This window comes from Hermetia illucens, chromosome 5, assembly GCF_905115235.1.
Source record: "Hermetia illucens chromosome 5, iHerIll2.2.curated.20191125, whole genome shotgun sequence".
In the NCBI taxonomy this organism is placed as follows: domain Eukaryota; kingdom Metazoa; phylum Arthropoda; class Insecta; order Diptera; family Stratiomyidae; genus Hermetia; species Hermetia illucens.
The window spans coordinates 113,177,863-113,754,578 of record NC_051853.1 but is presented as its reverse complement, the minus strand read 5'-3'; the positions used below and the strand labels follow the sequence as shown (position 1 = coordinate 113,754,578).

Here is a 576,716-nt window from a genome sequence, read left to right as displayed (position 1 = left end):
CGTCTACCGTAATTTCCAGAATTTGAAATTGTTATTTCAAGTAAAAATGCTTCCAAGCAACACGACAGAACCAGGGCGTACACAGTTTGCACGCACTGAATCTCAAATACTAAAGATGCGAAAAATGGAGACCCCATAGAGCGGTCCCCCCTTGCACAGACTCTATCATGTAATTTTTTAACACTTGCCAAAACGGACGTGACCATGTCACAGGAATCGAGCGGGAGACCCTTTTTCTTTTTGTAAAAATTTTAGCACCGACTCTTGCGGCGGATGTTAATTATATTATTTCACTTTACAAAAATTACACCGAAATGTACAGAAAATATATCACACAAAAAACTCTAATAAGCAATCGTCCTTTTTACTACGGAATATTAACTGCTGTCTGTCGTGGATGTTTGTACAGGTTGCAGCACTCATCACGTCGGGGTCACCAATGGTGTAGTTTTCAGGTCCGCTTATACTGACGTAAGGCTGTGTTTTGTATGTTCACATCGCCTGCGCCTTCGGTTAGTTTGCCGGCCTCATGGGTGTCAAAACTCTACTCGGCTGGAGTGATTTTATCCTCTGCACGTGGTATAAAGGAAACTTTACATTCCCCTAGTTGTATTTAATTCATAATTTAAGTAATCTACTATAATAATTTAATATAATAATTCAAAATTTCTATTTAAAATTATTGCCACCGAATTAACTTTTTAGGATGTGTGAGCTCCGTGCTCGCTTGCGGCTACCAGAATACTGGGTTGCGTTCCGGTTCTTCTCCAATCGAATGGACGATTTTCAGATAAACCGCTCGGTTTCTGGGGACGGTCACGCAGTCTAGCGAGTTCAATGGTCATCTGCTGTGGAGAGCTCTAGTGGTGGCATCAGAAATTAAAATTCAGGCTGTCGCGCCACAGATATATGGCATTTCATCGCATTCGAATCTGTTCCGAAAATCGGGCAGCATTAGCAGCATTAAATAGCAACAGCATATCAAACCAGTTAGTGTGGAGTTACCACCAGGTACTGCTGAAATTTGGCCAACTAATCGAAATGTTCCTGTTGGGGCGCCAGGGCCCTTAAATATCGCTGGTAAGAGTTGACAGATTGGCTCGCCAAAAGTATGGACACCAATGCTGGAGCCAGAACCAATTTTTGGCATGCGGGCATACACGGTGAAGTCTAGCCTAAACGAAGAAATTGCAAGGATTCACACAGCCGAATGGAGAAATTTGAACTCTTGCGTTCAGGCTAGAGCTGCATTTTTTTGTCCCTTAAAAAGTGGGACATGTAAACCCTAGCAAGGCTTTTAACACATACCAAGATACCTCGGTAAGGTTTTCTTCAATGAAGAATCTGCGCACTCTTTGCTTCTGGAAAATATTCTCAGATTCGCCAAAGCCTGCGAATACAACGGGCGGAAAACCGTTGAACTGGCGGTTTATGAGGATAGAACAATGGACTTAACAAAAGCTTGAGTGCTAGGAGTCACGGCTCCCCCACTTAACTAATTATGAAATGACAAATCTTAATTAGTAATGTACGAAATGGAAGTTAGGACTTAGTTTTGATATATAGGTACCCATCTTCGAAAAAAGTAAATGCCATTCCGGTGCAGTGCAATGTTTTGACATGGGCGAATCATAACAAAGGCGGCAATAACAAAGTTTGCTTTAAAATTTAATTTAATTTTTGTTTATCTTGAACTAGAAATTCAATATTATTCTTCTATTTCGAGCCAGGGGGCTTGAATGGCGACAAAAATCTCAGATGCTCAGAGAAGGACATCTTTCAGTCGACATTTCTTTTGTTGCAAGTTGTGCTTTTATATATACTTCAATTCATCAACGAGAACCTCCTTCATTTCACTTAGATATGTATGTATGTAAGCACAGACCCGTGATGTTTTCCACGTTCATACATGTATGCAGAAAAGCGGGGTTTGCAAGGCCTTTTCTAGCAAACTGAATCAAAAGCTTCGTTGGCCACATTTTTGCCATTACCGAATTTTAAGAAAGATTTTAAGATTTAGAAAGTAATAGTCTACTAGTATTCTGCCAGACCGTTGTGTGTATTTGGATGATATTTCCTGATCCATTGGATAACGCAGGGTATACGTTTATCCTTAACTGAAACCAATGAGGTAATAATTTTCATTTCATTTTGTGTAAAAGTCCCCTTGCTCCTAGAAATGAAAACCTATTTACATTCCTTTAAATTCAGCAACACACCCTCCGTTTTCCACATGCTGTGGTCGGTCAGGAATGTTTTCCAACAACAGCATGCTTTCATGGCACCCTCCTTTATTTCCTGTTTTTTACCAGCAGGACGGCAGAGTGGGTTCCGTTCGTCCTCCGTCGATATACGCTGCTTTGTTAGCAGACACCTGCCATCAGGATGTGCAGAAATGCGAACAGTGATATCGTCTACAATTCAAAGCAAAAGATACTCGAGCCCTGCCGGTGTGCAGAGAGCTGAGAATGGGTTCAGGTTTAATTCTCGTCTACCTATAATTGAACGAGAAACTCCGCACGTACCGGACGTAATTGGACCAAATAAACGCTAAGATTAGGATATCAAACTCTCACAAATAAAAACTTTTTCCACAAGGGCTAACGAGTGGCTGTGAAAAGTGAAAGAGGGCGAATGGGGTCAAGATGAAGTCATCAGAGTATGTTCTTCAAAGACGGCGGCATTGGGTTCCACATTGTTATTGAGCTTAATAGTAAATGTTTGAAACGCCTTATATTTATGCAATTTATTTTTTAATGAAACTTTGGAAATGCTTCGCCTTTTGTTTGCTTTCAAGTGTCATAAAACTTAGTAAAGCAATTTGAAGCACCGAATTCGGATGATGGCCACATTTTATATAGTAGATGTCCCGGTAGAAAATAGCGCAATGTTCCGCCGCTGGGCGCCAATACTTTTTTCTTCACAACAACTGTTCTTACACATTTGTCTGATCATTTGCTTTGATTAAACTTTCCGTGCAGGTGCGGCAGGAAATCAAAACTCTAATACTCTGATTTCTTTTCAACTAGCTCCATCGACTTCGTGGCCACTAGAATTTTTCCCTTGATTCCGCCTCAATCTTCACTAAATAGGATGATTGTAATGAGCATTCCGTATATAAGCCCAAATGTACGTATGTATATATGCCTAGCTTGAGAATAGTGCCAAGGTAATCCTCCATGCTGCTGACGACAGAAGGAAGTACCCAGTGCCGAATTAATACGGTTCAGGTGATCACACTCTCAAAAAGAGCAAAGCATTCCTGAATCTGAAATGGGAAAATGTACTAAGCATCTTGGTTGAATCAAAACCTGTCAAATTTTGGGATTAACATTTCTACAACGAGTGGAGAAAGAAACTGAACTAATTGTTTTTTTTTGACCGTGGCTTACGTTGATTTCCGAAAGTTATAACGATATATTAAAATTTTTGGGCTTCTTTTGATGAGAGAACAATTTTTGGAAAGAGGACCGTAGTTTTTCAAGATTACAGTATCCAGACATGTCAATTAGCATTGATAGCAGGAGGAAATTCGTTACAAAAACTTCTAATATGCTGAAGAGAGCGGAGATTTTCAACCCTTCTTGTATTGTGATTTTGGAAGGCTTCCAGGCCCTTTAGCAAATAGATACTGGCATTGATTACAATTAGTATGAGAGGAAAGCCATCCTATCAATACGCCAATAAAAAATAAAACATTTGGTAAAGCAGAATAAAGACTAAAAGAGCAGACCTCAATTCGGAACTCTCTGAGAGAAGGCATAAAATCAGCTAAATGATCATGATGTTTTCACGAAGGAACAAATACCCTCAAGGTAATTTCTTCTTCTTCAGTAGTCTTTGTCCCGTTCGGCAGTTGGGTAGGCGACCTCTTCGGCAGTGCGAATGACGCTTAGATAGATTTTGGATTTATGTTGTTCATTGATGGCTCGATCTCCAAGGGTGCCAGTTGTGGCACACCACTCCATTTAAGTTGTGCTGAATTGGGAAGTAATTTTATAGAATAGTTTACTATTTTATAGGACAGTTCACCATTGGCCAATAGTATTGATTCCATATACTTGAATCGGTCAGTTCCTGCATTTGGTTGCCAATGACAGTGATCCGTCCGTCCCAACCTTCACAACTCTCCGAGCTAAGAAATAGAAAGTTGGTGTACTGACCTTATTACGCATCGATACATTTGTATTAATAATGAAATCAAAGAATGACTCATCCTTTTCTTTGATTACCGAGCTGCCCCAAAGTGTATGCCTAGCATTGGCGTCGCAACTATCAACAGATTGGCCTTCTGTTATACTTCTTTTGGCGGAGTGATCGATAGTGAGCCATGTAAGTAGAAAGAATATACACGTTCTGTCCCCTCGCTTGCTCCAGTTCGACCACGACTAGGTTGCTGGAATTCAGGTCTCGACACAGAAAAGCATGCAAACTCTTCCTCGCAAGGATACATGCTCTAGATCTATCCTGACCAGAGTCTCCTGTGCTGTGGAATAAATTAAAATATTTGCTTTGGAGTTCTTTGATGGTTCGGTCACTTCCGATCCAAGGATCCTGTATTAGTGCGATCCCGATGTCTTCCTCTAGGAGGAGGACAAGCAGATTAGCCGAGGTGCAATCCGAGTGCTGTAGGTTTATATCCGGTACCCTCAGCATGATCTGCTTGCGTAGAGGGTTCGTCAATTCACATCGGGCCGTCGATCCTCATCTCCTTCAACAGCTCGTTATCGGCGTCGATGGGGTACAGGTCGTCCATGAGAATCCTAGGATTTTGAAGAGATTGGTCCAGTATGTGGATCGAGATACGAGCTACCGATTTCCAGGGAATCTCGTCGTAGGGGATAACATTGAGCTCTACGCCCTCCCAGGCGTCGCTAACCTTAGGGGCGCACAAACGGAGAAGCTTCCAGGAGAATTGGCCCTCGCAAACTATAACGTGGAGTCAAGTTGGGGATGGATTCCATGTGTTCGTCCTTGGTGTGTTTCGTCGTCGTGCAGTTGTTATTGAGAAACGAAATGCGACAAATTATTAAATTTTTAATTCGCCTAATTGCTTTTTTTTTCGTTTTTGTTAAGGTTTTTGATATAAAAATCTAATTTTAAATTAGCGACTACGTTTTTTTTCACACCTAAATATTAACCATAACGCCAAAAATGGAAGTGGTTACTTTATGACAATGTTTTCCAAAAATTGTAATCATAGGTATTATTCTGTGTAAATATAAAATAAATCATACATAATATATTCAAAATACATTTGTTTTTGAACGAAGCTCTAAAAACTGTGCGCAAATTTTTCCGGCACTATAATAAACATTGTTAAAAAAATGTCAGGCGATGACAGCTTTACAGTTTCTTACCAGGGCAGAGGCAAATCGTCAGATGCTGCCTCACCTCTGCCATGGGAGCAGCGTGACCGAAGAGGCTCGCAGGTGTTGAGTGCTTCTTTATACAATTCGCATAACACAACATGACTACGAATTATATTGGGCGCAAATCCGCCAGTTCTATTGTCCAAAGCTTGGCCAGAGCTGAAAATATTATTTTGAGAATTGTGGAGTCCTAAATCATTATTTGTATGTTTAGACAGTAGTTTTATGCTGAAAAGATATCTGAAAAATTATCAGAAATTTTTCAAGGGCTTTTAAAGGTTTTCAGTAATTTTTTGTATAATTTATTTGTAAATGGAGGGGGGGCCAAAACGTTCACATCGATAAACCTTGAATTCTATGGGATGTCTTGGTCTCATAATACCTTTCATAACGATATTTATCCGAAAAGTTAATAATAGTTTTGTGGCGCTGCTGATCCACTCCAGACATTTACTTGGAGTAAGAAAGTAGGGAACTACCTGAATTAATTTAATTACCTTTCTTTTCTACTGAAGTGATCATGTTTAGAATAGAAAAGTCTTTAGGATAAGAAATACAACTTATTGTAATCCATTTAACGAGATCTATATCTAGAGTATAATGTTAGCCCGCAGTATGGCGATGGTAATCAACTCGTGGTAAAATGTATTTCGGAAATTCGAAACAATACTGAACATAATCAGCTCAAATTCACGTGTAGCATAAATACAATGCATGGGAAATTATTTACGAAGTGACAATGACCCAAGGTTGACTTAGCGCTGTCCTTTGTACTTGGCTTTCTTTTCTTTGCATTTTATAAATTTTAGTCTACTAAGCATCTTAGCACGCAAGTAAAATTTGTATATAAAATAAGTGTTCAATACAATAAATAGTCAGTATGGTTCAAGCACATAAGTCTTTTATTTCGTTTAAAGCATAGGTAAGACTGCTTAAGCACTTGGCCATATTCTATTCACACTTGTTTGATTTTAAGAAAAGTCAACAGATCTCCTCCCTAAATGTGTCAGTTCTTCCGCCGCCTGCAGTATCTCGACGGTACTACAGTTCCGGTACCGTTGACGAGGAATCTATGGTTAAGGCGCTTGCAATCTGCTCTTCAACCTTTTCTGGCGACGATGGATGGTCGTTCACTACATGTTGCAGCCGGCATGGTTATTAAGGTCTACGCCACGCTTCCTTCAAGTATCGAGGAAGCAACATCAGATATAACATCTCCGCCTTCAGCAACAAAAACCAGTTTAATGTAGCTAGTCGAGCAATTATCAAGTCAACTTGCAAAGCTGCGAACAGAGATACACACGGGCAAGCAGAAGTCTCAATCCGAGAATTCTTCCGGACGTAGACGTCGCGGCTCTCATTCATGATCGTGTTCACAGCCAAGATTCCGCCGACAAGTACTCAGCTCGGCACATCCAAAATTTCGCTCAAACACTCTATTGTGAAACTACCTTCCAACAATAGACCTGGAAAGAGCAGTTAACCAGTTCCCGGTAATTGAAGAAGGCATACCAAAGACTTTCATTACAATACCGTTCGGCCTTTACGAGTTTTCGTTCATGACATTCGGCCTACGGAATGCAGCGCTAATGTTCAAACGACTCATCGGCGAGGCTTTGAGAGATTTGCACTTCTGCTATGCCCACATCAATGACATAATAGTCACTTCATTTCCATGTGAAGAGCACGCCACCCACTTAAGTACCCTGTTCCAAAGGCTAAACGATATGAAGAAGTCGTGAATGGAAGCAAATGGGTTTTTGGTCAGCACTAGGTCAATTTCTTAGGAAACCTTATCTCAAAGGAGGGGATGCGTCCTTTGCCAAATAAATTTAAAGCGAAGCAATCATATCCGCAACCAACCAACGCGAATAAACTCAGAGCATTCTTGGGTGTGTTAAATTTGTACAAAAGGTTCATATCCAGAGCAACAGCAGTCCAGACATTACTCAACGAGATTCTTAAGAGCAAAATCAAAGGAAATTTATCAATCAACTGGACTAGAGAATCTACCACAGCTTTTGAAGCTTCCAAAACCTCCATGGGATAGGCACCGGTTTCCCATCGATATCCAGCATGTATCAGATTGCGCCAACGTTGTCGCATTATCACGCATTGAGGAATTGCAATCTATTATTGATTACGCAAAGCTCGCAACATCTCAGCTTGCGGATAAAAAGTTCAAACTGTAACAACAGTTTCCAGGGGTCAGTTGCAAGCTATGGTGTAATGTATCTACTGGTACTATCCAACTTTACATCACTCACCCATTCCAAAAACTGTTTTCAACAACTTACACTACTTATCCCACCCAGGAAGAAATGCCATCGTTAAACTTCTAACACAGCGATATGTTTGGTTATTTGTCAAAATCTATTGCAGCGTCCCTTGACGCATGAATCTTCAGGTTCGGATTACCACAGATCAAGGAGAGTCAACATGACAGCAAAAGAATCTTCATATTCAATGACCTGGGGACAACAAGCCATGTCTTCATCTGTAATGAAGGTCCAAATAAAATACTCCAACATTCGTACCAGAGGCCAGTAGAACGAATAAGTTCTTTAAAGTTGAAGTCACCGGATGTATCATTACAGTATTCAACGATCAGCCCAAACCTGCTTACGCGGTGGACTCTGACACCGGGCCAACAACGAGAAGCATCCATGGCACTTTTTTTTTTTTGGGGGTAGGGTAGGTGAATGCATTTACGCACACAGTGTTGGACTCCCGATTCGGTACGTCGTCGGACTACTAACTAAACACCTCCCCATCGTCAGAGAGCTAGCCTGGAACCGTTTGTCACATTACTTCGGGCTAGTCCCCGAACTCTCCCGCCTTGCGCAGCCTTCAAATCAGGAAATTCCTTTCACCAACGGGAGCGGAGAGGAGGAAGGAAACTGTCAGTTCAAAGAGCCCCCTGCATCCGGCTCCTCCACCGGTCGAGTTCTATCTTCTTAGCAACGAGAAGGGCCCGAACGTAATGGGCAACACGGTTCCAGCTGTCAGCAGTCCGCAGCATCTCTTCCACAATGTTGTCTGGAGAGAGATCCCCTGTGTTTAAATAGAGCTGCTGACGAACCCCATCCCACCTTCCACAAGAAAAAAAAGTGTGGTGGGCATCGTCCACAACTCCATTGCAAAACACACAATCTGGAGAATGCGCCTTTCCAATCTTGTGCAGGTAAGACTGAAAACTTCCATGCCCACTTAAAAATTGGGTAAGGAAATAGCCAGTCTCACCATGCTTCCGATTCAGCCACGCACCTAAGTTGCCGATCAGCCGCGCAGTCCATTTGCCTCTAGTTTCATTTTGCCAAGAGAGCTGCCACTCGTCTAGAGTGTGGTCGTTCTTCGCGAGCAACCACCTCCCTTGGCTCATCTCCCTTGCGCTTGTATATGGCCTGACGCTCCCTAGCAAGAAGAGCAACGGGGATAACTCCCGCGATCACCATTACGGCCGGTTCAGAGACTGTGTGGTATGCAGACGCCACCCGTAAAGCTCTGCCGGGGAGATAAATCTCCGGCAGCGCGTATCGCTTCAGCGAGTCTACTTCTGATGAGCTTTTCGAGCACTTTCCCAGCTGTATCAAGCATACATAGTGAGCGGTATGAAGACGGCAGTTCGGGATCGCCTTTGCCTTTAGGGATCAGTGCGAGCCTCGCAACTTTCCAACGAGCAGGGAAAATGCCCTCTTTCAGGCAAGCGTTGAATGCGCCGAGCAGTAGGTCTGGCCGGTGTTGGAATACCAGTTTGTATACCTCTGCTGGAATACCATCGGGTCCTGGCGCCCTCTTTTGTTTTTCATAGAGAGGACTGCCTGTTCCAACTATTTTGTAGAGAAAAGTTGACAGTCTTCGTCGCGCCGACGTCACCATCCCATACGGGGTGTGCAGGGAAGAGTGCCCCCACAATGCGGTCCATCTGCTCGGCCTTAAGTGAACAGGGTTTTCGCAGAGCCCCGATTTTTCGGGTTACAAGTTTGTAACCGAGTCCCCACGGATCCCCATTCACCTCGTCGATCAGATCTTGCCAGCAGCGAGCTTTGCTCTTGTTTATTGCCAACAACGGGAAGCATCCATGGCAATGCCCACTCCTGAAAGGGACGTCCGAAAAATCGTTCAAACTCCCACTCAACAACCTGAAGTAGCAAAATAAACTAATTCTGGCACAGTTTTGATTTACTGATCGTTACCAGGCAGGTCTTCAATAATTTAACAATAACAAGACCACAGCTTCACAGCTCTACAGCACGCCCCGGACAGCTAAACCATCATAATTTCCTTGTACTCAATCACTGGGGGTGCTAATCACCTCCAGTCACTTACATGGAGTAAGAACGTCGGCAACTGCCTGAATTAATTTAATTACCATTCTTTTCTACTGAAGCGCTAGAGGGTTGAGTAGAGCAGTCACTCTCACTTTGTGAACACCACAATGAGAAGCAGGATCAATATTGGTTTTAAATAAACAAATTAAATTTGTAAACAACGCTTTCATTGAATTTCTGTTATTGACCATACCTAGTAATTCGAAGTTTATTATTATATTTGGAAATCCGCTGGAAACTGTTCTGAATCATGAGAAAGTTATAGGAAGCCAGTTAGAGATTATAATTAAGTATTGCTCCTAAAACGGTCCAATCAGATCTCTGCAAATATTGAACTTCACCTTGAAGTCCCCGTCATTCTCAGACATCCATATATGTATCATACATAAACTATTCAACGCTTACCTTCATTGAAATTACTTCCACGTTGTTTCTTGGCACTCAAACAGAAACATTTTGTGGTAATTCTGTTCAAATCAACAAAATTCCATGGAGGAAATACAACATTTTAGCCTTGTCTAATCGTCTTCACGCAGCTATATGTTGTCCTCAGGAAATCTATTCAACTGCCTTGGACATGCGTTTCATAAATTTCAGAGCGAATCTGAATTTTCATCAGAACTTTTCCGTTTCAGCTACCGAAACTTTCACCACATTAACGGACCATCTCGTATAATGTGCTGCAGAGTCCTGTTGGCATCAGCTCTGCGGTTACAAATCCATTCGACTGTCATGACATGGACATAAATTACAATCATGTTGATATCTACGAGAGTTCCCACCTCTCCGTGAATTTCTCATTTGGAGTGATGTCGTTTACGAGCCGGAAATTAAAACTGTTCTACGCCACGTATCCTCTGGCTAGATTGAGGATCGCTTCAGAAGTTCATCCTACAGCGACATGACGATCCCCAAAACTATTTGTACAATTTTAGGTGGACTGAAGGTTACGTAGATGCAAATGACTCGAATATTGAATTGACAGATATTTACACGTGTATCATGCAATGACAGTAGTATCCCAAATTTTACTATTTATCTTAAATGGTATTGTTTCCCAAGTTGCATCTGCGGCTCACCGCACTAGAATCTCCTAGTACATTTTATCCACCATATAATCCCAACAGATAGCGCTTAATTTCGGCCGAAGAACAAAGACCTATTTAATGCCGTTTTTCATTCATTAATTTCAATAAGATTTATCAGGGAATTGACCAAGTCGAAAACCAGAAGTTCAGCGCTTCAGGTTTGAAAAGTCTTTTCTATTTCTTTTGAGAGAATATTTAAGTGCGTAACTGTTCCATTTGTATACAAAAAAAACTTGACTTACGATGCAACTATACTGGCATCATACTATACTTGTGCTAAGGCTATAGCTATAGCTTCTAAGTACGCAGGCCGTGGTGGCCCATTGTACTCGACACCCCCATCTAACGGAATATCCCGGACTCGTTAAGGTATCGCAGGATTTCCGTTAGTGGACGTGATGCTTTCCGTCGCAACTGGAGAACATCGGCACCAAAGATCTGATGCCTGATACGTCCAGAGGTGGGGTATTCACATACGAAATACTCCATGGATTCCGCTTCTTCATTGCAGGAGGGACACGTATCATCTTGAATAATTCCTATTCTGAAGATATGTCCGGAGGTTGGGAAACCGTTGCATATTATCGCAAAGGGAAAACCCACTTCTCGTTTTTATTCACGAGGTAGACTCGTGCCTACGATGTAGAAGACTTCCGTATATCCCGCTACGCATTCCTCTCGGACTTCCCAGTTCTCTCTATGCTTCAGGGTAACTTCATATCTTCTACCAACTAGATGTAGGTAAGAACATCCGTTGTTTCCCCATAGATCTAATCGAATTAGTCTATGAGCTGCTTTCATTGCAATGGTTTGAATACATATATCAAGTGGCTGCAAATTGAGTGATGCATTTAAAGCTGCGCGGATGTCGTGCTCATGGCACCGGTGATACTCAGACACACAGTTTTTTTGCAGTGCGGCTAGTTTACGGGGAAAACCTTTTTGTCTCACCTTAGTCTACTAACTACGAATGCATAAGCGAACATCGGCCTAATGATAGCAACGCATATCCATATTACCACAGAAGGCCTAAGTCCCCATGTCGATGCAAAGGTCCGTCTGCACAGCCCATAAGTTCTGAGAGCTTGTTTCATCTTTACCTCTACATAGAGTGACTCCCGGATATTTCACTTCTTCGGAGAGCTGAAGGGTTGCACCCAGCATCCCTGGGAAGCGAGGTCCATCCAGTTTTCTCCTTTTTGCGAATAAAGCCATTTTGGTTTTGTTTGGATTAACTGAAAGACCACGGCACGGCACGTTCCATATTTCTACACACTGTTCCAAGATCCCGATCAACAACAAGCACAGCCACGTCATCAGCATAAAGAATGAAGAGTAGACTCACAGGACTTTCCATGTTGGTAAGCATGTTGGTTTTCATGCAGTGGGTGTGACTTAAGTGCGTTCCGACGAATGTGACGCTCAACCAGTCTCTCCAAACCTTTCAGTGGAATGAAGCCAAGCTGCTCTGGATTAGAATGGTCATTTTTCTCAGACTTTGGTATGAAGACTATCTGAACCTTCTACTAAGAGGTAGGCACGTATCCCGAAGCAAGACTTGCTAGAAAATATTTCTTAGCAGTCGCTCTAGTGCTCCATACCCTCCTTTAGCATTGTTTTATAAATACCATCTATGCCAGGTGCTTTCAAACGTTTAAAGGTCAGTATGGCAGCTCTCATCTTTTCATAGGTAACAAGTGCTTTCGAAGTGTTCCAGTTCTCCTTCCAGCACTTGCATGTTTAAGCGGTTCCAAGAAACGCCAACTCTCCCCCTATCACTTCTCTCACCGGTTCTCTGGGAAATCTAACCAGTCTTCGTTCGCCTGTTTGATTTCTAGAGTTTTTGCAGTTCCCGGTTCCATCCCATCCATTCCCGGTTTTACCGCTTTGGCCTCGGGGAATGGGGCAAGCTTCTTCATAGCACTTTAAAGTGTGCTATTCAGAGAAGGCAAGACAAAGTATATGGTGGCAACGTGAGCATCGAAAACCAATCAACCAACAACGTCAAACCGCATTGGTCAAACAGGAAGAACAAGGATAGGAGAACACAACTTTGAGACCGTCGAGAAGGTCGAAAATCACAACCGATGACAGTTACGATGAGGAAATCCGCGCACCGTTGTTGGCAGGCAACAGAGCCTATTTCAGCTTACAAAAACTGTTCCGCTCGAAACGTCTCACCTCAAAACTCTTACTGTTCAAAACAATGATCTTGCCAGTCCTCATATATTCCTCGGAGACTTGGGTTCTTAGCAAGAAAAATTGCGAACTCTTGGCCGCGTTCGAGAGAAGAATCCTCCTAAGAATTTTTGGCCCCCTATATGAGGATGGACGATTCCGTAGCCTACATAACGGCGAAATCTATGAGCGATACCATGACCGTCCGGTTGTGGATAAAATCCGGCTAGTCACTTAATCCGTATTGATGAGGATGATTTAGCCCGGAAACAGTAATCCGGTCTAGCCCTGCCTTTATAAGGAACTCCAGACATCCCAGTTTTACGCCGAGGTCCATCAATTCGATATCCCTAAAAGCTCTCTGGCGTCCTGACCTACGCCATCGCACCATCTTAGGCAGGGTCTGCCTCGTCTTCTTTTTCTATCACTGATATTGCCCTCATAGACTTTTCGGGCTGGATCATCCTCATCCATACGGATTAAGTGACCCCCCCACCGTAACCTATTGAACCGGATTTTATCCACAGCCGGACGGTCATGGTATCCCTCATAGATGTAGGCAGCACTTGGAGGTAAAGCAGTTCCCATGTCCGCATGCATGAAAAGTCTCGCCTCGTCCCGCAGAACATTCGTCTGTTTTTTTTGCACTTAGCACCTTGACTGCTTTTCGGTGTCCAGGTGTCAGTTCCGTCAAAGTCTCTAATTTTCAGATACAGCTTCAGGAGTCAGGGGTGGTTTTAGTGAGTAAGAATCTCACACACTGATAAGATAAGAGGATCATAGGCTTTGCAAAATTTCCACCTCCGGTAAAGAAAGACAAACAAATAGGCGGACATTGAATTATTCTTAATTAGTTTTTCACATAAAATCAAATTATTCTCCAATCTCAGGTTTTTGTTTTTTTTTTTTGGGGAGTAGGGTAGGTGAATGCGTTTACGCACAGAGTGTTGGACTCCCGCAACAGCACGCTGGCGGACTACCAGCTAAACACCTCCCTGTCATCAGAGAACTAGCCTGGAACCGTTTAACACATTACTTCGGGGTAGCCCTCCCGCTCTCCCGGCTTTGGGAGCCTTCAAGTCAGGGAATTTCTTTCACCAACAGGAGGGGAGGGGAGGAAGGGAGTTGTTGTTAGTTCAGGGAACCCCTTACCGTCCGATCCCTCTGCCGGTCGAGTTCAATCTTCTTCGTAGTAAGGAGAGCCCGAACATAATGCGCAATACGATTCCAGCTGCCAGCGCTCTTCAGCATCTCTCTGACAATGTTGTCTGGAGAGAGCTCCCCTGTGTTTGCATAAAGCTGCTGGCGGAGGCCATCCCACCTCTCGCAAGAGAAAAAGGTGTGTTCAGCGTCATTCGCCACTCTATTTCAGACCACACAATCAGGAGATCGCGCCTTCCCAACCCTGTACAGGTAAGACTGAAAACCTCCATGCCCACTTAGAAGTTGGGTAAGGAAGTAATCAATCTCACCGTGCGTTCTGTTCAACCATGGGTCTAATTTGTCGATGAGCCGCGCAGTCCACTTGTCCCCTGGCTCATTTTGCCAAGAAAGTTTCCACTCGCTAAGGGTGCGTTGACGTTCTTCACGGGCAACCACTTCTCTTAAGTTTTCGCCCATACGGCGACAGATAGCTTTGCGCTCCTTGGCAAGGAGGGCAACGGGGATCACTCCCGCAATCACCATTACAGCCGGTTCGGAGATGGTGCGATAAGCAGACGCCACTCGCAAAGCTCCCCGCATCTGCACTTGAGCGAGGCGTTTACGATGCACCTACGAGAAGGACGGACTGCATTGCTCCCATGAGGAGACGTCTCCTAGTTGATATAGGGCCGCCGACATTCGCCATCAGCCGCGGCTGCTTTGATTTGCTCGAAGAAGCTCATCTTCGAGTGGAGCATTAAACCAAGGTATTTAATCACTGGTTTTGACTCTATAGTCAACTCGCCGATCGATATGGGACGCAAGGTCGGGATTCTCCTTCTGGTCAGGATAACTACTTCGGTTTTTTCCAGTGCAAGGTTGAAACCGTGAGCAGTCATCCATCCGCTTACCCGTGCATAACCGACCACGCGCGACTCTTCGGGCATATCGAGTCTCAGTAGACTTTCAGATAATCCCTCAATATCCGCAAGAGATAGCTTGGCACGTGAAAGGAGTTCTCTAGTGTGCCTAGCATATCTGTCTATCTTACGGAATTGAAGGCATTTCTGACATCAAGCGTTATGAGGAGCACTATCCGTCGAGATCGGCGGCTGTGTGCCACGGCTCGATTAAACGCATCTACGACCTCCATAACAGCATCCACTTTAGATTTCCCTGTTCTTAACCTGAACTGCCTTGCGGATAAGTCCCCGGCAGCACGGATCGCTTCAGCGAGTCTACCCCTGATGAGCTTCTCGAGCACTTTTCCGGCCGTGTCAAGCATACACAGCGGCCGGTATGCAGACGGGAGCTCCGGGTCTCCTTTACCCTTACTGATCAACGCGAGTCTGGCCACTTTCCAGCGACATGGAAAAATGCCCTCCTTCAAGCACGTGTTGAACACTTCGAGCAGCAATTCTGGCCGTTGGCGGAACACCAGTTTGTAAACTTCCGCCGGCATGCCATCAGGACCTGGCGCCTTCCTGTTTTTCATAGTGAGAACCGCTTCTTCGAGTTCTCCCATTGTGAAAAGGGGGCAATCCACGACGCTTTCCGCGCTATTTACATCAACCCGTACAGGGTGTTTGGGGAACAATGCCCGCACAATGCGGTCCATCTGGTCGGTGCAATATCAGGTTAAAAGTAACAGCCGATAACATGAATTACGAAGAAATCCGCGCTTAGACTTTGACAACTAACAAAACTGGTTATAGTCTATAAAAATCCCTCTGCTCAAAATGGGTCTCCATATTATCAAGGATCTTACTTTACAACGCAGTAATCTTGCCAGAATCTTGGGAGAAATATGTTCTAGATAATCCTTGGCTTCCTACATACGAAGCATGTAGTAGCGAATATCTTTCAGAGATATCATAACTGTAGAGTCACAAATCACGCAATGCCCGGGAACATTCGTCCCGGAAAGTTGGTAGGGGCAGCAGATAGGTCGTGCTTTTGTGTGTTTATCGGAAGTAACGAATTGGCTTATTGGAAGTAACGAATTGACACTAGAGCGAGGCATCTGGAAATTTCGATTACATCAGGTCCAGAAGAAAATGGACATAGCTTGAATTGTCTAGTTTAATAAGAATTAAATGAAGTTTATGAAATAGAATTTATACTAAATATTTTGTTATGTTAAATATATTGCGGTTCATTTCTTTATATATCACAGGTTGAAATATGAAACAAGTCGGAATACCGGAAGCTGCACGCGTCAGGTAAAACAATTGGTGTTCATTTTACGTTCTTCAATTCATGCATAGATAAGGCTAAATCCAAGTCGAGTAAGGTATTAGCAGCTTGACTAGTAGCTCTATAAAGAAGGACACCTTGAGATGTCTTCAATATGTTGCTATCAGTAGTACTCGACGAAGGAATGATGGTTATTAACGAAATTATACAGTTGCCCTTTGAACCCTATGCGAAGCATAGCCCGTCAACAGTACCTTACTGCAACCACTGTCCGGTTCTAGCAATATCCTTCAACTCACCCAACAACACAAGGCAGGCATGAATTGATGAAAATGTGGAATATTAGAGTAACAGTGTTGGTCACTCCCCACGTACTACTCCTATATGGTAGCTCATACAGAATATTGCCGCAGAATAGCCTCAACTTGATTTTGACGTTGAAATAGTTGACAGAATAGCAAAGGTGGATTTATCGTCTAGAGATCATGTTCGGTGTCGCCGTCGGTAGAAACACCACTTCCTGGGTACATACACATATTAATCGTTCCGTCAATGTTCTGTCCATTAATACAAATAGGAAGAGTGCGATGACTAGTCAAACTAATAACTTCCGTTTCAACGGTGTTTTTCCATCGCAAGTCTTTTCGAAATAGCTGAAAGTATTCAATGTTCTCGAGGGCGCTAATGTGTTCATTTTTTCAAGTGAGTGGGAATGATTTCAGGTTTCCACGATTTACAAGTGAGTGAAAGTACTAGCCCTGCGGAGGCTATACGTAAAAGCTACACAAGGAGATAGTCAAACCTAAACGCTCTACTCCATTCGACCTAGTTTATGGGAAGTACAATTCCCTTCAGATGTTATGAAGTGTCCACGACTTCGCGGCATGTTCATCATTTTGTTCGTTTTTTCCTGTGACGAGCTAACGTAAGATTCAATTCTTATATGCATTATAGTGCCTTTACATCCTGTTTAAATTTTTCCGCCACTCTTCTTTAAATTCCTACTTTAGAGCCCGAACTCATTTCACACCGAAAACATTCATCATCATCATCAAAGAGGCAAAAACAGGTATCCGGTCCAGGCCTGCCTTAATATGGAACTCCAAACATCCCGGTTTTGCGTCGAGGTCCACCAATTCGATATCCATAAAAGCTGCCTAGCGCCCTGACCATCGCTCAATCTTAAGCAGGGTCTGCCTCGTCTTCTTTTTCTAACATAGATATTGCCTATAGATTTTCCATACGGATTAAATGACCCATCCAGCTTTCAGCTGGATTTGATCCACAACCTGATGGTCATGGTATCGCTCATAGATTTCGTCGTTATGTAGGGTACGGAATCGTTCATCCTCATGTAGGGGGTCAAAAATTCTTCAGAGGATTCTTCTCTCGAACGCGGCCAAAACGGCCAAGTTTCCGAGGATTACATGGGGACTGGCCCTTTACAATAAGAGCTTTGACCGCCCCCCCTTTTCGAGCGGAACAGTCTTTGTAATAGGCTCTGTCGACTGCCAACAACCGTGCGCAGATTTCATCGTCATAGCTGTTATCGGTTGTGATTTTCGACCCTATATAGGAGAAATTATCAACAGTCTCAAAGTTCTAGTCTCCTATTTTTATTCTTCCTGTTTGATCAATGCGGATTGATGTGCAGTTCAAGATCTCGCGCCGCCTGCTCGATCTAGATGAAGACAGTTTGTAAGTCCCAGGTCATTCTTCCCATGATGTGGATATCGTCAGCATAAGCCAATAGTTGGGTGGGTTGAAAGCGATCGGACTCCACGCATTTACCTCAGCATCATGGATCACTTTCTCCAGAGTCATATTAAAGAGGACGCGTTATAGGGCATCCCCTTGTCTTAGATCGTTGATGATGTCGAATGGTCTCGAGATTGATCTTGCTGTTTTTATCTGGTCTCGTACATTAGTCAGGGTCAGCCTAGTCAGTCTTATCAATTTCATTGGGATGCCGAATTCTCTCATGGCCGTGCACCGTTTTATCCTGGCTATGCTATCATAGGCGGTTTTAAAATCGATAAATAGATGGTGCAATTGATGTCCATATTCCAACAGTTTTTCCATCGTTTGCGGCAGAGAGAAAATCTAATCTGTTGATGATTTGCCTGGAGTGATGCGTCTCTGGTATGGGGCAATGGTGTTCTGAGCGTATGGGGCAATCCGGCCTAGCAATATCTTTTAGATGGTACTCAGCAACGTGATACCTCTATAATTGCTGCACTGCGTGATATCTCTCTTCTTATGTATGAGACAGATAATGCCTCTTTGCCAATCGTCAGGCATTGATTTACTGTCCCACACTTTGAGCACAAGTTGATGAACCAGTTGGAGTAATTGGTCGCCTCTATATTTAACCAATTCGGCTGTAATTCCATCGGCTTCTGGCGACTTATGCTTTTTAGGCCGATGAATTGCAGGGACTGTTTCTTCTACACCTCGCTCCAATATGCGCATTCTGTCATAAATCAGATTTCCCTCTTTGTCTCGGCAGGATGGGCATCGAGGTGTGTAAGGCTTCATACCGCTGACTTGTTGGTAGAACTTCGGCGGTTTCCCCCTAAACCAGGTACTTCCAACAACCATTTCGTGTGACACTGCTAATTAAATAATCCGTAGTCCATTATCACTGAATACTGGAACTTCTTCGGGCTCCCGAAACTTCCGAAGTAGTTCATTGGTTGATTCCTCTGTAGAGACCATAGTGACGAAGTCAGCATTCGGAGATCTGATATATATCGGTCTAAATAACACCCACCCGAACTTCGTTTTGACGGGCGTAGTGTATTCAGGTAGCACGAACAAGTCATATGCATCGGCTTCAATCCAAACGTCGATGTTGCCTGGGATTCCATAGTCAGGATCAACTAAATTTCGCAGGTTGCAATATGCTGGTAACTTTATGTTTGTCTCAACTGCTGGGCAAACGCTGGTGACTTTAGAAATGATTAGAGTAGATAATTTTATGTCTTCTCCGTGCTTCGGTTGTATGCAAAGTTCTACTTGACCTCTTGTTTTTGTGGGTGACGTTGACCCAAGACCCCTGATGTTGAAGCTTGCATGCTGACGCTCTATTCCCAATCACTGAACTGTCCTTTCGGTGATGAAGCTTCGTTGGGAGCGCGAGTTAAGGTGAACTCCTAAAGTAGTGCCCTACACTATCTCGCGCTTTGAGTCTGGCAGTGGCCAATAGCACGGTTTGACAACTTTCGGCTTGGTTAGCACTAGTGTTGTTGTCTCAGAATTTGACTGCTTTGCGATTTTCTTGGTTGTTGACATCTCATCACCATTACTACTATGCAGCAATATATGATGCTTCTTATTGCACGTACGTGCGGCATCGATTTTTCAATGTGCAATTCTTGATTTTGTGGCCCTTTTTCATGCAGTTATAACAGGTACCTTGCTCTCTTATCCAATCCCTTCGATGGGGTATACTCAGTGCCTAAACTGATCCCACCGAAGCCTCCCATAGTTTCTGCGATTGAATATCCAATTTCTAACTGACCATGTAGATGATGGTTTCCGGATAGCTGAGTGGTTAGAGCACAAGGCTGTCATACGGCGCGTCGCGGTTCAAATCTCACTGGTGGCAGTCGGATTTGTATCGTGATTTGACGTCAGATACCAGTCGACTCAGCTGTGAATGAGCACCTGAGTTAAATCAGGGTAATAATCTCGGCCGAGCGCAATGCTGACCACATTGCCTCCTGCAGTATACTGTAGTGTACCGTTACGGTCTTGAATGAAGTGCTCTAACACACTTCAAGGCCCTGATCCAATATGCATTGTTGGGCCAACGATTATTATTATTATATAGATGATAATTGCATCCGAATTATCGACGACTAATCCCGTTCATATTGGCGAGAAATTCAGCAGTTGAATCGACCAAGTTTTCTACAACTGAATCTCTTTCGTCCTTGGCAGCTGCAAGATGACAGAACTTGTGCATTTAATTCAATGCAATTGCTTTCCTGTTGTCGAAGCATTTCGTTAATAATTTCCAAGCCGCTTCGTAGTTATCGCGTTTAGCGTTTTTAAATATTGCATCATTTCGATGGCTGACAAACCTTCGCTGTTGTGTACCATCGACGACAAAAGGTGGTAGAACGTTCTCCATCGACCCTAGACCCTAGTTTCCATCCGCTCCAATGATCCAGTTGAAGCCAGATGTTGCACCCATGCTTGTATTGTCGGCAGCTGCTCAGCCCGGTAGACTGGTGTGCTCTTTGACGCCAGTCTCAAAAATCGAGAGGAGCTCCATATAGGTGCTCTCGGCCTTATCGAATTCCTGAGAATATTGTTCCCGCTGCTCGTTGGTCAGCTTCCCACTGGACAAACCATCAATGATGGACAAAACCATATGATGTGTCGTCGTAATCGTGGTCCAAAGTTCCGCTAGACGCTGTTGCCTCGCCATAAAGTATCCATAGGAATGTCGATCCATGCTGTCTTTTCGGTAGTTGCTCATTATCCTGATGAGTTTCTCGTATGTATCCCGCTGGAGCTTGTTTGCTTCTCGTCCAAGATTATCCAAATTCAATTACTTTCTAAGTTTTTCCCGACGGAGCTGACTTATCTTCTACATCGAATTGCTATGTGGACAATTCATTCATTCAGACTCACCATGAAGATTCCTTAGGACTTTGGTCTATAAAAGGAGACCATTTAACACAGTAATGTCTTATGTATTATTAGCTTACGTATTAAAAAATGTGTTTGGGTAAAGAATGCAATTCCGTAAAGGGCTGTACTTGATTTTTAATTGCAAGCAAGTACCGCGTATCATTGTACTTTTAGAATATACAAACCAAAGCAAAAATGCTTAGGTTGCAATTATACGAAGAAGCGTGGTTGTTATGAAGTTTGAATACAAAACGTGTGCATTGTTACTGTTCGACTGTTCGGCGGAGTTAACTCACTCTGGCTTCGTCACCTTTCTTCTCTATGGGACGTACGCACCCGTTCTTTTCCTCTCCTCTTCCTTTCGTAGTTTCTTATGGATAGTTACGATCATGCCGTTGACCGCACCCCAATCCTCTTGACGTACTACCATTCTCAACAACCAGGTTTGTTGGTACCTCTCTTAAAGTCTCCACTAGATTCTTCCTTTCCTTTCGCAAATCTTGGTCAGTTGAATAGCTTATTTTACACTTAAAACTAGAAAAGGAAATAGAATGAAAGGACCCAAGCTGTAGGGCGTTGTAGGACCGGTATAGCCTCGGGATCGGAGAGTGGAAGTAAATCTCGAACTCCGCGAAGGGTACATAAAAAATATCCGCACTACGTGTGTTATGAGACGAGGGGATACGGAAAGTAATATCCGAGTTGGCGGAGCAGTCCATCAGACATTTGCAGAGTTTGAAGAGAGTACACATATCAAGGAAGATGCGGCGTTGCTGCAGTGAGGGGAGATTGAGGGTGCGGAATCGTAACACAATCAACCCGACGGTTCCTTCTGTAAAAAAGGGAATGAAATTTGGTGGACAGATGGGAACTATGAAATCCCATGCATACAGCGAGTGGCATAAATTTAGGTGGAGTTTAAAGGGGCGGCTCCCCATACATGCAAAGGGGGGATTCAAACATTTTTTTCACTGGATATAGTTGTGTAGGATATCAAATGAAAGGTCTCGATTTGTACTTTTGGAAACTGGCATTAGTTTTGGCATAAATTGCAAAATGCGTGGGCAAGGAATCAAAATGTACGCACTTAAAGTGAGACAGGACTCATTTTCGGAAAGTACCCAACCTAAAAATCCGAGGAAAATCAGGGTGGTGCACTTAGCTGAAGTCTAGGCCTCAAAATATGTCCCATTCAGATATCTGCTCAAATAAACTTACTAATAGTATATTACCGACTTTTAGAAATTGACTAAAAAACCCCCTTAAGTTCATCGTAGGAACACTAAATTGCACCAGCATAGAGGGCAGTGTCGTGCATAAGCGTGCCAAGTTTTATGAAAATCCAACTATTAGTGGGAAAGTTATAGCAGTTCAAACTTATCAATTTGGTGCGAATTAACAGCATCCTAAGCCATATAAATAAGATGATGACGTCATAATTAACGAGAATAATTGACATTCGAGTGAAATATTAAAATTCCATTCAAGAAAAATCTAATTCTCACCAGCCTTTTTAAGGTTATTAAAATCGATTCAATCTCTGTCTGTCTGTCATACGCACTTTTCTCCAAAACGGCTGAACCGATCCGAACGAAATTCATTGGACAGATGGGAACTATGGAATCCCACGCATCCAGCGGGTTTCATAAATTTAGGTGTAGTTTAAAGGGGGGACTCCCCATACATGCAAAGGGGCGATTCAAACATTTTTTTCACCGAAAGTAGTCATGTGGGGCATCAAATCAAAGGTCTCGGTTAGTACTTTTCGAAGTACTTAGTTTTGGGATTTGTTGGAAAGGCGGAGAGTGAAAGGGGTGGAAAGTGGTTATTCCTTTAACGGACACATTCTCAGAAACTACCCAACCGAAAAATTTGAAAAAAATCATGAATCTTCCTCTATATGGTGCCCAGGCGTTAAAATACTATCCATACCGATACCTGTTCAAATTAAGTTAATAATAGTATATTACCATATTTTTGGTAAAATTTAGTAAGCCCCCTTAAGTTGGTAGTAGTATAAAATATAATATGAAGCATATTATCCCCAAGTTTGATCAAAATCATACTATTAGTAACAAAGTTACAGTAGCTCAAATTTGACGTTACCGTGTAAATTTACAACCTGGAGTACTAAATCTGACATGTTAAATGCATATACATAACGGACTACGTCCAAATGGGATAGTTCTACACTCAAATATACTTACAGGAGAAGCAAACAAAACCTTTCATACCTGAAGCACATAGCCTTCGGTTTGCCGACTTGTTTATATTTAATGTAGGTTAAATTCTGGGCATTTGCTAATAATGTTAAACTCAGAGCTTTCCATCAAATGATTTATTTAAACGCGTTCTAGAAAATAGAGGGCAATGGCATTTTTAGCTATGTGACACGGAGCTGTCGTGCGCTCCTCGTTCCTCACATCTTTTTCTTTTTCTACAGCCTTCAGTTCACAAGCGGGGACGGCTCGTCGTGATCGGTTTCGCCATTTTATTTTATCAAATGTCTGATCAGGATGTAATCGCGCGACCTTTAAATCCCCCATTGTATCAAGCCAATATTGTTTTGGCCGGCTTTTTGGTTGCTTACCATTGACTTCGATGTTCTGACCAATACTCGTTATTGAATTATCGTTAGCGTGAATTACGTGACGACACAATCAAAAACGCTTCTCTCGCAGTTTTTCCACGATCGGTACAAACCCATATCGATCGCGGATATTCTTATTTTAGATGTGATCAAAACGTGTGACGCCACCAGTGCAATGCAACATCTTCATCCCCATTATCGCAAGACGCCGTTCATTGTCGTTTATAGTCGACCAACACTCAGGGATCGTCAACGATCCTTCATGGGTCGTTTACGATACGGGGAGTGGCGTCCCCGAGGTGCCCGAGGAAGTAGTTCTGACCCCCTAGCTGGCATAATACTTGCGTCCTAGGTAGTAGCCTCGAGAAAGTTTCTCGGTGAAGAGCGAACTGCTAATGACCGATACACGCCGGGACACACTGGGAGTCCCCGGAGCCGTCGACAACTCCCTGTCGACGTCAATGGGGTGATGTGAGCCTAGCTCTGCCAAGGTGGTAGTTGTGGCGTGTATCAGGAGCCAGCCCCTTCGGGACCCTGGTCGGGTACTGTGCATTGAACCGGTGTTAGTAGGCCGCGTTGCCCCGAGCGAGCGCTGATCCGTCCGTGAATCCCGGGATCAGCTAAGCGTAGGTGAGGCCTCAGGGAACTGGGGTAGGGGCTGTGTCCCCGAGGGTATACCCGTTCCTGACTATTACGGCCCGCTCCCTTGCACACGATGCGCTGGTAAACAACTCAAATGGAGAATAAAAACGAACGAAACGAGGAGATAGTGGAAATGGAGAGTGAGCTGGCTGCGTTTATTCGCAGCACGAAAATGCGCCGTTCACCCCAGCGCCCAGCGAAGGACGTAACAAGGGCTGAAATACCCGAAGAGACATCGGGACGCGCAGACGGAGAGAAAGACTCGGAAAATGATGCGGCACCTGCAACACCGATAGGAACCCAGACCATACTGCACAGTGCTGTAATTGGGGAAAGAGGCACAGTGGAAACTGCCGAAGCTAATAAAATGGTTTCGAATACAAGCCGAGTGGGAGGACTGTCGATTACTCTGGCGCAAGCGGAAGAGGAAAGACTTATTAAAAAATGCACGGCAGTTGTGAAGCACATGCGATCTTCGACGTTCCTTCAGAAAAACGTCGGTAAGGGGGTGAAAAACGGGCTAATGGAACTGGAAGAGCTCCCGGACAGGATTTCATACTATAGGCGAACATGGAAAGTAAAACAAAATCCGCAGGAAGAAGAAACAACTGCGCTTCCCGAGGAGAACACCACGAGTACCAAACGGATCGCTGGCAGCCCATTGCAGAGCGAACTTGGTAAAAAACGAAAGGAGGAAGGGACATCTGACATCTGACATCTTCACTCAGGTACTCTCCAGGGCTGAAAAGAAGAAGGCGAAGAGGATCAAAATACAACAACACGTCGCGCCATCAGAAAAACCTCTGCCTAAAACTAAGGCGGACACGAAGGACGGAGTGCCAGAAGAAAAGGTGGGGAGACGAAGGAAGACTAGACCGCCAGCTTTGCTTCTTAAGCCGACGGAAGTCAAGACTTTTGCGGAAGTCCTCAGCGAAATCCGTTACAAAATCAAACCCGAAGACAACGGAGCGGAGGTGTCTTCCATACGTAAAACGAAGGGTGGTGGAGTCTTAGTCGAACTAGGCCCGAAGACAATAAAGACGATAAAGTCACGTTCTGTGAAGCAGTCAAGGGGCTTCTAGGAGAAAAAGCTTTGGTTTCTAGCCTGGAACCCACGTGTGCTTTAGAAATCCGAGACCTTGACTGTCTCACGGAAAAGAACGAGGTAGAAGAGGCCATCAAACGCGAATGCCCGGAGGTAACCAATGTCCGGATTGGTATCACCTCCGCAAACTACCGAGGCCAAAAACTCGCTGTGGTGGAAGTTTCCGAGCAATACGCGAGGAAGCTTCTAAACAGCGGGAAAATAAGAATTGGTTGGCTAGTGTGTAGGATACGAAATGTTACAGATGTTTGGATTATGGGCAAACTGTCGGGGACCTGACAGAAGGGCAACATGCCGTAAATGCGGTCAGGCAGGCCATAAAGCGAACAGCTGCAATGAAAAGAAAAGCTGCGTCCTATGCAGGGACCGTGGCGCGACTGATGAGAGCATGGCGCACACTGCGGGATCGGGGCGGTGTCCAGTTTTCAGAGCAGAACTGGAAAGAGCTAGGATACGGTCAACATGATTCGCATCCTAAAAATCAATATGCACCGGAGTGTAACCGCTCACGCGGTGCTAGCGCAGTTCGCTGCGGAAACCAAAGCTGATTTAGTACTCATCAGTGAGCAGTACCGAAACAAGGGCCCAGTTTCATGGCACCCAGACATATCAGGTACCGCTGCCATCTGGGTTCGGGACGGCACCCTCCTGGGGGTTCTTGCCCAAGGCCGAGGGGATGGCTTTGTCTGGATTCGGTGTTAAGGGATAACGTTTTTTAGTGTCTATCTTACGCCGAACGAGACGATGTCGGACTTTCGTCGGAGGCTTGAGGCTTTGGAGGACGCTGTCTTAAGCCCGGATGGGGGGATCCTGGTCGGGGGTGACTTCAATGCTAGGGCACTTGAATGGGGCATGCCTCACACAGATTCCAGAGGGAAACGGTTTCTGGCGCCGCTGCTGACACTGTCGTAAATTCAGTTATGAACCTGATAACGACGGTCTGCGGAGCCTCCATGCCCAGGAAGACATCGAGGCGGGGCAAACCTTCCATGTATTGGTGGACAGTGGAAATCGCAGAGCTCCGGAAGGAATGTCACAGGCTCCGCCGCTTAACACAACGTCTAGACGACCGGGAGGAGGCATGTACCATAATGATGGAGTACAAATCAGCCAAAAGGAGACTCCGCAGCGCAATAAATAAGAGCAAAGCTTGCTGCTGGCAAGATCTGATCGACGAGGTGAATGGGGATCCGTGGGGACTCGGTTACAAACTTGTAACCCGACAAATCGGGGCTCTGCGGAAACCCTGTTCACTTAAGGCCGAGCAGATGGACCGCATTGTGAGGGCACTCTTCCCTGCACACCCCGTATGCGATGGTGACGTCGGCGCGGAGAGCGCAGAGGACTGTCCACTTTTCTCTGTAAAAGAGTTGGAACAGGCAGTCCTCTCTATGAAAAACAAGAAGGCGCCAGGACCCGATGGTATTCCAGCAGAGGTGTACAAACTGGTATTCCAACACCGGCCAGACCTACTGCTCGACGCATTCAACGCTTGCCTGAAAGAGGGCATTTTCCCTGCTTGTTGGAAAGTTGCGAGGCTTGCGCTGATCCCTAAAGGGAAAGGCGATCCCGAACTGCCGTCTTCATACCGCCCACTATGTATACGTGATACTGCTGGGAAAGTGCTCGAAAAGCTCATCAGAAGTAGACTCGCTGAAGCGATACGCGCTGCCGGAGATTTATCTACCCGGCAGTTTGGTTTTAGGGCAGGGAGATCGACAATTGATGCTGTCATGCAGGTCGTGGACGCCGTTCGACGAGCAGAGGCACATAGCCGCCGAACTCGACGGGTGGTGCTCCTCCAAACGCTTGACGTCAGAAACGCCTTCAATTCCATAAGATGGAAAGATATTCTAGGCACACTAGACAATACCTTCAATGTGCCGAACTATCTCTTACGGATTTTGAGGGACTATCTGAGGAACCGCTCCCTGCTGTATGACACACTAGAGGGTCAAAGGTGGATGGAGGTCACGTCGGGGGTCGCACAGGGATCCATCCTAGGGCCGGACCTCTGGAACGCTACCTATGACAGTCTGCTTAAACTCGCGCCTGGTCGGCTACGCAGATGATGTCGCAGCGCTTGTTGCTGGACGCACTGTCGAACAGGCGCAAAGCAGGCTCGGCATATTGATGCGACGGGTAGGCGGATGGATGACTACTCATGGTTTTAACCTTCCACTGGAAAAAACCGAAGTAGTCATCCTGACTAAAAAGAGAATTCCGACCCTGCGTCCCATATCGTTCGGCGAGTCGATCATCGACTCTTGACTCAAAGATGAGCTTTTCTGAGCAAATCCAAGCAGCAGCGAACAAGGCTGCAACTGGAGTTTCGGCGTTAAGTAGGCTAATGGCAAACATTGGGGGTCCTACGTCTAGTAGGTGACGTCTCCTGATGAGCTCAACGCAGTCTGTCCTTTTAAAAAGGAGGTATATCGTAAACGCCTCACGCAAGTACAGAGACAGGGAATTTTACGGGTGGCATCTGCATACCGCACTGTCTCTGAACCGGCCGTGATGGTGATCGCGGGAGTTATCCCCGTTGCCCTTCTTGCTAGGGAGCGTCAGGCCATATACAAACGCAATGGAGATGAGCCAAGGGAGGTGGTTGCTCGCGAAAAACGGCAGCACACTCTAGACGAGTGGCAGCTCTCTTGGCAAAATGAAACTAGAGGCAGATGGACTGCGTGGCTCATCGGCAACTTAGGTACGTGGCTGAATCGGAAGCATGGTGAGACTGACTATTTCCTTACCCAATTTTTAAGTGGGCATGGAAATTTTCAGTCTTACCTGCACAAAAGGCGCATTCTCCAGATTGTGTGTTTTGCAGTGGAGTTGTGGACGATGCCCACCACACTTTTTTTTCTTGTGGAAGGTGGGATGGGGTTCGTCAGCAGCTCTATTTAAACACAGGGGATCTCTCTCCAGACAACATTGTGGAAGAGATGCTGAGGACTGCTGACAGCTGGAATCGTGTTGCCCATTACGTTCGGGCCCTTCTCGTTGCTAAGAAGATAGAACTCGACCGGTAGAGGAGCCGGATGGCAGGGGGTTCCTTGAACTGACAGTTCCCTTCCTCCTCTCCCCTCCCGTTGGTGAAAGGAATTCCCTGATTTGAAGACTCCAGGCTAGTTCTTTGACGATGGGGAGGTGTTTAGTTGGTAGTCCGACGACGTACCGAATCGGGAGTCCAACACTGTGTGCGTAAATGCATTCACCTACCCTACCCCAAAAAAAAAAACACTCAGAACTATAGAGACCGGCAGACGGACGACATTGCAGTAAATTTTGGATTTGGGACGTCGATCACAAAGAACATCAGTTGGGGAATGCCACTTCATCCAGGTTGCGTTAATGCCTGAAACAATCTCATTACGCATTTCTTCTTTGGCTGATAACATTGAGTCGAGATATTTAAATTGCTGAATTCTGGCAATGGCTGTAACCTGGCCATTCGGATATTTAAATCGCTCAGTTCTGGCAATCGCAGTAACCAATGGCAATGCCAACATCATATTGAGTGTGTGGGTTATCAAAATAGAGAAATAGAGAAGACTCAATCCGATCATCATTTTTTTAACGACATTATATGCATTTTCTTGGTCGACCTGACGCGGGGCCTGTCACCAAGAGAGATCAGGATTTAGCAAAGTGGAATAACTCCAACTATACTCTATTTATCTCTTGCCCTGATCTCAGCATTCAATTTTTGTTTTACTGAAGTTAGTACAGAGTACGTTGCCTCAAACACTTCTCCTTTACCTGGGCTTCGGACCAGCATACTGTGCTAATAGCATGGGGGAATTAATTAGGAAATTGAAGGAGTATATTGGAGAACCTACGGGATGTTAAACGGGAGAAAAAGAAGATATTATAAACACTTTCTCGTTAGGTTAGCTTTGGGGTAAGCCGAATGAAATGTTCAAAGGGCGCGGGCACTACAAATTTCAAGAAAGGCTTTAATGCTATAACGACATAATTCGCGCTAACGAGAAGATTGGTCTGAATAGCCAAGACGATGAAAAACTACAAAAAAGCCAGATGAAGCAATGACGGTTTGATTCGCTGGATAGTGATTTGACAGCCTCCTTACTGCATTCAGATCTGGCCTTTGACAGAGCGAACGGGACAAAACCTGAAGCAGTAGAAGAAGGCTTGTTTCAACATCTCCCCCGTAATGCTCAAAAGACATATTGGTCTGTACTAGGATGATCCGACTGGAAGCTTGTAAGCAATCGCACTAACGGAATTTCTAGGCCTATATACCGAGGACCCAGCTAATAAAATTATAGAGAGCAAGAACCTAGTGGTTTTTGATTGGGAAAGTTTTGAACAGCATAGTTCATTTAGGCCAATAGGTAATTGTTCATAAACGCCCATAACTACATATTCGTTGGCATTGCTGTTTATCTTCTGTTTCTTGGAGCATGGTTTGTTTATTGTTTCCAATCGAACAACGCTTCAACATAAACGTTCAGACCATAAACCACAAGAAAATATAAATATTGATGTGCATGCATTTCAGCAATCGTTTCGGCGGTGCAGCGAGTCGGCACTTTCTCGAAGGAGATAAGGACCATTGAGGCTGGTTAGACCACATTTGGTAATGCCTTTACTTCCATTCACCCATTGTTACTGCCAAATATACAGTCGGTAAAAGTTTACGCACATTTTATTTCGGCTCGTTTCATTCGCAAATTTTTGGTTTGCTTGATTTTTCCCCGCCATTTCCTTTCGTCACTCTCAATTAATTTTTAGCATCAACAAAATTGTCATTTTGTGCTTTTCATTTTAGATGAAATTTTGTACACCTCAGAAGCATAAATTGGTTCCGCACATAAGCGCACCAGATAAGGAAATACTCTCTGTCTGTTCAGGAGAGTGGTGTTGCCACCGTTTCGTTTCGCCTAGAGGCAATGGATTTTAAGGCCAACAAGCAAACCTTCATGCAATTTTTCCCGGAATCATGTAAGTGAGCTGTGTTTACATTGTGATTTTGTACATTAGGATAGACCAGGATCCAAAGCAATATAAATTTATTATATATTATTATTCCGCTTCTGAACGGGATAAAGGCTAAAGAAGAAGAAATCGGTTGAATTTCAACCGCTAAATTTAGTTGGCTGTTAACAAGGAATATGCCTACCAAATCATTATTCAGATGAGTCCCTTCGCCTTTCATTTGCCAGCGAAAGGATTCAACCAGCTTTTACTTGTATGTCACTCAAGTTGATAACCCTTTCCAGCACACGGCGAACTCGTAAACTTTGGTAAAGGTGTTGAATTAGGAGCAGCGACGGAGAGGAAAGTATCCTGAAATCAGGGAGGTAAAATTCACGGAGAATCTTATAGTTAAACGAGAAAGTCGGTGAAATTCGACACGGTGGCTGTGGCATCCTCCGCGGTTTGCGACTAGTAGAATTAACTTGATATAAGGTATCACTAGAAAAATCACTCCCTTACGTGTGCACTCTGCCTGCATTGACACAGTTCATGTTTTTGTCGCTCTCTCATACTGAACTTTGGCTGCGGTTTTGGTTGGGAAAGTGTTTCTGGTGAACTCACTGAAAGGCAAATTGGTTTGAAATTCGTTACTGTAGAAGTTCTTCCTATATAGACAGTCAATTCAAACAAACCCAGTTAAATCTTTAACCCTAATTAAACGACTTTGACAAGAAAATTATTCATTTTAATGTCGGAGATGAGAAAAGGACTCTACACTTTGATTGTGGATGAATATTTAATGAAATTTTCGGCGGAAGGAATTATTGTGACAAACCAATTGTAGTCCAAAAAAACTTATAAGTCTGTCGCGAGCAATACAGAACATAGTAATTCTGTACCGGCATAGCTTGGATTTGTATCTGTTCTTATGAAGGAAAGTGTTTTGCTAAAAACCACGACCATGTTATCAACATGACATATTTATTTATTTATTTAATTTAGCGGATAATAAACAGAGTAAACTTACTTACTTACTTAAACGTTAATTATTGTCCTCAGGAGGAGGAGAAATCAATAATCTTATCACATGCTTAAAACTACTTAAAGTAGAGAAGTTTAAAGGAACAAGCAATTGTGCGTTGCAATTTCGGCAAAGCCTAGGAATCGGGGAATGAAAGTAGACTTCGAGCGTTACATGCGTTATAAGAAGCAGGACGGCAGGAGATGTCATTGGCGGCGGAGCAGTCCATCAGATTCGAGGAAAGTTTAAAAAATGTCCAAAGATCCAGATAGGATCTACGCTGTTGTAGGAAGGGAAGGTTCAGAAAGCGGAGGCCGGAGGGGTATTCCACACGAGGGAAGCTTTTCTTAAAGACGAGGGAACGGGTGAATTTACTTTGCACATTTTCAAGGGCAAGACAATCACAGTTACGGGAGGGTGACCAGATCACGGAGCAGTACTTGAGGCTATTCCTCCCGAGGGAATTGAAGAGAGCTAAGGAGGGTTGGATGGAATCAAAACCAGAGGAGGAGCTAAGTATAAAGCCTGACGATTGGTGACTTCGAGGCAATGGGTGTCAAAGCAGAGCTTATTGTTGATAGTGACTCCGACGCCTTGAGTGCAATTTAAGCAAGATAAGGAATGCCCATTAAGAGAGTAGATGAAAGAAGTCTGTGTGGATTTGAGGGAGTAGCACATAGAGTGGCACTTTCTGACGTTTAGCGCTAAATAAGTAGTCGAGTACAATGAAACAGAGTGTTCAGGTTAGATTGAAAGGAAACACAGTCCATAGGCGGCGATATAGCGGAAAACAGCCGACCTCGGGACAAGTTAGGAGGAGGGAGAATCATTAATAAAAGATAAAAATAACACAGGGTCCAAAACAGATCCCTGCGGGATACCAGAGGAGGGGGAGAAGGAGCGGGAACTGCAGCATCACAAGAGATGCGGCAGGATCGGTTGGAAAGGTAAGAGGCAAGCCATAAAACAAGCGGTATGGAAACCTTTAGAGACGAGAATTTGGATAGAAGTATCTTGTGATTTACAGTGTCAAAGATATGTACTTCTTGCCGTGAATTTAGACATTTGGCGACAAAGTTAGTAAAGTCAAGCCGGTTGGAGGCAGTGGACCGCCGTTTAAGAAAGCCGTGTTCACTGACATACCTTTCCAAAATTTTGGAACAGAAGGTGAGGAGGGAAATGAGACGGCAATTCTCGGCAAGCTTACGATCGCCACTTTTCTGTTTCGGGATGATGAGACCCTCTTTCCACAAGCCGGGAAAATGATTCTTTTCGAGGTTTTTGTTGGAAATAAGAGATAGGGAAAGGGAGATGGACTTACTAGTTTTGAGTAAAAAGAGATTTGGAGGATCATCGTAGCCGGGTCTGACATTGGTATCAAGTTTGCCAATGAGGTACTCGAAAAGGAGAGCGGGAAGAAGGGAAATGGTAGGCGATGTGGGCAAGATACATCCACTAGCGGGAGGAATTCGGAGGAAGGAGGGTGAACATAGTCGCAGGAAAAAAAGCGGCCGAGTAAATTACAAGATAGTTGGGGGGAGTTAGCTGAGGAGCCTGAGAATTTAAAGGATGGTGGGGATAACTGGGCAGAAGAGTCGTGCCGGGATATCTGAGCATCGAACTCGAGAGCAGGATGATAGCGTCAGGGGCAACGTAAGACGGGGCATGGCGGAATTGCGAAAGGTAACGCACAGGAAGGTTAGAAAGGACAAGGTCAAGAGTACGATCTAAGTGGTTTCTAAGAAGGGTAAACCGGAAGGCGCCACAGGTGTACATGAAAGTGGATAGAGGAAGGGAAAGGTGGGTGAAGTTATTAAGGAGGGAGGGAGGAAAATATACACACGATATAATAAAGGGGCATAAGTTTGACGGAATGACTCGTATGGTGATAGCATCGTAGGTGGAGGAGGAGGAGGAAAAGATGATTTCGGCACGGAGAGAGGACTTAGTAACTACAGGGTGCGGCAGCATAACTTCCTTTTTTAAAATGCGCGCCACTCAGTTAGTTGATGAGAGGGGATACTGTAAAGTTTTGTCCCGATACAGTTTAGTCGCCATCATGCGTTGGAATATTGAGGCGCGTGCCTTTGCCATTGAAGTTTACTTTTCAAGCGGATGTTCGGTTATGGCAACACAGCGTGCATTTCGGAATCGCTTTAATTTAGTCCCGTTGGCTCCCGTCCCAGACCGCAAATCAATTGTTACATGGGTCACTACATTCAGACAAACTGCAAGTGCGACAAAAGGAAGAACTGGAGTCCCTCGGTCCGTTAGATCACCTGAGAACATTGAAGCAGTGAGAGCGTCAATGTTGCGATCGCCACGACGTTCTGCGCGCAAACACGCATCTGCCCTTGGACTATCCGATCGTTCTGTGAGAAGAATTTTTCGTGATGATCTTCATTTTCATCCCTATAAGATGGCGATAGTGCAGGAACTTTCAGAACGTGACTTCAATTCTCGGATGAATGCATGTGAGCTTCTTCTTGATGTGACTCCCGAGGGTGCTATTGTTTTTTTAGCCCATTTTCATTTGTGTGGGTCGGTTAACAAACAAATCATGCGCTACTGGGCTGGCACCAACCCTCGAGAATTCCATCAAAAGCCTTTGCATTCACCCACAGTCACAGTGTGGTGTGCAGTTTGCTCAGCTGGAATTATTGGTCCCTGGTTTTTTGAGGAAAATGAGGTTACAGTGACAGTGAATTCGGACCGGTATGTAAACATGCAAACGCCAGAAATCGGTTTACGCAATGTATGGAGAATGGGGGACGTCACCTAAAAGATTTGATCTTCAAAACAATGTAAATAAAAACTTTAGACATGTACCTACATTATAAAAAATAAATAAATATTTTCCGATGCATACAATAGTTTTTATTGAGTTTTGCAAAAAGGAAGTTATGCTGCCACACCCTGTATTAGAGCACCACCGCCGGTTGTCCTGTCAATAGTAGCGCAGTGTCTGTCTGAACGAAAGGCAGAGCAAACTTCGAGGAGCTTGGAATGTAAAATCCTGTCGTCCAGGCAGGTTTCAAAAATGCAGATGACTTGACGTTGCAATGCTAAGCAGGCAGTTTGAAATCCGACAGCTTGTTCCTTAGACCCCTTACATTTTGATAAAAGAGTGTAAAGTAGTCGGAATAATTTAAGTTCAGCGATGCAAGCGGGCGCGCTGGAAATTTTCACGAAGCTTAGCCCTCTGATAAGGCTTGACGAAGCCCCCCTGTGACCAAAAGAAAGATTGGACGATAGCATCGAAGTGGGGATATGCCATTTTGAAGGAAGTTATCACTCGGTCAGGAAACCCTTCATTCGTTAGCTTCACACCTGAGAGAAGTGAAAAAATTGGCTTTGCTTCTGATACAGGCCAGAATTTCGTCGGACGTGGTGGAGTATGCTAGCCTTGACACGAACAGCTGTTTCGGCGGCGAGGCGATGTTCAATTGGGCACGCTCGGGGGCCATGAGGTCGGAAGGGCCTGCGGGTCAGCAGTGGCGGGCGTCGACGATCCATAGTAGAAAGCGTGTGGTAGTGCTAATGCAATGACAGTAGGGCAATGGTCAGAACTGCGTAGTACAGCTGAGTAGGGAACATGTCACTCGGATGGAGGATGATTTTTGAGTTGGCTGGTGGACGTCGTCAGGCTGACACAACTTTTATGGACGCAGTGGAGAGAATTAGTCGATCGGGGAATTAGGTATGGCACAAGTATTGTTGGCCACAGTCGCCGGCAGAGTATAAGAGGAGCCAGTCAGCGACGTCTCAAGAGTTGAGGCTACGCTGGTGCTCGATGAAGCAGCAGCTTGAGGGAGCAGAATTGAAACAGCATGTTGAATCGACGCTAAAGTCGCCGTGTGTTGATGCAGCAGTTGAATTGCATCAGATAGTGATAGGTAATGTTCGGGGAAAATTTTGCGCGAAGTCTATGAATGGGAGGGATCCTCAAACATTTGGCGTGGAAGGTCGTACCACAGTACCCGTCGCAGTCTAAAAATTTAGAGCGAATAGATTCCGGCTCCTTACAAATAGCACACAGAGTACCATAACTCGGTAGGAAAGTTGCCATAATAAATTTGAAAAAGGGATTGAAATACACAGCCACGGAAACCAATGATGCAAAATGTTATACCGTGTAGTCACAATAGTTTATCGTTGGCAATATGAAGTAGAATTGAAATTACGGGCTCTCAGTATAGATTACTCCTCCCCCCCATCCTTTAAACTGAACGTCGACCTATGCTACTCATTGCATGCAATGGGAATAACAGGTCCCACTTTTCTATCAATTTCTTATCAGCCGAGAACAACACAGTCAACTGATTTAAAGTTTAGGTTTAAGCCTTAAACAAGTCGGGAAACCGGAAGCTTGACGCCCTAGGTATAAAAGGTTTTGTGTTTCCCTGTGTGATGAGCGATCGTAGCCCCATGCGTACTTGATTAAAAATTCCATTGCCTTCTATTTGTTAGGAAGCCATTTGCCCAAATAATTTGATGGAAAGCACTGTCTTGGTAATAGTCAACCTCATACGTCACAATCAGAGTTCAACATTATTGGCAAATGTGAAGTTAATCTATAACAGATATATACCACGCTTCAGGTATGAAAGGTTTTGTGCATTTCCTTTATAAAAACATTTGGCATGGCAGGTATTTCGGAGCCTAGGTATCATTAGTGGCAGCCTCTTGATTTTTTTCATATTTTTGGGTTGGGTATTTTCTGAAAATGGGTACGAAATTTTTACTTTAACCCCAGTTAAAGACAGTAGACAGTAAACCGATTTTAATAAGGTATTGTTGTTTATACACAAAGCCTTAAAGAGGGCTGGGGAGAAGTAGATTCTTCATGAATGAAATTTTAATATTTCAACCGAATATTAATTATTCTCGTTAATTATGACGTCAGCATCTTATTTGCATGGTTTAGGATGCGGTAAATTCGCACGAAATAGATAAGTCTAAACTGCTATAACTTTGACAGCAATAGCCGGATTTCCATGAAACTTGGCAGTATTATATACGATGCTGTCCTTTAGGTTGGTACTCCTAGAATGAACTTAAAGGGGGTTTTACAGGGAATGTCTAAAAGTTGGTATTATACTATTAATAACTTTGTTTCAGCAGGGATCGGAATGGGACATATTTTGAGGCCTAGATTTTGTATAAGCGCATCACCCTGATCTTTTTTAGATTTATTAATTGGGTAGTTTCCAAAAATGAGCCCTATCTCAGTTTAAGTGTGCACATTTCGCATTGCAATTGATGTCAAAACCAATATCAGTTTAGAAAAGTACTGATCGAAATCTTTCATTTCATTCACATGACTATATAGGATGAAAAAAAATTGTACATTCGCCTTTAAACTGCTCATAAATTTATGTCACTCGCTGTATGCATGGAATTTCTTAGTTCCCATTTGTCCACCAAATTTTGTTTGAATCGGTTTAGCCATTTTGGAGAAAAGTGCGTGTGGCAAACAGGCAGACAGTGAACCGATTTTAGTAAGGTTTTGTTTTACACAAAACCTCAAAAAAGACATCATATGAATTAATGAGCTTCGAAAAATTGTTTCCCAGGAAAACTGCTTTTCAGCGATTATAGCTTAGTTCTGGAAATTGTAAAGCTGCGACCCTACACTCTGCTTTAGTAAATTTGAGCTATCGAGAAAGGCAGACGATGATCCAGTTGATAAGACAGCACAATTGTTCCAATGTGAAAAAAAGTCATTATTTTATTCGCACAAAGCTAAATTTCCAAATATTCCTTCATATGCATATTTATAAACTCTATGATTTGGAGTAGAGTAAAGTTTAAAGGGGGTTCCTCATATCTGCAAAAGGGAAATTTAAACAATTTTTCGCATAATCTATCCGTGTGGGGTATTAAAGCGGATGTTAGTTTCGACATAAATTGAAAGTGAGGCAGGACTCATTTTGGGAAACTACCCCACCCAAAAACCTCAAAAAAATCAGGAAGATCCTCTTATACGAAATTAAAGATTTGAAATATGTCCCACTTCAATATCTGCACAAATAAACTTAATAATAGTATATTACGAACTTTTTGAAAGTGATCAGAAAACTCCCCTTAAGTTTATCGTAGGAATACCAAACTAAGTTCAAATTTATCAATTTTGTTCGAATTCGTTGACTCTTAGGCCACGAAAATCAAATGCTGACGTCATTATTAACGAGAATAAGTGACACACGAGTGAAATTCTAAAGTTCCATAAGTGAAGGAGATACCTTTCGTTAAAACCTTTTCATGTTTTGTGTAAAAAAAAACCTTATCAACACCGATTCACGATCTGCCAGTCTGTAACACCCACTTTTCTCGAAAACGACTACACCAATCCTATGGTGAACATATGAAAACTGTGAAATCCCCCGCATACAGTAAGTGATATCAATTTACGTGGAGTTTAAAGAAGAGCCCCCGATGTAAAATCGATTCAATGTTTGTCTATCTGTGTGTCCACCCGATTTAATCGAAAACGGCTGGACCGATTGTTACGAAATTTGGTGAGAACACATGGTCCGTGTGTCCCTTTATAAGCAACTAATGGCATTATTTTGCGTGGCGATCATGGCGGGAGGCTACCCATATACGCAAAAGAGGAGGAGGAATTTTTTTTCTTCACAGAATACAGTCATGTGGTGAATCAAAGGAAAGGACTCAATTAGTAGTTTTCGAAAATTACATTGCGTGAAACGCGGGTGAGTGAGGACTCAAAATGTCGACTCTAAAAACTGAAGCAGGTGCCGTGTCCAGAATCTAGGCATCAAAATAAATCCCATTCCGATATCTGCTCAAATAAAGTTGTTAATTGCATAAATTTACCTGAAACCCCCCTTAAGTTCATTCCAGAAGTCAATTTGGCATCAGTATAGGTGATAACATAAGACACAATTCTGGAAAGTTTGAATGCAATCCATTATTATATAACTTTGTTAATAGGAGGTCAAAGTTGTATATTCCACGTGGATTTATTGTACTTCGACATTTGTGACGTCATCATCATATAAACTCAACTATCATCACATGCTAAATAGCGGCCGCAATAATTTGAGTAGCCACATCCATTCATCAGCGGAAACCACTCTCGGTGCAAACCTGGCGCTTTCGAACAATAATTCGTATCCTTGTTTTGAATTAAACAAGCAAAGCAAAATGCCACTTGTAGCCGGTAGGAGGCGCGAAGGAGCGTCAGCCCCAAACATTTTTTGCAGGTAGTGTTCCATCCAGATGGATGAACAGTGATTTTAGTACCAGCGGTATTCCGACTTGTTTGTATCTGTTTTCTTCACATTTGCTAATAATGTTGAAATCGTTACGCAAAGCATAAGGAAAGAACTGTTTTGAAGGCAATTTAGTTGTATAAATGGCTATTGAAAAATGGTACGCAATTGAATTTTAAATTATAACTCAAGTGCAATTGCCATTCGCTCCAAATTCCTCACAAAGGGAAACGCATAACCTATCATACGTGAAGTTTCCAGCGTCCGGTTTCCCGACATGTTTTCTTATAGAAATTTTATGCTTTAAATACTTATTAGAGCATTTTAGGAATACAGTATACAGTGTATACAGTGTAGGAGGGACTGTGGTCAGCATGGGACTCGCCCGAGATTATTACCCTGATTCGACTCAGGAGTTTGCTCGCAGCTGAGTCGACTGGTATCTGACTTCATGATAAATGATAAATACCCCTGCCACCAGTGAGATTTGAACGGAGTCTCTAATTCTTATCTGAAAAAAATTATAAATTTTAAATTTATTATAAATATTTATAGTTGAAACTATAAAATGTTAAAAGCTCGTTCGAAGATAGTGCTGTATGAGACGATCACTGCACTTTTGGAAAAGGCGCAACACGATAGTTCCGTTTATACGTTGTATATACACGATGTTCGTCGGTGGTCAAAGGATAGTATAGGTCCCAGGGCGAAACGTGGATTGGTACCCACGCTGGAGCATAAAGCTTGGGAAATGAATGCTGAACCAACACCCACAGCTCTACTACCAAACCCTATCTCCAGCTCCACGTGGTGACCGCTGGGAGCTCTTTCATAAAGAAAAGCTGCAAACGGAGAAGGATGAAGCCGAGTCGCCCACGCCTAAAAACGGGACAAATTGTACCCACTGGTCTTCCAGGTTGGGGGTTGGGTAGGACTGACAACCCAACACGGAAAAGAACTTGTTACGAAGCCACAACAAGAGCCTCGGACTCGACGGATTACACAACTACGAACCCGGCAACGACAAAGGAAGATCGATTTGTGCATTTTCTCACGCACTCCCTGCACATAGATGAAGCTGCTGAGCAACTAGCCGATACCCTGTTCCAATATAGGGCTGATGTAACAGCGCTACAGGAGATACATATGTTATAGTCGCCATCCAGTAAACCATGTGCTCGGAGTAGGTTTCTTAGTCAGCCAAAAGAAGAAACCTGTTGTTATCGGCTTTGAAAACATAAGCGAACGGCTATGCACTCTGCGCTTGCGAGGCAAATTTAGAAATATAAGCCTCATTAAGGTTCACGCCCCTACAGAGGAGACTGCAGAGTCGGAGAAGGATACCTTCTACGAGGCAGTAGAACGAACCCTCGAAGCCTGTCCCAGATATGATATCAAAATCATACCTCGGGATTTTAACAGCCAAGTAGGGAAGGAGCCAGTATTCAGGCGATACGTTGGCTCCCATAGCTTACACCTAAATACAAATGACAACCGACTGCGGATGATCCAACTAGCAGTGTCACACGAAATGGTTGTTGGAAGTACATGGTTTGCGCGGAAAGCGGTCCACAATCATACATTTGCCTCTCCAGACAGGACCACTTTTAACCAAATTGACCACGAGCTGATCGAACGCCACCACCTCCCAACCTCGATGAATGTCAGAACATATAGGGGGGCCAATATAGACCCGGATCACTATCTCGTTGGTATGGTGCTTCGAGCTCGAATAACAACACCACCCAGAATCTCTCTGACAATGAGGTGAGAGTTAACACTGAAGCCGCGCACAACACAACCCTCCGCGACACCTATAAGAGGGAAATTGGTGCCACAATAACCGCAGTCAACAAAGGACCTGGAGATGAAGCGTCAACAAATAATCTTCACAACCACCTCAAGAACGTTATTATTGATACGGCCACAAACATGCTTGGCCCCAGCCGCGAAAGGAGTCGGAACGGCTGGTTTGACGATGAATGTAAGCTAGCAACGCAACGGAAGAATGCCGGATACCGAGTAATGTTGCATTCTCAAAGAAAACGGGCACGTGCAGAGACTTACCACGAACTCCGTCGAGCGGAGAACAGACGGAAAAAGGAAGCCTGGCAGAACCAACAGGTCTGCGAATTCGAAAAGTACAGAAAGTAATCGCACCAGGCGCGGAAGTTTTACCAATAAGTCAGCAGGATGGAGCCTTATACACCTCGATGTTGATCCTGCCGAGACGAAGAGGGAAATCTGATTTCCGGCAGAATGGGCATATTGGAGCGATGGGTTGAGTACTTTCATGGGCTATTGAACAACCAGAGCATCGGCGAGTTGGAGGTCCGCCAACTGAAGATGACGGACAAATACTGCCACCACCAAGTTTAGGAGAAACAGTCCCTGCAATTCATCGGCTAAAAAATCATAAGTCGCCCGGAACCGATGGAATTACAGCCGAATTGGTTAAATATGGAGGCGACCAGTGACACCAAGTGGTTCATCAACTTGTGCTCAAGGTATGGGACAGCGAATCAATGCGACGACTGGCAACGAGGCATTATCTGTCTCATACATAAAAAGGGAGATATCACACAGTGCAGCAATTATAGAGGTATCGCATTGCTGAGTACCATCAATAAGATATTCTCCCCTATATTGCTAGACCGGATAACCCCATATGCCCAGAACATCATTGGCCCATACCAAAAAGGCTTCACTCCAGGCAAATCGGCAATAGTTCAGGTTTTCTCTCTGCGGCAAGCGATGGGAAAACTGTTGGAATATGGACATAAGTTGCACCATCTATTTGTCGACTTTAAAGCCGCCTATGATAGCAAAGCCAAGATAAAACTGTACGGCGGCCATGAGAGAATTCGGTATCCCGACGAAACTTGTAAGACTGACCCTGAGCAAACTGCGAGGCCAGATAAAAGCAGCAGGATCACTCTCAAGACCATTCGGCATCAACAACGGTCTACGACAAGATGCAGAAAGTGATCCGCGATGCTGAGGTAAATGCAAGAGGTACGATCCTCTTTAAGTCCACCCAACTGCTGGCCTATGCTGACGATATCGACATCATGGGAAGAACCACCCCTTGGGCTGCACAGAAATGAAGGCAAGACAAAGTATATGGTGACAAGGTCTGCACCGAAAACCAACCAATCAGCAACATCGAACCGCACTGGTCAAACAGGAAGAATAAGGATAGGAGAATACAACTTTAAGACCGTTGATAATTTCTCCTATCTAGGGTCGAAAATCACAACCGATAACAACTACGATAATGAAATCCACGCACGGTTACTGTCAGCCAACAGAGCCTATTTCAGCTTACAAAAACTGTTCCGTTCGAAATATCTCACCATAGGATTAAAGCTCTTACTCTACAAGACAATTATTTTGCCAGTCCTCATGTATTCTTCGGAAACTTAGCAAGAAAAATTGCGAACTCTTGACCGCGTTCGAGAGAAGAATCCTTCGAATAATTTTTGGCCCCCTATGTGAGGATGGACATAACGACGAAATCTATGAGCGATACCACATGGATAAGGATAAGGATGATCTAGCCCGGAGAGTCTATAAAGGAAATATCTATAGTAGAAAAAACAACACCAGCAACAACAACCCAGACCTTGCCTGAGATGGAGTGATGGCGTAGGTCAGGACGCCAGACAGCTTTTAGGAATATTGAATTGGTGGACCTCGGCGCAAAAACCGGGATGTCTGGAGTTCCTTATTAAGGCAGGCCTAGACGAGATACCGATTGTTGCGCCGTTGATGATGATGATGATATGAAAAGGGGAAGTACACTCAAACTATTAAAAGTAGTTAAATTTTTATGGAACATTGAAGAAAATAAACTATGACGAAAAATAAAGGAATAGAGAAAATGTGAATAAAAGTGAATGAATAAAAAGGAAAAAAAAATAAATGCAGAAAAATAGAAATAGAGTAGAAGGCCCCCTTACCCTTGAGAGTTCTCAAAACATCGGTTCACACCGGGATATATTATTTGTTAATTAAAAATTCAACGTTTTATGAGTTGAACCTATAAATGTTAATAAGAAAACAAATTTAATTTTAATTAGATATTTATTCTCCTTTTTGAATTGGTGTTTCCGATCTCTCCATTAGCTTCTTGCACTTTACTCTTTTCCGATCGAGCATATTTGCGAGCCACAATATATAACCGATTGTAGCAATTTCATTAATAACCGCGGATCAGCGGAATCCAGAAGCGGAATGCGGTGCAGATTAGATATCAGCGATAGAATACTAATACTACTCACGGCAAAGATTCCTTAAATTGCAAGTTGAAGTCTTCCTTTTTGATGCTGCTTACTTTATTTGGATAATTTCACTAATATTTGATTACTTCCGCTTCTTCTGATACACACTTTGAAATGTAACTATGACTATCTACATTCTTTCAAAAATCTTTTCACCATATGCCACCAAGAGCAACTTCACTGGACAATTTCAATACCACCCCCGAAATTGTCCTCGTCTACCATTCAACTCTCGCTAATCAACTGTCTCTCCGACCAGCCGGTCCTGGTACCCTTCACTTCTGATTCCACTGGCCATGAACTTCAAATTCAAGTCGGTCCAATGGAGGACTCCACACAGCTTTTAGGGATATCGAATTGGTGGACCTCGGCGCAAAACCGGGATGTCAGGTGTTCCTTATTAAGGCAGGTCTAGACCGGATACCGGTTGTTGGGCTGCTGATGGTGATGATGATCTAAATGGTAAATGTTGGATCCAAAGGAAGAGCAGGATAGGAATAATGTAATTGGAAGGGGTAATTGGAAAAATTGTTATGTAGTGTTATAATGTGAAGAAAACAAAACAAGTCGGGAAACCGGAGCTGGGCGCTTCAGGTATGAAAGGTTTTGTTTGCTTCTTCTGTGAGTATATTTGAGTGAAGAACTATCCTATTTGTACGTAGCCCGTTATGTATATGCATTTAGCATGTCTACACACTTTAGTGTAATATTGATATTCAGTTGCAGTAAATTTACACGGTAAAGGCAACTTTGAGCTACTGTAATTTTGTTACTACTAGTATGATTTTGATCAAACATGGGGATAATATGCCCCGACTCCCCGCCTTTTTAACAAATCTCAAAATTAAGACCGGCTTTGAAAAGTACTAATCGAGACCTTTCATTTGATGCCCTACGTGACTATATTCCGTGAAAGAAAATTTGACACCCCCCTTTCACATGTATGATGACCCCCTAAATCTCAACGTAGAAGGATATCACTCATCACATGTCTGGGGGACAACAGTTCCCATTTTCTCACCAAATTTCGTGTCAATCGGTATAACCGTTTCTGAGAAAAGTGCTTGTGACAGACAGACAGACAGTGACCATGTGCATGTGGAGGGTGCAGCAACCAAGGCATATAAGATCGGAGCGCTGGTTGCGAGAATACTACCAAATATAGGTGGCCCAAGACCGAGCCGTCGACTCCTTATTTCAAGGGTGGTCAGTTCGATCCTACTGTATGCAGCCCCAGTATGGGCAGATGCACTGGAAAATATAATAAATAAGAAAAAGATTGGAGCTGCGTATCGCATAAGTGCACTCCGAACATGTTGCGCTTACAGAACAATTTCTAATGAAGCAGCTTACGTGATAGCAGGAATGATCCCGATTGAGATTCTGGCGAAAGAAAAACAACGACTTTACGATCGAACGTACCTCACCGGAGAATCTCCTGCCCGTCAGCGACAGTTCGCACGAGCTGAAACTGTCGCGGAATGGCAAGAGAAGTGGGACGAGTCAGAAAAAGGCCGTTGGACTCACAAAATCATATGGGATATCCGGAAATGGATCGAGCGACCTCACGGCGAAGTAAGTTTCGACCTAACTCAATTCTTGAGCGGACACGGAGGCTATCGAGCATATCTGCATCGATTTGGGCGTGATGATTCGCCATATTGCCCACAGTGCGCAAACATTTCAGAGGACGCAGAACACGTCCTTTTTCACTGCCCCAGATTTGAAACCCAAAGGGCTACATTAGAAGCTACAACCGGGGAGCACTTTACACCCGAAAATATCATGGAGCTTATGGTGAATGCCAAGGGGATATGGACCGAAGTTGAAAAAGTGATTAGAGCCATCGGAAAGAAGCTTAGGCAGGAGGAAGTCATCCGAAAGAATGAACGCGAGAGGAACACGAATGTTGACATGAGCGCAGAATAAATTTTGATCCAGCCCCTCGGTGTAATACCAAATGGTAGTTCCGCGGGGAGAGTGGAAGGAGATGGAGGTGGTTTTAGTGGGTAAGAGTCCCACATAACCGTGTAGCAGGAGCCTGCGGTAGCTTTTGAAGCTTTCCACCTTCCATCGGGAAAAAAACAGGCAGACAGACAAAGAGATAGACAGACAGACATTGAACCGATTTTGCAACAAAACCATAAAAAGGAAGATTAAATATTATTGAGTGCACCCGCTCCTGCCGGATGCAACCTTGGAAAGACGAACGACATACCAACCATATTGCAAAGCCGCAGACTCTACAAATGGTGATGCATTCATCGCTTATTGCATAGGGAAACATAAAACCTTTTATACCTGAAGCGTTCAGCTTCCGGTTTTCTGATTTGTTTTTTATTTAGAATTATCAAAAATATACAAAGATATCGTATAATCCTTCGAGCGCTGTACAATAAAAACAAAAAAGATTAAGTTAGATATTATCATCTAATCTTACGAAAACTGTTCTGCTCGAAAAGTCTCACCATAAGGTCGAAGCTCTTACTGTAAAAGACAATGATATTGCCAGTCCTCATGTATTCCTCGGAAACTTGCGTTTTTAGCAAGAAAAATTGCGAACTCTTAGCCGCGTTCGAAAGAAGAATCCTCCGATGAATTTTTGGCCCCCTACATGAGGATGGACGATTCCGTAGCCTACATAACGACGAAATCTATGAGCGATACCATGACCGTCAAGTTGTGGATAAAATCCCGCTCAATAGTTTACGGTGGGCGGGTCACTTAATCCGAATGGATGAGGATGATCTAGCCCGGAAAGGGCAATATCTATGGTAGAAAAGGAAGACGAGGTTGACCCTGCCTAAGATGGAGCGATGCCGTAGGATGCCCCAGACAGCTTTTAAGGATGTCGAATTGGTGGACCTCAGCGCAAAGCAAAACCGGGATGTCTGGAGGTCCTTATTAAGGCAGGTCTAGACTGGATACCGGTTGTTGCGCCGTTGATGATGATAATTATCATCTAGTACTTGTCAAAGTCGATTCTGAAAATATCGATTTATAACAAAATGGCGAACTTCTTCTTTTTCTACAGTCTTTGTCCCGCTCACAAGCGGGGTCGGCTCGTCGTGATGGGCTTTGCCATTTGGCTCTATCGAATGCCTGATCTGGGTGCAATCTCGAGGCAATCCCCATCCAGCGTATCAAGCCACCGTTGATTAGGTCTGCCTTTTGGTCGTTTACCATCGACTTCGCTGACAAAGAGGAGTGGTGAGAGAGCACTTCCTTGATGTAAAGAGGGCGATGCTTCTCACGGTGTTTCTCCATGAGTAACGGCGCAGCGTGTATTGCGTCAGTAGTTCGGCAGTTCTTGACAAATCCGGCTTGATTCACGGTTATTTCAATGATTTCGCGAATACGGTTGTCAAGAATGCGTTAAAAAATCTTCATGGTATGGGAAAGTAACCGGATCGAACGGTAATTTGAACATTCTGCTGGGCTACCTTTCTTTTTCCATATTGGAACAGTGGTACTTTCTTGCCAGTCAGATGGTGTTCTTCCTTCCTGAACGTTTGAATATAAATGATAGAGTCAAGTTATTACTTTGCCGATAAAACCAGAACTAAGTAAGTAACGGAAAAAAGTCTTTAACAAATACGAGATAATGGTGTATAGAATAGAATATAGAGTAGAGCCACAAAAAACTTCAGATCGAGAAATTTAAGGTGCCGATTAGACAAACGTGGTTTTGAGAAAAACGCGTTTTGTAAAAGGCTCTTCACTTTCTTGACTTTAACTGCGTTATTTATCCAAATATTAATTTGCCGTTTTCATTAGATATTCTGGAGACCCCAAGCTAGGTAGGTAGGACCGTGACGGTACTCTCCAGGATTGCAGTACCCTATAGGAGGCAAAGTGGTGCGCTTGCTTGAGATTATTAACCCTGATTTGACTCAAGTACTCATTCATAGCTGAGTCGACTGGTATCCGACATCCAATCACGGTAAAAATTCCACTGCCACCAGGAAGGAAGGAACATTAGTAAAACATTAGATTCTAAGTGGTTTCATTTCATTTCACACTTTGAGTAAGATATAGTGGTTCAAGTGCCGTGTGTATCATGAATATGGTACAGGTAAAACACCCTGATCCCTACAGTAAGCATTTTTGATATGATGATGATATATGATAATCGAGCTAAATGAATTTGTGAGTCGAATGTACATTTCTTGGTTAGACAAACGTTAGTAATTTCTGTCGCGCTTTACGGCTTGCCGTGGCACCCAACGGCGTATGGGGGTAACCGCAAGTGAAGGGGGTACGGACCTAAAGAATGCAAGCCATTCTTTATAATTATCAACTGAGGCACCTTAAAAATTCCATCGTTTTGCCATCAATTTTCCATGACAGTTTTATTCTTGTCTTATAAAAAATCTAGTGAAATATGTACTAAATTATTTGGAGCACAATATTATCATCGTGAAAGTATATAAAATTTACAATAATACTATAACTTCTTCACTTTCACAAAGTTGGAAATTCGATTGTATAATGGTCCCGAAAGCCCATTTGTGCTTCGATTATTTTACAGATAATAGCCTGGATAGTTCGGTTACGGTAATATTCGCCTGCATAACGACAGTTGTGCAACTATGATGTGAATAATCCAATACAAAATTACGAAGCGCTTCTACTTGATACGATACTGAATGGCTAACCAAGCATGTGTGGTACACACATATTTTCACTTGTTTCCACTAAAAATCGCACCGCTTTTTCAGCAACATTACATTGTTACGTTAACGTTTATGACAGCACGCCTGATCTAGTATATACAATTTCATATGACGCTGTCACTCTTTGGTGTTCTAAAGAGTCAGAAAACCTGATTTCTCCCCAGGATGAATTTCCCAATGTTGTGGTCTATATTATTATGTAGATTACTACAAAATGCTGCATTCCCTGAACTTAGACGCAGTTTTCCAGTAAACTTAATTATTTTGCATAATCTATATTTCCACAAATTTGTCCAGCTAAATACGTTCCAGGAAGGATATTTGCTACATTTGATAATACATGACAAAAACATTGTTGTCCTCTTCTTTCAAAGCGTTGCAGAAAATTATTCAAATAGTTACACGCATATTGTTTTATAAATGTTAAAAGGAATGGATTAAAAATGGATAGCTATTATAGTTTCCTATTTTTTGGTGCTTTATTCTAATGGGTGGCTGCTATGATATGCTGAGCTTAACAGAGTAAGTTTTGAAAGGCCCTCCCGGATGACTGAGGTCAACCACGAGGGCAGAGTTACCTTTAGAACCTATAATAAGAGTGTCGAAAGTTAGCCCTATAGATACGTTGGCATCTGAGTGCACTCCACAGGAGTGTGTTGGCGACGAGGGCTTGCACATCCTTTTGCTGGCTAGACGTACTTGTAGCATGAACCTATAAGGATGTCGAGTAAATATAATAAAAGATATATAGATTAATTTTAACACACATCAGTATGATCGTTCTTTGGGGGCCTAAAAGTCATATTGATATATCATCATAATTTTACAGATTTTTCGGCTAGGTAGTTGCTTTAATTGAAGTTTCTCTTTTAGCTCCCCCGCTTTGTAACTGACTTAGAACTAAGAAGTGCTTCGGAAAGTATAAAGAGTTACGGAGCGTTTTAGGGAGCAGCAATACGCGATCAAATTTTGAGTCGCGCTAAGTAAAACTGGGAAAAAGACACGATATTATTGAGATGTTCTATGATGCCATTTGAAGCTACCATGGGTAGATCGGGTGTTTTTGAGTGATACATGCTTTTCCGCAAGGAAAGAGAATGAGTGGAAGTCGACGACCACCGGGTATCAAGGGTGGTCGTCGACTTCCAACAAAGTCGACATGTATCATGAGTGAAAAAAGAGTGATCGTAATGATCGTCAGAATGCCGACTCATAACTTGAGCATCCCTCAAACCCAAGCTTTTGAGATCGTGACAGAAAACTTAATTATGAGTCTTGTCAGAAGAACAAAAACCCAACCGAAAAGCGATCTACCAGAATCTTCTTCATCATGTGAAGACCCCGAGTTTTTGGATTTTGCCTCGCTATTCCCGGAATTAAGTCGATGTTCAAGGGGAAGCATCACGAATTGGTATAAGTAGTTCAAAAGGCCGTGCTTAAACATCGTTCCGGTCCAGACGTACCAAAAATGAAAAACTCGCTAGCGGTAGATGCGGAAGTGTACTTCTTTGAAGAATTCTAATCGTTTGCACCATTAGCATGAAAATTGCACAGTGTGATATTAATATTCAAAGTCGTAGATTGCAGTAAATTTGGACAAAAGCCACAACTTTGGGCTATTATAACTTTGTTAGTTATAGTACGATTTCCACAAAACTTAATGGTATCATGCTATAATATAGCCTATATCGCTGCAAAGTGTTATGGCTTGAAGGTGAAATTAAAGAGCGTTCCCAGGTTATTTCTAAAAAAATATAGCGACATACTATTATCAAACTTATTTAAGCAGATAGCGGTATGGACGGTATTTCGGAGCCTAGATATCGTATAATGGCAAATTGGCTTTTTTTCCACATTTTCGGTGGGATAGTTTCTGAGAATGGATCCGTGAAAGGAATGATCAATTGTCAGCCTCCGTACTCCGCTGTTTTGCATCAAATATCAAAACTGATGCCAACCTTGGAAAGTAATTATCCAAGAATTTCATTTAATACCCCACCTGACCATATCCGGTGAAACAAATTTACTCCTCTTTTGGTATGGACTCCTCCCACTTAAACTAAACGTAAATCGATGTTATTCACTGCATACGTGGAGATTAACAATTTACACCAAAGCTTTTTTCTAAGAAAAGTGCGTGCGATAGATAGGTAGATAGGCTGACAGACAAACGGACAGTAAACCGATCTGAATTATCTTCCGTTTTACACAAAACCGTCAAAATGATTTGGTCTTTTCTGAGGAAACATCCCTCAAAATTATCAACTTCGAACTCCGTAAGAAATTCTGATTGATGTTAAAATAAAATACGATCTCCATTCAAACATTGAAAATGTTGAAACGGAATGCGAGTGACATATACCACACTTCAACTAAAGGCGAAGACGTCATGAAATATAGGAAGACATGATGCAATAAGAAGAAAGGAAATTGAAAGAATTAAAGTTTCCTGATTTCTAGTCGAGAGCAGAATGCATATGCAACATTGAAGACGCTATAAACACAGATTAGACCAACTGCGCCTGCATTCCATCAAAGTTTCATCTCACTTGCCCCTTCATCCCCACGAATATGATGGATTATCACAAATGATTCAAACTAATTAGACAGAAGTTGCGAGAACATATATCAGAGGCTCACACGTAATACTTCTAAGCGAAAGCCTGTCAATCCACAATGATGCTAATGAATGAATGTAAAGATGAACTCTGCCTTGCGGGTAGTATGGGAATAGGCTTAAGAATAATTGTTTCATGGGGAAAAGCTGTGTAGCCTACAGTTTAGAGGGTTACGGCTTCGGCGGCTTATACTAGTAACGTATGCGATATAAACCTAACACATGGATTTTCGTCCCCGAGCAATTTATGATGCTCAACGCAGCAGCAGCAACCAAGGATGTTCAAATCATTGAGTTGAACATTATCTCTGAAGCTAACTGTACTCGCGGACATGAGCTCAAACTGATTTTCAGTAAATACAATCACCAAATACTGCTTCTGCGTGAAATTAGGATGAATTGCCGTGAATATTTTTTACATTCTCCCACGCTGAAATGAAATCTTGGATACCTTAGCAAAAGAGGCTTCAACTTTCCCCCATGCCCGGACCGGAACCAGCAATTGGGGTGTCGGTAGCATTGGCTAATGTTGCTATCAAAAACTGGGAACAAGCTTCCCATATTAACAGGTGGCAAAGCGCTAATACTGCTAGACAGACTAAACTTTTCCTGTCAGAACCAAACAAACACACTGGAAAATTTTCCCGTCGGAAAGCGGGAAGACTTGCAGAAGTATTGTGGGCATTCTGTCTGGCCATAATTCACTAGCTGGGCATATGTTCAGAATAGGAATTATCCAAGATTATACGTGTCCTTCCTGTAATGAAGAAGTAGAATCCACGGAAGATTTTCTATGTGAGTTCCCCGCCTACGAATGCATCCGAGATCGGATTTTTGGTTCTGATGTGCTCCAACTGCAGCGGGTAGCGGAAATAGCGAGTACAATGGGTCAACACAGCCTGAGTGCTCAGAAGCTGTAGCTTCTCCCCCACCATACACACAGGAGGCAATGTGGTTAGCATTGTGTTCGCCTGAGACCAAACTAATCATTTGGAATAATAATATCTCAGGTTTCCACTTCGGTAATCGATAAGGTGAATCAGTTGAACACGCCCACTTGACCCTCAAATCCTGCTTTAGGGTTAATCGTTGGATACACACAATAGCCGGTCTCGTTAACATAAAAAAGCGTTCAAATTCGCGTGGCAATACGGACTAATCTATAACCTAAGTAACAGTTCGGTAACAGCTCTCCTCTTCCTATAGCAGTCTTGCTGGAATCGCAAGACAATCCGACCTCTCCGCAATGGCTTTTCATTGCGGATATCCCTGAGCCCACTTCTGGCTACAATTCGATTAAAACCCTGTAATATGCTAATGACCTTCTGGCGGAGGGTTGCGCTTCGACAGCCGGAAAGGAAGCGGGGTTCCCCAAGGACGCCAAAGAGCTTCAATATTTGGCCGTGAAAACAAATAGTAAAATAATTTTACTAACTTTCGACATCATGAGAGTTTTAACATATATTCGAAATAATTTTAATATCATACCCGCACGTAATAAAAAAAGTTCTAATTTAAAAATTAGAACTGTTTTTCGTGCTTGTAAGCCAATCGTTTTTATATCGGGAATTTTTAACACGTAATCTCGTTTTTTTTAAAGTACCAATTTGTGTATACGTTTGTACGTTAGAAGAACTTAACAATCTCATAGTTTTTACCTCGACAAAGGAAAGCGGGCATGAATTCATATTTGGACGTGCGCTGACTCCTCAAAAATATCAAAAGATTGCCCTCTGCGATAATAGAAGGAAGACGACTTCGAAAATATGGAATTCAGTTTCCATTCCTATGGCTAAACAAGCCATCTATCTAAACATCACCGTCTCCTCCAGCTTAGCCAACCTCTCTCGCGTTAACAAGACACTAAACCGTGTAAATGGTGCCTTCAAATTGTTTGGTTCAAAAAGCCCGCTCTACAAAAGACCAACATTTCCTGCGCCAGAAAGATAATGTAATTTTGGAGCACTTTTCTCATTTTCATTTTTTGGAAGGATGTTTCCCGTAGGCATATGGAGAAGACAAATCCAGGTACGGGGTGAAATTCCTAGAAAGGATTTGGTGACACCCCAATCTTCGATCGACAAGGAAAATTTTCTCCACAAGAACCAATTCTCGCAATTCTTATTCCCTGTAACAACGTCAACCGTCTATTCCGCAGAGAAGAACCCTCCACCCAAGTAAAATGGCTCACGCCCTTCCGCCTTTCCGTATCCTATCCTATTCTTTTCCCTCTTCCTCCGCAACCATTCGACGAATGAACTACGAAAAACAAAATGAGATATTATTAGTTTAAAGTCCATAATAATAACCTTAAATTAAGATATTAGTTAGGGATTCTGAGATAAAGTGCTTTTTAAAATCATGATGTCCATTATTTCTTAATAAAAAATATTTGTGATAGTCAAAGAATAACCTTGTAGTATCTAACTTTTATGCTAAAGATATTTGCTGAAATACTATTAGGTTCTCATTTTCAAGACTTATGTATTATAAAAGAAAACCTTAGTAAAATCGTCTCGGCTCTTGTCAGCCTGTACATCTATTAATCAATCACATGCATTTCGGAGACTTGAAGCTATGAACTCCTATACATGCAATGAATGATAATTTTATAATAAATTCAAGGGGCTCTTCATATCTGCAACGGTGGTGCATATTTTTTTCTAAATGCAGAAATCTGGGATATCCCTTCCAATTGCTACTTTGCGTGCATTTCTCGATCTGAAGAAAGCATTTAAACGTCCGTTTAAAGTGATATATTCTATGATAACACAGAGTGCCAGAAGAACTCGTTCGCTGGATTAAATTGCTCCACAACGATTCGAAAAGATCGAAGTGTAACGGGTGTATCAAACCGACTTCGTATCCCTACCGGTCAAGGAAGCACTCCACATTATCCCAACAATATAACAATAATCCGAGTCTACGCCCCCCAAATATGTTCTGATATTCATGAAGGCTGAGAGGTGACGGCGTTGAATCAACACGTGTTCGATTCGGTTGACTATTAAAATCTCCAAGTATCAGTATAGGCTTCGAGGGTCCGCTCAACTGCTCCGTAGAACGTATCCCTCGCCAACTCTGCAGTCTTCTCTGCAGGGGCATTAAAGAATCTATTAGGTTGTTGCACATGAAACGGCCAATTTGGTACTAAAATTTGCAACGATTGTAAAGCTTACAAAAATTTATCTAATTAATTAGAATAGATGCCAGTTGATTCAAAATACTTCTCCCAGCGAGATTCAAGAGCTTGTATACCAATTTCGTAGAAGTCCCATTTGCAGGGGATGTTGAACTCGTCGAAGGCAATTTTAATTACCCCTTCATTCCTCAATTGTTATTCCGCCAAAAAATTATCCAAATACTTAAGGTGCCAAGAAAGAATAGTGGATAACTCCAGCTGTAGGCCACCAAACAGAGACCATTTCTTTCTTCGGATGGAGTCTCGGTTTCGGCATATGCTTCGGTGGCTCATCAGCGTCTAGCCATTGTGCTGATAGGTGAAGATTGTCGTATAATATCCTTTTTCACATTTCCAAGTTGTTGCAAGTGTGGATGTTCACGTGGCTCACTTTGAAGGTTTACGTCACCTGACCAGAATTTTTAGAATCACCGCCGTTGGTTCGTTCGCTAACCGTATCAGCTCCAAATTCGCTGTTAATATTCGCCTCCGCTGCCTTATGCCCGAGTTTGAACTCATACAGGAAATGTATACGCTCTTTTCCATCCTTTTTTCCTTTTTATTCACTGTTATCACAAACGATGGTCAAAACTGAAATGACTCCTTGATTAAGTGTAGGAGTATTTATACTTCATTATCCAACACCAACCACGCCAACTGGTTTGATATAGCAAAATCTTCGTCTCTTCACTTGATTGCCAAATCGGCGATTTCATATGCAACAACCTAATAAATTTGTCTCGCAAAAACAGACGCCTAACCTTTCGCTTATGTTTTCAATACCGATAACAGCAGGTTCCATTCTTTTGGCTAGCTGGGAAACTACTTCACGCGAATATCATTCAATCTAAAATACTATCACCTGGAAGGGACTAGCTTACCATACTAAATACATATACGTACACTTCAAACTATGAACTAGGCACAAATTATTATGTCTGGGGGTCACCACTTTCTACTTGCTTTAAGCTTTGGGAAGGAAGCTTATTGGGTTGAAAGCTGAGTAGTTGAGCTGACAGCTCAATTTCAACGGGGCTGGTATGAAATATAGGCGGCCCGGAACACAGTTACGGGCGAATCGTTAGTTTGGTTTTATTATATGGATATACCGCTGTGTGTCCAGATAACTTCGTGCCACACTGCCGCTGTGGAGGGTCACGGGTCAACTCTCCTTGGTGGCGGAGATATTTTTATCGTGACTGAATGTCAGAAACCAGTCGACTCAGCTATGAATGAGTACCTCATTTAAACCAACTGCAGGAGGTACGTCCACAGATTCGCAGATTCGGTGAAGATAAAGCTTAAAGGTTGTATAAAGGCACATTCGGAAAGTTAACGTTTTTTATATAACTTTCAAATATTATAAAAAGCCCAGGGTTAATTACTTTTAATTTTAAATTTAAACAGTTTCCTATCATATTTTTAAGTTTTTAGCAAACAATGTCTACATTTTTTGTAACATTTTTGGAAAATTTGGTATCAAATAAGGCCTTCAAAACATCTGCTCTATAAATGCATTTACATATATATAAACATTTATATAATACTTTTGTAAACACCTTTTTTTTTTTTTTTTTTTTTTTTTTGTGCGTACACGGAGGTGGAAAATCTTAGAAAGACACGTCCGCCGCAGCTCCGCCGCCCGAACGGCGGAACAACAGCGGGCGCGTGTGGGATTCACACCCACTAAAAACCACCCCCGGTCTCTCCAGCCCCAGCCCCGCGGGACCACCATTGAGGTATTACTTCGCGGGGTAGGTTTGCTCTTAGGCACTCATCGTTCTCCTATTTGCAGCTTTCCTCCTTCTTTGTTCTTTCAGCAACTCCTCCTGCATTTGGATGATTGCGGAGCTAACCGCAAGCCACTTCTCCTCGGACTCCAGCATCTCATTAACTAAGCTCTCCGGGGTCCCGCTCCTGCCCAGCACCTGGTTTAAGCTCCTTCTCTCCATCGCAAATCGTGGGCAGTGAAACATCACATGCTCTGGATCCTCCGGTATGCCATCGCATCTGGGACAGTTCGGAAAATCATCCAACCCAAAGCGGTGCAGATACTGCCTGTAGCAACCACCATGTCCCGTGAGGAACTGGGTAATGTGGTAGTTGGTATCCCCATGTTTTCGCTCAAGCCACACCCTAATGTTGGGAATGAGCCTGTGCGTCCACCGACCTTTCGCAGACTCGTCCCATCTGCGTTGCCAGAGATCAAGCGACTCTGACCTTGCCGCATTTCTACGCTGTGCATGCCCCTCCATATGTCTTGCATTGTACAGGACACTCATTTCTTTGGCCAGAATGTCAACCGGGATCATGCCTGCCACCACCAATACTGCCTCATCTGATGTGGTTCTAAAAGCACTGCAAACCCTCAAAGCCATCCGCCGGTAAACCGAGTTCACCTGCTTCCGTCTCTGAGAGTTTGCAAGCGCCTCCGCCCACACAGGCGACGAGTAGAGCAGGATGGAGCGCACCACTCCGGCTAGCACCAACCTCCGGCAATGTTTCGGCCCACCAATATTTGGCAACATTCTTGCAAGTGCCGTGGTGGCACTGGCTGCCTTTTGGCATGCATACTCTAGGTGCTCCCTAAAACTCAATTTGGTGTCAATTATTACCCCCAGGTATTTGATAGCCGGCTTTGATACGACCGTATGTCCACCGACCTCCACTTTTACAGTATTATTTTTCCTGCGTTTCGTTATCAAGACCGCTTCCGTTTTCGCGTCCGCCAAGGTCAGCCCAGCCTTTTCTAGCCAGGACTTTACCGCTCTCACTGTTTCCGTTGCGTAAACCTCCACATCTTCTGGGTGTTTTGCTGCAACAACCACAGCTAGGTCATCAGCAAAGCCGACAATCGTAGTCCCCTCTGGGACGGGAAGACCAAGCACCCCATTATACACTATATTCCACAACAGGGGACCAAGTACCGATCCCTGTGGTACCCCGGCTGTGACAATGTACTCTTTGGGGCCCTCATCCGTCCCATACCAGAGAGTCCTCTCTGAGAGGTAGTTTTCCACCAAATTCGCTAAGTATCCGGGGACACCTATGTCAGCCAACGCCCCTTTAATTCTATTCCAGTTGGCCGAGTTGAATGCGTTCTTGATATCCAACGCCACCACGGCACAGCAGCCGCCAGAAATCAGTGCACCTTTTGCCAGGTTTACCACCATGCCAATTGCGTCCACCGTAGAGTGGGCGCGTCGGAAACCAAACTGGCGTTCCGACAAACCATTGTTGGCTTCGACGATGGGCAGGAGTCTGTTGTAGATGACTCTCTCCATCATCTTCCCCATTGTATCCAACAGGCAGATAGGACGATACGACGCTGGGTTTCCAGGTTGCTTGCCAGGCTTCGGAAGCAACACCAACTTTTGCTTTTTCCACTGGGCAGGGAATATTCCTTCTTTAAGGCACGCCTCGAAGGTGTTGGCGAAAAGGTCGGGCCTAGTCTTCACTGCCAGTTTCAAAGCTCGGTTGGGGATGCCATCCAAACCTGGGGCCTTGTTGTCACCGAACCTACCACATATTTCCCGCAGCTCCTCCACAGTTACAGGCGGTATTATGTCGTCATTTGGTTGGACAAAAACTTGTCTTCCCCTATTTTCGTGGTGAGGGAACAGAGTGGTAACAATCTGTTTCAGGAGGCGCGGACAGGTCACCTGGGGTGATTTCCGCAGCCTTTTCATCACCACTCTGTAAGCCTCGCCCCAAGGGTTTATGTCGGCATGGTCACACAGCTGTTTGAAGCAATTCTTTTTGCTCCTCCGAATGGCTTCCTTTAGGCGGCCACGCAATTGCTTGTGTGCCTCCTCTCGACCGTCGCCACCGGGTTTTCCCCTGAGCCTCTGGCAAAGCCTCCTTGCCCGAAAACATGCGGCTCGCAAACTTGCGATTTCATTGTTCCACCAGTAGTTGGGTTGCCTACTGGGGAGCAATCGCCTTCTGGGCATAGTTGCATCGCATGCTTCCGTCACCCATCGAGTGATCTGGGTGGCTTTCTCTCCAGCCGTACCATTCAGGGATATGTCGGATTTGAGCACCGCGGAAAACGTGTCCCCCTCGAACGCTTTCACTGTCCAGCCAAGCATACCACCCGGCATTTTGCGAAAACTCTTTTTCGAGCTCGATCCGCCCTTGATCTCTATGCAGATTGCCTGGTGGTCGCTGTGAGTATAGTCCTCACTGACATGCCAAGCGATTCTACTGGCTAAAGTGGCACTCACGTATGTCAGGTCCACTATAGACCCCAGACCCCTTCCCCGGAAAGTGTACGAAGACCCAACATTCGCCAGTACCACGTCCAGCTCCGCGAATGCTTCGAGGAGAACACGTCCCCTAACATTAGTTATCCGGCTGCCCCATTCAAGAGCCCACGCATTGAAATCGCCTCCTATTATGATCGGCCAACGTCCTCTTGCATCCAAAACAAGAGCAGCAAGCATCCGCTCATACTCGACGAGTGTAGTGCTGGGTGGAGCATAGCAGCTGTAGATGTGGATGCCCTTCACCTTCGCTCTGATGAAGCCCTCCTCCGGGTGCTCCATTATTTCCTGGAAGGCTTGTTCTCCACAAGTCCACAGCGCTGCTTGGCCCGTTTGGTCTTTGACCCAAACGCTACCACCGCGGTTTCGGTATGGTTCACTTAGTATGGCCACATCGATGTTTTTCTCGCGGATAGTTTGCGCGAGTAGATCCTGCGCCGCCTCGCAGTGGTTGAGGTTGATTTGTATCAACCTCATCTGCGATTTGTGCTAAGGGCTCTCCTGTATTCCGGGCACCTGCTGCTGCCTGCAATGTGCCGATGGTCCACACCCTCCTTTCCTTTGCACAGTAGACAATTTGGGTCAGCTCCGCAGTCCTTGCTGATGTGGCCCTCCACTCCGCATCTCCTGCATTGCTTTGACCTGTCATTTGGGTTAGTGCATGACTTCGCAATGTGACCAAAGCCAAGGCATCTAAAGCACCGTTTTAACGCCACCTGTTCCCTAAGGCGACACATAACCCAGCCTATTCTCACTCTCCCTGCTGCTAACAGTTTGAGTGCGTTCTCCACTGGTAGGCTGATGATGGCGGTTTGTGTTCCCCCATAGGCTTTCCTTAGAGTTTTTACCGCTGACTCTTGTAGTCCGGCAAGATCGAACTGTTTCTCCAACGCTTCGCGAACCTCCTCCTTCGTCGTGATTTCATCTATATCTTTGCAGATTATAGTGATCTCCGGCCTGCTAGCTCTTAAGTCAGCTTCCTGCCCTAAAGTCTTCCCGATTTGGCTTAAGAATTTGTCCGCGGTTACATCCTTGGATTTCTTAAGTTCCAACATAAGATCTCCCTTCTGCGACCGTCTAATACGGCTGACGTTGTCTCCCAAATTGGTGAGTTCAGGGTCTGCCTTCACTTTCCTGAGTATGTCGGCGTATGACCCTTCGCCTCGTTTGGAAATGAAAATCACCTCCGGTCTAATCTTCCTCCGATAGTTTCTTTTCCGCGGTTCTACCTTCCTCCAAGCTTCCGCATCCGCCTTTGAAGGTTCGATCCCTTTTCTCGAGGTAGCCACTGCAGTATTTTCCCTGGTAGCTTCAGACATAATTTTCATGAACTCCGCCTTTTTGGGAGTTGAGTCCTTTCTTCTTTTCGGGGTTTGCTGGCCTGTTGAATCATTCAGCTTCTCGCGCAGCCTCTTCCCCGGTTTCTCCCCTTTTGTGTTTTGAACCGGCGTTACTTGAGTTGCCTGGTTCACTTTTCCAATCGGCAACTTCCCTACTCGTTCATCCTGGGCCTTGCCGTACGTCAAACGGATGCCTCTTATCATGGCCCTTATATTTTGGTGAATGTTCCTGCGCTCCTTTATGAACTCACACAGCTCCATGATCTTTTTACCGAGGGCAGTAAAGGCAGCTCCAGACTGATCATTGTCCAAAACATCGCTCGGGTGAATCGGCGTCAGCGATTCTTCCTCATCGAAGACTCCCGCTATACGCTTCCCACTGGGGGTAGCGATCATGGGGGCTTGTGCCCGTGTGGGAGGGGATCTGCGAAAAATCGAGCTCCTTCTGAACGGATCCATCACTGGAGCCAGTTCAAGTTCCTCCCGTACGCTTGTAACATTAGATGCCACAGTAGCCAAGGTTCCCACTACTGAGGCACTGCGGTCGTTGGATATCGACGGCCGGGAGCCCGCTTGCTCACTCCCAAAAACCGCCGGCACTGGGTTTCCGAAGCCCTGCACCGTAACTTCATTCTTCTTCTGCTCCTCCATGTTTGGTTTTATTTCTGGGTATCCTTCCCATAGCCAATTTTTATCCACGGGTGGGCGTTTACTTCCCACCTACCCGGCCTGCGCATAAACATGCCCATACACGCACATCTCCGGATGCGTGCATGTGCATGGCCATGACACATTCGCCGAGCATTCCCTTATCCGCACGAAGGGACGCGCCTGATGGGAGATTTGGCAACTCCACACCTCCACACCTATGAATCATAGAAGTAGCTGCCAATCGATATTACCGTTACAATATTTCGTTTAGGGCACGCGGCTAGTATATCCAATAAACCAATGGGCGCTCGAAATTTCGAGCTATAATATCGTTTAGAAGTCGGGAGACCGCAAGCTGGTGCTTAGGGTATAAAGGTTTTGTGTTTACTTTATGTGAAAAACTTTCTACCCACATTTTTCAATTCGCGAAATTTTCCGACATATTTTTTTAACCATCAGATGTTCGTACATATTACAAACGTAGATATTATACTCACCCTAAACCAACAAACATTGATCATTTACATGTATTCCGACTTACTTCGCGCACGAAAGCATAGGTATCTACATATACAGTACGTATATTGAATACGATGGTAAGTGACCGAAGGCCGGCTGAAATAACGGTGGTTTGATACGCTGGATGGAGATTCAAAAATCTTGAGATTGCATCCAAATAAGGCATCTGGTAAAATAAAATGGCGAGACCGATCACGACGAGCCGACCCCGCTTGTGAATGGGACAAAGGTTGAAAAAAAGGATGAAGAAGAAGAGTACGTCTAGGTTTAATCTACAAGTACATATATCTAAATTAGGCACTACCCCAAAACTTTATTATCATATACATATAAATGCATACATATATCTGTCTCGAGTAAAAGTGAATGTTTAAAAAACTAACATGAAATGTGTCCCTGCGCCCCCCATTCATATGAGCCCACTTTGTTATGATATTTACGAATTGATATGTTATAATGACGTCATACGCGTTTTAGAATGCACGAAATGCACGATAGGATGAACTTGGGGGGAGTTTCCGGCTAAATTTCTAAAATATGGCAATATGTTATTATCCACTTTATTTGTGCACATTTCTGAGCGTGATATATTTTGGGGTCCCGATTTGATTTAGATACACTAATGTGATTTTTTTCAGATTTTTCGGTTGACCAGGTTCCGAGAACGACAACTGTTACACTTTTTCGGGGCCATATTTTCAGTCCTCATTCCCCTACGTTTCAGCCGATATCAAGTATGGGCCGAGTTTTGAAAAGTACTGATTCATTTTATTTGAAACTCCACGCGACCATATTCTGTGAAAAAAAAAATTTGCACCCTCCTTTCGCATGTATGGGAAGCCCTCACTTAAACTCAATGCAAAATGGCGCTGCTTCCTATATGTAAAGACATTCACAGACCACACGTCCTCACCAACCGACAGATCTCCGCTCAGTTCTAATAAGGTTTTTTCACACACAACCTTAAAAATTCCTTATGAAGGTGCTAGATTGTTCAAAAACGATTCCGGAGAATGGGGGGGGGGCTCTTCTACATAAAATTCACATCATTCATACAGTCCAACTCGTGAGTTTTAAGCATTAGGCTTTGTAACTAAAAATAAAAAATCAGCACGAGCGGTATTCCGACTTGTTTTTTTTTGAGGAGGTAAAAATCTTTAAAAAGACACTGGTCTGGACACACCAGCGTGTGGGATTTTTACCCACTAAAACCACCCCCGACTCCCTGCCTGTCCCGCGCAACCACCATAAGGTATTACATCACGGAGCGGAGTCAGCTCACTCTAGCTTTGTTTCCTTTCTTCTATACACGGCGCACGTGACCGTGTGTTTCTCCTCTCCTCTGGTTTTCGCAGTTTATTTTGGATAGATGCGATCATGCAGTTGGCCGCATCCCAATTCTCTTGATGTGCTAGCATTTTCGGCACCAGATTTTCTGGTATCAGCACCTCTCCTAGAGTCCCCTCTAGGTTCCTCCTTTCTTCCACAAATCTCGGACAGTGGAAGAATTCATGCTCTGGGTCCTCTGGGACTCCATCGCAATTTGGACAGTCGAGTGAGGTCTCCAATTTAAACCTGTCAAGGTATTGGAGATATCCTCCATGCCCCGTGAGAAACTGGGTGAGATTATAATTAATGATTTGGCGCAAACATACCTCACATGTTGCCTATAGCTAAGCTTCCTGTCTACCACCACCCCCAAGTATTTGATGGTCGGCTTGGAAGTGAAGATATGATTCCCGATTCTAATACAGGCGTAATTTCTCTTCCGGCGCCTAGTGATGAGGACCGCGTCCGTTTTTCTCTGTGTCTGACCAGACCTCTTTAGCCAACTCTCTGTGTCAGACCAGACCTCTTTAGCTAACCTTTAACAGCACCGATTGCCTCGCTTGAGTATAACTCAGCATCTTCGAGATGCTTTGCGACAACAACCAGCGCTATGTCGTCAGCGTAACCCACCACTATGGCTTCTCCCGGAAGGGGAAGATTAAGTACATAGTTGTACATGATTTTCCGTAGTAGTGGGTCCAATACGGAGCCCTGCGGGACACCCGCGGAAACAAGGTACTCCTGGGGTCCATTATCGGTGTCATACCAGAGCCTCCTTTCAGTTAAATAACTATCGATGATAGCAGCGAGAAAGGCGGGAATACCAACCTTCGCTAAAGATTTCTGTGTTAGATTCCAATTGGCCAAATTGAATGCATTTTTCACATCCAGGGTTACTACCACGCAATATTTGCTGGTACTACCCTTTCCGTGAATTGCCTCTTCGGTCAAGCCAGTAACCAATTTGATGGCATCAATGTTTATCTGGCTTTACGGAATCCATACTGCCGATCTGAAAGGCCGCCTTGGCTCTCAACAACTGGGAGTAATCTATTACAGATTACCCACTCTAGCATTTTTCCCACCATGTCCAGGAGACATATGGGTCGATATGAGGATGGTTCACCTGGAGGTTTACCAGGCTTAGGCAGAAGTACCAACTTCTGCCACTGGAAATATCCCCATGCACGCTTCGAACAACTCAGCGAACATGTCCGGCCTGGATTTCACGGCAAGCTTAAGGGCCTTATTCGGTACCCCGTCCAAGCCCGGTGCTTTATTGTCTCCTATTCTTCCCCAGATATCCAACAGCTCATCTTTGGTGACTGGCGTAATTTCCCCACATTCAGAGGTGGTTGGAATGTGTCTGTGCTCTCCTCTTGCTGGGGTAATAACCTCTGGATGATTTTTAGCAAGAGGGTGGGACACGTGATCTGCGGACAAGAACGGCCCATCACGATTCTGTAGGCATCCCCCCACGGGTTTATGTCCGCTCCTGAGTAGAGCTCCTTAAAACACTCCCTCTTGCTTCGCTGGATGGCCAGCTTGAGGTTTCTGCGGGCTCCCTTACAGGCGCGCTCTTTTTGCCCCTGTTCGACTCTACCTACCGCCCTCTGAGCCGCTTTTCTCGCTCGGTGGCAGGCTGATCGAAGGCCGGTCAGTTCATCATTCCACCAGTAGTTTGGTCTTCTGTTGGGGAATGGACATCTTCTAGGCATGGACGCGTCACACGCTTTGGAAATGCATTGAGCCAGATGGACGGTTCTTTCCGTAGAAGTGTCTGCTTTATCAGTCTGATCTAACCACACCTCTAAGAAGCTCTGCTCATCCAAAGATTTTGCAGACCAGCCTGAAATCTTTCTCAGTTTCGGACATGATAGCTCTTTGGCCTGAGGCTCGACACATGTCTCAAAGAAGATTTCCTGGTAATCGCTGTGGGTGTAGCGTTCACTGATGCACCAGGGCATACCTCGCGCCAGCGAAGGGCTGACAAAGGTCAGGTCTACAACCGAGCCTGACCCCCCTTTCTGGAAGGTGTTTACAGCACCTTCGTTAGCCAAAACTATGTTCATCTGCGCAAAAGTTTCTAATAAACTGCGCCCAAGCATTGAAATCACCAGCAACCACCTTTGGACTTCGTCCCCTTGCGTCGAGAACAAAGTTATCAAGCATTTGCTCGAATTCAGACAGTGTCAAACTTGGTGGGGCGTAGCAGCTGTATACATATACACCACTTATTTTCGCGCACACAAAGCCACTCGCTGCCTGACTTGCAGTACATTGTATGGCCTGTCGACCGCAAGCTCATATGGTCGCTCCACCAGTCGAATCTGTCACCCATATGCTACCATGTCCCTATTGCACTCTTTGGCAATATGGCCTTTCTGCCCACACCTTCTGTATCGATCGGATCGATCAATGCTGCTGGTGCACGCCTTCGCAAAGTGCCCAAACATGAGGCATTTAAAGCACCTCTTCAGTGAAATTTGTTCCCTTAAACGGCAGATAACCCATCCAATCCGAACCCTTCCGGCAGCCACCAACATCTGTGCTGCCTCCGCTGGTACTCGTATTGTGGCCGTTTGAGTACCATCATAGGCTTTTCGTAAGCCCACAACAGACTCCTCGGTGAGTTTTTTCAATTTGAATTGCTGCTTCAGAGCAGTACAAATTTCTTCTTTCGATGTTACTTCATCAAGATCCTTACATTGTATTTAGATCTAATGTTTTTGGGTACGCACTGCTTCATTCGCCCCAAGTGAGTTTTTCACTGGAGTGCGAAAGTCATCAGTTTTGCCCACACTGGATCTTTTCAGCTCGAACATGAGATCCCCTTTCTGGGTTCTTCAGATTCTGTTCACATTTCCGCTCAGATCTTTTAGGTCGGGATCAGCTTTGACCTTTTCGAGTATGTCCGCGTAGGACAGATTGCCCTTACTGAAGATAACAATTTCATCTGGACGAGTTCGCACTTTTGCTTTTCGTTCCGCTTTTTTTGTTGGTAACTTTAGTCCCTCCATCGTTTTCGCTGGTCTTCTGCTTCGCAACGCTGGTCGAGTTTCCTAGATTCGCTGTACGTTTTCCTCCTTCTGAGCTGTTGGTTCAATGTCTGTCTGTTTGTCTATCTGTCTGTCTGTCATGTGGGGTATCAAAGGTCTCGATTTTCGAAACCGGTATTAGTTTTGTGATTTGTTAAAAAGGCGGGGAGTAGGAGGGGTGCAAAGTGATGATTTCTTTAACGGACCCATTCTCAGAGACTACCCAAGCGAAAAATCTGAAAAAAATCATGAAGTTGCCTCTATACGGTACCCAGGCCTCAAAGTACTCTCCATATCGATATCTGTTCAAATTAAGTTAATAATAGTATATAACCGTATTTTTGGGAAAATTGAGTAAAACCCCCCTCAAGTTTATCTCAGAGTTATAGAAGTTGGTAGCAGTATAGACTTTAATATGAGGCATATTATCTCCAAGTTTGACCAAAATTATGCTATTAGTAACAAAGTTACGGAAGTTCGAAGTTGTCTTTACCGCGTAAATTTACAACCCGAAGTACTAAATCTGACATGCTAAATGGATATTCTTAACGGGCTTCGTACCAATGGGATAGTTCTACACTCAAATATACGCACACAAGAAGCAACCAAAACCTTTCATACCAGAAGCGCCCAGCTTCTGGTTTCCCGACTTGTTAGTATTTTTATATGCCTCCATTTTTTCATGAAAATTGTTCTATTTTGGTTCAATTCCCACGGATTTTGATAACAATGAACTCCATTGTTAGGATTTTATGTAAAAGTTTCACTTTCTATAACTTGGTTAATAATGGTTGCATTAAGTTCAAACTTTCCAAAATTAACACTAAAGCCATTCACAGCGCAGCCCTCCGTAACACCTATAAGGGAGAAATGGATGGAATGGAATGGAATAGCAGCTAGCTGATGTCCTGCAGATGAAGCATAGACAATGATCTTCACAACCACCTAAAAAGCGTTACCATTAATATGGCCACAAGCACACTTGGCTCCTGCCGCAAGAAAAGTCGGATCAGCTGGTTCGACGATGAATGTAGCAAAGGAACGAAAGAATATCGCATGCCGAGTAATGTTGCATTTTCAACGCGAGCACGCTCGGCCAACTATCACGAACTCCGGCTAGCAGAGACGCAATTTCGCAGACGAAAAAAGAAGCCTAGAGGAACCAATCGGTCTGTGAACTCGAAAAGTACAAGGAGCAGCCGCACTAGAAGTGCAAATTTTACCAAGTCAGCAGGATGAAATTTTATGCACCTCGATGGTCATCCTGCCGAGGCAAAGAGGGAAATCTGATTTCCGACAAAATGGGCATATTGGAGCGATTGGTTGGATATTTTGATGAACTGCTCAACAACCAGAACATCGGGAAGTTGGAGGTCCCGCCAAGTGAAGACGACGGACAAATGCTGCTACCACCAAGTATAGAAGACACAGTCCGTGCAATTAATCGGCTTAAAAATCATAAGTCGCCAGGAGCGGATGGAATTACAGTCGAACTGATTAAAAATGGAGGCAACTAATTACACCTAGTGGTTCATCAACTTATGTTCAATGTGGGGGACAGCGGATCAATATTTGACGACTGGCAACGAGGCATTATCTGTCCTATACTTAGGAAAGGAGATATCACGCAGTGCAGCAATTATAGAGGTATCACGTGGCTGAGTACCATCTATAAGATTTTCTCCCCTATCTTGCTAGGTCGGGTAGCCCTATATGCCCAGAACATCATCGGCCCATGCCAAAAAGGCTTCACTCCATGGAAATGAGCTACAGATCAGATTTAAGGTTTTGTGTAAACACAAAACCGTATTAAAATCGGTTGATTGTCTGTCTGTCTACCTGTTTGTCTGTCCGTCACACGCATTTATCTCGGAGACGGTTGTAGCAATTGGTACCAAATTTTGTATAAAGATGGGAACTGTGAACGCTCACGCATATAGTGAGTTACATCCTTTTACGTCGAAGTTAAGGGGGCCCCATACATGCAAAAGGGGGATGTACATTTTTTTTCTTCAAATGTAGTCATGTGGGGTAACAAGTTAAAGATCTCGGTTAGTACTTTTTGAAGCCGGTCTTAGTTTTCACATTCGTTCGAAAGGTTGGAGTGCGGTGGGTTGAAAGTGATCATTTTTTTAAAGAACCTAGTGCCTAGGCTCCGAAATACCCTCCATACCGATACCTGTTCAAATAAAGTTAATAATAGTACATTACTATCATTTTTAGTAATTGACAGGAAAACACCCCTTAAGTTCACCCTAGAATCACAAAATTGCTTGTGAACGAGACAAAGGTTGGAGAAAAAGAAGAAGAAGTATAGAGCATGATCTTGCCAAATTTGTTGAAAATCGGAAAAAGTTATAATAGGTCAAACTGTCGCTCCTCACTTGAAAGTGGATATTTTCACATAATATATGCATGTCTTACGTGCTAGATGCTAATGAGACAAATGCACACCAAAATCTCTTTATACTTTTATAAATACACAAAACCGTTCATACCTGAAGCGTCTTGCTTCCGGTTTTCCCGACTTGTTATAACCAGGGTAAAACTGCACACGAGAGAGAGAGAATTCGGTATCCCGACGAAATTGATAAGGCTGACTAGTTACCCTGACCAATGTGTGAAGCCAGATAAAAGCAGCAAGATCACTCTAGAGACCATCCACAATGGTCTAAGACAAGAGGATGCCCTATCAAGCGTCCTCTTTAACCTGGCACTGAAAAAAGTGATCCGTGATGCTGATGTAAATGCGATAGGTACGATCCCTTTTAAGTCTACCCAATTACTGGCCTATACTGACGAAATCGACATCATGGGTAGAACGACCCGAGACGTACAGGCTGCCTTCATCCAGATCGAGCAGGCGGCGCGAAATGTTGCACATGAATGAAGGCAAGACGAAATATGATATATGGTGGCACTATCAGCATCAAAAACCAACTCACGATCGATTATTTCAAGCTCAAGTTGATCTCTCAAATTTATTTTCGAAATATGGGACCAGATAAAGAAAATATTTTCGTTCGTTTATATGTATACATATGTGTCAATGTACTTTGAATACCGAGGAGAACTCTGGTACGGCCCTTTTATCGGTGGAACATGCGATAAGCTACATCGGGTACACTAAGTAAGTACCACAAATAACACCATCGTAAGGTCAACTAGGAAGAGCTGTTAATAACTAATCCACCTCGAGAAACAATACTAGAATCACGATCCCGCGGGGATAAAAAATAACCCACTTATACATAGGGTTACGATATTCTAACATCCATCTGCCAAATGTTCACCATGCCACTGCACAGTGAATGGACACTCTGAAACAAGGGAAAAAGTTAAACAATCTGAGATACATTTGTTACTCTATTTTCCTTACAATGAACCATATTAAATATCTTAGAGCTAACCTAAGGCTATTTTCTAATATTAAATTTTGATACTTTTGGCAAATAGTTGCAAACCAATATATTCCAATGATGCGCCACTCCAGCCAGGAGAATACTGGTCGACTTATAACGACTAGGAGTATGTATTGAATCAATCGCGTTCCAACTAGCAACCATCAGCATCTGTTTGAAGAGGAATTAGGCAATGTGAACGAATTGTTATATGACAGTCAAAAAGTTTGCAACTAACCAGCACTCACTTTGAATGAACGAAACCACTCGACGGCAACGTCCACGATGATCCTTGTCAAAGCATTTTCGACAAATTTCACCCGCCGCGCCGGCCCCGAATAAATGAGCCACTTGCACTGAGTTTCTGGCATAGAAGATCACTTTACGCGAGTCACTTTCTCTAATTGGCAGCGCCATTAAACAAACTACCAACATAAGCCAAATTGTCTTCATTTTGGCGTTCCTTTCAGCCTCAAACTTTCCAATGTGCTCAATAAACTAAATTCTTAACTAGTCTGATATCTTCTGTATTCTATGCGCGCCTAATATCAACTATCTTATCAACAAAGGCATGCGGATAAGGCGATAAGGTGAATTATTGACGAAGAATTTTTACACATTTCTTCGAAGTTCTCTGTATGTTACAATGAAATGAATGGGAAGAGTATTGATGTCGTCATGTTCGCTCAAATATTAGGTGCAACTAGTCATACGTGCAATGACAGAATTGAAAATTCGAAGTTTGCTATTCTTAGAACCAAAAAGCGTTTCAGAAGAATTTAATCAGCAATCTGTGATTCATCTGTGAAAAATTCGCGAAGTAAAGCTACATCATCTAAGGAAATAGAAAGAAGCCATTAATTCACCAGCCACAAAGCGCCGAATCAATTAGTAAGCGTACTTTGCTTTATATAGTGCGTTGGTGTGGCTGCGTTAGATTGATAATTTCAGGTAGTGCGGTTTATTTTGTTAAAATTTATGACTGAAGATAAGGCTATCGCGGGAGAACGCTATCATGTAAAATAAGTTACATTATGATATAAACTCTTCTCCACTTGTGAAGAAGTTTTATGATCTTTCGGACTCAAATGGAATTTGTCGGGAGAAAGATAGAAAATGCACTTAATAAAGGTTAGCTAGTTTATACTCGTATGTTATTTATAGAACACACAATCATCCGGGAAGCTTCATAAACTTTATTTTACTTTATTCCTTCAAACGAATTATTCACACTTCTAAGGTTTTATTGGAAACTACAACTGAAAATCTATTCTCTTTTCGTTTGAATCTATTGTCAAAAAATGTAATGAAAAGATGGGACTGATGTTTGCGCTGTCATTGTTATGTCTTCACCATTGTTAAAGGAACTATTGTTTAAGGTTTTGTGTAAAACAAAACCTTATTAAAATCAGTTCAATATCTCTCTGTCAGTCTACCGTTCTATTCGTCTGTTAAACTCCTTTCTCAGAAACGGTTATACCTCGTAACACAAGAAGGTTGACACTGTGAGGGCATACGTATGCAATAGGTAACATCGTTCTACATTAACCTTCTGTTGGTAACATGATTTTCGTAACTGGGGTAGGTAGCATGGGGTGATGCCTCACCCCAAAGAGTTATTTAGTAAATAAAACTTTCTTTTCTCGTTTATGCGTTTATTTACAGTTAAATCATCATTCAAATTATGAAAACAGGATTAATACGTGGTGTTTAAGTAAATCTCTTAATTGCTGAAGCAGTTTACGATGATCACTGCACGCATTTTTTTCCCAAGATTCGCAAGCTTGAACAGGATTAACGCATTTATGCCTGCCTGATAAAAAATACCGTATAACATGCAAGAGACCAGTGCTTACTGCATCGTGAAACACTATTTGCATGAACCACTTTCTCCAAAGTATCTACACCACCTTAGGTAGAATTGTAAAAGTTAATTATCTCTGGCTTCTTGGTGACCTCATTTTCATCTTTTTGGTCATGCATTGTATTGATCAAAATAACAGATTTGTTCTTCTTTGGAGTGAAAGAGAGTGAAGTAGTCTTCCCATCAAAAGCGAACTCAGATGACAGGACTGGTTTATTTTTGTTCGGAAGAAAAGAAGGTAGAATTTCTCCCCTATTTTTTCCAACAAGTGTCAAACCAAATTGTTTAGCATTTCTTCTGCCAAGGGAACCGAAGTGAATCGGTTGCTTCCACGCATAGTTTCTGCTAGGGTTTTTACATAGTATGAATCCGTTGTGCTGCAATTCTCCTTACCAATGTAAGAAATGGCATCAAGCATGTAGAACTCTCTAGCGTCGCACATTGTTACAATTTTGAGGCCATATTTGTCAGGTTTAGAGGGTATATACAGCCTTAAAGGACATTTCCCTCGAAAACTACGAAGTTGTTAGTCAATCGTCAAATACATATCAGGGGTGTAATTTTTGCGACAGTTATCAATAAAAACATACCACAAGGCGCGAATGGGTGCAAACTTATCGGACCTGTCACGTGTATTTCTGTCATCATCGTTAGTTTTCTCATTTGTTGGAAAGGTGGGGAGCGCGGGGATCGAAAGTGATCATTTCTTTTCTACCACCCAGTTTGGGAGAAATCGCACTATTATTAATAAAGTTATAGTAGGTCAAAGTTGTCGCTCCTGGGCTAATTCGACCCAAATGTCTTATAGAGGAGACACACAAAACTGTTCATATCTGAAGCGTCTAATTTCCGGTTTCGCGGCTTGTTTATCCTGCTTTTCCCTTTCGAGTTTCCCCTTCTTGTATAGTTTTCTTGCTTTGAAGGCTTATTAAGATACACAGAAATTAATCGCCAGCGATACCTGCGATACCTGCATGCGAGCACATCATTTTACGTGCTTCCAATTTACAATTTATGCAGGTCAATGTCTAGGTACATTTGTACGAATATTATTCTCACGTGTATCTTACGTAGACACAAAAACTGTATTTAAGAGAATATTTTAAATAAAGAATTGTTCAGTCCAATCGATTACTTCAAGCCTCTTTATCTTTCCCTAGTGAGGTTGCTAGGAACGATTGACTGAACTAAGCTTGAGTTGGTGTTTCATCAAATATGCTTATATTACTCATTGTTGCTTCACCAAGGGGTATTTTCTCAAGAGTTTTCATGATACAAGAATCGTCAGTTGAAAGCATTGCGGCAAAACAAGTCGTAATATTTTTTGGTGACCTCGATGTCGAATTGATAACACGGCAAAATTGATTTGTGGACACAGAAGCAGGAAATAATTGTGGAATAGCTACAGTCGCTCATTTCAAACTAATAGACTAATGGAGCCCTTAGAAAAACACTGAATTATTTTCTGGAGAAGCAACAAAATCTAATTAAGCTGTGGGAGATCAAAGAAGGCCACAGCGAAGCACGGAGTAGTTCGACGAGAATCAACCCCATTCCTATTTTACGAAGTAGTATTTTCACTACATGAAGGAGTTCTTTCAAAAGTACTCAACACACACAGAAACACAAAACGATTCAGCCACAGTTGGCAGTTATCTCTCCCGAGGAAGCTGAGCTTGAAAAGTAGCTAGTGTGCATTAAAAGGAGTGCTTCAAAATGCACTCCTGCATGAACAATCCCGACAATACCACGAGTTGTAGGGGACAACCATTCAGCACTATTGGGATCAGATTGAAGGGATTCATAACACCATTTGGAAAGCTTGAGATGATCCTGAGGCAAGTGGATACATCTTTGATGTCTATCTCTAATTAGAGCACCAAGTGTAATACACGCTCGTCGTGATAGCAGAGACAATTGATTCACTGTCCACATACCGAAACGTTGTTACGAACAACGTTAGGACCAATTTTTCAAAAGTTACTGTGCCAAAGTTCGAAGGAGATTATTTACAATTCTTTGATTTGTTTACCCAGATAGTGGATAAGCAGCAGATCGCACCATCTGAAAAAATATGGCATCTGAAAATGTATCTTGGGGACGAAGCGGAACGTCTAATATGGCATTTAGTCTTGTCGGATTCGAACTACACGGCAGTTTGGAAATTGTTACAAGACCGGCACAATAATGCTCGAGGTGAGTACCAGGAATATCAAGGCAGAGGACGTCAAGAAGAAATTACGAAGGATAGCGATGTCAGTTACTACCGTCAGTCAAAGTTGCACAATGTGTAAAAAGGCGCATAAACTCGCGGGTAATGACTTTTTGTGCTTATCTCCCACAGAAACACAAGTTCTGCATCAATTGTCTGAAGGGTGGTCATTTTTTATCATCTTGTTCTTTGAGAGGATGCATGAAGTGCTCTAGCAAATACAACACAGTGGTTCATTTCAACCCCCAGGAGGAAGCATCGTCTTGAGAACAACAGCTCGAGTCGAAAGCCTGCAAAGGGGGCAAATGAGAAAGCTATACTAGCCGCGGTTAGCAACGATAACGCAAACGATACTCTAGATAGTTACGTGTTCCTCAGTATAGCATTAGTTAATATAAAGGGACTAGATGGAACTACAGTCAGTTGCCGAGCGATCTTAGACTCCGGCTCTCAAGTCAACATCGTGTCAGAGAAACTGTTGAAACTGTGAAAATTAAGTATGCCACATCAAATTGTCGGACGCAAGATTCAACGAATCGAGACGAATCGATATGCTAATATGAGCAGAAAACTACCACCAGCTTCTGTGCATTGGGCAGATTAGGCTAGGGCAAAATTTACCTTTGCTGCAGAGCACATTGCTGGGATGGATACTAACGGGAAAGCTGATGGGATCGAGTGAAGCATTTTGGCAGACCGAGAATTTAACATCAGAAATCCACACGCTCATATTAGCAGAAAAGCGATATGAACAGATGTTCGATCAGAACACCCGCTTAGAGAATGGCGGATTCGTTGTAAGCCTGCCATTGAGCAGGTTCCATACACTTGAACGCGAGCTTGCAAAAAACGAAAACTTGAAGAAGCAGTATGCCGAGTTCTTGAAAGAGTATCTCAATCTCCGTCTCATGAAGGATATCAACCCGAATCATATAACTAATCCTCATTGTTTCCTACCACATCACTGCGCGCTTCGACCAGAGAGCAGCAGTACGAAATTAAGGGTCGTGTTCGACGCCTCGCATCGGCGAATATCTCGTTGAATTGCTATCAAGTCTGTACGGTGATTTATGGAACCTCATCAGCCTCATATTTATTTAAAAGATGACTTCAGAAGCTCGCACAGGAATACAATACAACTGGTGGGTGTGAAATTCTTCAACGAGATTTTTAATGAGTAGAGTCTTGCCGCTGCCAAGGAAATTCAAAATCAAGTAGCGACAGTCCTACAAAAGGGAGGTTTTAAACTTAGGAAATGGAGTTCAAATCGTAAAACCTTGTTGCAGGATATTCCGATCAAAAATTTGGAAGTGTGCATTAGTAACGGTAGGATGAAGGATCAATAAAAAAGCTGGGACAGCTTTGGTTGTCAACATGCGACATATTCCAAATTAAGGTCAATCCTGTAGAGCAGTGTAGGGCAACCAAAAGGACAGTTGCGTCGGACGTAGCAAAAATCTTCTATCCACTTGGCATGAGCTGTGGGCACTCCAATATGATTGGGATGCGGCCCTCCCATTGGAAATGCAGACACGATGGTGCACATACCTAGAAGATTTGCAGTGGCCAGACAAGGTAAAGCTCCTTACCCGTATTTGCTCAAGGTGTGTCAAAGCGTCTACAAATTCATATAAAAAAAGGCCAAACCAACGGTACAGTAATAGAAGAGATAAACCTCGAACTTTGCGCTGCGGTATTAACCGCACAAATTATCTTCTCGCATACAGACGGATCTCAATTCCTTCTTTACTGGATTCACGCTCAAACCGAAGCACGGCCAATTTTCGTTGGGCCGAGTTGCCAGAATTCATGCACTATCGAACAAACCCCATTGGCGGCATGTGAGGTCAGTTCATAATCCAGCAAATATTTTGCCAAGGGCCCAGAAAAACCTTGCACATTACTTATGGTTCTATGGATCGGCATTCTTTCATGGCCAAAAATCAATGTGGACCCCAGTCTTTAAGCCAATAATAATAATAATAATCGTTGGCGCAACAATCCATATTGGATCAGGGCCTTGAAGTGTGTTAGAGCACTTCATTCAAGACCGTAACGGTACACTAGGAGGCAATGTGGTCAGCATTACGCTCGCCCGAGATTATTACCCTGATTTGACTCAGGTACTCATTCACAGCTGAGTCCACTGGTATCCGACGTCAAATCACGATGCAAATTCCACTGCCACCAGTGAGATTTGAACTGCGACCTTCCGTATGACAGCCTAGTGCTCTAACCACTGAGTTATCCGGACACCAAGCCAAACACAAGCCAAAATCCAGAATCTACGAACATGGATCACTCCAGTTCACCTGCTTATGACGACGGTGAAATCCACGTGGAGAACCAAAAGGCTGCTCGGATCGTTTACCTGATGATTTCGCAGCAAGACGAAGGTAGTTTCGTCAATTAAATCCAGCATTTTAATTCGTTTGTAAAACTTGAAAGGGTGACATCATATTGCCTCCGTTTCATAAAACTCTTACGAAACAAGGACGGCAAAATTGAGTCTCCAAGAAGCACCCGGACATGTTGAAGGGTGGTGGCAAACAATAAACCATTGACTCCACTAGAGTTGAATGCAACTTTATATATATATTATATATAGATATAGTGAAGCAACTAGATTTCGAGGGTGATATAGCCCATTTAAGACTATATAAGGTAGTCGAATCGCGGTATTGCTTGATGAAGACGGATTATTACGAGTGGGAAATGAAATTATTGATGACAGACTTGAACGTTAAAAATATGCACGAAGATCTCATGGGCTACTAGCAATTACAAGGCAACGATTTTGGCCTATGAAAGAGAAGAATATGGCACGGTCGATCTTATAATCGTGCATCCAAAGATAAAGCCAAACATATATGCCCAGATGAATTTACCACCACATTGAGCACAACTATCACGGCCATTTATCGGCCATTTGTGGAGTGGATTTCCGCGGACCTATCTGGATCCACTATCGTTCACCAAAAACTGTCTGGCAGTATTCGGCTGCGTGATCTTGAAGTAGATAACGACTTGTCTACTGATGCTTTCCTTGGGGCACTTAAAGGGTTTGTTGGACGAGGTGGACATTGTCAGAACTTTTACTGCAATAATGCCACCAATTTTGTAGGAGCGAACTGACAATTGAACGAACTAATGTCAACAATGTGTATATTCTCAAAACGCGCAGGAAAGAATTTTGAATGAATGCAGCGCAAAAAACACGACCTTTCATATCATCCCTTCAAGAGTGCCACATTTCGATGGTTTTTGGGTAGCAGTGACAGAAATCGGTAAAACATCTGCTTCGGACAAAAATTGCGTCAGCCTCTTTAACCTATAAGAAACTATGCACCTTGAGAGTAGAAGCAATTCTAAATTCAAGGCCAATCATATCCCTATACATGGACTCCAATGATCTAGCTGTTTAACACCAGGACATTTTTTGAAAGCAACTGTCGCAAACTGGCGTCACGCAACAAGGAAGAATTTTCGAAATGCTGGTCGGAATTTCAGCAACGCAATAACTGGAAATCGATGGCAGAAAATATGTAAGAAGGTACAGTCGTAATCATCAAGGAACATAACATTCCCATCTCGAAATGGCCTCTGGGAAGAATCATCAAGGTGCATTACGGTGATGACGGCTTAGCAAGGGTGGCAGAAATATGCACGAATTCGGGTATCCTGAAGGGTGAAATTCACAAATTAGCAACCCTGACTAAACCATCAGCTCAGAACATCACAAAAATAACGGCTCAACTTGAGGAAACCAGGCAGTGCGGAAAGCGTAGTAGGAAGATGAAGGGCCAGAAGAGGCGTCAGTCTTCGAGTCTACCGAGACGCTATCTCGACAAAGGAAGATGCGAACAATGGCGAAAGTGCCCATGACAGTATTGCGCACGCGCTTGCTACTCACGACAATCAATATTAAGGCAAGCCAAGGAGAGATAAAGTCGATTTGTTCCTATTGGAAGATAGTAGTTTACTTCGATCTACAACCCTATCAAGCCGCATTCCGAGCTTTTAGAGGTAGCACATTAATCCTGCAACAGCTTTGCCAGGAACTCTTCTACAAGGGCCCATGTGAACAGGTTGTTCACCAAATTCGAAACTACTATTTACATCTTGAGGGAAAAACGAGCTACTTGCTGTGAAATAAAGGCCTGGGGGAATGAAACGAGGTGCCTTTGACATCGCGGAACTAGTCGTGAACTCACTATTCGGCGAGCTCGATTGCAACTACGCTACCGAAATGTCGGGAAAAATTAGCGATATCCACTCTTCAGAAACCAAATTTTTATACTGGATGTGACAGTTAATTTAAGTAAGGAAAATTAAGAAAGAATAGATAAACGATACAAGGGCCTTGAACAACATTGGGAAAAGTTGTAAATCGAGTCAACAATGCAACAAATGCCCTCCATCAACTTCAGCTTCAACAACTCTTCTTATCCTGGTCAATGCATAGCCTGAAGCTTATCGGTGGTGTAGTAAAAGCACAAAACACGATACTAGATGTGTTTTCAGATACTCACTAGAGACAAATAAGTGATCGTTTGCTGTCGCGACACCAATTTAAACAAGAGGCTCTCAAAATAAGAAGTCATATCCCAACTAACGTTCGTCTTCCCGTTGAATCAAAAGACACACATCAATTGTACGAGCTCACATCAGCAGAGGGTTGACTAACGGCCAAGCCAAAATTCACCCTTCTTGTTTTTTCTTCTGCCTTTGTCCCGTTCACAAGCGGGGTCGGCTCGCCATTTGGCTCTATCGAATGCCTGATCTGGGTGCAATCTCGAGGCTTTTAATCCCCATCCAGCGTATCAAGCCACAGTTGTTCAGGTCTGCCTTTTGTCGTTTACCATCGATTTCGATGTTCAGACCAATCTTGGCAATTGAATTTTCGTTAGCACGAATTGCGTGATCATCGAAGACGCCTCTCTTACAAATTTTCTACAATCGGTGCAACCCCATAACGATCGCGGATATCCTCATTTCGGATGTGATCTAAACGTGTCACCCCACTACTCTAACGTAACATCTTCGTTACCGGAAGACGCCGTTCATTGTCTTTTATATTTGCCAACACTCAGAACCATAGAGAGCAACAGGACGGATATCATTCCAGTAAATTTTCGATTTGAGATGTTTGCTGATACGTCGATCACAAAGGACACCACTTGTAGAACGCCACTTCATCCAGGTTGCGCTAATGCGTCAAGCAATTTCATAACGCAATTCTTCATTGACTGATAGCGTCGACCCGAGATATTAAAATCGCTCAGTTCTGGGCAGATCAGTTCTGGGCTGACAGTGATTGTCCCTGTTTCATGGGAATCGGTCGTCAAAAATTCAGTTTTGTTTAGATTCAATCTGAGACCGTGTTGCATGAGGCGATTATTCCATTTTTGGACAAGTTGCTCGAGATCATTTTTGCTATCAGATGCTAGGAAAACATGATCTGCATAAAGCAGTGTGTAGGGAGCTGGACTTTGGATATCCCATGTGACGGTGTCCATAACAAGAACAAAGAGGAGTGGTGAGAGGGCGCCTCCTTGATGAGTACCAACGGAGACACGAAGCGGTTTTGATCATGGTAAAGCAACTGAACCCAGCGCACGAGTTCTTCTGGTACTAAGTGTTGTCATAAAGCATACCAGATGAGTTCGCGTGGCACACGGTCAAACGCTTTCTCTAGATCCAGAAAAGCAATAAAGAGGCGAATGCCTCTCACGGTGTTTCTCCATTAGTAACTGCGCAGCGTGTATTGCGTCAGCAGTTCCGCAGTTTTGACAAATCCGGATTGATTCACGATTATTTCAACGATCTCGCGAATACGGTTGTGAAGAATGCGTTTCAAAATCTTGATGGTATGGGAAAGTAACCGGATCGGACGGTAATTTGAACTTTCGGCTGGATTACTCTTCTTTTTCCATATTGGAACAGTGGCACTTTCTTACCAGTCAGATGGTGTTCTTCATTTCTGAATAACCCGATTAAAGAATTCACTGAGGCACAGTGTTGGGTTCCAGCTCTTCGTTTTCCAGAGTTCAGATGCAATGTCGTCAGGTCTTGTGCCTTTCCCCGATTTAATTTGTTTTATTGCCTCCTCGACTTCACTTGCGCTGACAGTTAAGCCCTTGAGTGTTTAACGTAGGTACCTGTCGTGGAGACTTAATCCTATGGTCCTTTTCAGACACGGACTGATTTTGTGACCACAATCAGAGCCCCGCTGAGACAACCAACAACGGTACCGGTGGATGCAATAATAATAATAATAATCGTTGGCGCAACAATCCATATTGGATCAGGGCCTTGAAGTGTGTTAGAGCACTTCATTCAAGACCGTAACGGTACACTAGGAAGCAATCTGGTCAGCATTGCGCTCGCCCGAGATTATTACCCTGATTTGACTCAGGTACTCATTCACAGCTGAGTCGACTGGTATCCGACGTCAAATCACGATACAAATTCCACTGCCACCAGTGAGATTTGAACCGCGACCTTCCGTATGACAGCCTAGTGCTCTAACCACTGAGCTATCAGGACACCAAGCCAAACACAAGCCAAAATCCAGAATCTACGAACATGGATCACTCCAGTTCACCTGCTTATGACGACGGTGAAATCCAAAAGGCTGATCGGATCGTTTACCTGATGATTTCGCAGTAAGACGAAGGATGCAAAAGTTACCTAAATCTCTACCGAACTAAGGAGTACGGCACCCGTTTTGAAATGCAACACCACGCCGAGGCCCGAAGGTCTCTTCTCGCTTGAGCACAACCACAACCACCATGAAGCTCCCACTAGGGAGCCAACCACAATCAACCGAGCTGTACTCACGTACAATGGGAGTTCACCCGAAGTCTGTGAGTCCAGGGGCTATCCCGGTTCCCATGATACCAGTATACCCTTGGTAAGGTTTCGCGACCAATTTGCCACTTCAGATGAGTCCCCGTGCAGACTCGGGTCTGATTGCCCTAATTAGGCCTTTGGAGCATTCGCCTACTGCATCACGGCCGGCAAACCAATGTGAGTACAGCGTCTCTCGATGCCACCACTATGGAGATTCTCCTCGGCCACTTGGGTTTGGTTTGGCCGTCAGGGTTTCCGCCCCTCCCCCCCCCCCCCCCGTATCTCGGTTGATGCAACGCTTACCCGGCTTGGTGACCCCGAGGGTTGTGGAGATTCTTCCACATTCGTAATGGTCGCAATCGTACAAGTGAGATCGTTTCTTCTTTCTTCTCACCAGATTGCCACCATTTAATGCGTCGCGGGACAGTGCGTTCCTCACGCTGTTTTATCGGGGGCTTAGTTCCCAGGACGGCGACCAACAGCGGATGTTGAGGTGCGATGGTCTTTGCAATCAGTGACAGTGGTAAAATGTTGGTGTCTTATGAGAATATTGTCGATTTGCGTTTTATTGTTCCCACTATAAAATGTAGGAAGATGAGACAATCGTTTAATGAACCATGTATTCATAAGTACAAGGTCATGGGTGTCCGCAAAATCGATTACACGCTCGCCACCCTCATTGCGCGCTCCAGACCCCTTTCCCCCATGGCACCTGTTGCCGTCTGCCTTTTCACCCACATGGGCATTAAGGTCACCGGCAATAATAATATAGTCGTCAGCAGGGACGTGACAAGTCACCGCATACGCGGTGAAGAAATGAATAGTGCGATCAGCTGATATAATGGTGAGCTTCGTCAGCCGATCATCAAATCGTTCGACTTTTTTAATGGTATCACGAAAATCCTCTGAGATGGCAATGCCAACACCATATTGAGTGTGTGGGTTACCGAAATAGAGAAGTTTGTAGCCACTTTTACCGCGTTCGCATTCAATGTCGCAGCTTTTGGCACCAGACCAACGGGTTTCTTGCAGAGCGCACATATCACTGCGACTTTTGCGAGGGGCTCTTGCGAGTTCCTCGGTATTTCCAGTTAGGGTACCAACATTTAGCGTGCAGACACGTATTTGTTTTGTTCGTTTTGTTCGGAGTAACTTGCTTTCGTCCTGACGTCGTCCTTGCGTTAAGAACCCTTGCCCATTTCTCGACAGGACTTGGGCCCGTCCTGCCGCGTCGAATGAGGTGGACGCCCTAGCATTTCTCCGAGGCTGGTGACTCAATCCGATCATCATGTTTGTAACGACATTGTATACATTTTCTTGGTCGACCTGTCGCGGGGCCTGTTACCAAGAGAGATCAGATAGGATTTGGCATAGTAAAATAACTCCAACTATACTCTATTTATCTCTTTCCCTGATGTCAGCATTTTATTTTTGTTTTACTGAGGATAGTGCAGAGTCCGTTGCCTCAAACTCTCCTCCTTTACCTGGGCTTGTGACCAGCATACTATGTCAATAGCATGGCGGAGTTCGGAGGACAGTCATAATGAAGTCGAACGATCGAAATGTATAATAATACACAATTCATCTTACTTACGGAATAAATGAAAACAAGTGTGAAATGGAGTTGCTAAAAAATATTTTGGGGCAGAGTCTTGACAAATAGAACTAATAATGGCCAATGAACTCAGAAGCGGTTTTATAGGAAATTACTAAAAATTATTATATATATATGTATTTGAAAAGATATTGCGAAATCGAGGCACCAAATAGCTTCTATACTTTTTTCACATTTTTCAGCTTGGTAGGTTCTGAGAATGGGTTCGTGAAAGGAATGACCACTTTCCAGCCCCCCTCCTCCCTCTGCATTAAATGTCAGAACTGAGGCCAGCCGCGACCATCAACACCCGTTTAGTTGCACATAGAATGGTGATAGTTCCCAACTTCCTGCCAAATTTGGTATCAATCAGTACAACCGTTTCTGAGAAAAGTGCGTGTGACAGACAGACAGGCAGACAAACCCTGCCAGGCGTTGCAAGATCTCGTATCAGGCGCGACTACTGGTGGCGGATAAGCGCATACCTATTAATGTGTAAATATATGTTAATGTACTTTCTTTTCTGACTGTGCATAATGCCGTGTCTCCTCACCTTTAGTGTGGGGCCCAAAATGGCTATGGAAGGATACTCTGTAAATAAAATTGACATGGAAGAAGTGAGAAAGAGTAAACTTACGGTGTAGTGGCCCTGAATCTCTATACTGGTGGGTTTTGGGGGTGAGCAAGCGAGCTCCTGGCTATTGATATCCCTCGACCGCCAAACCTAGGCAGTGGACAACTTGACCACTGTACCATTTATTGCAGCAAGTGTTTTAAATTTGGAGAAGGAGTTGTTTAGACGAAGTACAACTCTGTTAGGAACAATAACTAAAAAGGCCAAAAATGATGGACCGAAGAAAGACAATCTGGCCAAAATAGGCGATTTCGACACCCACGCACCCACGCGAAGTACTCAAGACTGGGAAAGAGATCTCTTCAGGAGAAGTTCGTCACTTTTACGACCTTCTCCCAAACCAAAGACGGTAAAACACACATGGGGTCGTCGTGATCGGCTGCGGTACTTTTTCCTATAAAATGCACGATTTGGATGCAGTCGCGAGGCTTTCAAATCCACCAATCTTGCCCACTGAATTCTCTTTAGCGCGAATTACACGCAATTTTCCGATGATTGATGCAACCCCATATCGACCGCGGATATTTTCTTTTTGGATGTCATCAAAACGTGCCACGCCACTAGTCCAACGCAAGTTCTTCGCCTCCATTACCGCAAAATACCGTTCAGTGTCTTTCATAGTCGGCCAACACTTAGAATCGTATAAGGCGACATGGCTTATGACACTGCAGTAAATTTTGATTTGATCACAAAGAGCATCAGTTTTGGAAAACTTCATCCAGGTTACGCTAATGCGTAAAGCAATTTCTTAATGCAGTTCTCCATTGGCTGATAGCATTGACCTGAGATATTTAAATCCCTCCCTTCTGGGCATGTCACTGCCACTGCCACTGCCTGTTTCATGAGGATCGGTTTTAAAAAGATCAGTTTTCTTGTTCTTGTTCAAGCTGAAACCGAGTAACATGAGGTCACCATCGTATCGTATCGTACGTTTTGTGTAAAGCAAAACCTTATTATTATATAATTGATTCGATATCTCTCTGCTTGGCTGCCTGTCTGTCTGGTTGCCTGTCTATCTGACTGCCTGTCTGCCTTGTTGCCTGCCTGTCGGACTGCCTGTCTGTCTGTCATACCGGATTTACTCGGAAACGGCTGAACCGATTGTCACGAAATTTGGTAAGAAGGCGTGGTCCGTGAATCACTTTTACATATAGCGGCGTGTTGAGTTTAAAAGGGGCTCCCCAAATATGTGATAGAAGGAAAGGAGAAAATAAATATGTATTGTATCTCGAGGAATATTTTGAATTGGTGCTATATGCGAATCGAAAAACATGAATAGGAAATTTCTTATAGAAAATGAGTGCAGAACCTTTAAACCCGAAGCGTTCGGCTTTCGGTATTCCGACATGTTTTAGTAAGCTTATGAGAATAGTAGTTTAAATAGTTCTGAATGCCAATCGTGACTGAAGATTTCTGTATTGTTTTCAAATTTGCGAAATAAATGCATCCGTTAGATCTAAGGCCACCACCACACATTCTAATGAATGTGAATTACATTACCCTCCAGGCCTAAAGCCAGTATATATATTGGAGATTATCCCAAAAAATCGCCCGGCTGTTGAATTATCAATCATACGCAGCAGTACTATAGCTTGAACATGTCCAGTGTAGACTCTATCGTGAGCTGATGGGCTTTCTACCGTATGTCCCGCCCGAACTTTCGTCGTCTCGCATTCTCGTGGAGGTTTCTAGCAGTTTGCCTCTAGTGAATTTGGAAATTGCCAACGCATCCACAGATGTGTGAGACTACTTAGTGACCCTTCCTTGTTAAGAGAATAACCGCTGGAAATTTCCAAAAAATCTGTAAGGCCTGTAGTCTGTGGCGATGAACGAAATCCGTGCCGTCCAATCGTACTTCTATAGGCTCTTTGCAAAGGATTCTCATCAGCATCCGAGCAGAGTTCCTTAAAGCATTTTCTTTTACTTTCCTGGATAGATAGTTTCTACAGGTTTCGTTAAGACCTGTTCTTTTTCTTATTGGCCCCCTCTGATGAGGGATCAACCCTTTGAAAGGCTGGTCTGTCGCGGAAGGAATCCTAATTCACTATTGTACCATCAGTTGAGTGTCCTGCTAGAGAAAGTGCACCTTCTTGGCCTTTGCTTCTATCTGACTGTCTGTATTTCTGCTGTCCTCCAGAATTTATTCAGAAATAGTTACCTCAAGGGGCACGAAATTTCTTGAGTACATTTGGTCTATGAGCCTGCAAGGATAAAATTAATGGTATAATATTAGCTTTCGAAGGTCTCCGTACATACAAAAGTGAAATACAAACTTTGCCCACAGGGTGTAGTATTGTGGGATATTAAAAGAAAGGTCCCAATTTGGTCCATCACGGTGCAAGTCTTATAGAGTGGGGATGAGAAGACCCAGATGTAAATTAAGAAGCCACACTCAGAAACCAATGAACTGAAGAGACTGAAAATTCGTGATGCAGCCCTATATCACAGCATTAAGTGGGAACATAATGACATTGGAGCACGGTCTCGTTGAAATTAAAAGGCGGGGAAACCAACAACAACGACCACGATACTGAGTAAATGTTCTCTGCTTCACATACAAGTGAACATTAGCCATACAACCTACAGTTCTTCTTATCCAGGCTTTGTCCTGTTCAGAAATGAGGTCAGTTTGTTTTGATCGGTTGCACTAGTTTACTTGTTCGTATTTGGCCTGGATAGAGACGAGAAGTTAACAAATCATATTGAAGACAATGCAAACTCATGATGATCACGTATGTTCTCATTTCGGATGTGAACATGGTGTAGTACGCTACCCACCCAACACATATTTCTGTATTCATTACAACGAGGCGTCGTTGATTGTCATTTATAGCCGATCAACATTCAGAACCATTGAGGGCGCACTGGTAAACTTTGGATTTGAAACGTTAGTTGAGGTGTCAATCGCAAAGAACACCGGTTGATTATCGCCGCTTAATCCAAATTATGCTGATGCATCAATTCAATAACGCGTTCCATCATTGGCTGATATCATTGACCTCAGAATAAATGGTTTAGCCCCCGGCAATAAACTTATTCAGATGCAGTCCCAAACCGTATAACATGAAGTAATAATTCAACGTTTGGACAAGTTGCTCGAGATCAGCTTTGCTATGAGACGTTAGAAAAACAATCTCTGCCTAGAGCAGTGTATAGGTCACTAGATTTTGTATATTTCGTGTAAGGGCGTTCAAAACAAGAATAAAAAGAAGTAGCAAGAAGGCGCTTCTGTGATAAACACCGACAGAAACATGAACCGATTTTGATATAGAAGCCACACTTTCAACAAACGAGCAAGGACGTCCGGCCTAGATGTTCCCGCAGGGATAAATTTTTATGGCGCAAGGTCAAATGCCTTTTCAAGATCCAGAAATGTCATTGCATTGCAAGCACCCTGTCCATTTAGAGGGTGCTTTTCTATAAGTAACTGCGCAGCGTACATTGCCTCAGTAGTGATAGAATATTCTATTACACTGCAATGCTTTCAATTAGGAGTGCGCAAAATATCACGTTAGAAGATAATCTGATATCATATCATTTTTTGAAAAAGATTATATTACAAAGTAATATCATCTCTCATTACCCTAACAGTACACATGATGTCATATCATCAACATTAAATATTAAGACTCGGCAACCTGTAAAACTAAATATTACTTCTTCTTCTTTTTCTTCAGCCTTTGTCCCGTTCACAAGCGGGGTCGGCTCGTCGTGATCGGCTTCGCCATTTGGCTCTATCGAATGCCTGATCTGGGTGCAATCTCGAGGCTTTCAAATCCCCATCCAGCGTATCAAGCCACCGTTGCTTAGGTCTGCCTTTTGGTCGTTTACCATCGACTTCGATGTTCAGACCAATCTTTGCAAGTGAATTCCCGTTTGCACGAATTGCGTGACCATACCATCGAAGACGCCTCTCTCGCAACTTTTCCACGATCGGTGCAACCCCATAACGATCGCGGATATCCTCATTTCGGATGTGATCTAAACGTGTGACGCCACTAGTCCAACGTAGCATCTTCGTCTCCATTACCGCGAGACGCCGTTCATTGTCTTTTATGGTCGGCCAACACTCAGAACCATAGAGAGCGACTGGACGGACAACATTGCGGTAAATTTTAGATTTGAGACGTTCGTTGATACGTCGATCACAAAGGACACCAGTTGTGGAACGCCACTTCATCCAGGTTGCGTTAATGCGTGAAGCAATTTCATAACGCAGTTCTCCATTGGCTGATAGCGTTGACCCGAGGTATTTAAATCGCTCAGATCTGGGCAGATCACTGCCGCTGACAGTGATTGTGCCTGTTTCATGGGGATCGGTCGTCAAAAATTCAGTTTTGTTTAAATTCAATCTGAGACCGTGTTGCATGAGGCGATCATTCCATTTTTGAACAAGTTGCTTGAGATCATTTTTGCTATCAGATGCTAGGAAAACATCATCTGCATAAAGCAGTGTGTAGGGCGCTGGATGTTGGATATCCCGTGTGACGGTGTCCATAACAAGGACAAAGAGGAGTGGTGAGAGGGCACTTCCTTGATGAACTCCAACAGAGACACGAAGCGGTTTTGATACACCCGCCATACTTCGAACTTTACTTTTCGGATCGTGGTAGAGCAATTGAACCCAGCGCACGAGTTCCTCTGGCACGAAGTGTTGTCGTAAAGCATACCAGATGAGTTCGTGTGGTACACGGTCAAACGCTTTCTCTAGATCCAGAAAGGCAATGTAAAGAGGGCGATGCTTCTCACGGTGTTTCTCCATGAGTAACCGCGCAGCGTCAGTAGTTCCGCAGTTCTTGACAAATCCGGCTTGATTCACGGTTATTTTAACGATTTCGCGAATACGGTTGTCAAGAATGCGTTCAAAAATCTTGATGGTATGGGAAAGTAGCCGGATCGGACGGTAATTTGAACATTCTGCTGGACTACCTTTCTTTTTACATATTGGAACAGTGGTACTTTCTTGCCAGTTCTTCCTTCCTGAATAACCCGGTTAAAGAATTCACTCAGCCACGGTGTTGGGTCCCAGCTCTTTGCTTTCCAGAGCTCAGATGCGATGTCGTCAGGTCCTGTTGCTTTCCCCGATTTCATTTGTTTTATTGCCTCTTCGACTTCAGTTGCGCTGACTGGTGGAACTGCTCCAAATGTCGGCAATGATTGTGGAAGTGGAGGATGAGCAAATTCTTCAGTTGAAATCTGCTCGAAGTATTCTCGCCATCTATCCGTCGCGGCTCGACGATCAGTAAGCAAAGTACCGTTCTTGTCATTAACACAACAGAAGTGTTCGATATCCTGTGTGCGTTCATCACGGCTTTTAGCAAGTCGGTACAGATCTCTCTCGCCATCCCGAGTGTCCAGTTTATCGTAAAGATTTTTGAAATGGTTCGCTCGGGTGACAGCGACCGCTTTCTTTGCTTCCCGGTTGGCATTCTTATAAATTTGCCAATTAGCAGGCGTTTTATTGTCGAGAAATTTGTGGTAGAGGCGTTTCTTTTCACGGACCTTCATTTCAACATCATCATTCCAAAACCAAGTATCTCGGTTGATGTACCGCTTACCCGGTTTGGTGACCCCGAGGGTTGCAGAGGCCGCTTTGTGGATCGTGTCTTTCATTTGGTTCCATGATTCTTCCACATTCGTAATGGTTGGCAATCGCATGAGTGAGACCGCTTCTTCGTTCTTCTCACCAAATCGCCACCATTTAATGCGCGGCGGGCCAGTGCGTTCCTCACGCCGTTTTATCGGTGGCTTAATTCGCAGGACAGCAATCAACGGCCGATGTTGAGGTGCGATGGTCTCATAGGGAACGACTTTGCAATCAGTGACAGTGGTAAAATGTTGACGTCTTATGAGGATATAGTCGATTTGCGTTTTATTGTTCCCACTATAAAATGTGGGAAGATGAGACAATCGTTTGATGAACCATGTATTCATAAGTACAAGGTCATGGGTGTCCGCAAAATCGATTATACGCTCGCCACCTTCGTTGCGCGCTCCGAACCCCTTTCCCCCATGGCACCTGTTACCGTCTGCCTTTTCACCGACATGACCGTTAAGGTCGCCGGCAATGATTATGTAATCGTCAGCAGGCACGTGACAAGTCTTTTCATCGAGAAGTTGCCAGAAGGCATCTTTCTCGGCATCAGGTCGGCCTGTCTGTGGTGCATACGCGGTGAAGAAGTGAATAGTGCGATCAGCTGATATAATGGTGAGCTTCATCAGCCGATCATCAAATCGTTCGACTTCTTTAATGGCATCACGGAAACCCTCTGAGATGGCAATGCCAACACCATATTGAGTGTGTGGGTTACCAAAATAGAGAAGTTTGTAGCCATTTTTACCGCGTTCGCGTTCAATGTCGCAGCTTTTGGAACCAGACCATCGGGTTTCTTGCAGAGCGCAGATGTCAATGCACCTTTTCCGAAGGGCTCTTGCGAGTTCCTCCGCCTTTCCAGTTAGGGTACCAACATTTAGCGTGCAGACACGTATTTGTTTTGTTCGTTGTGTGCGGACTAACTTGCTTACGTCCTGACGCCGTCCATGCGTCAAGAACCCTTGCCCATTTCTCGACAGGACCGGGGCCCGTCCTGCCGCGTCGACTGAGGTGGACGCCCTAGCATTTATCCGAGGCCTGTGACTTAATCCGATCATCATGTTTGTAACGACATTCTATACATTTTCTTGGTCGACCTGTCGCGGGGCCTGTCACCAAGAGAGATCAGGTAGGATTTAGCGTTGTGAAACAACTCCAACTATACATTATTCATCCCTTTCCCTGATTTCAGCATAATACGAAATTCGTTACGTTATATCCTCCTCATTTACTTAAACTTGGGACCAGCATACTGTATAAATAACGTGGCGGAAGTTAAAACGAGGCCAGTATAGATCCTTGAAACTAGGCTTGCTTTTTCAAAATACTTTTTGTCATCATTTCGAAAGTACCTAAAATGCCAATAATGAAAAGTAATTCCTTCAAGGTCAGGCTAACCTTTACTCTCAACTGTGAAATTAAAATCACTATACCCTAGTTCCGATTTAAAGACGCAAATATGTAAGACGGCGAAGGGTATTTTGACCAGAAATTGATTCGGCTCCAGAAATCATGTATACTTTCACCCTTGGCACCTGATGTAACAAATACATAAATTCCTTTTGTCTATTTGGCTTAAATCTAATAAAATAAGATTGTGCCGATCCGATACAGAGGAGAATGGCAGTTTTCATTCGAACCATTAAGATGCCATCCTGCAGGTTTATTTCACTTAGCTGCTCATATGTTTCACATATGTTGTCCCATTTGGATTTATTTGTATACAAGCCATAACGAAGGGCATGAAGTGGTGTCTGCTTCCCGGCCACCCTCCGTCCGGAGTCACGTTATCTTCCATTCTTACCTTGCTGTCTATAGTAGCTGGTATTTTTCGCTCACACCCTCTCCCTTGACGTAGTTGAATTGGATGCGAACAAAGAGGACAATCAAGATGAAGCTTTACGGGCTCCAGACTGAAGCTGACCGGCTCAGTGGTGTGCTGGTAGGCAGACTCCTTCTATTGATATTAATGGTTGGGCATAAATCACAATCATGCTGACAGGTTTCAATTAATTTTATCACGTTGGGAATTAGCGACCCGGTGGACCGACAACCGGGCCAGGAAAAAATGAATCGTGGAATTATAACGTTACTCCTGGACATGGAAGCCTTTTGTAGTTCAGTCTGATAAAGTGTATGTAGATATGAATATCTTTTAGCCATTCATTTTCACCCCCTAATGGAAGTAATCCAACAATAATAATGAAAACATGTAGTGGTTAAACGTCGCCGTATATGTCGAATCGGTATGTTTGTGGATCGTCACTCAGGAGTTGGCGGCATTCATTGCGGATAAGCGAACAAGTTAATTCCTTGTTTGGATTTTAAATAATGATTCAAAGTTTTAGGTTTATTGTCCCTACTTTGTAGCTATTTTTCTATGAAAGGAACAATGATGAATCTTAAACTCTGCTGGGAAGATTAGCTTTCCAGTCGTCAAGGAGCAACAGTGAAACAGGCAAAGTAGTGCTAAACTTAATTAATTGAGACACATTAGTTAATGAATCAGATTGCATAGAAATGTCCATCTATGATGACGATCAAAGCGATTGCAAGCCGGCTGTTATTGGATTCTCCTTAGTTTGATGGACAGCATTGTGAATAAATTTATTCAGCATCGATAAGTAAGTTAGAAATTGATAAGAAAATCTCCTCCTTTAGCTTTTGTCCTATTCGGCATCGGGGTTTGTTTGTATAGATTGGATTTGATACCTTTCTCAATCATAGGCTTGATCTAGGTGGAATCAAAAGGTTCTCAAATCACCATCTAGTGTATTAAGAAATCGTTGTTTCGGCCGAAGTCCAGACTAATCTTAGCTAGTGAGTTTTCGTTAGTACCAATTACAAAGCTATGCCGGAAGATGCGTTATTTCGTAATTTTCCAACAAAGGTCGTAACTCCATATGAGTTTTGGCAATTCAGGTTCCATCAATATTCGCATGGGGTTGGTACCCTCAATTTCCAAAGGGTAATTACACGTACACGTATATATAGATTATGTTGTTTTTTTTAATAAAGGGAGCGAGTTGTATATAATGAAAAATATTCATCATCATCATCAACGGCGCAACAACCGGTATCCGGTCTAGGCCTGCCTTAATAAGGAACTCCAGACATCCCGGTTTTGCGCCGAGGTCCACCAATTCGATATCCCTAAAAGCTGTCTGGCGTCCTGGCCCACGCCATCGCTCCATCTTAGGCAGGGTCTGCCTCGTCTTCTTTTCCTACCATATATGCCCTTATAGACTTTCCGGGTGGGATCATCTTCATCCATACGGATTAAGTGACCCGCCCACCGTAACCTATTGAGCCGGATTTTATCCACAACCGGACGGTCATGGTATCGCTCATAGATTTCGTCATTGTGTAGGCTACGGAATCATCCAACCTCATGTAGGGGGCCAAAAATTCTTCGGAGGATTCTTCTCTCGAACGCGGCCAAGAGTTCGCAATTTTTCTTGCTAAGAACTAGATAGGAGAAATTGTCAACGGTCTCAAAGTTGTATTCCCCTATCCTTATTCTTGTTCGTGCTTGTGTTTGACCAGTGCGGTTTGATGTTGTTGGTTGATTCGTCTTCGGTGCTGACGTTGCCACCATGTATTTTGTCTTGCCTTCATTGATGTGCAGCCCAAGATCTCGCCCTAGTTGCCGCCTGCTCGATCTGGATGAAGGCAGGTTGAACGTCTCGGGTGGTTCTTCCCATGATGTCGATATCGTCAGCATAGGCCAGTAGTTGGATGGACTTGAAGAGGATCGTACCTCTTGCATTCACCTCAGTATCACGGATCACCTTCTCGAGGGCCAGGTTAAAGAGGACGCATGATAGCGCATCCCCTTGTCGTAGACCGTTGTTGATGTCGAATGGTCTTGAGAGTGATCCTGCTGCTTTTATCTGGCCTCGCACATTGGTCAGGGTTAGCCTAGTCAGTCTTATTAATTTCGTCGGGATACCGAATTCCCTCATGGCCGTGTACAGTTTTACCCTGGCTATGCTATCATAGGCGGCTTTAAAGTCGATGAACAGATGGTGCAACTGTTGTCCATATTCCAACAGTTTTTCCATCGCCTGCCGCAGAGAGAAAATCTGATCTGTTGCTGATTTGCCTGGAGTGAAGCCTCTTTGGTATGGGCCAATGATGTTCTGGGCGTATGGGGCTATCCGGCCTAGCAAGATAGTGGAGAATATCTTATAGATGGTACTCAGCAACGTGATACCTCTATAATTGCTGCACTGTGTGATATCTCCCTTTTTATGTATGAGACAGATTATGCCTCGCTGCCAATCGTCAGGCATTGATTCGCTGTCCCATACCTTGAGCACAAGTTGATGAACCACTTGGTGTAACTGGTCGCCTCCATATTTAACCAATTCGGCTGTAATTCCATCGGCTCCTGGCGACTTATGATTTTTTAGCCGATGAATTGCACGGACTGTTTCTCCTAAACTTGGTGGTGGCAGCATTTGTCCGTCGTCTTCAGTTGGCGGGACCTCCAACTCGCCGATGTTCTGGTTGTTCAGTAGCTCATCAAAGTACTCAACCCATCGCTCTAATATGCCCATTCTGTCGGAAATCAGATTTCCCTCTTTGTCTCGGCAGGATGAGCATCGAGGTGTATAAGGCTTCATCCTGCTGACTTGTTGGTAAAACTTCCGCGCCTGGTGCGGTTGCTCCCTGTACTTTTCTAGTTCACAGACTTGTTGGTTCTCCCAGGCTTCCTTTTTCCGTCTGTGAAGTCGCTTCTCCGCTCGACGGAGTTCGTGATAAGTCTCTGCGCGTGCCCGCGTTCTTTGAGAATGCAACATTACTCGGTATGCGGCATTCTTCCGTTCCGTTGCTAGCTTACATTCATCGTCAAACCAGCCGTTCCGACTCCTTTTGCGGCTGGGGCCAAGTATATCTGTGGCCATATCCATGATAACGTTCTTCAGGTGGTTGTGAAGATCATTAGTTGATGTTTCATCTCCAGGTCCTCTATTGACTGCGGTTATTGCGGCATCCATTTCCCTCTTATAGGTGTCGCGGAGGGTTGTGTTGTGGATGGCTTCAGTGCTCACTCTCACCTGATTGTCAGAGGGGATTCTAGGTGGTATTGTTATTCGAGCTCGGAGCACCATGCCAACGAGATAGTGACCCGAGTCTATATTGGCCCCCCTATATGTTCTGACATTCATCAAGGCTGAAAGGTGGCGGCGTTCGATCAACACGTGGTCAATTTGGTTGAAAGTGGTCCCGTCTGGAGAGGCCCACGTATGTTTGTGGACCGCTTTCCGCGCAAACCAGGTACTTCCAACAACCATTTCGTGTGACCCTGCTAATTGAATAGTCCGCAGTCCGTTATCATTTGTTTTTCGTGTAAGCTATGGGAGCCAACGTATCGCCTGAATACGGGCTCCTTCCCTACTTGGCTGTTAAAATCCCCAAGTATGATTTTGATATCATATCTGGGACAGGCTTCGAGGGTTCGTTCTACTGCCTCGTAGAAGGTAGCCTTCTCCGACTCTGCAGTCTCCTCTGTAGGGGCGTGAAAGTTTATGAGGCTTATATTTCTAAACTTGCCTCGCAAGCGCAGAGTACATAGCCGTTCGCTTATACTTTCAAAGCCGATAACAGCAGGTTTCATTTTTTGGCTGACTAAGAAACCTACTCCGAGCACATGGTTTACTGGATGGCCGCTATAATATATGGTGTAGTGGCTCTTCTCCAGGAAACCGGTCCCTGTCCATCGCATCTCTTGCAACGCTGTTACATCAGCCCTATATTGGGACAGGGTATCGGCTAGCTGCTTATCAGCTTCATCTCTGTACAGGGAGCGCACGTTCCATAAGAAAATGCGCAAATCGTTGTTCCTTTGTCGTTGCCGGGTCCGTCGTTTTAATATCCGTCCTATCCGAGGCTCCTGTTGTGCCTTCGTAACGGTTGTTTTCCGTGTAGGGTTGTCAGCCCTACCCAACCCCCAACCTGGAGGACCAGTTGGTACAATTTGTCCCGTTTTTAGGCGCGGGAGACTCGCCTTCATCCTTCTCCGTCTGCAGCTTTTCGTCAAGAAAGAGCTCCCAGCGGTCACCACGTGGAGGTGGAGATAGGGTTTGGTAGTAGAGCTGTTGGTGTTGGTTCAGCAGCCATTTCCCAGGTTTTATGCTCCATCGTGGGTACCAATCCACGTTTCGCCCCGGGACCTATACTACCCTTTGACCACAATGAAAAATATTGGGGAATACTAAATATGCAGGTCTTCCTACATTAAAGTGTAGCTTTACCTTCCGCTTTTTCAAGTTATTTTAACAGCATTTGGTTTTTGGTATAACTCCTATGGTAATGTTCACGCTATGAGAGAAGCGTCGTCGATGGTATTGTCATCTTCTTCTTTTTCTTCAGCCTTTGTCCCGTTCACAAGCGGGGTCGGCTCGTCGTGATCGGCTTCGCCATTTGGCTCTATCGAATGCCTGATCTGGGTGCAATCTCGAGGCTTTCAAATCCCCATCCAGTGTATCAAGCCACCGTTGCTTAGGTCTGCCTTTTGGTCGTTTACCATCGACTTCGATGTTCAGACCAATCTTTGCAAGTGAATTCTCGTTTGCACGAATTGCGTGACCATACCATCGAAGACGCCTCTCTCGCAACTTTTCCACGATCGGTGCAACCCCATAACGATCGCGGATATCCTCATTTCGGATGTGATCTAAACGTGTGACGCCACTAGTCCAACGTAGCATCTTCGTCTCCATTACCGCGAGACGCCGTTCATTGTCTTTTATGGTCGGCCAACACTCAGAACCATAGAGAGCGACTGGACGGACAACATTGCGATAAATTTTAGATTTGAGACGTTCGTTGATACGTCGATCACAAAGGACACCAGTTGTGGAACGCCACTTCATCCAGGTTGCGTTAATGCGTGAAGCAATTTCATAACGCAGTTCTCCATTGGCTGATAGCGTTGACCCGAGGTATTTAAATCGCTCAGATCTGGGCAGATCACTGCCGCTGACAGTGATTGTGCCTGTTTCATGGGGATCGGTCGTCAAAAATTCAGTTTTGTTTAAATTCAATCTGAGACCGTGTTGCATGAGGCGATCATTCCTGTAAAAGGAGGGCGGCGGGGGGGGGGGGGGGTGCTAAGTTTCATTCAACTGCCGGAACTGTGTAGTCTGCAGACTACTCAATGAGAAAGCTATCACCACACCTGGTAGTTAGGTATAAAATGTAAATCCATCAAAGGAGGAGAAGGGAGAATCTTAAAGTACGGTATCAATAGCGGGTGGGAATCGTGTGACTTGTTGACAAGGTCGCGCTTCCTTTATGGAACTCCCTAAATCGTGGTGCGGCGCAAGGTCCAGGCGCGACAATGTACGTCTCGGCTGAAGCTCGGGGCCAATTCCAGAGAGCGAGTATAGAATTTTCGGGAATGGATTCTTTCCAATGCATCTCCAGCCATTCCAGGAATTCTATCTCAAATCAATGATGAGACTGCGCCTCGAATTGGCGCTTATATGCCGGTGTTGCAATTACCTCCACCTGTGTATTATGGTGCAGTTGCGTCTGTCAGGTTGCACGGCCAGAAGAACTACAATGGAAAATGAAGTGGAAAAAGAACAAAGTGCAGAGGGTTTCCTCGAACTCTGTCATTTCCAGTGAGATAACCGTAGTTCAAATTCTGATCACCCTTAAGAAGAAATTTTTACCGCGGTCGATTGCGACGATACGGCGAAAGTGTTCCGAATGAAACGTACAGCGTCGCATTTTCAGATAACTAAACGAATCTCACCAGAGCATTCAGACAGTACAGTTTTCTACAGTAGTACAGTTTCTCGCGAAGAACGGCAACGTACTCTAGACGAGTGGCAGCCCTCATGGAAAAATGATACTAGACGCAGATGGACTGCGCGGCTCATCGGCAACTTAGGTGCGTTGCTGAATCGGAAGCATGGTGAGACTGACTATTTCCTTACCCAATTTTTAAGTGGGCATGAAAGTTTTCAGTGTTACCTGCACAAAATTGGAAAGGCGCATCCCCCGGATTGTTTGTTTTACATTGGAGTTGCGGACGACGCTCACCACACTTTTTTTTCTTGTGGAAGCTGGGATCGTCAGCAACTCTATTTAAACACAGGGAATCTTTCTCCAGACAACATTGTCGAAGAGATGCTGAGGACGTGCTGACAGGTGAAACCGTGTTGCCCATTACGTTCGGGCCCTTCTCGTTGCTAAGAAGATAGAACTCAACCGATGGAGGAGCGGATGGCAGGGTGTTCCTTGAACTGACAGTTCCCTTACTCCTCTCCCCTCCCGTTGGCGAAAGGAATTCCCTGATTTGAAGGCTCCGCAAGGCGGGAGAGTTCGGGGACTAGCCCGAAGTAATGTGACAAACGGTTCCAGGCTAGCTCTCTGACGATGGGGAGGTGTTTAGTTGGTAGTCCGACGACGTACCAAATCGGGAGTCCAACACTGTATGCGTAAATGCATTCACCTACCCTACCCCAAAAAAAAGTGGACTCATTGAACCCTCTTTGGTTTCTTTGGCACTGAATCCACTTTCATATTTACTGAATGACGCTAGAGGTCATGTTTTCCGCACTTGATCATATCAAGTTGTATGCTATCTTAACGACCATGTTGTTGTGAATAGTAGATACGTTTACCCATTCGCAGCGGTCATCACGAGCCGCAGTATTAGTAGTAGCAGTAGTAGTATTGATGATGTCCACATCCAAACTATGACGGAGACAGACTTGGATAAATACCTAGTAATTCTGCAAGGAACGCATGTTCGAGTTGATGACCAGAAAATTCTCTGCTATCTGTGTGAAGTTGATGCTGAAGTCGCATTTTACGGAGAAGAGCAAAATAAGCGCACTGAAGATATTCGCTATCCCTTCACTGGCATATGCATTCGAAATATTGCTGCGGACGAGGATCGATCTGGCAAACGTCCAGCGGCGGATGCAGACTACTATGTCCAAATTCTGAATGCATCACCCATTTTGCGTGGAGCGGATAAACCGGGTTAGTGACAACGGAGGCAGGAGGTAGTTGACTTGGCGGCACAACATCACCGCCAAGCCGAGCTGTTACGCGTCACTTTTAGAGCAAGAAGAAGGCGAGTCCTTTGCATACGGCAATTTTTAAGGCAGATTGAAGGCTGACTCCACTTAACTTGAAGGATCGATATTTCAACAATCCGATTGAGGTGAAAATAGACTAGGAGCGGATCGATGAATGGAAGTCGAAGGCAATGCACGAGAATCACATAATTTACTTTCGATTGTTGATCTGTATTAGTCAAACTGATGGCTGTGTAATGAGGAGTTTTTTGCTGAGACGCTGGGATTTATGTGCGCCATTCAGGACGGCGATCGAGCAGGCGGGGTGAGATCTTGGGCTGCGCATCAATTAAGCCAAGGCAAAATATATGGCGGCAACATCAGCATCAAAAACAACCATCCAACAACATCAAACCGCATTGGTCAAACGGAAAGAATAAAGATGGCGGACTACAACTCTAAGACCGTTGATAATTTCTCCTAGCTAGGGTCGAAAATCACAACCGATAACAGCTATGACGATGAAATCCGCGCACGGTTGTTGTCAGCTAACAGACCCTATTTCATCATCATAATCATCAACGGCGCAACAACCGGTATCCGGTCTAGGCCTGCCTTAATAAGGAACTCCAGACATGCCGGCGGTGGCCCCGAGGTCCACCAATTCGATATCCCTAAAAGCTGTTTGGCGTCCTAGCCTACGCCATCGTTCCGTCTTAGGCAGGGTCTACCCCGTCTTCTATTTCTACCATAGATATTGCCCTTATAGATTTTCCGGGTGGGATCATCCTCATCCATACGGATTAAGTGTCCCGCCCACCGTAACCTATTGAGCCGGATTTTATCCACAACCGGACGGTCATGGTATCGCTCATAGATTTCGTTATTGTGTAGGCTACGGAATCGTCCACTCTCATGTAGGAGGCCAAAAATTCTTCGGAGGATTCCTCTCTCGAACGCGGCCAAGAGTTCGCAATTTTTCTTTCTAAGACCTCATGTTTCCGAGGAATACATGAGGACTGGCAACATCATTGTCTTGCACGGTAGGAGCTTTGACCCTATGGTGAGACGTTTCGAGCGAAACAGTTCTTGTAAGCTGAAATAGGATCTGTTGCCTGGCAACAACCGTGCACGGATTTCCTCATCGTAACTGTTATCGGTTGTGATTTTCGACCCTAGATAGGAGTAATTATCGACGGTCTCAAAGTTGTATTCTCCTATCTTAATTCTTCCTGTTTGACCAGTGCGGTTTGATGTTGTTGGTTGGTTGGTTTTGCTGACGTTGTCACCATATATTTTGTTTTGCCTTCATTGATGTGCAGCCCAAGATCTCGCGCCAATCGCCGCCTGCTCGATCTGGATGAAAGCAGTGTGTACATCTCGGGTGGTTCTTCCCATGATTTCGATATCGTCAGCATGGGCCAGTAGTTGGGTGGACTTAAAGAGGATCGTACCTCTTGCATTTACGTCAACACGGATCACTTTCTCGAGGGCCAAGTTAAAGAGGACACATGATAGGGCATCCCCTTGTCGTAGACCGTTGTTAATGTCGAATGGTCTTGAATGTTACAAAAACTGTTGCGCTCGAACAGTACTATAACGCTAACGCTACTATACAAGCCAATGATCTTGCCAGTCCTGATGTATTCCTCGGAGACTTGGGTTCTTAGCAAGAAAAATTCCGAACTCTTAAACGCGTTCAAGAGAAAGATCCTCCGAACAATTTTTGAAGCCCTACATGAGAATGTTTGGCAATATTTAAACCAATTTAGCAATAAATTGAAATTTGTATATTTAAAACACAACAAATTTACTTTATTAAACTTTATCACAAGATGCGCGTACAGTACTTGGTCACTTATTGAAATTCGTGTGTACGCCGCCGAGGTTGGAAACAGAAGAGCGGCTTATTTCCATGCGGTCCTTGCTGTCCCAACCAACGGCATTTTTCCACCGCTAATTCTCCACTCCCTTGGTGCGTTCTAAAAATGAGTGAGTGGAGAGTTCCGCGCCATCTACCCGAAATAAATTTCGAATGTTGCAGATCCTGCCGCGCCACATCACTCCGCCCCCAGACGAAACCTAGGGGGTTTCGGCGACGGATCCCGGAACTTCGTTCCCCGTTAATCCACAAAGCGGACACGACGCTGCTTCGGGGCGCACACGGGTTTCAGCCTGGACAAAGAGACCGCCTTTTTGTGTCCACCGATCTCGAGCTGGAAGAAATGTTCTCCCCTCGCGAGAACGCGGTACGGGCCCTCATAGGGAGGCTGCAGCGGCTTCCGGACGGCATCCGTCCTGATCAGCACGTGCGTGCATGTGTCCAGTTCCTTGGGCGAACAAGCAGGTATGGACGCGTGTCGAGTGGGTGGTGGCGCTTTGATGCGTCGGAGATTGTCCCTCAGCAGACGCACCAACCCCGACTCCGTGAGACCCGATCTCTTGTCGAAGACCGGATCGCTTGGGAGTCTTGGGTTCTCCCCGTATACCAGCTCCGCGGGGTTGGCAGCAAATTCCTCTCGGCGGGTTGTACGAAGGCCGAGTAGGACGAGAGGCAAGACTTGAATCCAGGACGGGTCGTCGCGTGCCATAATGGCGGCTTTCAGCGTCCGGTGCCAACGTTCGAGCATCCCATTGGATTGCGGGTGGTATGCCGTAGTCCGCTGGCGTTTAAAACCCAGGAGTTTGCCTAACTCCGAGAAAAGGGTGGATTCAAATTGCATTCCCTGGTCAGTGATGACCACTGCAGGGACACCAAAGCGTGGTATCCACTCTCGGCAGAGGGCTTCGGCACAAGATTGCGCCGTAATGTCTTTCAGAGGTATTGCCTCAGGCCACCGCGTGAACCTGTCGATGATTGTGAGGCAATACTTGTAGCCGTGCGAGTCTCGCAAAGGCCCTATTATGTCGAGGTGTATGGTGTGGAAACGCTTGGTAGTGCGGGGGAATGAGCCCACTTCTTTCCTTACATGCCTGGAGACTTTACACTTCTGGCATGCGATGCACTCTCTGGCCCAGGAATTGATATCCTTGTTCATGGAGGGTCAGAAGTATTTTCCGGTGACTAACCGGTTTGTTGTCCTGATGCCGGGATGCGCAAGTCGTGAACTGCGTGGAACACTTCCTTGCGAAATTTTTTTTTTTTTTTTTACATTTTAATTAATTACAGCAAGAATTAGATCGTTACTTAGACCTCTAGCTTACTTTGTTACAATTCTTAACCTAGGATTTAAGCGCTAACAGTGCCAGTGCATCTGTGAGCTTTTTGTTTAAACATTTAAAAATGGCCTCAAAGCATCATTTCTCAAGATTCAGGGTTATACCTGTGGAGATTTAGCACTGCCCGAGCTGATTATGTTGGATATGTATCTCTTTTTCAGGCTCCTGCAATAGTCCTTATAGATCTGATATCCAAAGGAAATGCCGACAAGCGATGTTAATATGATTAAGATAAGTTCAATTTGTTTTGACTGGACGTCTACCGGGTTAACTATTACTGAATTTATCACCTCGCCGGTATTGTCGACTTGTTTGGTTTGGCCGCCACCCATGTTCTTTGTGGTCTGTTGTTTGCTAACTGAAGCGGGTCTGTTCTGTTTAGTCTTATATACGATTTGCTTTTAAGTATAGTTCTTGCAGTTTCATTACGATGGGTCTGTAGTTTATTAAGGTATTTATTGCTAACTTTCATGGCCTCGGCCACAATCGTTGGGATATTTGTGTCACGTTGTATGATTTTATTATTTACGTAATTTGGTGCGCCAAGTATTGCGCGAATAATTTTTGTTTGAGTTCTTTGAATAATCGCTAAGTTGGATTTTTTTGCAGAGGCCCATAGTTGCAGTCCATATGTCCATATTGGTTTTAGTACCGTCTTGTAAATCAAAATTTTTGTTGTTGTGTTCAACTTTGATTTTTTGTTTAGTAGCCAGTATAGTTTCCTAAATTGTATGTTTATTTGTTCTCGTTTTTTGTTAATGTGCGTCTTCCATGTAAGTCGTCTGTCAAGGTGCATACCGAGATACTTGATTACTTTCGTTTGTTGGATTGGTTTGTTATTTATGACAATTGGTTTGCATTTTCTTTTCCTCAGGGTAAAGGTAATCTGTTGGGTTTTTGCTTGGTTTATTTTTATTTTCCATTTATCCGCCCAATCTAGGATTTTGTTTGTTGTTTGTTTGTTGTTTGTTGAGGCAGTTTGCCGATTTATATGGGAAAAGAGTATTGCAGTGTCGTCTGCGATTGTGGCTGTTAATATTTTTGCACATGTTGGAGGATCAAAAGTGTATAGTAAGTAGAGAATTGGGCCAAGGACACTACCTTGGGGCACCCCAGCTTTTATCAGATATTTTCTGCTTAGAGCCTCTTTGTATTTGACCTTGAAGGTCCGTCCTTGAAGGTAACTGAAGAGGATTTTGTGAAATTTCGTGGGGAGGTACCTCGCTATTTTGAGGAAGAGGCCCTGATGCCAAACCTTATCAAATGCTTGGGAAATGTCGAGGAAGAGTCCTATGCAATATTTTTTCTCTTCAAGGGCCAGTTTGATATAATTAGTGATTTTGTGAATTTGTTCAATGGTACTATGACCGCTTCTGAACCCAAATTGATGGTCGGGTATTATTCCATTTTCTTCTAGGGAGAGTAGAAGCTTATCTAACAAAAGTCTTTCAAAGAGTTTGGATAGAACTGGCAGCAGGCTTATTGGCCTGTAGGATGAGACTATAAATGGGTCCTTGCCGGGCTTTGGGATCATTGTGACCCTAGCATGCTTCCAACTGTTTGGGTAATAATTTAAGCGTAGAATTGCGTTGAAGATGTGTAAAATGGCTACTAATCCCATTATAGGTAATTTGTTGAGCATCTTTCCAGTGATACGATCATGTCCTGGGGCTTTATTGGGGTTTATTTCGGAAAGTTTGCTACGTAGTTGGGGGAGTGAGAATTTCAAGGGCCTTCCCTCATGTATGGTCGGTGAGTCTATGTTTGGTTCAAGATCCGTGTCCTCTTGGCTGAAAACTTCGGCTAAGTGCTTAGCAAATGTTTCGACTTTTGCTTCGTTATTCATTACCCAGTTTCCTGCAGTGTCTTTTATAGGTGTTTCCGTTTCTACTGGTTTTTTAATTTTCTTTGTTGCTTTCCAGATTGAGTAATTGGTATCGGCTTCGTTGGAAAGGCCACTGATAAAGTCCTGTATTTTGTTGTTTCTGTGTATATAAAGCTCTTTTTTTGGTTCCATGAAGCTTTATTGAAAGCTGCTTTAGCTGATGGAGAACGTGTTTTCTGCCATGCAGCTTTTGCCTGTCTTTTAATTCTTCGTAGATCAACAATTTCTTTCTCGTAGTGACATGTAATTCTGTCATCATTGGTAGTGATTGTAGGTGTTGCAATATTTGCGCTTTCGGTGATGGTGTCTGTTAGGTAGTTCAATGCGTTGTCTATGTCTTCTTGTGTTTTCAGTCTAATGTGAGGGCAAAAGTTTTTTTCAAAGTATTTCGTGTATGCAATCCAGTTTGTCCTTGCGTTAGTCAGTCTGATTTCGTTATTTATAAGCGTTGGCTCAGAGTTAATAGTAATAATCGTGGGTAGGTGGTCAGATGAGAGTTCACTAGTAGTTACTGCGCTAATAAGCCTTGGGCTGACGTTTTTTGCAACTCCGAAATCGATTAGATCGGGAATTTTAGACCTGTCTGTTGGCCAGTAGATTGGTGAGCCACCAGAAATGCAGTGAAGATTATTGTTATATATGGACTTTAGGAGTTGCTTTCCCTTCGGGGTGGTCAGTCGAGAACCCCAATGAGGAGACTTTGCGTTGAAATCGCCTGCCGTGAGGAATCGCGGTCCCAGGGTTCTAAAGAAATCGTCAAATTGTGCGGAGCTTATCGTTAGCTTGGGGGGGGGGCGGTAAATTGCTGCAATATTAAGTGTATAGTAACTATCTTGCATGCTAATAACCGTGTGGTGGATATTACTGAGTTGGGTAGTAGGCAATGGAAAGTGTTTTATCCGATTTCTGATCAGAATCGCTGTACCGCCGTAAGGTTTGTCCTCGGGGTGATTATTGCTATAACATGTATAACCATAAATCTTAAAGAAATTTTTGCTATTGAGGTGGGTTTCTGAAAGTAACATTATATCAATACTATTTGTGTGAAGAAACGTTTCTAGTTCTAACTTATGATTTAGGATACCGTTTGCATTCCAGTGTGCTATTGTTATTTTCCTCATTATTTACCGAGTAGCTTTGATAATATCTCTGTCTGTTTGTTGAGAGCTGCTTGCATTTGATTCATAGTGCTGGTTAGCTGTTGAATATTGGTTGTTAGTGATAAGAGGATTTGCATGATATTACCTTGGAAATTTTCATTTATGGGGGGGGGCTGCTGATGGTTACTTTGTTTCGCTGATTGATTGTCTTGAGTGTGGTTTTGGCTTCTCACAGCGTCCGCATAGCTAGTATACTCGACAGGCCGATGCTCGGAGTTTTGATGGAAGTGGGTGATGTTAGTTTGCAGGTTGTATTTCAGGTTTCTTCTGTTTCCAATGTTATTCGCGTTTCTGTTGAGGGCTACGTATACTGGGCATCCACGATAGTTAGCGGTATGGTTTCCTCCGCAATTGCTACACTTTCTGGTTGTTGGGTCATCCTTCTTCTTTTCGCAGTCTTTTGTTGGGTGTAGATCTCCGCACGCTACGCAGACGTTCAATAGTTTGTAATAGGATTTCGTGTGACCAAATTCTTGACAATTTTGGCACTGTATCATTGTTGTTCTTTTATAAGGCTCATCAATTGTCACTTTTCGATGGAGTATGTACTTGACATGGTATATTGGGTGTATCTTTCCTTTTGGTATTTTGCTCGATTCGGGGGTTAGTTCAATTTTGAACATGGGCCGTGGTATCTTGGATTTGTTAAGTGCATTATGGGCTGTTTTTACATCAAAACCTTTCGTTTTGAGGTCACTGATTATGTCGTTTGGGTCGACATCTGAGTCTATTCCCTTAATGATAACACGAAGATCTTTTGCACTTTTTAATTGATAAGTGTAGTAGTGACTTCCTTTGCCATCAAGCCAGCTGACAACCTGGCAGTATTTTACTTCATCTGATACCTGGACTTTTGTTTCTTTTATCTTGCCTCTTTTCAAGTCGACAAGATAAAAATTGTTTTCACAATTAACGATTTGAGTTCTGCTACTAGCTTTGAGCTACTTGGTTCCCTGATCTATATGGGTGGTGGTTTGTATTTGGGGCGAGGAGGGTCTTGCCTTGTTGCTTGCTCATTTTGACTATTAGTCATGTCAACATCTTGTTCGGTGTCTTGGTCGAGGACCCTGTAGTAGTTGGATAAGTTTTCGTTATCTTTGACTATTTTAGCTGCTCGATCTGTAGTAGGACTGCCTTGTGGGCTTCTCTTTCTTTTCTCGACAATCGTCATGTATCTTTCTAGGCCAGTCTGAGTGATGGCCTTAGGCTTGGATAATTCAGTTCCTGCATTTCTTGAGGTACTGGGTTCAATGGTCGTTGGATTCATTTTATTGGTATGTTGCGTAATCAATTCATTCGAAGGTTCAACGTTCATTGAATTAATTTCGCTGACCTGATTGTGTGTGTCAGGCATAATCATGTTGTATGCACATATTGATTTCACTTCACTTGTTGATTGTCTATTTTGCACTTTTTGCTTTCTTTGCACTTTTTGCACTTTCACGAAATGTGTTGCACACGGTCTATTTTTCTTTTCCACTAAAATGCACTTTTTGCGAATTTTGCACTTTATGTTTAATGTTGAAATTATTTTCTAGAGCTACTAAAAAATGCGACTGTTCGCTACCACAGCTAGAATTGATCTGCGAAATGTGCGAGTCTTCGCAGCAGAGCGAGAGGTTTGAGCCGAAGATGGGCAACTCCCGAAATTTGTATTTGGGGTTGGACTTGAGGCTCTGAAGTGCTGCGTCATCCTCCTGCGCCTTGGCAATAGCCGAGAAATCGAGTGAGGCGGGGATGTTAACTTCGGAGACACGAGACAAAGCGTCAGCAACAATGTTGTCCTTCCCGGACACGTGCTGGATGTCTGACGTGAACTGGCTTATGAAGCTCAGGTGTCGAAGCTGACGAGGGGACGCTTTGTCGGGCTTCTGTTTCAAAGCATACGTGAGAGGCTTATGGTCCGTGAACACTGTGAACGGCCTGCCTTCTAGGGAGAAATGGAAGTATTTGATGGACAAGTACGCGGCGAGCAGTTCCCGATCGTAGGTACTGTAGTTCCGTTGAGCGGGATTCAACTGTTTCGAGGAGAAGCTCAACGGCTGCCAAACTTGATCCATTTTTGGTGAAGGGCAGCACCTACTGCGATGTCAGAGGCATCAACAAAAACGGCTAGGGGTGCATCTTGCTGAGGAAATGCCAAAAGTGTAGCATCGGTCAGTTGGTGTCGGGATTTATTGAACGCGCGGACAGCCTCTTCAGACCACACAATCTCTCGTGTGTCTTTTGTTTTGGGGCCAGACAAGTACGCGTTCAAAACGGACTGGTGATGGGCGGCCTTGGGCAGGAAACGACGGTAAAAGTTTAGCATGCCCAAGAACCTCCTCAACTCCCTCACTGTTTTTGGACGCGGGAAGCTTGTGATTGCCTGCACCTTGTCTGGGTCGGGCTGTATTCCTTCAGAGGAAATGGAGTGGCCGAGGAATCTCACCTGTTGTTGAAGGAATTTGCATTTCTCAACGTTTAGGACTAAACCGGCCTCAAGGAGACGTTGAAAAATGCACTCGAGATGGGCTAAGTGCTCAGACTCAGTGGAAGAAGCGACCAAAACGTCATCCAAATAGACGAAACAGAAATCGAGGTTTCGCAGGACTGAGTGAATGAACCTTTGAAAGGTTTGCCCCGCATTGCACAATCCGAAAGTCATTCGGGTGAACTCGAAGAGTCCAAAGGGTGTGCATATTGCCGTCTTTGGAATGTCTTCAGGAGCTACTGGGATTTGGTGGTATGCCTTGGCTAAGTCCAAGGTCGAAAAGATGCGGCAATTCGCGAGGTGATGCGCAAAGTCGTGGATGAGCGGAATCGGATATCGGTCAGGAACAGTCTGTGCGTTTAGCTTTCTGTAATCCCCACAGGGACGCCATTCGCCATTTGGCTTAGGGACCATATATAAAGGGGAAGACCAACAGCTGTTTGAGGGCCTGCAGATACCCTGTTGAACAAGTTGTTCAAATTCTTTCCGCGCAATAGCCAGTTTCTGGGGTGGTAGAGGACGCACCTTCGAGAAGATCGGGGAACCAGTAGTATTTATGTGGTGCTGCACATTGTGCTTCACTGGTTTCTAGAGTCTACACTCGGTAGTAATCTGGCTGAACTTTTGGAGGAGTGTCCGAACACGAGAGTCGGTGATGTCTTCCAAAAGAACGGAAAGGTTATTGTCAGCGTGAGATACCATTTGGCCCGACGAATTAAGGTTGGTTGTGGGGTCTATAAGGGACTTATTTTGCAAGTCCACCAGCAACCCATAGTGACACAAGAAGTCTGCGCCTAATATGGGGAAGCTGACATCCGCCAGGATGAAACGCCACGAAAACGTCCTACGCAAGCCAAGACTCACGTCCACTTGCCTGTACCCGTATGTATTGATGCGGGAGGAATTTGCTGTCGCCAGTTTGAGGGGTTGTGGATATAGTCGATGATGCCTGGGTACGGGAAGAACCGAAACCTCCGCACCCGTGTCGACGAGGTAGTTGCGCCTGCTGAGGGGGTCGAAAATAGTTAGGCGACGTGGCGCTGCGCTCTGGGTGGCCGTCGCCAAGACCCCCCGCGGACCTAGTTTTTTGCGGTAGGCGCTTTATCACCGAATCTCAGATGGTACCTGCAAATACCTTTGTCCGCAGGCTGTCCTGACGACCTGCTACCCGAACGCCCTTTTCGTGTGGCAGACCGTGAGCGAGCCACGCTGGCTGTTAAAGCAGCTATCTCGCGCCTTAAGTCGCTCACCTCATCCGACTGTGGTTGAACGGCCGCTATGGTTGGGCGAACGTACACCTCCTGTACCTGGTCGGCCGTAGCTGCCAGTTCCTCCAAGGAACCGGAAACGCAAGCTAGAATCGCCTGGGTGCCCTCCGGAAGCCGTCGCAGCCAGAGCGACTTGATCAGGTCGTCGCCAATCTTGCTCCCACCCAATTGCCTCATTTCGCGAAGCAATTGGCTGGGAGTTCGATCACCGAATGTTAAACCCGCCAGCAAGTGATCTAATTTTGCCGACTCGCTTGCCGACAGACGCCTGATCAACTCACTCTTGAGCTGCGTGTATGATGCCGACTTCACTACGTCGGACACCATAAGAATGGACTCTTCGTCCAGGCCGACCACCGCGTAGTTGAAGCGGGTCACGTCCGATGTGATGCCGGACATCTGGAACTGCGCTTCCAAATGCACGAACCACAGCTCCGGGTTCCGCCTCCAAAACGGAGGAACGCGTATGGCGAGGGCGGTCACTTGCGGGTCCGATGGGCCTGCCGCGTCTTTATTGTCAAAAGACATTTTTCTTACAGAGAAGTACGAGATTGAGATGTAAACGCGGTGAGTTTATACTGAAACGCGTTGAACTTTACACCGACACGGCAGGCCGTACCCACAAATGCACGCACGAAACGAGAAAAAATGACGAGCGAAGCGGACGCTCTCCAGCGCAGACCAAAAACACCACCAATGAAAATGGAGAACTCGCGATGCTAAACACCTCTTCGCCGTCTCTTGCAGCGATTTCAATCTTTTATTACTATTTTTTTTAAACTTTTAATGTATTGAACAATAATAAATTACAATAATGCTTCGCTGCTGCGGCCTCTTTGGTGAAGACGGCGTTGATGTGAAGGCGGCGGCGGTGGCGGCGGCTTCTGCTGCAGCGATGGTGGCGGGGTCTTCGGTGTCGGCCTGATAGCGGTGATGCTGGTGTCGGTCAGCTGCGCTGATCTTGACGGCGAGGGCTGCAGTGACGGCGGCGGCTTCGACCTCTGCGGCGATGGTGGAGACGATTCCAGCGGCGGAAGTGGCTGCGGCAATGATGGTGGCTGGGGCTGCGTTGATGGCGTCTGTAGCGACAGCGGTGGCAGCTGCTGCGTCTGTGGCAGCACCGGTGACAGCTGCTGCGTCTGTGATGGCAGCGGTGGTGGTTGCGGCGACTGTGGACGGCAGCGGTGGCGGCGACGGGGACAGCCGTTTGCTGCTGTTGTTGATCGTTGTGACAATGATGACTAGTCCGGTGCGTGAAAGGTGTTGTGCAGGAGGGCGTGCGTACGGGAAGTCGCGTGAAAATCTACTTCTGGTGAAGGTCCGACGTGTGTCGCGCAGTACACTGTGTAGAGAAGGTTTTCTCGCGTTTTTTCTTGCCTCTGCTCCGACTCGGGATGTGGAGATGCGACACGTTTTCGTGATGTTTACAACGGCACTCCACACTCAACTATAGATGCGAACGCGTGAAAATCGCTTGCCGTACGGTCTACTGATGTTTTTGATAGATTTCTCGGTGTTTGGAAGTTCTATTTCTGCCGTGTTGCTCGGACGAATTTTGTCGTCAATAGAACTTCACCAATGGCGGCGATGGCGGATAATTTGTCGTTTTTTAAATATCGGGGTCACCAATTAAGTATTTAACATTACTTATATTTATTATAATATTTAAGTTAACATTTATTATTAAATTAGTTATACATGTTATTTGACCTAATCTTAGTCGTCGTACTCAACTTCCGTTTTCCTATTTTTAATTCAAAAGACTTCAGTATTTATTCATATATTCGAACTTAATATAATAAATGAGAGACATTTACGAAAAACATAATAATTGCATTAGATTAATTTTTTTGTGTGTGTCTACTACGTTTTAGACAACAACTCATGGCACACTTTTCTGCGATCTTCCACTCCCGTGGCGTGCTACGCAAAGTGGATAGATCCGCGCCATCTATTCGCTCGCACTCGCAACATTCGAAATAAATTTCGAATGCTGCGAATCCTGCCGCGCCACAGGGTCGAGCTAGTTCTACAATCGGATTCCCCGAGAACACCTCGCGCCCGATCCGCTCTCCATTACTGACCCGTTAATGAAGATTATTAAGTCTGTAATCTGAAAAGACTCATGGCCACTTGTCGACCATTCTTCTCTTTCGATGATTATAACAGTGTACGCCTTTTCAAAGACGAATCTGGAAACCATATGATCGACAAGCATTAGATCTACCGGATGTTTGCCAAGGAATTTCCGGATATGATGACCATATGAATGACCGCCTTTCCACGTTCCAACGGCGGTTATTGGCTGCTTTTCGTTTCATCTCCAAGTGAATGGGGGTTGATTTGGGGTAGCTTCAAGTGCTGCAGTTGGCGTAGTACACATTGCTCCAGTAATCCTTAGGAAACCATACATCAAAATGGGTTTTATTAAGGAGGTATACATCCAGTGTATCCGTTTTGGTGAAAGTCCCCAGGTCTTACCTATCGCATTCGTCCAGCATCAGAGCGATCCGCAGGATTTCTGATACTGTTCCTGAATATAGTGCTTCCACGTTAACTTGGAGTCGAAATGTACTCCTAAATACTTGACTGTTTGCGTCAGCTGGATTTTCGCCCCTGCTAAGGTGGGTAGCATATAGCTGGCCACCTAACGTTCCCAGTGAATATAACTAGTCCAGTTTTCCTTGTGTTCACCGTGAGTCCATTGCGGAACTGTGGATTTCATGCAGAGTTGCATTTAAACGGCCATCTGCTGTGCCTGCAAACTTGCCGGTGAGGTTGTCTGCAAAAGCTTGCGCGAAGACTTTTTTGTCCTCAAGGAGCCACAGCAGAGTATCCATTAACAAGAGCCATAACTCCCCTGTGGGCAGCCGACCAATATGTGGATTTTTCTCCACTCTAGCATGTGTAAGATGCAACTAATTAACAGCGGTTTGATTTCATGCTGCATCACAAATTGCCGTGAATGAGGAATAATTGAAGGCACCTTCGATGTCCATGAATGCGCATAAGGTATATTCTTTTCGGGACGTCGCCTTTTCATCTTTTGCTGTGAGTTCAAGGAGTGGTAGGCGTGTTGCCTATGATGAAGTCGCTACTTAGGAACGTGTGTATCCCGAATGAGCCGCATGAACCGATCTACTAGTATTTCCAGTCCTTTTAGTAGAAAGGACGTTATACTGATCGGTCGGAAGCTTTTTACGTCTGGGTAGGTAGAATTCTTTGGTTTGGAATAAATAACACCTTCACATCACGCCAGTTAATTGGAATTTAAGGATGTGCTAGGCATGCACGACATATGTATATACTGAATACGTAGACCCAAGGCATCCATTCCCACTGACTACCCCACCAACAACCCACGGTTCTTATATGAGGTATATAAGTGTCTTGCAGCTATTGATCCTCCGACTGATAAGTGCAGTCGCCGCTTTACAATGCCGTCAATTTATTTGGGAAATGCGGCACCTTATCTACGCTTCAAATGAAGATGCCGAGGGTTCCACGTCCCCTTCAATGGTTTTTGGAGCCGGCACTTGTAACGTGCCGGTCCCTAGCCCGTAATAGAGCCGGAAGCCCCATTGTTCTTGAACCGATAGTGAGAAAAGTTCCCGGCCTATCGGCTCCCTCTCCTGTTTTGCTGCCTAGCAGCATCCAGGTGAAGCTGTTGAGGTTATTCTGGACACCAAGTTGTTCCAGAACCTTAGCACCATTCCACTCTTCTTCTGAAAGCCAGAGGAAGTACTTTTTAGCGATGTTAGCTCAGAGACCCTTTTCAAGGTTAGTCTAGCGCCTTCCTTCACGTCGTTGGGGGAGGGGCAGTACTGCCTCGTTCTTGACTTCGTTGGAACAGCTTAGCCGTATCATTTTACGGTATACACCTACCGACCTGAAGTGAAGCTTAATTCCTTGCGAGGATGCAGTCCTTACAGCTAGGAGGAATTTCCTCCTAAGCTGTTTGCACTCCTCAGTATCGTAGCCAAATGGATTGCATGACTGCAATGAATGTATAATGACTTATACAAGACTCATTTATCGAGGGACGCTGCCGTTTCGGTTTCCCCTTAGCCACAGGTGCCATGAACGATCCTTTTCCCTCAACCTTGGCACAGCCCGTGGGTTGTGACTTGCACAAAAGTCGTTTGCCCGGAGGCGGTTTGCCTGAAGGCGGTTTACCCGGAGGCCGTTGCCTGAAGGCTGTCTGCTGTCCTTGGACGGGTGCTTACCCTTCAGTAAGACTTTAGCCTCAAGAGGTGACGCCGATTGTATCTTGGGGTCAGCAGTACTGACAGAAGGCGCCTGCTTCGGCTCGTCCGTTAAGGCCTGGGTCCTAATTAGATTGGTTCCCACCTGATGAAGAGGAGAATCTGAGTTGGGACTACGTTTATAGTCACATCTTAACCCCTGTGATCATTCAGCCCTCTGCACGGTAGTCACAACTTAGCTTGGGGTTTTGATTACCACTTGACTTTAGGTGTCACCTCTCGTTTCCTGGAGCATCATCTTTACTGAGCTGCGTCACCACGGCAAGGTAGGCAATCGTCGAGGGTGCCTAAATGGGTATATTGCTTGTCAAATTTTCTCTAAGTTTGTCCCCGATGGTTTTTCTTTCGTCTGTTAATACTATTTGCATAAAAAATATCGACTTCTGTGTAACACCGGTTAAACCTCTTGTTTCTACTTCCAAGGAGCTTGCAACCTGTTTATTTAGAATCTGAAAGGTAGTTTGCCTACCACTTCAAAATTCCCAGTTGAATCGCCCACATTCAGAAAATCCAGTATTCAGTTCCTGAACTTTACCACTTTGTATTCACTGAAACTCGCAACACACCAGTTTGCATATATATAATTAAATTACTTTGGTTTGGTCTTAGGCAAACACTTTAAATCAGCTGCATGCATCAAATACACAAAGAGCAGTTCCTTTCTAAGCACATGTACACATTATCAGCGGAATTGGAATTAAAGTTCAATTTTCCGGAAAACTGTGCAAGTACGTGTGATATGAAGTTCAAAGTTCCGATGGGGTCTACAGTTCGTAGGATTTGCTGTTGCAATCCTGGATACGGATACATTGTATGTATAGTACTTTGTGCTACATAGGCGTTGTGAGGTGCTTGGAAAAATTGAATTTCTCAACAAACTACCCTCGGCGAAAAATACTCTCTCAAGTCCTTAATTTTTTTCCCATTTTAGTATCAAAGATATAAGCGCGGAGGGGAACCGCGTTCTGTGAATACTGAGATTAAAGGAGAGGACGAATTGAATATGGGAAGCTTGGTTAGAGTTACCGGTAAGTCATTTGAATTTTTCACTGTAGGACGAAAAGGACAATGGATCAAACGAAATATTTGGTATCAACAAAGTCTCGTCACAGCTACAGAAGGTCGTCACCTTTTCACAATCCAAATGCATGCCCTTAGCTCAGTGGTAAAAAAGGATCAACATATACTTTCAAAAACTCAAAGACCAACAGAAGGGCGTCAGTATTATCAACTCATAAGTTCGCCGATTTCATTATACCATTCCATGGTCAGAACGACACTTTTACAGGTCGACATTTACAGGTAAATATTGAGGCAGGTGCAATTCAACCGACAACACTATCGAAATCACTTCACGTGTCTGCATGTCCTGAGCCGAGTTCACGTCTGAATCGAAACGCCTATTTAATATCTGTCTGGGGACACTTTATCCTACTATTGACACATTCGGGAATAAATACCCGAATGATTACCATACATAGGTTGCCTGTCGCAGTTCATGGCGCGAAAGCCTATGAAATTATGCACACACGTAGCAACCTCACTGGGCGGCGCATACGTGGAGAAACGATGTAGTGTGTGAACGTTTCCATTTGCAATACCCTCCCCTTTCGACAGCTTTACTTATTCAGGAGCGATGGACGTGCGACGCTTAACTATGGGCATTAAGTAGGTGGTTGGGAGTCGCTCAATCGGGTGCAGTCCTCGAATAGAAAAGCGTAAGGATACGTTTGAAGCACTGTGGCCGGCGCCAAGCTCCTTCGATGGATCTCAAACATCCGGCATATGTATAGATTAGAGTTCGGCAAAGATACCCGACCTACTTTCTCTGACCTGAGCTCCAGGCCCTTACGGTCAGAGTCAAGACGGAAAACAATTTTCGTTAAAAATTGGCCTGTCTCTATTTCCACCTTCTTCGAGTTAATTCAAAGCGTTTAGATTGGTTTGGGATCTTAATGCTACTTTGCCTTTAGCAGTCCAGGATCTTGAAGTGCTGGTACGTTGCTAGTGCCCACTTGGTGCTGCTCACGGATACTCTACGAACTGATATCCTTTATCCAGCCAACTAGGTCTACATAGCATCTCTCGACATTTTTGACTTGCAATAAACATGAGATGAGAACTGAATTCTAATTGGATTTTCGGCAGGGAATGTTTCGAGTGTTTGTTAAAGATATTTTCCCCGAAATGATTCCATTCGTGCCAGGGAAACATAGCTTCCATAGACTTTATTTAGTTTTGATATAGTCTCCTTTCATTATTTAAAATTGAATGCGGGGATATATGTATCTGGAAACTGCTGGGGTGGAAGCATAACTTTAGGGCAAGTTGTATCCTTGTGTTTGTATTATATGAATGCTGAATAACAAATTGAAGTTTTCAGGTCAGGTGGATATCTAAAGTTATACTTTTCAAATTGAAGAACTTTGTTGAACTCGAAAAGTTTGGTACAAATATTTTGCATACACTCAGCGAACCTTTAATGAGCCAATCGATGAATGTGTTGCAATTGACTCTGGAATCAATTTATTTTCTCATGAATTCCTGTGAGAAGAGCGGGAACTTACCCGAGGCGAAATCAAGGACAAAGGAGCCCACCATTCGGTCAAAGAATCGTCTGTTGCATTGAAGTAAACCGTGGAGAAATTCAAAGATATTTAGGAGCCAACAAGAATGTACATATTCTATCAACGATACCTTAAAAAAAAGTTTGAATCTGTTTAGCTTACCACGTGTAAGCTGGTTCAGGTTAGTTTTATCCTGAAACCATATTTTGCACAATGATTTAAAATTGCACCATAAATGCAGTTAATTCAGAACATCAGGTTTACATGGTATATTTTGTATCTAAACGGCAAATCTGTCTTAGTTAGCGTCTCACACATCCCATACGTCTCTTAAAACTTAGGTTTGGGTTACTTGGTGACCAAGAAGCAAATACCTAAACCGTTCTCTATGATAATTAATAAAAATTTTATTGCGTGACATCAACTGTTCATTTATATATTACCATCAAACATACACTTTCTTTTGTGGCGCTTAATACTTTTATTATCCTCCCTGATCCCCTGGGAACCCCTGCGTTTAAATAGAGCAGCTGACGAATCCAATCCCACCTTCACAAATGAAAGAAAGGTGTGCTGGGCTTTGTCCATAACTCCATTGCCAAGCACATAATCCGAAGATCGGATAGGATCAGTCTCACAATGCTTCCCATTCAGCCACGCACCTAAGTTGCCAATGTGTCGTGCAATCCATCTGTCTCTAGTTTCATTTTGCCACTCGTCTAGAGTGCGTTGCCGTTCTTCATGAGCAACTACCTCCTTTGGCTCTTCTACCCTGCGCTTGTATATGGGTTGACGCTCCTTAGCAAAGGGGCAACGGGGATCACTCTTGCGATCACTATGACGGTCGGTACAGACAGTGCGGAACCTAGACGCCACCCGCAAAGCTCCCTGTCTGTACTTGCGTAAGATGCTTACGATATACTTCCTTGCCAAAAGCGTCAGTCCATACCTCTGGGCCATAGAGCAGGACACACTGCGTTGAGCTCATCAGGAAGCGTCGCCTGCAAGACGTAGGACCCCAATATTTGCCATTAGCCCATCTAACACCAAAACTCCAGCTGCAGCCTAGCCAGCCTTTGAGTCAAGAGTTTTTAGTCAGGATACAAGGTTGAAATCATGAGCAGCCATCCAATGGCTTACCCAATGCAATCACTATGCCTAGCCTGCTTGAGGATAATGAAGTAGTTGACTGTGATATCATTCCTCAATCATGAGACTTTGAACTTAGAAAAGAGGTAAAGTGAATATATCAATAATAATATTGATGCCAAGTTGTAGGTTGGCCAAGAAAATCAATCATCAAAGTTCAGCGAGCAGTGTCACACGAAATGGTTTTGGAAAGTACCTGGTTTGCGCGGAAAGCGGTCCACAAACAAACGCGGGCCTCCTTAGACGGGACCACTTTCAACCAAATTGACTACGTGTTGTTCGAACGCAGCCACCTCTCGGCCTTGATGAATGTCAGGATATATAGGGGGCCAATATAGACTCGGATTACTATCTCGTTCGCACGGTGCTCCCAGCTCGAATAACAACATCACAAAGAATCTCCTCTGGCAATCAGGTGAGAGTTAACACTGAAGCCACCCACAACACAGCCTCCGCAACACCAATAAGAGGGAAATGCATGCCACAATAACCGCAGTCATCAGAGATCCTGGAGATGAAGCATCAACAAATGATCTTCACAACCACCTGAAGAACGTTATCATAAATACGGCCGCAAACATTCTTGGCTCCAACCGCGAAAAGAGTCGGAACAACTGGTTTGACGATGAATGTAGCTAGCAACGGAACGGAAGGATGCTGCATTCCGAGTAATGTTGCAAGGACGCGGGTACGCGCAGAGACTTATCATGAACTCCGTCGAGTGGGGACGGAAAAAGGAAGCCTGGGAGAATCAACAGGTCGGTAAACTCAAGAAGTATAGGGAGCAACCATACCAAGCACGGAAGTTTGACCATCAAATCAACAGGATGAAGCCTTACACACCTCGATGTTCATCCTGCAGAAACAAAGAGGGAAATCCAAGATATCGGCGAGTTGAAGGTCCTATCAACTGCAGACGACAGACAAATGCTGCCACCACCAAATATAGTAGAAATAATCCGTGCAATTCTTCGGCTTAGAAATCATAAGCCGCCAAGAGCCGATAAAATTACAGCCGAATTGGTTAAATATGAAGGCGACAAATTACACCAAGTTGTTCATCAACTTGTGCTCAATGTGTGGGACAGCGAATCAATGCCTGACGACTGGGAAAGAGGAATTATCTGTCCCATACATAAAAAGGGAGATATCACGCAATGCAGCAATTATAAAGTTATCACGTTGTTGAGCACCATCTATAAAATATCCGCTATCTTGCTAAGCCCGGTAGCTCCATTGCCATTGCCATTGGCCCATACCAAAGAGGCTTCACTCCAGGCGACAAGCGATGGAAAAACTATTGGAATATGGACATCAGTTGCACTATCTATTCATCGACTTTAAAGCCGCCTATGAGAGCATAGCCAATTGTACACGACTACAGGCTAGGCTGATCTTGACCAATGCGCGAGGCCAGATAAAAGCAGCAGGATCACTCTGAAGGCCATTCGAAATCGACGACTGTCTACGAAGGGAAGGGAATGCTCTATCATGCGTCCTCTTTAATCTGGACCTTGAGAAATTGATCCGCAATGCCGAGGTAAGTGCGAGGGTTACGATTCTTCTTATGTCCATCTAACTACTGGCCTACGCTAACGATATCGACATCATGGGAAGAACCACCCGACACGTGCATACTGCCTTTATCCAGATTGAGCAGGCGGCGCGAGATCTTGGGCTGCACATCAATGAAGGCAAGACAAAATACATGGTAGCAACGTCAGCACCAAAAACCAACCAACCAACAACATCAAACCGCACTGGTCAAACGGGAAGAATAAAGATAGGGGACTACTACTTTGAGACTTTTCTCTTATCTAGGGTGGAAAATCACAACCGATAATAACTGCGACGATGAAATCAGCGCACGGTTGTTGACAGCCAACAGAGCCTACTTCAACTTACAAAAGCTGTTTCGCTCGAAACGTCTCAAAGCTCTTACTGTATAAGACTATGATCTTGCCAGTCCTCATGTATTCCTCCGAGACTTGGGTTCTTAGCTAGAAGATCTGCGATCTCTTTGGCCGCGTTCGAGAGAAGAATCCTCTGAAAAACATTTAGCCCCCTACATGAGGATGGACGATTCCGTAGCCCACATATCGACGAAGTCTATGAGCGATACCATGATCATCCGGTTGTGGATAAAATCCGGCTCAATAGGTTACGGTGGGCGGGTCACTTAATCCGTATGGATGAGGATGACCCAGCCCGGAAAGTCTATAAGGGCAATATTTATGGTAGAAAAAGAAGATGAGGCAGACCCTGCCTGAGATGTAGCGATGGCGTTGATCAGGACGCCAAACAGGTTTTAGGGACATCGAATTGGCGGATCTCAGCGAAAAACCGAATACCGGTTGTTGCGCAGTTGATGATGATCGCACTATCCAAATCTTGTCATCAAGCAAAAACTATTGAACACCCGTGAGAGTAGGCCATCTCCACAGATGGGTAGCTACGAGAAAAAAATTCTAAGAGATCGGGACCCCACTGCATCAAACTTGAATAGGAGCCACGTAACTCCGGAAATCAATCGTATTCCTTAATACAAAACTTTCCGTCAACCATAACTGAATCAGAGAATAAAAATCATAGTCAGTGATAGTCTGTTGGTCATATTCGAGAAAGTCTACATCACTACAACTGACGGCCCTTGCAAGTTTTTAGATTGCCGCTGATGGATTCAAGATCAACCTTTTGTCTAATTTATATTCTGCAACTTTAAATGACAACAATTTTTGGTAGACCATCGTCAAAAAGTAGATGATGAAATGGTTGATTTGTGAAGTTTCAATTCTTGAATTTCTTTTAAGCCAATGTTACATTGGTTTGTGGCCAAAGTCTGAATCGAATTTGATGACAACTATAAAAAAGGCGCCACCACTCAATTTTTTGGTTAAAAAAACACTTTCCAAAACTCGTTGACAGTTTCATCGTTAGATTTCGCACGATTTATTCCTCAAAAAATGGTTTGTCGAGGTTTAGCCACATAAAAGTCTAAATAAATATAAATTTTCCTTACACCCTGATACCTATGCCTGTCTTTCAAAAAAACAACAACCCCTGCAGTCGCTTTCCACCACGCTGATCCGCTGATCCGCTGATCAGAGGTGAGGCAACTTCCGAAGAATGGCCCTAAATTTCACGACTTTTTGTATGTCACTGATTTTTAAGGTTTTGTGTGAAACAAAATCCTATTAAAATCGATTCAGTATCTGTTCCTCCGTGTGTCGGTCTTTCCGACTGTCTTCCGACTGAAATCTTAAAAGACGCTGGTCTGGAATTTTTACCCAGTAAAACCACACCCCCTCCCTGCCCCGCGGAACCACCATAAGGTAGTACATTACGTTAGTCAACTTTCTTCTACACGTGGCACATGTGACCGCGCTTTTCTACTCTCCTCTGCCTTTTGTAGCTTGTTTTGGATAGATGTGATCATGAGGTTGACCGCATCCCAATTCTCCTGATGTGCTACCATTTTCGGCACCAGATCTTTTGGTACCAGCACCTCTCCTAGAGTCTCCTCTAGATTCTTCCTTTCTTCTACAAATCTCGGACATTTAATTAATCTCACCGTGTCTCTTCACCCACTCCTTGATGGCTGGAATGAGCCTGTGAGTCCACCGACCCTTTCCCGGGCATTCCCGCCGCTCTTGCCATCTATTTATGGATCTCTCCCTCTCTGCGTTCTCTATCATCCTGTAGACTGCACTCAGTTTGGTAGCGTTTCCTGGCATCCGCAACGCCTCTCTCCAAACTGGGGTTGCATAGAACATGATTGAGGTCACCACCCTGGCTCTAAGCATCCTAGAGGTATGCCGTGACCCTCCCACATTCGGCATCTTCCTTGCCAATGCCACACTTGCAGTTGATGATTTGTCGCAAACATACTGCGCGTGTTGCCTATAGCTGAGCATTCTGTTTATCACCACCTCCAAGTATTCGATGGTCGGCTTGAAAGTGATGATATGATTCTAATAAAGGCATAATTTCTCTTCCGGCGCTTAGTGATGAAGACCGCTTCTCTTTTTTCCTCCGCAAGTATCAGAATAGAGCTAGAGGCCCTAGCCAACTTTTAGCAATACCGATTGCCTTACCTAAATATAACTCAGCATCTTCAAGATATTTTGCGACAACAACCAGCGCTATCTCGTCAGCGTAACCCACCAATGGAGCTTCCCTCGGAAGCAGAAGATTAAGTACATCGTTGCACATGATGTTCCACAGTAGTGGGTCTCTACGGAGCTCTTCGGGGCACTCGCTGAAACAACGTACTCCTGGGGTCTGTCATCAGTATCATCCCAGAGCCTCCTTTCAGTTAAATAAATGTCGACGATAACAGCGAGATAGGCGGGAATACCAACTTTTGCTAGGGATTTGCGTTTTAGATTCGCAAATGCATTTTCCACGTCCTGGGTTACTACCACGTAATATTAGCTGGTACTACCCGTTCTGTGAGATGCATCTTCGGCCAAGCCAGTAACCAATTTAATGGCGTCAATGGTTGATCTGGCTTCACGGAACCCATACTGCCGATCTAAAAGGCTGCCTTGGCTCCCAACAACCGGGAGTGATCTATTATAGATTACCCGCTGTAACATTTTCCCCGCAGTGTCCAAAAGACATATGAGTCTGTATGAGGATGGTTCACCTGGAGGTTTACCGGACTTAGGCAGAAGTACCACCTTCTGCCGTTTTCATGTCGCTGGAAATATCCCCTTGGATATGCACGCTTCGAACAACTCAGTGAACATGTCGGGTCTGGATTTCACGGGAAGCTTAAGAGCTACTCCGTGCAGGTCCGGCATTTGTGCCCTCCTCTTGCAAGGGAATAACCCCATGGATGACTTCTAGCAAGAAGGTAGGACACGTGATCTGCGGAGATGAACAGCCTCTGAGTCGTCCCATCACGATTCTGAAAGCACGCCCCCACGGGTTTACGTCCGCTTCTGAGCAGGGCTCCTTAAAGCATTTCCTCTTGCTTCGCTGGATGCCGAGCTTGAGTGTTTACCGGGCTTTCTTACATGCGCATCTTTTTGCACCTGATCGACTCTACCTAGCGCCCTCTGAGCCGCTCTTCTGGCTCAGTGACAGGCTGATCGGTCTTCTACTGGGGAATGAGCACCTCCTAGGCATGGATGCGTCACATGCCTCGGCGATGCATAGGGCCACATGGACGGCTCTTTCCGTAGAGGCGCCTGCTGAATGAGGTTCATTTGAACGCAACTTTATGAAGGTCTGCTCATCCAAAGCTTTTGCAGGCCAGCCTGAAATCTTTCTCGGTTTCAGGAATGATGGGCCTTTGCCCTGTAGCTGGATACATGCCTCAAAGAAGACTGTCAGGTGATCGCTGTGGATGTAGCGTTTCTTGACGTACCAGGGCATACCACGCGCCAGCGCAAGGCTGATAAAAGTCAGATCTACAACCGAACCTGATCCCCCTTTCTGAAAAGCGTTTACAGCACCTTCATTAGCCAAAATTATGTCCATCTGCGCAAAAGCTTCTAATAAATTGCGCCCCCTCGCATTTGATTTTCTTCTACCCCACTCAAGGGCCCAAGCGTTGAAATCACCAGCAATTACTTTTGGATTTCGTCACCTTGCGTTGAGAACACGACTATCAAGCATTTCCTCGAATTCAAACAGTGGCAGACTTGGTGGGGCGTAGCAGCTGTATACATATACACCACTACCGACGGCCTGACTTGCAGTACATTGTATAGCCTGTCGACTACAAACCCATATCGCCGCTCCACCCGTCGAATCTGTGACCCATATGCCATCGTGACGGTTTCTATAGGGTTCACTTATGATGGCAATTTCCACCTGAGATTCGACGGTGGTCTGCTCAAGTAAATCCTGGGCGACCCTGCAATGATTGAGGTTTATTTGAATAAACTTCATTTTCTCATAGCAGTGAGGGCCTTCCTAAATTCCGGACATTTACTACATCCGGTAATATGCTGGTTATCCTGTCCCTCTTTCACCTAACACAATAGGCATTTGGGATTCCTATTGCACTTCCTGGCAATATGTCCTTCTCCCCATATCTTCTGCGTTGATCAGATCGATCAATTCTGCTGGTGCATGCCTTCGCGAAGTGTCCAAACATGAGGCATTTAAAGCACCTCTTTAGTGTGAAGTTTGTTCTATTAAATGGCGGACAACTCATCCAATCTGAACTTTTCCGACCGCCAACAACTTCTGCGGTGCCTCTGCTGGCATTCGTATTGTGGCCGTTTGAGTACCGCCATAGACTTTTCGTAAACCCACAACAGGTTCCTCGGTAAGTCCTTTTAACTTGAATTGCTCCTTCAGAGCAGTACAACTTTCCCCTTTCGATGTTACTTCATGAAGATCCTTAATTGTATGTAGATCTCATGTTTTTGGGTAGGCACTGCGGTATTCTCCCCAAGTGAGTTTTTCACTTGAACGCGAAAGTCATCAATTTTGCCTACATTGGATCTTCTCAGCTCGAACATGAGACCTCCTTTCTGTGTTCTTCACAGAAATCGACTATGACCTTTCTGAGTATCTCCGCGTCGTACAGATTGCCCTAAGTGGAGATAACAATCGCATCTAGACGAGTTCGCACTTTTGCCTTCCTTTTTTGCTGGTACCTTTAATCCATCCATTGTTTTCGCTCATCTTGGGCTTCGCAACGCTGGTGGACTTTCCTACATTCTGTGTATATATTCCTCCTTCTGAACCATTGGTACTGGTTTTCAGAATGTCCTGTTAGCCGTTTCTTCTCTTAGGCGCTTGCTGATTTTTGCCGCATGGCCGATATTCGATTCGGAAGGAAAGTGCCTGGTGATCGCTATGAGTGGAATGCTCACTGACAAACCAGACCATTCCCTCCGCCAATGTGGTACTAGCATATTTCAGATAACCCAAGTGGCCCATGAAAGGTGGATACATTTCCGAATTTGCAAGCACCAAGTTTAGCTCCGCGAAAGCCTCGAGCAGGGGTGTTCGAAGTTCGACTACCCCAATCTACAGCCTAAGCGTTGAAATCACCCGCTATGGTCTTGGGGTTTCGATTTCTTGCATCCCAGGCCAACATACCCTTACGAACCCAGCTACAGTCACGCTTGGTGGAACATAGCAACTATATAAATAAATGCCAGCTCTTTTTGCCCTGACGAGCCCAATTTTTGAAAACTCATAATTTCGTGGGTGGTTTGATTTCCACACGCCCATCTGTAGCCCAGGCACCACTCTTATTGTTTCGCTGATTATGACAGATTCGGTTCCCTTCTCGTAGATGGTCTGCGAGGGTAGGTCTTGCGCTGTCGCGCAATGGTTGATATTGATTTATACCAATCTAAATTCTTTACTGCATCCAAGGCTCTCCTAAGCACAAGGCATCCGTTGTTGTCTGCAACGTGCCGTGGTCGACGCCCTATTTCCCCTTGCAAAACATACATTCAGGGTAAACCACCTTCCCCCATATTTTCTGCACCTTTTTAACTTGTCACAATCACCGGTGCATTTCGTCGTTACATGCCTAAATTCAAGGCATCTAAAGCAACGCTTGAGGGACACTTGTTCCCTGAGTCGGCAAATGACCAAACCTATGTATTTTTACCTTTCCGGCCTTATAGTTGCCGTTTGCGTGCCTCCATATGTCCTTCCTCAGACCTCCCATTGCGGAATCTGACAAAGCAAGTGCTGCTTTGCTAAGCTATTGCGGGTATCCTTCTTGGTCATGATTTCATTAATATCTTCACATTATATCACAATCTCCTACTTTCTGGCCCATAGTTGTTTCTCCTCCCTTAAAGACTTTTTCACCTTGTCCCATTATTCTTGGAGACTTCCTCAGCTACAGCATCAAATCTCCTTTTTGGGAGCGTCTGATTCAGCTCCGAATCGGATTTGACCTTCCTGTCATATATCAGATCACCTTATCTCGAGATGATAATCAATCCGAACCGTAATCTTGTTTTGCGTGACACACTTTAGTTTTCGCCAACCTTGGTCCATCAATGGGTCAATTTTAGTTTGCCACTTTTTATGCCTTCCCCGGTGAGAAAACTTTCCGTCCTTTCACGTCCTGCGAGGATCTAGAAGAATCGTTCGTACTCTCTCTACTCATCTTTCAAGCTGAATTTAGGTGAGGGAATATCACTTTTTTCATCCTTGCTACTATTGTACAGTAAACGAACGGCTCAGACCATGTTTTTGATGGCCTGGTGCATATTGTGTTTATTGTTATTATTTTTTCTCCGAGTAGGGCAAACGATGGCTGGTTCGTATTATGACACTGACCCTCTGCTTCGTTTTCCCACTGGGCACTTCCGTATTTATTAACCTTGCGGAAACTTCACTCCTTTGCCAACGTTGGCCTCAGGGAGATGGGAGGATCGTCGAGCTTCTCCTAAATGGATCAAGCATTAGGCTCCGCGGCATCTCCCGAACAGGTGTAGTCATCCCACTGAGCAAATGGCCATGGTACCCATGATGGAGCATAAAACCTGGGAAACGCCTGCTGAACCAACACCAATAGCTCTAGTACCAATCCCTATCTCCACCTCCACGTGGTGACCGTTGGGAGTTCCTTCTTAATGGAAAACTGAAGACGAAGAAGGATGAAGGCGAGTCTTCCGCGCCTATAAACGGGACAAATTCCACCAACAGCTCCTCCAACAACAACAAAAGAAAATCCTGGGAAACTATCCAGAAGAAAATTATATTTGCTATTATCGCTATTTAGTGAAACTTTATGTGAAGTTGCCGAGGCCGTCCTTTGCACCTATGCGGATGCGTATTGATAACGACATGAACATATTCATACACACTCCAGATAAAAGGTAACGGATCGTGCACTTATGTAACCTATGCATCCACCGCTATTCAAATTTCACTTTTGAGTGGGGAGATGATATAAGGTGGCAGCAGGAGGGATATCACTCCGATTCCCGGATCAGGAGTTCAGTTGGAGTTCATTTTATGATTTCATTAAAGGAAAGGAGAACATCGATCAGAAAATACAAATTATCCCAAGGCGCAGAAATCTAGGATGAAAGTTATGTATGTTTGTTTGCTTGAATTTGGGGTGGCTTGCAGGGTCTAGATGATTTCCTTGATCACGTAGAACGCCAGGTCGTTGGCAGGCTGGTCCTATAACGCCAGCAATTTCGATCATTTTGATTTTAGTTGATGTGACTGCTATTAGATTATATTTCGGGCTGGTGTAGTATGACATCGATTTAGTAGCTGAATATTTGCTGCAGCGGAAGATGATGTACTAATTTGTTGAAGGGGTGGTTGGTGGCAAGGCGGTTAACCAATTCGGGGGAAAATGTTGGCGAAGAACTTTCCTTTTATCCTGTAGGTTTGTTGGTACTACTCATTCCAAGTGACCATGACTTGATGACCTAAGTAGTGGGTGGGTGTTTGAGATACCATACATTTGCAGGCTTTCAGACTATCGCTTAAAATGACAATTTTTCGGATATCTCGGTCCTGTGCTTCACGGGTTGCAAATTTGATGGTGGCTAACTCAGCAGCCAGGATGGAAGTTTCGCCGAGATTGAAAAGTAAACATTTCCCAGATATAGAAAAAACAGTATCGCTGCTTGTAAAATCAATCAGTGCAGTGAAAGTCATTCTTCGGTGTTTGGGGCGAAGTTCGCCCGTAATGAAAAAGATGGTGCTTTGCACAACGTCGCAGTTGGGAGGCTGTACAGCTGTCCACCTTTTTGCTAGTGTAATCTGGGCTGTTGACAGTGGACGCAGCTTCGTATTCAAGCCTGGGTCTGATTAAGCTCCTATAGAGCATTAAGCTTTCGTTGGGGTGGTGTTCACCTTTAATACCGGACAGTGTCCATAGAGCGTTGGTTTGTGCTGATGCATTTGTTAAGATATTGTCGAAATGAAATATAACAGTGAAGGAGCTAGTTATCGTTCTACCACGGAATTTGATATGGTTAGTGGGCAAGATCACCTGATCTTCTACCCTGATGCTGAGCCCTCCTTTTGGCGTTTGACAAATCTTATGGTGCTGGACTTCTCGGTTTTGAGGTGGAGTTCTAATCCATTGCATAGGCTGACAAATTAATTGGTCTTCATTCGGAGGTTGCTGGCTGACAATTAAACTCATCAGCACGGATTAATTCACCACTATCATTCTAGTGCCGTGCCAGGATTTTTCTTAAATGTCTTACTTACTATCCTTAATACCTACACTACTCAAATCTGCATACCTTTTTATTGCTTTATAGTCACAGATGCATTGTTAGCATTGGAGAGTCCCCTGCACTACCACTCTCAATGCATGATATTTAGTTGAAGGCCAATTTTCACCAAATCTTGTTCTTACGATGATCATTATACTTGTGTCTATTTGTAGTAATACTTTGCCTTTATGGGTATAGCATCTCTATTTTTAGTGTCTGGTGGGATTTTCCGTCTGGCTCCAAGTGGGAGATTGGGTTGAGAAATTAAAAATTTTCCCTCGACATACATAGTATATGATGACTGATTTACACGGTCACTAGGGAGACCCTATTGAGTTTATAGCTGGGGCTTGTCCCCCAGGGGTACTCCGATATAATACTGAGAGTACATCCCCCTTCAATACTTTCCATATGGCAATGACCTTCTCCATTGTAACATGGTAGACTCCTGCCATGTTAACCAAACGCTTGATTGATTTATGCTTTAATGACAGTTTTACAAGTCCGACAGCTGATATTTAACCGGTAATTATGACAAGTGTCAAGAGACTATGGGATAGGCTGTTGTGCCAGGACACTGATCGTTTTACATTTGACGCACTAGTGGCAGGGGAATAGGTATTATGATGGTTACAGATGTTGAGAGACTGATGTCCTACTGGGGTGTCTACTCTTCTATTCATAAAATACCTAGTGTTGTGAGTCATACTGACAGTGAAAGGCAAGCAGGTCTGAAAACAGTTGGGTTCCTGAAAACTTTCTCAAAAATTTAGTTAAGAACTTGCAAACTGGCAGTGGAAGCTGTCGGACGGATAAATCAGATAGGGCATGAGGAAGACAAAATCTCAGGTAGTCGTCATGTCCACACGAGGAGAGAAAGTATTTGTCGATACTCTTCAAAAGGTTAACGTGCATCTGGAGCTCGTTAGCTGTCGCCCATGACTGAAAGATTTTAAGAGGAAATTGAAATCCAAGGGTGTTAAACCTTATTAAAATCGGTTTACTGTCTGTCTGTCTTTTTTTTGCCAATGGAAGGTGGAAAGTTTCAAAAGTTACCGCAGGCTCCTGCCACAACGTTATGTTGGACTCTTACCCACTAAAACCACCTACTTTTTCTTCCACTCTCTCCGCGCGACTCCCATGTGATATTACGTCGCGGGGCTGGATCAGAATTTTTTCTGCGCTCGCGTTAACATTCGTGTTCCTCTCGCGTTCATTCTTTCGGCTGACTTCTTCCTGCCTGAGCTTTCTGCCGATGACTGCAATCACCTTCTCGACTGCGGTCGATATCCCATTTTCCATTCTATTTTCTGGTGTAAAGTGCTCCCCGGTTGAAGCTTCCAATGTAGCCCTTTGGGGTTCGAATCTGGGGGCAATGAAAAAAAACGTGTCCTGCGTCCTCTGCAATATTTGGAAATTTTGGGCAATATGGCGAATCATTATGCCCAAATCAAAACTTATCCCGCCATGGGATCGCTCGATCGAGCGGTTTCTTTCTGAATCGTCCCGCTTCTCCTGCCATTCCGCGACAGTATCAGTTCGTGCGAACTGTCGCCAACGGATAGGATATACTCCGGTGAGATACGCTCAATCGTAAAGTCATTATCTTCCTTTCTCCAGAATCTCAATTGAGACCATTCCTACTGTCACGCAAGCTGCTTCATTGGATATTGTTCTGTAAGCGCAACATATTTGGAGTACACTTATTCGACACGCAGCTCCAATCTTTCTCTTATTTGCTGTATTTTTTCAGTGCATCCAATCTGAAGTTTAACCTCTGACCAACCATTACGCCCAAGTACTTAAGCGCAAGCTTGGAATGATAATAAGTATGTCCGCTTGATTATAAGTATTACTTCCTTCTTATGCTCAGCGAGATGCAGACCAGCATTCTCTAACCAGGATTTAATTTCATAGACTGCTTCATTTGCATAAAGCTCGACTTTTTCGAGAAGGCGTGCAACAACCGTCACACCAATGTCGTCCGCGAAACCAATGGAAGGTCTAGCGTCAGTACTCCGTTATACATAATAATCCATAAAAGTGGCCCCAGGACGGATCTTTGTGGAACTCCGCATGTCGTTTGGTATATTATAATTTCATTTTTTCCTCTGATTGGCAGCACAGCACCCTATCGATTAGGAAGTCGGCAACGATACGCACTAGGTACTTCACCACGTCGAAGTTGATTAGAGACTCAAGTATCTTGCTCCATCTAGCGGAATTGAAGACGTTCTTCACATCGAATGTGATCACTGCACTACATTTGTTCTTATCAATATGCTATAGCTATGTTAGCTACTAGAACAACTGCATCCGTTGTAGACCTCCCCTTTCGAAAGCCGAACTGATTCTCAGAGAGAACGCCACCCTTTTCGACAATTTGAAGTAATCTGTTATAGATTAATCGTTCGAATAGTTTGCCAGTATTATTTAGAAGGCATATCGGCCTGTAGGACGAAGCTTCCCCCAAAGGTTTATTTGGCTTGAGAACTAGCATCAATTTCGGGGAGAGGAAGGTTAGAGGTACTCACATTCTGTGTGAGAAGATCCGTTACTATTCCATTGAGCAGACTTTCGATATTATTGTCTTATAGGCGCCTCCCCAGGGGTACGTGTCAGCTTCCTTATACAGTCGCTTAAAATGCTCACTTTTACTTTTAATTATGGCGACATGCGTTTTTATATTCTTCATGTAGCTGCTCATATCCAAATCGGTTTCTATTTTGCTGACTGTTTCTTCTGGCCTTGAGGCAGGCTTTGCGGCATTCTCCGATTTCAGAGTTCCACCAAAAGTTCGGAACTTGCGTGACATGCTCGACGCAAGTTTTCACCAATTTGTAAAGCTTTATGTTCTGCGCTTCCTCCAAGCGCTGTATTTTGCTGCAAAACTTCTCCTCGTCAAACTTATTAGCTGCTCACTTTTCAACTCTCGTCCGGGACCATTTTATTCGTGTACCATGCATGGTTTCATAAATAATGGCCTGGTGGTTGCTATGTGTATATTCTTCACTGACATCCCACTGGAGATCTTTAGCTAAAACATCGCAAAAGAAATAGACATCAAGTGTGGCTGGTAAACAAAAGTATGTGCCGTGAAATATAAAAATCGACCACGCACTGCGACGCCTTGTCGAGGCATCTTCAATTCAAATATGAAGACATAATCCGGAAGATCAAGGAACTACTCAACGTCCCGGAAGCAAGGAGAAAAAAGGAGGTTACTGGGTAAGGTAAATGACGAAGTATACAGTGACATCGATGAACTTCAGCTCGACCAGCTCGTGGGACTCCAGATTATAATCAAACAAAATGTCCTATTGAACACTCAAGCTGAGCCATATTACTCAGCGGTCTCTGATCAATTGGAAGAGTTTGGCGGAAAATTAAACTCTGCCATCAGAGCAGTCAACGAAATGAGTAGCTGGTTTAGATGAGGTGTTCAGATGGTTCACCTGGACACTAAGTACAGTAGAATTCTATCCACTCTCTATGGCCGCGGAGACCACCTGGGTCTGGTAACGAAAAACACCCTTACCAAAGCTGTAGATGATTCGTTTGAAACACTACAAATACCGCTAGATCGCATGTTGCGAGGGTGGTCAGATGAGGATCTTCGGCTTCCTTTGCATAATTGAACCACATGGCTATTGGTTGCTCCACGTCACCGCAATTTCCCGGTTCCTCAGATCGACGTTCCTACGATCGCCATTGACTACGTTGTGTGCTGCTTTGAGCAACAGGACAACCTAGAAAAAATTAATGATGAACAACAGCTGGCTATATGTCGTAACTCTAACGAGAGCGACGCGAGTTTGCATTGAAAGGTATCGGTATTCTACAGAGGGGTAGCAGCTGTAGCACCCAGACCAACGGTATACATTCGCGTTCCACGTTTTTGGAGGCAAGCAAGGTGGTTTCCGCCTTCACGATAGCAACGCCCCCGGTGGAACTGATTATAATACAAATGTACTATTCACCCGTCAGCTCACCACCAACTACAGAAGTTGGACATCAGGTATCTCACCCAGCAAAATTCGAGATTACCTGCGATGTTTTAGCTGCAGCGCATTGACACCGCGTCACTACTGGCCTAAGTCTTGAGTTGATTGCCATTAGGTGAACGGTAATGCTCCAATTCCTCGTTTATCGCCGGCAGATATTCTGGGAGGGAGAATTACTGTATCATCGATTACGGAACTTAATTAGCCGGCCGCCCCCCAGCATGTTAAATTCATTTAACAATAGTATAGTCATTGAGAAATTCTTAGAGCAAATAGAAAACTCAGCACGAGGGTGAATATATGGGCTAATAATCAAAAGACTGCCAATGTAAGGCCACGCATGAAATTCCGACAAGAGAGGAGATTCGCGAAGCCTTGAAAAGGAACGCGGACTAACTTGATTGTGAAGTGGAGAATGTGCCATTCTGTTGCCTCAAATTTATCGAATTGAATCCAGATGCTGAGATAAAACGACTGAATCTGACCAGAAGTAATTCAATGCTATCTCCACAACTATAGTCATGTAGAACCGGCGGCTGTAGAGCGCAAAAACCAGCAGATGGAGAGACAGATACAGCATTTGTTGAATGAAGATCCCACATTTGCCAGTTTGGAAATCTCTAGGCGGATAATTTAGAGAGACGTACCTTTCTAGGATTTTTAGACAGTCGTGCCACACAAAACAACGCAAACAAGGCTCCAAATAGTATTATATACTTACCTAGAAACCAACCGAAAATACTAAAAACAAATTTCCTATTTCGTTTCATTTATATAACATATTCTCTCTCTTTTATTATCTTAATTACAATTCATATACAAATTTTCTACAGAAAGCAACATTTATTCCAATCGAATTCTTGAATTCCGCGCAAAATTAATTTCCAGATATTCCAACAATTTCCGAACACATTGATTTTCTTTGTTATGCTTGGGTTTTTTTTCTGTTATTACCAAAATATTTTCATTCACGGAACTTTCAAATTCCAGCGTTTCAAATCAAAACCTTTCTAGAGCGTTTTCGCCCCAATGCAAAACACGTAAGCGATTTAACGATATTCATATGCATATGTTCAAATTCAAACAAATCAGCGTTTGTAAATAGTATAATATTACGCTAGCTCTCAACGCAGTACACGCTACTGACTTGTACGTACGATATGCACAGTTCTAATTATTTTAAGCTAATTAACGTTATATCTGTTTATTTGTCCATTTTTACACTTAAGACGGTATTTACAACCTAAATGCTGATATGTTTAGCCTACGTTCAAACTGAGGTTTGCGTAACATGTGACATTGGTCGGGTCCGTTGTCGGGCAATATTCCAAACCTTTGATTAATGCTCTTTTTCGATTATTTCTTTGCATTGCTTACGTGAGTCAAATAAACATTTTTGCAGCGAATCATTCCTTTTCAGACGTCAATCACATTATGGATTCCTCTTCGACGACACTTTCCGTCAAAGTACTTCTTAGGCCAGCAGAACATCACACATCCGTGTCCATTGTAGAAAATGTTCGGAAGCGACTTCCTTGGAGGAACGCTAATTAACAGTCAGCAGCAGGTTGTGATTCTGGAGATGCAGAATAGATTTGGAGAAAAAATGTTTACACTACACACGCAGGTACAAGAACATCCCTTAAACCTCCATCGTAGAATCCTGCTCTTTTAAATTTACCATCACATGTTCACTTCTACCCGCTACAGCTTGCACTCCTAGCACAAACCATTTGCTGGTTGGGTGGGTGGTTCAATTAAATAAGTTTTCATCCAATTTCTTACATGATATCTTTTACAAAACTTTTTAGATTACGCTTATAGTCTTATGGAAGATCCCTTGAATTCTCACTATTACTTAGTGTTGTTTCCAACTGTTCGCTAGAAAATAAACCTTCTCTCGTTAGCAATTCACGCTCCTAACTTTTCTGTTTACCTTTATAATGAACGTCGCGGTACATACTGGGACACGCTTTTCCACTTTGTTTCGTTCGGAAATCTATGTTAGTTCTGATAGGCCGATGGAGAAGAGGTTGCGGTGGTCTGAAATTATTTCCTACTGGTGCCTTTGGATGATCAGGTCCACCCTGCATCAGCCGGCGTAAGGCAAATAACTGCAAGAAAATAAAACCGTACATTAATCTTTTGATTGAAGTTGAACCAAAGCCTGTAATATACAGAACAATATAAAAATGTCTAACTTTTTGTCAACCTACTCATTACATTGGGATTTAACCCTTGAACCCTATGATGAGGCGGGGGGGGGGGGGTGATTACCTAAACCCCACTCAATATTCCCATTAGGGGCTAGGGCAGCGCCCTTTTCACATTAGAAGGGGGTACTTTACAGAGAAGGTCGGAACCCCATACACTTTCATACCTGGTCCACAAGTGAAGTAGTGAATATTTAAGTCTAGGGTAAGCGTAACCCCACTAGTTTTGTCGTTTTTAAGGTTTTGTTTGCAAAACATTGACCAAAAACAAACCGATTGAGACGAAATTTAGTGAGAAGGTGGGAACTGTGAGCGCCCAGTGAGTGACAACTTGCTACGTTGAGATTAAGGGAGGGTCGCCACACATGCAAAAGGGGGGTGTAACATTTTTTTCATCGAATATAGTCATGTTGGATATCAAATGAAAAATCTTCATTAGTACTTTTCGATGTCAGTCCTAATTTTTACATTCGTTGAAAAGGCGAGGAGTGGGAGGGGTCGAAAGCGATGATTTCTGTAACGGACCAACCAAAAAATCTGAAAAAAGAATCGTGCAGCAGCCTCTTTACGGTGTCCAGGCCTCAAAATACTTTCCATATTGATATCTGCTGAAATTAAGCTAATAATAGTATATTACTATATTTTTGGGTAAATTGAGTAAAAACCCCCCTTGAGTTTACGCTGGAATAATAAAAATTTGTAGTAATAGAGTATAAGCATATTATCCTCAAATTTGACAAAATGGCACTATTACTAACAAAGTTACAGAATCTTAAAGTTGACTTTACCGTGTAAATTTACTGCAACTAAATACCAATATCACACTAAAGTGTGTATTCTGACATGCTAAATGCATATACATAATGGGCTACATGCAAAGGGATAGCTCTTCATTTAATTACAGTCACAGAAGAAGCAAACAAAACCTTTCATACTTTCCTCCCTCTACGGTTACCTACCTTGTCGTGGTAGGGGGGATTAGTAAGGAAGATTCTCCAGGAAACGGGAGGTGACATCTGAAGCCAAGTGGTAATCAAAACCCCAAGCCAAGGTGTGACTACCGTGCCGAGGGCTGAATAGTCACAGGGGTTAAGATCTGGCCGTAAACGGTGAACTCTGGGTACCAGGCGACCCCCAGTTTCAACTAGTCTTGTCTCGGCAAAAAGGGGCTCTGCCGAGATCGACCTACTTTCCCCGATGCCGAACTGAGGCCATGGCAGCCAATTATGGAAAAACAGAAAAACAAAATCATAAACCTGTTAAACAAACACAATTAAACCTCGATCGTGACGATGCAACCCCGAGTGAAGGGGCAACCCTAAGCTCAACGATGAAGAATGGGCATTTAACTCGTTCCATAGATACAAGTCTGCAGGTCCGGATGGCGTCATTCCTGCGCTAGCAATAGAGGGAATTGATGCCCTGGATTTACATATTCGGAATATATATCGCGCATGCCTAGCACTCGCTTATAATGGGGGCGCCATTTAAATTGAAGGGATGTTTTTTTAAAAAAAATATAAACAAAAGACCAAATATTTTCAATTTTTTTACGTAGTCATTTATTTTGCTTCAGGGAGATTTGTTTTAACTACTTTTTGAAGATGATATCGCGCAAATGTTGGCCTTTGGACTTGATGGACAAATTGGTCCTTTTTTCGGCGTTTTGCATCACTTTGGCCAACGTTTCAGGCGTAATGGCGGCGATTTCGTTTCGAATGTTGTCCTTAAGTTGAGCCAGAGTCTCAGGCTTTCCAGCGTATACTTTGGATTTTAAATAGCCCCACAAATAAAAGTCCGGTGGCGTTAAATCTGGAGAGCGCGGTGGCCAGTCAAAATCACCATTTTTCGATATTATGCGACCAGGAAACAATGGGCGCAATAAATCCATTGTAGCACGAGATGTATGGCATGTGGCACCATCTTGTTGGAACCAGAAGTCCTCCAGATCATTTTCACGAACAATCGGCATCATAAAATCGGTTATCATAGCTCGATAACGGTCGCCATTGACGATTTCGGTAGCACCAGCACCATTTTCAAAAAAGTACGGCCCAATGATCATTGTTGCACAAATGCCGCACCAAACTGTGACTTTTTGTTCGTAAAGAGGCTTTTCATGAATTATTTGTGGGTTTTCAGTGGCATAGAATCGACAATTCTGTTTATTTACACCTCCAGATAATGAGAAATGTGCCTCATCCGACATAATGATTTTTTGCCAGAAGTCACTTTGATTTCGAGCCATTTCCACAGCCCATTTGCCATAATTGACACGACGCACATAGTCGGCTGGGTTTAATTTGTGCGCCATTTGAAGTTTGTACGGAAATAACTTTAAATCTATACGAATAATGCGTCTAAAAGTGGTTTCCGGGATGTTCAATTCCTTAGAACGGCGTTTGGTCGAAGTTGTTGGAGTGGCATCAACACTGACTTGAACTTCGATATTCACGTTGTGTTTGCACAATTGAGAAGTTATTTTGAATGTATAGCTGCACAATTTCAGCACGTTCTTTTGGAGTGTATCTGTCCATGGCGAAAAATCTCCTAAGACTGACGTTTGTAACGCGGTATTTGATTAGTCGATTTGACAGTTCTGTCAAAAGTTATAGTGTTGCCAGATGCCTTCAATTTAAATGACGCCCCCCATATTTGCTATTATTTGGCGTGATGTGTAGGTGTTATTCATTCCCAAACTAGGGAAACCCACTTATACAGACGCAAAAAGCTTCTGACCGATCAGTCTAACGTCCTTTCTACTAAAAGGACTAGAAAGACTAGTAAATCGGTTCATAAGGGATAGGCAACACGCCTACCAGAAAGGCAAATCCACGAAGATAGCACTCCATGAACTTACGGTAAAAATAGATAGCATGGAATCGAACCACTACTGATCAGTTGGATCCTTCACATGCTAGAGTGGAGAAAAATTCACATATCGGTCGACCAGAAGTCTATTGAAGCAGGATGTCTTAGGGGCTGCCCACAGGGAGGGGTTCTCTCTCCACTGTTATGGCTCTTGCTAATGGATACCCTGCTGTGGTTCCTGGAGGAAAAAAAATCTTCGCACAAGCATTTGTGGACGATCTAGCGGTAATCATTACCGGCAAGTTTGCGGACACAGTATTCGACCGCTTGGATGTAACTCTGCATGTAATCCATAGTTGGTGCCTCCGCAATGGACTCACGGTGAACGCTAGGAAGACTGGACTAGTTATGTTCACTAGGAACGTAAATTTACCCCCCATTCACTTGGAGGTGAAACGGAAAGCAGCCAATGACGCATATAGGTTCAATACCATACTCGACTATGGAGAGTCTTCAGGAGCAAGGCGGAGGGCAAGGGTAAACTCCTCACGATCGAGGTAGATGACCGATCCCTGAAAGCAATTAAACGTCGGAGTTGTCATATCAACTACCGATTTGGCAACATACCCGTGCATGTGCACAGGGAAAAGCCGAGGAAAGAGACCTCGGAGGAGCCATCGGGTGGAAAACTTACCGAGGTCCCTGAAGAATTCTCGGAAGCCATAGAGGTGGAAAGAACTGGATCAACCAGGGAAATAGACCTGCTGCCCAGTGAAGAGCAGAAGCTGGACGACCTAGACCTAGGACTCCTAGGGCTCAGGGTGGACAGCGACGCGCAGGAAAGCGCCATGTCCACAAGGACACAAGCAGAGTCTAGCAGGGAGAAAAGATTGTGTACGGGACAAGCTGGTTGATATTTATTTAATTCTCGCAACTGGAAATATTTATATTTTTCTATTTATTATGTTGATATATTTTTTTCCTAACATTAAAAGCGTCATTTTTATAAATAAATAATATATTCAATGTATTTATTAACATTTTTCGAGTAAAACAAAAGCTTATTAGAATTGATTCGGTGTCGGTTTGCCCTTCCGTCTGTCTGTCACCCAATAAAACTACTATCGTCTCCTTCTGTTTTTCTCACGGGACTCTCGAATTACATTACTTCGCCGGGTTCGATCAGCATATATCTGGCACTCATGTCTATCACGCAGGCCTCTTTGCCAAATATTGTTCGATAAGCGCAAGATTTCGGAGTGCAGTTAAACAATTTGTAGCTCCCAATTTTTTTCTATTTACTTTTTTTCTAGTGCATCTGCCCACACTGAGGCTGTGAATAGTTCGATCGCGCTGACTACCCTTGAAACAAGGATACGACCGCCTTAGGCCACTTATATTCGATAATGCATTATCTATGCCCCAGCTTTGATCTTTATAGACGTACTCTTCCTTTGCTTAGTAGCAAATACCACCTTCTCCTTTTGTTCTGTCAGTGATAGGTCAGCATTCTCTAGCCAGGAATTAATGTCGTGAACTCTTTCATAGGCATAAATTTCGACTTCTTCGAGAAGGCGTGTAACAACCATCAGCCCAATATCGCCAGCAAAACCGATGGTGGCCACGCCTGTAGGGAGATCTAACCTTGGCACTCCGTTATACATAATTATCCACAAGAGTGTTCCTAGTAAGGACCCTTGGGGAACTCTGTATATTGTTTGGTATGATTTAACTCCTTCATCTGAATCACAGCACAGAAGGCTATCAATTAAAAAGTCGCTCTTCGGTACTTCGGCCCTCATAATTTAATTAAGGCCTCTAGAATTTTGCTCCATCTTGGAGAACTGACGTCATTCTTTACGTCAAGTGTTATCACTGCAAAGCATTTGTCCTCTTCGAGGGCGGTTTTAGCTATGTTAGCAACTAGGTCAACCGCGTCAACGGTGGATCTCTTCTTTCGAAGTCCAAACAGGTTCCTTTTCAGTAATCGAAAGTCATCTGCGTTAGATTATTCATTCAATTAATTTGTCAGTATTATTTAGAAGGCGTATCGGTCTGTATGATGAAGGTTCACCCAGAGCTAGAGATTGGCTTGGGTATGAGAACAGCCTCCGTTTTTCGACTCTATGGGAAATGCTCCTTCCTTAAGATATGCGGTAAATACCACGGCAAACATATTTAGCACAATATTCACAGCTGCCTTTAGGGCTTTGTTGGGAATATTATCGAAGCCAGGAACCTTTTTTTCTGCTATTTTTTAGCAGCTTCCAGCACCTCTTCATCGCTTACCATTGGAATTTCGACGTGATTCACTTGGACAATAGGAAGGCTAGCGGTATTCATAAGGTTCATCACTCTCTCTTCTAGTAAATTAGGGCAAGTAATGGATGGAGAACGCTTGCCTTTGATTTTAAACTTCAGTTTGCTTAGCGCTATCCCAGGGTCCGGTTCAGCTTGCTTACACAGCGGTTTGAAGTGTTCGCTTTTACTTCTTCCTACAGCCACATGCAATTTTTTTGCAAAACAAAGCCTTATTAAAGTTGGTTTACTGTCTATCTGTCCGTCTGTCTGTTTGTTCGACCGTCACACCCATTCTTCTCAGAAACTCGTATACCGGTTGACACCAAATTTTATGGAAAGGTAGGAACGCTCACGAGTCCAGTGAGTAAAATCAGCCTATGTGAAATTCCAGGGAGGGGGGAGTATCTAAAAAGAGGCGTGTAAAATTTTTCTTCGCTAAATATACTCATAGGGGCACCAAATGAAAGGCCTCGACAAATACTTTTCAATGCTTTCCAGGCATTCAATGCAAAAGTGAGGAGCGCAGGACTAAAAAGTGGTCGTTTCTTTCACAGGCCTATACTCAGAACTTACCCACCGGAAAATCTAAATAAAATTACGAAACTGCCACTATACGATGCCTATAGTGGAAATAAAGTGAATGGTATATTGCTATTTTTTTGTAATTGATTGGAAAACCCGTCGATATAGCCTTTAATATAGAGCATGATCCTATAAAATTTGCTGGAAATCGGACTATTACTCACAAAGTTATGTTGTCGCTTTAGTGAAAATTCCAAATTTTTTAATGTCAGTAGCACATGAAAGTGAATATTTTGGGATAATATAGATATGTGTATACATTATGTTCTAGGTATTAATGTAATAATGTTTTTATATAAGAAATACATAAAACCTTTTTGGTTTTTAATTTATTTCATATTGTTTTTAAAACTAAAGCGATAGGAGAGAGATGGACTTGACGTGTTTACCATGTCATCAGAGAAGATGTAAATCAGCAACTTTCTCGAAATAACGAACGATACATCATCCGAGGTGGCCCTGAAGTGCGAACATACCCTTGGGGCTGTTCTTCTGTAGACTGCACTCATTTTATGTGCATTACTCATTACCCTGGTTGTAAAGAGCTTGCAAATATGCCTCGTTTCTCGTACATTTACGGATCGGCGTTTTTCGCAAATATAATTTACGTACAACTTCAAATTAAGCATTGAATCTATCATAACTCGCCAGTATTTCACGGCCGGCTTAGAAGTGATGATATGAATACCAATTCTAATGTGATAAGTGAGGATCTCTTCTTTTTTTCCTCCGCCTGTCAGTGCAACGTTCTCTGACCACACTGTTCGCTCTGCAAGAGTACCTCACAGCATTCTTGAGATACTTTGCAAACACAACGAGTACTATGCTATCGGCGTAGTCCACCACCGTGGACTCCTTTGGGACCGGAAGATTAAGTACACTACTTCACATAATGTCCTATAGTAGTGAACCCAATACGAAACGATGCTAGACACCCGGGGAGATAACTTACTCTATGGGTCCGCCGCCGGTGTCATACCAAAGCGATGTAGGGACCTCTGTATAAGCCTCCAGTTGGTCTAATTGAATGCAATTTCCACGTTCAGGGTAAAATATTTTCTAGTATTATTCTTTTCGTTAACTGCATTTTCAACCAAGCCGGCAACCAATTTGAAGCATCAATGGTTGATCTGGCTTTACTGAAACCATACTATCGATCTGAAAGTTCTGTTTTGCTCTAAACAACCGGGGACAAACTATTGCAGATTACCCGCTAAGTTAAGTTCTATCCCCTTGATCCTGTGGCGCAGCAGGGTTAACAGCATTCGAAATTTATTTCGAATGTTGTTAATTCGACTGTCAGATGCCACCACCGGGATTCTCCGTGGCTTGGAAAATAAATGTGAAAAATAATGGTTGAATGAAATGTGAAAAAAATTAAAGTTTGAAAAGTTGACTTGGCAACGAATTTTGTGTCAAGCTAAATTAATTATTGAAAACTTGTAACATTTTTCAACTGAGAGAGTCTCGCCAGTTATTCCTCAACTTTGAGAGAGTCTCGCTAATTATTCCTTTATTTTAGAGGGAGTCGCTAATTATTCCTTAACTTTATATCAATAAGTTGCTAGCCATATTCATATCCAATATTTGAAAGAATCTAGAACAATCAAGTCGTATCAAGACCAAAATACTGACGGGTATATTCCCTCGAGCACGCAATCTTTAAAACCCCCAGCGAACATATCTTTTGTGGATTTCAAGACAAGTTTAAAGGTCCCATCCGGTATTCTGTCCAGGTCCAGAATTTCGTTCTCGCCTATTCTGCGCAGGTCCTTAACAACACTTTTGTGGTTACTGAAAGAATTGGGAATGCTATTTACACTGCGTGGTACTCGCTTCGTAGTTTGAAGGTAATTGCCTGGCGATCGCTGAGGGTGTAGTCCGATAGATAAGATACGTCGGGACAGGACTAACAAAGGTCGGATCTTCCATTGAGGCAGACTCCCCCTTCCTACTTTCGGAAGCTGGTCTTGGTTTTGACATTTGTTGCAAAGGCGGGAGTTCGGGGGGTCAAAAGTGATAATTTATTTAAAGGGGCCATACTCAGGAACAGCTCAACCGAAAAATCTGAAAATCGGCTACTATATGGTCGCTAGGCTCCGAAATACCTTCCATACCGATATTTCTTCAAATAAAGTTAGTAATAGTATATTACTTAAATTTTCAGTAATTGGCTGCAGAACCCCCTTAGGTTCCTCCTAGCACAATGACCCTATAATATAGAGCACCAATGTAGGCTATAATATAGAGCATGATCCTACCAAATTTGGTGAAAGTCACACTATTACTAACAAAGTTGTTATGGGTCAAAGTTGCCACTTTTTTGAAAAGATTTTGAATGTCAATATCACCCGAAAGTGGATATTCTCACATAATATGTGCATATGTTGTGTGTTATAAAGGAAATATACAAAATCTTTCATATCTGAAGCGTCCAGCTTCCGGTTTCCCAACTTGTTTTTATTAGAACCAAAATAGTATTCCTACACTAGACACCATGTTTTCATGTACTTTTTTGGGATTTTTCCAGTGGAAAGAATTATTTGGAATTTAATTAAATTTGGACATTATATTGGTAATATTTAATTTATTTTATAATCAAAACATTAAACATTTTGCAGCTGTTAAAAAATAATATTTTAATTTTTACCACTTTTTTCAATACTTATTCAAATATCTATATATATCTATATATATATATATATATATATATACATGTATGTATAATCTCATCCCAAATGATAGTTTATATCTTCGGTAATTTTGAAGGGATCATACCTTCAAATTTCGTAACGACCGGTTTATTACTTTTTGAACTAGAATTCCCGCCAATGTGAAAAAAGTCATTTTGCGAAAAAGGAGTTTAAAAAGCCGGTATATATGGTGCATATCACACTCCTAATTACAATGAATATACAGCTACAATAAATGCAAACGTACTCTAGAAGGGATTAACGCCAAGTAATTCCAAGTCTTATTCCAAGACGCTACAAGATAACGCAAGGATATACAGTGACCTTTTGAGCGCTTGAGCCTGTACCTGATAATCGCTCGGTTATGTGTCCATAAAATCTAAAGGAACACAAATTTTGCTTGATATTTTTGCAGCGTATTCTGTGATAGTTAAACGATCGATCCACGCAATACAGGATATTCGATTCTGGAAAACTGCCAATGCCGTTTTCCCCCTTAAGCGAGCATTAAGGGGTTATTTTATGTAAGGACCTTTTATGTCCACGTATATATATGAACCTGAAAAGTCCATTGGTCAATATTTTCTCATATCCATCTGAGCATAACAACGGATTGGTTTTGGAATATACTAATATTAAGTAATATTTAGTAAATTAAAAAAAAAACTAAAAACTAGACAAATCGGAAGCTGGAAGTTCATCGCCTCAGGTGTGAAAGGTTTAGTGCATTTCGTATGTGAAATCTTAAATTACACGATGGTTACATAGAGTAGTAGTAAGCCATAGTGTTTATGAACTCAATATGTCAGACTATTCACTTTAATGCGATGTCCACCATATTATGTATTTACATACCATGTTGGTCCCGAGAACAGATATCCTTCAAACACTGCTGTATTTGGAGAAAACACTGTTCTAGCCACGATGGTTAGACAGACTATCCAAAGTACCTCCTTTTTACTGTCAAAAGGTCTCTAGACCCACCAATGGCACCATAAAATATAGTTACGAGAATGCTGTCATATCGGGAGAGCCAAAGCCTAATCAATAATAGTGCAGAGAGTGAAGAATGTGCAGGCACCACGGTTACGAGCGCCAATGGTAGAAAGGAGGTCTACCTTTTCTCTGTAGTCACAAAAAAGCCACTGGAATATAATTCGCACCCACGTCATAGTTGCAATTATGTATGAAGAAGTGATCGATAATCGCTCCCATTTTCATCTACACTATTCTTAGTGCGGAGGTGTGATAGCGTCTAATTACTTGGGTCTGTTCTGAATGGAACCGTACGTTGTCCTTTTGTAAAAACTTGGGTGTTTACTCTGAAGAGGTGTTCGTGGGCCACGAAAGTGGGAGAAAGTTCCTGGTCAACCGGTCCAGTCCATCATCAAGTCAATGTGGATGGAGGACTCAATCAATCACTAACCAGAAAAAGAAATTAATATTTCATCGAGTAACATATACGCTTTAGTTGTGGAGTGTATTAAGGGGCGGGGCAGAAATCACATTAGGAGGTTTTTAGTATCGATTTGTTTTATTCCATTCCATTTAGTAATTCCATTTCATTCATTAATTTAGCTATCCGAGAATATATTGTATAAATTTAAGAGCGACATTCATGTTCCTCCAGATTGTATGAGAGTAGAACTGAGCGGTTACCTGATACAGGGCCAGGCTGAACCGCCCAAGAAGTTATCGCTTTAGGTTTATACGTAATCTTGTATTTATACGACGGGTCCACTTGTATTTGTTGCAACTGTATTTTGTAATTAAGAGTGAGAAATGTCTTCAAATACGACAGAGGACTTTGCAAGCAATTTTTTTAAAATGCCATTTTCACATTGACGGAAATTGTAACACAAAAAATAATTAACCGATCATTGTGAAATTTGGAGGTATGATTTTTTTCAAAATCACGAAGAGCATAAACCAATATTTGAGATGAGATCATATTGCAGGGGTATTTTTTAAGGGTTTGTGTATCCTTTCAAATAAAGTTAATAATAGTATATTACCATAATTTTTAGTAATTAGCTGCAAAATCCCCCTTAAGTTAGCACCACTAAATGCAGAATGTAGGTTATTACATAGAGCAAGGCCCTACCAAGTTTGGTGGAAACCGCACTATTACTAGCAAAGTTATAATTGGTCAAAATAGTCGCTTCTTTGCAAATTTCAAACTGAATGCCAATATCACCCGATACTCTCACATAATATATATTTGCAAAAAAATTGTAAAAATTGAAATATGTTTTTTTCTCAACACCTGTTTAATTTTTAGCTTTAATCATTTTGAACCGCACTGAGGTTCATATTCTTAGAAAATAAGTTTCTTATGAAAAATTAAAATCTTTTTTGTTTCAGATAAAATTGGAGTCTCAAAGAGCTTCATCGGAGTGTTGCTGTTTAACTTTGTTATTTTGCCTTAAATTATTTACAAAAATTCTCTAGAGTTGTCCGCACCATGGCTTATTTAATGTCCAAATTTGATTGAATTCCAATCACCATCCAATACCGCAAACTGACGCATACATATATATATGTAGTCAATTGATCAATATCATCTCAATATATCCTCTTTACTCCGTGCACAAAAGCATGGGTACATATACTTATATATATATACATAATTTGAATACCGCAGGGACCAACTTATACTGACTCACAAAATTGATCATACTTTCGCTGTAAATGGGATCTTTTACAAAAAATTCAACAACCTTTTGATATTTTCTTGAAATATTTATTTTATTGAAACTTCACACAACACAAGGGCAAACAGGGAAGGAATTTAAATAGATTTCTTGAGTATGAGGAAAAAATTAACAGTTATGTACTACTCCAACGTGATCAATTTTATGAATTTACACTGTTCTGTGGAAAAATTAAAATTAATTCTTGGTTTATACTCCCCTGGCACCTAGTGAATCATAGATTCTCACTGTCATACTACAAACTAGATTTTCACAAAATTCCTGTATTATTGCGCTCTATGCATTCTACATTCCCTTGTGAGGTTAGGTCTGGATATTGGTAACGTTTTTGTTCCCCAGTCCTGGAGCCGTTTGGTGGTCAATTTTGAGGTGCACTGTGGATCATTTTCCTGCTGGAAAACAATGTTTGAAGTACGAGTCCTTAAACCTTCCATGGTTTTGAACAAACAATGCTGAAGAACATTAACAAAAGAGGTCGCTGTCATTCTTTCTTCCATTTTCTCAAATCTCGTAGGTCATTTTCTAGCCATACAATCCCATACCATAATTGAGCCTCACGCAAATTTCAGTGTGGCCTCTGCATAGTATGGTTGTATTTTCCCTTCAAGATTTGTCTACACCCGTCCGCGGCCATCTGATCCAAAACGCTTTATTTTGATCTCATCTGATCATATAGCCTTCGCTTAGTTATTTTCAGCTCACGTTTTATATTTTTTGTGAACGCCAATCGTAATTTCTGCTGTCTCCCTATTAGCAGGGATTTCTAAAAATTTGTGCCCTCTCTAGGAATAGCATTTCGCAGTATTCGTCGGAAAGTTTCTGAAAATATTTCCAGCTTGGAAATTACTGGTCAAGTACTTGGGTAAAAGTCCGTTTACGGTCTACCTTATTTTTGACAGGCAAATCCGATTGTTTTGTTTGCGGATTTTGCTTACCACGCCAAGGGAGATTCCAGTTTCCATTGAAATTTGTCAATGTGTTGCACCATTACGCAGCATTTCCTCAAAAACCTTGCGAATGTTGTGATATAAGGTCTTGCTCTCTTTTCCGTGCATACTGATGATAAGAAGGAGCTTGATGATTAATTTTGAATTTACTTCTCGTCCTACATTTATATTCATGTAATATTTTTAATTTGACTTCTTTTTACAAAGTGAACACAGCTGTCCACCACTCATCTTTACTCCACACAAGAAACTCACAAAATTGATCATTCTTCTTTTTCTTCAGCCTTTGTCCCGTTCACAAGCGGGGTCGGCTCGTCGTGATCGGCTTCGCCATTTGGCTCTATCGAATGCCTGATCTGGGTGCAATTTCGAGGCTTTCAAATCCCCATCCAGCGTATCAAGCCACCGTTGCTTAGGTCTGCCTTTTGGTCGTTTACCATCGACTTCGATGTTCAGACCAATCTTTGCAAGTGAATTCTCGTTTGCACGAATTGCGTGACCATACCATCGAAGACGCCTCTCTCGCAACTTTTCCACGATCGGTGCAACCCCATAACGATCGCGGATATCCTCATTTCGGATGTGATCTAAACGTGTGACGCCACTAGTCCAGCATAGCATCTTCGTCTCCATTACCGCGAGACGCCCTTCATTGTCTTTTATGGTCGGCCAACACTCAGAACCATAGAGAGCGACTGGACGGAAAATATTGCGGTAAATTTTAGATTTGAGACGTTCGTTGATACGTCGATCACAAAGGACACCAGTTGTGGAACGCCACTTCATCCAGGTTGCGTTAATGCGTGAAGCAATTTCATAACGCAGGTCTCCATTGGCTGATAGCGTTGATCCGAGGTATTTAAATCGCTCAGATCTGGGCAGATCACTGCCGCTGACAGTGATTGTGCCTGTTTCATGGGGATCGGTCGTCAAAAATTCAGTTTTGTTTAAATTCAATCTGAGACCGTGTTGCATGAGGCGATCATTCCATTTTTGAACAAGTTGCTCGAGATCATTTTTGCTATCAGATGCTAGAAAAACATCATCTGCATAAAGCAGTGTGTAGGGTGCTGGACGTTGGATATCCCGTGTGACGGTGTCCATAACAAGGACAAAGAGGAGTGGTGAGAGGGCACTTCCTTGATGAACTCCAACAGAGACACGAAGCGGTTTTGATACACCCGCCATACTTCGAACTTTACTTTTCGGATCGTGGTAGAGCAATTGAACCCAGCGCACGAGTTCTTCTGGCACGAAGTGTTGTCGTAAAGCATACCAGATGAGTTCGTGTGGTACACGGTCTCTAGATCCAGAAAGGCAATGTAAAGAGGGCGATGCTTCTCACGGTGTTTCTCCATGAGTAACGGCGCAGCGTGTATTGCGTCAGTAGTTCCGCAGTTTTTGACAAATCCGGCTTGATTCACGGTTATTTCAACGATTTCGCGAATACGGTTGTCAAGAATGCGTTCAAAAATCTTCATGATATGGGAAAGTAACCGGATCGGACGGTAATTTGAACATTCTGCTGGACTACCTTTCTTTTTCCATATTGGAACAGTGGTACTTTCTTGCCAGTCAGATGGTGTTCTTCCTTCCTTAATAACCCGGTTAAAGAATTCACTCAGCCACGGTGTTGGGTTCCAGCTCTTTGCTTTCCAGAGCTCAGATGCGATGTCGTCAGGTCCTGTTGCTTTCCCCGATTTCATTTGTTTTATTGCCTCCTCGACTTCAGTTGCGCTGACTGGTGGAACTGCTCCAAATGTCGGCAATGATTGTGGAAGTGGAGGATGAGCAAATTCTTTAGTTGAAATCTGCTCGAAGTATTCTCGCCATCTATCCGTCGCGGCTCGACGATCAGTAAGCAAAGTACCGTTCTTGTCATTAACACAACAGAAGTGTTCGATATCCTGTGTGCGTTCATCACGGCTTTTAGCAAGTCGGTACAGATCTCTCTCGCCAACCCGAGTGTCCAGTTTATCGTAAAGATTTTTGAAATGGTTCGCTCGGGTGACAGCGACCGCTTTCTTTGCTTCCCGGTTGACATCCTTATAAATTTGCCAATTAGCAGGCGTTTTATCGTCGAGAAATTTGTATTAGAGGCGTTTCTTTTCACGGACCTTCATTTCAACATCATCATTCCAAAGCCAAGTATCTCGGTTGATGTACCGCTTACCCGGCTTGGTGACCCCGAGGGTTGCAGAGGCCGCTTTGTGGATCGTGTCTTTCATTTGGTTCCATGATTCTTCCACATTCGTAATGGTTGGCAATCGTATGAGTGATACCGTTTCTTCGTTCTTCTCACCAAATCGCCACCATTTAATGCGCGGCGGGCCAGTGCGTTCCTCACGCTGTTTTATCGGTGGCTTAATTCGCAGGACAGCAATCAACGGCCGATGTTGAGGTGCGATGGTCTCATAGGGAACGACTTTGCAATCAGTGACAGTGGTAAAATGTTGACGTCTTATGAGAATATAGTCGATTTGCGTTTTATTGTTCCCACTATAAAATGTGGGAAGATGCGACAATCGTTTGATGAACCATGTATTCATAAGTACAAGGTCATGGGTGTCCGCAAAATCGATTATACGCTCGCCACCTTCATTGCGCGCTCCGAACCCCTTTCCCCCATGGCACCTGTTACCGTCTGCCTTTTCACCCACATGACCATTAAGGTCGCCGGCAATGATTATGTAATCGTCAGCGGGCACGTGACAAGTCTTTTCATCGAGAAGTTGCCAGAAGGCCTCTTTCTCGGCATCAGGTCGACCTGTCTGTGGTGCATACGTGGTGAAGAAGTGAATAGTGCGATCAGCTGATATAATGGTGAGCTTCATCAGCCGATCATCAAATCGTTCGACTTCTTTAATGGCATCACGGAAACCCTCTGAGATGGCAATGCCAACACCATATTGAGTGTGTGGGTTACCAAAATAGAGAAGTTTGTAGCCATTTTTACCGCGTTCGCGTTCAATGTCGCAGCTTTTGGAACCAGACCATCGGGTTTCTTGCAGAGCGCAGATGTCAATGCACCTTTTCCGAAGGGCTCTTGCGAGTTCCTCGGTCTTTCCAGTTAGGGTACCAACATTTAGCGTGCAGACACGTATTTGTTTTGTTCGTTGTGTGCGGACTAACTTGCTTACGTCCTGACGCCGTCCATGCGTCAAGAACCCTTGCCCATTTCTCGACAGGACCGGGGCCCGTCCTGCCGCGTCGACTGAGGTGGACGCCCTAGCATTTCTGCGAGGCCTGTGACTTAATCCGATCATCATGTTTGTAACGACATTCTATGCATTTTCTTGGTCGACCTGTCGCGGGGCCTGTCACCAAGAGAGATCAGGTAGGATTTAGCATAGTAGAATAACTCCAACTATACTCTATTTATCTCTTTCCCTGATCTCAGCATTTTATTTTTGTTTTACTGAGGATAGTACAGAGTACGTTGCCTCAAACCCTCCTCCTTTACCTGGGCTTGGGACCAGCATACTATGTTAATAGTATCATTGAAAATTGATATACCGTTAGTTGTTGATAGTGGATAGTGGAAGTTCAAAAACTAAACAATAACAATATGAAATGCTATTTGGAGATTTGCACACTTTGGAGCTACAACATTACGAACGTGATCAATTTTGTGAGCCACTGTACATACATATCCATTTTAATTGCAGACCACTCGCAAATATATATGCTTGTCTCGAATAATTGATACTGATATACAAATTTATAAAGCAAGCAAAAAGAAAACTAAAATGTTCCCTTGTGACCCGTCGCACACATGAGTTTGGCTTATTTAATGATGACGTCATACGTCATACGTCATTTCTTAGAATACAATAAATTTAAATTTCCCACCAATAGTTGGATTCACTTCAAACTTTTCATCAATTATACCGATGCAAAATTTTGTACTTTTAAGATCAACTTAAGGAGGCTTTCTAGGTAAATTTCTAAAATATGGTAATATGCTATTAATCACTTTATTCGAGCAGGTTTCGGAATGGTATGTATTATGTGACCTAAGTTCTGAAAACGAGACATGTTTCACTTTTCGCAACACATATTTTAAGTCCTCAATTCACCATGTTCCACTCAATATCAAAAATTGAGACCTTTCATTGGAGCCCCCCTAATGACCATAACCTGCGAAAAAAATTTTGTAACCCGCTTTCGTATATAGGGACATCAGAAAATAGGGTTATTTGCTATATGTAAAAGGATACACAGACCACACCTTCTTATCAAATTTCGTAACAATCGGTTCAGCGGTTTCCAAGTAAATCGGATGTGACAGACGAATCGATTTTAATAAGGTTGTGTTCCACACAAAACCTTAAAAAATACTTGAAATAAGCCTTATAATATAGTTCCTCCCTTCACGTGAATTTCTACAACTTCGCCAATTTAAAGTATTTTATCTTTATATAGATACTACTGACAAATTGTTTTTCTCAATAATGCTTAACCCTCAGGATATGGACTATCAATATAAAACAGTACGGACTCTGTTAGCCTAACCCGGTCATTTTATTTGATTGTATGTTTGATTGTAGTTTAGCAATTAAATCACTTTTTTTCGTTAATAGGCAATTTTATCAAAAATTCAACCATTTTCTTCTCAGACTAGTAATTTTCTTTATTGAAAAAGTGACAAATGAAAATGAAATGAATTGAAAAATTTATTTTTCTTTCAAAAGATCCTATTTTTCTGAAAGAAAAGATACTGATATTTAATAGGTGGCTTTAGAAAGCTGCACTTTGAAATAGTCTTTTTCATTTTCGAATTTACACCAAAAATATATTCTTTTCGAGATGGAACGTATGCGGCTTTTAGGTGTAATAAAGAGAAAGTTGTCGGAGTAATAAAAATCATAAATCTGAAAAAAGAAATATTTTATAATGTAGGAATGTTTATTTCTTCGTTCGTATATTTGATAACGATTTCCAAAATGTCACCTGAAAATGTAACCCTACGCTTCAGTTGCAGTTTTGACATTCATTTCGTTAACTCTAGTTCCACTTGTGCCCACTCTTGGAGCGAGGTATGAAAACCGAACGCCTTTGGGGAATGAGGCTGATTAAGCTGACCCCTCCCCCCCCCTCCTTTGTCATAACTGTCAACGTCAGTGCCCGTTCATATCAGACACCATGCGTGCCACTGGCATCATCAATCCAACTATCAGGAACATTCTTCCCATATAACTCTTCAAGAGCTGCAATGCTCGAGTGGTCATTTTTGCGGAAAGATACACAGTAAATATGAAAGATAAACAATAAGATACATATGTAGTATTTTCTAAAAACATTGAAAATAGTTCAACTGCACTGTATACATCTGTCAAATTTGAAGGAAGGGATTTGCACATCCTCCGCTTTTTGAAGCCGATAGTGCACTTGGTACACTTTGCGAAGAATTCGGATGCGATCCGAAGAGTAAAATTCAAAATGTGGTGGGTATATAAAAACCGCTTTGTTAGTGTTCATCGGGTAAGCGCTCTCTCGCCAGTCCTTTTTGTTCTTGTTGTGAATACTATCACAAAAGATATTCATCGTCCGCATCCGACACACTGCTTTATGCAGATGATGTTTTTCTAGCCCGCTCTGCCACTGAATCTGAATAAAACAGAATTTTTGATGACCGACGCCATGAAGCAGGCACTACCACTGTCAGCGACCTGACAGTCGATGGGAAATCGCCAAAAGGCCGACGCAACAAACCTCAGTTGGATGCACTCAATGGTGAATTAAGAGCTTCTCGACTCCATTCAAATCAAGATTTTGCCCTAAAAATTACGTAATCTACCGAGACGGCCCACTATGAATCTAAACGATATAAGGGTAAGGAGAAGAGAGAGATAAGCACCGCCTGCATGATTTTTTTAGAATTAGTCAATACAACTTTTCTCTTCCCATATGGACTCTCAAGTCGTATCAGATCTCATGTAGTACGTTCGTTGACAAAGATATCGGACGCTCCCAGAATGCACGCTTTCATCAACTCGAATGACATTCCAACGATATCGGCCAGATATTCTAGGACTGGGTGAAGTTAGATTGCGGGAATCTGGATAGAACTCCTCTCCTTGGTACGGCATTGTGACTTTGTATTCTGTTATAGGAAGCCTAGTAGTTGGAATCGCGAATATGGGGTCAGATAACTACTAGCGACTACAAAATTTCGTACCCGATTAAGGAACATCATAATTGAACACATATTTCACCTTCTCGTATATGACTTTCCGCATTTTCGTTCTAAGCTACCACTCTCTCATAGAAGAACTTTTGACCACTTGAATATTACTCTCTCATATAATAACTTTTGGCCCACTACTTGATCACCACTAAGTCGAATTACAGTAACGGTATACCCCTTCTGAATCTGCAGGACGTGGCACGCCACTACCTCCAGATAAAGAGGAGGAACATCCAAAAGTGCTTGCATAGCATCAGTCGAAACAATGCGACATACAAGACACGCCAATAACGCAGTTCGGTAACAGATATAGAGCAACTTTCTTCCTTGTACCGTCATCGCAAAATCACACAACCGAACGGGTCCGTACGTAGAACATGCAAGAAACAGTCATACATATATGGATCTAGCCATTCTCTTGCTTACAAGCCATTCACATTCACAACCCAAGACACACCGCAACATACCTACTAATTTAATAAAACGCGATCGAGCTCAAGCTCGATCAGATGCGGCACAAGTGCACGCAACGTCGAAGTACGTCACTTTCTTCCGATATTTTAAATTTTTAGCGTTCAATTTAACTAGAGGCGGACGACATAAGTTAGCATTGAAGAACATCGTGACGGTTTTTTCCGAGATGAGATCGCGGTACCGGCTTTAAGAAACCATACATTACGATGCTCATGCACCCAGCAGCCGCTACTTAAGCTCAAATCGGCTGTCCCCACAAAAAGGATAAGTCAATCACCGAACAAAGCTCACCTAATAGTTCATCCATCATCGTCATGACGTCCCAGTCAGGTGACTTTCAAGACCTGAGCCTAGCCGTACTTCCCCGATCTCACAACACTGCAGAAGAGGAATTCCTTCCGTCCCTTCAGCGCGACCGCCAGGAGACCTCGGTGGCTCGAATCTCGAAACTAGTTTGCCCAGCAAGGGATAGACACTATCAAAATATGTCAGCATAAGTTCACCCTTGACTTTTGTGTCGGCAATGTCGGGACTTCGTTTCCCTTTGCATGTCAAGGAGACCCTTCCCCAGGGGTCATGACCATGCTCACTACCGAAGTGCACCCAGTCTTCTTCCTACGGCTCCTTCAACAACTTCTTGTGAGGCGATACACCTCCCGCAAGCTTAAATTGGCCGGCATTAGCAAGGGATTAAACATTCACGACGCGGCTTCCGGATAGGGGAAAGTCGCAGTGAATAGGCCATATATTAAGGACCAGTGGCCACACAATTGCGTATGATGCCATGCACAATATGGGCGCCAGCAGTTGGCTTACCCTAGAACTACATAGCGGAGAAAAAAATTGAAGTGCGGTGAATCACAGGCGAAGGCCGCTAAGTATGGTTGTTTAAGTATAAGAGTTTTAACTATAAGAACAGTTGGTGTTTCACGTGCAATCTTCAAACGAAATGCCAAAGAGCTGAGTAGGTTGGACAAAAATTTGGCGCGACTGAAAGAATTGTGATTTTCACAATCAAAAGTTGATAGAATGCTGATCGCTCACAGCCATCGTCCGCAAAAAATTTGCTCCTCAAGGTACTACTGTGAATGCTTCATTTTGCCGACAAGTACTGGATCGTCCTTCCAAAGAATCGCGAGTTAGGCTCGATTTGCAGAGAAATCTTTCAATTTTCTCGACTGAGGCATGTTATCCTCACTGAGATCCTCTGATTAGTTTTTGTTCCCGTCGTTCGTCGATAGACGTGATGCGAGCAGCCTAACAACGAAGCTAAACAGTATTTAAAAAAATTAGATTTGAAAAACGTGAACTGGTTAAATGATGGTAGCAACTTACTTCCATTGAAGGCTTTTTCGGTTAAAAAAATTTATTGGAAAAAATGTTCGAAATTTTCTTGTGTCTTGGGTATAGCTATAATCTTAAAATCTATTTCATACACCGTGTATGTTTTGAGTGATATTTTAAGGCAAACCTCCATAACCTTCCAGGCGATATTGAAAATTTTTTTATCTGATATATGACACAAATTCTGGGAAAGAAAACTTACAACCCCATTTCATATGTATGTGGAGCTCCCTTTTAAACTCATTTCATATAAAGAGGATCAGGGACCGGACATTTTCAACAAATTTCGTGCGGGTGTCCGAACAACTGTGTGACACACAGGCAGAACAATAGATATTAAATTGATGTTAACAAGGTTTTGCTATACAAATGAAAGGCTTAAAAATGAAGGAAATGGAGGATTCTTAGGGTCTTAACGTCAACCACACGGAGAAGTTCAACTAACAATGAAGAAGATATTATGCTACTTTATATGTATAAATCTTGTGATAAACCAACTCCTCCTCTGAGACTTCTGAGGTTTTTTGCAACTACTGAAAGCCCCTCTTAATAGAAAAGTATATTGTAACTAACTATCCCTTCCATATTGAGCACAATTGAAAGCCATCAAAGGAATGTTCAGCTACTAATAGAATAAATAGCAGCAGAAATTCATACATTATGCAGCTTCACTTTAAAGATACAGTGATTAAAATCCTATAGCATTTTGTGGGACACCGAGCTTGATTTTGATTCTATGCGGGAACGCTCCTCAGTGCTACCCTCGAAAATTGGCACTCAAGCTGCTCAGTTTGTATTGCCGTCGAGCAGTATGGCTGCCTCTCATATTTTTCTAATAACTGCTAACCTGCTTTGCTGTTTTGCCATATTGAGCAACACTAAAACCGTAAAAAGTTTCTCAATTTCCCTTGCACTGTGCACTTGCATATTCGTTTTTCTATCACATTAATAAAGCACGGGATGGGAAAACAAAACACTCCATTTTCTGTGCAGGAAGGTATGTGCACTCTGTCGACTGCGGGCAATGATAGAAGAGATCGGATTGAAAACAAGAAGTCATTTTAATTAAAATAATTCCACCTGAAAACAAGCATTGCAAGTGCACGGGACAAAAACACTGCCTCTGCCGAGCAAGCAACAACGTTACCATTAAAATTTCTTCCGCACCCTTACTTTCTCTCCGCCGTACCACTTTTCCTCGCCATTACTGAGGGCGTAATATGTTGAGAGTGAAAGAGGATACACGGATGGAAATTCTAACGCTCATTTCGTATGAGATAATCATAAATCTCACGTGTTGTTATTGCTTCCAGTTGCCGGCAAAATAATAGGAACATGCACATACATCTGCATAAGTACACCATCAACTCCCCATGTAGAGACCATGCCGTAATGCATCAGTGCATTTCCCAGAGCAGGGGTGGCACGTATTATCTCCCCTAGAAATGGGAAATCCAGGCTTAAAATATTTTAACATAGTCTTGAATAAAAACTCTATGTGCCACGAGATAGTGAGAGCTAGAAATGCAGTCGAAAAAAGCGATTCTTGAGCGAAAAATTGTTTTTTCAAGTTTATGTCTTTTTATATAACGAACATGGCTACTAGGATGTACAGAATACAGTCAAGCTGATGGCGAACACATTTTAAATTTTCCTGCCAGTCTATGAAGCGAGGCGAGATGGGGACGGTGGACTGGTATCGGTTTTTCGAGAGTATAATCCGGTTAAAAAACGTTCATGCTAAGCTTGAATTACATTTTTCTATCTGCCAGGCATAGTTTAATAGGCGTGCCACCAATGCGAGGGTCATGAGCCGGGGATTAATTATCCGGCAGCCGCTTATAAGATGACAGGGCCGTATGCACTCTACGTACCGTGCTAGAAGGCGAGAGGATGAGCTGCAGGTATTTGGGGTGTTTAATGGCGCTCGGTAATTTGGGTGCTGAAGGCTGCAATAAACGCACTTCAAATATACCAGCAAGAAGGCAAGGCAAATTGATTCGCGGCATCTCCATCAGCCAAGGAGAACAAGTGAAAAAATAGACCCAGAGAACAGGGAAATTACAATACATGTCATACAATCACAATTATTAAGTGTTTTTCCACCATAGACATGATAAGTCAGAAAGATGAGAACGACTAACACGAAATTGCCGAATACATGTCTCAGAACTTACTTGTATGTGACACATGTATGGAAAATGGTAAAACTTCATGAATTGTAATATCGAAACTAGGAGATTTATCGATAAATTTTAAATGCAGATGTGTAGCTGTATATTCAATAAACGAGTTTTGAATAAAGGGAACCTCAAAAATTGTTGTTACTGGCATACAAGATCGATGGTTTAGGTAGATTGCTGAATTTCAGCTCACAGCTTATTTGACACAGTCTCCTGCAGTATCAAAAATCTTATGTTTGTCAAGCACTTCAGAGGTATTTTTTGTTTTACAAGTTGTTTGTCATGTTTGGCTATTATAACATCGCATTTTCTGAGTAATTTTAAAACCCTGAGCACAACTATTGTTAAGTTTTTTCTCAAATGGATCCTCGTACAACAATGGAGCAGCATGAACTGGTAATTTACCGCTTTAAGGGGATCATCCCGTGTAAAAGCCGTTTTTTTTTTCGTTTTTTTTAGAAATTTGTTTGTGAAGAACTGGATAAAGATACAAATACCAATTGTTCACCCTATATTTGTTGCTATCTTGAGCATGCGTGATAATTTTCCCAGCCCGATAGCATAATTTATTATTGAAATAAGAACAATTTATACACCCATCTCCAAAAAAGGTGTTTTTCAGCTGCCACGCTAGAGGGTGCTGTGATAATCTTAAAGAAAAAAAGTAAACGGCATTTTAACATGCAAACTTCACTACAGTCCGCAAACTAGGATTATTAAAAAATATTAAAAACTAAATTTTTGGCGTCGTGTTAAACCTTTTTTTGTGAATTTTGGTGTTTTTGAATGAATAGAAAAAAAACTACTGAATGAATCGCAATTATCCTAGTTAGAAATATGTTCTGAATAAGTCGTGAAAATTTCACTGAATTCCGTTGGATAGATTTTGGGCTATGGTGGCAGCCGATTTTCAATATGCAGTTTCGAGAAAAACGCATTTAAAAAGTAGAATGTGACTTTTAGCCATAAAATCTTAACTGATCATTAATCTGCTATACCTAGTCCATAAACCTAGGGTTTCTTCAAGAAACACTCGCCTTGGCTTCAATTCTTGTCCTTTTAGCGAAGTCATTTGAACGTCATACGGACCGATAAATGCGCGGTTTACTACGGCGATCGTCATAAATCTGGCATGTGACTTATTACGTGGTTGACACTATAATTTCCGAACGACTCCGAGCATCAAAAAATCATTTTGCCCATATATTCTATATACTATATGTAGATACCATTGATGCGAAAAAAAAAAATTCGATGCCTCGGATCAGACACACGGGATGACCCCCTTCAAAACGATAGAGGGTCCACAAAATTGCTGAAATGCTCACTTTGAGTTCCTCTACAGTCCAACACACAGTTGAGTATTTTGTGGGCAAAAATTTATTTATTGTAAAATAGGGGCAGAAAATCATCAACATCATCAACGGCGCAACAACCGGTATCCGGTCTAGGCCTGCCTTAATAAGGAACTCCAGACATCCCGATTTTGGGCCGAGGTCCACAAATTCGATATCCCTAAAAGCTGTCCATCGTCCTGACCTACGCCATCGCTCCATCTTAGGCAGAGTCTGTCTTGTCTTCTTTTTCTACTAAAGACTTTCCGGGTGGGATCATCCTCATCCATACGGATTAAGTAACCCGCCCACCGTAACCTATTGAGCCGGATTTTATCCACAACCGGACGGTCATGGTATCGCTCATAGATTTCGTCATTGTGTAGGCTACGGAATCGTCCATCCTCATGTAGGGGGCCAAAACTTCTTCGGAGGATTCTTCTCTCGCACGCCGCCAAGAGTTCGCAATTTTTATTGCTAAGAACTCAAGTTTCCAAGGAATAGATGAGGACTGGCAAGATCATAGTCTTGCACAGTAAGAGCTTTGACCCTATGGTGAGACGTTTCGAGCGGAACAGTTTTTGCAAGCTGAAATAGGCTCTGTTGGCTGACAACAACCGTGCACGGATTGCATCATCGTAGCTGTTATCGGTTGTGATTTTCGACCCTAGATAGGAGAAATTGTCAACGGTCTCAAAGTTGTATTCTCCTATCTTTATTCTTCCTGTTTGACCAGTGCGGTTTGATGATGTTGGTTGGTTCGTCTTCGGTGCTGACGTTGCGACCATATATTTTGTCTTGCCTTCATTGATTGTCATGAATATGGCCAAGAAAAATGACTTTAAGAGGAAGGTAGTATTCGATTTGCTATTCTAAGGTTTAGACAGGAAGAATAGATCAGTTAAAGTTTCTACATCAGGTGGATCGTGAGTTTTTCGAATGGCCCAATTCACAATGTAAGAACTCTTGATTCTTGTAAGAAACTACGGGAGAATGGTTCAAAGAATGGAATGACGGCATCATTGACCACAAAAGCTGGTAAAAGGCAATCTAAACTCAAGGACTTATCCACTTCATAATCCTTATGATTTACTTTTTCCCTAATATAAATATCATAATATCAAATTCATAATGAATAAATATCATTATAAATTCTTTGCATTTAGCATAGGTGCAAATAATCTTATATGATATTCTTTTGAAATGTGATGAAGAACCTTATTTTTGTCATTATTAGAAACATTTGAAAATTAGAAATTATAAGAAATTCGAGTTGGCCAAAATTTTTTTTTGATGTTCAAGCTCCTGTAGTAGGGAAAAATGCGCTGCAGAGGAACCTGTTTTTCGGAGAAGAGTAACTATACCATATATTGGGTTGGGGAAAAAGAAATGTAGTATTTGTGATCGAAATTTGACTGACATACTGAGAATTATCCGATTTAAGTCAAATATGCGCCGTTTTGTTCAGAAACTTGTTGCCATTTAGAAGACAAATTCATTATCCCCTTCTTATAAACCCCCTCCTCCCTCCTTATTTGCAAAAAACTCAGACAGCCAGTTTTCGCAAGCCTCTTTTCAGGCCAACTTAGTAGCACCAAGAGCGTTTTGCATTGGCCGGAAGAGATGATAATCACTTGGTGCTAGGTCCAGACTATACGGTGGGTGTGATAGGGCATCTCATCTGAGCTCCCGTAGCTTCTGGCGGGTCATCGAAGATGTGTGAGGCCGAGTGTTGTCCTGGTTTAGCACAACACCATTTCTATTGACCAATTCTGGCACAATTGGTCTACCAGTACGGGGTGAATCTTCGACATCCACTACACCAGAACGAAATCGATCGAACCAACGCTGTGCTGTACGAATCGTTACAGTATCGGGCCCATAAACTTCACAAATTTTTTCGGCCGCCTTCGTTGCATTTTTACCTCTCAGGTAGTAAAAACGTAAAATATGACGAATTTCTTGCTTGGTGGACACCATCTTTGACGCGCTATAACTTGAGACTGAAACGTACGATCACAACACTATCAGAGAGACACTTATCGCCCAGATTGTCGTCCTCAAATCGCCGTATAGTATGACTCGATGCGATAAGCACAACACAAGATATGTTTAAGTGCCGCCATCTATTGACAAAATACAACATTTCTTTTTCTCCGATCCAACATTATAGCTTCCATCTGGTAATGCATGCACTCGGAGTAACTACTGTTACTATGGAGTAATTGCTGCTGTCGTCGACTTTTAAAAGAAACGCGAGCGGCAATATACTTTCTGTTTGCGAAGCATATTTCGAATCATCAATGTTCATGCTCCTGTTCAAGAGAAGGATACCTAGAAGGCAATGAAACAAACCGCCGAATGTTTGCTTCGGGTATGATATCAAAATTATACTTAGAGCCGTACATCTAAATAGATAGGAAACTAATTACCAATAACAACGGACTACAGGTTATTAAACTTCCAACGTTACATGGAGTGGTCATTGGAAATACAATTGAACATAGTAAATAAAATAGTTTTATTTACTTATCTAATACCACTGATTGATCGGAATGTTTACTTTTTACTTTATAATCCTGCGCTTTCGTAATATTTTTTTCTCAGCAGAAAAATGCAACCTGGCAACGCTTTGCTACCAGAAAAAGTATTCGTACATATACACTTCGGAGAACCCCACGCCTATTTTACAGCGTAAAATTGTGTCGAAACTGCATAGAATAACAAAACTGTACAAAATTGGTTTCAATTGAATTGATTTGTTTCGGTGATGGTTTGTTCCGAATTGAAAATCGTGAAAAGTTCTAAGCCAAAAGAAATTGGTGCTGATGATCCTAAAATTATGCAGTGAAGGAAAATCTTCACGTGAAATTCCGAAAACTATTGATTGAAGCCACTCTTCCATCCAGTACGTTACTAAAAACTTTCAATCCGCCGGTTCTATATTTTCCAAGCTACGAACAAGCTTTCAAATGTGCGAATACTTTTTCTGATGAATAAGGTCTATTATTTGGTTTATTTTTTATTTAAAAACAAATCAAAACACAATGAAATTTTTTAATACGTAATAACAATAAAATACACTCTTCAACAAATCTTTATATTATATTCTGTATATATTCGCGCGGCAGGATCTGCAGCATTCGAAATTTATTTCGAATGTTGCGGATGCGGACGTGTAGATGGCGCGGAACTCTCCACTCACTCATTTTAGAACGCACCAAGGGAGTGGAGAATTAGCGGTGGAAAAATGCCGTTGGTTGGGACAGTAAGGACCGCATGGAAATAAGCCGGTCTCTTCAGTTTCCAACCGCGGCGGTGAACACAACAATTTGAAACGTTTTATTATTATTATATTTGCTTTATTTGGCAATTTGACTTTTCATCGAGATTAAGAGTTTTTCGTGCTAATTGATAAGCGGATAATTATTCATATAAAATTGTACAAAAAACTAAACATATAAATATTTGCAACGTATAGTTTCTTTTTAATTAAGTTCGTAAGTTGATAAAGATTTGCGGGTTGTGTTAAACCAGTTTGATTCAAAAACCAGGACATATTTTAAAATTGGAATTTCAGATTTAATTTGTACGAACAGTTATTTTAGCAAGTGCGTGCGGTTTGCGGGGAAGAATAGCCATTAATAAATAAGAGGCTCTCCACCCTAAAGGACTTTCAACCAAATTGACCATGTGTAAATCGCAAGTCGTCACCCTTCAGCCTTGAGTAATATCAACATAAATAGGTGGAGCAGTATAGAATCGTGTCGCTATCCCGTTGGCATGATGTTCCATGGTTAAATCGCAACACAACACTGGTTCGGTGATGAAAGAATCACAAATGCATATAGGTCATTGTAGTAATCTCAAAAAACGCGGCACGTGCAGAGATTTACCACTAACTCCGTCGAGGGGAGAAGCGATTTCACAGGCAGCGAAAAGGAAACCGGGAAAAACTAACAGATCTGTGAACTCGAGAAGTACAGGAAAAACCGCGCGGCACCCGCAAGTTTTACAAACAAGTTTTACTAAAAGGTCAGCAGAATGAAGCCATATACAGCGTACGGCAGCATAACCTCCTTTTTTAAAATGCGCGCCACTCAGTTAGTTGATGTCATAGCAGAACGCTGGTAGTCTCGTTCAAGAAGGGATACTGTAAAGTTTTGTCCCGACATGGTTCAGTCGCCATCATGCGTTGGAATAGTGAGGAGCGTGCCTTTGCCGTTGAGGTTTATTTTTCAAGCGGATGTTCGGTTATTGCAACACAGCGTGCATTTCGGAATCGCTTTAATTTAGCCCCGTTGGCTCCCGTCCCAGACCGAAAATCAATTGTTACATGGGTCACTACATTCAGACAAACTGCAAGTGCGACAAAAGGAAGAGCTGGAGTGCCTCGGCCCGTTAGATCACCTGAGAACATTGAAGCAGTGAGAGCGTCAATGTTGCGATCGCCACGGCGTTCTGCGCGCAAACACGCATCTGCCCTTGGACTATCCGATCGCTCTGTGAGAAGAATTCTTCGTGATGATCTTCATTTTCATCCCTATAAGATGGCGATAGTGCAGGAACTTTCCAGAGCGCCTTATCTCAATTAGAGGCGATTTGGAATGGCCGGCACGCTCTCCTGATCTGTCCCCTTGTGATTTTTTTTCTATGGGGTTTTTTGAAATCCCGTGTTTATGTGAACCGCCCAAGAACCCTACAAGATTTCAAGACCAATATCCAAGAAGAAATTGCCAACATAACACCTGCTATGCTAACAAGAGTCATGACAAACGCCAGAAATCGGTTTACGCAATGTATGGAGAATGGGGGACGTCACCTAACAGATTTGATCTTCGAAACAATGTAAATAAAAACTTTAGACATGTACCTACATTATAAAAAATAAATAAATATTTTCCGATGCATACAATAGTTTTTATTGAGTTTTGAAAAAAGGAAGTTATGCTGCCGCACCCTGTACAATTTTACGTTCGTTCTGCCGAGCTAGAGGTTAGGCCATTCTAGAAATTTCAAAAAATCCATCTTTTTGTTTGCTTTGCTGAAAGAACACCCCAACATCTTAAGAATGGCATACTCAAAAGAACTAGGAAGGAAAGAATATCCAAATACTTTTATTTTGAATTTTGGCGCAATCTCTCTTTGTCCGATGCGAACATGCTGAACGGACGCTCGAAAATACATTTTACGACTCATAACTCGAACAAATCTAGACAGATTGACTTGAGATTTTAACTGTATATGTGTAGGTACAAAATACATGGAAGTAGACAGGATTTTTGCGTTATATTGTTAATAATTTACATTGACAACAATTAATTGTATGGGAAATAAACTTAGCATACCCGCCCGAACTTACCGCCTTTCAAACAAATGTCAAAACTAAGATTAGTTTTAGAGAGTACTAACCGAGACCTTTTATTTGATACCCCACATGACTATATTTGGCGAAAAAAAATTTACACCCCCTCAAATTCGACGTAATAGGGTGTAATTTACTCTAGGCGTGAGCGTTCACAGTTTCACCCTTTTCACTGAATTTGGTGTCAATCGCTGTTACAGTCTCCGAGAAAAATGCGCGTGACGGACAGACAGACAGATGGCGAGGAAGCCTGTAAGGAGTGGCCAGATCTCCCATCAGGCGTGACCCCAGCTGGCGGATTGATGTGTAAATATGTGGTCATGCACTTTTCTTTTCTGACTGTGCATGGGCTAGTGTTTGCTCATCTCTGGTGCGCGGACCAAAATAGCTATGGGAAGGATACCCAGAACATACAACCACCATGGAAGACGAGAGAAGGAGGAAACTAACGGTGCAGGGGCTCGGGACGCCAGTACCGGTGGCTTTTGGGAGTGAGCAAGCGGGCTCCCGGTCGTCGATATCTCTCGACCGCAGTGCCTCGGTGGTGGACAACTTGGCTACCTTGGCATATAATGCTACAAGTGATTTGGATCTGGAGAAGAAGGTATTCAAGCGAAGTACGACCTTACCGAGAACACCAATAACAAGAGCAAACAAAGATGAACTAAAAGCAGCTTTTTGGACAACAAAAACCGTGACAACACCCACCGCACATGTTCAAGATGCTCGACAGCAGGAGGTGCTCCAGGAACAAGGAAGAGATCCATTCAAAAGAAGCTCATCAACTTTGAGATCTCCACCAATGCAAAGACGATGAAGGATAAAGTACAGGCCAAAAGTGAAGGACCATGTAAAAGGAGTAACCCTGCCGGGACTTATAGGGAGCAGAGTCCCGATCCGGAGGAATTACCCTTCACCCAGCTTGGGGCAAAGATAGTTGAGCTTTCCGAGTTTATCAAGGACAAGCACAACGTGCACCAAGCCATAAAGAATATGGTGAGGGCCGTTAGAGTCCTCTATAATAGATCACAGATGGAGGAAAAGAATAATAAGGATACGCCGAACACCGCTGTGCCAACAGTATCACAAGCGACCCAAGTGACGCCTAACCGTACTACCATCGAATCCCAGCGAAATAAGCGAGTACGTGAAAAAGAGGGGGATCCTTTAAATAATCAGCAGGCGCCTAAGAGAAAAAAAGGCGGACAGGACATCCTGAAAACGAACACCAACAGCTCAGAAGGAGGAAAGCATACAGCGAATCTAGGAAACTCGACCAGCGTTGCGAAGCCCAAGACGAACGAAAACGATGGATGGACTAAAGTTACCAACAAAAACGCGAAACGAAAAGCAAAAGTGCGAACTCGTCCAGATGCGATTGTTATCTCCAGTAAGGGCAATCTGTCCTACGCGGAGATACTCAAAAAGGTCAAAGCTGATCCCGACCTAAAAGATCTGAGCGGAAATGTAAACCGAATCCGAAGAACCCAGAAAGGGGATCTCATGTTCGAGCTGAAAAGATCCAGTGTGGGCAAAACTGATGACTTTCGCACTCAAGTGAAAAACTCACTTGGGGAGAATGCCGCAGTGCATGCTCAAAAACATGAGATGTATATACAATGTAAGGATCTCGATGAAGTGACATCGAAAGGAGAAATTTGTACTGCTCTGAAGGAGCAATTCAAATTGAAAGAACTTACAGAGGAGTCTGTTGTCGGTCTACGGAAAGCCTATGGTGGCACTCAAACGGCCACCATTCGAGTGCCAGCGGAGGCAGCGCAGATGTTGTTGGCTGCCGGAAGGGTTCGGATTGGATGGGTTGTCTGCCGTTTCGCTAAAGAGGTGCTTTAAATGCGTCATGTTTGGGCACTTCGCGAAGGCATGCACCAGCACCATTGATCGGTCCGATCGATGCAGAAGGTGTGGGGAGAAAGGGCATATTGCCAGAGAGTGCAATAGGGACCCCAAATGTCTGTTGTCCGAAGGAAAAGAGGGACAGGACAACCGGCACATTGCCGGAAGTGCAAATGTCCTAGGAAGGCGCTCACTGCAATGAGAAAATGAGGTTTATTCAAATAAACCTCAATAATTGCAAGGTCGCTTAGGATTTACTTGAGCAGACCACGTTCGAATCTAAGATGGAAGTTGCCATCATAAGTGAACCGTATATGGTATATGGGTCACAGATTCGACTGGTGGAGCGGTGATATGGGCTTGTGGTCGACAGGCCATACAATGTACTGCAAGTCAGGCAGCCAGTGGCTTTGTGTGGGCGAAAATAAGTGGTGTATATGTATACAGCTACTACGCCCCACCAAGTTTGACACTGTCTGAGTTCGAGCAAATGCTTGATAATCTTGTTCTCGACGCAAGGGGATGAAGTCCAAAAGTGATTTCAATGCTTGGGCCCTAGAGTGGGGTAGCAGAGAATCAAATGCTAAGGGGCGCAGTCTATTAGAAGCTTTTGCCCAGATGGACATGGTTTTGGCTAACGAAGGTGCCACACCTTTCAGAAAGGGGAGTCAGGCTCGATTGTAGACCTGACCTTTATCAGCCTTGCGCTAGCGCGTGGTATGTCCTGGTGCGTCAGCGAACGCTACACCCACAGCGATCATCAGGCAATCTTCTTTGAGACATGTGTCGAGCCACAGGGCAAAGAGCTATCATCCCCGAAACTGAAAAAGGTTTCAGGCTGATCTGCAAAATCTTTGGATGAGCAGACCTTCATACAGGTGTGGTTAGATCAACCTAATAAAGCAGGCGCCTCTACGGAAAGAGCCGTCCATCTGGCTCAATGCATCGCGAAAGCATGTGACGCGTCTATGCCTAGGAGGTGCTCATTCCCCAGTAGAAGACCAAACTACTGGTGGAATGATGAACTGACCGGTCTTCGATCAGCCTGCCACCGAGTCAGAAGAGCGGCCCAGAGGGCGGTAGATAGAGTCGATCAGTGGCAAAAAGAGTGCGCCTATAAGGCAGCCCGCAAAACCCTCAAGCTCGCCATCCAGCGAAGCCAGACGAAATGTTTTAAGGAGCTCTGCTCAGAAGCGGACTTAAACCCGTGGGGGAGTGCTTATAGAATAGTGATGGGACGATTCAGAGGCCGCTCCTCTCCACAGATCACGTGTCCCACCCTCTTGCTGAACATCATCCAGGGGTTATTCCCCCAGCAAGTGGAGAGCACCGGCACATTTCAACCACCTCTGAATGTGACGGCAATTCCTCCAGTCACCAGAGACGAACTGCTGGAGATCTGCGGTAGAATAGGAGACAATAAAGCGCCGGGCCAGGACGGAGTACCAAATAAGGCCCTTAAGCTTGCCGTGAAATCCAGGTCGGACATGTTCGCTGAGTTGTTCGAAACGTGTATGTCCAAAGGAATATTTCCGGCGGCTTGGAAGGGACAGAAGTTTGTACTTGTGCCTAAGCCTGGTAAACTTCCAGGTGAACCATCGTCATACCGACCCATATGTCTTTTGGACACGGTGGGGAAAATGTTAGAGCGGATAATCTATAATAGATTACTCCCGTTTGTTGAGAGCCAAGGCAGCCTTTCAGATCGGCAGTATGGGTTCCGAAAAGCCAGATCAACCATTGATGCCATCAAATTGGTTGCTGGCTTGGCCGAAGATACATTTCACGGAAAGGGTAGTACCAGCAAATATTGCGTGGTAGTAACCCTGGACGTGAAAAATGCATTCAATTCGGCCAATTGGAATCTAATACGCAAATCCCTAGCGAAGGTTGGTATTCCCGCCTATCTCGCTGCTATCGTTGATAGTTACTTAACTGAAAGGATGTATGTTGTTTCCGCGGGTGTCCCACAGGGCTCTGTATTGGGCCCACTACTGTGGAACATCATGTACAACGATGTACTTAATCTTCCCCTTCCGGAGGAAGCCACAGTGGTGGGTTACGCTGACGACATAGCACTGGTTGTTGTCGCAAAGCATCTTGAAGATGCTGAGTTATACTCAAGCGAGGTAATCAGTACTGTCAAATGTTGGTTGAAGAGCTCTGGTTCGACGCTTGCGGAGGAAAAAACAGAAGCGTTCCTCATCACGAAGCGCCGGAAGAAAAATTACGCCTGTGTTAGAATCGGGAATCATATCATCACTTCCAAGCCGATCATCAAATGGTGATAGACAGGAAGCTCAGCTATAAGCAACACGTACAGTATGTTTGTGATGAATCATCCACTGCTAGTATGGCCCTGGCGAGGATGATGCCGAACGTGGGAGGGCCATTGCATACCTCTAGGTTGCTTATAGCCAGAGTGGTGACCTCAATCATGCTCTATGCGAGTTTGGAGCGAGGCATTGCGGATACCAGTTAACACTAACAAACTGAATTCAGTCTATAGGAGGGCAGCTCTGAGGGTATGCTCTGCCTTCAGGACTGTCTCAGATAACGCAGCATTCGTCATCTCTGGAATGATGCCGATTGACATCTTGGCAGATGAGATGGCGAATAAAGCGAAGCCAATCTCTCCCTTATCGAAGACGAAGAACGCTGAGAGGAAGAGACCCATAAATAGATGGCAAGAGCGGTGGGGACGTTCGGGAAAGGGTCCGTGGACTCACAGGCTCATTCGTGCCATCAAGGAGTGGTTGGAGAGACGACACGGTGAAATTAATTATAATCTGACCCAGTTTCTCACGGGACATGGAGGATATCTCCAATACCTTCACAGGTTTAAATTGGAGACCTCACCCAACTGTCCAAATTGTGAGGGAGTCCCAGAGGACCCAGAGCATGTATTCTTTCACTGTCCGAGATTTGTGGAAGAAAGAAGGAATCTAGAGGAGACTCTAGGGGAGGTGTTGGTACCAGAAAATTTGGTGCCGAAAATGCTAGCACATCAAGAGAATTGAGATGCGGTCAACTCCATGATAACATCTATTCAAGATAAATTGCGAAAGGCAGAGGAAAGGAGAAAAGCGCGGTCGCGTGCGCCGTGTATAGAAGAAATGGGATTAAGCTAGAGGGAACTGACTCCGCATCGTGATGTAATACCTTATGGTGGTTCCGCGGGGCATGGAGGGAGTCGGGGTGGTTTTAGTGGGTAAAAATCCCACACGCTGGTGTGTCCAGACCAGTGTCTTTTGAAGACCTTAAAAACCTTAAAAATGGACTAACAGACACATCTACCACAAAGTTCAAAGCTTCCAAAATAGATAATATATATGTATGCAAGTACTTACTTGTTGTTTAGTTATATAAATTGGCTTATTCAATACAATCCACGTGACCGTCTCGTGACAAGCTGGTGACGTCGTAGATCCTTCATAAGTCATGTAGTGGTCAGTGTTGGGGAGCAGCCCGCGAACTGACAGCCGCCGCACTGGAGACTCATCACCACCGAACTTGATTCTGTCCAGTTGATCTGTTAGCATCCGCAGCTCGGCATTCGACAGATCGCCCAACTGAAATTACCAATTTTGCGTAGACAATTATTAATGTTAAAGACTACAACGGAAAAGCGCTTTAGTTTCATATACAGTGAATTAGAATGTGAGTAATATACATCGACATGCATGAAAAGTACGCAATTAAGATTACAATGTAAGTCTGACGGAAGTTGAGACGCAAGGTGACGCAGGATAGTAGGAGCTGAAATCTGCGAGCAAGTTGACCGAAAGTTGAGGTATAGTTCCACCACTGTGTCAAATAAGGTACAGGATTTCTGCTTATAACATATCATGATTGCTTTCGACGCTCGATTGCTTTTCAAAGAGCAATTATTTAATAACAAAAGAAAAGTGAAAAACAATTTTCAAATGAAAAACATAAAAACATATCATTAAACAATCCATGAACAATTTTTTGAATCACGTCTATTCCTCAAAGAGTCAATAGTTGATAGTTTCCACTCAACGCGGAAACCTTCGCAGCTCACGGACGCACTGAAGCTACCTCACCCTGCGTGTGAACATTGGCTGTTGCATTATTTCCTTATTTCATAAAAAGTCGCGATGAGTCACCACTCCAAACTACGTCTCAACTGGCCCCCGGCGGGGGGAGGAGAAATTAATTCTTTCTCACGACATGACTGCAACTTACAGTACCATATATACACTCCAACGCAATAAGAAATTCGTTGAATGCCAATACCAAACCTGACAAATGGAGCAGAACCCTTCCAGACAAATAGTACTTGTAAGCTGTGTCCTAGACTTCATCCTAGAAAGCGCTGAAGCTTAAGATCAGTTTTACTGTGAGGCACTGGGAAAACATTAGTGCCAATGGCAACAACAATTAGGAGTGGCGCTTCGTTGATGGATGTAGACACTTCTAACTTTGTTCTTCGACTCGCGGTAAAATAATTTAAATAGAATGTTGAAGGGGCAATGTTTCCCACCATATTTCTCGTTAGTAATCGCAGAACTGCAGACGTGATACAAGCTGCATCAGCAGTTCCACAATTTTTGGCAAACCCGGCCTTTCTATTTCCATATTGGAACAGTCACGGTTTCTTTTTATGATAGTAAAATTGTATTCTACCATCCTGAAGAACTCGCTGAGTCAGAGTTTGGGTCTAAGCCTTTTATTTTCCAGAGCTGCGACATCTCCAGATCCTGTAACTTTCCCCGTTTGGTTTGGGTAAGTGGAGTATATGGAATTCTTCTATTGAAATCTATTTGAAGCATTCTGTCCATCATATTATATATTGTCGGACGGTAAACAAAGTACAGTTCTTATCATTAACGCAACACATATATTGGATTTCCTGTGCCCCCTGGTGTTGGCTCTTAACAAGTGTGTACAGAGTTCTCTCGTTAGCCCCAGTGTCCAGCTTGTTATAAAGGTTTCTGCAGTTGGCCGCTCGGATAAAATAGTTTATGAAAAAAAAAAACACCTAAAACAAAAACTTACTCCTTCCTTTGCATTTACCTCATGTGTCGATGTTTTGTTTCCAACCTTTCCAACAGATGCCGTATCTTTTCCCGCAATTTCCAAATTTGCCAAACCTATCCACTGTTTAGATAAATTCCGATAAAATTCCTGTCTTAAGCAGAAGCTCTTGGGTCCGCAAAGAAAATTTCGAAAAATATAGCTCCAGGCTCAGACGGTATTTCCGGTGCGCTTAAAAAAAGGGTTTTCTCGCATCGTGGAATCAACTGAAGCTAGTGTTAACTCCTGATAATCCAAACAAACTATTAAACGACATCGGAAAATTATTCCAACGAGTCATTAACAATGCTGCTGAAAAGGGGGATGGTTTTTCAGATGGGCATTTCGGATTTCGAAAGGGGAGGTCTACTATGAATGCGATGGGATAACGAAAAATCATTGGATTCCATAAATCCATAAAATAAAAACGCGTTTTGGTTACCTTCGCTTTGGGAAATACCTTTATTGCGACATTGAGCAAGATAATTGAGGCCTCAGCCAAAGTAGGTGCTCCCAAATAACTGGCGCCTATCATTGTTGAAATTCGCCTGGATAGTCTGTTATGCTACAATACGGACAATCTGTGGGGTTCCAGAAAATTCAGCTATCTGTCCTCTTCTGTGGATAATAATCAATAATGGAATTTAGACATTACAGCTCCTTGAAAGCGTGACTATTATTTGCTTCGCAGGGGACATCGTAACAGCTATCGCAGCACAAGATATTAGGAGACCAAAATCTTTACAAATGGGGGAAATCGCGGAATTGAATTCTGGCTTGAAGACGCTAATCTTGCGCTCGCAGAGCATAACACTGAGGTATTTCTGATAACGAAACGAAAAAAGGAAACATCGATAAAGATTCGAGTTTGCGAAAAACCCATTTATTTACAACCAGCTCTCAAGCTGCGCCTTGAGAGTTGAGCAATGAAAGCATATGGAGTTCCATCTTGCCCTATCCAGTTCCTGCAAAAAAACTTCATAGCGATTGGGTATGTCGCGAACATCAATTGCTTATCTCACAACATTCGCTGAAGCATTATGTGTGATAGCTAGCTTGGTCGCTGCCGGTATACTTGCTAACGAGGGTCGACGCGACCCATCGGGGCCCTGTTATTATTAAAGAATTTCATGGATTACATTTTAGTATCAGAGCAAATTCGGAATCCACTGCAAAAAAATTATGAAGACCCCTGAAATATTTTGAGAAAGGAAGAACAACATAAATCACAGCTAGTAACTGATCCTGCTCCGCGACGGCTGGTAAGCAAAGAAGTGGTTTTAGTAAGTAAAAGTCTCATGGAACTGTATGGTAGAGACTAACGATACTTTTGTAAATCTTTTAGCGGATCAAACAGATAGGCAGAAAGATGGCAAATTGATTGACAGGCAAACAGTCAACTTATTTTAATTGAATTTTGCTCTCCTGCCTCTTCTTTGGGCTTCATGTCCGCTCTCAAGCCTTCGAGACCATACCAAAATATGGGTACTGTTAACATATTAAACCATTATCGTAAATTCTTTAACCATGACTGGCCCTCGATGTACTGTGACCTTTCCTTGGAAAATCAAGTAGAGTGGCTCGTATTTATCTGGATGCTTCAGCACGTGGGGGGGGTATTCCAACTTTTTCAACATTTCGCAGTTAATTATTTTATCTTTCCAGTTTATCCTAACAATACCTGTATATATCCGCTTCTGTAATGACGTTCTCGAAAATCTCGATATCACATAACCATATAATAGCACAGAAAATGTATCATTTTGACGGGGCTTTTTGTGCAAGCGCAGTTTGGAAATAAGTCAGGTAAGCAAAATAATTGTCAAGATGCATGTATTAACTAATACAATTAAAGTAATAATTACAAGTCCGCCATGCTATTAACATAGCATGCTGGTCCCAAGCCCAGGTAAAAAAGCAAGGGTTCTTGACGAGTGGACGGCGTCAGGATGTAAGCAAGTTAGTCCGAACAAAAGAAACAAAACAAATACGTGTCTACACGCTAAATGTCAGTACCCAAATTGGAAAGACCGGGGAACTCGGAAGAGCCCTTCGGGAAAGGCGCATTGATATCTGCGCTCTCCAAGAAACCCGATGGTGTGGTGCCAAAAGCTGCCACATTCAACGCGAACGCGGTAAAAATGGCTATAAACTTCTCTATTTTGGTAACCCACACATTTAATATGGTCTTGACATTGCCATCTCAGAGGGTTTCCGTGATGCCATTAAAGAAGTCGAACGATTTGATGATGGGCTAATGAAGTTCACCATTATATCAGTTGATCGCACTATTCACTTCTTCACCGCGTACACACCACAGGCAGGTCGACCTGATGCCGAGAAAGATGCCTTCTGGCACCTTCTCGAGGAAAAGACTTGTCACGTGCCTGCTGACGACTATATTATCCTTGCTGGCGACCTTATTGGTCATGTGGGTAAAAAGGCAGACGGTAACAGGTACCATGGGGGAAAGGGGTTTGAAGCGCGCAATGGGGGTGCTGAGCGTATAATCGATTTTGCGGACACCCATGACCTTGTACTTATGAATGCATGGTTTATCGAACGATAATCTCACCTTCCTACATTTTATAGTGGGAACAGTAAAACGCAAATCGATTATATTCTCGTAAGACGCCGAAATTTAACCACTGTCATTGATTGCAAAGCTGTTCCCTATGAGACCATAGCACGTCAACATCGGCCATTAATTACTGTCCTGCGAATCAAGCCACCGATAAAACAGCGTGAGGAACGCACTGGCCCGCGGTGCATTAAATGGTGGCGATTTGATGAGAAGAAAGAAGAAACGATATCACTCACACGATTACCAACCATTACGAATGTGGAAGAAGAAAGCGGCCTCTGCAACTTTCGGGGTCACCAAGCCGGGTAAGCGGTACATCAACTGAGATACTTGGCTTTGGAATGATGATGTTGAAATGAAGATCTATGGAAAGAAATGCCTCTACCACTAATTTGTCGACAATAAAAACACCGACCAATTGGCAAATTTATAAGAATGCCAACCGGAAAGCAAAGAAAGCAGTCACTGTCACTCGAGCGAACTATTATAAAAATCTTTACGATAAACTGGACACTCGGGATGGCGAGAGAAATCTGTATCGACTTGCTAAAAGTCGTAACGAACGTAAACAGGATATCGAACACTACTGTTGCGTTAATAACAAGAACGGTATTTTGCTTACCAACCGTCGAGCCCCAACGGATAGATGGCGAGAATACTTCGAGCAGATTTCAACTGAAGAATTTCCTCATCCTCCACACTGTCAGCCCAGCTGGTGCTCAGAGGTGGCGGCGAGGAAAATGGGGCGGCAACCCTATCGGCCAAACCAAAACTAAGTGGCCGAGGAGAACCTCCATAGTGGTGGCACCGGGAGGCGCTGTAATCACTTTGGTTTGCCGGCCGTGATTCAGTAGGTGAATGCTCCAAAGGCCTAATCAGGGCGATCAGACTCGGGCTGCAGGGGGACTCATCTGAAGTGGCAAATTGGTCACGAAACCTTACCAGGGGTATACTGGTACCATGGGAACCGGGAAAGCCCCTGGACTCACATACTTACTTACATACGGGTGAACTCCTGTTGTATGTGGGGACAGCTCGGTTATTTGCGGTTGGCCCCCTAGTGGGAGTTTCATGGTGGTTGTAGTTATGCTCAAGCGAGAAGAGACCTTCGGACCACGACGTGGTGTTGCGTATCAACACGGGTGCCGAAATCCATAGTTCGGTAGAGATTTAGGTAATTCTTGCATCCACCAGTTGTTGCTTGTCTCAGCGGGGCTCTGATTGTGGTCACAAAATCAATCCATGTCTTAAGAGGACCGTAGGATTAAGTCTCACGACAGGTGCCTACGTAAAACACCATGGGCTTCACTGTCGGCCCAGCTGGTGCTCAGAGGTGGCGGTGAGGAAGATAGGGCGGCAACCCTGTCGGCCAAGCCAAAACCAAGTAGCCGAGAAGAACCTCCATAGTGGTGGCACCGAGAGACGCTGTACTCACTTTAGCTTCCCGGCTGTGATGCAGTAGGCGAATGCTCCAAAGGCCCAATTAGGGCGATCAGTCCCGAATCTGCACGAGGACTCATCTGAAGTGGCAAATTGGTCAAGAAACCTCACCAGGGGTATACTGGTGCCATGGGAAGCGAGATAGCCCCTGGACTCTCATACTTCGGGTGAAATCCCATTGTATGCCAGTACAGCTCGGTTATTTGTGGTTGGCCCCAAAGTGGGAGTTTCAGGGGGGTTGTTGGTTATACTCAAGCGAGAAGAGACCTTCGGGCCTCGGCGTGGTGTTGCGTTTCAACACGGGTGCATTACTCCTTAGTTCGGCAGAGATTTAGGTAGGTCTTGCATCCACCAGTATGAATGCTAAGCCATGCACTTGGTATAGACTGGTACCGTTGTTGCTGTCTTAAGAAGGCCATGGGATTAAGTCGTCCTGACAGGTGCTCACGTTAAACCCCCAAGGACTTAACTGTCGGCCCAACTGAAGTCGAGGAAGCAATAAAAAAAAGAAGGAGAAGAAGCAGAATGTTTAAATTACCGTCCAATCCGATTACTTTCCCATACCATCAAGAAGTTTGAACGCATTCTTCACAACCGTATTCGCAAAATCGTTGAAATAACCGTGAATCAAGCCAGATTTGTCAAAAACTGTGGAACTACTGACGCAATACACGCTGCGCGGTTACTCATGGTGAAACACCGTGAGAAGCATCGCCCTCTTTACATTGCATTTGTGGATCTAGAGAAAGCGTTCGACCGTGTGCCACACGAACTCATCTGGTATGCCTCACGACAACACTTAGTGCCAGAAGAACTCGGCCGCTGGGTTCAATTGTTCTACCACGATCCGAAAAGTAAAGTTCGAAGTATAGCGGGTGTATCAAAACCACTTCTTGCCTCTGTTGGTGTTCATCAAGGAAGCGCCCTCTCACCACTCCTCTTTGCTCTTGTTATAGACACCGTCACACGGGATATCAAACGTCCAGCGCCCTACACACTGCTTTATGAAGATGATGTTCTGCTAGCATCTGATAGCAAAAATGATCTTAAGCAACTTGTCCAAAAATGGAATGATCGCCTCATGCAACACGGTCTCAGATTGAATCTAAACAAAACTGAATTTTTGACGACCGATCCCCATGAAACAGGCACAATCACTGTCAGCGGCAGTGATCTCCCCAGAATTGACCAATTTAAATACCTCGGATCAACGCTTTCAGCCAAGGGAGCACTGTCTTATGAAATTGCTTCACGCATTAACGCAACCTGGATGAAGTGGCGTTTCACAACTGGTGTTCTTTGTGATCGACGTATCAAGGAACGTCTCAAATCAAGAATTTACCGCAATATTGCCCGTCCTGCCGCTCTCTATGGTTCTGAGTGTTGGCCGACTATAAAAGATAATGAACGGCGTCTTGCGGTAATAGAGACGAAGATGTTACCTTGGACTCGTAGCGTGACACGTTTTGATCACATCCGCAACGAGGATATCCGCCATCGCTATGGGGTTGCAGCGATCGTGGAAAAGTTGCGAGGGAGGTGTTTTCGATGGCAAAGTCACGCAATTCGTGCTAACGAAAATTCACTTGCGAAGATTGGTCTGAACATCGAACTCGATGGGAAACGGTGGCTTGATATGCTGGATGAGGATTTGAAAGCCTCGAGATTGCACCCAGTCTCAGGCATTCGATAGAGCTAAATGGCGAAACCGATCACGACGAGGCAACCCCGTTTGTGAACGGGACAAAGGCTGAAGAAAAAGAAGAAAGAAGAAAGTAATAATTACACAGAAGGTCGGGTAGGCCAAACAATTGTAATAGCCATCCATTGAAATAAAGTTAAGTTAGTTAAGCTAAATATTGAAGCTAGAACGCAATTAATAATGTATTAGAGTAAGACACTATTGCAAATGAAAAGTATCATTCTGAAGGGCAACGCTACCAGGCATCATTAAGAAAACCCCGGAGGTGTGCTATTTTATGAACTTAAACTCTCTTTCTAGTAAAGCTTTTTCTTACTACAAAACTTTAAAGCAAACCTATTATATCCGAGGTCTACCTCTTGCCTATTAATGAGAAATTAATTCAATTTACGGTACCATAATAAAATAATTTATTTCAACAAGAACGATCTAATTTATCCCCGCCCCTCCAACGAATTTTGAATTTGTAGGAAAAATCAACTCGCACACTATAAACTTGCCATGCAATAAGTGGACCATTGAAAAATGAGGCCAAGTAGTTTCGATTGCTGAAACTTTCAATTGAATTAGAGAATACCAGGTGTGAAACATCGTTATGGCCTTAAGCCTTAAAGGCAGTACGATCACTTTGAAACTCAATCCAGCCATCGAGCTCCACTTCCATTTGACCAATAGCAATGCAATATACTGCTTTACATCCAACATCGAGTGGCTAAATGGTTATCTTAAGGCCGTAATGATATCTACGACAAGGGGATGCCATATCATGCGTTCTCTTTAACCTGAGCCTCGAGAAAGTGATCCGTGATGCTGAGGTAAATGCAAGAAGTACGATCCTCTTTAAGCCCGCCCAACTACTACCCTATGCTGACGATATCGACATCATGGGAAGAACCACCCGAGACGTACAAATTGCCTTCATCCAGATCGAGCAGGCACATCAATGAAGGCAGGACAAAATATATGGTGGCAAAGTCAGCACCGAAAACCAACCAACCAACAACATCAAACCGCACTGGTCAAAAGGGAAGAATAATAATAGGAGAATACAACTTTGAGACCGTTGATAATTTCTCCCATCTAATCACGGTGATGAAATCCGCGCACGGTTGTTGTAAGCCAACAGAGCCTGTTTCAGCTTACAAAAACCGTTCCGTTCGAAAAGTCTCACCATAGGGTCAAAGCTCTTACTGTACAAGACAATGATCTTGCCAGTCCTCATGTACTCCTTGGAAACTTGGATTCTTAGCGCGTTCGAGAGAAGAATTTTTGGCCCCCTACATGAGGATGGACGATTCCGTAGCCTACACGATGACGAAATCTATGAGCGATACCATGACCGTTCGGTTGTGGATAAAATGAATCAATAGGTTACGGTGGGCGGGTCAAGTCTACAAGGGCAATATCTATGGTAGAAAAAGAAGACGAGGCAGACCCTGCCTAAGATGGAGCGATGGCGTAGGTCAGGACGCCAGACAGCCTTTGGGGATATCGAATTGGTGGACCTCGGCGCAAAACCGGGATGTCTGGCGTTCCTTATTAAGGCAGGCCGAGACCGGAGACCGGTTGTTGCGCCGTTGATGATGATCAATGACATCAAGTACATCTCCAAAGTAGTTAAGAATTGATTTATTATGCAACTAAGTTAAGGCAACGACCCCCATCCCTCTTCTCACACTAAACCTGACTCTGAATGCCAAAAATCCCTATGAATATTTTGGTTGATTTGGTGTAATGTGGCATTGAAGTGAGGAAGTGTTGCGCATGAGGTTATAATAATAAGTGTTAAAAAGTTTTACTTTATGGCATATTCCATTTACAAAGGTTATCCAAGTTTTCGGTCCTCAGAAAACCCAACTGAGCCCAGGAAATTTCCAAGAAATTTTTGAGTGAAGACAAACGAAATTATAATACAACCAACGCATCAAGAGGTGAAGAAATATAATACAACATTAATCAATGTTCGTTGTCCACATTTTTATTATTGCTAAGCAAAAGGATGGTATTGGTAACAAAATCAAAAAAGTAGATGTTAAAGCGGTTTAAATGTCTTAAATCGATACTCTAAGGAAAATGATTTCTTACAATCGAAATTATCAAAACAAATGTAAATCCGTGTACGGTGGAGACATTTGATACTTATAACGAACCATTTTCACAAAGTTTTTCTTAAAGTACCATTTCGCGACGTTAAGTTCGGGGAGCAAATACTGTTGATACCCCTCCATTATTTTTCTGCTTAATTCACTAAATTTTCATGTTTCTGGTTACCTGTAATAAAATTGCTACTCCAACGATTCCTTGCGCTCGATTCAAAGAGTCGGAAAAATTTGAATACAGTTGTGAGTTGTAGCCGAAAATCTGGATCTGAAAAAAAGTTAAATAAAATCGGAATTGAATTTCTAATCATGAATGTTTTTCTTTCATTACAAGTAGTATATCTCAGAAAATTGAAAAATAAAACAGGGTTTGAAATCTGTCCTTCCTGTGAATGTGAAAATGTCCTTCCTGAGCACGGCCCTATATTTACAGTGGGAAAGAGAAAACAAGTCGGAATATCTGAAGCCGGACGCTTAGAGTATGAACGTTTTAAGATTATTATTATTTGTAGTAATGCTATTGTTAACTTTATTTGAGCAGGCATGGTATGTATTTTCAAGTATTTCACTTTTCGGCCCACGCATTTTGAGCCCCCACTTCTCCGTGTTACAAGCAACATCAGAATAAAGATCATTTTCGAAAAGTACAAATTTGATACATGGCCATGTTCTGTAAAAAATGCTACCCCTCTTTACTATATGGGGAGTACCCCCTAAAATTCAACCTACCCTTTAACGAAAAATGTAATTTAAAAAGGAACATGAGATGGTTCAACTAATCATATTATAAACCTACTTGTTTTTACTGGTCACACATATGTATACTTGTAGACATATCAGTGGAGAAATGATTAAGTCCGATTCCTAAATGACGTAGCAGAAACCGAAGCTTGTTTTAAGGATTTGTGTAAAACAAAACCTTATTAGAATCCATTCATTGTCCGTTTATCTGTCTGTTACATGTACTTTTCTTAGAAAAGACTATACCGATTAACACGAAATTTGGTGAAAAGGTTGGAGCTATGAACACCCTCGCATTCAGTAGATAACATAATTCTACGTCTACAAAAGGGAGAATATTTTCTTTTCACTAAATATTGTCATGATGGGTATCAAATTAATAACTTTTATTAGTACTATCTGAAGTAGACATTGACTTTGCTATCAGTCTTAAGGGAGGGGGATCGACTGAAAACCTCCGTAAGTTTATCCTAGAGCCGTAAAGTTCTGCAGTAATATTGGCTATAACATAAGGCGTGATTGCTGACAAAATTATAGGTAGTAGGTCGAAATCGTTTCATTCCCGTATATTTACTGCAACCTAAAATATTGAATATTGGCATTACCATGAATCTCATCTTAGTTGGAGGCTAAAGTGATGTTATAAAAGTTTTGTGTAAAACAAAAACAAAATCGGTTTACTGTCTGTCCGTCTGTTTGTAGGTCTTCTGGAACTCCATCGCAATTTAGACAGTCGGGTGAGGTTTCCAATTTAACCTGTACAAGTATTGGTGATGTCCTCCGTGGCCCGTGAGAAACTGGGTGAGGTTATAATTAATCTCAAGCTTCCCCAACCAGCCCTTGATGACAGACATGAGCCTGTAAGTCCACTGACCCCTTTCCGAGCTTTCCCACCGCTCTTCCCATCTACTTAGGGATCCCTTCCTCTCAGCGTTCTTCGTCTACATTGAGGGAGAGATTGGGTTCGCATTGCATATATTCGCCATCTCCAATGCCAAGATGTCAATCGGCATCATTCCAGAGATGCTGAATGCTGAATCATCTGAGACAGTCCAGAAGGCAGAACATACCCTCAGGGCTCTCCTCTTGTAGACTCTACTCAGTTTGTTAGCCTTGACTGACATCCGCAACGCCTCCATCCAAACTGGGGTCACACAGAGCATGATTGAGTTTCCTGGCTATAATCAACCTAGGGGTATACCGTGGCACTCCCACTTTCGGCATCATCCTTGCCAGGGCCATACTAGCCCTGAATGATTTGCCACAAACATACTGCACGTGTTGCTTATAGCTGAGCTTCCTGTTTATCACCATCCCCAAGGAACTTTTAACAAGTCTGATTGCTTCACTTGAGTATTATTCAACATCTTCAAGATGCTTTGCAACAACAACCAGCGGTATGCTGTCGACGTGCCTTCCAAGATTTAGTACATAATTGTACATAATGTTCCATAGGAGTGGGCTCAATACGGAGCCCTGCAGGGCAGGCTTAGGCAGAAGCGCCTGGCGTTTTATTGTTTCCTAGCGCAGATTTTCAGCAGCTCGACCCTGGTGACTGAAAAAATTGCCGTCACATTCAGAGGTGGTTGGAATGTGTGGGTGTTTTCCTTTTGCTGGGGAAATAATCCCTGGATGATTTTCAACAGGAGGGTGGGACACCTGATCTACGGAGAATCTCTGAATCGTCCCATCATGATTCAATAAGCACTCCCCCACGGATTTATGTTCGCCTCTGAGCAGAGCTCCTTAAAGCATTTCCTCCTGCTTTGCTGGTTGGCGAGCTTTAGAGTTTGCCGGGCCGCCCTACAGACGCTCTGTTTTTGCCGCCGATCGACTCTACCTACCGCCGTCTGAGCTGCTCTTCTAGCTTGGCAGGCAACCTGAAAGAAGGCTGGCCACCATTTCACCATTAGTTCGGTCTTCTACTGAAGAATGAGCGCCGCCTAGGGGTGAATATTTGGCAATAAATTAAATTCGTATATTTAAATATTACGTTTTTGTCAAAACAAATGGGCACTCCGTTTAAAACACAAAAAATTAACTTTATTTAACTTTATCACAAGATGCGCGTACAGTACTTGATCACTTTCCGAATTTGGGCATTACAACTGGATCTTTGCAATTCGTGTGAACGCCGCCGCGGTTGGAAACAGAAGAGACCGGCTTATTTCCATGCCGTCCTTACTGTCCCAACCAACGGCATTTTTCCACCGCTAATTCTCCACTCCCTTGGCGCGTTCTAAAATGAGTGAGTGGAGAGTTCCGCGCCATCTATCCGTCCGCATCCGCAACATTCGAAATAAATTTCGAATGCTGCAGATCCTGCCGCGCCACATCACTCCGCACCCAGACGAAACCTAGGGGGTTTCGGCGACGGATCCCGGAACTTCGTTCCCCGTTAATCCACAAAGCGGACACGACGCTGCTTCGGGGCGCACACGGGTTTCAGCCTGGACAAAGAGACCGCCTTTTTGTGACCACCGATCTCGAGCTGGAAGAAATGTTCTCCCCGCTCGAGAACGCGGTACGGGCCCTCATATGGAGGCTGCAGCGGCTTCCGGACGGCATTCGTCTTGATCAGCACGTGCGCGCATGTGTCCAGTTCCTTGGGCGAACTGGCAGGTATGGACGAGTGTCGAGTGGGTGGTGGCGTTTTTATGCGTCGGAGATTGTCCCTCAGCAGACGCACCAACCCCGACTCCGTGAGACCCGATCTCTTGTCGAAGACCGGATCGCTTGGGAGTCTTGGGTTCTCCCCGTATACCAGCTCCGCGGGGCTGGCAGCAAATTCCTCTCGGCGGGTTGTACGAAGGCCGAGTAGGACGAGGGGCAAGACTTGAGTCCAGGATGGGTCGTCGCGTGCCATAATGGCGGCTTTCAGCGTCCGGTGCCAACGTTCCAGCATCCCATTGGATTGCGGGTGGTATGCCGTAGTCCGCTGGCGTTTAAAACCCAGGAGTTTGCCTAACTCCGAGAAAAGGGTGGATTCAAATTGCATTCCCTGGTCAGTGATGACCACTGCAGGGACGCCAAAGCGAGGTATCCACTCTTGGCAGAGGGCTTCGGCACAAGATTGCGCCGTAATGTCTTTCAGAGGTATTGCCTCAGGCCACCGCGTGAACCTGTCGATGATTGTGAGGCAATACTTGTAACCGGGCGAGTCTCGCAAAGGCCGTATTATGTCGAGGTGTATCGTGGGGAAACGCTTGGTAGTGCGGGGGAATGAGCCCACTTCCTTTCTTACATGCCTGGAGACTTTACACTTTTGGCATGCGATGCACTCTCTGGCCCAGGAATTGATATCCTTGTTCATGGAGGGCCAGAAGTATTTTCCGGTGACTAACCGGTTTGTTGTCCTGATGCCGGAGTGCGCCAAGTCGTGAACTGCGTGGAACACTTCCTTGCGAAATGTGGCCGGAATGTATGGCCTAGGTCCCTTTTCTGAGTCTTCGCAGCAGAGCGAGAGGTTTGAGCCGAAGATGGGCAACTCCCGAAATTTGTATTTGGGGTTGGACTTGAGGCTCTGAAGTGCTGCGTTATCCTCCTGCGCCTTGGCAATAGCCGAGAAATCGAGTGAGGCGGGGATGTTAACCTCGGAGACACGAGACAAAGCGTCAGCAACTATGTGGTCCTTGCCGGACACGTGCTGGATGTCTGACGTAAACTGGCTTATGAAGCTCAGATGTCGAAGCTGACGAGGGGACGCTTTGTCGGGCTTTTGTTTCAAAGCATACGTGAGAGGCTTATGGTCCGTGAACACTGTGAACGGCCTGCCTTCTAGGGAGAAATGGAAGTATTTGATGGACAAGTACGCGGCGAGCAGTTCGCGATCGTAGGTACTGTAGTTCCGTTGAGCGGGATTCAACTGTTTCGAGAAGAAGCTCAACGGCTGCCAAACTTGATCCACCTTTTCGTGAAGGGCAGCACCTACTGCGATGTCAGAGGCATCAACAAAAACGGCTAGGGGTGCATCTTGCTGAGGAAATGCCAAAAGTGTAGCATCGACCAGTTGCTGTCTGGATTTATTGAACGCGCGGACAGCCTCTTCAGACCACACAATCTCTGTCTTTCTCTGTGGCTCGACACATACCCCAAAGGAGATTGCCTGGTGATCACTGTGGGTGTAGCGTTTGCTGACGCACCAGGACATGCCAAGCGCCAACGCAGGGCTGACAAAAGTCTTCAACCGAGCATGGCCCCCCTTTCTGAAAAATGTTCACAGCACCTTCGTTGGCCAAAATAATGTCCGTCTGCGTAAAAGCTTCTAATAAACTGCGCCCCCGTGCATTTTATTTTCTGCTACCCCACTCAAGGGCCCAAGCGTTGAAATCACCAGGAATCACCTTTGGACTTAGCCCTTTTCATCGGGAACAAGATCATCAAACATTTCCTCGTATTCAAACAGTGTCAGACTTGGTGGGGCGTAGCATTTGTATACATATACACCACTTATTTTTGCTCACACAAAGCCACTGACCACCTAACTTGCAGTACATTGTATGGCCTGTCGACCGCAAGCCCATATCGCCGCTTCACTAGTCGAATCTGAGCAACCCTACAATGATTCAGGTTTATTTGGCCTTGCTAAATTCCAGATATTTACCATTTCCGGCAATATTCCGGTTATCCTGTCTATCTTTTACTTCGCACAATAGGCATTTAGGGTCCCTATTCCACTCCCTGGCTATAAGGCTTTCTCCCCACACCTTCTGCAGCGATCGGGCCCATCAAAACAGCTACCTTCGCAAAGTAACCAAACATGAAGTGTTTAAATCACATCTTTAGTGAAGTTCGTTCTCTTAAACGGCAAACAACCCATCCAATCGGAACGTCTGCGTTGTTTCCGCTGGTACTTGCATTGTGGCCGCTTGAGTACCGCAATAGGCTTTTCGTAATCCCACAATAAACTCCTTGTTAAGTTCTTCCAACTTGAATTGTTCCTTGAGAGCAATACAAATTACTACATTCGGAGTTCATTTGGAGTGCGAAAGTTGTCAGTTTTGTCTACACTGGATCTATTTAGTTCGAACATGATTTCCCCTTTCTGTGTTCTTCGACCCTTCTTTGACCCTTCTGAGTATCTCCGCGTAGGACAGATTGCCCTTACTAGAGATAACAATCGGATTTTGACGAGTTCGCATTTCTGCTTTTCCTTTCACTTTTTTGCTGATAATTTTAGTCCATCCATCATTTTCGTTCATCTCAGGCTTCGCAACGCTAGCCGGCTTTCCTACATTCGGTGTATGCTTTCCTCCTTCTGAACTATTTGTGCAGGTTTTCAGAATTGCTTGTCCGCCCTTTTTCTCTTAGACGCCTTTATGGCTTAGTGCACGTTGTGCTTGTCCTTGATAAACTCGAACAGCTCAACTATTAATGTCCCAAACTGGGTGAAGGGTAATTCCTCCGGATCGAGGCTCTGCTCTCTATGAGCTCCGACAGGGTTACTCCTTTTATACGCTCTTTTACCCTTGGCGCTTATTGACCTTGCCTGTACCTTATCCTTTACCGTCTTTGGCATTGGTGGAGATCTCATAGTTGACAAGCTTCTTTTGAATGGATCCCTTTCTTGGTTCTGGAGTACCTGCTGCCGCGCATCTTAAACATATGCGGTTGGTGTTATCATAGTTTTTGTCGTCCAACGATCTGCATTCAGTTTATCTTTGTTTGGCATTGTCACCGTGTTCTCAGTAAGGTCGTACTTTGCTTGAGCATCTTCTTTTCCAGATCCAAATCGCTTGTAGCATTATATCCCACGGTGACCAAGTTGTCCATCACCGAGGCTTCTAAGCATTATATTTAAAATGTTAGAGCGGGTAATCTGTAATAAATTACTCCCGATTGCTGAAAGCCAAGTAGGCCCGCAAGATTAACAGTTTGGGTTTCGTAAAATCAGATTAACTATTGATTCCATCAAATTGGTTACTGGCCTCCCCGAGAAAGCAATCCAGGCAAAGGGCAATGCTAGCAAATATTACATGGTTGTGACCCTGGCCGTGAAGAATGCATTCATGATGATGGACCAATGTACTCATGCGAAGCAATCGGTGCTGTTACGGCTTGGTTAGGTAATGCTGGTCTGCACACTGCGAAGGAAAAGTCGGAAGCGTTCTTCATCACCAAGCGCAAGAATAGAAATTAAGCTAGCATTAAAATTGGGAGTCACATAATGATTTCCAAGCCGGTCATCTTTTGAGTAATCATGGATGTGAAGCTTAGTTGTAAGCAATACATGGAGTATACTTTCGAAAAGGCATCAACCGCATCTCTCAAAATAGGGTCATTGGAACTACAGATCCCTTCCATCGGGGGCCAGCTGGAGGGAAAGTATGAGAAGATCAATTATCATCTTGCCCATTTTCACACCTGCCATGGAGGATATCGTCAATATCTGTATAGGTTGAAATTAGATTCTACACTCCTGATCAAATATTTTTCCAATGTCCGAGGTTCGTGGAGGAGAGGAGGAATTTAGAGAGCACTCTAGATTAGATACTATCATCGGGAAATTTTATCCGAGAATGCTAGCATGCCTGGAGGACTAGGATGCGATCAACTCCATGATTACAACTATCTAGACTAAAATACCGAAGGTGGAAGAGGTCAGGAAGGCGCGGTTGCAAACACCGCGCATAGAAGGAGAGGAGACCTTATCCACCCCCCGTGAAGTAATACCTAATGGAGATTCCATCGATAGGGAATTCGGGGCGATTTTAGTGGGTAAATATCCCACATACTGGCGTGTTCAGGCTAATGTCTTTCAGGGAAGAAAAAGGAAGTAGACAGACCGACATTGAACCCATTTTAATCGGGTTTTGCTTAACACAGAACCTTGAAAACAAAGCCTCCCACACTCGAAGTATCTGGACAGATATAATATTGTTGCAGCCTTAATTGCAGTTTGTGACCGAAAAGAAGTGGATTTTACCGTAAACTCAGTTTTAAGATTTTAAGTAAAACAAAACTAAGCGGTTCAATGAGTGCCTCTCTATTCGCCAGTCTTTTGTTATCAAATTTGGTGAAAGTGTGGAAAGTGGGCTAACGCCGAGAAAGATGCCTTCTGGCAACTTCTCGATGAAAAGACTTGTCACGTGCCTGCTGACGACTATATTATTATTGCCGGCGACCTTAATGGGCATGTGGGTGAAAAGGCAGACGGTAACAGGTGCCATGGGGAAAAGGATTCGGAGCGCGCAATGAGGGTGGCGAGCGTATAATCGATTTTGCGGGCACCCATGGCCTTGTACTTATGAATACATGGTTCATCAAACGATTGTCTCATTTTCCTACATTTTATAGTGGGAACAGTAAAACAGACAAAATATATGGTGGCAACGTCAGCACCGAAGGCGAATCAACCAACAACATCAAACCGCACTGGTCAAACACAAACACGAACAAGAATAAGGATAGGGGAATACAACTTTGAGACCGTTGACAATTTCTCCTATCTAGGGTCGAAAATCACAACCGATAACAACTACGATGATGAAATCCGCGCACGGTTGTTGTCAGCCAACAGAGCCTATTTCAGCTTACAAAGACTGTTCCGCTCGAAACGTCTCACCATAGGGTCAAAGCTCTTACTGTACAAGACTATGATCTTGCCAGTCCTCATGTATTCCTCGGAAACTTGGGTTCTTAGTAAGAAAAATTGCGAACTCTTGGCTGCGTTTGAGAGAAGAATCCTCCGAAGAATTTTTGGCCCCCTACATGAGGATGGACGATTCCGTAGCCTACACAATGACGAAATCTATGAGCGATACCATGACCGTCCGGTTGTGGATAAAATCCGGCTCAATAGGTTACGGTGGGCGGGTCACTTAATCCGTATGGATGAAGATGATCCCACCCGGAAAGTCTATAAGGGCCATATCTAGGAAAAGGAAAGGAAAAGAAGACGAGGCAGACCCTGCCTAAGATGGAGCGATGGCGTGGGCCAGGACGCCAGACAGCTTTTAGGGATATCGAATTGGTGGACCTCGGCGCAAAACCGGGATGTCTGGAGTTCCTTATTAAGGCAGGCCTAGACCGGATACCGGTTGTTGCGCCGTTCATGATGATGATGATGAACAGTAAAACGCAAATCGACTATATTCTCATAAGACGCCGACATTTTACCACTGTCACTGATTGCAAAGCCGTTCCCTATAAGACCATCGCACATCAACATTGGCCGTTGATTGCCGTCCTGCGAATTAAGCAACCGATAACACAGCGTGAGGAACACACTCCATCAAATGGTGGCGATTTGTTTGAGAAGAAAGAAGAAACGATCTCACTCATACGGATGCCGCCCATTACGAATGTGGAAAAGTCGTGGAACCAAATGAAACACACGATTCACAAAGCGGCCTCTGCAACCCTCGGGGTCACCAAGCTGGGTAAGCGGTATATCAACCGAGATACTTGGTTTTGGAATGATGATGTTGAAATGAAGGTCCGTGAAAAGAAACGCCTCTACCACGAATTTCTCGACGATAAAACGGCTACTAATTGGCAAATTTATAAGAATGCCAACTGGGAAGCAAAGAAAGTGGTCGTTATCACCCGAGCGAACCATTACAAAAATCTTTACGATAAATTGGACACTCGGGATGGCGAGAGAGATCTGTATCGACTTGCTGAAAGCCGTAACGAACGTACACAGGATATCGAACTCTTCTCTTGCGTTAATGACAAGAACGGTACATTGCTTACTAACCGTCGAGCCGCAACGGATAGGTGGCGAGAACACTTCAAGCAGATTTCAACTGAAGAATTTCCTCATCCTCCACTTCCACAATCATTGCCGACATTTGGACCACCTGTCAGCGCAACTGGTACTCAGAGGTGGCGGTAAGGAAGACGGGGTGGCAACCCTGTCGGCCAAACCAAAACTAAGTTGCCGAGGAGAACCTCCATAGTGATGGCACCGGGAGACGCTGTACTCACTTTGGTTTGCCGGCCGTGATGCAGTAGGCGAATGCTTCAAAGGCCTAATTAGGGCGATCAGACCCGAGTCTGCATGGGGACTCATCTGAAGTGGCAAATTGATCACGAAACCTTACCAGTTTTATACTGGTACCATGGGAAGCGAGATAGCCCCTGGACTCTAATACTTCGGGTGAACTCCCGTTGTATGTGAGTACAGCTCGGTTGTTTGCGGTTGCCCCCCTAGTGGGAGTTTCATGGTGGCTGTGGTTGTGCTCAAGCGAGAAGAGATCTTCGGTCCTCAACATGGTGTTGCGTTTCAGCACGGCTGCCGTACTCCTTAGTTCGGTAGAGATTTAGGTAGGTCTTGCATAGATTAGTATGGATTCTAAGCCATGCACTTGGTATAGACAGGTACCGTTGTGACTTGTCTCAGCGGGGCTTTGATTGCGGTCACAAAATCAATCCGTGTCTGAAGAGGACCGTAGGATTAAGTCACCACTACAGGTACCTATGTTAAACACCAAAGGGCTTAACTGTCAGCTCAACTGAAGTTGAGGAGGCAATAAAACAAATGAAGTCGGGGAAAGCAACAGGACCTGACGACATCGCATCTGAGTTCTGGAGAGCGAAGAGCTGGAACCCAACACTGTGGCTCAGAGAATTCTTTAATCGGGTTATTCAGGAAGGAAGAACACCATCTGACTGGCAAGAAAGTGCCACTGCTCCAGTAAGGAAAAAGAAAGGTAGTCCAGCAGAATGTTCAAATTACCGTCCGGTCTGGTTACTTTCCCATACCATGCAGATTTTTGAACGCATTCTTGACAATCGTATTCCTGAAATCGTTGAAATAACCGTGAGTCAAGCGAGATTTGTCAAAAACTGCGGAATTACTGACGCAATACACGCTGCGCGATTACTCATGGGGAAACACCGTGAGAAGCATCCCCGTCTTTACATTGCATTTCTGGATCTAGAGAAAGCGTTTGACCGTGTGCCACACGAACTCATCTGGTATGCTTTACGACAACACTTCGTCCCAGAAGAACTCGTGCGCTGGGTTCAATTGCTCGAGCAACTTGTCCAAAAATGGAATGATCGCCTCACGGTCTCAGATTGAATCTAAACAAAACTGAATTTTTGACGACCGATCCCCATGAAACCCCATGAGCGATTTAAATACCTCAAGTCAGCCAATGGAGAACTGCGTTATGAAATTGCTTCACGCATTAACGCAACCTGGATGAAGTGGCGTTCCACAACTGGTGTTCTTTGTGATCGACGTGTTAACGAACGTCTCAAATCGAAAATTTACCGGTATGCTGTCCGTCCTGTCGCTCTCTATGGTTCTGAGTGTTAACCAACAATAAAAGACAATGAACGACATGTTGCGGTAATGGAGACGAAGATGTTACGTTGGACTAGTATCGTGACACGTTTTGATCACATCCGAAATGAGGATATCCGCGATCGTTATTGGGTTGCACCGATCGTGGAAAAGTTGCGAGAGACGCGTATTCGATGGTATGGTCACGCAAGTCGTCCTAACGAGAATTCACTTACCAAAATTGGTCTGAACATCGTGGTCGATGGTAAACGACCAAAAGGCCTGCTTAAACAACGATGGCTTGATACCCTGGATGAGGATTTAATAGCCTCCAGATTGCACCCAGATCAGGCATTCGATAGAGCCAAATGGCGAAACCGACCACGACGAGCCGACCCCGCTTGTTAACGGAACAAAGGTTGAAGAAAAAGAAGAAAGATAAAGGGAGGCGCTACATGCTCACGAACGGGAGGAGCGAATGTTTTCCTTTCGCAGTATTGACATGTGGACTTCAAATGGAAAGGCTCAATTAATACTTTTTGAAACTAACCCAACTTTTATTATCGGGAGGAGGTGAGTTAGAACTCACGCAGCATAAGCCACCTAAATCACAATGATACACCAACTTAAGATTTTAGCCATCAAATAAAGTTAATAATAATAATATAGTATCATATATATTTTGAAAATGTACTGAGAACCTTCTTAGATGGAATGTAAGCCAAAATCTAACGCACAACGCTGGAAATACTGATTTGATAAAACCGTACTATAATTAACAAAGTTGTTAGTTTTAAGCAATTTACTGCACGCTAGGGAATCTTAGGACGTCAGTAAAGTGAAAAGTGGAAACTCTGATGTTAACAGCCCATATATTACATTCATAATGAGAGTATCCTTCCTGGCTGTACATTATTACACGATTCCCCTTTAAATGCGCCCTAGTGCAACTCACTTATGAAGCGATGTCCAATTATCATTTAAATACTCTAATTAACCGAAATCGACAAGCGGCCTTCGAGGTTGGTGTTCTTAGATAGTCCAAACTTTGTTCTTCAGGATAATTCACTTAATTTGATTGAATCTTGTAAGTGCAGGACTGGAAATCGTGCTTCCTTACAGTTACACTCCAGAAGGGTATATTTACAGAAATTATATTGAATTAGCGATTTGTTTATGCTACTCGAACCCGCTTCATATACCCTTGTTGAACAACTAGCATAATTTGCATTTTTTATTATTTATGTACATCCCTATGAATGTATGTACATGTTGACATGTTAACTTATCCTGTGCAATTCAAGCTTCGCAAATCCGGATTCGGTTAATTTAATCATGTGTTTCATTTCCATGTGGCAGCGAAATCATACAAAAAATCACAACACCTTTCTGTCAATGCATCAATTCCAGACTAGGAACACGTGTGCTGTTAGCACCTCGCTAAAAACTCCAGAACCCAAAGAACAAGGTCAGGCGAAGTGAGCAGGAAAAGTCAGACGGTGAACATTTGTCACTATGTTTAAACAAGACATCAACCCCCGCCTCCTCTCGAATATTCTTTCAGCCTCTGCACGCTACTCTCCTGGGAGATCCTTCTCGATTTCTCAACATCTTTGTTTATTTTACATCCCTTGAGTTGCCTCCCGACAGCATGGTGTGTGCGGTTGTGCGTGCTATGTGTCGTATTTTCGTTGCCTTTGTCTATTGTTTTCGATTCTCGCCGAGTCGTCAGATGACTAACGTTTTCTCTCATGTTCACTTCACCAGAAGACACCAACACGAGGAGCAAGAACAACAAAACAAGAAGCTTCCCTAGGCTGTTGTCTATTACATTACATGGTCTTCTGACTTCGCTTTGACTCTCTATCTGAAGGAGCAGGTCCACAATTCCTTAGCATCTTTCGTCACTTAAATCAGAGGGAATCTGCGGCTGTTTTAGGTTTTTACTAGTAATTAGGTAGTTGTTTTCTGAGGTTTAACTTACAAGAAGGGCGAGTAGCGTGGGTGGACGATTGAAGTATTATAAATTTCGAAGACAGTTATCAGAAATAAGGTGCTCCAGCTTAGTCCTCGTGGAGAGGACATTAATTCACAACAGATGCAAATACTTGTTATGCATGAATGTTAAATACATTTTTGTTTTTTTTTTGTGCGTACACGGAGGTTGAAAATCTTAGAAAGACACGTCCGCCGCAGCTCCGACGCCCGAACGGCGGAACAACAGCGGGCGCGTGTGGGATTCACACCCACTAAAAACCACCCCCGGTCTCTCCAGCCCCAGCCCCGCGGGACCACCATTGAGGTATTACTTCGCGGGGTTGGTTTGCTGTTAGGCACTCATCCTTCTCCTATTTGCAGCGTTTCTCCTTCTTTGTTCCTTCAGCAACTCCTCCTGCATTTAGATGATTGCAGAGCCAACCGCAAGCCACTTCTCCTCGGACTCCAGCATCTCAGTAACCAAGCTCTCCGGGGTCCCGCTCCTGCCCAGAACCTGGTGTAACCTCCTTCATCACATCCAACATCACATGCTCTGGATCCTCCGGTATGCCATCGCATCTGGGACAGTTCGAAAAATCATCCAACCCAAAGCGGTGCAGATACTGCCTGTAGTAACCACCGTGTCCCGTGAGGAACTGGGTAATGTGGTAGTTGGTCTCCCCATGTTTTCGCTCAAGCCACACCCTAATGTTGGGAATGAGCCTGTGCGTCCACCGACCTCCCGCCCTCGTCCCATCTGCGTTGCCAGAGATCAAGCGACTTTGACCTTCCGGTATTTCTACGTTGTGCATGCCCCTCCATATGTCTTGCATTGTACAAGACACTCATTTCTTTGGCCAGAATGTCAACCGGGATCATGCCTGCCACCACCAATACTGCCTCATCTGATGTGGTTCTAAAAGCACTGCAAACCCTCAAAGCCATCCGCCGGTAAACCCAGTTCACCTGCTTCCGTCTCTGAGAGTTTGCAAGCGCCTCCGCCCACACAGGCAACGGGTAGAGTAGGATGGAGCGCACCACTCCGGCTAGCACCAACCTCCGGCAATGTTTCGGCCCACCAATATTTGGCAACATTTTTGCAAGTGCCGTGGTGGCACTGGCTGCCTTTGGGCAAGCGTACTCTAGGTGCTCCCTAAAACTCAATTTGGTGTCAATTATTACCCCCAGATATTTTATAGCCGGCTTTGATACGACCGTATGTCCACCGACCTCCACTTTTACAGTGTTATTTTTCCTGCGTTTCGTTATTAAGACCGCTCCCGTTTTCGTGTCCGCCAAGGTCGGCCCGGCCTTTTCCAACCAGGACTTTACCGCTCTCACTGTTTCTGTTGCGTAAACCACCACATCTTCTGGGTGTTTTGCTGCAACAACTACAGCTAGGTCATCAGCAAAGCCGACAATCGTAGCCCCCTCTGGGACGGGAAGAGCAAGAACCCCATTATACATGATATTCCACAACAGGGGACCAAGTACCGATCCCTGTGGTACCCCGGCTGTGACAATGTACTATTTGGGGCCCTCATCCATCCCGTACCAGAGAGTCCTCTCTGAGAGGTAGCTTTCCACCAAATTCGCTAAGTATCCGGGGACACCTATGTCAGCCAACGCCCCTTTAATTCTATTCCAGTTGGCCGAGTTGAATGAGTTTTTGACATCCAACGCTACCACGGCACAGCAGCCGCCAGAAATCAGTGCACTTTTTGCCAGGTTTACCACCATGCCAATTGCGTCCACCGTAGAGTGGGTGCGTCGGAAACCAAACTGGCGTTCCGACAAACCATTGCTGGCTTCGACGATGGGCAGGAGTCTGTTGTAGATGACACTCTCCATCATCTTCCCCATTGTATCCAACAGGCAGATAGGAGGATACGATGCTGGGTTTCCAGGTTGCTTGCCAGGCTTCGGAAGTAACACCAACTTTTGCTTTTTCCACTGGGCGGGGAATATTCTTTCTTTTAGGCACGCCTCGAAGGTATTGGCAAAAAGGTCGGGCCTAGTCTTTACTGCCAGTTTCAAAGCTCGGTTGGGGATGCCATCCAAACCTGGGGCCTTGTTGCCACCGAAGCTACCACATATTTCCCGCAGCTCCTCCACAGTTACAGGCGGTATTATGCCGTCATTTGGCTGGACAAAAATTTGCCTTCCCCTATTTTCCTGGTGAGAGAACAGAGTGGTAACAATCTGTTTCAGGAGGCGCGGACAGGTCACCTGGGGTGATTTCCGCAGCCTTTTCATCACCACTCTGTAAGCCTCGCCCCAAGGGTTTATGTCGGCATGGTCGCACAGCTGTTTGAAGCAGTTCTTTTTGCTCCTCCGAATGGCTTCCTTTAGGCGGCCACGCAATTGCTTGTGTGCCTCCTCTTGACCGTCGCCATCGGGTTTTCCCCTGAGCCTCTGGCAAAGCCTCCTTGCCCGAAAACATGCGGCTCGCAAACTTGCGATTTCGTTGTTCCACCAGTAGTTGGGTTGCCTACTGGGGAGCAATCGCCTTCTGGGCATAGTAGCAACGCATGCTTCCGTCACCCATCGAGTGATCTGAGTGGCTTTCTCTCCAGCCGTACCATTCAGGGATATGTCGGATTTGAGCACCGCGGAAAACGTGCCCCCCCCCCCCCCGAACGCTTTCCCTGTCCAGCCAAGCATACCACCCGGCATTTTGCGAAAACTCTTTTTCGAGCTCGATCCGCCCTTGATCTCTATGCAGATTGCCTGGTGGTCGCTATGAGTATAGTCCTCACTGACATGCCAAGCGATTCTACTGGCTAAAGTGGCACTCACGTATGTCAGGTCCACTATAGACCCCAGGCCCCTTCCCCGGAAAGTGTACGAAGGCCCAACATTCGCCAGTACCACGTCCAGCTCCGCGAATGCTTCGAGGAGAACACGTCCCCTGACATTAGTTATCCGGCTGCCCCATTCAAGAGCCCACGCATTGAAATCGCCTCCTATTATGATCGGCCCACGTCCTCTTGCATTCAAAACAAGAGCAGCAAGCATCCGCTCATACTCGACGAGTGTAGCGCTGGGTGGAGCATAGCAGCTGTAGATGTGGATGCCCTTCACCTTCGCTCTGATGAAGCCCTCCTCCGGGTGCTCCATTATTTCCTGGAAGGCTTGTTCTCCACAAGTCCACAGCGCTGCTTGGCCCGTTTGGTCTTTGACCCAAACGCTACCGCCACGGTTTCGGTATGGTTCACTTAGTATGGCCACATCGATGTTTTTCTCGCGGATGGTTTGCGCGAGTAGATCCTGCGCCGCCTCGCAGGTGTTGAGGTTGATTTGTATCAATCTCATCTGCGATTTGTGCTAAGGGCTCTCCTGTATTCCGGGCACCTGCTGCTGCCTGCAATGTGCCGATGGCCCACACCCTCCTTTCCTTTGCACAGTAGACAATTTGGGTCAGCTCCGCAGTCCTTGCTGATGTGGCCTTCCACTCCGCATCTCCTGCATTGCTTTGACCTGTCATTTGGGTTAGTGCATGACTTCGCAATGTGACCAAAGCCAAGGCATCTAAAGCACCGTTTTAACGCCACCTGTTCTCTAAGGCGACACATAACCCAGCCTATTCTCACTCTCCCTGCTGCTAACAGTTTGAGTGCATTCTCCACTGGTAGGCTGATGATGGCGGTTTGTGTTCCCCCATAGGCTTTCCTTAGCGTTTTCACCACTGACTCTTGTAGTCCTGCAAGATCGAACTGTTTCTCCAACGCTTCGCGAACCTCCTCCTTCGTTGTGATTTCATCTATATCTTTGCAGATTATGGTGATCTTCGGTCTGCTAGCTCTTATGTCGGCTTCCTGCCCTAAAGTCTTCCCGATTTGGCTTAAGAATTTGTCCGCGGTTACATCCTTGGATTTCTTAAGTTCCAACATAAGATCTCCCTTCTGCGACCGTCTAATGTGGCTGACGTTGTCTCCCAAATAGATGAGTTCGGGGCCTGCCTTCACTTTCCGGAGAATGTCGGCGTATGACCCTTCGCTCCGTTTGGAAATGAAAATCACCTCCGGTCTAATCTTCCTCCGATAATTTCTTTTCCGCGGTTCTACCTTCCTCCAAGCTTCCGCATCCGCCTTTGAAGGTTCGGTCCCTTTTCTCGAGGTAGCCACTGCGGTATTTTCACTGGTAGCTTCAGACGTACTTTTCATGAACTCCGCCTTTTTGGGAGTTGAGTCCTTTTTTCTTTTCGGGGTTTGCTGGCCTGTTGAGTCATTCAATTTCTCGCGCAGCCTCTTCCCCGGTTTCTCCCCTTTTGTGTTTTGAACCGGCGTTACTTGAGTTGCCTGGTTCACTTTTCCAATCAGCGACTTCCCTACTCGTTCATCTTGGGCCTTGCCGTACGTCAAACGGATGCCTCTTATCATGGCCCATATATTTTGGTGAATGTTCCTGCGCTCCTTTATAAACTCACACAGCTCCATGATCTTTTTACCGAGGGCAGTAAAGGCAGCTCCAGACTGATCATTGCCCAAAACATTGCTCGGGTGAATCGGCGTCAGTGATTCTTCCTCATCGAAGACTCCTGCTATACGCTTCCCACTGGGGGTAGCGATCGTGGGGGCTTGTGCCCGTGTGGGAGGGGATCTGCGAAAAATCGGGCTCATTCTGAACGGATCCATCACTGGATCCAGTTGAAGTTCCTCCCGTACGCTTGTAACATTAGATGCCACAGTAGCCAAGGTTCCCACTACTGAGGCACTGCGGTCGTTGGATATCGACGGCCGGGAGCCCGCTTGCTCACTCTCAAAAACCGCCGGCACTGGGTTTCCGAAGCCTTGCACCGTAACTTCATTCTTCTTCTGCTCCTCCATGTTTGGTTTTATTTCTGGGTATCCTTCCCATACTGGGTATACTTCCCACCTACCCGGCCTGCGCATAAACATGCTCATACACGCACATCTCCGGATGCGTGCATGTGCATGGTCATGACACATTCGCCGAGCATTCCCTTATCCGCACGAAGGGGCGCGCCTGATGGGAGATTTGGCAACTCCACACAGGAATGTTAAATACATCATTATGCATCAACGCATTGTATTATCCTCGCAGAAAGTCGTGTTAGTTACACTATTTATAACTCAAGAATGGATGAACCGATTTGGCTGAAAGTTGGTGGAGAGGTAGCTTAGAACCAGGAGACGGACATAGGATACTTTTTATCCCGTTCGACCGCGTTTCCGCCAACTCACTATAAAACGTGGTATAACAAAAACGCATCTCACATGGAATAACAAACAACATAACAAAAATTGACAGCTAAACGTAATTTTGTCTATGGTTAAGTAGAAAATTTGATAATATAAATTTTGTCAGAAATATATAATCATCAGTAATTTGTATTCTCTTTGAATCATTATTAACAACGCCGCGACCAAGACGATTAAATCTTTGCCGACAAAGCCGTAATGCAAGAAGGATACGAAACATTGCAAATGAAGTGACTGAAGAAGCACAAGGAATTTCCCGTGAAGAGCGCCGCGTTAGTATGGCTCAACTTCGTGCTTCTCAATCACAAGATCAAAGCAAGGCAGCCCATGAATCAGCTCGGTTGGCAATGCCAAATCGTTGAGCGAATAACAGAGATCAACAGGTAGATAATTTTCGACGCACAAGAAGAGATTTATCAAGTGCTGATTTGAATTGAGCAGCGTTTCGATATGATCGACGGCAAGTGTTCCAAAGGATAACCACGGAAATTAACGGTGGAGACCGTCACTGGCAACGATGGTTATCCGCTGTATTGCCGTCGATCACCCGATGATAACGGTCGAACTGTCACAACAAAAGTGAAAAGAATGGATTTCGTTGTCGACAACAGTTGGATTGTTCCATATTCGCCACTAATTCCAAAACGATCAAGACACATTGTAACGTTAAGTATCGCAATTCAGTAAAGTCCATAAAATACATTTGCAAATATGTCAGAAAGACATCCGGTTCCTGGTTATCCGGATGTGCGTTCTACTGATGCTCTTGGTCGTATGTATACAGTTGATCCAAAGAATGATGAATGCTTCTATTTGCAGTTGTTGCTGGTAAATGTGCGTGAGCCAACGTCATTTGAGTAACTACGGACTGTTAATGGTAGAATATTCCCAATTTATCGTGCTGCAAGTGAAGAATTCAATTTACTAAACAAGTCGGAATACCGGAAGCTCGCGCTTCGGATATAAAGGTTTTGTGTTCATTTTATGTAAGAAATTTCAACGCACAGTTTTCTATCCGTATATAGCTAGAAATCCAACATAATCTTTCATATTTTTACAAACTACGAGACATACCTACATATTACAGCCATAGATATTACGCTCACCCTAAACAAACAATACTGTACACATATATGCACATACAGAGGCCAGCATCCGTATTCGTACACCGTGAGTATTGAGGGAAAAAATTAAGTAATCATGAAAAAATAAAGAATTTTAAACATTATTTTTACATTGCGTAAATTTTATTTAAATACAATATCTAAATCCAATTAAATTTACAAAATAATATTCAAATTCAATTACTCAACAATAAAATAAAATCCAAACATTAAGTATTCAGTTAAACTGTCGTATAACTAAACGACGCATTCGTATTCGTACGTTATGAATTTCGAGAAAAAACAACGAGAAAATTAAGCATTTAGTATTTAGTCGGGTAGCCTTTGTTTTTAATAACATGTTTTAATCGATTTGGCATCGACCTCACCAATTTTTCTGTAAATAGAGGGGATATTGCACTCCATTCTTTTCCGATTGCATCTTTCAAGTCTGCCGCGTTTTTTATATTATATTTTTTTAACCCTCTTTTAATTTCCGATCACAAATGTTCTATCGGATTAATGTCCGGTGATTGGGGGGGTGTCTGTAATACTTTAGGGCAATTATAAAGTAACCATAAACGCGAATTGAGAGCCGTGTGTTTCGGATCGTTATCTTGATAAAAAATAAAGTTATCTTGTATTCGTAATTTTTCCGCGCTTGGGTTTAAATTACATTTTAAGATATTCACATATTTGGCAGCATCCATTATTCCATCAATGAAATGCAAATTGCCCGTTCCTGCTGCAGAAAAACACCCCCACACCATAACAGATCCTCCGCCATGCTTTACGGTGGGTATTAGGTTCTTCGGATGCAAGCTTGAATTCTTCTCTCGCCAAATTTTTCCAATTCCGTTCGAGGTGATGATATTAAATTTACTTTCGTCTGTAAATATTACCTGTTTCCAGAAGTCGTAATCCTTGTGAATATATCTTTTCGCGAAATCTAACCGTTTAATTCTATTTACTTTATTGATATACGGTTTCTTTCTTGGTACAGAGTTAAAGAGACCATACCTTTTAAGTGTCCTTCGGACGGTATCAACAGAAACTATTTTATTAAAATGTTGGTGGAGTCTTGCGGTTATCGTTGTAGCACATTCCTTAGGATTTTTTTTTATTTGCCTTAAAATAAAACGTTCGTCTCGCGGTGTCAACTTTTTTCGTCCTAAATTTCTCGGCTTATTTCCCAGCATATTCTCCGACTTGTACTTTTGAATTATATACTGAATCGTTGATTTAGCTCGACCAACGATATTACTTATCTCGCTTAACGATTTTCCCTGATTATGTAGGGATACAACGATTTCACGGGTCTCTATTGAAGTTTCCTTGCCTTTTCTGCCCATCCTGCACTTTTTATCACTTCGAACACTTGTTTCGAACTACAATGACGTTTTTGAGTGCTAGAAAAATTCTAGAACAGAAATCATTTCTAAGAATATACCCAAAAATTCAACAGCTGAAATATAACGGGACATTTTTTGCTCGTACGAATACGAATGCGTCGTCGAGTATCGATCATGATTTTTGTTAATTGCTGTTCTTTCGTCAAGTACAGTTTGTGGTGAATTTAGGAAAAAAAAAATTCACAGCATAAGTGATCTTCTGTATATAACTAAGACATAAATGAATTTAGGTGTGCATTTTTAGTTATAACTGTCGCGAAGAACAATTTTTATTTTATAGTGTCTCAAAAGAAATATTTCATACGAATACGATTGCTGCCGACTGTATATAAATTGATCGTACCCATATTCCCGATTTACTTCTTATATCTATCTGAATTAAGCACTACTCGCAAAGTTCATTAGCACACATATACTATATACCTACATGCACACATGTCTGGTTGGTAAATAACTAAAAAAACTAAAACAAAATAATTCTCTGCGACCCAATTCATAAGAACTCATTTCGTTGTAGTATTGACGAATTAATATGCGATGATGACGTCATGCAGGTTGTAGACTGCACGAAATTCACAAAAAATTGTAAAGTTTCACACCCTATAACTTTGTTAATAGTAATTGTATTTTCTTCAAACTTCAGACTTCAAACGGGTGCCGGGTAAATTTCTAAAATGTGGAAATATGCTATTATTATTATAACTTTATTTGTGCAGATATCGAAACCGGATATATTTTGAGGCCTAGATTTCGTAGAGATGCACTACTGTGATTTTTTTCAGATTTCTCGGTTGGATAGGTTCTGAGAACGAGACCTGTTACACTTTTTGGGGGTCATATTTTGAGCCCTCAATCCGCTATGTTTCACCCAACATCAAATATTGAACCAGTCTCGAAAGGTACTAATTGAAACCTTTCATTTGTAATCCCACATGGCTACATTCTGTGAAATAAAAATTTGCACCCTCCATTCACATGTATGGGGAGCCCCCCTTAAACTTAGCAAAAGATGGCGCCACTTACTGCATGTAAAGGGAACACCAGATTACATACTCTCACCAATTTTCGTGACAATCTGTCCAGCCGTTTCCGAATAAATCGGGTGTGGCAGACAGATAGACAGACACACAGACAGACAGACAGGCAGACAGACAGACAGACGGACAGGCAGACACCGTCTCGATGTGTGTGAGGAGTGGCCAGATCTCCCATCAGGCGCGACCCCAGCTGGCGGATAGGGGCATATCTATTGATGTGTAAATATGTGTTCATGCACTTTTCTTTTTTGATTGTGCATGGGCTAGTGTTTGCTCATCTCTGGTGCGCGGACCAAAATGGCTATGGGAAGGATACCCAGAACATAAAACCACCATGGAAGACGAGAAAAGGAGGAAACTTACGGTGCAGGGGCTCGGAACCCCAGTACCGGCGGCTTTTGGGAGTGAGCAAGCGGGCTCCCGGTCGTCGATATCCCTCGACCGCAGTGCCTCGGTGGTGGACAACTTGGCTACCTTGGCATATAATGCTACAAGTGATTTGGATCTGGAGAAGGAAGTATTCAAGCGAAGTACGACTTTACCGAGAACACCAATAACAAGACCAAACAAAGATGAACTAAAAGCAGCTTTTTGGACAACAAAAACCATGACAACACCCACCACACATGTTCAAGATGCTCGACAGCAGGAGGTGCTCCAGGAACAAGGAAGAGATCCATTCAAAAGAAGCTCATCAACTTTGAGATCTCCACCAATGTCAAGGACGATGAAGGATAAAGTACAGGCCAAAAGTGAAAGACCATGTAAAAGGAGTAACCCTGCCGGGACTTATAGGGAGCAGAGTCCCGATCCGGAGGAATTACCCTTCACCCAGCTTGGGGCAAAAATAGTTGAGCTGTCCGAGTTTATCAAGGACAAGCACAACGTGCACCAAGCCATAAAGAATATGGTAAGGGCTATTAGAGTTCTCTATAATAGATCACAGATGGGGGAAAAGAATAATAAGAACACGCCGAACCCCGCTGTGCCAACAGTATCACAAGCGACCCAAGTGACGCCTAACCGTACTACCATCGAATCCCAGCGAAATAAGCGAGTACGTGAAAAAGAGGGGGATCCTTTAAGTAATCAGCAGGCGCCTAAGAGAAAAAAAGGCGGACAGGACATCCTGAAAACCAACACCAACAGGTCAGAAGGAGGAAACCGTACAGCGAATCTAGGAAACTCGACCAGCGTTGCGAAGCCTAAGACCAGCGAAAACGATGGATGGACTAAAGTTACCAACAAAAAAGCGGAACGAAAGGCAAAAGTGCGAACTCGTCCAGATGTAATTGTTATCTCCAGTAAGGGCAATCTGTCCTACGCGGAGATACTCAAAAAGGTCAAAGCGGATCTCGACCTAAAAGATCTGAGCGGAAATGTAAACCGAATCCGAAGAACCCAGAAAGGGGATCTCATGTTCGAGCTGAAAAGATCCAGTGTGGGCAAAACTGATGACTTTCGCACTCAAGTGAAAAACTCACTCAATGCCGCAGTGCATGCCCAAAAACATGAGATCTACCTTCAATGTAAGGATCTCGATGAAGTAACATCGAAAGAAGAAATTTGTATTGCTCTGAAGGAGCAATTCAAGTTGAAAGAACTCACCAAGGAGTCTATTGTGGGCTTACGAAAAGCCTATGGTGGTACTCAAACAGCCACAATACGAGTACCAGCGGAGGCAGCACAGATGTTATTGGCTGCCGGAAGGGTTCGGATTGGATGGGTTGTCTGCCGTTTAAGGGAACAAATTTCACTGAAGAGGTGCTTTAAATGCCTCATGTTTGGACACTTCGCGAAGGCTTGCACCAGCAGCATTGATCGATCCTATCGATGCAGAAGGTGTGGGGAGAAAGGCCATATTGCCAGAGAGTGCAATAGGGACCCGAAGTGCCTATTGTGCGAAGTAAAAGAGGGACAGGATAACAAGCATATTGCCGGGAGTGGTAAATGTCCAGAATTTAGGAAGGCGCTCACTGCAATGAGAAAATGAGGTTTATTCAAATAAACCTGAATCATTGCAGGGTCGCTCAGGATTTACTTGAGCAGGCCACGTTCGAATCTGAGATGGAAATCGCCATCATAAGCGAACCGTATAGACACCGTCACGGTGGCATATGGGTCAAAGATTCGACTGGTGGAGCGGCGATATGGGCTTGCGGTCGACAGGCCATACAATGTATTGCAAGTCAGACAGCCAGTGGCTTCGTGTGGGCGAAAATAAGTGGTGTATATGTATACAGCTGCTACGCCCCGCCAAGTTTGACACTGTCTGAATTCGAGCAAATGCTTGATAATCTTGTTCTCGACGCGAAGGGACGAAGTCCAAAGGTGATTGCTGGTGATTTCAATGCTTGGGCCCTAGAGTGGGGTAGTAGGGAATCAAATGCTAGAGGGCGCAGTTTATTAGAAGCTTTTGCGCAGATGGACATAGTTTTGGCTAACGAAGGTGCTGTAAACACCTTCCAGAAAGGGGGATCAGGCTCGGTTGTAGACCTGACCTTTGTCAGCCCTTCGCTGGCGCGTTGTATGTCCTGGTGCGTCAGCGAACGCTACACCCACAGCGATCACCAGGCAGTTTTCTTTGAGACATGTGTCGAACCTCAGGGCAAAGAGCTATCATGCCCGAAACCGAAAAAGATTTCAGGCTGGTCTGCAAAATCTTTGGATGAGCAGAGCTTCTTAGAGGTGTGGTTGGATCAACCTGATATAGCAGGCGCCTCTACGGAAAGAGCTGTCCAGCTGGCTCAATGCATCGCCAAAGCATGTGACGCGTCCATGCCTAGGAGGTGCGCATTCCCCCGTAGAAGACCAAACTACTGGTGGAATGATGAACTGACCGGCCTTCGATCAGCCTGCCACCGAGCGAGAAGAGCGGCTCAGAGGGCGGTAGGTAGAGTCGATCAAGGGCAGAAAGAGTGCGCCTACAAGGGAGCCCGCAAAACCCTCAAGCTCGCCATCCAGCGAAGCAAGAAGAAATGCTTAGGGAGCTCTGCTCAGAAGCGGACGTAAACCCGTGGGGGAGAGCTTATGGAATCGTGATGGGACGATTTAGAGGCCGTTCGTCTCCGCAGATCACGTGCCCCGCCCTCCTGTTGAAAATCATGCAGGGGTTATTCCCCCAGCAAGAGGAGAACACCAACACATTCCAACCACCTGTGAATGTGACGGCAATCCCGCCAGTCACCAGAGACGAGCTCCTGGAGATCTGCGGCAGAATAGGAGACAATAAAGCACCGGGTCTGGACGGAGTACCGAATAAGGCCCTTAAGCTTGCCGTGAAATCCAGGCCGGACATGTTTGCTGAGTTGTTCGAAGCGTGCAGGTCCGAGGGAATATTTCCAGCGGTATGGAAGCGGCAGAAGTTGGTGCTTCTGCCTAAGCCTGGTAAACCACCAGGTGAACCATCCTCATACCGACCCATAAGTCTTTTGGACACGGTGGGGAAAATGCTAGAGCGGGTAATCTATAATAGATTACTCCCGGTAGTTGAGAGCCAAGGCGGCCTTTTAGATCGGCAGTATGAATTCCGTAAAGCCAGATCAACCATTGATGCCATCAAATTGGTTACTGGTTTGGCCGAAGATGCAATCCACGGAAAGGGTAGTACCAGCAAATATTGCGTGGTAGTAACCCTGGACGTGAAAAATGCATTCAATTCGGCTAATTGGAATCTAATCCGGAAATCCCTAGCGAAGGTTGGTATTCCCGCCTACCTCGCCGCAATTGTCGATAGTTATTTAACTGAAAGGAGGCTCTGGTACGACACTGATGACGGACCGCAGGAGTACGTCGTTTCCGCGGGTGTCCCACAGGGCTCCGTATTGGACCCACTACTGTGGAACATCATGTACAACGATGTACTTAATCTTCCCCTTCCGGAGGAAGCCACAGTGGTGGGTTACGCTGACGACATTGCACTGGTTGTTGTCGCAAAGCATCTCGAAGATGCTGAGTTATACTCAAGCGAGGCAATCAATGCTGTCAAATGCTGGTTGGAGAGCTCTGGTCTGACGCTTGCGGAGGAAAAAACGGAAGCGGTCCTCATCACGAAGCGCCGGAAGAGAAATTACGCCTGTGTTAGAGTCGGGAATCATATCATCACTTCCAAGCCGACCATCAAATACTTGGGGGTGGTGATAGACAGGAAGCTCAGCTATAAGCAACACGTACAGTATGTTTGTAATAAATCATCCACTGCCAGTATGGCCCTGGCCAGGATAATGCCGAACGTGGGAGGGCCACGGCATACCTCTAGGTTGCTTATAGCCAGGGTGGTGACCTCAATCATGCTCTATGCGACCCCAGTTTAGAGCGAGGCGTTGCGGATGTCAGTTAACACTAGCAAACTGAATGCAGTCTACAGGAGGACAGCTCTGAGGGTATGCTCTGCCTTCAGGACTGTCTCAGATGATGCAGCATTCGTCATCTCTGGAATGATGCCCATTGACATCTTGGCAGATGAGATGGCGAATATATACCATGCGAAGCCAATCTCTCCCTTATTGCAGACGAAGAAGGCTGAGAGGGAGAGATCCATAAATAGATGACAAGAGCGGTGGGAACGCTCGGGAAAGGGTCGGTGGACTCACAGGCTCATTCCTGCCATCAAGGAGTGGTTGGAGAGACGACACGGTGAGGTTAATTATAATCTCACCCAGTTTCTCACGGGACATGGAGGATATCTCCAATACCTTCACAGGTTTAAAATGGAGACCTCACCCGACTGTCCAAATTGCGATGGAGTCCCAGAGGACCCAGAGCATGTATTCTTCCACTGTCCGAGATTTGTGGAAGAAAGGAGGAACCTAGAGGAGACTCTAGGGGAGGTGCTGGTACCAGAAAATCTGGTGCCGAAAATGCTAGCACATCAAGAGAATTGGGATGCGGTCAACTCCATGATCGCATCAATTCAAGATAAATTGCGAAAGGCAGAGGAAAGGAGAAAAACACGGTCACGTGCGCCGCGTATAGAAGAAATGGGATTAAGCTAGAGTAAGCTGACTCCGCCCCGTAATGTAATACCTTATGGTGGTTCCGCGGGGCAGGGAGGGAGTCGGGGGTGGTTTTAGTGGGTAAAAAAACAAAAAAAAAAGACACCGTCTCGATTCTAATAAGGTTTTGCTTCACACAAAACCTTAAAAACGATGCCCATTGGGATACGACAATCGTTGAAGCTATTATCTCTGCATCTTCAAGTCAGATGCGCACATTATTTGCAATCATCATTTCGACATACTTTCCATCGAACCCATCTAACCTGGGGCACACAAGGATAATATGTCAGAAGATATTTGACATCAAATACGTGTCAGTTCCAGAAATCCCGATCTTGAGATGAATGAAGAGATACATAATCGAGCTTTGCTCTTGATCGAAGACATGTGCTACCTTATATGCGGTAGCTTATTAGTCTGGTTAGGAATGCCAGCGCCAAATCGCGAAATGAATGATGCATTTAATCGAGAATTGGAACGGGAACGTGAATATGATCACCAGGAATTAGATTTAGTGGTTCAAACGAATGTACCACTGTTGAATCCCCAACAAAAGGAAATTTATGATACATTAAAGAAGGCAATTGATGATGGAAATGGTGGTTTATATTTCCTAGATGCCCCTGGTGGAACTGGTCAGACATTCCTCATGTCAGTAGTTTTAGCGACTGTCGTGCGAGATCCAACATTGCGCTTGCGGTTGCTTCTTCTGGAATAGCAGCCACATTGTTAGAAGGATGCCGTACCGTTCATTCAGCATTAAAATTGCCGTTAAATCTTCAAACTATTGAAGAACCAAAATATAATATTTCAAAAAACCCCGCAATGGCCAAAGTTTTATCAGCATCGAAAATTATCATCTGGGACGAATGCACAATGGCGCATAAACGTGCATTAGAAGCACTTAACCGAACATTGAAAGATCTACGCAATGACTCGAGATGTTTTGGAGGCGGAATGATTTTAGTGTCTGGCGATTTCCGCCAAACACTCCCAGTAATTCCAGGATCAACGGCTGCCGACGAAATAAACACTTGCCTCAAATCATCGAATCGATGGCGCTATGTGAAAAAACTCCAGCTGACAACAAACATGAGAGTTGCATTGCTTAATGATACATCTGCTGAAGATTTCTCTGAGCAATTGCTGATTATCTGTAATGGTCGAGTACCTGTTGACAAATCGAGCGGATTGACTTCATTTCCTCAGAATTTCTGTAACTTCGTCAGAATTTCTGTAACTTATTAACAAAGTATTCCCAAACATCATTACTAACTACAAAAATAATGAATCGTTGAGTTAGCGAGCAATTTTAGTGGCCAAGAATAAAGATGTAAATGACCTAAACTACATATTTCAGAATGATATGATTGGAACAATGCATTCTTTAATCCATTAACTGTATAACAAATAAAGATGAAGCCACCAACTCCAATTGAATTTTTAAACTCCTTGGATGTGCCTGGCTTGCCCACCGCACAATTTACGCCTAAAAGTTGGCTCCGTAGTAAGCATGCTTCGAAACATAAACCCACCAAAACTTTGCAATGGTACGCGTTTGGTGGAAAGTAAATTGATGAACAATGTGATTTACGCGACGATACTCAAAGGAAAATTCGACGGTGAGGAAGTTCTCATACCGAGGATCCCGATGATCCCAACCGATATGCCGTTTGAGTTTAAAAGACTTCAATTTCTGATCCGTTTTGCATTCGCCATGACCATTAACAAATCACAAAGTAAATCCTTGGAAGTTTGTGGTCTGAATCTGGAAAATCAATGTTTTTCACATGGTCAATTATATGTGGCAATTATTTATTGTTTGTTCTTGCGCCTGATAATAAAGCAAAAAATCTCGTGTATCTTAAGGTGCTTAAGTGAAGAGTGCAACCTATTAAAAAATCATTGAAATACTTGATAAATAAAAAAATTAACTTAATAAAATCTAAAATCTGCTTATTTTTTGCCTCTAAGGCGGAGCAAAGTTCGCAGGGTCAGCTAGTATAAATTAAAAGACAGATTTCAATGAGATAACAAGAAACAAAGGCGGAATACTAGGAGCTGGACGCTTCGCGGAAAAATGTTTTGTGTTCATCTTAAGGGAAGAACTTTCTACGCACGTTTTTCAATACATACATAGTTAAGAATTTAAAACATTTCGGAATATATTTCCAAACTTCAAGATATATTTACATATTAAAGACAAATGCTGTGCTCGTCCTAAAAAGAACAAACTTATATATATATACCGCACACTAACGCTTACATATGGATATGTACATATTTGCAAGCATCTAAATTGATCAAAAGCATCTGAATATTTCTTATTTACTTCGGGCACAAACGCGCATATACTTATACATACGAATATGTACGTAAATTGAATTCCGCTGCAGTCGACCCCGCCTTTGAACGGGACAAATGATAATGCTCCTGTCTGGAGGAATTGATACTTTTATACAAATAACTAAACAAGTCGGGAAACCGGAAGCTGGACGCTTCAAGTATGAAAGGTTTTGTTTGCTTCTTCAGTGAGTATATTTGAGTGTAGAACTATTCCATTTGTACGTAGCCCGTTATGTATATGCATTTAGCATGTCTGACACTTTAGTGTGATATCGATATTTAGTTGCAGTAAATTTACACGGTAAAGTCAAGTTTGAGCTACTGTAACTTTGTTAGTAATAATATGATTTTAATGAAACTTGGGGATAATATGCTTCATATCCTATTTTATGCTACTAACATTTTGAGGCCTGGGCACCATATAGAGGCAGCTTCATGATTTTTTTTCAGATTTTTCGGTTGAGTAGTCTCTGAGGATGGGTCCGTTAAAGAAATCATCTATTTCCACCTCTTCCACATCCCGCCTTTTTAATAAATCTTAAAACTAAGACCGGCCTCGAAAAGTACTAATCAAGACCTTTCATTTCATACCCCAAACGACTATATTCGGTGAAAAAAAAATGTTGACACCCCCGTTTTACATACATGGGGACCCCCCTAAATCTCCATGTAGAAGGATATGACTCACTGCATGTCTGGGAGTTCACAGTTCCCACCTACTCACCAAATTTCGTGTCAGCCGGTATAGTCGTTTCTGACAAAAGTTCGTGTGACAGACAGACAGACCTGTGCAGAGTTTCCAAATCTCCCATCAGGCGCGTCCCTTTGTGCAGATAAGGGAATGCTCAGCGGATGCGTAAGAATATGCACATAACCGCATTTGGAGGTGTGTGTGTATGGGCATGCTTATGCGCAGGCCGGGTAGGTGGGAAGTAAACGCCCGCCCGTGGATAAAAATTGACTATAGGAAGGATACCCAGAAATAAAACCAAACATGGAGGAACAGAAGGAGAATAAAGTTACGGTGCAGGGCTTCGGAAATCCAGTACCGGCAACTTTTGGGAGTGGGCAAGCAGGCTCCCGGCCGTCGATATCCTTCGACTGCAGTGCCTCGGCGGTGGATTACTTGGCCACCGGATCGAATACTACAAGTAGCCTGGAGAAAGATGCATTTGAAAGGAGTACATCACTCTCGAGAACGCCTGTTCAAAACACACGAAAAGGTGCCCCACAAACTGGTCATTTATCAGCCCATAGTGGGGTAGCTACACGTTGTTGGAACATGCCGCAGGACTTAGTGTTTGATCCATTTAAGAGAAGCTCGACCATCGTGCGAACTCCTCCGAAATCAACCTTGATGAAGGAAGGAAATCAGCGAAGCCCCCGGAGGGCTAATAAATACGTAAGCGCCCAATGGGAAAATCAAGCGGAGGAGTTATGAGTCCGGACGAATAATCGTTTGCCCTACTCGGAGCTAAAATAGAAGAGTTGTCTGAATTTCTTAATTATTAAACGTGCACCAGGCCATCAAAAACATGGTCCGTGCCATTCGTGTGCAATACAATGGTGCCAAGGAAGAAAAAGATGCCTCGAAGAAATCAAACGTCACCCAGGCAACACAAGTGACACCCCCTCAAAATCCAAAGGGTAGTAAGCTTGCAAAAAAGGAGTAGAGAGGGTGCGAACGATTCTTTTGGATCCTCACAGGACGCGAAAAGGCAAAAAGGTCCCTCACCGGCCAAAGGGAAGTCACACAAACTTACCAAAATCGTGGAAACTGCGGCGCCGGCTCCAATCGACCCAAGGGAGCTAAGCTTCAAAACGGAACCAAGGAAGCATGGACCAAGGTTGGCGGAAGGAAAAATACGACACAGAAAAGAAGATTACGGTCCGAATTAATCATCATCCCCAAAAAAGGAGATATGACTTACGCCGATATCCTTAGGAAGGTCAAATCCGATCCTGAGCTGATGGGCCTAGGAGAAAAGGTCAGCCGCTCCCAAAAAGGAGATTTGATGCTCGAGCTGAAGAAGTCTCCGGGCGAAACGGTGGAAAATTTCATCGGCAAGGTGGAGAAGTCCTTAGGAGAAGAAGCTCAAGTACGGGCCAGAAAGCAGGAGATTGTCATACAATGTAAGGACGTTGACGAAATCAAGACCAAGGAGGATAGCCGCGACGCCTTAGCTTGCAAGATTCCGGACCACTTGGCTTGCAAAATTCCGCAATTAGGGGACTGAGGAAGGCATACGGAGGCACGCAAACGGCAATCATAAGCTTACCAGCTGAAGCAGCGTTCAAACTGCTGGCGGCTTGAAAAGTAAAAATAGGTTGGGTCGCTTGCCGACTCAGGGAGCAGGTGTCCCTTAAGCGCTGCTTTAGATGCCTGAAATTTGGCACATTGCGGCCAAATGCACCGGTGACTGTAACAGGTCAATAAGTTGCAGAAAATGTGGGGGAGAAGGCCATATGTTCAGAGAGTGCAAGGCTGAGACTGAATGTATGCTTTGCAAGGAAAAAAAGTACTTTGACTGTCGGCACGTTCCAGGCAGCAGCAGATGCCCAGTGTTTAGGAGAGCCTCGAATGCAGTAAAAAATGAGGTTGATACAAATCAACCTCAACCACTGCGAGGTAGCGCAACACCTTCTCTCGCAGACCATCTATTAGAAGGGAATCTAAGCTGCCATAATCAGCGAGCCTTATCGCAACAATAAGAGCGGTACCTGGACTGCAGATGTAACTAGCAAGGCGGCAATATGGAAATCAAGCCATTCAAGAAGTGATGGAGTTGCCAGAAGTTGGATTCGTTAGGGCAAAAATAGCCGGTATCTATATATATAGTTGCTGTACTCCACCAAGTGCGACGATAACAGAATTCGAAGGAATGCTAGGTATGCTAGTCTCGGATGCAAGATGTCGAAACCCCAAGATCATAGCTGGTGATTTCCGTGGGACAGAGTCGGGCTCAATAGTTGATCTGACATATGTGATTACCACATTGGCGAGGAGAATGACATGGTTTGTCAGTGACCATTATACTCACAGCGACCACCAGGCGATTTTCCTCCAGATTGAATATGGGCCATGCGTCAATGTGCGTTCCCGTGAGGCCGAAAACCGAGGCTGGTCCGTGAAAGAGCTTGAGGAGGATGCATTCATAGAGGTGCTATTGGGAGCCCGGTGGTGCGGCTACGGAAAAGGTAGAGCAAATGATGGGACGATGGAACGAGAGCATGCGACGCTACTATGCCGAGGCGACAAGGTCTCGCAAAAAGGCGCTCAAACTGTTGGTGGAATGAAGAGATCACGGTGTTAGATAGAGCATTTAAACTCGCTGTTAAGACCAGACCAGACTGGTTTATCAGCGTGTTTGAAACACGCATGATAGAAGGAGTTTGCCCCGACCGGTAGGAGAGGCAAAAACTAGTTTTGCTCTCGAAGCCGAATAAGCACCCAGGACACCCATCATCATACCGACCGAATTCCCTTATCGACACGGCAGGAAAGATGCTTGAAAGGGTCATCTACAACAGACTGCTCCCTATCATCGAATATAAGGATGGACTATCGGGGCGAAAATTTGGATTTCGTCAAGCCCACTCAACGATCGACGCCGTAGACGCTGTTTTGAAAATGGCTCGAGACGCGATGTCGTCTAAAAAATGCTGTGCCGTGGTGATGTTGGACATCAAAAATGCGTTCAATTCCCCAAGCTGAGAGTAGATAAAAAGCTCACTGGCTAAAACGGGTGTCCCTAGTTATTTGATTAAGCTCCTCAACAGTTACCATTCGAAGAGGACACTTTGGTACGACACGGATGAGGGGATCCAAGTAGTACATCGTCACCGGAGGAGTACCACAGGGCTCAGTGTTCGGTCCTCTCCTGTGCAATGTCATGTACAATGGGGTCCTTGCCCTTCCCGTGCCAAAGAGGCCACGATAATCGGTTTCGCAGATGATCTAGCTGTCGTCGTCGCGAAACAACCAGAAGACGTTGAAATGTATGCTAACGAAACCATTAGCGCCATAAAAATGTGGCCGCAGATGGTTCAGCTTGACCTTGCGGAACAAAAGACGGAGGCGGTCTTGATTACCAATCGTAGGAAAAGGATACGGTTAATATTCGTGTTGGTGATTGCGTCATCACTTCAAAACCGGTTATCAAATACCTAGGGGTGATGATTGATGCTAAAATCAATTTCAAGGGACATCTGGACTATGCGGCAAATACCAGCGTATCATTAGCGCGGATGATGCCTAACATTGAAGGCCCAAGATAAACTCGCATATTACTTGTGGCCGGAGTGGTTCGCTCCACTTTATTATATGCGGCACCAGGTTGGGAGGAAGCACTAGCGTGTGAGAGTAATTGTTGGAGGGTAAATATGACTTACCGTTTAGTGGCGCTAAAGGTGTACAGCGCCTTCAGAAGATTATCAGGTGAGGCAGCGTGTGTTATTGCGGGAATGATCCCAATAGACATTCTGGCAAGTGAGACATGCTGCCTGCACGAGACAAGGAAAATTAATCCTCCAGAAAACGATGCAGAATACCGAAAGGCGGCAAGGCGAGAGTCGCTGGAGAAGTGGCAGAAATGGTGGGACGACTCGCAGAGGGGCCGCTGGACCCACACTTTGATTTCCCGTATTGAGGAGTGGAGTGTACTGTGCTGTGGATGGTTTCAGTGTTTTCTCTCACCTGATTATCAGAGGAGGTTCTCGGCGGTGTTCTTATTCGAGCTCGGAGCACCATACCGACGAGATAGTGATCCTAGTCTATATTAATGATAATCGTTTGCGCAACAATCCATATTGGATCAGGGCCTTGAAGTGTGTTAAAGCACTTCGTTCAAGACCGTGGCGGTACAACTACAGCACACGCTCACCTCAGATTATTACCCTGATTTGACTCAGCTACTCATTCACAGCCGAGTCGACTGGTATCCGATGTCAAATCACGATACAAATCCCTCAGCCACCAGTGAGATTTGAACTACGACCTTCCGTTCGACAGCCTTGTGCTCTAACCACTCACCTATCCGGATACACAAAAAAAAGCACCAGGATAGGACGACATTAAAATTTGGTAGTTTATGTCTTTGCAACCCTCCAGGAAAGTTTAGCTCCGGGAAGGGACAATTACAAGGGTTGGAAACTAAACAGAACTTTTTGCATCTGTTATTTGAACCGCTATTCAGAAAACCAAATGATGTTAAGCCTAATTAGCCGTAGCCGGAAGTATTTAATGCTATGTGAGAATGAAGACCCACATCTTCATCGCCAAGTTGATCAATGGAAAACATAACATAACGACGTCAGTCAGTTAGAATGGCGACGACTCAGCAATGTAAATAACTTCCTCGGTAATTGTATTCGTTTTATAAGTTTTGTGTGAAACAAAACCTCCTCAAAGTCGATTCAATGTCTGTCTGTCCGTCTATCTACCTGTCTGTATGTCTGTCCCGCTGTCTGTTGCACCCAATTTACTCGGTAATGGCTGAGCCAATTGTTACGAAATTTGATGAGAAGGTGTGGTATGGAACCTCTTTACACATGTCAAGTCATTTTGTGTTGAGTTTGAAGGAGGGCTCCCCATACATTCGAAAGGGGAATATAATCTTTTTTTTATGCAATGTAATTACGTGGACTATTAAATAAAAGGACTCGATTAGTACTTTTCGAAACTCATGGCTCAAATGTGTGCCGAAAAAGTAAAGTAGGGCTCATTCTCAGAACCTATCCAGCCGACAAATCTGGAAAATTAATGTTTTTGCACCTATTAATATCTGGACTAGCAATTAATGGAGCAATACTTTGCATTTTTAGCACAGAGTGTTGGACTCCCGCAACAGCACGCTGGCGGACTACCAACTAAACACCTCCATGTCGTCAGAGAACTAGCCTGGAACCGTTTGACACATTACTTCGGGCTCCCGCTCTCCCGGCTTTGAGAGCCTTCAAGTCAGGGAATTCCTTTCACCAACGGGAGGGGAGGGGAGGAAGGGAGTTGTTGTTAGTTCAGGGAACCCCTTACCGTCCGATCCCTCTGCCGGTCGAGTTCAATCTTCTTCGTAGTAAGAAGAGCCCGAACATAATGCGCAATACAATTCCAGCTGCCAGCGCCTTTCAGCATCTCACTGACAATGTTGTCTGGAGAGAGCGGCGATAGATAGCTTTGCGCTCCTTCGCAAGGAGGGCAACGGGGATCACTCCCGCAATCACCATCACTGCCGGTTCGGAGACGGTGCGATAAGCAGACAACATTCGCAAAGCTCCCCGCCTCTGCACTTGAGCGAAGCGTTTACGATGCACCTCCTTGTCAAGGGCATCAGCCCATACCTCCGCACCATAGAGAAGGACGGACTGCGTTGCTAACGTGAGGGGACGTCTCCTAGTTGATATAAGGCCCTCGACATTCGCCATTAGCCGACTCAAGGCCGCGACTCCAGCTGCAGCCCTGTCCGCTGCTGCTTTGATTTGCTCGAAGAAGCTCATCTTCGAGTGGAGCATTAAACCAAGGTATTTAATCGCTGGTTTTGACTCTATAGTCAACTCGCCGATCGATATGGGACGCAAGGTCAGGATTCTCCTTCTGGTCAGGATGACTACTTCGGTTTTTTCCAGCGCAAGGTTCAAACCGTAAGCAGTCATCCATCCGCTTACCCGCCGCATCAATATGCCAAGTCTGCTTTGCGCCTGTTCAACAGTGCGTCCGGCAGCAAGTGCCGCAACGTCGTCTGCATAACCGACCAGGCGGGACTCTTCGAGTCTCAGCAGACTATCGTAGGAAGCGTTCCAGAGGTCCGGCCCTAGGGTGGATCCCTGTGCTACTCCCGACGTGATTTCCATCCTCCTCTGGCCTTCTAGCGTCTCATATAGCAGGCAGCGGTCTTTCAGATAATCCCTCAATATCCGCACGTGAAAGGAGTTCTCTAGTGTACCTAGTATATCTGTCCATCGTACGGAATTGAAGGCATTTCTGACATCAAGCGTTATGAGGAGCACTATCCGTCGAGAGCGGCGGCTGTGTACCCCGGCTCGATTAAACGCATTTACGACCTCCATAACAGCATCCACTGTAAATTTCCCTGTTCTAAACCCGAACTCCCTTGCGGATAAGTCTCCGGCAGCACGGATCGCTTCAGCGAGTCTACCCCTGATGAGCTTCTCGAGCACTGCATAGAGAGTTCCGCGCGTTATCGCGCCATCGAGTATTATTATTCCGAGTTATCACAATCTTGGCAGATCCTGGATTTTACCTAATACTAGCACTAAGTACCAAGCATTTAGGCTCGGATAATTCTACCTACTTAACAACTAAAGGAGCGCTGGTGCTGATGGCCGGTGGAAGGTCAGTGGGAGAATCCGTCGAGTACCCCTCGCAACATCGAGCACGTATGCAGAATGGTGTACTTCTGCATGGTTTGAACCAGCCTGTGCGAAAGTCCCAGGACATCAAGGGAAACCGTCAGGAATTTAGGTACAATACCTGTATTATGGGAACTACAACCACACGCTCGAGACGCCGAATTTCTTTGATTTCCCGATCCAATGGCTCATAGTTCACCTTCTTCTCCACGTATTTCCGTTCAATGATGCTATTATGGGGGAAAGTAACATCAATAATATACGCGGAGCGACCTGTCTTGTCAACTGACGTCAGGCTTGTTGTGTGCAGTATGGTGATCAGTCAGAATTTGCGGGTCCCAATACATGCTGTAAGCAGAACTATCAAGTACTGCTTGTGGCTCATATCGGTAAAACGGACATGTTCCCGTAATCAGCCCATGTTTGTATGCAAGGTTTTGATGGATAACCTTACATACAACATTATACCTGGTGATTTATTGCACCGGTGCCATAACAATACAGCCAGAAATGAGATGGTCCAACGTCTCTAACGCCGAACCACACATTCTGCACTGGTTGTTCTCCACCCGTTCTTTCATGATGAGCTTTTTATAAGCTCGCGTGGCGACCACGCCATCCTGAATGGCACACATGAAACCCTCCGTCTCAGCAAAAAGTTCCCCAGCACACAGCCATCTGTTCGACAAATGCAAATCGACAAATGGCTGCCAAAGACAATTCACGTGTTTACCGTGCATTGCCTTCGACTTCCATTCATCGATCCGCCCGTGGTCCGACTTCACCCCACTCAGAGGATTGAAAGATCGATCCTTCAAGTTAAGTGGAATCAGCCCACAGTCTGCCTTATAGACAGCCGCATGCAAGGGACTCGTCTGCTCTTTGCTGTAAAAATAAGCGCGTAGCCAGTCAACTTGGCGATGATGTTGTGCCTCACGTCAACTACGCCCCTACCTTCGATGTCACGAGGCGGGTTCATCCGACAGGCTTTGGATAATGCATTTGGAATTTGGACATAGTTGTCCGTATCCGTCACTGGACGTTTTCCAGATCGGTCTTCGTCCACGGCAATATTCCGAATACATAAGCCAGTGAAGGGATAGGGAATACATTCAACGCGCTCATTTTATTCTTCCCCGAGAGATGCGATTTCAGCACCAGCTTTACACGTCGCAGGAATTTGGACAGCAGAGCATCCTTCAGATCACCAACCCGAGCATGGGCTCCTTGCGGAATTTCTAGGTATTTGTAGAAGTCTGTCTCGGTCATAGCTTCGATGTGGAGGTCACCACTGCTATGTCCGGCATGCGGCTCGTGATGACCTTTGCGGATGGCTTGGATTCGACACTTGTCTACTCCAAACTCCATCCGAATATCACGGCTGAACATGTCTATTATTCGCAGCAGACTTCTAAGATGGTCTTCAGTACCAGCATACAGCTTGATGTCATCTAAGCACATCAAGTGTGTCAGTTCGTACTTAGCACGTAGGCCATACTTTATTGCAAAACCATGTCCTCTAGCATCATTCAGTAGCCATGAAAGGGGGTTCAGTGCCATACAAAACCCAAGGTGACTCAACGAATCCCCCTGGAAGATACCCCTCCGTATATGAATGGGCCCTGAGGTATTAGCACCTTCAGATGTACGTATCGATAAGGTGGTATGCCACCCTTCCATGAGTGTCGGCAAAAAATTTATTAGCTTCAGATCAATACGATACAGATGTAGGATGTCGATTAGCCAGGTATGCGGAACACTATCAAAAGCCTTGGCATAATCGATGTAGCAACTGAAGAGGTTTCTTTGGCCTCTAGTTGCTTGTTCTACAACTATCGAGTCGATAATGAGCTGTTCTTTTCAACCCCTTGACCCAACTCGGCAGCCCTTCTGCTCCTCGGACAGAATGTTGTTCGTCTCGAAGTGCGCATTAACCCTTCCACTAATAATGGACGTGATGAATTTGTAGAGGGATGGTAAGCAAGTAATCCGTCTTGTGTCTGCAGGGTCCTGCACCGTGTCCTTCTTAGGGATAAGGTAGGTAATCCCCGCAGAGGGGAAGGGTGGAAATTCCTCCGGCCGATTCATGACCTCATTTATACTACGTGCCAACCGACTGTGTACGCTGGTAAATTCCTTATACCAGAAATTCTGCACCCGATCCAGACCTGGGCCCCTCCAGTTCTTCGAGATGTTTATGGCTCGTCGAACTTCCTCTTCGGTAACATCCGTAACATTCATGCCAGGCGTATTGGCATGGCGGGTGCCTTCGGCGGTGATCCACTCAGTATGCTCAGCATGTTGGGCGGGTAACCCCCAAAGTCCACCGCAATACTCTTTTGCTTCCGTCTTGTCTGGACGCTCTGTTGGGATTATTATTATTATCATTATTCATAAATGGTAATGTCTCCTTTCAAGCAAAATACATGCGTTTTGTTTTAAATTTAAAAACGAACTCCTTGTTAATAAATCCAACAGAACAACCCAATTAGAGATTGAATGAGTATTACATCAAAGCGGAAAGGAACGGCAAAATTCCATTTTAGTTCAGGGCCGAACTTTTCATTCAACCATAAGTAAAATGCGGAATGTCACCCGTAGTATATTTTTTATGCAACTTACTTATTTCTCACAAATAAACTTTAGCATTTTAGAGTATCCTAGCTACAATTCAACGTTTGACCCAAGGCTTTCGCTATAGTAGTTTTTGAATTATTATGATTTTTGAGGCGTAAAAGCGGTGATGTTTTTTAGAAATTAAAGTGCCTTTGGCACATGAAGGGTTAAGAAACAAAGAGAAAAAATAACATTTTTAGCTTACAGGTGCATGAACAATTGTCTGAGATACAATACATCCGGTACTTTGGAAACACCCTGTATAGAAAAACCATTCTATCATTGGAACTATCATGAAGTGTCTAATGTGGACCATTTCTCTGGTTGAACGCTTCATTTCGGTATCATAAAGGTACGTTAGGAAATAGTGTCGTTTGCATTTGGATTGCTTGTGACTATTACCTTCATTTTACGAAAGGGCTTATTAATGGCTGAATTAACTGATACTCATCACCCAATCCAGGACACAAATCCTTGTGCCACCATCTATGAAATACTGTCATTTCTAAATTTCAGACAAATCAGAGAAAGCGGATTTAGTGCCACCGCCAGTAGAAGTTAGATATGCAAATTCACCAACATTACTAATGCAGACAAAAGATTACCAGTCAGATTGAAAATTGAGATTAAGTTTGATTGGATAGTTTTATCAATGGTGAATTGCACTTACGAGGGTCACTGAAACATATGCAAATGGGAATTTTGTTTGCCCAATCCTTGATCCCTTCGACGAGCAGAGCATCATGAATTTATTGATTTACACCATTCTAATAAGCGTTAGATACGATGCCTAGGACTTTATTTCGGCTTCGCTAAATGATATTGAATTGCTACGCACAACTTTAGGGCTGGATTCTACACATCTGAACTATTATAGATATGTGGGCATATGTAGACTAGACTTTTGCAATAATATTTAAGTTGCGAGTGTTCTCACATCTGCTTTGCCTGTGTTTTTCTTGGTTTTCCCAGTTGAGTGCGTTATTCAGATGGTGTTTAGAATATAATCAGAATAAGTCTTTTTAAGAAATATAACACATACTTTATCTAGAGTATAATATTAACTCGCAATAATTGCATGCAAGGTATTAGTTGCGATTGTCAACAACGATGGTAAAGAACTCGCGTTAAAAATATATTGAACAAAATCAGCTAAAAATACATTGCATGAGAAATTGGTTGACATAGCGTTTTTTTTTTGTAATATTCGTACCTACGGTTTTTTAGTCTACTAAGAATTTTACCTGTAAGCAAAAATTGTGTATATAATAAGTGTTCAAATGCAATAAAATTTCAATATGGTTCAAGCACACAAGCCTTTAATTTGTTTAAAGCTTAGGTGAGACTGCCTAAGCACTTGGCCATATTCAGTTTGATTTTTTTTAGAAAAGTCAACAGATGGAAATCAAGGTATTTTACTGAAACTACTTTTAAAATATAATATTATTTCTGGTGAGCTATGTGTTAGTTCGCAGCAGTTCGAATGTAGCGTGAGTGCATGCTAACTCATTCATCTGTGGCTTCTATTTGGTATTCCTATGTTACCATAATCTATGTGTCTTCACCAAAAATGCTCATGAAAAATCTCTCCCTCTTTTTAAGGTGTCCGTTGCGTAAAATAACATTGAGTCTAAGGCACTCCTTCGTGGAATAACTATTTTTATTGCATAAAGCCTTTAGTAAGTTCCCCCATCCATATGCCATCCCGAATATTCTGAAGAGCACAAAGGACTGTTGTAATGGATTGTAGCACTGACACTGTCATAAAATCTGTTATTGGCTGAAAGAAATGGACGCCGTTTTTGCATACATGAGACTCCCTTTCCTTAAACTCAAAGTGGAACTATGTTACTCACTGCGTGCAAAGGGATTCACAGTTCCCATCTTTCCACCAAATTTGGCATCAATAGGGGCAACCGTTTCTCAGATAATAGGTGCGACAGACAAGCAAAAATGCTTGAAGGAACTTTTGCGCAGAAGCAGACCAAAGTCCCTGGGGAACAGGGTGCAGGATAGTTATGAAGAAGATGAAAGGTCGAACATCACAACTGACCTGCCCGCATCTTCTAATCGATATCGTGATGGCGCTCTTTCCCCCGGATAAAGGAGAGCGCAAACAAAACAAGCAAGCATTGGACGTCTACACCATACCTGCGGTAACTGAGGAGAAACTTACGCGAATTTGCTGGTGATAACAAAGCACCCGGCCTGGATGCTGTTCCCAATAGAGCTCTTAAACGCGCTGTTAAGACCAGACCCGACTGGTTTATCAGCGTGTTTGAAACATGCATGGCAGAAGGAGTTTTCCCCGACCGGTGGGAGAGGCAAGGACTAGTTTTGCTCCCGAAGCCCAACAAGAACCCAGGACACCCATCTTTATACCGACCGATTTGCCTTATCGACACCGAAGGAAAGATGCTTGAAAGAGTCATCTACAATAGACTGCTCCCTATCATCGAATTTAAGAATGGACTATCGGAGCGACAATTTGGATTTTGTCAAGCCCACTCAACGATCGACGCCGTAGATACTGTTTTGAAGTTGGTTCGAGACGCGATGTCGTCTAAAAAATGCTGTGCCGTGGTGACGTTGGACATAAAAAATGCGTTCAATTCCGCAAGTTGAGAGTGGATAAAAAGTTCACTGGCTAAAACGGGTGTCCCTAGTTATTTGACTCAACTCCTCGACAGTTACCTTTCGGAGAGGAAAAATTGGTACGACACGGATGAGGGATTCAAGCAGTGCACCGTCACCGCAGGAGTACCACAGGGCTCAGTGTTGGGTCCTCTCTTGTGGAACGTCATGTACAATGGGGTCCTTGTTCTGTCAGTGGCAAAGGAGGTCACGATAATCGGTTTCGTAGATGATCTAGCTGTGGTTGTCGTCGCGAAATAACCAGAAGACATTCGCGAACGAAACCATTAGCGCCATAAAAGCGTGGCTGGAGATGGTTCAGCTTGACGGAATAAAAGACGGAGGCGGTCTTGATTACCAATCGTAGGAAGAGGAATACGGTTAATATTCGTGTTGGTGTCACGTCATCACTTCGAAACCGGTTATCAAATACCTAGGGGTGATGATTGACGCTAAAATCAATTTCAAGGGACATCTGGACTATGCCTGTGAGAAAGCGGAAAATAATAGCGCGGATGATGCCTAACATTGAAGGCCCAAAGATACAGTCGCAAATTACTTGTGGCAAGAGTGGTTCGCTCCAAACTATTATACGCGGCACCAGTTTGGGAGGAAGCACTAGCGTGTGGGAGTAATCATAGGAGGGTAAATATAACTTACCACTTAGTGGCGCTAAGGGCGTGCAGCGCTTTCAGAACAATATCAGGCGAGGCAGCGTGTGTTATTGCGGGAATGATCCCGATAAACATTCTGGCAAGTGAAACGCGCTGCCTGTACGAGACAAGGACATCGAATCCTCCTCAAGACGATGCAAAATACCGAAATGCGGCAGGGCGAGAGTTGCGGAACGGTGGAGGTGGAGTGGTGGAGAAGTGACAGCAACGGTAGAACAACTCGCAGAAAGCTTGCTGGACTCACACTTTGATTCCCCGTATTAGGGAGTGGATCCCGCGACGACAAGGTGAGATTAACTACCATCTCACGCAATTCCTGTCAGGGCATGGTGGTTACAGGAAGTACCTGCGCCAATTCAGGCTGGATGATTCTCCCTTTTGTCCCGAATGTGCTTGCACACCTGAGGACCCGGAGCATGTTATGTTCCACTGTCCACGATTTTTCTCAGAAAGGAGGAGTCTGGAAGACTCCCTGAAAATCAACCTAAACCCGCAGAACATCGTCGGCGAAATGTTGAAGTCGGAGGGAAACTGGTGTGCGGTGAACTCCGCAATCAAAAAAATTCAGGAGGAACTTGGAAGACGGGTGCGCACAAGGAGGACGCGAAGAACGGAAGGCGTGGTCGCTTAAAGTGCAGTCCACCCCGCGATGTAATGCTTTGTGGCGATTCCGCGAGGAAGGAAGAAAGAGAAAGTGGGGGTAGTTTTAGTGGGTGTGAATCCCAGACGCTGCAGCAACATACCTTGGCTGTGCCTTTGTAAGATTTCCACCTCCATCCAAAGGTCAAAGGGTAGTATAGGTCCCAGGGCGAAACGTGGATTGGTACCCACGATAGAGCATAATACCTGGGAAATGCCTACTGAACCACGTGGTGACCGCTGGGAGCTGTTTCGTAACGAAAAGCTGCAGACGGAGAAGGATGAAGACGAGTCTCTCGCGCCTAAAAACTGGACAAACTGTACAAACTGGTCCTCCAGGTTGGGGGTTGGGTAGGACTGACAAGCAACGAAAGGAGCCTCGGACAGGATGAACTTTGAAACGACGGACCCGGCAACGACAACGGAATAACCATTTCCGCCTTTTTGTCATGGAACGTGCGCTCCCTGTACAGAGATGAAGCTGATGAGCAGCTAGCCGATACCCTGTCCCAATATAGGGCTGATATAACAGCGTAACAAGAGATGCGATGGACCGGGACCGCTTTCCTGGAGAAGAGCCGCTACACTATATATTATAGCGGTCATCCAGTAAACTATGTGCTCGGAGTGGCTTTCTTAGTCAGCCAAAAAATGAAACCTGCTGTTATCGGCTTTGAAAGCATAAGCGAACGGCTATGCACTCTGCGCTTGCGAGGCAAGTTTAGAAATATAAGCCTCATAAACGTTCACGCCCCTACAGAGGAGACTGCAGAGTCGGAGAAGGATACCTTCTACGAGGCGGTAGAAAGAACCCTCGAAGCTTGTCCCAGATATGATATCAAAATCATACTTGGGGATTTTAACAGCCAAGTAGGGAAGGAGCCCGTATTCAGGCGATATGTTGGCTCCCATAGTTTACACGAAAAACAAATGATAACGGACTTCGGGTTATTCAATTAGCAGGGTCACACGAAATGGTTGTTGGAAGTACCTGGTTTGCGCGGAAAGCGGTCCACAAACATACGTGGGCCTCTCCAGACGGGACAACTTTCAACCAAATTGACCATGTGTTGATCGAACGCCGCCACCTCTCAGCCTTGATGAATGTCAGAACATATAGGAGGGGGGGGGCAAATATAGACTCGGATCACTATCTCGTTGGCATGGTGCTCCGAGCTCGAACAACAATACCCACCTAGAATCCCCTCTGACAATCAAGTGAGAGTGAACATTGAAGCCATCCAGAACACAACCCTCCGCGACACATATAAGAGGGAAATGGATGCCACAATAACCGCAGTCAATAGAGGACCTGGAGATGAAGCATCAACAAATGATCTTCACAATCACCTGGGGAACGTTATTATGTATACGGCCACATACATACTTGGCCCCAGTCGCAAAAGGAGTCGGAACGGCTGATTTGACGATGAATGTAAGCTAGCAACGGAACGGAAGAATGCCGCATACCGAGTAATGTTGCATTCTTAAAGAACGCGGGCACGCGCAGAGACTTATCACGAACTCCGTCGACTCCGTCGAGTGGAGAAGCGACTTCACAGACTGAAAAAAGAAGTGTGTGAGGACCAACAAGTCTGTGAACTAGAAAAGTACAGGGAGCAACCGCACCAGGCGCGGAAGTTTTACCAACAAGTCAGCAGGATACACCTCGATGCTCATCCTGCCGAGACAAAGAGGGAAATCTAATTTCCGACAGAATGGGCATATTAGAGCGATGGGTTGAGTCCTTTGATGAGCTACTGAACAACCAGAACATCGGCGAGTTGGAGGTCCGACCAACTGAAGACGAAGGACAAATACTGCCACCGCCAAGTTTAGGAGAAACAGTCCACGCAATTCATCGGCTAAAAAATCATAAGTCGCCAGGAGCCGATGGAATTAGAGCCGAATTGGATAAATATGGGGGCGAACAATTGCACCAAGTGGTTCATCAACTTGTGCTCAAGGTATTGGATAGCGAATCGACGCCTGACGATGATCAACGAAGCATTATGTGTCTCATACATAAAAAGGGAGATATCACACAGTGCAGCAATTATAGAGATATCACGTTGCTGAGTACCATCTATAAGATATTCTCCACTATCTTGCTAGGCCGGATAGCCCCATATGCCCAGAACATCATTGGCCCATACCAAAGAAGCTTCACTCCAGGCAAATCAGCAACAGATCAGATTTTCTCTCTGCGGCATGCGACGGAAAAACTATTGGAATATGGACAACAGTTGCACCATCTGTTTATCGACTTTAAAGCCGGCTATGATAGCATAGCCAGGAAAACTGTACACGGCAATGAGAAAATTCGCTATCCCGACGAAACTTATAAGACTGACTAGGCTGACCCTGACCAATGTGCGAGGCCAGATAAAAGCAGCAGGATCACTCTCAAGACCATTCGACATCAACAACGGTCTACGACAATGGGATGCCCTATAATGCGTCCTCTTTAACCTGGCCCTCGAGAAAGTGATCCGTGATGCTGAGGTAAATGCAAGAGGTACGATCCTCTTCAAGTCCACCCAACTACTGGCCTATGCTGACGATATCGACATCATGGGAAGAACCACCCGAGACGTACAAACTGCCTTCATCCAGATCGAGCAGGCGGCAATCGAGGCGAGATCTTGGGCTGCACATCAATGAAGGCAAGACAAAATATATGGTGGCAACGTCAGCACCGAAGACGAATCAACCAACAACATCAAACCGCACTGGTCAAACACAAACAAGAAGAAGAATAATGATAGGAGAATACAACTTTGAGACCGTTCACAATTTCTCCTATCTAGGGTCGAAAATCACAACCCATAGCCGTTACGATGATGAAATCCGCGCACGGTTGTTGTCAGCCAACAGAGCCTATTTCAGCTTACAAAGACTGTTCCGCTCCAAACGTCTCACCATAGGGTCAAAGCTCTTACTATACAAGACTATGATATTGCCAGTCCTCATGTATTCCTCGGAAACTTAGGTTCTTAGGAAGAAAAATTACGAACTCTTGGCCGCGTTCGAGAGAAGAATCCTCCGAAGAATTTTTGGCCCCCTACATGAGGAGGGACGATTCCGTAGGCTACACAATGACGAAATCTATGAGCGATACCATGACCGTCCGGTTGTGGATAAAATCCGGCTCAATAGGTTACGGTGGGCGGGGCACTTAACCCGTATGGATGAGGATGATCCCACCCGGAAAGTCTATAAGGGCAATATCTATGGTAGAAAAAGAAGACTAGGCAGACCCTACCTAAGATGGAGTGATGGCGTAGGTCAGGATGCCAGACAGCTTTTTGGGGTATCGAATTGGTGGACGTTGGCGCAAAACCGGGATGTCTGGAGTTCCTTATTAAGGCAGGCCTAGACCGGATACCGGTTGTTACGCCGTTAATGTTGATGATCCATAAAAAAAAAAGAGACAAGCTGACAGACAACTTGTGGGATGCCACAGGGTTCTGTCCTAGGTCCCTTACTGTGGTTAGTTATGTATGATGGATTGTATGTTGTCGCTACGCCTACGACAACGTTACTACTATTGGCTTCGTCGATGACATCTGTATAACAGCGGTTGCAAAGCACCAAAACGAGATCAAGATCTACCTAAAAGAAGCGATATGCGAGGTCAATTCCTGGCTAAGCCTTTCACTTGCTAAACCTAAAACCGGAGTAGTTCTCATCAGGAAGAGAAGAAAGAGCACAATTGTTAAAAGCAAAGTTGGAGAGGAAACAATTTACTCCCAACCATTGCTCAAGTACCTGGGAGTCTTCTTCTTCTTTTTCTTTTTCTTCAGCCTTTGTCTCGTTCACAAGCGGGGTCGGCTCGTCGTGATCGGCTTCGCCATTTGGCTCTATCCAATGCCTGATCTGGGTGCAATCTCGAGGCTTTTAAATCCCCATCCAGCGTATCAAGCCACCGTTGTTTAGGTCTGCCTTTTGGTCGTTTACCATCGACTTCGATGTTCAGACCACTCTTGGCAAGTGAATTCTCGTTTGCACGAATTGCGTGACCATACCATCGAAGACGCCTCTCTCGCAACTTTTCCACGATCGGTGCAACCCCATAACGATCGCGGATATCCTTATTTCGGATGTGATCTAAACGTGTGACGCCACTAGTCCAACGTAGCATCTTCGTCTCCATTACCGCGAGACGCCGTTCATTGTCTTTTATGGTCGGGCAACACTCAGAACCATAGAGAGCGACTGGAAGGACGGCATTGCGGTAAATTTTAGATTTGAGACGTTCGTTGATACGTCGATCACAAAGGAGACCAGTTGTGGAACGCCACTTCATCCAGGTTGCGTTAATGCGTGAAGCAATTTCATAACGCAGTTCTCCATTGGCTGATAGCGTTGACCCGAGGTATTTAAGTCGCTCAGTTCTGGGCAGATCACTGCTGCTGACAGTGATTGTGCCTGTTTCATGGGGATCGGTCGTCAAAAATTCAGTTTTGTTTAAATTCAATCTGAGACCGTGTTGCATGAGGCGATCATTCCATTTTTGAACAAGTTGCTCGAGATCATTTTTGCTATCAAATGCTAGGAAAACATCATCTGCATAAAGCAGTGTGTAGGCGCTGGACGTTGGATATCCCGTGTGACGGTGCCCATAACAAGGACAAAGAGGAGTGGTGAGAGGGCACTTCCTTGATGAACTCCAACAGAGACACGAAGCGGTTTTGATACACCCGCCATACTTCGAACTTTACTTTACCTGGGAGTAATTATTGATAAAAGACTCAACTTCAAAAGACACATTGGTTGCGGCGCAACTAAAGCGTCTTCAATTGATAGACCAGTATCTAACTCCAAAACTACAATTTTTATTTTACAGTGTATATATATATATTTCGGAAGCAACTTACCCTTTTCATCAGTACAAAGCTAATGAAAAAAATTGCGATTATACGGTTACTTAAACACTAATTACTTAAATTACTTTTTTAAAAAAAACATTAACCTAATTACCTATTAATTACCGCGGCGAGCCTTACTAATTTTGAGGGACAATTACCAGGATCTGTGTGTAATAACCGCGTTGCGTTTTCTCTCAAAATGTTTAGACTTTTCCAAGGGTCCAAGGTTGTCGTTCGGTTTGTATGACCCAAGAGTTCAAGATCTTCGCGTTGAATGTGTCACGTCGGGACTTGCGCAGGGATCTCTCCTAGGGCCGAACTTCTGGAACGGTTCCTATGATAGCCTGCTTAGACTCGATATGCCAGATGAGTCGTGCCTGGTTAGTTATGCAGATAACGTCACGGCGATTGTTGCTAGAAGCACATCGAACAGGCGGAAAGCAGATTTGGCATATAAATGCGACCGGTAAGCGGATGGATGATTGTTCATGGTTTCAACCTTGCATTGGAAAAAACCGACCTATTAAAAAGGTGAATTACCTTGGACTGACTCCTGCCTCAAATATGAGCCTTTTCGAGCAAATCAAAGCAGCAACGAACAAAGCTGCAGCTCGAATTTCGCCCTTAAGTCGGTTATTGGCAAATATTGGGACTCCACATCTGGCAGACGATGCCTTCTGATAAGTCCAATGCATTCTGTCCTGCCCGTCGGCACATAGGTATGTGCTGATGCTCTTGGCAAGGAGGTATATCGTAAGCATCCTGCGGAAGTACAAAGACGGGGAGCTTTTCGGGTGGCCTGTGCGTACCGCACTGTCTCTGAACCAGCCGTAGTGGTGATCGAGGGAGCGATCTTTTTGCTAAAGAGCGGATATGGCATACCTGATCATTCGAAATGGAAAATTTAATGAATCTATAAACCTTTCACTATTATCCTTTTGGTCACTATGCACGTTCCACAAATCATTAGAGCCACCTCGTCATTGATATGGATCTTTTCGAAGCTTTTGCTGAACTGCGTGCACAGAAAGCATCATTCTTTAATGCGGAACCTCTACTAGTGAATAGCGAAGCACAGCTGCAATAATACTCAACCTGGATCGGAATTTTACTATCAAGGGTTTACCAGAAACCATTTCGGAAGTCAAGAGGGTAAAACAATCGACACCGGATTCACGAACCGACAGTGAACAAGTCGGAAAATGGAAGCTGAACGCGTCTGATATGAAAGGTTTTGTGTTTTTCTTATATAATAATATACCTGTGAGTGGATATTCACTGCATTTATACCTAGCACGTAATGTATATGCTTATATTATGTCAGAATATTCATTAATAATTTATATTAAAATAAAAACTTTCACCTATTACAACTTTGTTAGTAATAGAGCGATTTCCAACATACAACATACATACAACATGGAAAGTTGGAGGGTGAACTTAAGGCGGGTTTTAAAGTCAATTAATAAAAATTACAGTAATATATGAATGTATACTATTAATAACTTTATTTGAACAGATATCGGTATGAAGAGTATTTCAGAGCTTAGGCTGCGTAGAGAGCTTCGTGATTTTTTTCAGATTTTTGGGTTGGATAGGTTCTGAGAATCCGTAAAAAGAATGACCACTTTCCAGGTTCCAAGGTTTTCCCTGAATTTTTTCAAATTTTTACGTTGCGTAGTTTCCGAAAAAAACTGATTTTTAAAGCACTGATCACGACCTTTCATACGATACCCCACATAAGTGAAAAATTATTTATATTCTTCGTTGCATCTCTAGGAAGCATTTCTTAAACTCCACCAAATTTGCATCAGCCACTGTATGCGGGGGATTTCATAGTTCTTATATGCTCACGAAATCAAGTCAAGTTGGTACAGTCGTTTTGAAGAAAAGTGCATATGACAGACAGATAGACAGATCGATTTAATAAAACGGAGTGGCGCTGGAATTCTTGCTCAAGTTGCAGAAAGCGACCGTTCTTTATTCATTATCGACGGCATCGAGAAACCAGCCGAAAACCGTTCTCGATAGCCAAAACTCGTAGCAATGAAGTCCATCCTTATCTAAGGCAAAACATCAAGCTTTCGGTTGTCGGATAGTTTCATAGTTTGGAACTTCGAATTCCACGAAGTGTCTTTCACGTTGAAAACTTCCATAAGTATGAATAGATACAAGTTGAAATATGTACTTGACCAAATACAACTAACCGGCTCCAAATTAGTTTTAAAACCATCAGTAATTGAAATAAGATACAAAATGTTACATTGTGCGTCACCATATGATGCTTTGCTAATTGATTAGATTTTGTGGAATGCCTTCCTTACATTAAATTCCCTGGTGCTTTTGGGGAAAGATTTCTCAAGATCAATGAAAAGTAAGGTCTACAGTTTTGAGTTGGTTTTTAAGGTCACTACATATTTACATTGCCCAAACTTGATGTAACATTTCCGAAATCCACCCTTCAATGCAGGAGTTGAGCACCAAATTGTCTTTGTTGGATGAAAGATTATTTTTAACGACTTAAACACAGTATTTCGTCCTGTTCACTTCCCCTATGTCTTCGCATTCTGTAATCCCATCCGTGATCAACTGGTACGAGAAAGTCAGCCAAGCTGTGCTAACTTATGTGGGTACGCCGTCCCCCAAATCCCTGTGAAGCCACACTCAATATATTTTACAAAACTCATATAAATTGTTCCACGTCAACACCCATTGCAGGCAAGTCTATCAACACATTCTTATCACCATTATTTCACTCGTAGTTCGAACAGAGGCCCCTTGAAAGTTTAACAAAGCAATACCCGAGAACATATGTAATGAATATGCTGGAGTGGAGAAGGACTTCCCTTGTTCTAAGCACCATCGAGGAGCTTAATCAGATCAATTACTCCTGAAAACAAATGAACAATTCACACGCACTCAAAAAGCTCTTGGGAATAACAAATATAAGCCGAGAGTTGTAGTGCTAACACATTCCGCAAGGACTATACGAATCCGTATTATGCAATGAAGTAGAGAACTTTTCCTATTGAAAAGGGTCCTTGTTCCGATTAAACAGCCACCTCTGAAATGAACGTCCCTCCACTGTCGGGAAGAGTATTCTGGATTAATACAACCATTACTTTGTTTTTGTATATTAGGCAAGGAGGATGCTGGGGTCTGTGACTAGATATTTTCGAACTTAATACCATTTCATAATTCAATTGGAAGATGACATTTGGAATTGTTGTCTGGGCTCGGAAAGGTCGAATTTCGGAATTTATTCGAATTTGTCGTGGCCGTATTGGTACATTGGAAGATGAAGGGAAAGTTCCGGAAGTTTTGTGGAACAATGGAGAAGGAGCGGAATGGAATGTTTGAGTTCCCAAATTGTCTGGAGGCATTTCCTCAAATACGTCATTCACAACTATGCCCGTTATGCTGATTACATGATAACCAGCGTTTGGCCCACTCGATATAAATGTTTCGCAGTATATTTACATACTATCTTTTTGTTTGCCTTAAACTTAAGTATTATTCCTTGAATATCGTGCCCTGCCAGGCCCATAGGCATAGGGAGAGAATTGTTTAAGCGGCTTGTAGCGTGATGAAGAGCTGAATATTTAATATGTACTAGCTGTCCCGACAGACTTCGTACTACCTCAATCGATAAATAAAAGACCTAAACTTTTGTATAAAATAATTTTAAAACAAACAAAACGAATCCGTATTTAATAAAAAAGCATATTGTGAAGTATACCGTCTGCGGATTCGATCAATTTCATTATGTCGTGATTGCTGTTGTTGTGTTTGATGTGCACGAACTCGTTGCATTCTAAGCCTATCTACTTCATTATCACTCACTAAATAAGGCAATTCTGACATAGCAATACGACTATTTTCTTGATCTGTCTCTCTCTGGTTATCAGTGCGGTTAACACGTGAGATAGCTCTTCAAACATTTGATTGACTGCGACGACCAAAGTCAGGTCGTCTTCTCCTCGGCAACGTAAATTGTAGATAATGAAAGTGAGAAAATTTTTCGCTCACTTAGCAGTAAAGTGTCATAATCGCAAAATATCAAAAAAAAGAGCACATTACCTGGAATGTCACTATCACAAAGGATCGCCAAAGTAAAGAAAGTTCTCGCGCACTCATAGATATCGTAACGCAATATCGTAACACTTCTTTCCGTGTTCTAAAGTGCAACAGGATGGATTGACATATTAGTTGGTTGTCAAATCTAATGTCAAATATTATCGTTGCGTTCAGAAATTTAATTTGTAACAAAACTTAATATTTAGTCTAGGTCTAGGTAGTCTAGTTTGGTCTTGAAATATTTATGGAAATTCAGAGAAGGTTTAAACGGTGAGAAACAAAAATACTAAAAACAGAAATTCTATTTTCCAATACAACATGTTCTGAGCTGTGAAACATTTGATGTCTTTTGTCTTTTTAGAAATAAAAGATTGTCACTTGGTTGTCTAATATTTCTAGTTACGTTAAAAAATTTGTCCGTTTCATAGCTGTAATATGAGGTCCGATGAAGACAGTGAGTGATTGAACTTTATTGAATATCAATAAAGTTCAAATTGACTCTAAATTTTATTTAGAAAAAACGGTTATATGGGAAGAAGAAAAGTGCCGTTTTTAGGGTTTTACCGGCAATTATTCGAATTTTTCTCACCTTTTAAACCTTCCCTAGACCTCCGGGGTTATTTTAAAACCAAGATAAAATAAATTCGTTCAGCCGTTCTCAAGTTTTAGCGAGACTAACGAACAGCAGTTGATTTTTATATATAAGATAGCGAATGGTGAATTTAATAATGTTTGATCAGATTATAAAATGAAAAATTCTCGAAAGTTTTGAAGAAAGATTATGAAGAATGTGAAATGCAGTTATGAGCACTGTCAATGTATTTCCTAAGAAAACTAGCCTTGATACTTTGTACACTTGCGCAGAACCTCTTTTTGGAATGGCCATTACGATAGGTTAGCTCTGTTGTAAAGAATGTAGTAAATAAGTTTAAATTGTCAATGTTGGATGGTAGATGTTAGATAGTCTCAAGACTAGAAGGATAACCAAAAGGAAGTCAAAATAACGGAAGCTGGGCGCTTCCGTGTATTTATCTTATGTGAGAAACTTCTAGGCGAATTTTTCCATCCGTATATAGCTACAAATCCGACATATTCTTTCATATTTTCCAAACTACAAGATATGCGTACATATTGCAGACATGGATATTATTCTCACCCTAACAAACTGCTTATTACCGAATACTTATGGATGGAGGTGGAAATCTTAGAAAAACGCTGCTGCGCCAGGTTGCAGCAGTGTGTGGGATTCGCACCCACTAAAACCACCCCCACTCTTCCGTCCCTCCCCGCGGGACCACTGTGAAGTATTACTTCGCGGGGGAGGCTCTGGTTCGTTATACCAGCTCGTCCATGTCGCGCCGCCTTCCGAGCTCGATCCAACTCCAGCAGTTTTGTCTGCATCACTGCTACTACCTCATTTACCGCCATCCAGCTTTCTTCCGACTTCAGCATCTCTTCCACCAGGTTGTAGGGCTCGATGTCCGCCCCCAAGATGCTGTTCAACCTCCTCTTCTGCTGCAGAAATCTGGGACAATGGAACATAACGTGCTCCGGGTCCTCGGGTGTAGCACCGCATTCAGGACAGTTGGGAGACTCGTCCAACTCGAAGCGATGCAAGTACTTCCTACAGCCACCGTGTCCCGTAAGGAACTGTGTCAGGTGGTAATTCAATTCTCCGTGCTTTCGGTTGACCCATTTCTCGATACACGGGATCAATATATGGGTCCACCGGCCCTTGTCGGAGTTATCCCATCGTTGTTGCCACTTGCCACACAACTCTCTCCTGACAGCTTTTCGGAAATCCGCATTTACCTCGGCTGGATTGGCCTTCCGTTTTTTGTAGAGCCAGTGTGCCTCGCCCGCTAGAAGATCTATAGGGATCATTCCTGCGATGACACACACTGCCTCCGACGGCGCCGTCCTAATTGCGCTGCACACCCTAAGCGCAATTGGCCGGTATGCCGAACTTATCTTCCTCCGGTCGACAGCGTGGTTCAACGCTCCCGCCCAAACAGGGGCCGCGTATAGCAGGATCGACCTCACCACTCCCGCAATGAGTAGCCTGCGACTATACTTCGGCCCTCCCACGTTAGGCATCATCCTTGCAAGGGATGAGCTGGAATTTGCTGCCTTCTCTCGCGCGTAAACCAAGTGTCCCTTGAAACTCAGCTTGGTATCGATCATCACCCCCAGGGATTTGACAACCGATTTTGAGACGACCTCACGATTACCAACCTGGATGGTAACCGCGTTGTTCTTCCTACGGTTGGTAATGAGGACCGCCTCCGTCTTTTCGTCCGCCAGGTCCAGCTTGACCATTCGTAACCATGACTTGATGGTATGAATGGCTTCATTTGCTTAAAGCTCCACATCCTCGGGATGCTTTGCAATTGCAACTACCGCCAGGTCGTCCGCAAAACCAATCAGCGTTGTCTCCTCCGGCACGCGAAGGCCAAGCACTCCGTCGTACACTATGTTCCACAGCAGCGGTTCCAATACAGAACCTTGAGGCACACCTGCTGTTATAATGCACTCCTTCGGCCTTCGTCCGTCTCGTACCAGAGAAGTGTGTCCGAAAAGTAACTCTCGATGAGCCGACCCAAGTAGCTAGGAACACCCAGTTTGGCCAAAGCGCCCTTAATCCAGCCCCAGTTGGGGGGGGTTCGTATTAGCCTACATGCAGAGCTTCTGGTAGCATTCCCACTTGCTTCTCCGAATGGCCTTCCGCAGATCCCTGTATTCCTCCTCACGCTCCTGGTACTCCTGCGTTCCCCTTGTCCTGTGGGAAAGTCTCCTCGCTCGCAGCGATCTCCGTGTTCCACCAGTAGTTTGGCCTCTTGCCGTTGTGCAAATGTGCATGCTTCGGTTACACGCTGAGACAGCTGTGTGACCCTTTCCACCGCTGTTCCATCCGGATCATGGACTCCCTCCAATGCGGCCAGAAATGTCTCCTCGTCGAAAGCTCCGATAGACCAGCCAACCGCCTTAGCCTTTCCACCTCCAGAGCGTCGATGACTGGTTCCCCGGTTCCCACTGCGGAGGAAGATGTCCTGGTGGTCCCTATGGGTGTAGTGCTCACTCACTTGCCAAGCCATCTCCCTCACCAGTGAAGTGGGGGGGGGGGGGCAATAACTTCCTGAATGGCCTGTCTTCCGCACGCCCAGATTGTGGCGTTGCCAGACGCATCCACCGCCCAAGTCGCACCGGCGTGGTTTCTGTACGGCTCGCAAATAACCGTGACATCGACATTCGACTCTCGAATGGTTTGCGAGAGCAGGTCCTGAGCTGCCTCACAGTGATTGAGATTGATTTTTATCAATCTCATTTGCCTGTACGGTTCAGCTCCCTCCTATATAGGAAGTATATACCGGACATCTGCTGCTTTCCGCAACATGCCGGTCGTCCACGCCCTCTTTCCCACTACATAGCATACACCGTGGATCTCTGGTGCAATCTTTGATGAAGTGGCCCTCTTCCCCACACTTCCTGCAACTCCTCAACCTATCATGCTGGCTAGTGCATGCCGCCGCAAAATGGCCGAAATCGAGGTATCTGAAGCATCCCTTTAGAGATATTTGCTCCCTGAGCCTGCACACGACCCAACCTACCCTTATCTTGCCCGCGGTAATTAATTTAATAGCTGATTCCGCCGGCAAACTAATAATAGCGGTCTGTGTGCCGCCGTATGCCTTCTGGTCTCTGGCCTCTGGTCTATATCGCGAGGTGACCTCATCTAGGTCCTTGCATTCAACCACTATCTCTTGTTTCCGACCTGTTACCTCAGCTTCCTCTCCTAGTACCCTTTCCACCTTCCCGCGGAAGTTATCGGCCGACTTGTCGGCGGATCTACTTAACTCCAGCATCAGATCCCCTCTCTGTGTTCGCCTTATACGGCTCACACTATCCCCCAAATCCTTCAATTCCGTGTCTGACTTCACCTTTCACACAAAACCTTAAAAACTGTTCCAATTTTAACTGTGTAAAATAAGTTCAGCTAGTAACTGGCATAAATATTTCTAATTGCATTGCTGGTATCGGAAGTCCAGAATGACCAATGTAGTATCATTCTAAAAACAAGTATTTAAAATAAAATCAATATGTTTTAAAATAATCTTTTCTTTCAAATAAAGATCAAATTTTTGTTAACTCTTACCATGAACCTTTTATCATATATTCACTTATTACTTACAGTATTTGACTTCATGCAAGCGAAAATTGACCGGGAATATTGTTGGTTGACCCTCATAAACATATTGCCCATATTACCTAATGTTGAATATAGATTTTATTGACCTTTGCTTGTAATGAATACCCCAAAATAGAATGCAATAGGGTGTAGTTGGTGTATTTGCTGCACCGAATTTTTAAGTTCAAGGCCAGGGTCGGCAAGGGCAGGGACCAGCCAAACCGAAACCGGCTGATTGAATGGCCAGCTGATCAGCTGGATATGATTTTCCTTCTCTGAAGAAGAAAGATCGCCTTTGTATTTCGAGTGAAGTTATTATCACTTTAGCGAATATAGCGAATTATTATAAGAAGAATGAAGGAAATGCATTTTAGGGATGTCGTTTTTGTGAAAGGGCGTGGTACCGGGCTAGCTAAAAGTGTTCAATCGAGTATCACCTGTGTTTGTTCGTGGCAACAGCGAGTAATTTTGAAGAAGAGTGTCATTCTGTGGAAAGGATTGTTTTGGAGTGCGAAAAAAATTGAAAGAAATATAACAATTTAAATTAAGTTAAATAATTGAAACTAATTGGTAGTGGGTGTGTGTATTTGGAGTGCTCTACGCAGGAGGGGAAACTAATAGCTATTATCAGAGCAACATACGATGGCGTAAAATGACACGTCCTGCAACGTGGTATAATCATGGAGGATTTTGATGTCCAAAGCGGAATCCACCAGGGTTGCATTTTGTCACCGATATTATTTCATCTTCTTGTCGGTGACGTTGTTAAACCTGCCTTGTCCGGAGGACATGGAGGAATTCACTGGACTATGGCATCTTTCCCCAAACAACTCGATTACACTGATTACATCGGTTTGCTCTCTCGCCGGTCATGGACCCTGGGCAAATAGCTCTGGAGTTGGACCTCTGGCTTAGAGGTGCTTAATTGGATTCTCATATTTATTAATGGCATTATATTATTATTTCTTTATTTATTTTATCTCACTTTATTTCCAATCCCTATATAGTATATACCATTTTCAAGGTTTGGTTTAAAACAAAACCGTATCTAAACCGGTTTACTGTCTGTCTGTCGGTCACACGCGTTTTTCTCAGCAACGGTTGTAACGATTGACACCAAATTAAGTGGAAAAGCGGGAACTTTGAACGCTCGCGCATACAGTGAGTTACGACATTCTACGTCGTATTTTTCACGTATTTTTCACCGAATATAGTCGTGTGGCATCAACAAAAGATCCCGGTTGGTACTTTCCTACACTGGTCTTATTTTCAACATTTGTTGGAAAGGTGGGGAGTGCGGGGAGTAGAAAGTGATAATTTCTTTCACGAACCCATCCTCTACCTATCCAACCGAAGAAGCTGAAAAATCAAGAGGCTGGTGCCCAGACTTCGAAATACTCCTCAAGTTACTAATAGTATACAATTATAATTTTTAGTAATTGTTTAGCGCACTATTACTAACAAAGCGATAATATTTTAAAGTAGTCGCTCCTGTGCAAATTCAAGACTTAATGTCAGTATCATGCGAAAGTTGATATTTTCACCTAATATATGCAAATATTACGTGCTAGGTACTAATGGGACAAATATCCATTCAAATATTTTTATAAGAGAAATACCTGAGGCGTCCAGCTTCCGGTTTCCCGTGTTCTTTATTCTTTTTATTTTTGGTATTTTATTTCCTTATCCTCTTCTAAAAATGTTTACTGAATTTTTGTCTCTTTTCTCGAGTTGTCATAATATCGGCAGATGCTTCAATTTACTTAATACTAGCACTAAGTGCCAAGCATTTAGGCTCGGGCCTATTTGAATCATAAAGGCGCGTTGGTGGTGGTACCCGGTGGTAAGTCAACCGCAGAATTCGTCGAGAACAGAACTCCTCGCAACATCGAACACGCATGTAGAATGGTATATTTCTACATGGCTTGAACCAAAATATTTGAGAGTCCCAGGACATCAAGGAAAGCCGGGAGGGATTTCGTATAATACCTGTGGTTGACAATCTTACGGGGACTACAACCGCCCGCACGAAACACCAAATTTCTTTCATTTGCCGAGCCAGTAGCTCATAGTTCACCTTCTTCGCCACGTATTTCGGCTCGCTGTTACTATTATGGGGGGATAGCAACATTAATAATATACACGGAGCGACCCGATGTTGTGCAATTACGTCAACTACGCCTCTACCTCCGATGCCACTAGGTAGGTTCATCCGCTCTTCGGCAGATTTTGGATGAGGCATTTGGAATTTGGACATAGTAGTCCGTATTCGCCGCTGGACATTTTTCAGATCCGTCTTCGTTCACGGCAATATTCCGAATGCATAAGCCAGTGAAAGGATGGCGAATACATTCAATGCACTTATTTTATTCTTCCCCGAGAGATGCGATTTCAGTACCAACTTTACACGTCCCAGGAATTCGGTCAGCCGAGTATTTTCAAGATCACCGATCTCGAGAATGGGTTCCTTGCAGAATTCCTAGGTACTTGTTTCGATGTGGAGCTCGCTAATGCTATGTTCGGCATGCTCCTCGTGATGACCTTTGCGGATAGCTTCGACACTTGTCTAATCAAAATCCCATTCGAATATCACGGCTAAACACGTCAACTATTCTACTTCTAAGGTGGTCGTCAGTACCAGCATACATCAAATGTGTCAGTTCGCACTTAGCATGTAAGTCATACTTTATTGAAAAACCATTCCCTCTAGCATCATTCTTTAGTCATGATAGGGGATTCAGTGCCATACAAACTCCAAGGGGACTCAAAGAATCCCCCTGGAAGATGCCTCTCAGTATATGGATAGGCTCTAAGGTATTAGCACCCTCAGATCTACGCACTGATAAGGTAGTGTGCCACCCTTCCGAGACAGTCGCCAAAAACTTTATTAGTTTCCGGTCAATGCGATACAGATGTAGGGCGTCGATTAGCTAGGTATGCGGAACGCTATTGAAAGCCCTCACATAATCGATATAGCAACTAAAGTGGTTTCTTTGGTCTCCAGTTGCTTGTCCTACAACTACGGAGTCGATAATGAGATGCTCTTTGCAACAGCTTGATCCGATTCGGCCACCCTTCATTCGAAAAGAATTTTGTTGGCTTCGAGGTGCGCATTGACCATTCCACTAATGATGGACGTTATGAATTTGTGGAACAAGTAATCAGACTTGTGTCTGCGAGGGTTCTGTAGCGTGTCTTTTTAGGGATAAGGTAGATAATCCCCGCAGTGAGGAAATATGGGAATTCCACTGGCCGACTCATGATCAGATTTATGCTGTATGCCAACCGACCATATATACTGGTGAAGTTTTTGTACCTGAAGTTCTGCGCCCCATCCCATCAGTTCTTCGAGCTGTTTACTACTCGTCGAACTTCCTCTTTGGTAATATCCGGGCGCCTTCTGCGGTGATTCACTCAGCGTACTGAGCAGGTAATCTCCAAAGTCCACCCCAACACTTTTCTGCTTCCGTCACCGAAAACTGCAAGTGGATACTGTTCTGTTGGGATTCCTTGAATGATTTGAAAAAAACTCCGCTAATTCCCCGTGTATGTTGCATTCTGGACACGTCTGGAATGACTTCGTCGTAACCGACTGTATACGACAGAAAGTTTCACATGGGGATGACGTAGTTGCTGTAAACCCTCTTCACTTTATTCTTCACCTGTCTGGTCGTATTGTCAGAGCTGATAGTGAATCAGCCTACCAATCTCCTGCCTTAGTGAGTCTCGCCGATGTTCCAGACGAATTTTCCATGGTGCATCTCTTTGGTCACTCAAACCCATAACGCGAAAGCTAATCTACTGACCGTGCAATCTGACGGCCGTAACTACACCACAATACACAAGTGATTGTAGTTGTAGCAGCGAAAAATCAGCACACAGCGTAGTTGCAACCTCATCATTGAATTCTCGGAGTTTCAGGAGATATATAGAGCCTGAGAATACCTGGCCTATGCAAAGGATCCATTTCCGAGAATTCTATACACGTCCCGAACCTCAGAGTAGACTTCAGCTGACGGTGGAGAAATGCGCTTCGGTGAGTACTGAAACTGTTGCCTACAGTGCGGCGTGGTGCTCTTAGTGCCGCCGCGGTTATTTCGCAGTTGAAACGGATGATGAAGAGGTTCATTTCTTCAGTCCACTTCATTCGCCGCCTACTCAAACCAGGTGAAGTGGTCGCCACATATTGTGGTGAAACAACTGCAAATAGCAGAATTCTGCTCAATTTGATGGAAATCGCACAATTATTAACAAAGTTATAATAGGTCAAATTTTCTCACTTTAGTGCAAATTCCAAAATTTTGAATATCAGTATCACGCTAAAGTGAATATTCTAACATAGTATATGCATATATATTATATGCTAGATACAAAATCTGTCCGGATGGCGCAAGTGGTTAGAGCGCTGGACTGTGGTAACGGAAGGTCGCGGTTCAAATTTCACTGGTGGAAGTAGGATTTGTATCGTGATTTGACGTCGGATACCAGTCGACTCAGCTATGAATGAGTTCCTGAGTGGAATCAGGGTAATAATCTCGGGCGAGCGCAATGCTGACCACATTGCCTCCTATAGTCTACTGTGGTGTACCGTTACGGTCTCGAATGAAGTGCTCTAACACACTTCAAGGCCCTCATCCACTATTGTTGCGCCAACGATCTCTCGATCGATGGAGCAGTTTGATAGAGCTGCAATTTTTTCGGGCGAATCTTCACGGCCAAGTTCGCAATCTTTATAGGTTTTTGGAGAGCTCTCTTCTCTTGATCATCTCCGAGCACTTAGAATATTCCTTGGTCATCGGAATCTTATGTTGCCATTACTAGATCTCCATTGTACTTTGGGCGTTCCAATGAACAAACGAAGCGAATGTCCTGACGAAAAGATTAGTTTTCACGTGTAAAAGTGTTCAATACTTTTTTTCTTTGTACTAGACCAATATAATCACCATCATTAGCAGCGCAACAACCGGTATCCCGTCTAGGCCTGCCTTAATAAGGAACTCCAGATGTCCCGGTTTTGTGCCGAGGTCCACCAATTCGATGTCTTTAAAAGCTGTCCAGCGTCCTGGCCTACGCCATCGTTCCATCTTAGGCAGGGTCTGCCTCGTCTTCTTTTTCTACCGTAGACATTGCCCTTATAGACTCATCCATACGAACTAAATGACCTGCCCACCGTAACCTATTGAGCCGGATTTTATCCACAACCTGACGGTCATGGTATCATTCATAGATTTCGTCGTTATGTAGGCTATGAAGTCGTCTATCCTCATGTAGGGGGCCAAAAATTCTTTCAAGGATTCTTCTCTCGAACGCGGCCAAAAGTTCGCGATTTTTCTTGCTAAGACCCCAAGTCTCCGAAGAATACATGAGGACTGGCAAGATCATTGTCTTGTACGGTAAGAGCTTTGACCCTAAGGTGAGACGTTTCGAGCGGGACAGTTTTTGTAAGCTGAAATAGGCTCTGTTGGCTGACAACAACAGTGCGTGCATTTCATCGTCGTAGCTGTTATCGATTGTGATTTTCGACACTAGATAGGAGAAATTATCAACGGTTTCAAAGTTGTAGTCTCCTATCTTTATTCTTCTCGTTTGACCAGTGCGGTTTGATGTTGTTGGTTGGTTGGTTTTTTGTGCTAAGATTGCCACCTTATGTTTTGTATTGTCTTCATTGATGTGCAGCCCAAGATCTCGTGCGCCTGCTCAATCTGGATAAAGGCAGTTTGCACATCTGGGGTCATCCTTCCCATGATGTCGATATCGTCAGCATAGCCCAGCAGTTGGGTGGACTTAAAGAGGATCATACTCCTCGCATTTACTTTAGCATCACGGATCGCTTTCTCCAGGGCCAAGTTAAAAAGGACGCATGATAGGGCATCTCCTTGTCGTAGACCGTTGTTGGTATCGAATGGTCTTGAGAGTGATCCTGTTGCCTTTATTTGGCCTCGCGCATTGGTCAAGGTCAGTCTCGTCAGTCTTATCACTTTCATCGGTAAACCGAATTCTCTCATGGCCGTGTACAGTTTTACCCTGGCTATGCTATTATAGGCGGCTTTGAAGCCGATGGAGAGATGATGTAACTGGTGTCCATATTCCAACAGTCTTTCCATCGCTTGCCGCAGAGAGCAAATCTGATCTGTTGCTGATTTGCCTGGAGTGAAGCCTCTTTGATATGGACGAAAGATGTTCTGGGCATATGGGACTATCCGGCCTGGCAAGATAGCGGAAAATATCTTATAGATGGTACTCAGAAACGTGATACCTCTACAGTTGCTATGCCTCTTTGCCAGTCGTCAGACATTGATTCGCTGTGTTATACCTTGATCAGAAGTTTGCGAAACGGCTTGACCAATATGGTTCTTAGTAATAGGCTATCTATTTGTCAAAAATCGCAGTCTCCTTGGAATGGCAAATAACAGCCAGAATTTGAAGCGCACGATAATGTAAATCAATGTTACATTTTGTTGCCAACACTATTTCCTTTTGTAATCAATGAAGTACTGCATCTTGTATTGTCTAGGAAACGTAACGAAGCTCAACAAACTGTGTGTATTTGTCTGAGAGCCAAAAAGAGTGGGGAAATACTGCGGTCTCAAATTAGATTTTCAATCACTATTAAAGTTGTTTCACTAAGTAACGCTAACACTCACGAATTGAAAATTACATGTAATCCGCCTTTCGAAGGGATGTAATTTACACATTTCTTTATTTTGGCATATGCAATGCTCAGTAAAATTTCAGTGCAGCTTTATGTAAGATGAACGTGACAGCTGACACAGTGTACTCTCTTCAACTCCAAGCTGGGCCTTTATATGAAGCTTCGGTATTCTAGGAGTTTTTTTTATTTCAGAGAAGAATATTTTAGAAATATACAGAAGAATAAAATCGAGGGAAAGCAACAGGACCTGCCGACATCGCAGCTAAGCTCTGAAAAGCTGAGACCTGGAACCCAACACTCTGGCTCAGGGAGTTTTTCAGTCGGGCTACTGAGGAGCGTAGAACTAAATTTGACTGGCAAACAACATTCCTATATGGCAAAAGAAAGGCAGTCTATCAGAACGATCAACTTACCGTTCCATTTAGTTGCTGTCCCATACCATGAAGCCTTTTGAACGCATTATTGACAACCATATTCATGACATCGTGCAAAAGTCTTGTTTATTAAGACTTGTGAAATTACTGGCGCAATATGCGAGATTAGTCACAGAGAAATACCGTGAGAAGTATCGACCTCCCTATATTGCACTTCTAGATCTAAGGAAGCCGTTTGACCGAACGAAATATAAACTCATTTGGTATGCTTTGTGTCGAAAATCAATAACAGAGGAAATCGCGCATCTAGTTAAATTGCTCTTCTGGTCTACTCAAAACTACGTTATCCGTTCCATTTCAGGCTGATTACGCTCAAATGCCGAAGTTGGCGAGAAGACGCTTTGTCGGGTTTCTGTTTCAAACAAAGGTGAGTGGCTTATGATCCGTGAGCACTGTGTAGGGCTTGCCTTCAGGGAGATACCAGAATTATTTTGTTACGTGGTGCGTGGCTAATAACTCACGACCGTGGGTGCTGTAGTTCGTTGTGCGGAATAATTCAGAATATATACCTTGCTGAGACTTCTTCTTTTTGTCCAGCCTTCGTCCCGTTCACAAGCGGGGTTTTGGTTCCATCAAAAATCTGATCTGGATGCAATCGCGAGGTTTTCGAATCTCCATCTAGCGTATCATCATCAACATTGTTTCGGCCCGCCTTTTGGCCGCTTACCATCGACTTCGATGTTCAGACCAGTCTTGGTGAGTGTATATACCTTGATGACATGATTTCCAGTAACTATAACTTTGCTAACAGTAGTAGGATTTATACCAAATTTTCCAGTATCATGTTCGTTATTATGCTTTCCATAGCCGCAAGTTACTTTTTAATTTTGCGGCAATTTTTCAATGAACGTTCAGATGAAGCATAACAGATAGTTAAATAGGCACAAACTGGTAATAAAACAATTTTAGCCAGCTTTCGTTTTACAAAAATAGCGGACAAGAAAAACTTTGTTATTTACTCTAAAGACAAACACTTATTTTCCTTATATCAAACCATAACTTTAAATTTAGAACTTTATTGTTCTAAAAGTCAAAGGTTTCATTGTATATTTTGATCATGAATGAGAATCAAAGAAGAACAAATGAAGAAAATTTTCAAAAAAAAAGAAATTTCAAACGGGGGGAATTTTATGCAATACTTTGTGTGTTTCAATTCGCATACTAGTTAGCCCATTGCCACTCACCTCTGCTGGAAAAGTGTATCCTTCCACACTGTGTTCTGAACCAAATTGATCGTGAAGTCCGTAGTGTATGTGGATTTCATGAAATCGATATCGATACGACAAAGGACCTCCAGTGATGTTCACCGGTGTCTGCAGGCCGTCGTACATCATGGCGGTATCATTGTCGGCTGTGAAAATTACGCTATGTCCCGTATTCGTTATGGTGCCGCTAATCTGTAATTTACCCGAAGTGGAAGTCATTATCTAGTTAATACACAATAAGGATATTTTGCTTAGCAGATACTCACCCTATGCTTATCGATATGTAAAGGCCTTAAATTAGGATCGAACAGTAAACGCTGTGGCTCTAAATTAACCGGTGATTGTCTACGTCCTTTGTTGCAGAGTGACCATTCGGGGTTAATCAGCCCCCAAAACGCTGGACCTGCAAAGTTTAAAGTAGAATAGCTATAAAAGTGGATAGTTTTCTCTGCGATAATTTGATATTGTTGATATTATATGTTGATTTTCCAAATAAATTGTATATTTTACGTATCCCCCTAAACAGTAAACGCTTCAACTGTTAGACTTTTGCTATTCTTACGAAATACGGATAAGTTTAGAGGTAGACTGGATAAATTTCAAAGGCTGTAAAATGAGGTTGCCGCAATTGTATCGCTTGGTTGCAGTTCCAACTCAAACCTTCACACAATGCATCAGCCTGCACCCGCTGTAAGTAACACTGTTGCAGGTTGTTGATAAATGTTTATATCCAGCTATCAGGACAGATTGTTGAAGGTAACAATGTTGCGGGTACATGGCATGGTGTAACTCACCAACTATTCAAAGAGTTTAAATAAAACGATTTTGGTGCAGATGGGATTACGTGCGAAATGAACTGATAGGTTTGGCGTTTCTGCTATTTTTGCACCAAGGACTAAAATATGTGTTTTCTGTTCGATGTATGAATGCACACATTGTTTTATATGTCAACAATATGGGGAAGAGTGAGCTCCTGGCTTGCAATATACCACAATGTCAATCGGAAAACAACGAAGCAATATTTTGGAAATTTATCATTTGGAACTATGGCATGCATTAGGAGATATTCACGAGGCCCCATTTTACTTCTTTTTGCGGTTTATGTAAAATAAACTCTTTCTAAAGACTGCACGCTGGTAATGGAGACCAAGATGTTATGACCAGTGGCGTAACGTGCCTTGATCACGCCCGAAAAGAGGATATTTGCAATCGATTTGGGGTTGCACCAATCATGGAAATATTGAGGGAGCGACGCCTTTGATGGTAGGGTAACGTAATTAGTGCCAACGAGGAAAGTTCGTTGGGAATATTGGTCTGAACATCAAAGTCGATGGGAAAACACAGTGTATCAAACCATCGTTGGTTTGATACACTGAATGGTAATCTGAAAGCCTCATGACTGCATTCAAATGAGGTTTTTTTTTAACAATATGGAACAACCGATCAAGACGAGCAGAACCTGCTTCTCAACGGGACAAAGGCTGAAGAGGGGTTGACGTATCTATATTGACTTCAGTACTTCTGTTGATCACATGGTTGATCCGGGTAGAGTCACGATGCAAACCACTCTATAGTGTATCAAGCCTTCTTTGTTTCGGTAGAGCGCAGTAACTTTATCTGAGGGGGGCACTCTTAATCTATTATAACTTTGTTGATGATAGTAGGATTTGCACTAAACTTTCCAATATTCTGCTCCACACTACGACTATAATATTGCAATTTAATGGTTCTAGGATGAACTTAGCTTGCAAAAGAAGTAAAGTTACACCTTTTCTTTAAGCAGATATCGATATGAAAAGTATGATGAGGCCTATCGCCCCTTTGATTTTATGGAGGTCTGTCATTTTAACAACTTGCGTTTCGAAAGCTGGAAGTTGAAACCTTTCGTGTGGCAATTGGCACCCTCCTTCTTGAGTCTTGGGGCTCCTTCAAACTCAACATAGAATGATAGCATACACAGTGTGTATGGGGGTTCCCAGTTCCAAACTTTATACCAAGACGGATACTTGGGTATTTCATGCGTCATATTCCTGATAATGTGGGCACTACTAAGTTTTTGAAGATTTGCAAATGAGAAGAGATAAGCAACCGACACATCGACAGCAAAATAGTTTGAAAAGAATTTTATTATAATAACTATTATGTAATTAATTTGTAATTTAGCTCTCATTTCATGTTGTCTAGTAACAAAATTAGTCTTCATTCGTTTCGTTTGGAATTAATTTGAAACAAAAACGAATTTTTTGGAAAATATCAACACATGTACATTGTAAGAATGAGTAAGGACATGCAAGAGTCTAGCTCAGCAGTTTTATGATATACAAGCTTTCGACAACTAACATTTTAAGCAATTCATGTATTGTATGTATTGAGTGTTTATGTTTCTCTGAAAAGGAACTCACATGCAGACAGAAAAGATCTCCGAAAATGATAATAGCCCTCAAGGTGCAAGCATACGCCGTGACTCCCTCACAATATTCCCACTATAGATGAAATTGCTATGCCGTCACGAAGCACTATATCATCACAGAAAAGGGACAACATTTACTTGAAGATTTATAGAACAAGTTGAAATTTATTGTGGTACTTTCTATGAAGTCACAAGTAGAATCATTCTTGTCCGAAAGAGAAGCATAGTTTCCTCAGAGGGGGAGGGGTGGAAGTCAAATGCCCCGGAGTCCATAAATAATGTCATATATAGTCAGAAAAACTGCCAACTTTCAGCGCTATGATAAAAATGCATGCAACTATATGTACAGCATATTCCCCTCTAAACTACCACCATTTATTGTTTGCCTGATGATCGCGGACTTTTAAGTTATTACTTAACAGGAGTTTGGATGTAAGTAGGAATCCTAAAATTCACTTTCGGAGTCCTACGGACGATTTTCATAAAAATCGTTTAAAATCCTTGTTTGCTTCATGGTGATAGAAAAAGCAAAAATCAAATCGAGCTTCCTAAATTGCATTTAACTAGACATATTCTGGATCCGTCCGTCTTTTTCACTGAATTACTTACATATTAAGCTCTTTTCATGTTGACAAACATTTGATACTTGAATTTTTCTAAGCGTTCCATATTGTTCTCCGCTTTTAATGCAGATAAATAATAATAATTCCATGCCATAGATAGGGGTCTTCGGTAACATTACTTTATTTTTTGAATTGCTAATAGGCCATCTAGCTTATATATTTAGTAGGAAGGGTTTGGGAATTGGGGAAAAGAGAGAAAATGTTTAATCTGTTTATCTAGGGTCCTTTCCAAACATAGAGGGAGGTAAACGTTTTAACTGTTCCGGATTACCTGTAAGCCAAAATCCTCCACAGAATTCTGTTAAAGTCATCCGTCAATTTAGCGAAGTATTTTGTGTCACAATACTCAACTTGTCCAACAACGTTTCGATGCCCAGCAAAATGCTGAGAAGTTCAGCATAGTCCACGCCGTGGCAAAGAAATAATTTGCTACTGCGCAAGTTAGGGTAATGGAAGATGCCTGAAAAACTCAATGATACCGGAGCTCGCAGCCCTGTCGATGGTCCTATGAAGAACATAAACGGTCGCTTTCTCAACCTCGACGACGAGCAACTGAAACTGTGGAGAGAATACTTCACCATGGTTCTTAACTGTATCACATCCGGCGAGGTTACTCCTCCTAAAGATGAATAGTCGCCATAAAATGGGGATACGGACTGTTCTTCCAGGCAGAAAAAAACCGTTTCAGCCACGAATGCACTCAAAGAGAGTAAAGAGGTGGGCTTGACGGTCTCCCCATGGAGTTATTTACTTCTGCATCTCCACATTTACTACTTACATCCGTGTAGATATCTTAGAAATCGGAGATCTTTCAAGTAGAGTAGAAGAAGGGGATGCTCACTAATATTCCAAAGAACGTAACAAGTGGAGGGGTATCTGCGTGCTCGTTGCCGTCGCACATTGAGTGGTTCAAACAATCCTGGAACGCATCAAAGAACATATCGGAAGTGGAGGAATTCAATGGATTATGACATCTGCTCTCAAAAATCTCGACTACGCTGATGGCACCTCGTTGCTCTCTCACCGGGTCATGAACCTTGGTTAAATAGCATACAGGCCTATAAGTCTGCTATCTATTCTCTCGAAGGTGTTCGGGAAAGTACTACTTTCAAAAATATCACAACAACTAGTGGAAAACAAAATAATTCCTCCACACCAGTTTGGCATTCGATAGAAGCATGGTACAATCGAACAACCTCACAGGATCGTCTCTGAGATAAGGAGTGCACTGGAGAATAGAAGGTATTGCTCAGCGGTCTTTTTGGATATGGCGCCAGTTTTTGACAAAGTGTGGCACGAAGAATTGATTCTTAAAATAAAGAAGTTAAAAATCTGAACTAAATAATTAACTAATTGTATAATGATCCCTCAACAGAATGAGGTAAAGTATCTCGGTTTGCTCCTGGATAGACGACTAACGTGGAAAAAAACATATTGAGATGAAAGCAATGTAAATGAAGCTGAGAACAAAAAATATGCATTGGCTTCTGAACAGAAAGTGTGTGCTGGCACTCGACTACAAACGCCGGTTCTCCAAAGGCGTCATAAAGCCAATATAAACTTATGCAATTCAGCTGTTGGGTTCAGCGTCTACACATAACATCGAGTTGCTACAAAGACCCCAGTCCGAGATACTATGGATGATGACCAGTGTACCTTGGTATATGAAAAGCGGAAACATCCACAGGGAACTTTAAATTGCGAGAGTGGGAGAAGAGATCTCACTCCAGGTGACAAAGTACAAAGCAAGGTTAGGTTTCGATACTAACCCTTAACCAGAGGACTGCTACAACAGTCTAGTGAAAGTTGATTGAAAAAAAAAAAGTTCTAGAAAGTAAATAAAGACAAACAAAACGTCGGGTATGCAGACTGATCTGTAATCTTACTTTGAGAATAATGCATTTTACAACATTGGCGAGAAATAACTCCGCCATGCAATTAACATAGTATGCTGGTCCCAAGCCCAGGTAAAGGAGGAGGGTTTGAGGCAACGTACTCTGTACTATCCTCAGTAAAACAAAAATAAAATGCTGAGATCAGGGAAAGAGATAAATAGAGTATAGTGGGAGTTATTCTACTACGCTTAATCCTACCTGATCTCTCTTGGTGACAGGCCGCGCGACAGGTCGACCAAGGAAATGCATAGAATGTCGTTACAAACATGATGATCGGATTAAGTCACAGGCCTCGGAGAAATGCTAGCGCGTCCACCTCAGTCGTCGCGGCAGGACGGGCCCCGGTCCTGTCGAGAAATGGGCAAGGGTTCTTGACGTATGGACGGCGTCAGGACGTAAGCAAGTTAGTCCGCACACAATGAACAAAACAAATACGTGTCTGCACGCTAAATGTTGGTACCCTAACTGGAAAGACGGAGGAACTCGCAAGAGCCCTTAGGAAAAGGTGCATTGACATCTGCGCTCTGCAAGAAACCCGATGGTCTGGTGCCAAAATCTGCGATATTGAACGTGAACGCGGTAAAAATGGCTACCAACTTCTCTATTTTGGTAACCCACACACTTAATATGGTGTTGGCATCTTAGAGGGTTCCCATGATGCCATTAAAGAAGTCGAACGATTTGATGATCGGCTGATGAAGCTCACCATTATATTAGCTCCTCCAGCTCCACCAGTCCGTTTTTTCACCCCTTTGCTGACGTTTTTCTGCAGAAACGTTGCAGATCACATGCAACTGCCGCGCATTTATTAATAAGCCATCCCTCTTCAGCTTTCGCCAGAGTAGTTGACATTGCTTCCATTCGGCTTATATTCGAAACTGTTTGGTTAGTTTCACCAGTTTCCACTGTGTCTCTTTCCGTAGCTATAGCACTGCATGGTTTTCTTCTTTGTTAACGGATCCCGATTCTCGTCAGATATTCTGAGCGTAAGCGATGTAAAATGGTGGAACTCTGGAGAATGCTCCCTGCGGAAATTTTCTCCTGTAGTCTGGAAAGCCAAGTGGCAGTCAACATGAATCCTGGTGTCGATTTGCTTCTGGCAGCAACAGTAAGGTGTGCACTCTTGACCAATAATCCGGTTTCTGACAGACTTCTAACTGCAGGCTAGGGAAAATCACACTCATATAATGCTAGGCACCAACGAGATCCGATATAGAGGAGAATGATGCTTTCTACGAACAATTAAACACAGTTGAAAGGAGAATTACGCAACAGTCATGGTAGGAGGTTCAGAGATTTCTGCGACTTCCACGGCCATTGTTTGAGCACAGAGTCTGACATAAGGTCAACTGAGTTTCAACGAGCAATCAGATTGATCACTTTGCGTTCAGCAATAGATGTACCACTTGTCCCCTAGATGTGCGTAACAAAAGAGGCACTGATTTCGGCCTCGATAAGTATTCCCATCTGATGGTCACATGCGTGCGCTTGCGTGTTGCGTCCGCCACTTTCCTCAGGGTTGGAGAGCTGCGACCCCCTAAGTTTAACATCGACCAGCCTCCGCTTCACGCGGGGAACGCTGGCTTGCTGTTCGAATGGCAAATATATCGAGTAACCCGCTTGAGAATATCGAAGAGCATTGTGCTGCCATCAAACACGCTTTTTTTCTGGTGCTACAGAGGCCACGTTGGACGACTGCGAAATTGTGGAAGCGGGTCGGTGAACTTAAACGTTCCTGCGACTGATGGTTAGCGTATCGTTGCCGTGTACGCCATACCAGGGGACAATTTGCTATTGCGCAAGTCATGGAAGGGGAAGATGTCCCGGATCGCAATGATTCCAGAAAAGTATACCGTATCACGAAAGACCTTATATGTGTCCTTCGAAGGACGCCGGCGGTGGACTTCTCATCCACGATGATGAACAACTGGAAAATTGGAAAGAACATTTCACCACGATTCTAAAACGTATTACGTCCGATGAGGTTTCTCCTTTTGTGGATGAAATGGCTAGTCGTCGTAGCATGCGAATACGGCATGTTCCTCCGAACAGAAGAAAAACCATTTCGGCCATCAATTACTCAAACGGAGTAAAGCCGCTGGGTCTGCACCTGTAGTTACTGCTGATCTGCTTCTTCCACTTGTACGGAAAAATTAGGAATCCCAGAGAGGGGAGAACGGGATCCGTTTTGAGTGTGAGATTGGGAGGGATGGCTGCATGCTCCCTGCCGTCGCAAAGAAATAAAGTAATCCTGGAACGCATCAAAGAACTTCTCGAAGTTGGTCTACAGAGAGTAGACTGTATTGACCACATCAACACCCCACGGTTTATTATGGAATAGCGGGTTGCATCTGTTTTTTATCGATCGATTATCGATCATATTCGATAGCGTAAACAGGGAGTGTAACTGTATTGCCCTACTCATGAGGGGCATTCCGGAGAGACGAATATCTATTATCAGACCGGTACGCATCCTAATGCGTAAAATGTCGCTTGTTGCCTCGGGTAAAATTTCGGAGAATCTTGAGGTCCTGTGGCGCGGCAGGATCTGCAGCATTCGAAATTTATTTCGGATGTTGCGGATGCGGACGGGTAGATGGCGCTGAACGTGGAAACTCTCCACTCACGCGTTTTCAGAACGCACCGGGGAAGTGGAGAGCCAGCGGTAAAAAAGTGCCGTTGGTTGGGACAGTAAGGACCGCATGGAAATAAGTCGGTCTCTTCTGTTCCCAACCGCGACACGGAACACTTCAGCGCGATCATAAAAAATATTATAATCAAAAAAATAAGAGTTAAATAGTTCAAGTAAATCAAGTCAAATCATTACAAGTCCAACCTTTTCTTTGCTTTCGATCCGATCTCGACTTTTCTATTTACTGCCCTCGACACCCAAAAGTTACAACGAAAATTCCCCGGGCATCTCACAAGAGCGAGCTTGTCGTGCGAACGGACAATGTTCGATTCCAACAGTGAAGATTAGTTAAATTGGTGACCCCGATAAAAAAAAAAAGAAAAAGTAACAAATTATCCGCCATCGCCGCAATTGGTGAAGTTCTTTTGACGACAAAATTCGTCCGAGCAACACGGCAGAAATAGAACTTTCAAACGCCTTTCACACACCGGACCAGCCATCATTGCCACGACCTTCCGACAATCTTTGCAGGAAATACTATCCGCGCTTCAGAAGTGTTCCCAAGGTGTGTGCGGATTAATGGCGTAAAAATCTGACGACGTTCGTCAACAAAAAGAAAGTGTCGACGAGATCTCCATATTGCATTCCTGTAAACGCCAGACATTTCTTGGTAATCGCTTTGAATTGTGGCTGTGTCGCTCGCAGCTGTTCCGAGTCCGTGCCCAGCTCGCGCCGCTCTTTCTGCATTTTCTTTTCATCTTGGACAACGGCTCGTGGACAAAAGGAAAATCAGAATTGGGCAGAGTCCAGCCCGCGATCAGGTTCAGAGCAGCAGAATTCTACATCATCAGCAGCCGTGACATCTCTAACAACCTGACCGCCAACACTTTCATCATCATCATCATCATCGTCTTCCTCGTCTTCTTCAGACATAGCCACCATCGTTGCCACCGCAGACGTCGTAGCCGCTGCAGACGCCGTAGCCACCGCCACCACAGCGGACAATTAAGTCATTTGCTAAATTAAGTGATTTCGTGCATACATTGTTACAACAAATTAATTTAAATATTATAAATATAAAAAAAAGGAAAATCAATAAAATTAAAGCCGCCGCAAGAGACGGCGTTGAGGTGTTTCGAATCGCGGGTTCTCTGTTTTCCCGGTGTTTTTGGTCTGCGCTGGAGAGCGTCCGCTTCGGTCGTCGTTTTTCTCGGTTCGTGCGTGCATTTGTGGGTACGGCCTGCCGTGTCTGTGTAAATTTCACCGCGTTTCAGTATAAACTCACCGCGTCTGCATCGCAATCTCGTACTTCTCGGTAGGAAAAATGTCGTTTGAAAATAAAGACGCGGCAGGCCCATCGGATCCACAAGTGACCGCCCTCGCCGTACGCGTTCCTCCGTTTTGGCGGCGGAACCCCGAGCTGTGGTTCGTGCATTTGGAAGCACAGTTCCAAATGTCCGGCATCACATCGGACGCGACCCGTTTCAACTACGCGGTGGTCGGCCTGGACGAAGAGTCCATACTTCTGGTGTCCGACGTAGTGAAGTCGGCATCGTATGCTCAGCTCAAGAGCGAGTTGATCAGGCGCCTGTCGGCAAGCGAGTCGGCAAAATTAGACCACTTGCTGGCGGGTTTAACGTTGGGCGATCGAACTCCCAGCCAATTGCTTCGTGAAATGAGGCAATTGGGTGGGAGCAAGATCGGCGACGACCTGATCAAGTCGCTCTGGCTGCGTCGGCTCCCGGAGGGCACCCAGGCGATCCTAGCCTGCGTCTCCGGTTCCTTGGAGGAACTAGCAGCAACGGCCGATCAAGTACAGGAGGTGTACGTTCGCCCAACCATAGCGGCCGTTCAACCACCGTCGGATGAGGTCGGCGACTTACGGCGCGAGATCGCGGCCTTAACTGCCAGCGTGGCCGAGATGCGGGCGACGTTGGACGCTCAGCGTTCGAGTGCCAGGCCGCGAGCTCGCTCACGGTCTGCCACATGAAAAGGGCGTTCGGGTAGCAGGTCGTCAAGACAGCCTGCGGACCAGGGTATTTGCTGGTATCATCGTAACTTCGGAGATAAAGCGACAAGATGTACGCTACCTTGCAAATTCGCGCCTACCACAAAAAACTAGGTCCGCGGGGGGTCTTGGCGACGGCCACCCAGAGCGCAGCGCCACGTCGCCTAACTATTTTCGACCCCCTCAGCAGGCGCAACTACCTCGTCGACACGGGTGCGGAGGTTTCGGTTCTTCCCGTACCCCAGCATCATCGACTATATCCACAACCCCTCAAGCTGGCGGCAACAAATTCCTCCCGCATCAATACATACGGGTACAGGCAAGTGGACGTGAGTCTTGGCTTGCGTAGGACGTTTCCGTGGCGTTTCATCCTGGCGGATGTCAGCTTCCCCATATTAGGCGCAGACTTCTTGTGTCACTATGGGTTGCTGGTGGACTTGCAACATAAGTCCCTTATAGACCCCACAACCAAACTAAATTCGTCGGGCCAAATGGTATCTCACGCTGACAATAACCTTTCCGTTCTTTTGGAAGACATCTCCGACTCTCGTGTTCGGACACTCCTCCAAAAGTTCAGCCAGATAACTACCGAGTGTAGTCTCTCGAAACCAGTAAAGCACAATGTGCAGCACCACATAAATACTACTGGTTCCCCGATTTTCTCAAAGGTGCGTCCTCTACCACCCCAGAAACTGGCTATCGCGTGGAAAGAATTTGAACAACTTGTTCAACAGGGTATCTGCAGGCCCTCAAACAGCTGTTGGTCTTCCCCTTTACATATGGTCCCTAAGCCAAATGGCGAATGGCGTCCCTGTGGGGATTACAGAAGGCTAAACGCACAGACTGTTCCTGACCGATATCCAACCTTTTCTTTGCTTTCGATCCGATCTCGACTTTTCTATTTACTGCCCTCGACACCCAAAAGTTACAACGAAAATTCCCCGGGCATCTCACAAGAGCGAGCTTGTCGTGCGAACGGACAATGTTCGATTCCAACAGTGAAGATTAGTTAAAGTCCAAAGAGGCAACCGAGAGGGTTGCTGCCTGTCATCGATATAATAATTTTTTCGGTGACATTCTTCATGCTACCTTCTTTGGTGGACGCCAACAAATTCAATGGACTATGACATCTTTCCTCAAACACCGCGACTACGTTGATGATATCTGTTTGCTTTCCAACAAGGTCATAGACCTTGGCCAAATGATTCTAGATTTAAAAAGAGAGACAAGTAGAGTTGGACTGAGACTAAATACCATGAAAACCAAGGTTCTCGATCTGAAGGGTAATCGCATTCTTCCTATCTACATAATTGGCCAGACCATCTCTCTCTTGTTGAGCATGATATTTACGCCTTCAATATCTACGCATATGTTCAGTTTAAAGGGGGCTCCTCATACATGTGAAAGGGGTGTACATTTTTTTCACAAATATCATCATGTGGGGTATTTAAAAATGATCTTTTTTCTGATATTGTATGAAACTTGGAGATAGCCCCCCCCCCCCCCCCCCCATGAGGACAGGATTTTTCTTTCTTAGCTTTTCTTAGTTAGTTGCATATCAGTGTCAATTATCGGAGGTAGACATGTGGATGTGTATTGAATGCGCCCGTACGGCTTGCGAGTAGTATCCGGCATACGCTAATGCATTTTTTTTAATTAAGTTGAACTCAGTATTTATGTCTTTGATATGCATCTTGGAGTTTGGAAAAATATGAAGGAATATAATGGCAAATCATGCATGGAGAGTTTTTCACATAAGATGAACACAAAGCCTTTATACCCAAAGTGCTCAGTTTCCGGCATCCGCACTTTTTAAGTTCAGGACGATTTCGAAACCGAGTGTAGACTGTTTTATAAAAGTGCCACGCCCATAAGCGTGCAAAATCTAAACAAGTCATCACAAATTCAAATGTTATTTTCTTTGGGGGTAAGGTTGGACTCCCGCAAAAGTATGCTGTTCGAATACCAACTAAACACCTCCCTGTCATCAATGAATTAGCCTGAAACCGTTTGACATATTACTTCGGGCTAGCCCTCCCGCTCTCCCGCCTTTGGGACCCTTCAAGTCAAGGAATTCCTTTCACCAACAGCAGGGGAGGTAAGAAAGGAGTTGTCAGTTCAGAGAACCCCTCACCGTCCGATCCCTCCGCCGGTCGAGTTAAATCTTCTTCGCAATAAGCAGAGCCCGAACATAATGCGCAATACGATTCCAGCTGTCAGCGCTCTTCTGCATCTCTCTGACAATGTTGTCTGGAGAGAGCTCCCCTGTATATGGATAAAGCTGCTGACGACAGCCGTCCTACCTTTCGCAAGAGAAAAAAGTATGTTCAGCGTCGTCCACCACTCCATTGCAAAACACACAATCAGGAGATCGCGCTTTCCCGATCTTGCGCAGGTAAGACTGAAAACCTGGGTTGGGTTGGGTAAGGAAGTAATCAATCTCACCGTGCTTTCTGTTCAGCCACGGGTCTTATTTGTCGATGAGCCGAGCAGTCCATCTACCCCCTAGCTCATTTTCCCGAGAAAGTTGCCACTCGGAAAGGGTGCGTTGACGTTCTTCTCGAGCAACCATTTCTGTTAAGTTTTCGCCTTTACGACGGTAGATAGCTTTGCGCTCCTTGGCAAGGAGAGCAACGGGGATCACTCCCGCGATCACCATCACAGCCGGTTCGGAGACGGTGCGACAAGCGGACGCCACTCGGAAAGCTCCCCGCCTCTGCACTCTTCTTGTCAAGGGTATCAGCCCATACCTCCTCACCATAGAGCAGAACTGACTGCGTTGCTCACATAAGGAGTCGTCTCCTAGTTGATATAGGGCCCTCGACATTCGCCATTAGCCGACTCAAAGCCGCGACTCCAGCCCTGTCCACTCATCTTTGAGTCGAGCATTAAACCAAGGTATTTAACTACTGGTTTTAACTCTATACTAAACTCGCCGATTGATGTGGGACGCAGGGTCGGGATTCTCCTTCTGGTCAAGATAACTAATTCGGTTTTTTCCAGCGCAAGGTAGAAACCGTGAGCAGTCATCCATCTGCTTACCCGTCGTATCAATATGCCAAGTCTGCTTTGCACCTGTTCAACAGTACGCCCGGCAACAAGTGGCGCAACTTCGTCTGCATAACAGACCAGGCGAAGGCGAAGAGCTCTTCGGTCATATCGAGTCTCAATAGACTATCATAGGAAGCATTCCAGATGTCCGGCCCTCGGATAAATCCCTGTGCTACTCCCGACGTGATTTCCATCCTTCTCTGGCCATCTAGCGTCCCATAGAGCAAGGAGCGGTCATTTAGATAATCCCTGAATATTTTCAAGAGATAGCTTGGCACGTGAAATGAGTTTTCTAATGTGCCTGGCATATCTATCCAGCTTACGGGATTGAAGGCATTCCTGATATCAAGCGTTATGGGGAGCACTATCCATCGAGATGGGCGGCTGTATGCTTCTGCTGGATGAAGCGCGAATCTGGCCACTTTCCAACGACAAGGGAAAATTCCCTCCTTCAAGCGAGCGTTGAACGTCTCAAGCAGCAATTCTCGCCGTTGGCGGAACACCAATTCGTAAACTTCCGCCGGGATACCATCAGGGCCTGGCGCCTTCTTGCTTTTCATAGTGAGAGCTGCTTCTTCGAGCTCCCTCATTGTGAAAAGGGGGCACTCCTCGATGCTTTCCGCGCTGTTGGCATCAGCCCGTACAAGATGTCTGAGGAACAATGCGCGTACAATGCGGCCCATCTGGGAGAGCCCCGATTTTCCGGATGACAAGCTTATAGCCAAGTCTCCACGGGTCCTCATTTACGTCGTTGACAAGGTTCTGCCAGCCGCGAGCTTTGCTTTTATTTCTAGCGCTGCTCCTTTTTGCTGATCTATACTGTGCCTCTATAGCGCATGCCTCGTTGTCGCCCGGTTGTCGCCGCCATTTCCAGAATCCGTTTCCTTCTGGAGGCTGACCGAGGCATGCCCCATTCAAGGGCCCTGGAATTGAAATCACCGCCTACAGGATTCGTCCCTCCGTGCTTGAAACGGTGTCCTCCAGAGCATCAAGCCGGCGGCGAAAACCCGGCATGTCTCGTTCGGCTTCAGGTAATGGTAACGTTTGGATAGAGTGTTTAGCTTGGTTTGTGTAGCTTTATAAGCACTTTTAGCGGATCCGATCAAATGTCGGGTTTTATGCACAAATCCTGCATAAGCTTGCTACCCATCCACAAGTTTCACCAAAAGGATAAAAAACGAATAGCCGATGGATAGAGTCGCCTCAATAAAGTCATGCTTGCCTGCTCAATTGCTTGGTCCCCAAAATAAAGTCAAAAGTTTTTGGAGGTTTGGAATTTGCAGAAAAATGTCAAAAGAGCAAATCCGGCATTAGATTCCAATATTCCATCTTACCCCTTTCTGGGTTTCTCTGGAGATTTTATTACTCTTTAGTAATACTTGATTACATAATGCCGGGTTGGCGGAGAAGAATAGATATTAACTGGCATGCAAGCAAGTTCAATGCATGCAGCTGGTCATTGAGTTTGGTCAAGTATTGCTCTGTGTTATTAACTTACAGAGAAAAGGCATAAAGTTTTGGGGTAAATAGCACATTTCGTGGGTAACTGCTTATCTGCAACATAACTAAATTTTTCCCTTGTAGAATAATTGAATAGTGCAATGCAATTTAGGATGCAAACACATTTGCCTTATATATAATACTATGTTCTATTACTGCTACTTTCCACTATGATATATTGTACATAAAGTCCCTGAATTCTCTTAGACGGCCTCAGAAATCAGTAACCTCTATACATCAAATTGCTGACGCGACGAAACTAATAAGTTTTCTCAGAGTTCTACTCACACACTTGCTCCCTCCTATGAGGAAGGAAATTGAATTTCCGTTGGATGCTTTACTTCATCTCACCGCTGCGGGAAACAAGATATTCTCCCTGGCGTACTCCTTAATCATCATCATCGGAGCACTCATCAATCTGTTCGTCATGCCAATGAGCTTAAAATAAAAATACTTGCTTCCAAGTGGCTTCTCAATTGTTATCGGACCCGGAATGGAAACTGTGCCAGCTACGGTATTTATAGTGCCGTGCCAGCACTCGAGTCCTGTATACGGGCTCGACGTATCTACAACTTCATCGAAACAGAGATTATCGGAAACGCTACTATTCCTGGATCACATTCGAAGCGAACTGTTGTTAGAGTTTCTAGAATCCTTGACATTTTACACTGAGAAAGGTTCGTGTGCGCACTGTTGCATCCTTTCTCACGTTACCGTGTTTAATCGCTTTCCACGATAAGTTGTTCGTGCCTAAGAGGTTTTCACAAGATAGAACGAAATGTCGCCCTCGCACCGGATTTAAATCCACTTATTTTTTGTGTATTTTTGAAATATATGTATGTATCCAGGAAAAGCATGCATGAGCTTGAGATACGTTTGTCATTGTTTGTTTTCACTTGAAAACGTTTATCACAAACATGGCCCCGAGCTACTGATGATTTTTCAAAAGGGTTGTAGCTTCTGTATTTTATTTGTGGAGGATATGCATCAAGACGTAGATGCAGTGGTTTATTCCAGATCTAGATCATGTGCTATCTTTCCCATTCCTCCAATATTATTATATGAATATGAATTGTGGGTCATAAGCCTAACAGTAGATATGTGGTATTACTTGGCTTACATTTTCAAGATATCTAAAAACTGAACAGTTTCGATGATGTTAAGAAATAAAAAGTCCCTAATTCTTCAGCCATGCGAATAAAGTCACTCATACTGACAACGTCTCCCCATTATTCGAAAAAAAGGCAAAACTAATTTTCTTAGTGCGTGGAACACGTTCATTGTATTCCACATGGTTTGCAAAAAGCTAACCGAACTTACAAGGGCAAGAGAAGAAGAAGATTAATCTGAAGTAATGGCTACTCGTATAATAAGCTACTCTTTTAATTACGTGCTATGCACCTTCAACCTCAAGGCAAACCAGAAAATATATTTTACCGAGGCGAATCGGAAGGAGTCAGCTCAAGGCATTTCTTACCTATAATCTTTGAGGAATATTTAGATATAAGGTACCCTTGTAAATGAAATACCAACCGAAAAGGAGGTGCTAAAATAGTGTTTTCTTCGAATATAATCATGTGGATATCAGAAAAGAGATCTTGATTGGAGCCTTACGATCTTGGATTTAACTTCCTTTGCCAAGTAGAGAATAGTGACGATAGAAAATATAAACCTTAAGCGGGATAGAACTCATCCTCATCCAGAAAATATGAAAACAAAGGTCACAAAATAAATCCTGCTCTGGTAATAAAGTTAATAATATATTATTTATGACGGTCAAAGAGTAGTAAAGGCCTCAGGAAGAAACGCGGGTAGGTACCCCAATGGAGCATAAAACCTGTGAAACGCCTGCTGAATCAACACCAATTGCTCGACTACCGAACTCTATCTCCACCTCAACGTGGTGACCGCTGTAAGCTCTTTCTTAACGAAAAGCTGCAGACGGAGAAGGATGAAACCGAGCCTCCCGCCCCTAAAAACGGGACAAATTGTATTAACTAGTCCTCCAGGCTGGGGGTTGGATAGGGCTGACATCCTTTACGGAAAACCGACGTTACGAAGCCAAGAAGGAGCTTAGAACAGGATGGGATTTAAAAGGACAAATCCGACGTTACGAAGCCAAGAAGGAGCTTCAAACAGGATGGGATTTAAAAGGACAAATCCGACAAAAACAACGGAATAACGATTTGCGCATGGAAAATGTGCTTCTTGTACAGCAATGGAGCTGCCAAGCAGCTAGACGATACCCTGTCCCAATATAGGGCTGATGTAGCAGCGTTGGAACAAATGCGCTGGACAGCGACCGGTTTCCAGGTGAAGAGCCACTATACCATATAATGTAGTGGCCATCCATGTGCTCGGAGTAGGTTTATTAGTCAGTCAAAAATGAAACCTTTTATTGGATTTCAAAGCATAAGTGAACGGGTAAGCACTCTGCGTTCGCGAGAAAAATTTCGAAATATATGGTCCTTCAGAGAAGACTGCAGATTCGGAGAAGGATGAGGCAGTAGAACGAACCCTCGAAGCCTGCCCTAGATATGATATCGAAATCATACTTGCAAACTTTAAGAGCCAAGTAGGGACGGAGCCCGTATGCTGATGATAGATTGGCTTCCATAGCTTACGCAAAACTACCAATGATAACCGCAGTTTCGCAGGAAATGGTGTTTGGATGTACCTGGTTTGTCCGGAAAGCGATCCAAAAACATACATGGGCCTCTCCAAATGGGACCACTTTCAACCAAGTTGATCACGTGCTAAACGGAAGCCGCCACCTCTCAGCTTTGATGAATGTCAGAATATATAGGGGGGCCAATATAAACTCAGACCGACGAGCCAACAAGATAGGCTCTGACAACCAAGTGAAAGTGACCGCTGAAACAATCAATAATAGGGTCTTCTGTAAGATCTATTAGAGGGACTGGATACCCCAACAACCGCAACTAACAGGGTTCATGTAGATGAAGCGCCAACAAATGTTCTTCACAATCACCTGAAAAACGTTATCTTTAGTAGCACCACAAACAGGTTTGGTCCCAGCTGCAAAAAGTCGAAACGGATGGTTCGAGGATGAATATAAGCAAGCAATGGAACGAAGGAACGCGGGCAGGCGCAGACTTATCACGAACTTTCTCGAGTGGAGAAGCGACTTCACAGAAAGAAAAAGAAAGCAGGCATCCGGCACGCAAATATCGGAGATTTGGAAGTCCCGCCAATTGAAGACGAAGGACAAATGCTGCCAATCCATTGACTTAAAAATCATAAGCCGCCAGGAGCCGATGGAATTACAGCTGAATTAGTTAAGTGTGGAGCCGACCACCTAAAACAAGTAGTTCATCAACTGATGCTCAAGGGTTAGGACAGCGAGTTAATGCTGGTAACGATGGAATTACAGCTGAATTAGTTAAGTGTGGAGCCGACCACCTCAAACAAGTAGTTCATCAACTGATGCTCAAGGGTTAGGACAGCGAGTTAATGCTGGTAACGAGCCATTATATATCCCATACGTAAGAAGAGAGAGATCGTGCAGTGCAGCAATTATAGATGTGTCACGTTGCTGAGTATCATCTATTTGATATTCTCCGCTATTTACAGAGACACCATCCTCTTCAAGTTCACCCAACTACTGGCTGACGATATTCAAAATTTTGGGAAGAGTAACCGGATATGTACAATCTACTTTTATCCAGATTGGCTGCATGTAGGCAAGACGGAGTGTATGGTGGCAACGGCAGCAACAAAAGCAAAAGAACCAACAACATCCAATCGCACTGATCAACTAAGAAAAAGAAAGGTATTCGTCGCGTTTGAGAGAAGAATCCTCTCAAGAATTTTCGAGTTCCTAGAAGCAAATTGACGATTCAGTAGTCTACGTAGCGAAGAAATTCATGAGCGATATAACGACCGCCTGGTTTTCGATAAAATCTGACTCAATAGATTGCGGTGGGTGCGTCACCTAATTCGTATGGGTGAATCCAGCCCGGAAAGACTATAAAGGCAATATTAATGAAAGAAGAAGAAGCGTAGGCCAGGGCGCCCGACCACTTTTAGGGATATTGAACTGGTGGACTTCGGCGCAAAGCCAGGATGTTTGGAGTTCCTTAATTAGGGTGGCCTAGACCGGATAACGATTTTTGATTGCGTTGTTGGTGATAATGCACTATTTATATATTTTCGAAATTTGCTGGTAAATCCCCCTAAATCTAATCCAGGCATAAAAAAATATAAATATATACATATATGGAAGTATTGACACCTCCGAACAAGTATAGCTTAACTTCATATTCCTCGAAAATGCTGCCTCGATGCAGTACGTGCGGAAGCATAAACCAACAAATGGACCACGATCTCGGAGGATTCGAATAGTATCCTGCTATTAATAACATAGTAGGTAAACATTGTCCAATTCATGTAAATTTACTGTACCGCAAAACACCACAGAACATCAAGGTTATACTAAAGTGAGTAGTTGAGCAAATTAAATTCGTTTACACTGTGAACTACTATGAGAAGTTAGTCAGATGTCTCTCGCTGTCCCGAGCACAGTATATCTACAGCGCACTAAGTATCTACCTGTGGTTTAGGGCCTATGATGTGTATGGATAAGTTTCCGTAATACCTTTGCAAGTATGAGTGCTGCCTTTTAGATATAATGTGGTCCCGAGTGCCAAGTTTATTGTAAATATCCTTCTAGTGGGCTGCTCGCACAGCAGCGACTGCTTATTTGTAGGACGGTTCGCATACTTATGGACGTTACGATTAGTTTTATCGGTATGGACTTATGATAGTGTCCTTTTAAAGTTTTGTGTAAAATAAAATCTTATTATCGATTCAATGTCTGTCTGTCCGTCTTTTTTTTTTTAGGAAAAAGCGCTGGTCTTTATACGTCAGATAGATAGATAGATAGGCTTCGCGTTGAATATGCCCAAAAACAGAACACTCCCTTAGGGACACCCGCGGAAAGAACATCCTCTTGGGGTTTGGTATCGGTGTCATACCAGAGCCTCCGTTTTCGTAAATAGCTATCGACAATAGAAGCGATATATGTGGGAAAACCAATATTTGCCTGGCATTTCCGTATTAGGTTCCAATTGGTGGGATTGAGCGCATTCTGCATCAATGGTTGATCTGGCTCTACGGAACCCATACTTTCGGTCTGAAATGTCCGTTCGTCTGTCTGTCACACCCAAGTTACTCGGAAATAGCTGAACCGATTGTCACCAAATTTGGTGTCAACATGTAGTCTGTATACCTCTTTACATGCAGCGAATGACATCATTTAACGTTGAGATAAAGGGGGGGGGCTGGCCATATATTTATTTTCATTTTGGGTGACACACAGGGAACTTAAGATTCAAAAAGTGTACTCCTGTATTTCAAAAATTAACTAGAAACTCCGCCTTAAGTTCATTCTAGAAGTACAAAATTTGGTAGCAGGCGATAGTGAAGGACACAATTCTGAAATCTAACTATTATTAACAAAGTTATAGAAAGCTAAAGTTTTGCATTTCACGTAAATTTATTGCTCTCCAAGGTGGAAAAAACGTGCATAGAGATGAACACAAAGCACCGAGTTTCCGGTATTCTGACTTGTTTCTCGCGGACAATAATTTCAAATCACCATTCCAAAGCCAAGTTCCACGATTGATAAAACGTTTTTAGGGCTTGGTGAGTCCGAGGGTTGTATGTTGTTTATTGCCCTTTTGGGTCAATACTACATTTTTCAACACACGTAATAGTCGGCAATATCAACTGTAATCAAGGACGATATAAAGGTGCGACGGTCTCATAATGAAGCGATAATGATAACATCTTAACCCATCCGCATTCGTATATTCGTCATAAAATGTAGGTGATAAGATGAGACAACCGTTTAGAAAACTGCAAAACTTTTCGGCATCATGGAGATCGCATGTAATGAGGGTACAGCAGGCTCGTTACAGATCTTTGCCAAAACGTGCCTTGATTTGCTTACTATATTTGATGTGAACATCTTTTTAGATCGAATACACTTACCTGATATGCCATCATATGTCCACCAATCCTCCCAACTGACCGCAAATATACCTAAAATGGATAAATACACCATTAGACATATAACAAATCGTTTTTTTTAGATTTTTTTAAAAACAAAACCTTACTTAAATTGGGTTAGTGAATATCGGTCCTTTCTGTCTTAATGTCTGTCACACGCACCACTCTCGGAAACGGCTATATCCATCGATATGTACCAATGCAAACTGTCAAATTGCATATACACAGTAAAAGTATGGTTTTCTGTGAATTTTAAAGAAGCGAGGGAGGAGTCTTCCCATACAAGCGAAGAGAAGGTGACATGTTGCCATATATTATGACGGAGTATTCACTTTTGCGTGCTACTGACAATCAAGGTTTTAAGATTTGCACTGAAGCGACTACTTTGATCTATTAATTACTAAAAATATAATATTATACTCTTTTTAACTTTATTTGAATAGATATATACCATATAGTGGTAGCTTCGTGATTTTTTTCAGATTTTTGTGCTCTTTTCTCACTCCCGCACTCACCGCGTGATCATTAAATGTCAGAACTGAGAGCAGTTTTGGAAAGTACTAATATAGATCCTTGATTTGACTATATTTGGTGAAAAAAATGTGACACTCCTTCTGCATGTTTGGAGACCTCCCCTTAAAATCCACGTAAAACAACTCACGGTATGTATGAGCGTTGGCAGGTTCCACCTTCTTTCCTAATTTGGTGTCCATGGGTATAATCGTTTCTGAGAAAAATGCATGTGACATATTCGTTTTGAGAATGATGGGGTCCTAAGTCCGCATCAACTTAATGCTGGACCGGACCAAATGGGCAAACAGGCAGACAGTAAACCGAAAATTTGGTGCCGTTGTACTCGTTTTGAAGCAACGGTAATTTGACGGACAGTCAACCGATTTTAATAAGACTTTCTTCTACACATAAATCTACAAAATCAAGATGACTCTATATTATAAATTGACCTACAAATATATCTTCTCTGTTCATACTAAGTTAATAACTTCACCAGAAGCTCCTAAATTCATCTTAGAGCTTTACAGAAACGTAAAGCACAATGTAAGACTTAATATTAGAAGGAAATCGTACTATTATAAACAAAATAATAATAGATCGAAATTCTGTTTGTCGTCAGAATTTATTGTAAAATCAGGTAGCACTGAATACCTGTATAGCATTAAAGTGAATAGTCCGAAGTGTTAAATTCATAGGCCTTATGACCTACAGCTATGTACAAATGTAATCGATAACTTCACATATGAAATGTACAAAACGTTTTGTATCTAAAGCGCCGAATTTCCGGTTTTCGATTTGTTTTTAACGTTGTCTTGTTGTTATACTGGTGTGCATGTAAATTGAATGGTTGCTGCAACTGTTCGAGCCGGTTACTTGCTTCGAAGCAAGATTACATGAAAGATAGAAATCATTAGTCCATGTTCCTCTATGGCTACATAGTCACAGAAATAGTGAGTACATATGATAAACAAACAACCCAGTTCCGGTATCCATATTTATTTGCTAACGCTTGAAATGATGACTAATCCACCCCTAGGAAAGCATTCATTTTGCATTTGGATACAGTGCAGGAGCCAATGGAATAACTCTAGCCCATTTTACTTTCAACGTTTGAAAGCCAGCAATGCAAATGAAGATTAATAGAGTCAGAGTGGATCTCTTCTACCAAAAGATTGTTGTATAACATAACGTTCGTGCCTTTTTGCCTGTTATGGTCCAGTATTCTCATCAATGAGTGAAGGTCATTGGATGCTGCAGAATTCGTAATAACTCATGCACACTGAAGGGAATTCGAAGTACTCTCGATAGAACCTAAAAATGATTCGTGTTCTCACACCGGAAATATACAATATCTGTCACAAAAAGGGAATCGCATGTTTGCAGTGAATGTGAATATAAAAATTAATATATTAGGTTGTTGCAAATGAAATGTCGGATTTTTCAATGAAGTGAAGTTAGTTATGATTTTAATGTTTAAAACTGCCGCAAGGTGACTCTGGTGGTATGAGATAATTGAGTATAAATAGTCGTTCGTTCGATCAAGGAGTCATTTCAGTTTCAATCGTCATTGAAGTTCCAAGTAAAACTCAAAGAAAATAGCATGGAAGGGAGTCAAAAACGTCTACTTTTTCTATATGAATTTAAACTTGGTCACAACGCAGCGGAGGCAACCAGAAACATTTGCAGAGCATTTGGAGTTGACGCAGCAAACGAACGAACGACACAGCGGTGGTTCGAAAAATTCCGATCAGGCGACATGGCCCTCCAAAGTGAACCTCGTGGACACCCAGGACCATCGATCGACAACGACGAGTTGCGTTTGATAGTGGAATCTGATCCCCGATCATCGATTCGTGACATTGCAGAGAAAATAGGCGTACACTATTCGACAGTATCTCGGCACTTACAACAGCTTGGAAAGGTGAAGAAGCTTGATAAGTGGGTTCCGCATGAACTCAACGAGCAAAACATGGCGCTGCGAATGGAAATATCCAGTTCTCTACTCGACCGCAACAGGAACAATCCCTTTTTGCGCAGAATAGTGACATGCGATGAAAAGTGGATATTGTACGACAACCGTCGCAGATCAGCGCAAGGGCTAGATGCCGATCAGCCTCCACAACACATGCCAAAACCGAGCCTTCACCCGAAGAAGGTAATGGTAACTGTTTGGTGGTCTGCATCTGGAATTATTCATTATTCGTTTTTGGAGCGTGGTGAAACAATTAATGCAGAGAAATATTGTGCCCAACTTGATGAAATGCACGAGAAATTACGTGTTCAGCGGCCTAGATTGGTCAACAGAGATGGAGTGATACTGCTCCATGATAACGCCCGACCTCATGTTTCCAGAATGACTGTCCAAAAATTAAATGAATTACGATATGAGACTCTTCCTCATCCTCCATATTCACCCGACCTCTCGCCAACCGACTACCACTTTTTTAAGCATTTGGATCACTTTTTGGCGGGGAAACAATTCAACAATGAAGTAGCTGTCAAAAGTGCCTTTGAAGAATTTCTTAGCTCTAGAAACCCAAACTTTTACGAAACTCGAATAAATGCCCTTGTATCTCGTTGGGAGAAGTGCATTGAAGCTGCTGGTTCTTATTTTGACTAATAAAATTAATTTTCATAAAAGTTATAGTTTTTTGAAATTTTACTCAAATATCCGACATTTCATTTGCAACAACCTAATACATCCATGCTTGCTTCATAGCTTACGATTTTTTTCGGTGAGTCAACCCATTTAGGCCCACTCACCTAGTTGCGTCAGTACTATTAGGTTGTTGCATATGAAATGGCCGTTTTGGCAATCAAGTGAAGTTAGTTGCGATTTTGGTGTATCAAACCACCCCCAGTTGGAGCTGTTGGTGTTGAATATTGAAGTATAAATACTCCTCCTTGATTAAATCAAGGAGTCATTTAAGTTTTGACCATCGTTGGGATAACAGGGAATAGAACGGAAAAAAGGATGGAAAAGAGCCAAGAACGTATACTTTTCTGTATGAGTTCAAACTCGATCATAAGGCGGTGTAAGCGACCAAGAACATCAGCACATTTGCAGCTGATACGGTAACCGAACGAACCACATGGCGGTGGTTTGAAAAATTCCGGTCAGGCGACGTAAACCTTCAAAATGAGGCACATGGACATCCAGGACCATCGATTGACAACGACAAGTTGCGTTTGCTAGTCAAATCTGACAAACGTAAGTCTGTGAGGGACGTTGCAGAGAAACTGGGCGTACCCTATTCGACAGTTTCCCTGCACTTGAAACAACTTGGGTTCGGCATGCCTCTACGGAGTAAAACATGGTATGCGAATGGAAATTTGCAGTTCTCTACTCACCCGCAACAGAACCGATCCCTTTTGCACAGAGTAGTGACATTTGATAAAAGGTGGATATTATACGACAGCACAATAGGTAGATGCTGATGGGTCACCGAAGCATATGCCGAAACCGAGCCTCCATCCGAAAAAGGTATTGGTGACTGTTTGGTGGTCTATAACTCTAGTTATCCACTATTATTTTTTGGCACCTGAAGAAACGATAAATGCACAGAAATACTGTGCCCAACTCGAGGAAATGCACCAAAAATTGAGTATTCAACGGCCGAGATTGGTCAAAAGAGATGGTGTGATACTCCTTCACGACAATGCACGACCTCATGTTTCCAGAACAACGGTTCAAAAGTTGAACGAATTACAGTATGAGACTCTGCCTCATCCACTATATTCGTTGAAACTTTCGCCAACCGACTACCACTTTTTTTAACACTTCGATCATTTTTTGGCGGAATAATAATTGAGGAATGAAGAGGTCATCAAAATTGCCTTCGACGAATTTATCAACACCCGACAGTTGGACTACGAAACTGGCATAAATGCTCTTGAATCTCGCTGGGAGGAGTGTTTTGAATCGACTGGCACCTATTTTGATTAAATAAATGAATTTTTGTAAGCTTTACAGTCGTTTCAAATATTAATACAAAAACGGCCATTTCATTTTCAACAACCTAATATTTTCACTTCCCCTGTAAATCAGCTTAAAATAATAAAGCAAAATTAATTTCAGAATAAACAGTTTGCCTAACAGAAAGAAGTCTTAGAAAACAATAGATTCATTTTTTGAATAAATATACAAACATCTGGGTGTGCTACGATTATATACAAGCTCACACATTCCCATCTCTGCCCCATTTCTCAAGTCAACTGATCCAATTCCGTACTTCAAAGACAATAAAATTCAAACGAATTTGCATAGACATCTTTTCCGGGGATCGAATAATGTCTAGGGTTTCGCATTTTCGCTGCGAGGTAACATTTTAATTAACATGCGAAATTGTAATTAGTTGCATTGCGTGGACAAGTCGGAAGCTGGACGCTTCAGATATGAAAGGTTTTGTGTACTTTTTGAGTGTGCATTTGTTTCATTAGTATGTAATATGTACTGTATGCATATGTTACTCGATCCGATCATCTTGTTTCTAACGTCATTGGAGGCATTTTCTTGATCAATTACAGTTCAGCGCACGAAATTCCTTTTTATCCATTTTCTTCACAATAACAAAAGTTGTTTCACTCAAAATCCTCTATCCCATAAATCGGACAGCTGTCAAATTTGTACACGTGTCTTTTGAAGGTTAGGATTAATTGAAAATCATATGGATTTAATACTATTAGCACCATCTGTGTGTTGGCCTACGAACTTTTCCGCTCAACTGGTAATGTTTTCGTTACCACCCGCCCCCCCCCCCCTCCCCTTTAACGGTCCGGCAATGCTTTGCAGATTTCACGAAATAGGAACTGCTTCTTTCTCAAGATGTTAAAGAAGATGATAATCGAAAGAAAATGAAGCAATTTTGAATGCAATAATTGAAGGTGTATTCGAGTGTTTTCTGCTTTGGCGAACTTAACAGGTAAAATTTCTGCTTCGTTAGAAGTATACTATTCTATGTATTTTTAGAGACTGATACCAAACACTTTCTCCAGCTCCACAAGGTGTTCGTTGGGAGCTCTTTCTTAACGAAGGGCTGCAGACGGAGGAAGATGAAGGTGAGTCTCCCGCGTCTAAAAACGGGACAAATTGTACTAACTGGTCCTCCAGGTTGGGGCTGGGTAGTACTGGCAACTTTACACGCAAAACCGACTTGACGAAAGCATGAAAAGAGCCTCGAACTGGGCGGATTTCACAACGACGGACCCGGCAACATAATGGAATAACGATTTGCCCATTTTCGCATAGAACGATCACTCCCTGTACAGATTCATGTTCCTCAGCAGCTAGCCCATGCCCTGTCCCAATATAAGATAGCCGTCACAGCGCTACAAGAAATATGCTGAACAGAGTCGGATACCTCTTACGAGGAGGTTGATCGGACCTTCGGAGCCTGTCCTAAGTATGGTAACAAAATCACACTTGGAGGTATTAACAATCAACTAGGGCCGCATCCCGCATTCAGGTGATACATCCGCTAATGTAGCTTACATAAAAAGACAAATGAACCCGGACTGCGGATTATTCAGTTAGTAGTATCGAACGAAATGGTCGTTGGACGCACCTGGTTTGCCGAAAAAAGGGGGCAACTTTGAATAAAATTGACCATGCCTTAATTAAACGTCCCCACCGCTCAGCCTTGATGAATGTCAGAATATATAGGGGGGCCAATATAGACTTGGATCGCTATTTCGTTGGTATAGTTCTTCGGGCTTGAAAAACAAAACAACCTAGAATCACTTCTGACAATCAGGTGAGAGTTAACACTAAGCCATTCACAACACCGTCATCCGTAACACTATTAAGGCGGAAATGGATGCCGCAATAACCGCAGTTAAGAATCCTGGAGATGAAGCATCAACAGCGACTTCAGAGACGAAAAAAGGAAGCCTGGGAGAACCAAAAATCTGTGAACTGGACAAGTACTACTCAGCAACCGAAATATCGGTAAATTGGACGTCTCGCCAACTGAGACAACGGACAAATGCTGCTACCCCCAATCATGGAAGAAACAGTCCATGCAATTTATCGGCTTCAAAACCATAAGTAGCCAGGAGCCGATGGAATTGGTAAAATATGGAGGCCAAGGGGTTCATCAACTGATGCTCAAATTATGGGACAGAAAATCAATGCCTGATGACTAGCAACGAGGCATTATCTGTCCAATACATAAAAGGAAGGATATCACGCAGTGCAGCTATTATAGAGGCATCACGTTCCTGAGTACCATCTTTAAGGCAATCTCCGCTGTTTTCCTAGGTCAGATAGCTTCAACCGCCCAGAACTTCATCGGCCCTTGCCAAAGGCCGTCTATGGTAGCATAGCTAGGGTAAACTGTACACTGTCATGCGAGAATACGGTAACCCAACACAATTTACAAGACTGATCAGGCTTCCCTGGCAAATGTGCACGGCCAGATAAAAGCAGCAGGATCACTCCCGACATCATTCAACATCAACAACGGTCTAAAGCAAGGTCTATCATGCATCCTCTTTAACCTAGCCCTGGAAAAAGTGCTCTACAATGCATATGATAATGCAAGAGGTGCCATCCTCTTCAAGTCGACTCAACTACTGGCCTATGCTGATGATATTGACAATTTGGAAGAACAACCGGAGATGGTGGCGGTTGGCACGAGGTCTTGGGCTTCACATTAATGAAGGCGAGACGAGGTCCATGATGGCAACGTCAGCACCAAAAACAAAAGAACCAACATTATCGAATCGCACGGGTCAAACGAGACCAATAAAGATAGGAGACGACAATTTTTTTTGTCGAAAATCACAGTTGATGACAGCTATGAGGACGAAGTACGCACACGGTTGTTGGTAGCCAACAAATCCCATTTGACCTTGCAAAACTTGTTTGGTGCGATACGCCTCACCATAGATAGGGTCAAAGCTCTTACTGTACAAGACAATGACCTTGCCAGCCCTTATGTATTCTTCGGAGACCTGGTTTTCTTAGCAAGAAAAATTCGGAGCTTTTGGCGATGTTCGAGAGCAAAATCCTCCGAAGAATTTTTGACTCCCTACATGAGGATGGATGATTCCGCAGCCTCCATAAAGATGAAATTTGTGAACGATACCATGACTGTCTGGTCGTGGGAAAAATCCAGCCTAGAAAGTCTATAAGGACAATGTTGATGGTAGAAAAGGAAGACGTGGCTGACCCTGTATGAGATTGAGGCAAGGGGTGGGCCAGGACGCTAGACAGCTTTTAAGGATATTGAATTAGTGGACTTCGGTCCAAAACTAGGATATTTTGAGTTATAATAGAGTACATTGTTGCTCTGAAACTGGAGGCCAAATTATTGTCATCAAACGGAATCTACTATATTGCATTCTTAAAGTCTAGGCTTTCAAAAAATGAGTTAACAAAAGTTTAAACTGCGAAGGGCACCCGTTTTGAGTGCGGCAGCTGGAGGGTATTTATGTGCCTCCAGCCACTTTGAAGACATTACTTAAACTCATCTTGATAATTATCAAGGAACGCCTCAAAAATAGCCATTAGCAGTGCACTCCTTTTATAGGATTTGCTTCAACTCATTTGAACATGTTTCTTTCATATCTAGTAGAAAAGATGAAACACATCATAAATAAGCGTCAACGAACTACTCGAGGGTTTTAGGCAAGTAATAGGAAACTTACAACATAGCTTTTTGGAGGGCTCCACGCTCTCAATATGTCAGTGGGTATAAAGGAGTATATAGGTCTTGTCCTCTATTCTTTCCCAAAGAAATCTATGCTTTAATCAAAATTAAAGTGAGGTGGTTCTGTCCGTTTGGCTATCAGACAACAAATAATTCTTGCCTTACCAACTGCTTGAACTATGATATCCATTACTCCACCTACACATGTATACACTCAGTCGAGTATGAAATAAGCAGCGCGGTGAGCATTTGTGCGGCAAGGAATCTGCTAAGTGCACCTTGACAGCAATGGCGCTGTACGTTCCGACCACTTAAAGATAAAATATGAAGTTTCTCTGGAAAAGCAATTTGAATAGTTCCGCTCAAGCAATTATCCAAGCATCTTCGAAAGATGTGCCCCAGCAGAAGCCATGCTTCATGACACACTCCTCGGACAGGAGGTATCCGTTACAAAAGCAGAGTCCTGGGAAGATTGCAATATTTCATTAATCAACTGAGGACTAGTCTCTGCTGCGTCCTGACTGCTGCTGACTACTGCCATGGCTTACGTATTCCTTTCATATTTCTTTATTCTCTTACTCAATGTTGACCTGACGTTGATTTATGAAAATATCGCAATTCTATGTAGAATGACGTCTGATTTTTCACGGCCGGCCGAAAATCTCCCATTACGCTTCTATTGTTCAACGGCCATTTCCGGACTACAATAGCATGGCTGAAGAATATCCTTAAGAGAGGATTACTGACGTTAATTGGATTCTGCATTTTACTTTCTGTTGACCGCGCAACGATGTCTCATGAATATAAAATAGTTCGCAAGTGTAGGCAATTTTGCTTGTAGTTGCTGGTCACATTAATGTTTCGAGCAGGATTCACCTGTGGAGTGCTTCTTCTGGTGGATTAGGGCGGACGATATATGAAAGTGAAGTCTTGGAATGTCAACGACTTTTGTAGTGAAAGTTTTCTTAAAACTTTTGGCGATAACTTGGGGAGGAAACTTCGAACACTTTTATCGATGAAATACTGCTTTTACTACTTTTGGGACTCTGCTCAACGTTCTTCTGTTATAGGCTTCAAGCTTCTTCAGTTTGATGGTACTTAGTAGCAAACAAAGAGTGAACCAAAAGTAATGATAATAATTGTATGCAAAATTGTTAAGAAAATTATGAATTTATTTATTTAATCTACTTAAAACAAATCCAAATATTTGGGCCATATCAATTTTCTCCTTTCCTATAGGTGTGTTGTCCCGATGGAACAGAATTTGAGGTCGAAGTTTCTAGATGACTTCCGGTAATTTTCTTATCTGCTCATCTTAGTAAGAATCGATTGCAAGGGCTTTCATTCAATCAAGGGAATCATGGTGATTCCTAGTTCATAAAAAAAGCCATATCGTTTTCCTCCCCGTGGAACCAAATCAGGACAGGTTGCAAAGATGACAGCATCTTTACTGCTTCATGTAATTTTGTGATACTAATCCCGCCGTTAAAATTACATCTGGGTCCACTTGATTGATGTTTCTGTAGCTTAGAAATACCGCGTCAATATCTTGTTATTTCGTAACAATGGAGGAGTCAGCAATACATTTTACATGGTCGTACATACTTGACTTTTAAATGCATCTACGTTGTAATGCGGGCTTTTCGATGCTGCCTTCAGCCTGTCCTTAGGTTTATCTCCTCTCGACCCGGTTGGGCGGGAAGAGGGATCGTGGGCTTCCTCTACTTTTTCTTCAGTTTTGTACGGTTCACAAGGGAGGTCAGCTCGTTGTGATCGGTTCCGCCATTTGGTTCTATCAAATACTTGATCGAGACGCAGTCACGGGGCTTTTAAACCCCATCCAGCGTATCAAGTTACCGTTGCTTCGGCCGGCCTTTTGGTCGTTGGACATCAACTTCGATGCTCAGGCCAACCTCGGCTAGTGAGTCTTAGTTACCACGAATTACGTAACCATACCATCGTAGGGATATCTCTCGCAATTTTTCCACCATCGGTGCTACCCCACATTCATCGCGGAAATCCCTACTTCGGATGTGATCAAAAGGTGTTAGGCCATTAGTCCAATGCAACATTTTCGTTTCCATTACAGCGAGACGCCGTTCATTGCCGTTTACAGTCGGCCAACACTCACAACCATTTTTTTGAAACTTTCAACCACTTTGTTAAATTATTGGAGGCGGTTGTACATCGCGTCAATTCATCAAGGGAAACTCAGAATCTATAGACTTTGGATCTGGGCTTCGTTTACGGTAAATTAATTAAAGTGGATCATAGTACACAAACGATCAGGCGCGGCTTACAGTTTTAACCGCTTTAACCATTTAGAAAATACAACAACGGCTATGATAGTTCAATTTGGCTAAAAAATTCGATGAGATTTATCCACGATCAATTGAATGATTCGTTTTCGAAATATTTGATATACGACTGGTAGAATACCTGCAAGTTCTGCACCAAAATAATAGACCAAATTACTATAAATCTCGTCAACTGCAATAGAACTATATTTTCGTTCCAATTTACATTTTTCATTTTCCATCCGGACATTCAAACTGCCTTCATCCAGATCGAGCAGGCGGCGCGAGATCTTGGGCTGCACATCAATGAAGGCAAGCCAAAATATATGGTGGCAACGCCAGCACCGAAGACGAATCAACCAACAACATCAAACCGCACTGGTCAAACACAACCACGAACAAGAATAAGGATAGGATAATGCAACTTTGAGACCGTTGACAATTTCTCCTATCTAGGGTCGAAAATCACAACCGATAATAACTACGATGATGAAATCCGCGCACGGTTGTTGTCAGCCAACAGAGCCTAGTTCAGCTTACAAAGACTGTTCCGCTCGAAACGTCTCACCATAGGGTCAAAGCTCTACAAGCTGTACAAGACTATGATCTTGCCAGTCCTCATGTATTCCTCGGAAACTTGGGTTCTTAGCAAGAAAAATTGCGAACTCTTGGCCGCGTTCGAGAGAAGAATCCTCCGAAGAATTTTTGGCCCCCTACATGAGGATGCACGATTCCGTAGCCTACACAATGACGAAATCTATGAGCGATACCATGACCGTCCGGTTGTGGATAAAATCCGGCTCAATAGGTTACGGTGGGCGGGTCACTTAATCCGTATGGATGAAGATGATCCCACCCGGAAAGGGCAATATCGATGGTAGAAAAAGAAGACGAGGCAGACCCTGCCTAAGATGGAGCGATGGCGTGGGTCAGGACGCCAGACAGCTTTTAGGGATATCGAATTGGTGGACCTCGGCGCAAAACCGGGATGTCTGGAGTTCCTTATTAAGGCAGGCCTAGACCGGATACCGGTTGTTGCGCCGTTGATGATGATCCGGACATTCACTCATATCAAAAATTTAATGATTAATTTTATTTATTTTGAAAAAGCCTAACAATTGGTATCCTAAAATCCATTTTGATTCAAAAATTTTTTTTGTTTTAATTTCCTATAACATATTGCAAGTTGAACATGATCGAACAATGGAAATGTTTTTTCTGTTGTTGAGCACACCCCTAACGTCGTGCTTCTAATTAGGGTGAATATAGCTGCATTTGACCCAACACTATTGATTTTTGCCGCCGCTGCCGCCGAGTTGGAATTGAAAGTTGAAGGTCAAGGTAAGTAACAGCGAAAATTGGCAAGCCTGGACAGATGATCAACTGGACCGAGAGCAGTTGTTGAAGAGCTTTGGTCGGGTGTATTATCAATTTAATTTCCATTTGAAATTAAGTGTAATCCCGCGGTATTCCTAGCTATTAAATTATTTGAATGTTAATTAAAAGTGTCCCTAATAAGTGCAGGGGAAGTATGGTGAAATAAGTGGGATAGTGAAGTTCGAGCTGAATGTGGACCACCGCTTCTTGAATTGTGAAGAATCCGTCAAAGCAAATTAATCAGATCAGGGGAAAGTTTGTTGTAATAGATTGCCGATTATTATGGTAGCACACACGTGTGGATTGTTGTATTCTCCACTGGTTGGCCATTCGTTATTTCAAGAGAAATTTTATAATATTAGCAAAGCCAAGCATAGCATAATCCAACCACCGGAGAATACAGCAACCCAAGGGAATTATTATTATTTTGTTAAGGGAAAGTCGCACCGCGTCCTTGAAGAACTATTGTGCCCCTTTTACTGGTTATAGTGTACCTGTTGATCATAGTATCTTAAGCAGGCTTATAACCGTTAGGAACTTTAGTATGTTCCCTACTTATAAATCTTTCAGCTTTGCATCTGGTATTAAGTGTTCTCCCAGATGTCTCGACCTACTTGCACAAGTGTCGGACACTGTCCCAGGACGTGTATAGAGGTTTCGTCCTCCTCCTCACAAAACCTGCAGGCAGTGTCCGTAGATATCTCTAGCTTCCTTAGGTAATCCAAGGGAAAGAAAGATACGGACAATAACAGCGAATATTATCAAGTCGCTTACGCCGCAACACACATCTTGAAGTGATGTTCTTACGCATTCGAAGGAGGTCAATATTTGAAATGAGCGTGGAAGATAGCAGTAAGTATAAAAGGATTTCCTTTCTTCTCTGCGAAGAAATTTCAACCCTGGAAAGGGAACAGAGTAGTAAAGTGGTACATCGAGATGTCAATACCTCTGCAAAATAAATTTCTTTCGCAACTGCAGAATTTGAGAAAAATGTTAATCGCTCAGTGCGTCTAAAAGGGCTATGTGGATTATTATTATTATTCATTAGTATAATACACGGGGAATGCACATATTTACTATGTTTATTTGAATATCCCGCTGGCAGCTAGTTATTTAATCTTGTGTCTGATCAAGATAACATTTACTGTAAAAAAACTTATAAATGGTGAAGGCGCCTGCATTTACAGAATTAGTGGATGCTAGAGCGAATGTAAAAATCGACACAATTGTGGAACATATACACAAATTATCGCTATTGTTGCCAAGCGGCGAAAATTATCCTTATTTCCTCGGGAGCCGGACCTTTTGAGCTTATAGAGAAAGGGGCGGGTATCATTTGATTTATATGTTTTTATTATTCTTATTTTCAATCCGTAGCATTATAATTTTCCTTTAAGTTTTCGTTTGTTTTATTTTTAAGTTTAAGGTCATCACTATTTTCTTATTTATTCTTTTTGCTTTTAAAATGTTCCTTTTTAAGGTTTCTTGTAAAATAAAACCTTATTAAAATCGGTTTCCTGTCTGTCTGTCTGTCTGTCTGTATGCCCGTCACACGCATTTTTCTCGGAGACGGTTGTAGCGATTGATACAAAATTTGGTGAAAAGGTGGGAACTATGAACGCTCGTGCATACATCCTTTTGTGTCTATTTATTTAAGGGGGTCTCCATGCATGCTAAAGGAGAGTGTAATTTTTTCCACCAGATATAGTCATGTGGTTGATACCCTAATGATAGTCTCGGTTAGTACTTTCCGAATCCGGTCCTAGTTTTGACATTTGTTGGAAAGTTAGGGAGTGCGGGGGTTGAAAGTGATCAGTTCTTTAACGGGCTCATTCTTAAAAACTACCTCACCGAAAAATCTTGAAAAAATCAGGAGGCTGCGACTATATGGTGCCTAGGTTACGAGATACCCCACATACCGATGTCTGTTGAAATGAAGTTAATAATAGTACATTACTATAATTTTTAGTAATTGGCAGGAAAACCCCCCTTAAGCTCATCCTAGAATCACAATGTTGATTACAGCATAGAGCATGCTCTTATCAAATTTGGTCAAAATAATACTATTACTAACAAAGTTATAATAGGTCAAAGCTGTCGCTTCTTTGCAAATTCAAAACCTTGAGTGTCAATATCACTTGAAAATGGATATTTTCACATAATATATGCATATATTACGTGTTAGCTGCTAATGGGGCAAATGCATACTCATATCTCTTCATAAAAGAAAGACAGAAAACCTTTCGTACCTGAAGCGTCTAACTTCTGGTTTCCGATTTGTTTATTTTTTTTATTGTGTCTTCTATTTATTTGAAGCTTTTATTAAGGTGTTTTAGTTGTTATTTCACTTCTAATATATTTTTATCCCCGTATACATGAAGTTTGTATTCTTTTTGGTTTTTTGGATTGAATGAAGACGATTTAATCTCTCCTTGATTTGGTGACTTCCTAGCCCCGTTTTTCTCTTACAGCTCATAAGTCTTACATTAATACGGGTCACCCTCTAATACGCAAGAAAGGAAACTTAAAGGCTACGCCTCATCACGCATCTGAGGCAGGAAAAACATCGATTGAGGATGCGATTCATCATGGATATTCGGTTCGAATTTTACGGCTCCTAGCACGCGACCGAACTGTTTTTTTTATTTTCGGCTTCCAATTTAGCTAGCGTGCTGATTAATTCAATCGGTGCATGCGAAGGCAGTTGTAAAAAAAAAATTAATAAAAAAAATGACCAATAAATCCGGTTCCCATTGGAAGTGTTCCCCAATGTTTTTAGAGCCGATAACAGCAGGTTTCATTTTTTGGCTCACTAAGAAACTTACTCGGAGCGCATAGTTTACTGGATTGACACTATAATATATGGAGTAGCGACCCTTCCTCAGGAGGCCTGTCCCTTCCAATACACCTCCTGCAACTCTGTTACATATACAGCCCTATATTGGAGCAGGGCATCGGATATTTGCTTGGCAGTTCCATCTCTGTACATGGAGCGCATGTTCCATGAGAAAATGCGCAAATATTTATTCTATTGTTGTTCCTGACTTCGTCGTTGTGTTCTCGGTCCACTCCAAGGCTCCTGTTGTGGCTTGTTTACAATTAAAAATGGGAAATGTCTTCATATCCAAATGAGGTGACTTTTCCCACATTTGCTTGAATTCTAACTAAACTAAACTAACATATTGTCCAAATTTGATTGATTTCCAATTAATTCTTCCCATATAAACCTTCTAGCAATGTCGTCCGTCCAGTCGCTCTCTAGGTTCTGAGTGTTGGCCGACTATAAAAGACAATGAACGGCGTCTTGCGGTAATGGAGACGAAAATGCTACGTTGGACTAGTGGCGTCACACGTTTAGATCACATCCGAAATGAGGTGCTCAGAGGTGGCGGTGAGGAAGACGCCATCCCTGTCGGCCAAACCAAAACCAAGTGGCCGAGGAGAACCTCCATAGTGGTGGCACCGGGAGACGTTGCACTCACTTTGGTGTGCCGGCAGTGATGCAGTAGGCAAATGCTCCAAAGGCCTAATTAGGGCGATCAGACCCGAGTCTGCACGGGGACTCATCTGAAGTGGCAAATTGGTCACGAAACCTTACCAGGGGTATACTGGTACCATGGGAACCGGGATAGCCCCTGGACTCTCATACTTCGGGTGAACTCCCGTTGTATGTGAGGACAGCTCGGTTGTTTGCGGTTGGCCCCCCTAGTGGGAGTTTCATGGTGGTTGTGGTTGTGCTCAAGCGAGAAGAGACCTTCGGGTCTCGGCGTGGTGTTGCGTTTCAACACGGGTGCCGTACTCCTTAGTTCGGTAGAGATTTAGGTAATTCTTGCATCCACCAGTATGAATGCTAACCCATGCACTTTGTGTAGACTGGTACCGTTATTGCTTGTCTCAGTGGGGCTCTGATTCTGGTCACAAAATCAATCCGTGTCTGAAGAGGCCCGTAGGATTAAGTCTCCACGGCAGGTACCTACGTGAAACACTCATAGGCTTAACATCTGAAATGAGGATATCCGCGATCGTTATGGGGTTACACCGATCGTGAAAAGTTGCGAGAGAGGCGTCTTCGATGGTATGTTCACGCAATTCGTGCAAACGAGAATTCACTTGCCAAGATTGGTCTGAACATCGAAGTCGATGGTAAACGGCCAAAAGACAGACCTAAACAACGGTGGCTTGATACGCTAGATGGGGATTTGAAAGCCTCGAGATTGCACCCGGATTAGGCATTCGATAGAGCCAAATGGCGAAGCCGATCACGACGAGCCGACCCCGCTTGTGAACGGGACAAAGGTTGAAGAAAAAGAAGAAGACAATCGATTTTTCTTTACTTACTAATGATTGGTCGTTTTCTAATAGTATATATTTTTAAATAATGGATAGGTCAACTGACGACGATTTAAGTAGGTGCTGCGGGTAATTCACATCTACTGCTGTGCTTTCTATTCTTTGGGTTAAAACTTCAGAAATAGTTTTAATTTCAATCTGAGATTCTCATTGTGCATTTTCAACATAACATACAAAAATTGACTGGCGGTTTCATCCAGGGCAGAGGCAACTCATCAGACGCTGCCTCCCCTCTGCCCTGGGAGTGACGTGACCGAAAGTAACGATAGAGAAACAACAATTTTTTCGAGAAACAACAATTTTTATTCTAACCTATAAAAATACAATGCTAAATTAACCTAACTTAAGTACTACCTTAACAGCCTAGCTTAATCTAAGGTAAAATCTATGGCTTAAACTAACTTATCGCTAAGGAGTAAATTGAAAAAAAATACATATTATGATGTCTGGAGGAAGAAAGTAACGATAGATGGTGATTGCTCCACTTAAATATAATCGCAAACACGTAATGGATACGAATTATATTCAAGTAAAATCTGTGATTAGTCCAGACCTATAAACCAGGCCGAAGTAAATAATATTTTTTGGTTGAGGATGCTGAGAGTCCTGAGTCCCACTTAGTGACGGTAAATATAAAAATTTTGTTGATCCTGTCACTGATTGCTATATACAATATATGAAAAGTAGCTGGGGAGTGCCCAAAATGAATTTCTTTAAAGGTGGATTCAAAACTGAGAGCTTCGACTTATCTATGTGAGTTCCGATGGTGCCGTTATGTCAAAGGCAATGACTTAGATCCATTTAAATTATTTTCGCCAAAGTTTAAGTAATAACAAAGTGAGTTTTATTATTGGAGTTTTATTATTGGATAGCACAATTTTGCACAAACTCTGCTGAATTCACTTGTATAAAATTCCAGTCAATTACTGGTAAAAGAAAGCAAAGTTTCTTGAGAATGAGGACATAGGTGTTGCTGCACCATCAAGCGTGGTAATATCTGGAGAATCTGAACGCAAGAAGGGGCGGCATTCAGCGAATGGCGATAACAAACTCACCAGCTCACCACCACCAACACCAGACGCAACGGACTCCTCAGTTAGCGGGGTTTTTCACATTAGGTTGAACTTATGTCGTTCGATCAAATTAACATGCAATATGACAAAGTCTCTTCTTATATAGTAGCAGCAGCGGCTGGCAAAATTGCAGGACTACCCTTATATATTTCTAGTAGTAGATCCTTGGATTCATTTTAGCAAAATGTATGATACTGGGTTTATAAAGGGGGCTTGGACCTTCTTTGATGAGAGATTCTCAAGACCAAGAGCCGGCATCCTGATGTCTAAATTGTTAGAAGCGACTACACCGAGACAATTCTAGAATCTAGTTGTGGCCATCTTAGAATACCAGATTAATGACAAGAGGAAAACTTCAGAGTTGCCTCTGATTTCTAAACCTATAATTCTTAATATCGATGCCGACGCGAAAATCAGGAAATCTTAATAGATTGTGATGCAAACGCTTAACATATTTGTTGGAAGCGTAGCTAATGTAGTCATAGAGGAGAGAACTGCTTGATTTTATCACTTGCGCTTATCTGATGACACAATTATGGCGCGCCCCTCCGCTCGAAGAACTAAAATAATTGGAATTTACTCTGACTGTTGCAGGCGAACAGACTATAATACAAAGACGGAATCCTAGAAAACGAAAGAGAAAGTCTAATAAAATCCTTGGCAATAAAGTGCAGCTCCCACGGCTGCTAAGGGCTCCTTTGTCGATAGAAGATCAATTTTGGACTACCAATTGCCAACTTTTAGAGAGCTTTGATGAGCCTTTTACCATTATATGTTGATCGTGGAACCGGCAACCAGACGACTTCTGTAACGTGGTTGAAAAAGCAATAGTAATGAAGACTGGTTGCATTTCCGGAATTCATAGCGTGAATATAAGCGGCTTGTAAAACGTTCGAAGTGAGATTCCTTGAGGGAATACTTTCAAGGGGTTGGAAGCGAAACACTCGAAGGCTGTGCAGAGCCCTTCGAAGGGGTGATCCGCCAAGTCCAACTCTCTGAAAACCGAACGGATCTTTTACGAACTCGAAAATTGAGTCTATATTGATTCTCTTGCAAATATCATATTCCAGAGAAAAGGTGACAGAAGTTGGAGGGATGGAATTGGCGGCTTAACATCATTCTTGCTGAAATTCGCGAGAGAGAGAGTGCCGATGAAACTTTAATTAAGTATATCTTTATTATACTAATACAGATTGTTGTGTGCTAAGGTGGGTATTGAGCGCTATCTGACAGCAGAAACAACGAAAGATTGCCTTCAGAGAGGTGTGCTATCGCCACTTCCCTGGAGTAAACGGAACGATTTCGGAATGGTTTGTGGAAATATACAACGCGTCGTTGGCTTGATTGACAATTAATGCCTCAGGCATGGGCTTTCAGTAAATCCGAATAAAACCACCATGGTATTATTAGCAAAAAGACCCAATAAATGAATTGCTCAGTTTGCAGCCTATGTATTTATCTCTTTGGAGCACGGCAACGCGGACAGGTACGCTTAAATCTATAAGAAAATAACGGACGTGAGGGCACAGAGAATTGGAAGAATTATTGGTGGAACTGTAACCAGTTTTCTGTTTGGTGAAGATATGAAGTTATCCTGAAACGTGGAAGAAACTTGGATAAACCAGAAGAATGCGTAGTGGCACATACAGAATTCTTATACACCGATGATTTAAAAACAGAACAGGGCCCTGAAGTAATAGTCTTCATTTCCAATTAAAACGAGAATTGGGCTTACCCCTTTTTTTTTTGGGGTAGGGTAGGTGAATGCATTTACGCACACAGTGTTGGACTCCCGATTCGGTACGTTGTCGGACTACCAACTAAACACCTCCCCATCGTCAGAGAGCTAGCCTGGAACCGTTTGTCACATTACTTCGGGCCAGCCCCCGAACTCTCCCGCCTTGCGGAGCCTTCAAATCAGGGAATTCCTTTCACCAACGGGAGGGGAGAGGAGGAAGGGAACTGTCAGTTCAAGGAACCCCCTGCCATCCGGCTCCTCCACCGGTCGAGTTCTATCTTCTTAGCAACGAGAAGGGCCCGAACGTAATGGGCAACACGGTTCCACCTGTCAGCAGTCCTCAGCATCTCTTCCACAATGTTGTCTGGAGAGAGATCCCCTGTGTTTAAATAGAGCTGCTGACGAACCCCATCCCACCTTCCACAAGAAAAAAAAGTGTGGTGGGCATCGTCTACAACTCCATTGCAAAACACACAATGCGGAGAACGCGCCTTTCCAATCTTGTGCAGGTAAGACTGAAAATTTCCATGCCCACTTAAAAATTGGGTAAGGAAATAGTCAGTCTCACCATGCTTCCGATTCAGCCACGCACCTAAGTTGCCGATGAGCCGCGCAGTCCATCTGCCTCTAGTTTCATTTTGCCAAGAGAGCTGCCACTCGTCTAGAGTGTGTTGCCGTTCTTCGCGAGCAACCACCTCCCTTGGCTCATCTCCCTTGCGCTTGTATATGGCCTGACGCTCCCTAGCAAGAAGGGCAACGGGGATAACTCCCGCGATCACCATCACGGCCGGTTCAGAGACTGTGCGGTACGCAGACGCCACCCGTAAAGCTCCCCGTCTCTGTACTTGCGCGAGGCGTCTACGATATACCTCCTTGTCAAGAGCGCCAGCCCATACCTCTGCGCCGTAGAGCAGGGCAGACTGCGTTGAGCTCATCAGGAGACGTCGCCTACTAGACGTAGGACCCCCAATGTTTGCCATTAGCCTACTTAACGCCGAAACTCCAGCCGCAGCCTTGTTCGCTGCTGCTTGGATTTGCTCAGAAAAGCTCATCTTTGAGTCAAGAGTCAACCCGAGGTACTTTACCGCTGATTTTGACTCGATTATCGACTCGCCGAACGATATGGGACGCAGGGTCGGAATTCTCTTCTTAGTCAGGATGACTACTTCGGTTTTTTCCAGTGCAAGGTTGAAACCATGAGTAGTCATCCATCCGCTTACCCGTCGCATCAATATGCCGAGTCTGCTTTGCGCCTGTTCGACAGTGCGTCCAGCAACAAGCGCTGCGACATCATCTGCGTAGCCGACCAGGCGCGACTCTTCTGGCATGTCGAGTTTAAGCAGACTGTCATAGGTAGCGTTCCAGAGGTCCGGCCCTAGGATGGATCCCTGTGCTACCCCCGACGTGACCTCCATCCACCTTTGACCCTCTAGTGTCTCATAGAGCAGGGAGCGGTTCCTCAGATAGTCCCTCAAAATCCGTAAGAGATAGTTCGGCACGTTGAAGGTATTGTCTAGTGTGCCTAGAATGTCTTTCCATCTTACGGAATTGAAGGCGTTTCTGACGTCAAGCGTTACGAGGAGCACCACCCGTCGAGTTCGGCGGCTATGTGCCTCTGCTCGTCGAACGGCGTCCACGACCTGCATGACAGCATCAATTGTCGATCTCCCTGCTCTAAAACCAAACTGCCGGGGAGATAAATCTCCGGCAGCGCGTACCGCTTCAGCGAGTCTACTTCTGATGAGCTTTTCGAGCACTTTCCCAGCAGTATCAAGTATACAGAGCGGGCGGTATGAAGACGGCAGTTCGGGATCGCCTTTCCCTTTAGGGATCAGCGCAAGCCTCGCAACTTTCCAACGAGCAGGGAAAATGCCCTCTTTCAGGCAAGCGTTGAATGCGCCGAGCAGTAGGTCTGGCTGGTGTTGGAATACCAGTTTGTACACCTCTACTGGAATACCATCGGGTCCTGGCGCCTTCTTGTTTTTCATAGAGAGGACTGCCTGTTCCAACTCTTTTACAGAGAAAAGTGGACAGTCCTCTGCGCTCTCCGCGCCGACGTCACCATCCCATACGGGGTGTGCAGGGAAGAGTGCCCTCACAATGCGGTCCATCTGCTCGGCCTTAAGTGAACAGGGTTTCCGCAGAGCCCCGATTTTTCGGGTTACAAGTTTGTAACCGAGTCCCCACGGATCCCCATTCACCTCGTCGATCAGATCTTGCCAGCAGCGAGCTTTGCTCTTGTTTATTGCGCTGCGGAGTCTCCTTTTGGCTGCTTTGTACTCCATCATTATGGTACATGCCTCCTCCCGGTCGCCTAGACGTTGTGTTAAGCGGCGGAGCCTGTGACATTCCTTCCGGAGCTCTGCGATTTCCACTGTCCACCAATACATGGAAGGTTTGCCGCGCCTCGATGTCTTCCTGGGCATGGAGGCTCCGCAGACCGTCGTTATCAGGTTCATAACTGAATTTACGACAGTGTCAGCAGCGGCGCCACCGCCCCCAGGAGTACCCTTCAGCGTGGCCCCACCTCTTCCCAGAGTTTCGACAAACTTCCCGGTGTTCACTTTCGCGACGTTCCATACACAGAAAGATCGCTGGGGTGGCGCACACCGAGAGTTTGTGTCCACCACTTCGAATGCAATGTATTGGTGGTCACTTGCCGAAAAGTCTTCCAGAACTCGCCACCCGTCCACTAGCGACACCAGTGATTCCGATGTGAAGGTTACGTCTGGAATGCTTCCTTCGCAGCCCGGGCGCCGGAACGTTGGGGTGGATCCGGTGTTTAGAACTACCAGTCCTGTTCTCGCCGCCATTTCCAGAATTCGTTTCCCTCTGGAATCTGTGTGAGGCATGCCCCATTCAAGTGCCCTAGTATTGAAGTCACCCCCGACCAGGATCCGCCCATCCGTGCTTAAGATAGCGTCCTCCAAAGCCTCAAGCCTCCGACGAAAGTCCGGCATCATCTCATTCGGCGTAAGATAGACACTAAAAAACGTTATCCCTGAACACCGAATCCAGACAAAGCCGTCCCCTCGGCCTTGGGCAAGAACCCCCAGGAAGGTGCCGTCCCGAACCCAAATGGCAGCGGTACCTGATATGTCTGGGTGCCATGAAACTGGGCCCTTGTTTCGGTACTGCTCACTGATGAGTACTAAATCAGCTTTGGTCTCCGCAGCGAACTGCGCTAGCAACTCGTGGGCGGTTGCACTCCGGTGCATATTGATTTGTAGGATGCGAATCATGTTGACCGTATCCTAGCTCTTTCCAGTTCTGCTCTGAAAACTGGACAACGCCCCGATCCCGCAGTGTGCGCAATGCTCTCATCAGTCGCACCACGGTCCCTGCATAGGACGCAGCTTTCCTTTTCATTGCAGCTGTTCGCTTTATGGCCTGCCTGGCCGCATTTACGGCATGTTGCCCTTCTGTCAGGTCCCCGACAGTTTGCAGATGTGTGCCCATAATCCAAACATCTGTAACATTTAGTTGGGGCGGCCCGAATTCGTATCCTACACACTACCCAACCAATTCTTATTTTCCCGCTGTTTAGAAGCTTCCTCGCGTATTGCTCGGCAACTTCCACCACAGCAAGTTTTTGGCCTCTTGAGTTTGCGGAGGTGATACCAATCCGGACATTGGTTACCTCCGGGCATTCGCGTTTGATGGCCTCTTCTACCTCGTTCTTTTCCGTGAGACAGTCAAGGTCTCGTATTTCTAAAGCACACGTGGGTTCCAGACTAGAAACCAAAGCTTTCTCTCCTAGAAGCCCCTTGACTGCTTCACAGAACGTGACTTTATTTATAGTCTTCGGGCCTAGTTCGACTAAGACTCCACCACCCTTCGTTTTACGTATGGAAGACACCTCCGCTCCGTTGTCCTCGGGTTTGATTTTGTAACGGATTTCGCTGAGGACTTCCGCAAAAGTCTTGCCTTCCGTCGGCTTAATAAGCAAAGCTGGCGGTCTAGTCCTCCTTCGTCTCCCCACCTTTTCTTTTGGCACTCCGTCCTTCGTGTCCGCCTTAGTTTTAGGCAGAGGTTTTTCTGATGGCGCGACGTGTTGTTGTCTTTTGATCCTCTTCGCCTTCTTCTTTTCAGCCCTGGAGAGTACCTGAGTGAAGTCTCCTTCAGATGTCCCTTCCTCCTTTCGTTTTTTACCAAGTTCGCTCTGCAATGGGCTGTCAGCGATCCGTTTGGTACTCGTGGTGTTCCCCTCGGGAAGCGCGGTTGCTTCTGCTTCCTGCGGATTTTGTCTTACTTTCCATGTTCGTCTATAGTATGAAATCCTGTCCAGGAGCTCTTCCAGTTCCATTAGCCCGTTTTTCACCCCTTTACCGACGTTTTTCTGAAGGAACGTCGAAGATCGCATGTGCTTCACAACCGCCGTGCATTTTTTAATAAGCCTTTCCTCTTCCGCTTGCGCCAGAGTAATCGACAGTCCTCCCACTCGGCTTATATTCGAAACCATTTTATTAGCTTCGGCAGTTTCCACTGTGCCTCTTTCCCCAATTACAGCACTGTGCTGTATGATCTGGGTTCCTATCTGTGTTGCAGGTGCCGCATCACTTTCTGAGTCTTTCTCTCCGTCTGCGCGTCCCGATGTCTCGTCGGGTATTTCAGCCCTTGTTGCGTCCTTCGCTGGGCGCTGGGGCGAACGGCGCATTTTCGTGCTGCGAATAAACGCAGCCAGCTCACTCTCCATTTCCACTATCTCCTCGTTTCGTTCGTTTTTATTCTCCATTTGAGTTGTTTACCAGCGCATCGTGTGCAAGGGAGCGGGCCGCAATAGTCAGGGACGGGTATACCCTCGGGGACACAACCCCTACCCCAGTTCCCTGAGGCCTGACCTACGCTTAGCTGATCCCGGAATTCACGGACGGATCAGCGCTCGCTCGGGGCAACGCGGTCTACTAACACCGGTTCAATGCACACTACCCGACCAGGGTCCCGAAGGGGCTGGCTCCTGATACACGCCACAACTACCACCTTGGCAGAGCTAGGCTCACATCACCCCATCGACGTCGACAGGGAGTTGTCGACGGCTCCGGGGACTCCCAGTGTGTCCCGGCGTGTATCGGTCATTAGCAGTTCGCTCTTCACCGAGACACTTTCTCGAGGCTACTACCTAGGACGCAAGTATTATGCCAGCTAGGGGGTCAGAACTACTTGCTCGGGCACCTCGGGGACGCCACTCCCCGTATCGTAAACGACCCATGAAGGATCGTTGACGATCCCTGAGGTAGGGCTTACCCCTTGGGACAATATGTAACGCTCTTTCAGACTAAATCGTATACGATATTAACGGGAGTAACCTAAGTGACTGATAAGCGGCTGAAAGGCAGCGCATCGCAATCTGCAATGACAGTCAAGCTGCATTGAGGTCGTTAAGGACTCAATTGATCACAACAAAAATCCTTCAGGAATGTAGAAAGCTTGATTTCTAGATTCAATACGGTAAAACTATTCTAAGAACCTGGCGCATGTGGTGTAGCTGCAAATGAAATCCCGAATGTCTTAGCAGAAGGGGTCTTAAGTCTCCAGTAACATCCTAGACAAAGTACCTCATAAACTTCAGGCATTCGCTATGGACTACGCCACACTCGACACTCTACGAGGAGCTTTGTGTAGGAATTTCTGTACAGCCTCCCAGGATTCGCCAAACGGTAGCATAGGCCATACCGAAAACCTGCCGATGGGCTAGAATATGATCCGATTCCCAAGTGTATCATTGCAATTCTGACCGACAGCCAAACTAAGGCTTTGGCGTAGGCTAACCACTCTTGTGTCAGACGCGTGCAAATGCATACAAGATGACGGCGGCCTAAACGGGGCACTGGTCTATACAGGATCATGCCGCCAACTTGGCATACCCTACAATTCGCATTGCTTTGACGAATAGACCCGAGTCTGCGCGGGAATTCACCTGAAATCGCTTACGCCACGAAGCCTGACCACCTCTAGTACCACCGGGTTAAGAACCTGAGTTCATATGGCTTAGGAGAATTCCTCAGACACATACTCTCAACCCGGTTATTAGCGGTCGGCTCTCTAGTGGAGGTTTCTTGGGGGTTGTGGCTATGTCCAGACCGCGGACCGAAACCTTCGGGCCTCAAATATGGAATTGCAATTACAACTCGTGTGCCGTTCTCTTTACTTTAGGCTGTGGGTATGTCTTGCATCCACCAGTATCAGTGCAGAGCCATACACTTAGTATATACTGTTAGCGTTGTCGCTTGTCACATTGGGGTTCTGGTAATCCTCACAAAATCAATCCGTGTCTTAAGAAGATCGCAGGGTTAATACCGCACGGTAGGAACCCACGATAAACCACCTGTACGTAGTTCTAGCTAGAATGAGGCTACAAGCACTAGGTAAACCAATCTTTGAGAACCTCACGAAGACCTCTAGATACGAAATGGGAGAGCTGCTATCCTTTCTGAATGCAACAGGCTAGCTCTGAAAATCTGAGCCGGGTGGACTCTGCCTTCTTGCTGACATCGGTCATGACCTTAGGAGTTTTCCGGCATCAAATCGGTGCACCATCGCATTAGTTTTGGTCCTCGAGCAGCCACTGATACCTTACTATCTACCTAGAAAAGGAAGAGTTAAACTGTTCACCTGCGGGAACCGGAATTACCAACTGGACTGAGCAAGCTTTCCATAATGGCACGGCCGTGATGCGGCGAGACACACTAAACTTTTCCTGTCAGAAACATACTGCAAAGTTTATCCTGTCGAAAAGCAGAAAGACTTGCAGGTGTATTGTAGGCTTTCTGACTGATGATTCTCCAAGATGATACGCGTCCACCCTGTAATGAGGAAGCAGCAGGCAGGGAACATTTTCCATCCGAATGCTCCTATGAGTGCATCAGACTGAGATGTTTAGTGCTGATGTCCTCCAACTAGAGCAGGTAGCAGCATCTTCACTGGCGAAAATCATGCGATACATAAGCGGATGCAGAAGATTCCGTTAGATGGGGGAATCGAACACAATGGGCCACTAGGGTCTGAGTGCTCAGAGGCTTTGGCTCACCCCACCTCATACACACACTGACATACACAAAGTGTGCATTTATTCTCGTGTTGTCAGAATTCAAATTTTGAAAAATTATAATTATTCAAAAAAATATATCTCAATGGTCTTTTTGAACAGATTCAAGGATTATTTTTTTAAGATTTTTCTGTTGGTTATTTCTGATGATTTTCCACATAGATATATGTGGACTATATATCTAGATATCAACATTACGAACTTTTGCAATGTTTGTTTTATGTTTCATAACCGATATTGTATCCTCTCAGTAAGTATCGCTCATATACCAACCATATAGGGCACACCTTAGGACAAATCCATGTCCTCGCATCCGCACATGAGATAATTGCTGATAGATCGCTCGTGTGCCTGGTGCCCATCGAATACCGAAAAAGGAAGGAAAAAACCAATGATTCCCAAAAGTCTATTTAGTAGCAACCCAACCAAAAATGTTGTTTCCATTTATCATTGTGCTTCAAAAACGACACCGATAATGTTTCAAAAAAAAAATATGTTTGTAACTTATCTAATCACTCAGAGTAAACTTCTATTGGAATATTTAGAATTAATTGTAATCGTACGGAAGGTGCTTGAAAAATTAAAAGGCTTACATCATCATCCACGGCGCAACAACCGATATCCGGTCTAGGCCTGCCTTAATCAGGAAATCTAGATATCCCGGTTTTGCGGTCCACCAATTCGATATCCCTAAAAGCTCTCTGGCGTCCTGGCCTACGCCATCACTTCATCTTAGGCAGCGTCTGCTTCGTCTTCTTTTTCTACCATCGATGTTGCCCTTATAGACTTTCCGGGCTGGATCATCCTCATCCATACGGATTAAGTGACCTGCCCATCGTAACCTATTGGGTCGGATTTTATCCACAATCGGACGGCCATGGTATCGCTCATAGATTTCGTCGTTATGTAAGCTACGGAATCATCCATCCTCATGTAGGGGGCGAAAAATTCTTCGGAGGATTAAGAACTCAAGTCTCCGAGGAATACATGAGGACTGGCAAGATCATTGTCTTGTACAGTAAGAGCTTTGACCCTATGGTGAGACGTTTCGAGCGGAACAGTTTTCGTAAGCTGAAATAGGGTCTGTTGGCTCGGAGGATTAAGAACTCAAGTCTCCGAGGAATACATGAGGACTGGCAAGATTATTGTCTTGTACAGTAAGAGCTTTGACCCTATGGTGAGACGTTTCGAGCGGAACAGTTTTCGTAAGCTGAAATAGGGTCTGTTGGCTGTGAGTAGATTTCCTCATCGTAGCTGTTATCGGTTGTGATTTTCGACCTTAAATAGGAGGAATTATCAACGGTCTCAAAGTTTTATTCTCCTATCTTCCCGTTTGACCAGTGCAGCTCGATGCTGTTGATTGGTTGGTTTTCGGTGCTGACGTTACCACCATATACCTTATCTAGCCTTCATTGATGTGCAGCCCAAGATCTCGCCTCGATTGCCGCCTGCTCGATCTGGATGATGGCAGTTTGTATGTCTCGGGTGGTTCTTCCCATAATGTCGATATTGTCAGCATAGGCCAGCAGTTGGGTGGACTTAAAGAGGATCGTACCTCTTGCATTTACCTCGGCATTACGGATCACTTTCTCGAGGGCCAGGTTAAAGAGGACGCATGACAGGGCATCCCCTTGTCGTACACCGCTGTTGATGTCGAATGGTCTTGAGAGTAATCCTGCTGCTTGGTCAGGGTCAGCCTAGTCAGTCTTATAATTTTCGTCGGGATACCGAATTCTCTCATGGCCGTGTAAAGTTTTAAAGTCGATGAATAGATGGTGCACCTGTTGTCCATATTCCAACAGTTTTTCCATCGCTTGCCGCACAGAAAAAATCTGATCTGTTGCTGATTTGCCTGGAGTGAAGCCTCTTTGGTATGGGCCAATGATGTTCTAGGGGTATGGGACTATCCGGCCTAGCAAAATAGCGGAGAATATCTTATAGATGGTACTCAGCAACGTGATACCTCTATAATTGCTGCACTGTGTGATATCTTCCTTTTTATGTATGAGACAGATAATGCCTCGATCCCAGCCGTCAGGCATTGATTCGCTGTCCCATACATTTAGCATCAATTGATAAACCACTTGGTGTAACTGGTGGCCTCCATATTTAACCAATTCGGCTGTAATTCCATCGGCTCCTGGCGACTTATGATTTTTTAGCCGATGAATTGCACGGACTCTTTTTCCTAAACTTGGTGGTGGCAGTATTTGTCCGTCGTCTTCAGTTTGCGGGACCTCCAACTCGCCAATGTCCTGGTTATTCAGTAGCTCATCAAAGGACTCAACCCTTCGCTCCAATATGCCCATTCTGTCGGAAATCAGATTTCCCTCTTTGTCTCGGCAGGATGAGCATCGAGGTGTATAAGGCTTCATCGTGCTAACTGGTTGGTAAAACTTCCGCGCCTGGTGCGGTCGCTCCCGGTACTTTTCTAGTTCACAGACTTGTTGGTTCTCCCAAGGTTCCTTTTTCCATCTGTGAAGTCGCTTCTCCGCTCGACGGAGTTCGTGATAAGTCTCTGCGCGTGCCCGCGTTCTTTGAGAATGCAACATTACTCGGTATGCGGCATTCTTCCGTTCCGTTGCTAGCTTACATTCATCGTCAAACCAGCCGTTTCGACTCCTTTTGCGGCTGGGGCCAAGTATGTTTGTGGCCGTATGAATGATAACGTTCTTCAGGTGGTTGTGGAGATCATTTGTTGATGCTTCATCTCCAGGTCCTCTGTTGACTGCGGTTATTGCGGCATCCATTTCCCTCTTATAGGTGTCGCGGAGGGTTATGTTGTAGGTGGCTTCAGTGTTCACTCTCACCTGATTGTCAGAGGGGATTCTAGGTAGGGTATTGTCATTCGAACTCGGAGCACCATGCCAACGAGATAGTGATCCGAGTCTATATTGGCCCGTCTATATGTTCTGACATTCATCAAGGCTGAGAGGTGGCGGCGTTCGATCAACACGTGGTCAATTTGATTGAAAGTGGTCCCGTCTGGAGAGGCCCATGCATGTCTGTGGACTACTTTCCGCGCAAACCTGGTATTTCCAACAACCATTTCGTGTGACCCTGCTAATTGGATCACCGGCAGTCCGTTATCGTTTGTATTATATATACATGGTTTACTGGATGGCCACTGTAATATATTGTGTAGCGGCTCTTCTCCAGGAAACTGGTCCTTGTCCAGGGCATCTCCTGTAACGCTGTAACATCAGCCCTATATTGGAGCAGGGTATCGGCTAGCTGCTCAGCAGCTTCATCTCTGTACAGGGAGTGCGTGAGAAAATGCGCAAATCGTTCTTCCTTTGTCGTTGCCGGGTTCGTTGTTGTGTAATCCGTCCAGTCCGAGGCTCCTGTTGTGGCTTCATAACAAGTTATTTTCCGTGTAGGGTTGTCAGCCCTACCCAACCCCCAACCTGGAGGACCAGTTGGTACAATGTATCCCGTTTTTAGGCGCGGGAGACTTGTCTTCATCCTTCTCCGTCTGCAGCTTTTCGTTAAGAACGAGTTCCCAGCGGTCACCACCAGGAGGTGGAGATAGGGTTTGGTAGAGCTGTTGGTGTTGGTTCAGCAGACATTTCTCAGGTTTTATGCTCCATCGTGGGTACCAATCAACGTTTCGACATGGGACCTATACTAACCTTTGACCACGGGGGAAATTTAATTTTTGCTTCTAAAAGTGTAAAGTTTTCATATTTTGTCATGCTAATTTATCCTATTGAACAGAACCCCGTGCCTATGGGATAATTTTTGATTTTTCAAAATTTTCACGAAATTGATTAGATAGTAAGGAATCTGAGAAATTAACGTGAAGAAAGCCAAAATTTTCTATTTCATGGGAAATGAAACGAAGCCGAAATGAGTATGTACTATATCTACTGTATATGCAAAACCTTGCAAGCATTGTCAATTACTATATGTGACATACATTTACATATAATTACATATGAAAAAATGCCAATTATCAAGGAATATCATATTCTTGTCCAGTACAAGTTCACGGCTTAGGGAAGATCGTCCTTAGTGCGTTTTGTTTCCACATACGGAGCGTTTGTTAATGTACTGAAATAGAAATTCCCTTTCCTGCGCTCTGAGTGAATGCCAAATCTGCTCATCTTATTCCATCGACAGAGACCCAGCTTGAAGTGTTTGTAGTTGGAGCAATCCCAGCCAATGTAGAGATTATTGGGGTTCAAGGAGTACTTGAAAAATTTCACGACTGAAGAATGGCTGCAGCCTATGGGGTCTGTAATACAAAAATAGTTACAATTCCCATATACACACATAGTCGCCTACTCGATCAGTGAATATCCCTACATCCGCAAAAGTGGAAAAGAAGGAAATTTAGAAGAAGAGAACTATGGCCAGTTAAACATTGAAATGAATTCCTGTGACATTGAACATTAGAATCGAATAATAGTAGTAGCTGTTGTTGAGATCTTACAGTTTGTCATACATTACTTTTATTCTCCTCGTTTTCATTCGCTGGGTATATGCAGTTACTTTGGGGCGATGATCCGCCGTTGGGGTAGAAATCAGCATGACCGCACTTTTTGTCAGTACCAAGCGTGCCTGCTGAGGTATGCATGACTTGAACGAATCTAGCGTCACTCTCGTCCAAACGGTACTTGTGTCCGACATCATAGGGCATGGTGAATAGGGGCCCGGCAGGATCTAGGCCAATTATTTCACCAATCTGTCCATTCAGTCGGGATCCTGCATACCCCACGGCGTGCGCTCCCAAACTGTAGCCGACTAAAATTATGTCATTTCGATCAACGTTCCGATACGATTCCAACCATCGAATCATCTGCACAACAGTATTGCCCACGCGAAACACCTTTAACATGGCACTTTTGTAGTCCTGGCCTGCAAATTTTCGCCAATCAACTGCACATATATTTACATCTTGGTATCGCCGCCAAGCTATATTTCACACCAGGAAGATAGTAGTGGGGGTTATTGAAATATTCCAGTTATTGCCACTTGCTCAAACTTTGCCTTACCCATTTGAATTCCTTGTACCCAATCACTCGTGCCTTCATCCATCCAGCCGTGCAGAATGAAAACCAAAGGATAACGCAATAAAAGTTTGTCGGCTGTGGCCTCAACGTTCAGTTTCAACAAAAACGAATCTTCATTGTCCCTGCAATGTTTAATATGAGAATAGCTTCATGATTTTTGGTTGCAGTAAGAACAGCCAGTCTATGCATCTATGCACGTTACTGGTCAAATTAAAATAGTAAATTAGAGGTTAATGATAAAATATGTGGTTGGGAATTCTTCTCAATAAAATTATATGGAATTTAATAGAAAAGTTTTGCATGAGGCAGGTTGAGAGAAGTGTGGTTCATAGGTGGATATTAAACTCGATAAGCGGTTGCATAGCGCAAATGTGAAACTATCCAGTTTCGCGAATTTTGCATCAATTTGGTTAATAATAAATATTCGTTATTGAGAACATTTAAATAAACTCCGCCATGCTATTAAAATAGTATGCTGGTCCCAAGCCCAGATAAAGGAGGAGGGTTTGAGGCAACGTACTCTGTACTATCCTCAGTAAAACAAAAATAAAATGCTGAGATCAGGGAAAGAGGTAAATAGAGTATAGTTGGAGTTATTCTACTATGCTAAATCCTACCTGATCTCTCTTGGTGACAGGCCCCATGACAGGTCGATCAAGAAAATGCATAGAATGTCGTTACAAACATGATGATCGGATTGAGTCACAAGCCTCGGAAAAATTCTAGGGCGTCTACCTCAGTCGACGCGGCAGGACGGGCCCCAGTCCTGTCGAGAAATGGGCAAGGGTTCTTGACGCATGGACGTAAGCAAGTTAGTCTGTACACAACGAACAAAACAAATACGTGTCTAAATGTTGGTACCCTAACTGGAGAGACCGAGGAACTCGCAAGAACCCTTCGGAAAAGGTGCATTGACATCTGCTCTCTGCAAGAAACCCGATGGTCTGGTGCCAAAAGCTGCGACATTAAACGCGAACGCGGTAAAAATGGCTACAAACTTCTCTGTTTTGGTAACCCACACACTCAATATGGTGTTGGCATTGCCATCTCAGAGGGTTTCCGTGATGCCATTAAAGAAGTTGAACGATTTGATGATCGGCTGATGAAGCTCACCATTATATCAGCTGATCGCACTATTCACTTCTTCACCGCGTATGCACCACAGACAGGTCGACCTGATGCCGAGAAAGATGCCTTCTGGCAACTTCTCGATGAAAAGACTTGTCACGTTCCTGCTGACGATTACATAATCATTGCCGGCGACCTTAATTGTCATGTGGGTGAAAAGGCAGACGGTAACAGGTGCCATGGAGGAAAGGGGTTCGGAGCGCGCAATCAGGGTGCCGAGCGTATAATCGATTTCGCGGACACCCATGACCTTGTACTTATGAATACATGGTTCATCAAACGATTGTCTCATCTTCCCACATTTTATAGGGGGAACAATAAAACGCAAATCGACTATATTCTCATAAGACGCCAATATTTTAACACTGTCACTGATTGCAAAGTCGTTCTCTATGAGACCATCGCACCTCAACATCGGCCGTTGATTGCCGTCCTGCGAATTAAGCCACCGATAAAACAGCGTGAGGAACGCACTGGCCCGCCGCGCATTAAATGGTGGTGATTTGGTGAGAAGAAAGAAGAAACGGTCTCCTTCATACGATTGCCAACCATTACGAATGTGGAAGAATCACGGAACCAAATGAAAGACACCATCCACAAAGCGGCCTCTACAACCCTCGGGGTCACCAAGCCGGGTAAGCGGTGCATCAACCGAGATACTTGGCTTTGGAATGATGATGTTGAAATGAAGGTCCGTGAAAAGAAACGCCTCTACCACAAATTTCTCGACGATAAAACGCCTGCTAATTGGCAAATTTATAAGAATGCCAACCGGGAAGCAAAGAAAGCGGTCGCTGTCGCCCGAGCGAACCATTTCAAAAATCTTTACGATAAACTGGACACTCGGGATGGCGAGAGAGATCTGTATCGACTTGCTAAAAGCCGTGATGAACGCACACGGGATATCGAACACTTCTGTTGTGTTAATGAGAAGAACGGTACTTTGCTTACCAACCGTCGAGCCGCAACGGATAGATGGCGAGAATACTTCGAGCAGATTTCAACTGAAGAATTTGAGGATGAGCTCCACTTCCACAATCATTGTCGACATTTGGAGCAGTTCCACCAGTCAGCGCAACTGAAGTCGCGGAGGCAATAAAACAAATGAAGTCGGGTGAGGCAACAGGACCTGATGACATCGCATCTGAGCTCTGGAAAGCGAAGAGCTGGGACCCAACACTGTGGCTCAGTGAATTCTTTAACCGGGTTATTCAAGAAGGAAGAACACCATCTGACTGGCAAGAAAGTACTCCCGTTCCAATATGGAAAAAGAAAGGTAGCCCAGCAGAATGTTAAATTACCGTCCGATCCGGTTACTTTCCCATACCATGAAGATTTTTGAACGCATTCTTGACAACCGTATTCGCGAAATCGTTAAAATAACCGTGAATCAAGCCGGATTTGTCAAGAACTGCGGAACTACTGACGCAATACACGCTGCGCGGTTACTCATGGAGAAACACCGTGAGAAGCATCGCCCTCTTTACATTGCCTTCTGTATCTAGAGAAAGCGTTTGACCGTGTACCACACGAACTTATCTGTTATGCTTTACGACAACACTTCGTGCCAGAAGAACTTGTGCGCTGGGTTCAATTGCTCTACCACGATCCGAAAAGTAAAGTTCGAAGTATGGTGGGTGTATCAAAACCGCTTCGTGTCTCTGTTGGAGTTCATCAAGGAAGTGCCCTCTCGCCACTCCTCTTTGTTCTGGTTATGGATACCGTCACACGGGATATCCAACGTCCAGCGCCCTACACACTGCTTTATGCAGATGATGTTTTCCTAGCATCTGATAGCAAAAATGATCTCGAGCAGCTTGCTCAAAAATGGTAAAAATGGAATGATCGCCTCATGCAACACGGTCTCAGATTGAATTTAAACAAAACTGAATTTTTGACGACCGATCCCCATGAAACAGGCACAATCACTGTCAGCGGCAGTGATCTGCCCAGAACTGAGCGATTTAAATACCTTGGGTCAACGCTATCAGCCAATGGAGAACTGCGTTATGAAATTGCTTCACGCATTAACGCAACCTGGATGAAGTGGCATTCCACAACTGGTGTCCTTTGTGATCGACGTATTAACGAACGTCTCAAATCTAAAATCTACCGCAATGTCGTCCGTCCAGTCGCTCTCTATGGTTCTGAGTGTTGGCCGATCATAAAAGACAATTAACGGCGTCTTGCGGTAATGGAGACGAAAATGCTACGTTGGACTAGTGGCGTCACACGTTTAGATTACATCCGAAATGAGGATATCCGCGATCGTTATGGGTTTGCACCGATTGTGGAAAAGTTGCGAGAGAGGCGTCTTCGACGGTATGGTCACGCAATTCGTGCAAACAAGAATTCACTTGCCAAGATTGGTCTGAACATCGAAGTCGATGGTAAACGACCAAAAGGCAGACCTAAGCAACGGTGGCTTGATACGCTTGATGGGGATTTGAAAGCCTCGAGATTGCACCCAGATCAGGCACTCGATAGAGCCAAATGGCGAAGCCGATGACGACGAGCCGACCCCGCTTGTGAACGGGACAAAGGCTGAAGAAAAAGAAGAAGAACATATAAATAAGTATGGTTTTCATTTACCCATATGTAGGAAATAAGTAACGTAATTTGTTTTTGGGATTGTTTTAAATATAATAATGTGATTAGATTGCTCTATTACGATCCGAATAGTAAAGTTCGAAGGGTGTTAGGTATATTAAAACCGCTTCGTGTCTTTGTACCTCGTTATCTGGTCTAGGCCTGCCTTAATAAAGAACTCCAGACATCCCGATTTTGCGACGATGTCCACCAATTTGATATCCGTAAAAGCTGCCTGGCGTCCTGACCTACGCCATCGCTCCATCTTAGGCAGGGTCTGCCTCGTCTTCTTTTTCTGCCATAGAAGTTATTACACTCTTAATCATGCGAATGCACACAACGTGATCTATATGCACACGCTTCCCATAGGTAGGCAAATTTCAGTTCATCAATCGATGCACATTGAACGCGGTAAATAGGTTTTATTTATATTTGCATATTTGGCACTTTTATAATTACAATAATTGCACATTTTATGTATAAATAAATGTAAGTCTTAAGCAGTAGGCATTCTTGTTGTGAATATAGAGAACAAATAAAGTTTATAAATCGAACGTGCGTTATTTTTTTACCATACCCACGGAAGGAAAAGATAACTGGTGCCCGAGCAAAATCTAATACTGTACCCACGAGAACATAGTATTCCGGTAGTTAAAAGTCCGAGGAAAAATCTTAGTACTTTCCGGGTAAATACAGCGCGTTCGATTCAAAACCGTATAGTAATAGCTGTTCCCACGAGCACACAGCTACGGTTAACTAATAATTAACTAATTTTCTAATTGGCCAGGGGAACACACGAAGCCTAAAGGTTCCTTAAAACTATCGCTGAGGCTGGCGATAGACCTGATCTTAAAAAAAAAAATAATATATTTAATAATAAATTAATAGTAACAACAAGCCCGAGCGATTTCATCGTTCCCATAGGAACACGGTGTGTGAGCGTAATATTGGAAGCAGATACTGCTGTAGCTGCAAGTGAGTGATTAGATCCAGTACCATTAGTAGGCGCATCTCAATCCATCCACTAACGGCCTGCGCTAAAGAGGAAGAATACGGACGGTCCCGAATAAGAAGCAGTTACTTCAATGGCATTTATTTTTCTGTAACCATCAAATTTTTTATTTTTACAAATTTCTCTTAAACATTGATAGAATTGTTACCATACGTAAATTGAATAATCGAAATATTACATAAATAAAATCTCTATTTTTGAAATAACTGGAATCTTTCTCGGAAATGTTCAATTGTGAAGATTAGTGTGAACCATTTTCAATGCGCAAAGAGTGTTAAACAAGTCGGGAAACCGGAAGCTTGACGCTTCAGGTATAAAAGGTTTTGTGTTTCCCTATGTGAGGAGCATAAGGTAGTTCTCAATTGGCTTATAGCATTGACCCGAGATATTGAAATCGTTCAGTTCTGGGCAGGTTACTGCCATTGCCAGAACTGAGCGATTTAACTATCTCGAGTCAATGCTATCTGCCAATGGAGAACTGCGTAATGAAATTATTTCACACATTAATGCAACCTGGATGAAGTGGCATTCCCCAACTGGTGTTCTTTATGATCGACGTATCAGCGCACGTCCCAAATCTAAAATTTACTGCAATGTCGTCCGTCTGCCACTCTCTATAGTTCTGAGTATTGGCCGACTATAAAGGTCAATCAACGGCGTCTTGCGGTAATGGGGACGAAGATGTTGCATTGCACTGGTGGCGTGACACGTTTTGATTACGTCTGAAATGAGAATATCCGCAATCGAACGGGTTTGCACCGATCGTGGGAAAACTGCAAGGGAGGCGTTTTCGATGGTGCGGTCACGTAATTCACGCTAACGAGAATTCAACAACTAGCATTGGTCAGAACATCGAAAGCGATGATAAGCAACCAAAAGCCGGCCAAAACAATGGTAGCTTGATATGTTGGAGGCCTAGATTTCGTTTAGGCGCACCACCCTGATTTTTTTCGGATTTTTAGGTTGGGTAATTTCCGAAAATGAGTCCTGTCTCACTTCAAATGCGTACATTTCGACTCCTTACTCACGCACTTTGCAATTTATGCCAAAACTAATGTCAGTTTCGGAAAGTACAAATTAGGACCTTTCATTTGATACCCTATACAACTATATCCGGTGAAAAAAAATTTTGAATCCCCCCTTTGCATGTATGGGGAGCCCCCTTTAAACTCCACCTAAATTTATGCCACTCGCTGTATGCGTGGGATTTCATAGTTCCCATCTGTCCACCTAATTTCGTTCGGATCGGTTTAGCCGTTTTGGAGAAAAATGCGTGTTACAGACAGACAGACATTGAATCGATTTTAATAAGGTTTTGTTTTACACAAAACCTTAAAAAGGGCTAGGGAGAATTAGATTTTTCTTGAATGGAATTTTAATATTTCACTGGAATTTCAATTATTCTCGTTAATTATGACGTCAGCATCTTATTTGTATGGCTTAGGATGCTGTTAATTAGCACGAAATTGATAAGTTTGAACTGCTATAAACTTCACACTAATATTTGGTTTTACATGAAACCTGGCGTGTGTATGCATGAGGCTGTCCTCTATGTCGGTGCAAAATTTAGTACACTTAGGATGAACTTAAGGGGAGGTTTTTAGTCTATTTCTAAAAGTTGATAATGTACTATTAGTAAATTTTTTGAGCAGATACTGGAATGGGACATCTCTCGAAGATTAGATTTCACATAAGTGTTTTACACAAAGCCTTAAAAAGGGCTGCAGATAAATAGATTCTTCATAAATGTGACTTTAATATTCCACGCGAATGTCAATTTTTCCGGGTAATTATGACGTCAGCATCTGATTTGCATGGCTTTGGAAGCAGTAAACTCGCGCGAAATTGCTAAATTTGAACTGCTACAACTTTGGCGTTAATTGCCTGATTTCCATGAAATTTAGTACATATATACGAAATATTGTTCCCTATGTTGGTACAAAATTCGGAAGTCCTAGGAAGAATTTAAGGGGGCTTTTCAGTAAATTTCTAAAAAGTAGTATTATACTATTAGTAAGTTTATTTGAGCAGATATCGGAATGGGACATATTTTGAGGCCTAGATTTCATCTAGGCGCACCACCCTGATTTTTTTCGGATTTTTAGGTTGGGTAGTTTCCGAAAATGAGTCCTGTCTCACTTCAAATGCGTACATTTCGACTCCTTACTCACGCACTTTGCAATTTATGCCAAAACTAATATCAGTTTCGGAAAGTACAAATCGGGACCTTTCATTTGAAACCCTATACAACTATATCCGAAGAAAAAAATTTCTGAATCCCCCCTTTGCATGTATGGGGAGCCCCCCTTTAAACTCCACCTAAATTTATGCCACTCGCTGTATGCGTGGGATTTCATAGTTCCCATCTGTCCACCAAATTTCGTTCGGAGCCGTTTTGGAGAAAAATGCGTGTGACAGACAGACAGACAGACAGACATTGAATCGATTTTAATAAGGTTTTGTTTTACACAAAACCTTAAAAAAGAAAAGGAAGGAAAAAAGAATTTTTTTTTGGGTTTGCCTTGTGCATACAGGACACGGAAAATCTAAAAAATCACAACTCCTCATTGCATCGTTCCCGTTCCTATAGGAAATAATGGAGACTATTCAGGAAACCTTAAGGCAATTAACTGGAGCGCTTAATGCCCAAATCGAAATTTCAAAAAAAACAGAAGCACGATTGGTGTTTCTAGAGAAAGCAATTAAGACCCAGCCTTCAGATTCTCAAAGCCAATCAATCCCCATGCTCCCCCAGAATGAGAAGGATCTAGAGGATATTAAAAAACTTCCTGATTGTGTAAGGGACTTACAGGTATTTGACGGCGACCCAATTCAATATATATCATGGGTCCACAGTGTGGAAACTATTCTTGCGGATTATCAGATCGTCCGCCGATATATATGGCCATTCTTCGCCATATTAGGCAAAAAGTGAGAGGACCAGCAGATGCTGCACTCATCTCCTCCAATATATTCGACGACGATTGATCTTGCATTAAGCAATGTTTATCGCTTCATTATGCGGACAAGCGAGATGTTCGTACACTGGAGCACCAGCTACACTCAATGTTCCAAGGGAGCAAGAGTGTCGATGAATTCTATGCAGCCGTGAATCACCAACTTTCCTTGTTGGTGAATAAAATCAAAATTGAGGACTATTCCCAGGAGACAATTACAGCACTAACGCAGAATTATAGGAATAGAGCATTGAATGTCTTCATCAGGGGTTTGAATGGGGACCTTTCAAGAATGTTGATAGTTCAGAAACCACAAACTCTTCCCGAGGCTTATGCTTCCTGTTTGGAGTTTCAGAACCTCAATTTCAGAAATATTAACATCCGACAGAGGAATGTTAATAATTCCATATCTTCCCCAATTAACCAAATCTTCACTCCGCGCCGCGCTTTTAACAATCCTAGGATAACAGTGCCATATCAGCAGTTAAGTACAGCTGCGTGAAATTGGGTATATAATAATCGCCCCAGCAACCCACCGCAGCAGGATACACACAATCCTCCTCTGAGACCCACAAATCCTAAACCTCCAACACCTATGGAAGTAGATAGATCCATCCAGACTCGCCAGGTGGATTATACGAACAGACCCCGTAACTTTTACCCTAATAAGCGCTCAAACGATTCTATGAATCTGCCTAGGAAATCGCAGCATCTCCATAACCTAGAATCGTAGGAGCAAGTAACTGATTCATGTATTGACCATGATCAGTCCGGTTATTATAACGTAGAGCCTCAGGACGAAACAGAGGAAAGTTACTTTGATCAAATTGAGGAATGCGAGCCTGTATTTCAGGAAAATCAACTAAATTTTATGATGGACGCCTGTCTAGCGTACCATACTTAGAGTATCGTATCCGAAATGGTAGAATACTCAAGTTTTTAGTGGATACTGGTGTGAACAAAAATTTCATCTCTGTTCAATTTTCCCAAAATGCGAAACCAATAGCTAAACCATTTAAAATTCAATCAGCCGCGGGGGAGATCCTTATAACACTAGGAGTTACTGGCAAGTTCTTTGAGAGCGCCGGGAACGACACGCCACTAAATTTTTACGTTTTGCCCGGTCTGAAATCATTCGACGGGATAATAGGCGACGACACTCTGAAGCAACTTAATGCTGTCATTGACAGGAAAAATAATACTCTCAAAATTTCGCCGAACAATAAAATTCCCCTGAAAGCAAAGGAATCTAAGCAGGTAAATAGCGTAGCAATAAAGAACGACCACCTTTGTGATGGAATGAAAGAGAAATTGCGGGGGTTATTAGAGGAATATAGCGAGACCTTCGGACCAATTAATGACAGCGAGATGATGGAAACAAATGTAAGGGCTGAAGTCAGAATCACTTCGTCTGATCCCATTTATGCAAAATCATACCCCTACCCTGTCAATTTGGGAGCCGAGGCAGAAAGACAGATATCCGAGATGCTTGCAAACGGTATCATACGTCCCTCGAATAGTGCGTATAATTCACCCACTTGGAAAAGCCAAATTCCTTGGGCGAAAAGCAATATCGACTAGTGGTGGACTTTAAAAGACTCAATGCGATCACCATTCCAGACACGTACCCCATACCGAACATCACCAACACCCTAGCAAGCTTCGGAAGATCCAAGTACTTTACGACACTCGATTTAACATCAGGATTCCATCAGATTAGAATGAAGGAGGACGATATAGCTAAAGCGGCGTTTTCAACCGCGAATGCAAGTACGAGTTTACTAGACTCCCCTTTGGTAAAGAATGCTCCCGCTATCTTCCAAAGAATGATAGATGATGTGTTAAAACCGTTCGTTGGGAAGATATGCTACGTGTACATCGACGACATTATCATCTTAGGTGAAACAGAAGAACAATATTTTGGAAATCTATAGACGATACTTGGGCAACTGAAGAAAGCAAATCTAAAAGTCAACTTAGAGAAATCTAAATTTTTAAGGACTCAAGTAGAATTTCTGGGATATGTTATCTGCCAGAAGGGCATTCTGCCTGATCCGAATAAAATCGCTGCAATTAGGAAAATCAATCCTCCAACAAATCTCAAAGATTTAAAGGCATTCCTTGGATTAGCCTCGTATTATAGGAAATTGATTAGAGACTTCGCAAAAGTCGCGAAACCTTTAACCAACATTACGAAAAATGGAAATGCACAATTCAAAGCTAACCAATCGAAGAAAAAGGAAATTAAACTCGGGCCCACAGAATTGCAAGCTTTCGACGAGTTGAAGGAACTCCTTACGTCATCCGAGGTTCTAGCATTTCCAGACTTCGAGAAGGCATTCATTCTAACCACTAACGCGTCAAACCATGCAATTGGAGCAGTTTTGTCGCAAGGTGAAGTGGGAAGTGATAGGCCTATCATTTATGTTTCAAGATCACTAAATAAAACCGAAGAGAATTACGCCACAAACGAGAAGGAGTTGCTGGCTATCGTTTTGGCCCTCGACAAACTCAGGACGTACCTCTACGGGGCAAAGCAGATAAAAATTCGAACAGATCATCAACCACTTACGTTCGCTCTGAGTAATAGTAATAATAATGCGAAACTCAAGCGGTGGAAATCGAGAATAGAAGAGTATAATTACGAGTTACTATACAAACCAGGGAAAACCAATGTCGTGGCCGATGCCCTCTCTAGGCTGCCGGTGGAGGTAAACATTCTTGACTCCGGCTTGGTAACAATGCACAGTGCAGAGGAAGACAGCAGAAATCTCATCCCTCATACCAAGACTCCAATTAATGTGTTTAAAAATCAGCTTATAATATCCTTAGGTAAGGAGATGAGTACTTACGAGGAACCACACCCAGCGTACAAAAGACATTTTATTCAGTTAAGCGAAATAAATAAAGACAGCTTAACTAGGGTACTCAAGGAAAGGTTAAACCCTAATGTCGTTAATGGCATTAAAATTCCCGAGGTATATTTGCAGTTACTTCAGGAAGTTTTTAAGGAAAGTTTTTCAAAATTCAAAATTCGCATCACCCAAAGAATGTTGCAGGATATTGCTAATGAAGAAAACAAGGTCGAAATTATACAATAGGAACATCGGCAGGTTCATAGGAATCATAAAGAAAATAAAGAGCAGATATTAGAGCGATATTACTTCCCGAAAATGACGAAGGAAATTAAAAATTATGTGGCAACCTGTGACAATTGTAATAGGAACAAGTATGACCGGCACCCAGCCAAGCCGGAATTGCCGGAATTGGAAACACCTGTTCCAGAATATCCGACACAAATCTTGCATATGGACATTTTTGAAATTTCGGAGGAAAAATACCTTACCTGCGTGGACAAGTTTAGCAAGTTCGCAAAGTTTTTTCACTTAAAGAATAAGTCCGTCCTTCATCTACGCGACAAGCTAATCAAGGTGCTTCACTATTTCAGCGTTTCTGAAGTACTGGTTTCAGACAACGAACCAAGTTTCGTTAGTCCAACAATCTTAAACTACCTTGAAGCATTAGGAGTAACCATATACTTGACACCACCTCAAAAAAGTGAGGTTAACGGTACGGCTGAACGCCTGCATTTCACTATTCTTGAACTTTTGCGATGCATCCGACAGGAATACCCTGACCTTTCTCTTAACGAGGCAATAAACGTTACCGTAGACAGATACAATAATTCCTTTCACTCCGTTACAGGGAAGAAACCGGTTGACATATTTTTCGCTAGATCACAGCGCATAAATTATCAGAAGTTACTTGATTTTAAAACCAAACTAAATCAAGATGTTAAATGCGAAATCATGCGAAGACAAAAGAATCAGATTAGTAAACACAATTCTAAAAGAACTAAACCAAAATCCTACAAGCCTGGAGATGTAGTCTTCGAGGTTGATAAGCAAATTAAAGCAAAAAGCAAACCCTTGTATTAGAAGAAAACTGCTGCACAGGACAACCTTGTCACTATCACCACAACCGAGGGTAGGGAGGTTCACAAGACTCATCTAAAAAATATCCCTTCCATTTCAGACTCACCTTTTGGAATGTACGGGCTTCTGTGGATGTTTACGAGCACAATGGACCACTTATGACCATGAAACAGGGAGTCGGGAGAATCTTAACAGGAAGCTTTAAAATTATTCATGCGATTAATATTAGCCATTACGACGAAGTTATTAGTAGTATAAAATTAACAGTGAAATACCGAGTCAATAGAACAAGTATTTTAGTACCTCAACTTAATCGTCGCATCTCCGAAATAGAGAGGCTAATTGACCAACTAAGATACATGGAAGTACGTAGGTCTAGTCGATCAATAAATTGGTTAGGTTCTGCCTGGAAATGGTTTGCGGGAAGTCCGGATGCCACTGATTGGGATAGCATTGTCAAGAGTCAGAATAATATTATAGACAACAACAACAAGCAGTACAGAATCAATAGGTATATTAGCAGAGTATCTACAGAACCTTTTGATAACTACAATAGAATCGTTGCCGACCTTGCTACCCTAAATAACGATAAGTATGAGCAAACGTTATTTAATAAAATGACGATTTTAAAGGAGGAAATAGAGGAGATTGTTCTGGCCAACCAGCTCGCTAAGAGGGGTATAGTCAATTCGAAACTTCTGGACAGGGTTGAAGTAAAGGAAATCCTCGCACAGGTTGAGACGCTCCCGTACAGCAATGATATTCAAGCTATTGAATACGCGAGCCTATGGTGGCACCGATTTCAATCACCTCTTGATCCGTCCAACTGGATGGTAAGGATGGTAAGATGATTTACATCAACTATTCTAGTCTATTTTTGAACCACAAGGAAAAGTACGGCGTAAGCGAGCGATGCTCCGAAATTCAAGGCATAACTATTTGCAATAAGAATCAGTTGCGAGAACTAACATCTACTGAATGCCTTTACCAAATATTGCAGGGAACCAATGCGATCTGTGACTACCAGTTCCACAATAGTCCCGTAGTCGAACTCATTAATGAAAACACGCTATATCTAACAAATTTTGTAGGTAAATTAAACTATGATAATACAACAAGGGTTCTCAATGGCACCTTTCTAATTAATTTCCAAAATGATACAGTACAGGTGGACGACGTAAAGTACACCAGCAGAGAAATCAGAAGCTTCCATCTTTTACCCTCAACTTTAACTAGCAATTTAACCGAAAATGATGTAAAAGTTGATGCACAAACTTCATTTGGATAACATTAAAAGGCTTGAAAATCTAACATCCAACAACATTGTGTCAATTGCTTCTGACACTGTAATTGCTATCGTAACCTTATCATTAGCCGCCTTGTCTTATTCCTTTTCTTACGACGTAGAAATACCTCCCTGAGATTAGAAACAAACCTACCCTACTCCCATCCGGATCCTATAAGGTTGCAGTTCTAATCTGTGGGACACAGATTTTTGAGGAGGGAGGAGTTACCACACTCTTAATCATGCGAATAGACACAACGTGATCTATATGCACACGCTTCCCATAGGTAGGCAAATTTCAGTTCATCAATCGATGCACATTGAACTCGGTAACTAGGTTTTATTTATATTTGCACATTTGGCACTTTTATAATTACAGTAATTGCACATTTTATAAATAGATGTAAGTCTTAAGCAGTAGGCATTCTTGTTGTGAATATAGAGAACAAATAAAGTTTATAAATCGAACGTGCGTTATTTTATTACCATACCCACGGAAGGAAAAGATAACTTAGATATTGCCCTTATAGACTTTCCGGGCTGGATCATCCTCATCCATACGGACTAAGTGACCCGCCCACCGTAACCTATTGAACCGGATTAGGATTAGGTAGGTAGATAGGAGAAACTATCAACGGTCTCAAAGTTGTATTGTCCTATCTTTATTCTTCCCGTGTGACCAGTGCGGTTTGATGTTGTTGGTTGGTTGGTTTTGGTGCTGACGTTACCACCATATACTTTGTTTTGCCTTCGTTCGGTAAGGAAGTGACCTCTTGCCAATGCACTTTCTCTTTTCTCTTGTAATAGACACTGTTAAAGAGAACATGCAAAGTCCAGCACCCTATGCACTGTTTTATACTTCCCTCGCATCCCATAACAAAGTTCGTCTCGAGGAACTTATCCAAGCACATTCACAGAGCGAATAGTAAATTAAAATTTGTGACGACCGACCTCAATCAAACACGCATTGAGATTAAGTGGTCCATCCAGGTTAGGCTTTTGACAGAACAAAATGCCGCAGACGATTAAGACGAGCGTGTGGCACAGCGGGGTTAACAGCATTCGAAATTCATTCAGATCAGCATTCGAAAATTAAACAGATCATCTACATATTCAGTCGATTCAATTTGTCAGAATATAGCTAAATCCTGGAAAGTCAACTGGATAGCCACCTCACTGGCATTCAACTGTAGAAAATATACAGCTGCCTCCCGAATTAATTCCGGGGTTAAATCATCAGGTACAAGAGTCTCAGTTATCCCATTTGTTTTGAGATAGTATCGCGAACAAAGACCAATACGTTCGGCAATATTTTGAAGCTGATCCGGTAGTCGACGCTGCTTAATCATGCCATCTTCCCCTCGCATAGTGAGAAGTTAGAGCTGGTTTTGTGAATTCCGAACTCTTGAAGGGCAAGCATGACCACTTCATGAGCTGTAGTCTCCTTGTTGATGAGCAGATATTTACATATTTGATAGGATTTATAGATTTTTAAAACATGTTCCGTTAGTTTATCGGGTATCTTCATAGTAAATGATAGTCAGGTCTGGGTTACTATGGGAATGATAGAGTTGCAACTCTTGTAATTGTTGCTGAGGCGTTTGTGGTCCAGCTTCACTACTCACCAGGTGGTTTATCGCAAGATTGTTTTTGTTGAATTTGACTACTGCTAGTACTGTTGCTAATGCTTAAATTATTACTATTATTATTAGTCGAATTGTTGTTTGTTACACTACTGGCTGCGGACGTGACCGCAATGTTTTCTACATCGCTACCGACACTCCCGCTGCCCCCGCAGCGCCACGTCGCCTAACAAGTTATAACCCTCTCAGCAGGCGCAGTTATCTCATAGATACCGGTGCAGAGGTTTCGGTTCTTCCCGTACTCCGGAACCATCGACTATTTCCTCAATCGTTAAAACTAGCGGCAGCAAATTCCTTCCGAATTAACACATACGGGTATAGACAAGTGGAGGTGAGTCTTGGCTTGCGTAGGAGTTTTCGTGACGATTCATTCATTCAGCTTCCCCATACTAGGCGCAGACTTCCTGCGTCACTATGGGTTGCTGGTAGACTTGCAAATCAAGTCTCTTATAGATCCCACGGCCAACCTTAATTCGTCGGACCAAATGGCATCTCATCCAAGTAACAATCTTTCCGTACTTTTAGAAGACATTACCGACTCTCGTGTTCAGGCACTTCTCCAAAAGTTCAACCAGATTACTATCAAGTGTAGTCTCTCTAAACCAGTGAAGCACAATGTGAGAGAGAGAGAGAGAGTTTGAACAACTTATGCAGACCTTCCGACAGCTGTTGTTCTTCGCCACTCTATATGGTCCCTAAGCCAAACGCCGAATGGCGCTCCTATGGAGATTACAGAAGGCTAAACGCGCAGACTGTTCCAGACCAATATCCAATTCCACTCATCCACGACTTTGCGCATCATCTCGCAAACTACCGCATCTTTTCGACCTTGGATTTAACCAAGGCCTATCACCAAATCCTTGTAGCTCAAGAAGACATTCCGAAGACACCCTTTGGACTCTTCGAGTTCACACGGATGACTTTCGGGTTGTGCAATGCGGCGCAAACCTTTCGAAGGTTCATTCACTCGATCCTGCGAAACCTCGATTTCTGTTTCGTCAATTTGGATGATGGTTTGGTCGCTTCTTCCTCAGGGTCTGAGCACTTAGCCCAACTCGAGTGCATTTTTCAACGTTTCCTTGAGGCCGGTTTAGTCCTAAATGTTGAGAAATGCAAGTTGCTCCAGACACAAGTGAGATTCCTCGGCCACTTCAATTCCCCTGACGGAATACAGCCCTACCCAGACAAGATGGAAGCGATCTCAAGCTTCATGCGTTCGAAAATCGTGAAGGATTTGCGGAGGTTCTTGTGCATGCTAACTTCTATCGTGATTTCCTGCCCAAGGCCGCCCAACACCAGTCTGTTTTGAAAGCATACACGGCCTCAAAACAACGGACACACGAGAGATTGTGTGGTCTGGAGAGGCTGTCTGCACGTTCGATAAATCCCAACAGCAACACTTTTGGCATTTCCTCGACATTATGCACCCCTAGCCGTTTTTGTTGATGCCTCTGAGATGACAGTAGGTGCTGCTCTTCACCAAAAGGTGAATCAAATCTGGCAACCGTTGAGCTTCATCTCCAGATAATTAAACCCCGCTCAACGGAACTACATTACTTACGATCGCGAACTGCTTGCCGCGTATTTGAGTATTAAGTACTTCCGCTTCTCCCTTAAAGGCAGGCCGTTCACGGACCATAAGCCTCTCACATATGCCTGAGCCAGCTTACATTAGACATCCAGCACGTGTCCAGCAAGGACAACATAGTTACTGACACTTTGTCACGTATCTTCGAGGTTAACATCCCCACCTCACTCGACTTCGCGGCTATCGCCAAGACGCAGGAAGATGACGCAGTACTTCAGAGCCTTAAATCCAACCCCAAATATAAATTTCGGGAGTTATCCATCTTCGGCTCAAACCTCTCTCTGCTGCGAATACTCAGAAAAGTGACCCCGGCCATACATTCCGGCCACCTTCCGCAAGGAAGTGTTCCACGCAGTTTACGACATAGCGCATCCAGGCATCAGGATGTCAAATCGGTTAGCCACCGAGAAATACTTCCGGCCTTCCATGAATAAGGACATCAACTCCTGGGTCAGTGTGCATCTCATATTTTATAAAAATGATGTTTTTCGAAAAAAAATTAATTGAGTTTTAATGTCAGTTGCTTGAAGGAGGAAGTCGGAATTTGAGGAATGAAGAACTCTTGTGATTCTTTAAATTTAGTTTTGTAGTTACAGTTTAAGTTAATTAAAAATAATAAAAGCAAAATGTTTTAATGAAATAAAATGTGTTCTTAATAAAAGAAAATATAACTATAGGCTGATTAATGGAAATCTGTTCGCGTCGGTATAGAAAACTCAGGATTTCCTCAGAAAGCTCAAGATCTTCCCAAAAGTAGAAAACCCAGGATTTCCTCAGAAAGCTCAAGATCTTATCAAAAAGCGAACCCTGCTTCTGAACTGGCTAAAGAAGAAGAATGTTCACATTTTGCACTTTGTTACCAACTCAAGGCTCTTAACTGAGAGTGATCATGATGCTTAGAAAAGAATCATTGCTAATTTTTCAAAAAATTTTGGGGCTGACTGGCTTTATATTCTAATATAAAATACAGTTTATACAATGGATGAGAAAAGTTTATTGCAGTCTTAACCCCAACTTCGACTGGTGCGTCATCCAGTATTACTATTAATAAATTCATTTGACCCGACCACTGGTCAGTGCGTCAGTGGGATATTTTTGAGACCTACATAAGGACATAATTACAATGTGCCGTGATATTGTCTTACTTTGAATCTATACTATTTAATCCCTTTCTTCTCTATTTCGCAACTGATATCAAAAGCTACTTCTCAAGGAATTCTGACTGTATTTGGAGAAAACAGTTTTTAGAAAAAAATAAGTTTCCGTTTTATACACAAGCTTTCTTCTACAGGAAGTTATTTGCTTCTTACGGAACCGAATTTGGGAAAAATCCTCCACTCATACTGGGGACATGATCACTAAAATCGTTGGAGTAACTTAGTGTACACTTTTCACTTACTTTTCTATTACTCCAGATACAATAAAACTGATTAAGCTGGATATAGTGGAGCTGATTATGTCGGTCGACGAATTGGCGGATTTACTGAAAACCTTACGACGCAAATTTGAGATAGCGATACCTTCTTCGTACGGACAAAAGCCTTCATCTGAGCTAAAGGTTTCAAAACAGCAGCTACCGACAGCGTCTACATAAAGCTTGTGATTGAAATAGACAAGGAAATCGGTAAAATTGGTGTCCTGACCATGACCTCTCAATTTTGTTTTACCACGAGAAGAAATAAAAAACAAACTTTTTGCTAGCAAGCAAACCATACCTTCTTTTTTCTTTAGCTTTTGCCCCGTTCAAAAGTAGGGTCGACTCGTCGTGATCAGTTTCGCCATTTTGTTCTATTCATCATCATCAACGGTGCAGCAACCGGTCTAGACCCGCCTTAATAAGGAACTCCAGATATCCCGGTTTTGCGCCAAGGTCCACCAATTCGATATCCCTGAAAGCTCTCTGGCGTCCTGACCTATGGCCATCGCTCCATCTTAGGCAGGGTCTGCCTCGTCATCTTTTTCTATCATAGATATTGCCCTTATAAACTTTCCGGGCTGGATCATCCTCATCCATACGGATTAAGTGACCCGCCCACCGTAACCTATTGAACCGGATTCTATCAATCATAGATTTCGTCGTTATGTAGGCTACGGAATCGTCCATCTTCATGTAGGGGGCCAAAAATTCTTCGGGGGTATTCTTCTCTCGATCGCGGGCAAGAGATCGCAATTCTTCTTGCAAAGAACCCAAAGCTTCGAGGAATACATGAGGACTGGAAAGATTATTGTCTTGTACAGTAAGAGCTTTGACCCTATGGTGAGACGTTTCGAGCGGAATAGTTTTTGTAAGCTGAAATAGGCTTTGTTTGCTGACAACATCCGTGCGCGGATTTCATCATCATAGCTGTTATCGGTTGTGATTTTCGACCCTAGATAGGAGAAATTATCAACGGTCTCAAAGCTGTGGTTTCCTATCTTTATTCTTCCCATTTGACCAGTGCGGTTTGATGTTGTTGGCTGGTTGATTTTCGGTGCTGACATTGCCACCATATATTTTGCCTTGCCTTCGTTGAAGTGCAGCCCAGGATCTCGCGCCGCCTCTTTGTACGTCTCGGGTCGTTCTTCCCATGGTGTCGGTATCGTCAGCATAGGCTGCATTTACCTCAGCATCACGGATCACTTTCTCCAGGGCCAAGTTAAAAAGGACACTTGATAGGGCATCTCCTTGTCGTAGAACGTTGTTGATGTCGAATGGTCTTGAGAGTGATCCTGCTGCTTTTAGCTGGCCTCGCACATTGGTCGGCGTCAGCCTAGTCAGTCTTATCAATTCCGTCAAGGTACCCAATTCTGTCATGGCCGTGTACAGCTTTACACTGGCTATGCTATCATAAACGGCTTTAAAGTCGATGGTGCAACTGGTGTCCATATTCCAACAGTTTTTCCATCGCTTGCCGCACTGAGAAAATCTGATCTGTCGCTGATTTGCCTCGAGTGAAGCCTCTTTGGTATGGGCCAATGATGTTCTGGGCATATGGGGTTATCCGGTCTAGCAATATAGCGGAGAATATCTTGTAGATGGTACTCAGCAACGTGATTTTGTTCTATTACTAACAAGAGAGCCTTTCCTTTGTAATTCTACTCAACTTGAAACTAAAAGCAAATCGAAAATCGGAATCTTGACGCTTCAGATATGAACGATTTTATTAACTTCTTATCCAAGAATATTTTTCTATTTTGAATGTACCTGATATTCCGCTCAATATGGTATTGACATTTGATTTCCTACTTCACACAGTTTGATGCAAAAGAGGCAACTTTGACCTGCTATAGCTCTGTTAACAATATTAGGATTTCTTCCAAGCTTTCCATGATGCTTCGTTTTATAAACATATTGTTGCAAAATTATTTGAATCTAGGATGAAATTAAGAGGGCTCCGCAGTAAATTTTCAAAATATAATAATGTACTATCACTAACTTTGAGCAGAGGGGAAAATTTTGAGACCTAGATACCATATGCATGAACCGCCGTAATTTTTTTTTCAGATTTTTCGAGTGGGTAGTTTCGAAGAATGGGTTCTTAAAGTAACTGACACTTTTCGACTCTCCTCACTCCTCCACTTGTATCCAACTTCCACTCTAATACATACTTGAAAAAATACTGAACCATACCTTCCATTTGATAACCCATATGTTAATAGTCGGTAAAAAAACTGTGCACCCTCCTTTAGTGGAGTTTCACTTAAGATCGACCTCGAGCAATTAATCGCAATGGCAGGGGTTCACAGTTTCAGCTTTCCTACCGACTTCGTGTGAATTCTTTTCTGAGAAAATTACATTTGACAAACAGACAGACGAACAGATAAACAGAGGGACAGTGAACCGATTTTGTGTTATTTTCAACAAAACTTTAAAAAGGTGAAAATTCTGGTAATGATTGAATATAATCTAAACTTCCCACCGTTTTTGAAGATCATTAAAGAGAAAGTCCTTGAAGTATTATTAAAAAATACAATGGCCAATAAACCTCTCGGCCTCCTATCATTCGAGATCTCCGCAAGGAACGGCGGCAGTTCACTGCTATCAAGTTTTCCAGTTATATGGAGTTAAATGTCGTTGCAGTCAACTCTGATGCTGTTCTCATAGGACCAAAGTGCCAGTGTCCGAGTATTGGTTGATTCTTTGAATGCAAATTTGTACTGCATTTCGGGGACTCATTTAAATAGCTGGGATAATATCAGCTTCATGAGAAATACCACGGCCTGAATTGACTGCAACGCTGGCACAGCCCTTTTAATCAGAAAAAATATTAATTTAGGAAGTTGTCACCGAGAACCTTCTCATCTCATTTAAAATCACCCCGACGGATTTTAATAGTTTCCATCTATATTATATGGAGGCTGAGCAACTGAGCCATGACTTGAAAGTCTTGCGTAATCATTCAATCTATGAAATATCTCATCTTCGGTGACGACGTCAACTCTAAATCGCACACTTTTAGAGTGCTTTGAAGAGTCTTATCACTTTCATGAGACAAAAACGGAAAAACGATTCTGTGATGGATCCGCAGCTTGCTTGGGAACTCACAGTGTGAATATAGCAGGCTCGTAAAATGTTCCAAGCGAGACATCTTTAGATTATACTATGAGGAACGGCAAAGGCAAAGAGAGACTACAAGGCAGTGTAGAGAGCTGAAAACGGATATCCGCTAAATTAAACCTTCAGAAACCGGATAGAGCTTTCACAAACTCCAGAGTTGAGTCTATACTGACTTTTTAGAAATACACCACCCGGGAGAGCGGGTAAAAGAAGTGAGGGGGAGAGAACTGACGGTTTCGGCAAAGCTTTCAACACGAAGGTGTTGCAAGGAAAATTGGAACGTTGCGAGAGCAGTTGTTACCAACGAAAAGGCTCCTATACTATCCTTTGAACACTTCAAAATATTCGGCATAGATAGCATCTATCCAGCAATACCAATGAACACCTAGAGGAACTTCTAGGAAATATTTGTCAAGGATGGCTTGGTCTTGAGCTACGTGCCTTCCTCTTGGCAAAAAATTGAGGTAACTTTCATACCTTAGCTTGGGAAAAATGACAATTCAAATCCAAGGAACTGCAGACAAATCAGCTTAACATCATTTTCGTTGAAATATCTGGAAAGACAGGTTAAGCGTCACAATCTCGAGAAGGCGTTAAGGTCGCACCCATTAAATGAAAACCAACATGCTTACTAGCATGGAAAGTCATTTGAGCCTGCGCTTTGGCTTCGAAGATAGAGGACGCAACTCTGAAAGGCGAATATGCGACATATAAAGGTCACTGTGTGCTAAAGCAGGTGTTGATCGCTACCTAACAACGGAAGGAACGAAAGGATGCCCTTAAGAAGGTGTGCTATCGCCACTTTTGTTCTGTTGGTTGAAATCTCTGAGCAGCGTGTAGAAATACACAACGCGCCATGAATTTAATTGACAGTGGGTACTTCAGACATGGACTTTCAGTAAATCCAAATAAATACAGAATGGAATTATTTACAAAAGGGAAGGAACTGCCTTCGACCTTTCGAAGATAAGGAGTACAATCCTTTAACTCTTCGAAGAAGTGAAATATCTGTAAGTTATTTTAACTAAGGAGATTCCTTGGAAAAAAACATGTAAAAGTGTAGATCAAACGAGCTCTCACAACTTACGGGCTGTATACGCGGACTTTAGCCTCGACATGCGCACTTAAACCTCAGGTATATGGACATATATTGCTATCATAAGGCCGATGATCGATTATGGATCCGTAGTGTGGTACGTTAAGATAAAATAAATGAATTTTCGCTGTTGACTGTGACCTTTGTCTGGGTATTAGCACGACATTCGGCGCAACTCTGAATGCATTACTTAATTTGCAGCTCTGGGATTTGTTTATTTAGAGCACCCAAAGGAAAGAAGTGCATAATCTAATTAGTTTAAATCTATAGTGGGAAGCACAGAGCATTGAAAGAGTTATTGGGAGAACTGAATTCAGTTTTCGGAATGTGAGCTCCAACTGCAACAGGTAGCATCATATTCACTAAATGAAATCCTGTTGTATATAAACGAATCGGGGATATTTCGTTAAACGAGGTAATCGGGTAGGATTTGAGTGCTTAGAGGTTTTGCCTCTTCCCTACCTCAAATACACACACACAGCCCAACACCATACATATATATCAATCAACCGCCGACGTTTATTACAAATGATAACTTTACCAAACAATAATTTATTAAAGCAAGCCTGGCCGGAGGCAACCTTAAGTTGATCGAGACAAAAGAGTGTACAAATAGCTCAGTGGTTAGAGCACTAGGTTGTCACACAGAAGGCGGTTCAATTGTCACTGGTGTCAGTGGGATTTGTATTGTCACTTGACGGCGGATACGATAAGTAGACTAAGCTATGAATGAGTACCTGGATCAAATCATGGTTATAACACGGGCGAGCGCAATACTGAACACATTGCCTCTTACAGGGTATTGTAATTCTGTAGTGTATCGTTACGTTCTTGATGGAAGTGCTCTGACACACTTCAAGGCTCTGATCTAATTGGATTGTCGCATTGGCGTGAGAGACTCAGAACGCTAGCAGATTCGCAAGTGATACTTGGCATCAGCTCTTCACTCCACAATTACCACAGCAGGTTGTACTATGAAGAGCGATGATCTTTGTTAAAGTTTTGTAATGTGATATCAAATTAGCTATCACAAGAATATCATCATCACTTTGGTGATGCGGCAATGTTTGGTGGTATCATAATGTGACTTGATATGATATTGTGATGTTTCGATCGCAATTATGTAATATGACGCTTTGAGATGATATCACTTTAGGGTCCATCCATCAGTGAATACTTCATGCATTACAGTGAAACCAGAGAAAGCTTTCAGAAAAAATCATGTAAGATGCTACCAGGTATGTTTAACTACTTTGCAGTTGAACATACACTGTCTTCATCTTACCAGCTGCAAAAGAGACCACGAAAAATCTTTCGCGCCACTGACATGGAAAAAGCACGAAAGCCACCGGTAACTTGTCGGACAAAGAAATTGACGAAGTTATTATTAGCATTTGTTATTTCATTAATATTTGGTAGAACTTTGCAAATACTGCTACAGCTGGGGTGTCAAACTTGACGAGGCAAAACGCAAGTCTGCACTTTTCGAAGAAAATCTAGATGCTTTGTATCTAAATTCATCAACAAAGGAGCTAGCAGCTTGAAGCTCAAACGATCAAATCGACCAAATAATTGCGAGTTAGGTTAAATGAATTCAATCTCCATCATGAGCTCGCTATTAGTAAGTTACGCGGTCTCCCCCTCGAAAACCACCTTGTCGTGGTGGGGGAGCTTGCGGCTGTTGCTGGTAATGTGGACGCAACTGGTCTAATGCCGGTATGTGAAAAAAGATCCATGCAGCCCGGACTCCGTGAACCTGGGAAGGCTTCTAGCCGACGACAACGGAAGGCACTGCGAAAGAAGGTGAAGTTTCTTGCGAATGAGGACATGGACGTTGCTATACCACCAAGTGTGGCGATATCCAGAGAAATTGGACGGAGCGGAACTTTCGGTGGAAGATGAGGACAAGCTGGTAACCCCGGTGAGATCCACATTGAACGCAGCAGACTTTTCAGTTAGCGCCGGTTTTCATATTCGACTGCACTTATGGCTACAAACATAAGAGTTAGTCAAATCAACCTGCAGCATGCCAAAGCTTCTTCCTAGCTACTGGTGTCAAAGTTGGCAAATTTCTAGGCATTATATGCATTATGATGTCAAAATTGTTAGAGGCAACCATGCTGAGACAATTCTGTTCACAGGACCTTATTGCGGTCAACTTACAATACCAGGTTAATGGTAAGAGGAGAAACGTTATAGTTGCATCTGCTTATTTACCCTATGATTCTTTGTGTCCTCCGCCGATGCAAGAACTAAGCGATAGGGGGTAGTGTACGCAGAATCAAGTCGCCTTTAACTTTTAATAGGTTGTGATGCGAATGCTCAGCATATTTATTGGGGCAGTAGCAAATGCAATCCTAGAGGAAAGAAGCTGTTTGATTTTATCACTTCTGATGACCGCGAATGTGGGGTGCGCCCCTACGTTCGTGGGGCCAAGAAGAAGTGAAGTAATTGACCTAACAATCTGCACTTCAAACTTGTTAGAGTTGATTAGAAACTGGGGAATACTAGATGAAGCCTCACTTCCAGATCACCTTTACTTAGAATTTAACCTAATTATTACAGACGAACAGCCTGTAATACAGGAAAACCGATTGGACAAAGTTCAATGAACTTCTTGGCAACAAAGTTGAGCTCCCTAGACGACTAAGGGCTCCTTTGGCGATAGAAGATCAATTGAAAACTCCGAATCGCACATTCTTAGAGTGCTTTGAAGAGGCTCGTAAAACGTTCGAAACGAGACTCTTTTAGAGCGTACTGTGAGGAACTGGAAGGTGAAAGAGAGACTTCCAGGTTCTGCAGAGTCCTTAATTAGATGAGTCGGCCAAGTTGGACTCTTTTAGAAAACCGAATGGTACTTTCACGAACTCTAGAGTTGAGTCTATACAGACTCTCTTGGAAGTACACCACCTGGGAGAACAGGTCTCAGAAGTGGGAAGAAGAGAACTGGCGGTTTCTGAGGTAGTCTTCATACCAAAGCCTGGGAAAGATGACTATTCTAATACAAAATCAGCCTAACATCATTTTCGCTGAAATGTCTGGAGAGACTGGTTGAGCGTCACATTCACGAGAAGGCGCTAAAGTCGCACACCCTAAATGAAAACCAACATGCTTACCAACGTGGAAAGTCCTGTGAGTCTGCTCATCATTTCTTGGTTTCGAAGATAGAGGATGCAACTCTGAAGGGTAAGTACGCGATAGGGGTGTTCGTGGACATTGAAGGGGCTTTTGACTGTGCGGCCTTCCCAAAGTTCTGCGATGTCGCCGGAGAGCATGGTGTTGATGAAACTCTAATAAAGTGGATCTACGCTATGCTAACGCAGAAATTGTTGTGTGCTGAAGTGGGTGTTGATCGCTACTTAACAACGGAAGCGACGAAAGGTTGCCCTTAAGGAGGTGTGCTATCGCCACATCTGTGGAGTATGCTGATCAACTCACTACTGTGCGAATTGTAAAATCTGCCAATACACGTTCAAGCTTATGCGGATGACGTGGATGTAGTGGCTGTTGGTCGAGATCTCGAAATCGTGTGTAGAAATATACAACGTGGCATGGACTTTGAGTAAATACAAATAAAACTACAATGGTATTATTTCCAAAAACGAGGAAACTGAATGGGCTTTGCTTTCCAGAGATGAAGGGTACACCCCTTCAACTCTCCAAAGAAGTGAAATGTCTGTGAGTTATTCTAGACAAGAAGCTTCTTTGGAACAAACATGTAGAGGTAAAGATGAAACAAGCTCTCACAGCTTATGGGTTGTGTAGGCAGACCTTTGCCTCAACATGGGGAGTTAGGCCTCATGATGTGCGCTTATGCATCCGAAGTGTGGTGGGCTAAGGTGAAACAGAAGAGTTTTCGTTGTAAACTAGCCACACTGCAAACAACTGTGTGTCTAGGTATCACCGATGCCATGAGCACCACATCTGGCGCAGTTCTGAATGCATTACTCCACTTGCAGCCGTTGGATTTGTTTATTCAGAGCACTGCAAAGAGAGCGGCTCATAGACTAATTCGATTAGATCTATGGGAAAACAATAGACGTGGGGGGCATAAAGCATTGGAAGATTCATTGGGAGAACTGAATCTATCATAGTTTTCGCGATGTCTTCCGATTTTCAGATTCCCATACATCTGTTTGGTAGAAGATATGATGTTATCTTCAAACGGAGAGAAAACTGAGATGAATCAGAAGAATGCGTGCCAGGATATATTCACGTCTTCTACACCGATGGCTCACAGACAGAAAATGGTTTTGGAGCAGGAGTCTACCTCGCGAATAGAAACGAAAAGTGGGCCTTTCCTTTTGGACAATACACAACGGTCTTTCAGACTGAAGTGTATGCGATCCTAAAGGGTACTTGGTCATTGTGGTGTAGAGGGAAATGAAATCTGGGATGCGTTAGCAAAAGAGACTTCAACTTTCTCCATGCTCGGATCAGAACCAGCAATTGGAGTGTCGGTAGCATTGGCTGCGGCTGCTATCGAAAACTGAGAACAAGCTTCCAATATGACAGGTGGCGAAGTCTTAATGCTACTAGACAGACCAAACTCTTCCTGTTAGAACCAAACAAACACATTGCAAAGTTTATCCTGTCGAAAAGCAGGAGGGCTTGTAGAAGTATTGTGGGCATTCTGACTGGTCATAATTCACTATGTTCAGAATAGGAATTATCCATGATGATACGTGTCTATCCTGTAATGAGGAAGCGGAATCCACGGAACATTTTCTATGTGAGTGCTCCGCTTACGGTCGCATCAGACATCAGATTTTTGGTGCTGATGTGCTCCAACTGCAGCGGATAGCATCACATCCACTAACGGAAATCCTATGATACATAAACAAATCCAGGATATTCCGTTAGACGGGGGAATCGAGTACGATGGACCACTAACGTCTGAGTGCTCAGACCCCACTTCAAAAACACACAACACAAATTGTGCGGTGTATTGTATAGCATCTAACATCTTCTTTTTAGCACCAAACCAAGCTGCGTTTTTGCAAATCCCTCTTTCGACCAATTACACGTTACGTCTCCTACATGGATCATACACTCCAAGAAAGCTATGAAAAAGCGGCACTCAAACGTCAGCCTCTATGACCGCGCACTGGCATGTCCTTCAATTGAAAAAAATAAAATGTGACGGCTATAACAAGATGGTGGTCCAACCTACACTATTAAACAAGTAGGGAAACCGCAAGCTAGACAGTATGAAAAGTTTTGTTTGTTTCTGATGTAAGTATATTTATATGCAGAACCATCCCATTTGTATGTAGCCTGCAATATATACATATATATGTATATTTAGCATATCAGCATATCAAACTACTCAGTTTAATGTTATATAGAGAAAAAATATTACGTCCGGTATCTGCACTAGCACTTGGATGAACAATTTTATATCTTAGCAGGAAATTACCACCAATTAGTTTTTATCTTGTGAAAGTATTCTGTAAATTCCGGGTAAAGATTGAAAGTTTATATCCATATTTGTGTATAATAAGTATATAAGGTTTTGAGTTTTATATATCTAAATATCGAGGAAATAGTGGGACGGCAGATATTTTCGTTTCTTGTTGAGATTTGCTCTAATACCACTAACTTCTATGTTGCTAAGCTAATGAAAAAGAAGCAACGAAATGAAAACAAAAATTGTGTTCACTATCAATTAGACTCCGTGCATAAATAGGTATGAGAGATGTGTCGAACGTGCTACAAGTTACGATATTACACTGTATAACAATGAAATTTTATCCCATCCGCCACGCCTCCTTGTTGGATTTCGTTTAGGAAGAGAGTTTCCAGGAAGAACTTTTGCGGGTAATCCGTATAATTTGCGGACGCGACCAACCTTATGAGAAAGGCGATACTGAAATATAATCTCATAATTTCACCTGGACTTCACTACAACTTAAAGCTACACAGAAATTTTTAATAGAACCCTCCACCTGAAATTTGGTTTATATAAGGCAACTGTCGAAGAAATAAAGCTGAATTGCCTATCGGTTCAGCTCAACCTTTGTTTAGTTAATCATATTTTGAAGTGGAATGAAATTTGAAACAATTACAAAACATGCTATAAATGGTGGCATATACATAAATCAATTTAACTGCTGCAGTTGTCTCGGCTGGAAATTCCAATTGCATCATGTTTGGTTCTTAATTTGGAAATCAGGCATTTATGGAGATTGCCACTCACCCACTTTTACCTTTAATTATGGTTCACCACTGTGGGAAATGGTCTCCATGCTGCTCGTAATTGGAAATGTGATTTGAACTTTTAGATACATTTGCTGGGAGGAAAGGTATAGTACTCCGATTTTATGGAACCGCACACTTGGAAAATGCACCTCGAAAACCTAGAGCATGTCCAATGTACTTGAAGGTAATAACACTTTTCAAATTAGTATCTTGAACTTGAAGAATTAACAAATCCATTGCTATCAAACAGTCACTGTAGTGTCGGCAAACAAAACCGATAAGAATTCCAAAGCTGTTATCTGTTGAAAAATGTAGAGCACAGTAAATTCGTTGTGTAATGCAAGTGTGCACGCACATTGTAATCAAAATTTCAATATTTTTAATTTGGTTATCAATTCTATTCGACGCAGCATTAACGACTCCTTCTTGGGGTTTTGGGAGAAACAAAACCTTCTTAAAATTAGTTTATTGTCTGTCTGTATGTCACCGGAAATGCCTTAGAAACGAAATTCGATGGGAAGGCAGGAGCTGGGAATCCTTTGGCATGCAGTGAGTAACATCGTTTTACATTTAGTTTAAGTGGGAATTCCATGCATGTAAAGGGGGTGTGATTTTTTTTCATAGAATGTAGTCATATGGGGTATCAAATGAAAAGCCCCGGGTTTCCTGTTCACTCCTTTGTGGAGTACAGCGCATTCACAGTCGGATTGTGTTTCAGTTTCACTATCGTCATACTTAAGGGGGTCATCCAGTGTGTCGGATTCGCTGAATCGATTTTTTTTTGCATCAATTGTATCCAGATATAGTGTAGAATATATGGGTAAAACTGATTTTTTGATATTCGGAGTCGTTCGGAAATTATAGTGTTAAACACGTGATAAGTCACATGCTAGATTTATGCCGAACGCCTCTCATATTTATCGGTCTCATATTTATCGGTCCGAATGACTTTGGAATCGCTAAAAGGACAAGAATTGAAGCCAAGGCTGTACATGTGTTTCTTCAAGAAACCTAAGGTTTATGTACTAGGTATAGCAACTTAATGGTCAGTTAAGGTTTTATGGCTAAAAATCGTATTCCTCTTTTTAAATCCGTTTTTCTCGAAACTGCATGTTGAAAATCGGCTGCCACCATAGCCCAAAATTTATCCCACGAAATACAGGAGTTATTCAGAAGATATTTCTACGGTCCGCAAACTAGGATAATTGCGATTCATTCAGTAGTTTTTTTTTTATTCATTGAAGAAGCCGTAAAAAAACGCCAAAATTCAAAAAAAAAGTTTAACATGGCACCAAAAATTTAGTTTTTAATATTTTTTAATAATCCTAGTTTGTGGACTATAGTTAAGTCTGTACGCTAAAATGCCGTTTACTTTTTTTCTCTAAGATGATCGCAGCGCCCTCTAGCATGGCAGCAGAAAAACACCTTTTTTGGAGATGGGTGTATAAATTGCTTTGTATTTCAATAATGAACTCTGTGATCGGGTTGGAAAAATTATTATGCACGCTCAAGATATTAGTAAATCTCTGGTGAAAAATTCGTATTTTCTCCAGTTCTTCACAAAAAAATTTCTAAACAAAGCCAAAAAACGGGCTTCACACGGGATGACCCCCTTAACGCCGTGCAAATGATAAACTCACAGCGAAAGAACGCAGGCAACTATGACGACTGTAATTTGAACCAGAGTTGGGCAAAATGGTAATCATGATTCCGTGATTATCATTACGAATTTGATGATTAAATCATTGTAATCATAATCAAGCTATCGTGATTATAATTGTAATCATGTGATCATCTAATCAAGTAATCATAATCATGCAATTGAAATCCTGCATTTTCAGATGCGATTGCCTTCTCTCGTTATTAAATTAAGTGAATATTTATATGACTTTCAGCTGAAATGGGTTTGCTGAAATGCTATTTGGGATGCCTTTCCAAGCTCGGTGATTTTGATGATTTCTTGAATAGTGTAGAGTAAACCATATTCCTCATCAGTCATAAGGGATCGCCAGAGGGAATAGAATATGTAATCACATAAAAGGTGTTAAATTGGTGGATAGGTACTGATCACGTTTTGGTGTTTTTACTGGACGCGGAAGGGGGTGGGTAGTGTTTTGCATAATTTTCTTGTAACTTACAATTCTGATTGCAATTTCATCATTCGCAACAGTAGAAGGAAGTGAAAGTAATTCCAATAAATGCAGTTAGTGGGTCGATTTTGTGTTCAGTTGACGGGAGTTATTTATTGTGGGGGTTAGTTACTAGAGATGAAAAACTTTCAATTTTGGGATTGGTTTGGAGCATTATTTTGGAGGTTGCTTTTGCTATGTTATTTAAATCTTTAGGATGATCTAATTTGGTACATTTGAGGCGAACGCCCACTCGGAACAGTCCAACACGACAAAATATTGCGTGTTGTATTGGCAGGATACGCGTGTTAAAAACACTATTAGACAAATGTCTGCGCTTGTTCCAGACAAATTGAAAGCAATCGACCTCATGCGCATTTCGAGTCATCATAAGGGATTGTTTGCATTTTATACTTTGTAAGCAGATACACATCTACAATCGTGGTCACAGAAAGCCGAAATGGTGAATTGAAATGTTCATAAATAGATTTTGTATTGCAACCACAGCCGTAATTGTCGGTTCCAATTACAATTAAAGCCATGTAATAATAAGTAAGCCATTTTTAAGGGTTTGTGTAAAACAAAACCTTATTAGAATCAGTTTACTGTGTCTGTCGTTCTGTCTGTCTATCTGCCCGTCTGCCTGTCTGTCTGTTCGTCACACGCATTTTTGTCGGAGACTGCTCTAGCGATTGACACCTAATTTAGTGGAAAGGTGAGAACTGCAAACCTCACGCATACAGTGAGTTACATCCTTTTGCGTCGAATTTAAGGGGGTCCCCATACATGCAAAAGGTTTAAATATTTTTCGCCAAATATAGTCATGTTGGGTATTAAACGAAAGGTCTGGGTTAGTGTTTGACTAAGTGACTAACATTGAGCTTTCAATAATTACACACAACCAAATTTTGCATAAGATTATCACACGATAAGTATACATGGGCATATAAATTAAAAATTAGCGGACCTCTGACGAATACACATATACAAAGAAGTCCTTCTTTCTAATAAAGTCAAAATCGCGTCACTATACTATTTCAGTTTCAATAGTCAGTTGTCTTCAAAAGGCATTTATCTTATGCCGGTACAAAACTTTAAAGCCCGTTTTGAATTTACATAACTCTAGGACGCATGCTTAATATTAGTTAAAATCTTTGTAAACCAGTTAGCAACTACAAATATCAGAAGCAACATGGATCATAACGGCTACTACGGTGATTTCGTATGATTCCATGATTATGATTACAGTGATTATGATTACAATCATGTAATCAGAAAATCACCTTCATTTTTGATTATAATCGCAATCATAACTGTAATCATAATCATGAATGTGATTTTGCCTAACTCTGATTTGAACCTAGAGCAGCGAGATTTGGAGGCTGATGCTTTACCCCCTCAATCATCGTACCGTCAAATTTATGACATTTGTCATACATTGCAAGAGGGGGGGGGGGGGGGGGGGGGGGGAAGGCGAAGACTGGAGATAATTTCTTTCCAGGGCTCGTTATCAGACACGAAGTTCTCACTATATGGTGTCTAGGATTCAAAATACTTTCCATACCGATATATACTTAAGTAAAGTTAAAAGTAGTATTATTATTTATTATTAGTATATTTTTTAGAAATTGACTGGAAACCTGCTTAAGTTCATCTTAGAAGTTTTGTAGTAAGGCTACACTATAGAGTATGGTACTGTTCGGTTAGTTACGTGGAAATTGCACTATTACTTACAAAGTTATAATATGTCAAAAATGTCCTTTTATGAAAATTTATTGCAACCTGGGACTGAATGTGAATAAGACACTAACGTGAATAGTCCGACAAACTAAATATATTAACCTTCGAGTTAGTTACAAATGGGACAAAAGCCCACTCAAATATTCTTATATAAGAAATACACAAAACCTTTCATTCCTGAAGAGTATTTTCGACTTTTAGTCAATAGGCAAAGTACAAATATACGTAGAACATAAAGGGGCCGCTTTAGGGTTATCTTGAAAATGACCCCTTTCTTGGATTGCAAATCGTTTCAACAGTTCTGTAGTCTATGTATCACTGGTTATTGTGTACCATTAAGAGTTTACTCCGAAACGATCCAATTTTCAGAAATTTGAAATATAGATTGAATTGCATTGGGTGGCTAAGATAAAGCTTGCGTTTTCTCTGCAGAACTTCTTCTTATATAGTTGTTACATTATTTGATGTTAAGATAGGCACAGTGCAACGGATTGGATAACTTTTCTTTTTTTAATTTACCAAAGATATGATCGAGCGTGTATATAGATAAATTACTGTCAGGGAGCGGCAAGCATCGGTGTCGTTACCGTTAACATTTTAATAATTTAATTCTACTTTATTTAACAAATTATATTACTTTAAAATTTCTTAATTGTCATAGAAACACAGTCGGCAAAAATGGGACACCTTGTAGCGTAGGGAATATGGGGGCAACTTTGCAGCTAACATTGTTAATTAGAATCAACTGAATAAAGGACTAATATAGTTATTTCTAAATTTATCAATCGGCGGCATAATTTTACATTTTCTCCTTTATGTGAACTGCAACTGCAGTAAATAGAAATTCTGAAAAAAAAAGTTTTCAATTTCCAGATATTTCCATCGCTCAAACGATGCATTTTGCTCGGATGTGTGTAGTCTGGGCAAAATTACCCGAAAATGGATTTAAGGGAGGCTTAACTAAAGAAGCCCCACTCCAAACAATTCAGCGACAAATAAGATTTTTTTCTGCATGAGATAATGGAAAAACTTTTGAAACTCATTCTCCTGATAAAGTTAGTAAAACTGACTAAGATGACCTTGCCCGCAAGGGTATGCTTTATCACATGTCCTTATCAGCTTTGCCCAAGGGAAAAGGGATCTGTAACAGGTGAGTATCAGAGGTTCTAGTCTTCTTCAAGTTTACACAATTGCCGTCAACTCTAAGTACTTCAAAAACAAAAACGATAGTAGTCAATAGGCCCAAACACAACAGCGGAGTGACTGCGTGCGTGCGGAGTGAGAGAGCTGTCAAATGAAGTTCATTACACGGACTTGTATGAGGCAATATATAACAAGTTCGATACGCAATGCTGCACCCAAAAAAGTTCGTAAAATTGAACTTTTGCGATACGTGACAGATAATAGTTTATTGCGTTATTTGCAATATGGCGGCGCTTTTCATTTCCGATAGTTTTTGCTGAATGTAATTAATTTGAATGAATTCGTTTTGAGAACTGCGAAAAGGGCTATTTGCGTTGCAAATGCTAATTATTAATGTCACTTGCATTAGTTCCGCAGCTTCCATTCATAAAAAATAAATTTAAGGCACAGGTACGTGTACTCTTAGTGGTATTTAATTGTATGAATTTCATTACATAAAATATAGGAAGATGCATACGCTAATTGTAGAAACTTGAGGATTATGTGCAATGCCGCGATGTTGTGCGCGGACAATCGACCTGTGTGCATATGTTATGTTATGAAAAACATAAAATTAAACGCGACTGAGAGTGCACGTACCTGCGGTCCGCAGCTTCTCTCGTCCGAATTCCGCACGCAAAGTTATTTTGTTTCCCGTTTATTGAAAATAAACTTGTTGTAAATCGCAACCGATACAGCTACGATAACGAAATCCTAACAGGGTTTTTTCTTAGCCAACACAGCCTACTTCAGCTAACACGAATTTGTAGTTTGTAGTTGGTAGTTAACATCCTTAGCACGACATATATGAACTTCATAATTTTAGAACTTTGCTTCATCAATCCTTCAACATAAATGACTTTTCTATGTTAAAGGCCATTATCGCTAACCCGTCCGTTCGCTTGGGATTGATGGAACGAACTGGGATTGTTAGTAATGGTGCGATTTCCACCAAACTTGGTAAGATCATGCTCTATATTATAGCCTATATTACTGCCATTTCATGATTCTCGGACGAACTTAAGGCGGGTTTTGCAGTAGAATACTAAAAATTATAACAATATACTTTTATTAACTTTATTTGAATAGATAACGGTATGGAGGGTATCTCAGAGCGTAGGCACTGTATAATGGTGGCTTAGCTTCAGTTTGGTAGGAACGGGTCCGTGAAAGAAATGACCAATTTTCAGCCCCGCCCTCCCCTTAGTGCTTTAATAGCCAGAACTCAGACCACAATCGTACCTATCGCTTCATTTGATTTCCCACATGACTATATTAGTGAAAAGAACATACATACAGTTCTTACCTTTCCATCAATTTGGGAGTTAATCGGTGTATTCATTTCCGAGAAAAGTGCGTGTGACAGACAGATAGTAAGCTGGCTTTAATAAGGTTTTCTTTTATACAAAGTTCCTCAGGAAGAAATATAGTAGCTATAGTAGGCAGTTCTAACTTCACTTCGTGAATGAACGACCCCAGGATGCTTTGCTTTTAAATGCCTGGAAAAGGTAAAAGCTGATCCAGCCTTTAAAGTAAGAATTGCAAAGTACAAATCACGCCTGGTCTTTTCATAAGGAATTTGCTTAGATATACTTTTAAATATCCACTTAATATTTGCTAAACTTTCGCTAAGCTGCTATTGATTTAACGCCGGTATGTGTAAATGGAGCCAAGCAGCCTGAACACCGTGAACCCGGGAAAGATCAAAGCCGGCAGCAGAAGAAGGCACTGCAATAGAAGGTGAAGCACACTTGAAATGAGGACAGTATTGTCCAGAGAAATCCGATGCAGGGAAGCGGAATCTTCGGCGGAGGAAGAGGATAAACTGGTAATCTCGTTGCGCCCATATTGGGCGCATCTGTTGTAGACAACGCATTGTTGTGCTCCAGGGACGACATTCGCGCGTCCCGCCGGGAATAGGGCCGGTGCGCCGCAAGATGATCAAATTAGTGAGAGAGATTCTCAACGAAAGTAATTCCTCCCATAGGAATACGGACACGAAAGCGGGAAGGAAGAGGACGTTTGCGCAAGCTTCAGCCTCATTTCTGGTTTTCTCCAAGGATGGCAAAATATCAGAATTCAGATGCAATTCTGCTAAATCAGCAAAAATATCCTTTGTCTAAGAATGCATAAATAAGAGATCGATCAGTTGGATCGTGAAATTCTTGAAGTTCTTCGAGTTAAATAATTTCTTGAGTGTTTGAGTTCTGGTTGTATAAATTCATTGTTAATAGATAGCTATAAGAAAATTACAGTGAAAATATATTTATATTCGAAAAAATAATCTGTGTTTTTCTTGAAAAGTTCGCGGAAGAACTTAATATTTCTTTATTTTGGGTTTAACCAAAAGTGAAATCGTAATTTGCATAAGATTTTGTCAATGACATATGCGAAACTAAAGTGGCCTACAGGACTTTCTCCTCCATTCTGGAAAGGCTAAACAATATGTGAGCTTGGCATCCCTCTGCATGAATGAAAATTATTTTACATTTAGGGGAAAATACTTCAAGATAACCTCGGGTGTAACGATGGGCAATCCTCTCTCCCCACTCCTAAGTGAAATCTTCGTGGCATCACTGGAGGAGAAAATGGAGCAGGATGGATTATTGCCAAATATATGGTTGAGATACGTGGATGACATTTTGACAGTGATCCCGGACACAAGTATCCAAAATATATATAATAAATCAACACGCTACAACCTAAAACACTCATGAGATTGAAGTTAACAGCCAATTGCCTTTCTTAGATTTATTAATCAAACGTCAGAATGGACAATTTTCTTTTTCTATTTTCAGGAAACCCACCAGCGCCCAGCGTGCAATCCTGACCACTTCGTTCAATAGCTACCAGCATAAAATGGCAGCTTACGGCACGATGATCCACCGCCTCCTAATAATTCCTCTCACAGAGGAAGACTACCCGAGCGAAAAACTCTACATCATGGATACTACAAGGAAGAACGGATACACCAGCACCACCATAGACACGATTATCAGGAGACAATATAGCTACACACGAAGGTTAGAACCTAATAATCTCACTACACTGTATACCCACCAATCGATCTCTACTGCTCTAAAATGATCAAATATCACCTTTTCAAATCTGTCCAAGCACATAAAACGGACATTGAAAAGGTTTGACATACAGCTGGTAGGATCAAGTCATATCTACCAGCTAAAATCCCAGCTGGCCAGGGAAAAGGACCAAAAAACGGTAGAGGAGATGAGCGGCATATATAAAATCACTTGCTCAGATTGTCCGAAGGTGTATATCGGACAAACGAAAAGACTGGTAACTACCAGATTTAGGGAACATACAAAGGAGGCAGAGTTGGCTCTCAAGTACTACCGAAAACCTACAAAATCTATGGTGGCTAAACATATGGTAGAATGCGGCGCCGCCACCGATGATTTGAAAGTTTTAAAACAGGTCAGGAAAATTAACCAGCTGGACGCCTATGAAAGCAAAGAGAGATTCTCGACGAAAGTAATCCCTCCCATAGGAGTACGGACACGAAGGCGGGAAGGAAGAGGACGTATGCGTAAGCTGCAGCCTCATTTCTGATTTCCTCTAAGGATGGCAAAATATGAGAGGGACAATTTACCATCCTCCAGGAATCCTTACGGGAAAAATGTTGAAGACTGGAACGAAGCCAATATTTAAAAATCAAGGTTTTCCCATCTGGCGTGCACTGATGACTGCTTTAAAGTGACTCCAGCAGGTAATCCCAGCTTTGAGTTCTGGCGCTCGGCCTAAGTTCACTTTTGTGAAGACTGAACCGCCAGGGGCAGAACATGTCCGGTGTGGGTTACCTGGCCATCGAAGGAAGACAGGGGGATCAAATTCATGTTGGGTGAACAGGACCCAGGCATTGACTTCGAACACTAGAGAGTAAATTTAATGAATGCCAGGAAGGACAAATTTACAAACGTGGAGGGTTTCGGTTTGGAATACCAAGTGGACCAAAGGAGTCTGAATGTGCTCAGGGATATTCGCCCCCTGGTGCTCCACCTTTGTCTAGATAGATTGAAATTCATCTCATATCAGGTAACTGAAATATCATCTCCATTTGAGAATGAAGAAGAATGATGATCTTTGACTCACACAAAATAGAGCAAATTGTAGCGCCTTTCCACAATGGAACGGTGTGCAGAGAATAGTAGTAGTGAATCTTACCTGCTAGTAACTTCTCATACATCATTTACGGAACAGGCAGAAGAAAGGTAAGCCAGAGAAATGGATGCCAATTCGTGTGATCCGAGCTGTGCAAATCGGACACTGCAAACCAGTGATATTGCTAAGTAGAAAACATATTAAGTTTAGATCGAAAAACACAAAGGTTGGTCAAATTAAGTCGCAGCATGTCAAAGCCTTCTCCTATCTGCCCTTCATTGTTCTGATGCAAGAGCCATGGGTTCCTTTTAACACAGTTCTGTTTCCAGGACCTAAGTACAGTACCAGATTAATGACAAGATGAAAAACATCATAGTTGCCGCTGCTTATTTACTCTACGATTGTTTAAGCCCGCAATAACTAAGAGATTTGATTCTATACGCAGAATCAACTGCTTTCGAACTCCCAATGAGTTGCGATTCGAACGCTCATCACATTTGTTGGGGCAGTAGCCAATGTAATCCTAGAGGAAAGAAGCTATTTGATTTCCCCACTTCTCATGAGTGCAAACTTAGGGTGCGCCCCTGCGTTCATTGGACCGAGAAAAAGTGAAATAATTGACCTAACAATCTGTACTTAAAAGGTGTTATAGTTAATTACAGACTGACTATTTCTAGATGAAGTCTCATTCTGAGTTCACCGATATTTAGAATTCAGTCTGTAATAAAAAGACGGAACCTTAGGAAAACGGATTGGACAAACTTCAATAAACTTCTTGGTAATAAAGTGCAGATAAAGATTTCTTCGGTGTTTGAAGAGGAATTTGAGAACCAGAATTGCACACTTATAAAGTGCTATGAAGAGATTTGTCCTTTTTCTCGATATCAAAGTGCGCTGGACTCGGGAACTTCAAAACCTTTGGATATCAACCAGGCGACTTCTCAGCCGTGCTTGGAAAAACAATAAGAATGACGACTGGCTAAACTTCCTAACAGCGTGAATACAAGAAGCTCGTTAAGTGTTCCAAACGGGACGTTTTAGAGTATACTGTGAGGAACTGGAAGGCAGAAGGGAGACTTCAAGGCTGTGCAGAGAGTCCTTAAAGAGGTAAGTCGGCCAAGTTGGACTCTTTTAGAGAACCCGACAGTACCTCCACGAACCCCAGACTGGAAACAGTACAGATCTTCTTGAAAATACATCAACCGGGGGAACTGGAGAGAGAAGTAGAAGGGGGCGAGTTGGCTGTTAATCCAACTCCTTCGACACGTAAGTGTTACAAGGTAAACTATGGACAACACTGTGAAAGCGGTTGTTACCAATGAAAAGGAAAGAGCTGTCATGCTGTCGCTTGCACACTTCAAAGCATGGATGGCATGTATCCAGCAGTGCTAAAGGAAAGCATATAACACTTAGAGAGGCTGCTGAGAAATATGTCTTGCATTGGTCTACGTGCCTATTTGTTGGCAGAAGATTTTTGATTGTGCGCCTTTCCAAAAACGTTTTAATGCTGTCAGAGCGCATGATGTTGATGATACTTAAACACACTTAAGTGGATCTATGCTACGCTAACGCAGAAATTGCTGTTTGCTGTGTGGGTGTCCATCGCTACCTAATAGCAGAAGCAACGAAAGGCTGCGGCGCACTACCGCCACTTCTGTGGAGTATGTTGGCAGACTCACTACTATGCTAACGAAAAATTTGGCAATAGACGCTCAATTTTATGCTTTCCGAACGGTGCGTGGAAATATATAACTTCTCATTGATTTGATTGATAGTTGGTTTCTCAGGCATGGACTTTTAGTTAATCCAAATAAGTCAGCAATGGTGTTATTTACAAAAAGAAAGAAACTGGATGGGCTACATAAGGGGTACCATCGTTCAAGTCTCCGAAGAAGTGAAATATTTGGGAGTTACTCTAGATAAAAAACAAGTCGGAATACCGGAAGCTCGCGCTTCGGGTATAAAGGTTTTGTGTTCATCTTATGTAAGAAATTTCAACGCACATTTCTCTATCCGTATATAGCTACAAATCCAACATAATCCTTCACATTTTTCAAACTACGAGACATACGTACATATTACGCTCACCCTAAACAAACAAACTGCCTATTTCCGAATATATCCGAAAATATGCACGTATATCAATTGATCGTACCCATATTTCGGATTTACTTCTTATATCTATCTGAATTAGGTACTACCCGCAAAGTTCATTAGCACGCATATACTATATACCTACATACACACATGTCTGGTTGGAATAATTGATATTCACATACAAATGATTAAAAAACTAAAACAAAATAATCCTTTGCGACCCCATCCATAACAACTTATTTCGTTGTGGTATTGACGAAATGATATGTGATGATGACGTCATGCGGGTTGTAGAGTGCACGAAATTCACAAAAAATGGTAAAGTTTTACCCCCTATAACTTTGTTAGTAATAATTGGATTTTCTTCAAACTTCACCAAACTGTGCACTATGTTCTTCGTTATATGCATGCCAAATTTTGTACTTCTGAGATGAACATAAGGGGGGTGCCGAGTAAATTTCTAAAATGTGGAAATATACTATTATTAACTTTATTTGTGCAGATATCGGAACCGGATATATTTTGAGGCCTAGATTTCGTAGAGGTGCACCACTGTGATTTTTTTCAGATTTTTCGGTTGGATAGGTTCTGAGAACGAGACCTGTTACACTTTTTGGGGGTCATATTTTGAGCCCTCGCTCCCCTATGTTTCCCCCAATATCAAATATTGAACCAGTTTCGAAAAGTACTAATTGAGACCTTTCGTTTGATACTCCACATGGCTACATTCTGTGAAAAAAAAAAATTTGCACCCTCCATTCACATGTATGGGGAGCCGCCCCTTAAACTTAACTCAAGATGGCGCCACTTACTGCATGTAAAGGGAACACCAGATTACATACTCTTACCAATTTTCGTGATAATCGGTCTAACCGTTTCCGAGTAAATCGGGTGTGACAGACAGACAGACAGACAGACAGACAGACAGACAGACAGACAGACAGACGGACAGACAGACACTGTCGATATCCCTCGACCGCAGTGCCTCGGTGGTGGACAACTTGGCCACCGTGGCATATAATGCTACAAGTGATTTGGATCTGGAGAAGGAAGTATTCAAGCGAAGTACGACCTTACCGAGAACACCAATAACAAGACCAAACAAAGATGAACTGAAGGCAGATCCTTGGACGATAAAAACCGTGACAACACCCACCGCATATGTTCAAGATGCTCGACAGCAGGAGGTGCTCCAGGAACAAGGAAGAGACCCATTCAAAAGAAGCTCATCAACTTTGAGATCTCCACCAATGCCAAAAACGATGAAGGACAAGGTACAGGCAAGGTCAATAAACGCCAAAAGTGAAGGACAGTGCAAAAGGGGTAACCCTGCCGGGACTTATAGAGAACAGAGTCCCGATCTGGAGGAATTGCCCTTCACCCAGCTTGGGGCAAAAATAGTTGAGCTGTGTGTGCACAACGTGCACCAAGCCATAAAGAATATGGTGAGGGCTATTAGAGTTCTCTATAATAGATCACAGATGGAGGAAAAGAATAATAAGGACACGCCGAACCCCGCTGTGCCAACAGTATCACAAGCGACCCAAGTGACGCCTAACCGTACTACCATCGAATTTCAGCGAAATAAGCGAGTACGTGAAAAAGAGGGAGATCCTGTAAATAATCAGCAGGCGCCTAAGAGAAAAAAAGGCGGACAGGACATCCTGAAAACCAACACGAACAGGTCAGAAGGAGGAAACCGTACAGCGAATCTAGGAAACTCGACCAGCGTTGCGAAGCCCAAGACCAGCGAAAACGATGGATGGACTAAAGTTACCAACAAAAAAGCGGAACGAAAAGCAAAAGTGCGAACTCGTCCAGATGTAATTGCTATCTCCAGTAAGGACAATCTGTCCTACGCGGATATACTCAAAAAGGTCAAAGCTGATCCCGACCTAAAAGATCTGAGCGGAAATGTAAACCGAATCCGAAGAACCCAGAAAGGGGATCTCATGTTCGAGCTGAAAAGATCCAGCGTGGGCAAAACTGATGACTTTCGCACTCAAGTGAAAAACTCACTTGGGGAGAATGCCGCAGTGCGTGCCCAAAAACATGAGATTTATATACAATGTAAGGATCTCGATGAAGTAACATCGAAAGAAGAAATTTGTACTGCTCTGAAGGAGCAATTCAAGTTGAAAGAACTCACCGAGGAGTCAAACGGCCACAATACGAGTACCAGCGGAGGCAGCACAGATGTTGTTGGCTGCCGGAAGGGTTCGGATTGGATGGGTTGTCTGCCGGTTAAGGGAACAAATTTCACTGAAGAGGTGCTTTAAATGCCTTATGTTTGGGCACTTCGCGAAGGCATGCACCAGCAGCATTGATCGATCCGATCGATGCAGAAGGTGTGGGGAGAAAGGTCATATTGCCAGAGAGTGCAATAGGGACCCCAAATGCCTATTGTCCGAAGTAAAAGAGGGACAGGATAACCGGCATATTGCCGGAAGTGGTAAATGTCCGGAATTTAGGAAGGCGCTCACTGCAATGAGAAAATGAGGTTTATCCAAATAAACCTCAATCATTGCAGGGTCGCTCAGGATTTACTTGAGCAGGCCACGTTCGAATCTGAGATGGAAATCGCCATCATAAGCGAACCGTATAGACACCGTCACGGTGGCATATGGGTCAAAGATTCGACTGGTGGAGCGGCGATATGGGCTTGCGGTCGACAGGCCATACAATGTACTGCAAGTCAAGTAGGCAGTGGCTTCGTGTGGGCGAAAATAAGTGGTGTATATGTATACAGTTGCTACGCCCCACCAAGTTTGACACTGTCTGAATTCGAGCAAATGCTTGATAATCTTGTTCTCGACGCAGGGAGGGGACGTAGTCCAAAGGTGATTGCTGGTGATTTCAATGCTTGGGCCCTAGAGTGGGGTAGTAGGGAACCAAATGCTAGGGGGCGCAGTTTATTAGAAGCTTTTGCGCAGATGGACATGGTTTTGGCCAACGAAGGTGCTGTAAACACCTTCCAGAAAGGGGGGTCAGGCTCGGTTGTAGACCTAACCTTTGTCAGCCCTTCGCTGGCGCGTGGTATGTCCTGGGGCGTCAGTGAACGCTACACCCACAGCGATCACCAGGCAATCTTATTTGAAACATGTGTCGAGCCACAGGCCAAAGAGCTATCATGCCCGAAACCGAGAAAGATTTCAGGCTGGTCTGCAAAATCTTTGGATGAGGAGACCTTCATAGACGTGTGGTTAGATCAGCCTGATAAAGCAGGCACCTCTATGGAAAGAGCCGTCCATCTGGCTCACTGCATTGCCAAAGCGTGTGACGCGTCCATGCCTAGAACGTGTTCATTCCCCAATAGAAGACCAAACTACTGGTGGAATGATGAACTGACCGGCCTTCGATCAGCCTGCCATCGAGCCAGAAGAGTGGCTCAGAGGGCGATAGGTAGAGTCGAACAAGGACAAAAAGAGCTCGCCTATAAGGCAGCCCGCAAAAACCTCAAGCTCGCCATCCAGCGAAGCAAGAGGGAGTGCTTTAAGGAGCTCTGCTCAGAAACGAACATAAACCCGTGGGGGAATGCCTACAGAATCGTGATGGGACGATTCAGAGGCCGTTCATCTCCGCAGATCACGTGCCCCACCCTCTTGCTAAAAATCATCCAGGGGTTATTCCCCCAGCAAGAGGAGAGCACCGACACATTCCAACCATCTCTAAATGTGGCGGCAATTCCACCAGTCACCAGAGACGAGCTGTTGGATATCTGCGGTAGAATAGGAGACAACAAAGCGCCGGGCCTGGACGGAGTACCGAATAAGGCCCTTGAGCTTGCCGTGAAATCCAGACCGGACATGTTTGCTGAGTTGTTCGAAGCGTGCATGTCCGAGGGGATATTTCCAGTGGCATGGAAGCGGCAAAAGTTGGTACTTCTGCCTAAACCAGGTAAACCTCCAGGTGAACCATCCTCATATCGACCCATATGTCTCCTGGACACGGTGGGGAAAATGCTAGAGCGGGTAATCTATAATAGATTACTCCCGGTTGTTGAGAGCCAAGGCGGCCTTTCGGATCAGCAGTATGGGTTCCGTAAAGCCAGATTAACCATTGATGCCATCAAATTGGTTACTGGCCTGGCCAAAGATGCAATTCACGGAAAGGGTAGTACCAGCAAATATTGCGTGGTAGTAACCCTGGATGTGAAAAATGCATTCAATTCGGCCAATTGGAATCTAATACGGAAATCTTTAGCGAAGGTTGGTATTCCCGCCTATCTCGCTGCTATCGTCGATAGTTATTTAACTGAAAGGAGGCTCTGGTATGACACCGATGACGGACCGCAGGAGTACGTTGTTTCCGCGGGTGTCCCGCAGGGCTCCGTATTGGGCCCACTACTGTGGAACATCATGTACAACGATGTATTTAATCTTCCCCTTCCGGGGGAAGCCACAGTTATACTCAAGTGAGGCAATCGGTGCTGTTAAAAGTTGGCTAAAGAGCTCTGGTCTGACACTTGCGGAGGAAAAAATGGAAGCGGTCCTCATCACGAAGCGCCGGAAGAGAAATTACGCCTGTATTAGAATCGGGAATCATATCGTCACTTCCAAGCCGACCATCAAATACTTGGGAGCGGTGATAGACAGGAAGCTTAGCTATAAGCAACATGTGCGGTATGTTTGCGATAAATCATCCACTGCAAGCATGGCCCTGGCAAGGATGATGCCGAACATTGGAGGGCCACGGTATACCTCTAGGTTACTTATAGCCAGGGTGGTGACCTCGATCATGCTCTATGCAACCCCAGTTTGGAGGGAGGCGTTGTGGATGTCAGGGAACGCTACCAAGCTGAGTTCAGTCTACAGGAGGACAGCCCTGAGTGTATGCTCTGCCTTCAGGACTGTCTCAGATGATGCAGCATTCGTCATCTCTGGAATGATGCCGATTGACATCTTGGCAGATGAGATGGCGAACATATACAATGCAAAGCCAACCTCTTCCTCATCGCGGACGAGGAAGACGGAAAGGGAGAGATCCATAAATAGATGGCAAGAGCGGTGGGAACGCTCGGGAAAGGGCCGGTGGACGCACAGGCTCATTTCTGCCATCAAGGAGTGGTTGGAGAGACGACACGGTGAGATTAATTATAATCTCACACAGTTTCTCACGGGGCACGGAGGATATCTCCAATACCTTCACAGGTTTAAATTGGAGACCTCACCCGATTGTCCGAATTGCAATGGAGTCCCAGAGGACCCAGAGCATGTATTCTTCCACTGTCCAAGATTTGTGGAAGAAAGGAGGAATCTAGAGGAGACTCTAGGGGGGGTGCTGGTACCAGAAAATCTGGTGCCGAAAATGCTAGCACATCAAGAGAATTGGGATGCGGTAAACTCCATGATCGTATCTATCCAAAATAAACTGCGAAAAGCAGAGGAGAGGAGAAAAACGCGGTCACGTGCGCCGCGTATAGAAGAAAGGCGACAAAGCTAGAGTGAGCTGACTCCGCCCCGTGATGTAATACCTTATGGTGGTTCCGCGGGGCAGGGAGGGAGTCGGGGGTGGTTTTAGTGGGTAAAAATCCCACACGCTGGTGTGTCCAGACCAGTGTCTTTTTGAAGATTTCCACCTCCTCAACAAAAAAAAAAAAAAAGACAGACACCGTCTGGATTCTAATAAGGTTTTGTTTCACACAAAACCTTAAAAAGGTTCTTTAAGCAAACATGTAGATGAAAAATTCAAACGAGCTGTCACAGACGGGCCTTTGCCTTTTCATGGGGACTGAGCCCCATCAGTATCAGTAGTACTGTCTAAGGCTATCATATAAAGGCAGTTTCATAATTTTTTCAGATTTTTCGGTTAGGCAGTTTCTGAGAATGGGTCCATTAAAGAAGGTTATGATCTTCGACTCACGTCTCGCTGAGTCGAATATGTATCGTGGTATTCGTGCCTTCGAGATTGTGCAGGTGTTTATTGCTTCAATTTTCGACTCTTCTGAGTCGGCTCGGCTCTTTTGTAATGAGTGCCACACTTACATCAATGGGTTGGGTATCACAATTGAATTTCCAATTTCACCCTCTACCCCGTCTCAATATTTTGCAATCATAGCTTTAATGTCGTTCATATGACTCTTATTTGATTTCGAACTGATTTAGTAATTACGTAAGCTTCAAAAGAATATATATTATATATATATATGTACGCGCAAGTCGACGGTTTCGCAAATTCGGCTCGTTAGGCACACTGCACCTAACTAGACGCGAGCATGAAAATGTGGGAACATTGCATTGCAATAATAAAATGCAAATGGGTGAATGAAATTAAACTAATATGACGAATAATTATAAAACGATAATTTTATTATAGTGAAGTGCGGAAGGGATAAGTTTACTAAAAATGACCGCGCGGGAGATTTTGTAAATGATATGTGCGAAGCTAAAGTGACCTAAAGCCGATAGGACACTTCAGTTGAACTGTACTTGAAAATTGGAAATGGCTGCCCTTTGTGGTTGATCATTAGCGAACTCGGATTGTCATTATGGTCGTCCACTGCATTCAGTGGAAAACACAGAATCAGCGCACTCCATGGACTTCATGAACAAAAAATATAGACACACGCGGAGCTTACCAAGAACGAAGGTAGCAAGCGGACTGCTAATTCGCATGTTTTGTTATATTCATTATAATAACAAAATTGTTTTGACGTTAGATCAACCTTTATTAACCTCATTTATAATATTTATTTTTTTTTATATATTACACATGTATATGAGATGAATAAAAAATTTACTCTTTTCCATGGATCGTATTTTGCCGGCAATCGAGTACACCACACAACTTTCAGATTTTCTTCATGAAAATATTCTGAGTCCAAATTGAAGAATCATGGTTTAGCCTCTACATATTCGTTTGTACACTCACGGTGTTTTACTATCATAGAATGGATCCTATTGCATTTTTATCGTAGTGATTCTAATTACTGGAATCTACTAGAAAGCCCGATACCAAAAAAAGACACATGCATCAAATATTTGGTTACAGCGCCACCAGATACATAAAATGTGGTCTAGATGGAAGGGGACTATGATAGGATAACGTATGCACACCACTAATAATACTATAACATTATATTTTGCAGAGATTCATCTTCAGAACTTTCTTTTGTGTGAGATTCACCTGACTATAGTTGGAAGACCAAATTCGTAAACGCTTTTCTCGCATACCGAACATTCTACTGCTAATTTTATTTTCTTAAACAAACAACGACACTTTCCTTAGAATATTTGTACACATGGATGGTGCAAAGGGCGAAACTTGCAGCGCTGGAGGCCAATAGATCGCATAGGGCCTGGTGCATTTCCTGCTAGCTTCACGCATATCTAGTCAATCAGGCTCGATTTACCTGGCCAGAAACGAAATTATAAAATTAAAATTTCCCTGAAATGGATTGGCTCACTACTTTCCGACACCTGCCATCATGACCGATGAAACACCTTCTTTGAGTCCTGAAAAGTAAGTAATCAATATGTGTCCCGTTTGAAAAAGAAGAAGCGCCATCTTCTTGTGTTTGAGTCGTAGGCACTAGGGTGCTAGTCGGAACTCCGTTTGAAATTCCACAGAGAATGATAAAAAGAATTGAAAAGATTAGACTGAAATTTCCTTTCATTTCCACCAAATACTACAAAGACTTTACACTAGCAATGAAGGTGGTATACTGACGATGCTGTTGAGATTAATATAACTGGCAAAGGTTAACATCTTGGCCGTTATTGTGAAAATTATCGGAGGCAAACTGCTCTTATCAATTTAACCCCTTGAAATTATCATGCGTTGTTTATGATCAATAGATTTTCTTTGTGTTGTGCTTTCCTGATTGCGCTGAACTAGAACTGTTCCAATGCAACTGCATAAATTTGCTGGTTTCGATTAATGACTAAATGCATTAACGGAATGGATGTTTCTACAAATGAGACCTTTTCAGCCTTTTCGCAATTTATATACTTACACTAGTGGTAATTCACATAAACTCACTGACTAAAATTGCCGTTTTTTATTTATTAAAATCGATTCACCGTCTGTCTGTGTGTCTGTCTGCCTATCTGTCACACGCAATTTTCTCAAAAACGACTAAACCGGTCCGAACGAAATTCGGTGGACAGATGGGAACTATGAAATCCCATGCAAACAGTGAGTGACATAAATTTAGGTGGAGTTTAAAGGGGGGCTCCCCAGACATGCAAAGGGTGGATTTAAAAAAAAATTTCACCGGATATAGTAGTGTAGGCCATACGTCCAAATGATTTGTACTTTTCGAAACTGATATTAGTTTTGGCGTGAATTGCAAAGTGCGTGTGTAAAGAGTGAAAATGTACGCACTTAAAGTGAGACAGGACTCATTTTCGGAAACTATCCATCCCAAAAATCCGAAAAAAATCAGAAAAGTGCGCTTAGATGGAATCTAGGCATCAAAATATGTCCCATTCCGATATCTGCTCAAATAAACTTCCAACAGTATGTTACCAACTTTTAGAAATTTACTGAACACCCCCCTTAAATTCACCCTAGAACTACCAAATTTCGCGTCAGCATAGCGGACCACATTTTGCATACACGTTTTATGGAAATCTGGCCATTAACACCAAAGTTATAGCAGTTCAAATCTAGCAATTTCGCGCGAATTTACTGCTCATGCCAAGTTTCATGAAAATCTGACAAATAATGTCAAGGTTATAGCAGTTCACACTTATCAATTTCGTGCGAATTAACAGCATCTAGCCATACAAATTAACGAGAATAATTGACATTCGAGTGAAATATTAAAATTCCAATCATGAAGAATCTATTTCTCCCCAGCCCTTTTTTATATATGATGTCGGATAAATTCTTCGCATTTACTAATCATATTAAACTCAGAATGTGAAGCGTATAAGGTTGACTATTATCAATACAGGGCTTTCCATCAAATGTTTTATTTAAATTGCTTTCTAAAAAAATATAGATCAACGAATTTTTAGCTATGTGACATGGAGCTGTCATGCGCTCGTCGCTTCTCACATCTTTTTCTTTTTCTTCACAAGCGGGGTCGGCCCGTCGTGATGGGTTTCCCCTTTTTATTTTATCAAATGCCTGATCCGGATGTAGTCGCGAGGCTTTTAAATCTCCATCCGTTGTATCAAGCCACCATTGTTTCAGCCTGGTCGCTTCCCATTGACTTCGAGTTCAGACCAATATTGGTAAGTGAATTCTCGTTAGCGGGAATCACGTAACTACACCATCGAAAACGCCTCTCTCGCAGTTTTCCTACGATCTATGCAACCCCATATCGATCGCGAATATTCTCATTTCGGATGTGATCCAAATGTGTCACGCCGCAAGTACAATGGAACATCTTAGTCCTCATTACCGCAAAACGCCGTTCATTGTCTTTTATAGTAGGCCAACACTCAGAAGTATAGAGGTACATCGATCATAAAGAACACCGGTTGTGGAGTGCCACTTCATTCAGTTTGCCTGTAGTAGCATTGAATCGAGATATGTAAATCGCTTAGTTCTGGGCAGGTCACCGCCTTATTACCATAATTCAGGCAGGGTTTTTTTCAAGCGTTTACTATAGAATAGACGTTATGATGATTCAAAGTTTGACACATAGACCTGCTTTTTATAGCAAATCTGGACGATCCCTATTTCCGTCGACATTAATTTTTCCTTCGTAGCTAGTCTGACTATCTTCTGTTTCTGTTTAGTAGTAACTAATGAGTGGTTAGAGCACAAGGCTGTCGTACGGAAGGTCGCGTTTCAAATCCCACTCGTGACAGTGGAACTTGTATCGTGATTTGATGTCGGATACCAATCGACTCAGCTGTGAACGGGTACCTGAGTCAAATGAGGGAAATAATCTCGGGCGAGCGCAATACTGACCATTTTGTTTCCTACAGTGTTACTGTAGTGCACTGTTACGTCTTGAATGAAGTGTGTTAAAACACTTCAAGGCCCTGATATAGTAGGAGTAACTATGGTATTGTTTTAAAATTTTACGCGTTTGCTACTTTTCAATTTCTTCCTTTTGTTCAAAATACAACCGGAACAACCGTTGAAAGCTCACCAAAAGTATTTATGTTTTTTATCACCTTAAATAATATTTTTATTTACCCTATGTAACTAATATTTTCCAGCAGTGGTCAGACAAAATTGCCGAATTTATGTAAACTGTCATGTCGCAATATTGGAAAAAGCAGCGATTAACTTAATTTTTGCTGGATCAAGGCACGTACAAGTTATAAACGTTACTTTTCTAATAAGGTTTTGTTTCACACAAAGGTGTTGTTTCACATTTGGTTTTGTTTCACACAAAACCTTATTAGGATCGAATCAATATCTGCCGATCCGTTTGTCTGACAGTCGCACTCGATTTATTCGCAAATGGCTGAAGTTATTGTCACAAAATCTGGTGAGAACGTGTGGTCTATAAATCCCTTTACATACAACGACTGGCATCAATTTGCACTGGGTTTAAGGGGAGCTTCTACATGCGAAAGCGGAATGTAAGTTTTTTTTTTCAGAATGTGTTCAAGTCACCTCATTTACTTCTTTTAGAAAATGATCTTACTTTTGATACTTTTGAACTTTCCTGTATCTTTGTTTGGTTCAGACAGGGAACATTTGGTCCGTCCAGCATCATTAAGGATACCTGTCATTATGGGAGGTTTGTTCCCAGATTTTGACAGCAGCATCAGCCAATGCTGCCGACACCTCAATTGCTGGTTCCGATCCGAGCATGGAGAAAGTTGAAGCTTCGTTTGCTATGGCATCCGAGATTTCATTTCTCCCTACACCACAATAACCAGGCACCAAGGTAAATGCACCGTATTGAATCTAGAAACAAAATTCAATCAGTTTCTACATTCCTGAACGATTTTTGAAGTGATCAAAGTACAACTCAATGCCCTCAATGCAGCTTGACTATCGCTATAGATTGCTTTGCGCCTACCCTTCAACCGCTCGTCAATCATCCAGGTTACCACTGTGAGGATCGCATGCAATTCAGTCTGAAAGACCGTTATGTATTGTCCCAAAAGAAAAGCCCACTTTTCGTTTTCATTCGAGAGGTAGACTCCTGCTCCAGAACCATTTTCTGTTTTTGATCCATCGGTGTAGATGATTCTTCTGGTTCGTATCAGTTTTCTGTTCGTTTCAAAACAACATCACATCTTGTACGAAACAGATGTACGGGGATCTGAAAATCGGAATGCATTCTACAAACTAATGACTCCTCCAATTCTCTGCGCCCCCCTCCCTTAAATTGAGTAATGTATTCACATCTGCGACGATGTGGTGTTCATGGCACCGGTGATACCCAGACACACAGTTCTTTCCATTGTGGCAAGTTTACAGCAAAAACTCTTTTATTTCACCTTAACCCACCACACTACGGATATATAAACGAACATCGGCCTAATGATGGCACCATATATCTACATTACTACCTGGGGCCTAAGCCCCCATGTCGAAGCAATGGTCCGCCTACACAGCCCATAAGTTATGAGAGTTCGTTTCATATTTATCTCTACATGTTTGTTCCAAATAAGTTTCTTATCTGGAATAACTCACAGACATTACACTTCTTCGAAAAGTTGAAGGGTTGTACTCCTCATCTCTGGAAGGCACAGACCATTCAGTATGCCCTTTTTTTGTTTCATTTGAAATTTAAGTTTATTGAAAGCCCATGACTGAGGCACCAATTATCAATCAAATCAAAACCGCTTTGTACATTTCGACAAACCATTCCGAGACCTCGGCCAACAGCCACGTCATCCGCATAAGCTTGAACGTTTATTGGCAGATTTTACGGTTTGTATAGTAGTGAGTTGATCAGCATAATCCATAGAAGTGACGATAGCACAGCTCCTTGAGGGAAGCCTTTCGTCGCTTCCTTTGTTATCCGTTGCGATCGGCACCCACTTCAGCACACAACAATCTCTGCGTTAGCATAGCATAGGTCCACTTTATTAGAGTTTCGTCAACATCAGACATTTCAGCTAAAATACTGTTAGGCTGATTTGCCTGAAGTTCTTTGGATAGTCATCTTTCCCAGGCTTTGGTGTGATGACTGCCTTCACCTTCTGCCAAGAGGAAGGGACGTAGCCCAGTGCAAGACATCCTCGAAACATATTTCTTCACCTTCCAGTTCCTTATAGTATGCTCTAGAAGAGTCTGGTGTCGAACGTTTTACGAACCTCTTATATTCACGCTGTGAGTTCTGGAAGTTTAGCCAGTTTCCATCTTTATTTCTTTTGCAAGCACAATTTAAAAGTCGTCTGGTTGATTTCCTGAATCTCTCTCCTTCTCGGTTCCATCATGGAACCGTTTTACCAAGCTGACCTCCGGAAATAGGACAAGCCTCTTCAAAGCAATTTAAAAGTGTGCGATTTAGAGTTTCCAATTGATCTTCTATCGCCAAAGGAGTCCTCAGCCGCCAAGGGAGCTCAACTTTGTCGCCAAGAAGTTCATTGAACTTCGTCCAATCCATTTTCCTAGGATTCCAGTTTTGTTTTACAAGCTGTTCACCTGCAATGGTAGACCAAATTCTAAGTAATGGTCCACACCACAAGTATGACGTAATTACAATACAATTCACGTCAAATAAAGTGAATTCATCTAATTGCGGAACTCATCTGGAATTGCAGATTGAAATATATCAACGACTATTTTGCATTTTTAGGTGAATATCTCAAAATGAATACGTAACATTTATGCGCGAAGCGCCTAGCGTCCGATATTTCGACTTGTTTTCAATATTGTTCACTGCAGCTTAACTACGAAAATAAAGTCTAGTTTTTGAGGGAAAAATTTGAAAAATTATCATTATTTTTGTTACTTGGTCAACTGTGTTCAAGTGGATTGTTGCTAGTGTACATGCATTTAGTAGTATGGCATGCAAGATCTCCTTTCTAAACTGCACTTCCTTTTCAAACAGCAGTTCAAATTCATTTCAACACGCTAGTAAAAATCGGTTTAAAGCACGGTACAATTTTTCTCTCCTTAATCAGGAAACAAAATTAGTCTTCAATGTACATCAAAGCAATCTTTTCGTTTCATTCAAAAAGTTCAACGCTGCAAGCACATATCAAAATGGAATACAGGAACAAGGATTACAACCTTTACATCAAATTGAAAAAGTTTATAGTCACTATTACCGACAACATCAGATTCTTGAAACTATGTCTTTAAGCCAACATCACGCCAAAAAGCCAAGCCAAGATCATTAATAATAATACTCTTTTTACAGGAAAATAGATAATACAACTCTCCAGGGATTCACCATGGTCAACAGTCTCGAGGACAAACCATATGTGAAAGCTCTGTTTCCTAGCATCCCTGTAAGGGAGGCGCTCTCCTATCTGGAAGAAGACCACCTCCAAGGAAAAGGTCCACCGGAGTGGAAAAAGGGTCTAGATTCTACAGGACAACTTCAGGAGTTGCATTGGTAACCCCTTTTTTCCACTACTCAAGGAAATCTTCACGAAAAAAATGGAAGAGAGGACGGAAAAAGGCGTATTAATCCCTCCATTTTGAGTAAGATATGTGGAAACCTCCATGTTGGCATCCACAGAAAGACTACCTGCACAATGAAGGCGGAAGTGGACCACAACCTGCTTTTTTGAATGTTAAAATAATAAACATGGACGGAAAAATGGAGTTTGACACCCATAGAAAAACTACTCATTATGGATATTTCTGCATTGATTCAGGAACTTATACAAGATAAAACGAAACAAGATTAACAACGATCGCATCACCGGCTCTAAAAGGAAACATATATAATAGCCAATTTTCTTGCAAATAATACTAGTCTAGAAATATATTTTTTTTTAAAAGTTTTGTGTGAAACAAAACCTTATCAAAATTGAATCAATACCTGACGGTCTATCACACCAGATTTATTCGAAAACGGCTAAACCTATTATCACGATATCTGGTGAGAATGTGTGGTCCGTGAATCTCTTTAGATATAGCAAGTGGAGCCATTTACTGTTGAGTTTGCATACATACGACAGGGTGGGTATTAAACAAACAGACTTAATTAGTACTTTTTGCTATTAGTTCTATTTTTAATATTAGGTGAAGAATAGTGGAGCGAGGGCTCAAAATGTGGGCCCCAAAAAAGAGGTCACGTTTTCAAAACTTAACAACCGAAAAATCTGAAATAAATTGCAATGGTATGTTTATGCAAAATCGAGGCCTCAAAATGAATCCTGTCCCAATATTTGCCTATATAAATTTGATAAGGGTGTATTACCATATTTTAAGATTTTCCCCGAAAACTCCCCTTGAGTTTATCCTAGGAGTACAGAATTTGCCACCAGTACGGAATTAATTCACAACCTTTCTACGGAACATAATATTTCACCTGCAGAGGCAACATACGCATTGGGGATGCTTTCAATATTATACTAGCGCATTCTTTTCTCTAAACAACTACCAAAGCAAGAGGCATATAGTTGGAAAACTGTGGGTTGCCCAAGTAAGTTTTACCTGGTTAAAATGAATTACATTTTCAACTATGCCAGTAACCAGCGTTACGTAATCAGTTATTTTTTTGCATTTATCGAAGTGTCATATCCTCACCAATTGGAAACAATCCATTATACAGGGTGCCCCGTTTATGATGGTACAAATTTTGACAGTGGATAGTACCACTTGTTTGAGGAAAATTGGTCCATAGAATGGGTACTTTATCTTTTATCGTTAAAGAGTTACTCCATTTTGGGTGAATAGTGTCAAAAAGTTTGACTTTACAATTCCCCACTCCCGGAATCATTTAATTTCGGATTTTACTATTTTTGGAAACTACATGAAATTTCTTATTAATTTATATTTTTTCAATTGGAATGATTATCGCGACTTCAAAGATATAAATGTTGGAAGTTTAAAGAAATCTCGAAATCGATTGGTATAATACTTACAAACCTGTAAATTTGACAAAAGTTGCGTCATTATGTTAACTTTCAAATGACATCTAAGAGTGGAAAATTTAGGAATATTACGCTTCAAATGCGAGAGAACGTGGTCTTAATATGGAGCAAATTCGCTTAAATATGGTTGTTCTGGTATTTTGTCACATTTATTTTCCATTGTTCGCGTTTGAAACTACCATATTTAAGTGAATTTGTCGTCTATAACGAAATGGTGAAGGTTTCCGAAGTCTAAAAAAAATTTGTGGTTTTTACGGTCAGAAAGTGCATGCCTCCCAACATATGTCCAAGCCAGGAGATGTGAATATCATATCAAGGCATTTAATGTCACTTTTAGGAAGCCTCTTCTGGACTACTTTCGAATGCTGAAGAAGCCTCTTTCTCATGTGTATGAGGGCGTGGCTAGCGGATACAGATGCATTCCGGCACGGTTTCCAAGGTACCATAGCACACTGCCGCAAGGGGGAGGGGTGGTAACATCTTATCCCGCTCAACAGCAGAATGAAATTATGATAAGCCGGGAACACTTTACCACTACGGGACATTAAGTTCCCGGCTAAATGGCTATTAGTCTCAGTGAAGTTTACCCCGCCTAGGCCCTGTGATCCACACGATTACAGTAACTTGCTTACTCATGCCATCATTAGCTGTCGCATACCCAGAAATAGTCAACGCTACCTGCACCGTTTTGGAATTTGATACTTTTGATCTATGAATATAATTCCGACGCCTACACGAGTTCACTGTGGAAAGGTCCTTCCTTTCCTTCCAAGCCTATCTGTCTGATTAATAACAGGCAATATATATGGAATCGATTAAAGTTATTGCCACGAAATTTTCGGCAGTGTCGGTACTATTATCCTACACATATAGAGGCTTTGAGTTCAAGGAGAGCCATACATGCAAACGGAATGTGTAATTTTTTCCAGATATTGTCACATGAGACATCAAATAAAATATTTGGTTAAGGGGGGAATTCGGTAGTCAAAATGTGTTCATTTTAAATAAAGCGAAATCTGGGATCTAAGTGGAAAATCTCACAAAAAAATCACGATATCCTTATATGAACAAATGTGTTCAACATGTACTTATTTATTTTTGCTTCAGTCACTTACAACTGAGCCAAAATTTTATTATTATAGAATGAACTTAAGGAGGGTTTCTAGTCAAGTTCCAAAAATATACTAATATACTATTATTAACTTTACACTGTACTGTACTGTAGAAAAAAACCTTTTAAGAATAGAATTATTATCAGAAACGATCTTACCGATTCAAACAAGATTTGGCGAGAAGGTGGGCATTATGAACACCCACATAAATTAAAATTAAAAAATTACATTGATGAATTTTGAACATTAGTCGGAGGGGGTCCCCATATACCTAAAAGGGTGCAAAATGTTTTTACACTGAATATGGTTATGTGGGGTATCGAATGCAAAAGTCTCGATTAGCACAAACCGAATATTAGTTTCAACACTGGTTACTAAGGCAAGAGGTGTATGGGCCCGAAAAGGTCAATTACTTGAAGGCCCATTTTCAGAAACTACTAAAGCAAAATATCTGAAAAAAATCATGGTCTCAAAATATTCCTCGTTGCGATATTTGTTCTAATCAAGTTAATAGTATAGTAGTATATTATTATATTTCGAAAAATTGCTGCGAACAGCCCCTCCCCCTCTTATGTTCATCTTAGATCCGCAAATTTTGCATTTGGTAGGTAGTACCATATTGGAAAGTTTGGGGGAAATCCTACTACTGTTAATAAAGTTAAAGCAGATCATAGTTCACCTTAAATGACTACTGACCACAAGATGAAATGTCAGAACCACAGCGGGGTATATTCAAAATACATACTCTACGAGCTATGTATAATTGGGGCCATCGTGTTCCCATATATTCTTACAGAAAATATCAAAAAGAAAAGCCTTCATACCTGAAGCACCGAGCTTCCCATTTTCGAATTGTTTTCAGATTTTTCAGTCAAGTAGTTTTTGAGAATGTAAATTAAGTGATAACTTTCTAGCGACTTCAATACTCAACCTCCCTTTATAAACAGTATACCGATTACCACCTATTCTGGAAACTACTAATCGACGCCTCTCGATTGGTACTTCAACTGGCTATATTCGAAGGAAGAAGGTTAACACCCTTCACTTTTTAGATGCACACATAAGACCGAGAACAAGTCAAACAACAGCAACTTTCTAGACAGACCGACAGTAAATCGAATTTGATAATAAAAAATTAAAAAAGCTAAAATAAAATTGCTCCCTTTCTGAAAGTAAATTATCTCCACAACTATTAATCTCGATGACTGGAGAACTCCGCTTTCCTGCTAAAGCTGATTGCTAATATAAGACAATATTTTGTAATGTCATGTTACATTGCTCAGTAATTTACAACTTTGTGGTGGTGGTCAAAGGGTAGTATAGGTCCCAGTGCGAAACGTGGATTGGTACCCACGATGGAGCATAAAACCTGGGAAATGCCTGCTGAACCAACACCAACAGCTCTACTACCAAACCCTATCTCCTCCTCCACGTGGTGACCGCTGGGAGCTCTTTCTTAACGAAAAACTGCAGACGGAGAAGGATGAAGGCCAGTCTCCCGCGCCTAAAAACGGGACAAACTGTATCAACTGGTCCTCCAGGTTGGGGGTTGGGTAGGGCTGACAACCCTTCATGGAAAACCGATGTTACGGAGCCACGAAAGGAGCCTCGGACAGGATGGACTTTAAAACGACGGACTCGGTAACGATAACGGAATAACGATTCGCGCATTTTCTCATGGAACGTGCGCTCCTTGTACAGAGATGAAGCTGATGAGCAGTTAGCCGATACCCTGTCCCAATATAGGGCTGATATAACAGCGTTACAAAAGATGCGATGGACAGGGACCGGTTTCTTGGAGAAGAGCCGCTACACCAGATATTATAGCGGTCATCCAGTAAACCATGTGCTCGGAGTAGGTTTCTTAGTCACCCAAAAAGTGAAACCTGCTGTTATCGGATTTGAAAACATAAGCGAACGGCTATGCACTCTGCACTATGCGAGGCAAGTTTAGAAATATAAGCCTCATTAACGTTCACGCGCCACAAAGGAGACTGCAGAGTCGGAGAAGGATACCTTCTACGAGGCAGTAGAACGAACCCTCGAAGCCTGTCCCAGATATCAAAATCATACTTGGTGATTTTTGCGCGGAAAGCGGTCCACAAACATACGTGGGCCTCTCCATACGGGGCTACTTTCAACCAAATTGACCACGTGTTGATCGAATGCCGCCACCTCTCAGTCTTGATGAATGTCAGAACATATAGGGGGGTCAATATAGACTCGGATCACTATTTCGTTGGCATGGTGTTCCGAGCTCGAATAACAATACCACCTAGAATCCCCTCTGACAATCAGGTGAAAGTGAACACTGAAGCCATCCACAACACAACCTTCGGCGACACATATAAGAGGGAAATGGATGCCGCAATAACGGCAGTCAACAGAGGACCTGGAGATGAAGCATCAACAAATGATTTTCACAATCACCTGAAGAACGTTATCATCGATACGGCCACAAACATACTTGGCCCCAGCCGCAAGAGGAGTCGGAACGGCTGGTTTGACGATGAATGTAAGCTAGCAACGAAACGGAAGAATGCCGCATACCGAGTAATGTTGCGTTCTCAAAAACGCGGGCACGCGCCGAGACTTATCACGAACTCCGTCAAGCGGAGAAGCGACTTCACAGACGGAAAAAACGAAGCCTGGGAGAACCAACAAGTCTGTGAACTAGAAAAGTGCAGGGAGCAACCGCACCAGGCGCGCAAGTTTTACCAACAAGTCAGCAGGATGAAGCCTTATAGACCACGATGCTCATCCTGCCGAGAAAAAGAGGGAAATCAGAGCGATGGGTACTTTGATGAGCTACGGAACAATCAGAACATCGGCGAGTTGGAGGTCCCGCCAACTGAAGACGACGGACAAACACTGCCACCACCAAGTTTAGGAGAAACAGTCCGTGCAATTCATCGGCTAAAAAGTCATAAGTCGCTAGGAGCCGATGGAATTACAGCCGAATTGGTTAAATATGGAGGCGACCAGTTATCACGTTGCTGAGCACCATCTATAAGACATTCTCCACTATCTTGCTAGATCGGATAGTCCCATATGCCCAGAACATCATTGGCCCATACCAAAGAGGCTTCACTCCAGGAAAATCAGCAAAAGATCAGATTTTCTCTCTGCGGCAAGCGATGGAAAAACTGTTGGAATATGGACAACAGTTGCACCATCTATTCATCGACTTTAAAGCCGCCTATGATAGCATAGCCAAGGTAAAACTGTACACGGCCATGAGAGAATTCGGTATCCCGACGGAGCTAATAAGGCTGACTAGGCTGACCCTAACCAATGTGCGAGGCCAGATAAAAGCAGCAGGATCACTCTCAAGACCATTAGACATCAACAACGGTCTACGGTAAGGGGATGCCCTATCATGCGTCCTCTTTAACCTGGCCCTCGAGAAAGTGATCCGTGATGCTGAGGTAAATGCAAGAGGTACGATCCTCTTCAAGTCCACTCAACTACTGGCCTATGCTGATGATATCGACATCATGGGAAGAACCACCCGAGACGTACAAACTGCCTTCATCCAGATCGAGAAGGCGGCCATTCAGGCGAGATCTTGGGCTGCACATCAATGAAGGCAAGACAAAATATATGGTGCCAACGTCAGCACCGAAGACGAATCAAGCAATAACATCAAACCGCACTGGTCAAACACGAAGCAGAAAAAGGATAGGAGAATACAACTTTGAGACCATTGACAGTTTCTCTTATCTAGGGTCGAAAATCACAACCGATAACAGCTACGATGATGAAATCCGCGCACGGTTGGCTTCAGCCAACAGAGCCTATTTCAGCTTACAAAGACTGTTCCGCTCGAAACGTCTCACCATAGGGTCAAAGCTCTTACTGTACAAGACAATGATCTTGCCAGTCCTCATGTATTCCTCGGAAACTTGGGTTCTTAGCAAGAAAAATTGCGAACTCTTGGATGCGTTCGAGAGTAGAATCCTCCGAAGAATTGTTCGCCCCCTACATGAGGATAGAGCGTAGCCTACACAATGACGAAATCTATGAGCGATACCATGACCGTCCGCTTGTGGATAAAATCCGGCTCAATAGGTTACGGTGGGCGGGTCACTTTATCCGTATGGAGGAGGATGATCCCACCCGGAAAGTCTATAAGGGCAATATCTATGGTAGAAAAAGAAGACGAGGCAGACCCTGCCTAAGATGGAGCGATGGCGTAGGTCGGGACGCCAGACAGCTTTTAGGGATATCGAATTTGTGGACCTCGGCGCAAAACCGGGATGTCTGAAGTTCCTTATTAAGGCAGGCCTAGACTGAATACCGGTTGTTGCGCCGTTGATGATGACGATGAATTTACAACTTTATATTAAGAGGTTGATCATTTTTGAAAACTTTTAGTCGGTTCCTTTCATTTGTTCTCACGGTGTCGCACGAAAAATAACTTCATTCGCCTTCCGCAAGTATTCTTCTCCTTGAAAATTGGCTTCTAATTGAATAGAAGTCGGTAATGTCGAAGATATACCTATATGTACCTTGTTAATAGCTCTTACCATAATAACAGTAACGGGATGAAAGAAAAACTGTTATTGAATTCAACATTTGAGACATCTTTATTGATTTTCAATAGTGGCAGTCTAAGATCACCAATGGATCTATTAGAATTTTCGCTTTGAGTGTCAACTAATTTATTCATGAGTACTAAAAGCCTATCGGCATTTACTTCTCTTAATATCCGATTTTCTGACAGCGTCCGTGAGTTCAGCATTCTTCCAATTTTGGGGCAAAAGGTAAAAAGTTGGTAGCATTTATCCGCGTCAACAGAAAACATGCAATGCTTATAAGGAGTGTTACTGCCGACTAAGTGCATTACTCAAGCCTTAGATATTCCAGTCGTATAAGACTCTGCTTGCATGCAAATACTTAATTGGTCTCAATTCTCAAAATGATTGACTGGCCGAAAGTTTCTGAAATCAAACTCTTGTTATTTGAAGTTACGTCAGACTCTTCAAACTTTCACGACTCACCGTAAATTCTCCAACGATGCCTTTCATTGTTCATGCCATCGGCAGCTTGAGTTGCTCAGAACCTGTGAATAATTAATACAGTCCTTACGTGTTCTTTGTTCACTCCTCGCCTGCCTAACAATACACCTTCCATTTCAGTCCCTCGTCAAACGCTAATTTCAAGCCTATTGGTCAACCTTCTGACCCGAAATGTGGCTTGCCATAGAATCTATTATCGGGCTTAATTTTTATTTCCCCGTACGCCGGAACGACAACGGAGACTTTCCAGCGCACTCCCACTGCAGATTCAAAAGAACTGAATTCCATTATGAAAATTTGTTATCTCTTTAAACGATGTATAGATACCGGCACACAGATAATAACAATAACAAACCACCATGGTACCTTTCTTCGTCGTCATCTCAAGTTTAGGATGAAATTCCTTTCCGGTAATCCGCTTTACGGCCAAGATATTTTGGAGAAAATGTTTTGTAAAGCTTTTGAAACGGAACAGAACTTGGACGGAGTGCCACTAGCCCGGAGATTGTAATAATACGATTTGGAGAAAGGGTGGGGGCGGGTAGAAGTAACCCTTCTGAGGTAATAACCTTTCAATGAATCCAATAAATGCGAAACTACAATAGCGAACCCAAAAAATTGAGATGATTCCACATATAGAACTTGGTATTCAATTTAGCCTACACATTTATGGGTAGCACATGAACAGGTCGCTGAAGGAAGAATTAACGACTTTATTGCAGGAAAATTTGCGATTGAGGGACTACAGCTGTGAATACGAACGGGCGCTGGGGATATCTTTTGAGAGTGCAATTAGTGCAAAAGGAGGCAACCATATCTACCCACGTTAACCAATATTTAATGGAAGCTTCATGCTTCAATCGTAATGGTTACTGGTTGAGCTTTTGAAAACCTTTCAATTTTATTATTTTATCATGAAGAGATATTAGACCGCACATATCGAATATTGTGACGAAAATCACTTTGGAAAATTATGTGTGACGTCAATGTAAATCGTAGTTATGACAATTAGCTAAGACGCCAAGATTGTAAAACAGTAAAGCGAATATTTAGTTACGATAATTGTTAACAGATGACTCTTATGTCGGTAGAAAGATCTTGTCGCAAAATAGTTTTCTAGTAAAGTATTAGCTTTAGTTAATGAATAGCTAAGAACGTAACAATTTGTGACAACGACGGAATTACGTAAAGGAAATCGTAAGAATTGGTGACAGCGATAGAAGTACGAAAAAGCAAATTCGTAACAATTGGTGACAGCGGTGGGATTGCGTAAGCCAGAATAGTTAAATTCGAGGGCTTAAGTATGGAGCAACTCGAAGGTGAGCTGGCGTTGTTGGGGCTCTCTACAGAAGGGAGCAAAGTAGAATTACCAAAGAGACTTCACAAAGTTTTGGAGTCACGAGGTATTAATGTCGACGAAAGTGAATTCCGGTATGAGCCTATACCGTCCGTTGAGAGTCGCGAGGAAGCAGCTATAACGATCGCGAGAGAAAACAACGACATAAGAGCTTTTATCCAAGCTATGCATAGAAAGATAGAAGAATCTGAAAGACGGCATGAGGAATGGTCGAGATGTTAAGATGAATGGTTGAGACGTCAAGATGAATGGTTGGGACGTCTAGATGAAAGGTCGAGACATCAAGATGAATGTGTGTGTGTGTATGGTGGGGGAGAAGCTACAGCTTCTGAGCACTCAGACCGTGTTGGCCCATTGTACTCGCCTCCCCCCGTCCAACGAAATATTCCGGATTCGTTAACGTATCGCAGGATTTCCGTTAGTAGATGTGATGCTACCCGTCGCAATTGAAGAACATCGGCACCAAAGATATGATGCCTGATGCGTCCATAGGCGGGGCATTCACATAGGAAATGCTCCGTGGATTCCGCTTCCTCATTACAGGAGGGACACGTATCATCTTCGGTAATTCCTATTCTGAACATATGCCCAGCTAGTGAATTATAGCCTGTCAGAATGCCCACAATACACCTGCAAGTCCTCCTGCTTTTCGACAGGATAAACTTTGCGGTACGTATGTTGGGTTCTGGCAAGAAAAGTTTGGTGTGTCGAGCAGCATTTAAGCTCTGCCACCTGTCATTATGGGAAACTTGTTCCCAGTTTTTGAAAACAGATTTAGCCAATGCTACTGATACTCCAATTGCTGACTCCGGTCCCGGCATAGGGGAGATCGACCCCTCTATCGCTAAAGCGTACGAGATTTCATTTCCCTCTATGCCTGTCTGTCGACATGAATGGTTGAAAAAAATATTTAATGGAAAAGAGGTGAACGAAGAACAAAAGGAAAGCGCTCAGGAAGTAGCGTACCGAGTGAATGAAGAATCACAGTGTGAAGGTACTCCAGAAGTAGTAAAGCAAATAGTAGAAACAAACAAAGTGATTGGGAGATTCGCCTGAAGAACCTCAGGAAAGAAAAGAGGGAATTGTAGTCTGTCGAGATGAAGAGCCAAGTAATCAGAAGCGAGTGTACAGAAGGAAGTGATAAAACGTGAGAACACCAATGAGATGCCAAAGCCGATGGAAGAGATGGTGCAAGAAGTTGTAAAACGGCAGGAGGAAGTTGACAAGTTGCAGTCCAGTCAGGATATTCGAAAATCACCAGAAGTGATCAGTCAGGAGGTGACTAAAGAGCAGGAGCGAAACTGCCGAGAAGTAGTAGACCGTGGAGAGGTCATGGGTGAAGATGTAAAATCGCGGGAAGAGGCCATGAAAGAAGATACGAAACAGGAAGCAGAAATTTCTAAGCAGGGTGGGCATACCTGGCAAGACATTGCAAAGCCGGAGGAGATGACTAATCGAGAAGCGATAAGTCGGCAGACGGAAAATTTGAGGTGGCGAGAAGAATTTGAGATCGTTCAGGACAAAGGTAGCGACAGGCATATGCTGGACGGGAAGGAATCTAGCAACAGTTTACAACTCGCTTAGTGACTTGAAGGCAATGGTTCGCTGAGTTGTAAAATTGATGAGCGTAACACTTATGCGCATTTTTAGATGTGAGTGCCATGACTGGAGTAGAGGAAGGAACGTAACACGGAATTACAAGAAGCGTCGGAAGAAGCGGAAGGGATCAGAATGGATGGATAAATGGATATAGAAAAAGCAAGAGTTTTGGGATAATTACTGTGAAGAAAGTGAAGCGATAAATAGAAGAAAATTAAAAAGGAAGGAGGATATACGGGTGAATATCGTAGAGCAATTTAGTAGCGTTTATCTTTTAAGTGCTACGACAGAGACTTTCGAGCAAGTAATGCCAGGCTCTGAAAAAGTTGTAAAAGTAAAGGAAACAATTAATCTGGAGGAGCAGAACCAAAGAGGAAACTTGGATGATTTAACGGTCAAAATTTGCTTAGCTAAGATTTATGTGGTACAACGGCACAATCTCCGACAAGTGGATCGATGTGTGTTCCACGTTTCGGAAAATTAAGGTCGTAGAGTTGTACAAATATTGATGGTTGTGTTATGAGTGACGACACGAGGCATCATTTTGAAGCATCATTTGGATGTCCCCGCAACTATAACGAAGGGCAAACGGCAGTTTTATTGGTCTGGATGCTTAGGATGAGGTTTCGTGAGATCACGTGGAATGCATAACTTTGCAAATAGGCCGAAGAGATGAAGAAGTAAGTGCATGCTACGTGAGATTGAAACTACATTCGGACGGAGATTTATGGTTAAGGATAAATTGGTATTGCTTCTGATTCTACAGCCCAAGAAGGAAGATAAACGAAAGTCGTAATCGAAATTGGAAGATCTTCGTTGGGAAATTAAGGAATTTAATGACGCTGTTAACTCAATTAGGTGAAGTGGATAAATGCCGGACAAGGATGGAATTTGAGTACCTGGAGAAATGAGCACGATTCGGAACACCAGGCAAATAACAATAATTCTTGTTCTGGACGAACAAGTTTAGGCGGTGGGCAGTGTGAAGAATATCACTTTGGAAAATTATGTGTGACGTCAATGTGAATTGTAGTTATGACAATTAGCTTAGACGCCAAGATTGTATAACAGTAGAGCGAAAATTTAGTTATAATAATTGTTAACAGATGACTCTTATGTCGGTAGAAAGATCTTGTCGCAAAGTAGTTTTCTAGTAAAGTGTTTACATGCCTTTCTGGAATGTTTCGCGGGGTATAAAAGGGCCGGAAATCCACCCACAAAGTCAGTCTGGTTCTAGAGTTAGAACAGATCGCGTCGAGTATGAATACGCCTCGAAATGTTCTATGATTAATTATACAGTACGGTTGTATAATTTAGTGTTTAATAAACGCTTGTATTAAGTTATAGAACGGGTTTTTGTTTAGTGCTACGCAATCCAGTGATACGAGCCTACGTAACGCAAGTAATGTAAATAGTGACGAGTACGAATAGCTAAAAACGTAACAATTGGTGACAGCGACGAGATTACGTAAAGGAAATCGTAACAATTGGTGACAGCGGTAGAGGTTCGAAAAAGCAAATTCATAACAATATATTTGAATGCCGACTCTTTGCCACATATGCAAATAGCACATATAAATCGTTTTGTTCAAGCGCAGGGTAGACAATAAATTGTAATGAGGTCATCATGCTGCCGAACAATTGAAGTTTATCGGATGAAAACTGGATCACTACAAGTCAGGATAATAATAAATGCCCCTTCGACTTAGACTCATGCGAACTATGTTTACGAAAGAGCAAACAAGGATCTTAAAAGACCTACGTGTTGACGCTGATAAAAGCTCGTGAAAGGCTTCTAAGGTATTTGTCAAGAAGATACATGGGTACAAATTACTTTATTAGGACTATCCATGGTTTTTAAGGTTGTAACTCCGCCATGCTATTAACATAGTATGCTGGTCCCAAGCCCAGGTAAAGGAGGAGGGTTTGAGGCAATGTACTCTGTACTATCCTCAGTAAAACAAAAATAAAATGCTGAGATCAGGGAAAGAGATAAATAGAGTATAGTTGGAGTTATTCTACTATGCTAAATCCTACCTGATCTCTCTTGGTGACAGGCCCCGCGACAGATCGACCAAGGAAATGCATAGAATGTCGTTACAAACATGATGATCGGATTAAGTCACAGGCCTCGGAGAAATGCTAGGCCGTCCACCTCAGTCGACGCGGCAGGACGGGCCCCGGTTCTGTCGAGAAATGGGCAAGGGTTCTTGACGCATGGACGGCGTCAGGACGTAAGCAAGTTAGTCCGCACACAACGAACAAAACAAATACGTGTCTGCACGCTAAATGTTGGTACCCTAACTGGAAAGACGGAGGAACTCGCAAGAGCCCTTCGGAAAAGGTGCATTGACATCTGCGTTCTGCAAGAAACCCGATGGTCTGGTTCCAAAAGCTGCGACATTGAACGCGAACGCGGTAAAAATGGCTACAAACTTCTCTATTTTGGTAACCCACACACTCAATATGGTGTTGGCATTGCCATCTCAGAGGGTTTCCGTGATGCCATTAAAGAAGTCGAACGATTTGATGATCGGCTGATGAAGATCACCATTATATCAGCTGATCGCACTATTCACTTCTTCACTGCGTATCCACCACAGACAGGCCGACCTGATGCCGAGAAAGATGCCTTCTGGCAACTTCTCTATGAAAAGACTTGTCACGTGCCTGCTGACGATTACGTAATCATTGCCGGCGACCTTAATGGTCATGTGGGTGAAAAGGCAGACAGTAACAGGTGCCATGGGGGAAAGGGGTTCGGAGCGCGCAATGAAGGTGGCGAGCGTATAATCGATTTTGCGGACACCCATGACCTTGTACTTATGAATACATGGTTCATCAAACGATTGTCTCATCTTCCCACATTTTATAGTGGGAACAATAAAACGCAAATCGACTATATTCTCATAAGACGCCAACATTTTACCACTGTCACTGATTGCAAAGTCGTTCCCTATGAGACCATCGAACCTCAACATCGGCCGTTGATTGCTGTTCTGCGAATTAAGCCACCGATAAAACGGCGTGTGGAACGCACTGGCCCGCCGCGCATTAAATGGTGGCGATTTGGTGAGAAGAAAGAAGAAACGGTCTCACTCATACGATTGCCAACCATTACGAATGTGGAAGAATCATGGAACCAAATGAAAGACGCGATCCACAAAGCGGCCTCTGCAACCCTCGGGGTCACCAAGCCGGGTAAGCGGTACATCAACCGAGATACTTGGCTTTGGAATGATGATGTTGAAATGAAGGTCCGTGAAAAGAAACGCCTCTACCACAAATTTCTCGACGATAAAACGCCTGCTAATTCGCAAATTTATAGGAATGCCAACCGGGAAGCAAAGAAAGCGGTCGCTGTCACCCGAGCGAACCATTTCAAAAATCTTTACGATAAACTGGACACTCGGGATGGCGAGAGAGATCTGTATCGACTTGCTAAAAGCCGTGATGAACGCACACAGGATATCGAACACTTCTGTTGCGTTAATGACAGGAACGGTACTTTGCTTACCAACCGTCGAGCCGCAACGGATAGATGGCGAGAATACTTCGAGCAGATTTCAACTGAAGAATTTGCTCATCCTCCACTTCCACAATCATTGTCGACATTTGGAGCAGTTCCACCAGTCAGCGCAACTGAAGTCGAGGAGGCAATAAAATAACTGAAGTCGGCGAAAGCAACAGGACCTGACGACATCGCATCTGAGCTCTGGAAAGCGAAGAGCTGGGACCCAACACTGTGGCTCAGTGAATTCTTTAACCGGGTTATTCAGGAAGGAAGAACACCATCTGACTGGCAAGAAAGTATCACTGTTCCAATATGGAAAAAGAAAGGTAGCCCAGCAGAATGTTCAAATTACCGTCCGATCCGGTTACTTTCCCATACCATGAAGATTTTTGAACGCATTCTTGACAACCGTATTCGCGAAATCGTTGAAATAACCGTGAGTCAACCCGGATTTGTCAAGAACTGCGGAACTACTGACGCAATACACGCTGCGCGATTACTCATGGAGAAACACCGTGAGAAGCGTCGCCCTGTTTACATTGCCTTTCTGGATCTAGAGAAAGCGTTTGACCGTGTACCACACGAACTCATCTGGTATGCTTTACGACAACACTTCGTGCCAGAAGAACTCATGCGCTGGGTTCAATTGCTCTACCACGATCCGAAAAGTAAAGTTCGAGAAGGCTGGCTTGCGTGTGTATCAGTGGGGCAATGACGACATGCCCGACGGCATCCCTGGAGGTCCTTCTGAGATTAACCCCTCTCCATCTGCACATACAGATGCAGGCAAGGAGATCAATATTCAGGATGGCCGGTAGCATGAGTGAGGCGGGGAGCTGCCTAAATCGAAGGGAGATTGATGTCCTTTCTTGGCGGTATCCCGAATTACTGATACCGAGGGACAACATGACAACGAGGTTTCACTTCGATAAGAAGTTTGAAACACGTTGGAATAACAAGGCAAACTGGGAGAGCGTGGCTGCGACATACGGCTTAAACCAGCAACTGATTACTTGGTACACTGACGGATCCCTCACAGCAGAGGGAGCGGGTGCCGGTGTCATTGGTCCAAGGAAAATGTACTTTGAGCCAATGGGCAGGTACACTAGCATATTCCAGGCGGAAATTTTCGCCATAGACAAATGTGCCTCCTTTAATCTACAAAGGAACTACAGGGGGCAGAACATAGCTATTCTCACCGATAGCCAAGCAGCGATCAAGGCACTTAGGTCCAACCAGGTGAACTCTAAACTGGTATGGGAATGCCTTGAGAGACTGAATACACTCGGCTCGTCCAACAAGGTCTGGATACTTTGGGTTCCAGGCCATGCTGGGTTGGAAGGCAATGAGGCAGCGGATGAACTAGCCAAGAAGGGAACAGGGATGCCTTTACACGGGCCAGAACCCTTCTGTGGAATCGGAAACGGTTTCATGGCTATGAATCTAAGAAACGAAGAGAAACGGTTGAGGGAACTATATTGGGCGGGCCTACCAGGGATGGAGCAGTCCAGGGTGCTTATTGGGGGATACGAACCCATGCGCACAAAGGATTGCTTAAACCTCACCAAAAAGAACCTCCGAATCATAGTGGGAATTCTCACTGGTCATTGTCGGCTGAACTAACACCTAGGGAAGCTAGGGATATCTACGGACACTGCCTGCAGGTTCTGTGAGGAGGAGGACGAAACCTCTATGCACGTCCTGGGACAATGTCCGGCACTTGTGCAAAGTAGGTCGATACATCTGGGAGAACACTTAATACCAAATGCAAAGCTGAAACTTCTGGAAGTGGGGAACATACTAAAGTTCCTAACGGTTACTGGCCTGCTTGAGATACTATGATCAACAGGTACACTATAACCAGTAAAAGGGGCACAATAGTTCTTCAAGAACGCGGTGCGACTTTCCCTTAACAAAATAATAATAATAATGGCGGGTGTATCAAAACCGCTTCGTGTCTCTGTTGGAGTTCATCAAGGAAGTGCCCTCTTACCACTCCTCTTTGTCCTTTTTGTGGACACCGTCACACGGGATATCGAACGTCCAGCGCCCTACACACTGCTTTATGCAGATGATGTTTTCCTAGCATCTGATAGCAAAAATGGAATGATCGCCTCATGCAACACGGTCTCAGATTGAATTTAAACAAAACTGAATTTTTGACGACCAATCCCCATGAAATAGGCACAATCACTGTCAGCGGCAGTGATCTGTCCAGAACTGAGCAATTTAAATACCTCGGGTCAGCCAATGGAAAGCTGCGTTATGAAATTGCTTCACGCATTAACGCAACCTGGATGAAGTGGCGTTCCACAACTGGTGTTCTTTGTGATCGACGTATCAACGAACGTCTCAAATCTTAAATTTACCGCAATGTCGTCCGTCCAGTCGCTCTCCATGGTTCTGAGTGTTGGCCGACCATAAAAGACAATGAACGGCGTCTTGCGGTAATGGAGACGAAGATGCTACGTTGGACTAGTGGCGTCAGACGTTTAGATCACATCCGAAATGAGGATATCCGCGATCGTTATGAGGTTGCACCGATCGTGGAAAAGTTGCGAGAGAGGCGTCTTCGATGGTATGGTCACGCAATTCGTGCAAGCGAGAATTCACTTGCAAAGATTGGTCTGAACATCGAAGTCGATGGTAAATGACCAAAAGGCAGACCTAAGCAACGGTGGCTTGATACGCTGGATGGGGATTTGAAAGCCTCGAGATTGCACCCAGATCAGGCATTGGATAGAGCCAAATGGCGAAGCCGATCACGACGAGCCGACCCCGCTTGTGAACGGGACAAACGCTGAAGAAAAAGAAGAAGATGGTTTTTAAGGTTGTGTGTAAAACAAAACCTTATTAAAATCGGTTCACTATCTGTCTGTCTGTTATACCTTTTATCTCAAAACCTGTTACTCCTATTGATACGCAATTCGGTAGAAAGGTGGGAGGCCCATTCCATGCAATAAGTAACATAGTGAGTATAAGGGGATCCCCATATATGCAAAAGTGGAGTGTAAAATATTTTTTCACCGAGTATATTCACGCGGGGTATCAAATGTCAATCAATCAGGTCTCGATTAATAATTTTCGATACCCGTATTAGGTTTGACAGTGGTTGGAAAAGGGAGAAGTGCGGTTGTCCGAAGTGGGAGAGTGGCTCCAAGGACCAGTTTTCGGAAGCTATCCAATCCAAATATCTGAAAAAAATGCGCATGGTATCTAAGTCTCAAAATACTCTCCATATTGGTATCTGTCTAAATAAAGTTAATAACCGTATATTATCAAAACTCATTATTAGCATATTTTTTGGAAATTTACTTGGAAGCCCCCTTAAGTCTATCTTAAAATCATCGTGATAGCTGTACTATTGGGCATAATACTGTCAAGCTTAGTGGAAATCGTATGATGACTCCGCCTTAGCCTGTCCTAAGCCATGGTTGACAAAGGACAGCGGCGCGATAACTGTAGCCTGTATAACAGAGTTACACGTAAACGTCGTTGGCATATACAGCCGCCCTGGAGGAAAAACTATCACTTATGCTGCACGTCAGCAGTAACGCGGGTTCTGAGGAAAACTTAAAGGTACCATCAAGGAAGTCACAGAGACAGTCGTAGGGTACAAATCTCGGCGAACGCGAATTAACTGGTTTGACGATGAATACAGAAAGGAAATGTATGACGAACTACGGCGAATTTTGAATAGAATAATTAGACGTTTTGAAAACTGACCGACACCGAGGAACTTCTGCATACTCTTGACACCGCAATGAAAGAAATTGGACCACGCATCAATGAGGACAAAACGAAAACAATGATACACTAAAGGAATCAGACGCCAGCTCATTCGAGCATCAAGTTAGGGTACTCCAACATCGAATTCGTAGATATCTGTATATATCTGGTTGGCAGAATGTCAGAAGATGCCAATGAGACTGACGAGGTCAAATGACGGATATAGCTAGCGAATAAGACTTTCTTCTCGGTTCTTCCCATAATGAAATCGAAGCATGTGCATAGAAACACGAAGCTTTGCGTAAACAAAACCATCATACGACCAGTGCTATGCTATGGGTGTGAAACCTGGTCCCTAACCCAAGCCTCCGAAAATTTGCTAAACACATTTTAAAGGAAAGCCCTTCGGCGAATTTTCGGAGCAGTTCCGGACCGCGATGGATGGCACATCCGGTAAAACCATGAGTTGTATGCACTGTACGATAAGCTAGAAGTTTCGAAATTCGTTAAACTATAACGCCTTCAGTGGGTAGGACATGTCAAACGAATGAGCGACAATCGCCTAAAAGTTAATGAACGAACGACACGACGTGTCGACAGAGCAAGACTACGAGAAAGACCGAGATAATGGTGGGAGAGCACAATATATGCGGACGCCGAGCAACTACTGACCTTCCAAGGTAGAGGGACGCGCTGATATGGCCGAGATAGTTGAAAAACAACAAATTTATTGCATTCTAAAACTTTCAATGTCAGTATTATACTAAAGTTAATGGTATCACACACTGAATGCATAAACATTACAAGGTGAAATTTGAAGCCCTCCCCGAACTAATTGTGATTCTTCGTAAATTCTGGACTAAAAAACAACAGAAACTGTGATAAATAAACGTGAACAATTGGTTGAGTACCTTTGACGAAAGTTATGATTCATTCTTCAGTAATAATTTTCCTTTTTATTTCCTTGCTTTCCTCTCTGTACTGAGTTGCACATAAACTTGGCGTTCACTGAATGTGTCGATGCCAGCTTATAGCCATCGACACATTCACTATCCAATAAGGAGAATCCGAACTAGATGGGTGAGTGATATACACCACTTGAAAGCGATGGTTATGTGACTATTGTCAAAAGGCGTCGCAGTCCACAATCGTCGAAAATCAAGGAAAGGAAACTCACATTCAGTGAAAATCGATTTTAACTTTTGGCACCAGAAGCTAAAGAAGCTAAAATGATCACTAAAGGTAAACCCCCTCCGATTTACCTTCGTGACAAGAGCACCAACAATTTGGGGGACAAATTACAATTAACACTTGTAGTCAGCGTGATGATGAATCGAAACATAATACCACAACCCTTATTTAAAATTGAGTTGAATCCAGAGGCTCGGAAATTGGGAAAAAGAGAAGTTCACCCGAACACTGTATGTTCGCTACCTCTTCCACAGGAGAGTCACAGTGGAGGAACCACATAAACGCAATGGACCTGTCCAGCGCATGAACTGCCAAGAATTTGGCTACGTCAGGTCAGATTGTACAGTTTCTAGTGTGGGCGTAATATGCGGGGAGTTCTATAAAGTAGTTCTATGCACCAAAAATAAAACAGATGTTACAGACCGAAAATGCAGCTACTGTGGACAAAACTGTACTGCCAATTGCAGGGGATGTGAAGTGTATACCCTGCGTGTTCGAAGATGGGAGGGACAAAAAATGAAGCCTGTGGTTAAAACACAAACTCTGGCTAGCTCCGTTAACATACCAGCCTCATCTATTCGTTCTGAAGTGCGATTTGCTGATGTAATGAAAAACCGAGGCCAAGACAAACCAACAGCTGACGATTCAAGCTAAGAATACCTTCGATTATTGCTGGACTGTCGAATAATCATGAATCAGTTCGTGAATACTATTAGCACCATGATCCAGGAACTAATAAAGAACCAAAGTATGATGTTGCAGATTCTTTTAAATAAAAAAGAAATACCGTCAAAATTGCTCATTGGAATGCAAATAGCCGAAGCCAGCACAGAGCTGAAGTTATCCTTTTCTCGAAAGCTCATTACATTGTTCTGCTTCTAATATCTGAAACTCAGTTCACAAAAATAAATAACAAGTTCAATGCTCCCGGCTATATTTGTTATGATGCTAAACACTCAGGGTGTGCGCGGGACAGCAATTTTGATTAACCGCCAGCTATCCATTGGAAGCAACCAATAGGCATTTCATCCAAGCGGCCTCACCATGTCTGCAGATGTGGTCAGGAGAATTGGTCATATCATCGGTTCATTGCCCTTCCTCCCGCGACATAAAATAACTCGGGAGCAGTTTACTCAATTCTTCAAGACCTTAGGAAACAATGCATACCCACTGGAGCTCAAGGTTAGTCTCTCCTAAAGGTAAAGAACTGTACGAGGTAATCTTAGGCAGCAAACTTGATCACATATCCGCAGGTCAGCCTTCTTACTGGCCGACTGATATCAATAAAATTCCAGACCTAATCGACTCTGGGGTCTGAAAAGGACTCCCACGCCAATGTAGAATGGCGCTAACAATGTACGTGCTATCGTCAGGGTCCTGTAATTATCACGGTGCAGAATAAGCTTAAGTCCAATAACCTCAACCTGGCTGACGAACAAATTCACCAATTGGCGAACATTCGAAAAGGAAATCAACAATAGTGTTTCGTTCGAGGTTCGATTAAGGAGTAAATCTGACATCGAAGAAGTGCTTGAGCATTTCAACAAAGTGTTACTGGAAACCACATCTCTAGCAACACCAAATATTTTGGAAAGAAGTCTATTTGCCGACAATTTTAAAGCTTTTGCGGGGTAAAACACGGGAACGAAGGTAATGGCAACTCCTACTACTCCCCAAGCAAGAAGCAGACTTAATGAAACCATAAAACAACTTAAACTGGCGCTTATAGAGGGTTAGGAGTCTGATATTCAAAGATTTTTGGGCGGACTGTCTGCTTCCGAATCCAGTGACTGTTCGTTGTCGAAAGCATCTAAAAATATTAATTGGCCAACGTTCCGATAGTCTCCGCTGAGAACTACCGCAGAGAATTGGCTAAAAGAAATGGAGGCAAAGCCAAATCATGCGCAGCTCATTTGGAAGAAGAATTTATATTGAAATGCCATTTGAACTTCCCAGATGTCTAATTATCACCAAGCTGAGCCACCTGCAAACTTCCCTGGAAGCTGTTAAAAATATCATTAAAGAAAAAGTCAACCCTAGAAAGGCTCCAGGGTAAGATTTAGTTACTTCTTTCATGCCAATTTTCAAATTACTGTGCTATTGCTTTAATTTCAAAATGGTTGAGAGAATGCAATCATGACAATGATACTAAAACCGGGAAAGGATGACACGAAAGTCAAATGGTATAGACCGATAAGGCTTCTTCCGACAATATCGAAAAAAAGCTACTACTTCAGAAGGTATTGCTAATCCTCGCAGACAGCAACGTTATCTCTGATCACCAATTCGGATTCAGAAAGCACCACAATACAGTAGAACAAGTTCAGTATTTCTAGATGTGGTCCAAGGATTCGACAAGATTTGGCACGCAGGTCTTATTAATAAAATCAAACCTCTACTCCCTGGTTGTTTCCGTAATCTGTTAATATCATATTTAACGAAAAGGAGATTCCAAGCGAAATGCAAAGGTATTCTCGGTGAAGAACATGAGATCAGAGCAGGAGTTCGTCAGGGGAGTCTACTCTGTCCTGATATGGAAGATGCGAAAAGGAAATTATCCTCAACTGAAAATCAACAACAGCGTTACACCCCAATCGGATCACTTTAAATACCCGGGGATACACCTTGAGAGAAAACTCACCTGGAAACAGCAGATTGAGGCGAAACATCAAAAACTTAGTATTTAAGTTCAACAATTTTCTGTGGGTGCTTCACAAAAAGTCGTGATTTTCTCTCAGCTGTAACTTATTGATTTACAAATCGATGCTTAAGCCTGTGTGGATTGAACTATGGGGCTCTGCCAAACCAGATGATCTAAGTGTAATTTTGCGGTGTTTCTAGCGATTAAATTATTTGAAATAAATAAATTTTTTTTTTTTTATTCACTAGTGCCATTTATTGGTCTTGCAAATTTCGACATTTCGGGAACCACTTGTTCCCGTCATCAGTGCTAACAAGTCCCTTCAAGAATATTGGCGAGGAAAAACCTAAACAACTAATATTGACACTATTGGACAAAACAGCGAAAGGGAATTTAGCGTCGAACTTCGATTTTCTACCCATTAATGGAAATAGGAAGATCACGGTGGCCCTTCAGATTAAGAATTTTGATTATGTTGGTATTGATTTTCAGTCCAAGGTTCAAGATTGGGTGAGAGATCTCAGTCAGTCTCAAGCGTCCGAGACGATCGGACGTGTGCTCACGAAAGTGCCGAGTGAAAAATCCAAAGTGCGGAGTGAAAAACAAAACAAAACACAATCGCGACCGTAGTGTTTTCGATCAAACATTCAGCGGCGAGGCGCTATGTCAAAGCGCCCGGTTGAGGACAGGTCACTATCGCCCCAGGGGATGGATCCTGAGCCCAAGAGGATTCACCCCCTTGGGGACAGCGAAAGCGAGACTCCATCAAGTCCCGAAGCCAGTCGGGAACCCGCCCGAGAAGATAGCGAGTCGGACATGGCTCGCGAAACGTCAGACGACGATCAAGACGATGTCGCCGCCCTGCGGAGACAGGTCGAAGAACTGAGAACCTCCCTGAAGGAGATGACAAGCCGGTACGACCGGCTCTCTGCGCTGTTCAGCTCTTCATTAGTGGAATCTACCATCGCCCTCAACAAGTCATCTCAGCAACCCAACACAGCAACTACATCAATTCATGAGAACCAAGAAGAACGGTCGATGGCAGAAATGGAAATTCCCACACCCAAGCCACAACAAAAAATAGCCTCAGCAATAGCATCTACACCCTCACCCCATCTAACGACAACAACAACGAATGTCACCGAACATCCAGCCCGACAGCTACAACAACCAACCACACACACCCCGATAACAACCACCACAACCACGCAGCAAGCCGCTCAACCAGCCAAATCCACCCCGCCAAGGGTAAGTCAGGAAAAATTCCCGCCGCTAATTATCCGCGCTGACCCCACAACCACTAAAGATATCACTAACAAAATTCTGTCCACAATCCCCAACAATATATCCCTTAAAAAAACATCAATACGCTCAACCCACGTCCTCGCCACCTCCCAGGCAGATTACGATTCTGCAAAAAACCTACTTAAAGAAGGAAACCACCCCTTCTTCACGTATACTCCGTCACACCTCAAACCAATCAACCTAGTCCTCCGAGGACTAGATTTTACATACTCTCCCGATGAAATCCTCAAGGAGCTACACCGCCTCGGCATCTCCGAAGCCATCAGCGTTCGTCAATACGAGACTAGCTCCTCCCGACGAAACGCGAAACCCCTCCACCTCTTCCTTGTAACGTTTTCCCCCAAATTCCAGCAGGCCACTCTCACGAAAGCCAGGGCGATGTTTCACTGCATCGTGAAGTTCGAAGCCGTCCAGCTACACGAAATCACCCAATGCCGAAACTGCCGGCGCATTGGGCATGCAGCGTCAAATTGCAATCTAGCTTACCGTTGCGTTAAATGCAACACCCCTCACGGGCCACGACAATGCCCAAAGAAGCAGGAAGAAAATCCATCCTGCATCAACTGCGGAGCCAACACTCATCCGGCTAGTTATCGCAACTGCCCGATGTTCGTGCAAGCCCGCGCCCGCCAAACACAACAATCACCCCCCACAAAGCATAACCCTGCTCCACCAACCAAACCCGGTCCCCAACCAAAACCCGTTCAGGTCCCCGCCCAGTACAACCCTACGTCCCCACCACTCTCTTACGCTGCGATGGCCAGGAACGCCTCGCGCCCAGTCCCCACCTTTGACCTCGACTCCGAGATCCAGTCCCTCTTCAACACCTCCACCACCCAACTAGCCTCCCAACTCACCTCATTCCTCCCCACATACAACTCCTTTTCCTCGCCGATGGAGAAGAGACTCGCTCTCCTCTCCTTCCTTTGCCAAGTGTCCCCCAGTAATGTCCACTAAAGTGGTATTACTGAACGTAAATTCGGTGGTCAGTCGACAAAAACGTCACGATCTAACTAATTTCTTGTCCGTCCACAAACCTAACCTACTCCTCCTCACTGAATCCAAACTGCACCCAAGGCATAAGCTGCACATCCCCAACTATACCACCTTCCGCTCCGACCGTGTTGACCGCCCAGGCGGAGGCACAGCCATACTAGTGGCAAATTCCCTAGACGCTCAACGGGTCTACATCCCAAACACTATTGCCCCATCCATGGAGCTAACCATTGTCTCCATCGCCACACCTTCCTCCATCATATTCCTAGGTAGCCTCTACTGCCCCGACCAAACCCTCAATCCCGCTGACATCTCCAACCTTACACAACACCTCAAAGCCCTCCCAGTCAGCCGAAACAAGCGTTTCTTCCTTGTACTAGGGGGCGACCAAAATGCCAAACATAACACCTGGTATAACACCACTATAAATGCCAATGGCAATAGGTTAGCCAACTGGTACTCACAACACTCCCACCCTCTACAGCTCATCTTCCTCCCCACCAACCAACCCACCTACCACAGGCAAAATACCCACTCCTTCATCGACCTCTTCCTGGTAAGCAACCACCTTCTCGTACACCCCAGCACGCCTACCTCCCCCCAAGACCTCCCCACCATCCCCGGCTTGAGCGACCATGACGGAGTGGTTCTCCACTTCAATATCACCGACCGCCTCCCCAAATCCCAGCCTAAATTCCTTCCCAACTACGCTGCCACTAACTGGCAACGCCTCAACTACAACCTAGCCGACAAACTCTCGACCATCCGCCTCCCGTCCAATCCGTCTCCTACCGAAATCGATTCAGCCGTGGAAAAGCTTACGGAATCCACACAAAAGGCTTGCGACGAAACCATCCCTCTCAGACCACTAAACTACCAGGGCCTAATCACCCTACCACCACACATCCTAGACCTCATCAAACAAAAATCAACCCTACGGCGCCAACTCCACAGGCACAGGTACGCTCCTCAATTTAACTTCCTCAAGTCACAAATCCACTCCCTCACACAACGCATCCAATCCCAGATCCAGACGCTATACGCTGATCACTACGCGGTAAAACATGCGAACATCTCGCTTAATCAGCAAACATGCAATAAACTCCGGGGTACCTGCCCCCGACTAGCCAAACCCCGCTCAGCCAGCGTCCTCCCACACAACACCTCACCCAAAGCCCACGCCGACCTGATTGCTAACAGCTTTCTAGCCGCCCACCACACCACCCAACATTTGTCCGACCCACCCACAGAAACAGCGGTGCGCCAACACATACACAGCATCACTACCACGCCAACCATCCACACCGAATTCCCGATCCCACCATCCGAACCTACAACACCCTACTGCTTACCAATACAAGCCGTCACACCCCAAACAGTTGAATCCATTATCCTCTCCCGTAATAATAAAAAATCTACCGGACCCGACCACATCCCCATCATCATCCTCAAAAAATGCGCCAAAACCCTAAGCCCCTTTCTCGCCCAACTCTTCAATCAATGCCTCCTCTCTGCACACTTTCCCACCCCATGGAAACGAGCCCACATCGTCCCAATCCTAAAAAAGGACCAGCCTTCAGCTTCCCCGGGCAGCTACCGCCCCATCTCCCTCCTCAACGTGACATCGAAAATTTTCGAACACGCCATCCACGATATCATGCTCCAACACATCACCGACCACGCCATTATCCCCCCTTACAGTTTGCCAACAGGCGCGGCCACGGCACCTCACATGCCCTCCTAGTCCTCAAAACCGACATCCTATCCCAACTAAACAACAACATCCCCACCACAGCTTGCCTCCTCGATATCCAGAAAGCCTTCGACGCGGTCTGGCACGACGGCCTCACCTACAAATTCTCCCACACTTTCAAATTCCACCCACAATTAAGCAAACTCATCCTTAACTACCTGTCTGATCGCCAATCCTTAGTCCGTATCCACGATACCCTGTCCGACCCTTACAGTCCTCCCGCAGGCATCCCCCAAGGCTCAGTTCTGTCAGCAACCCTCTTCTCCCTATACACCGCCGATATCCCACTCCAGCACCCTACCAACTCCCCCCAAGCAGTCAAAACCATCCAATACGCTGACGACTTGATCCTCTACACCTCTTCCCGGAGAATAAAATCCGCCCAAAACCGCATCAATACCTCAATCCAAACCCTCAACAAATTCCTCCAATCCTGGAAACTCCTACTCAACCCCTGCAAATGCGAAGCCATCGTCTTCCGCGGTAGAGCCACCTTTACCCGCAAGATGCTGGCCGACACCCGCAACCTCACTATCAAGATCGGACCTTCTACCATTCCCTCCGTCAAATCCACTAAATACCTGGGAATAACCCTCAATACCCGCCTATCACCCATACCCCAGGTAAATTCCATCATTTCAAAGACCCTAACAGGACTAAAAACCCTATGGCCCATCCTTAAAAAAGACTCCGCCATCCTCCCCAAAGTGAAACTCTACTGCTATAAGCAGCTAATCCGTCCCTTAATTACATATGGATTCGTCGCATGGTGTGACGTCTCCTCAGCTCAAATGGAGCGCCTTCGGGTACGCGAAAGGAGGTTCTTCCGCCTCTCCCTTTCCCAGTCCAATATCCACTCCAACCAAGCTGTCTACGACGAGGTAAAGTGCTCCCGCATAGACCAGATCCTCCTTACCTCACTAACCAAATTCCTCATCAAATGTCAAGCCCATGAAAACAACCTCATCCAGTTTTACTCCCACATACGCAACCATAACACTAACCCCACATACCGCCACCATCCCCTCCCTTCAGACCTCCTAACCCTTTCCTCCCAAAACAGCAGTTATCGCGGCGGGAAGATGATCATATTCAACCGCCCATACGATCGACATCGCCCTGGCCTCGTCTACTCCACCGCCCAATAACACCACCTTTCCCTATATGTATCCTTCCTCCATCCATTCATGCAACACAATTATCCAACGAACAAACAACAACATAAGAGGGGTTTTTCCTGACTTTCCCCTCTATAGCATTAGCCATAGGATAAATTAATACCACCGTAAATTAAGTCTAGTATTAAGCAAAATGTTAATTTCTAGGTAAAGTTAAGCTGTTAGAGATAAGTCTAGTATTAATGTTAGTCATAAACTACCTGTAACAAAATCAAACAAAATAAATTGAATGTGTTAAGAAAAAAAAAGGTGAGAGATCAAGCCGATATTATGAGCATAGTTAGAAAGATGTCATTGCCCATTGGTACTCTGCAAGGACAAGGTAGCAAGGAGAACGTTACTGAGAACGAAAAGGAACATTATCGGTGACAGACAGGCTTTGAATTTCACATTCATCCGAAATTTGCTATCTATCAAGCATTTTGAGTCATATGTTGCTCAGATAATAGCTGTAGGTTTCCAGTAATGTCTCCCTCAGGATCTGAACTGCGTAAGGTATGGATATCGCCAGTGCAGGAGGGTTTGTAGCGGAAATTGGCCTGCCCTTTGTTACTTAATTTTTCGAGGTTTGTTTGATACATTCATACATTTTTGTTCCTCGGCCCAATGAAAATAACTGAGATTTCCAGCATTTACGGATACCCGAAAGTAACATTTCTGCTGAAATTACAGGCACTTCTGGGAATAATTCCATTGGGAGACCATGAAAATCAGCGGTTTTATCCCGCTTGAATGCGTTGATATCTGCGATGATTCCACTTTTATTTGGAGTAGTCCGTATTGGCATGTTACGATGACTAGATATATCAATTAGGCGGAGCGTAATTTCAAACTAAAGGCACAATAAAGCAATATAGCAATAGTGCCCTCATCGGATGAACTCACAAGAGCCCTACGAAAAAAGCGCGTCGGTATTTGCGCTCTACAAGAAACTCAACTTTTTAAGGAATTAAAAAGTAGTGATTAATTTATTCAGCATATATCGATATTTCGGGAACAACTTGTTTCCTTCTTCAGTGCACGGATGTATACTGTACTGTATATATGCTGAATAAAATAATCACTACTAGCGACAGAGAGTCCGTCTGAGATACACTGCACTAAGCCCAATATACGAGACTATTCCTGGTAGTTGTGCAATTTCGCCTACATGAAATTAACTTATTAAGTGATGTCATAATTTGTAATTAATACACGAGTAATGTACTTGTAAACAACGTTACACAGCATCACATTACATTACCAATTATCGAAATGAAGGATTTTGTTGATCGAATATCAGCTTAACGGATGAGATGGCGGCCGTCCGACTAAGGGCTCTTGTGAGTGGTTATTTTCACTTTTTTCCCTTTTTGGTGATATATTAAATATTTCCGTAGCATAAAATACGTTAATATTATTATTTTGTTAAGGGAAGTTGCCCTGCTTCTTTAAAGAACTATTTTGCCCCTTTTACTGGTTATTGTATACTTATTAATCATAGTATCTCAAACAAGTCTATAATCGTTAAGTTAGTATATTCGCTACTTCCAAATCTTTTAGCTTTGCATCTGATATTAAGTATTGTCTCAGGTGCCTGGACCTACTTTACACAAGTGCCGGACACTTTCAGAACGTGTATAGAAGTTTCGACACACTCCGCACAAAACCTGCGGGCAGTGCCCGTAGATGTCCCTAGCTTCCCCAGGTGATAGTTTAGTCAGTAGCGACCAGTACGGATTCTCACCATGATTCGGAAGTTCTTCTTGGTGAGTTTTAAACCGTCCTTGGTGCGCTAGAGTTCATACCCCCAATAAGCACCCTGGATTGGTCCATTCCTGGGAAAATCGTCCGGTATTGCTTCCTTCGCCGTTCCTCTTAATTTTTTTATGCCGTAGCCATGATCCCGTTACCGATTTCACAAAAGAGTTCTGGCCCGCGTAAAAGCGTTCCAGCTTACTTCTTGACCAATTCGTCCGCTGCCTCATTGCCTCCCAACTCAACATGACCAGGAACCCAGAGTATCCACACCTTATTGTGCGAGCCGAGCGTATTCAGTTTCTCGAGGCATTCCTATACTAGAGTTCACCTGCTTGGACTTAAGTGCCCTGATCGCCGCTTGGCTGTCAGTAAGAATATCAATGTTTTGCTCCCTGTAGTTTCTTTGTAGATTAAAGGAGGCACATTTGTCGATAGAGGTATATTTCCCAGAATGTCCTAGTGTGCTTCCATTGGTTCCAAGTACATTTTCCCTAGATCAATGACTCGGCATCCGATTCCTATGCTGTGGGTGGTTCGTCAGTATACCAATTAATCACTAGCTGATTTAAGCCGTATGTCACAGCCACGCTTTCCCAGTGTGCCTTGTTACTCCAAAGTGGTTCAACCTTTTTATCGAAGTAAAACCTTGCTGTCCTGTTATCCTTTGGTATCAATAATTCGGGGTGCCGCGAAAGAATATCAATCTTTCTTCGTTGTAGACAATTAAACCGTGGAAAGTTAAATTAAAGCTACGTAAATTGAGAACAGTCAAAGTTCCTCAGACAAAAAATATGTTAAACCTTTCCCGACTTTTTTTTCTGTGAGGAAGTGAAAACATTCACCGAGGCATAATTTCCAAGCAATTTTAAATCGGTACGCCGTGAATTAATGTATGGAAGTGTTTATCTTGGGGAATCTTTTTATTAGATTCAAATTTAAATATTGTGAGGAGGAAGCAGAGCAATGACTACGCTACTACAGCATTTGTCGTCAGTGACGCGCAGAAAGCATACAAAACGCACTAATTGTGATACAAATGCTTGTCTAGTTTGATTGGCTCTTTTTATGTGCTCCATTATTGATATTGCATTCGTTTATGAAGAACAGTTGGTACTACTAATTTCGCGCAAGAAAAGATTTACGAAATTTTGCAAATTTCGGTATGGGAATTGCTTCTGTTGAGATTGACTGATGTTGGTGCAAAGATTCCTTTCGCGAGATACACTTATTAATTCGAGCGCAATTCCGTGGTAATTTTATACTCCATCACCCGCCCGGAGAATATTACCATTACAATAGCAAAAGCTGCTTACATTAACTCTTTAGCCTGCTTTCGCCCATCGCATTTTGTCCAAGATCGTAAGGCGTGTTTTAATAAAGGTCGCCTAGGCTTGGCCCAAATAAACTTAAAGAAAAGCAAAAAGGCGGAATTCTATCCCATTTAGTATTTATGAACCACTTAAGGCTATTACGATCTTGTGGTAGCCGTTGGGAAAAAGCGGAAAACTTTCCCCGAAGTATACGATTTGCAGCTGGAAAAGATGCATATGCAGAAAACTCTGGCTAAGAAAACTTCTATGCTTTTAAGGACAGCGGGTGTCATTGGTAGCGACATAAAAGCGGAAGTCAGCCTTGGTGTGGTAGTGGGTCGTGCGACTCTCAAGTGCTTTTTACCTGAATTTTGCCTTGGCCACCTTCCTCGTCACGAACTGACATACTCGAGCACGTAATAATGTTATGTGGACAAAGTTTTACCACCCGTCGTAAAGCTACGTAAAAATAATAATAAAATTTGGTAAAATTTTATGGTTACGTGAAAATTGGAAAATTGAAAAATTCCACACCTTAGTGGGAAGTGTGCTCAAATAACATGAAAACTTTCATACCGTATGGTTATTGCATTTTTCGCGTGTGCTAAAGTACTTGGAAACGTTATTAGCTTCCCTTGTAAATACAAGTGACAGGAAAGTTAACAACAGTGTCTCTCTTTTCTTTGTGCGCATTGAATGGTGAGACGCTGCTGTCACTATTACTTGCACCCCCTTAATGAAATGTTGTTAGTTTTACGGGCGAAAAGTAAATGTCTACAAGGGCAATAGTTTGTAGCCAGGACCTCACAAAGTCCAAGCGCTTTATATGGGCAAGCCTTTAATGAATGTCCTGGAAGCTGACATTCACATTGAATTAATCAATTTTTATACATATAGCAAATGTTTCGTGAACCCCCTTCCTGGACACAGATGGATGGACACATATCTTTTTGGAGAATACCTATTCTGAACAAATGTCTAGATAGTGTATTATGGCCTGCCAGAATGCCCATAATACTTCTGCTTTTGGACAGTATAAAATTTGCGGTATGTTTGTTTTGTTCTGACAGAAAATGATGGTACCTAGAGCACTAAGGCTCTGCCATCTGCTATTTGAGAAGCTTGTTGCCAGATATTTAGAGCAGTATTAGCCAAAGTTACTGATGCTCCAAGTGCTGGTTCCGGCTCCGACAGGAGAGAGGTATTCGAGATTTCATTGCCTTCTACACCACAGTGACCAAGTACCCAGAGTAGCTTCGTCGCACTCTTTTCCTAGAGCTTAATTGGTTTCTACATTGCTAAACTATTTTCGAGGTGATCAAAGAACTGACCAACGCTCTCAATCCAGCTTGACTCGCGACTGTGTTTCTTTCTTAAGGACCGTATATACTTCAACCTAAAAGACCGTTGCATATCAGCCTAAAGTCGAAACCCATTTCTCGTTTCTCATCGAAAGGTAAGTGATTTGTTTTTTAACAATCGATGCAAAAAACCTTAGTATATCCTACTAAGCGTTCTTCTGGTTAGTCCCAATTTACTCTATGTTTCAAAATAACTTCATATTGACTACCAAATAAATGTATGGAAGGCGTTACGAAAACTAGATTCAGTTGTCTCAACAACTTTTGGAATATTCTGTGCCCCCACGAGCGCTGTTTCTCCATAGATCTAATCGGGTTAGGCTATGAGCTGCTCCTATTATAGCTCTCTGAATATATATGATAAATAAAATGACTTCAAATTAAATAAGGCATTTAGAGCTGCGCCAGAGGTCATGCTCTTGGCACCGGTAACACACAGACATACAGTTCTTTTCAGTGCGGCCACAGAAAAACTAGTTTCTCTTAACTTAATCCATTACATTACGGAGGCGAAAATCGACTTAATCATAGCGGAATATAGTATGTTCAAATTACTATTTGATGCCTAAGTCCCCAAGTCAACGCAAAGATCCGCATGTACAACACATAAGCTCTGAGAGCTCGTTTCATTTATACCTTTATATATTTTATATTTTATATTTTATATATTTTATATTTGTTTGTGCGGAGTTGCCAAATCTCCCATCAGGCGCGTCCCTTCGTGCGGATAAGGGAATGCTCGGCGAATGTGTCATGGGCATGCATATGCACGCATCCGGAGATGTGCGTGTATGGGCATGCTTATGCGCAGGCCGGGTAGGTGGGAAGTAAACACCCACCCGTGGATAAAAATTGGCTATGGGAAGGACACCCAGAAATTAAACCAAATATGGAAGAGGAGAAAAGTAGTTTTTTTACGGTGCAGGGCTTCGGAAACCCAGTGCCGGCGGTTTTTGGGAGTGAGCAAGCGGGCTCCCGGCCGTCGATATCCAACGACCGCAGTGCCTCAGTAGTGGGAAACTTGGCTACTGTGGCATCTAATGCTACAAGAGATAATGGTGGAGTGGAAATTAGGTCCACACCGGATCCCTTTAGGAGGAGTTCGAAGCTTGGGAGATCACCACCGAGAACAATGGTTCTTTTTGGTAGTCGAGATTCGTCGCGGGACTCTGAAAGAAATACGAATAGTCCCTTAATCGAGATCACTCCTTGTGGCGCAAGGCGCGAAAGCAAACGGGAACATACCGGAATGGCGTTCGTTACACTTGGGGAACGAATAAATGAACTGTGTGAGTTCATCAAGGAGAGGCGGAATATCCATCAAAATATTCGAGCCTTGATAAGAGGCATTAAATTGTCTTATATCAGGGCACTCGAAGAAAAGAATTCCCAAGCGTCAGTTGACAAGGTCACAAGGGAAACGCAGGTGACGCCTCCCCGTGATAAAGCAGGCGGGAAGACAGGAAAACGGGCTAGAGACGGTACCAGCGAGCCTCTTGGACCACAGCAAGCCCCGAAGAAGAAAAAAGCCTCTTCACCAAAGAAGGCGGAGTCGGCGAGAGTACCCGCGAAAGTCGGTAATCTCACGATTGCAGCCACAACACCTACAAAAGTGGAAGAAACCAACGCCCGGAGGCCCGAACAATGGACTAAGGTGAGCAACAAGAGGAAAAAGGACAAAAAGAAGCTCCGCCCGGAAATAATAATTATTTCCAAGAAGGGAAATATGTCCTATGCCGACATCCTCCGAAAGGTGAAGTCAGACCCGGAATTGAAGGATTTGGGGGATAATGTGAGCCGTATTAGGCGAACACAGAAAGGGGATCTGATGCTGGAGTTAAGTAAATCCGCCGACAAGTCGGCCGATAACTTCCGCGGGAAGGTGGAAAGTGTACTTGGAGAGGAAGCTGAGGTAAGAGCTCGGAAACAGGAGATAGTGGTTGAGTGCAAGGACCTAGATGAAGTCACCTCACGGGAGGACATCTGTGCTGCGCTAAAGCAGCAGTTCAACCTTGGCGATATAGACCAGAGTGCCATAAAAAGGATGAAGAAGGCATATGGTGGCACACAGACCGCTATTATTAGTTTGCCGGCGGAATCAGCTATTAAGTTGATTACCGCGGGCAAGGTAAGAGTAGGTTGGGTCGTGTGCAGGCTCAGGGAACAAATCTCTCTAAAGAGATGCTTCAGATGCCTCGATTTCGGCCATTTTGCGGCGGCATGCACTAGCCAGCATGATAGGTCGAGGAGTTGCAGGAAGTGTGGGGAAGAGGGCCACCTCATCAAAGATTGCACCGGAGATCCACGGTGTATGTTATGTAGTGGGAAAGAGGGCGTGGACGGCCGGCATATTGCGGGAAGCAGCAGATGTCCGGTATATAGGAGGGAGCTGAACCGCACAGGAAAATGAGATTGATACAAATCAATCTCAATCACTGTGAGGCAGCTCAGGACCTGCTCTCGCAAACCATTCGAGAGTCGAATGTCGATGTCGCGGTTATTTGCGAGCCATACAGAAACTACGGCGGTGCGACTTGGGCGGTGGATGCGTCTGGCAACGCCGCAATCTGGGCGTGCGGAAGACAGGCCATTCAGGAAGTCATGGCCCCCCCGGCAGCCGGTTTTATAAGGACGAAGGTCAACGGTGTCCATATTTACAGCTGCTACGCTCCTCCTAGTGCAACCTTAGCACAATATGAGGAGATGTTAGACAGTCTGGTGTTGGATGCTAGAGGCCGCAGCCCTAAAATCATTGCGGGCGATTTCAACGCGTGGGCCCTGGAGTGGGGAAGCCGATCGACGAACACCAGAGGTCAAATTCTGTTGGAGTCATTTGCGGAGCTGGACATCGTGCTGGCCAACGTTGGATGCGTGCCCACCTTTCGAGGAAAAGGGTCGGGTTCGATCGTTGACCTGACATTTGTTAGCACTTCACTGGTGAGGGGGATGGCTTGGCAAGTGAGTGAGCACTACACCCACAGTGACCACCAGGCCATCTTCCTCCACATTGGGAACCGGGGAAGCAGTCAACGACGCTCTGGAGGTGGAAAGGCTAAGGCGGTTGGCTGGTCTATCGGAGCTTTCGACGAGGAGACATTCCTGGCCGCATTGGAGGGAGCCCATGATCCGGATGGAACAGCGGTGGAAAGGGTCACACAGCTGTCTCAGCGTGTAACCGAAGCATGCGACGCTACGATGCCACGACGACGTTTGCACCACGGCAAGAGGCCAAACTACTGGTGGAACACGGAGATCGCTGCCTTGAGATCCTCTTGTCTCCGAGCGAGGAGACTTTCCCACAGGACAAGAGGAAGGCCGGAGCACCAGGAGCGTGAGGAGGAGTACAAGGATCTGCGAAGCAACCTTAAGAAGGCCATTCGGAGAAGCAAGCGGGAATGCTTCCAGAAGCTCTGCATGGAGGCTAATACGAATCCGTGGGGTACAGCCTACCAAGTTGTAATGAAGAAGATCCGCGGGCGAAAATCACCTCAGGTGACATGCCCACGGCTCTTGTTGCAAATAATTACAACTCTTTTCCCGCAGCAGGAGCAGGACGAAAGAGAACCCCAACTGGCAGCTCAGCACGACGTCTTCTCGATCCCTGTTGTTACCGAAGAGGAACTTTGGGAAATCTGCAGACGTATTGGGGACAGCAAGGCTCCGGGATTGGACGGAATTCCGAACAGGGCTCTGAAGGTGGCTGTCAAGGCCAGACCAAGGTGGTTCGCAAGCACATTCGAATCGTGCATGGCGGAAGGAGTGTTTCCCGCCCAGTGGAAGAGGCAGAAACTGGTCTTGCTACCGAAGCCTCGAAAACCACCCGGCGTGCCCTCTTCATATCGCCCTATTTGTCTCTTAGACACCATGGGGAAGATGTTGGAGAGGGTGATATACAACAGGCTGCTCCCGTTCATCGAGCTTGTGGGTGGTCTTTCAGAGCGGCAATATGGGTTTCGGCGAGCCCGTTCTACGGTCGATGCAGTAGCAAAGGTCGTGGAATTGGCTCGAAATGCGATGGCCATGGGCAAATGCTGTGCTCTGGTGACGCTGGACGTCAAAAATGCTTTTAACTCAGCCAACTGGGGCTGGATTAAGGGCGTTTTGGCCAAACTGGGTGTTCCTAGCTACTTGGCTCGGCTCATCGAGAGTTACTTTTCGGATAGACTTCTCTGGTACGAGACGGACGACGGGCCGAAGGAGTACATTGTGACAGCAGGTGTGCCTCAAGGTTCTGTATTGGGACCGCTGCTGTGGAACATAATGTACGACGGAGTGCTTGGCCTTCGCGTGCCGGAGGAGACAACGCTGATTGGTTTTGCGGACGACTTGGCGGTAATTGCAATTGCAAAGCATCCCGAGGACGTGGAGCTTTATGCAAATGAAGCCATTCATACCATCAAGTCATGGTTACGAATGGCCAAGCTGGACCTGGCGGACGAAAAGACGGAGGCGGTCCTAATTACCAACCGTAGGAAGAACAACACGGTTACCATCCGGGTTGGTAATCGTGAGGTCGTCTCAAAATCGGTTGTCAAATACCTGGGGGTGATGATCGATGCCAAGCTGAGTTTCAAGGGACACTTGGATTATGCGCGAGAAAAGGCAGCAAATGCCAGCTCATCCCTTGCAAGGATGATGCCTAACGTGGGAGGGCCGAAGTATAGTCGCAGGCTACTCATCGCGGGAGTGGTGAGGTCGATCCTGCTATACGCGGCCCCTGTCTGGGCGGGAGCGTTGAACCACGCGGTCAACCGGAGGAAGATATGTTCGGCATACCGGCCAATTGCGCTAAGGGTGTGCAGCGCATTTAGGACGGCGTCGACGGAGGCAGTGTGTGTTATCGCAGGAATGATCCCTATAGATCTTCTAGTGAGCGAGGCACATTGGCTCTACGAAAAACGGAAGGCAAATCCAGCCGAGGTGAATGCGGATTTCCGAAAAGCCATCAGGAGAGAGTTGTGTGGCAAGTGGCAACAACGATGGGATAACTCCGACAAGGGCAGGTGGACCCATACATTGATCCCGTACATCGAGAAATGGGTCAACCGAAAGCACGGAGAATTGAATTACCACCTGACACAGTTCCTTACGGGACACGGTGGCTATAGGAAGTACTTGCATCGCTTCGAGTTGGACGAGTCTCCCAACTGTCCTGAATGCGGTGCTACACTCGAGGACCCGGAGCACGTTATGTTCTATTGTCCCAGATTTCTACAGCAGAAAAGGAGGTTGAACAGCATCTTAGGGGTGGACATCGAGCCCTCCAACCTGGTGGAAGAGATGTTGAAGTCGAAGGAAAACTGGATGGCGGTAAATGAGGCAGTAGCCGTGGTGCAGACAAAACTCCTGGAGTTGGATCGAGCTCGGAAGGCGGCGCGACGGAGACGTGACATGGACGAGCTGGTATAGCGAACCAGAGCCTCCCCCGCGAAGTAATACTTCACGGTGGTCCCGCGGGGAGGGGCGGAAGAGTGGGGGTGGTTTTAGTGGGTGTGAATCCCACACACTGCTGCAACCTGGCGCAGCAGCGTCTTTCTAAGATTTCCACCTCCATCCATAAAAAAAAAAAAAAAAAAAAAAAAAGAGGTCATGCTCTTGGCACCGGTAACACACAGACATACAGTTCTTTTCAGTGCGGCCACAGAAAAACTAGTTTCTCTTAACTTAATCCATTACATTACGGAGGCGAAAATCGACTTAATCATAGCGGAATATAGTATGTTCAAATTACTATTTGATGCCTAAGTCCCCAAGTCAACGCAAAGATCCGCATGTACAACACATAAGCTCTGAGAGCTCGTTTCATTTATACCTTTATATATTTGTTTCAAAAAAGCTTTTTGTCGAGAATAAGTCGCTAATATTTTAATATTTCGGGAAGTTTAAGGGTTGTATCCCTCCTGTTTGGAAGGCAAAAACCATTTAGTTTCCTCCTTTCTGTAAATAATACCATGCAGGTATTATCTAAGTTTACTCAAAGTCCGTGTCTTAGACACCAACGGCGTGCATATTTTAAGGAACCGTTCTGAGATCTCAACTAACAGCTAATACACCCACACCATCCACATATGCCTGGAAGTGTATTCGCAAATCTTGCAGCTGGCATAATAGTGAGTCGATTAATATATTCCACAGAAATGGCGATTATATACCTCCTTGGTGTAGTCTTACGTTCTTTCTATTGTAGGTAGCGATCGACACCCACTTCAGCACACAGCAATCTCTGATGGTTAATTAAAGTGTGACACCACGGCGGTATCACAAAATGTTCGAAGCGACCCAAAGTCAAAAGATCTTTCACCGCGTGCTCACCTTTCAGAGGTACGTCCTTTATCTTTGACCGCCCTAAGCCCTCTATACTCTCCTTTAGCATCTTTGAATAGATGACATCCATGCCAGGTGATTTGAAGTGCTCAAAGGACGCTGTAACAGCTCTCGCTTTTCCATTTGTAACAACGGATCTCCCAGTGTTCCTATTCCTTTTGCAAGACATTCGTGTTCAAAGGTTTGCAGAAATCGTCCATTCTCATTCTCCCACTTTTTTCACCTCACCTCTGGCTCCTCTGGAGTTCATGAAAATTCCATCCGCTTTTCTTCGAGTCCAATTTGACCGACTCATCTCTTTTAACGACCCTGCACAGTCTTGAGGTCTTTCTTTCGCATTCCAGTTCCTCACAGTATGCTCTAAAGAAGACGTCTTAACATAAGTCTTACGGAGGATTTTATGTTCACGCTGCGAGTTCGCGAAATCTGACCAGTCATCATACTTTTTGTAGTGTAAAAGCAAACGATTCCGATGTTTCTAATTGATTTTCCCCCGCCAAAGGGGTACTTAGTCGCTTAGGGAGCTGCTCTTTGTTACCCTTCTTCTAGGATTCCATCTTTATATTACAGTCTGGTCGTCTGCTATAGTCAGACTATATTCTAAGTAACAGTGACCTGAGAGTGAGACTTCGTCTAGGAACCGCCAGTCTCTAATCAGCTCTAGCAGCTTAGAATTGCAGACTATTAGCTCAATTACTTTACTTCTTCTTGGTCCCACGAATGTAGGGCGCACTCTATATTCGCGTCATCAGGTCAGCTGATGTAATATGGTCAAATAGCCTCTCCCCTCGGATTGCATTTGCTACTCCTCCAACAAATATGCTGAGCATTTGCACTACAACTTGTTAAGAGTTCAAGGCCATTTCATTCTATATACATTGCCAGATCCCATAGTTCTTGTTTCGATGGAGGATACAAATGAATCTTGTTTTAAACACTACCACAATTGTGGTGCAGCAATGCCCGTATACGCATTTCCAAGAAGTTTCGCATTCTCACGGTGTCCGCACTACATGGATCCGTTTCTATATATCGTTATTAGACCAGCTGTATGCAAAATTTAGCCCGTAATTCCGTCTTCTTCCGAAGGAAGAAAGTGAATTCTTAATGGCGCCCTAATGCTAATCGACATTCTCAGGCGGATTAGACAGTATATGCTGAATGGTCGTCAAGATAGCTCTCTCACTGTCAAATGACAGCTGGGTCATACAAGGGGTCGATGCTGAACTTAGTGGGTCACAGCTCTCCAACCTTGTCAGAAATGGCGGACACAATACGCAAGTAAATGTAAGCGACCATCAGATGTCGATGCCTTTAGCGGCCAATGTCAGCTACTGTCTTGTCGTAACATTCAGAAGACAGCTCGTAAATCTACTGCTGATGGGAAAGCTAGAACTACGGTATCGGTTTGTTGAAACCCAGAACATAAATCTCCAATGGAAGATAAGAAAATTGCGGTGCATGGGCTTGTAATCTCAGCACCGATGGTTTTGGGACTAAGTCGGTTTTCGGCCGCCAATTTCCTTCGACGGCAGTCACACCTAACGCTACAGAGGAGGCATGCTAGATCAAAAAATGGGCCCATTGTCCCAATGGTAGGATTCGAGGAGAGTTTAAGAGGGGTAATATGACCAAGGTGCATAGTGAATAGAGCCCCGACACGAAGTGACTATATTCCAAGCAGCTTGGAGTAAAAACTGTTGAGTTGTCCGAGTTTATCAAGTAGAAGCACAGCGTGCACCAAGCTATCAAAAATATAATGAGAGCCATCACAATCCCTCATGATTGGTCGCAGGAGAAAAGAAGTCCCAAAGAAAAATCGACATCTGTCAGCCCCAAAAGTGTTGCAGGCGGGACAAAGGACCCCTTATCATAGTGACATTTATCTGCCACCAAAGAAAAGTTTAGCGGCCACCCAATAGGAAAAAAGGCACATTAATAGTTTCGAAGAACGTATCTAAAAGTACGAAACGGAGAACACTTATGTCCCAAATTCAAGCGTAATCTAAGGAAGGTCATTAATAAAAAGCTGAAAATGAAAGCAAAGCAATTGGTATCCCCAGAAGGAGCAATCTCTCGTACGCGAGGATACCGAAAAAGGTGAAAACTGGCCCGAAACTAAAAAGTTTACAAGGAAATATCTGCAAAATCCGAAGGGTCTAGAAAGGCAATCTCATGCTTGAGCTGAAAAAATCTAACTAGAGTAAAACTTACGGCTTCCATAATTAGGTTAAAAACTCTCCAGGCGAGAATTTTGAAAAACTGGCCCAACAATATGAAGTCTGTATACAGTGCACGGATTGAATTAAAGTTGAAGGCACTTGGAGAAGTAGTACTTAAACGACCACATTACGACTATCAAGTTCGGATCGGATGGGTTGTTTGCTATTTGAGAGAAGAGACTTCATTAAAGTGATACTTCAACTGCCTCACGTATGAACACTTTGCGAAGGCAAGGAAAAGTAACAGTGGTCCGCCCGACCAATGTTGAGGGTGTGATGAGTAAGGTCATACTTCCAAGGAGTGCGATAGAACCCCCTAATGCCTACTGTGCAAAGGACGGGGTGATGAGAATCTAGGAAGGGCATGACTGTAATAAAAATATGAAGCTTGTTTAAATAAATCTCAATCATTGCGGGGTCGCTCAGGCCAGGCCCGGCAATTATGTTCAAACTAAATGTAGCCAAAAGGGATATCAGGCTAGTTTAAAAAAAAACTTTGGACGAGGAAATCTTTGTAGAAATATTCCTTTAACAACTCACTAAAGCAGGCTAGAAAACTGGCCATCCTTTGATATGTCTGCTACCGAATCAGAGGGGTGGCTCAGGTGCCAGTAGGTGGGATCGATGAGGTACAAAAGGAGCATACATATAAGGGAGCTCGAAAAATCACAAGCACGGAGCAATAGGCAAAAGTGTTGAGGTGCTTTGTCACTGGCCACTGGTGACAGTGGAATTTGAATTGTGATTTGAAGTCGGGTATCGGTCGACTCAGTTATGAATGAGTATCTGAGTCAAACCAGGCTTATAATCTTGGGCGAGCGCAATGCTGACCACATTGCCTCCTACAGGGTACTGTAATACTATAGTATTCCGGCCCTGACCCAATGTGGATTGTTGCACCAACGATTATTATTATTACAGTAGCGCCTTAAGCTACCCAAGGGAGATGAACTTTCAAGTGAGCCCCATATATCTTCTAGACACTATACACTACATGTTGGAACAAGTAGGCTGCTGAGATCTATGGAAAGAATGCATAATGGTGACCTTGGGCATGAGAAATGCATTCGATTTGGCCAGTGCGAATTTAGTCGCTCGCTATTATTGTCGTTTTGCAGAGATAAGGCTTTGGTATCACCCTGATGACAGACCCTAGGAACACGTTTGCTCCCACAGTTTTATTGTTGCTTAACTGATGGGAACTGATGGTGTAAGGTTATTTTCAGTAGGACAGTAGTAAATTTCCTCCTACTTCATTTAAATTGTTTATTCCATTATAATATTAGTGGAGAACTGAAAAACAACGACGTACCAGTCATTATTTTCCTCTTCAATCAGATACCAAGTGTTCCCAGAACAATAAGCACTGCTATCCCACTAAATTTCGCTGTTATATGACGAATTCTGAACTTTGAAGTTTCCGGGAATAACAAGCCTATCCTCTATGTGACACTCAAGTGTAATTCATATTCGTTTGTAATGGCAATGAAATTGACAAGATAATGATTAACAGGTCCATCAATATTCAATTGAGTGGAAAACTGTGCAGATAAATTTGATCATAGCAGATGCGGAAAGCAGCAGTACATAGGAACAAATATTGAGGAATTGTGACTCTCTTTACCATTCCTATTTCTTGGAGGACATTTAAACGCAGCATCATTAAACGTCTATCAGACAAAAAGGCAGATATCATTTGTCGATAGTTCAATAAACATACGGAATTTTGTTGGAAGAGAAAAGAGCAAATTATTCCGCCAGGGAAAAGTTTGCTTAAGCGAAATAAAATGAAATTAATTTTAAATAAAAACCAAATTTCGACCAAACAAGAAAGTTAAGCATTATTTGGAACAGTTAGTATTTAGATGGTATATGAGGAATTATAATATAATAACCAGGGGCGCAACAATCCATATTGGATCAGGGCCTTGAAGTGTGTTAGAGCACTTCATTTAAGAGCGTAACGGTACACTACAGTACACTGTAGGAGGTAATGTGGTCAGCATTGCGCTCGCCTGAGATTATTACCCTGATATGACTCAAGTACTCATTTACAGCCAAGTCGACTGGTACCCGACGTCAAATCACGAGGCAAATCTTACTGCCACCACTGAGATTCGGACCGTGACATTCCGTATGACAGCCTTGTGCTCTAACCACTCAGCTATCCGGACACATATGAGGAATTGGGGGCTCAAAGGAATGATGGGAATGTATACATTACTTTTCGCGAATGTAGCCACGTACGATATCGAATTAAAATTGCCTTGATTAGTTCTTTACGAATCAGATTCGGTATTACCCAAACGAAAAATCTGAAAGAGTGGTGCCTGTACATAAATCCTAGTCTTCAGAATGTATTTGGCATTTGGCAGGACGACCCCGCTGTTGCCGAGAAATGAGCAAGGGTTCTTGACTCATGGACGGCGTCAGGTCGTTAATGAATTAATACGAGCAAATCAACTACCTGTTGTTCTGGCACTAACTGAAAAGGCCGAGAAACTTGCAAGAGTTCTTCAAAAAAAAGACGCATTGATATCTGGGCTCTCGAAAAAACCCAATGGTTTGCTACCAAAAGCTGCGACATAGAACACGAACGTGGTAATAGTGGCTATAAACTTTTCCATTCTGGATTTCCGTGACCAAATTAATGAAGTCGAACGGTTTGATGACCGGCTGATGAAGCTCACCATTCCGTCAGCTGATCACACTATTCAGTCCTTTAACGCGAACACAGCATGTGAGGTCATGTGGGGGAACAGCCAGATGGCAACAGGTGCCATGGGAGATAAGGGTTTGGAGCGCGCAATAAGGATGAGGAGCGTATAGTTGATTTAGACGACGCCCATGATCTTGTACTTGTGAATGCATAGTTCATCAAACGATTGTCTCATCTTCCTACATTTTATAGTGCGAATAGTAAAACACAAATTGATTCGTTTCTCATAAGACGACGATATTTCACCACCATCACTCACTGCAAACCGTTCGTTATGAGATCATCGCACCTCAACATCGACCGTTGATTGCCGTCTTGTGAATCAAGCCACCAATAAAACAGCGAGGAACGCACTGGCCCGGCGTGCATTAAATGGTGGTCTTTTCTAGAGAAGGAAGAAGAAATTGTCTCACTTATATGATTATTAACCATTACGAATGTGGAAGAATCGTAGAATCAAGTTGAAGACATTATCCATAAAGTGGCCTATGCAATCCTTAGGATCACCAAATCAGCCAACTATTAACCGGGATGCTTGGCTTTGGAATGAAGATGTCGAAATGAAGATCAGTGAAAAGAAACGCCCCTCTCCGACGTTTCTCGACGATAAAAGGCTAGCCCATTGGTAAGTTTACAAGAATGCCTACCAGAAACCAAAGAAAGCGATCACTGTTAACGAGCTTTACGACACCCGGGATGGTCAGAGATAGGTTTGTATCGACTTGTCAAAAGCCGACACGAACGCACACAGGATATCAAATACTTCTGTTGCGTAATGTAATGATAAAAACGGTATTTTGCGTACCAACCGTCGAGCCGCGACGGATGGATGGCCAGAACAATTCGAACGGATTTCAACGGAAGAAATTGTCCACCCTCTACTTTCAGAAGCATTGATAAAGTTTGGAGCCATTGTCAGCGCAACTGAACTTGAAGAGGCAATAAACTGAATGAAATCGGGGAAAATAACAGGATCTGAAGAAATCGCAAATGAGCTCTGGGGCACAACAATGTGGCTCAGCGAGTTCTTCATCTGGCTGGCAAGAAAGTACCAAAGTTCCAATACGGAAAAAGAAAGTTATTCCAGCGGAATGTTCAAATTACTATTCTATCCCGTTGTTGTCCAATACGATAAAGATTTTTGAACACATTCTTGACAACCGTATTCGCGAAATCGTTTAGATAACCGTTAATCGAGCGGAGTTTGTCAAGAACTGTGGAACTACTGACGTAATACATGCTGCGCGGTGACTTATGGAGAAGCATCATGAAAAACATCTCCCGCTTTGCATCGCATTTCTGGATTTGGAGGAAGCTTTTGACCGTGTGCCACATCTGGTCCCCTCTACCACAACACCTAGTGTCAAAAGCACTTGTGCGATGGGTTCAGATGCTCTACCAAGATCCGAAAAGTAATGTTCAAATTCTAGAGGGTATCTCAATACCGCTTTGTGGCTCTATCGGTGTTCATCAAAGAAACGCCCCCTCACCAGTCCTCTTTGTTCTTGTTACGGACACTGTCACACGGGACATCCTACGTCCAGCGTCCTACACACTGCTTTATGCAGATGGTGTTTTCCTAGCGTCTAGTAGCAAAAATGATCTCGAACAACTCATCCAAAAATGGAATGATTGCCTCAGGCAACACGGTACTTGTTAAAATTTAAGATGCCTAAAGATATAAGCTACTGAGGAGTAGCCAGTTCATCAGCGAAGCAAACCAAAGTGCGCCCTCTCCTAATAAAAACGAAACTTACATATGCAAAGAAAACTGCTGGATGGGCAAATCTCACTAGTAACGTGGCGAGAGGTGGTTTTGAAGATTTCCACCTCTTATTACCAAAAAAAATATGTTAGCTTTAGCTGTTTCCGAGTAAATCGGGTTTTTCACACAAAACTTTAAACAAGTCGGGAAACTCGAAACTAGACGCTTCAGGTTTAAAAGGTTTTGTGCTGCCCTCACTCATTGTGGTGTACATAGTTAAAAATTCAATTGCATTTTTTTAAAGAAGCCATTTACACCAATAATTTGATCTGCAAAGTACTGTGTTGATAATAGTCAACCTCATACACTTCACACTAGCAGTTAAATATTATTAGCAAATGTGAAGAAGTTTCCCTATAATAATAATAATAATCGTTGGCGCAACAATCCATGTTGGATCAGGGCCTTGAAGTGTGTTAGAGCACTTCATTCAAGACCGTAACGGTACACTAGGAGGCAATGTGGTCAGGTCAGCATTGCGCTCGCCCGAGATTATTACCCTGATTTGACTCAAGTACTCATTCACAGCTGAGTCGACTGGTATCCGACGTCAAATCACGATACAAATTCCACTGCCACCAGTGAGATTTGAACCGCGACCTTCCGTACGACAGCCTTGCGCTCTAACCACTCAGCTATCCGGACACACAAGTTAACCTATAGCAGATACAAATAATGGCTGAGGAGAAGTAAATTCTTTATGAATGAAACTTTAATATTTGACTTGAATGTCAATTATTCTCGTTAATTATGACGTCAACATCTGATTTGCATCACTGCAGTAAATTTGCGCGGAATTGATAAGATTGAACTGCTATAGCTTTGACGTTAGTCTCAAACTTCCATAGAACTTGGCATGCGCGATACTGTCCTCTACGAAGGTGCAAAATTTAGTACTACTTGGATGAACTTAACGGGGGTTTTCAGTCAATTTCGAAAAGTTATAAATATACTAACAGTAAGCTTATTTAGGGAAATATCGAAATAGGACATATTTTCAAGCCTAGGCTTCATATAAGCGCACCAGCCTGATTTTCTCAGATTTTTGGGTTGAGTAGTTTCTATCTCACTTCAAGTGTGCATATAACAACTGATATCAGTTTCGAAAAATACTAACCGAGACCTTTGATTTGATACCCCCCATGACATTCGACAAAAAAAAATTTACGTCACCCCTTTGCATGTCTGAGGAGCCTCCTTCAATCTCCACGTAAATTTATGTCACTTACTGTATGCATGGGATTCCACAGTTCCCACATGTCCACCAAATTTCGTATGGACTGGTCTGGCTGTTTTGGAGAAAAGTACGTTTGACAGACAGACAGATAGTGAATCAATTTTAATAAGGTTTTGTTTTACAGAAAACCTTAAAGGTGGTGTCTAAAACAATATTAACTGGTGACGAGATGAGCGCGATAAAATGTTCGCAGGGAAACGACATGGAAGCATCTTTCATAAATAAAGGTCTGAGCTCTGGGTTTCTAATTTCTTTACGTCTACTTTTACTGTGAATTTCTGGGTGCTTTTGAAGTAATATTTATTCCTCATTGTCAAACATATCCTTTCATAGCGGGTTTGTACTTCAGGGTCCTACCTCGAAAGTAGCTTTGCGAGTCTTCATGATTTACAATTGACTCTTTGTACTTTCATACTGATGTTTATGATAGTATCTCTTTGTAGTTTTCACTATGGTTTCACAGTAAAAGTATACATTATACCATGGAAATGAAAGCTGACTTCGGCCCTAGAAAATCCTATCCTAGTAAAAAGCATTACAACGTATACAGTCAAGCTTGCCAACGATATTCGTTACATAATGGAGTTGGAAAGCCGCAACTGCATCACACAATTTCTTTGTAATGTTATATTCCATTATTTAATATTAGATAGATTACTGCTTCATTCCGTTATTTAATTCATGTATTTTTTCCAGTATTGCTATGTGAGCTTCTAACACGACCGGCCAGATTAACTGGTAAAATCAAAAGAGGAAATACTCGCTTGCGAAGGAATGGGGTATTTCCATGTGGTAGAAAGGGTAATATTAAGAGTAATAATAATTCAATATTATAATTTAATTTAATGTACCCAATATCCAGGAAGCACATTAGAACAGAAAAGTTCCGTTTTCAGATTTGCAACAAAACATCGAACACGGAACTAGGGCTGTTATTGGGTCGGTGAGATTCAGTTTGACACTACCGTCGGCAGAATCTAGGGTTCCTTGATATACAAACTGATCAACGCCTTCGATACTCTTCCTATTAATTTAGATAAGGAGAGTGCGATGAGCGGTCAGACTGTGGACCTTGGCTCTGTTCTCGTTCATTTTCAGCCCAAACCTACTTGCCTTTATTACCAAATCTGGATGGTCAAGTTCATGGCCTGGTGGGAGACCAAACAGATGTCGTCAGTGTAGTCAAGCTGATAAGATGCAATCCTCACGAACTCCGCTTTGAACCTCAAATTCCTCTGAGGTTTTAACTCGATATAGCACGTGACATTTGGTACCATCATATGTCGCTCTAATAACAGTTATTAGTTTCCCTGGAATGCCTCTCCATCAGAGGACATTCCAGATACACTACCTGTTTGGTCCTTCGAAAGCTTTCCCGAAGCCGACAAATTGTGGGACGCGGCGGATCACGCGAGTAACGCCCGAGAAGATTATTTTTAGTAGCGGCCTAAAATTCACCAATATTCTTAGGCGGGTATATGCCAGTCGATCAGTAACATAGCTCTCTCACTGTTGAGCAAATCCTGGATAATATAAGCGATCGTTGTTGAAGTTGAAGGGTTGCAGCTTTCCAGCCTTCCGAAAGGCGATGGACGTAACACCCAAAGGAAGGCAAGCAACCATTGAATGATGAATCATGTCAATGTCGATGTCAGCGCCTCTCTTAGTACGCAAAGCGGTGGATCCGATTTCTCGTACGATATCGATCAATCGAAACTTAACTGGCCTTGTGGTGAGCTTTGTGCTCGAACAATGTGCCACCAATGAAGAAATGGTGCAAGCTACACAAATTCTAAAACTTTCAGCGATTGTCATCACGGTGCGTGTTTCCCTTTCACATATCCAAGCAAGGTGCTTTAGGAAGCCTCTTTTGAACTGCGTGTGATTGCTCATTGAAAGCATCTATCAAGAGAGTGCGCCTTACGATATTTGTCGCCAACAATCCACTTAGCTGCATAGTGCAAAAACTTCCGCATGACGGATTCTCCAGAGTCTCACCACTTCATTTGCCCCAAAGCCAGCATGTTAAGCTAAAATTGTTGTAATTATCGACCGAGTTGAAGAAATCGAAAATTCTGGGTAACATCGACACCGTTGTCGACGGCGTGTGTACATTCCAGAAGCCAATCATTGCTAAAGATCGTAGCCATGAGGTTAGCGTTACTTGAAGTGATTTTGACGTTTGGGTTGCAATAAAGTTTCGAAATTTGTAGGTTGTTAGCCAAAAAATTCCCATCGTGTATTCTAAAACCCCAACTCACAGAGCAGAAGAGACGAAAGGACTTTGTCAGGAACACGTGCTTATTAGTGTCACAGTACATTCAAGGATGGTCGAGGTGTAGAGTAAAATATATTACTTTATTGTTAGCCATCAACGTCTAAAAAAGCGCCTAAAAACGAGACAAATTGTACCAACTGGTCCTCCAGGTTGGGGGTTGGGTAGGGCTGACAACCCTACACGGAAAATAACTTGTTACGAAGCCACAACAGGAGCCTCGGACAGGACGGTTTTTAAAACGACGGACCCGGCAACGACAATGGAATAACGATTTGCGCTTTTTCTCATGGAACGTGCGCTCCCTGTACAGGGAGCAACTGCACCAGGCGCGCAAGTTTTACCAACAAGTCAGCAGGATGAAGCCTTATACACCTCGATGCTCATCCTGCCGAGACAAAGAGGGAAATCTGATTTCAGACAGAATGGGCATATTAGAGCGATTGGTTGAGTACTTTGATGAGCTACTGAACAACCAGAACATCGGCGAGTTGGAGGTCCCGCCAACTGAAGACGACGGACAAATACCGCCACCACCAAGTTTAGGAGAAACAGTCCGTGCAATTCATTGGCTTAAAAATCATAAGTCGCCAGGTGCCGATGGAATTACAGAGGAATTGGTTAAATATGGAGGCGACCAGTTACACCAAGTGGTTCATCAACTTGTGCTCAAGGTATGGGACAGCAAATCAATGCCTGACGATTGGCAACGAGGCATTATCTGCCTCATGCATAAAAAGGGAGATATCACACAGTGCAGCAATTATAGAGGTATCACGTTGCTGAGTACCATCTATAAGATATTCTCCACTATCTTGCTAGGCCGGATAGCCCCATACGCCCAGAACATCATTGGCCCATACCAAACAGGCTTCGCTCCAGGCAAATCAGCAACAGATCAGATTTGCTCTCTGCGGCAAGCGATGGAAAAACTGTTGGAATATGGACACCAGTTGTACCATCTATTTATCGATCTTAAAGCCGCCTATGATAGCATAGCCAGGGTAAAGCTGTACACGGCCATGAGAGAATTCGGTATCCCGACGAAACTAATAAGACTGACTAGGCTGACCCTGACCAATGTGCGAGGCCAGATAAAAGCAGCAGGATCACTCTCAAGACCATTCGACATCAACAACGGTCTACGACAAGGGTATGCGCTATCATGCGTCCTCTTTAACCTGCACCTCGAGAAAGTGATCCGTGATGCTGATGTAAATGCAAGAGGTACGATCCTCTTCAAGTCCACCCAATTACTGGCCTATGCTGACGATATTGACATCATGGAAAGAACCACCCGAGATGTACAAACTGCCTTCATCCAGATCGAGCAGGCGGCACGAGATCTTGGGCTGCACATCAATGAAAACAAAACAAGATATATGGTGGCAACGTCAGCACCGAAGACGAATCAACCAGCAGCATCAAACCGCACTGGTCAAACACAAACATGAAGAAGAATAATGATAGGAGAATACAACTTTGAGACCGTTGACAATTTCTCCTATCTAGGTTCGAAAATCACAACCGATAACAACTACGATGATGAAATCCGCGCACGGTTGTTGTCAGCCAACAGAGCCTATTTCAGCTTACAAAGACTGTTCCGCTCGAAACGTCTCACCATAGGGTCAAAGCTCTTACTGTACAAGACTATGATGTTGCCAGTCCTCATGTATTTCTCGGAGGCTTGGGTTCTTAGCAAGAAAAAATGGGGAACTCTTGGTCGCGTTCGAGAGAAGAATCCTCAGAAGAATTTTTCGCCCCCTACATGAGGATGGACGATTCCGTAGCCTACACAATGGCGAAATCTATGAGCGATACCATGACCGTCCGGTTGTGGATAAAATCCGGCTCAATAGGTTACGGTGGGCGGGTCACTTAATCCGTATGGATGAGGATGATCCCACCCGGAAAGTCTATAAGGGCAATATCGATGGTAGAAAAAAAGGACGAGGCAGACCCTGCCTAAGATGGAGCGATGGCGTAGGTCAGGACGCCAGAGAGCTTTTAGGGATATCGAATTGGTGGACCTCGGGGCAAAACCGGGATGTCTGGAGTTCCTTATTAAGGGCAGGCCTAGACCGGATACCGGTTGTTGCGACGTTGATGATGATGATGATCAACGTCTTTAACTAAAGGTAACATTGGTAAAGTGAAGGAAATTGCGACTAAAAGTCGTGATTCAAATTTGGTAGAGGTACTCGTTGCACTTTTTGGATATAAAACGCGTCGCTGCCTGACTAGTTCTGTACATTCAAAATTTTTACCAAACATTCAATCACATAAAGATCGCTGATGTTAAGCTAGAATGAATCAATTTCGTATTATAAACCCATGTCTCATGTTTTATGAGTTTGATATGCGGTAAAGGGCTGGGGAGTGGGATTTTCTAGCCGAATTGGAACCGATACTGAACGCTTCAGGTATGAAAGGCTTTGTTTACTTTTTATGTAAGAATATTTGGCTATACGATAGTTCTACTTTTATATAGCTCATAGTGAATATAGGATGAATATACCCAACATTCAATTCGACTTGGTACAGACACTTTATCTCGTGGGAAGTAGCAATTTGGCGAGAAAGGGGCAATGTTGGCCTACTACAATATTGAGTGCTGAGGGGCTGTAAAGTTTCAAAATATAATAACACAGTATTATTAACTCCATTTGAATAGATATCGTAACGGGGAGTATTTTGAGGCCGAAATACCAAGCGTAGGAAGCACCATCAGATTTTTGGGTTGCGTAGTTTCTAAGAACAAGCTATTGAAATAATTGACCCCGTCCCGACCCTCGCACTCCTCCCCTTTGCAGTCGACAGTATGTTTATCTAGCCTCGATCTCTCGGTGGGGACCAGGACATGTTGCTGACCCTGACCGAGAAGCTTGGCACACTACAGATTGTTAGGACAAAACAAAACACTTGAAAGCTAAGTCAAAGAGAAAGCGATGTTCACACAACTAAACAGACCGCTTCAGAATACCTGTCTGAAAATATGTACAAGTGTCAACTCAGCGTCACTGAACCAAGACGTTATTATTTCCGAAAGTTTCTACTCTGGCCAATGCAGTTTTGGAAATCTTTTCTCTGTGGCATACGCTACGTTGCATTTCTTGCATTTTTCACGATAACGAAGCCCCAGTTCATCGGGTACGGCTCTTTGCGCCATCGATTATCTATCCACAACAAAGCTATTGGCGCTTTCGATACGGGTCCAATGCTCGTGAGAGAATTGTTTAGAGTTTGTGTTATTTGTGCCATTTATATTTATAGTTTATATTTGGGATCGGCGCTGTGGTCGCTTACCAACAGGCACTAGTCTCTTTCGAGGGCCGTGTCAGCATTCCTTTTAGTCCGTACATCCAGAAGATAAGTGTGGAATCTGTTGCTGATCGCGACATGATCGATCTGATCAGCTGTCCGTTGCCGGTTTGTCGAAAGCTATTGTACCGCCGATAATCAAGCACTGAAATTCGCAAACCTCTATGAACCTTTCACCTCTATTGTTACTGTCTTCACGATCATGTCCCCCCATCAGATACCCTAGGAAGGTGTTATCAGAGACTGCCGGACAATTCAGATCACTTACCCCGATTCCATTGTCAAATGTAGCTTCCTGCTCCTCTATATCAAAAGTTTCCAGTGGCGCGCAACACTTTACAACGGTGATGCTCCCTAACCGGGACTGGTAACTAACAGTCAGTAATTGGCTCCCCGCTCTTTAAACTTGCCTTTTGGTAGTCATCATCAGCAATTGGAAATCGGATTTTTGTCTGCTACCACTTGGCTTTCCAGAGTATAAAAACACAGTGCCACAAAAGATAAAGGAGTACTCCCCGGAGAACCGAATTTTCACTCAGTCGGAGAAATTAAATATTCTGAGTCCGTCGAGAGTTTGCACATATTCCAGAAACCAATCATAAACCGCTTCCTGTAACCAAAAGCAAGATTCATTAATGTGTTGCCCTTGGTCTCGCGGTAGGTCTTTTCGATCCGATTGAAGGCAATCTGTACCGTTCGAATTGTACTTCCGACTATGTCAACATGGTCAGCATAGGTCAACCGTTCTCATCAACATCACAAATAACTTTTTTCATTGCCCAGCTTAAAATTGACACCTGCTGGTTCAACAGTGTCACAGACGACGGGAATCATCTGCTTAAGAGAAATTAAGGCGACCAGTTGAAAGGACAGTACGAAAGGTACGAATCGACGACATCTAAGGAAAGCCAAGACAATGGAGGTGGTAGGTCATAAGCAAAAAGGGAAGATGAAAGTAATGGTGCGAATTCATCCAAAGACAATGGTTATTTCCAGCAAAGTAAATGTGTTATATATCGAGATACTAACAAAATCTGAACCCAGAAGTTCGGCACCTACGATATGAAAAGTTTTGTTGATTTTGTACACTGATCCCCATCAAACAGGCACCACTACTGTCCATGGCAGTAATCTGCCCAGAATTGAGCGATTTAAATATCTCGGGTCATAGCTATCAGCCAATGGACAAGGAATTGCTCCACGCATTAGCGCAAGCTGGATGAAGACTTCTTTTTCTCTTCTGCCTTTGTACCGTTCACAAGCGGTTGGGGGAAGTGAGTTCCACAAATGGTGTCCATTGTGATCAATTCCGCCCGTCGTCTCTGAAACGGCTGACCACAAAAAAACCAATGGACGCCACCTCGCGGTAATGGAGACCAATATGTTCGGTTGGACAAGTGAAGTAACACGCCTTGATCACATCTGAAATGAGGATATCCGCGATCGATAGTGGACACGTACTTTGCGCTGACGAGAATTCACTTACCAAGATAAGTCTGAACATCAAAGTCGATTGTAAGCGACCAAAAGGCCGGCCCAAACAACGGTGGCTTGATTTCAAAGCCTTACGACTTAGTCCAGATTGGGCCTTTGACAGAACAAAAGGACGCAACCAACACGACGAAACTTCCCCGCTTGTGAAGGCGACAAAGGCCACACAAAACGAAGAAGAGTATATACATTTGTGGCGCGGCAGGATCCGCTGCATTTGAAATTTATTTCGAATGTTGCGGATGCGGACGCGTAGATGGCGCGGAACTCTCCACCCAATCATTTTAGAACTCGCCACGGGAGTGGAGAATTAGCGGTGAGAAAGTGCCGTTGGTTAGGATAGTAAGGACCGCATGGAAATAAGTCGGCCTCTTCTGTCTCCAACCGCGGCGGATAGCAGTCGTGAATCGAAGTCCCGTTTAAGTCAACTTCGAAGCTAGTAGTTCCATCGCTAACCATGATGGACATTTAAATTTGAGGGAATTAGTGTTACTTAAGAACAACGATCACATGTGAACAAAACTTTATAAGAAACTCATCGAAATGGAGCCCTTCAAAAAGTGTTGTTTTTGTTACTAAATTACCTTTTTACTGGAAGCATTTCAGTCAATATCGATTTACTTAAACTTATTCGAAATAGCTTCATGACGGATCAACTCATTAAATTAATAAACATTGAATATACTGGCATCTTAGCTCTTAAGGGAATAATAGTTTGACGTAAAAAGTTCATAGTAAATGTTCAAAATATAACACTATGATATTATTAACTTTATTTGGGCAATATGAGGGGAGGGTGGTGCTGGTCAAAGGGTAGTATAGGTCCCAGGGCGAAACGTGGATTGGTACCCACGGGAACCTGGGAAATGCTTGCTGAACCAACACCAACAGTTCTACTACCAAACCCTATCTCAACCTCCACCTTCACGTGGTGACCACTGGGAGCTCTTTCTTAACGAAAAGCTGCAGACGGAGAAGGATGAAGGCGAGTCTCCCACGCCTAAAAACGGGACAAATTGTACCAACTGGTCCTCCAGGTTGGGGGTTGGGTAGGGCTGACAACCCTACGCGGAAAACTACTTGTTACGAAGCCACAACAGGAGCCTCGGACAGGACGGATTTTAAAACGACGGAACCGGCAACGACAACGGAATAACGATTTGCGCATTTTCTCATGGAACGTGCGCTCCCTGTGCAGAGATGAAGCTGATGAGCAGCTAGCCGATACCCTGTCCCAATATAGGGCTGATATAACAGCGTTACAAGAGATGCGATGGATAGGGACCGGTTTCCTGAAGAAGAGCCACTACACCATATATTATAGCGATCATCCAATAAACCATGTGCTCGGAGTAGTCGAGTCAGCAAAAAAATGAAACCTGCTGTTATCGGCTTTGAAAACAAAAGTGAACGGCTATGCACTCTACGCTTGCGAGGCAAGTTTAGAAATATAAGCCTCATAAACCTTCACGCCCCTACCAGAAGAGACTGCAGAGCCGCAGAAGGATACCTTCTATAAGGCAGTAGAACAAACCCTCGCAGCCTGTCTCAGATATGATATCAAAATCATACTTGTGGATTTTAACACCCAAGTAAGGAAGGAGCCCGTATTCAGGCGACACGTTGGCTCCCATAGCTTACACGAAAAAGCAAGTGATAAAGAACTGCGGACTATTCAATTAGCAGGGTCACACGAAATGGTTGTTGGAAGTACCTGGTTTGCGCGGAAAGCGGTCCACAAACATACGTGGGTCTCTCCAGACGGGACCAATTTCAACCAAATTGACCACGTGTTGATCGAACGCCGCCACCTCTCAGCCTTGATGAATGTCAGAACATATAGGGGGACCAATATAGACTCGGATCACTATCTCGTTGGCATGGAGCTCCGAGCTCGGATAACAATACCACCTAGAATCCCCTCTGACAATCAGGTGACAGTGAACACTGAAGCCATCCACAACCCTCCGCGACACCTATAAGAGGGAAATGGATGCCGCAATAACTGCAGTCAACAGAGGACCTGGAGATGAAGCATCAACAAATGATCTTGACAATCAGCTGAAAAACGTTATCATGGATACGGCCACAAACATACTTGACCCCAGCCGCAAAGGGAGTCGGAACGGCTGGTTTGACGGTGAATGTGAGATAGCAACGGAACGGAAAAATGCTGCATACCGAGTAATGTTGCATTCTCAAAGAACATGGGCACGCGCAGAGACTTACCACGAACTCCGTCGAGCGGAGAAGCGACTTCACAGACGGAAAAAGGAAGCCTGGGAGAACCAACAAGTCTGTGAACTAGAAAAATACAGGGAGCAACCGCACCAGGCGCGGAAGTTTTATCACCAAGTCAGCAGGATGAAGCCTTATACACCTCGATGTTGATCCTGACGTTGCATTCTCAAAGAACATGGGCACGCGCAGAGACTTACCACGAACTCCGTCGAGCGGAGAAGCGACTTCACAGACGGAAAAAGGAAGCCTGGGAGAACCAACAAGTCTGTGAACTAGAAAAATACAGGGAGCAACCGCACCAGGCGCGGAAGTTTTATCACCAAGTCAGCAGGATGAAGCCTTATACACCTCGATGTTGATCCTGACGAGACAAAGAGGGAAATCTGATTTCAGACAGAATGGGCATATTAGAGCGATGGGTTGAGTACTTTTATGAGCTGCTGAACAACCAGAACATTGGCAAATTGGAGGTCCCGCCAACTGAAGACGACGGACAAATACCGCCACCACCAAGTATAGGAGAAGCAGTCCATGCAATTCATCGGCTAAAAAATCATAAGTCGCCAGGAGCCGATGGAATTACAGCCGAATTGGTTAAATATGGAGGCGACCAGTTACACCAAGTGGTTCATCAACTTGTGCTCAAGGTATGGGACAGCGAATCAATGCCTGACGAATGGCAACGAGGCATAATCTGTCTCATACATAAAAAGGGAGATATCACACAGTGCAGCAATTATATAGGTATCACGTTGCTGAGTACCATCTATAAGATATTCTCCACTATCTTGCTAGGCCGTACACGGAGGGGATAGCTCCATACGCCCAGAACATCATTGGCCCATAACAAAGAGGCTTCACTCCAGGCAAATCAGCAACAGATCAGATTTTCTCTCTGCGGCAGGCGATGGAAAAACTGTTGGAATATGGACAACAGTTGCACCAACTGTTCATCGACTTTAAAGCCGCCTAAGATAACATAGCCCGGGTAAAACTGTACACCGCGATGACAGAATTCGGTATCCCGACAAAATTAATTAGACTGACTAAGCTGACCCTGACCAATGTGCGAGGCCAGATAGAAGCAGCAGGATCACTGTCAAGACCATTCGACTTCAACAACGATCTACGACAAGGGCCCCCTACATGAGGATGGACGATTCCGTAACCTACACAATGACGAAATCTATGAGCGATACCATCACCGGTTGTGGATAAAATCCGGCTCAATAGGTTACGGTGGGCGGGTCACTTAATCCGTATGGATGAGGATGATCCCACCCAGAAAGTCTATAAGGGCAATATCAATGGTAGAAAAAGAAGACGAGGCAGACCCTGCCTAAGACGGAGCGATGGCATGGGCCAGGACGCCAGACAGCTTTTAGGGATATTGAATTGGTGGACCTCGGCGCAAAACCGGGATGTCTGGAGTTCCTTATTAAGGCAGGCCTAGACCGGATACCGGTTGTTGCGCCGTTGATGATGATGATGATGGGGGAGGGTATTTTGAAACTTAAATACCATATGCAGGGACCGCCATAATTTTTTTTCTGCTTTGGTAGTTTCTGAGAACGGGTCCTTGAAGTAATTCAACCCTTTTGCAACCAATATCAAAACTAGCACTTGCTGTGGAAAGTACTATTAGCAACTGGGATTTGAAACAGAAGCCCGACAAAGCGTCCCCTCGTCAGCTTCGACACCTGAGCTTCATAAGCCAGTTCACGTCAGACATCCAGCACGTGTCCGGGAAGGACAACATTGTTGCTGACGCTTTGTCTCGTGTCTCCGAAGTTAACATCCCCGCCTCACTCGATTTCTCGGCTATTGCCAAGGCGCAAGAGGATGACGCAGCACTTCAGAGCCTCAAGTCCAACCCCAAATACAAATTTCGGGAGTTGCCCATCTTCGGCTCAAACCTCTCGCTCTGCTGCGAAGACTTGGAAAAGGGACCTCGGCCATACATTCCGGCCACATTTCGCAAGGAAGTGTTCCACGCAGTTCACGACTTGGCGCACCCCGGCATCAGGACAACAAACCGGTTAGTCACCGGAAAATACTTCTGGCCCTCCATGAACAAGGATATCAATTCCTGGGCCAGAGAGTGCATCGCATGCCAGAAGTGTAAAGTCTCCAGGCATGTAAGGAAAGAAGTGGGCTCATTCCCCCGCACTACCAAGCGTTTCCACACCATACACCTCAACATAATAGGGCCTTTGCGAGACTCGCACGGTTACAAGTATTGCCTCATAATCATCGACAGGTTCACGCGGTGGCCTGAGGCAATACCTCTGAAGGACATTACGGCGCAATCTTGTGCCGAAGCCCTCTGCCGAGAGTGGATACCTCGCTTTGGCGTCCCTGCAGTGATCATCACTGACCAGGGAATGCAATTTGAGTCCACCCTTTTCTCCGAGTTAGGCAAACTCCTGGGTTTTAAACGCCAGCGGACTACTGCATACCACCCGCAGTCCAATGGGATGCTAGAACGTTGGCACCGGACGCTGAAAGCCGCCATTATGGCACGCGACGACCCGTCCTGGACTCAAGTCTTGCCTCTCGTCCTACTCGGCCTTCGAACAACCCGCCGAGAGGAATTTGCGGCCAGCCCCGCGGAGCTGGTATACGGGGAGAACCCGAGACTCCCAAGCGATCCGGTCTTCGACAAGAGATCGGGTCTCACGGAGTCGGGGTTGGTGCGTCTGCTGAGGGACAATCTCCGACGCATCAAAGCGCCACCACCCACTCGACACTCGTCCATACCTGCTTGTTGGCCCAAGGAACTGGACACATGCACGCACGTGCTGATCAGGACGGATGCCGTCCGGAAGCCGCTGCAGCCTCCATATGAGGGCCCGTACCGCGTTCTCGAGCGGGGAGAACATTTCTTCCAGCTCGAGATCGGTGGTCACAAAAAGGCGGTCTCTTTGTCCAGGCTGAAACCCGTGTGCGCCCCGAGGCAACGTCGTGTCCGCTTTGTGGATTAACGGCGAACGAAGTTCGGGGATCCGTCGCCGAAACCCCTAGGTTTCGTCTGGGGGCGGAGTGATGTGGCGCAGCAGGATTCGCGGCATTCGAAATTTATTTCGGATGTTGCGGATGCGGACGGGTAGATGGCGCTGAACGCGGAAACTCTCCACTCACTCGTTTTCAGAACGCACCAGGGGAGTGGAGAACCAGCGGTAAAAAAATGCCGTTGGTTGGGACAGTAAGGACCGCATGGAAATAAGTCGCTCTCTTCTGTATCCAACCGCGGCTACGAACACTTCGGCTCGATCATAAAAAAATAAGAAAAATAGGCAGTGTGAAATAGTAACAAAGTGTGGTGCATTGTTTTTAGATAAATACTTTGGTAAATAAGAAGAAAATGGGTTATAATTTATTTTAAAGAAAAAGACTAGGTGGTTAAAAGAATTTAAATTGTATTTAAAACGGTAACACAAACAAAGCAAAGACACACACAGAAGATCAGCTAAAAATACCCCAACATGGCTATAGTCGATCCAAAAAGTTTTGCATTCCTCTTTTACGTATGACTGGAATGGAAAATTGAGGTTTATTTGAATAGACCTATTCCTTGAATAGCGAAGCAAAGAGAAGAATACAAAGTACGCAAGAGAGCAGTAGTGATAGCCTCCAAAACAAAAAAACAATCGCCAGAACTTTTGGGCATACATAATTGTAGCGGTTAGAACGGGGCAGTAGCCTATAAAAGACCATGCCCGAAGACTAATTGTATCATACAGTCCCCATTACCGAAGTTACAAAAAGGAGGAAGACCTTTAAGGCACTCCCTTTGCAATTGCCAAACTCTAGCTAGAACCAGGGGATCTCAAAGAAGTTTCTGGTTGAAGGGTGAGGGAACTATTATCTTTCGAATATGCTACAGGTTAGCTCTGCAAATCGTGCCGGCTAGATGCCCAACCCCACCTCCCCTTCTTCCGACACTTACGGTCTCGTAAGTTTGTGGCTTCAAAACGTGGTTGGGGTGGTAATTAGTTCATATGACTTCGAGCAAACGCTCTGTGAAGGATGCTTGAACCACTGCATGACTATTTACTGATACATGTCCAATGCTTGTGCTATATCAAACAAGTTCATCGAGCAGTATTCCCAAAGGCAGTTGTTATTTCTTTTGCTAAACGATGAACCTATTCAATTGGGTCGCACTTTGTAAGAAAGCCAGACTGATGTCACGTATGACACGTTTATTCAAGTGAAGCATCATTCTTGCAAATAGCATTATTTGAAGCTTTTTTTGATTGGTGTAGGCCTAAACAATACAGAACTTTTCCAACGAAAAACAAAAATCTAAATCTCAAAAACACCCCCGATATCTGCTAGATGAAAAGGTAATAATAGCACATTTTTATGTGTTAGAAATTTACAAGAAAACCCGAACAATGTTTCGAATTTTACTTTCAACTTGACGGCAGGAAGGAAAATGGTACCCCCACAATAATGACCTATTGAAGTAACTTAACTTAATTTTTTGCGGAGGAAAGGAGTCCAAATAACTTTCATGCGAATGCAATATCGATGATAAGCTCGTGCAATGAATCAGCTACTCGTAACTTAAAGTAAAGGAAACACTGAAGTTGCGTAGCCTGTTTGCAACTTTTCCAAACGTTTGGATACACCCATAAGTTACAAACAACTGTTGTTTGAAAACGCAATCCGTCAATTCTTCCTTATCTGATTTTCGACTTTCGCTTCAGCTTGAATTTTGCAAACGTAACAGTCAAAAACTAGAAGAATGCTAGCTTTAGTCCTTGGCAGGAACAATGGACGCTTGCAGGATCGTATAGAAAATGTAATAGCAACTAAACACGCTGTTTGTTTTTCCGAGCAGGTTCGTCTGCCGATGAAGTTTTTCTAGGATAGCGAAAGGCATACAAGGCAGTGAAATCGATAGGTTTCAGAGGACCATCGAAATTTCATTGCTCCTCCAGTAGGATGAAATGTTCAGCAAGCATACTTCGTATCGTATCGTAGCCGAATGAAAGCCCTGGCAAAACTTTGTTTTCAATATTTGTCTAAAAAGTGCGAGTTTTGTGGAAATTGCTGAATAAGTTAGTCGAAAATATAATGATTGAAATATGTAATTTAACCGCTCCAACAATATCCAAAGCAACCTTACCTCCTTCTTAAGCACCTATTCCAACAGTGCAAGCCAATACTATGGGTAAGCTCTTAAGTTGCCTGACCGATTGTTCACGCCTCAGAACGCAAAAAAGCAAACGCTTGGAAATTGCATTCAAGAGGCTTTGATAAATTCAATTATTCTTACCACACACTGTAGCTGGAAGGTCTGGTTCCGTCCAACAGTGGGCATACTAGAATAAATTTCATTGGGATTTCGTGATGGGAAAAACATACGCCAAACGTCTGGAAATAAGTAACGTACAAATGTATGTGCGTCGGGCTGTGCATGGGTTAACGAGAAAGGATATTGCCGATGTGGATTACAGCCTTCGATTCGTTACACTTAATAACAAATAAATTTCTCATTGCTTATTGAGGGTTATTGTTTCAGACGCAGAGTCCAGTCGCCCAGGATTCAGGTAGCAGGGGGGGGGGGGGGGCAAGACTCGTCGGAGGAACAATACAAAACAAAACTAATCGAAACAGAACGAGCATTCCGGCGCGCCTCGACCATTCCGCCTCCTTATGGAGGCCAATAAAAGATATCCTCGCTCTGTGGGGAGAGTTCCTGATCGTTGCCAGAATCCCATTCACTGCAGAATGGATACGTTAATTTGTTTCACCTAATGATAGGTTGCTCCCAGTTAATGCTAGTGTTCACATTTCGGTCCGACAATACTCGAACACAATAGCCCACGTAAATGGCAAAGGAACTATCCAAACGCAGAAGATCCTTTCAAGTACATAACAGCAAATTGGTGAGAAACAAATTAGTGTACGGAGTTTGCTGAATCTGTGGGTTTTCGGGTGTCGTTGATGATTCCTCGTGAAAGGGTCATTGTCTTACGGAATCGTATTGTTTTAACCCTCTTCTGTTTGTTTCATTGACTTCGCTGCCATTGAAGGTACTTGCAATTGGGAACCATTTGGGGCTATGTACGTGGTCGTTTCATCCCTGGCTGAGATACTGAGATGGCTCACATGGATAGCTTTTGTTTTGCAATAGAATGAGGCCGAGTCACAAGATTATAATATTGAATAGATTGCATACTACTTTTGTAATTAAATGAACACATTAAATATTAATCTAGAAAACTAAATTAAAAAAATATCTCGCTAATTTTGATATTGGAATTTAAGTGAAAATAATTTGACTACCTAAACGTATTCGAAAATCTGCTAGGGAGAAGTAAATCCGCAGCAGATTTCGCTGGCAAATATTTGCTTTCTCCACAACAAAAATGACCTTTGTTTTGGAAAATATAGCCTAACCCCAGCTTTTTCTACTTAAAGCATTAGCTTTACTGACTTAAAGGACCATATATGGAAGGAAAGCGAGATGTAGAAGTGTTAGTACCTTTCGACCTCGAAGTCAAAATATCTATCCATGAATGTATGAAATATTTCTCCAATGGCAATCCAGAAGAGAATTAATAGCGAAACAAGGCTACATGTTGCATGTTACAAGTATTCAAAGGAAAAGTCTTACAGTATAATAAAATCGCGGAGATTTTGGTTTTCCGCTTGTTATTAACATGGGTTCGGTGTTTGTTTGTTAGCCGGTCTGTCGGTCTGCTGTCACAGTCATTGACTCGAGAATGGCTGAAGCTATTGGCTTAAAATTCGGTTCAAGTATATAGTCGGTGAAGTCCCTTGGATGCAACGAGTGGCACGATTTGTATTAAATTTAAGGGGGAAGCACCCTATATATGGAAAGGGGGATGGACAATTTTTTTTTTTAGAATATGGTCATGTGGGGTATCAAATGAAAGGGCTCGATTATAACTTTGCGAATTTGGTCCTACCTTTAACTTTAGTTTTTTAAAAAATTGGAAAAGCTAGGGCTCAAAATATAAAATGCAGCAGATCTCATTCTCAGAGCCTCTCCAAGCAAAAAATTTGGAAAATATTATGTGTAATTCTTACGTTAATTGTATTAATTTAATACATGAATCTTCACATTTATTTTCAACTGATCTGAATTATTTCAAAACTGCGCTTGCACTAAAAGCGCCAGAAGGCATTACTTACTTACTTAAACTAACTAAGCCTAAACTTAATCTTACCTAATCTAACTTACTCTAACAATAAATACTTAACCTACTATATACAATAGCACATTACATTTCTTGTGCTTAGCCGCGATGTACCCCTACCAGGCAGGGAGAATCATATAGGGAAAGGATGGTGGGTTTAAGAGCTTCACTCAGTATTTGGCAGGGCCTTAGAAAGCTGTTCCATTGGCTACCCTGCTGGTAGAGTTGCCGGATTAGTGGATTTGGATGATTCTCCGTTCTTTCGAGGAACCGTTCCACCAAGTTGAGAACGAATTCTCGAAGAGGTTGTACCTTGGCACACGATATACTTCGGCGTTTCTTCCAACCTTCTTGGTTTTCCAATTATAGGAAAGACCAGTGCAGTACCCTAATATCCGGCGTTCGAATGCCTCGAATTTGGACATGGTTCGTGTGGAGCAAGTGATCCACATGGACGCTCCATAGCAGATAATGGGTCTGATCAGGGTTTTGTAGAGAGTCAGTTTGGCCTTGGTACTGAGTCCTAGCTTCTTTCGAAGGAGAAAGTAGATCCTACTAAGTGCACCGCATGCCTTACCGATAGCGAGCTCAAGATGTGGCTTGAATTTAAGGAGTTCGTGAAGTTTAACTCCTAAGTACTTAATGGTCTGGGAATTGCTCACTACAGTGTTTCCGATGTTAATTTTAAAGCGTTTAGTTTTTCTATGGATTCCTCTAGAACCTAAGTATCTAGCTTTCCTCCGGAAGGTGCAACTAATTGAGGAGGGTTTGAAACAACGTACATTACACTATATTGAGTGAAACAAAAATAAAATGCTGAAGTCAGGGAAAGAGATAAATAAAGTAAAGTTGGAGTTATTGCACAATGCCAAATCCTACCTGACCTCTCTCGGTGACAGGTCCTGCGATAGGACGGCCAAGCCAATGCATCCAATGTAGTTGAAAACAAAATGATTGCATTGAAACATAAAGCTAGGAAAAATGCTAGGGCTTCCAATTCAGTCGACGCGGCAAGAGCGGCTTTGTCACAAAAGTAGGTAAGTTATTCCGAGGAAATAAAATAAGTGTCAGCATGGTGAATATTGGCACCCCTATAAATACCGAGGAACTCGTAAGAGCGCCTCGGAAAAGGCAGCATGGTGCCACAAACTATGACATACGCAGTAAAAATAGCTGGAAACTTCTCTATTTTGATAGCCCACGTACGCAATACGGTACTGATATTGCTATCCCAGAGGGTTCCTGTGATGCCATTAAAGAAGTTGAACGATTTTATGTCCGACTGATGAAGTAAACCATTATATCTGCTGATAGCACTATTCACTTCGTCACTGCGTACGCACCACAGATAGGTCGACCTGATGCCGAGGAACATCCTTTCTGGCAACTTCTCGATGCAAAGACCTATAACGTGCCTGGTAATGTCTGTATCATCATTAACGATCTTGTGGGTGAAAAGGCAGAAGGGAAATGGTTTGGAGCGGGCAATGAAAGCGGCGAGTGTCCAGTAGATTCTGCGGACACCGATGGCTTTGTAATTGTGAATTCATTATTCAACAAACAATTATCTCATCTTCCCACATTTTATAGTAGGAACAGTAAAACGCAAATCGACTATATTTTCACAAGAAGCCAACATTTTACCACTGTCATTGTTTGCAAAGCCGTTCCCTATGAGACCATCGGACCTCAACATCCGGCCGTTGATTGCCGTCGTGCGAATTAAGCCACCGATAAAGCAACGTGAGGAAAGCACTGGACCGCCGTGTATTAAGTGGCGATGGTCTCGCGAGAAGAAAGAAGAAATGATCCCACTTACGCGATTACCAATGATTACGAATAAGGCAGAATCGTGCGAAGTTAAAGAAACAATCCACAAAGCGGCCCACGCAAGATGTCTTTGGAAGTGCCTCTACCACAAGTTTCTAGACGATAAAACGCTTGCGAAGTGGAAAATTTACAAAAATCTCCATCAGGAAGCAAAGAAAGTGATCGATGTCACCCGAGCGGTCAATTACAAAGATCTTTACTGTAAACTGGACACTCGGGATGGCGAAAGAGATATATATCAACTCGTCTAAAACGGGCATGTATGCACACAGGATATCGAACACTTCTGTTGCGTTAATTACAAGAACGGTAATTTGCTTACCGACCAACGAGCCGCGACGGAGAAATTGTTCATCCACCAATTCTACAAGTATTGTCAACATGTGGAGCAATTTCGCAAGTCAGCGCAACTGAAATCGAGAAAGCGAATAGCTGGCACTCATCATTGTCGCTCAGTGAATTCTTGAATTGGGCTAATAAGGTAGATAGGACACCGTCAGATTGGCAAGAAAGTACCACAGCTCCGATATGGAAAACGAATGGTAGTCCAGCAGAATCTTCAAATGACCACCCGATCCGGTTACTGTCCCATACCATGAACAGAAAAGCTCATGTGTTGGGTTCAATTGTTCTACCACAATCTGAAAAGTAAAGTTCGCAGTGTGGCGGGTGTATCAAAACCGCGGCATGTTTCTTCCGATGTTTATCATGAAAGCTATCTCCCACCATTCCTCTTTGTTCTTGTTGTAGACACTGTCACACGAGACATCCAACATCCTATACATTGCCTTATGAGCGCCTCACACAACAACTGATCCCCATGAAACAGGCACTATCACTGCTAGTGGAGAGTCAATGGAGAACTGCGTTATGAAATTGCTTGACACGCAACCATGATGAAGACGTTTCACAACTGGTGTTCTTTGTGATCGACATATCAACGAGCGATTCAAATCGTGGAGAAGCTAAGAAGCTATCCTCCTTATTCCAATCTTGAAGAAGCTGAAAAACTATACTTTTTCTAAAATATTATTTAATTTAATTCTTCATCTTCCTTCAAATTCTACGTTTATTTTGTGTATGAATGGCTTCACCTAGTCAAGTTGAACCAAGACAATATATTGAAATCCTTGATGAGGAATTTTCTCAATATTTGGAAGTTGCTCAGTCCATTGCAAAAACAATGAAAAGACCAAAGGACAAAAAAATTTGCATCAAATATATTCGAAAATGCATGGAATTAGACGCCCCAAATATTGAAGTCAAAGCACATCGTAATGAATTTTTCAGATACTTCTTGAGGATGCTTCAGAGTACGGCAGCATCACAACCACCCCAATATGATGCATGGTTCAAACCTTCGGCCAAACCAAAGGAATCATCAAGAATATCCTCATTCTGGTCGCACGACAAAAGGACTTACATCGCAGCCAAGCAAAATCCCGGTTGCGGTACCTTGATCTACCTAGCGACGTCTTACGACCCTCGACTCGGCTGGCAGAAGTTCGGTTTCAGCTCCCCAAACTTAACACGAACCTTCACAGTCAACTCATTTGGAATAAAAGAAAATTTTTTGTTTTTGTTTTCGTAATTTATAAAATTTATTTGTGTGGACTTTTCATGGTAAATTGTTTGTATGAAAAGGTTACAATCCTTAAAAGTCTGTACAGTAAAAATATAATAAAAAACGCGTTACTCGATAGAATTTATAGCAATTTGTCAACAGAATTTTGTTACTTAATGTGAAACCGATAAACGAATTACACAAATCTACAGAAAGCGGAAAAAAAAAACTCCGCCATGCTATTAACATAGTATGCTGGTCCCAAGCCCAGGTAAAGGAGGAGGGTTTGAGGCAACGTACTCTGTACTATCCTCAGTAAAACAAAAATAAAATGCTGAGATCAGGGAAAGAGATAAATAGAGTATAGTTGGAGTTATTCTACTATGCTAAATCCTACCTGTTCTCTCTTGGTGACAGGCCCCGCGACAGGTCGACCAAGAAAATGCATAGAATGTCGTTACAAACATGATGATCGGATTAAGTCACAGGCCTCGGAGAAATGCTAGGGCGTCCACCTCAGTCGCCGCGGCAGGACGGGCCCCAGTCCTGTCGAGAAATGGGCAAGGGTTCTTGACGCATGGACGGCGTCAGGACGTAAGCAAGTTAGTCCGCACACAACGAACAAAACAAATACGCGTCTGCACGCTAAATGTTGGTACCCTAACTGGAAAGACCGAGGAACTCGCAAGGGCCCTTCGGAAAAGGTGCATTGACATCTGCGCTCTGCAAGAAACCCGATGGTCTGGTTCCAAAAGCTGCGACATTGAACGCGAACGCGGTAAAAATGGCTACAAACTTCTCTATTTTGGTAACCCACACACTCAATATGGTGTTGGCATTGCCATCTCAGAGGGTTTCCGTGATGCCATTAAAGAAGTCGAACGATTTGATGATCGGCTGATGAAGCTCACCATTATATCAGCTGATCGCACTATTCATTTCTTCACCGCGTATGCACCACAGACAGGCCGACCTGATGCCGAGAAAGATGCTTTCTGGCAACTTCTCGATGAAAAGACTTGTCACGTGCCTGCTGACGATTACATAATCATTGCCGGCGACCTTAATGGTCATGTGGGTGAAAAAGCAGACGGTAACAGGTGCCATGGGGGAAAGGGGTTCGGAGCGCGCAATGAAGGTGGCGAGCGTATAATCGATTTTGCGGACATCCATGACCTTGTACTTATTAATACATGGTTCACCAAACGATTGTCTCATCTTCCCACATTTTATAGTGGGAACAATAAAACGCAAATCGAATATATTCTCATAAGACGTCAACATTTTACCACTGTCACTGATTGCAAAGTCGTTCCCTATGAGACCATCGCACCTCAACATCGGCCGTTGATTGCCGTCCTGCGAATTAAGCCACCGATAAAACAGCGTGAGGAACGCACTGGCCCGCCGCGCATTAAATGGTGGCGATTTGGTGAGAAGAAAGAAGAAACAGTCTCACTCATACGATTGCCAACCATTACGAATGTGGAAGAATCATGGAACCAAATGAAAGACACGATCCACAAAGCGGCCTCTGCAACCATCGGGGTCACCAAGCCGGGTAAGCGGTACATCAACCGAGATACTTGGCTTTGGAATGATGATGTTGAAATGAAGGTCCGTGAAAAGAAACGTCTCAACCACAAATTTCTCGACGATAAAACGCCTGCTAATTGGCAAATTTATAAGAATGCCAACCGAGAAGCAACGAAAGCGGTCGCTGTCACCCGAGCGAACCATTTCAAAAATCTTTACGATAAACTGGACACTCGGGATGGCGAGAGAGATCTATACCGACTTGCTAAAAGCCGTGATGAACGCACACAGGATATCGAACACTTCTGTTGTGTTAATGACAAGAACGGTACTTTGCTTACTGATCGTCGAGCCGCGACGGATAGATGGCCAGAATACTTCGAGCAGATTTCAACTGAAGAATTTGCTCATCCTCCACTTCCACAATCATTGCCGACATTTGGAGCAGTTCCACCAGTCAGCGCAACTGAAGTCGAGGAGGCAATAAAACAAATGAAATCGGGGAAAGCAACAGGACCTGACGACATCACATCTGAGCTCTGGAAAGCAAAGAGCTGGGACCCAACACCGTGACTCAGTGAATTCTTTAACCGGGTTATTCAGGAAGGAAGAACACCATCTGACTGGCAAGAAAGTACCACTGTTCCAATATGGAAAAAGAAAGGTAGTCCAGCAGAATGTTCAAATTACCGTCCGATCCGGTTACTTTCCCATACCATGAAGATTTTTGAACGCATTCTTCACAACCGTATTCGCGAAATCGTTGAAATAACCGTGAATCAAGCCGGATTTGTCAAGAACTGCGGAACTACTAACGCAATACACGCTGCGCGGTTACTCATGGAGAACACCGTGAGAAGCATCGCCCTCTTTACATTGCATTTCTGGATCTAGAGAAAGCGTTTGACCGTATACCACACGAACTCATCTGGTATGCTTTACGACAACACTCAGTACCAGAAGAACTCGTTCGCTGGGTTCAATTGCTCTACCACGATCCGAAAAGTAAAGTTCGAAGTATGGCGGGTGTATCAAAACCGCGTCGTGTCTCTGTTGGAGTTCATCAAGGAAGTGCCCTCTCACCACTCCTCTTTGTCCTTGTTATGGGCACCGTCACACGGGATATCCAACGTCCAGCCCCCTACACACTGCTTTATGCAGATGATGTTTTCCTAGCATTTGATAGCAAAAATGATCTCGAGCAACTTGTTCAAAAATGGAATGATCGCCTCATGCAACACGGTCTCAGATTGAATTTAAACAAAACTGAATTTTTGACGACCGATCCCCATGAAACAGGCACAATCACTGTCAGCAGCAGTGATCTGCCCAGAACTGAGCGACTTAAATACCTCGGGTCAACGCTATCAGCCAATGGAGAACTGCGTTATGAAATTGCTTCACGCATTAACGCAACCTGGATGAAGTGGCGTTCCACAACTGGTGTCCTTTGTGATCGACGTATCAACGAACGTCTCAAATCTAAAATTTACTGCAATGTTGTCCGTCCAGTCGCTCTCTATGGTTCTGAGTGTTGGCCGACCATAAAAGACAATGAACGGCGTCTCGCGGTAATGGAGACGAAGATGCTACGTTGGACTAGTGGCGTCATACGTTTAGATCACATCCGAAATGAGGATATCCGCGATCGTTATGGGGTTGCACCGATCGTGGAAAAGTTGCGAGAGAGGCGTCTTCGATGGTATGGTCACGCAATTCGTGCAAACGAGAATTCACTTGCAAAGATTGGTCTGAACATCGAAGTCGATGGTAAACGACCAAAAGGCAGACCTAAGCAACGGTGGCTTGATACGCTGCACGGGCATTTGAAAGCCTCAAGATTGCACCCAGATCAGGCATTCGATAGAACCAAATGGCGAAGCCGATCACGACGAGCCGACCCCACTTGTGAACGGGACAAAGGCTGAAGAAAAAGAAGAAGATGTTAGTTGGCCTAATTGGGGGGTATGTAGCACTGAAAATCGCTCACTGCAACGTTTTGCGTGCCTGTTTATATTCGAGGTACTTTTGTTCGTTGACTTCGCCTTCAGACCTTCCACCAGTGGTTAGGGTTGCACTGCTGAGAGTGTGCACGTCTTCTCATGGAACCGTCGCATGCTCGGTATATCTAATGGGACAGCTGGGATGCTTTTTCTATAGCCATTCCAGTAAACTCGGTGCTCCATTGCAACACCTCCAGGCATGCATCCTCATCAATTGCTCTTGATGGCCAACCTGTTTCTGGTTTCTTCGGTTGACGATTTATTGTTCTGGGTCCCTTATCAATATATATCGCCTGGTGGTCGCTATGCGTGTATTTTTCACCAACATGCCAGTGTAGATGCCTGACCAACGAATCACTTACGAAAGTAAGATCCACGATGGAGCCTAGCTCTCCAAGCTTAAAAGTGTTTGCTGTCTATTTGTCTACACACCCAATTTATTCGGAAACAGCTAAGCTGATTGTCACAAAAATTCTGAATGGAAAATTCCGAAACTGACTGGGAAATGTCGGAAGTCAGTTCGGAAAAATCTGAAATTATTTGGAAACTTCGAAATTTTAGTTGGAAAATTATGAATCAGACTTGCGAAACTTATATATATTCTCAATCTAGGTGTTCCACAACTGGTGTCCTTTGTGATCGACGTATCAACGAACGTCTCAATTCTAAAATTTACCGCAATGTCGTCCGTCCAGTTGCTCTCTATGGTTCTGAGTGTTGGCCGACCATAAAAGACAATGAACGGCGTCTTGCGGTAATGGAGACGAAGATGCTACGTTGGACTAGTGGCGTCACACGTTTAGATCACATCCGAAATGAGGATATCCGCGATCGTTATGAGGTTGCACCGATCGTGGAAAAGTTGCGAGGGAGACGTTTTCGATGGTATGGTCACGCAATTCGTGCAAACGAGAATTCACTTGCCAAAATTGGTCTGCACATCGAAGTCGATGGTAAACGACCAAAAGGCAGACCTAAGCAACGGTGGCTTGATACGCTGGATGGGGATTTGAAAGCCTCGAGATTGAACCCAGATCAGGCATTCGATAGAGCCAAATGGCGAAGCCGATCAGGACGAGCCGACTCCGCATGTGAACGGGACAAAGGCTCAAGAAAAAAAAGAATCTAGGTCTTAAAATACATTCCATTTCAATATAGGGTCACATTAAGGTAATTATGGTATATTGCTGTATTCTAAAAATGTACATGAAACCCGCCTTAAGTACGTAGTAGAAATACAAAATTTAGCATAGTAGTAGTAATTTGGAAATACGGGAAGGACCTTTAAGCTATATTACAAATGAGATATCTTCGCACAAAAAGTTCCTGGCATAAAGAAACCCAAAACCTTGAACACATGAAGCGTCGAATTTCCGCTTTCCTGACATATTTCTAATTGTCGTCAACAGCACAATGGTATTATACTCTAGGAATCATCAAATCAATAAACAATTATCTAATGCCTCATTCCCAGGCTTGTCTCAAATACTGTAGTTCGTTCATGGGAAACGGAAGTAGTAGAGGTTTCACTTTGTAAAAATTTAAATCTTTGATGCCAAGGTTATTCACAAACCAGTTGATATATGTATATATATATGAGATAAGCACAAGTACGGTTATGCACAGGTATCTCTCTCAGTTGTAACAATAGTGTACCCTTGCATTAAAAATATATAGTTTAGTTTAGTCTTTTTTATCTTAGTTAAATCTAATTGTGGCGACAGATAACTTGTATCAAAGTATGAGTATGATATATGAATACTTATTTACGATACTTGATCGAAGATTGTTCGATGACTTTAGTAGCCCCTAGCAAAGTAATGGCACACTTTTCTGGAATTTCCCTTTATTATCCGAGGTGATATGGCGATATAGTCGACCTATTCTCATTAACTCGTCTCGCTGTCACTATTGAGAATATCCCAGTGAAGAAGAAAATAACCGAGGATATCCCCTTCGCGACAACGACCATAAAGTATGAATTTGTATTGACTGATTATACTCCTAGATAAAAATAATCTGAAGTAGCAGATTTGAGGAAGCCCATTCAATCTAAACTGCAAGAAATTATCCCCTATTTAAAAGGTCCCAATTGTGACTTTAAAAATAATAATAAAGTTTCCAATCATCCAACTGAGTTGGAATTGCTGCTGAGGTTCGTTGTGATTGGTCAATACTAATGAAGAAGGCATAATAAACGGGGAGATTGATGGAAAACAATTTCACAAACAAGTCGGGAAACCGGGAGCTGGACGCTTCAGGTACGAAAGGTTTTGTGTATTTCTTAGTACGTATCACGTAATATATCCATATATTATGTGAGAGTATCCACTTTCGGGTGATATTGACATTCATAGTCTTCAATTTTCAACGAAGCAACAAATTTGAGCTATTATAACTTTGTTAGTAATAGTCCAATTTCCACCAAACTTGGTAAGATCATGCTCTATATTATAGCCTATATCACTACATTTCATGTTACTAGGATGAACTTAAGGGGGGTTTTTAAACAATTGCAAAAAATTGTAGTAATATACTATTATTAATTTTATTTAAACAGATATCGGCATGGAAAGTATTTCGGAGCCCAGGCACCATATAGTGGCAGCCTTCTGATTTTTTTCAGATTTTTCGGTTGGGTAGTTTCTGAGAATGGCCCCTTTAAAGAAGTGATCACTTTCAACCCCCCGCGCTCCCCACCCTTCCAACGAATGTCAAAACTAAGACCGGCTTTGAAAAATACTAATCGAGACCTTCAATTTGATACAACACATAACTATATTTGATGAAAAAAATGTTTCGCCCCCCTTAAATTCGACATAAAAGGATGTAATTCACTGTATGCGTGAGCGTTCACAGTTCCGACCTTTCTACTAAATTTGGTGTTGATCGCTATAACCGTCTCCGAGAAAAATGCGTGTGACGGGCAGACAGACAGACAGACAGACAGTAAACCGATTTTAATAAGGTTTTGTTTTACACAAAACCTTAAAAAGGGTAAGTGGCAAGATACCAGTCCTCATTTTGAATTTTAAACAACTCATCGAAATTACATTATATATAATTATTCCAAAAAAAATATAACAATTTGATTGTTATCAAGGGATCAGGTAATTGAAAAATTACCGGAATGCTGAAAATAATGGTGACGAATTTTGATCGTATAATACAGCATTAGTCCAGATGAATCCTATCCTATCACACAATCCCCCCGAAGGCCTTTCCATCAGCTGATTCTGTGAGTTCCCCTTTGGTGCTATTGAAGCAAGGGGTTGGAGTATTTGATTAGGGGTGTATAACAGAAAGCTAAAAGAGGTAATGATAAAGTATAGTTACCCACAGCCTAGAATCGATGATATTTTGAACACATTATTCAGCTTTGAATGGTTTTCCACATTGGGCCTTTAAAATGAGGACGAGATAATTGTGCAAGCATGGAAGGAGTTGTGGCAGTTTTTACTAATGCCTTTCGAACTAGGCAACGCTCTAATATCATTTAACAAATTAATGGAGAATCTACTAGAGAACTTAGACAGAAAAAAGGACATGTTTACTTTATCTGAATGCTATTTATATTTATTTATAATTTGGACACTTGCCGTCAAGCGAAAATCCTTGTGAAGGAGCCTAGGGCCACTAGAGCGGCATTTTTGTTGTCCCTTAAGAAGGGGACATGAAAACCCTAGTAGGGCTTTTGACGGGACACTGCCCCTTAAACTACCATATGGAAAAGATTGGGGTAGTGGTTTCGGCTGTGTGCAGCCAATGTGAGGAGGAGGAGGAGATTGCCCTGCACTTTTTATGCAGCTGCCCGGCATCCTCAGATCTCAGACGAAGACACCTTGGCAAGATTTTCTTCAATAAAGAATCTGCACACTCCCTGCCTCTTGAGAATGTTCTCAGATTCGCTCAAGCCTGCGAACACCGTAGGCGGGAAGCCATTGAATAGGCAACTTACGGGGATAGTACAATGTGGCTAATAATGGCCTGAGTGTTCGGAGCTGCGGCTCCCCCCAGTTAACTAACTAACTAAACTTACCTGAATGCTTTTAATGCCCATTCGGAGAATTTGTTGCTAGTTTTGCAATAGATTCAAGATTTCGGATTTCAGGAAAGAAGTGTCTTCCCCAAAAATTGTGGTGAAAAGCTATCGGCTCAGACGAAATAGAAGCAGTGCAACCAATGAAGGAACTCTATATGGCTTGCCGCACTTTCATGGCTTATGACATGCTACTAAAGATTTGTGCTTGGCTTTACACGAGAATCAGTGAAAAACATTTGTGGAGTAAAGAACAAGAGAAATCATTTCGCTGGAAGAAATTTATATTGGGTACTAATTCAAGCAATTATGGCATTGACGACACTGTAGAGATGAATGTAAATCAAATTATAATTTTATGTAAAATATCTCCGAGTATATATTTCGAGCACTATTATGGCCAAACCTCCATTTGAAAGCTGCCATTTCGATCTCTGATTTGTCAAATAACGAAAAAAAAGCATGAAAGGGCGCGTACCGAAAAAATTCACGTTCCGTTCGTAACCATTCCGTTCACAAGCGGGGTCGGCTCGTCGTGATCGGTTTCATAATTTGTTTCTATCGAATCCCTAATCTGGATGCAATCACGAGGCTTTTAAATCTCCATCCAGCGTATCAAGCCACCGTTGTTTTGGCTGGCATTTTGGTCGTTTACAATCAACTTCGATGATCAGACCAATCTTGGCACGTGAGTTCCCGTTAACGCGAATCACATGACCATACCATCGAAGACGCCTCTCTCGTAGTTTTTCCACAATTAGCGCAACCCCGTATCGATCGCGGATATGCTCATTTCGGATGTAATCAAAACGTGTCACGCCACTAGTCCAACGCAACATCTTCGTCTTTATTACCGCAAGATGTCGTTCATTGTCTTTTATAGTCGGCCAACACTTAGAACCATAGAGGACGGCAGAACGGACGACACTCCGGTTTATTTTAGATCTGAGACGCTCTTTGCAACGTCGATTACAAAGAACACCAGTTTTGGAACGCCACTTCATCCAGGTTGCGTTAATGCCTGAAGTAATTTCATTACGCTGTTCTCCATTGGCTGATAGCATTAACCCATCGTTGCAAACATAAGGCGATAATTGGTATTAACGTTGAACAAATTCAACATACCACTTCAGATGGATTCAGAACGCTTCCTTGAAGGACACTTATAACTTCATAATTTCCAATGAAGGAAACGAGGACAAAAAGGATCCCAATGGGGAGGGAATAATAATAATAATAATCGTTGGCGCAACAATCCATGTTGGATCAGGGCCTTGAAGTGTGTTAGAGCACTTTATTCAAGACCGTAACGATACACTAGGAGGCAATGTGGTCAGCATTGCGCTCGCCCGAGATTATTACCCTGATTTTACTCAGGTACTCATTCACAGCTGTGTCGACTGGTATCCGACGGCAAATCACGATACAAATCCCACTGCCACCAGTGAGATTTGAACCGCGACCCTCTGTACGACAGCCTTGCGCTCTAACCACTCAGCTATCCGGACACCGGGGAGGGAATAACGGGAGAAAATTGAAAATAGTTTCCTGGAAAGACTAGTTTGGCTCAGAATATCAGGCATGTGAAAGTTACATTTGATCTGAAATTCCAAACCCTAAAAAAGGGTTCATGGGAACAAGTAGATGCGAGCTTAGTTCAAGTCCAAGTCCAATCTTTGGCCTAAAGTATAGCGGATTCACGTTCGTAATAATTTGAACTCAGGTTGCGCATTGTAAAAAGGAGTGTTTTATACCTTCGAAACACTTCGGTCACGATGCTTCCAGGACGAAATCCATCTTTCACTTTTAACAAAAGGTCATTAAGTATATAAAACTCAAGCGAATATTTAGTTAAGATATTTAATCATAAATGTTTCCACGTCCGTATGTGTAAATCGCAGATGATTGGAAGAATTAAAAATTGTAAAGTAGTTATATGACGGGGTTCTGCTAATGCCTTATGAAATCTAGCGTAGCGAGGTTATTCTAAAGTAATAGTATATATGCAACCAATAACAGGTATGACGATGAAATCTGCGCACGCTTACTGACAGCTTATTTCAGCTTGCACAAATTTGTTCGCTCGAAAAGTCTCACCATAACGTCAAAGCTCATATTGTACAAGACTTCCTGTACAAGACTTCCTGTACAAAACTATGATCATGCCAGTCCTAATATATTCCTCGGAGACTTGATTTCTTACCAAAAAAAAATGCGAACTCTTAGCCGCGTTCGAGAGAAGAATCCTTCGAAGATTTTTTGGCCCCCTACATATGAAGGGATGATTCCTTAGCATACGTAACGACGAAGTCTATGATCGATACAACGACTGCCTGGTTGTGGATAAAATCCGACTTAACAGGTTGCGGTGGGCAGGCAACGTAACCCGTATGGAAGAGGATGATCCTTTCCGCCACAATCCAGCCTGGAAAGTTTATAAGGGTTATCTATGGTAGAAAATGAAGGCGAGACAGACACTGCCTGGGACAGCTTTTAGGGATATTGAATTGGTGGACTTCGGCGCAAAGCTGGGGTGTCTTGAATTCCTTATTGAAGCAGGCCTAGACCAGATACCGGTTGTTGCGCCGTTGATGATGATGAATAGTGTATACTGCATAGATTTAGCAACACACGTAGGACTTATGGTTACGAAATTTACTTATTTTTACGTAGCTATAAATTCGGATATTTGATTGCCCAATCCAAGTATGGAAATATCTAAAACCACATCACAATACTCCAAATGACTTCTTGAAAAAAATTAACATATTAATAGGACTTACATATATCCAGAATTCTACAGACATAAATTCATAAAATTCATGGGAGAAGGTGTTTCACTTTACCTCCTTTTCATTCCTATTATGAAAACTTTCGGCAAACCTTACTTAAGCGTGAAATTGGGGTGTTTACAGAAAGAGATGTATACAGTGCGCTCCTGACGCAAAACAGAAATGTAGGATGGAAGAAAATCATCCTCCCAGATTTCATAATCGTTTATCAGTCAGAAATTGGCAATCGTAAATATATTATTTCTTCAAATTCGGAGTCCGGGGGGCTTATTGCGTGTGAAGGCCGTTTTTTACTTCTTTTGGGAATTTTCTTTGAAGAACTAAATAAAGATACCAAAGCGAATTTTTTACCATAAATTTATTAATATCTTGAGCATACGTACTAAATTTTTCAGTCTGATATCGTCGTTCATTATTGAAGTACTCTACAACTTATCCATCTAACATATCTTTATCTCCACGCTAGAGGGCGTTCTGCTCATCTTATATAAACCGCATTTTAACATGTGGAATTCACGAACCGGAAGTGAATTATTAAAAAGCATCAAAAGGTAGATTTTTCTCAGCTTTTCAAACTTTCTTTGTTAACTTTAGTCTTTGTTTACGCTTTAAGTTTAAAATAATGGCAAGAAAAATCAACTCAAAATATAGGGTTAAACTCATACCGTGTCAACCACACCTACGCACCATCATTGTTGGTTCCTGACCATTTCGACATCAAATTTCACGGAAATTTTATCTCGATGCAACAAGTCAAATTATGCGTAATCAGATGTCACTCTAATAGTAGCCGTGTATGGAGCATTCCAGATATACTCTCTATTCAAACTTTATCGTAATGGATGAAGAGCAGGTGGAACCGTGATCTAAACTCCGCGATATTCTTCTATGCGTTTCATGATATTAGGTTGGCCGATTTGGCAATCAAGTGAAGTTAGTTGCGATTTTGCTCTATCAAACCACCACCAGTTGGCAGTGTTGGTGTCGGATAATGAAATATAAATACTCCTACATTTAAGCAAGGAGTCATTTCAGTTTTGATAATCGTTGTGATAACAGTGAATGCAAAGGAAAAAAGGATGGAAAAGAGCCAAGAACGTATACTTTTTTTGTATGAGTTCAAACTCGGTCATAAAGCAGCGGAAGCGACCAGGAACATTAACAGCGCATTTGGAGCTGATAAGGTAAGCGAACAAACCACGCGGCGGTTCTTCTTTTTCTTCAGCCTTTGTCCCGTTCACAAGCGGGGTCGGCTCGTCGTGATCGGCTTCGCCATTTGGTTCTATCGAATGCCTGATCTGGGTGCAATCTCGAGGCTTTCAAATCCCCATCCAGCGTATCAAGCCACCGTTGCTTAGGTCTGCCTTTTGGTCGTTTACCATCGACTTCGATGTTCAGACCAATCTTTGCAAGTGAATTCTCGTTTGTACGAATTGCGTGACCATACCATCGAAGACGCCTCTCTCGCAACTTTTCCACGATCGGTGCAACCCCATAACGATCGCGGATATCCTCATTTCGGATGTGATCTAAACGTGTGACGCCACTAGTCCAACGTAGCATCTTCGTCTCCATTACCGCGAGACGCCGTTCATTGTCTTTTATGGTCGGCCAGCGGTGATTCGAAAAATTTGGATCAGGTGACGTAAACCTTCGAAGTGAGCTACGTGGACATCCAGGACTATCGATTGACAACGACTAGCTGCGTTTGTTAGTCGAATCCAACACACGTCAATCTGTGGAGACATTTCACGGAAACTGGGCGTACACTATTCTATAGCTTGCCGGCACTTGCTACAACTTGGAAAGGTGAAAAAGCTCGACAAATGGGTTCCGCATACCCTTACGGAAAAAACATGGCGCTTCGAATGGAAATTTGCAGTTCTTTACTCTTCCGCAACAGAAGCGATCTCTTTTTGGACAGAATAGTGGCATGTGGATACCATAGGACAATCGTCGCGGATCAGCACAATGGCTAGATGAGCCACCGAAACATATGCCCAAACTGAGCATCCATCCGAAGAAGGTAATGGTGACTGTTTGGTGGTCTACAGCCGGCGTTATCCACTATTTTTGTCTTAGCATCTGGAGAAACGATAAATGCACAGAAATACTGTGCCCAACTCTATGCACCAAAAATTGAGTATTCATCGGCCAAGATTAGTCAACAGAGACGGTGCGATATTCCTTCACGACAACGCATGTTTCCAGAACAACGGTTCAAAAGTTGAACGAATTGCAGTATGAGACTCTGCCTAATCCACCATATTCACCGGACCTTTCTCCAACCGACTACCACTTTTTTAAGCATTTGGATCATTTTCTGGCGGAAAAACAATTTAGAAACGAAGAGGCTATCAAAATTGTCTTCGATGAATTTATCAACACCCGATAGTTGGACTTCTACGAAACTGGCATACATGCTCTTGAGTCTCGCTGGAAGAAGTGTTTTGAATCGACTGGCACCTATTTTGATTAAATAAATTAATTTTTGTAAGCTTTACAGTCGTTTCAAATTTTAGTGCCAAAACGGCCATTTCATTTGCAACAACCTAATAACTTCCGCCTTTCCGATTGTCGCTCTTAAGGCGGGTGACCTTTGTCAAAATTGAAGCATTATCTCTTTAACTTCACTTGCGTCAAAGACAAATGTACTTGGATAACGAACTCATCAATATTCTCTGGTGAGTTATTGAAAGTTTGGTTCATTCGCGTAACAAGAAACTGTTGGTTCAACCAACAGTCGAACTCCAGAGACGGTTTGCATTGAATTTGGTGGTCGACATCCCGTTTAGTGAGCAAGAGCAGCTGCAATAGCGCAGCGAAGGTAAGCAACCATCAATGATTTCGAGATTACTCACATACAGAAGACCGCCCCTAAATCCACTGCTGATCGCGATATGGTCAACCGATTTATCTAGCAATTTACAGACAGCCAGGATGCTTTCGTGTATTTTTTTGGTAGCTACTCCAATTTAAATTTCGGACGATATCTTTTCCCCGCCGACGAGATTTTTGGCAGTACATTTCGATCGATGGCCTCTATTAACCTAAATGCAACCCCAGCAAAAGGTTCAATTATTTTTGAGCAGGCCCAGGTCCTACCAGTCGCGCGCTAATTATCAAGTAATTCTATGCATTTGCTGTGGTGGCTCAAACACTGGCGTTGCTCAAAAGATGTATCATTTTTTATTGAAAGAGTATCCACAAATTAGCAGAGAGCTTAAGAATAATGCTACCATTGCTGCGCACTTGAAATAACATACGTTTTACTATTCTTCTAAAATGAACACATATTTTGCAATAAAAAATCGGTTTTCATGCTAGACGACACTTGAAATATGTGATTTACTCACGCAATTGTATCTTTCTGTAGAAATTCGCTACCTTTGGCATTCCTTACCTGAAACAAAACAGGAAATGCAATTAATATATCTATCAAAAACATTAAAAATTTAAGGTGTAAAATTTAGAAAATTCCATCCTATTCTGGGGAAAGGGTAAAAACTGTCAAGATCGATTTGTTCTGATCATGCGAGAAGTTATTAACGGGCAATCACTTCTTCATCCACAGTACTTTATTCAGTAAATGACCGCCGCACATGTTAGTATTTATATCAGAAAATTGTACAAAATTATCTTCTGGATTATTTTTACCAAGAAGCATATAACAATATTTTAAAGTATTTATTAAACAAAAAAGGAAAATGTAAATTTTACTCGGACAAACTTCAGTTACTTTTATTCACTGTTATCATCGATTTCGGCGTCCTCCTCCGCGTGCGGATGACTATCATCCTCGTCCGGTAAAATTAAATCTTTGGAAAATCATTGCTTTTCCTATTTACTTTTGGCTTAATTGAACTTAAACGAGGTTCCGAAGACCAGAGTATTCTGTTATTCATATAGTTCCACATATTTTTCGGCTGTTTTGTGTCAATATTGATTCCACTCAAAGGGCAGTATAGGCCCAAGGGCGAAACGTGGATTGGGTCTCACGATGGCGCATGAAACCTGGGAAACGCCTGCTGAAACAACACCAACAGCTCCACTACCAAACCCTATGTCCATTTCCATGTGCTGATCGCTGGGAGTTCTTTTTTAATGAAAAACTGCAGACCGAAAACGATGAAGGCGAGCCCCCCGCGCCTAAAAACGGGACAAATTGTACCAATTGGTCCTCCAGGTTGGGGGTTGGGTAGGGCTGACAATCCTACACGGAAAATCGACGTTACGAAGCCACAGAAGGAGCCTCGGGCAGGATAGATTTTACAACGACGCACCCGGAAACGACAACGGAGTGACGATCTGCTCATTTTCTCATGGAAGGAGCGCTCACTGTACAGATCGAATGCTGCTCACCAGCTAGCCACTGCCTTGTCCCAATATAACGTTCATGTAACAGCGTCGCAAGAGACTGAGACGCTGGACAGGACCTGGCTTCCTGGAGAAGAGCCGCTACACCATATGTGATAGTAGTAAACCATGTGCTCGGAGTAGGTTTCTTAGTCAGTCATAAAATGAAATCTCTTGTTATCCTGCTTTGAAAATATAAGCGAAAGGCTATGTACTCTGCGTTTGCGAGGCAAATTTAGAAAAATAAGCCCCATATAGGTTCACTCTCCTACAGAGCAGACAGCAAAGTCGGAGACGGATATATTCTACGAAGCAGTTGAGCGGACCCTCGAAGCCTGTCCCAAGTATGATATCAAAATGATACTTGGATATTTTAACAGTCAAGTAGGGACGGAGTGCCTATTCATACGTGATACGTCGGCTCCCATAGCTTATATAGGGATACCAATAACAACGGATTGTGGATTATTCAGGTAACAGTATGCAGTATGTTGGAAGTACCTAGTTTGGGAAAAGCTGTCCAGAAACATACGTGGACCTCTCCAGGTAGGACCACTTTCAACTAAATTGACCACGTGCTGATTGGACCCCACCACCTCTCAGCCTTGATGAATGTCGGAAGATATAGAAGGCAAATATAGATCACTATCTCGGCATATTGCTCCGGGCTTGAACTACAACACCACCTACAATCTCCTTTGACAAGCAAGTGAAACTGAATACTGAAGCCATTCACAACCTCCATAGTACCTATAAGGGGAAATGGATGCCTCAACAACTGCAGCTAACAGATGTCCTGGAGACGAAGCATCAGGAAATGATCTTGACAACGACCTCAAGAGCAAGAAAAGTCAAAACCGCTGGTTCAACCATGAATTGAAGTTAGCAACGGAACAGGAAAATGCTGCATACCGAGTAATGTTGCATTTTCAAAGAATGCGGGCACTCGCAGAGACTTATCACGAACTTCGTTGAGCGGAGAAACGACATCACAGCCGGGGAGAACCAATAAATCTGTGAACTCGAAAAGTACAAGGAGCAAGCGAACCAGGAGCGGAAATTTTACCAACAAGTCAACAGGATGAAGCCTTATACACCACGATGTTCATCCTGCCGAGACAAAGAGGGAAATCTGATTTCAGACAGAATGGGCATATTGGAGCGATGGGTTGAGTACTTTGATCAGCAACTGAACAACCAGAACATCGGCGAGTTGGAGGTCCCGCCAACTGAAGACGACGGACAAATACTGCCACCACCAAGTTTGGGAGAAACAGTCCGTGCAATTTATCGGCTAAAAAATCATAAGTCGCCAAGAGCCGATGGAATTACAGCCGAACTGATAAATATGGAGGCGACCAATTACACCAAGTGGTTTATCAACTTATGATTAAGGTATGGGACAGCGAATCAATGCCTGACGATTGGCAACGAGGCATTATCTGTCTCATACATAAAAAGGGAGCTATCACACAGTTCAGCCATTATAGAGGTATATACCTCGATGCTCATCCTACCGAGACAAACTGAAGACGACGGACAAAAGCTGTCACCTCCAAGCATGGAAGAAGCAATTCATTGGCATAGGATTACAGCCGAATTAAATATGCAGGCGACTAACTATACCAAGCGATTCATCAACAGAAGCGAATCAATGCCTAACGAATGTCAACGAGACATTATCTGTTCCATACATTGCTGCACGCTCGGTATCACGTTGCCGAGTGCCATATATAAGATATTTTCCCCTATCTTGCTAGGCCGGACAGCCCCATATGCCCAGAACATTATCCGCTCATTTCAAAAAGACTTCACTCCATGCAAATCACCAGCAGATAAAATTTTCCCTCTGCGACAAACAATGGAAAAACTGTTGGATTATGGCCATCAGTTGCGCCATCTTTTCATCGACTTTAAAGCGGCGTTTCAAGGCGGAAGGCTCATTACATTATTTCACAAGTTACTAATCGAGACCCTTAATTTAATGTCCTACACAGCTACACTCAGATGAGGAAAGGCTGATCAGCAACAGATAAGACTTTCTCTCTGCGATGGAAAAACTGTTGGAATATGGACATCAGTTGCACCATCCTTTCATCGACTGTAAAGCCGACAAGAACGTAGTCAGGATAAAACTGTACACGGCCATGCAAGAATTCGGCATCCCGATGAAATTAATAAAACTGACTAGGTTGACTCTGACCAATGTGCGAGACCAGATAAAAGTAGCAGGATCACTCCAAAGACCATTCAATATCAACAACGGTCTTAGACAAAGGGATACCCTATCATGCGTCCTCTTTAACCTACCCCTCGAGAAGGTGATCGGTGATTCTGAGGTGAATGTGAGGAGTACGATCCTATAAGTTCACCCAACAGCTGGCTTATGCTGACGATATCGACATCATGGGAAGAGTGACCCGCGACCTACAAACTGCCTTCATCCAGATCGAGCAGGCGATGCGAGATCAAACCGCACTGGTCAAACGGGAAGAATAAAGATAGGAGACTAAAACTTTGAGACCGTTGATAATTTCTCTTATCTAGGTTCGTAAATCCCAACCGGTAGCAGCCTTGACGATGAAATTCGCACACAGTTGTTGGCAGCAAACAGAGCCTATTTTAGCTTACAAAAACTGTTCCACTCGGAACGTCTCACCAAAGTGTTAAAGCCCTTTCTGTACGAGACCAGTATCTTGCCAGTCCTCATGTATTCCTTAGAGACTTGGGTTCTTAACAAGAAAAATATCGAACTGTTGGCCGAAGAATTTTTTGGCCACTTTTTGGGAAAATTAAGACCCAGAGTGGCGGATAGTCAACTAATTTTGATGAAGTATAATAATAAATATACGGATTCTTCTAACATTGGTAGCTTCTGCACTTTTCGCTTGTTCATCAGTCAAATTATGGGAAACGAAAGTCATTCTTGCGTTAACTTAGCCAGAACCTTTGGTTGATTAGCCCTGGTGGAGATGTTTTCAGTGGATGCAAATTTTACATACTATCGGGACCTGTAGTGAGAGCATCCATTCAAAATCATTATGTGGGAGTTTTACCCACTTGGACCGCTTTCCCCATTTCCTCCTCATGTGCCAGCCCAGAGCACTGATTGCTTTGCATGAGTGCAACTCAACATCTCCGAGATATTTTGCAGCCACAACCAGTGTAGTATCCTAGCGTAGTCCACCACCGTGTCCTACTCCGGAACCGGAAGGTTAAGTACATCATTGTATATGATCATTCATTCAGCGTACTCCTAAAGTTCGTCATCGGTTTTATAACAGAGCGCCCTTTCTCGGAAAGAGCTATTCATAATACCAGCGAGATGGGTGGGAACTCCAATCATCGCTTTGGACGTCTGTATACAACTCCAAGTGACCAAATTAAATGCATTTTTCGTATCGGTGCCCCTTTCCTGATGGGGCAATAACCCCTTGATGATTTTTAACAAGAGGGTAGGACACGTGATCTGCGGAAATGGCGTGTCTCTGAATCATCCCATCACAATGTTCTAGGCATCCCCCACGAGTTTACATCCGCCGCAAAGCCGAGCTCCTTGAAGTACCCGCTTTTGATCCGCCGGAAGGCTGACTTAAGATTTTGATTAACTTCTTTGTACGCATGTTTTTTTTTGCATTTGATCGGTTCTATTTATTAACCTCGAACCATTTATCTGGCTCTGTGGCTCCGTAATCGAAGGACGTTTACTATTCCATCAACAGTTGGGCTTTCTACTGGGGAATGTACATCTCCTAGGCATGTACGCATCACATGCCTTGGAGATGCGCTATGTCACATGGGGAACTTAGGCACCAACCTTCTTAGGTTAGTCTACCCACATTTTCTGTATGGGTTCACTCATTTAGTGCTTTTGTAGATCAGTGATATCCTTCTCAGCTTTGGGTATGCAGTTTTCCTATCGTATGACTATCTCCATAGTTGGAAAATAATTACACGGTGATCTCTGAGGGTATAGTAGCATCCACTAATAATAAGAGCGATGCGTTACTTACCGATTAACAAGCTAGGATGGATGGATGGCGAGAACGTTTCAAGCAGATTTGAACGGAAGAATTCATTATTCCTCCACTTCGAAAAGTATTTCGACCAATTCCGCCTATCAACCCCAGATCAGGCCTGAGACCGAGCAAAATGACGCAGCCTCACAAGAGAAGCCGACCCCGCTTGCGAACAGGGAAAAGACAAACGAAAGATCTCCTTTGTCCCAAGTGAGTGATTAAAAGTTACTCAGTCTCAGGTACATGAATGTCCCAAAGGGGGGAGTGGCCGTAGACGCAGATACAACTACCAAATCCGGCGTATCAGGAGTTAAAAGTCCTCATTAAGTCACATTGCAGACTCGATGCAGAAGCTGCTCGGTTCAACAGTCCCAGACATGACGAATGGAGACGACAATGATGTTATGGGTTCAGATTTTGCAACGTATGGTCAACTATCTCTGTAAGGTTCTCAATTTGTGTATATCAATATAAAAATAACGAACAAAAAATAATTATTACCGGAGATTGAGAAGTGGAAAATATTAGGCTTCTGGTTTCTCGGTCATAGCAGGGAGCTTCTAATATTTAGGTATCTGTAATTCATTTTAAAGCTTCCATAAATTCGACGGATCAAAGGTTCATTATGCGAACTAGTTTTTCATGTAATCAGTCGATATTTTTAAAAGTGATGGCAACTGGTCTTTAAATCGAAGACCGTGGTAAATGATAAAACAAGTCGGAATACCGAAAGCTGTGGTTCGGGTATAAAAGTTTTGTATTCATCCTATGTGAGAAACTTCAAAGCACATTTTTCCATTCGTATGTAGCTACAAATCCAACATATTCCATCATATTTTTCCAAACAGACATAGATGTGTTCTTCACCCTAAACAAACAAACTACTTATTACCAAATATTGTACATATACAGGCACATATATAAGTTGATCGTACCCATATTTCCAATTTACTTCGTGCACAAGAGCATACATTTGTACATATGGAGTGCGTACATTGAATACCGCTGGTTTAATGTACAAATATTTATATACCTATATACGCACATATGTCTGTCTGAAGTAATTGATACACAAATGACTGAAAAATTAAAACCATATATTTCTTTGCGGTCTCCCACTTGTTTCGCTTTTTCGAGGTCACATTTTCAGCCCTCACTCCTCTATGTTTCACTCAATATCAGAAACAAGAATTTTTGAAAAGTACTAATCGAGCCGTTTCATGACCATATTTGGTGAAAGAAAATTTTACACCCCCCTTTCGCGTGTATAAGGACCCCCTCAAACTCAACACAAAATGGCGCCACACTATATGCAAAGGGATTCATAGACTATACCCTCTTACCAAATTTCGTGACAATTTGTTTCGCTGTTTTCGAGTAAATCTGGTGTGACAGACAGACAGAGACTGAATCGATTTTAAACATTTGTGTAAGCACAAAGCCCAAAAAAAATAATAGATGCACAGGCGTCTGTACCGCTACTGCGTACGGTAAAAAAGAAATAATAATTACAATGCAGCCTCCAATGAGCAGCTACAGGTTGATCATCAAAATCACTTGCTAAGGACATAAGAAACACCGAATGTACTGGAACGATTGTAGATGAAGCGTCGCAATTATGAGAGCAAATCATATATGAGACATGTGATACTTCAAAGCCAAGATGCGTACTTTCCTAGAAACTAAACCCTAACTACTGATTACTCCGGCTTTGCGCCAAAGTCCATCAATTCGATATCCCCAAAAATTGCCTGGCACGCTTCATCTGAGTGAAGGTCGAGAACTCTCTTTCTACCATAGATATTCCCCATATAGACTTTCCGGGCTGAATCACGGACTGGGTTATTTAATCTGAAGCTCAGCGAAACCTATTGAGCTGCATTTCATCCACAAGCAGGTCGTCGTATCGCTTTTAAATTTCCTTGTTATTTAGGCTATGATGCATGAAATGAAGCGGAGCCAAAAAATGTCCAGATAACGCTGGGCTCAATATTGATGGAACCCCAAGCAAGGCGCTGAAACGGCAACCAGCAATTTCACACAGGAATTCACAAATAATCATAAGTCACCAGGAGCCGATGGAGTTACAATCGAACTGCGGCCAAATACACAAAGCAGTTCATGCACTGATGCTCAAATTGTGGGACAACGAACCAATGCCTGACGAATTGCAACGGGGCATCTGTCCCATACATAAAAAATTATATATTCCACAGTGCAGCAATTATAGAGCTATCACATAGCTGAGTACCATCTATAAGATATTCGCCGTTATCTTTTGCTGGGCCGGGTAGTTCCATACGCCTAGGGCATCATCGGCCCATTCCAAAGAGGCGTCACTCCAGATTCCAGACAGGCGTCACTCCTCACTCAATTCGGTATACCTTCATCCAGATCGAACAGGCGGCTACCAGCCCGAAACCTTGGACTGCACATTAATGAATTCAAGACAAAGTAGATGGTGACAGCATCAGCGCCAAAACCAAAGAACGAATAAGATCAAATGGCATTGGTCAAACGAGAACAATAAATATAGGAGACTAAAACTTTAGGGTCGAAAATCACAACCGATAACAGCTAGACGATGAAATCCGCGCGCGGTTGTTGCCAGCAAACGGAGCCTATCACAGGTTATAAAACTATTCCGCTCGAAATATCTTACCAAAAGGTCAAAGCCCTTTCTGTACAAGACAATTATCTTACAAGTCTGGATGTATTCGTTGGAGACGGGGACGAAATTTAGGAGCGATACCGCGACCGCGACCGCCTGGTTGTGGATAATATCCAGCTCAACAGGTTGCAGTGGGTAGGGCACCTAATCCGTATGAGTGAGGATGATTTAGCCCGAAAAGTCTATAAGGACCATGTCTACGCTAGAAAGAGAAGATGCGGCAGACTCTGCCTGAGATGGAGCGATTGCGTAGATTACGACGCCAGACAACTTTTAGAGGTATCGAATGGTAGTGTTTCTTATTGAGGCAGGCATAGACCGGATACTACTTGCTGTGCCGTTGATGATGATGGTTCACAGACTGCTCAAAAGAATGGTGTTTCTCCGCAGAGTGGGAATCATAAAAAAAAGTGCTGATTTTAAAGCCGGGTAAGCCGATAGTGAAACTAACATCCTCCAGACCTATCTGATTTTTTAAAACAGTAAAATTCTCAAACGAGAGTTTGGCTTCCGGAATGCTTGGTCATTGACCTAACTACTAAAGCGTTTGATAAAGGGAATAGCGCGGACATGTCATTCTTGACATCAAGAATTCAGTTAATTCTTCAAGATGGGATCATATCATCGGAGTATTTACGGCAGCAAAATCGCCAGCATAATCTACGATTCTAATGACAGAAAAAGCTACTCTACTATCCAGACGAAGAATCTAAGGTGTTCATTATAATGGCAGGTGTTTCGCACGATCCACTTTAGATCCTTTGCTATCGAACATATTGTACAGAGTGCGGCAGCATAACTTCCTTTTTCAAAACTCAATAAAAACTATTGTATGCATCGGAAAATATTTATTTGTTTTTTATAATGTAGGTATATGTCTAAAGCTTTTATTTACATTGTTTTGAAGATCAAATCTGTTAGGTGACGTCCCCCATTCTCCATACATTGCGTAAACCGATTTCTGGCGTTTGTCATGACTCTTTTTAGCATAGCAGGTGTTATGTTGGCAATTTCTTCTTGGATTTTGGTCTTCAAATCTTGTAGGGTTCTTCGACGGTTCACATAAACACGGGATTTCAAAAAACCCCATAGAAAACAATCACAAGGGGACAGATCGGGAGAGCGTGCCGGCCATTCCAAATCGCCTCTAATTGAGATAAGGCGTTCTGGAAAGTGTTCTCTCAAAACAGCCATCGATGGTCTTGAAGTGTGTGCTGTTGCACCGTCTTGTTAGAACCAAGTGTCCCCCAAATCCAAATTTTCTAGCCGTGGGAAAAAAAATTCTGTAGCATGTTTACATACCGGTCCGAATTCACTGTCACTGTAACCTCATTTTCCTCAAAAAACCAGGGATCAATAATTCCAGCTGAGGAAATTGCACACCACACTGTGACTTTGGGTGAATGCAAAGGCGTTTAGTCCAATTCTCGAGGGTTGGTGTCAGCCCAGTAGCGCATGTTTTGTTTGTTAACCGATCCACATAAATGAAAATGGGCTTCATCGCTAAAAAAACAATAGCACCCTCGGGAACGACATCAAGAAGAAGCTCACACGCGTTCATCCGTGAATTGAAGTTACGTTCTGAAAGTTCCTGAACTATCGCCATCTTATAGTGATGAAAATGAAGATCATCACGAAGAATTCTTCTCACAGAACGATCGGATAGTCCAAGGGCAGATGCGTGTTTGTGCACAGAACGCCGTGGAGATCGCAACATTGACGCTCTCACTGCTTCAATGTTCTCAGGTGATCTAACGGGCCGAGGGACTCCAATTCTTCTTTTTGTCGCACTTGCAGTTTGTCTGAATGTAGTGACCCATGTAACAATTGATTTGCGGTGTGGGACGGGGACGGGGTCTAAATTAAAGCGATTCCGAAATGCACGCTGTGTTGCAATAACCGAACATCCGCTTGAAAAGTAAACCTCAACGGCAAAGGCACGCTCCTCACTATTCCAACGCATGATAGCGACTGAACCATGTCGGGAAAAAAATTTAAAGTATTCCCTCTTGAACAAGACCACTAGCGCTCCGCTATGACATCAACTAACTGAGTGGCGCGCATTTTAAAAAGGAAGTTATGCTACCGCACCCTGTATAATGGAGTTTTACGACTCCCAGTATACCTAAGCGTGTTGGTGTTATCAGATTCGCAAATGACGTTCGGGTAATCATAACACCCCTAAAAGGTAGACATCTATGATAGCGACACTATCTACCTCAAAATGAAGACTTCGGACTGAACCTCATTGAACACAAAATTGGGTTGATACTTTTACGAAGTGCCAAACATACAGAACTGCTCAAATGCGCGTCAGTGCATATGTTGTTCGCTCTCAGCCATCACTAAAATACCTGAAAGTAACTTTGTACCTGAAGCTGACTTTAAAACTACATTTCAAGATTTTTGGTTATCATCAGCTCGACAGTAGGAAGGACGCCTCCAAACATAGGCGGCTTGAAACACAGCCGACGATCGCGAATGGTCAGCTTTGTTCTCTTATACGAGGCACTGTTATGGGTATTAGCATTAAACATCTTAGAAAATTGAAGACAGCTTCAAATTGCATATCGGTTAAGTTCTCTCCCAAAAACGACGTCGTATGAGGCAACATGCATAATTGCGGGGATGATCTCGGTAGATATTTTAGTCGGAGAGGCGAACCACATTAATGACAGGCTTATACTGTACATGAATGTGTGAATTATGCAAAAGTGTGGCAAGACGAATGATGATTTTACTTAGCTGCTAAGGGAGCATTGTAGAAACTTTAAGGGTTCTGCTTGGATAAATCACATGTTGTCCTACATGGGAAGGTGCAGAACAGGACTTCTTCAGTTGCCTCTACGAGAAACTTCGAGACTAAGCTAAAGCCCCGCTTAACGGTAGAAAAGCTAATGAGCTACATAGTGGACTCGGACACAGCGCGGAACGCAGAAGTAGAAATGGTGGAACGGATGCACCAGAGACTAATAGAAGCAGAAGCTGAACGGAGGCCTAGAAGATAAGCTATTGTAATTCAAATTGCGCACAATAGTAGCAGCTAATTTATCTAGGGTGAACAGTTATATGGTGGGAACATCAGCGCCAAAAACCTAAGTACGAATAACATCAAATTGCGCTGGTCGAACGAAAACAATAAAGATAGGAAACTACAACTTTAAGATCGTTGATAACTTTTCCTATCGAGGGTCGAAAATCACAACCGATAACAGTTACGATGGCTTATAAAAACTGTTTCGCTCGAAACGTCCCATCATAGGGTCAAAGTTCTTACTGTACACGACAATTATCTTGCCAGTCCTTATGTATTCCTCATAGACCTGGGTTCTTAGCCGCGTTTGAGAGAAGATTCCTTTGAAGAATTTTTGGTCCCCTACATGAGGATGGACGATTCCGTAGCCTCTATAACGATGAAATCTATGAGCGATACCATGACCGTCCGGTTGTGGATAAAATCCGGCACAACGGGTTGCGGTGGCCGGGTTACTTAATCCGTGTAGATGAGGATGATCCAGCTCGCAACATCTATATATCTTGCCAGTCCTTATGTATTCCTCATAGACCTGGGTTCTTAGCCGCGTTTGAGAGAAGATTCCTTTGAAGAATTTTTGGTCCCCTACATGAGGATGGACGATTCCGTAGCCTCTATAACGATGAAATCTATGAGCGATACCATGACCGTCCGGTTGTGGATAAAATCCGGCACAACGGGTTGCGGTGGCCGGGTTACTTAATCCGTGTAGATGAGGATGATCCAGCTCGCAACATCTATAAGGGCAATATCAATGGTAGAAAAAGAAGACGGGGCAGACCCTGTCTTAGATGGAGCGATGGCGTAGGTCAGGATACCAGACGCGTATCCATGAAGGATTTAACCCAGCCAAAAAAAGATATAAAAGGAGACATACAAACGATTTTAATATTTTTTTATTTTACACAAAAAGAAGTTAACATGGATGTAATATGAGAACTCTTCTTATCCACAGCCAGAACCATCCTTGAACAACTCGGCTCAATACGATTTAGTTTACATTACAACTTACGCTCAATATAATTCGTAGGCATGTCGTGTTCTACGAATTATATAAAGGAGCATTCAACATCTGCGAGCCGCTACGGTCACGCTGCTTCCAGGGCAGAGGTGAGGCAGCGTCTGACGATTTGCCTCTGCCCTGGTAAGAAACCGTAAAGCCGTCGTCGCTTGACTTTTATTACAACTTGCATCCATCTACATTGTAAAATCCGGCAAAGGGTTAATATGCTGCAGAAAGTAACGTAACTGCCACTGTTCACTCCTCAATGCAACAGTGAAACAGAAAAGAAGGGTTTTGGGTTTAATAGTTGGGCAAAGGGATACAAATGATAACTCGATAAATTTATATAATGGGCTCGAGGGTTGAGCAGTAGGTGTGGGAGAGCACCCATTTCAAATACATCGAGACGAGGCAGAAATTGATGACACGAATGTCTCGGATTGTCGTTACGATGCTCTGACTACCGAAAGTGATGAGTAGGGGTCGTAATCCGGAATATAGTTTGGGTGCTAGTGACCACATCCTGACCAAACATTAGTTCTGATGTGTAAGAGGATTACACTACACAACATTTCAGATTCCTATCATAATTACAAATCCTTAGACTTACTCAATTGCTAGGGGTAGAAGATTGAAATTGAGATGGTGTCGACAGTTTCTTAGTTTGATAGTTCTAGTGTATTCGTCCCGACCGAGCTAGCCCCAAGTTCGACTGAACCTTCAAACACAAGCAAACTTCTCTACGTAGCATTTAATTTAAATTAAGATTATATTAAGCGGAAGCTCTGACCACCAGAACCCGACATTTGGGTATTTTCGATTATAGTCCGGTTTGTAAATTTATTTAACATAATGGAAATGTATGGAGGAAAACATGATATCCAATTTACAGCTCTCATACTCGTATCCTGTGCTGTCCGGATCGAACTCGGAAGGAACATTTGAACCCCCACACAAGCACCTCCCTTCCTCCGCCAGGGTACGTTTCTAATTCAGTCCCTGCCCGTTTTCATCCTTTTCGATTTCTGTAATTGAATAGATGAATCCCAGTTTGCACTTTGATTAACAAAGCGTACACATAAATATACATATCCATGCATAATATGTGAATATATGTACGTCGGAGGTCGGTTGAAGCTGGTGCTAGGTGTCAAAATGAATGCATGGGCTGATGGGCGCTGAAAGTTCGAGCCATGTGTGAAGAGGCAGAATCACCTTTGACTAGTCAGTGCATTACTAATAGCAAAACCATTGGTGATAGCAATTAGCTGTAGATAATGTTGTAATGTACTTGTGGGATTCTGAAAGGGGGCGAAGTTCGATCGATTACTCATCAGAATGACGCACACAAACCGAAATCAGTTGCAACCTAACTTTGGTTGGGAATATTAACCCGCCATTTCTAATGGAAAGCTATTCATACGATGTAGAGGTATGTGAGAAGTTTCTACGGGATCAAGAAGGGCATTTTAATTGCTTAGTTTTCGATTAGATGCAATATTCATTGTATGGATGATATTTGAGCCACGCTTTCAAAATTTTAATTCTAAAACTGAAAGGTCATACTTTTCAAGGTATTGTGTAAAACACAACAATATTACATATCAAAATCGTTTCATTGTCTGTTTCTCTGTCCTTCAGGAATAATTTATACACTAATGATCAAAAAAAAGTGGCCACCTACCTGGTGTCGAAAGAGTGTCAAATATTGCCGCCGCATGTAATATTTCGGGGTTTTTTGTAATTTTGCAATGAAGCAGGTATAAAAAGGGACATCAGAACATCAAAGGACATCAGCTCCTAACAAACAGACGAAGTGCAAGGATACAAAATTTATAAATAGTGAAAAATCATTCAAAGGTGGAAATAGTGCTTGAAATACATTTTTAATAATTTGTCGAATTAAAATGTCTCCAAAACAGCGGTAAGTAATTATTATCATTAACTTAGTAGAAAAGGATAGTAAGAAAAAACTCATCAAAAATTAGGCTTGCCTCAAGGACTTTTCACAAGGATAATCCTGGTAGAGTCCTGGAAGCAAGCGGAGAAATCAGTTTGAAGATTAAAAATTCATATATTTGAATTATTCTCAAAAAATCATTTTGTTTGAAAAGAAACTCAAGAAAAGTGTATACATTTTTTCTACAGGCAATTAACGGAGGAAGAAAAAGGACGCATCGTAGGACTAAGCGAGTCTGGCAAATCACAACGCGAAATCGTGAGAATTTTTAAAAAATCGGATGTCGAAGTTTCGAGAAGCGGCGTGCAGCAAGTTTTGCGACGTAAACAAGCAAGCGGCAATGTAGCACGTAAGAAAGGCTCCGGAAGACCACGAAAAGTGAATAGCAGAGACACGAGAGCGTTGGAACAACACGCGCTGAGGAATCGGAAATCGTCGATCGCACAAATATCTAAAGATTTTGTGCCAGCCAGCGGAAACTTAGTAAGTCGCCACACGATTTCACGCCGTTTGAAAGATGTTGGCATTCGCAGTCGGCGCTGTCGAAAAGTTCCGGCTCTTAAACCGAGGCACAAAGCTGCAAGATTGGTTTGGGCCAAAGACCATCGAAACACCGACTGGACTAAAATCATTTGGTCGGACGAATCAAGATTTCGCCTTCGATCGGACAGGCCGCAGCGCTGTCTTCGTGGGTCAGGCGAGGAATACAGTGAGGATTGCATCCAGGAAACGCAGAAAGGCAACCCTGGAATAATGGTATGGGGCTGTTTTTCCTCAAAAACAGTAGGTGCACTGCACCGGGTACCAGTGAATACAAAAATCAACTCAGCTGAATATAAAAATATTTTAGAAACATCACTGGTACCAAGTCTAGCGAGGTTCAGAACACCTCGCCTATTAACTTTCCAACAAGATAATGCACCATGCCATAAGACAAGGCTCATATCCGATTGGTTGGCCCAAAAACATATAAGGACACTTGATTGGCCTGCTCAAAGCCCTGATTTAAATCCCATCGAAAATATATGGGACCATATTGATCGTGAGATTCACGACAAGACAATTAACAACTTAAACGAGCTATGGGAAGCTGTTTTGGGTGCCTGGAATAGAATCTCCGAGGACTATTTAGAAGTACTAATTAATTCTATGCCAAACAGAATTGATAATGTTATTAAAAATAAAGGAGGACATACCTCTTATTAATAACAAAAAATTTGTTTTTTATTTATAAATACACTTCCTACCATAGTATTTGTAAAACAGATATTTGAAATTGTTACCAATTGGGGAGAAACGAGGGTTCAAGTTTGGATTTTCGGAAAAAGTTTGGGTGGCCACTTTTTTTGATCATTAGTGTATATTTGGAAAGTTTTATATCCATTGAGACAAAATTGTATGTTCGCTGCTCATACATGTAAATACAGTGGAATTCCGATAATTCATGTCCCGATAACTCGTATTTCCGGCTAATTTCAACAAATTTTCTGGTCCCCAGAGGTAATTTTCCTTATTTTGCACTCAAGGTAATTGTTTTTTTTTTTTTAAATCATTTTTATTTTTAAGAAATAGGTAACAACAGTATATAGATTGGAAAAAATGAACAATAAAAAAAACCATCTTTTAAAATAACAAAAATTACTTAAATCTAATGGCCACTGTGGGCTCTCAAAGTTTTCGAATAACAATTTACAGGCAGAGAAGAGAAACAGTAAGAAATAAAAATCTAATTTTACAATAAGTTGTCGGGAAATGGTCAAAAACCCGACAGAATTGACTTGGCCTTAGTGGCAAATAAAGAAATATAAAAGTAATAATAGTAATACATGTTTTATCGCTACAAAAGATACTTTTAACTTAAATTATTGTGCTTAAAACTATCATAATTATATATTTTATATTTTATATTATATATTTTTCTTTTTATTTTTTTACAATAACATCCATAGTCAGAAAAGGTAATAATAACAGTTGTAATGTTTACAAAGAAACAAAGAATAATAACGTATGTATGTATAAGTTATTATACAGGGTGCGGCAGCATAACTTCCTTTTTTAACATGCGCGCCGCTCAGTTAGTTGATGTCATAGCGGAGCGCTAGTGGTCTCGTTCAAGAGGGGATACTGTAAAAATTTGTCCCGACACGGTTCAGTCGCCATCATGCGTTGGAATAGTGAGGAGCGTGCCTTTGCCGTTGAGGTTTACTTTTCAAGCGGATGTTCGGTTATTGCAACACAGCGTGCATTTCGGAATCGCTTTAATTTAGCCCCGTTGGCTCCCGTCCCAGACCGCAAATCAATTGTTACATGGGTCACTGCATTCAGACAAACTGCAAGTGCGACAAAAGAAAGAACTGGAGTCCCTCGACCCGTTAGATCACCTGAGAACATTGAAGCAGTGAGAGCGTCAATGTTCCGATCGGCACGGCGTTCTGCGCGCAAACACGCATCTGCCCTTGGATTATCCGATCGTTCTGTCAGAAGAATTCTTCGTGATGATCTTCATTTTCATCCCTATAAGATGGCGATAGTGCAGGAACTTTCAGAACGTCACTTCAATTCTCGGATGAACGCGTGTGAGTTTCTTCTTGATGTCGTTCCCGAAGATGCTACTGTTTTTTTTAGCGATGAAGCCCATTTTCATTTGTGTGGGTCGGTTAACAAACAAAACATGCGCTACTGGGCTGACACCAACCCTCGAGAATTGCATCAAAAGCGTTTGCATTCACCCAAAGTCACAGTGTGGTGTGCAATTTCCTCAGCTGGTATTATTGGTCCCTGGTTTTTTGAGGAAAATGAGGTTACAGTGACAGTGAATTCGGACCGGTATGTAAACATGCTACAGAATTTTTTTTCCCACGGCTAGAAAATTTGGATTTGGGGGACACTTGGTTCCAACAAGACGGTTTAACAGCACACACTTCAAGAGCATCGGTGGCTGTTTTGAGGGAACACTTTCCAGAGCGCCTTATCTCAATTAGAGGCGATTTGGAATGGCCGGCACGCTCTCCCGATCTGTCCCCTTGTGATTTTTTTCTATGGGGTTTTTTGAAATCCCGTGTTTATGTGAACCATCCAAGAAGCCCACAAGATTTGAAGACCAACATCCAAGAAGAAATTGCCAACATAACACCTGCTATGCTAACAAGAGTCATGACAAACACCAGAAATCGGTTTACGCAATGTATGGAGAATGGGGGACGTCACCTAACAGATTTGATCTTCAAAACAATGTAAATAAAAACTTTAGACATGTCCCTACATTATGAAAAATAAATAAATATTTTCCGATGCATACAATAGTTTTTATTGAGTTTTGAAAAAAAGGAAGTTATGCTGCCGCACCCTGTACAACTGGAGGCAAAATCAGCACACGTTCAATATGTACATATTTACAAAGCCCCACCAAGAAACAAATGGCAGAACTGAGCACGGCCACCGCTAACCGGCATCCCGCAGCCACCAGTACCAGGATTTCTTTTTTCCATCCCGCTTAATATCAATTGCTCTCGCTCTGGAGTATCTCCAGTCGAATCCCGGAGCCCCCACTGTCAAATTCAGGGGGTATTCTATCCTTTTGTCCGTGGCCCGTCTATGTATATGATACATAACCGGATCACCGGCAGAATCAAGAATTAGACCATTCCTGTCAAGATACACGAACGCTTCGGGAGGAATGAAGCCTGTCGTGAGAGTTTTCTCGAAATACCCATCATTTGGGTAGAACGGCTGCGAAACCCAAGGGTTCTCACCATTCGAAGCAGATCGCACTATATGATTCCGAATCAATCTGATGATAACTGTGTCGATTCTTGGCACAGCAGCAGCTGCATACATCACTTCATTAGTTACATAGTTTGACGAAGCAGTCCTATTAAGCACGGGGCAAGCACGCAGACATTTCCTTTCAAAGATCCTTATTCTCTCCATTTGGCTAGTACTGAAATTGAACCAGATAGCACACCTGTAGGTGAGTACCGGTCTAACCAAAGTAAGATAGCAAATAATCTTTACCTTCCGGCTAAGATGTGGAGCATAAAAGAGTCTTCGAAGAGACATGAATGCCCTGCGAGCGCTTTCTAGCGCGACTTTAACGTGCTCGTTAAATTGGAGACGCTCGTCAAGACGCACACCCAGGTATCTAACGCACTTCTTATGAGGAATGCGCTCAGAACTATCCTCGTTCGCGACATTGTGGAAATCTCTCCAATTCCTTTTCAAATTCCTACTGGCATACGCCAAGGAATTTCGAAACAGAATCGTTTCACACTTTTGCGCATTGATTTTCATCCGCCAGCTGGTCGTGAAAAATTTAATATCATTGAACATCTTCTGAAGTTCAACTTGCACCTCAGTTACCTTTTTGTGTACCGTGTAGGCTATCAGATCGTCAGCAAAGGCAACCAACGACCTTTTAGAAGATTTATTAAAATCGAAAGAATTGAGAAATTCGCCGGCAAATACCGCAACAAGTGTAGGCGCAGTCACTGTCCCTTGCTGTAATCCATTCAGAACATGAAATTCTCTGCTAGTAGTTAGATTTCCGTCCGTAATGACAAAGCACTTGCCATACAGCATACTACACATCATCGCTACGAGGTGGCTGAGAAACTCATTCTTCAGGAGCCTGAAAATCAGTCCATCCAACCAGATGGTATCAAAGGCTTTCTCCATGTCTATAAGGCAAGCTCCTACGCACTCATCATTGTTAATCCACCAACAAATATCAGACGTTACCTTCGTTATTGCATGTATTGTCGAATGTCCAGATCGAAATCCGAATTGCGCGTTCGGCAATAATTCCTTCCTCTTGATATGCCCGTTCAAGGCTTTCAATACCAAAACCTCAAACACCTTGCTGATGTTAGGCAGCAAACTGATTGGGCGGTAGCTTTGAGGGCTGGATGAATCCTTCCCTCTCTTTAAAATCGGGAACACTGGGGCTTTCTTCCATTGTCCTGGAAAGAATGAATTGTTCAATAAATTATTGAACAAAATGCAATAATTACGAATGGCAATGTCTGGTAAATGCCTGAGGACCACGTTGGGAATGCCATCCATACCGAATGATCTCTTATTGTTTACTCTTCTGAATATGGAAGTTAACTCTACACATGAGACAAAGTAATCAAGCAGGTTATCACTCGGTATGAGATCAGCCTGCAACGCAGAGCTAAATTGGAGAACTGTGGTGCCGTTCAGGCTATATTTGAAATTGTGGACATCTCGTTCTACAATTCCCGAAAGTCGCGTTGGCTCTAAATCCGTTCTAGGCCGATGCACCGATTCAAAGTGCTCCCCTATAAGTTCGAGTTTCAGAGCATCATCCATCACGATGTACTTGCCTTGCGCATCAGCAGTTACACTATTCGTGTCTATACCTGAGTCAATAAGGTGTTGTATCTCACTGCCACCGACTTTAATCCTCGGTACAGTTATTCGTGACTTCTTCCGGAATAACGTATTTAACTTAGTAAACATGGAATCTGGATCGCTTGGTGAAATACCCTTAAACTTCTCCCGCCATTGGAAGTTCACTTCATTTACGTAATGTTGACGGATAAGATCCCGCGCGATCATCAGAAGTGATTTGAACTCAACCAATATGGGATGATGATAGTCCCCATATCTCCGACAGATTTTGTTGACGCGAGTGAGCAGAAGGCTTTTCACTTTTTTCAACCGTTTTATGGGTGCAGTTTCATATCCTTCCATATTACTGCGAGGTTTAATCTTAGGGACGATTTGTTCAATTGTTTCCAGCGTCAAGTTCTCCAGCTTGAGAAGATACTGAAGTATTTCCTCGTTGCTCAAGTTCCTATCACCTGGTGCAATTGTACTATCGTTTTCCCCAACAAGAGGTGGCCATTCCTCTCGATATTCCAGAATAAACCTCTCTTGGAATTTCTTCCAATTTGTATGTTTAAAGTTCAGCCTATGGACGCCACTGTCCATCGGCAGAAGGCGAACTCTTCGTCCATCAAACAGAAGGAACGTAAGGAAGAGTCTGTAGTTTCCGTTGAGGATTCCTAAAATTAAAGTTCAAGCACGCGTCAGCAATGCACAAATCCGGATAGGAATTTCCCCTGGACTCTCTGACCCATATAATTCGCATTTATACTCTATCTCTATCCAAGATTTGAGGAATACCCCTCTGGGATTGTTTGTGGCGTTTAGCCACGAGGTATGCTTAGCATTCAAGTCGCCAGCTATAATAATTATGCAGCCTATTCAGTTCGAGTATCGTAAACCGAGAATGGAATTCCTCCTTGAACTTGGCTCGGTTGTTTCCCACTGCATAGACTGACAGAATGTATAAATTCCCTCCTCTAGGCAGTGAAAACAGAATACATGAGACTTCGATACACTCAAAGGTTTCAAATTCAGGCCTATTAATATGCCTGAAACGATAATGGCGACCCACAAGTATTCCGGTACCCCCTCCCCCATCACAATTTCGTCTATCGTTCCTCATGAATTCAAAATCCTTGAATCTTATCGAATGCCTCGGATTGAGGTGGGTTTCTGAAATCAAGACTATGTCAGGCTGTTGTCTGGCAGCGAAATCAAGGAGCTCAGCTCTTCGATGGATTCCTACGATGGAATTAACATTAATCGCGATGATCCGGAGACCATTCAGTGGTACCGCTTTGACTGCAGACCTAGCAGCGGGCATGCTGTTTGTGTAAATATTCTGTTATGCTATTTATTTTTGTATTGTGTACGTGTAGCGTTTGCTGCATGTTTTCACACATGGTTAGTATTTTATTGAGGATGGTGTTCATCCCGCCACTTGCATCTTGTTGGGGCTTCTTAGCTCCCCCTTGTCGAACTACTTCTGCAAATGGGATCCCCGAGACGATTGATGCCGAAGCGACGGTACCGTTCAGCGCCGCTGACACCTTCGTTTTTTGGGCCGATCTCGGTGCTTGCTGCCTTGGGACCTTAATATTGCGGTATGCAGGACATCCACGGTACGAAGCCGGATGCCCTCCGCTTCCGCAGTTAACACAGAAAGTTTTTTCCTTGCCATCTGCTTCAGTCAGCGAACATTCAGCTGCGGTATGGTCTTTCCTGCACTTTACACATCGTAAGGTCATTTGACAGTTCACTGCCGAGTGACCATAGCGCTGGCATCTTCGACAGTGGACTATTTTGCCCCTTAGCAGGCGCTCAAAACGAATGGCCTGGTAATTAAGCGACCTGATGCCGATCAGATCGCTTCCCCGGCTCTCCGGGCTTATCTGAACGAGGAAGTGTGGAAGTTCCAAAACGGATCTCCTCGTACTAAACCGTGATACTGAGAGGAACTTGACCTCAGTTCCCGTCTCCCGGAGCATTTTGAGCACCTCATCTGGCTCTTCCTCCGCATTCAAGCCTTTCAGAAGGAAGGTTTGCACCTTCTCTTCCTTTGGAGTGTAGGTGAAGTGAGGAGCCTTCACTCGCTCGAGGACCTCCCGTGCTTTTTTGTAATCTACAATTTTGTTTCATTTGACTTGGACTCTCTCGGCCCCCGTCCTTTTATCTAATAACAAAATTCGAGAGCCCCGCGCTCCCATTAAGTAGAGTGGCTAAATCTCTACCACCTAATTTATAAACATTAATGGGGGGCACCCTTTCCCTCTTTTCTTTATTTCGCGTGCTGATTGTATCCTCAGTCGGACCATTTTTAAAATTTTCACTCGTACTTGCATTATTTTTTACATTATTTAACGTTTTTTCTTGGATTTTGTTTTTTTTTTAATTTTTTGGAAATATAGAGCAAAAACTCACCCAATTTTCATCTTCACTACTACAACTTGCCTGGTTAGCACCCTCTTCGAAATATAGTAGTCACTCTATGGAGATTGCCGGCGCTTTACGGACCGATTCAGTGGGACCGGTACCTTTTGACAAATGTACTTTTGCTTCTCTTATAGCTGCGTAGACTGCGTATCATCATGTCCCGATAACTACTATTTCCGGCTAATCTCAACAAATTTTCCGGTCCCCAGAGGTAATTTTTCTTATTTTGTACTCGAGGTAATTGTTAGTTCCGATAATTTGTACCAAACTGTCAGTCCCTTGACGATTCTACTGTATATATAAAAGAACCATTGGAATTTATATGGGGCACAGCGTGTCAACCACAGTTTGTTTTAGTGTGGAAGCACCTGCAGATACTGCGTATCAACCGCTGTTAATGCCTCGAGTAATATAAAATTTGGTGCTACCATCGGCAGAAACAATACACATTGCACAAACTGATTGACGTCCTCAATGCCATGTCCACTGATGTAGATAGGTGAATAGAACGGGAGATCGCAAATATCCGTCTGGTTATGGTTCCTAAAACGGATGGGTTTTTAAGGTTTTGTGTAAAGCAGAAAACCGGATTAAAATAGGGTTACTGTCTGTGGACCTTCACGCATCCAGTGAGCGACATCGTTCTACGTGAGTATAAAGGGCGATCCTTATCAGATACGATATATGCTCAAATGAATATTACTGTAATTTCTTCTCTGCAACCCCATTAAATTCATCTTGAAGGCGTGCTATAATATAGACTATAATTTAAAGCATGATGATACCAAGTTTGGTGAATTTTCGAGATGGTTTAAAATGTCTAGACGTAATAGTTCTACCAAGACCGAGGGCCGTCGATACGATACGATATCATTCGTTTGGAAATCGTTGCGGATAACTCCTTTCATCCCACAAGCTGCTCGTAATCAAAGGCCAGGTGCGCTAGAGTACATTAAGAGCAACGACCAAAACCTAAACTTGCCTTCGCTAGAGAAGACGTTCACGAAAGGTATTAATTAAATTAGAAAATTAGAAAACTAGAATTAGAAAATTAGAAAATCATCTCAACATAAACATCTTTCACAACAAAAATTAATATAATCCATGCATTCACAGTGTTCGGATAGCAGAATGGTTAGAGCATAAGGTTGTCGTGCAGAAGGTCGCGGTTCACATCTCACTGGTGACAGTGGAATTTGTATCGTGATGTGAAGTCGGATACTAGTCGACTCTGCTGTGAAAGTGTTCCTGCGACAAATAATAATCTCGGTTGAGCGCAATGCTGGCCAAATTGCCTCCTAGAGGATACTGTAATCCTGTAGTGTGCCGTTACAGTCTTGAATGAAGTGCTCTAACAGACTTCAAGGCCCAGAGTTCCGAGCCCTAAGAAGGAGAAATTTTATGTCCAGTACGGATAATCGGCGGAAGTCGTATGACTTGGTGACTGGGTTCGGCACTCGTCATGGACAGCACGGTGTCGAAACTGCTAATCATGGAGCGGTTCAACGTCTACGCGCCACGATGACCAGGAGCATTGCTCCGCCTGCAGCAGCGGTTTCGTCACAATCTTTGACGACCACTTCAGCCGCGAGACTTATTACACTCTATTGCTATGAAATAATGGCGGGGCAGGTACAGCATATCATCGCACCTCGTTGGACAAGAGATTTGTCTAGCAATTCCCGCAATACGCGCACGTGGCTGTGCAGCGGGTCGCAGACTAGTTCCGCTTCATTACTCGCAACGACACAATCTCGGCCGCCACCAGGGAACATGTTCGATTCCAGGTCATCGTGGGAACTAGTGACCTAGAGTCGATGGTTTCAGACACTGCGGCATCAATAATACCACGCCGCAAAGCAGGCAACAGTTTTAGTATTCGCCGAAGCACTCTTCCTCACCGTCCGACTAAATCTCCGTTGAAGTTCGGCACGTATTCCAAACAGCGTGTATAGAATTCTCGAAAATGGATCCTTTCCACAAACCAGATACTCCCAGGCTGTATGTAACTCCAACAACTCCAAAAATTCTATTTCAAATCAACGATAAGATTGTATCTCGGCTGGCTAATGATATATCGCTGGTGCAACTGTAATCACCTGTGTATCGTAGTGCAGTTACGGCTGTCAGATTGCACGGTCATAAGATTCTCTTTCGCCAAGATTGGTCTGAACATCGAAGCCGATGGTAAACGACCAAAAGGCAGGCCTAAACAATGGTGGCTTCATACGCTGGATGGGGATTTAAAAGCCTCGAGATTGCATCCTGATCAGGCATTCGATAGAGCCAAATGGCGAAATCGATCACGACGAGCCGACCCCGCTTGTGAACTGGACAAAGGCTGGAGAAAAAGAAGAAGTAATTGGTTTGAGTAAGCGAACTGATCCACCATGGAAAATTCGTCTGGAACGTCGGTGGGACTCACTAAGGCAGGACATTGTTAGGCTGTCTCAATTCTGCCCCGGCAATGCCAGCAGACGTATGAAGAATAAAATGCAGAGAGTTTACAGGAACAAGTAGTTGCAATTCGGGACAAACTAAAACATAAACTTTCTGTAGTATGCTTTCGGTTACGACGATATGGCGAAAGTCATTCCAGACGTCTTCAGAACTTACGCGAGGAACCAGCGTTTTCAGATCTCTCAACGAATCCCAGCAGACCGTCCAGACAGCGCAGTTGTCGATAAGGGAAGCGAAAGACTTGGCCATTGGGGGTTATCCAGAGCATGCTGAATAGATTGCCGCCGAAGGCACCCACCATGCCGAACATGAATTTGCGGATTTTGCTGAAGAGGAGGTTCAACGAGCCATAAATAGCTCGAAGAACTGAAGGGCCTGGGTCTAGCTCGGGTGTAGACTTTCTGGTATAAAAACTTTATCAATATGTGGTCGGTTGACACAAAGTGATTTCGGCTCTGTACCAACCGATGATTCGGCCGGAGGAATTTCCACCCTTCCTCCCTGAGGGAATATCTACCTTATCTCTAAAAAACATTCCGTACAGGACCCCGGAGACACAAGACTGATTACTTCTTAGCAACCCTCTACAAATTCCTAATGTCCATTATGAGTGGAGGGGCCGATGTGCACCTCGAGACCATGGACATTCTAACCAAGTAGCAGAAGAGCTACAGAGTTGGCTCAAGGGGTAGCAAAAAGGAACTCATTATCGACTCGGTAGCTGCAGAACAAGTAACTAGAGGCCAAAGAAACCTCTCTAGTCACTATATCGATTATGCCAAAGCTTTCGACAGCATTTCACACACCTGGCTAATCGATGTCCTACATCTTGTATCGCATTAATCGCAAAACTAATGGATTTTCTGGCGACAGTCATGGAATGGTGGCATACCACTTTATCAGTGCACTAATCTGAGGGCACCAATACCACAGAGTCTCGCCGTATACGGAGGAGCATTTTCCATTAGGAATTCGTTGAGTCTCCTTTGGTTTTGTATGGCAATGAACCCCCTTTCATGGCCATTGAATGATGCTAGAGGGCATGGTTTTGCAATAAACTATGACCTACGTGCTAAGTGCGAACTGACACCATTGATAAACTTGGATGATATTAAGTTGTATGCTCTTACTGACAACCATCTGAGAAGCCTGTTGCAAATAGTTGACTTGCTTAGTCGTGGTATTAGGATGGAATTGGGATTAGACAAGTGTCGATCTCATGCCGCACATAGCATTGGTGATCTCCACATCCAAGCGATGACCGAGACAGACTTCTGCATGTATGTAGGAATCCTGCAAGAAACCCATGTTCGAGTTGGTGATCTGAAGGGTGCTCTGCTGTCCGAGTTCCAGCTGGCACTGAATTCGCATCTCTTAGGGAAGAATAAGATAAGCGCATTGAATTTTTTCACTATCTCTTCACTATATTGCCGTGAAAACGTCCAGCTTTGTTTAAATTTCGAATGCGTCATTCAAATTCTGCCAACAACATCACGGCCAAATCGATTCGCTACTCGCTTATTTTTACAGCAAAGAGCAGGCGAGTCCTTTACATGCGACTGTTTGTAAGGCAGACTGTGAACTGACTCCACTCAACTTGAAGGATCGATCTTTCAATTCTCTGAATGGGATGAAGTCGGATCATGAGCGGATCAGCGAATGGAAGTCGAACGGAATGCACGGTAAACACGTGAATTGTCTTTGACAGCTATTTGTCGATTTGCATTTGTCGAACAGACAGGTGGCTCTTTGCTAAGACGGAAGGACTCATGAATGCCATTCAGGTTGTCGCCATCCAAGCTTATAAAAAGCTCATAATGAAAGAGTAGGTGGAGAACGCCCAGTGCAGAATATGTGGTTCGACGTTTGAGACTTTGGACAATCTCATTTCTGGCTGCATAATGGCACCGGTGCAATACACGAACAGGCACAATGCTGTATGTAAGGTGATCCATCATAAAAGCCTGGGCTGATCACGGGAATATGTCCGGTTTACCGATATTAGCCCCAAGCAATACTTAATAGTTCTGGTAATATGCTGTATTGGGACTGCCAAGTTGGCTTTTAAGAAATGGCTCCAAAGATAAAACTAGATCCTGAAATCGTGGATTCTGTGCCGCAACTACTATCAAATTCAAAGTACGACATTAAGGAACAACTGCGTGTTTTATCTTTTGAGGTGATGAAGGTTAGAAGTACTTTTGAGTATGATAAGACTAATGACTGCACATAAATTATTTACTTCTACAGGGTGCGGCAGCATAACTTCCTTTTTTAAAATGCGCGCCACTCAGTTAGTTGGTGTCATAGCGGAGCGCTAGTGGTCTCGTTCAAGAGGGGATACTGTAAAATTTTGTCCCGACATGGTTCAGTCGCCATCATGTTTTGGTATAGTGAGGAGCGTGCCTTTGCCGTTGAGGTTTACTTTTCAAGCGGATGTTCGGTTATTGCAACACAGCGTGCATTTCGGAATCGCTTTAATTTAGCCCCGTTGGCTCCCGTCCCAGACCGCAAATCAATTGTTACATGGGTGACTACATTCAGACAAACTGCAAGTGCGACAAAAGGAAGAACTGGAGTCCCTCGGCCCGTTAGATCACCTGAGAAGATTGAAGCAGTGAGAGCGTCAATGTTCCGATCGTCACGGCGTTCTGCGCGCAAACACGTATCTGCCCTTGTATTATCCGATCGTTCTGTGAGAAGAATTCTTCGTGATGATCTTCATTTTCATCCCTATAAGATGGCGATAGTGCAGGAACTTTCAGAACGTCACTTCAATTCTCGGATGAACGCGTGTGAACTTCTTCTTGATGTCGTTCCCGAGGGTGCTATTGTTTTTTTTAGCGATGAAGCCCATTTTCATTTGTGTGGGTCGGTTAACAAACAAAACATGCGCTATTGGGCTGACACCAACCCTCGAGAATTGCATCAAAAAGCCTCTGCATTCACCCAAAGTCACAGTGTGGTGTGCAATTTCCTTAGCTGGAATTATTGGTCCATGGTTTTTTGAGGAAAATGAGGTTACAGTGACAATGAATTCGGACCGGTATGTAAACATGCTACAGAATTTTTTTTCCCACGCTAGAAAATTTTGATTTGGGGGACACTTGGTTCTAACAAGACGGTGCAACAGCACACACTTCAAGAGCATCGATGGCTGTTTTGAGGGAACACTTTCCAGAGCGCCTTATCTCAATTAGAGGCGATTTGGAATGGCCGGCACGCTCTCCCGATCTCCCCTTGTGATTTTTTTCTATGGGGTTTTTCGAAATCCCGTGTTTATGTGAACCGTCCAAGAACCCTACAAGATTTGAAGACCAACATCCAAGAAGAAATTGCCAACATAACACCTGCTATGCTAACAAGAGTCATGACAAACGCCAGGAATCGGTTTACGCAATGTATGGAGAATGGGGGACGTCACCTAAACAAATCTGAATTTTTTACCGCCGATCTCCATCAAAGAGGTACAATCACTGTCAGTTGCAGTGACCTGCCCAGAACTGAGCGATTTAAATACTTCAGGTCAACACTATCAACCAATGGAGAACTGCGCTATGAAATTACTTCTCACATCAACGTGACCTGGATGAAGTGGAACTCCACAGCAGGTGTTCTTTGCGATCGTCGGACGGAATGCACCGGTCGTTGAAAAATTGCGGGAGAGGGGTCTTCGGTGGTATGGCCACGCAATTCGCGCTACGAAAATTTTCACCTATCAAGATTGGTCTGAACATAGAAGTCGATGGTAGACGACCAAAAGACCGGCCGAAACGACGGTGGCTTGATACGCTGAATAGGGATTAAAAAGCCTAGAGATTGCATCCAAATCGGGCATTTGATAGGGCCAAATGGCGAAACCGATGAGCTGACCCCGCTTGTGAACGGGACAAAGGCTGAAGAAAAAGAAGGAGCCCCCTGCTGCGTAGAGTACTCCAGATACACTCGCTGTTCACGCTATTGAAAACCTTCTCGAAATCGATGAAGAGTAGGTGCAGCAAAGATCTAAACTCCGTACACTGTTCCAGAATGATCCGTGGAGTGTTGATGTGGTCAATGAAGAAGGATCCCGAGCAGAAACCAGCCTATTCTGCCTCGATCATTTTTTCGAGACGTTCTTTAATGGGTTCAGGATTATGTAAGCTATTATTTTTGCGACGGCAGGGAGCACGCAAATGCCCCTCCAATTGTAACCCTCGGAGCGGGTCCCCCTGTGTGGGATCTTGACGATGGGGGAAGAGTTTCGGATTCCCAAAATTTCCATTCGAGTGGAAGCAGTAGTTCAGTAGTAACTGCAGGTGCAGGAAGAACTAACTCTACGGGAAGACCATCAAGCCAAGCGGCTTTACTCCGTTTGAGTGTTTGTATGTAATTTATAGAGAAACAGTCCAAATCTGCATGTTGCCGTGACTAGCCATTTCCTCCACAAGAGAATGAACTTCACTAGATGTGATACTGTTAAAAACTTTGGGAAATGTTCTTTTCACCTCTTCAGTTTTTCATCAGGGCGGATGACAACCTTCCTACCTTATTAGAAAGTTGGAAACCGTTAACCCTTTTTTTTCCTTTTTGGCCTATGTCAATACCGAGAGCAGTTCGGTAAAGTGGTAACTAAGGCATTTCATTTAATGCCCCATATGGCCATATTTGAAGAGAAAAATTACTTCGACTCTTCACTTGACGAGCTCCAGTAGAACTTCACACGAAGTAATGTCTGCGCGGGATTTCACTGTCTGTATACCGGAAAAATTCCATTTCAATCCGTATAGCCGCTTTTGAGAAGAGTGCGTGTGGCAGACAGACGGACAAACAGACATTAGGCCGATTTGAATGAGGTTTCGTTTCGGTTGTTTTTAACTAATGGAGTAGATAACCCATATGCAGGGCATTCGATAACGGTCACTGCTTGTAACAATATTAGTTTTGATAATTTATCAACGCATAATTGGATACTCCTCCCTAAAAATAGTATTTCGTAACGAAATGACACGCTACAATTATATTGCGTCTACCCCATCCTTATTAGTAACTACGCCGCGATATCCTCGAGTTGCGTTTGTTTACCATCCGCTGCTAGTCTAAACGCTATTATCAGTAAAAAATACACACTCGGTTGGCACTTGGTTACTTGGACGGATTTTGATATCCGTCAAAACCTGCAATTATGCTAGGAGTCCCACCAGGCAATTGGTAATGAAGCTCTCGACACTTGTTTTTCGACGCAGGTCATCAAAAAGTAATTTGAGATAAGATTTCATTATAATGGTGGGGCATCGTCATTCAGAAGGGACGACATAATCACGTTAAATAGTTAGTAATCCATCATTGGAACGAACAAAGGAAACTTGAGGTAGTTCGATGCGAGTGAGGTGCAGTGGCCTTTTCTTCTAAAATCCTTCTCTGCGGGGGTTTTGCTGCTCCATTTCTGATGGCCGCAACAAAAGTATCCCTTGCAGACAGCACTAATAAATGACAGGAATAGGAAGAGGGAATTGGTTTTCATCGGGAGTCGTTTTATACAGCCACCCTCCAGCACATTACATGCACATTGACGGTGAGGTCACGGCAGACGTAATTCATTAGCGATTCGATTGGAAGGCCACCGCAGGAGTGGCCCACCTGTAGTTGATTGTTGATTGCCTTTCACTGACCTCACCAGAAGACAAACAATGCAAATAGGGGAGAAGCAGGTGATTTTTTCTGTTTGCTAATTTTATCCATTAGAGACCGGTGGCTTAGGATTCGATAATGTCGTTCCTCTATTTTCTTTATTTGTGAGTTAATTGTCATCGGATCCACCTGTGTTTGATTTAGGCCAGACAGTTTTGATAGCGTGTTTACATTAGCGGGTGCACGTGTTTGTACATTTCGAAGAACTCTCTTGAACTGAAGACCGGAACTTTTAGGGACATAGTCAAGCTTAAAAGTAATGCGTTTTGTCCTTTTCAATTCAGGCATCCATATAAATAACAGTTTATGCTATATCTTTAACTAATTTAACTAGGGTTTTCCAGGAAAAAGGCCTAAAAACAGTAAACGGGTATAGTTAGGTGTTATAAAAGATCGAACCTTTTCCTGGTAAACAATATATAATTATAATTTGCTAATATATACTCAGATTTCTCTTTAAAATGTGCGGTATCAGGCGACGTTTCGGTGAAAATAAAATTTTTCAAAAATTATGTATGTATAATCGATGCATCCGAAATGGCATCGAAGGGTTCTGATCTGGATCAAAACGGAAATAGGCTCAAAAGTTGCTATGGTTCGGAACAAAACAAGGCGGTACCGAAAACTCTACGCCTCAGATATAATATTTTTATACGGTTTTATATTTTTTTTATGGGTACACAACTGGCACTTCTATGTACATGATATTTCCGATTTTTTATGATGCAGTAAAAACAGGCGGAAATGTTAGACTTTGATATAACTTTGTCAATTATAGTAGGGTTTGTACGAAACTTTTCGTTTATCTGTTTAGACGCATATGGTGAATAAGGGGAAAAAGATATACATGGTGCGGCAGCATAACTTCCTTTTTTTAAATTGCCCGCCACTCAGTTAGTTGATGTCATAGCGGAGCGCTAGTGGTCTCGTTCATGAGGGGATACTGTAAAGTTTTGTCCCGACACGGTTCAGTCGCCATCATGCGTTGGAATAGTGAGGAGCGTGCCTTTGCCGTTGAGGTTTACTTTTCAAGCGGATGTTCGGTTATTGCAACACAGCGTGCATTTCAGAGTCGCTTTAATTTAGCCCCGTTGGCTCCCGTCCCAGACCGCAAATCAATTGTTACATGGGTCACTATATTCAGACAAACTGCAAGTGCGACAAAAGGAAGAACTGGAGTCCCTCGGACCGTTAGATCACCTGAGAACATTGAAGCAGAGAGAGCGTCAATATTGCGATCGCCACGGCGTTCTGCGCGCAAACACGCATCTGCCCTTGAGCTATCCGATCGTTCTGTGAGAAGAATTCTTTGTGATGATCTTCATTTTCATCCTTATAAGATGGCGATAGTGCAGGAACTTTCAGAACGTGACTTCAATTCTCGGATGAACGCGTGTGAGCTTCTTCTTGATGTCGTTCCCGAGGGTGCTATTGTTTTTTTAGCGATGAAGCCCATTTTCATTTGTGTGGGTCGGTTAACAAACAAAACATGCGCTACTGGGCTGACACCAACCCTCGAGAATTGCATCAAAAGCCTTTGCATTCACCCAAAGTCACAGTGTGGTGTGCAATTTCCTCAGCTGGAATTATTGGTCCCTGGTTTTTCGAGGAAAATGAGATTACAGTGACAGTGAATTCGGACCGGTATGTAAACATGTTACAGAATTTTTTTTCCCACGGCTAGAAAATTTGGATTTGGGGGACACTTGGTTCTAACAAGACGGTGCAACAGCACACACTTCAAGAGCATCGATGGCTGTTTTAAGGGAACACTTTCCAGAACGCCTTATCTCAATTAGAGGCGATTTGGAATGGCCGGCACGCTCTCCCGATCTGCCCCCTTGTGATTTTTTTCAAATCCCGTGTTTATGTGAACCGTCCAAGAACCCTACAAGATTTGAAGACCAACATCCAAGAAGAAATTGCCAACATAACACCTGCTATGCTAACAAGAGTCATGACAAACGCCAGAAATCGGTTTACGCAATGTATGGAGAATGGGGGACGTCACCTAACAGATTTGATCTTCAAAACAATGTAAATAAAAACTTTAGACATGCACCTACATTATAAAAAATAAATAAATATTTTCCGATGCATACAATAGTTTTTATTGAGTTTTGAAAAAAGGAAGTTATGCTGCCGTACCCTGTATAATATGGCTGTAATATGCACGTATGGTTTGTAGTTTGGAAAAATATGGAGGAATAGGTTGGATGTGTACGGAAGTATGGATAGAAAAGTGTGTGTCCAAGTTTGTTACATAAGATGAACACAAAACCTTTATACCCGAAGCGCGAGATAAAAAAGAAAAAGAAAAGAAAATTCCGGTTGTGAAAGGAGGAGACATCTATACTTTCAGTCTGAATGGCTGTAACCCCCGCAATGTTTCAAAGGATAGGTCAGAAAAGTGCAGATTACTCACTAACAAGGACTTAGCAAATACACACGTATCAAATTAAATGAAGGAAAAGTAGTTGGTTTGGTCTGGTTTTTTTGTGCAACTCCTGCATTTTCTTGTTACTTGAACCGAAGTGCACTGCCTGGAGCCGACAATAATAATAATAATAATAATCGTTGGTGCAACAATCCATATTGGATTAAGGCCTTGAAGTGTGTTAGAGCACTTCATTCAAAACCGTAGCGGTACACCACAGTACACTGTGGGAGGTAATGTGGTCAGCATTGCGCTCGCCCGAGATTATTACCCTGATTTGACTCAGGTACTCATTCACAGCTAAGTCAACTGGTGTCCGACATCCAATCACGATAACAAATTCCTCTGCCCCCAGCGAGGTTTGAACCGCGACCTTCCGCTACGACAGCCCAGCGCTCTAACCACTTGAGCCATCCGGACACAAGCCGACAATGGAGCCGACAATGATCACGTGTAGTTCTAATTGACGCTTTGCACCCCACATAAGAGTTTAAGGTAACCATACCATATACTAAACAATCACAAAACAAGTTCCAGTGAAGGACTTTGATGATCGACCCTCATTCATGATGGCAGGCAGCCAGGCGATATATGGAACATTTTATTAAGGTGGTGAACCATATATTATCTCGTGAAGTTCAACCTCTTCGGGACGAAATGGCTATTCACCGTAACATATGGATATCCCCAAACCCAAATTGAAGTCGAGACAAAACAGCTACGCCTGAAGTCCTCCCTCTGAAACTGTACCTTGCGTGCTTTCTTCTTATCAAAGAGCACTTCGGAATTTTAATCGAAATAGAACAAGCTGACTTCCGTTCTGAAACGTCCTGTGTTCCTACTCTGCCACATCTGCCTGCCTTCTCCACCATAGCCAAATGGTTCTTGATTTGGAGAAGGAAGCCAGCAAAAATGGACTGAAGATAAAGTCAAAGTTAGTGGTCCGACTGGTCACTACACTTTTAATACACCTGTTTGGTTCAGACCCAGACATTTCTCTCCCTGTTGTCTAATACCGACTGTCCGATGTCAGAAAGAGAAACAAACTTTGTGTGATACAAAGCTTTTCGTGATACAGAGCTGACGCTGTTTGTTTGATGTCTGCGGCAGCCTTAGATGTTCGTTCAACTAATGTCTGATAATATCTGAACAGACACCGGCATTTGTCTGATATAGAAACAGACAAAGATCTGACACAGCCGCAGACATTTGTTTGCCTGATGTCTGTGACAGGCAGAGACATTTGTCTGATATTGAAACAGACTGCCTGTGTCGGACATTTGTCTGACATAGACGCAGAACTTTGTCTGTCTGATATCTGACGCAGAACTATGACTGTCCGATATCTGACTCAGATTCAGGCATTTGTTTGACAATTGTCTCCCTGATGTCAAAGTAAACGTTTCCAACAAGATTGATGAGCAGCATGATGACGCAAGTTAACCTTAACTAGAATCGATATTTTTAGCTACGTTGTTGGTGTCGTGGTTCCAAAGTGATCCTACTTAAAAACAAGTCGGAAACCGGTAGCTCGGTGCTTCAGGTGCAGCACGTTTTGTGTATGGCATATGTATGATAAGAATGCGACTCCATATGTACTCAATTAGTACGGCTTAGTGTATACGGATTTGGTCTGTCGGAGAATTCAATTTAATGTGATGCTGGCATTTAGTTTTGTTAATAATAGTATTATTTGCTTCAAAATTTCAAACATTTTGTCCTATATTTTATTGGATGATATCAGACGAATTTTTCAGTAAAATTCGATGATATATTAATATGCATACCATTACTACCTTTCTTCGAACAGGCCTACATTTTACATACTTTTCCCAGATTTTTCAATTGTCAGTTCGAATTTGTAATTTTTGGCCCCTCACTCTCGCACTTTGTTATCGATGTCAAATCTGTGATCTGTGTTCATATCTCGTCCCACACGGCTATGGGGAAAATACATTTTCACCCCGTCTTCGTTTTTATGGGGATCCGGCTTAAACTCCACGCAAGGGAGTCCTTTGCACTGTATTCATTTTAATGTACCTTCACCAAATTTATCCTCAAGAAATGAAGAGGTTTAAGAGGAAAGTGCATGCGAGAGATAGAAACAGTAAGCCAATTTTAACAACGCTTTATTTTACACAAAGCCCTAACAATGGAGTATAAAGCAGCAAACCGAAAAGCTCAAAACGAAAAGCAGAAAGTTAAAGATGAAGTCCACATTCAAAAAGGAGCTTGGTTTGATAGTGGTTTTGATAATGACGGTAATAGTGTCAGACGTTTTTGTTTTTTTTTCCAAACACTGTGTTTATTTTATGCAGATTATTTACACAACCTGGAAAAAATTACTTTTACCGGGAACTTCGCATCGGTACATTTGTAAACTATCATGTGGGGTATATTCGTTCTCGGCATAAAATTTGCCATAAAACAGGCTAATAAAATAATTTTGTCCGCCTAGGTTGGCCATTTGTTCACTATACGACACTGAATTGGATGTCGCTCGACGCATCAACAGCGCTAGACCATTCGCTACATTATGTAAACTCTAGACATGCAGCTATCTCAACACCAAGATCAAGTTGAGATTGTTATGTGCTAATGGTCTTTCTGTGTTACTATATTGGAGTAAGGCATGAAAAGTGGCCGCTCAGCTCCAACCCCAATGGACAACATGGCGTCGAAACCAATAATCGTGACGCGTTTCGATGTCTAGGCGGCAGGATGATTAGGGGCAGGCCCCGCCTGCTGCAGCTGTTTTACCACAATCCACTACACAATATACCATCCCTTGTTGGCAACAAAGGTTCGTCGTGAATCCGCTCTATAAGCCCACCTTGTACAGTTACGCCTGAATAGTCCGCATTTGACTGGCGGCCAAAACGTGGGTGGGATGTATTTAGTCTGTCTGTTTTGAGTGTTCAACGGCCGGTGATCAAATGAAAAATGAAATTGTCGCTAATTTGCATCTCAACGCATTCTACGTCTACAGTTGAACTAATGATGTTGCGACTTTCCGGTGCGTGGGTGACGCATTCAGTTCAACGGGTGAACGTGTGCTCTGCGGGCTCTTTCAACGTAACCAACCGGTCGAACTGTACGTGGATGGCGGGTTTTACTCCCACAAACCCAAAATCCAATCAGCACTAGGGAGGGTGTTCGATTTAAAGCCATTGCGGAAGCTGGTGGCCAAAAATCGATGAGAGTAGAAGCAGCGCCATCAGCAACACCACGCTGTATTATGAGATTCAGTACCTGCCGAAGTAGTCGTCTCGGTCATAAAATTAAGGTTTCCGTTGAGGACCATAAGGGGACCGATGTATGGAAGTCGAAGGCAATGCATGGTAAACACTTGAATTGTCAGCCGTTTGTCGAACAGATGGCTGTATGGTAGATACCTCGCTACTAAGCCGGAGGGACTTATGTGTGTGGTGAAGGACAGGTTTTTACTAGCGGGTGAAGAAGAACCAATATAGAATGTGCTTCATTGTGATTTATCAGAGTCTTGAATACAAGCATGGTCTGAACTCGGAAACATATCTAATCAACCAATATAAAACACAGCCAGTACTCAATAGTCCTGCTCACGGAATGTGTTGGGGCAGATAAATTGTAACTTATAAACTCATTCCGCACAAAAAGTCTGACGTTTAGTTGGTTAGCAAGACGGGTTGCTCGGAGTGTATTATCGATGTTGTTCATCATCTAGCATAACGAGCAAGCCTTCTAGTCGTTTTCCACCGACTTTGATGTTCAGCCATTGCTACAACAGCACTCAGCGAAAATACACGGAGAAGAAGGTGAACTACCAGTGTATGGCCCTAGCTCCTGAAGTCAGGGACCCCCAAGATGTATGGGCGCTCTCACACAGTCTGGTCCAAACCATCCAATGGTTGATGTTGTCGATGCCTAATAACCTACCACCATCAAAGTTTTTCCATGTCTTTTAATTAGGTAAGATCGCCAAATCCTACCTACTTGGCACAGATGAATTGTGACAGGTCAAAAATAAATAGAAGAGACAGAAGAACTAGATTCAAATAATAGTAAACCTTCATCATAACTGGTGTTGGTAATCAGGTATAAACGCCCCACCGCAAAATAAGAATTACTCTCGTAGGAATCGATTGTGACCACTTCTCCAGCTTCTGCCTCGAAGCCTCGTTAACAGGCATAATATGTATATATCACCCCTTGTTGCGCCGAAGATTCGTAGCATTTCTCGTAATATCGACACCTTAACTGTACAGCGGGTTGCAGGTTAATGCTGCTTTTTTAGTCGTAGGGAGAAAATCCTTTTCATTACTAGAGTGCTAGTGGGTTCGACCGGTTAAACTTAAGGGATATTTCTAGTCAATTTTCTCAGAAAACATATTGATATACTATTATTGACTTAATTTTAGTAGATATTGATATGGGGAGTATTTTCAGACCTGGACATCGTATAAAGGCAGCTTCACGATGTTTTTCAGATTTTTGGGTTCAGTAGTTTCGGAGAATGGGTTCGTGATAGAAATCATCCATTTCAGTCAATTTCGAAAAGTTGGCAATATACAATTATTTTGTTTATTTGAGCAGATGTCGGAATGGTACATACTTTGAGGTTTACATTTCATACAGGCGCATATTTCTGATTTTTTTTTTATTTTTTGCTTATGTAGTTTCCGAAAATGAATCTCGCCTCACTTTAAGTGTGTACATTTTGACTCATTACTCGCGCAATTTACAATATACGTCAAAACTTATATCAGTTTCAGAAAGTACTTCCATTTGGTACTCCATATGACTATATTCGATGAAAATGTATACATGCATGATGTATGAGAAGCCTCCCTTAAACTCCACGTAAATTCACCGACCCATACATGCAAAAGGGGTGTATATTTTTTTTGCCAAATATAGTCAGGTGGGGTATCAGTTGAAAGGTCTCAGTTAGTACTTTGTGAAGTCCTAGTTTTAACATTTGTTGGAAAGTTGGGGAGTGCAGAGGATCGAAAATGATCACTTCTTTCACGTTCCCATTTCTAGGAAGTACCCTACCGATAAATCTGAAAAAATTAATAGGTTGCCACTAGATGGTTCCTAGGCCCGGAAATATCCTCATGTTCAAATGAAGTTAATAATAGTATATTACTATAATGTTTAGTATGTGACTGCAACCCCCCCCCCCTTAAGTTCCTCCTAGAATCACTAAATTGCAGCAATGTAGGACATAACATGGAGCATTATCCTAACAAAATTATAACAGGTCAAAGTTGTCGCTTTTGTACAAATTCAACACTTTGAATGACGGTATCACGCGAAAGTAGATATTCTCACATAATACATGCATATATCACGTACTAGGAACAGATGGAACAAATATCCACTCAAATGTTTTGATGAAAGAAATACACAGAACCTTGCATACCTGAAGTGTCCAGCTTCCAGTTTCCCCACTTGATCCTTATTATGGACATTGTCGCACGGGACACTCAACATACAGCGCCCTAAATATTGCTTTACGCAAATGATGCTTTCCTGGCGTCTCATAGCAAAAATTATCTCAAACAATTTGTCCAATCTGAATAGAACTAATTTTTTCACAGTCGATCCACATGAAAAGGCACAATTATTGTCAGCGGCAGTGACCTGCCCACAACTGAGCGATTTAAATATCCCGGGTCATTGCTATCAGCCAATAGAGAACTGCATTATGAAATCGCTTCGCACATTAGCACAACTTGGATCAAATGGCGGTCCACAATGGCGTTTTTTTTGTGATTGACGTATCAACGAACGCCTCAAATCTAAAATTTACCGCAATGTCGTCCGTCCTGTCGCTGTTTATGGTTCTGAGTGTTGGCCAGGAATATAAAAGACAATGAACAGCGTCTCAGGGTGATGGAGACGAAGATATTGCGTTGGATGAGTGGCATGACACGCCTTGATAATATCCGAAATAAGGATATCCGCGATCGATGTGGGGTTGCACCGATCGTAGAAAAAGTGTGAGAGAGACGTCTTCGATGGTATGGTCATGTAATTCGCAGAAAGAAGGGCTCACTTGCCTGAAGTAATTGGTCTAAACATCGAAGTCGATGGTAAGCGATCAAAATGTTGGCCGAAACAAAGGTCACTTAATACGATTGACCATGATTTGAAAGCTATATCCAGATCAGGTCTCTGATAAAATCAAATGGCACAACCGACCCCGCTTTTGTACTTGACAAAGGCTAAAGAAAACGAAGAAGGAGCCGCTTTAGCCGAAATCTATATAACTTAAAAAATATTTCCTAGCAATGAGAATTCCAGAAGTTTTACTGTATGTGAAGAATTTTTTTTTTCAAACCGTCACATGGCACTATTATTTTTAACTGGTGTTTGTTGTAATTTGTTCAAGAGGGGAAAGCAGCTATTTCTGTCTACTATAAAAAACTAGATGTGTAGCCGCAGAGTAGGTACGTGCAATGCTTCATTCCTAGAAACTAGTCATAATTTGTCTTGTTTCTATCTTCCCGCCTCATATAAAGTATAAAATATAGCATAGTTCACCTTCTTCCCCACGTATTTCCACTCACTGTTGCTATTATGGGGGATAGCAACATCAATAATATACGCGGAGCGACCTGTCTTGTCAACTAACAGTACGTCAGGCTTGTTGTGTGGTGTATGGCAATCAGCCAGAACTTGCCGGTCCCAATACATGCTGTAAGCAGAACAAGTACTGCTTGCGATAAACCGGACATGTTCCCATGATCAGCCTATGTTTGTATGCAAGGTTTTGATGGATAACATTACATGCAGCATTATGCCTGGCGATGTATTGCACCTGTGCCATAACAGTACAGCCAGAAATGAGGTGGTCCAACGTCTCTAACGCCGAACCACACATTCTGCACTGGTCGTTCTCCACCCGTTCTTTCATGATGAGCTTTTTATAAGCTCGGGTGGCGACCACGCCATCCTAAATGGCACACATAAACCCCCCCGTCTCAGCAAAGAGCTCCCCAGCACGCAGCCATCTGTTCGCCAAATGCAAATCGACAAATGGCTTCCAAAGGAAATTCACGTTTTTACCGTGCATTGCCTTCGACTTCCATTCATCGATCCGCTCTTGGTCCGACTTCACCCCACTCAGAGAATTGAAAGATCGATCCTTCAAGTTAAGTGGAGTCAGCCCACAGTCTGCCTTACAGACAGCCGCATGCAAAGGACTCGTCTGCTCTTTGCTGTAAAAATAAGCGCGCAGCGAATCGACTTGGCGATGATGTTGTGCCGCCACGTCAACTACGCCCCTACCCCCGATGAAACGAGGCAGGTTCTTCCGCTCCACGGCACAGAATTTGGACATAGTTCTCCGCATCTGCCGCTGAAGGTTTTCCAGATTGGCCTGCCTGCACGGCAATATTCCAAATGCATAAACCAGTGAAGGGATACCGAATATATTCAATGCGCTTATTTTATTTCCCCCCGAGAGATGCAATTTTAGTACCAGCTTTGCCCCTCCCAGGAATTCGGAAAGCAGAGCATCCTTCAGATCACCAATTCGAGCATGGTTTACTAGCAGAATTCCTAGGTATTTGTAGAAGTCTGTTTCGATCATAGCTTCGATGTGTCCGGCATGCAGTTCTTGATGACCTTTGCGGATGGCTTGAATTCGACACTTGTTTAATGCAAACTCCATCCGAATATCAGGGCTGAACATGTCTATTATTCGCAACAGACTTCTAAGACGATCGTCAATACCAGCATACAGTTGATGTCATCTAAGTAATTTAACTGCAAAACTATGCGCTCTAGCATCATTCAGTAGCCATGAAAGGGGATTCAGTGGCATGCAAAACCGAAGGTGACTCAACGAATCCCCCTGGAAGATGCCTCTCCCTATATGGATGGGCTCTGTGGTATTAGCACCCTCCGATGAAGGCACTGATAAGGTAGTGTGCCACCCTTTCATGACTGTCGCCAAAAACTTTATTAGTTTGCGATGAATGCGATACAGACCTAAGCAACGGTGGGTTGGTACGCTGGATGGGGATTTGAAAGCCTCGAGATTGCACCCAGATCAGGCATTCGATAGAGTCAAATGGCGAAGCCGATCACGACGAGCCGACCCCGCTTGTGAACGGGACAAAGGCTGAAGAAAAAGAAGAAGAATGCGATACAGATGTAGGACAACAATTAGGCAGGTATCCGACCTCATTTATGCTGCGTGCCAACTAACTGTGTACGCTGGTATTTCTTATAGTAGAAATTCTGCACCCGATCCAGTTCTTCGGGCTGTTTATGGCTCGTCGAACTTCCTCTTCGGTAACATCCGCACAATTCATGCCAGGCATATTTGCATGGCGGGTGCCTTCGGCGGTGATCCAGTCAGCATGCTATGCAAGTAACCCCCAAAGTCCACTCCAATATTCTTTCCCTTCCGTTACCGACTGCACTGCACAATACACAAGTGATTGTAGGTGCAGCAGCGATGTATCAGCACACAGTCGAGATGAAATCTCATCATTGATTTCCGATAGAATTCACGGAGTTACCGGAGGTGCATAGAGCCTGGGAATACCTCGTCTATGCAAAGGATCCATATCCGAGAATTCTATACACGCTATTTGGAATTCGTTAGTGTGTAATCTGTACGACTGCAAAGTTCCTGCACTTTCCCAGCCTACCCCCTGAGATGCTGCGGTGGCGTACAGCCATTCAAACTCCTCCTTTCACAACCTGGCTTGGGACCGCCTACGGCGGATTTTTATTATTATATTTCAGGAGTTAATTAATTCTTTATACACTAGTTTACCCGTATGAGCAAGGACATAGAGAAGGGGCAAAAAAGAAAGATTTCAAGAAGCTTTTAGAAGTCGATAGTCAAGAGGCTTTGACAAATTAGCCTCAAGATCATATTAGAGAGGGTTGAAAGGGAATAAAATAAGGCAATAATAAATAATAAGAAAATCACAACCGATAACAGCTATGATTATGAAATCCGCGCACGGTTGTTGTCAGCCAACAGAGCCTATTTCAGCTTACAAAAACTGTTCCGCTCGAAACGTCTCACCATAGGGTCAAAGCTCTTACTGTACAAGACAATGATCTTGCCAGTCCTCATGTATTCCTTGGAAACTTGGGTTCTTAGAAAGAAAAATTGCGAACTCTTGGTCGCGTTCGAGAGAAGAATCCTCCGAAGAATTTTGGCCCCCTACATGAGGATGGACGATTCCGTAACTTACACAATGACGAAACCTATGAGCGATACCATGACCGTGCTGTTGTGGATAAAATCCGGCTCAATAGGTTACGGTAGGCGGGTTACATAATCCGTATGGATGAGGATGATCCCACCCGGAAAGTCTATAAGGGCAATATCTATGGTAGAAAAAGAAGACGAGGCAGACCCTGCCTAAGATGGAGCGATGGCGTGGGTCAGGACGCCAGACAGCTTTTAGGGATATGGAATTGGTGGACCTCGGCGCAAAACCGGGATGTCTGGAGTTCCTTATTAAGGCAGGCCTAGACCGGATACCGGTTGTTGCGCCGTTGATGATGATGATGAAAGATGTCTTTGAGCTCGGTCTGATTATCTGATTCAAGATAAAGATTTGCGAAACAAATTGTTCGTCGGTTTAAAATTTCATTGGGAAAGGAAACATGATTTCATGTTATAGAGGCAAAGTCTACTTCGCGAATGATTGTTTTACATATAATGGTCTTTGGTGGTCATATTGATTAAATCCCATCATAAATAATATAAATTTCATACATTTCAACAGTGCGCACAATGCGATGTTTTTTACCAGCTTCAAGCATGTTGCAATAGGATACAAATAGGAAAATAACTAAAACATTTTTCTAACTATCTAGTAGTAAAGAAAGTTTTTAGGTCTGTGGGAGGTTTTGACCAAAGTGTCCAACCGAACCATCAACAAACTAACATTTTCCTGAAAGCTCCCACCAGCCGGTATTTTTCGTGGTAAATCCGAAAAATATTCCATACGCCCAAGAAGCTGATTCTTCATCTAGAAGTATCTAAATTTTAGCACCTCATTGGGTTTGTGATTGAAAGTTACTGCGAGAAAGGAAATTGCGAAAATGCGCACCATCATCAGAATTTTTACTTGGGCTAATTAAAGCATCGAACATTCCTCTTCGCCTCGGTATTAATTCTGGGGCAAACAGTAGGACTGTTTGCTCACGTCTGTTGAAATAATGTGATGTATACGTACTATAGCCACATCTAATATATAGCAGGAATCGCGACTTGATAGTGCTCCTTGGGTTTTATTACATCGCCCTCCCCAACAAAGTGGAGCAAATGGACGACTTCGCCACACCTTTCTTTTCCTACATAGCCATAACGTGTTGTGTGAAAATGAGCCTGGAAAGAAATATGTCGAAACGAAAAATAAAAGTTGTCTGCAAAACAATCCCCGCTCTAGCATGCCTTGCCGGTGTTACCACACCCAGATCGACCTATTCTATGTGTATATTTGCTGAGGTTCGCACGGTGTCAAATCCAGGAAGTCATTACAGCCACTACATGCACGACGTGCTCCGTCCTGGTCCCTCGCACGAATTCCACTCCCTCGGTTCAATTTTAGCTAAACCACCGTAAGAGCAATCCCTGGACGTTGTCCTCCTGCTGTTGATTCGTCCTTTCATTTGCGGTTCGGTTTTATTAAGTTCCATTTTAGGAGGAAAATGGAGCTGAGGTAAAACTAGCGGTTTAGAACGATGAGTCGCCAGGCTAGGCCTGGGAGAATGGGCTGCGGAGAGGATACCATGCAACTGCCCGGAGCGGCTCCTAAAATGACTACTTACAATAATTCATAATGATGACATAATTACCGGACAATTTGTTACACGCAACAAGATTTCGAAGGATTTCGTTCATGCGGACGATATTTTCGTTGGTACTGACCTGACCTCAGGATTTTATCTGATATAAGAAGCTTGTTGTCGCTAAAGGGCATGAAATTGGTGTTTTCGCTTGCACGAAAAACGTAAACGCATTTGTTTAATGGTGTGCTAGGACCGTCAAGTCATTCACCGTGGAAAATGTTTCAATTAGTCAATTTGGTATGAAAAATCGATTTGTCTTTATTACCACAATAAACGTTCGCTGTGTAAACAGATTCCACAATAATTGTCGTTAAGGTGGTGCTTGCCTTCGGCTCTAATGGAGCAGGCTTCCCTTTGAGGCAAGTGTAATTAATATTTAGAAACAAGTGACCATGGTGGTGGCTACTTCTTGCAGTCTAGAGAGGGGTGATTATGGTTGGGGTAGATTGTCGTTCGGCGCAGGCATCCTTCTTTTCCGACAGTAAAATAGGAAAATATTCTCCTAAGAACACCCAAAAGTTGTACAGAAGATAAATTTTATGGAAGTAAATAGAGATATGTATATTGGAAAATTTCCTTTTTAAGGGATCTGCTTACTGCCAACGTAGGAGGTTGGATCTAATGGTCTAATTCATACATATGTAGGGTAGGTGAATGCATTTACGCACACAGTGTTGGACTCCCGATTCGGTACGTCGTCGGACTACCAACTAAACACCTCCCCATCGTCAGAGAGCTAGGCTGGAACCGTTTGTCACATTACTTCGGGCTAGTCCCCGAACTCTCCCGCCTTGCGGAGCCTTCAAATCAGGGAATTCCTTTCACCAACGGGAGGGGAGAGGAGGAAGGGAACTGTCACTTCAAGGAGCTCCCTGCCATCCGGCTCCTCCACCGGTCGAGTTCTATCTTCTTGGCAACGAGAAGGGCCCGAACGTAATAGCAACACGGTTCCACCTGTCAGCAGTCCTCAGCATCTCTTCCACACTGTTGTCTGGAGAGAGATCCCCCGTGTTTAAATAGAGCTGCTGACGAACCCCATCCCACCTTCCAGAGAACGCGCCTTTCCAATCTTGTGCAGGTAAGACTGAAAACTTCCATGCCCACTTAAAAATTAATAATAACTCCGCCGAAGCCGGTCCCAAGCCCGGTTGTGAAAGGAGGAGGGATGGATAGCTTCAGTCTGAATGGCTGTACACCACCGCAGCGTCTCAGGGGGTAGGTGAGGAAAGTGCAGGAACTTTGCAGTCTTGCAGATTACTCACTAAGGAAGCTATCTACACACCTGGCAGCTAGGGATAAAATGTACCACCAAAAAATGAGAAGAAGGAGAAATTTAAGGTCCGGTACGGATAACCGGCGGGAGTCGTCTGACTTGGTGACTGGGTCGGGCTCTCGTAATGGACAGCACGGCGTCGAAACCGCTAGTCGTGGCGCCACGACGACCAGGAGCACAGCTCCGCCTGTTGCAGCTGTTCCGCCACAATCTGTGGCGACCACTTCAGCAGGTTCGCGTAGGAAGCGGATGAAATGGACTGAAGAAATGAACCTCTTCATCATCCGCTCCTACTACGAAATAACGGCGGGGGCGGGTACAACATCTTACCGCCCTTTGTTGCACCAGAGATTCGTCCAGCGTTTCCCGCAATTCGCGCACGTGACTGTGCAGCGAGTCGCAGACCAGTACCGCTTCATCACTCGCAGCGACACAATCCCGGCCACCATCAGGGAACGTGTTCGACTTGAAGTCATCGGGGAAACTGGTGACCGAGAGTCGATGGGGGCAGAGGCGGCGGCATCAACAACACCACGCCGCACTGCAGGCAACAGGTTCAGTACTCGCCGAAGCACTCTTCTCCACCGTCCAGCTGAGGTTTCCGCTGAGGTTCGGAATGAATTCCAAAGAGCGTGTATGGAATTCTCGGATATGGATCCTTTGCATAGACCAGGTATTCCCAGGCTCTATGCATCTCCAGCAATTCCGGGAATTCTATCTCAAATCAATGATGAGATTGCATCTCGACTGTGTGCTGATATGTCGCTGCTGCAACTACAATCACTTGTGTATTGTGGTGCAGTTGCGGCTATTAGATTGCACGGTCAGAAGATTCGCTTTCGCGTTATTGGTTTGAGTAACAAAAGAGATCCACCATGGAAAATTCGTCTGGAACGTCGGCGGGACTTACTAAGGCAGGACATTGCTAGACTGATTCAGATCAGCACTGGCAGTGCCAGCCGACGGGTGAGAAATAAAGTGAAGAGGGTTTACCGGAACTTTGCTATCCCCTGTGAGACACCCGTTGTTGAAATTCTGGACACACTAAAACAGAAACTTTCTGTCATATGCAGTCGGTTACGACAGTATGGCGAAAGTTATTCCAGACGTGTCCAGAATGCAACATACGCGAGGAACCAGCGGAGCTTTCTCAGATCTCTCAACGAATCCCAACAGAGCGCCCAGACAATACAGTTCTCGGTGACGGAAGCGAAAGAGTATTGGGGTGGACTTTGGGGGTTACTTGCCCAGCATGCTGAGCATGCTGAGTGGATCACCGCCGAAGGCACCCGCCATGCCAATACACCTGGCATGAATTTCGCGGATGTTACCGAAGAGGAAGTTCGACGAGCCATACACAGCTCGAAGAACTGGAGGGGCCCAGGTCTGGATCGGGTGCAGAATTTCTGGTGTAAGAAATTTACCAGCGCACACAGTCGGTTGGCACGCAGTATAAATGAGGTCATGAGTCGGCCGGAGGAATTTCCACATTTCCTCACTGCGGGGATTACCTACCTTATCACTAAGAAGGACACGGTGCAGGACCCCGCAGACACAAGACCGATCACTTGTTTACCAACCCTCTACAAATTCATCACGTCCATTATTAGTGGAAGGATCAATGCGCACCTCGAGACCAACAACATTCTGTCCGAGGAGCAGAAGGGCTGCCGAGTTGGGTCAAGGGGTTGCAAAGAGCAACTCATTGTCGACTCGGTAGTTGTAGGACAAGCAACTAGAGGCCAGAGAAACCTCTTCAGTTGCTATATTGATTATGCCAAGGCTTTCGACAGCGTTCCGCTACCTGGCTAATCGATATCCTATATCTGTATCGCATTGATCCGAAACTAATAAAGTTTTTGGCGACAGTCATGGAAGGGTGGCATACCACCTTATCAGTCCGTACATCTGAGGGTGCTAATACCTCAGAGCCCATCCGTATACGGCGGGGCATCTTCCAGGGGGATTCATTGAGTCCCCTTTGGTTTTGTATGGCACTGAACCCCCTTTCATGGCTACTGAATGATGCTAGAGGGCATGGTTTTGCAATAAAGTATGGCCTACGTGCTAAGTGCGAACTGACACACTTGATGTACTTAGATGACATCAAGCTGTATGCTGGTACTGACAACCATCTTAGAAGTCTGTTGCGAATAATAGACACGTTCAGCCGTGATATTCGGATGGAGTTTGGATTAGACAAATGGCGAATCCAAGCCATCCGCAAAGGTCATCACGAGCCACATGCCGGACATAGCATTGGTGACCTCCACATCGAAGCTATGACCGAGACAGACTTCTACAAGTACCTAGGAATTTTGCAAGGAACCCATGCTCGAGTTGGTGATCTGAAAGAAGCTCTGCTGTCCGAATTCCTGCGACGTGAAAAGCTGGTGCTGAAATCGCATCTTTCGGGGAAGAATAAGATAAGCGCGTTGAATGTATTCGCCATCCTTTCACTGGCTTATGTATTCGGAATATTGCCGTGGACGAAGACCGATCTGGAAAACGTCCAGCGGCGGATACGAACAACTATGTCCAAATTCCGAATGCATCACCCAAAGTCTGCCGTGGAGCGGATGAACCTGCCTCGTGACATCGGAGGTAGAGGCGTGGTTGACGTGGCAGCACAACATCATCGCCAAGTCGACTCGCTGCGCGCTTATTTTTACAGCAAGGAGCAGGCGAGTCCCTTGCATGCGGCTGTCTGTAAGGCAAACTGTGGACTGACCCCACTTAACTTGAAGGATCGATCTTTCAATCCTCTGAGTGGGGTGAAGTCGGACCAAGAGCGGATCGATGAATGGAAGTCGAGGGCAATGCACGGTAAACACGTGAATTGTCTTTGGCAGCCATTTGTCGATTTGCATCTGTCGAACAGATGGCTGTGTGCTGGGGAGCTCTTTGCTGAGACGGAGGGGTTTATGTGTGCCATTCAGGATGGCGTGGTCGCCACCCGAGCTTATAAAAAGCTCATCATGAAAGAACGGGTGGAGAACGACCAGTGCAGAATGTGTGGTTCAGCGTTAGAGACGTTGGACCATCTTATTTCTGGCTGCACTGTTATGGCACTGGTGCAATACATCACCAGGCATAATGCTGTATGTAAGGTTATCCATCAAAACCTTGCATATAAGCATGGGCTGATCGCGGGGACATGTCCGGTTTACCGATATGAGCCGCAAGCAGTACTTGATAGTTCTGCTTACAGCATGTATTGGGACCGGCAAGTTCTGACTGATCGCCATACCGCACACAACAAGCCTGACGTACTGTTAGTTGACAGACGGGTCGCTCCGCGTACATTATTGTTGTTGCTATCCCCCATAATAGGAACATTGAACAGAAATACGTGGAGAAGAAGGTGAACTATGAGCCATTGGCTCGGGAAATCAAAGAAATTTGGCGTCTCGAGCGGGTGGTTGTAGTTCCCATAATATTGTCAGCTACAGGTATTGTACCTAAATCCCTGACGGCTTCCCTTGATGTCCTGGGACTTTCGCACAGTCTGGTTCAAACCATGCAGAAGTACACCATTCTGCATACGTGCTCGATGTTGCGGGGAGTACTCGACGGATTCTCCCACTGACCTACCACCGGCCACCACCACCAGTGCTCCTTTAGTTTTTAAGTAGGTAGGATCGTCCGAGCCTAAATGCTTGGCACTTAGTGCTAGTATTAGGTAAAATCCGGCATCTGCCGAGATTGTGATAACTCGGAAATAATAATCGTTAGCGCAACAATCCATGTTGGATCAGGGCCTTGAAGTGTGTTAGAGCACTTCATTCACTTAAAAATTGGGTAAGGAAATAGTGAGTCTCACCATGCTTCCGATTCAGCCACGCACCTAAGTTGCCGATGAGCCGCGCAGTCCATTTGCCTCTAGTTTCATTTTGCCAAGAGAGCTGCCACTCGTCTAGAGTGTGTTGCCGTTCTTCGCGAGCAACCACCTCCCTTGGCTCATCTCCCTTGCGTTGGTATATGGCCTGACGCTCCCTAGCAAGAAGGGCAACGAGGATAACTCCCGCGATCACCATCACGGCCGGTTCAGAGACAGTGTGGTACGCAGACGCCACCCGTAAAGCTCCCCGTCTCTGTACTTGCGGGAGGCGTTTACGATATACCTCCTTGTTAAGAGCGCCAGCCCATACCTCTGCGCCGTAAAGCAGGACAGACTGCGTTGAGCTCATCAGGAGACGTCGCCTACTAGACGTAGGACCCCCAATGTTTGCCATTAGCCTACTTAACGCCGAAACTCCAGCCGCAGCCTTGTTCGCTGCTGCTTGGATTTGCTCAGAAAAGCTCATCTTTGAGTCAAGAGCTAACCCGCGGTACTTTACCGCTGATTTTGACTCGATTATCGACCCGCCGAACGATATGGGATGCAGGGTGGGAATTCTCTTTTTAGTCAGGATGACTACTTCGGTTTTTTCCAGTGCAAGGTTGAAACCATGAATAGTCATCCATCCGCTTACCCGTCGCATCAATATGCCGAGTCTGCTTTGCGCCTGTTCAACAGTGCGTCCAGCAACAAGCGCTGCGACATCATCTGCGTAGCCGACCAGGCGCGACTCCTCTGGCATGTCGAGTTTAAGCAGACTGTCATAGGTAGCGTTCCAGAGGTCCGGCCCTAGGATGGATCCTCATGCTACCCCCGACGTGACCTCCATCCACCTTTGACCCTCTAGTGTTTCATAGAGCAGGGAGCGGTTCCTCAGATAGTTCCTCAAAATCCGTAAGAGATAGTTCGGCACGTTGAAGGTATTGTCTAGTGTGCCTAGAATGTCTTTCCATCTTACGGAATTGAAGGCGTTTCTGATGTTAAGCGTTACGAGGAGCACCACCCGTCGAGTTCGGCGGCTACGTGCCTCTGCTCGTCGAACGGCGTCCACGACCTGCATGACAGCATCAATTGTCGATCTCCCTGTCCTAAAACCAAACTGCCGGGGAGATAAATCTCCGGCAGCGCGTATCGCTTCAGCGAGTCTACTTCTGATGAGCTTTTCGAGCACTTTCCCAGCAGTATCAAGTATACATATTGGGCGGTATGAAGACGGCAATTCGGGATCGCCTTTCCCTTTAGGGATCAGCGCAAGCCTCGCAACTTTCCAACAAGCAGGGAAAATGTCCTCTTTCAGGCAAACGTTGAATGCGCCGAGCTGCAGGTCTGGCTGGTGTTGGAATACCAGTGTGTATACCTCTGCTGGAATACCATCGGGTCCTGGTGCCTTCTTGTTTTTCATAGAGAGGACTGCCTTTTCCAACTCTTTTATAGAGAAAAGTGGACAGCCCTCTGCGCTCTCCGCGCTGACGTCACCATCCCATACGGGGTGTGCAGGGAAGAGTGCCCCCACAATGCGGTCCATCTGCTCGGCCTTAAGTGAACAGGGTTTCCGCAGAGCCCCGATTTTTCGGGTTACAAGTTTGTAACCGAGTCCCCACGGATCCCCATTCACCTCGTCGATCAGATCTTGCCAGCAGCGAGCTTTGCTCTTGTTTATTGCGCTGAGCAGTCTCCTTTTGGCTGATTTGTACTCCATCATTATGGTACATGACTCCCCCCGGTCGCCTGTGGCACTCCTTCCGGAGCTCTGAGATTTCCACTGTCCATCAATACATGGAAGGTTTGCCGCGCCTTGATGTCTTCCTGGGCATAGAGGCTCGGCAGACCGTCGTTATCAGATTCATAACTGAATTTACGACAGTGTCAGCCGCGGCGCCACCGCCCCCAGGAGTACCCTTCAGCGTGGCCCCACCCGTTCCCAGAGTTTCGACAAACTTCCCGGTGTTCACTTTCGTGACGTTCCATACACAGAAAGATCGCTGGGGTGGCGCACACCGAGAGTTTGTGTCCACCACTTCGAAAGCAATGTATTGGTGTTCACTTGCCGAAAAGTCTTCCAGAACCCGCCACCCGTCCACCAGCGACACCAGTGATTCCGACGCGAAGGTTACGTCTGGAATGCTTCCTTCGCAGCCCGGGCGCCGGTGCGTTGGGGTGGATCCGGTGTTTAGAACTACCAGTCTTGTTCTCGCCGCCATTTCCAGAATTCGTTTCCCTCTGGAATCTGTGTGAGGCATGCCCCATTCAAGTGCCCTAGCATTGAAGTCACCCCCGACCAGGATCCGCCCATCCGTGCTTAAGATAGCGTCCTCCAAAGCATCAAGCCTCCGACGAAAGTCCGGCATCGTCTCATTCCGCGTAAGATAGACCCTAAAAAACGTTATCACTGAACACCGAAGCAACTCGTGAGCGGTTGCACTCCGGTGCATATTGATTTGTGGGATGCGAATCATGTTGACCGTAACCTAGCTCTTTCCAGTTCTGCTCTGAAAACTAGACACCGTCCCGATCCCGCAGTATGCGCAATGCTCTCATCAGTCGCGCCACGGTCCCTGCATAGGACGCAGCTTTCCTTTTCATTGCAGTTGTTCGCTTTAAGGTCTGTCTGACCGCATTTACGGCATGTTGCCCTTCTGTCAGGTCCCCGACAGTTTGCAGATGTGTGCCCATAATCCAAACATCTGTAACATTTGGTTGGGGCGGCCCGAATTCGTATTCTACACACTACCCAATCAATTCTTATTTCTCCGCTGTTTAGAAGCTTCCTCGCGTATTGCTCGGCAACTTCCACCACAGCGAGTTTTTGGCCTCGGGAGTTTGCGGAGGTGATACCAATCCGGACATTGGTTACCTCCGGGCATTCGCGTTTGATGGCCTCTTCTACCTCGTTCTTTTCCGTGAGACAGTCAAGGTCTCGGATTTCTAAAGCACACGTGGGTTCCAGGCTAGAAACCAAAGCTTTTTCTCCCAGAAGCCCCTTGACTGCTTCACAGAACGTGACTTTATTTATAGTCTTCGGGCCTAGTTCGACTAAGACTCCACCACCCTTTATTTTACGTATGAAGACACCTCCGCTCCGTTGTCTTCGGGTCGCAACCGCTTTAGCCAGACATTCGCGACATTAATTTATTAGCAACATGGAATTCCAAAAAACAGATTTTGAGGTAGTAGTGCAGTGTGACGCCTGAATTTTTTATAACGTTCATAAATAATAGAGTTTTGGTTTGAAATTGTAATATGATTTTAACGAAACCTTAAGATTAACAAATATGTAAAAAAAATGAAAGTTTATTGCATCAACTCACCGTGCTGTACTTGAATAGTACTTCGCGAAATGTCTTTCCATTTCAATTTACACTTCAATGTTGGCGGGGTATATCGATGTCCAATGTAGGTAAGGCAATCGCATAATAATTTAACTCTCATATGTACTTCAGACATGATTTTAAGATAACTATCACGATTTTTACATTTTTTGATGTCTTGACAGGTCAACATAACGACTACAGTTCCTTGAGTGGTTTTTATTTTGCCTCCTCCCTATATGTTCTAGCAAATTGTCCTGCAGAACCTGCAATTTGTTAACAACTCTATAATGCCTCGTGTTCACACTTATGTTCTTCTGTTCCTACGTCCCACCTACTATGTGTTATTATCATAATATAACATGGTTGCCATTCGCCCCTTGGTGGGGTATAGCGCGTCAACCACACCTACCTGCCATCGTTTGTGGTTACTTGAAATTCCCTTCAGCACCCCCCACGACTTCCCAAGTCGCTCGCATTCTTCCGCTACTGTTCTGCGCTAAGTGCCCATGTGGCGACCCACTTAGGAGAGTGAACTGGCTAGCGCACTTTTATGGTGCGACGCAGATAGATATTGACGAAAACTTGTGCCCTTTGGGTAACAGTGGAGTTCAATTTACATGTACTAGTCCATACAGAAGCACAAAAAACACTAGCACAGAACAGATTTCGGACGGGACACTGAAGACAGATCTAGTACTGTTCATGCATTGGACAACTTCCAGTTCGGTGCTACCGTCGGAGGAAACTACGCTTCGCAGACATACAAATTGATCGATGCTTTTGATACCTTGCCTCTTAATGCAGGTAAGGAGAGTACGATGACCCGTCAGATTCGTTCGTTTTGTTGTCTCTTTCTAAACCCAGAACCACTGGGTGAAAATCCGTGACCCGGTAATAGAGGAAGCAGATGTCATCAGCGTAGTCGAGGCGTTTGAGGAAAGATGTTATCGTCCATTGAACTTCTCCGGGCAAGGCAGCGTGAATAGCGTCATCGATTAGAAGAAGAAATAATATCAATGACAGGATGCAACTCTGGACCTCATAATTCTCAGAGATTTTGCCTCGGTACAGCACGTGACATTTTTGGTCATCAAATGTTCCTCTGATAATAGCTATCAGTTCCACTGGAATGACTCTCATGCGTAGAGCACTCCGGAAACGCTCCCTATTTACATTATCAAAAGCTTTCTCGAAATCGATGAAGGGCAGCTCCAGCGAAGGTCTTTACTCTGCGCACTGTTCCATGTTCCATTGGGTGTGGTTAATCCATGAGGATTTCAAGCGGAAACCAGTTTGCGCTCTGTCGATTAAGATCGGGATGTTCTTCGGTGTGTTCCAGGACTATTTTAGCTATGATCTTTGCGACTGCAGGGAGCACGCGGATACCCCTCCCCTCCCCCTTGTCACACTCATATCGAGTACCCAGTTTTGGGATCTTGACTCTTCTTCCACTCTGCAGCGATAAATATCTCTGCGGGGAGACCGTCAAGCCTAGCGGCTTTACTCCATTTAAGTGCATTGATGGCCGAAATTATTTTTCTTCTGCTTGGAACAACAGTCCGTATCCTCATGTTACGGTGACTAGCTATTGCATCCACAAGAGGAGAAACTTCGCCTTTCTTGTTACGTACATCCAGAAGACAGCTCCTAAATCTACTGCTGACCGCGAAGTGATCAATCTGATTGCGGGTACGGTGTCGGTTAGTTGAAACCCAACTGACCTTATCCGCAAGCCTCTCACCATCGCCATTGCGGTCACCAAAACCGTGTTTTCCCATTACATGTCAGAGCAGGATGTTGTCACTGTGAACTTTGCTATCGTTGTCAAGAAGCGTGCGCGCATTTCAGAAAGCAATCATAGTTTGTTTTCGATAGCCAAAGGTTATACCCGTAAGGTTTGTCCGAGGCGTTCTGAAATTTAAAAACTTCCAGGTTGCTGGCTCACAAATTTCGCACATAAAATAGAGTTTCTCCTCTTCCTTCCTTCCATCAATGCTACACAGAATTATAAATCCTCTCCTCAATTGTATTATATAACTAGTCGGAATACAAGAAGCTAGTGCTTCGGATATAAAGATTTTGTGTTTATCTTATGTGAAAAACTTCAGCGCACGGTTTCTATCCGTATATAGCTACAAATCCAACATATTCTTAAATATTCAACTACAAGCCATACGTACATATTATAGCCATAGATATTATCCTCACCCCAAACAAACAAACTGCTTATTTCTGAATACTGCTATGTATATATATTTTTTTTTTGGGCGTACACGGAGGTGGAAAATCTTAGAAAGGCACGTCCGCCGCAGCTCCGCCACCCGAACGGCGGAACTACAGCGGGCGCGTGTGGGGTTTACACTCACTAACAACCACCCCCGGTCTCTCTAGCCCCAGCCCCGCGGGACCACCATTGAGGTATTACTTCGCGGGGTAGGTTTGCTCTTAGGCACTCATCCTTCTCCTATTTGCAGCTTTCCTCCTTCTTTGTTCCTTCAGCAACTCCTCCTGCATTTGGATGATTGCGGAGCCAACCGCAAGCCACTTCTCCTCGGACTCCAGCATCTCAGGTCCCGCTCCTGCCATCACATGCTCTGGATCCTCCGGTATGCCATCGCATCTGGGACAGTTCGCAGAATCATCCAACCCAAAGCGGTGCAGATACTGCCTGTAGCAACCACCGTGTCCCGTGAGGAACTGGGTAATGTGGTAGTTGGTATCCCCATGTTTTCGCTCAAGCCACACCCTAATGTTGGGAATGAGCCTGTGCGTCCGCCGACCTTTCGTAGACTCGTCCCATCTGCGTTGCCAGAGATCAAGCAACTCTGACCTCGCCGCATTTCTACGCTGTGCATGCCCCTCCATGCGTCTTGCATTGTACAGGACACTCATTTCTTTGGCTAGAATGTCAACCGGGATCATGCCTGCCACCACCAATACTGCCTCATCTGATGTGGTTCTAAAAGCACCGCAAACTCTCAAAGCTATCCGCCGGTAAACCGAGTTAACCTGCTTCCGTCTCTGAGAGTTTGCAAGTGCCTCTGCCCACACAGGCGACGAGTAGAGCAGGATGGAGCGCACCACTCCGGCTAGCACCAACCTCCGGCAATATTTTGGTCCACCAATATTTGGCAACATTTTTGCAAGTGCCGTGGTGGCACTGGCTGCCTTTTGGCATGCATACTCTAGGTGCTCCGTAAAACTCAATTTGGCGTCAATTATTACCCCCAGGTATTTGATAGCCGGCTTTGATACGACCGTATGTTCACCGACCTCCATTTTCACAGTGGACTTTACCGCTCTCACTGTTTCCGTTGCGTAAACCTCCACATCTTCTGGGTGTTTTGCTGCAACAACCACAGCTAGGTCATCAGCAAAGCCGACAATCGTAGTCCCCTCTGGGACGGGAAGAGCAAGCACCCCATTATACATGATATTCCACAACAGGGGACCAAGTACCGATCCCTGTGGTACCCCGGCTGTGACAATGTACTCTTTGGGGCCCTCATCCGTCCCATACCAGAGAGTCCTCTCTGAGAGGTAGTTTTCCACCAAATTCGCTAAGTGTCCGGGGACACCTATGTCAGCCAACGCCCCTTTAATTCTATTCCAGTTGGCCGAGTTGAATGCGTTTTTGACATCCAACGCCACCACAGTACAGCAGCCGCCAAAAATCAGTGCACCTTGTGCCAGGTTTACCACCATGCCAATTGTGTCCACCATAGAGTGGGCACGTCGGAAACCAAACTGGCGTTCCGACAAACCATTGCCGGCTTCGACGATGGGCAGGAGTCCCTCCATTATCTTCCCCATTGTAACCAACAGGCAGATAGGACGATTCGACGCTGGGTTTCCAGTTGACTTGCCAGGCTTCGGAAGCAACACCAACTTTTGCTTTTTCCACTGGGCAGGGAATATTCCTTCTTTTAGGCACGCCTCGAAGGTGTCGGGGAAAGGGGCCTAGTCTTCACTGCCAGTTTCAAAGCTCGGTTGGAGATGCCATCCAAACCTGGGGCTTTTTTTGTCACTGAACCTACCACATATTTCCCGCAGCTCCTCCACAGTTACAGGCGGTATTATACTGCCATTTAGATGAACAAAAATTTGCCTTCCCCTATTTTCGTGGTGAGGGAACAGAGTGGTAACAATCTGCTTCAAGAGGCGCCGACAGGTCACCTGGGGTGATTTCCGCAGCCTTTTCATCACCACTCTGTAAGCCACGCCCCAAGGGTTTATGTCGGCATGGTCGCACAGCTGTTTGAAGTAGTTCTTTTTGCTCCTCCGAATGGCTTCCTTTAGGCGGCCACGCAATTGCTTGTGTGCCTCCTATCGACCGTCGCCACCGCGTTTTCCCCTGAGCCTCTGGCAAAGCCTCCTTGCCCGAAAACATGCGGCTCGCAAACTTACGATTTCGTTGTTCCACCAGTAGTTGGGATGCCTACTGGGGAGCAATCGCCTTCTGGGCATAGTAGCATCGCATGCTTCCGTCACCCAGCGAGTGATCTGGGTGGCTTTCTCTCCAGTCATACCATTCAGGGATATGTCGGATTTGAGCACCGCGGAAAACGTGTCCCCCTCGAAAGCTTTCACTGTCCAGCCAAGCATACCGCCCGGCAATTTGCGAAAACTCTTTTTCGGGCTCGATCCGCCCTTGATCTCTATGCAGATTGCCTGGTGGTCGCTGTGAGTATAGTCCTCACTGACATGCCAAGCGATTCTACTGGCTAAAGTGGCACTCACGTATGTCAGGTCCACTATAGACCCCAGGCCCCTTCCCCGGAAAGTGTACGAAGACCCAACATTCGCCAGCTATGTATATGCAAGTATATAAATTGATGGTACCCATTTTTCTGATTAACTTCGGGCACAAAAGCATACATATATACTTTATGTAATGTACAAATATACAATATCTATCTGAGTTAGATACTACCCGCAAACTTCATTAACACACATATCTTGTATACCTACATACACACATGTCTGTTTCAAGCACTTGAAATTCATATACTAATGGCTAAAAAACTAAAACAAAATAATTCTTCCGACATCATTCATATGAACTCACTTCGATGAAGTATTGCCGAATTGATATGTGATGATAACGTCATACCCGTTTTAGAATGCACGAAATTAAGACAAGTCGGGAAACCGGAAGCTGGACGCTCCAGGTACCAAAGGTTTTGTGCATTTCTTGGTACGTAGCACGTAATACATGCATATATTATGTAAGAGTATTTACTTTCGAGTGATATTGATTTTCATAGTCTTGAGTTTGCAAAGAAGCAACAATTTTTAAGTATTATAACTTTGTTAATAATAGTGCAATTTCCACCAAACTTGACAAGATTATGCTCCATATTATAGCCTACATCACTAGGATGAACTTGAGGGGGGTTTTACAGCCAATTACTAAAAATTATAGTAATATACTATTATTAACTTTATTTGAAAGGATATCGGAAGGGAAGGTATTTCGGAGCCCAGGCACCATATAGTGGCAGCCTTTTTTTTTTAGATTTTTTGGTTTGGTAGTTTAAGCGACCCCCTTAAAAAATAATCACTTGCAATCCCCCGCACTCCCTACCTTTCTGGCAAATGTCGAAACTAAGACCGGCTTCGGAAAGTACTGACCGAAAGCTTTAATTTGATACTCCACGTGACTATATTTGATGAAAAAAACACTTACATGTATGGGACCCCCCCCTCCCTTCACTTCGACGTAAAAGGATGTAACTCACTGTATGCGTGAGCGTTCATAGTGCCCACCTCCCTACCAAAATTTTATGTCAATCGCTATAACCGTCGCCGAGGAAAATGAGTGTGACGGACAGACAGACAGACAGACAGACAGTAAACGGATTTTAATAAGGTTTTGTTTCTCCCCTATAACTTTGTTAATAATAGTTGGCTTTTTCAAACTTAACCATAGTATGCATTATGTAAGGGATGCTAAATTTTATACTTCTGGGATGGATATAAGGAGGATTGCTGGGTAAATTTCTATAATATGGAAATATGCTATTATTTACTTTAATTGTGCAGATATCGGAACGGAATGTATTTTGCGACCTAGATTTCATAGCACTACTGTGATTTTTTTTTCAAATTTTTCTGTTCGGTAGGTTCTGAGAACGAGACCTATTACACTTTTTGATGGTTACATTTTGAGCCCCCACTCCCCTATATTTCATCCGATATCAAATATGGGAACAGTTTCGAAAATTACTAATTGGGCTCTTTCATTTGCCCAACATGGCAACATACCGCGAAAAAATATTTGCACTCTCCATTCACATTCCCCACTTAAACTCAACACAAAATGGCGCCACTTGCTGCATGTAAACATGCTCTCACCAACTTTCGTGACAATTGGTCCAGTCGCTTCCGAATAAATGAGGTGTGACAGAGAGACATTGAATCGATTCTAATAATTCTAAAAAGGTTTTGTTTCACACAAAAATGTAACTAGTTTGTATATATATCCGGAGCCATTGACTCAATCAACTTCTACACCATTCAGGCGATAACCATGAAAATTGTGATAATGGTTGAATTTTGAACACCAGCCTCGTAGGTTGTGAGAAGTTTGTGTCAGGGAAGAAGAATGGTCCACCTTTCAATCCTGATGGACGCTCGTGGCGGTCACTCCCTTAAAAAGTTGTAGCCATCATAGTGGTTGTTGTCATGTCTTTATGGTAAAGTTTTAATTCTGAACAATACCGTGCTAAAGGAAAGGATGGGGAGATGGTATGCATGAGGAAGAGAAAGATTCCCTCTTTAATCATGATCATCAACGGCGTAACAACCGGTATCCGGTCTAGGCCTGCCTTAAAAAAGAACTCCAGACATCCCGGTTTTTCGCCGAGATCCACCAATTCGATATCGCTAAAAGCTGTCTGGCGTCCTGACCTATGCCATCGATCCATCTTAGGCATGGTCTGCTTCGTCTTCTTCTCCTACCAGGAGGAAGGGATAAATATGGTACCCAGAAAGAAGAATAAGGTCCCCCTTTCTATTATAACATCGTCGAAGAATTGTGATAGTCATCACCCATGGTGTCTCGAAAAGGGGGCTATTTCCGTAACATTAATATCCTTATTGGTAGGGCAATCATCGTCGTGTGCAAGGCCCACCTCTCGCCTCTCTCCCCCCAACCTGCTTGGGGCCATAAACGGGTGGACGGGCTAGAAGCGCTGCTCCTTCCCTCTCTGCAATCCCCGTTGAACATGCTTCGAAAATAGTCCCTCTTCAGGCGCCGTAACTTTTTGACATGAAGTGACCGTAATGGTTTTTAGGGGGCGGGGGGATCGAAAGGAGGGATTTTGCTTATTCTTCCTTCCTTTATTTCCTCCATTTCTACTGACGGGATTGTTAAATTAACTTTTACCATTATGATATCAAAATATCCCGAGTTAGTTGACTAAGGGGGGTTACCGCTGCAATTTATCAACTGCAACGTATTTTCATCGAGTTTAAAGAGAAGGGACCTAACCCTCCGCCACAATAAAGTTTTCACTTCCTCCAGGATTGCTTCTGAAATTCTGAAAATGATTGAAAATGCCACCGAAACTAGGGCATGGCAGCTATCTGCTAGTAGAGCCGCTGAAATATCTGAAAAACAGGGTTTGCGACTGGAAACAGAATGAATCAGAGACTCTATTTCCGGAGCTGCTAAAACATGAAAAAATACATGATTTAAGAAGCTGATGCATAAATGAATAAATCAGCAAATGTATGATATAATGAACTAATGGCTATATTGTGCTTACATTGCTGCGCTTGGCGTGTTCATCTGGTATTAGTATATGAATGGTAAAAACTTTAGTATCTAGAGAAATGGAGTCTATAATTGAATTTCCCCACGAACAGCCGCGAACAACGCTCAAAACATGCTTATAACAACAACTTATTGGCCAAATGTGCAACATTTCTAAATCAGATAAAAATTTGGCCGTGTTAATCGCCGAATTTCACAATTTGGCCGTGCTAATTCGCCGAACCAAGCACAGGTTTCCGAAATTCAAATCCTTACAAGAAGAAGGTCACGAAAGACCCAAAAACGCCTACTTAAAATAGGGGGGTAAGTATTGAGAAAAATAGTAGAACGTGGGTTGAAAGATTTTGCTGACAAGATTTTCTCCATTTTCTCTGAATTAGTAATTTTTCTCGATCATAGATTTGATTCGGGTGAAGTCGAGAGGTTTTCGTAGTCGACTAACTCTCATGAATATGCTGAGGACAACATTAAAGAGACTTCCAGTACGGATGATTAACAACGGACGAATTTTTCTCAGTGAAACATTTGTTCAAAAAATGGTCCGAATTGACATCAACCACACCAACTGTCTCTTGATTTCTCCTAAACCTGGGATAATTTTGATCGTAACAAACCTCAGCTAAAAATGGTCTTACTAAGAATTCCAGCGAATCTAGCCCAGTTAGTATAAGTTGCAATGTAAAAACACATGTGATAATCCAAAATTAGTTAGCACTGAGCGTTCCATTGAAATCAGGACACAAACAAAGAGATGCTCCCTGCATGCTCTATAACTTAATACATAACGGTGAACTCATTTCCTGCTCGTAAAATTCCCACAGGTGAAGGCCTAGCAGAAGGGATAGACATTATGGTTCGATCAGTTAATTCTCAACGCAAAAAAGTATATTGAGAGAGAGTTAGAATTAAATAAAGTATTATAAAGAGTCAACGCATCGAAAATGAAATACATAACCAAGAAGCGGAAAATGGACCTCATCAAGCACATATAAACCGAATATGGTTTGGAACAGGCGAGATGGCTAATTCAGCAACGTGACTGCTTATAAAGCATTTTATGGTCTCCCTGTCTAAGGAACGAGGAATTTCATCAGGAAAAAAACAAATTATGCATTTTAAGAACACTATATGAATATCAAGAGAATCGGAACTCGATACACCTATAATTCACTCCCATCAGCATCCTTTGGATTCTGCAAAATGCAAGAGGCTGCTCATGAAAAGCCGTTGCCTCCGTCGCGAAAAAAATGGGAGAGAGGTGTCTTCGATAGTATGGTCACGTAATTCACGCCAACAAATGTTCGCTTGCTAAGACTAGCTTGAACATAGAAGTAAGTGATCAAAAGGCAGGCCGAAACAACGAAGAAATGAATACTGGTTGGTGATGCCTCTCGACTTATTAATCAGGCCTTTGACAGAGCAAAATGGAGCAATCAATCAAGATGATTCGACATTGCATCCAAGCTTTGGAAAGCAGAAAGGTAAGGGCCAACACTGTGGCTCAGTGAGTTCTTCAATCGGGTTATTACCGTAAAACACCATCTGACTGGCAAGAAAGTTGCAAAGGTCCAATATGGAAAAGAACAGTACTCCAGCAGAATGTTCAAACTACCGTCCGAAAGCCGTGACCGTCGGAAAGTAACCGGTCCCATACCATGAAAATTTAACAACCGTATTCGCGAAATCGCTGAAATAGCGTTGAATGAAACCAGTTTTGTCAAAAACTGCAGAGCTACTGACGCAATACACGCTGCGCGGTTACTCTTGAAGAAACACCGGAAAAAGCATCACCAAGCAGAATGTTCAAATGACCGTCCTAACCAGTTACTTTAGGTCGCAACATTGTTCAAATAGCTGTAAATCAAACCGCGTTTGTCAAAAACTGATGAGCTACTGACGTTGTTCTACCATGATTCAGAAAGTAAAGTTTGCGGTACGACGGGTATATCATAACCACTAGAACCTATCTTCGCAGGTGTCCATCAAAGAAGCACCCCTCACGACCCTCCTTTATTCTTTTTGTGGACACTATCACGCTGGACATCCAACGTCAAGCGTCATGTGCACTGCTCTATGCAGGTTACATTTTCCAAGCGTCTTATAACAAAGCTGATCCCGACCAACTTGTTCAAAAATAGAATGACCACCTCGTACACCACGGTCTCAGATTCAATCAGAATAAAACAGAGTCTTTGGCAGCCAATTCGCATGAAACTGCCACTACCACTGTAAATGGCAGTGACCTGTCTAGAAGTGAGCAATTTATATATTTCAAATCAATGCTATCAGTCAATGATGAGCATTAACACAATCTGGATGAATTGACGTTTCACAATGACGCCTGGATCACATCCGTAATGAGGATACCTGCGGTAGATAGCGAGCATTCACTTATCAAATTGATCAGAGCATCGAATTCTATGGTAAACGACCAAAAGGCTGGCTGAAAAGTGGGATGATATGGCGGATGGTAATTTGAAAGTCTCGCGACTGCATCCAGATGAGGCTATTGACATAGCAAAATGGCGCAACCGCAATCAATGAAGACGAGACGACCTCGCTAGTGAATATGACAGGGCCTGAAGAAAAAGGGTTTCTTTGCATGTTTCTGGCTGGATAAAGTCCTGAGAACGAGACTTACTTCACTTTACAGTGCGTAAATTTTAAGCTTCATTTTGGACCTAGTGTCGAATCGGATCATCGGATCAGCCGGAAATGACCATATTCGAAGAAAATAATATTCCATTGCTTTTGCATCCTTGAGGAAAACCCTTAAACTGAGTACAGAGTTTTCTTTCACCAAAGTTTGTGGCAATGTATTACGCCATTCTCGAGTAAGTGAGTGTTAGAGACAGACATTAAATCCATTTGGTAAGATATTACTTTACAACTTACAAAATAAGATTTGAAAACCTATTTAGTTCCAAAACATGCTGTGCATATCTCATGAATGCATTTATTCCAAAAAGAATCGTCCACACATAGTATTATAATGTACTAAATTCTTAACATGTATAGATGCCAACAATATCGTTCCATATTAAATCTTTAACTTTGGAGCCAAAATAATGACCACGTAGCTTTTCTATATTATTATTATTATTCTGTTAAGGGAAAGTCGCACCGCATCCTTGAAGAACTATTGTGCCCTTTTTACTGGTTATAGTGTACCTGTTGATCATGGTATCTCAAGCAGGCCTGTAACCGTTAGGAACTTGAGTATGTTCCCTACTTCCAGAAGTTTCAGCTTTGCATCTGGTATTAAGTGTTCTCCCAGATGTATCGACCTACTTTGCACAAGTGCCGGACACTGTCCCAGGGCGTGCATGGAGGTTTCCTCCTCGTCCTCACAGAACCTGCATGCAGTGTCCGTAGATATCGCTAGCTTCCCTAGGTGATAGTTCAGCCGACAATGACCAGTGAGAATTCCCACTATGATTCGGAGGTTCTTTTTGGTGAGGTTTAATCAATCCTTTGTGCGCATGGGTTCGTGTCCCCCAATAAGTACCCTAGACTGCTCCATCCCTGGTAGGCCCGCCCAATATAGTTCCCTCAACCGTTTCTCTTCGTTTCTTAGATTCATAGCCATGAAACCGTTTTCGATTCCACAGAAGGGTTCTGGCCCGTGTAAATGCATCCCTACCCCCTTCTTGGTTAGTTCATCCGCTGCCTCATTGCCTTCCAACCCAGCATGGCCTGGAACCCAAAGTATCCAGACCTTGTTGGACGAGCCGAGTGTATTCAGTCTCTCAAGGCATTCCCATACCAGTTTAGAGTTCACCTGGTTGGACCTAAGTGCCTTGATCGCTGCTTGGCTATCGGTGAGAATAGCTATGTTCTGCCCCCTGTAGTTCCTTTGTAGATTAAAGGAGGCACATTTGTCTATGGCGTAAATTTCCGCCTGGAATATGCTAGTGTACCTGCCCATTGGCTCAAAGTACATTTTCCTTGGACCAATGACACCGGCACCCGCTCCCTCTGCTGTGAGGGATCCGTCAGTGTACCAAGTAATCAGTTGCTGGTTTAAGCCGTATGTCGCAGCCACGCTCTCCCAGTTTGCCTTGTTACTCCAACGTGTTTCAAACTTCTTATCGAAGTGAAACCTCGTTGTCATGTTGTCCCTCCGTATCAGTAATTCGGGATACCGCCTAGAAAGGATATCAATCTTCCTTCGATTTAGGCAGCTCCCCGCCTCACTCATACTACCGGCCATCCTGAATATTGATCTCTTTACCTGCATCTGTATGTGTAGATGGAGAGGGGTCAATTCCAGAAGGACCTCCAGGGATGCCGTTGGTCATGTCCTCATTGCCCCACTGATACATACGCAAGCCAGCCTTTGCAGCTTTTCTATATACATATCTTCTTCTTTTTCTTCAGCCTTTGTCCCGTTCATAAGCGGGGTCGGCTCGTCGTGATCGGCTTCGCCATTTGGCTCTATCGAATGCCTGATCTGGGTGCAATCTCGAGGCTTTCAAATCCCCATCCAGCGTATCAAGCCACCGTTGCTTAGGTCTGCCTTTTGGTCGTTTACCATCGACTTCGATGTTCAGACCAATCTTGGCAAGTGAATTCTCATTGGCATGAATTGACGCCTCTCTCGCAACTTTTCCACGATCGGTGCAACCCCATAACGATCGCGGATATCCTCATTTCGGATGTGATCTAAACGTGTGACGCCACTAGTCCAACGTAGCATCTTCGTCTCCATTACCGCGAGACGTCGTTCATTGTCTTTTATGGTCGGCCAACACTCAGAATCATAGAGAGCGACTGGACGGACAACATTGCGGTAAATTTTAGATTTGAGACGTTCGTTGATACGTCGATCACAAAGGACACCAGTTGTGGAACGCCACTTCATCCAGGTTGCGTTAATGCGTGAAGCAATTTCATAACGCAGTTCTCCATTGGCTGATAGCGTTGACCCGAGGTATTTACATTGGTCAGTTCTGGGCAGATCAATGCCGCTGACAGTGATTGTGCCTGTTTCATGGGGATCGGTCGTCAAAAATTCAGTTTTGTTTAAATTCAATCTGAGACCGTGTTGCATGAGGCGATCTTTCCATTTTTGAACAAGTTGCTCGAGATCTATATACATATGCTATTTAAAATTCAAATAATAAATAATCGCTATTTTGTTTCTTAAATTATTCTAAATTTTATTTGAGTCTTTAAAGATTGTGCCAAGCCATGTGATAGTCTTTCTCCCAACCTTTCCATTAACTAACTGTCAAAAAACATTGTTTTACAAAGTCGTGGCCGATTTTTTCCAGAGTGACAGACAAATTGCCCACTCCACCACAGCATTTCAATACTAGCAGAAATCGAAAGGGTTGCAGTGAAGAGACAGAAGCAAGGCTAATTCTGTTCTGTTGCTGTAAGTCAAAATGGACTCATCGCGCACCCTTGTTTTTGACTGTTTTTTCTTCTGTGAAGAGGGGCTTTAGCCGAGCAGAGATAAATCCTCTTGAGTGTGACTCCGACGTCGAGGCTAAAATAGTATGCGCTTCACTCGAGGAACTCAGAGGAACTTTCATAAGGTGACTGCAGACGCAACAATCCAGCGACGTTAAGGCCCAAAGGAGGTGACCTCTACTGTTACCCAAAAGCTCAAGGCTTTCGTTACTATTTTTACTCTGTATCGTGGGGGTACGGAGAGCGGAAGTGGCAGTAGACACACAAAAACGAAGGGCTACAATACCATTGCTGGCTGCGCCATTCAGAACGGTCTGTTATCCCTCCATGGACAGAAAACAAGTAGGTCGCCCAAGAAACAAGCTTTTCGGGAAGAACTACATAGTTATATGCAGTCCCAGTGGAAGCAACGGTACTGAAAAGAATGTAAACAGAAAATAATCCGAAACTGGAAACGGAAACTTAAGGGATTACCCCATAATTTTCACTTGAGAGGTACGCGCTCGTTATTCATAGGCATAGGCATTGGTTTTTGGTATGCCACACTATTTGTTTCAATATGTTAAAGGACCTTAGACTTACTATAACTGTACCAATAATAATAGGGTTTCCGCCACCTTTCAAATATCGTGCTTATCATGACCTGCTTGCTGTAAAATTTTATGTTTCTAAGTTATACCTGAGGAATGTTTTGATGAAAATTTATGAAAAATAGTAAAGCACTATTATAATTTTGTGCCGTACTTGTAGCGCAAGTAATACAAATTTTAAAGAGAAAACCGAACCGTAGATTTCATGCATCTTAAAGCTGAAATAGAATAAGATGCAGGCAAATATAGCGAAAATCAGCCATCGCAAACGAATAATACTTGCATTTCAGTATACAGTGCAATATTGAGTTATATCCTTGGAAATTGACTACTGAAACCGCGTGCACCAGCAGTGCAGTAGTCATCGTACTTTTGCATTTTTCCTTCAGTTATAGCTTTTCTAGCACGAACTTAACTTGTCGCTTGTAGCACGTCCTTTTGAATTCATACAAATCAACCCCGACCTGACATTCCACAACTATCCGTGTTCGCACTACTTCTGTGAAAATGCACAATTTCTTTTCTACAGTTCAACCTAGTCTTTCTGATGAGCGTCAAGCGTGAAATTAAACTAGTTCGGGAGAGCAAACGACGGAGACGGTATCGTAAAAAGCAAAAGATAGAGCGACCGGCTCAGGGACCCAACTCTAAAGGGACGTGGGATTTATCTCCAGTCATGATGTTCTTCGTTTCAACCTGCTTTGACTTCAGCCGTTGTAAATGCGAAACAACAAGAAACGAATTTTTCAGTTGACGTCATATCACTACCACGGCCACCAGGACCATCCAGGGAGTTGAACAATTGTAATGGCTCGTTGAACTGTGCTTTCAATCTAATGTAGTTGTGGTTGCCGAAGATTAAGGTACGGGTTCTTGTTTGTACGAATGAAAATCATGCAAGAAAGATGCGTAACGATTCCACTTATTTGTTAACTATATGAGCCAGTAAGCGAGATTGATGTCATACATTCCTCCTCAAAAAGGTGCGTAATAAATGGGACCTAATACCACTCACTTTTATGTGATTGAAAAAAACAGCGGCGAAGGCAGTCTCATGTTGGAAGATTTACGCCCGACGGTTGTCATTTTTCTGGTGCTTGCCTTACAAAGTAATTTTAAAACCCTTTTAGTATCTCCAAGGAAAAGGAAAATGCTACCAAGCAAATTTATTGTCCACCCAATATTCAAATTTGGATAGAATATGAAATGGTGGAGCGATTTGTCCATTCATCCTGAAAATGAAGAAATGATTAAGTTTAGGATCACAAATACAAATGTCGTTAGCAATATTTGGTTTCTTACTATAATATATTTTATTCTCCGGATTTTCCGCTATTTGATAAATGGCAGTGGAGGTCGAAGAGAGTGCATGAAGTTATTGCAGATATGATAAACCAGTTTCCTGTGTTGTAAGATCGGCTATACTCCAAGAGAAGTTAGCTGCAGAAAAAAGTCGTAAACATTGTAATAACCACGCCTACATAACATCGGTGTTGGTTTTAAGCAATGTTTTACTCCACAGGTTTTCCACACTGTTCTGCACTGTGTGACTTTGGGGCAATCCACTTGTCGGCCACTTTAAGATAATAATAATAATAATCGTTGGCGCAACAATCCATGTTGGATCAGGGCCTGGAAGTGTGTTAGAGCACTTCATTCAAGACCGTAACGGTACACTAGGAGGCAATGTGGTCAGCATTGCGCTCGCCCGAGATTATTACCCTGATTTCACTCAGGTACTCATTCACAGCTGAGTCGACTGGTGTCCGACGCCAAATCACGATACAAATTCCACTGCCACCAGTGAGATTTGAACCGCGACCTTCCGTACGACAGCCTTGCGCTCTAACCACTCAGCTATCTGGACACTTTAAGATGTTGGGTTCTATTGCATGATGCAACCAGCAATGGAATTTTCTAACTTCTTAATGGATGACCTATTCACTGCCAAGTCTACATATGTTCAGGGGTATCTGACCCGCCCACCAGCGAAGTTCTTTATTTCATATTTTCGCAATGTAGAGTATTCCGATACATCATGGAAATATAAACTGTTGAAAGCTTCAAGCCTACTCCGGGAGGAAAGGTTTTAGGAACTCCCATTCAGTTAGTTTCTCAGAAGGGGGCATTTCAACCCGTCAGGTCAGGGCTCGATGGAATAACAGCCAAATTGGTTAAATATTGGAGTAGTCAACCGCAGAAAAAGTTCATCAACTTACGCCAAAGGGGGGGAATAGCCAGGGAGACTTTACATGACGCAAATGAGCAGCTGATCAAACTGTTTTTTCACCGAAACCGATGGAAGAACTGTTGGAATGTGGCCATCTACTTTATGGTTAAATTTAAAGTCTCCTAGGCTAGCAAAGCTAAAGTAAGAATATGCACGACCATGAAATAATTAGATATCCCGACTATTAGTTGGTTTGGCTAGACTGACCCAGCTTAATATGCAAGGCGATTTAAAAGCGTTCTGCTGCACTCTCCAGACCTTTGATCACCCTTTCTGGTAAAGCTATATATTGCAACTTAGCTATGGGAACAATCTCATTGGAGGCGGAGGGATTTGTTACCGTAACTGGACGTCGGACACTAGTCGACTCAGCTATGAATGAGTACCTGAGTCAAATCAGAATAATAATCACAGGCGAGCACAATGCTGACCACATTGCCTCCTACAGTGCACACTTAATGCTGTAGTGTACCGTTACGTGAATGAATTGCTATAACACATTTCACGGATCCCGAAAGGCCGGAAAATGAAGCACCAGCCTACCGGATTTTTTTTTTGCATGCACGGCGGTAGAAAATCTTAGAAAGACACGCCCTCTCCAGCTTCGCCACACCAACGCCTCAGATTAAGCAAGCGCGTCGCACCCACTAAAAACTATTCGACCCCAGGACCGAAGAGCCGTCATTTGGGTATTACTTTGCAGGGTAAGTTTCCCTTTATATCCTCGACCTTCTCCTCCTTTCGTCTCTCTTCCTTTATCAACTCCTCCTATATTTTCACAATTGTGCAGGAAACTGTAAGCCAGTTCTATTTCGTCATCAACGTCTCCACAACTAAACTAACCTCTTGCCAGAGATCATTTGACTCTGACCTTCCCATATTCCTACGTCCTGTGTGCCCGTCTTGCATGGTACAGCACACTCATTTCTTTCGCCAGAACATTAACAAGCAGCATGTTCGCTACCACCACCACCAGTACTGCCTTATCTGATGTGGTCTTAAAAGCGCTGCAAACCCTCAAAGCCACCTCCGACAGTGTTTCGTCTCATTTTCGCAATTTTTTTTTGTTTGCTGTAGCACTGACTTTGATAGCCGGCTTTGACACAACCGTTCATCCACCGACTTCCACATTCCCAGTGTTTTTTTAAACGCAGTTCATTTTTAAGATCGCTGCGGTTTTCGCGTCTAGCGCTCTCACTGTTTCCGTTGCAGACCTCCATATCCTATGAGTGTTTTGCTGCAACAAGCCTAGTTAAATCATCTGGAATGCCGATAATCCTAGTCCCCTCTGGGACGAAATAATAAGCACCCCACTATTGGTGATATTCAACAACAGGAAACCCAGTACCGATTCCGTAGACTGCGCACGCCTGAAACCAAAATGGCGCTACAACAAGCCATTTCTCTTTTCGACGATGGGCAGGAGTCTATTTCATATGACTCTCTCCATCATCTTTCCCACTGTATTCAGCAAGCAGAGGGGGGGCTATGATGCTGGGTCTTTAAGCGGCTTGTTGGGTTTGGGAAGCAACATCAACTTTAGCTTTTTTCACTGGACAGAGAATATTTCTTATTTTAGGCACGGTTCAATTGTGTTGGCAAAAAGGTCGGGTTTAGTTTTCACTGCCAACTTCAAAGCTCGGTTAGGGATGTTATCCAAACCTTGGGATTTGTTGTCACCAATTCTACCTCATTTTTCCCGCAGCTCCTTCACTGTTGCTGGAGATATTATGTAAGTTTTCCACTATTTTCGTGGTGAGGAGACAGAGTGTTAACAATATGCTTTAGGATGCGCGGGTAGGTTACCTGTGGTGATCTCTGCAGGTTTTACATTACCACCCAATAGGCCTGACCTCAGGGATTTGTATTGGTATGATAACAACGAAGTTTGAATCGGCTTTTTCTACTCCTCCGAATGACTTCCAGCGCCAGCCAGTGGCTTGTTTGTTTCCCTTGACCGTCGCTACCAGCCTTTCCCCTGAGCCTCTGGTAAGGCTTCTTTCCTGAAAACATGCGGCTTCGTTCGTTGTTTTACCAGTAGTTGGGTTGTCTACTGAGGAACAGTCGCCTTCTAGGCATAGTCACATCGCATGCTTCCGTCCTTCAACGGGTGTTTTGGGTAGTTTCTCCAGCCAGACCGTCCAGAGGTATGTCGGATTTAAGTGTTGCATTGAACGTGTCTCCTCCAAAAGCTTTCGTCGTTCAGCCGAGCAAATCACCAGGCATTCTACGAAAGCTCTTTTTCAAACCCAATCCACCCTCGATTTCGCTCAGATTGCCTGGTGGTCCCTGTGAGTATAATCCTCACTGACATGCCAAGGGACTCAGTAGAGTTCTTCTCTTTGCAGCTCCGCAGTCCTTGCCGATACGGCCTTCATTACTTCAATCTGCCATTTGGACTAGTGCATGTCTTCACAATGTGACCGGAAGCCAAGCAATATAAGACATCACTGCAATTGCTTCCTAAGCTAACACATAACCCATCCTATTCTCACTCAGCCTGCTGCTAACAGTTTGAGTGCTGCCTCTACTGGTAGGCTGATGCTGGCGGTTTTTATCCTCTCGTAGGTTTTCCACAAAAATCAAACTACTTCTCCAATGACTTGGATTGCTTGAGCGGCAACATAGGGTCTCCTTTCTCAGATTTACTTACGTTACTTGGATCACCTGACTCGAATTTTCGTTCTATATCTTTTCCTCTCTTTCGTCCTGAGCCCTGCCGTACGCCAAATGGATGCATCTTATCATGGTCCTTATATTTTGGTGAATATTCTGGCTGCTTATGAATTTAGCTCTATGTTCTTTATGCCCAGCGCAATGAAAGCAGCTCACGATTGGTTGCTGCCTCTAACAACGTTTTTATGGTTCGGCGCCAAGGCTTCTTCCTCATCAAAATCTCCCCATACACACGCTGGAGGTAGCGATCGCAGGAGATTCTACCCATGTAGGCGAGAATCTACGAGCTTATTCTGAACGGGTTCGTCGATGGGGCCAGTTCCAGCACCTTCCGTACGCTTGTAACATTAGATACCACAATAGCCAAAGTTCCCACTACTGAGCTACTGTGATCGTTGGATATCATGGACCCAAAAGCTACCAGTATTGGGTTTTGGAAGGCATGCGCCGTAATTTTAATCCCCTTCTATTCTCCGGTATTTGGTTTTAATTGTGGGTATCCTCCTAGGAAGACCTGGTTGCAAGTGGATAGAAGTAAGGAGACCTCACTAACTAAGTGTCCCGTCGGATGTATTATAGTAATAAATATATGACATCAAGGAGGAAGCGCAATGCCTTTGGAAATTGGCCCCCTCTTTAAAAAACGTGTGCGTTGTTGTCAGGCGCAACAGTGAAATGCGATGGGTGGAGGAGGGGCCAGTAAATGGCTTAAAGCTAAGAAAGCATACTGAGTCCAATGACCCAAGCTGTAGGCGATAGCCTCGGGATCGGGGAGTGAATGTAAATGTCAAACTCCGCGATAGGGGGTGAGTAAATGGAGTTTGGAGAGGAGAACGTTGTGGTCAACGGTATCAAAGGCTTTGTCAAAATCAATATAAACAGCGATCAATATGAGGTTGAACTGATCGTGGAAAAACTGCGAGAGAGGCGTCTTCGATGGTATGGGCGCATAATTCCCGCTACCGAGAATTCAGCAGATCGGTGTTTCACGAACCGATACGAAAGAAGATAGATGGGACGATAGTTCATAACAAGTGACCGATCTCCGCTTTTGAGGAAAGAGATGATAAACGGCTTTTTTCAAAGATGAGGAAAGTAGTATTATTGTTGAAGAGGACACAGAGGAAGGGAAATGTATTGGTGACAGTTAACAGGGAAGAGGTTACGAAGTCTATCGGGACAAGGTTCGATATTGGTGTCAAGATTACCGCTGAAGAACCCAACTAAGAAAGGCGAGAGGAGAGGAATGGCGAAAGATTCGTATCACCTGTATCAAGAAGAGTTGTAGAAGGCGCAGTGATTGCGGGAATAAAGACGAAAGAGAAGTAAGAACAAAGGAGGAGAAGCAGGATTGTTGTGGGGAGTTGGCAGTGAAACTAGCAAAGTTGATAGAGGAAGTTAAAGATTGGGTGTAGTTACGGGAATAGCGAGTGTGGGATCAAAACAGTTTAAAGTTACTGTAGCTTCGACGCTCAGCAAGTATCTCTTATGCGCTATTTCAATCAGCGGTTTCACAGTGGAGCACATAACCTAGAAATGGACAAAGTCGTCATTATTCCTTGAAGTCCTCATCTTCTTCCGCAAAGCACGTTTCAGGTGAATCTTTATTATTAATTATCTTCGTGGGGAATCAAGTTGGGTAGGAACGAAGACGAGTAAGAGAAGAAGGGACATAATAGGGGAAGAGATGGGACAGAATATTATAAAAGATACCAAAAGCTTGATCACATGTAGTTGTTGATAACATAAGATCCCAGCTTATTCACATCACATGACCACATTACCTCCTCCAGTGTACTATAGTGTACTGTTACGGTCTTGAATGAAGTGCTTTCACATACTTCAAGGCCCTGATCTAATATGGATTGTTGCGCCAACGATTATTATTATTATATTATTCACATTAAGTCAGGTTCTTAAACCCGTTACATTTTGATAAAACAGGCGGACAGTGAACACAGAACTAGTTACATTGATCGAAGGGACAAGAGAGTACCTTGAAATTTACTCGCGAGCTACGTTCAGGTCAGAAGGAAAGTTTGCCGATTGTTACGTTGACGCAAGAGAATGATGAAAGTGCATCGACCTTGCAGTTTATGCAATCCAATACCGCGTTCGTAGAAGTGGTGAACGCAGCCCTGGAAACAAATAGCTGTTTTGGTGGAGAGTCCACCTTTAATCCGCTAGCATGGTTGGATGGAGAATCGGGATTTAGAAAGGGGGCCGTTTTGTTGCAAGTTCTTTCGTGATGAGGGATACACTTCTGGGGTCATTGTTATCTACTTCTACCTCTGCTCCCCCGACCAGCGTAATTATAACTTGACTTTGTTCATGGGTCCAGATGGCTCAAGTGATTAGAGCGCTGGGCGGAAGGTCGCGGTTCAAATCTTACTGGTGGCAGAGGGATTTATTATCGTGACTGGATCTTAGATACCAGTCGACTCATTCTCAGGCAGGTTACTAAGTGTATCTGCCGTCCAATCAACAAGACACCTCCCCACAGTTGAGTGACTGCTGGATCGTATAAGCGGTCGATATTTCCGTAGCAGTAAAGCTTTGAAATATGCTGATTGCTAGCTTGCTAGCTTCTATCCCTTATAGTTGCCTTTTACGACAAACAGGGAAGACGTTGAGTGTATTCTTAAACCGAAACTAACAGTGCACAAGCCTCTGAATAATATTCCTCAAAGCAACCCTGAGGCAATCAAGAGAGCGAGGAGGAATAGAGAAGAGTTTGTGACGCAGTGACAGCGTCGGGATTGAAGCAAGTTAGAGCATACTACGTCAGCATCATATCTGCACTCTTAGCGTTATTGTACTCATTCGTAATGCGAAAGTACTTGTGAGAGTCCTTGGAAAGAGAAGCCTTATATAGTATGGTATGGCCTTTGTATTATTTGGTAGCTGATGCATTCCGTATGGGATCGGCATTGTCATCTCTGAGAATTAGTACAACGCAGTAATTGAGTTAATTGATAACGGACTGATGCAAATTACTATCGCTTTAACGAAAGGCACGATACATTTTCCTACCATATATACACCGTAGACGGTTCGACCTTCAATTCGAAGATTTGTTAAATGTAATCACATTTTCTCACCGGCATTGCCCTACCAGTAAATCGATTCTGAGGCGTTCCGCTCCTTATCGTAACTTTGACGACGTTATTGTACTTGCGGTAACTGTCCAGAGTATCGCCTAATCTGCAGTTTTCGCACTTAGGGCTTTCGTCCTGCATACTCAGGTTCACGAGACCGCTCAGACTTGTCACAGTGATGCTGACTCAGTGCTGCATGTTATACCAGTTGGCAGTTTTGCTTATAAACCGCTTCAATTGGACTATCGTGCAATGAAAGAAGAATCAAAGGTCAGTAACTGCAGGCTCAATCTACTCCTGGTTGATGGTTAATGTAGTTTTGATGGTGCTAAGGTCTTATGTTTGCAAGATTTAGGTACAACGATGGCACAAACTCTCTGTTTCTGAGGAGTTATCGAGTAGCGGGTCTGTCTAGAGCTAGGTTCACGCCATCTTAATCGATGCTTCTATCGTGGCAATCGTCGTTTGCCGCATCCAGATTAAATCGTCCGAGGACTCTTTCCTAGTTTTCAATTCCTAATTTTTCGCCGGTGAGTGATTTATTTTTATGTCAATTATGCCTTATCGCTTCAAAGAATTATTATGGGGCTAGTGGTATTAAATCCATTTGATTTCTAGTTAACCCTAACCTTCAAAATACATGTGTACAAATTTGACAACTGTGGAACTATTAGTTTATGGGATAGAGTATTTTTAATGAAGAGACTTTCGCGGCAGTAATCACATTGGTCAGCTAAAGATGTGGTGGGCCCCAGAGCTTAAGTTTTACTTTAAAAGGAAACAAATATAGGCGTATAGGCGTTTTAGGACTAGCTCCAACACTTCAAATTTTCGCCAAACGACTCTGGAGGATAGTGGCTGTGAACACTAAGCGGAAGCGTTGGGGTGAAGTTTGGTCTGATTTATCTGAGATAAATCGTGGCTATCTTAGTGAACGGCCCCCAACTTGAGATCCTAGGAAGAATGTAAAATATTTCGTCCGTCTAACTGGGCAGTACAGCCCTTCCTCCACACCCTCTCTTTCTTATTTTGGGAACCGACGACAATTGAAGCTCGGCCTTCAAATGTCTGCAAAGACAAGTTAATCTCTTTGTTGATGAATCCCGTAGATTGGGCCTACCAATCAACATAACCAAATTCTAATCTGTATCTTTAAGGGAAGCAAAGTCACATCCCTGCTCATTAAAGTTAATAATCGCACAAGTCAAGTCAATCACCTTTTTAGGCAGGGACATAACGAGGACTTATTCGATTAGAGATCATTTGAACTGTATTATCCCTTCCCTCTATTAATTTTGAAACTGGTTTTTCTTGGAGCCTCACACCCTAGGAGGCCATCAATCACGATAGATCGGTGGTAAGGCCTATCTTAGAGTATGCAGCTACGTCCGCTATGAATCCGCCCAAATATTTTGAAATAAGTTTAACTCTGCATCTACTTGTATTCTGAGAAGATGCCGGGGTAACCAGAACTACCCTCATGCACTCGATTTCTGCTTTAACTAAGTAGCCACTGCTCCGTTTCAGGAGACCCCTCTTGGCAGCCATATAACTTCTAAAGCTATAATTTGGTGGTACATAACCCGGGTGCTGGCAATAGTCTGTCCTCGATCTATAGTTATTTCCGGAGCCTGTTTGACACTGTAGTTCCCGTGATTACAAATAAGGTTCAGGTCATCTTGTCTTATGATTTTGGGAGGAACCGTGCGAACTTGTGGTAGGTTGGTGGATGGCGTTAGAGAGAGGTTTTTTGGTCACAGTTTCGAATGCTGACTTCTGGCGCGATGGTTCCGCCTGTGGAGTGGTTAGTCCGGACAAGATCCAGATCTCAATCTTTTCCTTGAATGTCATTTCGGTTTTGGCGGCTGAACTTTTTGCTGTCCTTCAGGCCATCAAAGTGGCTTTCAGGATGGATGAGGAGAAGATTGCTATCATTGCAGACTCTCTTCAGTCTTGCAAATTACACAATCACTCTGCCGTGGCTTCTGACCCCAGTTTCAAGTCGCTGAAAATTCTCTGGTGACCGGCTCATGCGGGGAACCGACTCCAAAGCGTGCAAAGACGCAACATTCCGGTGGCAAGGCTACGATATCAGCATTTTGGGATGCGCATGGTATAATATTCATCGACTACCTTTGAGAAGGGGAAACCCATCAGCGACTATTGTTATCTAGAATTACGTCCAATTTCGAATACAACATATGTTCCTACTTAATGCATTATGTGATTTAGAGGAAGTCGGTAGGTGTACGTGCATACATTCAGACGAAGGGTAAGAAATTTGAACCGATAAGTATTCCAGTATCATATGATCTACTCTTTAGAAGGTGTAAAGAAATGTCGCCCTTTGAAAAATATATTCAACTATACATTTTCAAATTTGATTTCTAACCCACTAGGCGGTCGATTTCCCCGCCATGAACTCAACCGAAGTTGCCAGGTATGGCATTGACCTTATTACGTACATATACAGTAGGTCCTATGGAGCAAATCATTTTCTCACTTTGAATATATAATCATCGTCTCGATGGCGGAGATTCATACTTTCCACCAGAACCTCCGGTTTCGTAGTCCAAACAAAATAAATAATGTATGTATGCTTTTTCCTTGGAAAATCGCAAGCTAACAAAATTCAATTTTCACGAAAAACGAGTTAAATCAGGAGTGAAAAATCGTTGAACTTACCTTGCGCCTTAAATAAAAGAAGTATCAAACAGCTACACAGGAATCTCGGGAGTCCCATCCTTCATTCATGTGATTTAGGAAAGCGTTCGAAAGTGTCTTCTGGCGAAATTCAAGAAAAGCAGCGAAGGTTCGAAAGCCCTTGGATGCAGACGGGAGGATGACGACGAGCCGGACGTGAGTTGTGCTTCTTCGTTATTCGGTATTCCGTTCAGATATCACCTGTCCAGGTGACAATCTCTAGAATTTGTGATTTTCGCCGCCAGACGAGAACAAATACGGTCGAAAACAGAAGATCTGCATCGGTCGAATGGGAAGTGTGGAAAACGAACGAAAGAAAGCACTCAGCACTTTTCAACAATTTTCCACTTGACACTTAAAACTCATTTTCCATTGGAAATCCTCTAGTTCAGCTTCTGAACTAGATCTTGGTCTTTTCCCGCCTCACTCTCCCCGCGTTATGAAAGTTCACCTCCCGGCGAAAGACTCATCTCTGCCTTCTAACTTCTCAGCTCCGACTTCCGGCGTGTTGAACTGCGGGGTGTAGACGGGAATACCAGCTAGGGGCAGGATGCGAGCGAATGATATTATTATTTCATAGGCATACTTCGTACAGGATATCTTCTACCGAGTCCATTGAATCGTTTCGATCGAACGTTGTTAGTAAGAGCACAATCATACGGCGAAGGAGAGCCAGGAAAAACGATGACATGTACTCCGAGCTCAAGTTGACTTTCTCGGTTTTCCAAATTCCTGAAATGATATACGAAATTTTTGTACATGGGAAAGTTGAAGTTTGAACATATTTTATACATAAATTTAAAGGAAGTTATGATTTAGTTCAGCTTGGGATATCAAGCGAAATTTTCCACACGCTCCAAGATGAACGGACACATTTTTCCAGATAAAAAAGCACTTGCCTGGAAGATCCATTTGCGAAATATCAGAAAACAGGACTTGATATATAGTTGCAACTTTGTCAAAAGTACATCTTTGGTTGATTTTGTAGGAACTACGGGAAAGTGTAGTTTTATCAAGAAGTAAACATTTATCATTTCGATTAGAGATTTTAGTTTATTGGGAACGGTTTTGAATTGTGAAACCAAAAACAACACCCTTAACTTCATTGCGTTCCTTTTGAAAGCTGTTCGTTTCCCTTCACCAGCTAAGCAGTGAAGCTAAATAAATAATCCATTGTTGTAGTTGACAATCATTGCAGTGCGATAGTTTCATTAGGCACCGCAAATCATGGAACCTTAAAAGCAAAATAATTGAGGCCACCCGAAATTCATTCATCTCTCCGACATTAAATTGAAATGTCCTTTGAAATCAGAAACTGAAGCGTGCAATGCTCTCGCTCTTTTACATACGAGTATTGTCCCTTAATCTGTCGCTTGGTCAGCATAAGAATTCTATGGAGCTTAGTAGATCTGTAAATGCACAGGAGGAGTTTGCTTGAAATTAAGTTGACCACAAACTGTGCTCAGAATACAAATTCTATATTTGAAGTCACTTTGAAAGATTCGGTTGAAATATTTAGTGCCTCAGTTGGAAGTTTTCAAAAGTTGCCAGAGTTTGTTTATGTGTTCAGGCGCTGGTAAAAGTGTTCGACCGAGAAAAACTCAAAGCACTTTCAGTTATAATTAAGTGGTAGAAACGAATTTTATTTGGGAAGTTATTCTGCTTAAAAGCCATTTCCTTCCAAATAGAAATTTTTCCGCAAGGCATACTCGCCTTTTACATTTACCAAATTGATGATGATTTAAAATATTTTAGTGATGAAGGTAAAAATGTGGAAGTTTTTGCATGTGCAAAATACGGCCCAGTTTTACGGTCAGTCACTTTTTTCTAATGTGATCCTGCTCACATTAGGAAAAAGTATGCACATACCGCCTGTAAATATCGTCAATGATTGTAAGGAGAATATACAAAATGTCAAAAAGAGTGTGTATCACAATATCGAGGGTGCGCATACATAAGTATAACTCAACTGAAGTGTACTGTCAACAAGCTTGTCTCCGCGCTAGCCAGGCTCGGCAATATGGCTTCAATACCTTATGATGGTTCCGCGGGGCAAGGAGGGAGTCGGGGGTAGTTTTAATAGGTAAAAATCCCACACGCTGGGGTGTTCAGCCCAGTGTCCATTGAAGATTTCCACCTCCCCAACAAATAAAAAGAAAGGTAGACAGACGAACAGACAGACATCGACTCGATTCTAGTAAGGTTTTTTTTCACATAAAACCCTAAAAATGATCAAGAGCAACTTGTTCAAAAATGTAATAACTTTTTGAATGAATTTTTGATGACCGATCTCCATGAAACAGGCACAATCACTGTCAGCGGTAATGACCTGCCCCCAGAACTGAACGATTCAAATTTCTCGGGTGAATGCTATCATGGAAAACTGCGTAATGAAATTGCTTTATGCATTACTGCAACCTGGCTGAAGTGGCGTTCCAGGTCTGAAATCTAAAATTTACCACAGTACTATCCGTCCTATCGCTCTCTATGGTTCTGAGTGTTGGCCGACTATAAAAGGCAATGAACGATGTCTTGCGGTAATGGAAACAACGATGTTGCGGTGGACTAGTGGCGTGACACACTTTGATCACATCCAAAGTTAGGATATCCGTGAAGGACATGGGGTTGCATCGATAGCAGAGAATGCAGAAGAGGCGTCTTCGATGGTATGGTCACGTAATTCATGCTGACGAGAATTCACTTGTTGAGATTGTTCTGAACATCGAAGTAGATGGTAAGCAACCAAAAGGCAGGTCGAAACAACGGTCGCTTTTTACGTTAGATAGGTACTTGCCTCGCCGTTGCATTCAGATCATGCTTTCGGTAAAAGAAAATGGCGAAACCGATCACAACGAGCCGACCCCGCTTGTGAACAATCTATGAGGCTCGACGTATTAACGTGGCTGAATTCGCTTTCGCTGTTTTGTCTAAAAAAAGTTGTAGATGAATAGTGAGCAAACCCGTTACTCGGAAGTTCCAACTTTTCATCAACTCATACCTGTCTCGTATCATCGGGGTATTCTGTCCTGGGACAGCAACAAGTGAAGAACTTCGCCGGTGGCGTTCGGACAAGATTCCGTAAATGTTTTGATCACTAGGCGCAAAAAGCGGTGGGCAGGTTACATATTGAGAGAGGACGAAAATTCCATTGCCTGTTATGCCAAGCAATGAAACCTATTCTCCTAGGACGATGAGTGGGTTAAATTACATGGCGCAGAAAATTTGAGGTATGCAGAATTCGCGATAAGTCATATGATAGCTTGGAGCGCACTGCCAAGAACGAACAGCGATGGCACGTAGTTGAGAGAGAGTTTAACGTATCGCATCTCACGTAGGCCTCCCGTTACGGCTTAACTTTCAGCTGCGAATGATGCGCGGGACGTTTTCAATAACAGATTGCTTAAAATCAACCGTCATTTATCCCAACCCATTCAATTCCAACCGCATCTTCCGAAGTCAAAATTCAGCAATAATTCTCCTCGTCCTACTTAAGTCCTGCTGGAATCCCACAAGGTTTCGTCCTTTCCGCAATCCTCTTCTCGGTCTGCACAGCGGATATTTCCAACCCCGCTCTTTACCACAGTCCTATCAAGATCCTGCATAAGCGGATTACCTCATAATTTACACCTCCACGAAGGACATAGTCTGCGGGCAAACTCCTCCGAATTCATATTGGAAGATAGCCCTCAACCCTCAAAAGAGCCGAACGATTGTCTTTCACGGGAATAGAATGATGACTTCGAAAAGCTGTGTAAACGGTGCCTTCAAATCGCTATACCCTATCCTTCGGTTTAATAAACCCATTCCACAAAATGTCAAAATTTTCTGCTGTAAACAGTTAATTAGACCTTCGGTCAATTTCAGATTCATCTTCTGGACGGATACCTATCTTAGACATATGGAGAGGTTACGCCTCAAGAAAACACAAGTCCTCCACCACTGTACCGACATATTTAAAAAAGACGATGGTACGAAGTACGTATCCAATACAGATGGGTAGGTGATGTATGTAATATTATAAAATTGATATGACCTTAGTATAATATTATATTACTATCAACGAGCGCGATTCAAACATCACCAAACATTACAACATCACCTACAAACGCCACATCACCTAACATCAGCGCGTTACTTTGCCATACCGCATTATCTGACGTCAGCATATTACCTTACATTACCGCATCATCTAACATCAGCGCATTACCTTGTATTACCGCATGGAGTAGGTAGCAAGATAAGTATCAATTGCCGCTCCAAGGAATTCAATTAGCACAGTGGTGCCTCGTCTTGATGCTGCAAACTTTTCAGCCTATTATTGTTATAGAATGGACGAAGAATGTGTTCTGATCTTCGGAGCTAGTTGGTAGCATTCCATTCATCAACCAATGAGAAATGTAATTGAGGGTATTAGAGCTCTCTATAAATTAACGGAGATTCAATTGCGCGATGAGAAGGCTAAAGAAGCGATTCGGAAAAATAACTCCTCGCAGACGATTCCCGGATTTAACGCCCCCGTGGTAAAGAGGGAGAATATCACGAATGGAGACCCCCTCGACCCCGAGACGCAAGCAGAAAATAACACACGAGCCGCAAATGGAGAACGTAAATGTTACAAACCAGAAACGGATAGACGATAGAGAAGAAGTTGAGAGAGAAGTTACCAAGAAATACATGGCAAAGAAGAGCAAAGAACTCAAAAACTCACGGTCCGATGCTATTTTCATTAAGAAAACGAGGGAAATATCGTATGCAGTTATACTGCCGAGCGTCAAAACCGACCCCAAATTGGACGAAATGGGAAAAATGGTGTCCAAAATTAGAAGGACTCAAAACAGGGATCTATTGTTTAAATTTAACCAAACATCAGCTGAACTTATTGCTGGCATCAATAGTGAAGACACTGTTTCCGCAAAGATCGAATACGGTCATGGAGCAATCGGTGTAGATGGTTTAGAGACCATAACACGTATCACCGAAGATGAATTACTCCAAGTATGCAAAAAAATAATGGGCAAGAGAGTACTGGGACCAGATGGTATTTCCAATAAAGTAGCGAAAGCTGAGGCCTACGAGAGACCAGATATTTTCATACAAGCAACGCAAAAATTCCTTAACGAAGGAATGTTCTCTAAAAAATAAAAACCGCCCGCACTGTTTGGTTTTGTTGCCAAATGGAACCAAACAAAGTAGCAATCCGTCATCATATCGCCCAATACACCTTCTAGATACATGGGAAGATACTGGAAGGAATGCTAACATATTGAGCGAGACAGTAAAACCTGAAACGGCTCTTTCCGACATGAGGCTCAGATTCAGGAAAAGTCGCCCCACCATTGATGCAATAAAGGTGGTAGTAGATACCAAATTCCGAATGAATACCCGCCGCTATCTGAGGAACATAGTGTCTAACTACTTTATACGCTGTGAGTTAAAGCACCGGAGCAACAAAAGCACAAATTACTATTGTGTCAGTTGAAGTTTCGCAGGGATCGGAACTGGTTCCACTGTTTTGAAGTTTCGCAGGGATCGGAACTGGTTCCACTGTTGTAGAACATCATGTATGATGGAGTCTTCCATCTGGATATACTCTCGTGGATGCTGTCAAATATGGTCGAAACCAAACACGTCAATAGAGTGTTACCACCTCGAGTCCTTAGCTCAGTCTTGTTTCACTAAGGAAATCAGTAGATGCTTATTACGATCGTACAGATGATGTGCTCTGAGAGTGATTTATGGTTTTTGAATGATATCAGACGACGCGGCGTTAGTTCTAGTTGGGCTGTTGCCGGTAGACATCTTGGCTGAAGAGATGACTCAGATTTACATCAGGAGAATGACAACGCAAGATGCTATGCAATTCGCGGTTTCTGCTGATGTCTTTAGAAAATTCCAGATCCTGGGTTAGCCGAAGGTAACCTATATCTACCCGTTTGCATTACAACTGTTTGTTGAGGCTTAGCAAGTGTGTGGACGTGTCGGAACGCCGTCCAACGCTAGCAACCACGACAAACACTCTGTCCACACGTTTGGGTTTAAGACTTTTAGTTAAGCCTTGGCAATATGCCGTTTTATAACAAAGTTTGTGACAATCGATCTCAATAAAATGGAACTGCGCGTTTCATACCTAAGCGTAACCTGAATAGAATTGTGCTCCACAATTGCCACCCTTTGCGGCTGCTGGCAATTCATTAAGGAATGACGGCAATGATGTTGCTGGTTATGTCGTAGAAGAATCCATAGTTGTCTCGCTATGACCCACATAGGGGCTTAAAGCTTTGAAGATATATATATATATCTTCAAAGCACAATATGAACAATTGGACGATATAGGAAAATGTATAGCCCTGCATTCAGGGAATTCATACAAAAAATTTGTTAATTTGTAAGTTCAGTCTATGCCACTAATCATAGTGAAACGCAAACTTGTTGCTATTTAGAAGGCAACTTCATTACCCCCCCCCCTCCTTATTTGTAAAAAAAGCCGGTTTCCGAAATTCTCTTTTGAGGCCAACTTAGTAGCACCAAGAGCGTTTTGCATGGACCGGAAGAGATGGTAATCATTTGGTGTCAGGTCCGGACTATACGGTGGGTGCAATAGGACATCCCATTCGAGCTCTCGTAGTTTTTTACGGGTCATCAAAGATATGTGAGGCCGAGCGTTGTCCTGCTGGAACACAACACCATTCCTATTGACCAATTCCGGCCGCTTCTGGTCAACGGCCTGCTTCAAACGGTCGAGTTCCTCACAGCAAAGGACCGAATTGAGGGTCTGACCATAGTTGAGCAGCTCATAGTGGATGATTCCCTTCCAATCCCACCAAACATACAGCAAAACCTTCCTGGCCGTCAATCCGGGCTTGGCGATGATTCGGGCCGGCTCGCCGCGCTTCGACCACGATTTTTTTCACTTGAGGTTGTCCTCAAGTGATCCACTTTTCATCACCAGTCACCATCCGCTTCAAAAATGGGTCGAATCCGTTCCGTTTCAGCAGTGCATCGCAGGCGTTGATTCGATCCAAGAGATTTTTTTCCGTCAAATCGTGTGGCACCAAACATCCAGCTTTTTTTTAATCCATCCATCCATCTTCTGCAAATAGTTCCAAACGATTTTATGGTCTATATCCAGTTCTACTTGATTTCGACGATTTTATCGGTTTCTGCGACGATTGGCCTACCAGTACGCAGCTTCGTTGCATTTTTACCTCTCAGGTAGTAAAAACGTAAAATATGACGAATTTTTTGCTTGGTGGACTCCATCTTCGACGCGCTATAACTTGAGACTGAAACGTACAATCATAACACTGTCAAAGAGATACTTGTAGCACAGATTATCACACTTAACGACACTTTTTCCCCAACCCAATACATTGAAATAATTCAAAGTCAAGTGAGCCTGGTCTGCTTGTCTCCATATGAAATCCTAGCTGCAAATACAAATACATGTAACAAATGGAGTAACTACGTTATAACATTCTACAATATATAGCAAGCAATAAGTGCTATTTGCTTATGAAGATGACCTTTATTGGGAGAGTACATTACCAATTTTAGTGGAGTTCATGAAAGGCTCGCGGATAAATAGCAAGCGTGATTCAATCAAACTGAAGAATGGCGGTATCTCAGAGAAGGGGACATAGGGATATTATCGCAATTCTAAGGACAGAATTCACCAAATCGCTTAAAGAAAGGATAACGATGACCTCATACTAATCATGCACACTTGGACGATTCAACGGTGAATTCCAAACATAATGATGATTTCATTTCTCCTTGCCATAGAATCCTTTTCCGTCGTGATCACCATGAATGTTTGCAATCACTCATTGCCTTTCATATGATTTGTTATCTCTCAAGTAAGTGCGCAGAGACTTGGAATATAAAGGAAATTCCCGTTAAGATGAATGGATAGTCATGACTGGACTTATTAACGAAATGAACAAATATGTCTGCAGAGAACAAACAGAGAGCAAACGTAGTAATTTCTTGATGAAATAATTTTTAGGATTTATTTGCTGACATCACATTTCAGATATGTGAGTAATAAGCACAAAAGCGATGTTAGCGTTTTATGGACCGTCGAGAATATTTTATCATTCAGAATGCACAAAGCAAAGGTTCAAAATATGAACATGAAGCAAATTTCTTACATTCACTAAAGATACGTTACTTCATCGACTAAATCTGAAACATGGATACATTTTGCATACAAAATCTGAACTATTTTTGGTAACAATTCGGCAGACACCATTCTATTAATATGTAGTTTTCATTTCAAGAAAAGATTCGAGTTGCGAATTACAAATATCATAGGCATAACAATGCAATTAACGTTATCGAGCTCTTCAAAATATGACTACCACTAAAATCGTGGTTTCTGCGTTGGCGTTGCAATTACACAAGGTCCTATTCCAGTAAAAATATATCGAAGTCAGAATAATAATAATCGCCATTCACCAAACACAATCCTGCAGTGTAGCGTTATCGTCTTGAATGAAATGTTCTAATATACTTTCCAGGCTATGATCCAATCGGCCAACAAGCCTGACGTGCTGTTGGTTGACAAGGCGGTGCGTAGGTTATTGATATTTCTATCCCCATAATATCAACACTGAACAGAAATACGTGGAAAACAAGGTGTGAGCCACTGGCTCGGGAAATCAGCACCTCAAGGAGGTGGTTGGAGTTCCCAGAATATTGTTAACTAGAGGCATGGTACCCAAATCGTTGTATGAATTGTGTGGGCATTGTACCCCTTCCCTAGATGTCTTGGGGGTGTCACGCAGCATGGTTCAAACTATGCAGAAGTACACCATTCTATAATACATACGTACTCGACGTCGCGAGGAGCGGTGATTGTGACAGCTCAGAAAAATAATAATCATTGGGGTCACAATCCAATTGGATCATTCAAGACAGTAAGGGTGCACTGCAGGACCACAGCACACTGTAGGAGACAATGGGGTCATCATTGCGAAACTCGACAGAAGCTGCTTTCTGAATATCCATAAATGAATGGCGGCTGCGTCCAGCCTCAAAGCCCAGTAGAATTTGACGAACGCACATCTTCCCTTTTTCTTTGTGGGCTATATAAACAATGGGCCAAAGAATTCAAATAAATATTTCATCCAATTCTTCTTCAATGGTGCAGCAGACCAAATCCTTGGGTACTCTTCTTGGCCTTGGCCTCCAGGATAGTCTTCTTTCAACCATCTCGATCATTCGATCGCGCACTCCAGTTGGAAAGTTTCAGCAGTTTTTACTGGCCTCGTCCACTGAGTCCTAGCACCGTTTGAGGGGCGTTTCCACTGGGCGGCGTCCTTCGGGTGTGACTTTGAATACACTGTTAGATATGCGATTGTCGCCCATCTATTCTACGTGACCGGTCCATAGCAATTTTCGTAGTTTTACCACCACCGATGCTGCTGGGTCGCCATAGAACTGATAAAACTAATCGTTGTCCGTAATTCACCAATCGGCTTCATCTTTTATCGGTCCAAGTATTCGACGTAGAACTTCACGTTTTAATCTGGCGATGGACTTCTCTAACACATCCGTTAGAATCCACGCAACATATCGCATTATGCTCTTGTAAATTCGAAGCTCATTTTTCCTGAGCACTCTTTTACTTTTTACTTTTTGAGCAGCATGATTTATTGGCCATCATTATTCGTTGCTGAACTTCATTTCAATACCATCTTTCGCTATGTTTACTCCTAGATATACAAAGTTGCCTACGTTTTCGAAATTAAAATTGCCCATTCACATGGTGCCTGCCTTATTGATTGGATCATGAATTTTTTTCTTTTCATTAATTCTTAGGACGACTTCTTGCGTTGTTTCACGTAGTTATAGGAATACTTCCTTCATCATTATCATCATCAACGGCGCAACAACCGGTATCCGGTCTAGGCCTGCCTTAATGAGGAACTCCAGACATCTCGGTCCACCAATTCGATATCCCTAAAAGCTGTCTGGCGTTCTGATCTAAACCATCGCTCCATCTTATGCAGGGTCTGCCTTGTCTTCTTTTTCTACCATAGATATTGCCCTTATAGACTTTCCGGGCTGGATCATCCTCATCCATACGGATTAAGTGACCCGCCCACCGTAACCTATTGAGCCGGATTTGATCCACAACCGGACGGTCATGGTATCGTTTATCGATTTCGTCGTTATTCAGGCTACGGAATCGTCCATTGCCATGTAGGGGGCGAAAAATTCTTCGGAGGATTCTTCTCTCGAACGCGGCCAAGAGTTCCCAATTCTTCTTGCTAAGAGCCATGGGGACGAGTCCATCCTCTTGCTTTAATCTACAGTTCGTTTCAAAGCAGTGTGTTAGCTCGTCAATCGCATGTAAAGGTATGCGATTCAGTCTTAGCCATTGTCAGTTCGGTCATTCGTACCAGTTTTTCTTGTAAGCGGAACCCGCGCATGATATGATATAGTGCTTCTCGTTTAATGATATCATACGCTTGATGGAAGTCGATGCTAATGCACATCAAAATTTAACTGAAAGCCAGTAGTTGTTTGACCGTGAAAATTTGGCCCATCGTGGATCACCCTTTTCGAAAGTCATATTAGTATTATATTTACTAATTAATTTATCTGCTCTAACCTAGCTTTGATGATTTTCGTCAACAACAATGAAATGCCTCTGCAGTTGTCACAGGTAAGTTTGCCTCCTTTTAAGGTTTTGTGTGGAACAAAACCTTATTAAATTCGGCTCAATGTCTGTCTGTTCATCTGTTCGATTGTCCGCCAGTATCTCTGTCTGTCTGTCACACCCGACTAACTCGGAAACGGAATCACGAAATTTGGTGAGAACATGTGGTCTGTGTGTCTTTTTACATGCAATGAGTGACCACATTCCATTTGACACATACTTCAAAGTGGCGGCGGTGATAGTTATCGTAATAAAGTATGTATCTATCAACGATTTGATTTGATCCACCAATATTATTTCCGAGTTGTCAAAATCTCGGCAGATGCCAGATTTCACCAGCTCGAAACGCCAAATTTCTTTGATTTCCCGAGCCAGCGGCTCATAGTTCACCTTCTTCGCCACGTATTTCCGTTCGACGTTGCTGTTATGGGGGATAGCAACATCAATAATGTACGGCGTATAGCGGTCAGTCAGAATTTGCCGGTCCCAATACATATTGTAAGAAAAACTATGAAGTACTGCTTGAGGCTCATATTGGTAGACCGGACATGTTGCCGTGATCAGCCCATGCTTGTACGTAAGGTTTTGATAGATAACCTTACATACAGCATTATACCTGGTGATGTATTGCATCGGTGCCATAATAACAAATAAGATAGTGCAACGTCCCTAACGGCAAACCACACATTCTGCACTGGTTGTTCTCCACCAGTTCTTTCATGATGAGATTTTTATAAGCTCGAATGGCGGCCACACCGTCCCGAATGGCACACATGAAACCCTCCGTCTCAACAAAGAGCTCCCCAGCCCAAAACCATCTGGTCGACAAATGCAAATCGTGTCTGCGGGGTCCCGGACCCTGTCTTTCTTAGGGATAAGGTAGAGTCCGGTCGACTCATGACTTGAACTTCTGCACACTCCAGTTCTTGGAGCTGTTTGTGGCTCATCAAACTTCCTCTTCGGTAGCATCCGCAAAATTCATGCCAGGCGTATTGGCAAGGCGAGTGCCTTCGGCGGTGATCCACTCAGCATGCTGGGCGGATTACTCCCAAAGTCCACCCCAATACTCTTTCGCTTCCATCACCGAAAACTGTACTGTCTTAACGCTCTGTTGGGATTCGTTCGAGTTCCAGAGAAAAAGCTCCGCTGGTTTCTCGCATATGTTGCATCCTGGAGACGTCTGGAATGACTTTCATCATACCGCCGTAACCGACTGCATATGACAGACAGTTTCTGCTTTAGTCTGTCCAGAATTTCAACTACGGGTGTCTCACTGGGGATGACATAGTTTCTGTAAACCCTCTGCACTTTATTAATCACCCATCTTTCCATGGTGGATCTCTTTGGTCACTCAAACCAATAACGCGAAAGCGAACCTTATGAACGTGCAATCTGGCAGCCGTAACTGCACCACAATACACTAGTGTTTGTAGATGCAGCGGCGACGTATCAGCACACAGTCAAGATGCAATCTCATCATTGATTTGAGATAGAATTCCCGGAGTTGCTGGAGATGCATAGAACCTGGGAATACCTGGTCTTTGCAAAGAATCCATTTCCGAGAATTCTATACCGGCTTTTTGAAACTCGCCCCGATCCTCAGCGGAAACCTCAGCTGGACGGTGGAGAAGAGTGCTTCGGAGAGTACTGGAACTGCAGTGCGGTTTAGTGTTGCTGATGCCGCCGCCTCTGCCCCATCGACTCTTGGTTAGAGTTTCCCCGATGATCCAACCCCCCATGACTAGCAGTTTCGACGCCGTGCTCTCCGTTACGGGAGCCGGACCCAGCCAACAAGTCAGACGAATCCCACAGGTTATCCATACCGGATTTTAAATTTCTTCTTCTTTTCATAGATGGATTTGCATTTTATACCTAACTGCCAGGTGTGGGGACAGCTTCCACAGTGAGTAACCTGCAAAACTGCAAAGTTCCTACATTTTCCTCACCTAGCCGCTGAGACGCTGCGGTGGCGTGTAGCCATTCAGAGGGAAGCTACCCATCCCTCCTCCTTCTTCATAAAGTAGAAGTAAGCTCTTAACCAACACACTCACATTCCCAAAAATGTTAAATACCATTAGAAACACAATTTTGACGCCGAATCATACGAATATAATCTACAGAAATTGTCCAACGGCCAACTCTATATTCCAGTGCTGTTGTACAAAATAAGAAAAATTTAGTTGCAGACGATTCGGGGTATAGTCAGTGCCATGAGCACGATTGAGCACGATATTAGGTGCAGCTGTAGATGCATTACTCAACTTGCAGCCCTTGTATACATATATTCAGAGGACAGAAGTGGGAGTAGCTCATAGACTAATTTGTTTGAGTCTATTGAAAAGCAAAAGGCATATAAGGTGCCGAGCTTTGAAAGAGACTTTGGTTTTCCAACACATAAAATGATCTTCAAATGCAGAGAAAACTGGGGCAAACCAAACCCTGATGACTAAAAAAAGGGAATCAGGAACAGGAGCCTACCCTACGGATGTAAGCGTAACTCTCATTCTCATATCAAATAACAATATGAAATGGTCTTTCAAACTGAATTGTATGCGATCCTGAGTGCGGTAACCTGGGTGACTGACGATAGACCGAATGGCCTGTCTAGTCAAGCTACTCCGAGGGCATTGAGCAGTCCTTTGATCACTTTAAAAACCACCCAGAAATGCAGAAATAATTGTTACTCTACCCGATTCAATATGATGGAACTTCTCCTCTCTCTACCTAGTAAGCGTAGATGGAAAGAAAATCTCTGATGATTTACCAAAAATGGGTTCAATTTCTTCCATGTCACAACTGGAACTAGTAATTAAAGCATTGGCTAACGTTGCTGTCAGAAATTAAAAAAAAGTTTTCCATAAGGAGAAGTTATAGAGCTTAAATATTGCTAGACATACCAAACTTTTCGTCTCAAAACCAAACATCCTTTCGAAAAGTAGGAAGACGAAGAAGAATGGGCTTCAACAAGCTGAAACGCGTGCATTTCCTGACGAAGAGGCGGAATCCACGGAACATTTTCTATGTGAAAGTTACGCCTCTTGCCATGCATAAACGACGATGACGTCAAGTATAATGGACCATTATGATGCAAAGAGTCCAGGTTATTTCAACGCCCCATGTTTTGACGCTAAGGTTTCGACGCCTTACATAAAGAACCTAGACAATTTCACGCGGAATATTTTGACATAACAAGTTTCGATCACCATTTCTAACGTTTTGCTGAAACCCCCTCCCCCTCCTTTACTCTGTGGAATCACCTTTAAGATTTTCGCAGTTTGCTTGGGTTCGTTGCGATCATGGAGCTGATCATATCCCAATGCTTCTGGAAAGCTACCATTCGTCGGAAAAAATTTTCCGGTAATAGTATTTCACCTACAGTTTCCTCCATGTAAATTCTCTTTTGTTCTATGAGCCTTCGGCTTTGAAACAATATGTGCGGTGGGCCCTCTGGGACCCCGTCACAGTTTGGAAAATCAGGGAAGGTGTCCAAATAAAATCTATAAAGGTATTGAGGTATCTTTCACGGCTAGTGAAAACCTGGATGAGATTATAGTTGATTTCCCCATATTTCTTCTCAAGCCAATTCCTCCTCGGCTTTTTCGTTTCTGATGAAGGATAAAGGAGAGATGGATTTGATGTCATATGGTACACAACCTCTGAAATGTTTTTATGGAGACCGCACTCAGTTTAGATGGCACCTATAATACATGCAGCGCTGATTCCCAAAGCTGATGGAACTCACCACGCAAGCTAGAAGAAAGGTTCAAGTATGCGGCAAACCTCTTATTTTCGCAATCATTCTTGCTAGATCCAAATTCAGCGAAAATAGTATAATTGATGGTTGTCTCTTTGATCTGTCTATCCGCTTGAAGATGGATCCCTTATGGAATCCCTAGGTATTTCCAGTTCCATGGTCGGCATGACTGTATACGGTAGAAAGCTTTTGCTCTATTGTATTCGGAACTTTAATTTATCATCGGGGTGGCATAGATCCGGTAAACTTGCTGCACTTTATTCTTTACCCGCCTAGCAATGCCCTGTCTTAATGAGTCGCGGGGGCGTTCCACTAGAATTTCCCACGGTAATTCCCTCTGGAAACTCAAATCCACGCGAAAACAAACCTTCTGACCGCGCAACCTGACAGACAATACCGAAGTGAATGTAGTTGCAGGAGCGAAACATAAACACACTGTCTGAGAGTCTGAATTGTAGTCTATGCAAAGGATCTATTTGAGAAAAATTCTATAAACGCTCTTTGCAATTCGTCCGGAACCTTAGTGGAGACTTCAGACCAACGATGAAGAAGAGTGCTTCGGTGAGTATTGAAATTGTTACCAGCAGTGCAGCGTGAAGGTGTTGATGCCGTCGGCTCTGCCCTCAACAGTTTCTGCGATGGCCTAAAGTTGAACACGTTCGCTGGTGACGGCCGGGGTTGTGCTGAGTAATGGAACGGTACAGGCTTGCAACTCGCTGCATTGCAGAAAATGCTCAATAAGGGGCAATATCTTGTACCTAAACCCAGGTGCTCTGAGGTGCCGGGGAGGAAGATAGGGCGGCAACCCTGTCGGCTGAATCAAAACCAAGTGGCCGAGGAGAACCTCCACGTGGTGGAACCGGGAAACGCTGTATCGCATTGGCTTGCCGGCCGTGATGCAGTAGGCGAATGCTCCTAGCAAGGGCGATCAGACTCGAGTCTGCACGGGGACTCATCTGAAGTGGCTTCGGTCACGAAACCTTACCAGGGGTATACTGGTACCATGGTATACTTCAGGAGAATTCCTGTCGTATCTGAGTACAGCTAGGTTGGTTGCGATTGGCCCCTTGTGGGAGTTTCATGGTGGCTGTGGTTGTGCTCAAGCGAGAAGAAACCTTCGGGCCTCGACGTGGTGTTGCGTATCAACGTGGGTGCCGTACTCCATAGTTCGGTAGAGATTTAGGTAATTCTTGCATCCACCAGTATGAATGCTAAGCCATGCACTTGGTATAGACTGGTACCGTTGCGCTTGTCTCAGCGGGGCTCTGATTGTGGTCACAAAATCAATCCGTGCCTGAAGAGGGCCGTAGGATTAAGTCTCAAGACAGGTACCTACGTTAAACACCGAGGACTTCACTGTACCTAAACCCACGGATGTTATTTCATATTTAGAGCAAATGATAAAGATGAGATTCATGAGAAGTTGCGCTTGTCTCCTCCCTTCAGACTGAAGCTATCCATCCCTCCTCTTTTCACCGTAGGACGGATTCACCAACAGATCCTGGACTTTACATAATACTGGTACGGACTGATAAGCATTTAGGCTCGAACGGTCCTACCTTCTTAAAAAAATATAGGCAGGTTCTGATAGTGTAATAGGTTGGTGGGAGAATCCTCGAGAATTCCCCGCAACATTGAGTATTCAGAATGGTGTATTTCTGCTGTATTTCTACTTGCAGACTGTGTGAAAGTCTCTGGACCTCTAGGGAAGCTTTAAGGGATTCAGGTACCTGTAGCTGACAATGGGAACTACAATCATTTTTTCCAGATGCCAAATTTCCTTGATTTCCCGAGCCAGTGACTCATAGTTCACCTTCTTCATGTATTTCCGTTCAATGTTGCTATTATGGGGCAGAAACATTAGTAATATATGCGGAATAATCCCCCATGTCAAATAATGCCAGATCGAGCTTATTTTGTGGTATATGTATAGCGATTAGTTTGAATTTGCCGAGCCCAATACATGTCGTAAGCAGAAATATAGGGTATTGCCTGCGGCTCATATCAGTAAATCCGATCAACCCATGCGTGCAGTTTTTGGTAGTTTTTGGTAGATCATCTTACATACAGAAATATGCCTATTCGTGTAATGCACCGGCACTATAGTAGTGCAGAATGGCAAACGTAAATTCCTCCGTCTCAGCAAAGACCGCACAAGCACACAACTATCTGCTCGACAAATGCAAATCGTTGTCACAGGCAATTCAAGTATTTATCGTGCATGCACCCATGCGATTTCAGCACCAGTCGTAGGAATTTGTATAGCAGATTACCAACTCGAGCATCGGTTCCTTGTCCCCATCGGACACCACCTTGTCGTGGCGGGGGAGTTCGTGCTAGTTTACTACTACACTAAGGGTGTCCAAAACATATGAAAATGGAAATAAAGGATTGTAACTCTCCAAGTGGTAAGAAGTCAGAGACTTCTAATCCACCCGCGACTTTGAGAAATCAGGTCGTAGCCGAGGCAGGAATTTTGGAGCCCTCACGTAATTCATGCTCCCCCACGGGAAAATCTGTGGAAGACAGGCTCTTCACTTCAGTGGGAAACCTACACCCAGTGTCTACGGCGCGGTCAGCCAACCAGTGTAAATCAGTGACACTGTTGCTTAACTCTTCTAAAATACGGGAGAGGAAGGCTCGGCAGGCTTGCCTTTCAGAACCTCCTGCATCGCCTGTACCGGGAAAAACGGAAAGGGAAGCTGGTACTGTGTCGACATTACCAGCTTCCCTTTCCCATAGCAATGCAGCACGGACTCCGTGAACCTGGGAGGGCTTCTATCTCACGACAATGGAAGGCACTGCGAGAGAAGGCAAAGTTTCTTGGGAATGAGGACATAGTCCTTGCTACACCATCAAGTGTGGCGGTATCCAGAGAAATAGGACGCAAAACGAAACAGCAGAGATTTCAGTTTTTCAGCGGTTTTCATATTAGGCTGCACTTATGCTACAAATATAAGAGTTAGTAAAATCAACTTGCAGCATACTAAAGTTTCTTCCTATCTACTGGCGGCAAAGCTCGCAAAGTCCATTTAAACAGAATCTGTGGTATTGGATCAGTCAAGGAGACTAGGATCTTCTTCGGTGAAAGATCCTCCAGACCGAGGGCCTGATATCAAAATTGCTATTGCGGTCAATTTACAATACCAGATTAATGGTAAGAGGAGAAGCATCATAGTTGCCTCTGCTTATTTACCCCATGATTCTTTGAGCCCTCCGCCGACGCAAGAACTAAGGAATGTGGTAGTGTATGCAGGATCAAGTGGCCTTGAACTTTTAATATGTTGTGATGCGAACGCTCAGCATATTTGTTGGGACAATAGCAAATGCAATCCTAGAGGAGAGAAGCTGTTTGATTTCATCACTTCAGCTGGACTGATGACCGCAAATGTAGGCTGCGCCCCCTCGTTCGTGAGGCCAAAAAGAAGTGAAGTAGTTGACCTAAAAATCTGCACTTCAAAGTTGTTAGAGTTGATTAGAAACTGACGTGTGCTAGATGAAGTTTCACTCTCTGATCACCGTTACTTAGAATAACTATTGCAGGCGAATAGCTAGACTTGGAAAACGGATTGGACGAAGTTCAATGAACACCTTGGCGACAAATTTGAGCCCCCTAGGCGACTAAGGACTCCCTAGGCGATAAAAGATCAATTGGAAACTTTGAACCGCCCACTTTTAAAGTGTTTTGAAGAGGCTTGTCCTATTTCCCGAGGCCGACGTGGTAAAACGGTTCCATGGTGAAACCGAGAACTGCAGAAACTCAGGAAATCAACCAGGTGAGTTCTAAATCGTGCTTGCAAAAGCAGTAAAGATGAAGACTGGCTAAACTTCCGGAATTCACAGCGTGAATATAAGAGGCTCGTAAAACGTTCGAAACGAGACTCTTTTAGAGCATACTGTGTGGAACTGGAAGGTGGAAGGGAGACTTCCCGGCTGTGTAGAGTCCTTAATAAGGATGAGTCGACCAAGTTGGATTCTTTTAGAAAATAGGATGATACTTTCACGAACTCCAGAGTTGAGTTTATATAGACTCTCTTGGAAGTACACCAAAGGTCTCTGAAGTGGGAAGCAGTGATTTGGCGGTTTCTGCAAACCTTTCAACAAGAAAGTGTTGCAAGTGGAATAGGGACATTGCTAAAGCGGTAATTACCAATGAAAAGGCGAGAGCTACGATACTGTCATTTGAACATTTCAAAGGACCTGGCATGGATGAAATCTAGCCAGCAATGTTAGGGATCCAAATCGACAGTCATTTAGCTCCTTGGAGAAAATGTTGGCTTGGAGTTCGCTGATAATGGACGTTATGAATTTTTAGTGTGTAGAGTAAGCAGGTATTGTAGTTTGGATAATTATTATATATGTATGCAATTTGAAAATTGCAGTAATTTACCATTACAAACCGATGTTGTATTGTAATTGTTCATTTTTTTCTTAATTGAACGTTCACTTAGGCTAGGGAGGTTCGACAGTAACCAGTAGGATGCCATTTCGGCTTCTGAACAGGCTAGAATTAATGATTTTTAGAAAGAACTTTTTTAAGGTAAATTCTCCGATTTAACATTGGCAAAATAATGGCGTAGTCCAGTTCACATGAAAAAAAAAATTTTACTCGCTGTCAATCGTACAGACTGGTTATAAATTTTGATTGTCCTTCGCGTAAAGAGGCTGACAATCAAATTATTTATCTCATAGAATACTTCAAATCAATTCAGGTTGTAATGCTCTATGTTCTGATACAGAAATATTTATAATCGTGTTTGACGATTGCTCAAAAGAACAGCAAGCATCTTTATTGAATATGGATTACCTATTAGTCAGCATATTATAAATTTAGATGTGCTTCATGAACATTTCAGAAGCCATTATTTACAGTATACATGGGTGGAGAGGTAACATGAGAATCAATGGTTATTTTTATGTTTCCTGCTTGCACCTTGCTCTGCCAAGCTTCTGCACCAAACAAAAGGGACACACTATATCTGGCGTTTAAGGGAAAATGTTACTTAAGTGCAAGACATCGTTTTGAATAGTGGGAATTCAAAAGGTAATTTTCAATTCAATTTAATTTATTAAACTGTCTAATATTTTTAATTGACTACGAGATTTCCTCATATAATGATGACGAAAGTCCTACATTTGAGCTAAATTTCAAAGATGTAGAGGATAAAGTTAATTGCTTTTAAAATATTTGTAATATTCCAATATTTTAGTGAATCGCTTCCTGACAATTTGCCAGATAGTGTTGCTAGTATTAAACTCATATGATTTTTAATTAACCCTAACCTTCAAAAGGCATGTGTACAAATTTAACAGCTGTCGGACTATTAGTTTGTGGGATAAAGCATTTTGAGTGAAGCAATTTTTGTTAGTTTGAAGAAAACGGATAAAAATGAATTTCGTGTGTTAATAAAGCATCGCTTTTTGTGAAAAAAAATATCGTTGTTTGGACTTTGCACCCGGAGAGTCAACCGTTGAAAAATGATTTTCTAAGTTTAAATGAGCCGAAATGAACACTGAGGACGACAACCGCAGTGGATGCCCGAAAGAGGCTGTTGCCGAAAACATCAAAAAAGTCTACAAAATAATTTTGGATGACCGTACAATGAAGTTGATCGAGATAGCTGAGGCTCTAAAAATATCAAGGGAAAATGTTAGAAATGTGGAGCATGAATATAGGGCTCTGTTCAAAGCGGGTGTCGCGCGAGCTCACAATCGACCATAAAACAACAACAAATAAACTGTTCCGCTAATCGCAAAAGTTAGCTGGTAAGGCTAGTACCTGTATCGACTATCTTGAGAAGGGAAACCTATCAACAGCGACTATTACATAGCGTTCTTGGAACGTTTGAAGGATGAAATCGCGGAAAAGAGAAAAAGAGGAAAAAGAAAATATTGTTTCATCAAGAAAATGCACCGTATCACAAATTAAGGAAAATGATGGCAAAATTGCATGAATTGCGCTTCGAATTGCTTCCGGGTCCACCATATTCTCCAGATTTGACCCCAGCGTCTTTTTCCTGTTCTCAGACTTCAAGAGAATGCTCGATGGGAAGAAATTCGGCGCCGATGAAGAGGTAATCCCCAAAACTGAGGCCTATTTTGAGGTTAAAGTCAAATCGTCCTATAAAAATGGTATCGAAAAATTGTACAACCACTATACTCGTTGTATCGCTCTCAAAGGCAATTAAATTTTGTTAAAAAAGTGTTCTTTCTATGTTAGGCTAACTTTTCAGCCCACCTGGTAGTCATAATTTTTTTTGAAAAAATTATCACAAATGATATCTGCTGCGCTGAGAGTCAGTCGTTTTTTAGGCTTTCTAACATCTAGTCTTCTGACAATATCTTTCCTGTATGTGTGAGTCTTTGCTAGATATCTATGAGAAAATTCAGCCTTTCAGGTACTCTGAGCTTCTAGACGAAAATTTAATCCCGTCCACCCATGTTTTCCAGTGGCTTCACTGACAATAAACCAACTATTTCCATTTCGTTTCGAAATTTTCAGTGCATCAGATCATATTGATTCGTCTGTAACCAGTCCTCAGCCGATTATTATGAAAACATGAAACTGGACAGTAAGGCAAGCGTTGGGAGTAATACAGATACAATTTCTTCGATATCCGACAAAAGGAATCAAGTTCAACATGAGGAGCACTACCATATATTAAAGTAGAGTTTATCAGAGGTATTCGTTAGAAAGCGAATTTGTGTGTTGTATACCATATAATAGAAAGCCCTTGAAACGGTAGGTAGGATGTGGAAAGAGCATTCCATCATGATCCCAAGCTGTACAGTATTTACTCAAGTTCCATTTATGTAAAATGTGATTGCTAATCACCGCAATTTAATGCATACTTATATTGCAGCTTCTAACAAAAATTAAAACACATCCGCAATCAACCCTGCAGAATTATGAATGACCTGCAACTCCTGCGATTACATAGATTTACAACGTACATTCCAACATCCACCTAAAGAAGTTGAGACAACCTCTTGATTGTAAAGATTCTGGAAAGTGCCTGCCGTTGCGAAGATGGTAGCTAAAACAACACCCCTGAAAATATGACGGAAGATAGCAGGGAATTGATCGAAAAAGGATGTTTTTTTAATTGCATGAGAACTTTCGATATAGATAACTATGGTTTGACAGCTGAGAATGAGAAACTGCGTTGACAATTCTCTTCAGTAAGGTTTGGCAAATCATCATGAATCGTTTAACACCAGAAAAACGCTTCCGAATTGCAGAAATTTACTTTGGAAAAAATAAATCTGTTCACGAAGTTCATAGAGCACTTCGTCTATGATACCGACCATTAACGTGCCAAACAGAGTAATGTTGATGTAGCGCGAAGTGTGGAAGAAGACGCCGAAAAGCCGATTCATCGCCGTTCTCAACTTGTTGGCTTTTGTCCTTCGAATACGTGGAAAATTTTATGTTAGGATCTTGGCTTACATGCCTCTAAAATGCAGCTCCTGCAAAAATTAAAGCCGAATGACCATCGTTTGCAACGCATTCCTGCTCATTGGGCTCATTTCAAACTGGCCGAAGATGAGCATATTTACCGAAGAATTTTATTTAGTGATGAAGCTCATTTCTGGTTAAATGGCTACGTCAATAAAAACAAGTCGGAATACCGGAAGCTCGTGCTTCGGATATAAAGGTTTTGTGTTCATCTTATGTAAGGAAAATTACTAATTGGGACCCTTTCACTTGATACCCCACATTTTATGAAAAAAAATGTTGCACCCTCCATTCACATATATGGGGAGCCTCTCCCCCCTTAACACAAAATGGCGCCACTTGCTTTTTGTAAAAGGAACAGCAGATCACCTTGCTTTACCAATTTTCGTGACAATCTGTCTAGCCGTTTCTGGATAAATCAGGTCTGTCAGACAGACAGAGAGACATTGACTCGATTCTAATTAGGTTTTGTTTCACACAAAATCTTAGAAGTTGGTATATATGGAGCGAAGACAGTCCTCAAGCCGTTGACGAAGCACCATTACATCCAATAAAATTGGCTATTTAGCGAGGTTTACACGTCGCAACATCAGCCAATCAAGAAGGAGTGATCATTGCAGCTAAGCTGAGAGAATTTTTTTCCAAAAATTAATAAGCTAGACATCACCGGCATTTGGTTTCAACTAAATGGCGCAACTTACCATAGAGCGCAGTTAATAATCGATTTATTGCAAAACCAATTCCGTGGTTACTTTTAATGGAGCTGTGTTAAGTCATTGGCTTTTGGCGACAAACCAGCAACTTTAGAAGCATTAGAAGCCAATAGCCAAGCCACTATTGAAGCCATACAGTCAGATTTATTGGAAAAAGTAGGCAAAAATTAGATTGATCGAATGGACCATGTAACTCGAAGCCGCGGCGGACATATGCCGGGAATCAAATTTAAAAAATAAAATAAAGAAAACTATTCTGTAGTTTGTAGAAGCGAAAACGGAAACACATACGGAACACAACAACACAGAAACATTTAGAAATTCCCACTACTTTGGGCTCGACCCATTTCTTTGCTATACGCAAATCCTTTCGTAACCAATGACAAGGTAGTTATTTTGAAAATATAATGTTGAATGGATTTACCCAGACCGAAAAGCAGGCTTTCACATTTTTATTCAGCATCCTGATAACATTTGAGTGCTAGTTAGGGGGATGAAGCCTCCAATAACAACAATTGAGCGTTAACACTGGCCTGAATACAGTGCTCTGCTTCCGGCAAAGCTTTAGCCTCCAAATCAAATCAGCTCAACGAGAAAAACAGTGGAGAATTTATGAACGAATAAAGCCGGTAACTACCTTGAGGATAGTTCTCTTCCAACCTGGAAATTCAAAACGGAAGATTTGACAAAACTTCAGTTTCTTAGAATAATCTATTGTGCCACCGCCAAATCCTTGGGTGTCAGCCTGACAGTCCCGCGGACCTCTGAATCAAATTCGAATTTAAAAATGCAAACTTTAGCTTATATTGATGCCGCAGCAACTGTAGCAGTACTTTAGAATAGAATAAAAGATGATGGATACTACGTAGAGCAAGTGATGAGTTCTGGGAAGACAGACTAAACTAATCGCTACAACAACAGTGCTTCAAAGCATGAAAGGACATTCATCCTCTAGTTGTGACTGATCCCTGTTAGGAACGAACTTTTCAGACTGTTTTAAGGTTGGCGATATTCAGTCTGCCATAGTTGATGAGGTAAGTAAGTTCTCCCGGAATTCAAATCGATTTTTAACGAGGAGATGATATTATGTCTCTGATGGGTTTGTATCTATTGTATATACCGAACTTCGGGCAGCCTTTCTGTTTCCCAAGGGCACTTGGCGCAGTGCATTAGAGCAGCAGCTGGAGCGTCTGAGGGGGGGGGGGATGCTGAGTGGCAGTTCAGGTAACCGCAAACGATAGCGCATAGGCCTGGTTCACACGCTATAACCAGCCAAGGGGTGAATGACAACAATATGACGTTGTAGTTCGATGTCGGTTCTGTGTTTCTCACAATTCTTCTTTGATTTCGAGCACCGAGCAGCAAGTGACTTGCGTTGTCCATAAGTCGTCTCATCTTTATCGGTTTTTTCCTTCCACTTGCCTTTAAGTTACCACACAGGAATTCTTCCGTCATCGGCTTCTGGTTCGACTTGTAATACGTACACTCCACTCTTGTATATCATTGTTCATCCGCTGGCGATTTCCCCTGGGCCTAAGATTCTCCTGAACTCGCCTTTCGAAAGGATTGACTTTTAGTCTCCGGTCTGATTCATAGTTTCATGCCTCGCTGCTATAACACAGGATGTAATGTAAGTTTTATATATTCTAAACTTTGTCTCCGTCTGCGACTTTACTTTTTATAATTAGAAATACTAGATCAAATCCAGCCTGTTTTTCGTGTGATTTGTTGTTGTTCTTTTTGAGAGTTCTGCCTAAGTATACAAAACGTTCGACGTTGTAATCCCTTAGTGTCGTGTTTTATCCGATTGGCATCTTTCTTTTGGCTTGCGCTATGATTTGTGTCTTTTCGTTTGTTTTTAGGCCAACTTCCTTCGCTACTTAGTCAATTTGAAATAATTAAAACTTGCTTTTTCTATTCGCTATTCCCATATATTCCCATATTTGATATCAAGTGAAACGTAGGGGAGTGAGTGCTCGAAATATGACCTCCAAAAAGTGTAACAGGTCTCGTTCTCAGAATCTATCAAACCGAAAAATCTAAATGAAATCTAGGCCTCAAAATACATCCTGTTCCGATATCTGCACAAATAAAGTTAATAATAGTAGATTATATGTACATATGTATACTTTTATCATCATCAACGGCGCAACACCGGTATCCGGTCTAGGCCTGCCTTAATAGACATCCCGGTTTCGCGCCGAGTTCCACCAATTCGATATCCCCAAACGCTGTCAGGAGTCCTGGCCCACGCCATCGCTCCATCTTAGGCAGGGTTTGCCTCGTCTTCTTTTTCTACCATAGATATTGCCCTTATAGACTTTCCGGGTGGGATCATCCTCATCCCTATGGATTAAGTGACCCGCGCACCGTAACCTATTCAGCCGGATTTTATCCACACCCTGATGGTCATGGTATGGTTCATAGATTTCGTCATTGTGTAGGCTACGGAATCGTCCATCCTAATGTAGGGGTCCAAAAGTTTGACTTCGAACGAAGAGAAAATTCACTTTGTTAGTAGCAAACAGTTTTTGCGATTTCCGAAAACTAACTTTTTTGAGTTACGCCATTTTTGTTGTAAAAGTGTGATATGGTGTATGCGGTAATAGACAATGTTTAGTCCTGCATTATTCTGTTACAACAGTGGTCGGTTATGCAACTTTCTAGGTCGTTTTTTGATAAGAGCTTGTCGTGATTTACCGGGAAAAAGGTTAAAACAACATTCTGCGTTCAACCTAGTTCCCTTTGGAAGACAATCCATCAAGATTATCATCATCATCCCAAAATACGGTAATGATTACCTTACCAATGAGAGGAACTGAGGGTGCTTTAAGCGGAAAGTACTTTACTAAGTTTAAGCCACCCCATGGATTGAGTTTTTATTCCCAGGTTAAAGTAATAAAGTGGTATCCATGTTTCGTCAGTTGTTATTATTTGTTTTTATAACGAGCTAACAGGTCTTGAAGTTGACGGTAAACGTCGGATCTTTGCAGCTTTTCTTCCAACCTCAAAAGCTGGGGCATTCACCGCCCGTCTGCTTGGGATGTGCTTAAAAACGATTAACCAAACGATAAACAGTACTTTTAGATTCTGCAGACTCACCAAATATTCCATGTAATCGTCGAAGGATTTCAAATCGAATATATTTTGATAAAACGCCGACATTTTACCACTGTCAAAGACTTCAAACACCTGTCAGACCATCACACCCTCAACATCGGCCGTTAATTGCCTCTGATGAATCAAGCCACCGGTAAATCAGCGTGAGGAACGCACTGGTCCGCCGCGTCGCAAATGGTGGCGGTTTCGGGAGAAACAAGAAGTAATAATCTCACTTACGCGATTACAAACCGTTACGAATGTGAACGAATCTTTGAACCAAGCTTAAGATGTCATCCACAAAGCGGCCCATGCAATGCCTGGGATCAACAAGCCAAGTAAGCGGTACATCAAATAAAATACTTGGCTTTGGAATGACGATGGTGAAATAAAGGTCCGTAAAAAGAAACGCCTCTACCACAAGTTTTTCGGCGATAAAACACTCGCCAATTGGCTAATTTATAAGAATGCCTATTTAGAAACAAAGAAAGCGATCGCTGCCACCCTAGCGGTCCATTAGAAAGATCTTGACAATAAACTGAATACTCGAGATAGCGGGAGAGATTTGTATCGACTTGCCGAAAGCCAAAACGAACGCATACAGGGTATTAAACGCATCCGTTGTGTTAATGACAAAAACGATACTTTGCTTACCGACGGTCGAGCCGTAACAGGGAGATGGCGAGAATACTTTGAGGAGATTTCAACTGAGGAATTCTGTTCGCCCTCCACTTCCACAATCATCCCCGACATTTGGAGCAGTTCCACCTACAGCGCGACTGAAGTCGAGGAAGCAATAAAACGAATGAAATCAGGGAAAGCAGGACCTGAAGACATCGCATCTCAGCTCTGGAAAGTGAAGAGTTTGGACCCAGCACTGTGGCTCAATGAATTTTTTAATCGGGTTATTCAGAAAAGAAGGACACCATCTGACTGGCAAGAAAGTACCACAGTTCCAATATATAGAAAAAGAAAGGTAGTCCAGCACAATGTTGAAATTATCGTTCGATCCGGTTATTTTCCCCTGAAGATTTTTGAACGCATTCTTGACAACCGTATTCGTTGAAGTAACCGCGAATCAATCCGAATTTACCAAGAGCTACGGTTATTCTTGGAAAAACACCGTTAGAATCATCGGTCTGTTTATATTGCATTTCTGGATCTAAAGAAAGTATTTGACCGGATGGCACCTAGTATGCTCTACGGCAATATTTAGTGTCAGAATAGCTCGTCTGTTGGATTCGACTGCTCTACTAGGATTCGAAGAATAAATTTCGAGGTGCGGCAGTTATACCAAAACCGTTTCGTCTCTCTGTCGGTGTTCATTTGGGAAGCGCCTTCTTACCACTACTCTTTTTTCTTGTTGTGGACACCCAATGTCCAATGTCCTATACACTGCTTTATGCAGATGATGTTTTCCGAGCATATAATAGCAAAAATGGGCTCGAGTAATTTGACCAAAAATGAAGTGACCGCCTCATGCGACACGATCTAAGATTAAATCTGAATAAAACTGAATTTTTGACGACCTTCCCAGAAGTGAGCGATTTAAATATCTCGGATCAATGTTTTCAGCCAATGGAGAATTGAGTTATGAAATTACTTCACGTATTAGCACAACCTGGATGAAGTGGCATTCCCTAATTGATGTTCTTTGTGATCGACGTATCAACGAACGTCTCAAATTTAATATTTACTGCAATGCCGTTCGCTCAGTTGCCGTCTTTAATGTTAGCCGACTATAAAAGACAACGAACGGCTCATTGCGGTGATGGAGACGAAGATGTTGCGTTGGACTAGTGGCGTAACAAGTTTCGATCTCATGCGAAATGAGGATATCCGCGATTGATATGGACTTGCACAGATCGTGCAAAAATTGCATGAAAGGCATGGTATGGTATCAAGTAATTTGTTCTAACGAGGATTCACTTGCCAAGATTGATCTGAACATTGAAGCCGACGGTTAGCGACCGAAAGGCCGGCCGAAACAACGGTGGCTTGATAGGCTGGATGGGGATTTCAAAGCCTCACGATTGCATCCAGATCAGGCTTTTGATAAAAAGAGAGGAAGGTGGAAGTTGTGAATATAAAACATGATACTGTCGAGTTTGGTGGAAACTGCACTATTACTAAAGAATTTATATTAGGTCGAAATTTTCGGTTTTGTCCGAAATTAATGCAATCTAGATTTTTGACTAGTACAGTAATAAAGTGTGAGACATAGTAAGTATACAGTATAAGCATTACGAGCTTGGTACGAATGGGACAGATAGACAGAAATACACAAAACCTTCCAGACTTGAAGTGTTGAGCTTTTGGATTTCGAGTTGTTTTATTATAATCCTGGATAATCGCTCGTTGCTCGCTAAACTACGAATATTTTTGCATGCTCAAAAAAAGAAAATTATTTGAGTCATCGTTTTATCGTTTCATCGTTTGTTTTGTTCTTCTTTTCTTTTATTCGTGTTGTGCGCTTTTTTTGAATAAAATGCCTCGTTTGTATAAGTAAATATAATAGAAGAATATGTAAACACACATCTATGGTGAATCCCATAGTAATGACCCGCGGTACCACAACTGGATGCAGACTTTCACCTAGATCACCGAAATTTCATTAATATGCACTTGTGAAACTTGCAGGAATGATTACCTAAGATATTCACGGCCTGAGTGAGACTTTAGGGATACAACGATGACATAGTTCTTGAAATCCAAGAAAACCCCAACACTTACGTACGTGCGACCGAAAGAGCGACCCTCTAGAATCGTATGACTTGTGGTTTCGTCCAGGGCAAGGGCAACTAATTGTTTTATTAGTCTATAAATAGAACATGGAAATGAATTATATTCAGTGCAAAACCGTATAATAAAATTCAGGCCTCAGCCTGTCGAAGCTGAAAGACCTGAGACCTCCATCCGCTTGGTGGTAGACTGAACCAACTGATAGGCAATTTACTTCCACTGTTCGTGGTCCAGGTACCCCCCAATCATGGGCAGGCACCCAAGTTGCAAAGCTATACGATTTGACGTTTGGTCCAAGGTAAAGTCAACTGATCAGAGGCTGCCTCGCTGCAACTAGAAAGCGGTATGGCCGAACTGGTAACAGTATACATATAAGTGGAAGATTACGCGTGAGTTCAACATGAATTGTTAATTATTTAGCGTAGTTTCCGTAAGATTAAAGCTATTATTCTGCTATGCTAAATCCTACCTGATCTCTCTTGGTGACAGGTCCCGCGACAGGTCGACCAAGAAAATGCATACAATGTCGTTACAAACATGATGATCGGATTGAGTCACAAGTGTCGAAGAAATGCTAGGGCGTCCACCTCAGTCGACGCGGCAGGACGGGCCCCGGTCCTGTCGAGAAATGGGGAAGGGTTATTGACACATGGTCGGTGTCAGGACATAAGCAAGTTAGCCCGAACACAACGAACAAAAAAATACGTGTCTGCACGCTAAATGTTGGTACTCAAACTAGAAAGACCGAGGAACTCGCAAGATCCCTTCGGAAAAATAGCATTGATATCTGCGCTCTGCAAGAAACCCGATGGTCTGGTGCCAATAGCTACGACATTGAACGCATTACACGCGGTAAAAATGGCTACAAACTTCTGTATTTTAGTCACCCACACACTCAATATGGTGTTGGCATTGCCATCTCAGAGGGTTTCCGTGATGCCATTAAAGAAGTCGAACGATTTGATGGGGGTTCGGAGCGCACAATGAGGGTGGCGAGCGTATAATCGATTTTACGGACACCCATGACCTTGTACTTATGAATAGATGGTTCATCAAATGATTGTCTCATCTTCATACATTTTATAGTGGGAACAGTAAAACGCAAATCGACTATATTCTCATAATACGCCGACATTTTACCACTGTCACTGATTGCAAAGTCGTTCCCTATGAGACCATTGCACCTCAACATCGGCCGTTGATTGCCGTCCTGCGAATTAAGCCACCGATAAAACAGCGTGAGGAACGCACTGGCCCGCGACGCATTAAATGGTGGCGATTTGGTGAGAAGAAAGAAGAAACGGTCTCACTCATACGATTGCCAACCATTACGAATGTGGAAGAATCATGGAACCAAATGAAAGACACGATCCACAAAGCGGCCTCTGCAACCCTCGGGATCACCAAGCCGGGTAAGCGGTACATCAACCGAGATACTTGGCTTTGGAATGATGATGTTGAAATGAACGTCCGTGAAAAGAAACGTCTCTACCACAAATTTCTCGACGATAAAACGCTTGCTAATTGGAAAATTTATAAGAATGCCAACCGTGAAGGAAAGAAAGCGGTCGCTGTCACCCGAGCGAACCATTTCAAAAATCTTTACGATAAACTGGACACTCGGGATGGCTAGAGAGATCTGTATCGACTTGCTAAAAGCCGTAATGAACGCACACAGGATATCGAACACTTCTGTTGCGTTAATGACAAGAACGGTACTTTGCTTACCAACCGTCGAACCGCAACGGATAGATGGCGAGAATACTTCGAGCAGATGTCAACTGAAGAATTTGCTCATCCTCCACTCCCACAATCATTGCCGACATTTGGACCAGTTGCACCTATCAGCGTTAAAGTCGAGGAGGCAATAAAACCAATGAAGTCGGGGAAAGCAACAGGACCTGACGACATCGCATCTGAGCTCTGGAAAGCGAAGAGCTGTGACTCAATACTGTGGCTCGGTGAATTCTTTAACCGGATTATTCAGGATGGAAGAACACCATCTGACTGGCAAGAAAGTACCATAGTTCCAATATGGAAAAAGAAAGGTAGCCCAGCAGAATGTTCAAATTACCGTCCGATCCGGTTACTTTTCAATACCGTGAAGATTTTTTAACGCATTCTTGACAACCGTATTCGCGAAATTCTTGAAATAACCGTGAATCAAGCCGGATTTGTCAAGAACTGCGGAACTATTGACGCAATACACGCTGCGCGGTTACTCATGGAGAACACCGTGAGAAGCATCGCCCTCTTTACATTGCCTTTCTGGATATAGAGAAAGCGTTTGACCGTGTACCACACGAACTCTGGTATGCTTTACGACAACACTTCGTGCCAGAAGAACTCGCGCGCTGGGTTCAATTGCTCTACCACGATCCGAAAAGTGAAGTTCGAAGTATGGCGGGTGTATCAAAACCGCTTCGTGTCTCTGTTGGTGTTCATCAAGGAAGCGCCCTCCCACCACTCCTCTTTGTTCTTGTTATGGACACCGTCTCCACGGGATATCCAACATCCAGCGCCCTACACACTGTCTTATGCAAATGATGTTTTCCTAGCATCTGATAGCCAAAATGATCTCGAGCAACTTGTCCAAAAATGGAATGATCGCCTCATGCAACACGATCTCGGATTGAATCTAAATAAAACTAAATTTTTGACCACCGATCCCCATGAAACAGGCACAATCACTGTCAACGGCAGTGATCTGCCCAGAACTGAGCGGTTTAAATACTTCGGGTCAACGCTATCAGCCAATGGAGAACTGCGTTATGAAATTGCTTCACGCAATAATGCAAGCTGGATGAAGTGGCGTTCCAAAACTGGTGTTTTTTGTGATTGACGTATCAACGAACGTCTCAAATCTAAAATTTATCGCAATGTTGTCCGTTCTGTCGCTCTCTACGGTTCTGAGTGTTGGCCAACCATAAAAAACAATGAACGGCGTCTCGCGGTAATGGAGACGAAGATGTTTCGTTGGATTAGTGGCACACGTTTTGATCCCATTGGAAATGAGGATATCCGCGATCGTTATGGGGTTGCACCGATCGTGGAAAAGTTGCGAGAGAGGCGTCTTCGATGGTATAGTCACGCAATTCGTGCCAACGAGAATCCACTTGCCAAGAGTGGTCTGAACATCGAAGTCGATGGTAAACGACCAAAAGGCAGACTTAACCAACGGCGGCTTGATACGCTAGATGGGGATTTGAAAGCCTGGAGATTGCACCCAGATCAGGCATTCAATAGAGCCAAATGGCGAAACTGATCACGACAAGCCGACCCCGCTTGTGAATGAGACAAAGGCTGAAGAAAAAGAAGAACCAACAATAACAAAACCGATTTTAAGTAATCTCCGCGGTGGAAGTTTCCTTAGATTTTATTTAAGGTTCCATCATATAAGGAATATTGCATCTCACAATCAACTGGGCGGGACCACAGATGGAAGATTAAAATAAATTACACTTGGCTCTTGCCGTTAGCAATAGCAGAAACGCATGCAATTTGATAATTTACTATTCTTTGTGCATTACCTTTCCATACAGTGAGTTTTTACACTGAACGAAAGAATTACCCGTTCTTCCATTTTGCTACTATTATTCTTCTTAAGATTCCTTCTTCACATTTGTATAAGTATTAGAAAAATTGAAATTATATTTTCGTGAAAACAAAACTAGGGGCAGATACATGGGAACTACGACTTTTCTGAAACATGGTCTGGATATGGGTGGTGCAAAATTCAACTGAGTGGCACTTCACTTGCTACCACCAGGTCAACCATATTCAATAATAAAACAGCGATGGGTTTCCTCCAAAAAAAATATATGATATTGAACCGTGAACCGGTAATGTGTAATTTAAACAGAATATTAACAAAGAACCTGCTGAAGGCAATGATATACACCCTCACTTATGATATGATACGCTAAGTTTAAAAATGAAATGTCTATAAGTCTCTTGCAATGTCAGTTTCGCCATCATTAATGTCGTAAGAAGCTGTCATCAACGAGCGATACCGGAATACTCCAAAGTAGGTTATTGGGAAACTGTGAGTACCTATTTCTGGTCATGGTCTCCAAACAGCTTCGATTGAATGTGCTTTCGCATCTTCAAACACTACCCCCTTCTATTTTGCTTTAATGCTTGCTTTTACACCGATTAATAAATAGCAATAATCCGAAAAGTTTAGCCGCTGGTTCTGTTTATCTATTGGAAACTAATGCATTTTGGTTTCAATAAAAATCTAATCAGTAATAATTTCCAAAACTTTAGTAATCAAGTAAGTCGTTCTAGGAAGCAATTCGGATAAATTATTAGAGAAAAGGATGCGTCGGGTACCAGAGCAAATATATTTCCAACCAGAACAAATATATTTACAAGCAGCTAACTCTGAGTACTTACACTAATGTCAGATGGAGTGGCTCATCTTCATAAATATCTAATGCATCAGCCCTCGGAACACCGTTTCAGCTGCTGGTAGACGTTCTGCATAAAATTTAAACACTAATCTCAAGGAACCTTTCTGAAGTTCGCTTTCGGAGCACTCCGGAAAACCCACCTTCAATGCACTTTACACTAATTGGAAATTCTTCATCCCTAAAAGGATGTACTCTCACTTAATATACCACACTACGCCTTAATCTTCGTTCAAACATACGTAAACGGTACAAATTAGCTCTGTTGGGAAGGCTAATGTGCTGCGGGGTTAGTTCGAGTAACGACAATCTTATTATCTGAATCAAATATTAAAATTGATTTTCTGTAAAAACACGGAGTGAGGTGTTTGGACTTTTAGGTGCGACAGCTCGGAGAGAATCCAGTGAAACAAAGATGAAAGCGTTTTAAAATTTGTTAAAAGCACACTTGAGGATGCACAACGATATGATAGTAACATAAATACACGAATTATATGTCTATACACTTGCAACCCGCGAAAGATACAAGATAGTTTCGGTTGTTTTCTTTCTTCTCGTTTCCATCAAATTTTCAGAATACTGACTTCGTTGTACCGTGCATTAGGTGAATTGCACCGGATGAATGCAATTTTTGGAGAGCACTACCTGCCGGCAGGTTCACAGACGCACAAGCATACTGACAAGGGTCGGGAATATCTAGGAATCCTTTGCCATGCAAAAGAACAAACCGAGGACAGAGGATATGATTACGCACAAATTTACATGAAATGCAGAACACTATCTTTCCCTGAATGGCTCTTTTTGAACTCGTCACCCAAGCATCCTTTTTCGAAAATAACCGCCGAAAATCGTTGAGCAACTGATAAAATGCGTTCTCGCCCAGGTTTCGAATGCGACTGATAACCACCACGAAACTCTGTTTACAATCGGTTTCGTAGAGCCATCCAGAAACTGAGACTGAATCGCACGCCCGATACGGGAAGCAACCCCCATTGGAAGGATGGGGCAGAACGAACCCCCACAGGCTGTTTTCGAAAGGCTCCAAACAGAGCCGGCTTTGTACAGGCGATAGGCGTAGAGGTGAATCCCACCCACCTGCGTCGGAATGCAATCCGTTGGCCCACGACGAAAGCAGCGACAACGGATGACTTGGAACAACGTTGGGGTTTTAAGGAGAAGGGGTGCATTGCGATGGCATTCAGTCTTTACCCCAGGATAGAGGATGAATCCGGGATGAATTTTCCATTCGGGTAAATTTCGGATATTTTCGCTTCTCGGTGTGTACAAGTTGAAACTTGGTTTGGGCTTGTGATAAAAACGATAAACAAAAGAGAAGCATTAAGCAGTTGTTTGGAAGGGAGTTGTTAGCACGAACTAGTGGGAGGGAAACTATTCCGTATGACTACGAAAAAGGGCCCAATATTTACGAAAAAATTAGGAAATATGAAATGAAACAATTAGAAAACGAATCAATCTTGCACTTATATTCAAGATTATCTGTAATGCTGGATTCCTTGTTCCTCGAAGAAGTGACATCGAGTTTTGTAAACTGAAGCAAACTATCTGAAGAAAAATAAATAGACAAAATTTTTATTCAACTATGTTCACTAAAATTTGTAGCATATTCGTAAACTATTCTAAAATGGCATTTTGTTATTGCGAACTTTCGAAGTATTTTACTACCTAAGGTACTCATGCACATATTGCACAAAATTCAAATTTGCTTTTCTCCGCGATTTTATCATATTACATATGACAATGAAACTTTTTACTAGTCACTACTTTACTTTTAAAAGTACTAAAAAATTTTTTATTTTTTTAGCAGTTAGGCCCTCCATTGCACTCTATTTTTCAGAAAGCCATTTAAATAAGTAATTTGATGGAAAGCACTGTATTGATAATAGTCAACCTCATATGTTTCACACTCGGAGTTTAATATTATTAACAAATATAAAGAACTTCACCTACAGCAGATACAAACAAGGGCTGGAGAGAAATAGATTCTTCATAAAGGTAATTTTAATATTTGCCCCGAATGTCAATTATTCTCGTTAATTTTCATTAAACTTGGCATGCGTACGCACGATACTGTCCTCTATGCCGCTGCATTAAACACCCCTAGGATGAACTTAAGGGGGGTTTTCAGTTTATTTCGAAAAGTTGGTAATATACTGTTAGTAAGTTTTTTTGAGCAGATACTGGAATGGGACATCTTTCGAAGCTTAGATTAGGGCTACGGAGGAGTAGATTCCTCATGCTGACATCAGCATCTTATTTGCATGGCTTTAGAAACAGTAAATTCGCACGAAATTGCTGCGTTTGAACTACCATAATTTTGTCGTTAATGGGGAGATTTCCATAAAATTTGCAAATCATCATCATCAACGGCGCAACAACCGATATCCGGTCTAGGCCTGCTTTAATAAGGAACTCCAGACATCCTGGTTTTGCGCCGAGTTCCATCAATTCCATATCCCTAAAAGCAGTCTGGCGTCCTGACCTACGCCATCGCTCCATCTTAGGCAGGGTCTGCCTCGTCTTCTTTTTCTACCATAGATATTGCCCTTATAGACTTTCCGGGTGGGATCTCAAGATCTCGCGCCGCCTGCTCGATCTGGATGAAGGCAGTTTGTACGTCTCGGGTGGTTCTTCCCATGATGTCGATATCGTCAGCATAGGCCAGTAGTTGGGTGGACCTGAAGAGGATCGTACCTCTTGCATTTACCTCAGCATCACGGATCACTTTCTCGAGGGCCAGGTTAAAGAGGACGTCAGCCTAGTCAGTCTTATTAATTTCGTCGGGATACCGAATTCTCTCATGGCCGTGTACAGTTTTACCCTGGTTATGCTATCATAGGCGGCTTTAAAGTCGATGAACAGATGGTGCAACTGTTGTCCATATTCCAACAGCTTTTCCATCGCTTGCCGCACAGAGAAAATCTGATCTGTTGCTGATTTACCTGGAGTGAAGCCTCTTTGGTATGGGCCAACGATATTCTGGGCGTATGGGGCTATCCGGCCTAGCAAGATAGAGAAGAATATCTTATAAATGGTACTCAGCAACGTGATACCTCTATAATTGCTGCACTGTGTGATATCTCCCTTTTTATGTAGAAACAGATAATGCCTCGTTGCCAATCGTCAGGCATTGATTCGCTGTCCCATACCTTAAGCACAAGGTGATGAACCACTTGGTGTAACTGGTCGCCTTCACATTTAACCAATTTGGCTGTAATTCCATCGGCTCGTGGCGATTTATGATTTTTTAGCCGATGAAATGGACGGACTTTTTCTCCTAAACTTGGTGGTGGCAGTATTTGTCCGTCGTCTTCAGTTAGCGAGACCTCCAACTCGCCGATGTTCTGGTTGTTTAGTAGCTCATCAAAGTACTCAACCTATTGCTCCAATATGCCCATTCTGCCGGAAATCAGATTTCCCTCTTTGTCTCGGCAGGATGAGCATCGAGGTGTATAAGGCTTCATCCTGCTGACTTGTTGGTAAAACTTCCGCGCCAGGTGCGGTTGCTCCCTGTACTTTTCTAGTTCACAGACTTGTTGGTTCTCCCAGGCTTACTTTTTCCGTCTGTGAAGTCGCCTCTCCGCTCGACGGAGTTCGTGATAAGTCTCTGCGCGTGCCTGCGTTCTTTGAGAATGCAACATTACTCGGTATGCGGCATTCTTCCGTTTCGTTGCAAGCTTACATTCATCGTCAAACCAGCCGTTCCGACTCCTTTTGCGGCTGGGGCCAAGTATGTTTGGAGCCGTATCAATGATGACGTTCTTCAGGTGATTGTGAAGATCATTTGTTGATGCTTCATCTCCAGGTCCTCTGTTCACTGCGGTTATTGCAGCATCCATTTCCCTCTTATAGGTGTTGCGGACGACTGTGTTGTGGAGGCTTCAGTGTTCCCTCTCACCTGATTGTCAGAGGGATTCTAGGTGGTATTGTTATTCGAGCTTGGAGCACCATGCCAACTAGATAGTGATCCGAATCTATATTGGCCCCCCTATATGTTCTGACATTCATCAAGGCTGAGAGGTGGCGTCGTTCGATCAACACGTGGTCAATTTGGTTGAAAGTGGTCCCGTCTGGAGAGGCCCACGTATGTTTGTGGACCGCTTTCCGCGCAAACCAGGTACTTTCAAGAACCATTTCGTGTGACCCTGCTAATTGAATAATCCGCAGTCCGTTATCATTTGTTTTTTTCGTGTAAGCTATGGGAGCCATACGCTTGAATACGGGCTCCTTCGCTAATTGGCTGTTAAAATCCCCAAGTATGATTTTAATATCATATCTGGGACTGGCTTCGAGTGTTCGTTCTACTGCCTTACTGCCTCGTAGAAGGTGTCCTTCTCCGACTCTGCAGTCTCCTCTGTAGGGGCGTGAACGTTAATGAGGCTTATATTTCTAAACTTGCCTCGCAAGCGCAGAGTTATAATATATGGTGTAGCCGCTCTTCTCCAGGAAACCGGTCCCTGTCCATCGCATCTCTTGTAACGCTGTTATATCAGCCCTATATTGGGACAGGGTATCGGCTAGCTGCTCATCAACTTTATCTCTGTACAGGGAGCGCACGTTCCATGAGAAAATGCGCAAGTCGTTAATCAGTTGTCGTTGCCGGGTTCATCGTTGTAAAGTCCATCCTGTACGAGGCTCCTTTCGTGGCTCCGTAACATCGGTTTTCCGTGTAGGGTTGTCAACCCTACCTAACCCCCAACCTGGAGGACCGTTTTTAAGCGCGGGAGACTCGCCTTCATCCTTCTCCGTCTGCAGCTTTTCGTTAAGAAAGAGCTCGCAGCGGTCGCCACGTGGAGGTGGAGATAGGGTTTGATAGTAGAGCTTTTGGTGTTCGTTCCCAGGTTTTATGCTCCATCACGGGTACCAATCCACGTTTCGCGCTGGGATCTATGCTACCCTTTGGCCGCCAAATTTGGCACCAGCACCAGCATAGGTGCTTGGTGGTCCTAGGATGAATTTAAGGGGGTTTCACTAAATTTCTAATGGTTGTTAATATACTGTCAGTGAGTTTATTTGAGCGGTTACCGAAATGGGACATATTTTGAAGCCTGGATTTCATATAAGCAATCTTTCCAGATTTCCGTTTTGGAGAAAAGTTTGTGAGACAGACAGATTGACAGTGAATCGACTTTAAAAAGGTTTTGCTTTACCCATGTATACAGAATAATGTACTTCTTCAGGCTGTTTGAGAAATTTAGGTATAACACCAGTAGCTGACAATATTAGGGGAACTACAAGCACCCCTTCAAGGTTTACGAACTTAATGCCGCTCGGCAAATAGAGACCACCCAATCTGGCTTCGCTGTTTTGTCCAAAATTTGGAACGGCAAGTATTTCACCACTATATGGCAGTGTACATCCAAAGCGATTGCCACTGCTACTGAAAATTCCAAGCTTACTAAGGCCTGAAACAATCAGAAATGAAGAACTTGGTTGGCAGACACCCGTCGATTTGTTAATTGGAAGGAAAAATTTTAGTGGATAGGTCAAACATTGGGTAAGAAAGACAATTTCATTATGGGTTACGCTATTCGATAGAATCCACTATTGAAAGTTGGCGGGCGTATGGTTCACCCTGAAATTACTTAACGTATAGAAGTGGAGGAAGAGTGTGAGTTTTTCCGAAAATCGTGAGCTGAATTGAAGCACATTACTGGGAACCCTAATACCCTAATATCATCACACAGTCTACGCCTGCGATGTCAGTCTCACACCCTGCAAGTGGTTTTCTTGCTGTGCTGAAAATCGTTCTCGGCATCGAGAGTGATAGGAGCTAAAGGAAAGGAAGTGTCCGGATAGTTTTCGCTGTCAAGACTGACTAACACACTAACTTCTATGGAGGCTGCAGCGGATTCCGGACGGTATTCGTCCTGACCAGGACGTGCATGCACGTGGCCAACTCCTTGGGTGCACAGGCAGGTGCGGACGAGTGTCGGGTGGGAGGTGTAACTTTGATGCGTCGGAGATTGTCCCTCGGCAGACGCACCAACCGCGACTCTGTGAGACCCGATCATTTGTCGAAGACCGGATCACTTGGGAGTCTTGGGTTCTTCCCGTATACTGCTGGCAGCAAATTCCTCTCGTCGGGTTGTACGTAGGCCGAGTAGGACGAGAGGCAAGACTTGAGTCCAGGACGGGTCGTCGCGTGCCATAATGGGGGCTTTCAGCGTCCGGTGCCAACGTTCTAGCATCCCATTGGATTGCGGGTGGTATGCAGTAGTCCGCTGGCGTTTAAAACCAAGGAGTTTGCCTAACTCGGAGAAAAGGGTGGACTCAAATTGCATTCCCTGGTCAGTGATGGCTACTGCAGGGACGCCAAAGCAAGGTATCCACTCTCGACAGAGGGCTTCGGCACAAGGTTACGCCGTAATGTCTTTCAGAGGTATTGCCTCAGGCCACCACGTGAACCTGTCGATGATTGTGAGGCAATACTTGTAACCGTGCGAGTCTCGCAAAGGTCCTACTATGTCGAGGTGTATTGCGTGGAACTGCTTGGTAGTGCGAGTGAATGAGCCCACTTCTTTCCTTACATGCCTGGAGATTTTACACTTCTAGTATGCGATGCACTCTCTGGCCCAGGAATTGACATCCTTGTTCATGGAGGGCCAGAAGTATTTCTCGGTGACTAACCGATTGGTTGTCCTGATGCCTGGATGCGTGAACCGCGTGGAACACTTCCTTACGAAAGGTGGCCGGAATGTATGGCTGAGGTCCCCTTTCCGAGTCTTCGAAGCAGAGAGAGAGGTTCGAGCCGAAAATGGGTAACTCCCGAAATTTGTATTTGAGGTTAGATTTGAGGCTCTGAAGTACTGCGTCATCCTCCTGCGCCTTGGCAATAGCCGAGAAGTCGAGTGAGGGGAGATGTTATCCTCGGAGACACGAGACAAAGCATTAGCAACTATGTTGTCCTTGCCAGACATGTGCTGGATGTCTGACGTAAACTGGCTTATAAAGCTCATTGATTGATGTTCACGTCAAAAATCTTAATGGCATAGGACAGCAACCGGATCGGATGGTAACTTGAATATTCTGCTGGCCTGTCTTTCCCTTTTGATATTGGAACGGTAGCGTTTTCCTGCAGGTTAGATGGTGTTGAAATCTGCTCAAAATATTCCCGCCATCTGGTCATTGTGGTCAATAAACAAAGTACTGTTCTTGTCATTAACGCAACAAAAGTGTTCATTATCTTGATGTCTGATTTTGGCAAGTCGATATAGATCTCACTTCCCGGGTAACAACGATGACTTTCTTTGCCTCCCGGTTGGCATTCTCGTAAATTTACGAATTGGCCAGTGTTTTACCGATAAACAATTTGTAGCAGAAGCGTTTCTTTTCACAGGCTTGTATTTGGGCTCCATTATTCAAAAACTAAGTACCTCAGTTAATAAGCCACTTCGCGGGCTTATGCATGACCCGTTTTATAGATCGCATTTGTTGGTTAATTCCACGACTTTTCGACATTCTCAATGGTTGGCAATTGCGAAAGTGATATCACCACTTCTTTTTTCTCATAAAATCGCCTCCATTTAATATACCGTGGGCCAGTTTGTTCCTCACGATGCTTTATTGCAGGACGGCAATTAACGGCGGAGGCTCGACAGTGACGCTGAAAAAGTGCCTGTGTCTTGTAAGGATGTAGTCAATGTGCACTTGTAGGAAGATGAAACAATCACTCAATGAAGCATTTATTGAGATATACAAAGTCGTGAGTGTCCGCAGAATCGACAATATCCTTGGCACCTTCATTGCGTGTTTCATACGCTTTTCCTACATGACCCCTTTTGCCGTCTGCCTTTTCTTCGGCTGGATGCCAGATACTAATTCAAGCCGTGGCTCTTCATCCCGCTGGTCGCAGATGGATTTATATCGTAACCGGATATCAGATAATATTCGAGTCAGTTGGGAATGAGTAACTGATTCAAATCAAGGTTGTCGCGTCATAATTACACTACAATTTTGGCAGGTGCCGATTTATATCTAACACTTGCACTACCAACCAAACATTTAGGCTCGGCCACTCTTAACTACTAACAAAAATTTATAAGAGCTCAGGTGGTGGTGAGTTCATTTGATAACCCACATTCTGTGAACAAAAATGTTGCACTCCCCTTCCGCATGAATGGAGAGCCCTTTTCAAACCAAACACGAAATGGCACAAAACTGCATGTAAAGGGACACACAGGCGATATCTTCTCACTAAATATCGGACACTCACTTCAACCATTTCCGAGTATATTGGGTGTAACAGATAGACAGACGGACGGGCAGACGGACAGATGGAAAAGCAGCGATATGGAAATGCGGAAATTGAGCCATAGAAGGAACCACGAAGATTCTGGAGAGTGGCTTCACTAGACAAAAAATAGGCGGAATATCAACTTATATCTGCGGCTCCAAGCCTTATGAGAGAGGAGTTCCATTCTTTGATGGAGAGGCTAGCAATGGACGCAAACGACCATAACCCTAAGATAGTGGCTGGCAATTTCAATGCATGGGTTGAAGAATGGGGCAGCCGAGAAACGAACGCAAGAGGTTGTATATTACTCGAAGCTCTTTCTCGTCTGAATCTTGTAGTTGCTAACAATGGACTGGAACACTTTCCGAAATAGAGAAATGGGGTCCGTGATAGGTGTCACTTGTTAACGATGTTTTAGCTAAGGATCTGCAGTGGTATGTCAGTGAAGAATAAACGCGTAGCGACAACCATGCCATCATTTTTCAAATCATGCATGGTATACGAATGAAATGGTCCCGGGCGAGAGCTGAAAGGTGGGCAGTTAATAAGTTCGACGAAGAGACTTTTGAAGAAGTTCTGCAGCAAAATATAGCGCTTGAAGAAAGCGCAGGAGATAAAGCTTTACAGATCGGCGAAAAGTTGCGGTGAGCATGTGACGCCTCCATGCCATGGTGTGTTGCATCCAAGAAGCGTGTTCTGAACTTTTGGTGGAACTCTGAAATTGGAAAATGTCGCAAGGCCTGCCTCAAGGCCAGAGGGCGCGTCAGCGAAATAGAAACCAATCTGGAGGAGGAAACCAATCAGGAGCAGTTAGATGAAGAATACAAAAACGCTCGGAAGAAATTACATGTGATTACAATAAAAAGTAAAAGCGGACACTTTAAGAGACTGTGTAAGGAAGCTGACATGAACCGCTGGGGTTGCGTCTATAAGACAATAATATCGAAAATCAAAGATAAACGCTCCCCACCAATTCCTTACCCTACTCTGCTCAATGGAATAGTAACGGGTCTTTTCCCACAGGACGTGAGTATTGCTAATCTTCCCACTGTAGAGATAGACACCGAAAGGGGAGGTCTACAACGGATGCATTTGTTCTAGTAGCTAACACACCTAAGACCGCATTTGACAAGGACAAATGTTGTGCAGGATCACACTCGATGTGAAGAACGCCTTCAATTCCGCTAGATGGGGCAAGATGCTTGAGTCCCTAATCAAATTTAGCGTGGCGAAGTACCTGGTGTGTATCGTTGCCGACTTCCTAATTGATGGGGTTCTGTGCTGCAAATTGGATGAAGGAATGAAATTATACCAAACGACATGTGGAGTTCCACAAGAGTCTGTCCTAGGGTCACCTTTGTGGATTATTATGTATAACGGAGTACTGACACTAGACCTTCCTACTGGTGTGGCCTCCATTAGTTTCGCGGACGAAATTGGTGTAGCTTTCTCGAAGAAGTCGAGCTTTATGCAAATGAAGGAGTCTATGAGATTAAATCCTGGTTAGAGAATGCTGGTCTACACCTCGCAGAGCATAAGAGCGGAGAAAGTGCACTTCCATGAAGGTCAAAGATGGAACGCAAACGATTCATTCCAAGCCTGCGCTTAAGTACTTAAGCGTAATGATTGAATAGAGATTAAATTTCAGATTGCGCGTGGAGAGTGCAGCAGCCAAGGCATATAACATCGGAGCGCTGGTTGCGAGAATACAACCAAATATAGGTGGCCCAAGGCCGGGCCGTCAACTTCTTATTTCGAAGGTGGTCGGTTCGATCCTACTGTATCCAGCCCCAGTATGGGCAGATGCGCTGAAAAAGACAGCAAATAAGAGAAAGATTGGAGCTGCAGTATTGCATGAGGGTACTCGGAACATGTTGCGCTTACAGAACAATATCCAATGAAGCAGCTGGGGTGATAGCACGAATGGTCCCGATTGAGATTCTGGTGAAAGAAAGAGAACGACTTTACGATTGAGCGTATCTCATCCGCGAAGTTCGCACGAACTGAAATTGCCGCGGAATGGCAAGAGAAGTGGGACGAGTCAGAAAAAGGCCGCTGGACTCACAAAACTATAAGGGATATCCGGAAATATATGGAGCAATCCCATGGCGAAGTAGGTTTTGACCTAACTCAATTCTTGAGCGGACACGGGGGCTATCAACCATATCTATATCGATTTGGGCGTGATGATTCGGCATATTGCCCAAAGTGCCCGAATATTGCAGAGCACGCAGGACACGTTTTTTTCCATTTTCCCAAATTCGAAGCCCAAAGGGCTAGATTAGTGCTACAACCGGGGAGCACTTTACATCCGAAAAGATAATGGAACTTATGGTGAAAGCAAAGGGGATATGGACCGACGTCGACAAGATTATTGCAACCATCGGAAAAACACGAATGTTGATACGAGCGCAGAATATATTCTGATCCAGCCCCACGACGTAATATCACAGAGTGGAAGGAGAAGGATAGGGGCATACCTATTGATGTGTAAATATGTGTTCATGAACTTTATTTTCTGACTGTGCGTGGGTTAGTGTTTATTCATCTCTACTGCGTGGACCAAAATGGCTATGGGAAGGATACTCGGAACATAAAACCACCATGGAAGACGAGAGAAGGAGCCTCAGTACCGGCGGCTTTTGGGAGTGAGCAAGCGGGCTCTCGGTCGTCAATATCCCTCGATCGCAGTGTCTCGGTGGTGGACAATTTGGCCGCCTTTGCACATGATGCTACAAGTAATTTGGATCTGGAGAAGGAGGTGTTCAAGCGAAGTACGACCTTACCGAGAACACCAGTAACAAGATCAGGAAAGTGTATAGCGAATGTAGGACAGTTGACCAGCGTTGCGAAGCGTTTACCAAGAAAAAAAGAAAAGAAAAGCGAAAGTGCGAACTCGTGCAGATGCGATTGTTATCTCCAGTAAGGGCAATCTGTCCTACGCGGAGATACTCAAAAAGGTCAAAGCTAATCCCGACCCAAAAGTTCTGAGCGCAAATGTGAACAGAATCAGGAGAACCCAGAAAAGGGATTTCATGTTCGAGTTGAAAAAATCCAGCGTGGGAAAACTAGCGACTTTCGTATGCAAGTCAAAAACTCATTTAGGGAAAATGCCGCAGTGCGTGCCCAGAAACTTGAGATCTACATACAATGTAAGGATCTCGATGAAATAACATCAAAAACAGAAATTTGTACTGCTCTGAAGGAGCAATTCAAGTTGAAAGAACTTACCGAGAAGTCTGCTGTGGGCTTACGCAAAGCCGATGGTGGTACACAAACGGCCACAATACGAGTACCAGCGGAAGCTGTTGGCGGTCGAAAAACTTCGGATTGGATGGGTTGTCTGTCGTTTAAGGGAACAAACTTCAGTAAAGAGGTGTTTTGAATGCCTCATGTTTGGGGCAGCATTGATCAATCTGATCGATGCAGAAGGTGTGGTCATATTGCCACAGAGTGCAATAGGGACCCCAAATGCCTATTGTACGAAGTAAAAGAAGGACAGGATAACCGGCATATTGCGGAACTGTCCCGAATTTAGGAAGGCTCTCACTGCAATGAGAAAATGAGGTCTATTCAAATAAACCTGAATCATTGCCTGGTCACTCAGGATTTTTTTAGCAGAACACGTCCGAATCTGAGGTGGAAATTGTCATCATAAGTGAACCGTATAGAAACCGCCACAGATTCGACTGATGGAGCGGCGATATGGGCTTGCGATCGACAGGTCATACTATGTACTGCAAGTCAGGCAGCCAGTGGCTTTGCGTAGGCGAAAATAAGTAGTGTATATGTATAGAGCTGCTAATCCCCACCGAGTTTGACACTGTCTGAATTCGAGGAAATGAACCTTGCTCTGAACGCAAGGGTACGAAGTCCAATGGTGACTGCTGGTGATTTCAATGCTTGGGGCCTAGAGTGGGTAGCAGAGAATCAAATGCTAGAGGGCGAAAATTATTATTATTTGCACAGATGGACATATGGTTAATGAAGGTGCTGTCAACATCTTTCAGAAAGGGGGGTCAGGCCCGTTTATAAACCTAGCCATTGTCAATCCTGCGTTGGCGCGTGGTATGTCCTGGTGCATCAGCGAACGGTACACTCACAGCGATCACCAGGCAATCTTCTTTGAGGCATGTGTCCAGCCACAGGACAAAGACCCATCATGCCCGAAACCGGAGAAGATTTTACGTTGGTCTGCAAAAGCTTTGGATGAGCAAACCTCCATAGAGGTGTGGTTAGATCAACCTGATAAAGCAGGCGCCTCTACAGGCAGAGCCGTCGATGTTGCTCACTACATCGCCAAAGTAGAAGACCAAACTATTGGTGGAATGATGAACTGACCGGCCTTCGATCAGCCTGCCACCGAGCCAAAAGAGCGGCTCAGAGGGCGGTAGGTGGAGTCGATCATGGGCAAAAATACTTGGGGGCGGTGATAGACAAGAAGCTCAGCTATAAGCAACACGTGCGGTATGTTTGCAATAAACCATCCACTGCTGGTATGGCCCTGGCTAGGATGATGCCGAACGTGGGAGGGACACAGCATTCCTCTAGGTTGCTTATAGCCAGGGTGGTGACCTCAATTATGCTTAATTATAATCTCACCCAGTTTCTCACGTGACGCGGAGGATATCGCTAATACTTGCACAGGTTCAAATTAGAGACCTCACCCGAATGTCGAAATTGCGAAGGAGTCCCAGAGAACCCAAAGCATGTATTGTTCCACTCCCTGGGATTTGTGGAAGAAAGGAAGAATCTAGAGGAGACTCTGGGAGAGGTGCTGGTACCAGAAAATCTGGTGGCGAAAATGCTAGCACAACAAGAGGATTGGGATGCGGTCAACTGCATGATGGTATCTATCCAAAATAAACTGCGAAAGGCAGAGGAGAGGAGAAAAACGCGGTCACGTAAGCCACGTATAGAAGAAAGGTGATTAAGCTAGAATGAGCTGACTTCGCCCCGTGATGTAATACCTTAGGGTGGTTCCGCGAGGCAGGGAGGAAGTCGGGGGTGGTCTCAGTAGGTGAAAATCCTACACACTGGTGTGTCCAGATTAGTGTCTTTTGAACATTTCCACCTCTTCCAAAAAAAAAGATGCACAGACGGACAAATGGACAGATGGGCAGACTGTCAGAGCTCCATTGTTAGAATTTACTTAAGAATTTATGTTTCGTGCTTACACTTTTGATGCATTGAATATATTATAAAATAAATATGAATTGGAGAAAGGAACAATATCAGAAATTTATTAATGTAAGCAAATTAAACTCAAAATAAACATCGTCACCTTCTGACAACAAACGCATATGTTGGGTATGACTGCACCTTCCATATCTATCTATTATCATTTCCATTTCCCGCTGATGATAATGCGGCAGTACTAAGAACCAAATCAGTTTTCAAAGATTGTGTTTGAGTTCCTTATAAGAACAATTTTAAAAATTTAACAATTTTGGTTCACCTTGAAATTTTGCAGCTCATTCCTTATCATGATTATGTCGTTAAAAATAATTAACTAAATTCCTTCGAAGCTCAAGCCCTTCTCTTCCATGATAACCCTCAGAGGTGAGATCTATACTTTCATTTTCACTAAAGCTTTTAACAATTAACAATTCCTCTAGGGTGGTAAACGAAGTCCCAGAGTTAAACGTAGATTGGTACCCACAACCGAACATAAAACCTGGGAAACGCCTGCTAAACCAATACCAGCAGCTCGACTACCAAACCCTATCTCCACCTCCCGCTGGTTCTTTCTTAACGAAAAGTTGCAGAAGGAGAAGGGTGAAGGCGGGTCAAGAGGTGAAGACGGTAAAAGAGACAAATTATACCAACTGGTCCTACTGGTTGGGAGTCGTTACGAAGACATAAAAGGAGCCTCAGACTGGAAGGATTTTACAACGGCGAAACAGGTAACAAAATCACACTAACGGTTTGCGTATTTTTTTATTTGTGTGGCGCAACGAGCAGCTTGGTCACAACATCGAAAAACAATTTTTGACAGTGCACATTGTTTTTCGATTTCAGTTCGAGTTCGAGTAGCGAGGCGGGCGTTCCTTAGTCAGACAAAGAATGAAACATGCTGTTATCAGCTTTGAAAACATAAGGGGATATGAATGCCACAATAACCGCACCTAATAGGTATTTCGAACCACCTGAAGAACATTACCAATCCGATGGAAAAGGAAGCCTGGGAGAACCAAATAAGTCTGTGACCTCGAAGAGTACAGGAAGCAGGCGCGAAAGTTTTACCAGCAAATCAGCAGGATGAAGCCTTATACAGTTCGAAGCTCATTACTTTGATGAACTGCTCAATAACCAAAATATCGGCAAGTTGGAGGTCCCGCCAACTGGAGACGACGGAATAATACTGCCACCACCGAGTATAGAAGAAACAGTTCATGCAATTCATCGGCTTTAAACTCATAAGTCGCCAGGAGCCAATAGAATCGGAGCCTAACTGGTTATATATCAAGGCGATCAACCACACAAAACCACCAATGCCTGGTGATTGGCAATGAGGCATTCAAAAAAGCAAGCGATGGCGGCTTTACGGTTTCTTACCAGCAGGGCATTATCTGTTTCATACATAAAAAGTACCATCCATAATCTATTCTCTGCCATCTTACTAGGTCAGATAGCCCCATACGCCTACAACATCATTGGCCCAGGCTAAAAAGGCATCCAGGCAAATCAACAACAGTTCAGATTTTCTCTGCGCGGCAAGCGTTGGAAAAATTGTTGGAATTTGGCCATCAGTTGTACCCTTTTTTGATCGATTTCATGGTGATGATTGTTAATGGCATAGCCAGAGTGAAATTGCACAAGGCTATGAGAGAATTCGTGATCCCGACGAAATTGGTTAGACTGACTAGGCTGACCCAGATCAATGTTCGAGGCTAGATAGAAGCAACGAAATCACTCCCGAAACCGTCCACCATCAACCATGGTCTAAGACATAGGGATGCCCTATCGAGAATTCTTAATCTGGCGATGACAAAAGTAATCCGTTATGCTGAAGTAAATGCGAGAGGCACCATCCGCTCAACTATCACGCTATGCTGACGATATCGACATCATAGAAGAACAACCCGACATGTAGAAACTGCCTTCATCCGGATCGAGCAGGCGGTCGTTGGCGCAGAAGCTTGAGCTGCGTATCAATAAACGCGAGACGAAATATATGGTGACAACGTCAGCATCAAAAACTAAAGAACCAACAACATCAAATCACACTGCTCCAACGAGAATAATAAATATAGGAGACTACAACTTTGAGACCGTTGATAATTTTCCTTATCTAGGCTCGAAAATCACAACCGATAACAGCTACGACAATGAAATCCCCACACACTTGTTGGCAGCTAATAGAGCCTATTTCAGCTTACAAAAACTGTTCCGCTTGAAACATCGCAGCATGGGATCAAAACTATTACTGTACAAGACAATGATCTTATCAGTTCTTACGTATTCTTCGGAGATTTCGGTTCTTAGCAAGAAAAATATCGAACTATGGGCCGCGCTCGAGGGAATAATCCTCCGAAACATTTTTGGCTTCCTACACGAGGCTAGATGATTCCGTGGCCTACATAACGACCCAATTTATGAACAATACGATGACGGGTAGACTGTGAACAAAATCCGGCTCATTAGATTACGGTGGCCGGATCACTTAATCCGTGTGGTAGAAGATGATCCTGCATGGAGAGTCTATAAAAGCAATACTTTTGACGGAAAAAGAAGATGTGATAGACCCCGCTTCAGATGGAGCGATGACGTAGACCAGGACGCCAGACAGCCTTTAGGGATATCGAATTGGTGGACTTCGGCGCAAAATTTGGATGTCTGGAGTTCCTTATTAAGGTAGGCTTAAACCGGATTCGGGTTACTGCGCCGCTGATGATGATTTCTGTTAGATCTGCAGATGAGAAATCATCAAATCCACTTCCAGCAATAGTACGTGCCAATATAATAATTCGTCGCTATTATGGATGATAGAGTTTTTCCTTTCGACACATTCGGAGCGAATATTTGTCCAGCAAGAATTCAAGGTTGATGACTTCAATTCAGCTAGCGCTAACCCAACGTGGTTAATACACTCCATAATTGAAACTTTTTTTCCACACAACAATGACTCTTCTTCTTGTTTTCTTTTTCTTCAGCCTTTGTCCCGTTTACAAGCGGAGTCGGCTTTTAGCTATTCTTCGCTCCGCAACTAGTTTTGGGGCCAGGCTTGCTTAGCTCGATCGTTATTATGCAAAAGGAATATCACCAATTAGTATTTGTTCGCTGGCCGGTCCACTTTCACATCGAGCGCAGCTGGTAATTTCACCACTTTGGTCGTAGTTTCCAAAATATCTTTCATGAGCCTTTACGGTTAATGCTAGGCAGAACAAAGTTTCACGTTGTGTGCTTAGTTATAGTTGGAATCCATTGTTAAACAATTTCAATTTAATTCTACGTCTGGTTTAAATAAAACGATACACCGAATTTAGCTAGTTACAAATTTTAATTGAACTTGATTTTATAAAACCACTACACATTAAAAGAATACTTTAATTTGGATAATCGATGAATTTTGTTCAAAAAGAAAACGTGCTGTGTGCACTTGCCGGTGGTCAAGACAGGAGAGGGCGACTCATCTCCATGCGGTCTTTCCCTGTCCCAACCAAAGGCACCTTCTCACCGCTAGTCCTCCACACCCGCCGAGAGTTCGGCCCGCTATCTATTTGCTCGCATCCGCAACATTCGAAATAAATTTCGAATTTCGGTTTCGCCATTTGGCTCCATCGAATGCCTGATCTGGATGCAATCTAGAGGCTTTTAAATCCTCATCCAGCGTATCAAACCACCGTTGTTTCGGCCTGTCTTTTGGTCGTTTACCATCGACTTCGGTGTTCAGACCAATCTTGGCAAGTAAATTCTCGTTAGCACAAATTGCACGAATTGACGCCTCTTTCGCAACTTTTCCGCGCAACCGCATAACGATCGCGAATATCTTCATTTCGGTTGTGATCTAAACGTGTCACGCCACTATTCCAACGTAACATCTTCGTCTCCATTACCGCAAGACGTCGTTCATTACCTTTTATAGTCGGCCAACATTCAGAACCATAGAGAGCGACAGGACAGACGACATTGCGGTAAATTTTAGATTTGAGACGTTCGTTGATACGTCAATCACAAAGAACAAGAGTTGTGGAACGCCACTTCATCCAGGTTGCGTTTGCGTGAAGCAATTTCATAACGCAGTTGACCCGAGCTATTTAAATCGCTCAGTTCTGGGCAGATTACTGTCGCTGACAGTGATTGTGCCTGTTTTATGAGGATCGGTGGTCCAAAAATTCAGTTTTGTTAAATTCAATCCGAGACCGTGTTGAATGAGGCAATCATTCCATTTTTGGACAAGTTGCTCGAGATCATTTTTACTATCAGATGCTAGGAAAACATCATCTGAATAAAGCAGTGCATAGGACGCTGGACGTTCGATATCGCGTGTGACGGTGTCCATAACGTGAACAAAGAGTAGTGGTGAGACGGCGCTTCGTTGATGAACACCAACAGAGACTGAAGCGGATTTGATACACCCACCATACTTCGAACTTTACCTTTCGGATCAAGGTAGAGCAATTAAATCCAACGCACGAGTTATTCTGGCACGAAGTGTTGTCGTAAAGCATACCAGATGAGTTCGTGTGGCAGACGGTCAAACGTTTTCTCTAAATCCAAAAATGCAATGTAAGGAGGGCGATGCTTTTAACGGTGTTTCTCCATGAATAACCGCGCAGCGTGTATTGCGTTAGTAGTTCCGCAGTTTTTGACAAATCCAACTTGATTCACGGTTATTTGAACAATTTCGCGAATACCGTTGTGAAGATTGCGTTCAAAAATCTTCATGGTATGGGAAAGTAATCGGATCGGACGGTAATTTGCACATTCTGCTGGACTACCTTTCTTTTTCCATATTGGAACTACAGTACTTTCCTGCCAGTCAGATGGTGTTTTTCCTTCCTGAATAACCCGATTAAAGAATTCACTGAGCCATAGTATTGGGTCCCAGCTTTTCGTTTTCCAGAGCTCAGATGCAATGTCGTCAGGTGGCTGTGGCCTGCGGCTTTTCCCGATTTCTTTCATTTTATTGCACCTTCGACTTCAGTTGCGTTGACAGGTGGAACAGGTCCAAATGTCGGTAATGATTGTGGAAGTGGAGGGTGAGCAAATTCTTCAGTTGAAATCTGTTCGAAGTATTCTCGTATGCGGCTCGACTATTAACTTCTTATTATTATCTAATTTATCTAGCACTTGTTGGAATGAATGCTTTATGCTTTAAGCTTATCCTACAGTCGAAAGACTTTGCGGTAATATAGACGATAATATAAAGTATGATTTCCCCAAGTTTCGTCAGAACCGTACTATTGCTGACAAAGTTACAATAGTTCAAAGTTGTCTCTTCCGTATTAGTAGGCTGCAACTCAAAATACTGAATATCAATATTATAATGCACTAAAGCAAATAGTCTAACTCGCTAAATGCATATACGTCACGAATTACGAACAAATGGAACAGTTCCGTATTCAAATATATGTACTCACATAAGAAATACACAAAGTCTTTCATACCTGAAGCGTCGAACTTCCGGTTTTCGACTTTTTTAAGATAAATGTATATAAATTGCTGTTTAAAAGAGTATCACTTTCCTTCACCCTGCTAAAATGTTATCATTTATACAATTCTAAGGTCTGGTAAACACCTCACAAACCCCATCCTACCAGTTTGCTTCTTTTTCTTATTTGCCCCCTCTTCCAGTAAGGAATTCGTCATAATTCATCTATCACTTACCAAATACAAACAAAATAAAACAAAATTTGCAAAAGAATTTCGTTGTCAAGAATCACTCGATGTGGGGTCAAGCAGTGCACTGCAGGATAGACTGACGCGGAACATAGCTCCCTGAGGCCACCCTATCTTTCTCTGTGGATGCGCTGTCTCTCCTCTGGGACGGTGCGTAGCTTTTCAGGGGCAAAGCCTCTCATCTACTAAGACCCTTAATGAGTGGTGATATCCACACCCTGTACGAGGTGATCCTACTAATAACAAAACGCTACGGATCTAGACTGGGGAGTCGAAAAACACCTCCCCCAATCCAGAGTGTTATGCAAACCGTGCCCATTGGATAGTTTGCAGTTGGGGGTAACTGACTGTATTCGAACGGAGCCTCACTGATACCTGGTCAGCTCAGTGAGTAAGTTAGACCTTACCGTGCTACGGGGGGCTAGGGCACGGCGGACATATTAACCCCCATACTCGTGGGAATCAAATGAGTACAAAGAAAGAAAAGAAAACGAAAACCAAACAAGCGGGGCCCTGTACCGCACAAAAACTGGTTAATCAGGCGGAGGCACATCTCCGAATTACTGAGAGCCAGGCTCAAAAAGCAGGGACCAGGAAAAGCACGTCTGAGATAAATATAACAGACGCCAGGAAGGAGACAGGTCTCGGTGGCGCCGGTGTTAAATGCTACCTGCGCTATCTGAAGGAAGGCCTGAAACAAGGAGAGGCCCTTAAGAAGGCTCAGGACAGACCTAAGCCATCTCCACCGGAGCCGAGAAAGCAGGGAGCAGCAGAGATCAGCCCGCATAAAGGGAATGCTCCCAAAAAATCCAAACCTGAACCCAAGGGAGGAGAAAACCCGGCAGGTCAGGAGTGAAGGCAGGACCCAGGAAGCTCGCCATTAGCTATGCTAGTGCGGTCAAGGGCATTCGACTGGCCATACTGCCAAAAAAGTTTCCCGAGCAAATGCTCACTCGTGAGGAGCAGGAAATCGTTGAGGACCTTGTCGGGTTGGACATCGAAACTGGTGTTCACCGGGATACGCTTTCGACCAGACCTTATACTTGTGGACTGCGCAACGGAAGACACCGCAGAATGAGTTAGAACCATAGTTCCTAGATTGCCAGGCTGGGAAGTGGTGGAACTGTCAACATGTGCTGTGGATTATATACTAGGAGCCCACATGGTGACAGTTTTTCTGCCAAAAGCCGCGACAATAGAAACGGAGGACCTTATGAGCCTCCTAATCGCTCAGAATGAAGACCTCCATACTGGACTATGAAGAGTCTTCAGAAGCAAGGTGGATGGCAAGGGTAAACTCCTCACGATCGAGGTAGATGACCGATCCGTGGAGGCAATTGAACGTCGGAGTTGTCATATCAACTACCTATTTGACAACATACCCGTGCATGTGCACAAGGAAAAGCCGAGGAAAGATACCTCGAAGGAGGCACCGGGTGGGAAACATACCGAGGTCCCTGAAGAAGTCTCGAAAGGTATAGAGGCGGAAAGGACTGGATCAACCAGAGAGATAGACCTGCTGCTCCGTGAAGAGCAGAAGCTGGACGACCTAGATCTAGGACTCCTAGGGCTCAGGGTGGACAACGATGCGCAGGAAAGCGCCATGTCGGCGGAGGAGGGTGGCACTCCGACAGTGGAGAAGAGCTCCAAACCATGCGAGAACTGCATCTGCAGTGATTGCAAGGGCAAGTTCCAAGGAGAATATTGGAATAGTGCTGGCTCAGGAGCCCTGGGTGTACCGGGGGCAGATTCGGGGTCTACAAGGAGGAAGCATGCAGGTAATTTGGGTTCCTCTTGTGAAAAAGCAGGAGCCTGCATAATTCTTAAACGTAATTTAAAGTACATATGTCTTTCAGAGTTCTTAACCAGGGACCTTATGGCTATCCAAGTCTCATTGGAAGCTGAGAGAAGCACTCGAGAGGCAGTTGTGGCATCGGGATACTTCTCAGGAGACGAAATCCGGGCTCCACCGGAACAAACTGACGAAGTATTGCGAGAAGAGGGCGTCAGCACTTCTTCTCGGCTGCGATGCCAACGCCCACCACGAAGTCTGGAGAAGCAGCGACACCAATCGTAGAGGTGAGTACCTTCTCGAATTTATTCTCAGCAATAAGTTAGAAATATACAACGTAGGGAACACTCCAACAATTGTGACCAGCACCAGACAGGAGGCACTAGATATAACTCTAAGAAATGTCCCAATGAACGGAATGGTCAGGAATTGGAGGGTGTCGGATGAACCCTCTATGTCTGATCACAGGATAATCGGATTCGACATTGAGGGTAACTCTGAAATAGAAAGAATAATAAGGAAACCCAGGAGAACGGATTGGAAATCCAACGCAACACACTTGAGCAACAACATTGCCCACCTTCAAGGTAGCGGTGATATTAGGAGCGAATTGGAATTAGAAACGGTGGTGGAAAACCTCAACACAATCGTCATTGACACATATGAGGCTAGCTGTCCGGCCAAGACAGTCAAGTCATCAAGGGATGTACCATGGTGGAACAAGAACCTAGCCACAATGAGAACGGAAGCACGAAAACTCTTTAACCTTGCAAAACAAACCGGGAACTGGCAGAGGTATAAAAATGCACTGACTGGACATAGCAACGCGATCAGGGAAGCGAAACGGAACAGCTTCAGGGAATTCTGTGAAGGGATCGAACAGGTCACAGAAACAACTAGGCTTTACAAGGCTGTAGCCAAAGACGGGGTAATATCCTTTGTTTGTTTGAAGAAGGGAGATGGGACATTTACCGAGAATAAGGAGGACAGGATACACCTGCTTCTCAGAACTCATTTCCCGGAGTCCTACGCCATGTTGGCATTCTGCCTGACACCCCAACAACAAATAAAAGGAAAAGAAAGGAAAACTGAAGACTAGCAAAAGAGGTTTGCTCAAAAGCTAGGGTAAGGGGGGCAGTGGGAACTTTGAAACCACTAAAATCTCCCGGAGTAGATAGCATTTTCCCAGCACTTATCCAGAGAGGCCTAGGAATTATCTTAGAGTCTCTTCTGAGGGTGGTAAGGGCGAGCATAGTACTGGAATACATATCAAGGGCATGGAGACGAGCAAAAGTGGTCTTTATTCCGAAAGTGGGTAAAAAGGACCCGTATCACCCTAAATCTTTCAGATCAATTTGCCTAACATCGTTCGTGCTCAAAACGGTAAAGAAGGTCAAACCGTTCTAAAGTGTAATCCCCTACATCCCTGTCAGCACGCTTACCGGGCAGGACGGTCAACTGAAACTGCTCTGTACCAGCTGGCAGAGGTATTACTGGATGCCATGCGTTGTTGGATATCGAAGGAGCATTCGACAACACATCGCACACAAGGATACAAGATGCCCTGAGCCGCAAAGGAGTGGGAAACACCCTGGCATTCTGGATGGGCAAAATGCTAGAAAGCAGGCAAATAGAAGTACCGACAGGTACAAATTCTATTGTCATGAACACCACTCAACGCTGTCCACAGCGTGGGGTACTATCGCCGCTCATGTGGAGTATAGTAGTGGATGAACTCCTGGATGTGTTAGCAAATACTAGAATACAAGTCCAGGGTTACGCGGACGACATTGTTTTAATCTGTAGGGGCAAATATGAAAACACCATATATGATAGAAGCCAAACTGGACTAAGCGATATTAGTGCCTGGTGCAGGAAGGTGGGATTGCAGCCAAAACCACTATAGTACCATTCACTAGGAAGCGTAAGCTTGATCACCTGAGAGCCATAACATTACATAATATGGAGGTGAAACGAGAAACAGAGGTCGAATATTTGGGAATTACGCTAGACCAAAAATTACTCTGGAAGACACATGTCGGAAACACTTGTCGGAGCCACGAGGGCTCTGATGGCTTGCAGATCCATAGCAGGAAAAAAATGGGGTTGCAGCCCAAAGATACTACTTTGGATATATACTACAATAGTAAGACCAATGATTACCTATGGAGCGGTAATCTGGGCAGAAAGAACCCAACTCAGCACACAAGCCAGGGAATTACATAAGCTCCAAAGGCTGGCTTGCGTGTGTATCAGTGGGACAATGAGGACATGCCCAACGGCATCCCTGGAGGTCCTTCTGGGATTAACCCCTCTCCATCTGCACATACAGATGCAGGCAAGGAGGGCAATATTCAGAATGGCTGGTAGTATGAGTGAGGCGGGGAGCTGCCTAAATCGAAGGAAGATCGATATTCTTTCTAGGCGGTATCCCGAATTACTGATACCAAGGGATAACATGACAAAGAGGTTTCACTTCGATAAGAAGTTTGAAACATTTTGGAGTAACAAGGCAAACTGGGAAAGCGTTGCTGCGACATACGACTTAAACCAGCAACTGATTACTTACACTGACGGATCCCTCACAGCAGAGAGAGCGTGTGCTGGTATCATTGGTCCAAGGAAAATGTACTTTGAGCCAATGGGCAGGTACACTAGCATATTCCAAGCGGAAATATACACCATAGACAAATGTGCTTCCTTTAATCTCCAAAGGAACTATAGGGGACAGAACATAGCTATCCTCACCGATAGCCAAGCAGCGATCAAGGCACTTAGGTCCAACCAGGTGAACTCTAAACTGGTATGGAAATGCCTTGAGAGACTGAATACACTCGGCTCGTCCAACAAGGTCTGGATACTTTGGATTCCAGGCCATGCTGGGTTGGAAGGCAACGAGGCAGCAGACGAACTAGCCAAGAAGGGAGCAGGGACGCCTTTACACGGGCCAGATCCCTTCTGTGGAATCGGAAACGGTTTCCTGGCTATGAATCTAAGAAATGAAGAGGAACGGTTGAGGGGACTATACTCCAGGGATGGAGCTTATTGGGGGATACGAACCCATACGCACAAAGGATTGCTTAAACCTCACCTAAAAGAACCTCCGAACCAAAGTGGGAATTCTCACTGGTCATTGTCGGCTGAACTATCACCTACGGAAGCTAGGGATATCTACGGACACTGCCTGCAGGTTTTGTGAGCAAGAGGACGAAACCTCTATACACGTCCTGGGACAGTGTCCGGCACTTGTGCAAAGTAGGTCGAGGCATCTGGGAGAACACTTAATACCAGATGCAAAACTGAAGGATTTGGAAGTAGAAAACATACTAAAGTTCCTAACGGTTATAGGCCTGCTTGAGATACTATGATCAATAGGTACGCTATAACCAGTAAAAGGGGCACAATAGTTTTTCAAGGACGCGGTGTGACTTTCCCTTAACAGAATAATAATAATCATTCGATGTAGATAATGCATTTGATTCGGTCTGGCTAACTGCCAATTTTTATTGGCAAGATCCTATTAAGCGAGAGTCGTTGCACTCTAATCCAACTTTGACATTCCAGCTTGTTTAGTTCAGGGATTTCCCTTGAGTCCAGTCCTACTTAAAAGCTATTGGCTTCATATTTCCTCATCATTTGGGCGCAAGCTAGCGTTGTTCGCGGACTATCAATCATTGTTACATTCCTACAACATCAACTCAATCTTCTTGAAGGATATTTAAGTTAATGGAAAATCGAAGTTACCACTGTTAAAACGCAAGCAATCCTCTTCACTTGTAGACGCGCTTAGCGATTTCTTTCGAAGTCGACAATGATCGTAATCGGTTCTCCTGTACAGTGGTCGAAAAACATTAGCTTCCGAGACATGATTCGTTGAAGAATCTGATAACAAGATCTCCGATCTCTAAGTTTGGACCGCAAAATTATCCCCTTCGTGGCGAATATGAGAATGAGAATATGAGATCATTCATAGCCCTCTTCAGACAACTCCCACGTTGAATCATTAAGCCATTGAGCCATATGCGTCATTATTAATAAGATTGTTATAAGTTACACTAAGGTACGCTAAGGGTTTTATAAAAATACAATTTCCACAAATAGTATACCCTACGCAATTACAAGTAACTACCGCTATGAAACATTCCAATAACTATTAATTAAACTAAACTAGAATCAACTCCTGGGGAATCTAAAATTATAGTGTATCTTGGAAATCATATGCCGCAATTACAATACTTATAAACGATACTCATCAGATATAACCTAACCGTGTTTCAAAGAAAACTATAATTAGCACAGTAAGACGGTATAAATTACAAAAATAATTCCTTTTAATCAATTATTCCGCCACTTTCTTTCCGTTGAAACGATCAACCGAATATCAACTCAAATTGAAAGTAATAAAGAAGCAGTTTCCACGGTCACTAACTAGGACCGTATTAATACATTCTAAACAATCTTAAAGACTTATTCTTACGCCTTCCTTACGAGCCTTGTGCGACTCCTTAACGATGAAGAAATTCCTTGAAACGGGTCAATAAATCCCTCCTACATCTCTTGCAAAAGTAGCTAAGCCGACACTCGAGGTGCCAGGTGAAAACGTTCTTCTTTCGTCGATACAAATTCTTTTCTGGCTCGCGGCGAAAGTCATTAGATCAAAGGAAGTAAGAGCTTAAATAACTCTTATTCGTCTCGTGTTTGCAAATCAGACAACTCCAAAACGGAAATCTTCAGGAAGAGAGCGCGCTACAAGGAATCGTTTCCCGACAATAAGGCACGCTTCTGTGCCGAGACAGCCTCCCCCACTCGTGACGGCTAGAGCTCATTCGCCTTAGGTATACGAGGCGAAAGTGGCGCCAGGAAGTGACGAGTAACGACTGTGTGGGGTGGAAGAGTAACAAGGAGCCGGGACCCGTCTAAGTGCTCGTATAAACATAAATGCTATTTGGTAGGCTTATTCTGGACTTGTGTAGCTCCGCGAAGAGGGAAACACATGAAGTGCATGGTGTGAATTTTCAATGCGGTGCCTTGCCGCGGGAGAACACCCTCCACGGTTTCTAAAGTGTGCGGAGATTATTCTCCAGCATGCTCCTCGTCAAGAGGATGTGTAAAGTAACTGTCAAGTGTTTGTTTGTGCATCGTGGACTATAATTGTTGACTTTGCCGTAAAGGGGATGGGAGACAATATCGCTGTATGACGTTTTGTTGTTTCACATTTTTCGAGCAACTTAATACTTTCCTTGTGGCAGGTCCTTATGTGCGACAGTCGACCTTCCAAATGGAAACTCATAATCATGGATTTCCGGTTGAGTATCTAATTAGTAGAAGATGATTAGATCTATGCTAGAAATGCCCATAAAGGAAACAAGAATGAAATGTCTCTAATTATGCTTGATTCAACCACCATTGGGCCGCTTCAACGCAGAGTTCCAACAAGGAATAACCGTTTTGAACCTATGAATGTTAAATGTTAATCATTCCAAAATTCAATTCAAAGTGAAGCCTTAGCTATACGGCACCGTTGCATTTTTCCAAAAACTAGGAGCTCATCTGTTGTAAACTTAGGTATTTGGCATAATCACTTGAGCAACTCGTCCCTAATTTGAAAATTTAGTGGTGTATTTTGAAAATAACTTTTTATAGTTTTATTTTTTATTAATTACAATCTAGGATGTTGTGTTCTACCCAGAACGAACAAGTGTGCCACTCGCACATTGCACTCAATAATTCTTTATTTTATTTTTTTTATTTCTCTGAGTTTTCCAATCAGAGATGAACCCACTTTCTATAGTATTTCGACTTAGTGTAGCTATTGGGAGTTTAGTGTAGCTATTTGGAGCGGTCCAACGCAATACCTTCGTCTCCTTCCTTTATAGTCGGCCAACACTCAGAACCATAGAAGGCGACAGGACAGAGGACATTGCGGCAGATTTGAGACGTGTGAAACAATTCCATAGCGCAGTTCTCCGTTGGCTGATAGCATTAACCCGAGGCATTTAAATCGCTCAGTTCTGGACAGGTTACTGCCGCTGACAGTGATTGTGCCTGTTTCATGGGGATCGGTCGTCAAACACTCAGTTTTATTCAGATTCAGTCTGACACCGTGTTGCATGGGACGATTATTCCATTTTTGGACAAGTTGGTCGAGATCATTCTTGCTATTAGACGCTAGGAAAACATCATCTGCACAAAACAGGGTATAGGCCGCTGGACTTTGGATGCCCTCTGTGATGCTGTCCATAACAAGAACAAAGAGGAGTTATGAGAGAGCTCTTCCTTGATGGATACCAACAGCGATCTGAGGCGGTTTTGATACATCCGCCATACTTCGAACTTTACTTTTTGGATCGTGGTAGAGCAATTGAACCCAGCGCACGAGTTCTTCTGGCACTAAGTGTTGTCGTAGAGCATACCACATGAGTTCGTGTGGCATACGGGCAAACGCTTTCTCCATATTCAGAAATGCAATGTAAGGAGTGCGATACTTCTCACGGTGTTTCTCCATGAGTAACCGCGCAGCATGTATTGCGTCAATAGTTCCGTAATTCATGATTTCCGGTTATTTCAACGGTTTCTCGAATATGATTATCAAAGCAGGAAAGGGTTATGCCCTAGCTTGATGAGATTTACCGGAGTTGCATCTCTTTAGGATACTCCTGGAAACGCGCACGAGTGGTTTTCATACCGAAAGCGGGGAGGCGCGGTCATGAGTCCGCGAAGGACTTGCGACCAATCAGCCTGACCTCTTTCGTGCTGAAGACCCTAGAACGCGTCCTGGATATCCATTTAAGGACGATCATGGAGAGAACGCCTTTCTCTAAATCCCGGTATGCCTACTTCCAAGGAAAATCCGAAGACGCCGCTCTCCACGAGGTAATTGGCACGGTTGAGCGATCGTTGCAGTACAAGCAATATACCCTACCTGCCTTTTTGGATATAGAGGGAGCTTTCAACGACGTTAGTACCAACGCCATCAAGGAACCCTTGACCAATATGGGATTGCAGGATTGAATTTTATCCATGCTAAGTACCAGGATAATCCAGTCGGGTCTGGGAGGCAACCATTTTACCAGAGCTGTGAAGAGAGGCACGCCTCAGGGTGGCGCCATCTCTCCGGTGATCTGGTCAATGTTAATGGACGAAATTTTACGAACATTGGACAGCAGCGGGGTGGAGGTGGTGGTGTATACCAACGACTAGATGATATTAGTGTCAGGGATGTTTCGCTCCATTATGGGCGACATCACGGACGGAGCGTTACGAAAGGTGTGCATGTGGGCCGCGAGATGCCAACTCGGCATAAACTCAACCAAAACGGAATTGATGCTATTCACCACCAAGACAAGGATACCTGAATTCCACCTATAAAGGCTGAATGAACAAAAATTGGCTCTTTCCTCTAACGGAAAGTATCTGGGTGTAATCCTGGATCCAAAGCTAAATTGGTGATTGAACATAGAACTGAGGGTTAAGAAGGCCTGTATAGCCTTCAATGACTGCAAGAAGACCTTTGCAAAGAACTGAAATCTCCGGCCGAGGATGGTTCTCTGGATGTACACCGCTATAGTGCGTGGGATCCTAACGTACGGCTCTATTCTATGGTGGCAGGTTTTGGGCGAAAAATACAATAGGATGAACCTCAATAGGATTCAAAAAAATCTGTGTGCAGGTGTTACAGGGGCTGCTCGGCAGATGTTCTCAATGTACTTCTGCATCTCCTCCCCCTAGACCTTCACATTAAATATGTTCCAGAGTGCAGTACTGCGCAGCGAAGTTCTACGCCCACAGCAACATCCTAGACGAAGTACCTCAGGAAATCTGAGCACTTCCCACGGATTATGCCACATCCAAGCTGAACTTTACAAGAAACTTTGCTGTGAACTTTCCAACCAGGGCAAAGTGGAAGACCGGCGGCGTGTTGATGTTTATGACTCAGTATTCTTTACCGCTGGATCAAAGATGGTCTGTGGAGTCGAATACACACAGTTTATATATCGCCGGCCTTAGATTGTGAAGGCTTACGAGCTGTGGCAAGTCAAGGAGAATTTGGCCTGTTTATAGCATAGCCCGATCACGAGAGCTCCTGAGCCAGATGCGTGCAAACTCATTCAAGATTACGCGGTCTGCACGGGGCAATTGCAAACGATGCGTTCTATAGTACCTGCGGGAATGGTGTAATGAAATGTGAGCAACGCTGAAGTAGTATTTTGGGGGAAAGTAGTTAAATTCGAATCATTCAGTGTTGAGCTCTCGGACGTGAGTGTTTTACGTAGGTACCTGTCGTGGAGACTTAATTCTACGGTCCTCTTCAGACACGGATTGATTTTGTGACCACAATCAGAGCCCCGCTGAGACAAACAACAACGGTACCAGTCTATACCAAGTGCATGGCTTAGCATTCATACTGGTGGATGCAAGAATTACCTAAATCTCTACCGAACTAAGGAGTACAGCACCCGTGTTGAAACGCAACACCACGCCGAGGCCAGAAGGTCTCTTCTCGCTTGAGCACAACCACAAACACCATGAAACTCCCACTAGGGGGGCCAACCCCAAACAACCGAGCTGTACTCACATACAACAGGAGTTCACCCGAAGTATGAGAGTCATGGGACTATCCCGGTTCCCATGGTACCAGTATACCCCTGGTAAGGTTTCGTGACCAATTTGCCACTTCAGATGAGTCCCCGTGCAGACTCGGGTCTGATCGCCCTAATTAGGCCTTTGGAGAATTCGCCTACTGCATCACGGCCGGCAAACCAAAGTGAGTACAGCGTCTCCCGGTGCCACCACTATGGAGGTTTTCCTCGGCCTCTTGGTTTTGGTTTGACCGACAGGGTTGCCGCCCCGCCTTCTTCACCGCCACCTCTGAGCACCCCGTTGCGAAAATAGGTGGAACTACTGCAAATGTCGGCAATGATTGTGGAAGTGGAGGATGAGCAAATTTTTCAGTTGAAATCTGGTCAAAGCATTCTCGCCATCTATCCGTTGCGGCTCGATGGTTGGTAAGCAAAGTACCGTTCTTGTCATTAACGCAACAGAAGTGTTCCTGTATGCGTTCATGTCGCTTTTCGACATGTCGATACAGACCTCTCTCGCCATCCCAAATGTGCAATTTACCGTAAAGATTTTTGTAATGGACCACTCGGATGACAGCGACTGCTTTCTTTGCTTTACGGTTGGCATTGTTATAAATTTGCCAATTTGCGAGCGTTTTATGGTAAAGAAACTGGTGGTACAGGCGTTTCTTTTCACGGACCTTCATTTCAACATCGTCATTTGAAAGCCAAATATTTCTGTTGATGTACCGCTTACCTGGCTTGGTGAACCCGAACTCCGTTACAGAGGCTGCATTGTGGATTGCATCTTTCACTTGATTCCACGATTCTTCCACATTCGTAATGGTTGGCAGTCGCATAAGTGAGATGAATTCTTCTTTCTTCCCACATAAGCGCCACTATTTACTGCGCGACGGGCTAGTGCGTTCCTCACGCTGTTTTATCGGTGGCTTCCGAAAACATACATGGGGCTCTCCAGACGGGACCACATTCAACCACATTGACCACGTGCTAATTGAACGCCGCCACCTCTTAGTAATTCAGTGATCAATGTCAGAACATATAGGGGGCCAATACAAACTCGGATCACTATCTCGTGCGCTTAGTGCTCCATTAGTGGTCTGAGCTTGAATTGCAATTCTACCTAGAATATCCTCTGAAAATCAGGTAAGAGTGAATACCGAACCCATCCACAACAAAGTCTTCCGTAGCACCAATATGCTAACAGATGACTTGGAGATAAATCACCAACAAATGATCTTCACAATCACCTGAAGAACTTTATTATTTATACGGTCACATTTCTGATAGCCCCATACGCCCACAACATCATCGGCTTATACCTTCAGGCAAATCAGCAACAGATCAAACTTTCTTTTTGCGGAAAGCCATAAGTGGTCCCATCTTTTTATCATCTTTAAGACCGCCTATGATAACATGGCCAGGGTAAAACCGTACACGCCATGAGAGAATTGGGTATCGTAGCAAAATTAACAAGACTGACCCTGACCAATGTACAACGCTAGGTAAAAGCAACAGGATCACTATCGAGACTATTCGTCATCAGCAATGGTCTAAGACAAGGAGATGCTCTGCAGGCGTCTTCTTTGTCCTGGCCCTGGAAAAATGATCCGCGCTGCAGATGTTAATACAAGAGGCATAATCTTCTTCAAGTCCACCCAAATACTGACGTATGCTGACGATATTGACATTATGGGAAGAACGACCCGAGATGTGCAGTTTACCTTAATCCAGATTGAGCAGGTGGCACGAGCAACGTCAGCACTAAAGAGCACATTAAATCGCACTTGTCAAACGAAAACAATAAAGATTGGAGGCTACAACTTTGAGATCGTTGATAATTTTTCCTATCTAGAGTCGAAAATCGCAACCAATAACAGCTATGGCGATGAAATCCATGCTCGGTTATTTGCAGCTGTTCCGCTCGAAACGTCAACGTGGGTCAAAGGTCTTACTCTACATGATCTTGCCAATCTTTATGTATTCCTTGATGATTTGGGTTCTTATCAAAAAAAAATTGCAAACACTTGACTGCATTCGAGAGAAGAATCCTTCGAAGAATTTTCGAGCCCCCACACGAGAATGGACCGTAAGCTACATAACGACGAAATCTATGAGCCAACAGACTGTGGATAAAATCCGACTCAATAGCTTACGGTGGACGGGTCACTTAATCCGTCTGAATGGGGATGATCCAGCCCGGAAAGTCTATTAGGGGAAAATATCTATGGTACAAAATGAAGACATGATTGACCCTGCCTGAAATGGAACGATGACCTAGGTCAGCACGCCAGGCTGCTTTTAGGGATATCGATTTGGTGAACCTCGGTGTAAAACCGCAATGTTTGGAGTTCCTTACTAAGTTAGGCCTAGAACGGATACCGGTTGTTGCGCCGTTGATGATGATAGTGAAATTCATCCAGAAACCCATTTTCTGCGTCAATTGGGAAAGCGGAATAAATTTGTTTAGATCAGACGAGAAGTACTACAGTAAGTTAGGTATTCTGATGGTAAACCGTTCAATTGACAGTGCGCCATTAAGACCGTAATGCAAATAATGGAGCAGTAATGATTTAGGATTGCTTTCTAGCTGTGTGGGTTGGTCTTTTCTACTTGGCGGAAAAGAGGCCGTATGCGGGAGACTATCGATACACCCGAGAAAGGAAATAAAGTGAGAGTGCATGCACGACACAGTTCCAGAGTATACAGCAAACGTGGTGAAAGCTTCGAGTAAGTTTTCAGACTGCAACCTTATAAAACACTGGAAGGGTTCTTTGAAAAAGTCTGTAGGGGTTCACAGATTAAAAATGATGGTAAATTCTTAGAAAAAGTGCAGAAATCATTCAGCAATTCTAATGCAATTTGTCCTGAATTTGTCGAGTCAATGTCGCAGTTCCTTTTTGAAGGGCTTCGTGAGATCTTCTAGGTGGAAATAATAATAATAACTCCGCCGAAGCCGGTCCCAAGCTTGTGAAAGGAGGAGGGATGGATAGCTTCAGTCTGAATGGCTGTACGCCACCGCAGCGTCTCAGGGGGTAGGTGAGGAAAGTGCAGCAAATTTGCAGTCTTGCAGATTACTCACTAAGGAAGCTATCCTAACACCTGGCAGCTAGGGATAAAATGCAAAACCAAAAATGAGAAGAAGAAGAAATCTGCGGTCCGGTACGGATAACCGGCGGGAGTCGTCTAACTTGGTGACTGGGTTGGGCTCTCGTAATGGACAGCACGGCGTCGAAACCGCTAGTCGTGGGGCGGTTCGACGTCTAGGCGCCACGACGACCACAACCGCCTGTTGCAGCTGTTTCGCCACAATCTGTGGCGACGACTTCAGCAGGTTCACGTACGCAGCGAATGAAATGGACTGAAGAAATGAACCTCTTCATCATCCGCTCCTACTACGAAATAACGGCGGGGGCGGGTACAACATCTTACCGCCCTTTGTTCCACCAGAGATTCGTCGAGCGTTTCCCGCAATTCGCGCACGTGACTGTGCAGCGAGTCGCATACCAGTACCGCTTTATTACTCGCAGCGACACAATCCCGGGCACCATCAGGGAGCGTGTTCGACTTGAAGTCGGCGGCGGCATCAACAACACCACGCCGCACTGCAGGTAACAGTTTCAGTACTCGCCGAAGCACTCTTCTCTACCGTCCAGCTGAGGTTTCCGCTGAGGTTCGGGACGAATTCCAAAGAGCGTGTATAGAATTCTCGGATATGGATCCTTTGCATAGACCAGGTATTCCCAGGCTCTATGCATCTCCAGAAACTCCGGGAATTCTATCTCAAATCAATGATGAGATTGCATCTCGACTGTGTGCTGATATGTCACTGCTGCAACTACAATCACTTGTGTATTGTGGTGCTGTTGCGGCTATCAGATTGCATGGTCATAAGATTTGCTTTCGTGTTATTGGTTTGAGTGACAAAAGAGATCCACCATGGAAAATTCGTCTGGAACGTCGGCGGGACTCACTAAGGCAGGACATTGCTAGACTGGTTCAGATCAGCACTGGCAGTGCCAGCCGACGGGTGAGAAATAAAGTTCCGAGGGTTTACCGGAACTATGCCATCCCCAGTGAGACATCCGTAGTTGAAATTCTGGACACACTAAAACAGAAACTTTCTGTCATATGCAGTGGATTACGACGGTGCCCAAAATGCAACATACGCGAGGAACCAGCGGAGTTTTTTCAGATTTCTCTACGAATCCCAACAAAGCGTCCAGACAGTACAGTTTTCGGTGACAGAAGCGGAAGATTGTTGCGTTGGACTTTGGGGGTTACTCGCCCAGCATCCTGAGTGGATCACCGCCGAAGGCACCCGCCATGCCGATACGCGTGGCATGAATTTTGGGAATGTTACCGAAGAGGAAGTTCGACGAGCCATAAACAGCCCGAAGAACTGGAGGGGCCCAGGTCTGGATCGGGTGCAGAATTTTTGGTGTAAGAAATTTACCAGCGTACACAGTCGGTTTGCACGCAGTATAAATGAGGTCATGAGTCGCCCGAAGGAATTTCCATCCTTCCTCACTACGGGGATTACCTACCTAGTCCCTAAGAAGGACACGGGGCAGGACCCCGCAGACAGAAGATCGATTACTTGCTTACCAACCCTTTACAAATTCATCATGTCCATTATTAGTGGAAGGGTCAATGCGCACGTCAAGACCAACAACATTCTGTCCGAGGAGCGGGAGGGCAGTCGAGTTGGATCAAGGAATTGCAAAGAGCAACTCATTACCGACTAGGTCATTGTCGGACAATCAACTAGAGGCCAAAGAAACCTCTTCAGGTGCTATATCGATTATGCCAAGGCTTTTGATAGCGTTCCGCATACCTGGCTAATCGATATCCTACATCTGTATCGCATTGATCCGAAACTAATAAAGTTTTTGGTTACAGTCATGAAAGGGTGGCATATAATCTTATCGGTGCGTACATCTGAGGGTGCTAATATCTCAAAGTCCATCCGTATACGGAAGGACATTTTCCAGGGGGATTCACTGAGTCCTCTTTGGTTTTGTATGGCACTGAACCCCCTTTCATGGCTACTGAATGATGCTAGAGGGCATGGTTTTGCAATAAAGTATGGCCTACGTGCTAAGTGCGAACTGACACACTTGATGTACTTAGATGACATCAAGCTGTATGTTGGTACTGACAACCATCTTAGAAGTCTGTTGCGAATAATAGACATGTTCAGCCGTGATATTCGGATGGAGTTTGGATTAGACAAATGTCGAATCCAAGTCATCCGCAAAGGTCATCACGAGCCGCATGCCGGACGTAGCATAAGTGACCTCCACATCGAAGCTATGGCCGAGACAGACTTCTACAAGTACCTAGGAATTCTGAAAGGAACCCATGCTCGGATTGGTGATCTGAAGGAAGCTTTGCTGTCCAAATTCCTGTGGCGTGTAAAGTTGGTGCTGAAATCGCATCTCTCGGGGAAGAATAAAATAAGCGCGTTGAATGTATTCGCTATCCCTTCACTGGTTCATGCATTTGGAATATTGCCGTGGACGAAGACCGATCTGAAAAACATCCAGCGGCGGATACAGACAACTATGTCCAAATTCCGAATGCATCATCCGAAGTCTGCCGTGGAGCGGATGAACCTGCCTCGTTACATTGGAGGTAGGGGCGTGGTTGACGTGGCGGCACAACATCATCGCCAAGTCCACTCGCTGTGCGCTTATTTTTATAGCAAAGAGCAGGCGAGTCCCTTGCATACGGCTCTTTGTAAGGCAGGCTTTGGGCTGACTCCACTCAACTTGAAAGATCGATCTTTCAATCCTCTGAGTGGGGCTAAGTTGGACCAGGAACGGATCGATGAATGGAAGTCGAAGGTAATGCACGGTAAACATTGTCTTTGTCGATTTGCATTTGTCAAACAGATGGCTGTCTGCTGGGGAGCTATTTGCTGAGACAGAGGGGTTCGTGTGTGCCATTCAAGACGGCGTGGTCGCCACCCGAGCTTATAAAAAAGCTCATCATGAAAGAACGGGTGGAGAACGACCAGTGCAGAATGTGTTGTTCGGCGTTAGAGACGTTGGACCATCTCATTTCTGGCTGCACTGTTATGGCACCGGTGCAATACATCACCAGGCATAATGCTGTATGTAATGTTAACCATCAAAATCTTGCATACAAGCATGGGGTGATCACGGGAACGTGTGCGGTTTACCGATATGAGCCGCAATTAGTACTTGATAGTTCTGCTTACAGCATGTATTGGAACCGGCAAGTTCTGACTGATCGCCATGCTGCACATAACAAGCCTGACGTACTGTTAGTTGACAGGACAGGTCGCTCCGCGTATATTATTGATGTTGCTTTCCCCCATAATAGCAAAATTGAACGGAAATACGTGAAGGAGATGGTGAACTATGAGCCATTGGTTCGGGAAATCAAAGAAATTTAGCGTCTCGAGCGGGTGGTGATAGTCCCCATAATATTGTCAGCTACAGGTATTGTACCTGAATCCCTCACGGTTTCCCTTGATGTTCTGGGACTTTCACACAGTCTGGTTCAAACCATGCAGAAGTACACCATTCTGCATACGTGCTCGATGTTGCGGGGAGTACTCGACGGATTCTCCCACTGACCTACCACCGGCCACCACCACCAGTACCCCTTTAGTTTTTAAGTAGGTAGGATCGTCCGAACCTAAATGCTTGGCACTTAGTGTTAGTATTAGGTAAAATCCGGCATCTGCCAAGATTGTGATAACTCGAAAATAATTCATCTTGTTTTATAATGTGAAACTTACGTAAAACTGCAGGGAAGGTAGTTTGTCCTTGTTTTTCGCCCTGACATTTTGCAAAATTTCGTGATTCTGAATGAACTTAAGGGGTTTTTGTAGTCAATTACTAAAAATTGCGCAGATATCAGTAAGGAGGGTATCTCATAGCTTAGGTACCATACAGTGGCAACCTCTTGATTTTTTTCAGGTTTTTTGGTTGGGTAGTTTTCGAGAATGAGTCCGTGACAGAAATGACCACTTTCGACCCTCCGCACTCTCCACCTTTCCAACAAATGTCAAAACTAAGACTTCGAAAATTAACTGAGATCTTTCATTTGATATCCCACATGACTGTATTTGGTAAAAACAATGTATGTAAATTCGACGTGGAATCATGTAACTTACTGTATGTGTCAGCGTTCGCAGTTCCTACCTTTCCGAACAGTTTGGTGTCAATCCTTATAACCGTTTCGGAAAAAAATGCATGTGACAGACAGACTGACGGACAAAGCGACAGAAAATAAACCGATTTTAATAAGGTTTTGTTTTACACAAAATCTCAAAAATCATGTGCAGACAACCCTTTACACCGGAAGTGTCTAGCTTCTAGTTTTCGGATTTGTTTCTCAAATAGGATACCCAGCCTAATTTATGACGAATTGCAATAAGTTAGCATTGCATTTTGCCAATCTTAAGGTCCTCTGCCCTTGTGATTGATTGCGATCAACTTTTAAGGTCCCTGTTGCCTCGTACAGTGTTAGATCATCTTTGATTGCTAATGAAAATATTTGAGTTGCAATCAAGATAGTCCATTGCCGTCTGTTGCACTCGCAATCTGCCATTGGTACCATTTCGTCAACGTGGGAGCGGACCTTTACATTAATTAAGGAGGTAATGTGCTTGTGCCAGGCAATTAGTGTTCATTACGCTTCACTTTGATGATGAATAATGACAACTTCTCAAGTAGTCAATTGCTAACACAACTTGCTTGCGATTAGGATTGCGGTTGTGGCTGCCTGTAAAGGAGAACCCAAAAGAAAAGTGTGCGAAGGAGTCGCAGTTTGCCGGTATTATGGATGTAATGATATTAATACAGCTGTTTGTGGGAAGAAAGTTCGCGCAGCACACCATGTTAGCATTTTAATTAGACGAAACGTTGCATCTCCTCGACAACAAGAGAAGTTTGTTGGGGCAAGTATTTGCGCTAAATTCATCGTAATACTGAAAATAGACAAGGCTTAAAAAGTATTCTGAATACTGGTGCTTACCGTTGAGGAAGCTGTAAGCCCCATTGTTTTGGGTTTGTCAGCATGAAATAATTTGCCAATATTATGTTTCGTAGTTGTTTTATAATAAATCCTGACTGCGATGAAAATAAAATGATCTGCAGCTTCTGTTCTTTATTCCATCCAAATGTTTCGATATTCCAGTGAACATTGTGTATATTGATTGGCTGTTGTTATTGCAAATTGTCAAGCTATCGATGTTGGCTTTTGATAACACGTACGTCTTGGCGAAAGTCTTCAAGTGCGGAGGAGAAAACACCAGACTGAAAAGTGGAATGAGAGCCCCAAGTGTATTATAAATCGTACGCCTTATACAGCTACAGGTTGGTAACTAAACGCATTAACCTTGCCAAAAGTATAAAAATTTCGCCTCCGAATATGAGCCCGAAACTAGAACGAACTCGTATAAATCCCCAAACTGCTATAACTCAATGGCAATGACGAAGCCCCCGCAACTAATTGCTCTTGGTCCGCAGACTCCGGAAACCAGATGATACCAAATAGCCATTCATTCCAAACTTTCGCTTCGACACTGCCCCCTCCCTCCCCTCCACCCTTCAATGCTCCAGTCGAATGAGTTTCGTGACAGGGTATGTGACGGCAATAAAAGTCCCTAAAAGATATAACCACAATGGAATACCACTTGAAATCGAAAACTGTCGTCCTTCATCGGAACATCAACTTCATTGGTCAACGATAATGTTCAGTTGGATTCCGTTAATGCGAAGAAATTACGTGGAATCATCCCGGACTCGGCTTATAAATATGTCTCAAATGGGCCGTTTTCATGTGGGCTGTATATCTTGGGTTTCTGATTGCGAAACTTTCTCCTTAGTCGCAGAACAGATCCGGAATAAATTACTCGTAATGTGAGCAATTTTTCCAAAGTGGAACAATTGAAGTTACCAAAAGTGTACATTGACTGAATTCAGTATAAAGGACTTTTATGTAACTGAGTTTCGAATCGACATTTACCCAATGAACCGATGCTGAGTTCTCTCTGCAATGTTGTTGATTTACTCACCATACATGCACTCCCATATTTAAGATTCTACTATTTATTATTTATTACGTATATTTTTATGACATTATATATATTTTTCACATTTTCATTGGGAGAATTTCAAGACTTTCACTCACCATCACACGTAACTCAAGTGTCAGCTTCAAAAACAATATGAAATTACATTATCAAGTAGTGCGTAGACTCTGGGGTTAAAAACGAGATCGGCATTTCCCAAGAATTAGGCGAATATAGGCGAATGCAGCATTTAATATTTGACTATACTAGTGTGTGGGAGGGCACTTTCCCCAAGTTATAAAGTTTATATTTAGAGGTTTTGTGCAATAGCTTGGATATATTTTGCTTTAGACTTCTTCTAAACGTTCTTCTAATCGTTTAAGAAACTACACATTGACTTGAAATGTTTAAATTCTTTATAATTTCTTTATTTTATCATCATCATCAACGGCGCAACAACCGGTATCCGATCTAGGCCTGCCTTAATAAGGAACTCCAGACGTCCCGGTTTTGCGTCGAGGTCCACCAATTCGTCCTGACCTACGCCATCGCTCCATCTTAGGCAAGGTCCGCCTGGTCTTCTTTTTCAACCATAGATGTTGCCCTTATAGACTTTCCGGGGCTGGATCATCCTCATCCATTCTTTATTTTATACAATTGAATATTAAAAAAATTGTATTCGTGTTCTTTCCATAACCAATTTCGAAATTTTTTGGATAGTATGGCCGCGATTTCACAACGAATACGAATATTGCTTTTGTTTCACACAAAACCTTATTAGAATCGAGACGGTGTCTGTCTGTCCGTCTGTCCGTCTGTCCGTCTGTCCGTCTGTCTGTCTGTTTGTCTGTCTGTCTGTCTGTCTGTCTGTCTGTCACACCCGATTTATTCGGAAACGACTGGACCGTTTGTCACGAAAATTGGTGGAAGTATGTAATCTGGTGTTCCCTTTACATGCAGTAAGTGGCGCCATCTTGTGTTAAGTTTAAGGGGGGCTCCCCATACATGTGAATGGAGGCTGCAAATTTTTTTTTCGCGGAATGTAGCCATGTGGGATATCAAATGAAAGGTCTCAATTAGTACTTTTCGAAATTGGTTCAATATTTGATATTGGGTGAAACATAGGGGAGTGAGGGCTCAAAATATGACCCCCAAAAAGTGGAACATGTCTCGTTCTCAGAACCTATCCAACCGAAAAATCTGAAAAAAATCACAGTAGTGCATCTCTACGAAATCTAGGCCTCAAAATATATCCGGTTCCGATATCTGCACAAATAAAGTTAATAATAGTATATTTCCACATTTGAGAAATTCACCCGGCACCCCCCTTATATTCACCCCAGAATTACAAAATGCGTATAAAGAAGAACATAATGCACAAGTTGGTCAAGTTTGAAGAAAATCCAGGTATTATTAACAAAGTTATAGGGGGTGAAACTTTACAATTTTTTTGAATTTTGTGCACTCTACAACCTGCATGACGTCATCATCACATATCAATTCGTCAATATCACAACGAAATGAGTTCTTATGAATGGGGCCGGAAAGAATTATTTTGTTTTAGTTTTTTAGTCATTTGTATATGAATATCAATTACTCCAACCAGAAATGTGTGTATATAGGTATATAGTATATGCGTGCTAATGAACTTTGCGGGTAGTGCTTAATTCAGATAGATATAAGAAGTAAATCGGAAGTATGGGTACGATCAATTTATATACGTGCATATATGTGTACAGTATTCGGAAATAGGCAGTTCGTTTGTTTAGGGTGAGCGTAATATCTATAGCTGTAATATGTACGTATGTCTCGTAGTTTGGAAAAATATGAAGGATTATGTTGGATTTGTAGCTATATACGGATAGAAAAATGTGCGTTGAAATTTCTTACATAAGATGAACACAAAACCTTTATACCCGAAGTGCGAGCTTCCGGTATTCCGACTTGTTTAATCACTTGGAAGGGCTGATTAAATTTATGTAATGATTTAAAGGGTTTTGCCTTTGGTCAAAACTAAATATTATGCTAATCCTAAATAACAAAAACCTTGCCCATCCAAATTTATCTGACGTATCTTCACGCATTCCCACTTTACTTCAAGCAGAAAAGCATGCATACGTATGTGCACTAAAGGGGGTCATCCCGTGTGAAGGCCGTTTTTTTTGGCTGTTTTTAGAATTTTTTTGTGAAGAGCTGGATAAAGATACGAATTTTCAAGATTTATTAATATCTCGAGCGTGCTTAGTAATTTTTCCAGCCCAATCGCATAGTTCGTTATTGAAATACAGAGCAGCATTATACACCCATCTCCAAAAAAAGGTATTTTTCTGCTGCCACGTTAGAGAGCGATCATCTTAAAGAAAAGAAATAAACGGCATTTTAACGCACAATGCTAAATTTTCGGTGCCTTGTTAAACTTTTTTCTGTGAATTTTGGAGTAATTTCACGGCTTCTTCAATGAATAAAAAAAACTACTGAATGATACGCAATTATCCTAGTTAGTGGACTGTTGAAATATGTTCTGAATAAGTCTTGAAAATTTCAAAGAATTTCATTTGATAGATTTTGGGCTATGGTAGCAGCCGATTTTCAACTGCAGTTTCGAGAAAAACGCATTTAAAAAGTAGAAGACGATTTTTAGCCATAAAACCTTAACTGACCATTAATCTGCTATACTTAGTCCATAAACGTTAGGCTTCTTGAAGAAACACATGTACAGCCTTGGCTTCAACTCTTGTCCTTTTAACAAAGTCATTCGAACGTCGTTCGGATCGATAACTACGGGCTTGATTACAGCGATCGACATAAATCTGGCATGTGACTTATCACGTATTTAACACTATAATTTCCAAACGACTCCGACTATCAAAAAATCACTTTACCCATATATTATACACTATATATAGATACAACTGATGCTAAACAAAAAAATTCGATTTCTCAGATCCGACACACGGGATGACCCCCTTAAAGTAAATACCACTGGTACTAACGTACTCACATGTCTATTCTATGGGACACTATTCGCATATTTAATTAACACGTAAATATGAATACACATGCCTGGCTTCAGTAACTCATGCTGATATATAAATAACTAAAAAAAGCTGAACAAGGCGGGAAACCGGAAGCTTGACGCTTCAGGCGTAAAAGGTTTTGTGTTTCTCTATGTGAGGAACATAACGCAGTTCTCCATTGGCTGATAGCATTGACTTGAGATATTTGAATCGCTCAGTTCTGTCAGCGGCAGTGACCTGCCCAGAATTGAGCGATTTAAATGTCTGGGATCAATGCTATCAGCTAATGGAAAACTGGAATTTGCTTCACGCATTATCGCAACCTAGATGAAGTGGCATTCCACAACTGGTGTTCATTGTGATCGACATATCAGCGAACGTCTCAAATGTAAAATCAATCACAATGTTGTCCATCCTGTCGCTCTCTATAGTTCTGAGTGTTGGCCGACTATTAGAGACAATGACACCGTGCATTGTCTCTAATAGTCGGCCAACACGGTAATGGATACGAAGATATTGCCTTGTACTAGTGCGTGACACGGTTTGATCACATCCGAAATGAGGATATCCGCAATCGATATGGGGTTGCACCGATCGTGGAAAAACTGCGAGTGAGGCGTCTTCGATGGTATGGTCCCGTAATTCGTGCTAACGAGAAGTCACCTTCTAATATTGGTGTGCACATCGAAGTCAATGGTAAGCGACCAAAATGCCGGCCGAAACAATGGTGGCTTAATACGCTGGATTGGATTTGAAGACCTCGTGATTACCTCCAGATCAGGCATTTGACAAAATAAAATGGCGAAACTGGTCACGACGAGCCGGCCCCGCTTGAGAACGGGACAGAGGTTGATGAAAAAGAGGAAGATATGAGGAGCGACAAGTGCATGACAGCTCCGTGTCATATAGTTAAAAATTGCATTGCCCTCTATTTTTTAGGAAGCGGCTTAAATAAATCATTTGATGAAAAGCACTGTATTGATCATGGCCAACCTCATCGTTTAATATTATTAGTAAATGTGAATAATTTAACATATGGAAACGGATTAGGAAGAAGTAGATTCTTCAGGAATGGAATTTTAATATTTCGTACGAATGTCAATGTTAGCATCTTATTTGTGTGGCTTAGGAAGCGGTAAATTCGCAACGAAATTGATAAGTTTGAACTGTAACTTTAACACTGATAGTTGGATATTGACATGTGTATGCACGAGCCTGTCCTCTATGTCGATGTAAAATTTAGTACTCCTAGGATGAAATTAAGGAGTATTTTTCAGTCAACTTCTGGAATGGAATGAAGTGGATAATATACTACTAATAAGCTTACTTAAGCAGATATCGGAATGGGACATATTTCGAGGCTTAAATTTCACATATGTGTTGTACACAAAACCTTTAAAAGGGCTGGGCAGAAGTAGATTCTTCATGAATGCAACTCTAATATTTTACGCGAAAATCAATTATTCTCGCTAGTTGTGGCATCAGAATCTTATTTGCATGGCTTTAGAAACAGTAAATTCGCGCGAAATTGTTAAGTTTGAACTGCTATAACTTTGGCGTTAATGGCCAGATTTCATTAAATTTGACAAGTGTACGCGAACTATAGTCGTCTATCATGGTGCGCTTGGAAGTCCTAGGATGAATTTAAGGAGAGTTTTCCAGTAAATTTCAAAAAGTTGGTAATATACTATTGGTAAGTTTATTTGAGCAGATTTCGGAATGAGACATATTATGAGGCCTAGATTGGATAGATTTGATGTAAGCGCGCCACCCTGATTTTTTTCGGATGTTGAGCTTGAGTAGTTTCCGAAAATGAGTCCTGTCTCACTTTAAGTGCGTATATGTTGACTCCTTACTCGCGCACTTTGCAATTTGCGTCAAAACCAATATCGGTTATGGAAAGTAATAATCGAGACCTTTCATTTGATACCCTACACGACTATATCCGATGAAATTTTTTTTAAATGCCCCCTGTGCATGTATGGGGCTATATGGCCCCCTCTTTAAACTTAAAAAATTTATATCACTCACTGTATGCGTGGAATTGCATAGTTCCCATCTGTCCACCAAATTTCGTTCGGCTCGGTTTAGCCGTTTTGGAGAAAAGTGCGTGTGACAGACAGACAGTGAATCGATTTTAATAAGGTTACCTTAAAAAAATGCTGAGATCAGGGAAAGAAATAAATAAAGCGTAGTTGGAGTTATTCCAGTATGCCAAATCCTATTTGGTCTCTCTTGATTACAGCTCCCGCGGTAGGTCGACCAAGTAAATGCATCCAATCTTGTTTAAACGGATCGAGGAACAAGCCTCGGAAAAATGATAGGGCGTCCGCCTCAGTCGACGCGACACGACAGGCCGATAAATGGGCAAGCGTTCTTGACGCATAGACAGCGTCCCCCTGATGCCAAGAGAGATGCCTTCTGGCAACTTGTCAATGACCTACAATGTGCCTCCTGATGACTACACCATCATTGTCACCGACCTTAATGGTCATGTGGGTGACAAGGCCGACGGTAACAGGTGCCATGCGGGAAAGGGGTTTGGAGCACACAATGAGGGTGGCCAGTTTATAATCGATGTTCCGCACACATGGTTCATCAAACAGTCATCAAAACATCGACATTATTCTCATAAGATGCTGCCATTTTACCACCGTCACTGATTACAAAACCGTTCCCTATGAAATCATCGCACCTCACCATTGGCCGTTGATAAAATAAAGTGAGGAACGCACTGGCCCGCCGCACATTAAATAGTTACGATTTAGTGTGAAGAAAAAAGAAATGATCCCATTTACATGATTATCAACCATTACGGATGTGGAAGAATCGTGGAACCAAATTAAAGCGGCCTCTGCAACCCTCGGGGTCACCAAGCCTGGTAAGCGGTTCATCAACCGAGATACTTGGCTTTGAAATGACGATGTTCAAATGAAGGTCGGTAAAAAGACGCCTGTACCACCAGTTTCTCGACGATAAAACGCTGGCCAATTGGCAAATTTATGAAAATAGAAACCAGGAAGCGAAGAAACCGACCACTGTCACCCGAGCGATATACTGGATACTCGGGATGGCGAGAGAGATTTGTATCGACTTGCCACAAGCCGGCGCGAATGCACTCAGGATACCGAACACATTTGTTGCGTTAATGGCAAGAATGATACTTTCTTTACCGACCGCCGAGCAGATTTCAACTGAAGAAATTGTTCATCTTCCATTTAGAGCAGTTCCACCTACAATCGGAATTGAAATCGAGAAAGCAATAAAGCGAATGAAATCGTGGAAAGCAGACCTAACTACATCGCAACTGATCTCTAGATAGCGAAGAGCTAGGACCCAATACTGTGGCTGAGTGAATTCCTTAATCGGGTTTTTCAGGAAGATAGAACACCATCTGACTGGCAATGAGTTCCAATATAGAAAAAGAAAGGTAGATAGAGTAGCAGAATGTTCAAACTATTGTCCGATGCGGATACGGTCCCATGCCTTGAAGATTTTTGAACGTATTCTTCACAACCGTATAAACGAAATCGTAATCGAAATTATAGTGAATCAAGCCGGATTTGTCCAAAACTGCGAAACTCCTGACGCAATACACGCTGTGCGGTGACTCATGAAGAAATACCGTGGAAAACATCACCCTATTTACAATGCATTTCTAGATCTAGGCAAAGCGTTTGACGGTGTGCCACACGAACTCATCTGGTATGTTTTACGGCAACATTTAGTGCCAGAAGAACTCGTGCGCTGGGTTCAATTGCTCTACCACGAGCCGCTTCGTGTCTCTGTTAATATTCATCAAGGAGACGCCCTCTTACCACTCCTCTTTGTTCTTGTTATGAACACTGTTACACGGGACATCCAGCGTTCAACCTCCTATACAAAGCTTTATGCAGATGATATTTTCCTAGCGTCTACTAACAAAAATGATTTCGAGTCCAAAAATGGAATGATCACCTCATGCAACCCGCTCTCAGATTGAATCTGAATAAAACTGAGTTTTTGACGGCCACTCCTCATAAAACAGGCACAATCACTGTCAGCGAAAACTGAGCGACTTAAATATCTCGGGTCAATGGTATCAGCCAATGGAGAACTGCGTTATGAAATTGCTTTACGCATTAACACAACCTGGATGAAGTGGCGTTCCACAACTAGTCCATTTGTGATCGACATATCAACAAGCGTCTCAAATCTAAAATTTATCGCAATTTCGTCCGTCTTGTCGATCTCTATGGTTCTGAGTGTTGGCCGACTATAAAAGACAATGAGCGGCGTTTTGCGGTAATGGAGACGAAGATTTTGCGTTGGACTAGTGACGTGATATGTCACGTCATCAGATCCGAAATGAGGATATCTGCGATCGATATGGGGTTGCACCGATCATGGAAAAACTGCGAGAGAGGCGTCTTCGATGGTATGGTCATGTAATTCGCACTAATAGTAAGCAACCAAAGGCCGGCCGAAACAGCGATGGCTTGATACGCTGGATGGGGATTTAAAAGTCTCGCGATTGCATTGCGATTCGATATTAGACAGAACCGAATTGCGAAACCGATAACGACCGGTCGACCCCGCTTTTAAACGGTACAAAGGCTAAAGAAAAATAAGATGAATGAAAGATACATTCGATTGTAGTACAACATTTTCGATTCAAGAATATCCCTTTTTCTCTGATGCTAGTGATCCTCATTTTTTCGCAGCTCTATGGTTCATATTGTTGTTTTCAGGAACTAGTCTTACCCCTCTTTTGATAAACTCTAAATTCGTGTTACTCCAATGTATCCTACCAAAATTATATAGCAGGGCCGCAATGGAGAAAGCATTGACTGCCATGACTTTATTTTTCCTGAACTGCTAAGTCTTCAGAAGAATATCCAGACACCTTTCAAATTCTCCCGCAACTTAAATTTAAAAATGCTATGGCAGGAATTGTTGCTTGTTATATGCCTAAATATTTGTATACGTTAACCAAATCCTACTCTCTATTTGGATGCCGTTTTGAGAAAACCATTCATTGGCGCAATATTTTCCAAAGGAAAATTGTTCAACTGTATGCCGATGTTCCTACTTACTTGGGTGGTGATATACAGCAAGGAGCGAAGTTAATTTTCGCCTTTGGCATGCAATTTAATGACGTCAATATACATACATTAAATGAGACAATGTACAATATGCCACGCTTGACTTGGAACCTGTATTTGCTTTCATATAAAAGATTGGACAACTGATTCACGGCCAAACAAAACTAGAGCGTGCTTATCGGATTGATAGATTCAATGCCTGACTGATATCTTTGTTCTCCAATTCTCCATCACGATTCTCAGAAGCAGGATTTACTTTGTACAAGCGTGGCACCTGTAGCAGCAACGGAAGTAATGTGGATTCAAAGGTTGGTTTATTATTAATGTTGGCTATAAAAAT

At 43.5% G+C, this 576,716-nt stretch overlaps 3 protein-coding genes and 1 long non-coding RNA gene across 4 annotated transcripts; all 4 read right to left on the bottom strand.

The window, feature by feature from the left end:
* Positions 1-67,744: 67,744 nt before the first annotated feature.
* Positions 67,745-68,469, bottom strand: LOC119657502. Its single transcript, XM_038064436.1, has 2 exons — positions 68,041-68,469; positions 67,745-67,963 (listed from the first exon to the last, which is right to left on the bottom strand). Exons 1-2 carry the CDS (start codon positions 68,243-68,245, stop codon positions 67,947-67,949), a joined length of 222 nt encoding a protein of 73 aa, XP_037920364.1. The 5' UTR covers positions 68,246-68,469; the 3' UTR covers positions 67,745-67,946.
* A 60,063-nt stretch (positions 68,470-128,532) lies between these two features.
* Positions 128,533-530,625, bottom strand: LOC119657375 (carbonic anhydrase-related protein 10). Its single transcript, XM_038064260.1, has 9 exons — positions 529,740-530,625; positions 496,891-497,640; positions 258,192-258,242; positions 238,324-238,460; positions 238,037-238,249; positions 173,802-173,897; positions 164,115-164,336; positions 129,696-129,873; positions 128,533-129,640 (listed from the first exon to the last, which is right to left on the bottom strand). Exons 2-9 carry the CDS (start codon positions 496,946-496,948, stop codon positions 129,618-129,620), a joined length of 978 nt encoding a protein of 325 aa, XP_037920188.1. The 5' UTR covers positions 496,949-497,640; positions 529,740-530,625; the 3' UTR covers positions 128,533-129,617.
* On the bottom strand, positions 288,102-316,980 carry LOC119657374 (pancreatic lipase-related protein 2). The gene is made up of 4 exons (XM_038064259.1): positions 316,771-316,980; positions 289,252-289,391; positions 288,707-289,171; positions 288,102-288,491 (listed from the first exon to the last, which is right to left on the bottom strand). The coding sequence occupies exons 1-4, from the start codon at positions 316,923-316,925 to the stop codon at positions 288,250-288,252; spliced, it is 1,002 nt and encodes a 333-aa protein (XP_037920187.1). The 5' UTR covers positions 316,926-316,980; the 3' UTR covers positions 288,102-288,249.
* LOC119657376 lies at positions 335,681-336,406 on the bottom strand. Its single transcript, XR_005250130.1, has 2 exons — positions 335,916-336,406; positions 335,681-335,858 (listed from the first exon to the last, which is right to left on the bottom strand). It is a non-coding gene; the product is annotated as an uncharacterized LOC119657376 (long non-coding RNA).
* Positions 530,626-576,716: the final 46,091 nt, after the last annotated feature.

Excerpts from the sequence above, each read along its gene's own strand:
- LOC119657502 (XM_038064436.1), bottom strand. The coding sequence starts at position 68,245 with ATGAAGACAATTTGGCTTATGTTGGTAGTTTGTTTAATGGCGCTGCCA.
- LOC119657374 (XM_038064259.1), bottom strand. The coding sequence starts at position 316,925 with ATGAGATTATATTTCAGTATCGCCTTTCTCATAAGGTTGGTCGCGTCC. Across the intron at positions 289,392-316,770 it reads AAATTTCATTGTTATACAGT|GGACAATGAAGATTCGTTTT; the intron begins GTAATATCGTAA and ends TAAACATTGCAG. Across the intron at positions 289,172-289,251 it reads GGTACAAGGAATTCAAATGG|CTTGGCGGCGATACCAAGAT; the intron begins GTAAGGCAAAGT and ends TGTGAAATATAG.
- LOC119657375 (XM_038064260.1), bottom strand. The coding sequence starts at position 496,948 with ATGGGACTCCCGAGATTCCTGTGTAGCTGTTTGATACTTCTTTTATTT. Across the intron at positions 238,461-258,191 it reads GACATATGATGGCATATCAG|GTCCAGCGTTTTGGGGGCTG; the intron begins GTAAGTGTATTC and ends TAAACTTTGCAG. Across the intron at positions 129,874-164,114 it reads TTTATATAACTAAACAACAA|TTATTTGCCTTACGCCGGCT; the intron begins GTAAGTACTTGC and ends ATTTTCTTGCAG.